Here is a 576,716-nt window from a genome sequence, read left to right as displayed (position 1 = left end):
AGCTGACCAGTGGCAGAGCCAGGAGTCAAATCAAGGTCTGGTTTGAGAGCCTGCACTCTCCTCACTGCCCCACACAGCCCTTCCCGAGCCAGGGGACTGCACGGACGCCCCAGGGGGCATGGATGCCAAAGGCTGTACAGACCCAAACTCAAGTTTGCAGACTCTAGTGCTGGCCAGGTTGCTTGGGGATCTTGTTAAAATGCGGATTCTGTCTTGGCAGAGCTCTAGACATTGCTGACCATTCCCAGTGAGGCCGCTGCCACCATTTGGGGACCACACCTGGAGTAGTGGGGGAATCAGCCGTCCAGAGGATGGGAGCTGTTCAGGACTGAGTTTCCGAGTTATTCAACCAGAAGAACAGGAAACTGTGAAAGGACCCCTGAGAGAGATCCTGGGGAGCAGGGAGGGGGAGACAGTGAGGAGGAAGAGGGTCCTGGGGTCAGAGGTATTAGCACCTGTCCCACGGGGAGCCCAAGACAGGAGCAAAGAGAAAGAAGTTGCAGTCATGCCCATGGATGGGCACTTGCCCGCAGCAAAGCTACACTGGGAAAACACACACTGTTTGGGTGCAGACACATCTTGTCTGGGATCCTGGTGACCCTCGGGCGCTGAGTGACCCTGGAAAAAGCACTACACCTTTCTGACCCTCAGCCTTCTCATCTGGGTAATGGGGAGTAATACACCCTCCTCAGAGCATTTCATGTGGGACTAAAACAAAGTCTGTATTCACTTCCTAAGGATGACTTAGCAAAGTACCACAGACTGGAGGTTTTAAAGAACAGAAACCTTGTCTCTCACAGTTTTGGAGGCCAGAGTTCAAGATCGAGGTGTCGGCAGGGCCGTGCTCCCTCTGAAGGCTCCAGGGGAGAAGCTGTTCCAGGCCTCTTTCAGCCTCTGGTGGTTGCTAGCAAGCGGCGTTCCTTGTCTTGTGGCTGCATCATCCCCATCTCTGCCTCCGTCGTCCCTGGGCCTTCTCCCAGGGTCTCTGGCCCACAGTAGGAACTGTCAGCCCTTCCCCCCCTCTCTCCCAAGTGTCCAGTGTCAGTTACCTGCACAGCTCTACATCCCAGCCCTCCTTACAGGCAGGAAGTGTGCTACCCATCTCTCTCTAAGAGAAGTGGCCAGACACAGCCTGGATGCAGGGGAGCACAGATGACCCGCTGCATTGCTTCTCACGCAGCGTTCTGCCCTCTCTTCCCGAGGCTTCCTCAGGGTCTGCTTTGAACCCAGGCCTGTTTCCTTCTCTGGTTGCATCTTCCAGCCTCCCCTCAGGTGGGGCCTGCCCCAGGGGCTGTTTCCTTCCTTGAGGCTCACAGATGCCTTGGGAAGGGAGGGCGTTCTACAGATCTGTCGGATCTGTCAGCATTTGCTGCTACAGACCCCAGATCACACACTTGTTTTCTGGCCAGCGTCTTCCTGTCAGAACAGTACCCAGTTTCATCTCAGCATGCAGGAAGGGACGAGGAGTCCCCACTGCCTCTCTATGCCAATGCCTTCCCTTGCAGTATCCCAGGTATTGCCTCAGCAGTACTCTCCTGTGCATCAGAGTCCCCTGGAGGGCTTGCCGGACCCTATCTCAGACTTTCTGATTCAGCAGCAGGTCGAGGGTTGGGTCTGAGCATCTGCCTTTCTCACAAGTTCCCAGGCGATATTGATGCTGCTGGTCCAGGTGAGAACACTGTACTAAGGTGGGTGTTATTATCACCATAGTATAAATGAGAAACGACAGGTTCAGAGAGGTAAAGTGATTTGCCCAAAGCCGCACAGCTCACCGGGGTTATAAGCTCACCTGGATCATGACACCGGTCCCCACCTGATCTTCCTTGTTGGCCCACGACCCCCAACACGTTAGCTGCCCCACCTCAGTGCCCGCCCTTCTTCCCCTACTCCCCGCGGTCAAGCCCACTCCCACAGAGCCTCTGCCCTTCAGAGATGGAGGCATCTCTGGTGCCGGGTGGGAAGGGTACACTCCCGTGAACAGAAGGACCAGCCAGGAGCTCTGGAAATCCATTCGAAAGGAGAATCAAGGCAGGCCTCATGGAAGAAGGGCATCTGAGCTGAGTCCTGGAGATGGCTAAGCTCCCAAGCTGGATCCGGCTTAAGCATTGTTATGGATCCTCCACTTTCTCGGTAAAGCCCCCCTCCCTTCCTATCAGCCACCTCCCTCAACTACCCCAAGGACAGAAAGGAGAGGGAAGGGAAGAGAGGAGTGAAAGGAGGAGGGGGGAGCTGGAGCTGGAGGGAGGAGAGAAGAAGGGGAGGAGGAAGGCGGGGTCTCAGCACAGGGCCGCTGCTGGGGTCACATCCAGAGCTCTGAGGCACAGTGACTTTGCAGACAGCCCAGGAGCCAGTGCGGGTCTGCATGATGGGTGGAGGTTAAACGCAGCCAAGAGGCTCAAGTTGGGAAGCCATTCTTCAATTTCCAATAAAAACCCTGAAGTAGGGATGACACACGATAAATCAACCTTCCACGAGTCCCATCCTGGGATAATCTTTTCAATTATCTGCTTGCTCAGTGCTGTCTCCTAAGAGGATCAAAAATGTGCAGGGTGGATGCCCACCCTGGCCAGGAGGCGAGGAGGCCTGAGAGCAGCGTTCGTTTGGCTGATGGGCCCCGAGTACCTGAAAGGCCAGTCTGTCCAGAGTCAGAAGGCAGCTGATTAGGGAGGCTTCCAGGGAGAAAAGCACTTCAAAGAGTGGGCAGGAGGTCAGGGACCAGGGAACCATCTCCTGGCCCAGGACTGGTACAGTCACGGCATCTCAGGAAAGATATCTCTGAGCCCCAGCTATGCTCCAGGGGCTGGCGACAGAGCAGGGAGCGAGGCAAGGTCCCTGCCCTCGTGGAGCTGGCCTTCCAGTGGGGGAGAGAGACATCAGACACAGAAAGGACATGGCGTGAAGGAAATAGGCACAGTGTGACATGCAGAAGTGGTCCCGGAAGGCCTCTCTGAGGAGCTGAGACTTGAGCCTCTCAAATCGGCTCTACCACTCACTAAGCTGAGTGACTTGGGGGAAGTTACTTAATCTCTCTGAACCTGTGTGAAGGCTCCGCAAAGGGGAGGAGATATCAGCACGTGGTAGGGGCTGTGGAAGGGTGTGTTGCTTCCCAGTTGCCCCTTCGCTCACCTCTCCTGCCCAAATTCCCCTCCCCCAAGAACCCCCCCCCTTCTGCTCTTACTCCTCCCAGGAGCCTTCCCTGATTTCCATTTATAGCATCACTTCTCCATCTACTGTGGGCCTCCAGTACCTGGCCTTCCCCTCTTTGAAATACCCTCCCTTTCTCCCATGCATAAGGGGTATTTCCATTCATGTTTTCTCAGCCCTGCAAGACTTAGAACTCCTTAGGGCCAGGGTCCTCATCTGACTTGACCCTGTGGGCCCCGCAGACCTAGCATAAGACACGGCTCAGAGGTAGATCCTTGGATGTCTGCTGCCCTGATGGGTGGATGGGTGGGTGGTGAATGGGTGAAAGGGTGGATGACTGGTGGAGGGATGGATGGATAGATAAACAGATGACAGGATGGAGGGAGGGAGGGATGGATAGATAAATAGATGACAGGATGGAGGGAGGGGTGGATGGATGATGGAGGGATGGATGGATGGCTGGATGATGGAAGGATGGATGTGTGGGTGGATAATAGAAGGATGGATGGATAGATACATGGGTGACAGGATGGGTGGATGGATGAATGGATGATGGAGGGATGGATGGATGACTTGCTGAATACCTGGGTGGGTAGATGAGTGAGTAGATGAATGAAAGTCAGGATCTAGGGAAATAAGAGATTAGAATTAAGGACACTGGGGATGGTACCTTTGCAGAGGAGGAGGAATATTTCTTCCTCAAAGACAGGAAAAATTTTTTCCGAGGAATAAAAAGGAAGTTGAGAAAACACCTTCTTTATTCCCTTCATTTATTCAAACATTTTTCTGGCACTATGCTGTGCTCTAGGGATCTAAATAAACGGGGTTCATGGCCAAATAGTGAAAGCAACAAGCGAACAGGCAGTGAACGCACGCTGTGGTCAGCATTATTTGAGCAGAACGTTTAGGAGGCTGCGGGGAAGAACCGTTCCCCTCCTGCTGGTTGGCACAAAGGGGGCCGCTAACAGGGCTCCCCGTCACCAGGTGACGGTGCTGTCTAAGCAGCCTCAGCTCTTGGCAGCGAGGTGGTTTGGCACTATTTCTTTGCCACCTCTGGCAAGCCTGCCCACGCCTGAGCCCCGACTCTGGAGCTGATGCCTGGGTTCCCTGGGGACCGCTGTTTGGCAGATGCTTGCAGAGGCCAGGGGATTTTTTTCGGCTGTTCCATTTAATCTACAAAGGAATGGACTTATTCTCCCCCATCTTGTGTATGAGGAGGCAGAAGTTCAGGAAGGTGTGGTGTTTTACTCAAGGTCACCCAGCTGCAGAGCTGAGGGGCTGGAATTCGCACCCAGGACAGCATGACCCCAAGCCTCATGCCCTTCCTACCAGGCTGTGCCACTCCTCTGCATGGATGTCCTGTCTCTGTTGCTAGGGTAACCTCCCTCCGGGCCTAGCAGTCACCCCTCCTGGAGCGTGATTCTTGCACCTGACATCATAATCCTCTGTGACATCTTAATCAGCTCCCAGGCAACTGACGGTGCCCACAGGGGGCAGAGTAGTGGTATTAAGGCCCAGCAACTCAGCAGGGCCTGGACTGGGCCCACCTGCCCCGCCTTAGTCTTAACCCTTGCCTGCCCACCCCACTCCCTGGGGACAGTGGTTAGTTCTAGAGTCACACAGATACTATTTCTGAATCTTTGTAAGCTTCAGTTTCCTCATCTGCGAAATGGGTATAAGGATGCCCATCATGTAATGCACAAAATTGTGCAAGGGCTTTGAAAAAGCACATGAAGGTACTGTGTCCTTTCAAGGAGCTGTGGGACCCAGGAGTCGCTATGGTTGTCATTCTGCTCTGAGTTTACTGCTTTTAGAGCCTGGGTGTCCAGCAGCACCACAGAGCTCCCGGGCAAAGAGGAGGACACACATACATCCTGTCGTGGGTTGCATTCTGTCCCCGCAAAAGACATGTTGAAGTCCTAACCGCACATACCTGTGAATGGGACCTTATTTGAAAATAGCATCTTTGCAGAAGTGATCAAGATGAGGTCCCACAGGAGGACTGTGGTACCTTAATCCAATATGACTGCTGTCCTTTTAAGAAGAGAGAAATTTGGACACACACACAGACGGAAGACCATGCGAAGACACATGGAGGAGACAAAGCAGAGATTGGGCTGATGCAGCTGTAAGCCACAGAATGCCGAGGATGGCTGGCAACCACAAAGCCAGGAAGAGGCAAGGAAGAATTCTACCTAGAGTCTCGGGGACAGTGTAGCCCTGCTGACACCTTGATCACCGGCTTCTAGTCTCTAGAACTGTGAGAAAACAAATTTCTAGTCTCTAGAACTGTGAGAAGACAAATTGTGTTCTGGGTACTTCACAGGAAACGAATACTAGGAAACGAATACACTCCCTAATAGGACAACTTCAAACCAAAGTCTGGTGTACAGTGGGGATACCACTTTGCTGAGTGACCTTCAGCAAGTCACTCAACCCATTCTCCCAGAAATATGGGACTATGAGGCCACCTCTCAAGTCGGACATGAAGAATATGTGGCATCCAGTCTGTGACGTGTCAGCACAGCTGATGGGATTACTGAAGCCATGGCATGATTCCGTAGCATTGAGTTTTATTTTTTTTAAGTTCTCATTGGGAAGCCCTGCGTCTCCACTCAGGAGGGCCCTGGCACCCAGGAGAAGGAGGCAGAGCTCCTCAAAGTTTCCTCTTTGAAGACCCCCATCCCGCCCTGGGGGTTTACACATGCACAGCACACCCAAGCAGAGCAAGTGGGAGGAGCCACTTTTTTTTTTTTTTTTTGCGGTATGCGGGCCTCTCCCGTTGCGGAGCACAGGCTCCGGATGCGCAGGCTCAGCGGCCATGGCTCACGGGCCCAGCCGCTCCGCGGCATGTGGGATCGTCCCGGACCGCGGCACGAACCCGTGTCCCCTGCATCGGCAGGTGGACCCTCAACCACTGCGCCAGCAGGGAAGCCTGGGAGGAGCCACTTTGATGGACCCTCATCTCCTCCTCTTCCTGCCCCTCTTCCTCCCTCTCCCTTTTCTCTGGGCTCCCGCCCTTGCTGAGACCCAGCCGCTGGCTTGGGATTGTTCTGCCCCAGATGCACCAGCTGAGCAGAGGGACCTGCTGCTCCCACCTTTGATGTCAGAGCACGTGTGGGGAGGGAGAAGGCAAGGGGGACTCTTCCTGTGAGGGGTGGAGGTAGGGAGGGCATGCAAAACATTGGTTTTCTTTCCTTTGGCTTTCACAAGCCTCTGCAGTCTTCCCCCCAAAGCGACAACTGCCACTTTTTGCAAGGTTCAAGTCCTTGCTCACCCTCCAGTAGCTGAGTGACCTTGGGCAAGTTACCCCATCACATCATCCTCATCGCTTTGGCCATCTGTCAAATGGAGACCACAGCACGGACCCCATGTGGCCAGGAGGATTAAATGAGGTAACGTGCCTGCACATCGTGGGTGTTTGGCAAGTTTCATGGTGGTGATTACTCCATCATTAATATTCTCCACGTGCCTGAGGTCAGAAGCAAACACTAAGCCCCTCACCTCAGACCACAGCTGCTTGGTGCCTCTGTTTTCCCATCTATTAAATGGGTTAATGGTGCCTGGGTTTAAGGCTGTTGGGTGCATAAGATAATTAAAGCACTTAACACAGAGCCAATATCACTTACTTCTCTGCCTTCCCTTCTCATTACCCTTCTTTGCATTATGAGGGTAAAATCTCAACATTAGTCCAAAAAATTCCTCCAAATTTGCCTTCCAAGTTGGAAAGTCTACAACACACCCTCACAGGCAACCCAGCCTCAGGAGAATCTCAGGGAAGGTTTTTCCTCTTTGCACTCAGAAAAGAGAACTAACACGCCTGCCTGTGATCTGGGGAGAGGCATGCTGGGCTGGCTTTTGTTTTTCTAGAAGGGTTGTAAACATAGGATAATGAGGGCTTGAGAAGACAGCTTTAATGACTGTTATTGCTGGGAAAACAAGAGTCCATGGAAGCCCCAAACTGGCCCATGCCCTCCCTGACCAAAAGCCCAGAGTGTCTGGGAATGCTGGAGGGCAGGCAGGGTTGCCACGGAGCCTTGGGGTCTCACCTCTCTGACCTTCAAACGCTACACAACCTGCCCCTTTCCCCCTCCTGCCTCTGCTCTTCTTCCCACCTGGACCGGCGTATTCTCCTCCACTCAGCATGTCCAAACTCTGTCTGTTTTCCCACACCCACACTCTGGCACAGGCTGCCCTGTACCCCAGTGTCCTCTGGCACCAGCTCCTGTGAAGAAAACACCCTGTTTGAACCTACACCACCATCCTCCCAAACATAGCACCTGGATCAAGTCCAAGAATGTCAGTTAATGAGCTGCCAGCTTCTGGCTGGGGACTTAGGGCAGGGACAAAGGAGTTCTCTTGGGAATGTGAAAGGCTCCTGAGCTGTGTGACAATGGGGCAATGTCTTGATCTCTCTGGGCCTTGATCTTGCACCTGCAAAAAGCTCCAATATCTCCTGGTCAGGTCAGACAGTCATCGCAAGGCTCAGATGAAATAGCAGATGGGAAGTGGTTTTATCTTCTGGGGTGAGTTATCAAAACCTGGCACCAAGGCTGGTCCTTTTGCATCACTCTATTTGCTGACAAGAATCTTCTGGAAAGCCCACTGACCTCTTTTGGTCAGAAAAAAGCTTTCAATGCAGTCTTCCTCAGTGCCAGCCACTGCACCAAATACCGCACATGCTTTGTCTTATTTCTCACAGCAGAAAGTGGGTAGACTTATTAGGCCCATTTTTCAGATGAGAAAGTAGAGATATGCAGAGGTCAGTAACTTTCCTAAAATCATGGCAACTATGCAGGAGATTTATTCAGTCATTCACAAGTATTTATTGAGCAATTGCTATATGCTGGGCCCCGTGCTAGGTGACGGAGAGATGGTCGAGAGCAAAATAAAGCATTTGCCCGTAGGGGGCTGAATTTGAAGGGGGATAGACAGATAACAGAGATAATAATAAAATGTTGGATGGCGATGCGTGCTACGGAAAAAAATAAAGCAGGCTGGAGGGAGTGAATGAGTGGGAGAAGGTGTTCAGGGGAGCCTTCTCTGAAAAGGTGACACATGAATGGAGACCGGGAGGGAAGTGAGCAATGGAGCTATGGGGACATCCGAGAGAGAACATTTCAGGTGTCCTGGGGCAGGAGTGTTTGGGCACCAGCAAGGGGCTCAGGGTGGCTGCTCATGGAGCAGATTTGGAGGCGAAGGGAGAGGGGGCTAGATAACGTTGGGAGATGTGGGGAGGAGAGAGCAGAGCAGGCAGAGCCCCATGGGCCCAAGTGAGGCAATCGCTGACTGTGTCACTGCTCTCTGCCCCTCCCCACACCCCACAGGTGCAGGACCCTGACCCTGACCCTGACCCTGAGCTAGGAACTGTCCTCAGGGCACCATGGGGCAGAAAGAACACGGGCTTTGGGGCCTTAGGGCTGGGATGCTGTCTCCAGATGTTGGCCCATCTAAGTCACTGTAGCTCTCAGGACCCTTCCTCACCTATTAAGTGGGCACAACAGTGCCCACCTCCCAGGTTTGGAGGACCCGCCTCCCAGATCACTAAATCCCTCCGAGCACTTAGGGAGGTATTCCTCTTCATTTAAGCTTCTCCGAGAATGAGAGAGGGAGACAGGAGAGGGTCAGGGACTCCTCCAAGGGCACAAAGTTGGAAGGGATGGAGCCAGGATTTGAACCCAAGGAGCAAACTACCAGAAGGAGGCTGTTCCAGGTGCCGAAGGTGGCTTCCGCCTGGGCTCCCTCACTCGCCTTTCCCCCACTCACCATCTGAGCTGGCCTCCCCTTACCTGGCAATCAGGCTCTGGGCTGGCTCCAGTTACTGGAGGCCCTGAGGGGTCTGTTTAAACAAGTGTGTCTGAGCAGGAAAATCAAACAGACAGGGACCCTCCAGGGCCGCTGAGGGACCACCGCTGGGACCACGCCTGAACCTGATAAGGCCGGATCTATTTTCACTTAATTGGGCTGCGTCCCAGGACCCACGATTTGATCAGATAGGAGGTCTCCGCAGGGATGGAAAGGGTCCGTTTCAGTTGGGGTTGCCCTGTATCCCTGGCTGGGAAGCCCAAGAGCATTGGGGGTGCCCCTGGCTGGAGAGGGCCCCCGTGAGAGTTTGCTCATTCCTGCAGGAAAGGTTGGGGAAAAGGCTATCCGGAGCATAATTCTCCCCCACCAGGAAGGCCCAGGGAGGGAAATTCGGCCTTCCCGGAAGGGTGGGGCCTCCGGCTGAAAGTCACATTGCCACATCCTCCCAGCATCCAGCAGTCACCACAGTCAGTGTCTGACACACAGGGAGAAACACGCAGCCAGGGAAGGTCCTGTCGGGTGGAGGCAGCCAGCTGGCCAGGGGCATGACGCTGGACTTGGAGTCTATGCCGCTGGACTTGGAGTCCATGCAGGCCTCTCTGAGTGACACCAAGCACATGTTGTTTGATCTCTCTGGGCCTCAACTCCCTGTCTTGAGAGGAAGAGGCAGCTAGAACTCAACTTCATGTTTAAAGGAGGTTTAAACTCAGCAGAGCCAGCAACTGAGTGTTCTTTTTAAAACGTCATTCAAGAACTATTTGATCAGCACTAAAATGGACTGTTTTTACCCTTGACCCCAAGGCTCAGGTCTCTGGCCCTAATGTGTCTGACCTGATGGGGATGCTCTGGGTTAGGGGTCTGTCTTGTGCTGAAGGTTTGACACTGCCTGCTCGTCATCCATTCACCTCTCCTCTGAAGTGTCCCCTCTTTATACCAGGCCCTGTCCTAGTGCCAGGGGGCCCACACAAGCTTGCTCTGGAGAGCCACCCCAGAGGGTACGCCCAGGGACCAGAGCTGGGGCAACTGGAAGCACCAGGCCCTGGGGGTGGGCCAGGCTTTGCAGCCTGCTTGCCCTTTCCCCATCAGGGAGTCCAGAGCAGGAGGCTCCAAAGTGATGCACATCCACGCAGTGGGGCACCCTGAGAATCCTCTGGGTGCCATGAGAAATCTTATTTTTTATGTTGGTTTTTGCTCATAAACGATTTAACTCCAGCTTTCCCATATGTAAACCAAGGATAAAAATAGAGTTGTTGTCAAGATTAAATGAATTAAGACACATTAAGAGCTCAGAACAGTGCTTTGCAATAGTAATTGTCAATAGGTATTAACTATTATAAGTGGGACTTAGGATTCCTCATCCTGGCATTCAGCTCCTCAGTTCTCCAGTTTCCTTGGACTCAGATCCTCCTCATACAACCTCAGGGAGGACGGCAAAGTGGGGCTTGGCACGTCCATTACACGGACGCAGCAACTGAGGTCCAGGCGGGGGTTGTCATTCACTCTGTTACACACCTCCTCTGAGGTCATGGGCAGGGCCAAGACTCCCCGGATTCCAGAGGGGCGTGGCATGGCGAGGGGCGTGGCCCTATTGGGAGTAGTGGCCCTGCCCCTTCCAAGCGCACTTAGCACTTGCGGGTGTGAAGAAGTCTAGTCCGGATCCAGCCCAGACTCGCTGGCAGTGGGGGAAAAACAGAACTGAATCAAAACCGCAGGCATTTACAACACCCACGGCCCATCTACGCCATGCAGAGGCTGAGAGTGGGACAACAAAAACTCCCCCTCTTCTCTACATGCGTGGCGCAGTGGAAATGAGCAGTGACGCCGTTTCCAGTCCAGTGTCCCCGATGCCCAGCTGTGCGGCCTGGAATGTGCTCGGTTTTCTCATCTGGAAAGTGGGATGGCCATCTCGGGAGCTTTTGTGAGCATTAACTGTGGTGATGCATTGAAAGCACCTAGCACATAGTAGGTATTTAGTCAAAGCGGGTTCACTCCAGCCCGCCCTGGCTCCAAGAACCAAACCCTGTCCCAGGGCTCCGCGAGCCCATGCCCCAGGCCTCGCTGGAGAGAGGGGACAGACGCTCCCTGAACCTACCAGGGTCAGAGTGCACCAGGATGCACCACGCTTTACAGTCTTTTGCATCTGAGTCCTCGAAAATGGACAGGGTCCTCTGTGAGGTCGCAGAGGTGCAAGCCACTGGTCACAGTTGGAACATCCGGGTTTCCTGACCTTCCTGGGGGCTGGGAAGGACGAGCACTAGGTAAGGCATTGGGCAACCTACATTTAGTGCCAGTTCTGTCCGTTTCTGGCTCAGAGACTGTAGGAAAATGACTCCTTTTTGGGTCTCAGTTTCCCTATCTATGGAACATGTGTTCCATAATGCGCTGATTGAGTGCCTACTGCACGCTGGAGGCTTTCCAGCCACTGTCTCCCCTAGCCCTCCGCTCTACCCAGGAGGGTGGCACCCAGCTCATTTCAACTGATGAGCATCCCTCGTTCATGCTCATGGGCAAGGAAAGAGAGGTCCAAGGATTGCGAAGGCAGGAAGGGAACAGTATAGGGTAGAGGCGAGGCACCGCCTTTTCCGAACAGCTGAGGGTAGTAAGAGTACAGAGACCTGGGGCGGCCTGGCTCGTGCCCCTGCAAGCCCTTAGGAGTAGTCTTGAGTAGCCAGGAGGGAACTGGCTGGGGTCGGGTCTAAGTGCCCTGCGCTGGGTCGAGGGCAGGGGCAGGGCCAACTGCTTCTCCCTACAGACCTGCTGCCTGCTGTTTTCCACTGTCCCCCGTGGGTTCCCCGGCCACTCCTGCCCTCTCCTCAGCGTGCCCTGCATTTGCACACCGTTTCCTCCCTCAGATTCTGGAACGGTGGGAGTGAAGGACTCTTAGCTGGCATCTTGAGGTCTGCCGAGCCTGCTGGGTGCCCGCAGAGCCCCATTCAGACTCTGTCACCCTCCTTTTCCATCCTCCTGACAACCCTAGAGGGAAGCTATATTGTGCGGCTCACGATCCAGATGGGGAAACTGAGGCTCAGAAGAGAAATTACTAGCTCCGGGCCATGGGCAGTAGAGGCAGGAGCCCGGTGGGTAGGGAGGAGCACTTCCTGCAACTCCAAAGATGCCAACTGCTGCTCCAGAAATGGGAAACTATCTGCAGAAAGAACTCGCTGGAGTCGCATTAGCTTCTGAGTGACTTGAGGGCAGTGATTCCTACTGAATCATGGGTCAGGGGGAGGCGAGAGGCTGCAAAAAAGACAGAAAAAGGGAAAGAGGAGGGAAGGGGTGGGAAGAAACATGGTAATAGAGACGGAACGACACAGACAGCAGAGAGGTGAAGAGGTGGAGGCTGCCGGATCCACCGGAACAGACCAAGAGAGACACACTTGAGACCAAGACCCACCCCAGAGACAGATGAGAGAGACTGAGGGAAAGAGGATGCAGAGGAGGAATGTCAAAAGCCAGGGACCCGAGGGAGAGAGACCACGGAGAGAAAGAGGTGTGGAGGTGGGAATCGCCATGAGAGGGGGCCCGGGGGCCTCCCAGACCACCTAGTCCCACCCGCAGCCCCACCCCCGTTCCTCTCCAGATTGTAGGGACCCCTCCTGGTCGCGGAAGGGCCGGATCCCTTGCCCGAGAACTCGGCACAGTCCCGTCAGCTGCCCAGCCACGGCGGGGTGCGGGCCACACTTAGGAGGACACTCCTGAGCTCCCCTCGACTGCTCTCTTTTCCCGTCTCAGCTCTGGCCTTCCTAGGCATCCTAAACTCGCCGTCCATCCCACTCAATACCTAGGTCTTTCAAAAGTCCCAGGATCGTAGAGGATCTTCGGCTCTCGGCATCGCTGTATCCATCTCTGTATCCTCCGCCATCTCCGAGGCTGTGTGTCTTTTTGCCTGTGTCTGTTGATCACTGTTCCTGCCCATCTCCGCCCAGTCTGGTCTTGCGCTCAGCCTCTTTCCCAGGGTTGTCGAGCTGGGGGTGAAATACGAGGTTTCCCACCTGCACAGGCACCTTAGAGGAGGAATTCGCAAGTCGAGAGGAAGGCCCCAGAACCCCCTGGATGCCTCAGAGCACCTCCAAGTGCTCACAGCGCTGGGAACCTGCCACAGCGCGAAGTCCGGCGGTATGGCCAACAGCGGGAGGGCCAAGCTCAGCGTCTCTGAGCTGGGGAACAGAGTTCCCATTTTAAAGCCGGCAAACCGAGCCTCGGAAAAAAATGGCCTTCAGCTGGTGAAGCAGCTCGCAGCCCGGATCTGTTTTCTTCTCCGAGACACCTGAGATCCTCCACATTTGATAAATTCATGGGAAATCTGGACAGTTTTTAAGACTCGAGAATGTGGTGGGCAGGGGGAGGGGAGGAGCAGGAGAGAAGAGTAGTAAGTGATGGACCCAAAACCCATTTTCTGGATTGGGGGCGGGACTGGGAGGCGGTGCCACCAAATCCTGACAGCACCCTCTGTATTTTAATGCATTTCATCTTTTGACAGCTCAGTGAGAGAAGACCGCTACAGCGAGTGAAAAGAGTGGTTTGGGGATTCAGACCACCTGTGTCCAGATCCTGGCGCCACCAACAACTAGCTGTGTGACCCTGGGCAAGACACTTAACCTCTCTGATTCTATTCTCTCATCTGGAAGGGGGAAAAAAGCCTATAGTAATACCTATCTCCCAGAGTAGAGAGGATTAAATCGGGGAAAGTTTGTGAAACCTCTGACAAGAGCCCTGACACCCAACTCAAAAAAAGTCAATTCTCTTCCTCCCATTCCTTCCAACCCTTGCACGTCCAGGCCCCTGCCGGAACTGAGATGGGGGCCTCGGTGGGCTGGGCAGAGCCTGGGGGGAGAAGGGCGAGCCTTCCTCAGCCCAGGGTGGGCAGAGCAGGGATGGAAGATGTTTGGTCGGCCCCTGGAGCCTCGGGGTCTGCCTGACATCTCCAGGCTTAAATAACCGTGCGCCTTTGTTATTCGTCGGCAGCAAAGTGGTTCGTTACGCCTGATTGGTCTAATTGCTTTGAAATGGGATATATTATCTATAATTATAGAGCTCTAGGAGGAGCCGGCCGGCCTCCGCTTTCATCTTCCTCAAGTGCACCCTCATGTCGCGATCACATTAATTTGGGCCATTTGAAAGGGGGAGCCCTCTCTCCCCCGCGGATCTAGACGCCCTCACCCCCTTCCGAATTTAAAGACACAAGGAAGCCCCGGCCGGCTCCGGAGGAAAGAACTAAGGGGGGGAGGGGTGGAAGGGCAGGGCGGGAAGGGGGGAGAAACAGGGAGTCGGGCTTGTCGATTTCTCCCAGTGAAATCCTCCACTCTTGGGCAGTTCCACCCACAAGTTGGGCCCACTTAAGCGGAGGAACGAGCAAGAGGGAGAAAATGTTTTTTACTAGTAGCCCCCCCAACTTCGCATTGAAAAGAGCACCACAACTCTTAAAAGGTATAAGTTCTGCCCAGGTCCTGGGAAAGCAGAAAGCTTTTTGCTCCGAATTTGTGCCGAGGATATTCAGGCAATAGCTGGAGACTCCCTGGAGTTCTTAGCTCTCCGGAGTCTTTCTCTGGAAAGCTGTGAAATCTTTCCGAAGGATACCATCAGTGACTCCCGGACAGTTTCCCAAACCTCTGACTCCTAGCCGTTCACTTCTAGGCGACGGAGACCAAAAGACTGGAGAACTCCGGTCGGGAGGCCCCCTCCGCAAGTTGGGGGATCCCGGGGTGGTGCTTTCTGTCTACCCGTCAACCCCCCTTACCTCCAGGACAAAATACCTCCCCTCTCTCCCCCTCCGTCGCCCTCCTGGAGATTGGTGAATTCCCACCAAAATAAATCGTTCCGGGTAATCGGTTTTCATAGCACATTCATTCTATTAAAGAGGACTGTTTGGGGCTCGCTAATTGCCGGGGGATCCCACTGAGCTGCACATTTTAAAAATGCACGCGGGATTCCTGGGTCGAGGCCACAAAATGCATTGGGAAAGGTGGGGAGGGGACGTAAACAAAAACCCGACGGAGGTGACAACGAATGCCGAAGTGAGGGACCAGCCTGCAGGCTCTTCGAATCCGTGCGCAATACCCAGACAGAGACGGCGGTCTTTACAATGGGGTCCCTCTCAAAACAAATCTCTGCCCACGAGGGGGGAGTCTTAAAACACCACCCTTTCTCTGCAGCCACGCAGTCCCGTAAAACAGGCGTTTTGCGGGAAAAAAAAAAAAAAAGAACACCACCACCAGTTGCCCAGAGAGTGGCTGCAGGACACACCCTCTTTAGAAACCGAAATGCTGAGGTGATCTGTTCGGGGCATGGAGAGTGCTTTAAGATGCCCCGGAATGAGGGAAGTAGGAGCCAGGCAGGAGAGGTGGGGAGGGGAGCGGAGTGCGCGGGGACGGAAGTCTAGCGCCAGTCCCGGAGCTTTATCTGCTGCGGGCCAGCCCTGCCCTTGCCAGGCATGAATTACAGCCCGGCTTTCTTGGCTGCAGCGGCCACGCGGAGAAATGCCGGGAGTAGAAGCGCCTGGGGGTTAGTGCTGGCGGCGAGATAACAGGCGCAGCCCCCGGCCCTGTCAGCTCTCGGAACCCGCCAACCGGGAAATCCGAAAAGGCCCAGACGAAAATAAACGCAGAGAAGGCTCCCTCTCACTGCCCCAAACTTGTGCCTTTCCTCCCGGGGGAACAACGCGCCCCGGGAGACAGATGGATATTTTGTTTTTTTTCTCTAAGTCCCTTCTCTGAGACCGTGGGTATCATTTTCCCGCAGCCCAGTGGCGGATCGGTGGAAGAACCCCGAGCAATTCTGAGCACGGACTCCACGTGGAATCCACTCTGAACCCCTTTCCCTCTGCAGACACTCTTCTCGCCATGCACGGGTGCTGCGGTCAACCCGCCGCGCCGAGCCAGAACAGACACTAACCCAGACCGAACCTAAAAAGATGCCGTGGGGTTCGGGACGGGTTCGCGAAGCAGAGGGGCGGGCGGCAGGGCCGGGGGCTGCGGGCGCAGGCGGTTTGCTCCCAGGAGGCGGGGGCGCGACTTCAAGGGCCCCTGCGCCGGCTGCTGCCTTTGATCGGGCCGCCGCTGGCGCCTAAAAACAACATCCTCGTCTGCCTATTAGGCGCGCTGAGGGATCGTGACAGATTGTTTATCCCCGCAATTAGCGATGCGGCCCTTCTCCCGCCGCCCGGCCGCCCGGCCGCCCGGTCCCCGGCCCGCGGCCTGGCCTTGCTGCGCCCGCCGGACACAGCCCTGAGCCCCCTCTGCGCCGCGTGCCTGCACTCTCGGGGTTCGAGCCCCAGCTCCGCCCTAAAGCAGGGGTTCTTATCTGGCGGACTCCAAGTGGGTACAGAGTCTTTGAAGTTGCTTTTGCTGATGCGCATTTTCTAGTTAGAAAGTCCTTAGTTATATTAGATTTTCAAAGTGATCTGGGAGCCAAACATTTTGCTATGCGGGACGAGGGCGGAACACAGCAAGTCCCAACCGAAAGTCACACTGCTCGCTTTTAAAATGTTGACCCATACAGCCTAGGGGCCTCGGTTTCCTCTCCCTCTTTCAACCGAGTGCAGAGTGAGATTCCGGCTCGCCCGTTCCAGGGAGAGTTTAATTGGAAAGGCGGGCAATAGAAGTCGGCCATCCGGTCTGGGTTGCTAGCAAGGTGCTCGGCCTACAGCCTTGCTGAGTGTCAGGTCGCTCAGCTCTGGCCTTCTATCCTTTGCACCCTCAGGCAAACCTCCAGGGCCTAGGTTTCCCTGCCTGGAGGAAGGGCTCTCTATTCTCCGTGCCCCCCAGAGGTACGGTGCCTTTAGAGAGGCCGCGTCCGTGCGCCGCTCCTCCAGCTGGGCCGGACGCGAGCTGGAGGCCCCAGACCCTGCCCAATGCTTCTGTTGCAGTTTCGGGAGCGCAAGAAGTCTGGAGAGGCTGCGTAAATTTCACAGACGAGAGTATTCCCGAACCCGCCCAAGGCTCCGTCGTGGAGCCTGCGGACAGATGGGAGGCTGCCAATGGCCCCGGCGTCCGCAGCCCGACCCCTCCTGCCAGACCCCGGACGCCGTCCGGGTAATAAAGTTCCCTCTCTAGTAATTCATTTTCCTTAATCTGGATGCCCCTAATCTACAGCTTTTATTGCGCCCAGTTAAAAGGCGAGGGAATTCGCTGTCCCTCCGCGCTCGGATAATTACCCCTAAATGGCCACGGCAACCCCTTGTGTTTCCTGGAGATTAGAACCCCGCAGCCATCAATGGCCGGTCCCGGTGAGCCGCCAATCACTGCCGCCAGCTCCCCGGGAGCCGCCGGCCTGGGCCCCGGGATAAGAAGCCATAAAGAAGAGGTTCAGAAAACCGCCGAGCCCCGACCCGAGTTTGTGTAGATCCTCCGTCTCCCCACACCCCCAACTCATTTTCCTCTATTTTTTAACAGCAAAAATAAAATCACGTTTCCTCCGAAATTGGCAAAATAAAAATTCTCAAGCCCAGCACCAAGGATCCGTCCCAGGATCAGTCCTCTTTTCTTGGCCGTCTCTCCCAAATGCGCCTCCCCCTACCCCCAACACACACACACACACACACACACACACACACACACACACACAAGATCAGCGATCCAGAGATAGGGACTGTTATTGTTTTTGCGGACACGCTGGTCGAAGTTACGTTAAGGCCAGATCAGTGTTTTGTTGACGTTTCTGTTGGTTTTATATTCAATAAGTTCTATATCAAAAGGATTGGCTTCGTCCCCGAGCCGGTCGTTGGTATAGGTGCTGTAATCCTCCTGAAAGTTTACAGCTGGAAAGTACACATCGGGTATGAAACTCGATTATCCATTCCAGATAACATAATGTATTCTTATTGTTAACATCCATAGCACCACGGGAGCGTGGCTTCTTGGGCAAACTTCAGTCCAGCGCTTAGGAGACAAAGGCCCACTTTTACGCAGAGGTAAAGTTTTGAAGATTGGAACAGAAGAAAATGAATGCTTAAAGAAGAAATTAATGTTATGTATTTCTACTATAATAAATAACCCTGCAGATTTTTTAAACTATAAAAAGAATATACAAGAAATGGCTTCAACACAAATTATCGTGGTAGAGAAGGGGGGGGGGCAGATATTCGAGGAGGACTATCCTCCACTATCCACTGGGTAGAAACAGACACAGCAACTGACTGAACAGAAAGGTAAGGGGAGAGGTAGGAGAGAGAAACAGGAAAGGAGTAGAGAAAAAAGGGAGGGATTGGGAAAGAGGGGCGATAAAGGAAGGGGAGGAGAGGGAAGAGCAGAAGAGAAGGACTGAGAACAAGGGTAAGTCCCCCAGGAACACAGTAAAATAGAGACCCAGGAGGAACCACACAGGGACAGGCGGGCTTTAGCGCAGAGGAACGTTTCTCGAGCGCCCCCTCCCCTCCTCTGCCCTCCCGGGGCCGGACCCAGCCCTGCGCGCCTCCGAGCGAGTCCACCGGAGCGGAGCCCAATGGATCGCGCCGGGACCGCCCCCTCGCTCTCTGATTGGCCGCCGCCGCACTGGCCTCGCCTTATTAACAAGTTCTCTGGGGAGCTGCGGCCCGACCCGGAGCCGGCTGGTGCGCCCGGGAACTCGGCCTGCGCGGCGGCGCCAGCGGATAAGCAGGCCCGGAGCGCCGGAGCTGGTCTTCTGGGGAGGGGCGAAAGGCGCGCGCGGGAGGGCCTGCCCGGCCAGGGCCCCGGGCAATCCCAGAGGCCGGCCGCGCTCCCAGCCCGCCCGAAGCTCATGCCCGGCGGCTGGCCGGAGCTGAGGCTGGAGGGGGGGCCCGGCTCTGCATGGCCCCGGATGCTGACATGACTTCTTTGCCACTCGGTGTCAAAGTGGAGGACTCCGCCTTCGGCAAGCCGGCGGGGGGCGGCGGGGGCCAGACCCCCAGCACCACCGCGGCCACGGCGGCCGCCATGGGCGCAGACGAGGAGGGGGCCAAGCCCAAAGTGTCCCCTTCGCTTCTGCCCTTCAGCGTGGAGGCGCTCATGGCCGATCACAGGAAGCCCGGGGCCAAGGACAGCGTCCTGGCGGCCTCCGAGGGCGCACAGGCGGCGGGCGGCTCCGCGCAGCCTCTGGGCTCCCGGCCCGGGTCGTTGGGCGCCCCGGATGCGCCGTCCTCGCCGCGGCCGCTCGGCCATTTCTCGGTGGGAGGACTCCTCAAGCTGCCAGAAGATGCGCTCGTCAAAGCCGAGAGCCCCGAGAAGCCCGAGAGGACCCCGTGGTTGCAGAACCCCCGCTTCTCCCCGCCCCCGGCCAGTGAGTAGCCAGAACCCAGGCGGCGGGGGAGGGGGCCGGCGGGGGTGCGGGACCCGAGGGCGCCAGGCCGGGCGCCGGCGCCTGCTTGTCTCGGACGTCTGCGTACCTGCAGCCGGGTACCCGGAGCCCGTGCTGCAGATGGGTTGGCGGGGAGGCCAGCGGTTGATGCCTCACCCCACTCCCACCCAGGAAGAGGGTTGAGGCCTGGCTGAGGCCCAGCACTCGGTCCACTTTCGCGGGCTCCTCGCCTTGTCTAGGCGACGCTGCGGATAGGAGTTCACTTGTAGGACACGGGTGTCTGGGCACCCTCTCCTCCTGCCCCTCCTACCCCCCAAACGACCCCAGGAGTCCCGCCTGGCTCCTCTTTCAGACCCTAAGCCCTGTTACTTCGCCGTTCCCGCAACGGGTGGGTTCTAGGGGTGCGGACACCTTTCCAGTGCGCAGAGTTTCACTTTCTCATACTAGAAGCCTGGTGCGCCCCCTCCCCTTCTCCAACCCCTCCCCCAAAGTATTTCTTTGCCCAAAGTATTTCCGAATCTCTTGCAAAATCCTCCCCCCCACCTTCGTGTTTCAGGTAGACACTTGGTGCTCTGGGTGGATGGATCATTTAGGGGGAGGGGGCGGGGCACCAAGTCAGTTAGTGGGAGGCGCCCCCTGCAACACGGTAGGGAGCTCCTAAATGTCTCGGACTGGGTCATGGAAGCTGACTCCAGCCGCCAAAGACGCCTCCGGGGTCGTTCCAAGGCCTCCCGGCCCCCTGGCTTCTCTGCGCAGCGAACACACTCGGAGATATTTCAGGAGCACGGGAAATTCCCAAGTTTTCCTCGTTTCCTCTGATTATTTTGCGCGGCATAATAGCAACCCGAATTCAATGGCGTGATGCTGAGGAATGATTTTTATCTGGGGATTAAACGTCTTTGAAAGGCCAGCCCCTCCCTGGGCCTAACGGCCGGAGAAGGTGGCCCAGCGCTGGGCTGTTGCTACCGAAGGGAGTGACGTTTCCCTCGGCGCCCGCCCCTCGGGTGGCCCGGCGGAAAGGGAGTCAGGGGCCAACTGCTTCCCGGACTCTCAATGGTCTCGACCAGGGAAGAAGCGGGGATGTTAACACGAGATTTCGTTTGACTCACATCCTGGTGGCCTGAGAGCCCAAAGGATCTTTTTTTTTTTTTTAAGCGTGCAAAAAACATTGCATAATTAGGCAAAACCCGCCTGGTGAAACATTCTCGATTTGAATTAATTGCTCCCCCGAGAGCAGCTGCTGCATAGGCAAAGCGTCCTTTCCAGGACTTGAGGATTCTTTTAGGGCCTGGGTCCCGACCCAAAGTCGACGGGATCTCTGTTGTCCTGGGAATAATTTTGGTCCCTGTTTTAACTGGCCGCAGCTGCTGGGTGTGGCAGGGGTTGACTGGCCCAGCAGACCCTGTCCCAGGAAAAGACACCTCGGCACCAGCAGTGTTGATCTCTGCGGACTGAGGCACCCCCCCCACACACACACACACATTTGAAAGTGACCAGAGGCCAAGGCACTGGTGGTGGGAGAGGCGCAGGAGACAATCAGAAGCAGCCCCGTTAAGATGAAGTGCCTCCTCAAACCATGGCACTTTTTATATTTGAGACTTGGCCGTGGTGCGACATTCGTGACATCCGGGGTCGCTCCACCTCCAGTCAGCAGGGACCGAGCTTAAAACCCTGTAGGAACGCATTGTTCCAAGGGAAAGAGTGGAAATCAGAGATCTGGATTCCAGGCCACAGAACGGCCTAGCCCAGCGCTGACCACTTAGTGGGCACAGATAAATGTTCGGCCAACGCCTAAAACTAAACGTGATCCCGGGCTGGGTGCAGGGCCTGTTTCCACGCGTTTCACCATTTTAACATCCACTGTCCCAATGTGCGTGGCGTGGAGGTGGAGAAGGCCCCACTGGGAAAGGCCTTCTTAAGCGGCCATCTAGCTTTAAGGGCTGTCCCGCCTCTTCCCAGTTATTTCGGGCCTTGAACATGGGTACGTGTCACCTGGAATCTTAGTTTCCTCATTTGCAAAAGGTAGACAAGAACGTCTACCCTGAGGGGCTGCGGTGGGAATTGGAGAAATATTTTCCAAGCGCTTCTCATGGTGCCTGGCGCTGAGGTGCTCCACACAAATGAAGAGCGGGTGTTGTAATTTAATATTATTCCCATTTATGGGCCGATGACTCTCCCGCGCGGGTGTCTTAACCTCCTGCGTTTCTCTCTCTCGGCCCCCTAGGGCGGCTGAGCCCCCCGGCCTGCACCCTGCGCAAGCACAAGACCAACCGCAAGCCGCGGACGCCCTTCACCACAGCCCAGCTGCTGGCGCTGGAGCGCAAGTTCCGCCAGAAGCAGTACCTGTCCATCGCCGAGCGCGCCGAGTTCTCCAGCTCGCTCAGCCTCACGGAGACGCAGGTGAAGATCTGGTTTCAGAACCGCCGCGCCAAGGCCAAGAGACTGCAGGAGGCAGAGCTGGAGAAGCTGAAGATGGCCGCCAAACCCATGCTGCCCCCCGCAGCCTTCGGTCTGTCCTTCCCCCTCGGCGGCCCCGCGGCCGTAGCGGCCGCCGCGGGCGCCTCGCTCTACGGTGCCTCCAGCCCCTTCCAGCGCGCCGCGCTGCCCGTGGCGCCCGTGGGACTCTACACAGCCCACGTAGGCTACAGCATGTACCACCTGACATAGAGGGCCCAGGGTCGCCTACCTGTGGTGCCAGCCGATCTCTCCAGCAAGCAGCAGGAGCCTTCCCCCAAGAAGCTCCCCTGCTCGGCCCCGCCTGGCTCCTTCCCTTTAACCCCTACACTGCTCTGGTTTCTCCTCTCGGTTGACCCCTGAGTTCACTCTCTGAAGTCTGATCCCCTCCCCCAAAGCGGCTAGAAGGGTCCCATAACGCTCTTCTAGAAGCTAGATCTACCCCCTCGAGTTATAGATGGGGGAACCGAGGCCAGAGAGGCTGAGAATTGTATCCACAGTCCCCAGCAGAGTTAGTGGTTGCACCAGAATTAGAGGCTGTGCCTCCTGCACCAGGCAGGAAAAAGCACAGAGAAATTCATGTCTGAAGATGTCGGAAATGAGAACAGTGGGAGAGAAAGAGAACTTTCCAGGGGAGACGGATCCCAGGTCCTTCCACTGGAAAACTTAAGAGAACTTCAACAGCAAAACATTTGCTTTTGGGGGGAGGGATACACAGATGCGTGACAAAGGTAGGTTGAAAGGACCTCTCTCTTACCAGTACCAGAAAGAAATTGTAAAATAAAAATTAAAAATTCTGTTTCTATTTAACAGTACATTTGGGTGGCTCTCAAGATTCCCTTTGGAAGGGATTGTTGTAATATACTGTATATTTGAAATTTTATTATCATTTATATTATAGCTATATTTGTTAAATAAATTAATTTTAAGCTACAAGAAATTATCTCCTTATTGATTTAGTCTTTTAATTTTACTTCTTGCCATCTCTTCACATGTACAGTTGCTTTCAGTTTGATGGTAGTTTGATGCCAGCAACTTTTCAAAGGTGACAACGGGATATGCAGGGACAGAGGGGGGTGTCTTTTTGAACACACAGGACAGATCCGCGTTAGCAAAGTCAAGTGGAGAATTGAAGCAATTACCTAGGATAATTAGGCTCAATTTTCCAATTCACTTTAAGCTGAAATCGACACTTGCTCAGGCGACCCATAACCGACTCTTTCTTTTTTCTCCCCTTTTAACCTGTCTATGAAAACAAAGCGAATCACCCAAATGGTTTGATGACTGCAGACAGCTAATCCAGACAATTCCCACCCCCGCAAACCTGTTTTTCCCACAGGAGGCCAAGTGGGGGATGGAGAGGCATTGCTTTGCTTCTCTAAATCGCCGCGCCGGTGTAGACGCGGTTTTCGGAACTAATTTTTGAGCTCCCAGAATGTGAGCGCCTTCACACTTCCTATTACAACCCTTAAAAAAAAAAAAAAACTACTGAAAACCCAGGGCGACCATACACTTCCCGCCTTGGTGTGTCCTTTGCATGAGCCCTGCCTACAAACTTGGTTTTTCTTTTATATAGTAGGTTATATTCAGGCTACCAGGAGAATATATTTGAACAAGCGCCAAGTTTAGCCTTCTGGGGGCAATACTGTGAGGATGTTGAAGGCAGAAAATGACCTCCAGCAAATAAAGCTTACTATGTTCCAGGCCCCGCTCTGTTCTCTTTCGAGTTGGGGGCCCTGGCTTAATTCTCACCAGATCTGCGCCCCTCCCCCCTCCACCTCTGTCCGGCAGTGACGGTGACTCCAAACTCCACGCTGGGCAGCCCCCCGGCAGCCTTTGCTGGAGCCTTTGCAATGGGAAGCCAGCAAACCAAGGGTTGTCAGAACCCGAAGTACCTGGCTTTGGACTCGGGGAGGGTGGACGTCTCCATGGATAGAGACCGTCTCACGATGTGGAAACCGAGTCTGTGGTGCACTGCGCGGCTTCTAGCCCTAGGGGAGGTCAGCCTCGAATTCCAAGAGAGCGCAGGGTTGCATGCACGCACCCCAGGTGGGCTCTCGGCTAGTGCCGGGCAAGTTCCGGGGTACCCTGGGTCTCGGATCCTGCAGTTTAGGTAGCTCTGGCAAAGGCTCTGTCCCCGCGGCTGGCGCTGCAGCCTGAACTTGTTACAACTCACCTCCCTAAGAAAAGAGAGCAAGCTTGCTGTGGAGTGCAGTTCCGATGACCAGGCAGTCCCCGGCCTCTGGGCTGGCACAAGCAAGGCCATAACCCGAGTTGGGCCTCTTCATCCCCAAGAGAGGGGAGTTACATTTTAAAATGTCTTGTACTCCGTATGCCCACGCGGCCCCTTAAAGGGGCTTAGGTACATCACTATTTCTTGCAGACACTGAAAGGATATTTCCCCCCTCTATAAACACAGCATCCTGAGTGACCGCGTGCAGGACACCCTGGCTTCCACAAATCTTCCGGGTTCCTTTCTGGAACACCCCTGGCGACTCTCCTGTCTTGGGGGTTGTACTGAACTTGAAGTCAGAGAAGCCCATGTGGTTGATCCCAGCCTGCCACTTCCTGGCTGCCTGACTTTTTGGGTAGGGAAGATCACTCTGTCTCTCCATTCCTCAGTTTTCTCATCTGCGAAATGGTCCTGGGAATCCTTCCCCCGCCCCCAGGATTTTGGGGAAGCGTCAAGGAGCCCTTGCGCGGGAGTGCGCCTGGGTTATACGGGGCGGTCTGAATTTTCTCAGCTCACGGTGCGTCGGCAAACTGGAATCTTTTCCACCCGTGCGGGATAGGTGAATGGCGGGGCAGGATCGGGTATCTCCTTCGGCCCGGGCTCCCGGGCCTCCTGGCTCCTCGAAACTTGGCAATTTAGGGTCCAGGCAACCTTAGAGCAACATAATTGCAGTAATGAGCAACTGTTCGCGCTCAGCAGACGCACCGAGGCTCCAGCTTGGCGGTAGCTGCAGGCGAAGTGGGCGCGCCCCCTTCCCCCACCCAGCGCCTCAGCCAGTATGGAACCGGCCACCGCCCTGGGACCCCCGCCCGAGCCCGCTTCCGCGCGCACCCCAGCCCTTCTGCAAGCCTTGGGTCCGGGTCTCCTTCCACTCCTATGTCCCCTGGTTTCCCCATTTTTGTTTCTTTTCGTTCAGCCTTTTCTTTGCCTCCCTGCTTTTGTTTCTGAATTCCCTCCCTCGATAGGGCTTGTACACATAAGGTGCTCAATAAATGTTTGCTGGATCAGGGCGGCGCGCTGCTGTGGGGTGAGGACCCTGAGCCAGATTCAGCCGGGTCCGGCGGGAATTCGAGGCGGGGCTGGGGCACTGCTTCTTGTCCAGCCCAGTCCTTGGAACGCAGTTGCTTGTTTATCAAGCGAGGGCGGAGTGGGCAGGGGTTCCCGGGTCTGGTCCTTTAAGGATCGATTTCCTTGCCTGGCTGGAAACATCGGGTCAATCACGACGGAGTCGCCACCTACCTCGCTTGTACTTTGTGATGGAGGAGGAGCCAGCACTTAACGCAGCCTACTGTGCACTGGAGTTCAGGCGCACGCCACCTCCCCCGCGCCTCCCAACAACAACCCTAGGAGATTTTTTACAAGGGAGAGCACTGCGGTTCAGAGAGGTTACGCGGTTTTCCCAAGGTCACACAGCCAATAAGGGGGAGAGCAAGGATTCCGAACACAGATTCCACTCGGGGATCCACGCTTTCCCGGTACTGCCCAGCTCCCTCTCGTTGAGGGTCACAGAGTCCGGGCCAACAATTTGGGGCTGGGAAAACCGGCCGCTCAGAACTCAGGCCCTAACTCTACGAATTTAACTCCTTCCAGCCCTGACCACAAGTAAGCGCTGTCCCTTGGGGAACAAGAGGGGCATCTCACCTGCCCTGCACGCTGTCTGTGAATGCGTTTTCGTTTTGTTGGGGAGGAGAGGGACATCTCAATCTGCAAAACTCAGCTTCTGACCACTCTGGCGAGACCAAAGCCCATGGCGTGGAAGCTCGCGGAGAACCGAGATTACCGGGCGGCGGGGGACCTGGGGCGCTCCTAGCTCTGGGTGCAGGTCGGCGGGTCCCGGGCGGCCAGGGACTTGCGAGGCTGGGGTGGGGCTGGAGAGCTCGCGCTAAGAGGGCCTAGTTCTAGGGTTCCTTTCTCTGCTCGATGACCCGAGGCTGAAGGCCTCGCTCTCTTAGGAGACCCAGTGAAGACAGTTACGAGGCACGAGGCGGGAGCCCTGAGTGCGAATCCTACCGCTGTGAGGCTGGCCCCGGGCCACGCGCCGACCGATGCCCCCTAGTGACCCACGGCGCGGAGGTGAGGCCGGCCCGGCCTCGGCCTGCGCCCAGCCTGGAGCCCTCGGGGGCGCAACGGGAAGCAGCGAGGAGAGGCCGCGGCCGCCTTTCAACTAGGTGGCTGGCGCCGGCCTGGCCTGGCCCCCGGGGCCGTGCAGCCTCCCCGGCTCTGTCCCCGCCCGCTCAGCAGCTCACACCGCGGCCGGGCCAGGACACTCCCCCAGCCCCGCCGCCCGCCGCCCGCCGCCGGGGCAAACACCTTAACCTACCCCCGCCCGGTGTCCATTCTCCAGAGCACCCCAGCAGCCCGCCCGCCCCAGACTCTTGGATTTCCTTCCGCTCCACTCAGCTCCCACTGCCGCCGTGCACAGCACCCCCGCTCCACGCCTTCGGCGACCCTCTCATCACACTGGCCTGCCTCCTCCACAGCGCCCTCCCGCGGCCCCGCAGGGCCACAGCCCCTGCTTTCGCCAGCCCCTGTCCCTTGCTGCGCTGGAGCCTGACGCTGGACTAGGCTCCCTCGGCGACAGAGAGCGCTTGCGCTTGCGCGCGCAAGCACACACGCACACACACACACGAACATATATCATCAACGCATATACGACACACCAACACACAGCACAACAAACATACATCTAACACACACACAGAACTGACACATGCAAAACATGTTACAACCAACGCAGATACCCAACACACATCCAATCAACACTCATCACACACACAAACAGAACCAGCACACATCACCAACCATACACACCCAGCACACAGACCCACACAGTCAACAAATACACATACACCCAAACGGCACTTCCCAAACACATGCAATTCGACACACACAACACATACACAACCAAGCCACACAGACACCCAACCACACAAAACCAACATATGCTGCACACTGTGTACACATAAAACCAACACATATACCCAACCAAACACACACAGCATACACCCAACGCCCACAATCAACATACACGCATTCCAGTGACCACAGCTCCAGTTCATAGAGGCACATCAAGGCTACACTCCAACGTCCTACGGGAGTTCTGTCACTTAGGACCGGGTGACACTGATATTTACACATAATCTTGCAGGTGGGGGAGACCCACTGATAGACATTGATTGGGGGGAGATAAACTCTGAGAAATGATGTACTGAGAGACTTCCAGCCCGCAGAAAGAGACTTCAGGCAGAGGCCGAGAGAAGCCACTCAGAGACTGGGCCACAGGGCTCCACAGAGGAGCAAGCTGTATAGCCTAGAGCACAGCGGATGCGGCTGGGGAGAGATCTGCTGCGTGGAGGACACCGTGAGGGAACGTGACCAGCGCGTGTGCGTGGGATCAATCCCAGGATGTAAAAGCTTTTACTGGGAGGCATCAAGAATTGCCCACAGGAATGCTAGGCACTCCCGAGAACCCCGGGGTGACTTCAGCTCTTCTTTCTCATCCTGGGGGTCCTCCTTGGAAACCCCCTCCCCCCAACCCTCCGTCTCACACACCCGCCTTGCGCCTCCGCAGAGTCTCCAACGCCTTCCCAGGAATCAGATCCGACATCCGGCACGTGCTCCGCTGAACCCAGGCCCAAGATCTGGGATAGCCATTCAGACACCCCCATCCTGCCCCCAACTGAGAAGGCGGTGCTTCTAGAGGCAGCCAGTTTACCGCTGGAATCAGACCATCTGGTCTTAGGAATCCTGGTTTTGGTACTTATTAGCTGTGTGAACTTGGGCAAGTTACTTAACCTCTCTGAGCCTTTCCCCGTAGAGAAAGTGTGGAATGTGGCAACAATCCCTTTGAATTATTAAGAGTATAAAATGAAATAAAGTGCTTGTGAGATGCCTCACACTGCCAGCAATTACCCTTGATTACGAGTACTTAAAAGAGGTGTGTGCGTGTGTACTTTTCTAGAGAATCTGAGAGTCGGGGCTGACGACTCAGACATGGGGACTGGAATCCAGGTTTATGCCTTTCTGGATGGTGAATTCTAGCAAGTTGATGCTCCTCTCGGAACCTATGGAATCTTCCCCTGAAGCCTGGCTCGCAGGGCCTAGAGCATCGTGGCGGGGTGCAATAAAGACCTGTGTTTGTGGGTAGTAAAAGCGAATTCAACGGCCGGACTGGGAGCAGAGAGAATGATCGGCCCCGACCGGAGGCTGAGTGGGTCCGGGCAGCAGCCCCGCCGCGGCTCCCTTTGCTGCCCATATTTTAGGCCAGGAAACTATGGCTCCAGGCGGGCACCGAGCGAGCTGTGGATAGACCCCAACTCGCTGCTGTGGGACCGAAGGGGCTGCCTCCTTCCCCACCCATGGGAAGCGGGTTTTGCAGACGCACGGGGCTGCGGTCTGGGTGAGGTTTTCCGTGCTCAGCGCTGCGAGTCTGTGTGTGCGTGCACGCGGGGCGCCGCAGGCTGTCTTTGCCCTGTTTACCAGGAGCTGGGTGGGGTAGGTTTGGGTAGATGGGGGCGTGACCTCAAAGCCTCCTCTGCGCAGGGCCACTTCCCTGCCTCCCCAGCCAGGCACCTTCAGGGCTCCTCGGCCCCTGTCACTTTGTCGACACGCAGGTGAGCTATCCCGAGGGAAGGCTGAACTCTGCGTTTGGGGATGCTACTTAAAAAAAGATACCCCATTTTCTCTCTGATGACCGGTTCCCTGCTTCTGTCCTCCAGTGGCAGTTGGGGTTCTTCTACCAAAGAAGTGGCCAATGTCAGGGCCACACCTACTGGAAGTAAATATTTGGGGCAAGCTGAGTGACACCCCCCCCATTCTCTGAGACTCAGGTTCCATGTCTGCTAAGTGGGCACAACAATGACTCCTGGGAGGGTTGGAGAGAGCTAAAGGGAAAGAGCTCTCCCCAGGTCTGTTGGTCTATCACCTGCGTTCCCAAGCTGGGGCTGGGAAATAACGATGGCCCTATCCTTCCTGATGTGACTGCGGTAATGTGTGTAGAGCCCTTGCTTGTACAAGAACCATTCCAGGTGCTCCACGTGGATTATGTCAATGAATCCTCACTACCAGGAGGGCACGCACCATTGGAATCCCCATTTCACAGACGAGGAAACTGCGGCATAGATCGAGTGACTCAGGAAAAAGCACACAGCTAATGAGAGCCGGAGCAGAGCTTCTGAACGAGGCAGCCTTTGCTGGGCGCCGTCACCTAGCCTCTGACTTCTCGGAGCCTCAGTTTTCTGGTCCCGGGAATGGAGTCACATCCAGGCTAATGCGGAGGAAGCTGGGGTGACTCGACCTGGAACGTGCCTGGGGAGCAGGAGAGCATGCAGCACAATGGAGGGATGGCCATGATCACGCTCTGCGCTGGTCGTGCTGGTACCCTCTGTGGCTGCTATGGCTGGCCAATTGGAAGTCGGGATGCCTGGATCCCCCAAGGGCATGGGCGGGTGGTCCTAAGGGTGGGGGATGAGCGGGTGAGAAGTGGCAGGGGTGTCCTTGTCCTCGGATGGTGATGGGAAGGATGGAAGATTCTGTACCACTGTAAACCCAGAATTAATCCTTTAATCCTCTCCCTAAGACTCAGACACACTATTAACCCATATTACAGGTGAGGAGACCAAGTCACAGGGTGGGAAGTGACTTGCCAAGGGTCACACAAGTGCTTAAGACCGGATCAGTGTTTTCCACCAACCACTGCTGATACTGCCAGCATGAGTGCAGAAACTCATCCGAATGGCAACAAAGCCACCAGGAAGCACCGGCACCTGGGCCAGAGCACTTGGCAGAGTCCCCCTCAGACCACAGTCAGAACTGACCAGGTTGCCTTGCTCTAGGTGCTCGGTGCCTCCCTAAACCCATGTCAGATTTGGAGAAACCATTCTGGACATTGCCTTGGCGATGTGCTGTTGTCGCCAATGGGATCAATGTTCTCATGTACAGATGAGAAAACTGAGGCTTGAAGGGGTCGTGCTATTTGGCCAAGGTCACAGACTGAAAGTCTGTGTCCAGTGTACTTTCATTAATTCATTCAATGGTTGAACAAGACAAACACACTAACAAATACGAACTTCAGGTAGAGATGAATGCTTTGAAGGGAGAAGATAACAGGATAGCGACAGGAAGCACAGTGGGAGCGGTCAAGGTGGACCTCTCTACGGAGGCGACCTGTGAGCTAAGACCCAAAGGGCGAAGAGGAGCCAAGAGAAGGATCTCCCATGGATAGGGCCAGCAAGTGCAAAGGCCCTGAGGCGGGAAGAGCCTAGCCAAGGCTGGAACTGGCCTCTGTCGAATTAAGAGCAGGAGGCCTACAGGGTCCGCTTTGCAGTTTCTGAAGCTCTGGGACATGTTCGCGAGGAGAACGGTGGGGGGCGGAATAGGAGGGACCGCGGGCCCCAGTTAGAGGGAAAGTGATGGCGACTTGGACCAGGGTGCCCGCTGAAGAGATGCTTTTTTCTTGATAACCCTCCTTCTCTTCTGCACCTCTCCTCTCTCCAACACCTTCGGAGAGAGTTTCTGGAGAAGCTTGGCAACCCGGCGGGGTGAGGCAAACCCTAGGCCCCACTGTAGTTTCTCTTCCCTTCGGAGCTCATTCAGATTCGAGACCCCGCCCCCCGGCGCCCAGCTCCCGCCCTGGAGTCCCTGGAACCCGGCCGCGCCAGCCCTAGAGCCAGCTGGGCCTCAGCTGTGGGGCGGAGTCTGCCGCGGACACCCCCCGCGGCGACCGCAGCTCACAACTACGCTCCCCCGCCCCTCCCTCTGACACCCGGCCTGGCTCCCGTGGCCCAGCTGTGCGCCAGCTGTGCGGTCCCGCCCCGGAGTGCGCTCCCGGAGCTCAGCCGTCCTCCAGAGCCTGCCCTGGATCCATCTCGCAGTTTAGGAAACTGAGGCCTGGACGCCAGCGAAGGAAGAGGATTGCCTGCTATTGGGCAGGGGCGGGTTCATGACTCTGCGCCCAACGCCTGCCTTCCACAGTCCCATTTAATCCTCACGAGCCGACGACAGGATTCTTATCGTTACCGCTTTGCACACAGCAGCACACTGCTGCCCAGCGAAGTGAAGGTACTTGCCCTGGGCCACGTGGCTAGACAAGATTCTAACCCACACCCAGGAAGTCAAGCCAGGTGCCCAGGGCACAAAAGTTGGGGAAGCACTCACTCTCGGGGTTGTGTAAGTGCAGGGTGGGCACATGGAGGGAAGGGACTACATGTCCAGAGAGTGAAGATACACCCCCTCAATTATCTGAATAATATCTGCTCCTTTGGTGTTATTAACAAAGGTGCAGCCTGAGCTCCCTGCCCTGACCCCCACTTTATTCATGCTTCAAGTCTTGCACCAAGTACATCTGTCAACATTGTTTCCTCCTGTGAGCTGAGGGCAGGCTGTGGTTTGATAGATTTTTTTATGCCAGCGCCCAGTACAGCCCCGGGTTGGGGAGCAAGTGCCGCATCCCCTAAATGAGCACTTACTCTGAGCCAGACGCTGTGCCAGGCACATAACACGCGCAATTTCATTTAATTCACCCTATGACCTTCAAAGAAAAGATCGTCTTTACCCCCTTTCTTAGACATGTCAGCTGTGCTCCACACATGTCAAGTGACCCATCCAAGGTCACTAAGCAGCTTCCGGGTGAACCCTCAGGAACCTGGACTCTTGACCGGGATACCCAGTTTTCCTCCACGCTGGGGCCGGGCAGGGTGGGGGGCGGGAGGTGAGGCCTGAGCTGGAAACTTCAATGCGCATTGATTTGGGCGGGGGACGCAAGGAGGCACCCTGCGAATATTTCTGCTCTCTTAAAACGCCTGTCGGCTGATATCTGAGGCTCTTCCAGGTCAAATCGAACTGCTCAGGGTCCGGGGATGGGGCGGCGGATCCGAGAGGACCGGTCAGTGGACCCCCTGGCCCAGTAAACGCTACCGGGGTCGTGGATGAGAGCTTGGGGCAGGTGCACCGCCTGTGTCCTGGCCTCGATTTCTAGAAGGGGAGCCCTCAGTCTGACTCCATAGGTCCCCTGAGAGCCAGGTTGGAGGAGGCAGGGAAGGGTGGTGAGGACCCTGAAAGGATGCTCTTCTTACCCTTCCTTCACCCCGCCCCAATTCTTTTCCCTTTCTCACCTTTTATTTTCAATGTGATTACGATAATTTCTTATGTTAAAAGGTGTGAAGTGACCACTAGAGACCCTGGGCCACCCACTCATTTGATGAGTGTTCATTGTGCCAGGCAAGCTGGGAGAGGTGTTGGGGACAATGCTGTGACAAGACAAGGTGCTGGTCCCTGAGCAGCTCGGGATGAGAGTGGAGGCTGCTGGCACTAACGATGACATGAAAACAGATGTTGTCAAGCCAGGTGGTATGATGAGGGTGTGACTGGGAGCATGGGATCCCTGATGGGGGATGTAGGGAACATTTTAATAGAATAAAGGACCTCCAGGCTAAGGGACCAGGAAATGCAAAGGTCCCCCATCACTGATGTGGGTAGAATTTTGCGGCTTCAGCATCCTTTAGCAGTGGAAAGGCACTAGCACGATTTGCCTGGAAAACGGACATCTCTACTTTTAAACCAAATTCACAAATCTGGTCTCCTTTGATTTTCATCATCTAGCATGCAGTAGGGACAGGTTCTCACTGTGCCCATTTTACAGATGAGGGAACTGAGGCCCAGTGCCCTGCCATGGCCCCTCAGTGCATGAGAGGGTAAATCTGAGGTGAGAAGGCAAACCCGAGTCATTCCATGACACCCCAGCTGACTCCAGATGGACTGGTTTCAGGTGATTGCTTAGATCTACGTCTGCCTCCCACCAGCACATCCATTTAAGGAAGGACGAGGCATGCAGTTTGGATGGGCCACAAGCAACGTTCCTGAGTTGGCTGAAGGTATCAGAGCATGGAGGAGAGAGAGAGAGAGAGAGAGAGAGAGAGAGAGAGAGAGAGAGAGAGAGAGCGCACTGTCTTGCTGAGTGGCTTCTGGAGAGGCTCAGGAAGTCTTGGTGCCTGAAGATCTACAGTTTTACAGATGTTCGTTGATCTTGGGGGTCTTCATTTCCTTGAGTCAAATCTGCTCCTCCTGGGTGGAATTCTAAGTTGCCAGGGGAGTCCTTATTTCCACCTGGGGGGGTGTGCCTACCACTGGTCTCCATCTGCAGCTGGGTGGGTCCAGCACTGCACTCAGGCCCGCCTCACCAGGATTGAATGGGAGCTCTGAAATTCTCTGATGGAATGAAGCCCACCCCCTACCCCTGCCTGCAGGGGCCATTCTGATTTTGTTCTCATGCTGAGCTGGCTTCATGGGCCTGTGACCAGTGTGGTCACACTGGGACCCACTCTCAGAAGGGTCCCAGGCTGGGGGTTTAATGCTTCAGTCACCAAAGTCTGTAGTAATTTGAACGTTGAGTTTACATTTTGTAAGTGATGTCTTATGTGCTGGGGGCTTGGACCTGCCTCCAGCTGCCTCCCCAGGACAGTTTTGGGCTGTCTGCTCCCCTCCTTCCTGGTAACTCAGGACCCACCCAGCCTCCTTCTCTGCTCCCTCCCAGTGACTGCTGCTGCTTCTCTCCATCTGGCAGAGGCCAGTGTGCCAGGGTGTGCAGACACGCCAGGGCATCTGGAGGTGGGGTATGGTGGGCGAACGTGTTCCATGGGCAACTTGGGAGGGGTGAGCCTCTTGTCCACCCTGATCCGGGAGCCCAGCACATCCCAGCATAGAGATTGCAACACCCCTGGGGATCACCCGTTTGCCAAGGGTCGGGGCAGGGGGTCCGAGGGAAGAGGAGGTACCCGACCGATTCGACTTCCCCATCGCTGGTTAGGTCTGGTGGCAGGCAGGATGGGGGAGCCAGGCAGCTGGTGCAGTGGGCACTTGCAACCAGGTCACACGTGGGGCCCCCCAGACACCTGCCAGTGTCCCTGTGAACGCAAGGGGGCGACACCACATAGGAAACCCCTCTACAGGGCAAGAGTGAGGCCACAGGGAGAGGCAAACACTTTCTACGTGAGCCCCTTTAGCACACTTTCCCCCCTGCTTTTTGAAAAAGGGGCTGTGCATTTTCGCTTTGACCTGGACCCCACAAACTATGCAGCCAGTCTTGCCCCCGTGTGCCAGGTGGCTCGTGGGTTTTTCTTGCTAGAGGCTCATGATCGCTGACCCGACCCGCAGAGCTGCTCCTCCAGGGATCCGGGCAGAGGTAAGAGCAGCCTCTCAGCTAATAATCAAGTCTTCGTAAAATGGGATGTCCGGCTCCCACACGAACCCCAGCTTTACAAGGAGGTGTTCTTGGCAGCACACCAGCAGGAACGGCTGCCTCGGTTCAGGGGTGACGTGTCTGCCATGTTCTGGGAGTTCCAGGCTCAGAATCAGAGAGCTAGCTGGACACGGAGACAGCCAGTCATGGGCGCAGGTCCTGATGGGCCATAGGAGGAAACTGAGGCCCAGAGAGAGTTGGTGACAGTCTGGGGGTCTCACTGGGAGAAGGAGCAGAGTGAAGTCAGGCACTCAGGTCAGCTGGTCCAACTTAAGTCCAAAGCAAACATCCCTGCTGTTCCCCTGCCTTCAGAGAGCTTTGATATAATGGTTTCTAAGACGCTTCAGCTTGCTGCTTGGTCCATCCTGTCCAGTTCTCCATAGCAGCTGCAGGAGGGGTCTTTAAAAAATTGAAATCTGATCGTTTCACTCCCCAGCTCTAAACGCCTCAATGGCTTCCCATCTCCTTCACAGTGAAGTGCAGAGTCCTTACCCTACAAGGCCCTACGTGATCTGCACCACTGCCCCCTATGACTTTCCCAATTACTCTTGCGATGGTAACTCCTCTGGCCTTCTGGATGTCTCGCAAGTGCAGCACACATACCCCTGCCCCAGGGCCTTTGCACTTACTGTTGCCTTTGCCTGCAGTGCTTTTCTGTGGGTATTTGTATGCCTGCATGCTCTTTCTCTCTCTCAGGTTTCTGCTCCAGTGTCTCAGAGAAGCCTTCCCTACTCCGCCTGTCTAAAATTGCATTGTTTTCACTGCATGATCATGATTAAGCTTGCTTTGTTTTTCTGCATATAAATCACTACCTGAGAGCAGAGTGTATGTTTACATGTTTATGTATTTCCTGTCTCTTCCAAACTTGACTCTCAGCACCATGAGGCAGTGACTGTGCCCCAGCACCTGGGACAGGGCTCAGTGCATAGTAAGGCTTCAGTATTTATTAATTAAATGAAGACTTCTCGTCTCATACACAGGAGGAGCCCTGAGAGGTTCTGTGGGCAGTTCTAGGCCCTGCAGGTCTGGGGGAGCAGCTGGCTGGCAAACTGGGCCCCTGAACAATGAGCCCAGTTTTTGGTCTCTGTCCACACTGCTGCCCATTTCTCAGAGGAGGCCCTGGGAAACCTGGATACCCAGGAGGCAGGAAGATGGGTGCTGAGAAGTCAGCAGCTTCCCATGTGACAGCCCCGGGAACACAGATTTAGGGGAAAATGGTAAAGGAGGAAAAGGCCATCATTTCCATGCAGGCCTGGCAGCTCTCACATCGTGCTTCGTCCCTGTCCAGAGTGAAGGCAGGACACCTTGAGATTCAAAGGAGGGACGGGCTTGGCGTGCACATGGAGGTGATGTTGATGGAGCTGAGTGCAAAGGAGGGACGGGCTTGGCGTGCACATGGAGGTGATGTTGATGGAGCTGAGTGCAAAGGAGGGACGGGCTTGGCGTGCACATGGAGGTGATGTTGATGGAGCTGAGTGCCAAGGAGGGACGGGCTTGGCGTGCACATGGAGGTGATGTTGATGGAGCTGAGTGCAAAGGAGGGACGGGCTTGGCGTGCACATGGAGGTGATGTTGATGGAGCTGAGTGCCAAGGAGGGACGGGCTTGGCGTGCACATGGAGGTGATGTTGATGGAGCTGAGTGCAAAGGAGGGACGGGCTTGGCGTGCACATGGAGGTGATGTTGATGGAGCTGAGTGCCAAGGAGGGACGGGCTTGGCGTGCACACGGAGGTGATGTTGATGGAGCTGAGTGCAAAGGAGGGACGGGCTTGGCGTGCACACGGAGGTGATGTTGATGGAGCTGAGTGCAAAGGAGGGACGGGCTTGGCGTGCACATGGAGGTGATGTTGATGGAGCTGAGTGCAAAGGAGGGACGGGCTTGGCGTGCACATGGAGGTGATGTTGATGGAGCTGAGTGCCATTCTTGGAGCCAGGAAGCTTGGGTTCAAGTGCTGGTTGCTCACTAACTGGCCACGTGAACTTGGGCATGTTTGTTTGCTTCTCTAGTTAACAGTTTTTTCATCTGTGTAATGGGTTTCGTAATTCCTGCCTCATGGGACCAGTATGGGGATTAAATGAGTCAATGCATGTGACATATTTGGAATAGTGACAGGGACTTAGTAAGGTCTCAAAATTCACCACTACTATCAGGTTCCTGGACTCAGAGCCAGAAAGCCTGAGGCTTGGTTCCCGCTCTCCTGCCCACCCCTGCTGCAACATCAGCCAGTGTGGGAGAGAAAAGAGAAGAGGAGAAATACCAGGGGAAAAGACGCACAGATATGTCCCCCAGCTGCACTCTCCTCTTGTAGACTCTCACCCCAAATCAGCGAGGCTTACAAAGCAGGAGTTATAACTCCCTTTTGCCAAACGAGGAGACCAAGGGCCAGAAAGTTTGGGGTATTTGCCTGAGGTTGCCCAGGGAGGAATGGACTAGAATTAGCCCGGATGTTTGGATTCCTGGACCCGTGCTCTGTTCCCATCACATTTTCACACTGGACTGCTTTTCCTAGCATCTGCCTTCTGCATTACAGCTGGCTGCCTTTTTTATTTTTTAGTTTTTTCAGGACTTGGATGAGCTGGAGCCTGAAGACATAATAGCAAGTTGGACCCTGTTTTACCACTGATCCCAGGCCAGGGCATGGCCACTGAAGCTTTTGCCCTCAGTCTGGGATGTCTATGAGATCACTCTTGACAAGGATTTCCCAGAAGTTCTTAAAGTACAGGTGAATGTAGGAAATTCTGCTAGGATGAAATTAAGATAAGGATCATTTAAGTCCCTAGCATTTGGGTACTTTTCTGTATGTCGTTAGGGTAAAGAAAGAATGATTTTTGTTTGCTGAGTCCCTACTTGGTTCCTTACTCCTGTTCTTTAATATAATGTACACATCAATATGTGACATGGCATCCTGTCCCAGTTGTTCAGGGAATACTGGAGCCAAGAGTGGGTAAGTCAGTTGCTCAAGATCATGCAGTTAATGAGCCTGTATCTGGAATTCAAATTAAGCTCTGTGTGACTGGAATGCCCATGTCCATTCAATCCAGCCACGCTTGCTTTAAGTGCCTTTAAACACATTAGTAAGCTCTGAAAGCGCTGGATATGGTTTCAAAATACAAATCAAGTAAAACACTTATAAGAAGAAGAAAGAATGTTGGGGAAAAAAGCAAACTACAAACAAACAAACCCCAAACTCTCTCCTGGTGTTGATGGTTTTCACTGGAGATGATACAGAACCAGAACTCTTAAAATCAGTCTTTGGACTTGTTAGTAACAGCCTGGTAAGGTAATGCTAATGAAATGTTATTAGGTTTTTTTTTGTTAAAACCGCATTTCAAATAATTCGGTTCGTCATCCACTTTTTACGAGGAACAAAAACAAATGTTTTCCAAAGCTTCAAACCAAAACCTCTGTGTGGGTTTCTTGTTTTGAGCCAAATATTTTGTGTCTTTTCCCAGCTGGGAATTCCACCCCCCCACTCCCCCCCCCGCACCGCCCCCCGGCCGTCTCTCTGTTGTTCCAAGTCCTATGTGTCTTGCTGGTCCAACTTTCCCCTCCCCCATCTTAGAGGCTAGCCTTGCTCCCCACAGAGAGTCAGAGTCCTGGGTTCAAATCCCAGATCCTTTTTTGTTGCCCACTAAACAATTAGTTTTTGTTTTAATATAAGCCGTACTTGAAAGACATTCCCACTGAAAAATAAACAAGAGTACTCAGAGTATAGAGCATATTTCCACTCTTCTCCCCAGAGATGATAGGTCTTTAAAACGTTTTAGAATTAATTTTGACTTTTTATTAAAGAAGTAAGTTTGTATAGTTTTTACAGCCAAATTGTTTAAAAGGCTTACAATGACAAAGAGCAGCCTCCATCCTGCCCACCTCAATTCTTCTGCCCAGATGCAACCATTTTCAACTTTTAGTTGTTCCTTTTGGCATTTTCTTCCCTCTTTCTAAGTAATATCTCTACACTAATAATTCTTGATTTTTTCTGTATCAAACATTATCAATGGACTTTCTGTTACCAAGATGAAATTTGCTCTTACACTAGTTCCCTCAATTAGCCTCCCACCAGTCTAATTTCATTTTTTGTTAAATCAATATTCAGCGTTTATTATTATGACCATGTAAATTGTGTTCACAATCATACCACATAGTATGCTAACTTTAATTACATTTCCTGTCTTGTATAGCTTTTTCTTTTTTCTGGGGTTGATAATTGCCTTTACATTTTATTTAATTTCCTATGTGTCTATAGTTAATTCATCTTCTCACTTTTTCAGAAATGGAAACTCTTCTGGGCAAATTCACACATACCAGGTAATCTCTCAGATCCGTTTTCTCCCCCTTGCAGTCATTTCTCCTGGAGAGAATTACTCTCTTACCACTGGTTGCCATCTAGGCTACTACACAGCTGTCAGCCTTGGATGTCTCTTTCCCATCACCCAGGAAGTTCCCTTTGCCCCTCTCCTGGGTTGGATCCCTGATTTCCTGAGTTCCATGCCTTTTTTTTTTTTTTTTTTGCTTGGTTTATTTCCTGTGTTGGTGTAGATCCCTTTCAGTAACTTTCTGAGGCAGGGTGCATGGAAGATAAATTTTTCAAAATTTTGCATGACTGAGATTGTCTTCATTTCACTCTCACATTCCAAAGATAGTTTGTTTGCATGTACATTTGCTCCAGCAACCTTGGAACCATTTCTCTGTGGTCTTCTCACTTCCAGCTACTGATGGTCTGATGTCGTTCTGATTCCTATTTTATCTCTCTGTAGGCATTTGGGATCCTTCCCTTATTCCTGTTGCTTGGGAATTTCATCATCATGTACTTTGGTGTGGTTCTTTTCTATTCTTTGTGTTGGGCCCCAGGTGAGTCATTTCAATCTGGAAACCCATGGCCTTCAGTTGTAAGAAAGCACCTGAATTGATAATCTGATCATTTCTCTTTCAGACTTCCTATTATGTCCTATCATTTGGTTGTTAGGCTGCTTAGACTGATACTTTACCTTTTTTTTTTTTAAACAACAGAAATTTATTCTCTCGTAGTTCTGGAGGCTAGAAGTCTGAAGTCAAGATGTTGGCAGGGCCACACTCCCTCTGAAGGTTCGAGGGAAAAATCCTCCCTTGCCTCTTCCAGCTTCCACGGTTGCCAGCAATCCCTGACATCCTTCGACTTGTAGCTGCATCACTGCAATCTCTGTTTCTCATGGTCTCCTAACCTGCATTCCTTTCTTTCTTTCTTTTTTTTAAAACATCTTTATTGGAGTATAATTGCTTTAAAATGGTGTGTTAGTTTCTGCTTTATAACAAAGTGAATCAGCTATACGTATACATATATCCCCATATCTCCTCCCTCTTGCATCTCCCTCCCACCCTCCCTATCCCACCCCTCTAGGTGGTCACAGAGCACCGAGCTGGTCTCCCTGTGCTATGCGGCTGCTCCCCACTAGCTATCTATTTTACATTTGGTAGTGTATATATGTCCATGCCACTCTCTGACTTTGTCCCAGCTTACCCTCCCCCTTCCTGTGTCCTCAACTCCATTCTCTACATCTGCATCTTTATTCCTGTCCTGCCCCTAGGTTCATCAGAACCTCTTTTTTTTTTTTTTTTTTTTAGATTCCATATATATGTGTTAGCATACGGTATTTGTTTTTTTCTTTCTGACTTACTTCACTCTGTATGACAAACTCTAGGTCCATCCACCTCACTACAAATAACTCAGTTTTGTTTCTTTTTATGGCTGAGTAATATTCCATTGTATCTATGTGCCACATCTTCTTTATCCATGCATCTGTCAATGGACACTTAGGTTGATTCCATGTCCTGGCTATTGTAAATAAAGCGGCAATGAACACTGTGGTACATGACTCTTTTTGAAGTATGGTTTTCTCAGGGTATATGCCCAGTAGTGGGACTGCTGGGTCATACGGTAGTTCTATTTTTAGGTTTTATAAGGAACCTCCATACTGTTCTCCAGAGTGGCTGTATCAATTTACATTCCCACCAAGAGTGCAAGAGGGTTCCCTCCCTTTTCTCCACCCCCTCTCCAGCATTTACTGTTGTAGATTTTTTGATGATGGCCATTCTAACTGGTGTGAGGTGATACCTCACTGCAGTTTTGATTTGCATTTCTCTAATGATTAGTGATGTTGAGCATCCTTTCATGTGTTTGTTGGCAATCTGTATATCTTCTTTGGAGAAATGTCTATTTAGGTCTTCTGCCCATTTTTGGATTGGGTTGTTTGTTTTTTTGATATTGAGCTGCATGAGCTGCTTGTAGATTTTGGAGATTAATCCTTTGTCAGTTGCTTCATTTGCAAATATTTTCTCCCATTCTGAGAGTTGTCTTTTCATCTTATTTATGGTTTCCTTCGCTGTGCAAAAGCTTTTAAGTTTCATTAGGTCCCATTTGTTTATTTTTATTTTTATTTCCATTTCTCTAGGAGGTGGGTCAAAAAGGATCTTGTTGTGATTTATGTCATGGAGTGTTCTGCCTATGTTTTCCTCTAAAAGAGTTTTATATTGTCTGGCCTTACATTTAGGTCTTTAATCCATTTTGAGTTTATTTTTGTGTACGGTGTTAGGGAGTGTTCTAATTTCATTCTTTTACATGTACCCGACCAGTTTTCCCAGCACCGCTTATTGAAGAGGCTTTCTTTTCTCCACTGTATATTCTTGCCTCCTTTGTGAAAGATAAGGTGACCATACGTGCCTGGGTTTATCTCTGCACTTTCTATCCTGTTCCACTGATCTATATTTCTGTTTTTGTGTCAGTACCATACTGTCTTGATTGCTGTAGTGATACTTTAACATTTTAAAAATCATTTTTTAATCTTTCCTCACCTATGTTCTACAGTGCTTTTCTAGGAGATTTCTTCTATTTTATCTTTCATTCTTTTCGTTGATGTTTTCATTCCTGCTGTTATGTGTGTAATATTTAAGAGCGCTTCTGTTTTCTGTGAATGTCCCCTTTTTATAGCATCTTACTATGTTCTTATTTCACAGATGCAGTATTTTCTCTCTTTGAGGCTTTGAATTATATTTTAAAAGTTTTCTTCTGCTTGCTGCATTGTCTCTCTTTTTCTCCAAGTTCTTCTTTCCCATTAAGAAGTGTTTCCCAAAGGGATGGTCATCTTTGCACAAAAAAGTTGACCACAGGCTCTGTGGGCATGGGTGTGTCTTGTGGACAGGTGGGCTACCTGGGTGGGCAGTAAGGCAGTGTTCCAGCCCAAATGACAGTTTCTGTGGATCTTTCCCCTTAAACTGGTGGGTTTCCCCAGAGAGAATCCTTTCAGTTTCTTCCCTGGGAAGGGCCTCGAGGGTAGAGCCTGGACAATAGGTTTCTGACAGCTGAGTAGGGAAAGGCACCAAGTGGTCTTATCATTGTAAGTGCAGAATTTCTCCTCATGCTGTTTTCAGGCAGGTGTCAGCCTGCCTCCTTTAGATGTATCTGGTATCTTGGAATCCAGAGCTGGTTTGGGTCCATTTCTCTAGAGAAGAGAGCTCTAGTTGTTCACTAGAATGGGAGATGAGTGTACATCTTGATGCACGTGAGGGAGGACTTTCTACCAGTCCTCCTCTGCTTCCACCCGTCTCTCACCCAATCTCTAGAGGCACGTGGGCCTCTAATTCTGAGCTCTTATCCTCTGGTTCTGGGTATGACCAGCTCATGTGTAGACTTTCTCCTCTAAGACTTGGCATTCACTTGAGCCGGCTCTGCTAGGTCGCGTATCACTTGCCCATTCATTCACCGTCTTCCCAAACCTTATGGGACATCTCTTGATTCCTGCACCCTTTGTTCTCATAGATGAATGCTTTTAAAAATTCCTTTATTGTTATTGTAGTGGACTGTTGGAGGAAGTGGAAATAAGTGTGTTTCATCTGCAGTGTTTATATGGAGATAGAAACCTTTCTTGAGACATTTACATAATAATAAATCCATTGATGATAACGAAGATAATAATAACTACTGTCCATCACTCAAATTGTTCAAGTGCTTTGTAGGCACTGTCTCATAATGACACAGGAGCTAAGCACTATTTTTGTCCCCATACTACAGATGAGGAAAGGGAAGCTCTGCTAGGCAGGTAATTTGCCCAGAACCAGTGTTGATGAGTAGAGAGGAGGAGTTCAGGACCAGGTCTGTCTCTGGAGCCTGGTCCCTAACCTCCCCCTGTGCAGATCCTCCCGGGACTGTGTGCACAAGAACACACAGGAATGGGTGGAATGTCATACAATCGGGCTGTGAGCATTACTCTGTAGCTTCCTTTTCTAATCCAACCATCAGTCATGGATATCTGTTTTTACCAGCCCATTAGAGCAACCTCATTCTTTTTTTTTTTTTTTTTTTGCGGTACACGGGCCTCTCACTGTTGTAGCCTCTCCCATTGTGGAGCACAGGCTCCGGACGTGCAGGCTCAGTGGCCATGGCTCACAAGCCTAGCCGCTCCGTGGCATGTGGGATCTTCCCGGACCGGGGCACGAACCCATGTCCCCAGCATCAGCAGGCGGGCTCTCAACCACTGCACCACCAGGGAAGCCCTTCATTCTTTTTAACAGGAGCATAATATTCCACAACAAAACCTCCCAAAATGTATTTAACCACTCCCTATGGAGGGACATGTATGTCAGCTTTAATCTCCACAACTTTTAGCCATGTGACTTGGGGTATATCAAGTCTCCTCTTGAGCCTCAGTTTCCCTATCTTAAAAATGGAGGCATCACAGAGGGTCCACTCCAGTACAATTCCATTATATAAAGTATAAAAGCCGTTGAAAACTCAAATATGCCACATACAGCATTGAATGGAAGCCCTCCAAAAGATACGTCCATGTCCTAATCCCTGTAACCTGTGAATGGGGTGTTATTTGGAAAAATATTCTTTGCAGATATGATCAAGTTAAGGATCTCGAGATGAGGAGATCATTCTGGATGACTCATGTGGACCCTAAATCCAATGACAAGTGTCCTCGTAAGAGGCACACAGAGGAAGCAATGTAATCATGGGGGCAGAGATTAGAGTGATGTGGCCATACTCCCAGGAATGCCCACAGCCACCAGGAGCTGGAATACACAAGAAGCATCCTTTCTTAGGATCTCTGGAAGGAGCTTAGCCATACTGACACGTTCTTTTTATTTTTATTTTTTTTTAATTGAAGTATAGTCAATTTACAATGTTGTGTTAATTTCTGCTATACAGCAAAATGACTCAGTTATACACATATATACATTCTTTTTTATTCTCTTTCCCATTATGGTTTATCCCAGGATATTGGATATAGTTCCCTGTGCTATACAGTAGGACCTTGTTGTTTATTCATTCTAAGTGTAATAGTTTGCATCTGCTAACCCCAAACTCTCAGTCCATCTCTTTCCCCCTCCCCCTTGGTAATCACAGGTGTGTTCTCTATGTCTGTTGAGTCTGCTTCTGTTTCATAGATAGGTTCATTTGTGCCATATTTTAGATTCCACATATAAGTGATATCACATGGTATTTGTCTTTCTCTTTCTGACTTACTTCACTTAGTATGATAATCCCTAGTTGCATCCATGTTGCTGCCAATGGCATTATTTCATTCTTTTTCATGGCTGAGTAATATTCCACTATATATATATACCACATCTTTATCCATTCATCTGTCAGTGGACATTTAGGTGGTTTCCATGTCTTGGCTATTGTGAATAGTGCTGCTATGAACATAGGGGTGCATGTATCTTTTTGAATTATAGTGTTGTTCAGATATATGCCCAGGAGTGGGATTGCTGGACCATATGGTAATTCTATTTTAGTCTTCTGAGGAACTGCCATACTGTTCTCCATAATGGCTGCACCAATTTACATTCCTACCAACAGTGTAGGAGGGTTCCCTTTATTCCACACCCTCTCCAGCATTTGTTATTTGAGCCCTACTAACACTTTGATTTCAGACTTCTGGCCTCCAGAATCATGAGTGAACAAATTTCTGTTATTTAAAGTCACCAAGTTTGTGGGTAATTTGTTATGGTAGCCACAGGAAACTAATATATGCCGTTGGAAAAAATTTTTTTAAAGTGAAAGTATCGCTTAGAACATCTCAGAATTCTCCCATGTATAAAGAAGTGGATATCTCGTGAAGCAGGGCATGGTTTCCGGAGACTCGCACGCCAGTCTCGGGTTGACATTTCTTTGCACTGCAGGCTTGGCTCATTTCTTGCAGGTTCCGTAGTTTTCACTGTAGGTAGTCACCTGGTCTCCTTCCCAGAGCTACCTCTCTTGACATGGGGCTCAAGCATGAGCATTTTAAACAAGGTTCTATGCAAGACTCAGGTAACACAGTCCCTGAAGAATCACAGCTCTGAAATCAGAATTGACACCCCAGTGTCCAGGAGAGATGCAGTAGGGCCCAGAGGAAGTCTTGGTCTGTTCTTGACCTCAGAGCAGGTCAGGGTTGGAAGGGTCCTTAGAGACCCAACTCTGTTACTGAGACGCTGAACCCAGAAAAGACAGAGACTTGCTCAAATCTTGGGGCCAGCAGAAGCCTGAGTAAGGGGGTGCCAGGTAGGCAGCCTCCCCACACAGTGGAGTCGGCCAGCCCCAGCTGTGGCAGGCCTGTACCTCCACCTGGATATGCCTGGAAGCAGAGGCCCCCCAGCCCTGCTCCGAGGGAGAGCATCTCAGACCTGAGGAAGGCCCATCTGCCTTCTGGGCTGCCCTGTGTGACCCCCAGCCAACTCCTTAACTTCTCTGAGTCTGTTTCTTCATTGCCAACATGGAAAACCTGCTGATTATAACAGTCATCCCTACCTCGCAAGGTTGTTTAAAAGACTGAAAATGACCCTGGGTGAACATGCATCATAAAAACATCAAGGCCAAATAAACAGCAGCTTTCCCGGTCCCACGCGCTCACAGAGCTCTAGCAACACCCCTTAGCTCTATTACTGTTAGTTTTAATGCTTATCTCTACCCTCGGGATAAAAACTCCCTGCCAGCAGTGGCCGGCTGTGGCTGTTCTTTTCACTGCTGAATCCTCCATTTCTACACGATTCCTGACACATAGGTGCTTAATAAATAAATGAATATACTAACACTATTGTTAATATGAGATGGCATGATGTAGGATTCAAAAAAAATCTTTTGTCTTACAGATAGAGCCTTACGTACTAGATTTTGTCTTTATGTGCTAGGATATTTTGCCTATCAATCTCTCTCATTCTTTCCCACCCTCTCTGAATCTCTACCTTTGTCCATCCTTCCGTCTCCAAGTCTGACCTCTCCGGCAGGCCCAGAGCCACTGGCATTTTCTTGGTCTGATCATCTCCAAGGTTGCCCATAACCTCTCCTGGCCAGTTTTGATGGGAGCAAGCAGGGACCCTCCTCCTTGGTCCTCCAGGCAGCCTCCATTCCTCCCCAGGGGCATTTCCAAGCCCAGGCCTGGGGACGTTGGGAGCCTGAAATCCAGGTTCTAATGTGACCCAGTGCTGGTCTTAGTGACAGACTGAGGCTGGGTGCAAACCTCCTGATGGACATAAAAAAAATGTCAGGAATCTGAAAAAGCAATGTTTTGGCTGGAGCCCCACCTTAATCCCTCATGAGCTGTCTTAGTTGAAAGGCTTTTTTTTTTTTTTTCTTGCGTGCAGATTATCTGAGAACTGCTTGGCACTTGGGAATTTTCCATTGGCGCAAGTCAAGCTTACTGGTGCCAAGAAAGGAGAGAAGAAATATCAGACAAAATGGGCCCTGCTCCCCTGCCAGTCTCAATTTGGGAGACTTTTTCCATCCCTGGGGCCATTTGTGAGAAATCAAGCTCCGAGGCCTTCTAGGGAAAATCTTTTGACTTTTTATTCTACAGCGTGGAAATTCTCCACATTTGAATATTAAGTGGTGACATGAGAAGGGTGTGGGGAAGCCAGGCCAAGAAAAGTTGTATGCGCTTATTTTTTTTTTTTTTTTTTCTTTTCTGATAGGGAGGCAGTGAGGTTTCTGCAGTCTGAAAACATTATTCAAATTGTGACTCTGTTACTGGTTGCAGCATGGATTGGGCAAATCACATCATCTCCTGGTCCTCACTTTCTTCTTTCTGGTGTGTGTGTGTGTGTGAGAGAGAGAGAGTGTGGTGTGAGCTGGGTCCTCAGCTGGGAAGCTGGACTTTGGAGGGTGAGCCTTGGGAAGATGGGGGAAGAGACTGCCCGTATCTCTTCAGATCATCATTCAGGAAGGGCAGGTGTAGATGGCAGGGTGGTCTTCCAGGCAGTGGGTACCAAGATGGAAGCAGGTCAGAAGCCAGGATGATGTAGCCTGCTGTGAAAATATACTTTTATGTTACTCCCTATATTTATTCCCATTTTGAAATCCTTCAGTCTCTAGGGAAAAAAATCTGGATAGAAATCGGCTACTGGATATTCAAGGGAAGAACTTCTGTGAAGAGGGTGACAATGTGTGGGACCCCTGAGCAGGCTAACAATTTTCCTTTTGAACTGATGTTCTCTAAGTATTTACTTTGTAAATATTTACGGGGAGGGGGTGGCAGGCGTGGAGAAGGAGGCCCTTAGTGGCTGTCTTTACATCGCCTCTGCTGTCAGAACAATTCTGCTCTGGCCCAAACTTGCAGGCTTCACGGAGTAAAACAAAACTTCTTCAGATAACTGGGCCCTACTTAGATTAGAGTTCAGCAACCACCTGTCGGTCCTCAGGCCTACCTTTGGTGGGGGGTCTTATTCCTCAGCCCATGTGGGGATTCTTTCCAGACACTCCTCCCTTGAGGGATGTTCTGTAAACACAATTACCTCCATCTTACTGTCCCAGGGATGATTGGCCCCTCTTGTGGGTGGGCATCAGGAAAGTACTCAGCTGTTGGCCCTCAGTCTGGCTCTGTGAGTGTGTCTAAGGGGGGACACTGCCCACCCAACCTCTGCCAGACCAGAGAGGTGGACCGGGGTAAGAGCAGCCAGCAGCACAAGGTCTGTGAAGAAAGGAGCACTGGGACTGTGATGGTCCCACCCCATCCCACAATGGAGATTCTCTCCCCATCGTTGCAATCTTGAGAGTTCAGGGTTTCTTTATATCAACACATATACAGCACAGTGCCTGACACACACTGGGCATTTACTGTGAGGCAATGCAGTGCAATGGCCAAGAGAACGGGCTTTGAATCCAAACTTTCTACTTTCAAATACTACCCCTGCCAACTGTGAGACTTTGGGGAAATTGCTTAAACCCTCCCTGCCCCCGTTTCTCATCTGTAAAATAGGAATTATAATAGTACTTACTTTACTTGGTTGTTCTGAGGACGAAATGAGATGATATTTTGAAATGCTAGCACCGGGTGTATCATATTGTTGTAAGTAGAATCATGGCACCCAGAGATGTCCACGTTCTAATCCCCAGAATCTGTGACTATGTCAGGTTTCATGGCATTAAGATGAGGAGTTCAGATGGCAGATAGTATTAAGGTCCTTAGTGTCCTGGAGATGAGGAGATGATCCTGGATGATCTGGGTGGTCCAGTATGATCATAAGGGTCTTTATAGTGGAAGAGGGAAGCAGAAAAGAGAGAAACAGCATAAAATGGCAGCATGAGACAGTTCTGGTCAAAGCTGATGGTCTTGAAGATATAGGGAGGGTCATGAGCCAAGGAACATGGCAGCCTCTAGAAGCTGGAAAAGACAAGGAAACAGATTCTCCCTTAGAGCCTGCAGAAGGAACCAGTGAGACGGATTTTGTCCTTCTGACCTCCAAAACTGTAAGAGAATAACTTCGTGTTGTTTCCAGCCAGGAACTTTGTTATGCATTAATGGAAAAGTAATATAGCTGGGAGCAGGGGAAGGACTTCCTTTCCTGCAGGCTGAGCTTAACATCTGAAAGGTGGTGTATTTGCCCATTTTCAGAGGGGGAACTAAGACAGCATGAGTTATGTATAACTGTGTAACAGTATTACCAACTCATTTAAACTGGCAGCTTAAACTAACTCACATTTATTATCTCATAGCTCCTGTGGGTCAGGAGTCCGGCATGGCTTGGCTGGGTCCTTTGCTCCAGATCTCTCAATCCAGGTGTTGGCTGGGGATGTTTCATCTGAGGCTTGACTGGGGAGGGCATCTGCTCCCAAGGTCCTGTGGCTGTTGGTAGTTCCTTGCAGACTGCTGGACTGAAGGCCTGTTCTCTTTTTGGCTGGAGGCTGGAGGCTGCCCTCAGTTCATGGCCACGTGGCCCTCTCCATGGGGCAGCTTACAACATGCAGCTTGCTTCTTCACACCCAGCAAGACAGATGTCACAGTCTTATGTAATGTAATCACATGGGCCTAACCACACATATCCATCACCTTTTCCACAGTCTTTATGTCTGGAAACGCATCACAGGTCCTGCCCACACTCGAGGAGAGGGGCTCCCACATCAGCAGAGGGTGCTGATGCTCATGGGGCACCCTAGAGTTTGTTCTCCACAAAGAACAAACAAGAGATGATATGAGATGACTCCAAGGAGGCAGTGTGATGTGAGAATCAAAAGCATTGGCTCTGGAAACTTTGCTTTGGGTTAGATTCCAACTATGGCACTTCCTGGTCCTGGAAAGCTGCTTAGCACTCTAAGCTTATTTATCTCGCCCATAAAATGGGGATGATGGAGCCCTAGCCTCATAGAACTATTATGAGGTTTCTAGTTGATCCAGAACTTGAAAGACATAGCCGTAACATTGATTTAGCCAAGGAGAACCTAAATCAATGTCACTTGTGTTCATTGGGTCCCCTTTAAATGTTGGTTGGTTTTGTGTGGTAGAGGGTCTATAGTAGTCTATTCCAGAGAGCAGTTTTATCTGTGGCAGAGGACACCTTGTCTCGCAGCATCCATCCTCCCTGACTCCCTTTGCTGATGGAGTCTCCCAGTATCGGCTGGTGTCTTAGGCAGTTTGTTCTGCTCTAACAAATTACCAGAGAATGGGGAGCTTCCCAGTTCTGGAGCCTGGGAAGTCCCAGATCAACATGCTGGCTGATTCAGTTCCTGGTGAGGGCTTTTTCCTGGTTTGCAGACAACTGCCTTCTTGCTGTGTCCTCATGTGGTGGAGAGATAGCCCTGGTCCCTTCCTCTCCTTTCAAGGACACTGTAAGGGCATCCTGGATACCCCACCCTCATGACCTCATCTTAACCTAATTATCTCCTAAAGGCTCCATCTCTGAATACTATCCCATTGGGGGTTAGGGCTTTAACATATGAATTGGTGGGGGGGGACCACATTCAGTCCATAGCAGTTGAGGACCTAACGGCCAAGCTAAAACCACTTTTTTTTTCTTTTCTTTTTTGCGGTACGCGGGCCTCTCACTGTTGTGGCCTCTCCCACCGCGGAGCACAGGCTCCAGATGCACAGGCTCAGCAGCCATGGCTCACGGGCCCAGCTACCCCACGGCATGTGGGATCTTCCCGGACCGGGGCACAAACCCATGTCCCCTGCATCAGCAGGCGGACTCTCAACCACTGTGCCACCAGGGAAGCCCTAAAACCACTTTTTAAAATTGTCCCTTGTAGCAAGAATGACCATGTGACCAAATCTGGTCGAGCGGATGTGACCAGAAGTGACGGGTTGCATGCCCTCATAGAGAGCAGGCGTACCTCCTGTCCCTCTTCCCTCTTCCTGTCTGCAGGAAGGTGATGGGAGCAAGTTTGACCACAGGTTGTTGCGATGGCAGAGAACAGGACAGAAGGGTCGTAGCTCCTGACACCCACCAGCCCTGGACTTTCTACCCAGATGCTTACGAGAGCAAAAATTAAACTTTTTCTTCTTGAAGTCACTGTACTTGAAGTTTGCTTGTTAAAATGGCTTCATCAGCATTTTATTTAATACTTGGCTATTTACTGGCTTTCGCTGTGAAGAACACTTGCATATGGAGATGAGTTAAATGCAGTCTGTGTTTACAACTATGCATGAGTCCTGCCTTTGCCTGGATTCCCAGAAAACAGTACCTGAGACAAAAGTCTTCTGTGTGACAACTTTGCCGGGGAGCGTGATCCCAGGCGGCAGGGAGTGAAGCTGGGCAGAAGGATGCGCTGACCACACTAAGGGTGACTGGTGACCCGACCTCCTCCAACTATTTTGTGAGAATCATCTGAGAAGTATCTCCCAGGGGAGAGGGAGCCTTGGCCAAAGGTTAACCCATGCGGTGTTAATTCCTCACATTGCTGGGTAGTGCATGTGTGGGCACAGGGGGTGCTCCCGTGGCATCAGGAGCTCAGCATCAATAGAGAACCCCTGGAGTCAGAGGCGGTCAGGTCTCTGCATCCTGAGGCTGGGCGGAGCCCATGCAGCCATGGCTGGGATCAGTGGCAGGGGAGTCACGAGCATCTCAAGTGCATGGGAGGGGCTCTGAACATCAGTAGGGGAGATGAGTCAACACAGCAAAGTCCATCCTCCCTCCATCGTCGCCCTCCCGTTTGCTAACCATGATGTCTGGTAGCTGTTCGCACAGCTTTAACCAGACTCCCTGGGTGGGGTGGGGGAAAACGGACAGAGGACACCAGTTGGGTCCTGTCCTCAGCTGCTTAACGTCCTTCCCTGTTTTTTTGCATAATGCCCACTGTGTTAGTTTCCTGGGGCTGCTGTAACAAGATACCACCACTGGGGGACTTAGAACAACAGAAGTTTCTTCTTTCACAGTTATGGAGGCCAGAAATCCAAAATTAAGGTGTCAGCGGGACCGTGCTCCCTCTGAAGTCTCCAAGGGATCATACTTCCCTGCCACATCTAGCTTCTGGTGGTTCCAGGTAGTCCTTGGCTTGTGGCTGCCTCACTCCTCTGACTTCACATGGCCTTCCCCACTGTGTTTCTCTCTATGTATCATCTTGTCATTGGATTAAGTGTCCACCCTAATCCAGGATCATCTTATCCCAAGATCCCTATCTTAATTATACCTGCAAAGACGCTTACCCCCAATAAGGTCACATTCTGACATTCTGGGCTGCCATGTCTTTTATGGGCCAGAATTCAACCCACTACTCTTTCATTTAAAAAATTTCTCTGGACATTTTCTGTTTTAGGGGTCTGAAGCCCAACACCAACTCACATAGGAAAGGAGTTGAATGTAAAATAATCAACAAGGAGCTGATTAATGTAAAATAATCAACAAGAGAACTCTACTTAACACTCTGTAATAACCTATATGGGAAAAGAATCTGAAAAAGAATAAATATATGAATATGTATTCTAAATCACTTTGCTGTGCACCTGAAACTAACGCAACATTTTTTTTAATCATTGTTATTGGAGTATAATTGCTTTACAATGGTGTGTTAGTTTCTGCTTTATAACAAAGCGAATCAGCTATACATATACATATATCCCCATATCTCCTCCCTCTTGCATCTCCCTCCCACCCTCCCTATCCCACCCCTCTAGGTGGTTACAAAGCACCAAGCTGATCTCCCTGTGCTGTGTGGCTGCTTCCCACTAGCTATCTATTTTACATTTGGTAGTGTATATATGTCCATGTCACTCTTTCACTTCGTCCCAGCTTACCCTTCCCCCTCCCTGTGTCCTCAAGTCCATTCTCTACATCTGCATCTTTATTCCTGTCCTGCCCCTAGTTCTTCATAACTATTTTTTTTCTTTTAGATTCCATATATATGTGTTAGCATACGGTATTTGTTTTTCTCTTTCTGACTTACTTCACTCTGTATGACAAACTCTAGGTCCATCCACCTCACTACAAATAACTCAATTTTGTTTCTTTTTATGGCTGAGTAATATTCCATTATATCTATGTGCCACATCTTCTTTATCCATTCCTCTGTCTATGGACACTTAGGTTGCTTCCATGTCCTGGCTATTGTAAATAGAGCTGCAATGAACATTGTGGTACATGACTCTTTTTGAATTATAACACAACATTGTGAATCAGCTATACTGCAATATAAAATTAAAAATTAAAAAAAAATTCTCCCCCAAAATCATCGGGGTGTTCTGGTTTTTGAACAGAAGCCACTTATTCTCCTTGCTTGGCCCTGCCATAAGCTTTTCTCTGCTGAAAAAAAAAAAAAAAAAGAGTTGACATAAGACTGGGAAGGCCAGGAGCAGAGCAGACCTCAGACATAGTGGGGCAACACCCTTCTCTCTCTTTCTCTCCTTTGCCTTTCTCTGTGTCTTGGCCCCTTCCTATGCTTCCTCTAAGTAGGAGGGAAAAAGCAGAGTCACAGGCCACTCCAACTCCAGCCTTGTCAGATATAAGGGAGAGAGATTTTCTCTGGCAAGCTAGATGAGGTCTTAGGCAAGGATTCTATTGGCCCAACTTGAATCAAGTGTCTATCCCTGGGCCCACCCCTTAGCCAGGGGTGTGGGATACCAGGATTCAAACTCCACGAGGACCCCATGGAGCAGGGGAAGGACAGTCTGCAAGGGAAGAGAGTCTGCTGTTCCTGGAAGGAGGGCTGGGTGGGGTGCTGGAGGGCTGCAGATGACAGGACGCCATCACTCACCTGCTGTCTGTCCTACTGCACTCCCCACCACCACACCAATGTGTCCTTCCCCAAAGCCTCCATGCTGTCACATGCTCTTCCCTCTGCCTCCACAGCCTTCTTTGGAAGCCATTCTGCTCGTCCCCACCTAGCCCTCCCTGCCTGTAGCCCCCAGCCCTGGCCAAGCTGGCTGCCTTCCATGCTCCCACGACCTACTCCACTGCCATAAATCAAGCCTTACCCCTTTGTGTCATGAGGGTCTGAACATCTCCTTCACTGGACTGGAAGCTCACTGAGCTGAGGGACTGGATCTATCCATCCATCTGTATATTCCCAGGCCTAATACAGAGCAGGAGTTTAGGGAGTCTGTGCTCGCTGAATGAATGAGTGAATGAAAATAATCTCGGATAAGGTTGGACAAGTCATGGCAGGAGGTATGAGTGGACGAGGAGGGGCAGCTCCTCCCCAGCCGCTCAGTCATGGTGGTGGCTATGGCGGATGGCTAGTCCCATCACATGCCCTTGGCCTCCTGATTTTGTCCACAGCCCCTAGTTCTCTGCAAGCTCAGATTCACCTCGCTCTGAGGCATCCCTGCTCCGGTCAGCTCTGGGAATCTTTCTGCATCCATCCAGGGCCTTCTCCAGTGTCCTGGCACCTCCTTTGGCTCTGTTGCCAGTGCAAACCAGAGGTGCAGGAAAGTTATCAGCCCCAGTCACCCAGGGAGAGTGGGGACTTCTGCAGAGATGCCCTGTCTCCTGTCCCCAGGGGTGGGCAGTTCTGGGAGACTATTTTAGTGTCCTGTGGCTGCTATAAAAAATTACCACAAACTGGGTGACTTAAAACAACAGAAATTTGTTGTCTCACAGTCCAGAGGCCAGAGTTGGGGATCAAGGTTTTGGTGTGGTTGATTCCTCCTGGAGACTCTGAGGTAGAAGCCATCCCCAGCCTCTCTCCTGACTCCTGGTGGCTCCTGGCAATCCTTGGTGTTTCTTGGCTTCCAGACACATCACTCTAATCTCTGCCTCTGTCATCACATGCCTTCTGCTCTCTGGGTGCTTTCACATGGCCTCTTATGAGGACACCAGTCACTGGATTTAGGGTTTATCTTAATCCAGTATGACCTCATCTTAAGTAATTACATCTCAAAGACTCTAGTTCCAAGTAAGGTCATATTGAGGTTCCAGGTGGCATGAATTTTGGGGACACCCTTCAGTCCAGCCTCTGTACCCTTCTAGGAGGTCCCAGAGGAATAGAATTCCTGCTGCTTGCAGCAGCCACGTTGGTTATGCTCATAACAGCTTCCCCATCTCCCCTGCCGCACTGTCTCCCTCCTCCCCCTGTGTCCTGGGGTCACCCCCAGTGAACTACCCTTCTCGGGTTATGCTCTCAGGCGACCCCAAAACCAAGACAGACCTCTTTTTAGTGCTAGCTATGAGCTACCTTCTTCCCCAACCCCAGCTGTCTCCCTGAGTCACCGCCAGAGACCAGAGTCCTCATAAACTACCCTTAATGGTGACCAAGGAGTCACTGTGTGTCATGAACTGTTCTAAGTAGTTTACAGGCCTTAACTTGTGAGTTCTCATATCAGCAGGCTAGCTCTTAGCATTGTTCTCACTTTATAGGCAAGGAAAATATGGTCCAGATACGTTGTATAACTGGCCCAAGGTCACACAAGCTAAGGAGCCACAGAGCCAGGTTTGAATCCAAGTGGCTCCCCTCTGGAGCCCCTGCCCCCAAACAATGTCTTTGAGGCCCCTGGTGATCACTTGACTGGCTGTGTCCTTGGGCCCCACAAGTGCCATGTAACCCCTGGCCCTCCTGCAGGCCCCTGTGCAGCGCTGATTGGCAGGAGTTTCCACAGTGGTGTCCTCGGGGCCCTCTGGAGGGAGTCTGGGTACTGTGGCTGCTCACTTGGTCTCACGTGAATGTCTTACATGGTCAACTTCCTGCTCCATCCATCTTAGGCGACAACCATGAATAAGAAGTGTGGGCTGAGCATGTCGTGGGGGTCTGTGCCACCTCTTTGTTCAGTGTACTTGTACCCTCTGGATGTGTTTAAGCCCAGTCTCAGCTGTGCCATGTCCATCTCATGAAGTGTTGCTTGTGAAGGCCAGCTGGGCACACCTGACAATATGGCTTGGCGAGTCTGAGGGCACGCAGCATGCAATGGGCACTTCTGCTGGGTGGTCACTTGATATTCTAAAGTCAGACACTCTCTACCAGGGCCCAACAGCCTGGTAGGATCTACTTTCCAAATGGTCCCACGTGTTCTTCTGCAGATGGCATTGAAGTAGGAGATAGATAGGCCCCAGGCTGAACAGCTGCAACCAGTCTCCTGCTGACACTTCAAGATGATTGGCCAGAGACCACCTTGAAAACCATCTGCATATAAGCAACCTAAGCCACGCCTGTTGTGCACAACTCACTCTGAGTTCGCCTGTGTGCTCTTCCACACGTACTTTGCTTCTAATAAACGCTGTCTTTATTTCACAATCTTGGTCTCTTCATTGAATTCTTTCTTCAGAGAAGACAAGGACCGGGGTCCTTCTTCCAACTGTTCCATCACTGGCATTGACATAGCCTTGCTCCAGAACCCTGGGGGTCTGCACTGTGACTCTATGACTGGAGTTTGTCAGAGCCCTCCCGTGTCTTTTCCCGCTATTGTATCCCTAGATCCACAGGTCCCTGGCCCAAATGGCTGCTTGTACCACAGTCTGAACCTGCTGCTGAGCTTCCTTTGCTCTGGGTTCCCCTCAAAATTAGCCCCCTCAAAACTTTGCTCCACCTGAGAAGTCAGTGAAGCAGTATTGCCAAGTGTGGAATATGCTGACCTCAAAACCCAAAGTGGTCTGCCAGTAACTGTGCTTCTTTCTTACTGGTTGAAGTTGCAAAGTGCAATGGCTTGCCATTTTCTTGAGGGGCTGTCCCAGCATGCCCTAGACCACTGGACCCCTGAAAACTTCATCCATAGGCTGCCCCCACCCTTGGGAGCTCATGTATATATATGTATATACATATATATATGTATATATATACACACACATATATACATATATATGTATATATACACATATATATACATATATATATATTTTTGGCTGTGTTGGGTCTTCGTTGCTGCACGTGGGCTTTCTCTAGTTGTGGTGAGTGGGGGCTTCTCTTGTTGCGGAGCACAGGCTCTAGGCACGTGGGCTTCAGTAGCTGTGGTGCATGGGTTTAGTTGCTCCGCAGTGTGTAGGATCTTCCCAGACCAGGGCTCAAATCCGTGTCCCCTGCATTGGCAGGTGGATTCTTAACCACTGCGCCACAAGGGAAGCCCGGGAGCTCATTTATCTTAACAAGGTTTTAGGTCCAAAGAACATGGTGCCATTGGTATGGGGGATCAGTATGGTAATCTGAGGTATATCAGATAGTCTAGGTTCCTTCAACCTATATTGTGACAGAAAGTGGGAAATTTATCTTGATATGGGGAAAAGTTGTGAATGTATATACTGTTGTCCATCCCATTCCTGATCCCCTTTTTTTTTTTTTTTATATGGCCTTTATTATGTTGAGGAAAGTTCCCTCTATGCCTACTTTCTGCAGGGTTTTTATCATAAATGGGTGTTGAATTTTGTCGAAAGCTTTCTCTGCATCTATTGAGATGATCATATGGTTTTTCTCCTTCAACTTGTTAATATGGTGTATCACATTGATTAACTTGCGTATATTGAAGAATCCTTGCATTCCTGGAATAAACCCCACTTGATCATGGTGTATGATCCTTTTAATGTGCTGTTGGATTCTGTTTGCTAGTATTTTGTTGAGGATTTTTGCATCTATGTTCATCAGTGATATTGGCCTGTAGTTTTCTTTCTTTGTGACATCCTTGCCTGGTTTTGGTATCAAGGTGATGGTGGCCTCGTAGAATGAGTTTGGGAGTGTTCCTTCCTCTGATATTGTTTGGAAGAGTTTGAGAAGGATGGGTGTTAGCTCTTCTCTAAATGTTTGATAGAATTCGCCTGTGAAGCCATCTGGTCCTGGGTTTTTGTTTGATGGAAGATTTTTAATCACAGTTTCAATTTCAGTGCTTGTGATTGGTCTATTCATATTTTCTATTTCTTCCTGAGTCAGTCTTGGCAGGTTGTGCATTTCTAAGAATTTGTCCATCTCTTCCAGGTTGTCCATTTTATGGGCATAGAGTTGCTTATAGTAATCTCTCATGATCTTTTGTATTTCTGCAGTGTCAGTTGTTACTTCTCCTTTTTCATTTCTAATTCTATTGATTTGAGTCTTCTCCCTTCTTTTCTTGATGAGTCTGGCTAATGGTTTATCAATTTTGTTTATCTTCTCAAAGAACCAGCTTTTAGCTTTATTGATCTTTGCTATCGTTTCCTTCATTTCTTTTTCATTTTTTTCTGATCTGATTTTTATGATTTCTTTCCTTCTGCTAACTTTGGGATGTTTTTGTTCTTCTTTCTCTAATTGCTTTTTAGGTGCAAGGTTAGGTTGTTTATTCGAGATGTTTCCTGTTTCTTAAGGTGGGATTGTATTGCTATAAACTTCCCTCTTGGGCTTCCCTGGTGGCGCAGTGGTTGAGAGTCCGCCTGCCGATGCAGGGGACACGGGTTCGTGCCCCGATCCCGGAAGATCCCACATGCCGCGGAGCGGCTGGGCCCGCGAGCCATGGCCGCGGAGCCTGTGTGTCCGGAGCCTGTGCTCCGCAACGGGAGAGGCCACAGCAGTGAGAGGCCCGCGTACAGAAAAAAATAAAAAATAAAATAAAATAAAATAAAATAAACTTCCCTCTTAGAACTGCTTTTGCTGCATCCCATAGGTTTTGGGTCGTCGTGTCTCCATTGTCATTTGTTTCTAGGTATTTTTTAATTTCCTCTTTGATTTCTTCAGTGATCACTTCGTTATTAAGTAGTGTATTGTTTAGCCTCCATGTGTTTGTATTTTTTACAGCTCTTTTCCTGTAATTGATATCTAGTCTCATAGCATTGTGGTCAGAAAAGATACTTAATACAATTTCAATTTTCTTAAATTTACCAAGGCTTGATTTGTGACCCAAGATGTGATCTATCCTGGAGAATGTTCCATGAGCACTTGAGAAAAATGTGTATTCTGTTGTTTTTGGATGGAATGTCCTATAAATATCAATTAAGTCCATCTTGTTTAATGTATCATTTAAAGCTTGTGTTTCCTTATTTATTTTCATTTTGGAAGATCTGTCCATTGGTGAAAGTGGGGTGTTAAAGTCCCCTACTATGATTGTGTTACTGTCGATTTCTCCTTTTATGGCTGTTAGTATTTGCCTTATGTATTGAGGTGCTCCTATGTTGGGTGCATAAATATTTACAATTGTTATATCTTCTTCTTGGATCGATCCCTTGATCATTATGTAGTGTCCTTCTTTGTCTCTTCTAGTAGTCTTTATTTTAAAGTCTATTTTGTCTGATATGAGAATTGCTACTCCAGCTTTCTTTTGGTTTCCATTTGCATGGAATATCTTTTTCCATCCCCTTACTTTCAGTCTGTATGTGTCTCTAGCTCTGAAGTGGGTCTCTTGTAGACAGCATATATATGGGTCTTGTTTTTGTATCCATTCAGCCAATCTGTGTCTTTTGGTGGGAGCATTTAGTCCATTTACATTTAAGGTAATTATCGATATGTATGTTCCTATTCCCATTTTCTTAATTGTTTTGGGTTCGTTATTGTAGGTCTTTTCCTTCTGTTGTGTTTCTTGCCTAGAGAAGTTCCTTTAGCATTTGTTGTAAAGCTGGTTTGGTGGTGCTGAACTCTCTCAGCTTTTGCTTGTCTGTAAACGTTTTAATTTCTCCATCAAATCTGAATGAGATCCTTGCTGGGTAGAGTAATCTTGGTTGCAGGTTTTTCTCTTTCATCACTTTAATTATGTCCTGCCACTCCCTTCTGGCTTGTAGAGTTTCTGCTGAGAGATCAGCTGTTATCCTGATGGGGATTCCCTTGTGTGTTATTTGTTGTTTTTCCCTTGCTGCTTTTAATATGATCTCTTTGTGTTTAATTTTTGACAGTTTGATTAATATGTGTCTTGGCGTATTTCTCCTTGGATTTATTCTGTATGGGACTCTCTGTGCCTCCTGGACTTGATTAACTATTTCCTTTCCCATATTAGGGAAGTTTTCAACTATAGTCTCTTCAAATATTTTCTCAGTCCCTTTCTTTTTCTCTTCTTCTTCTGGAACCCCTATAATTCAAATGTTGGTGCGTTTAATGTTGTCCCAGAGGTCTCTGAGACTGTCCTCTGTTCTTTTCATTCTTTTTTCTTTATTTTGCTCTGCAGCAGTTATTTCCACTATTTTATCTTCCACCTCACTTATCCGTTCTTCTGCCTCAGTTATTCTGCTATTGATCCCATCTAGAGTATTTTTCATTTCATTTATTGTGTTTTTAATCGATGCTTGATTCATCTTTAGTTCTTCTAGGTCCTTGTTAACTGTTTCCTGCATTTTGTCTATTCTATTTCCAAGATTTTGGATCTGGGAAATAGAATCTTGGATCATCTTTACCATCATTATTCTGAATTCTTTTTCAGGTAGACTGCCTATTATCTCTTCATTTGTTAGGTCTGGTGGGTTTTTATCTTGCTCCTTCTCCTGCTGTGTGTTTTTCTGTCTTCTCATTTTGCTTATCTTACTGTGTTTGGGGTCTCCTTTTTGCAGGCTGCAGATTCGTAGTTCCCGTTGTTTTTGGTGTCTGTCCCCAGTGGCTAAGGTTGGTTTAGTGGGTTGTGTAGGCTTCCTGGTGGAGGGTACTAGTGCCTGTGTTCTGGTGGATGAGGCTGGATCTTGTCTTTCTGGTGGGCAGGTCCACGTCTGGTGGTGTGTTTTGGGGTGTCTGCGGACTTTTTATAATTTTAGGCCACCTCTCTGCTAATGGGTGGCGTTGTGTTCCTGTCTTGCTAGTTGTTTGGCATAGGGTGTCCAGCACTGTAGCTTGCTGGTCGTTGAGTGAAGCTGGGTGCTGGTGTTGAGATGGAGATCTCTGGAAGATTTTCGCCGTTTGATATTATGTGGAGCTGGGAGGTCTCTTGTGGACCAGTGTCCTGAAGTTGGCTCTCCCACCTCAGAGGCACAGCACTGACTCCTGGCTCCTCAATTTGGGATGATTTGTTGTCTATTCATGTATTCCACAGATGCAGGGTACATCAAGTTGATTGTGGAGCTTTAATCCGCTGCTTCTGAGGCTGCTGGGAGAGGTTTCTCTTTCTCTTCCCTGATCCCCTTTTTTAACAGGTATCACAAACAATGCATTCTGCACATCAACAGCCACATTCTACACATCAGAAGCTGGATTACATCTGCTCCAGTAAAGACACAATGTCTGGAGCAATAGCTACAGAGCAATGAATTGGGTAAATTTGTAGTAATCCATGGTCCTCTGCCATGATTCATCTGGTTTTCCCAGAGGCCAGGCCTGACTTTCACATCTTCTACCCTCATGGGATTGCCATAATGGCACTTTGGCGCTTTTCATTGTCAACTTGAACTGTGTATCCAACAATACTCAAAACCTAGGGGTATTTCTTTCCCCTAGTATATGATTAGCCACACAAATGGTCACAGGTTCTTTTTGAGAAGATCTCAGGAAATCTTTCCTGTATAACCTTGCTATTGCAAGGTCCTTCCTCCTAGGGACTCAAGCTTTCTTCAATCAATGGATTCTTGAAAACCCATTCTTAAAAATCAGCAAAGGATTATGACTTTTTGTGAGTCTTTTTTTTTTTTTTTTTTTTTTTGCAGTACGCGGGCCTCTCACTGTTGTGGCCTCTCCCATTGCGGAGCACAGGCTCCGGACGCGCAGGCTCAGCGGCCATGTCTCACGGGTCCAGCCACCCCGCGGCATGTGGGATCTTCCCGGACCGGGGCACGAACCCGTGTCCCCTGCATCGGCAGGCGGACTCTCAACCACTGCGCCACCAGGGAAGCCCGATTATGACTTTTTATAAGTCATAATGGCTGACATGAGCTTTCTACTCATCTTTCTGCTTAATCTCTTTTGATTATATATTAATTTAATAATTGATGCCTTTTTGGGGGGCTTCCTAGCCTTCTTGTTTTAGGAATACCATGTTCTATTAGGTATATTTATAGATATTTGTGGGTTAGGGGTCCTTGATTGCCTATTTAGGGTAACTATTCCCACCTTCTTTTTGACAGGAAAATGCTGCCGCCACTCCTCTACTATTTGGGAATCCCATCATCCCCCTTGCTACTTTATAACAGCATCTCCTACCATCAGTCCCAGATTACAGAGGATGACCACTAAGGAGCTTCTCATTGATGCTTCTGTCCCTCTTCCAGGGCGTTTCGTATGGACTTGGTAGATGCAGGGTCCTTCAAGCCTTTCTGAAGAACATAGTCAGCCAATTGATCTTCTGGTCTGTTATATCAATCCATTATAACATGTCCTCTTCTCTCAGGTTTTTGCTCCCTTCTTCTAGAAACTTCCATCACAGTCTGACATCTCTACTTCATATAATGCGGCCCATCAGTTTTTTCAGAGCTTCTAAGAACAGCATGTTAGAACCGTTTCCTGGGTCCCTTGTCAAGATATTAAAGCCTGATAAGAACCTGCAGTATAAACAAACAAACAAGCAAACAAAAACAACTAAACTTTCTTTGGGTTATTTGTATGGAAATATGTTAATATAAATGTTTCAGACATTACATGAAATTTCTAAAAATCGTATGTTCTGGTATGTTATAAGTCATAATTCTAGTTATTACTTTAAAATGTATATCTCAGAAATAACTAAATTTCCTTGTCAATTGCATTATTATGAACTTTCATCAAATCTTTAACCCTGGTCATTTTTAAGTCTTTTGTCATTTACAGACAGTTCTGGGTATACTCTGATGCTTTTGCAAAAATGTTCCTATAAAAGGGTTTCATCTTCAAGGAATTCATGGAAAAGACTCTGACAAGTACAGGTTTCTGGTAACTGACTATACTGCTGAACTGAATGAATAAGCATTTTCAGAACTCTAATGGAAAACTGATGAATTCATAAAAGTGCTAACAAAAGATCAAGATAAAAACAAAATTAATTACATGGGACTGAGTGAACTGATGAGGACGATTATAATTTTTGTGACTTTCTGTTTGAATAAAAAAAAATCCCACAAGGACTCAGAGGCAAAAAATATACAAATCAATTTTCACTGCAAAGTAAAGGAGCTGTTACAGTGGAGGATTCCTGGACTGAATGTCAGTATTATGACATAGTATGAGTGTGTTTCATGTTTGGTAATTGCAATCATTGTTGCTTTTGTTGTGGTCATCCATTTACAATGCTTGGTGTCAGTTTATTTATCTCTTGTAAAAATAAAATACAGTGTGTATGTGTGTGAAAAAAAGATTGTGTGAGAATGTACAGATTAAAGACATGTAAGAGACATACAATAAACTGTAAATAAATAAATAAATAAATAAATAAAAGATTAAAAAAGATATTAAAGCCTGTATATGAGGAGCTTGCTCCCCCCGCCCCCCCCCATGTCAACAAAATCCCCCTCGCTCAGCTTTATATTCCATTTCCTTGACCCAGTACCTTCAGGTCCACTGCAGAGGAGACTGTCAGCTTCCTGCTAGAGCACATTAGCCAGTCCTGAAACTCTTTTTGGACTTTTTAGCCTTCTCCTCCCTTAGAACACTTAGCACTTCCCCAGTTGAGGGTCATGCTGAGAATGACCCTAACTATTGCTCTGATGGCTAGAACCCCTTCTTGGGGAAGATTCTGAGGTGAGGGAATTTTGTCTTATAAGGCATCCCTTTCTTGAGGCTTCTAGCAGGAGATCACCATGACCTTTTAATGAGGGGGATGGGCCCCTCTCCAGGTTCAGGAGGTTCAAGGGAATTTCTAAGTTCTCAGCTGTACTTACAGAGGTGTCTCCAATCCAAGTCTCAAGAGTCTCGGACTTTCCTTATTGTTGTCCTGACACTGGCAGAGGAGACTCGCCCAGCTGAGAATTCCACCTTCCCTGCAGTTCTGCTACCTGACAATTAAGCTTTGTCTTGGTCTTCAACTCAGTGTGCCCTCCAGCTACAGAGAAAAGTCTCTGAAACATGGCCATGGGGATCCTCTGACTCCCACATTTGACTTTTAATTGGTGATTAATCAATCTGAGCCTATCACTTTTCTCCCTTTAATTCATTACTGGTGTTTAGCAACAGTCACTCGACTGCACAGATCTTACAGTTACTGTTTCTCCGCTACCTCCCAAACTTCAGTGACCACACACAGGCTAATGCATCTCCCTATTGCTTGTACAGTATCATAATTAACACGGGTGAAATTCTCAGCAACTGTGCCGCTACAGCATGCCGGGGACTCCCCCCTAACTACCAGTGATGGGGTCTTCATCACCATCTGGATAGGGAGAGACCCAAATCTAGGTTCTGTCCTAAGAATCTGTTTCTTAGAAACTGGTACCAAATGTGTCTGGTTGGGTTCCCCAGGATCAGAGCCTGTGATAGGGACTCTTGTGCAACTGATATGTTGAGAGAATACTTTCAGATGACGTCTATGAGAGGGACAGAGCCAGGGACAGAACTTGGCAAAGATGTAGGTTCAGCTAAATTCTAGCCACGGCTTGATCTCATGGGGAGCTCTTGAGTGTCTCATGTTGACACAAGGTAGATGAGACTTTGTATATACATATTAGTCAGAAATTGGCTGCATACGGACCCTGGCCAGGAAGGGGACAGGGTGTAACTCCTCAAATATATTCCAAAAAGCAAAGAGCAGTGCTCCAGGGAACGGGCAACTCAGAGTCACCAGAGGTCATCATCACAGCAGCAAGAGGGGTGGGTGCCCACCCAGTGAATGGGGTCTGGCTGACCACTAGCAGCATCTACTCCAGTTTACCTTTGAGTAAGTATTATTTAGTTCTCTTGCTTTTTAAAGTCAGCATCTTCACCAGCATTTTTGATTTTCATCCCAGAACTACTAAAATGAGTTCAAACCAATCAAAGGATGACCAGGAAAATAGGACAGAAGCTACAAGAAGAGGGATTGAGCTGGGCCAACGAAAATGTTTTGAATCAGAAGTTGAGTCCAGCTGTTAACTAAAAATTGATTTTATTCCTTGGCACTTTACAGTTTACAAAGCACTCTCAAAGCTTTTTGACTCAAATGATCCACACAGCAAGTATTGAGTGGGAGAGCCTCCTTGTCATCAGAGGAGTGAAGTGATTATTCTAAGGCCTCGAAGTTGGTAAGTGGTAGAGCCAGAGAGAGAAACCAGCTTCTGGCACCTTCCATCAGAGTTACCTGACCCTGTCAACTTCTATATGTTCATTTGGGGCCATCACTGGATCTTAAGCACACACTTTTTCTTTAACTCAGAGGAAAATACAAGCCAGCATGCAGTATGATTTCCTTGAACTGTGATGGAATGTTTCAGAGTTACAGATGTGAATATACGCAAGTTTTAAAGGTAACCACAGAAGTTTATTTCTCTACTTGTATACAGACGATGGCCAGGTAATCAAATAGTCTGCTTCTCTGGCCTCCTATCTGTCCATCCCTTTCTGGGTCGAAATCAAGATCTGCTTTTCCCTCCACTGGGGAAGAGAGTTGGTGTTTTAACTCGTGGAAACATATGGTTCCGTTACCAGCTGACAGACATTTGGCAGAGCCAGGGCAGGTGATGGGCAGCGTGCACAGTAGACAGGTTTCTCAAAGAACTCGGTCTGGAGGCAGGCAGGATGGTGCGTCCAGGGAGCTGTCTCATGGCTGCTGCGTTGTGTGCAGCTGCAAATCACTACAGTATCTCCCTGACATGTTCCACCCTTCAAACTGGGCCAGTAACTCTTTTCCCCCTCTCCAGATGATAGACAACTGTAGACTTTCACTTCCTAGCCAATGGTCCTTCCTCCCACCCTGGCCGTGTAATTCCTCGACTCCAGTGACCTCTGTTTCACAATCTGGACCACATCTTGAAGCTCCTCTCCAGTCATCCTTCTGGAACGGCCTCCTCTCTGCTGGCAACTCTGACATTTGATCATCCTCCCAGTCACTATCTCAACAACCCATTTTAATTCTCTGTCTTGCCCTCATAACCATCATTTTCTAGGTTCTATATTGATTTGTCTGCTTCCTCTTCCCTCCCCGCCCTCCCTTAGAGTGTAAGCTCCGTGAGGGCAGGACCTGGACCTGCCTCGTTCACTGCTGATCCCCTAGTGCCCTGGCACATAGTAGTGTTCAATAACTATCTACTGAAGAACATCTCTTATATCCATGATCCTTCTAAGCTACCCAGCCCCTCCCCACAGGGAGGTAGGCAGTGTGACAGAAGAGGGGACAGACTGAGGGGGTGGGGTTAGAAGGTTCTCCCCAGGCTGCACAGCTGACTCCTCACACCCTCCCCACAAAGCCACAGAGGTGGGGTTTCCCAACCCCCCGTCAGGCCTGGCCTCAGCTGCCTACAACCCCTCCTCTTCCCCCCGGGTGGCCCCCTCGCCACTGCTCTGTGCAGAGAGTAAAATCAGACACGGAGTAGATGGTCAGCCATGTGGAGCTTCGTGATGGACAAAATGTCACCTAAGAGAAGTGAGGCACAGAGGGGACAGTGTCCGAGCTACCATGATGTCCAGGTGACACCAGGTGAAAGCAGGGAACCCCAGGTCGATGGCCATGAGCAGGACATGCCTACAGGCATGCCAGATCCTTGCTCTGTGGAAGGAAAGCCAGCTCTGGCCCTCCTCTACCCGTATCAGTGTGGCTTACATCACGAAGGAGAAGGAGACAGGGAGCAATGTTTGCTGAGCACATGAGGTACCACCCACTGTGTGGCATGTGCCATTTTGAGTCCTCTATCTCCCTGTCTAGTTAGCATCTAATAATCCATCTCCAACTTTCCCTCAGAAGATCTAGAGTGGCTTACAAATACTCAAAATCCGACTTGGTTAAAAAGAAAACACATATCAGGTCAAAGAGGAAACGAAGGCAGGAAAAATCCAAGGCAGGCGAGGTGAAATTGGTCCACAGCTTGGACAGTGAGGTTCAGGAGAGTTGGCAGAGGTGGGTCACAGGTTTGGGTCTGACCTCATGTGCCGAGGGACACGTGACCAGGCGCATGATGTTGGGTGTCCACAAGGCGAAACGAAACTGGTTGCTGAGAAGCTGGTACTAGACAGAGGGTAACACAACTATTTTTGGTCCTGAAGTGGACAGAAACATCTCCCTCTGGGCTTCAGAAGGATGACTCACTGGGGAGCAGGGAGCCCTGTCTTCAAGGGAAATGCAGTGGCCGTTCCTTACAGCATCCCTGAATGCAGGCGTGTGGCATCACACCAGAGTGAAAATGCAGTAACACCTTTGTGCGGTGGGGATTAAGTGGGATACAATTTAGAGTATTAAGGAGAATGGATAGATGCTAAATCTCCAGGAACTCTTCCACCCACGCTTTGTTTTTCTCTCAACAGGGCTTCTGATACTATTGTGTGGTGGCCCTAGAGTTCTAGTATATGGTGCTAACGATGTACGGGCAACCTGTCCATTTGTACAGCCATCCAAGTTGATCTTTGTTAATCCTCCCACCAACTCTGTGAGACAAGTATTACTGTCTCCGTTTCCAGTGGGAGCCAAGAAGACTAGGTAATTGCCCAAATTACCCAACTAGTAGGTAACAAACTAATAGGGTTCCAAACCCAGGGCTGTCTGATCCCAAAGCTCTGGTCTTTCCCCTGCACCATCCCGCTCAGATTCTGCTCCTCTGGGTGAGCAGGCCTAGTTTTACAAAATGGCGGCCATGTGACTTCCATCGGCTGTCAGGCCCTACTTTCTCTCTCCTACATGGTTCCCGGGAACCCAGGGAACAGCCTGTTCTTTTGGCTGGAAAGAAACCAGGATGAATTTCAACATTTTCTAACCAGGCCTCGCCCTTCTCACTCTTGCCTTTGTTTGCAGATCTCCAGTTTTCCAAACCCAAACCCCCTGATTGACGGTAAGCGACTGCCAAACACATCTGGCGCAAAGGAAGTCCAGAATCACAATCATCCAGGTGTTGGGGAGGCCCAGCCAATGGGTCATCTGCGGTCAGCCAGGCAGCCTCCTGGTTGGTCGAGGTCTGGCCCTCCCCCCTTATCTTTGGGGCCTTCCTCCTGAGGACAGGCAGTCAGGGGGAGGTGCAGGCAAGGGGACTGGGCCAAACATTTGGAAACGCTTCCCTTGCAAAGACTCAGCCAAGAAAGGAGATTTAAGCATTTCTTCTGCCCACACGATTCAAGAAAGCTTAGCTTGGAATTCCTAATTTTTATGCTTAATTATGTCACGGTGTCTTCGAGGGTGTGTGGAAGAACTTTCACTGGGCTTGTAGAGGTAGGAATCACCATAGACCCCTGACGGGGGGAAGCTGGTAGAAACCACAGAAGCTCAAGGACAAACCCTCTTATGTAAATGTGGAAACAGGCCAGAGACAGAAAGGGACTTGCCCTTGATCCTACAGAGAGCGGGCGGCCAAGCTGGCATCTGACCTTTGGCCTCAGGAAAACCAGTCCTTTTCTCCCCACCTCTCAAGCCTGCCCATCAAGTGGGAGGGATGGCTTAGGGTGGAAGGGTGGGAGGTGCCGGTGAGCTGGAGGGGGACACAGAGTGCCAAGGAGACTTGCTCAGAAATGACAGTCACTGTCTGCAGATTACTGGCCATTCACTTCCAGAAATCGGCATCACCGTGCAGATACTACCTTGTTTAAATTCAGGCTCAGAGCAAGCGTCATTGCCCAGCTACCTTGGCTGGAGGCTTTTGACAGTACCATGAGTCATCATTGGTCCGTTAGCCCTCTGAGGTGACAAATGAGGCAACTGAGGCATGGAAAGATTATGTGACAAGCAGTTAGGGAAGAGCGTGGATTTGCATCCAGCTTTTTTCCTCCTTCCTCTGGGAACCTGCAAGATGTTTTAGTAAATGAATATAACGTTATGTATAGCCAGGGTTCTGCAGGAAGCAGAATTCCACTGAGAAAAGCCCATTCAGTTGTTTTAATGAAGGGCCATGTACAGAGCTGTGGGCAGGGTTAAGGACACTGGCAGCCATATACAGGCTCCTGGCAATCGTAATTCAGGCAATCATTGTCTCCTTCTGGTCTGAAGAGACAAGGGGAGGACGCAGGAACATTGGAGCCTGGCAAAAGCTGTAGCCATGGACCAGGGGCCGCCCTGGCGTCAGTCACTGCTGGAACTTGCCCAGTCCCTGGAGCTGTTTGAATTGTAACCTGGTCATCGGAAAACAACTTCCCTCTCCCTTTCTTCCTCCCCCCACCAACCGCTGCCAGAGCCCCGCACTGGCTTACACTACCCAGAAGCTGGGATGCACAGACCCTTGAATGATGCAGGCTATGGGTCAACTCCCAAAGATATGTCTAGTTTGGACCAAATGGTGTTTTCTACAAACAAACAAAAAAACCTGACTTAGTTGCCAATACTTAAAATTTGGAGCCATCACATAAAAATCTGAATTTCAGGCTTCTTTTGAAAAAGCATTGGTACCATTGGTCCTATGGTACTTCTGCTTGGCTGGGAGAGGCTGGACCAGAGCTAGCTACTCCTTTACATAAGGGTGATATGCTTACCAGCCCTACTCCCTCGTCTTATACCCCAGGCCCCCTTTGTCCTTGATGTTCCTGTTTGGGCCTTGGAGTCTGTCATGTGGCCACAGGAAAGATGGGGGAACCAGAGCCAGCAAGGAGAAGTGACTTCTCCAAAGTCACCAGAGCCGGGGCCACTATGCAGGTCCTGCCTCAGTTGGACGTTCTTTCAAGGCACACACTGCTGTCTCGACTGGGTCTGGGTCTCTGTGGGCCATGACCCTTGTAGGACCCACCCTTCTCTGAGTCCACACCAAGGAATCACGTTTCACGTCAGGTCAGCATTTCCCAGGCATCCAGCTGGAGGAGAAGCCAGCCCCCCAAGTCTCCAGAGAGATCTTCAGGAATCTGGGCTCTGTTTCCGTGTGTTTAACAATGAAGATCCCTCCCTTCACTTCCAGTGTCCCTCAGCCAGTGCCCCCTGTGAGCTCCAGGACAGCCCTGCCAAGGCCGTCATGATCACCCTGTTTCTATAAGAAAAGAGGGTCTCAGAAATGATTTGCCAACAGATGTGCAGTGGGGACTGAGGCTGCGCTGGGATTGAGCCCCACTTGTCTTATTGGGGTTTTACTGCCAGTGTCTCCCCAGTGACGGGGTCCACTGGGTGTGGGGAAAGGTTGCCAATTTCAGGTTTCTGGTTTCCCCAAGTTGGCAGCATGTCTGCCCCATGTCCGTTCACTGAGTGACACGGGCCACAGGGAGCTGCCCCCAGACCCACAGAGAAGCTAGGACAACACTTCTGTGTTCTCGGATGCCGCCACCCTCACCTGTCCCTGCGGTGTGAGGCTGTGCACTGCCCATCCACGCCAGGCATTCTCAACCCAGGCATCCAGAGGCTTCCATCAATGATCTCAGCTCCAGTCTGGAATCTGCTGCCGGCTGAGATAGGGTCAGTGCTGCCCTTTTAGCCACCCCATTCCAAGACCTCCTTGACCTCTTGGACAGCTCTTGTCCTGCCTTGTCCAAGAGTGAGATACCCTTACCCAGCTCCAGAAACTTGTCTCTTCCCCATTTCCAGTTCAAGGTGGAACAGTAGCTAGCACCTTCTGTGCATGCTCACTGGGGCAGGGCAGAGGAAAGGTGTGCTTTTGCCCATCACACGTTCTGAGTCCCTGGAGAGCCAGGGCTCCAGCCAGTTCTGATGTATGATTCGCGCTTGATGCGTCACCGTCAGCAGGGGGATGAGGGCAGTGTTGAGCTGGATGCTGCCTGATAGAGCGGGGGCTCCCTCTGCTCCTGCATGGTGGGACCCCATCAGGCTCCTGGTGATTGGTCAGCAGGGGGACTGGAGTGCCCCTCGGCACCTGCTTACCCACAGATCTGCCACCTCTCCCGTCTCTGTGAGCCTGGACCCCTGACCTGCATCTGTAAAGACCTGAGATTTGCATTTTGAAGTGAGGTGAGCTTGGGTTTGAATCCTGCATCCGTCTACGCAAGCTGTAGAACCCTGGGCTCTTCTCAGAACTACCTGGTCATCAGCTCCTTCATCTGTCCCGTGGGGACAGGACGTCCTACCTGGCAAGGTTGGGGTAAGGCTGGAGGCATACCTCCCTTCTCTCTTCAGTCATATCTTTGCTCAGAGGTCCACCCTGATCGCCCCCCCACCCCATCTAAAACCCACCTCCTTCACAGCTTTATCTTCAAAACCCTTGTCACCATTAGCCATAGGATAGGTTTATTTGCTTATTTTTTCATTGTTTGCCCCCTCGTCATAAGGTAAACTTTATGAGGGCAGGATGGCACCTGTCACTCAACACTGTATCGTCCATGCCCACAACAGTCCCTGCATATAGTAGGCCCTCAAAAGTATTTGTTAAATAAATGAATAGATGGGTATTTGCCCTTCCTCAGTGTCCTGCCCTCACCTGTCCCCACAGGTCCTGCTCCGTGCTGTCAGTCCTGTCCTACCCTCTGGCCTTACATCTACTCAGAACTGAACCAGATGCTGCCAGCCCCCTGATTTTGGTCATTGCCACCTTCTGGAATCCCTGAAGCCATGTTCCCTACTGGGTTGGGCAACATGGGCCACCCAGATTAATTAAAAAATGCAACAAAACATTCCCCCTCCAAAGGGTTGGGCTCTGCCCTCTAAGCTTACCATCTTGGGTTTGCGGGGTGGGGCAGAGAAAGACCAGCAGGTAGGCGGACTACCATGTATGAGGTCCCTGCTGGGCTGGGGTTCAGTCCCAGTCCTGAAGGTGCCTCGGGAGAGACCAAGAAGGTCACATCGTTTCAGGAACTGGACCCTGGCTGGTCGTTGTGTGTGAGACTGTGTTTTGGTTGCAGGTGCCAGAAACCAAACCCAACCAGTTTAATTAAGTCCAAGAGGAACATTGTTGCCTCAAGGCATCAGTTACAAGAAGAGCAGATAGGGACTGGGGAAGGGATAGCCACAATCAGAAACCCCAGGTCCCTCTTTCTTATCTATTTCTCTCGGGGGTCTATTTCCGGGTCTCTCGTATGTCTATTTTCTTCCACTGCGGTCATTGGGGGAGACACGGCCCTGGGACCCTGAGATCTGAGAGAAAAAATAATCTGTTCTCTCACTCCCACCTGAGAAATCCTAGGGAAGGACTGTGGTCGGCTCAGCTGGGTTGAGAGCTCTGCCTTGGACGTGTCACTTCGGTCCAGAAGGTCAGGCACTAGACAGGACATCCCACGCCCCTCCCGTGACCTGGGCTGTGACCAGAGAGGGAAGAAGCAGGGCTGGGCCAACATGAAGGGGTCTCTCCGGTGGCTACCATGGATCTGGGTCTGCAACTACATCATGCCTCTGGCCCTGTCCTGGAGTCTAGATGCCCTCTGCTCCCACTTCTGCCACAGAAGCTTCCTGCATCCTGCTTCCTGCTTCCTGCTTCTGGCTCCTCCTGCCGCAGCTCCACCTGCTTCCCGGCATGCCCTTCCCTGGGCCCCCTTCCCCAGGGAGCAAACTGCTAAGAGTTAGTTTCTCCATTCTCAGGTGTTCTGGGCTGTGGCTGCCCCTGTCCCCATGTGCTTCCCTGGGCCTCTGAGCTGGGGCCCCCCTGAGGGACTGAGGCAGGACCACGTGATATCCGTGCTCTGGAGCACGTCTGCTCCCTATGCTTAGGGGAACCCAGGTAAACGATGTGCAAACCTCATGGGGCTAGAAAACTAGTGGAGCTGAAGGGAAGGATCTGGGTGAGGGCTCAGATGTACTCCCTTCATCTGATTACCTCAGAGGCTCTGGGGAGCCCCTCTTGCTAAAGAGGTTCTCCAGGCCCTGGTGTCCCAGAGTTCCTGGGAGGTGGACGTCCTTGAGAATCCAACTCCTTGAGCAGCTGCGCCTGTATTTACCTCATTCAAAGGAACGTAGAGTTCTTGCACCAAGTCTTGCCTGCCAATTGCCGCTCTGAACTGTCCAGAGGGGACCCAAGGTGAACAGCCAGGATGGGAAGCTCTCAGAGGGCAGAAAGAACCAGTGCTGAAAGCGAGGCGGGGGGTGGGGGCTGTGGATGGTGAGTGCCTTTTATATGGCTCTGAGAGCATGGCAGAAATGGCAGCCACCCAGCCTGTTTGGGCACCCACTGTGGGCCAGGCGTCCAGAAAGCTCCCTCCTTGTCTACAGGGAGCTCACGGTCAGATGGGCTGCTTGGGTACTGAGGCCCTGACTCACTCGCCCCTGTCCAGCCCATCTGAATCATGGCGCCTCTGGTTGCCCAGGCCAGGTCCCTGGCCAAGCCCTCTGCACAGCTGAGTAACATTAAGAACTTGGCATCCCTCACAGCATGCATCAGATCCTCTGGGCCTTTTTCTTATTGTTGTCAGAGGCTGATGGGAGTTTGGGAAGCAAGTGAGGAATGTGTTCATTTAGGGCCAGGTTAAAACTGGGCTGCAGGGCGGGGTCAGTCTGAGGGGAGAGCCTGCAGGGCATCAGGTCCATCTCCAGGTGGTGGGCTCTGGGTGGCCAGCTCCAAGCTCTGGGTGCATGGATAGACTTGTTCCTCTAAGCCCCATCTCCCCATCTACAAAAGAGGGGATAACAGCAGAACCCACCTCCCAGGCCCGTGGGAAGATTGAGTGAGAGCAGGCAGGGACAGTGCCTAGAACAGCACAGAGGGGTTGCCCTGTAACATAACACTGGTGCTCCATGGTGCCTCAGTCTCTCCATCCATGCCATCCAACTGCTTTCCTCCTCTGTCACCCCATTCCCACTGGCCACAGTGTGAGGACATCTAAGTTCCTCAAAAGACCCCACCTGGTCCTTAGCACCCTCTCCAGCCCCTCTCTCACCATACTTTCCCCAACATTCTAGGCCCTAGAACTCTAGAACATTCCAGGCCCTAGAACATTCTAGGCTCTAGAACTCTAAGAACATTCCAAGCCCTGGAATTCTAGAACATTCTAGGCTCTGGAATAGACATGGCACTTCCTATCAAGCACACCTTTGTGTTTTTGTTGACCTTGTTCCCTTCAAATGTGTCCCCATGTTCTTCAGCTGGCTAACTCCTCATCTTCCTCTTGTGGCAGGAGGTGACAGGATGAGATTTTGGCCTCCCATCAACCCAGGCAAGTGACACTCCTCAGCTCAAATCACCTCCTCTGAGAAGCCTTCCATGACCTCACCTACCCCCAGATGTTCTTAGCTGAGCCTCCTCTATGCCCCAGTGAGATGAGGACATATATCCCCCACCAGGGCCCCCATGCCCTTGCTCTGTGCCCACCTCTGGTTTTCTCTCTGGCTGTGAGCCCCAGCACCACAGAGAATTCCTGCATCACTGGGGTGGACCTGTAGGGGGTGTCCTCTGACACATTTTGAGAGACTAGATGAAGGACTCGTGGAGATGGGGCAACAATGGCCTCCCAGTTAAGAGAACAGAGCTGCTACCCTCAATCTTTTGCCCAGACCCTATCAGGCCTCACTTACCAACCAAGGACCCCTGGCTCTGAGAAGACCCAAATCTAGCCCTGCTCAGCCACCAGCTGAAAACCTTGGACCATCAAAGAACATTGAACATGGCTTCCTGCTACAATTTGTTATGCAGATTGTCATGGTGAGAGAGAAGAGAGAGGTGTAATTGGAAAGAGTCCTGAGAAAGTCACTGTGATATTTCAGCTGATGAAATCTTTTGCCAGCTTTTCTCTTTGAGTCCTTGTGTGTGTGCATTTGTAGGGAGGCGTGAGAGTGAGGTCGGCAGGGGATATGGGAGCAGGTGGTGGGACTTGCTGACGAACATCTAAGATTCTTCAGGGTTAATTTTTTTAAGTTACTCAAAGATACACCAAAGGTTAGAGTTCTGGAAATGGGAGCCACATTGGTTCCCTGGAAACTGAAAACTAAAGTGTCTGATTTGTCCAAGTCAGACTCTTCTCCCTAAAAGATTGTCAGGCTCTTAGGACCCTGTGAGTTAGACATCTGGGACCCCCAGCCCCGGTCAGCATAGATTAGGGACCAATGCCTGATCAGTCTCCACTTCTTTCTCTTCTTTGTCTGCCCACCATCCCAGGATTCTTCGCTGCCATGAGGGTCCTAATGGTCCTTGGGTGATCTCTGCAGTGACTCTGGACTTCAGTTTCCCCTCTTAGGAAATAGAGAGATAGTCTCTTCTCTGCCATCCTCATAGGGATGCGGTGAAGACTAAATAGCTCAAGCATGAGAAATAACTATTTTCCTCTTAAATGAGAAATGAGTAGTAGAGAAGAGGCAGCGGGCTAGGAGCCAGGACGTGTGAATCTGAGCCCTGGCTTTCTCTGATCCATGGAGAGATGGGCCCTTGGGTTACTCACCCTCTCTGGGCCCCCATTTTCCTTATCTATGAATAAGAGTCTTGCCCCTTGGCCTTGGCTGATTTCAAGGGCCCTGCCAGCTCCAACCTTCCAGAAGCCTGCACATCCCATTTCTTCTTGACTAAACTGTACTTTTTTTGTGGGGACGGGGTGGGGCATGGTCCCATTAGATTTGGTGCAAAGTTCTTCCCAAAGGATGCAGCCATGGAATGCTAGCTCAGGACCCACCATGAGGCTGAGACTCCCTCCATATCACTGGTCATGCCAGCTGAGACTGTGGCCTTCCAATTTTCCGAGCATGTTATGGAATCTGACCTGGCCTGGCTTCCCTGGCAGCTGGGCTGCTCCTTCTGACTTGGCTGGTTGAAGGAGGCTGCCTTCCCTGAAACTGACTCAAGGTTTTGAAAGTCATTCATCACTGTTGAGTCTTCATGGGTGGGGTTCTCTATTCCTGCTAGAATTTCCTCCGGGTTTGGTCTCTCATTGTGATGGGCTCTCATGCCAGTGCCACTTAGAGGGCCCATCATGATGAAGATGGGGACTTGCGTTCCAGTCCCAGCTCTGCCACCTCCTAGCTGTGTAGCCTTAGAGAAGTCACTTGACATCCCAAGGTCTCTATGTCCCCAGGGACAGGACAATAGGAAAGAAATACCCCTGCCCATCTCATAGGGTGGTGTGAGGCCCAAAGGAGATGATGGGTGGGCAGGGGCTTCCTGGTCTGTGAGAGACTGTGGACTCGTGCAGGGGATGCTATCTCTCTGCCGTGGTTACTTAGCAATGGCAGCACTAAGCTATGACAAGTCCCCGAGTCAATTCATGGTGCTGGAAAGGGGAGTGGTTAAGGTGGGCAAACATTCCCAGTGTGACGCAGTGGAGAGAGCATAGGAATGAAACACCACCATACTTGTCACCTCTGCAATCGAGATGGATCCCCAAATCTGGTGGCCCCCAAACATAAAATAGGGGCAGTAGTGAATTTGCCCAGTAATTGCGTTGGGATCCCCCAAAGCAGACCCTCAACACCTAGATTCAAGTAATTTGGTGATAACCCAGGAAGGATGGGGAAGGGGGTAAAGGAGGGGGGATCCCCCAGAACCTCTGAGAGAGGGTGCAGAACACACCCAGAGTCACCTCACAAGGGGGCCAGGAACCTAGCTGGTGTTTGTCTACCAGCTGTGAGTTGCTCTCAGGGTGTTAATGCCCCAGAACTTCCTGCCTGTCTATGTGTGGGCCACCTATGCCCTACGTGACCAGAGAACACACTTAGGCAGAGATTCAGGAAGCCAGGGAACTCCAGGGCCAGCTGAAGGGATGCAGGCCAGATAGTGACAGTGACTGCTATGCCACCTCATAGGCTGTGTGAGGGTGACAGGAGGTAATGGAGGAAAAAACCATGCCTGGCCTTGGCGAGCATCAGAGAGCTGTTTGCTGTCATTGCTATCTACCCACCAACTTCCTCTGTCCCCAGCAGAACCTTCTCCTGCCATCATGGGCTTCAAGGGAGGCTGCCGCCAGCCCAGCCTCAGGGCTGGGGTCTTGGTTGATCTAAATCAATCATGGTGCCCCAGGCCCCTTGCCTGTGATTGGTTTAGGCATGGACCTGGGATGACTTTCTGGTCCATGAGACACAAGGAAGAGGAGGCTGGCTCCTGGGAGGGGCTCAGGAAGATGGTCTCCTGAAAGCCTCTGCATGTTCTGTGTCTATAATCACTCCTGGGGCAGGGGCTGACACCTTGTCATGGTTCAGGTGGCCCCAGGTGGCTGGGGCACCTTCCAGTAACTTCTAGAAAGAAGATGGCTTGAGTCTGATAGCTCCGTATCTAAAACTTCCTTCAGCAGGGGAAGCAGAGCACAGGTTTAGCTCCCAGATAAGCTTCCCACAGAATCAATATGCATGTATTTCCTTCTTTACGAAGGAAAAAAAGAATGCTCTGGCATTTTTCCTTTAGAGCCACCCTCTACGTCTCCACAAACTGATCTAATTTGCAATCAACATTGCATATTTCCCATTCTAAAGGTCTGGGGAGCTGGGCCTGGAAAGCAGAAAGGTAGTCATTTGTGATGGAACTGAGAAGGCTGGAGAAGCTTCCACATTCCTGCATATTCGCACCTCTCTGGGACAGGACTTGGGCACTGCAGTCAGCCGTGTCCTAACGACTTCCAGCTCCTTCTGGGAGCCTGGGAGACCAGATGAAATCATTGGGTTGTGAAGCAATTTTACTTGGAATGAATGGTGAATTTTGTTTTCTTTTGATAAAGAAACACCAGCCTGTATCTGGCCTTCTTTTTTTTTTTTTGGTAGTTAATTTTAGGAAGGACTTTTGAACGCAGTTAAGATGAGGTTGGACAAGGTCACACTTGGGGTTGTCTTGGAGCTGCAGAGCCCATCAATGGCTGTAACAATGGCCAGAGGGAAGGTTTATAACTGACCTGAGGCCTCAGCCCTGCCAGAGGGACAGGAGGGCTCAGGTCTAGGATTTGGGGGACCCCAGGGGCTGCAAGCCTTCCCTGACCCCTCCCTGGAGAAACAATGCATCAGGGAGAAAGCCCTTCACTTTGGCTGCTTTAAAATGCTGGTGGGACTTCCCTGGTGGCACAGTTGTTGCGAGTCCGCCTGCCGATGCAGGGGACACGGGTTCGTGTCCCGGTCCTGGAAGATCCCACATGCCGCGGAGCGGCTGAGCCGGTGAGCCATGGCCACTGAGCCTGCACGTCCGGAGCCTGTGCTCCACAACAGGAGAAAATAAAATGGGCTGGCAGAGCTGTGTGAACCCTCCTGGTAAACTTAGGGCCTTGGTCATGATAAAATAGGAGCCCATGAGGGGAGAAATGAATGCTCTTTTTTTTTCCCCAAGGGCAGATATGTTTATTTACAAAACACACATACCCTCCCTCCCAGAGTGCAATGCCTGTGGGAGAGGGGGAGGTCGGGGCCTCACACACCTGAGACCCCAAGAGTACCAGGAGGGGCGGGGCCTAGGCAGGGCCAGAAGGACACACTGGCGCTGCCTCAACACCGAATTCAGTAGTGGGTAGGGTTGGAGTAGTGAATACTCTTAATAGTAATGATGATGGTTACTTTGCCCAAGGCACCCTTTCTGTTCTCTCCAGCTCCCCTGTAAGGCAGACACCATCATTCCCATTTTTATACGCAAGGAAATTGAGGCTCAGAGGGGTTGTGTCCCTTACCCAGGGTCACCTGTCTGGTAGGAAGGTGACCAACTCTCCCGATTGGCCTGGGATGGTCCTGGTTTTAGCACAAAGATTTCCACATCCCTGGAAACCTTCAATTCTGGGCAAACCAGGACAGTTGGTCACCCCAGAGGAGTCAGAGCCAAGATTAAAGCCGAGTCCAACTGGTCCCCAAGCCCGTTGCTCTCACATCTACACCATGCCAGCTGCTAGCTTCCAGCCCTCATGAGATCTTCACACTCAGGGTGAAGCCCATAAGCAAGGCCATGCTGTGGGAAGATGGGGAGGAAGAACTTGAACCCAAGACTGTCTTTCCCCAGAGTCTCTTTTTCTTATAAGATCACAGTGGTGGAAGGTTCCAGAATGCCTTTTGCCCTGTGGCGTTGCTGTGAATGGGTACGTAGTCCTAGTGGTTATACCCCTCCGGGGGCTGTGCACACATCTTGAGGGAGAAAGCTGAGTCTTTGCAACAGCTGCCTCCTTGCCTGGCCTGGAGCCCTGCCTGGCAGAGAGCGGGACCCACGAAGGTTTCACAGCGTGAGTGAGAGGCGAGATCACACATGGGTTTGCTTTCATTTAAGCAGCAACACAAACGTTCAACGACTCAATAATTGGCAGACATAAATACAGACATAAAATAAGGACCAGTTTTAAAAGAACTCCAAACAAGTACAATGTGGTAACTTTTCTCATTAGCATCAACTGTTGTCCTTCATTATGTGACATAATCTAACTCTGGTGTTCTTCCAGGCCTGGGCTAAGCTGCTCGCTCTCTCGCTAGCTCTCTGTCTCTCTGTCTCTCTGTCTCTCTCTCTGCATGCGTGTGTGTGTGTGTGTGTGTGTGTGTGTGTGTGTGTACAAATCTTCTGTGAATATACTTATATTCACAGAAGTTTTTCAAGCTGTTTCTCCTTCATGGAAGCTGTTTTGAATTTATGAGCAACTGCAGTGGAAAACTTGCTCTTTCATTGTGGCTGGCATGAAACATCACATTTAGCTGCTTGTCCTAATTAGCCTAAGACTTGTTTCTGTGTTTTGCTACTCCCCAGCATCTCTGTCTTCCCAGCCACCCTGGTTCCAAGGCCCCTGTATCCTCATTCTTTGTAGCTAGAACACAGCCCAAGCGGAAGGATGTGCCAGATGTCTATTTTGAGTGGCTTCTGAGTCTTGGCTCTTGGCAAACCACTGGTGTATTCCAATATCCATTCTCCTCTCTTTCTATGGTAAGAGGAGCCTGACGTTTTGGCTGAGCCATGGCCACCCTCAAAGTGAAGACTACATTTCTCAGATTTGCTGCTAGCTGTGGCTATTTGGCTAAGTTTTTTTGCTCAAAAGGTATGAGTGTGATTTGTACAAGCTCTGAGTTGTGCCCTTCAGGGGAGGGCTGTACCCTCTTCAGCATCCTTTCTTCCCTTCCCACTGATTCAAATGTAAGCGTGGTGCTGGTGGACTCAGCAGAAACATTTGTTCATTCATTTAATTAACATAACCAGTCAAGACTCCACAAGGGATAACCCACAGAGATAAAAGACAATAGAAATAGACCTACAAATTTGTCAGATGTTGGAAAGATCGGAGGCAGATGATAAAGCAACATCATAGAGATGATCCAACAACAAGCTAGGAGAAGCTTGGGTTCCTTCAGCCTGGTGGCTGCCTGGCTAGCCTGCATATGTGAGAGAGAAAGAAATGCTTATCCTGAGCCTCTGCTCAAGTAACTGAGCAGTAACTAACCCCATATCTGATAATATATGGTCTTTCTGTAGCAGCTGGTTTTGTTCACATGCAAACAATTTTGGTTTAATCATGAACAACAATAAAGTAGTTCACACCCTCCTTTTATGTTCTTCATCATCTACCCATGCTCCTATTATTTATTTATTTCTTAAATTTTTTATTGGGGTATAGTTAATTTACAATGTTGTGTTAGTTTCAGGTGTACAGCAAAATGATTCAGTTATACATATACATATACATATATCCACTCTTTTTTAGATTCTTTTCCCATATAGGTCATTACAGAGTATTGAGTAGAGTTCCCTGTGTGTAGCAGCTATTTTTACTCATGAGTCATTGTCTTCTAATATGGGTATATAATATCATACTTACTAGCATGAACATTGTAATGGAATAGCTTAAGCTGACACCAAACAAAATCCTCGCTTTTAGGGTTTTTTTTTGTCAGAATCATTATCAGAATCCAGCCACTCCTGTCTTTTTTTTTTTGAATTTTATTGTATTTATTTTTTTATACAGCAGATTCTTATTAGTTATCCATTTTATACATATTAGTGTATATATGTCAATCCCAATCTCCCAATTCATCACACCACCACCACCACCTGCCGCGGCTTTCCCCCCTTGGTGTCCATAAGTTTGTTCTCTACATCTGTGTCTCTATTTCTGCCCTGCAAGCCGGTTCATCTGTACCATTTTTCTAGGTTCCACATATATGCGTTAATATACGATATTTGTTTTTCTCTTTCTGACTTACTTCACTCTGTATGACAGTCTCTAGATTCATCCATGTCTCTACAAATGACCCAATTTTGTTCCTTTTTATGGCTGAGTAATATTCCATTGTATATATATGTACCACATATTCTTTATCCATTCGTCTGTTGATGGGCATTTAGGTGGCTTCCATGACCTCAGCCACTCCTTTCTTTCTTCTTTTTTTTTTGTGGTATGCGGGCCTCTCACTGTTGTGGCCTCTTCCGTTGTGGAGCACAGGCTCCGGACACGCAGGCTCAGCAACCATGGCTCACAGGCCCAGCCGCTCCGTGGCATGTGGGATCCTTCCAGACCTGGGCACGAACCTGCGTCCCCTGCATCGGCAGGCGGACTCTCAACCACTGCGCCACCGGGGAAGCCCCACTCCTTTCTTAAATGGAGGCAGTTAGGGGGAAATTGCAAGAGGCTACTGACAGGCTTTAGAATTGGTTGGATGCAGTCGAAAAGGAGAGGGAGAAAATGATGGTGGAGAGGAAGAAGAGGAGGAATAGGAGGAGGTAGCGTGGTGGCACCTAAACTTTATTGAGCACCATATGTATACTTGGAACATACTTACGCTAAACACTATCTGTTGTTTATGTGAAATTCAAATTTAACTGGTTGTTCTGTATTTTATCTGGCAGCCCGATTTCCATCTCAACCTCCTACTTCACCTGGGTATTTCCTACTTATCCTAAGAGACTCAGCTCGTGTGCAGATTCCTTAGGGAAAGCATTCCTGACTCCTAGCCCAGACTGGACCCTTGTTACAGCTTTTTCCAGGACTGTGCTTCTGCCCCCAGAACACTTATCTCTGTTTGAATATTTGATTAGCCTCTTTCTCAAAGTAGACTGTGAGTATCTGATGGCAGGTCCACCCCTGCTTTTGCTCATCCCTGTTTCTTCTCCTACCCCTGTAGTGTATCCGGCACCTAGTAGGTATACAATAGATAGATGTACAATGAAATAAAGGCTGACTGAGGAATTTGTCCAAGACCAGCCACTTAACAGGCAGGAGAATTAGGATTCTAATCTAAGGAACAAAGGCAAGAGCTGTTTTAAAGGAAAACTGACTCAATAACGTGGCCTCTAGTGTCCCCTGGCTGCTTCTGCAGCCTCCTCTGTGGAAGGCAGCTCAGTGGGTCAGGCAGGGCTTTGCCTGAGACTGAATCCAGGCTCAATGACTGATTATCTGGGTGGCCATGGGCTAGCCACCTAACTTCTCTGGACCTCAGCTTCTCTATCTGAAAATGATGATAAAAAATAATAATAGCTCTCTCATGGAATTGTTGTGAGGATTAAATGAGTCGGTATATCTGGAACCCTTAGAAGAGTGCTAAGTACTCAGTAAATGTGAGCTCCTGTTATGCCATCTCTGCCTTGCTTGCTATAGTCCATCCACACCCACGGAACTTGTTCCTAACTGAGGGCCTTTGCATGTGCTGTTTCCTCTGCCATGGAAGCCCTTCTCATGCTCTTTTGCCTGGCCAGATCCTTCTGATTCTATAATTAAATCTCGATTCCTTTCTCAGGAGGGCTTTCTCTCCTTCCACCTGTTGATGTTCTGTACTCACCCCCTTCTCCATCTTGTCTCCTCGGGACGCTGACCACGATATGTAGTGAAATGTGTATTTGGTATGTGTTTGTTTAGGGTCTGTCTTCTTCCACCAGACTGTAAGAGGGCAGGGACCTCTTTCTTGTTCTCCAAAGACCTACAGTGGCCAGCACAGTGCCAGGCATACAGTAGGTGCTCAGTCAGTGTTTGGTGAATGAATACATGAAAACAAAACCACCAGGACATGGTAGCTGAAGGCACAGAGTGGGGCAATGGGAGGGCAGTGAAGGGGCCTGGGAAGTGGGGAGCAACATTGCTTTTAATGGAAACAGGGAGTAGGGGGAGACCCGGACTCCATTAAGTTCAGTGAATGCTTGTCCAGCGTTCTGTCCTTTGTTGTACTTCTCTCCTGTCAGTCACTCACACTAGTCTATGAAAACATCTCAGGGGCCAAGTAGCACAGATGAAAGCTCTTATGACCTTGAAAGCTATTTCCTCCCATTGTGGCTGCCTTAAGATTTCTGTGCGCATCTAGGGGATGGATGAAAATAAGGATAACCATCACGGCCAGGAACTGCCAATTTAAAAATATACATTATATGAAATACTTCTTTAGAATCCCACAAGGTATCTTCTCCCAATTTTACAGATGTGCTGAAGAGTCTTAGAAGAAATAAGTGATTTGCCCAGAGTCACAGAAAGGAGAGGACTGCTGGGATTGGAACCCAATCTGACTGCCTCTGAAGCTCTTGCCTGTCCACCCAACAGCCTGTGAAAAGCTAGAGTTTGACATGATTGGTCCGGCTACCCATCCTAGATCAGCATGAGGCAACAAGGGCCCAGAGGGTCTCAGGGTCCATGCTTCAATACCAGCAAATTGCATGCCCACCAGGCCCTGCTACAGGGGGAGCAAACTCTACCTTGGTAGTAGCTTGAGTTACTCCAGCTTGATACCCTTTCCTTGATTCTTTCATCCTTTGATTCATTGATCAACCTATTCATTCATTCAATAAAATGAATTGTACAAGGCAGACACATACACAGGAAATTGTAGGGAAATATGACTTCCCTGGAGTCACAGGCTTTGGGGAGTGTTGATCTTTGTGTTGCCAAGGTCCTGGGATTCAGCAACCAGATGAGCCCTTGAATCTCTAGGGCGGAGTCCAAGAATGGAGACCCACAGAAGACATCGGCTCCTGTGAGACCACTGGGAGTCCTAGGCACATCTCACCTCTGGTTAATCTTTGTGTCCTCACAGCCTTAACAAAAAGCAATTGCTTTTGCTTTGTGTGTGTGTGTGTGTGTGCGCGCGCGCACACATGCACTGTAAAAAGAGTGGCCAAGGGGGATTTAATTCAAAACAAGCATCACTAAAAATATGCATCTCCATTGGGTGAGGGTCCATTATTGATGGGGACAAAGAAGATACAATGTCAACGGTCATCTGTTTATTCAAGAGACATTCACTGAGGAATCCTGGGTGCCAGGGCCTGGGTCTCATGGGCCCCACAGTTTAGAGGATGGAAGGACAATAAACAATGACCTTGAAGTGACCCATGGGCTGGGAAGGGGGTGGATGTGGAGCTGTGAGCCCCAGGTCTGTGTTGTCACGTCTGTCTCACATCTGTCCTCTCTCTGGGTCCTCAACCCCCCGAGGGCAGGAGATGCCTCCTGGTCTTGTCTGTCTCCCTGGGCAGGGCCAGTTGGATGCAAAACACAAATGAGAGGCCCCTTGTTCAAAAAAAGGAAAAAATGCCATTAAAGTTACAAAAATATAGAGTTTCTCTTCTTTTATGGCCTCTCTTAAATTCTCATGGAGTTTTAAAATATTTACTATTTAATAGCCATCTAAGTAAATAAAAATAAAAATTATTAACATGACTTTCATCATTTATCTTTAAATTGTGTGATGCCAGTTTTCAATACAAATCTAAGAGCATTTAACTCTTATGCAGAATCTCAGGAATTCCATGCTCATAGCTCGTATGTGAACATGTGGTTCATTCTTACCAGAGCAGGGGAACCTGCCCAAAAGTAACTCATCTGTTCTCATTTTGTTTCTTGATGTGCACACTTTGCTCTCAGCCTTCAGCTCACTGATGAGTGAGGAAGGATGGAAAGGTAAAGGAATTGTGGGTCAGTCAGTCCTTCCTTCCCTTGCATGTCATCATTCTCAGCGTGAGGTTGGCTAATTCAGGGAAGTGACAAGAGATGGAAGGGATGTAATAGGATTTCTTGGTCATTAGTGTTTCTTAGAATATCATTGCCTTCTTTCTGCATTCGACATAAGTTCCAGTTGAAAAAAGAAGGTGGAGGCTTTCAGAGCCCCTTGCTACTCAGTCACAGATGTAACATGCTTACCTTGAACTTGCATTGAGTCTCACTGAACTCCCACTCAGTCACAGATGTAACATGCTTACCTTGAACTTGCATTGAGTCTCACTGAACTCCCGCATAGTGGGTCCACAGGAATTCTGTGCTCACAGGGCTTCATGAATGCTGGATGTGGATGGCCTGGCAAGGAATGGCAGGCATACATGCTATGTGTACGTTCTCTGCTCTATGGCCCCACTGGACTTCACTTATGAAACACAAGTTGAAAGACAAAATTATTAAGAATTTCAAGATGGTGATAGCAGAGCATTCAACCAAGCATGGGGTCCTTCCAGGTGTGAGGGTCTGAGAAACTGCCCAGCTTCCATGTCCATGAAGCTGGCCCTGTCCCCAGGGCCTTGGCCAATTTTGCTGATGAGTGAAAATCTTCCCCAAGGTGATCATATTTGATTTAGGATTGATTGGCTAAATGGAAGTCTCCCAGGCAGAGAAAGGGAGACCTAACAGAGGCAGGAGAAGTCATTGCAGGATGGGGTTTGTGGTCAAGTTGGCATGGCTCAAGTGTCTTGTGCCAAGGAGGGAGGGGCAACAATGAGGCTGAATAGGAGAGCTGGAGCCAGGTTGGAAATGTCTTTGTATTCTAAACTAAGGAACTTGGACCTCTACCATTGGCAATGGGAAACCACTGAAGATGCCATTAGATCTTGGGCTCAGAAAGAGGGATCTGTTGTAGAGCAGGCAGGATGGTAGGGGAGTGGCAAAGAGGCTGGTGCAGAGAGTCAAGGCCAGAGACAATGGGGTCTGGAAGTGGGTGAGGCTGCAGGGAAGGGAGGGGGGGCTCACTTGAGGGAGAATACCCAGGTACAACCCATAGGGCAGGGTGAGCTTCCCGACGGAGGCGGGGCAGAGTGAGGCCCAGAGTGGAGGCCCAGAGTGAGCCTTGGGTTTCTCACTGGGGCAGCTGAGTTTTCTAACTTCTAAATCCAGAGGGTTTAGACATATCACAGGGTCTAGAGACCTCTGATCCATGGCCTGAAAATTCTTCCATTTACTGTTCTCTCCTGTTGAGGACGAGAGCATTAAAACACAGAAAGGAAAACACAGCAGAGGGCATGTTATTTTTAAGAAAACCTGTGGCACAAATAAAAACACAATATTTTAAGTCTTCGTTTATTTGCAGGGGAGAGACCATGTCAGCCTGAAGGTTCTGGACAGTGAGCCAACCCCTGCCAGCCTCTGTAAACACTCCCAGATGATAAATAATAGTAGCACCAGTGTTAAAGCCCCTCATTAGGGTCTTGGCATGAGCATGCCTTGATTTCAGAGCCCCCCCGCCCCCCGAGTTGTGTGTGCTTCTCTTGAATTCCAAGAGATGAATCTTACTTTTTATAGTTCCCAAGCAGAGCAATGGCTAGAGGAAGGTGGAAAGACTTGTTTGTGCCAACTGAAGCTTGTTGTTGTTGTTATTGTTATTTATTTATTAGGCCTTAAGAAGCACCCATACCTTACCCTCGCAACAGAAAGTCCCTTATGCTATTTGACTTTCCTCACACTCCTGTACGGGAGCCTAGGCCCATTTAATAAATGAGAAAAAAGAGGCTCCTGGAGGCTAGTGCCTTGCCTAATGCCATATGCTGGAAAACACTGGAACTTTCTCCCCATGCTTCTTGGTCCAATGTCCAAGCATTAGATCAGTGCTTCATTTTCTCACGAAAGTACTCCTATCAGAGAGAGGTTGTCTTGGGGGTTCTAGAAGGAAGTTTTCAGTGGTCCCCTCAAATAAGGAAACTGTCATTTAAGTCTAATGTCTTATCTTAATTCATACAAACATTGCATCTTGTGGTATATTATAACCAAATATGTTTTTAAAACATAGATATAATGCATTGAATGTCGTATCCAGTAAGATAGATGCTCTAAGAAGACCTGCTGTATTTATCCTGTGTCTTAGCCACTGGGTAGGTCCTTGGTGTACTTAACCGTACATTGAAGGGAACTGCATCACACTATAGCTGCCACTGTGATCTAAAAACAGGATGAGATGATGTACAAGCTACCCACAATAATGCTGGGTAACAAGCAAGCCCAGGATTTCAGTTGCATACAACAGGAAGCATTTATTTAGCTCAAGGAGGTGGTTGGCTCATATTGGCTGGGCTTGGTCACGTGTCTGCTGGCCCGTTGGTCTCAGCAAGAGTCGGCTGGGCAGCTAGGCTCTGCTCCACATGCCTCTCATCCTCCTCCAGGGTCCAGTGCACCAACCCAGGCCTGCTCTCCTCATGGCCATGGCACAGGGGTGCTATCATGCCATTGCTCATGTCACACCTGTTAACTTTCCATTGACCAAAGCAAGTCACGTGGCTGAACCCAAAGTCAAAGGGTAGAAAGTATTCTTTCTCTGGGAGGAAAGAATTGAGAAATCACTCAATGAAGGGTGTGGATACAGGGAGGGGTAAGGAATGGGTGCTGTTAATGAAAACTCCCACAGTGATGGGAGTACTCATCTAATTATTTTGTGTCACTCTTATTAACTTGCATCAGGGAACCTGGATCCTTTTCTTTTTTAAATTGAGGTATAGTTGATTTACAATATTACATAAATTTCAGGTATACAAAATAGTGATCCACAATTTTTAAAGGGTAGACTCCATTTATATTTATTATAAAATATTGGCTATATTTCAGGGAATCTGGATTTTAATGGTAGCTCAGCCATGTGGCCTCAGATAAGACCTGTGTTCTTTCTGAGCCTCACTTTTCTCATCTGTATAATAGGAACAATCATTCCTTTTTCCCAGGGGTGTTACTAGGATAAAATATGTGATTCTATGGAACAGCACTTTATGAGAAAGCAGGATGAAGATATTCTTACTATTACTCCATCTAATGTTTCCTGAGTGGCTATACTTAGCTCCAAATAATTTTTGACCTTCAAAACAGTCAAACCAGGCTACTGAATGCTTTGGAACAGGGATCATTATAAAAAGAATGAAAACAACCACCACCACAGCAACTATGATAAAACCACAACAGGAACACTTTGATATTCACAATTGCCTTTCCTAGTATCTCCAACGCTGAGACATAGCGCTTACTCCAACGAGGCTTTGCTGAATGAATAATCAAATCACTAATAGTGATCATGTATTTTAAAAACGTCTCTCTGGTTCTAAAATTAGTTTCCAAAGAGGAACTCTCAAAAAATCTTTGTGTGAGGGATCCCCGTGGAAGTCAAGCTTCACCTGCTTTGAAGAGTAGCTACTCATCTCCCCAGATACATCATGGAAGTTTTCTTCCACCATCCCCAGCACACACAGAGAGCCACTCTGAGTGTTTGTCTTTGCAGCCAAGTTGAACCATTCTGTGAGCCCAAATCCTTATCTTTATTCTCCATGGCATAGTCAAGCCCTAAATCTTGATTATCTTAGGAAAGAGAAATCTGCATTGTATTGAGGACCATCGTTGTGTCAGGCAATTCCACGTGTCAATTTCTCCAGTTCTCTCTGCCTCTGAGGGAGGCATTAGTATTCACCCACGATTTACAGCTGGGACTCTGAGCTCAGAGAGGTTGTGGGATCTGAACTTGAAGGCGAGCTTAGGCTGGCTCTGACTTTTTCCCCGGCCTGTACTGGCATTAAATACTTGTTACTTGATTGCTCTATCAATGAACAGGTTGGAAAAAGCTACTATTAAGGTAACAGTCATTTGGCCGGAGGCAAAATGTGGAACAAGTAGATATAATACCTGTCCACACTCCTGCCCTCAGGACAATATCCTGTCCTCAGTAAGGCTCAGGGACGGCTTATGGTGATGCTCACTCTCTCTGGAAGAGAATTCTGGAACGGAAATCTTTTTATTGAGCTCAGGATTTTAAATTAGGCCAAGCACATCCAGAAATTTCTAAGATTCCTCTGGGTTTGAAAACACTGGATGTAGTCTAAACCCCTCATTTTCCAGATAAGAAAACTGAGTTCCAAAAATGTGAGTGACTTTTAGAGTCACCCAGCTAGTTATTGGCAGAGCTTGAGTTTTGCTGGAAAGTTCTCTCTGTCTTTCTCTATGTTTCTCTGTCTCTGTCTCTCACACACACATGCTCAGCCAAGCCGGGGCAGGGGTGGGTGCTGGGCAGCTTCTTCTAACGAGTAAGAATGCCCATAATCACCCTCTGCCTTTCTGAGTGATACTGAGAAGTTGAAGGCTGAAGGTCTCAGCGCCCTGGAGCCCCAGGGAGTCTGTGAACACTTAGCACATTTAAACGTCAGCCCTTCAAACCATCCATCTGTGGAGCTTTCCGTGGGATCGATTCCCCCATACCGCCAACGGGATCCTGATTAGAAGCACAGGAGAGCTCCAGAAGCAGCAAGGCTAGCAGGAGAGGGACTCACTTCAGAGCCATGACACAGTGGACAGCTGAGCTGTCAAAACAGGAAACAGATTCGCAGTGCTTGATTCAGGCTGGTTGACTGCGTGTGTGAGGGAATCAGCCCGTGTGCGACAGGCTGTTTTGGCAGGCTCTGGGCTGCTGGGGCGGGATTGCACTCTGTCACACATGCTTTGGGCCTGCAAATGGTCCAGACAGCTGCCCCCTTTTGCATCCTGGAGTGAACAGCTAGGTTGAGCTGCTTCTGCCTAAGGACCAGTTCTGCTCCCTAAGAGAGAGGGCCCTGGGCCAGAGCCCCGTGGTGTGCACCCAACTTCCCCACTCACTGCTGTGGGATCTTGGGCAAGTCACTTAGCCTCTCTGAGCCTCCGCTTCCTCCTCTTGAAAATGGGGACAATACTAGAGACCATATTTAACTCATGGGTAAACAACTCATCTCTGTATCTTAGTGGACCTTAAGACACAGTATTTAATTCACAGTTAAATAACTCATCCACTCACATTAGTGGAGGTTGAATTATGAAGTTTAGAATTTGGAGCGTTGCAAGCGGAAGGCACTCAGCAGATGTTGGTTGATGTTCTCACCAACATCTGACCCTGTACCTTCTGCCCTTAAGACCAATAGAAGGGAGCTCCAGCTGCTTCAGCTTTGTCCAGGGACATCAACCCCGAGTTTTCGAACCTGAGCCTCCTTACTTTCTGCCTAAAATTAACATCTGTCACTAATTGGACACCTGCCGTATGCCCGGCATTGTGGTGGGCACTTGCTCACAGTACCTCATTTTATTGCAAAAACAAATCTATAAAGTAATGACATCAAAATTAAAAATAGCCAATGAGTGTTATTTAAACATTCAAGGTGCACTGTGAACACTTAATATGTATTAACTTTGTTAATTAAGTTTTAGGTCTTATTTCCCTCATTTTGCAGATGGAGAAACCTGACGCTCAGAGAAGTGAGCTGCGCAGACCAAGCTTCAGAATCCCAGACACTGAAGATCTTGGAAAGGCCCAATTTACTCTGGACAGAAGCAATCTCTCTCTCTCTCTCTCTCACACACACACACATACACTCTCACCTGTGTGCAACTGTGCACCGAAACTCCATCACCAGTGGTAGGGAAGGGGTTCCATGGGCTTATGACAGCGATCCTCACATATCTGGAAGCCTTGGTCTGTGTCTCACTTTCCTGGAGCCCAGCAGGGGCTATGGAGGTGAACAAAAGGTGCCAAGGGCAGCAGAGACCAGGGCGGGGTGACCACAGGGTGAAGTAGGGGCTGGAAGTACAGTTTTAAAAGCTGAACAGTGGGCTGGGTGCACCGTGTCAGTGGTCCTGCATCACAACGATCCAGAGGCAGCATCCTGGTTCTCTGGAGGACCCACCGGGCTCCTCTCCATTTACTTCACTTGCTGGGCTCCCCCTACTCAGAACACCCCCATTGCCCTCCCCCCCAGCCCATCTTTCCCTAGGGAACAACTAGTCATTATTCCAGATCCAGTTAGGGGGTACTCCTCTGGGAAGCTCTTTTCCCTCCAAACAGTGGTTCCCCTGATTCCCATCAGGTCCAGAACTTTCTATCACTGGAGCATCTGCTTGTAGTCTGAGTTCCCCTCTTGCCTGAAGGAGCCCTCTAGGGCATTTCATTTCTGCCCAGCCTAGCACAGGGCCCGGGACAGAGTAGGAGATGAATAAAAGTTGGTCGACTGATGAAAAAGATGAAGTCTGGGGAGGATCCAAAGGGAGTTTTCAACCAAACAAATGGAAGGAGGAATTCATATAACAATCTCATTGGACAGATCAAGAGGCTGGGGCTTGGGAAGTGCTATGGGCTGAATTGTGTCCCCTCAAATTCCTAGGTTGAAGTCCTAACCCCTGATACCTCAGGATGTGACATTATTTGGAGCTAGGGTCTTTACAGAGGTAATCAAGTTAAGATGAGGTTATCAGGGTAGCCCCTAATCCAATATGACTGGTGTCCTTATAGAAAAGGAGACGTTTGGACACAGATTTGTACAGAGGGGGTGAAGGAACATGGGGAGGGGACAGGCAAGGGGGGAGGCCTGGAACAGAGTGCCCCTCACAGCCCCCGGCAGGAACTAGCCTTGCCGACACCTTGATCTCTGACTTCTGGCCTCCAGAACCCATTCTGAGATACTTTGTCACCGTGGCCTTAGATAGCTAGTACAGCACAATGAAGTAACTTGCTTATTGTCACAGGCCCGTCGGTGGCAGAGCCAGGATTTGAACCTGGATCAGCTAACTCCAAGATCCATTTTGGGTGAAGACTTGCTGATTTCCCCACTCTGTACACCTGTCTTACCAGTTCTCCCGTTTTCCGTTTAGAATAAGAGTTTTTCTTCTGTCTACTAAATTTCTATCTACTGCTTCTCTATGCAGGGTCAATTAGATCTGGGGAGAAGGCTGAACCTGAAGAAGGTGGTGACCGGAGGCATTAAATCAAATGAAAATCACATCCGCTGATCATTTTATGTTGATTAAACTTTCTATTGTAGAAACCATAAACCTGCACTGACACTTTTTGTCGGTAATGAAACTTATCTCTGTAATGAAAGCTTGACTGCTGCATTGGACACATGAGGGAGTAAATCAGCATTACCTCCAGGCCTGAAGTCCAGGACCCAAACCGTGATGGTTCAGGATGCAGATGACAGAAACAGACTGCCTGGGCTCAAATTCCACCTTCACTGGTGTACACTCAGGCAAGGTGTTTCATCTCTCTATGCCTTAATCTCTCATCTTAAACATAGGGTCAAAAATATTATCTATTTCTTATATTTTCTTTGTTTTCCCCGTGTGGATTAAGGGAGGTGGGTAGTACATGCACTATGCTTAGAAGAGTGTCTGGCATACACTAAGCGCTCCATCAGTGGGGGTTATTGATAGAATATTAATAACATTATGGTAGGAATTATATTAATATTATGTATAATCATATATTATAATGCTAATTATAATGATATTGTAATATTAGTAATGCAATTGTTAATTATAATATTAATAATTAAAATAATATATTAAAATATAATATTAATAATACTATTTTTTGTGTGTGTGGTACACGGGCCTCTCACTGTTGTGGCCTCTCCCGTTGCGGAGCACAGGCTCCGGACGTGCAGGCTCAGCGGCCATGGCTCACGGACCCAGCCACTCCGCGGCATGTGGGATCTTCCCAGACCGGGGCACGAACCCGTGTCCCCTGCATCGGCAGGCAGACTCTCAACCACTGCGCCACCAGGGAAACCCATTAATAATACTATTGATATAACGGTAAAATTGTTGCTCCTACTATTACTGGTAAGCCCTCCATCGATGTGGGTTACTGTTTGTTGTTCTTATTATTGGTATTATCAGAAGTTCCTGAAGGTCTCAACAGGTCAAAAGGGGCTACAAGGAATATTAAAATAATTTAAAAATCACTTCTTAACTGTTTATTCCATCAAACAGCCACACTTCAAATATTTGACTTTGTATTTTGCTTCCAATCATTGTTTATATGGGAATGCAGACATTTCCATGGTTATACCACTCTCCCTATGATCACAAGCTGTGGACCATTTTTGAACCGCCTGTGTGCCTGGAGTTTTACTTGGTACCTCTTTTTTTTTTTAAAGAAGATGTTGGGGGTAGGGGTTGATTAATTAATTAATTAACTTTTTCTGTGTTGTGTCTTTGTTTCTGTGTGAGGACTTTCTCTAGTTGTGGCAAGCAGGGGCCACTCTTCATTGCGGTGCGCAGGCCTCTCACTATGGCGGCCTCTCTCGTTGCGGAGCACAGGCTCCAGACGCGCAGGCTCAGTAGTTGTGGCTCACGGGCCTAGCCACTCCGCGGCATGTGGGATCTTCCCGGACCGGGGCTCGAACCCGTGTCCCCTGCATTAGCAGGCAGATTCTCAACCACTGTGTCCCCAGGGAAGCCCACTTGGTACCTCTTGTGTGTGATAACTTCCTTCTCAACTTCACAATGGTTCTGTAAGTCAGACAGTCCCGAGGTCCATGTCACAGTGCAGGAAAAGGCTCCGAGACTTGCCTAATGTCCAGCCTTGCTGTGAGGCAGAGCCCAGGGTATGACTCAGCTCTCACTGGCTCCAAAGCCCTTCTTAGGGATTATCACTGTAGGACCGGTTCCAGGAGTAGACAACTTCTCATCCTCACCTTCCAACCTCTGTGGCTCCTCTTGGTGCACTGAGGACATAGTAATTCCTCCAAAACCCAACGTCTGGAATGAATTAATGAGCAAAACAAAGCAACGGGGCCCACTGTGGCTTGGAATGTTGAAAGTTTGTCATCTTCATGCTTTTAATCACTTAAACCAAGTGAAGTTGCGGTAGGGTCCACGTTCAGCTTGAACAAGCTGATTCTGCATCTCTGGCTGCAGGTGGGTGCCCTGGGTGGACCCCACTGTGGAAAGCTGGGCCAGGGATTCTGTTGGGGGAAAGAGTCACTGTTTTGCCTCCGTCAAGCCCTCGTGTGAAGGAGAACAAGGTGCCTACCTGTTTCTGTTTCCCCAAGAGATGTTCTGTCTGTGATTGTCGTTTGTTCCTGGGACTAATTGCTCTGTTTTCCCAGGGACAGCTTGGAGATCTGACCACCTCCAGAAGCTGGGAGGACAGAGATACCTTGGATCCCTCAAGGGCAGCTGCAAGGGAGTTGGGAGAAGAGAGATATTTTCCATCAGTTCCCCAGAGAAACCAGGAACTGAAATGTGTGTCTCAGGGAAACAATGTGAGGATCTAAATAAGTATGGCTGTAAAGCCATCCCGACAACCATGAAGTGCTTATAGATAATGAGAATTGCTAGTAATAGGAAATGATGGTATGGGCTAAGAGATATAGAGGAAGATATAATGAGTAAATTTAAGGAGTTTAATGATAATGGTAAAAATAACGACAACTAGGGAGATCAGCTTGGCCTGGGTTTCCTGGAACTGCCCTGGTTTTAAAACTGAAAGGTCAGAGTCCCAGGAAGCCCCTCCGTGTTGGTCACCCCAGTAATGAGCATCTCAGACAACATGAATTCATTCAAAGAAATTAAAAAGGATCCATTTGCAACACTTTTTGAACAATGGCTAGAACATGCATTCTGAGTCGTTTTGGGGAGGGACTCTTTGCTGTCCTTGGTTGGTGGCACCGCTGTGACATCTGGGAAACCTCAGTTGCTTTCAGGCTTGGCAATACATCAGAGCCAGACTCCTCAGGGACCCATCCCCTGAGATCTCAGGACTCACCAGAAACCCTGGCATTCCCATCACAGCCCCTTGCAATCTGCAAAGTGATTTCACCTATTATTTCATTTCAGTTTTCCAGCAGCCCAGGGGAGTGGAAATAGTAGGCATAATTAATCTCATTTTTTCAGATTAGCAAACAGATTCAGAGAGGTTAAGCCACTCTCCCCAGGCCACACAGCTGATGGGTGATCCAGTCAAGGGCCAGGTCTGTCTGACTCTAAAGCCCGTGATTTTTTACAAATACTGTATGATATCACTTATAGGTGGAATCTAAAAAATACAACAAACTAGTGAATATAACAAAAAAGAAGTAAACTCACAAATATGAGAACAAACTAGTGATTACCGGTTAGGGGAGGGGGGCAATTTGCGGGTGGAGGAGTGGGAGGTACAGACTATCGAGTGTAAGATCGGCTCAAGGATGCATTGTACAACACGGGGAATAGAGTCAATAATTTACAATAACTGCAAATGGAAAGTAACCTTTTAAAATTGTATAAAATTTTTAAAAATTAAAAATAAAAAACTACATTCCATTAAAAAAATAAAGTCTGTGGTCTTTTCCCTGTAATATCTACCACTTCTGAGTTATTCCCTCACATGAAAAACCAAGATCTCAGCATCAAATAAGCCAATGCCAAGACTCCACTCCAGAGGGCCCCAAAGCATGTGGCTGAGCTGAACCCCACACACTGGTGCCAAGCCAGGGGGACAATGGCATGGCTTCCAGAACCTCAGTCCTCCTGGTCTGTCACATATGCTTCATGACAGTGGCAGTGAGCAAGGGTGTAGGGTTGGGTACTAAAGAGGGAGAGTGGCTTTCGGAGTGAGATAGGGAAACATTTAAGAGAACGAATGTAAAGCAAGATGACTGTAGTTAATAATACCATCTCCAATGTGAGAAATTTACTAAGAGAGTAGATTTCAGGGGCTCCCATCACACACACAAAAAGGAGAAGATAAGTTAATGAGCTTAATCAACTTAATATATTAAGTAGCCGGACTGTGGTAATCACTTCACTATGTATACGGCTGGCAAATCATCATTTTGCACACCTTTAACGATTTTTATTAAAAATTAAAAATAAACCCGCCTCCATCTCTTACTACGAGCCTTGATTTCCTCACCTGTAAAATGGAATTATGGGCACCTTGCAAGGTGATGGTGAGCGTGAAAAGTAATAAAGTGTTTGTACAACATGGTACAGCCAGGGGACTGAGAGCTACCGTTCATTGAGCCAGACGTGGTTTTAAGCACTTTGATGGATGAAATAATTTAATCTCGAGCATCTCTGTGAGGGAAGGGTAGGCTAGTCCATGGGTCAGATGCAGGTCAGCACACAGGGGGCTGGGGTCAGGGCGGGCACGAGCAGGGGCTGAGCAGCTTTGTCAGATCAGATTTTCTAGTCTGAGTGTGTCCCATGCAATACTTGGGACATACTTAGGCTATGTAATTATTTGTTGTTTATCTGAAGTTCAAATCTAACTGGTCATCTCGTATTTTTATTTGCTAGATCTGGTACCCATAGGTCTGAGCCACTGCCTCCAATAAAACCAGTGTTCATGGCTCACGTGGAACATTTCTCAGGCACTGGGGGATGGGGTGTGGGTTGGAAGCTTACATGTACACAGAGTCTGGACAGCCCTGTAACGGGAGGTGTGCATCCCCTGGGCTTCAGAGTCATCTTTGGGTCTCCTGTGAGGTTGGTTCCTTTGCATCTAACTCAAAGGGATCACCAGCAAAAGAGACAGGGATTCAGATGATGTAATTACTCTTTCTTTTGCTTTTTGATGCCCATCAAATGATTTGTCTAGCCCCTTCATTTTTTCTGCTAGTCTTTGCCTATATCCCACAATTATTTTGAGTGTGAATAAAGGAAGGAAATGTTCTCTTTCATTATCTTATAAGAAATGTTTTAGGGTAGTGGTTCTCAAATTGTAGTCCTAGGACCACCAACATCAGCATCATCAATGAACTTGTTAGAAATGCAAATGAATCAGAAACTCTGGGGTAGGACCCCAAACTCGGTTTCCATAAGGCTCTAGGGCATGTTGATGCCTACTCAAGTTTGAGAACCTCTGGTTCAAGCCATCCTCTTTGAATTAAGAAGCAGGAGAGCTTAAAGCCCAGCTCCATGCCTCCCTGGCTGGGTGACCTTATGCAAATCACTTATTCTCTTAGACTGTTTCCTTCTGCTGAGGGCAATGGGGGAACCAAAGCCTCCAGAGCCCCATCCAGCTGTGTGTCATGTTTCCTCCCAGTCCGTCGATAAAGGCAGCCTGCTGGGGGGTCCCTGGGCACCGTGCCACAGGAGTGGGAGCAGTCTGCTAGGTCCCTGCTCCCTGCCACCCAGCCTGTGAGTCCCCAGCCAAGAACAAAACGACATGTGCTGCCACTTGGCCTGGCAAGGGAGGTGGCCCAGCGCCAGCCCCTGCTAATTGCTGATTTGCACTGAAACAGCAAACAAAGCTCCTCATGTGAATGCCCTGGTTATTTGGCCGGTTCTCCCCCAGCCTCCTTTAGTCACCACCCAGGGGGCCGGCCCCGTACTCTGGAGCTATTCACCCCAGGATTCCAGGAGGCCACATGGCCAGGGGCACTCACGCAGCCCCCAGAGAAGCCAGCCTCTCTCTCAGCAGCTAATTGGAAGGAGGAGGGTTTGCTGTTGCCCTGTTCTTTTTCTCTCCCATGTTTATGCTTCACCATGAAGAAAAGAATACAATGATTTCTCTCTCAGGGGCACAGAGCTTTCGAGAGAAAACAGGAGAGGGGAGAAAAGAGCAAGAGCCCCAACTTGCAACCTTGAGACCCTGCCAAGACTTTCAGTCCTGCTGGGACTCACTTCCAGGCCTGTAACTCAGGGAGCCCTTGGTGCCTCCCCAGCACTTGAGACCCAAGTAGGATTGCCTTGAACCTTCATTCCACTGCCCGAGGGCACCCCAAGTCTCCCCAGGGAGTCTGTTAAGCCCTGGTTTTACATTCTCAGGGCCCAGCTCCTGCATCTTCATCCTTTCTCATTCTCCCACGACACCCCGATACCCACAGCTCAGCTCCATCACCAAGTACCATAAGCAAAGAGATAACCACAGGTCCAAATGTTCTACCATTTTGTGGCCTTGACAGAGACTTGGCGGAGGGTGGAGAGGGTTATGGGGTGAAGTTAAGTGGCATATCCCACCCTCTGGCTACCCAACACCTGCCCCCACCTCATCACATGCAGCTTCCCTAGATCTCAGAAGCCCTGGTGCCAGCTCTCACCTGGGCTTCACAGAACCTCCTTCACCCCGAGCAGACCCATCATGCCAGTCTCCCAGCAAGGAACTCAGTTCCAAGAGAAGGAACTTTCCCTCATCTTGTTACAAGTCATTGGTGAAAATGAACTAAGTCTCTGACCTCTGGGAGCTCACATTTCAGTGGGAGGAAAAGGGGAAAAGCGCACACACAAATAATCATAGAATGGGTCAGGTGGTGATGAGTCACTATATTTGGATTTGGAGTGATTCCCTCAATTTGCACTTTCTTTCCGCCCACAGGTGAAGCTCCCTGAGACAAGATTTTTTGTAAACAGCTTTATGAAGTATAATTTACACACTATAAACTGCACATAAAGTGTACAATTTGGGAAATTTTGACAGATGTACACACTCGCGAAACCACCACCACGAACCAGATAGTGATCCATCTCCCCCGAATGTCCTTGTGCCCCTTTGCAACTCCTCCGCTCCTTCTATTTGCCCCATCCCCACTGATGGTTGGCAACCACTGATCTCCTCTCTGTTACTACAGATTACTTTGCTTTTTTTTTTTTTTTTTTTTTTTGCAGTACGCGGGCCTCTCACTGCTGTGGTCTCTCCTGTTGCAGAGCACAGGCTCTGGGTGCGCAGGCTCAGTGGCCATGGCTCATGGGCCCAGCCCCTCCACGGCATGTGGGATCTTCCTGGACCGGGGCACGAACCCGTGTCCCCTGCATCAGCAGGCGGACTCTCAACCACTGTGCCACCAGGGAAGCCCCTGTTCCAATTTTTTGACTATTAAAAATAAAGCTGCTTTAAACATTTATATCTAAGTCTTCACGCAGATGCATATTTTCATTGATGCTGGGTAAATATCTAAGAGTGGAATGACTGGATCATATGGCAGATTTATGTTTAACTTTTTTGAAAAACTGCTAAACTGATTTCCAAAGTAATTGCACCATTTTGCTTTCTCACTAGTAGTGTACAAATGTTCTAGTTCCTACCCAAAAGTTGCTATTACCAACCTTTAAAATTTTAGACACTGTGATAGGTATGTCTTGGTATTGTTACTGAAAGTGAGGTCCAGCTGCTTCCCGCTCTAAAGCCAATACTACAGAGGCAATGTTGGTGGAAAAGAAAGTTTGCTTTATTGCAGAGGCCAGCATCTGGGGGAGGGCAGACTTGTGTCCAAAGGCCAACTCCCCCACTGACAACCAGTGGGCAAGAGCTTTTAAAGGGGAATGTCAGGGGTGTATAGGCGGAGGGAGGGGGCTACATGCAGAAGCAGCACAGTCAGCTCTGACAGTCATCTTGAAATTGATCACATTGTGGTCTGATCAGCGTCATGTTGATTGTTTTGAGTACAGTTAGTCTTCAGTTCCAGGGTCGGTTTGTTCCCATTTCCTTGAGGCCAGCTCTCGGAATTGTGGCAGCTTATGTCATGGCTACAGTCTGGTCATCTTGTAGTTAACATCTTCCACCTGGTAGGGGTTTCAGTGTCTACAGAACAGCTCACAGGATATGGCTCAGAATATTACCCATAGCCCCTGAAGAGGACCTGAAGGTCCTTGACTTTGTTTAGTGACTAGACTATTACGATTTGGTCTTGTTTGACTGTTTTCTTTTGCTTCTGCATTTTCTCACTTCTCTGATTAAACTTATTCTTTGACTAAAGCTTTTCTACAGACAAAAAGCAGGTGGAGGACATGGAGGGGCAAAGGACTATAGGATCCTGCTTCATTTCAATATCTCATTGTGGTTTAATTTGCAGTTCATAATGACTATGAGAGTGTTGAGCATCTTTTCATGTGTTTATTTGCCATCCAGGTATCTTCCTGAGTGAAGTGTATGTTCAACATTTGACCATTTAAAAAATTGGGTTGTTTGTTTTCTCATCATTGAGTCTTTAGAGTTCTTTATATGTCCCGGATGAAAGTCCTTTATTAGAGACATACTTGCTAAGATATTTTTTCCTGTCTGTGGTTCGTCTTTTTATTCTCAACAGTGTTATTTGAAGAGCCTAAGTTTTAAATTTTAATGAAGTCCAGTGTATCATTTATTTTCTCTTATGGATTGTGCTTTAGGTGTCACATCTAAAACATGGCCTTACCCATGGTCACAAAAATTTTCTTAAGTGTTTTTCTTTTAGATGATTTATGACTTTAGGTATTAAACTCAGGTCTATGATTTATTTTGGTTAACTATTGTATGTGGTACAAGGTAGAGATCAAAGTTGATTTTGTTGCATAAAGGTATCCAATTGTTCCAGCACTCATTGTTGAAAAGACTATCTTTGTTTCACTTAAATGGCTTTGTACCTTTGTTGAAAATCAACTGACCATTATACGAATGTCTCTGTATATGGACTCTCTATTCTGTTCCATTGGTTTATTTCCCTATCTTTATACCAGTAATGAATATCATGATTAGTGTAGATTTATAATGTTTTGTGGTCAAGTAGTGTTAAGTCCTCCAACTTTACTCTTTCAAATTTATTTTGGCTATTTTAGGTCTTTTGTACATGAATTTTAGAATTGGTTGTTCAGTTTCTACAGAAGAACCCACTGGGAATAAATTTGGAAAGGGTTGAATCTACAGATCAATTTGAGGAGAACTGACATCTAATGATATAGAGTTTTCCGATCCATGAACAGTCTATTGATCAATGAACACAGTTCATCTATTTATTTAGATTTTGTTTAATTTCTCTCAGCAATGTTTGTAGTTTTCAATATATATAGTCTTGAACACTTTTGACAATCCATTCTGCATTATTATTTATTTATTTATTTATTTATTTATTTATTTTTTGCGGTACACGGGCCCCTCACTGTTGTGGCCTTTCCCACTGCGGAGCACAGGCTCCAGACATGCAGGATCCGGACACGCAGGGTCAGCAGCCATGGCTCACGGGCCCAGCCGCTCCGTGGCATGTGGGATCTTCCCGGACCGGAGCACGAACCCACATCCCCTGCATCGGCAGGTGGACTCTCAACCACTGTGCCACCAGGGAAGCCCCTATTTTCTCAAATTATTTTTCTTCCCATTCTTCTCTCTCTTGTCTTCTCATGACTCCAATTACACATCATAAGTCTGCTTATTTTTCCAGTCTTTTAAAAATCTCTTTGTGTTACTTTGAATAGTTTTTGTTATGTCATAAATTTTACTAATATTTTTTCTGCAATATTAAATCTGCCATCAATCATATCCAGTGTACTGTTCATCTCAGTCATTGTGATTTTTATCTCTAGAAGTTCAATTTGGGATTTTTAGAATACCTTTTATGTTGCTTCTTAACATGATCAATCTTTTATCTAGACTTTTGAAAATATGGAATATAGTGATAATAATAGTCTTGATGTACTAATTTTGATGTCATTTATGGGGCTGTTTCTATAGATTGATTTTTCTCCTCATTATGTGTTATATTTTCCTGCTTCTTTGCATGCCTGGTAGTGTTTTATTTTATGGCAGACATTGTGAATTTTACCTTGTTGAGTGCTGGATATCTTTATATTCCAATAAATATTTTTGAGATTTTTTTGGAATACAGGTAAGTTACAAAATTCAGTTATGTCAGGTATAGATTTTAAGCTTCATTAGGTAGGGCCAGAGCATCATTTAATCTAAAGCAAATTTCTACCCACTACTGAAGCAAATGTCTTCTGAATACTCCACCTGATTTTCTGTGAATTATAAGGTTTCCCATTCTGGCTGGTGAGATGAGGAACTCTTCCTGGACATGTGTGAGGCCCAGGGATTTTTTTTCTCTAATCCTTTCTGGTGATTCTTTCCCTAGCTTTAGATAGCTTTCTTACATGCAGGTACAGATCAATGTTTAAATAAAGATTATAGATCCCCAGGTTTCTCTCTTTGTGTAGCTCCCTTCTCTTTGGTCTTCTTCTCTATGAATTCTGTGTGCTTTAGCCTCCCTGGACTCCATCTGGGTTATCCTTTACTGTGCCACTTCATGGAAATTCTCTCCAGGCTAGATTGAATAATGGCCGTCTAAAGATTTTCATGTCCTAAGTGCAAGAACCTGTGAATATGTTATGTTACATGGCAAAGGGGAATTAAAGTTGCAGATGGAAGTAAGGTTGTGAATCAGCTGACCTAAAAATTGGAGATTACCTTGGATTATCTGGGTGGGTTCAATGTAATCACAAGGATTCTTAAAAGTGGAAAGGGGAGACAGATGTAGTAGAATCAGAGAGATGGCAGCTTGAGAAAGACAACACCCAATGTTACTGACTTTGAAGATGGAAGAATGGGGCCCTGAGACAAGAAATGTGGGCAGTCTCTAGAAGATGGAAAAGGCAAGGCAAGGATTTTCTCCTAGAACCTCCAGAAGGGAATGCACTCCAGACAACATCTTGATTTTAGCCCAGTGAGTTCCATTTTGAACTTCTGACCTCCAGAACTGTAAGATAATAGATTTGTGTAGTTTAAGTCACTAAGAATGTATTTGGTTACAGTAGCAATAGGCTATTAATACAGATTTGGTACCACAAGTGGTGTGCTGCTGTAACAAATACTTTGAAATGTGGAAGTGGCTTTGAAATTAAACAATGGGCAGAGTTTAGAAGATTCTGAGGAGTATCATAGAAAATGTCTAACTTGCCTTGAACATATTTTTAGTAGAAATGGCTGTTAATGACTTAGCTGGTGAAGGCTCAAAAAGAAGTGAGGAGCACGGCAGAGAACAACCTATATTGTCTTAGAGAATATCTAAATCTTCATAAATAGGCTGGTAGTGGAAATATGGATGTCAAAGGTCCTGTTAGTGAAGGCTCAGAAGGAAATGAGGAACATGTTACTGGAAACTGGAATAAAGGGATCCTTGTAGTGGCAGAAGACACAGTGGATTTGGGACCTACAGTTATGTGGAAAAGCAGAACTTGTGAACTATGAAATTGGACATACAGCTGAGGAGATTTCTAATCAAAGAGCTAATGCTCTGACCCAGTTTCTTCTTGTGACTTAGAGTAAAATGTGAGAGGAAAGATAAATTAAGGGAAAAATGTTAGACTAAAGGGAAACAGGACTTTATAACTCAGAAAATTCTCAGCCTATCCAGATTGTAGAAGACACTATAATTAAGATATTCACTGTCAGGAAAGTATGCTTTAACAACCTTTTGCTAATACCTCAGAAAGATGAAAAGGTCAGAATATTCAGTTACACAAAAGGCTCTTTGAAGAGATTCAAGGTGTGACTATTAGATTCCCTCAGCCATTTCAAAAAAGCCAAAAATAGATATGAGATTATCTAGGATGAATCTGTGGAGAATCTTCTTGTCTAATGGAGTGAATCCCTAAGACATACATGGGAAACCTACAAGGTTTTTTTTAGAATTTTACAGCAGTAGAAATGCTGCCAGCATTTCCAGCTTTAGCTATTATGAATAAAGCTGCTATAAACATTCATGAATGTATGTTTTTATTTTTATTATTTTATGTTAAATGTATGGCATTAATTGGGGAAAAGTGGGGCCTCAAGCATTGGATTATGGACATATAGGCAGATTCCAATGACAACCTTGAACTCCTAAACTTTGCCATGCCTCTTTTGACAGTAGTAGAAGCAGCCTTTCCTTCCCTATCTGAGGAGATTAGCATCCTATTGCCTGAAACTCCAGTGAGATTTCCTGTGGAAAATTTCCTAGCTGCCAATCCAGGACTGCTGATCCTTCTCAAGACCTCCTCCAACTGCCCCTTGTTGTTTCTAAGTCAATAACCACACTCAAATCCTGGCATTATCCAGTGGGCTAGGTGCAAAGTGTTCCCAGGAAAGAGTACCATACATAACAAACAAATTACAGGATTCTGTCAATTTATTAAAAATAGTCAAAACCTGGGCTTCCCTGGTGGCGCAGTGGTTGAGAGTCCGCCTGCCGATGCAGGGGACACGGGCTCGTGCCCCGGTCCGGGAAGATCCCACATGCCGCGGAGTGGCTGGGCCCGTGAGCCATGGCTGCTGAGCCTGCACGTCCAGAGCCTGTGCTCCGCAATGGGAGAGGCCACAACAGTGAGAGGCCCGCGTACCGCAAAAAAAAAAAAAAAAAAAAATTAAAACCCATCAAAAATTTTTTCATATTAAAGGAGTCTATGTAAATTTGGTATTAAGAGAATTTAGTGTTTTAGAGGGATAGTCTTTTAGCTCCACTGAACTGTGCAGTATATGACTTACGCTTGTGATTTTAAATGGAAATCTTATAAGGTGTGTGTGTGTGTATGTATATAAAATTATTAAACCACTGTTTTTATAAGTTTATTTGATTTATAAGAATTATTTCAGTATTGGGAGAGTTTGCCAGACCACTGAAATACTTAAAAGTAAATCAGGTATAAGCAGTTTACAAAGGTAATTCAAATTTTTGAAGAAGTTTAATTATTTAATGTGGTTAATAGGACCAAGTATTATTTTTGGATCTCTTGTGAGTGATTGTTTGCTGGTCATAAAAAGGCCTTGTAAACTCTGGTAGAAAGTTCTGGTGGCTTAACAAAATCTGCTTCTCTTCTTCCTTGGTGGATGTTACTTTTTCCCAGTCCTTTACAGTTAGTTGTGGTCAAATGACTGAGTTCTAGCCAAATGGAATCGAGCAGAAGTGATGTGGGCCATTTCCAGTCTTGGCCCATGAAAACCTCTCATGAGCCTTCATTTCTTCCCATCTTTATCCATGGCTGGAATGGAGATGACCAAGGCAAATTTGCAAGCCACTGGTTGGAAAGTCAAAGCCTTGGTCAGCCTGGGTCCCTGCATGACCTCATGGACTATGGGGCATTCCTCACTTGTGCTGTCCCAGCACTGCCATGGCATGTTACATAGGCAAAAAATACACTTCTTTTGTGTTGGGCTGCTCCATATTGGGACTAATTATTACCTAGCCTTCTTTAACTAATACGGTTTACAGAATATTAAAGAACAGATTAGGTGTTAGGATATTTAACTTTAATAAGTTGAAAATAAACTTTGTAAAAAGCAAAACAAACTTCTGAATAGACTTTGCTTGGCCCAGGAATCTTTCTTTGCAAACCTTCACAGTGGTAACAATTTTCAGTTGAGGGTTTATAGGTAACAGATCTGTTGAAGAATGTCAAATTTTTCCTTCTTTTCCATTCTCTGCTCTCCATTTCCTCCCTATGATGGATCTAAACCCTGCTACAAGGGAGTCCTTGGAAAATCAATAATGTTGAGTAAAAATTTAAAATAAACCTTGTTTTTTTTCATTCTTAAAAGTAATATACACTCAAAAATTTTGGAAAATATAGAAAAGTGAGAAAATGTCCCAGAAGAACAATCACTGCTAATATTCCAGTACTTGTTTTTTCAAGCTTATGTTTAATTTTACATAGTTGATATCATATTATATACATATGTATTTAATAGATATTAAATATATATATAATAGGGGCTTCCCTGGTGGTGCAGTGGTTGAGAATCTGCCAGCCAATGCAGGGGACACAGGTTCGAGCCCTGGTCTGGGAGGATCCCACATGCCGTGGAGCAACTAGGCCCATGAGCCACAGCTACTGAGCCTGCGTGTCTGGAGCCTGTGCTCTGCAACGAGAGGCCGCGACAGTGAGAGGCCCGCACACCGCCATGAATAGTGGCCCCAGCTCACCGCAACTAGGGAAAGCCCTCACACAGAAACGAAGACCCAACCCAGCCAAAAATTAAAAAAAAAAAATATATATATATATATATAATATACCATAGTGTATATATATATACTTTTCTTTTTTAAAAAACATCTTTATCAGAGTATAATTGCTTTACAATGGTGTGTTAGTTTCTGCTTTATAACAAAGTGAATCAGCTATACATATACCTATATCCCCATATCTCCTCCCTCTTGCGTCTCCTTCCCACCCTCCCTATCCCACCCCTCTAGGTGGTCACAAAGCACCGAGCTGATCTCCCTGTGCTATGCGGCTGCTTCCCACTAGCTATCTATTTTACATTTGGTACTGTATATATGTCCATGCCACTCTCTCACTTCGTCCCAGCTTACCCTTCCCCCTCCCCGTGTCCTCAAGTCCATTCTCTACATCTGCGTCTTTATTCCTATCCTGCCCCTAAGTTCTTCATATATACAATGGAATATTACTCAGCCATAAAAAGAAACAAAATTGAGTTATTTGTAGTGAGGTGGATGGACCTAGAGTCTGTCATACAGAGTGAAGTAAGTCAGAAAGAGAAAAACAAATACCGTATGCTAACAGATATATATGGAATCTAAAAAAAAAAAAAGGTTATGAAGAACCATAGTATATTCTTATGTTAGGACTAAAGGAACTTATGTTTAGAAACTTAAGTTTGAAAATAGACTCAGAAGTCAGACAGATCTTGTTTCATTGTTGATGGGAGAATTCAGCTTGACTCCACTGCCATAACCAGGTTTGCTGCAGCCTGCAGGAGATTTCACCTGCAGCTTGGACACTCACCTGTACCCCTTTGAGTCTTCAGAAGTGAGTGAGAGAAGGAAGCTACAGGAATAGTAGCTTTTAATATGTTGATACACCTGTTTGAGGAAAGTGGATAAATGTAGGTCAGATTCTCCCTGTAATAAGGAAGGAAGTGGATTACCTTTTTTGATATTTGACTGCTGACAGCTTTAAAGCCTCACGCCTCTCTCTTCTTATCTGGGCAAGCTGATAAGAACATCTGGGAGCTCTCTGCTTTGGCACTGGCGGGAGATTCAAACCAGGCAAGTCCCTGCCCATGGTGTATGGGGATCCTCACGCCAGCCCTACCCCCACTTCCTACCCACAGTACAACCCAGAGCCCGGCTCCTCTCCCTGTTCTATCAAGCCATTTTGGACCCGTTTGAAAGGCTCCCCTGCTCTCCCTAGAGACATCAATTATGTACGTAATACATCTTTTTACACTCCTTTAACGTGTGTGTGATGTCATCAGTCTCGACATTTGAACATTTTGGGTGGGATCCAACTGCCTCTGCAGGTGGTCATAATACACCACCTCACCAATCAGAGAAAACATTTCTATGCCAGTATGTTATGTGTATGCACCCATGTTACATATGTGTGTTTATGTATATATGTATGTTACACAAGTTCGTGTGTGTATACACATTTACATGTGTGTGTTGTTTGTATTATATGTGGTTGCATGGCATATATGTACCTTATATATGTGTATATTATTCCTCTGTGTATACATGCTATGCATGCATAAGCATGTTGTGTGTGTATCTGTGCTTACACGTATGTATGTTATGTATGTGTATATATTATTTCTCTGTGTATGCATGTTATGTATGTGTGTTCACTATGTGTCCATACAACTTTTTAAGTGTTGTGTGCATGTGTATGTGTATTATGCATGTGCACATGCATGTGTATGTGTATGTATATGTGTGTACTTATTTTGCTAACTGACACTGCTGTCAACAACACAGCACATAAAGACTTCCCAGGACTGGCCACATTCCCTTAGAATGATTTGTTGGAAGGGGAGTTTCTGGGGGAAAGGGCAAAATCATTTAAAGACTCCTGATACACATTGTTGGATAGCTTTTCAAAATGTTGAGCCAGGGGCTTCCCTGGTGGCGCAGTGGTTGAGAGTCTGCCTGCCGATGCAGGGCACACGGGTTCATATCCCGGTCCGGGAGGATCCGACATGCCGCGGAGCGGCTGGGCCCGTGAGCCATGGCCGCTGAGCCTGTGCGTCCGGAGCCTGTGCTCCTCAACGGGAGAGGCCACAGCAGTGAGAGGCCCGCGTACTGCAAAAAAAAAAAAAAAAAAAAAATGTTGAGCCAATTTGCTGCAGGGTTCTCAGACAGTATGGAGATCATGAGGCGGTGCCTTGAAGACCTCCAGCTGCAGGGAGCTTAATAGCCCGAGATCCTCAGCCATGTGCTCGCTCTGAAGTTCATCACCATATCTGGGGGTAGCTGAACTTTTCTGACAGCTGACTGTGGCTTGAAGGTCCCCAGTGGCCTCGTGGAACCTTCTTGACACTGCACAGCCTACCTGCTTAGGATGCTTCCACTCACCTTCCTTCACTCTCCTTCACTGAGTCAGACTGCATCATGTTCAGGAGGCTGTCCCAGCCTCCCCGGCACCTCTCACAGGTGGTTCCCCTAAAATATCTTTGCACATTTGATTCTGTCTTGGTGTCTGCTTATTGGGGCATCTAGGCCAACATAGAGAGAAGAGTGGATAGAGCAGCAGCTCTGGGATCTGAGATACCGAGTCCCAGTCCCAGCTCTGCCCCTCACTTGCTGTGTGGTGTGAGCAGGTGACCTTCCATCTCTGAAGCTCAGTTTCTGCATCTGAAGAATGGGGATTTATGACATGCCCCTTGCAATGCTACCGTGAAAACGAAGTGAAACCCTATTATATGTGAAATGCACAGACGACCATCTTTCCCTCTTTTCCAGCTAACAGAAAGTTTAGCCTATTTAAACACATGCAAAATTATACACGATGACACAGAAGCACCTGGGAGCCCAGGACCCAGTTGTAACCTGAGCTGTCCCTTGAGGGTACTCCTGATGGGAAACGTTGGAACGTTGCCCTCCAGACATCCACCCTGGGCCAAGCTTAATGATTCACAGGAGCTCGAGCCAGACTCTGCCCAGGAAGCCTCTTCTGCATGCGAGTCAGGTTACATAACCTCTGCTTGTGGTCTTTGTCTCTGAGCTCATCACCTGACCTGGGGTGGGGTTTCTAGGAGAGCTTGTTTGGAAGAAAAATCTGCACAGCTATAAAATTCAGCAAGTTCCTGAAACCTGAACAAGCAAACCAGGGTTAACAGAATCTGTACAGAGGTAGGGCAGAGAACGGTCTGGAAGACTGATTCCAACTCCTCTCAGTTGTGTGCTGTGTGACATTTAGCAAGTCATTCTCTGAGTCTCATTGACTAAATCTGTGTCATGACAAGTACTAGTCACTGCTTATTCTCTGTTGGTCATCTTCTTGTTTTTAAGAAGTCCTGGAGTTTTACCTCAAATTTGAGAGAGAAGTCATGGACAAAGAAAGCATTTACTGTGCTTGATTTTCCTCTTCATAGCTGGTAAATGTCTGGGGTAAGAGTATTATGCTAATGACCAGAAGGCACCAACGTTGACCGAGAGATCGCAATGTGCCGGAAGCTGCAGAGCTCAGCCCATTTAATCTTCACTACAGTCCCGTGAGGCAGATGCTCATATTGTCCACATAGTATGGATGAGGAAACTGAGGCTTAGAGAGGGAAAGTAAACAGGCTTGCTATAGATTGAATATTTGTGACCACCCCCCGAAATTCACATGTTGAAGCTCCAGCCCCCAGTGTGATCGTATTAGGAGTTGGGAGCCTTTGGGAGATGTGAGGGTGGGGTCCCATGATGGGATCAGTGCCTTTATAAGAAGAGACATGAGAGAATTTGCTTCTCTCTCCCACGTTTGAGGATTCATTGAGAAGATGGCTGTCTATTAACCAGGAAGAGAGCCTTCACCAAAACCTGATTATGCCAGCACTCTGATCTTGGACTTCCAGTCTTCCAAACTCTGAGAAATAAAGTCTGTTGTTCAAGTCCCCCAGTCTATGGTATTCTGTTATAGCAGCCTGAGCTGACTAAGACAAGTACCAAGTTCATGGCACTTCTTGGTTTTCTTTAGCGGGGCTCAGGCTTCATGTGGGGTCTGAGAGGGGCTGCAACCAAGCCATTAGAGGGCTCTGTGGACATTGCTACAGAGTTCTTTATATATTTTCAATACTAATCCTTTGTCAGTTATGTGTATTAGAACTATCTTCTCTAAGCTGTGTGCATTTTCAATTTTACTAAATATTGCTAAATTGTTCTTGAGTGAATGCATCAGCTTTCTCTTCTGGTGTTGTGTGGAATTTGCCACCTGCCCACATCCCATCAATGTTGGTATTATCAGACTTTAATATTGTTTGCCTGCCCAGAAACAGCAATATGACATAATTATTATTTGTGCACTTTTATGATTCCTAGTGAGAATGAGCAACTCCTTAGTGCTTATAGACCATTTGGATTTTCTGTTCTGTAATGCTTTCCCATATATTTTGTCCATTTATTTCCTGTTACAATGTTTGTTTGTTTTTTCTTACAACCATTGGAAAAATGTCTATTCAAGTCCTTTGCACATTTTAAAAATTGGGCTGCTTGTTGTTGAGTTGTAGGATTTCTTTATATATCTGGATAGCAATCCTTTGTAAGATATATGATTTGCAAATATTTTCTCCCATTCCATGGGTTTCCTGTTCATTCTGTTGATGGGGTCCTTTGCTGCACAAAAGTTTTTAATTTTGATGAAGTTCTTCTTATTTATTTTTTCTCTTGTAGCTTGTGCTTCTGGGGTCTTAGCCAAGAAATTATTGCCAAATCTAACCATGAAGGTTTTCTACTGTTTTGTGTGTGTGTGTGTTTTAAGATATCCTTACCTGAACTAAACTTATGATATTTTATCGTAGTCTTTTGTCCAGAAAGCATATATTTTTATGAATGGAATGAGAGAAAGATCTAATTTTATTTTGTTTTTCATTGTTACAAAGACATTTTTTACAAAAAAATGTAAAAAACCATTTCATGGTTACAAAACAATTTATTGAACCATACTCTCTTTCTCCAATGATTTGTAATGCTAGCTTTGTACCAATATATAAGGGTGGTATCTACTTCGGCATTTTATCTGTTGTCTCCATTAATGTATTTCTTATCTCTAGGTCAGCACTACATTGTTTTCATTAATATAGTGTTATAATAAGTTTTATGTCTGGCAGAGTCGGTTTCCCTTTGTACGGAAAAGAGTTAACACAGCAGGCCTGAGACCGATATTATAGAAAGGCCTGCTTGCAAGGTTGGCCCTGGGTTGGCATCTGGGAACTTGGATTTCAGGAGAGTTCCACCATTCTCGTAAGTGATAGGAGTGTCTCACTGCATGGGAACAATTTGTACAAACAATATAGTTCACATTGACCACCTGCTTTTCTTCTGGAAATCTGGAGTCTTGGTATGTGACAGGCAGAGAATGCCTAGGTGACCAGCCCCCAGTAAAAACCTTGTGTGCTGAGTCTCAAATGGTCTTTCCAGGTGGACAACACTTCATATGTGTTGTCACAACTTGCTGCTGGAGAAATCAAGTGCTCCTCATGACTCCACTGAAAGAGGGCTCTGGAAGTTTGCTCCCAGTTTCCTCTGGACTCTGCCCATGCACCTTTTCCCTTTGCTGATTTTGCTTTGGATCCTTTCACTGTAATAAATCATAGCTGTGAGGATGACCATATGCTGAGTCCTGTGATCTTCCTAGTGAATCCTTGAGCCTGGGGGTGGTCATGGGAACCTCAACACACCCTTCCTCCTCCCCCTACTCCTCTCCCTCCTTCTTTTTCTTCAACATTGTCTTGGTTATCCTTGGATCTTTATTCATCTTTATGAATCTTATAATTCTTGAGGAGTTAATTGGCATTAATTGCATTCACAGTTAAATCTGGGGGCAGGGATTGACATCTAGGACTGTGCCAAATATTGTGTGTTAATTCCCAGTACCAGCCTGACCATCCCAGGCTCTTCCTTATACTCAGGATCATGAAGGCTGCAAACTACATTTCCTAGACTCCCTTGCCCTTGGGTCCAGTTAGAGTCCACCTGTGAGTGGCACCACCATGAAGCTGGGAGGAAGGAAGTGCAGGAGTGTTTATTCTCTAGAGGCTTTGCTGGTGTTACAGAGCACAGAGACAGGGTTTCTTCGTTTTTTTTTTGTTTTGTTTTGTTTTTTGGTTTTTTTTTGCGGTACACGGGCCTCTCACTGCTGTGGCCTCTCCCGTTGTGGAGCACAGGCTCCAGACGCGCAGGCTCAGCGGCCATGGCTCACGGGCCCAGCCGCTCCATGGCATGTGGGATCTTCCTGGACCGGGGCATGAACCCGTGTCCCCTGCATCTGCAGGTGGACTCTAAACCACTGCGCCACCAGGGAAGCCCAGAGACAGGGTTTTGACTGCAGCTTTGCGCATCTTCCTGAACGTCACTCACATCAAAGCCACAAGTATTTTCCTCGTGATCTCTGAACCCACAGAATTCTCGAAAGTGCCCTTCCTGAGCTTTGCTCCCTCAGCTTTTCCGAGACAATGGAAATCTCCAATTCCTGTATCACACCTCTGCTCTTAAAGTATCCAGAGTGGTTTCTGTTGTCCTAATCAATTTGTACCTGATTATAAGACAACACTGAGTTTTTCCAGAAGTTTACATGCTATTGATCTACATTTATTTAGCCCTTTTTAATATCCTTTAACAAAGTTTTATAATATTCTCCACAAGTCCACTGGCAGAATTGGGTTTCCATTGGCCACCGTAGTACCCACAGCAGATCCTTGTACTAGTTTTTCTTCCTTTCTTGTCTCACTTTCTTTTTTCTGTCATTCCTGCTTCCTGGGATTATCTTCCAAATAAAGGGCTTCTGTCTGTCTTTGTCTCTGCTTGGGGGAAACCCCAATGAAGATGTGCATTTACTCAGACATCTTAACACCAATAGCTGCCATTTCTTTTTTTTTTTTTTTTACATCTTTATTGGATTATAATTACTTTACAATGGTGTGTCAGCCTCTGCTTTATAACAAAGTGAATCAGCTATACATATACATATGTTCCCATATCTCTTCCCTCTTGCATCTCCCTCCCTCCCACCCTCCCTATCCCACCCCTCTAGGTGGTCACAAAGCACCGAGCTGATCTCCCTGTGCTCTGCGGCTGCTTCCCACTAGCTATCTACCTTACGTTTGGTAGTGTATATATGTCCATGCCTCTCTTTCGCTTTGTCACAGCTTACCCTTCCCCCTCCCCATATGCTCAAGTTAGCTGCCATTTCTTAGGCGCTTACCATCTGCCAGGCATTCAGGTTATAATGAACATACACCCTCTCAGTTAATTCTCCCAGAATTCCCACTATACAGCGCTGCTATCATTTATTTTACAAAAAAGCAAACCAAAGCATAGAGTTGAAACAACTTGCTTGAAGTCAGAAAATAAGGAATTGTTTGAACCCAGAGCTCTCTGACTCCAAATCCTTGAGCCAGTCTCCTCCACCATGATGCCAAAGGCCAGGTCTTTCCATTAACTTGTTGTATGACCTTGACTGAGGCACTGAAAACCTCTGAAATTACCAGATTGAAGTAGATGATCTCAAAACCTCTTTCCAGCTTTGCAGGCTACAGCCCAGTGACCCCGGGGTGCAAACACCCTCCCAAGCATCCCTTCCACCGTGGGCTTGCTTGGAGCCTAGGAGATGGTTCCGCTTATGCTTCCACAGCCCTTGCAGACCACCTTCACCTTGGCTGCCTGCCCCACAAAGGCTGGAGCCTGAGCCTGGAAATCCACAATCCAAGCAGAGAGATGGAACGAGCTTGGGAAGAGGGCATGAGCTCCCTTAGTGGGGCCCAGTGGCACCAGGAGCCTGTTAACGTTCCAGCTCCCACTCAGGATGGCTTTTAGGATTTTTGCAGAGGGGCGGGTGCACAACATGCACACATTCAGCACAGTTCAGTATTTACTGCCATGCCAAGGCTTGGGGGTGCTGTTTTATATGTCTGTGTTTGCACGGCTCTAGCATCATATAGGCTAAAATTAATTCCACGAGATGGGCTGCTCACAGGCAGAACCAAGAATTTCCTAGGAAGGGTTTCCATCTGACTTTGGCAGCTGCTCTGTGCAGTGATAAAGCCCTTTCAGACCATCTCACGCGGCCACGGGCATCCAAGGGTATTGTATTCTTTGGCCCCCGAAGGCTATTTCTGCCTTTTCCAGAAAACGGAGTGTGGAGTGTGGGCTTGGAGTCAAGGCTGATCACAGTTGGGAAACGAACCCTGGCATCTTCCCTCGTCCCACTGGATGATTTGATTGATGAAGTTAGTGGGGTCCAAACGGGTCAGCTAGCACCCCTGCCCCGGGGCACTGGAGCCCATGGACCTGACCCCTTGTCCTGTTCCCCTAGCCAGACAGCAGACTACTTACTGCTCATGAGCTGGGTTTGGTTGGTCCTTTGATTTGTGAAGAACTTCCTTAGGCATCATCTTACCCAGTCCTCCTCAGAGCCCTGGGAGGTAGGCTCCATGATACTATCACACCTCCTCTTCAACACAATCATAGTGGTGATGACAGAACTACTGAGCATTGACTCTGTAGCAGTTCCTGTTGGAAGTACTTGACGCCCATGAACCATGGCTTTGCAGATAAGTCCGGAGAGAATGAGATGACTTAAGGTAGAGACATTCCCTGATCATCTAGTTCACCCCAGCCATCATCCTCCCTGGAAATTTCACAATCCGGCAATATTGCGAAGGATGCTCCTTGCCAAACACATTGTGTTCGTCTCCATGGCTTTCTGCAGCCTCTTCAATTTTTCTAGTGCTCCCTGGAAAATGCCTATTCATCCCTCAAAACCCAGCTCAGGAGAAGCTTCTTCCATTGCAATCCCTCAGACCTCATCAGACTGATTGCATTGACCCAGTCACTGCCCATGAGCTCAGTTTAGTGGCCACTGAGTATGGTCCACTTCTCCCACAGAGCTGCACGGCTCCCTGCTCTGGGGCCAGGAGGCTGATTGTGTCAACTGGCCCCCTTGCCCTCTGCCCTCCTGCTGGGTTTTGTCAGTGGGCAACATCAGCAGGTGATGCCAGGGCAGGAGGAGAGTGAGGGGTGGGCATCCATCCCCCTGGCTCCTTCTCTGTGCTGTGCATTAACCATGTCTTTTATTTCTCTACTCTGATGCTTTGCTCACCCTGGAGGACTGGGCTAGCCAGTTCCTAGAGATAATAATCAGTTCGCTCACAAGTGCACTTCCCAATGCAAACCAAGCAACCCAGAGCTCACACCCTCCAACCACCTCTTTTATGGGGTTCACACACTCCGGACCACTATCCACCTGTCCTAATCCTCAGGTACCAGACAACTGGGGATAGCCACTCTGCCAGAGCCTGATGTAATCATTCAAAGCAGCCCAAGTCATCTTGCCCTGCCTTACCTGTTCCTTCCATTGGAAACCACAAGAAAGGCTGCTTCCCAGTTTCCCCACTCCCTCTACCTCCTGAGCAGCCCTGGTGCTTCCCCGTGTGGTCCGCCATGCTGTGGCATGTCCCCTTGTTTTGGAATCTCTGAGTATAGCAAAAATCTTTCTCTCTTGATCTGTTGGCTTTACTGTACCTACATAATAATAAAATGTAAATTAAAACATAGCTGCAGGGCTTCCCTGGTGGTACAGTGGTTAAGAATCCTCCTGCCAATGCAGGGGACACAGGTTCAATCCCTGGTCCAGGGAGATTCCACATGTGGCAGAGCAGCTAAGCCCGTGCGCCACAACTACTGAACCTGCACTCTAGAGCCCGTGAGACACAACTACTGAAGCCCACGCGCCTAGAGCCCGTGCTCCGCAACAGGAGAAGCCACTACAATGAGAAACCCGCGCACTGCAATGAAGAGTAGCCCCTGCTTGCCACAACTAGAGAAAGCCCACGCATAGCAATGAAGTCCCAACACAGCCAAAAATAAAATAAATTATAAACAAAACAAAATGAAACAAAACACAGCTCCTGTGGGCTAGCTGCTTCCCTCTGCTGGATCACTGCCCCCCACGCCCCCACCCCAGCCCATGCTTCTGCCTCAAGTCCAGTCCAGTGTTCACACCTCCCCGGCACTTCAGGGCAAGGAGCAGTAGCAGCTCCCCCTGCTACTAGCCCCCAGGTTCTGCATTGTCCACACCTTTATGAGTAGTGTTTGTATGAACATCTTCTCGGTTACACAGTTTGAGAGTGTCTGTTTCCTGCCAGGACCCTGTCTGGTACCTGGGGGTCAAACCTGGGAGCAGACAAGGTGAATGCTGTCCCCTTGGCCCATCCAACCATCTTGAGAAGCATCTTAGGGTCCTTCCTGGCGCACGGTGCCTGGCCTCACCTGCCTCCACCTGAGATCCCTGGGCCTGGCCTCTGCTCCCCGCATCTCGGCACCCCCACCTGCATAGCAGGCACCATCCTGCGGGAAGCCGGGACAAGAACACCAAGGACAGATTCCAGGACACTTGTGGCTGGTTGAAGGAGAAGTCACAGATGACACCCAGGTTTCTAATGTCCCCAATGGTGTTGCCAGGCAGAGCAGTGGGCTTGGGCGAGGGCGAGGTTATTACTGGGAGTATATTGAGTTGGAGGGGCCTATGGTGTCCCATGGCCAGTGGATCAGGGAACAGTGAAGCTATGGTGTGGAGAGACCCTTCAGGGACTGTGCGGAGAGAGACCAAAGCGGGCCCAGGGAAGTCGGGCTACATTTGGAAGCAGGGGTGGGAGGCCATCGCTGGGGGGCATGGGAGGAGGGCTGGGAGGAGAGCACAAAGGTGCAGAGCCAGAGGGGTGAGCTCCAAAGGGGACGTGGCGGGGACGTGGGCCGAGAGGCGCCTTTGGATTTGCCAGCTGCAGTGTCCCCTTGGGCTGAGGCTTTGTGGTGAGGCGGCAGAGGGGAGTCTGCAGGGGTTCGGATGGCGGGGGTTGGTGGTGAGCCCAACCTCACTGCGCTCAGAGGACAGGAGGGTGTGAGGGAGACATTCTGGGAGGGGTGAGGCCCCCCACCCCGCCCAAGATGGGGTCAGGCAAGGATGGGACGCAGGAGCAGAGAGCTGAACGGTGAGGCCAAGAGGAGGGGCTGAAGGGGTGGGAACAGCATTCCAGGCAGAGGGAACAGCATGGCCAGAGCAGGACGTGGAGGACATGTGGCTCCTTTATGTGGCTGAAGAAGGCAGTTTAGAGTCAGATGTGCTTTATGTATGAGAGTGTGAGTGTGTGTGTGTGTGTGTGTGTGTGTGTGTGTAGGTGGGTGTGAGTATGTGAGTGTTTAGAGTTCTTTTTCTTTCTTGTTGGCCCTCAGGTGCAGATGTCGAGGTGGTCAGGTCCTCAATACCTGACACTTCACTTCATCTGGCTGGGAAAGTCTTTGCATTAGTTTTTTCCCTTTTAGCCTCATACCCCACTTCCAACTCCTTCTGTATGTACATGTGTGCATGTGTGTATGTAGTCTTATTTGGACGTTCTTATAAAACATGTGTTGTAATTTGCATGGATATAGTTTTAATTTTTTGTAAGACGTACTGGGTCATGGGTCACAATTTCTTCCTCCTTCCTTTCTTTTTCTTTCTCCCTCCCCTCTCTCTTTCTCCCTCCCCTCTCTTGCTCTCTCTCCTTCACAGCGCTGGATTTTACTGCGTAGTCAGTACACAGTAGTGGGTTCATCCCTTCTGGCTGCTACATTATGCTCCAGGGGTGCCCACCTTGCATTTCCCCCTCTCTTCCCCCAGGGGTGGACCCCCAGGGTGACTTCATTTCCCTGTCCTGGGAGCTGATTTGTAAAGAGCCTGATGAAGAAGGGAGGGAGACGGGAGGCCAGGAGCCCAGGGGCCACAGAATGGGAGAAGAAGGAGGTACAGAGGTTCTATGTCTGCTGACTCTCTTGGGGGAGAGCATGAGGGGGCGTTGGAAATGGTCAGGCCCCAAGGGGTGATCAGGAAGGAGCAGGTGCCAGAGTCTCAGAGTCTTTTTTTTTTTTTTTTTTTTTTTTTTTTGCGGTACGCAGGCCTCTCACTGCTGTGGCCTCCTCCGTTGCGGAGCACAGGCTCCGGACGCGCAGGCTCAGTGGCCATGGCTCATGGGCCCAGCCGCTCCGCGGCATGTGGGATCTTCCCGGACCGGGGCACGAACCCGTGTCCCCTGCATCGGCAGGCAGACTCTCAACCACTGCGCCACCAGGGAAGCTCCATCAGACTCTTGCAGACACCTTTCCATTACCCTTCAAAGAGCCTGTGAGCAGGAGGGGTTAAGCTGAGCCTGGCCTGCTGAACGGGCATTTGCTGGATGCTTATTTGGTGGGGGGGAGGAGAGAAACATTTTCTATTAATAAAAATTGCATGCCTCTCTCTGTTCAAAATAAGAGATTTATTATGTGCCTTTATTATAGGTGATTTTCTGAACCAGACGGCATCTTGGGAGGCATATTAAAAAGTTTAAAATGTAGATAATAAAAGAAAGCCCTCGTTTGGGGTAAGTAGTGCTACATAATACCTCATTCTGTTTCTGGATCTCAGTTGGCTGGGATTTGCAACCTCACAGTCCCTCCCGTTGGCCGGAGCCTGGTGCAGAAATACTCAGCAGGGGTTGGTCATCCACCGGCAGAGACATGGGTTTCTTTCCACTCCAGGCAGCATCCAATTTAGCAGCGCCAGGACTTAAGTTCCCATTCTGCCACCTCTGTGTGGACTCCTGCGCAGAGACTTTCGCTAACTGGCACTGGTTTCTGATTTATGAGAGTGATGTTTTCATGCCCTTATTGGTCAGTGCCCGAGGCAGATGCCCAGCTGGTCCCACTTAATATGCCACTAGAGGCAGCTACTGCAATCCTCATTGTACAGCCAAGGGATGCTAAGTAACTGGCTAAAAGTCATATAACTAGTAAGAGATGGGGCTGGGGCTTAAACTCGGCTGATTCCAGATCTCTTTTTTGCCTTGGGCCTCAGGGTGTGTTAACCATATCTTCTATTTTCTGTATTCTGATGCGTTCACCTCTGGGGTCTTGCTGACCCGGAGGGACTGTCCCTCCCAGGACTAGCCAATCACTATAGATAATAAACAATCCACTCACAAGTGCACTTTCTAAATTCAAATCCACAAACACAGAGCTCACACGCACCCCCCCCCCCCATCTGTTTCTCACATTCAGGGCCATTATCCCTCACTGTCTTCCTCATCACCCCAGGCCAGGTACCAGACAGCTGGGGACAGCCCTGCCCCCGAGCCTGCTGAAATGATTCAGACCAGCCACTCCCAAGCCTGCTCACCCCGCCTCCCTGTTCCTTCTCAGTAAAGGCTCTTGGCTCCCCCATTCTCCCTGCCTCCTGACCCACGCTGGCACTCCTTCAAGTGGCCCTGCAAGGCATGATGTGTCTCACGTCTCCAGAATAAAAACTTCTTCCTTCAGGGGAGCTATTTCTGCATCTGCATGTCTCACCACACCCATTAAAACAAATACTGGTGCCCTTAAAACACACGGATTTCCTAACAATCAACAGCCAGGAGCTCATATTTTGGCTTTCACTTTACCTTTTCTTTTTTATGTATAAATACATTCAGTAAAAAGCCACACATGTGTTATCCCCATCCGTTCCTGCCACTTCTTCATCCTGCCCATCTTACCCACGAGGGGATTGGATAGCAGAGAGAGGTTAGAGAGAGGACAAGAATAAATCAGCAGCTGAGGAGGGAACTGAGTCCACATCTGGTCAATCCCCCAAATTTTGATGACCAGATGGGGCAACAACCCCCCCACTGCATAGTCTTGCATCTGACTGGTGCTTCTGAGAGAAGTCTCTTAAGTTCTACCTGAAACACTCATTCATTCATTGATTCTGGCCTCTGACTTTGAGCCAGGCGGGGCCCTGGGACTCGGGCGATAGAGAAATGACTTGAATGTGGTCCTCATCCTCCAGACCCTCCAGGCCAGTTGGGTGGGGCAGGCAGAGGCTGCTGAGTCTGAGTGGGATGCAGCTAGAAACAAGGGAGCACAGACACTGGGGGCTCCCCAACTCCGGAGATGGAGGGATGTGAAGCCGACAAGCCTCTAGCTGGGTTCCCCCTGTGCCTTTGTGCTTAAAGCTTCCATATACTCTCTTGTTCTAACATGCAGGGCATTCCAGCACGTCCTATGACCTGGAGGCAAAACCCCAGCCCCTCTGCCTCCCACTGCTTCCCTCTCGCCCACGTACCCTTTGGTCTTTCCTGTCTCGTCCTGAATCTCATTTGGTATTGTCCTCTGCCCTCTGTCTCTCTGCCTTGAGGTCTGCTGGTTGGTTACATTTTCTCAGGGAGATCTGGAAAGAGATCCCAAGGTGTGCCTGTACTGAGTTTAGTCCTCACTCAGCCAGGGGAAGGGGGTCTTATTAACAATTTCACTTAACCGGCAAGGAAACCCAGACTTAACCTTGACCACATACAGTGGGTGGCTGAGAGGGGTTCATGGCCACAGCATCCTGGCTTTGCTCCACACGGGAGGTGGCGATGGGTTCTGATTTCTTGGAAGTTGAGGCCCATCTGGGCTCCCTGCCATTCTGCCTGCAGTTAAAGGGCTCTTGCAAACAAGGACACGCTCCTTAGTTACAAGGCTGTCCAACTCTGCGTTGTAAACCATTGCAAAACTTTAAAAACAACCTAAGTGTCCAACTGAAAGGGAGTGGTTAGAAAATGTCTTGCTGTAGCCATACAACGCAGCATCCTACTGCCATTAGATATGCTGCCCAGAATATTAACTTGTGGGGAGTTGTCCATCGTAGTTATCGACCAAAAAAAAAAACTTACAAAGAATAATATACATGATGATCCATTTGATATAAATATCTAGAAACATATGCAACTATATCTTTGGGTTAGGATTCAGATGATTTTAATTTTCCTTGAGTTCATCTGTGGTATTCTCTACTTCTATAAGAAGAGGTGTTACCTAAAATAATACTTTTATTTGAAACAGTCTCTTTAATATCTATGGAGTCTGTCTTCTCTGGCACAGAGATGGGCCTGGAAGAAGAGACGTCCTAGGAATAAATGGAACTTTCCCAGGACCTGGGGATCTGATTGTCCACCCTGTTCCCTAGGCTGGGCTAGGAGCCCTGACACGGCCTCCTCCGGGGTGTGGGAGATGCCCACACACAGCCTCTGCAGTAGAGGTTTATCTCTAAAATAGACACCATAGTCTCCACTGTCCTGTTGTGAGAACTGAACGGCTATGAAAGTGTGAAGCACCCAGCCTGGCGCAGAGTAAGGACCAGGTCTTGTTTACTCTAACTGGGCTTCTTCTCCAGATTGACCTGTGCCTCTCCGCTTGTCTTTCTCATTTTCCATCACCCTGCTTCTTCTCACCACTCCTGTCTCCTCCTTCCTACCATAACCCCTTCTCCATTTCGCTCTCGGGCAGGAAGGGACCCCGTCTGTCTGGGCTTCAGCCCAGCCATCTTCTCAGAGCTGCTCTTCACCAGCGTATGCTCACTGAAGCCTCAGAACCTCCCAGGGAAACAGAGTTATCATGCCTGGGTTTTTTTTTGTTGTTGTTTTTTTTGCGGTACGCAGGCCTCTCACTGTTGTGGCCTCTCCCGTTGCGGAGCACAGGCTCCGGACGCGCAGGCTCAGCGGCCATGGCTCACGGGCCCAGCCGCTCCGCGGCATGTGGGATCCTCCCGGACCAGGGCACGAACCCGTGTCCCCTGCATCGGCAGGCGGACTCTCAACCACTGCGCCACAAGGGAGGCCCCCATGCCTGTTTTACAGAATGATGCTGGGGCGCAAGGTAATGAGCTGGACCAGGGAGGATCAGTGCAACGACGGTGGGAAAGAGTGTTGCCCCAGTGTAGACAGGGTGGTCGGACCTCAGAACCAGCGACTAGGTTCAGATGGGGCTCCCCACCTCCAAGCCAGCTTTTCCCCTCTGTAAACTGGGGATAACAATAGTTCCATGCCCCATGGGCTGTTGTGATGATTAATGAGAAAACCCACAAAAGGGGTTTCACGGGGTAGTCTGCCCGGCAGGAGGGGGCTCCGGACTTGGAGGCAGGGGCCCGGGGCGGGGCTCTGGGTTGGGCAGCACGAGGACTGGGTGGGCGCCTCACCTGGGGCAGTGACCCTCCGCCCAGCCTTTCCAGCCTTACGTTCTAGGGGAGAGAAATGCGTGGGGTTGAGGGCTTCGCAGCAAGTTCATTTCCAGTCCGTCTCTCAGACCATCCGCTGACCCCTTTCTCACCAGGACCCATGAAAATCCAGCCACATTTTTTCTTTGCTCCCGATGAACCAATAACCTTGAAAATTTGAAAATAAAATGTCTACGACCGCACAGCCGACTAAGGTTGTGTGGCTTTGCAGACATTATAAAACATCAAATTAGATGGAAAATTGCCCAGGGTCCCTATAAATGAAAATTTCTCTTTTTATAGGGGGAAAATGACCCTTATAATAGCAACAAACAATTTTGGGCTCTTCCTTTTATTAGCTGGCTCACAGGGAGAACAGGCTTTGTTCATTCCACTGCCCTGGTCCCGGTCAACACTTTTACACAGTTTTTACAACACTTTGCTTTGCACATTTTCACAGCATTATAACAGGAAAATGAGGTTCTGCCTGTGTTGGGATAGAACTTTTTGCCCCCCCTCCCCAAAGGTTATGCCTCCTGACTGGTGCTGGCTGGATCCAGGCTTGGTGTGGGGCAGTGGAAAGAGTCCTGGGTGGGGAATGAGACAAGGAATTCCGCTGTGTGACTTCAGGCTGGTTGCTTACCCTCTCTGGGCCACATTTCCTTCCTCCATGAAAGGAAAGGGTTGGACTGGATCAGGGACACTCAATGCCTCTAGGAGCTGGCACAGTGATGGCCTTGTGTGATGGCCAGGGGGGGAAGTGCTACCCCAGAGTCACGCCAGGGCCTGTGTCACCCATTAATGTGCATGTTCTAACATTAAACTTAACAATATGTCTTTTTCCTGCTCCAGGACCTCACAAGAATATTTTGGGAGCAAGGCAAAAAGGGAAGATGCCACTGGTCCTAGCTTAGCGGTTCTCAACCGGAGGGTGATCTTTGCCTCCACCATAAGACATGCGAGAGTGTCTGAGATGTTTTTGATTATCATGAGTGGGTGATCATCTGATGATACTCCTGGCATTAGTGGGTGGAGGCCAGGGATGCTACCAAACATCCTAGAATGCACAGGAGGCTCACCCATGACAAAGGATTAACCAGCTCCAGGTGTCCACGTGCCCAGGCCAAGGCAGGCACCCTGCACAGAGTATTTGAATGAAGAGTTGAGACTGGCTGGTCACAAATTGGTCCCCACCACTGGCCTTACTCCCCACGATGCAAAGCAGTGCTTGTGGGACCCTGCAGTGCTGGCTGTCAACCCCGGGGTCACCACGCCCTACTACATGCCTGTGGCCTGACCTTTGTCAGGGGCGAGAGAGCTGCCGTCTGTCGCCAAGCCAGAAGCAAGGCCTGGAGAACTGGGTGGGGGGGTCAGTGTTGAAGGTCCAGGGACGAAGCCCCAGAGGTGAAGGTGGCACCTGGAGGCCGCAAGCTGATTTTGATGAGTTCTAGCTCTCTCTCCTCCCAGATTCTCATATGGGGAGAAAAAACCTCAGTGGAAACAACCACCCCCATTCACCCTGTCACACTAGTTTCCTTCTTGCAGGTAAGAGGAAATACACTGACCTTTTAAAACCTCAAAAGCGGAGCCTAAGGAGACCGAGTGAGCAGGGCCCTGGGCGTCAGGGACCTTGGGCCTGAGCTCACGTGGACGTGTCTGTGGACGTCCACCATGCTCTCTGACCCACTGTTTTCCAGTCTGTAAAGTGGGCAAGTGGACATAGGCTCCTTGAGTCCTGTAAATCGAAGGGTTTAGACGTTTCCTGATGCAGAGTGGGAATCCAGGCTGGGGCCTGGCATACTTGGTGTTTCCCAGGTATCACTCTGGTCTGCCTACCTTGGGTCATCTGAGTCATGAATTATGGATCTGCAATTTGGCCAGTAAGGATTGCCTTGTCCTACAACAAGGCTCTACTGTACAGCAGAGGGAACTATATTCAATATCTTGTAATAACCTATAATGGAAAAGAACCTGAAAAAGAATGTATGTATATATATATATATATATATATATATATATATATATATATATATATAACTGAATCACTGCTGTACACTTGAAACTAACACAATATTGTAAGTTAACTACACTTCAATTAAAAAAAAAAAAGGACATGCAGATGATGACATGCTGAACGAGGAAGCACAAACCACCTACACAGGGTCCACAGGGAGTTCCCCCTGCATACAATCTCCCACTCTCGGGAAGTGAAAACCCTGGGTTGTTTCGATCAAAGGCAGAGTTTCAATACATCCACACAAAGGAAGTCAAGACACAAGATTTATTATTTATACATCCCAGAAACGGGGGTGGGGAGCACAGTGAGCTGGGGGAAGGGCCGTCCTCCATCCCAGGTCATGGGCAGGCAGAACATGGATAGAGAACAGAGTGGCAAGCACCCCTTACAACATGTTTGGGGTGGAGGTCACCAACTTCTCAGGCGCAACTCTAAGTGGTTCTTTTAATTTTAAAAATGTATTGTTTATTTTTAATTGAGGTAACATTAATTTACAACCTTGTATGTTTTATGTATACAGCACTGAATTCCCTCTCCTGCGTGCCCTACAACATGCTCACCACCAAAAACTTAGTGTTCATCCGTGACCATAGAGTTGACCCCCTTTACCCATTTAACCCTCTCCCCCAGCGCCCTCCCTCCTGGTAACCACTATTCTGTTCTCTGTATCTACCTGTTTGTTTTTGTTTAGTTTGGTTTGTTCACTTATTTTGGTTTTGTTCATTTCTTTGTTTTGTTTATCAGTTTTTTATATTCCGCCTACTGTGTTTGTATTTCTCCATCTGGCTTATTTCACTTAACATAATGCCCTCAAGGTACATCCATGTTGTCACAAATATCACGATTTCATCTTTTTTTGTGGTTGAGTAGTATTTCAGTGTGTGTGTGTGTGTGTGTAGTAGCTTCTTTAGCCATTCATCTGTTGATGGACACCTAGGTTACCTCCATATCTTGGTTATTGTAAATAATGTCATGATGAACATGGGAGTGCAGGTATCTTTTTGGATTAGTGTTTTCACATTCTTTGGATAAATACCCAGAGTGGGATAGCTGGAGCATATGGGTTCTGTTCTTTGTTTATTGTTGAATAGCCATACTGTTTTCCACAGTGGCTGCACTGATTTACATTCCCCCCAACAGTGCACAAGGGTTTCCTTTTCTCCAAATCCTCAACAACACTTATTTCTTGCCTTTTTGATGTTAGCCATTCTGACAGGTGTGAAGTGATATCTCATTGTGGTTTTGATTTGAATGTCCCTAATAATTAGTGATGTTGAACATCTTTTCATGTGCTTTTTGGTAATCTGCATGTCTTTGGAAAAGTGTCTTTTCAGCTCCACTGACCATTTTATAATCTGTTCTTTTTTGTTTTTGAGTTGTATGAGTTCTTTATGTAATTTGGGTATTAACTCCTTATCTGATATATCACTTGCAAATATCTTCTCCCATTTGGTAGGTTGCCTTTTTGTTTTACGGATGGTTTCCTTTGCTGTGCAGATGTTTTTAGTTTGACGTAATCCCATTTGTTTACTTTTGCTTTTGTTTCCCTTGTCTGAGGAGACATATCGAGAAAGATATTGTAAAGGCTGATGTCAAAGAATGTACTGCCCATGTTTTCTTCTAGGAGTTTTATGATTTCAGGTCTTATGTTCAAGTCTTTAATCCATTTCAACTTACGTTTGTGTATGGTGTGAGACAGCAGTCTAGTTTCATTTTTAAGACCTGAAAATTATAAGATATGGTTGATGGCAATTGAAGAAGACACAAGTAATTGGAAAGATATTCTGTACTCATGGACTGGATGAATGAACATTGTCAAAATGTCCTTATTACTTAAAGAAATCTAGAGATTCAATGCAATCCCTACCAAAATCCCAAGGACATTTTTCAAAGAAATAGAACAAAAAATTATACAGAACCATGAAAAACTCTGAATAGCCAATGCAATCCTGAGAAAAAAGAACAAAGCTAGGGGTATCATACTCCCTGATTTCGAACTATACTACAAAGCCACAGTAATCAAAACTGCATGGTACTGGCCCCCAAACAGATACACATATGGAACAGAACTGAGAGCCCAGAAATAAAGCCACACATATATGAACAATTGATTTACAACAAAGGAGCAAAGAACATACAATGGGGAAAGGATAGTCTCTTCAATAAATGGTGTTGGGGAAACTGGAAAGCCACATGCAAAAATAGAAAAAGAAAACTAAGTGGTTACTTTAAAAAGTGTCCCAGGAAAAGCAAAGTGGGAGTTTGTGGCAGGAGTCCTAAGCTCAGGTCCTTATTTAAATATCCAGGCTCTGGGTGTGAGCTGGTGTTATACTGTAAAATGCCCAACTCATTCTCAGGGAGAAATGCTGGTGGCTTGGTCCCATGTGAGAGCTGTGGGTATGGCGAGAAGGGGCTGAATTGGGGACATAGGTAGGTAGTTATGATGGCTAGCTGCAGCTAGGAAGACATTTGATTTTTAGCCTAATTTTCATGATGAAATGGAGACCAAAAAAAGGTTAAGAAATGTGCCCAAGCTCACAGAGCTAAAGGCTATGTATGAATCCATAGAGTCCACGAATCTGTGCCCTTGAGGCATGAATTTTCTGGAGTGGGGCATGTCTGACCCATCACTGAGTCCTGGTACACAGCAGAGACTCAGTGCCATCAAATGTGAATTTCGCTGCATCCTGCAGGGAGCCCTCTGGGCGCAACCATAGTTCATTCTGGCCAGTGGCCACTAGAGGGCAGCAGTGCTTTTTCCTGCGCGCAAAGTTTCAGGACACCAGCTTCAGCTGAGTCAACCCCATCTGGTCCCAGGTCACCTGGGACTGAGAAATTTGGGGACGGAAGGGCCCCACTGATGACCATCCCTCCACCATCCGCAGCCTCCTACCCAAGCCAGAGGAAAAGAACATGCTTGAGGACGCTGGCGGGAGACTGGACAGGACCATCAAGACCTGTGTCACTACCCCTCTCCCTGGCCCCCACCTCACATCTGAGAAAGGGAGACCAAGAAGGGGAAGGGACTTGCCCAGGTCACACGGAGACTTGGTGCCATGTGATCACCCTGTTCTCTGAGACCCGCTCCAGCCCTTCTCTCGTGTGACCCCAGGGTCTTCCGTCAGTCCAGCTGACACTGGGAGGCCGTTGGGGGTGGTGGTGGTGTGCGTGTGCAAAAGATCAGATTAGTGTCCCAAGGAGGGAGCAAGGGCTGGAGGGCCAGTCAGGGAGGAGAACTGCTCCAGCAGACTGCTGACCCCTTCCTGGTCTATATTTTCAGTCCACAGACCGGAGAGCAGTAATTGTGAGAGGCAAATGATGCTAAGTTTCTCAGCCTCAGGTATCCTGGCATCAGCCGAGTGTGGATTGATTATTATTATTTTTTTGCGGTACGCGGGCCTCTCACTGTTGTGGCCTCTCCTGTTGCGGAGCACAGGCTCCGGACGCGCAGGCCCAGCGGCCATGGCTCACGGGTGTGGACTGATTTTTAAGCATCTACACACCACTGCAACTTGACCTTTGAGAATCCTCTCTTGCTTCAGACATGCACATAGAAAGGTCACATTGATTGTTTCCCAAATCCCCGCATAAATACTTGCTTGGCTGGCTGAGAACCTCGTTCGCCTGTGTAAATTAATATAATTTATAATTAATTGCATTTATAATTAATTTATAAATTAATTAATTTATAATTAATTGCATTTGGCAGGGCTTCCCGTCCACAGCCCGATGCCAGCTTCGGAGGCTCTGGCTTTTCCAGATGGTCAGCACGTCCAGGCAAAGCTTTTGGGCTTCTCCAAGCAGTGCTCCCTTTCCCTGACTCATGTCCACAGGTGAGGCTTGGGAAGGCCCCGCCCTGCCCTCCAGTCCCATCTCCCTGCTCCCTTGATGTGTCCTAGTCTTGGACGTTGCTCATACATATCGAGCACCATTGATGGCTGACGTAACACTTGCTGTGAGCCAGCCTCTTTCCCAAGTGTTTTCCATACCATCACTCATCCACAAAACTCTTGGCAGAGCCCTATTCAGTAGTTGTTATTATTAACCCCATTTTACAGATGTAAAGACTGAGGCCAAGAGATGCTTGTAAGGGACAGAAATAAGATTGGAACCAGGCATCTGGCTGGAGAGTGTATCTCCTTTACCTGTACGTGGTACGCTGTTGGGCACTGAGCCATCTGACAGTGTCCTGGATGCTCTGGGGTGGGTCATGCCACCACACATCTGCTGGAGCAGTTCTCTCCTCCCGACGCCTCCTTGCCCTTCCTCTCTTCATCTGGCAACTCCAATTCCTCTTCCACGTTTCTTCTTAGACTCTCTATTCCAGAAGTCTTCCTAGGATCGGGCCCCTCGCTGGTAACTGTGGGGAATTCTCAGTTTGCACCCAGGGTTCGTCCACCGTTGGAGGAAGATTGCTTCTCATCACTGCTTTTGGCCAAGCATCCGCATCCCTTTGCTTTTGTCCACGGCAGACCTTCCCTGTCTCTTCCCCAGGCCCCACCCCTGCCCTCTGGTTGGCCACCCCAGCTCCCTGCGTGAGACTGGAGCATAGTCCATGGGTTTATCCTGTTTGCTTATGTTAGCAGGAGAGTAATCAGAGGTGGGGTGACTTCATGATCAAAACAAATCCCACTTTGTGAGCAGCCAGGACGTTTGCTCTGGGGCCCTGCCAATTACCTCCACCCCACCTCTGCTCCCACTTCTAGCCTAGGACTGGTAGTATCTGACCATTTCATTCCCCAAACAGGAGCCATGAGAGAACTTTGCCAAATGATATTTTAAAAACATGCAACCACAAGGAAGGAGAATTATTCTACAGCGGAGAGTCCCAGGTGCTGCTGAGAAGCCGGTCACGTGACCCCAGGTGCAGGAGCTGGTCCAAGGCTGTTTCTGCCCGACTACCTGCGTTTTCAGGTAAGTTACCTAATCTTTGAAGACTCCCCTTTGTCATCTTAAAGATGGAAGAATTCATTTTGTTCTGAATACATCTCAGGGTTGTTTTGTATCGTGGATCAGTGTGTCCCCTGGGCTCTGTCAACTGCAGAGCATCACAGAAAATACGGGGGCCGTGAGAATGGGGGTGACCCCAGGTCTGAGGTGGGACGGAGAGAGTTGGACTCCCTCTTCAGATGGATCCTTCGGCTGTGTCCACGCTCTGAAAGGGACACATTCCAGGGCCCAGTATCCTCGGAGGAAGCACAACCTGTGGCCGGAGATAAGCAAGAGCTATAAATCCATTTTACGAGGCCTGGAATCGCTGTCTGCACAGGCGGCATCCTGGCTGCAGCGAGGGAGGCTTATCAGCGATTTCAGAAGGCCTGTGACACCGATAAGACGGAAACCAGGGCTGTGAGCTGCCTCTGACAGCAGCGGGGCCTGCGCTGGGCGCCTGGGAGTCACAGCTCAGCAGTGCCAATGGCAGTCAAGAGCATCCTTTCCCGGGGCCGTGATCCTCCGCCGGGATGCCCCTCGGAACTGGGTTTTCAGTTTGTCAGTGTGGTACTGTGGTTCCACATACATTTTCCAGCATTGAAACCTGTGCATCCGAATTTATTATTATTTTTTTGCTCATATGTGTCATAACCATGGGCCTTCCAGAAAACGAGCAGGATCTAATTTTACAGTAATGATTCCTTCATTATCTCTTCACTTTAAATCAAAACCACACCATTCTTCGTCTTATAAATATGTTGCTCCAGGGGATGAACTTGCTGAATCACTCCAGAACTTTCCATTTGAAACTGGAGGGAAGAGGAAGAGGTTTGGGAGGGACGAGGTGTGAGGAGTTGGCAGTTTGGGGAGTCTAAGAGGCAGGAAACCTCGAGGTACACAGTGGGAGACCCAGAGGAGCTGGTCTAGAAATGTGAATTCGGGGATGAGGGCCAGGGCAGGAAGAGGAAGAAGGGATGGAAGCTGATCTGCCTGGTGGGAACTTTCTATTGAGTCCGTGGGCTGGAGCAGAGAATTTTCTGAAGATGCCAACGAGAAAGGAACACAAGGAATAAAGACTATGTGGAACAGAAAACACAAATCACCTGATAGACATTTGAAGGGATGTCAGAACAAGAAAAGATGCCAGGGACATCACTTCTGGGCCTGAGACCCTTCTACCTTTATTTTTTCCTTTTCTCAGAGAGTATATAGGATTTCCAGGTGAGGAGTCGTGAGGATATCAGATAATGTTCTTCCATCAGGTCGCCAGGAGATGGGCATCCCACACGGATGTCTTCTTCTGATACTTGGAATAGATCAGCATACAGTTCCTGCTGGGGTACAGTGGGTAGTGGGGGACCCGGACCTCCTCCAGGCCCTGGCCAGCAGCTGGGGTGTGGGGTGTGGGACTGTGCTGCTGTGGACTAGTCCAGAGCACTCTGCTGGGAGGGGGGAGTGCAGACCAGGGAGGGGAGTATTCAGGCTTTGGAGGTTCTGCAATGAAGCAGTTGTGTGGCCCCAGCCAGTCTCTTTCCCTCTCTGAGCCTTTTGAGCAAATGTCTAAGCTCCCGCCTCGCCCCTTGAGCTCCCACATGCACAATGCAAGCCCTGAAATGTCCTCCAAAGGAGTCTTGTCAGGTAATTCCTCCACCAATGGAAAGAGCAATGGGCTCGGTGTTTGGAACCCTTGGTGTGAGCACCAATCCTGCCACTTCTTGGCTGGGTTACCTTTGGCAAGTTACTAAACCTCTCTGAGTATAGTTTTCTCCCAAAAGTTCTCTCTGGTTCTGCGTCAAACAGCAATGTTCAGCTATACTCTTCACAGGAGGAAATGGTACCTTATGCTAGAAAAGCGGGGGGAAAAGTAATAATTGAATCATTGAATTATTTACTGAAAGGGGATTTCAGTTATTCCAATGAATAGAATGGTTATATTCACATTTTAAATTCTGGAATATTGGAAACATACTGAAAAAAAGACAGAAAATTATAAACAAACAGCACAACTCTGATTCAGTAAATGTTAACCTTTTGTCATGCATGCTTAAGCTTTTTAAAAAATCCAATATTACTGATAAAGTTGAAATTCTGTTTCCCTCCCTATGCTGCTTCCTCTTCCCCATTCCCAGAAACAACTAGTCACATGAATGCGATGTGTTTCCAGTCCATTCTCCTATGCTTCTAAGGAGTTTTTGATAGTCTTAAGTACATACAGTTATTCTGGGGGACATACACTGCTGAAACATTTTTTCTTATTAGACAATAGGTTTTTTTTTTTTTTTTGAGGTATGTGGGCCTCTCACTGTTGTGGCCTCTCCCGTTGCAGGGCACAGGCTCCGGACGTGCAGGCTCAGCGGCCATGGCTCATGGGCCCAGCCGCTCCGCAGCATGTGGGATCTTCCCGGACCAGGGCACGAACCCATGTCCCCTGCATTGGCAGGCAGACTCTCAACCACTGCACCACCAGGGAAGCCCGAGACAATAGGTTTTGAGATCAGGGCTTGTTGAATCATGGGCAGCTGATTCATTCACATTAAATGCTCTGTAATATGTCATGGAATGAATATATCAGAGTTTACTCACTTTTCTGAGGGACTTTTAGGATCTTTCTTTTTCTTTTTTCCATTATAGCCAATAATGAGGTGGTAGTGAACATCCTCGTTTATATCTCCTTGTGAGAGTTTGCCTGAGATATATTCCCAGGAAAGAAATAGCTTGACCAAATATCATGAAATTTCTCTTTAAATAATTTGTATCAATTTACACTTCTGAAAGCAGCCCATGAAAGGTCCTGTTTCTCCTTGTCCACACTAACCATTGGTATTATGAGACTTCATGTTTCTTCCTATTTGATGGGTATAAAACTGTATCACATTGCTGTTTTAATGTGCCTCTCTCTGCTTGCTAGAAAGGTTCAACATTTTTTCATATACTTAAATGGCCATTATGGTTTCCTGTTCCAGATTATTCAGTCCACATCCTGCCCATCTTTCTATATCTTTCTTATTGATTTGTAGTCAATTTGGATAAGATTAGATATTAGTTAACATACTATTTTTCAAATCGACAGGGCTTTCCTTTCGCTTTGTTTATTGTGTCTTTTCAAATCTTATATTTTTTAATGTTTTCTTTATTGAATATATTCTTTGGATCTTGTTTAAGAATTATTTTCTTATCCTAATAACACAAAGATAGTCTGCCATGTGTTGTTCTAAATATTTTAAAATATTGCTTTACTTATTAAGTCTGTCATCCCTCTCAAATTTATTTTTGTGTATAAGAGATAAAATTTCCATTTTTCTAAGTGGATATGTTATTATCCCAGCAGCATTTATTGTATTGCTTATTATTTTTCCACTGATTTGTCATGTATTCTCAGCAATAGACCAAATTTCATTTGTTCTGTTCCACTGGTTATTTTTTTTCCCTGCATCAGTAGGCCAGCATACTATTTTTTACAATATTATTTCAAGTCTTGATACCTGGTAGGGAAATTTCCCTCCTTCCGTTTTTCTTTTTCAAAATTTAGTTAATTTTTTACATTTTTCTATAAATTTTAGGCTCACCATATCAAGATCTGTCCTATTGGGATGTTCATTGAATACACTGAACCTAAGGTGAGATTCATAATCATGGTTTACCTCTTTATCTATATAGGACGTTCTTTTATGTCCTGTAATAAAGTTTAAGAATTTTCTCCATAAAGCCTGTACACATGTTTACTTCTATTTCTTCCCAGGTACCTTATGGTTTTTGCTTCTATTGTAAATGGGATTGGTTTTCTGTTGTTGTTGTTGTTTTTATATATGTCCATGCCTCTCTCTCGCTTTGTCCCAGCTTACCCTTCCCCCTCCCCATATCCTCAAGTCCATTCTCAAGTAGGTCTGTGTCTTTATTCCCGTTTTACCCCTAGGTTCTTCATGACATTTTTTTTTTTAATTCCGTATATATGTGTTAGCATATGGTATTTGTCTTTCTCTTTCTGACTTACTTCACTCTGTATGACAGACTCTAGGTCTATCCACCTCATTACAAATAGCTCAGTTTCATTTCTTTTTATGGCTGAGTAATATTCCATTGTATATATGTGCCACATCTTCTTTATCCATTCATCCGATGATGGACACTTAGGTTGTTTCCATCTCCGGGCTATGGTGAATAGAGCTGCAATGAACATTTTGGTACATGTCTCTTTTTGAATTATGGTTTTCTCAGGGTATATGCCTAGTAGTGGGATTGCTGGGTCATATGCTAGTTCTATTTTTAGTTTTTTAAGGAACCTCCATACTGTTCTCCATAGTGGCTGTACCAATTCACATTCCCACCAGCAGTGCAAGAGTGTTCCCTTTTCTCCACACCCTCTCCAGCATTTATTGTTTCTAGATTTCTTGATGATGGCCATTCTGACTGGTGTGAGATGATATCTCATTGTAGTTTTGATTTGCGTTTCTCTAATGATTAATGATGTTGAGCATTCTTTCATGTGTTTGTTGGCAGTCTGTATATCTTCTTTGGAGAGATGCCTATTTAAGTCTTCTGCCCATTTTTGGATTGGATTGTTTGTTTGCTATTGAGCTGCATGAGCTGCTTATAAATTTTGGAGATTAATCCTTTGTCAGTTGCTTCATTTGCAAATATTTTCTCCCATTCTGAGGGTTGTCTTTTGGTCTTGTTTATGGTTTCCTTTGCTGTGCAAAAGCTTTGAAGTTTCATTAGGTCCCATTTGTTTATCTTTGTTTTTATTTCCATTTCTCTAGGAGGTGGGTCCAAAAGGATCTTGCTGTGATTTATGTCATAGAGTGTTCTGCCTATGTTTTCCTCTAAGAGTTTGATAGTTTCTGGCCTTACATTTAGGTCTTTAATCCATTTTGAGCTTATTTTTGTGTATGGTGTTAGGGAATGATCTAATCTCATCCTTTTACATGTCCCTGTCCAGTTTTCCCAGCACACTTATTGAAGAGGCTGTCCTTTCTCCACTGTAAATTCCTGCCTCCTTTATCAAAGATAAGTTGACCATATGTGCGTGGGTTTATCTCTGGGCTTTCTATCCTGTTCCATTGATCTATCTTTCTGTTTTTGTGCCAGTACCACACTGTCTTGATTACTGTAGCTTTGTAGTATAGTCTGAAGTCAGGGAGCCTGATTCCTCCAGCTCCGTTTTTCGTTCTCAAGATTGCTTTGGCTATTCGGGGTCTTTTGTTTTTCCAAACAAATTTTGAAATTTTTTGTTCTAGTTCTCTGAAAAATGCCAGTGGTAGTTTGATAGGGATTGCATTGAATCTGTAGATTGCTTTGGGTAGTAGAGTCATTTTCACAATATTGATTCTTCCAATCCAGGAGCATGGTATGTCTCTCCATCTATTTGTATCATCTTTAATTTCTTTCATCAGTGTCTTATAATTTTCTGCATACAGGTCTTTTGTCTCCTTAGGTAGGTTTATTCCTAGATATTTTATTCTTTTTGTTGCAGTGGTAAATGGGAGTGTTTTCTTGATTTCACTTTCAGATTTTTCATCATTAGTGTACAGGAACGCTAGAGATTTCTGTGCATTAATTTTGTATCCTGCTACTTTACCAAATTCATTGATTAGCTCTAGTAGTTTTCTGGTAGCATCTTTAGGATTCTCTATGTATAGTATCATGTCATCTGCAAACAGTGACAGCTTTACTTCTTCTTTTCCAATTTGGATTCCTTTTATTTCCTTTTCTTCTCTGATTGCTGTGGCTAAAACTTCCAAAACTAAGTTGAATAAGAGTGGTGAGAGTGGGCAGCCTTGTCGTGTTCCTGATCTTAGTGGAAATGGTTTCAGTTTTTCACCGTTGAGGACGATGTTGGCTGTGGGTTTGTCATATATGGCCTTTATTATGTTGAGGGAAGTTCCCTCTGTGCCTACTTTCTGCAGGGTTTTTATCATAAATGGGTGTTGAATTTTGTCAAAAGCTTTCTCTGCATCTATTGAGATGATCATATGGTTTTTCTTCTTCAATTTGTTAATATGGTGTATCACACTGATTGATTTGCATATATTGAAGAATCCTTGCATTCCTGGAATAAACCCCACTTGATCATGGTGTCTGATCCTTTTAATGTGCTGTGGGATTCTGTTTGCTAGTATTTTGTTGAGGATTTTTGCATCTATGTTCATCAGTGATATTGGCCTGTAGTTTTCTTTCTTTGTGACATCCTTGCCTGGTTTTGGTATCAAGGTGATGGTGGCCTTGTAGAATGAGTTTGGGAGTGCTCCTCCCTCTGCTATATTTTGGAAGAGTTTGAGAAGGATAGGTGTTAGCTCTTCTCTAAATGTTTGATAGAATTCGCCTGTGAAGCCATCTGGTCCTGGGCTTTTGTTTGATGGAAGATTTTTAATCAGAGTTTCAATTTCAGTGCTTGTGATTGGTCTATTCATATTTTCTATTTCTTCCTGATTCAGTCTTGGCAGGTTGTGCATTTCTAAGAATTTGTCCATTTCTTCCAGGTTGCCCATTTTATTGGCATAGAGTTGCTTGTAGTAATCTCTCATGATCTTTTGTATTTCTGCAGTGTCAGTTGTTACTTCTCCTTTTTCATTTCTAATTCTATTGATTTGAGTCTTCTCCCTTTTTTTCTTGATGAGTCTGGCTAATGGTTTGTCTATTTTGTTTATCTTCTCAAAGAACCAGCTTTTAGTTTTATTGATCTTTGCTATTGTTTCCTTCATTTCTTTTTCATTTATTTCTGATCTGATCTTTATGATTTCTTTCCTTCTGCTAACTTTGGGATGTTTTTGTTCTTCTTTCTCTAATTGCTTTAGGTGCAAGGTTAGGTTGTTTATTCGAGATGTTTCCTGTTTCTTAAGGTGGGATTGTATTGCTATAAACTTCCCCCTTAGCACTGCTTTTGCTGCATCCCATAGGTTTTGGGTCGTCGTGTCTCCATTGTCATTTGTTTCTAGGTATTTTTTAATTTCCTCTTTGATTTCTTCAGTGATCACTTCGTTATTGAGTAGTGTATTGTTTAGCCTCCATGTGTTTGTATTTTTTACAGATCTTTTCCTGTAATTGATGTCTAGTCTCATAGCATTGTGGTTGGAAAAGATACTTGATACAATTTCAATTTTCTTAAATTTACCAAGGCTTGATTTGTGACCCAAGATATGATCTATCCTGGAGAATGTTCCATGAGCACTTGAGAAAAATGTGTATTCTGTTGTTTTTGGATGGAATGTCCTATAAATATCAATTAAGTGCATCTTGTTTAATGTATCATTTAAAGCTTGTGTTTCCTTATTGATTTTCATTTTGGATGATCTGTCCATTGGTGAAAGTGGGGTGTTAAAGTCCCCTACTATGAATGTGTTACTGTCGATTTCCCCTTTTATGGCTGTTAGTATTTGCCTTATGTATTGAGGTGCTCCTATGTTGGGTGCATAAATATTTACAATTGTTATATCTTCTTCTTGGATCGATCCCTTGATCATTATGTAGTGTCCTTCTTTGTCTCTTCTAATAGTCTTTATTTTAAAGTCTATTTTGTCTGATATAAGAATTGCTACTCCAGCTTTCTTTTGATTTCCATTTGCATGGAATATCTTTTTCCATCCCCTTACTTTCAGTCTGTATGTGTCTCTAGGTCTGAAGTGGGTCTCTTGTAGACAGCATATATATGGGTCTTGTTTTTGTATCCATTCAGCCACTCTGTGTCTTTTGGTGGGAGCATTTAGTCCATTTACATTTAAGGTAATTATTGATATGTATGTTCCTATTCCCATTTCCTTAATTGTTTTGGGTTCGTTATTGTAGGTATTTTCCTTCTGTTGTGTTTCTTGCCTAGAGAAGTTCCTTTAGCATTTGTTGTAGAGCTGGTTTGGTGGTGCTGAACTCTCTCAGCTTTTGCTTGTCTGTAGAGGTTTTAATTTCTCCATCAAATCTGAATGAGATCCTTGCTGGGTAGAGTAGTCTTGGTTGCAGGTTTTTCTCCTTCATCACTTTAATTATGTCCTGCCACAACCTTCTGGCTTGTAGAGTTTCTGCTGAGAGATCAGCTGTTAACCTGATGGGGATTCCCTTGTGTGTTATTTGTTGTTTTTCCCTTGCTGCTTTTAATATAATCTCTTTGTGTTTAATTTTTGACAGTTTGATTAATATGTGTCTTGGCGTATTTCTCCTTGGATTTATTCTGTATGGGACTCTCTGTGCCTCCTGGACTTGATTAACTATTTCCTTTCCTATATTAGGGAAGTTTTCAACTATAATCTCTTCAAATATTTTCTCAGTCCCTTTCTTTTTCTCTTCTTCTTCTGGAACCCCTATAATTCAAATGTTGGTGCGTTTAATGTTGTCCCAGAGGTCTCTGAGACTGTCCTCTGTTCTTTTCATTCTTTTTTCTTTATTTTGCTCTGCATCAGTTATTTCCACTATTTTATCTTCCACCTCACTTATCCGTTCTTCTGCCTCAGTTATTCTGCTATTGATCCCATCTAGAGTATTTTTCATTTCATTTATTGTGTTTTTAATTGATGCTTGATTCATCTTTAGTTTTTCTAGGTCCTTGTTAACTGTTTCTTGCATTTTGTCTATTCTATTTCCAAGATTTTGGATCTTGGAAATAGAATCTTGGATCATCTTTACTATCATTATTCTGAATTCTTTTTCAGGTAGACTGCCTATTTCCTCTTCATTTGATAGGTCTGGTGGGTTTTTATCTTGCTCCTTCACCTGCTGTGTGTTTTTCTGTCTTCTCATTTTGCTTATCTTACTGTGTTTGGGGTCTCCTTTTTGCAGGCTGCAGGTTCGTAGTTCCCGTTGTTTTTGGTGTCTGTCCCCAGTGGCTAAGGTTGGTTCAGTGGGTTGTGTAGGCTTCCCAGTGGGGGGGACTAGTGTCTGTGTTCTGGTGGATGAGGCTGGATCTTGTCTTTCTGGTGGACAGGTCCACGTCTGGTGGTGTATTTTGGGGTGTCTGTGGATTTTTTATGATTTTATGCAGCCCCTCTGCTAATGGGTGGGGTTGTGTTCCTGTCTTGCTAGTTGTTTGGCATAGGGTGTCCAGCACTGTAGCTTGCTGGTCGTTGAGTGAAGCTGGGTGCTGGTGTTGAGATGGAGATCTCTGGGAGATTTTCGCCACTTGATATTATGTGGAGCTTTGAGGTCTCTTGTGGACCCGTGTCCTGATGTTGGCTCTCCCACCTCAGAGGCACAACACTGACTCCTGGCTCCTCAATTTGGGATGATTCGTTTTCTATTCATGTATTCCACAGACGCAGGGTACATCAAGTTGATTGTAAGCTTTAATCCGCTGCTTCTGAGGCTGCTAGGAGAGATTTCCCTTTTTCTTCTGTGTTCTCACAGCTCCCTGGTCTCAGCTTTGGATTTGGCCCCACCTCTCCGCGTAGGTCGCCGGAGGGCGTCTGTTCTTCACTCAGACAGGACAGGGTTAAAGCGGGATTGGTTTTTAAACTACATTTTCCAATTAGTTTTTGATGTCACTGCTATCCATTTTAATTTATTAAATATTGACTAAGTAATAATATTTTTTCTAAAAAAGGCCTATCTTCTGTCCTGAATTTTATGTTAAGCACTTTCATGAACTAAAAAGCTTTATCCCATATGTTTCTATCCCCCAAAATATATTTTATGTTTTGCCAGCTTTTGTCCATTACATAAACGAACTCATTCTGCATGTCTTCCGCTACTTATGTTTCCTCCTCACTGTAGGTACCTGAGATTCAGCCGTGTTATTATATGCCATTGTAATATATTCTGTATCATTATCATTATCACTATATGACTCTACAACAACTTATTTTTCCATTGATGGACTTTTGGGTTGTTTCCAGATTTGCTATTGTAAACATTCTGTCATAAACTTAGATATATTTGTGGCACACTTGTGCAAGAATTTCTCTAGGGTATATTCTAGGGTTAAAATTGCTGGGTCATAGGGTATACACATCTTCAAATTTACTAGGTAACATCAAGTTGTTTTTCCAAATATCTGTCCCACCAGCAGTATGTCAGTTGCCTCGTGTCCTCACCTACACTTGATATTGTCATATTTAAAATTTTTAGGCATGTTTGTACAACGAGTATTTAATCAAAGACTTGCTTTTAAATCTATAAATGGAGATCACTTGTCCTAATCCACCCATCCTTCAGTGTTGGCATAAGAACTAAAGTTAACAAAGGGGAAAAGAGATTTGAAAATATTTTGTAAATTACAAAGTTTTCCACATACTTAAGAAGTTATCATCATCAGTAAATTGAGAGTATCCTAGAGAATCAATAGACAATGTTACAGCACCACTCCAGACCCTTCCCCTCTCGAGCTAAATGACTTACAAGCTCAGAATGTCTGTAGACCTATAGGCCAGAGGAAGGATGCCCATTGTGGTGACAGTGACAGTGATCTGAGCCTATCTTCTGAATAAGGAACATCTTCCAATTTTATAGCATCTTCAGCTGGGTTGATTCTGGAACCTTGGGATCAAGATGAAGTGAATTAAAAAACAATAACTTGAGCATGTTTTCTGGTTTATGGGTGGCAGCCAGAGAATTCTTGAAATTCTTGAAAAATAAATGGTGCTTGCATTTTAGGAACTTGATTACAAACGTTTTGGAAATGTATATCCAATGCCTAAATAATTCCTGGGATACTTTCACTATGAAGGAATGTAAACCTAAGTTATGACTGCTGACCTGGCCATTTTCTGCACATTGTGCTCTATTTTTCTGTTCTTTCTTCTCCTCCAACACTTAATTGATTTCAAGGGCAGTTCATTACTCTGCCTTGTAAGTTTTTTTTTAATTTATTTTATCCAAGTATAATTGACTCACAATGTTGTGTTAATTTCTGCTGTACAGCAAAGTGATTCAGTGTTATATATATATATACATACACATTCTTTTTCATGTTCTTTTCCATTACGGTTTATTACAGGATATTGAATATAGTTCCCTGTGCTATAGAGTAAGAGATTGTTGTTTATCCATCCTATATATAATAGTAGTTTGCATCTGCTCCCCAAACTCCCACTCCATCCCTTCCCCACCACCGTCCCCCTTGGCAACCACAAGTCTGTTCCCTATGTGAGTCTGTTTTGTAAAGTTCATTTGTGTCACATTTTAGGTTCCACATATAAGTAATATCATATTATCCTGTGAGTTCTTGATCTATGTATAGACCTGAATATCCTGCAAAGGCAGAAGGTGATTTCACATTATTGGCACTTTTGCAAATCAACGAGGCTTAAACTATGAGGAGTTTTGCCTAATAATTCTCAGTTGGTTGACATCGCCAACCAACTGGTGTGAACGTGCAATGCTGATGTCAGCAAATTGCTCCAAGACAGCACTTCCTTGGTGGTCCAGTAGTAAAGAATCTGCCTTCCAATGCAGGGGACATGGGTTCGATCCCTGGTCGGGGAACTAAGATCCCACATGCCGCGGGGCAACTAAGCCCTTGTGCCACAACTAGAGAGAAGCCTGCGTGCGGCAAGGAAAAATCCCACATGCCCCAACGAAGATCCCGTATGCTGTAACTAAGACCCAATGCAGCTGATCAATCAGTCAATCAATCAATCAATCAATAAAGAAATAAGTTGCTCTGAGACAGCTGAGACTGATGACTAAATTTTTTCTTTTAATTTTTATTGGAGTATAATTGATTTACAACGTTGTGTTAGTTTCAGGTACACAGCAAAGTGAATCAGTCATACATAACATATATCCACTCTTTTTTTTTTATGTTCTTTTCCATATAGACCATTAAAAGAAAGATAAGGTTCTGTTCACATCTCTGCTGCTGGCTCCAGTCCAGACAGTCATGTTTTATGGAAGACATTGGTCAGAGCCCTGTGAGAATGAGTGCTAGCAAGAGGTTGGTCTGGGTGTGTGTGTGTGTGTGTGTGTGTGTGACAGAGATAGAGACAGAGACAGAGAGTTACAGAGGTTTTGAAGTTGACCAAACAGTAAGAATCACAAAAACATAGGAACCAAGCCTCCAAGTCTGTGAATATATCAGTGTTGTAAGTAGTATATACTTGATGAAGAAAGAATGGGCATGGACCACTTGGAATTGCCAGATCTTAACTGTTGACTTTTCTTGGTTTTCCCAATAACCAGTATCCAGTCTCCATAAATATCCAAAACATAGTTACTGAGTATCTACTAAGTGTCAGGAATGGTGCTAAGTGTGGGGGATAAAGTGATGAAACAAAATGACATGGTCCCTGCCTTCCTGGAGCTTACAGTCTAGTGGGAAAGACAAATAATATGAAAATCAACAAATGAACATATGATCAAGTACTGTAATGTCATAGGATGCTTTGCAGAGACTGATGGTGATGACGGTCAATAAGGGGTTTGTAGACCAAGGTGAGAACTTCAAATTTCATTCACAGTGGAAAGCTGTAGAAAGTTTTTCAACAAGGGAAGGACATGATCTAATTGATGTTTTAAAGTAGATTATTCTGGCTGCTGAGTGGAAATTGGATGGGAGGGGGCCAGAGTGAAAGCTGGGAGGCAATTGCAGTCCAGGAAAGAGGTCATGATGACCTTGACCAGGATATTGATAACAGGTATGGAGAAAAGAGCACAGGTGCCAGGTATTAATCAGGGTTCTCCAGAACCCTGGATATAGTTATACATTTACAGATATAACATATCATATTTATTCGAAAAAGGATTTGTTATAAGGAATTAGCTGACACAATTATGGAGGCTTAGAAGTGCCATGATGTGTCATTTATAGGCTGGAGACCTGAGAAAGTTGATGGTATGTTTCCAGTCTGAGTCCAGAGGTCTGAGAAATGGAAAGTCAATAGTATAGTTTCTGGTCTGAATCTGAAGGCCTGAGGACTAACAGTGCCGTTGGTGTAAGCTCCTGTCCCAGGGCAGGAGAACACCAATGTCTCAGCTCAGCAGTCAGAACAAATTCTCTCTTACTCAGTCTTTGTTCTATTCAGGCCTCCAGTGGATTGGCTGAGGCACACACCCACATTGGGGAGGGCAATCTCTTTACTCAGTCCATTAACTCAAATGTTAATGTCTTCTGGAAACATCCTCACAGACACAACTAGGATAATGTTTAATCCAGTATTCTGCACACTCTCTGGCCCAGTGAAGTTGACACATAAAATGCTTTGGAGGCAGAAAGTACAGGACTTGCTTCTTAGTTGCAAAGGTGGGAGAAAGGTGAGGAAAAAAAAAATCAGGGGACACAAGCCCACGTTTTTCATGGAAGCAAACTGTGAATGATGGGGCAATTTTACAGAGACAGGAAAGGCCAATGGGCAAGAAAAGCAAGAGCTACCTTTAGAGAAGTCAACTCTGAGGTACTTGTGGGGACTCTAAGAGAAAATGTAATAACAAGGTAGTCAGAAAATTAGCCTAACCCTCCTCGGAAATTCTGAGTAGGAGGTGTGAACTTGGGGGTTGTTTCACTAGGTGGGTTAAGTCAGTTGAAGAAAGAACATGGGCTCTAACAATTAACAAGCACATGAGAAAAAAAAAAAACCTTCTGTTGGGGAAGCCTCAGGGGAAAAGGATCAGTGATTGTCAGAATCTCACTTGGGACAAAAAGAGCTAATGGTGGAAAGATGGCGGAAGAGTAAGACGCGGAGATCACCTTCCTCCCCACAGATACATCAGAAACTCACCTACACGTGGAACAACTCCTACAGAACACCTACTGAACGCTGACAGAAGACCTCAGACCCCCCAAAAGGCAAGAAACTCCCCACATACCTGGGTAGGGCAAAAGAAAAAAGAATAAACGAGACAAAAGGATAGGGACGGGACCTGCACCCGTGGGAGGGAGCTGTGAAGGAGGAAAGGTTTCCACACACTAGAAGCCCCTTTGCGGGCAGAGACTGCGGGTGGCGGAGGGGGAAAGCTTCGGAGTAGCGGAGGAGAGCACAGCAACAGGGGTGCGGAGGGCAAAGCGGAGAGATTCCGGCACACCCTCAGGCACACACCAGCCCGAGAGGCTTGTCTGCTTGGCCGCCGGGGCGGGCGGGGCTGGGAGCTGAGGCTCGGGTATCGGGTTTCAGTCGGAACGCAGGGAGAGGACTGGGGCTGGCGGCAGGAAGAGAGCCTGAAGCGGTTAGTGTACCACCGCTAGCCCGGAGGGAGTCCGGGGGAAAAGTCTGGAGCTGCCGAAGAGGCAAGAGACTTTTTCTTCCCTTTTGTTTCCTGGTGCGCGAGGAGAGGGCATTAAGAGAGCTGCTTAAAGAAGCTCCAGAGACGGGCGCGAGCCGCGGCTAAAGGCGCGGACCCCGGAGACGGGCGTGGGACGCTGGGGCTGCTACTGCTGCCGCCACAAGGCCTGTGTGCGAGCGCAGGTCACTGTCCACCCCCCCTTTCCGGGGAGCCTGTGCAGCCCGCCACTGCCGGGGTCCCGGGACCCAGGGATGGCTTCCCCGGGAAAACGCACGGAGCACCTCGGGCTGGTGCAACGTCACGCCGGCTTCCGCCGCCTCAGGCCCGCCCCGCACTGCGTGCCCCTCCCTCCACTCTGCCTGAGTGAGCCAGAGCCCCCGAATCAGCGGCTCCTTTAAACCCGTCCTGTCTGAGCGAAGAACGGACGCCCTCCGGCGACCTACGCACAGAGGCGGGGCCCGGTCCAAGGCTGAGACCCGGGAGCTGTGAGAGCAGAGAAGAGACAGGGAAATCTCTCTGTGCAGCCTCGGAGGCAGCGGATTAAAGCTCCACGGTCCGCTTGATGTGCCCTGCGTCTGTGGAGTGCATGAATGGACAGCGAATCATCCCAAATTGAGGAGGTGGACTTTGAGGACAAGATTTAAGATTTTTTCCCCTTTTCCTCTTTTTACAACGAATTATCCCAAATTAAGGAGGTGGACTTTGAGAGCAAGATTTCAGACCTTTCCCCCCTTTTCCTCTTTTTACAACGAATTATCCCAAATTGCGGAGGTGGACTTTGAGAGCAAGATTTTCGATTTTTTCCCCCCGTTATCTTTTTGTGAATGTGTATGTGTATTCTTCTGTGTGAGATTATCTCTGTATAGATTTGCTTCCACCATATGTCCCAGGGTTCTATCTGTCCGTTTTTTTTCAATAATTACTTTTTTATTTTAATAATGCTATTATATTTTATACTTTATTCTATTTTACTTTATCTTCTCTCTTTCTTTTTTTCCTACCTTCCCTTCCTCCCTCCCTCCCTCCACCCCTCCTTTCTTTCTTTCTCTCTTTCTTTCCTTCCTCCGTCCCTCCCTCCCTCCTGTCTTTCTGTGCTTCTTCTTTCTTTTTTTCTTTCTTCCTTTCTTTCTTTCCTTCCTCCCTCCCTCCTGTCTTTCTTTCTTTCTTTCCTTCCTTCCTCCCTCCCTCCATCCCTTCTTCCTTTCACTCTTTCTTTTTCTTTCCTTCCTTCCTCCCTCCCTCCTTTCTTTCTTTCTTTCTTTCTTTCTTTCTTTTTTTCTTTCTTTCCGTCCTTCCTCCCTCCCTCCCTCCTTTCTTTCTTTCTTCCTTCCTTCCTTTCTTTCCTTCTTCCTTTCTTTCTCTCTCTCTTTCTTTCTTCTACTAATTCATTCTTTCTACTTTTTCTCTCTTTTATTCTGAGCTGGGTAGATGAAAGGCTCTTGGTGCTGCAGCCAGGAGTCAGTGCTGTGCCTCTGAAGTGGGAGAGCCAACTTCAGGACACGGGTCCACAAGAGACCTCAAAGCTCCACATAATATCAAGTGGCGAAAATCTCCCAGAGATCTCCATCTCAACACCAACACCCAGCTTCACTCAACGATCAGCAAGCTACAGTGCTGGTCACCCTATGCCAAGCAACTAGCAATACAGGAACACAACCCCACCCATTAGCAGAGAGGCTGCCTAAAAACATAATAAGGCCACAGGCACCCCAAAACACACCACCAGATGTGGACCTGTCCACCAGAAAGACAAGATCGAGCCTCATCCACCAGAACACAGACACTAGTCCCCCCCACTGGGAAGCCTACACAACCCACTGAACCAACCTTAGCCACTGGGGACAGACACCAAAAACAACGGGAACTACGAACCTGCAGCCTGCAAAAAGGAGACCCCAAACACAGTAAGATAAGCAAAATGAGAAGACAGAAAAACACACAGCAGGTGAAGGAGCAAGATAAAAACCCACCAGACCTATCAAATGAAGAGGAAATAGGCAGTCTACCTGAAAAAGAATTCAGAATAATGATAGTAAAGATGATCCAAGATTCTATTTCCAAGATCCAAAATCTTGGAAATAGAATAGACAAAATGCAAGAAACAGTTAACAAGGACCTAGAAAAACTAAAGATGAATCAAGCATCGATTAAAAACACAATAAATGAAATGAAAAATACTCTAGATGGGATCAATAGCAGAATAACTGAGGCAGAAGAACGGATAAGTGAGGTGGAAGATAAAATAGTGGAAATAACTGATGCAGAGCAAAATAAAGAAAAAAGAATGAAAAGAACAGAGGACAGTCTCAGAGACCTCTGGGACAACATTAAACGCACCAACATTTGAATTATAGGGGTTCCAGAAGAAGAAGAGAAAAAGAAAGGGACTGAGAAAATATTTGAAGAGATTATAGTTGAAAACTTCCCTAATATAGGAAAGGAAATAGTTAATCAAGTCCAGGAGGCACAGAGAGTCCCATACAGAATAAATCCAAGGAGAAATACGCCAAGACACATATTAATCAAACTGTCAAAAATTAAACACAAAGAGATTATATTAAAAGCAGCAAGGGAAAAACAACAAATAACACACAAGGGAATCCCCATCAGGTTAACAGCTGATCTCTCAGCAGAAACTCTACAAGCCAGAAGGTTGTGGCAGGACATAATTAAAGTGATGAAGGAGAAAAACCTGCAACCAAGACTACTCTACCCAGCAAGGATCTCATTCAGATTTGATGGAGAAATTAAAACCTCTACAGACAAGCAAAAGCTGAGAGAGTTCAGCACCACCAAACCAGCTCTACAACAAATGCTAAAGGAACTTCTCTAGGCAAGAAACACAACAGAAGGAAAATACCTACAATAACGAACCCAAAACAATTAAGGAAATGGGAATAGGAACATACATATCAATAATTACCTTAAATGTAAATGGACTAAATGCTCCCACCAAAAGACACAGAGTGGCTGAATGGATACAAAAACAAGACCCATATATATGCTGTCTACAAGAGACCCACTTCAGACCTAGAGACACATACAGATTGAAAGTAAGGGGATGGAAAAAGATATTCCATGCAAATGGAAATCAAAAGAAAGCTGGAGTAGCAATTCTTATATCAGACAAAATAGACTTTAAAATAAAGACTATTAGAAGAGACAAAGAAGGACACTACATAATGATCAAGGGATCGATCCAAGAAGAAGATATAACAATTGTAAATATTTATGCACCCAACATAGGAGCACCTCAATACATAAGGCAAATACTAACAGCCATAAAAGGGGAAATCGACAGTAACACATTCATAGTAGGGGACTTTAACACCCCACTTTCACCAATGGACAGATCATCCAAAATGAAAATCAATAAGGAAACACAAGCTTTAAATGATACATTAAACAAGATGCACTTAATTGATATTTATAGGACATTCCATCCAAAAACAACAGAATACACATTTTTCTCAAGTGCTCATGGAACATTCTCCAGGATAGATCATATCTTGGGTCACAAATCAAGCCTTGGTAAATTTAAGAAAATTGAAATTGTATCAAGTATCTTTTCCGACCACAGTGCTATGAGACTAGACATCAATTACAGGAAAAGATCTGTAAAAAATACAAACACATGGAGGCTAAACAATACACTACTCAATAACGAAGTGATCACTGAAGAAATCAAAGAGGAAATTAAAAAATACCTAGAAACAAATGACAATGGAGACACGACGACCCAAAACCTATGGGATGCAGCAAAAGCAGTGCTAAGGGGGAAGTTTATAGCAATACAATCCCACCTTAAGAAACAGGAAACATCTCGAATAAACAACCTGACCCTGCACCTAAAGCAATTAGAGAAAGAAGAACAAAAAAACCCCAAAGTTAGCAGAAGGAAAGAAATCATAAAGATCAGATCAGAAATAAATGAAAAAGAAATGAAGGAAACGATAGCAAAGATCAATAAAACTAAAAGCTGGTTCTTTGAGAAGATAAACAAAATTGATAAACCATTAGCCAGACTCATCAAGAAAAAAAGGGAGAAGACTCAAATCAATAGAATTAGAAATGAAAACGGAGAAGTAACAACTGACACTGCAGAAATACAAAAGATCATGAGAGATTACTACAAGCAACTCTATGCCAATAAAATGGGCAACCTGGAAGAAATGGACAAATTCTTAGAAATGCACAACCTGCCAAGACTGAATCAGGAAGAAATAGAAAATATGAATAGACCAATCACAAGCACTGAAATTGAAACTCTGATTAAAAATCTTCCATCAAACAAAAGCCCAGGACCAGATGGCTTCACAGGCGAATTCTATCAAACATTTAGAGAAGAGCTAACACCTATCCTTCTCAAACTCTTCCAAAATATAGCAGAGGGAGGAGCACTCCCAAACTCATTCTACAAGGCCACCATCACCTTGATACCAAAACCAGGCAAGGATGTCACAAAGAAAGAAAACTACAGGCCAATATCACTGATGAACATAGATGCAAAAATCCTCAACAAAATACTAGCAAACAGAATCCCACAGCACATTAAAAGGATCAGACACCATGATCAAGTGGGGTTTATTCCAGGAATGCAAGGATTCTTCAATATATGCAAATCAATCAGTGTGATACACCATATTAACAAATTGAAGAAGAAAAACCATATGATCATCTCAATAGATGCAGAGAAAGCTTTTGACAAAATTCAACACCCATTTATGATAAAAACCCTGCAGAAAGTAGGCACAGAGGGAACTTCCCTCAACATAATAAAGGCCATATATGACAAACCCACAGCCAACATCGTCCTCAACGGTGAAAAACTGAAACCATTTCCACTAAGATCAGGAACACGACAAGGCTGCCCACTCTCACCACTCTTATTCAACTTAGTTTTGGAAGTTTTAGCCACAGCAATCAGAGAAGAAAAGGAAATAAAAGGAATCCAAATTGGAAAAGAAGAAGTAAAGCTGTCACTGTTTGCAGATGACATGATACTATACATAGAGAATCCTAAAGATGCTACCAGAAAACTACTAGAGCTAATCAATGAATTTGGTAAAGTAGCAGGATACAAAATTAATGCACAGAAATCTCTAGCGTTCCTGTACACTAATGATGAAAAATCTGAAAGTGAAATCAAGAAAACACTCCCATTTACCACTGCAACAAAAAGAATAAAATATCTAGGAATAAACCTACCTAAGGAGACAAAAGACCTGTATGCAGAAAATTATAAGACACTGATGAAAGAAATTAAAGATGATACAAATAGATGGAGAGACATACCATGCTCCTGGATTGGAAGAATCAATATTGTGAAAATGACTCTACTACCCAAAGCAATCTACAGATTCAATGCAATCCCTATCAAACTACCACTGGCATTTTTCAGAGAACTAGAACAAAAAATTTCAAAATTTGTTTGGAAAAACAAAAGACCCCGAATAGCCAAAGCAATCTTGAGAACGAAAAACGGAGCTGGAGGAATCAGGCTCCCTGACTTCAGACTATACTACAAAGCTACAGTAATCAAGACAGTGTGGTACTGGCACAAAAACAGAAAGATAGATCAATGGAACAGGATAGAAAGCCCAGAGATAAACCCACGCACATATGGTCAACTTATCTTTGATAAAGGAGGCAGGAATTTACAGCGGAGAAAGGACAGCCTCTTCAATAAGTGTGCTGGGAAAACTGGACAGGGACATGTAAAAGGATGAGATTAGATCATTCCCTAACACCATACACAAAAATAAGCTCAAAATGGATTAAAGACCTAAATGTAAGGCCAGAAACTATCAAACTCTTAGAGGAAAACATAGGCAGAACACTCTATGACATAAATCACAGCAAGATCCTTTTGGACCCACCTCCTAGAGAAATGGAAATAAAAACAAAGATAAACAAATGGGACCTAATGAAACTTCAAAGCTTTTGCACAGCAAAGGAAACCATAAACAAGACCAAAAGACAACCCTCAGAATGGGAGAAAATATTTGCAAATGAAGCAACTGACAAAGGATTAATCTCCAAAATTTATAAGCAGCTCATGCAGCTCAATAGCAAACAAACAAACAATCCAATCCAAAAATGGGCAGAAGACTTAAATAGGCATCTCTCCAAAGAAGATATACAGACTGCCAACAAACACATGAAAGAATGCTCAACATCATTAATTATTAGAGAAATGCAAATCAAAACTACAATGAGATATCATCTCACAGTCAGAATGGCCATCATCAAGAAATCTAGAAACAATAAATGCTGGAGAGGGTGTGGAGAAAAGGGAACACTCTTGCACTGCTGGTGGGAATGTGAATTGGTACAGCCACTATGGAGAACAGTATGGAGGTTCCTTAAAAAACTAAAAATAGAACTAGCATATGACCCAGCAATCCCACTACTAGGCATATACCCTGAGAAAACCATAATTCAAAAAGAGACATGTACCAAAATGTTCATTGCAGCTCTATTCACCATAGCCCGGAGATGGAAACAACCTAAGTGTCCATCATCGGATGAATGGATAAAGAAGATGTGGCACATATATACAATGGAATATTACTCAGCCATGAAAAGAAACGAAACTGAGCTATTTGTAATGAGGTGGATAGACCTAGAGTCTGTCATACAGAGTGAAGTAAGTCAGAAAGAGAAAGACAAATACTGTATGCTAACACATATATATGGAATTTAAGAAAAAAAAATGTCATGAAGAACCTAGGGGTAAAACGGGAATAAAGACACAGACCTACTTGAGAATGGACTTGAGGATATGGGGAGGGGGAAGGGTAAGCTGTGACAAAGCGAAAGAGAGGCATGGACATATATACACTGCCAAACATAAGGTAGATAGATAGTGGGAAGCAGCCGCATAGCACAGGGGGATCAGCTCGGTGCTTTGTGAGCGCCTGGAGGGGTGGGATGGGGAGGGTGGGAGGGAGGGAGACGCAAGAGAGAAGGGATGTGGGAACAGATGTATATGTATGACTGATTCACTTTGTTATAAAGCAGAAACTAATAATTAAATTAAAAAGCTAATGGTGAGTGAGGATAAGGGGACCGAGTTCTCAGCTTGGTCTACAAAACCCTTATTTAGCATCACCAGCATCAGTCTCTGCAAAGCATCTTATTACAGTTCCTCACCATTAGCTCCATCCTCCATCAGAGAAAGGAGTCCTGGGCAAAGGTTGGATGTCATGTTCTGAGAAGGTTCTGAACTAATGTTTAGGTGGTAAAGAGCAAATGGTGAAGTCAGGAGATGCAAAGAAGGTGGGGTTGACCAGTTGGCTATAGAGAAAGAAGGAGAAGGAGCCCAGGCTGGTACCCAGATGTCTGGCTTGGCAATGGGCTGGTTCACAGGGGAGGAGCCATGTCCTCATTTTGTTGTTTTTGAAATCCAAAGCAGAGGGACCCCTTCAGGAATTGACAACTTCCAACCATTGGATCCCAGTCTTTCTGCCTAGAAAAGGAGTCTCCTTTATGTGACCCTGGTTATTACACAACTGGGGTCAGGACAGACACCCTCTGCCTGCGTGTCCCTGCCAGGCCTCACCATGATCCACACCAATTACATTCTTTTTTTTAAAAAATAAATTTATTCGTTTATTTATTTATTTTTGGCTGCGTTGGGTCTTTGTTGCTCTGCGCGGGCTTTCTCTAGTTGCAGCCAGCGGGGACTACTCTTCGTTGCGGCGTGCAGGCTTCTCATTGCAGTGGCTTCTCTTTTTTCAGAGCACGGGCTCTAGGCATGTGGGCTTCAGTAGTTGTGGTTCATAGGCTCAGTAGATGTGGCTCGCAGGCTGTAGAGCACAGGCTCAGTAGTTGTGGCGCACAGGCTTAGTTGCTCCACAACACGTGGGATCTTCCCGGACCAGGGGTTGAACCCATGTCCCCTGCATTGGCAGGCGGATTCTTAACCACTGCGCCACCAGGGAGGTCCCACACTGGTTACATTCTGACCCCACTATATTCTCAGCTCCACTTCCTGACTTCGCAACCATGCACCATTCACCTCCATGAGAGTCTCTGTGCCTTTGGCTCTGCTCTATCTTCTTCCTCCACTCCTTTCCATCTTAACAAGTTCCCAGTCATATACAAGTCAACAGTTTCAACTCAACAAGTCTTGAAAAGACCTTGTTCAAATTCTGAATCCTCTAAGAAAACTTTCTGCCCCATCTCAGGGAGTATTATTTGCTCTTTCCTCTGCCGTCTCCTTGATTTTGCATATGTCTTCTCCGCTAACTTAAGAGGAAGAATTCTGTACTTTGCATCTCAGCATTTGATGAGTTCACAATAAGCACTCAGTCAATGTGGAAGAAATGAACAAACAAAGAAATGCCTGAAATGTATAAATTAGTCCTTGTCGTCACTGGTTTACTTTGCTACCAAGAAATAGCAAAGACTTAGCAGAGCTGTGAAATGGACACTTCTAGTGCTTGCCTGTTTATCTGGAATCCTTTGCCACGATTTATCTGGGGAAATCGCTTAACCTTTGAACCTGAGTGTGTTTCCTGCACTGCAAATCGGGGTTGAGAACACCCACCCAGCAGCAGCATCATTGTGAAGGTTCAGTGGGCTAGTGTGTGCTATGTGCCTGGCATGCATGTTTAGCACCTGGCAGGAAGTGGTAGATGGTGGCGATGGTGGTAACAAGGGGTTAGTTTGTTGCATAATTTTCCTTTGTGATGGGATTATCCCTTGGAAGAATGATTGTTGTGTGCTGAATTTTGTCTCCCAAAAAGATATGTTGAAGTCCTAACCCCTCATATCAATGAATGAGACTTTATTTGAAAATAACATCTTTGCAGATGTTATCAAATTAAGATGAGGTCATGCTTCATCAGGGTGGGCCCTTAACCAATAACCAGTATCCTTATAAGAACAGAAAAATTTTGTTTCTTTTTTTTTTTTTCAGCTTTATTGGGGTATAATTTTCAAATAAAATTGTATATATTTTAAATATACAAGGTGATGATTCGATGTAAGTTATACTTTGTGAAATGACTCCCACAATCCAGTTAATTATTACATCCATCACTTTCCATAGTTACTTCTTGTGCATGTGTGTGGTGAGAATGCTTAAAATTACCAAATCTCTTACCAAATTTCAAGTGCACTACACGGTATTATTAACTACAGTCACCATGCTGTATGTTACACCCTCAGAGCTTATTCATCTTATAACTGAAGGTTTCTACCCTTTGACCACCATCTTCCCATCTTTCCCATGCCCCAGTGCCTGGTAACTACCATTCCACTCTGTTTTTATGAGTTCAACTTTTTTTTTTCAGGCTATACATATAAGTAAGATCCTACTGTACTTGTCTTTGGCTAATTCCACTGAGCATGATGTCCTCTAGTTTCATTCATATTGTTGTAAATGGCAGGATTTCCTTGTTTCTCATGGCTGAATAATATTCCATTTTACATATATCCATATAATTCTTCTTTATTCATTCATCTATGAATGAATGGGGGTCCAGATACCTCTTTGAGATACTGATTTTATTTCTTTCAGATATATACACAGAAGTAGGATTGCTGGATCATATGTAGTTCAATTTTATTTTTATTTTTATTTTTTGGCTGCATTGGGTCTTTGTTGCTGTGCACAGTCTTTCTCTAGTTGTGCCACGTGGGCTTCTCATTGCAGTGGCTTCTCTTTTTGTGGAGCACACATCTAGGTGTGCAGCCTTCAGTAGTTGCTGCGTGTGGGCTCAGTAGTTGTGGCGCACGGGCTTAGCTCCTCCGCGGCATGTGGAATCTTCCCGGACCAGAGATCGAACCCAGTCCCCTGCATTGGCAGGCAGATTCTTAACCACTCTGCCACCAGGGAAGTCCCGGTAGTTCTAGTTTTAATTTTTTGAAGACCCTCATACTGTTTTCCATAATGGCTGTACCAATTTACAATCCCACCAACAGTGTACAAGGATTCCCTTTTCTCCGCATCTTCGCAAAACTTACCTGTTGTCTTTTTTATAAAACCCATCCTAACAGGTATGAGGTGATTTTTCGTGGTGGTTTTGATTTTCATTTCCCTGATGGTTAGTGATATTGAACACATTTTCATGTACCTGTTGTCCATTTGTATGTCTTCTTTGGTAAAACATCTATTCAGATCCTTTGCCTGTTTTAAAATCAGATTTGGGATTTTTTGCTATGAGTTGTAAAAATTTCTTATGTACTTTGGATATTAACCCCTTATCAGATACATGGTGCAAATATTTTCTCGCATTCCGTAAGTTACCTTTTTTTTTTCATGGTTTCCTTTGCTGTGCAGAAGCTTTTAAGTTTGATGTAGTCCCACTTGTTTACTTTTGCTTTTGTTGCCTGTGCTTTAAGTGTCATATCCAAAAAATCATTGCTGGGACTTCCCTGGCAGTCTGGTGGTTAGGACTCTGTGCTTCCACTGCAGGGGCCCAGGTTCCATCCCTGGGGGGAACTAAGATACCACGTGACACATGGCACAGCAAAGAAAATAAAAATAAATAAATTTAACCATTCAAAAAATATTTAAAACAAACAAACAAACAAACAAAATCATTGCTAAGACCAATGTTAGGGAGATTTTCCCCTATGTTTTCTTCTAGTAGCTGTATGATTTCAAGTCTTACATTAAGTCTTTAATCCACTTTTGTGAGTGGTGTAAGACAGAGGTCTAGTTTCTTTTGTGTGTGCATACCAATTTTCCCAGCACCACTGACTGAAGAGACTATCCTTTCCCTATTGTGTGTTCTTGGTGTCCGTGTCAAAGTTATGCACGGATATATATCTGGGTTCTCCTTTTATATCTGGGCTCTCCGTTCTCTTCCACTGTTCTGTGTGTTCTGATCCATGTGCCAGTACCATCTTGTTTTGACTATAGCTTCTAGTATAATATGAAATGATGTGATACTTTGAGCTTTGTTCTTTGTCAAGATTGCTTTGGCTATTTGGGGTCTTTTGTGGTTCCATATGAATTTTAGGATTGCTTTTTTCTGTTTCTGTGAAAAATGCCAGGGGAATTTTGATAGGGATTAAGTTGAATCTGAAGATCACTTTGGGCAGTATGGACAATACTTTTATTTTAATGGTATTAATTCTTCTAATCCATGAAAAGGGGATAGCTTTCCATTTATTTGTGTCTTCCTCATTTTCTTTCATCAATGTCTTATAGTTTTCAGTGTGCAGGTCTTTTACCTCCTTGATTAAATTAATTCCTATGCATTTTATACTTTTTGATACTATTGTAAATGGGATTTTTTCTTAATTTCTCTTTCTGAAAGTTTGTTGTTAGTGTATAGAAATGCCACTGATTTTTGTATATTGATTTTTCTCTCCTGCCACTTTACTTAATTCTAACAGGTTTTCTTTGGTGGAGTGTTTAACATTTTCTATATATAAGATCATGTCATCTGCAAACAGAGATAATTTACTTCAAGAAGAGGGAATTTTGGACACAAGGATACAGATGCCAGGTAAATACCATGTGTTGATGGGGACAGAGATTGAATCGATGTGTCTATAGCCAAGGGATGACAAGGATTACCAGTAACCACCAGAAGCTAGGAAGAGGCAAGGAAGGATCCTCTATCCTAAAGCCTTCAGGGAGAGGATGACCCTGCCAACACTTAGATTTCAGAACTTCTAACCTCTAGAACTATGAGGCAATAAACTTCTCCTCCTTTAAGCCCAGTTTATGGTACCCTGTTATGGCGCCCTAGGAAACCAGTACTGTGATGCTCTGGTCTTGTGCTTCTAAATATAAAATCATAAGCTAGTAAATCATTCTCATAAATCATCTAAGTCAAAGACACCTAAGATCAGGGAGGGAAAGTATGGCCCACGTGTACAGAAGGGAGTAAAGGAAATAAAAAGACCACAGTGTAGCATGTGAACTTTTAAAAAATCAATATTTGAAATCTTTTTCAACAATCCAGTTACTTAACTGAGATGTTACTGTTGTGTTCATGAATTAATTAAACAAGCATGCTTCACCTGCAGAGAACCAGTGTGGGACACAAGGGAGAGTGTGGGCTTTGGAGCTCTTTGAGTTCAATCCAGCCTCCCCACTTAGCAGCTGGTGACCTTGGTCAAGTTACCTAATCTACATGAGCCTCAGCATCCTACGATGCCCGTCTCTGGGTCTGTTATGATGACTCAGTGAACTGATGTTTATGACATGTCAGGTACTACACTGCCATGGGTACGATGCAGGATACAGTCTGTCCCCAAACATAAATTAGAGCATCTTCTGATGCTTTAAAGACAGACATTCACACAGGTGGTTTGAAGCAGACCCAGAAACACCTGTGCTCGATGGAAAGAGGAAGAAAGACATATCTTGCTAAAAGCAGCAACCTGCAGAAAGCTCATGAAATAAACGCCCTGACACCCACCTTGAACAAATACAGCAGGACACATGTTTCTCACTGTAATGATAGTCTTTATTTGATTTTCATCACCTTTCAATGAAAGAATCGTTCCCATCAGCAGTATGTTATTATGAACCTCGCAAATACATCTTATAGATAATGAAATTTCCTTAAAAATGAAAGATAAGTGTCAGGAAAATTTGTAGAGAGAGAAGGTATAAAATAGAAGCTTGGTTAAATGTAAGCAGGTTTTTACCAAGAAAGAAAAATGGTACCACTACTCCGTTAAAGTGGTACTACAAACATACTATTTTGCTTGTTCTCAAGCTAGTTGTTCATAAAAAAGAAGCTGGTTTGCCCTTTTCTTCTTAGTGATCAAATCAACATGCTTGTGTACCTAACCATCCTGGTAAGACAAAACAAAGGGGAAGGAGAAGCAAGGCTTCTAACTATGTTAAAAATCGGTTCTAGGGTAGGAGCACAAGCCTTGCTTTCCAGAAGCTGGAGAGACACATGACAGTTTCAGGGAGACCTGTGGGGGCCATGGCTTTAGCCCATTGTGTCTGGGCAGCTGACATAACTTCAGTCCCCCTGGGGTCTCTCGCTGGTCTGAGCTGCCTTAGCTCTGATGATCTGGCAGGACCGTGGTCACTAGGATTGGGTATTCCAAGGCATTGCAGTCATCCGAAAGGAACACCAAATCCTGGAAAAGATGTGCAATGAGCAGGAATGTCACTGAAGGTGGCCACAGAGCCCATGCACAACTATAGGACTCCTGGTTATCCTCAAAGACTGTTCAGTTGTTCCCTTTTGTGTGAAAATTTCCCAACATTCATTCCCCCAAGGAGAGCTGGTTACATCTTTCTTCACCTTCCTATTGAATCTCATATAGTCTTTTATTATTGAATTCAGTTGTACATTGGTTGACCAGATGGATCAATGGATAGATGGGCAAGGGAGTGAATAAATGAATAAATCTCAATTACTGAGCAACAACTCTGGCCCAGACATCGGGGATACCATGAGTAACAGCACCAGGTCTCACCTTCAAACACCTTAGAGTCAATAGCAGCACTTTTCAGACTGTATTATGTCTTCTTCTTGTCTCCCCTCCACGACCAAGGGGAGAGGGGAATGAGGAGGGAAATGGGTGTGGGACAAAATGCTTGTCTCATCTTTGATGCATAGTAACAAACAAATCTTAATAAAACTTAAAGCTAAAAAACTTAATAGCTAATTATAAGTTTCCTGGGCCAAGCCTGGTGTTCGGTATTCTATGTTTAGTCACCTTGATAGAGATCTTAGCACCGAGGGAGTTACTACAGCGCCCAGCACACACACGGTCAGGGGGTGTAAGTAGTATTATCCTCCCAATGCTCTCCTGACATGGGTATCATTCACGAATGAGGAAACTGTGGCTCAGAGAGCGGAGGGGACACTGGCATTTAGGAAGCAGGGAGGTGAAGACAGGGGCTCAGGTCTGCCTGATGCTGAAGCCTGTGCCTCTAGGACCAAACAACTCTGCTTTCTGCATCTTAACCAGTGCTGATTCTCTGCTTTTCCCATCTCCCTCCCCTCTGCTGCCAGATTCCTCCCAACACAGAGCACACCCGAAGCCCCTCCCCCAGGAAGTCTCCCCTGACCCCAGGGCTCCGGGAATTCTCGGAATTCCAGAGTCCTCTACCCACAATCCCTGCCCCATTTGACACTCAGCCTGTGGTCTTGGGTGTTGGAGATGGAGCTGGAGGACAGGAGGAGCCTTGTTCTGAGTCCTCCAGCACTCAGCAAGAGCTATAGGGTTGAGGAAGGGCTTTGTGACCTGGAAGCACCCCATAAGCTTTTGTCTTCCTCCTCCTCATCCCCTCATCTCCTAACCCTTCTCTTAAGTTCTTGACTGATGACAAGTAGAAAAAGAACGTTCAATGGTGTCGCTTACCCTCCTGCAGAACGAGTTCATGATGGTGTACAGTTTCCGCACTTTGTCCTTCAAGGCATCTACCCGGGCCACCTTCCAACACTGGGGCGATGCCACAAAGTCCCGCAGCTTGGCCAGCACGCAGTAATTCTGTGAGTGGACAACAGGGACGGGTCTCTTGGGGAAGTCAGTAGCCAGAGACGCGGGAGCTGGGGACTCCTGGCCCTTCTGCACAGAGTTTCTCCCCACCCCAACTCCAAGCCCTCCCACAGGCAGGCAGACCCCGCTTACGTGTATATCCAGGTACAACCTGGGCAGGTATCTCACACACGGCTCCTGCAGAAAGGGAAACGGGTTTCTGTGTTGCTCACAGGGACACACCCTCAGCCTGGCCACAGAAGGCTCTCTGCCAGCCTCCCCAAAACCAGAGCAGCCCCAGATCCCTGGGGCCTTCCTTGATACTGCCATGTACAATACTTTCTTGTATCATATGCCACATTCCCCCAAAGTAAACTGCTCTTCTAGAATTCGACTTTTAGAATGCAACCATTTTATCATTGACTATGAGCTAGGGAACAGTTTTATGTATATATATATATACACACACATATGCATACATATATATACAGAGAGAGAGAGACACACACACATATAAATATGTGTCTATATATGTATATATATTAAAACAGTTCTATAACTGTAATCTAGACATAGTAATTATATAGTATATATTTAGTAATATAAAACTGTATATGTATGTACACTTTTTTTTTTTTTTTTTTTTTTGCGGTACACGGGCCTCTCACTGTTGTGGCTTCTCCCACTGCGGAGCACAGGCTCCGCGGCTATGGCTCACGGGCCCAGCCGCTCCGCGGCATGTGGGATCTTCCCGGACCGGGGCACGAACCCGTGCCCCCTGCGTCGGCAGGCGGACTCTCAACCACTGCACCACCAGGGAAGCCCTATGTACACTTTTATATTACTATATTTCACTTTTGCTTCTGTGCTGGCCTGAAGGCCAGAAGACCCAGATTCTGGTCCCTCCCGACCAGTAATTGCCTGTGTGACATGGGGTAGGTCTCCTTCTTCTTTGTGACTCGGTTTCCCAGTTGTGAGATTAGAGAGTTAGAACACATAACCTCCACTTCCTTCCAGCTCTGAGCTTATGCATAATTTTAAGCTTTAAAATCATATATTTTTAAAAGATGATTGCTTTACATATTGGATAGCAAGGAATTTGTGGATGCATTGGGGCGCAACAATACAACCAAATGTTGTTACAAAGAAATATTAATTTATTTGACAGCGTCGCTAAGAAGTAAATTGCAGAACTGCTGTGTTGCTGGATCCAATTTGTCTACACACTTGGCTAACTGTACAGACCCAGAGCTGAAATCCTATCCTCTGAATGTAATGGCAGCAGGTCACCTCTAGGTGGTAGGATTGCAGTAATATTTATTTTCTTCTTTGTCTTTTGTGCCTTTTCCAACCATTTTCAAAGTATATGACTTTCATAAGTTGAAAAAAATACACATCATTTAACTTTCAAAAAGAAAATACGAAGGAGGTGTTAGGGTATCGTAAGCCCCACATCTGAGAACAGTGCATTTTATTTGAAGGATTCACAAGTGGTAAAGGGATACTTTGAAATTTTACCAGAGCTTTGAAGTTTAATTTGTTTTGTTTCTACACTGGACGAGCAGTCAGGAGGCTGGATTCTAGTTCTGGGCGGCCCCTGTGGGACTGTTGGCTCCGAGCCCCTGGGTCTTCCTCTTAACACAGTGTTGAGAACAGTGTAGACATCCTGGGTTGTCCTCTGTGCAGGCTGTGTCTGCATCCAAGTCTTCAACCCTCCAGGTGCCCGAAGCCGGTGAGGGGCTCAGCCATCCCCTCTCACAGCTGAGGGTGCTGAGATTCAGGGCTGAGTAATTTGCTCAGGGTCCTACAGCAGGTTAGGGGTGGGGCTGATTCTGGGAGTTGCCCCCTTAGCTCCTGCTGGCTAGTGGGGAGAATAAATAAGCAGAGCTCTTTGGTCCTCCTTAAGTTGGAGCTCTAAACTCTATGGGAGCTTCTCTTCTCCTGTTCCCTTCTCTTCTCTTCTCTCTCTCTTTTTACATTTTAAAACAGATCCTCTGATATTTGCTAGCTAGTTATAAACAAAAATTGTGATGTCTTTGATTATATTTTCTTTGTATTTAAAAGGAAGTGCAAACCATTGGTATTTAATAGGATGGGAATAAAACACAAATACCCTTGAAATTAACATTGACCAGAAAAGAAAACTAGCGTTTTTTCCCTGGTCCAAAGGCAAATTTTTGAGAACTGGGTCTGCATGGACCTCCCAGTCCTCAGGGGGGCCGAGGGCACTCACCAAAGTCTCCGTGGCCTGCAGGCTCTGGGAGTCAGCGGTGATCTCCCGGCTCAGGGCCAGCATCCTGGAGTAGCAGGTCGGGGGAGCCGGCTGAGCGGCGGGGGGGCCGGCCAGGAGCAGCAGCAGCAGGGGAAGCAGCCGGGGGGTCATGGTGCAAAGGCGGCCTGACTGCAGCCCGAGGCCAGCCGCCCCTTTAAGCAGAGGCTTGGGGGTGGTCCTCCACGCCTCCATTTCCTGTGGTGCCCAGCCAAGGCCAAGAGCACGCCCACCTGGCCTGGGGACACTGGAGCCTTTCAGACCTAAAGGTCCCCCTTGTTGGAAGGAGGTGCTTCCTGTCAGGGGCAGGGAGGGGGAGATGCCAGGCACCTGGAAGGGAACAGGATCTTCCTCTCACACAACTTGCAATAGAACTTTCTCTCTTGGCCGGGGCTCTTCTTGAAGTGGCAGGATTGGCAGATGAGGGGGGCAGAGGACAAGAGGGAGACAGGATGGATGGTGGTTCAGTCAGAGGGGCGGGAGTGGGCAGTCAGCCCCTTCAGTTAGAATGGGGAACGTTTGGTAAAACTGGCTGATCTCTTGGAGCAGAACTGGGGGAGGGAAAGGGACCAGAAGTGATGGATTGAGCACCAGTGATCCGGGGGTTTGTGGTCAGGCAGCCTGGGTATCACCATCCACCCACCACTGACTGGCCAGGGGAACCTTGGGCAGTCCCTTGCCTTCTGAGCAGCTGCGCCTCTGCATCTGGAAGATGGGCTTGTGCTAGGGCCTTTGATGGGGGATGTGGGAGCATTCCCCTAGCTGGTCCACTTCAAGCTCCCAGCACAAGTCCTGGTACAGAGCAGACCCACTGGAAGGGTTGGTTCTCCATATGTGGGTCTCTATTAGCAATGATGCTCTGCAGGCTGCTCTCCTGTAAATACAGGAGCGTGGGTACCAGTTAGAAGAGTAAGCTCTGCCCTTAGATGCTCGGTGCATCGCATGGTCACCCACTTCTGTGATGACCTTGGGCAAGTTTCTTAACTCTTTCTTCCCTCTCCTTATCCGTGAAATGGGGATGATAAGAACATAGTGAGGAAGAGAAGATGCTGAGCTATTATCACAGTCAGAGCTAATGTCACTGTCTCCTATCCTACAAGCATCCCTGTGAGGCAGGTACTGCAGAAAACAGTCCAGTTTTCCATGTGGGAAAATTGAGACTCACAGAGTTCCAGCAGCTTGCACAAGGTCATAAAGCTGGAGGCAAATGGGTCCAGTGGGGCTTTCTGCCTTGTCTTCATTCCGTCCTCCCATTCTGCAGTGTGGAACTGGGGCAGAGCAGGATTCCTGCAGCCAGAGGTGAGTTTGAGCTCTTGGGCTGCCCAAGACCAAGGAACAAGCAACGAGAAGGAGCTGTCAAAAGAGAGGAAGGTTCTTACTTAACACCAAGTATCACATATGCTCCAGCAGTGATGCATGAAGCTCATTTATACAACTACACAGCTGTTGTCACAAATGCCATGAGCCTCACAGAAAGCCAGTGAAGTGAGTGGGGTTATTCCCATTTCCCAGATGAGGAAACTGAGGCTCTTAGGGGCTACAAGGCTTATAAGGGGAGGCAGAGCTGTGCGCCTGGGTCTGCCTGTCTCCAAAGCCTGTCTCACTGCAGGGGAGAGCAGAAGAGCGGCCCGGGCCGGCACACATTCCCAGAACAAAACAACCAAAGTGGAGGACCAGAAGGTTAAGGGAAAGGAGAGTGGTGTCCTGGATATGGGGCAGCATCGAGGATCAACAGCAGGGATGAAAGTTCAGCTCTAGCCTCTCCCTGTCTCTGTTTGCCCACAAAAATCCCTTCCTGACAGGTGCCATTCCCCGTCCGTAAACAGAGCAGCATCACCCCAGGCAGCGGGATGTCTCTTCCCGCCCTGATGTTCTATTTTGCTACTTTTCTGTGTTCAAGCCCTGGGCAGGGATCACAGCCTTGCCTTCCTGTTTTGCAGGTGAGAGCATGTTCTCTAAACACCTTTAGCAAGATGGCCTGGGGACCACCTTTTGGGTGCCCTCTCAGGCAGGGCAGAGCTGTGTGTGCTTGGAGGTGCAAGCAGCAAACACAGATGTGTTTTTCTTCTGGATGAAGGGGTCTCCTCACTTTCTGTGGCAGTGCCTGGGGCGTGGGCCTCCCTGGCAGACAAACCAGCCCCAGTCAGGGACTCCAGACTCCTTCGAAATGCTCCAGTGTTTCTGGATGTGCTCATCGAAGGAGCTTCCAATTCAGGACAGGGAGGAAAAACCAGCCCAAGCAGCAAAACAAGTCCTTGGACCATCCGATCGAGGAGACATTGCTGTGCTGAAAAAGCAGGCTTTTCTGTGCACTTGATGGTGAGATAAATGTGTCGCTGGGAGATCTGGCCTTGTTCCACCCTGGCCACGTGTGTGGTTGTTGATAGGGCTCCTTGGGCAAATCAGAAGCCTCCTCTGCACCCTAAGCCCCAGACATCCCGCTAACCGGATCCCATCTACCTTCCCACCCACCGTGCTTGCCTTCTGCATCTCGGCTTGTCAGCACCCAGCACCCAGCCGGGCAGAGCAGATGCTCAGGAAAGCTTTGCTGAATTAACCTGATGGCTGTTAATCTCGTTACTCAGAGAGAGGCACGAGCCCATTAAGAAACCCACAGAGCACAGCCGAAGTCATGCCAGAGAGACCCTGCCCTCGATGAAGGGGGTCTCAGGGGACCCGCATGTGTATTTGCTCACAAAGTTCTCCTTTGGCCGTCCCCCTGTGCCCCCAATAGCTCCCTTCCCTGGCCCCTTCCCTGGGTCCTTCAGCATCAGGCTACTCAGTATGGAACGTGAATGCTAAAGATCCAGGCTGGAATTTCCGCACAGACTAAAGCCTTTGTCTTCCTCCAAAGGTTTCTCCCAATCCCCTTAGTGCGTGAGAAGAGCAGGGGTCCCATCAAGGCATGGTACCTTATGTCAGGAGAGCTGAACAGCCAGAGCTAATGAGTGAGTGAATGCTTCTCAGCTGGAATGGTATCTACCAGCCATTTTCTTTAAATGGATTCTTCATTCATTCTCCAGACACTTCTTTATTTATTGAGAATCTATTGTGTACAGGCCTGAGATGGACAATAAGGATAAAACAGTGAATGAGAGATGCTGTCCTCTGAGGAGAGTAAAGAGGGAAATTAACTCATCGAACACACAGGGTAAGTGACATGACAGTGGGAGCCCTGGTGCCTCAGGAGCCTCTCCCTGGCGGTGGCTCCATCAGCAAGTTGAGGAACGTTGTGGGGATGTGGGATGGGCATGGGGATGTGGGCGGGGGCAGTGTATGAAGGAGAGAGAGAATTTGGAAGCTGCTATGCTGCCAGCTTTGAATGTGGAGGAAGAGGCCACAAGCCAAGAAATGCAGGAAGCCTCTAGAAGCTGAAAAAGGCCAAAAAAAAAAAAAAAAAAAAGATTCTCCCCTAGAGCCTCCAGAAAGGAACGCAGCCCCGCCAAGACTTTGATTTTAGTCCAGTGAGACTCATGGTGGACTTCTGACCTCTAGAACTGTGAGAGAATAAATGTGTGTTGTTTTAAGCCATTCTGTTGGTGGTTATTTGTTACAGCAGCAACAGGAAACTAATACACCATCTCTCTGGGGTTCAGTAGGATAACAGAGATCATGGTTGTGAGGAACTTGGAAATGATCTGCATCAACTTGCCTGGTGCTTGTGCTTCCCTGTCAAGCATTCATCCAGAGTCTGTTTGCATACCTCCCTAGATGGGGAGCTCATTGCCCTTTAAGACTGCCCTCCAGTCTCTGGGCAGCTGTGAACAATACAAATTCTTCCCAAGGTGAAGGTGAGATGTGCTGACTCCCTGGAGCTACCACCTGTGACCTAAATCTTTGTTACCTTCTTCCACAGAACAGCTCTGGGTGATTCTCAGCCCTCAGCCTGTCTACCATTACTCATCCCTGCCCCCCAGACAGAGTCGGCTCTCTTTCTGAGCAAACACCCCAATTTCTTGAAACTTTTTCCATGGGAAGTGGCTTCAACATCCTTTTCCACAATGGCATTACGATTACCATCTCTCTGCCCAGAGTCCTTTCTCCTCCCAGTAGACATTTCTAAAGCAGAAATCCACGCTTGCCTGTTTCACATTCTTCCCTGGTTCCCTGAGGCCTGCAAGATAGTCTGAGGTCTGTGGTCTGGTCCCAGACTACCTCTCCAGCCATCTCTGCCTGTCCTTTCCTGCACTTTTATCAAGGAATGACAATGATGATGGTGATGATGATGATGATGATGGTGATGATAGCTAACCCTGAAATGTGGCCTTGCTCCAAGCCCTGTACAAGGCTTAATGCATTCATTCTAGTATCATCATCTGAGGGCAATGAGGCGCAGAGAGGTGAAGTGACTTGCTCCAAATCACACAGCATTAGCAATCCCTAGTGTTTGTAGTTATAACACCCAAGTGGTCTTTGGCCTTCATACATGCTGTTCCTGCTTCTTGGAATGTCTTTTCCTCACCTTGTTTGTTCCTGGTTCATTCCTTCTCACCCTTCCAGACTGAGCTGAAATGTCACTTTCTCCAGGAAGCCTGCCTTGCTGGATTGGGTCCCCTCCACCTGCCTGCACAGGCTCGCATGGTCCCTGCACTTTCCTCTGCTTTGATAGAGCATTGTCCACTTTGGCCTTTGTCTGTTTGCTTGTCTGCCCCCTACAGGCAGAGCGAGTGTCCTCTTTGTCTTTGTGTCCACAGCATGGAGGCCAGGTCCAACACAGAGTAGGTGTTCAGTAAACATCTCCCTGCTGAATGGAAGTGACTGCCCCTTTATCCCTGTTGTGTGTCAATGTGTCTCCCACTAGCTGGAACCCAGATTGGAACACAGCCCTCCTTGAGAGGTCTAGTCAGAACTGTTAACCTCCTTGATTTGGGCCCCTGTTGTGTCAGTTAGGACTAAACATTGTGAGTTACAGAAAACATGGTTTGAGATACCCATGCCCAGATTTTCTGGAAAGTTTAACTGGAACATGTAGTGGTAGTGTGGAGTTCCGGAATGGTTTGATCTAGGAGCTCGATGAAGTCACCAAGAAATCATCTTATTCTGTCTCCCTCTTCCATACTCTGATGGTCTTTTGATGTGTCAACTCTGCCAGGCTATAGTCCCTGGTTATTCAATCAAATGCTACTCCAGGTGCTACTGTGAAGGTATTTGTAGATGTGATTAAAGTCCATAACCAGTTGACTCGAAGGACAGGAGATTATTCTAGATATTCTGGGTGGGCCTGATTCAGTCAGTTGAAAAATGTTAAGAGCAGAGCTGATGAAGAAGAAATTCCCTGAGGAAGAAGAAATTCTGCCTGTGGAGTAGCTTCGACCCATCACCCTGAGTTCTAGCTTGCCCTTCCTGACAGCCTGCCTTGCTGTTTTGGACTTTCTTGGCCATGCCGGCCTCCATGACCGTGTCAGCCAATTCCTTACAATAAAATATTCTCTTACTATGTCTCTGCTTCTGGTTCTGCATCTTTGGTTGAACCTGAACTGACACATATGTCACTGACTCCATCCTAAAGCCAGGTCTCCTTGTGGTCACAATGTGGCTGCTGGTAGAGTCCAGCACACATGCTATCCCATCCCTGTCTGGAGAGGACACATGCCATCTCATCCCCTGACCACTGAAGGAAGTCCTGAGCTTTGTGCTGCCAGCAGATCCTGCCATGTCTGTCTCGTGACCTCGTATTTTCATAGTCTGGGACTCCTTTTTAGCATTTTTAGACAAAGATCACTTAACCTTTTCCTTCTGGCTATTCGGACTGGCACAGTCTTGTAAGTGATGCAGGTAACCAGGGAAATACTTTTTTGTTCCCAGCCCTACGGGGTTATGGGAAATTCCTGAGCGGACCATAAGAAATAAGAACTCTTTCATTACCTGGCTCAAACTCAGAATCACACCTTTCCCGAATATTCCCTGTGTTCCTGTCCTGTGCCTGTTTGCAATGGCAGCCAAGGTTGAAAGGGCCATGGCCAATCTCAGATCTCCTCGGTTACCCAAAGTCCAGCCAGTAGATGTTTTCGCCAGAGATCGGAAGAGCCCTGCGGCAGTTTCCATCCTTGGAAAACATCACACTAGACACACAAGGAGTCTGAGATGCTGACATCAGGGGCTGGTGGTAGAGGCCACTTCTCTAGCAAAGAGATTACCTCTGAGTCCCCCCCTCCTGCCTGCATTTGAGGTCAGAATCCAGGGCCAGGGATGCCTGTGCTGTCCTGACTGAGCAGTAACAGCCAGGAGATATTTGAGCAAGGGGTGTAGGTTGAACAACTAGCCAGAATGTTGCCTCCAGGGTGTCCTGTCAACAGCAGTGTTCCTTTGGTTAAAAGCCACACATCTCCCCCTGTTTATGTGATGTGTTTTGAGCTTGTTACTTGCGCTCTTGGCAAACCCAAGTGGAAAGTTGGCCCACATAGTCCAGAGTAAAGGAATGAAGACAAACAACAAGGCCAGGTTTTGCTTTGGGGCAGTGATTCTGAAAATAATCCCACATTTTAGAATAGAGACCCCTCTATAATCCTTGAAACATGGATTCAAATTTTAATAGGAAACAGTGTGCAGGACAAATTCTCCCAAACATTTTCTTTGGGCCTGTTTATGCAGAAAGGACTCAGAAAAAGTTCTTCAGAAGAGTCCCAGCTTGGCTTCTTAGAAAGAACACAGGCTTTGGAGTGATAGAGGCTTCAGTTTAAATCTCACTTCTGTTATGATGTGACTGTGCAAATCTTGTCACCCCTCGTCTTCCTCTGATGTGTGGGATTTATAACGTTTATTGTCCAGAGTTCTTGTGAAGATGAAATAAACATGAAATAGCCAGTGTGACTGTGGTTTTCATTTTCTTCATCTTTTCTTTCTTTTCATTTTTTTTCCTGGTTATGGACCTTGTTCATTCACTCCATCTTAGGCCAGTTCTAACCTTCCCACAATGGTTATGGTGAAGGGCACGTGGCCCAGGATGGACCAATCAGCTTCCTTCCCTGGGCTGAACTGATGAGTACAGGAAGAAAGTTGCTCTCTCATTCCACCAACGTCCCTACATGGTTGCCAACAGTTATGTCTCCTGACCTGGAGTGGGCTTCTCTGCTGGAGGAGCAGGCAAGGCCAGAAGCAGAGCTGGGAGATGGATGGAGCTCCATCCCTAATTCTGTTCCCAGAGGCCCAGTCCTGGAATTCCTCCTTGGACTCTGTAAGCTGTCCTGGGGTCATTTCTAGCTACAGACTTAGTATTTCCTTTTGGCTAGAGCTGGTTTCAGTGAGTAGTCTTTCTATCTCTTAAAAATAAAAGAGCTCTGACCAATACAGGACCCAGCAAGGTGCCCAACACAGAGCTGGTGCTCAAAGCCATTGCCTTCTCTTTGATGATTCACTATTTGTGGCAATCATTGGTGCTGATCATCAAATACGTCCAGTCTCCTCTCTCCTGGTTCCAAGCCAGCACTGAGCTTCCCTGCTTCCTTGAAATTTTGCATGGCCACGTGAGTCATTCTGTGCAATGACACATAAGAGGATATGATGGGTTTTGCTTCTGGGCAGAAGCTTTAAGAGCCCATGCATGCTTTGCCACTTTCCCCTTCTCTCTGCTATGGGACCACTGAGTCAGAGATAGTGGCGGCTCTGCTGGCCTCACCCTGAGGTGGAGACCTAGAGCTATACCCCAGCCCACCTCTGCCTTGTTTGTTATGACAGTAGAGCCTAGCCCAGCCTGACTGTGGTAGGCAGAATTCTACCATGACCTCCAGGTCCCTGTAGAACCCCATCCCCTTGAGTGTGGGTGGAGCCCATGTAGGAGACATCATTACTGTGGTTTAGTTAGTTATATGGCAAAAAGGATCTTGCAGATATTCTGGAGGTTACTAATCATTTGACTTTGAGTTACTCAAAAGGGAGATTACCCAGGGATCTACCAAGTGTGGAAAGGATTTGACCTACACTGCAGGTCTGAAGGTGGAGGGAGCAACACAGGAAGGAATGGGGCAGCCTCTAGGAGCAGAGAGTGGCCCCTCTGGCCTCCAGCACAGAAATGGGAACCTCAGACATACAGCCATGAGGAAATGGGTCGGTCAGTAACCTGAATGAGCTTGGGAGCAGATCCTTCCCCAGAGCCCCCAGATATGAGACATGGCCAGTGAGACACACAGCAGAGAACCCAGGTGGTTTCACCCCGACTGCTCTCCACAGCCAGTAGCTGATAATGGATGTTGTTGTTGTTTGCCTTTAGTGATATTAATTTTATTTATTTTTAAAAATTTATTTTTATTGAAGTAGAGTTGATTTACAATGTTATGTTAATTTCTGCTGTACAGCAAAGTGATTCAGTTATACATATACACATTTTTTCAATTCTTTTCCATCATGGTTATCACAGGATATTGAATGTGGTTCCCTGTGCTATAGAGTAGGACCTTGTTGTTTATCCATGCTATAGACAATAGTTTGTATCTGTTCATCCCAGACTCCCAATCCACCCTCCCCCACTCTTCCTCCCCCTTGGCAACCACAAGTCTGTTCTCCATGTCTGTGAGTCTGTTTCTGTTTCATAAATAAGTTCATTTGTCTCATATTTTAGATTCCACATATAAGTGATATCATATGGTATTTGTCTTTCTCTTTCTGACTTACTTCACTTAGTATGATAATATCTAGTGGCATCCATGTTGCTGCAGATGGCATTATTTCATTCTTTTTTATGGCTGAGTAGTATTCCGTTGTGTGTGTGTGTGTGTGTGTGTACCACATCTTCTTTATCCATTCATCTGCTGATGGACATTTAGGATGGTTCCATGTCTTGGCTATTGTGAATAGTGCTGCTATGAACATAGGGGTGCATGTATCTTTTTGAATTATAGTTTTGTCAGGATATATGTCCAGGAGTGGAATTGCTGGATCATATGGTAGTTCTACTTTTAGTTTTTTCAGGAACCTCTATACTGTTTTCCATAGTGGCTGCACCAATTTACTTTCCCACCAACAGTGTAGGAGGGTTCAAATGGGTGTTGTTTTAAGCCTTCATGTTTGTGGTACAGTAATTTATTACACAACAATAGACAACAAGTAAACCGAACAATACATTATTACTTGAGGTTATTCCTTGAGGATTGTAATTTTTCAATTTAATAACGCATGTGTGACATCCCCCAGGCTGCCTTCCAGTGGTTTGTTTGCCAATGTCTGTATCAGACTCAGGATCTTCTGGTGGAGGAGCTGAGCTGGTCACCTCTGTGTCCCCGGGCTGAGCAAAGGCCCTGGAGAGACACTGTAAGATGAGGTAGAGGTGACAACTGGCAAAATTGTGAAGTTGATGTAATTTTTTGCACCAAATGTCCACATCCCATCATGCCTGGCTTGGGGACCTTGAAACTAATAACAGCTAATGTGGATACAGAGCTGGCTGAGGGTCTGGTGCTTTTCTTAGGGTGTTGTGCGAGTGAACCAGGGCAATCCTCGTAAGAACCCTACTGGGTTGGTGCTGGTACCATCACATCCCCCTTCACAGATGAGGCACTAGTAAGGCAAGGAGTTAAATAACTTGCTCAAGGTCACACAATTCATTAAAGTGAAGCCCAGGTTCAAACCAGACAGGTTGGCTCAAATCTGAGCTCCTAACACCCCAGTACCCTGCCAACTAAGAGAAAGGACTCAATAAAAATTTGTTGAGGGATGGAGAGAAGGCAAGAAGGAAAAAAATAATTTCTTTATACGCTAACAAGCTGTGTGATACTGGGCAGCTCACTACCCTATCTCTGAACTTTAATTTCCTAAGAAGATGAGGGGTGACTCTATTTAAGGTGCTGTTTTGCATTTTTCTCCATTCTAAATGTGGTGGCTTGTTGCTTTTTTTTTTTTTTTTATGGTACGCGGGCCTCTCACTGTTGTGGCCTCTCCCGTTGCGGAGCACAGGCTCCGGATGCGCGGGCTCAGTGGCCATGGCTCACGGGCCCAGCCGCTCTGCGGCATGTGGGATCTTCCTGGACCGGGGCACGAACCCGTGTCCCCTGCATCGGCAGGCGGACTCTCAACCACTGCGCCACCAGGGAAGCCCGCTTGTTGCTTTTAAGAGGTCCATCACGAGCATGGCGAGTCCTCTCTGCCCTGGGCAGGACCAGCCTATCGGCTGCAGCGGCCTGAGTGTGGGCTCACAGGCACATGAGGCTCTGGACTACCATTTTGCAATGTGCTTGATCTCCATGTTCTCAGTGTCCTGAGGTCCCTCATGGGGAGGTGGTCGTGAAGATTGAAGTGGGGTACTTGTTTCAGGCAGAACGGGCGATGCTCACTTATGAGTAATCTCCCTTCCCAGACCCTGTCTCCAGGGAACCTGGAAAATTCCCTGGTTATTAGCAGATAGCATGTTGTATTAGAGATTGTATTCAGAGGCCCAGATTTTTTTCACTTTTGTTGTGTTTGGTTTACAGGATGCTAAATGATTCACTTAACTGATTCTTTTCAATAAATTAACAGAATTGACTTAGCTGAACAAATATGCTTGTTGCTTTGGTGTCATGCATATACAACCAGAATCCTTTTAAATTTAGAACCTCAGACCAGTCGCTGGTTTTGGCTCCTGACCTATGAAAAATCTATACAACCGTTTCCATCTTTAATGATTTCTTTTATAATGAAAGATGATCCATTTCTCCTGCAATGTGATGAGTATTTCTAGAGCTATTCTGTATTTCCCTGAACCTATGAAAAAATTTTATTGTCATAAAATATACACAAGATAATTTTTTGAAACATTTAAACCATTTTTAAATGTCCAGTTCAGTGGCATTAAGTACATTCACGTTGTCGTACAACCATCACCACAATCCATCTCCAGAACCTTTTCATCATCCCCAACTGAAACTCTGGACCCCCTAAACACTACCCTCCACTTCCTCTCCCCCAGCTCCTGGCACCAACCATTCTACTTTCTTTTAGAGGGCCAGCTTGATTTCGAGGTTTCAACTCAAACCACAGATCTAAGCTCTGTCATTTTCTTGCTGTGTGACTTTCTCTACTGCCTTACCTGTAAAATGGAGACAATGGTGGTGATCACCCTTATGCTGGGGGCCAGAGGGGATGAAATGGTTAAGATATGCAAAGCCTTTAGACCACCAGTGCCAGGGGTAGACAGAGCATTGTGGGTTTGGTACTATTATTATTTATGTGATTTCCAGCCCTCAAAATACAGTTCCCACCCCCAACTCCCCAACACATTGGACTATGAGGGGCTCGGGAGCTAGGACACACCATCTCCACCCCCAGGAGCTGGCCCAGGACTTGAGCCTGGCACAAGGACAGAGAACGTGGGTGGAATGAATGAATTAATGATGCTCCAGTCACTTCCTCCCATAGCATGAAGCCCTGGGAAGCCAGCGCCCCAGCACAGCCACCATAAACAAGGGCCCCCTGAAACCCCCATTCATCTTCCCGGTCCCGTGGATTCCAGCTTGTGAGGTGAAGGCTTCCTCCCTCGGGAAGCGCTTTGAGGGTTTTGGCCTCCATCCTTTCAGGAAGCCTCGTAGCCAACACACACCCAGGGCAGGAAGTTGTTGAGAAGGACTTAAACCTTGGGTGGAAAGCATCTCACCCCTTCAGAAACCATTTCAGAAACTGGCTGCACATCCACATTCCTGGCACAGGGAGCCAGGTTAAGTGTGACCTCCTAAGTTTTTTTCTTTTTTCTTTGAATAGTTCCTTTTTTCCTTCATGAAGAGGCCATAGTTTCTGAGTGAAGCTCGCTTATGGCACAGAATCAGGAAGGCAAAGAGGGCAGAAAAAGGTCCTGAGCACTTACGGCTGTAGCTCTCAATACTTTCTGAGCAAACAACCACCCCGAGAGATGGGTATAAATCCTCATTTTACACTTGAAGCTCTTAGGTTCAAAGGGGCCATGTGTCTTGCCAAAAATACGCTGCTGGTACTTGATGGGCTGGTAATAAAACCTAGATGATCTGGGTCCCAGAGCTGATGCTCCGCATGGGGTGGGATGTCTCTAAACCATCTTCATTGGCTGGGGGTATCCAGATACACCAAATACACTCACATGGGCTGTGTTTACTTATCACAGACTTTCAGGGTGTTTTTTAAATTGAGCTGAATTCACTGATGCACAGCAGATGTAGGGCCCTAAACATAGTATAAAATTATATCCTTGAAACATTTCAAAACAAAGGAGAAAAGGCAAAAAAGCAGGTGGAGGAATATCGCATATGTTTCCAGACAGGTCATGTTGATTTCACGCTGTTATGTAGTTCTTCCTAATTCTATTTCAACTATAGGAGCTTTGGATTCTTCTTATTTGCTTATCCATCTGTTCAGCAGAGACTTGAGCAGCAATTGGGCTTCTTACAACTACAGAATTAGTCTTTTGAAAAATGAACCAGAAGATGTATGGAAATTAATCTAGTCTTTCTCAACAAATACACTGTAATAATAACCTCTTATACACGGGCATCACATGTTTATAAAACATGTGCGCCTTACAAATGAACTTATATACTAAATAGAAATAGACCCACAGACGTAGAAAACAAGCTTATAGTTACCAAAGAGGGAAGGAGAGGAGAGGGATAAATTAGGAGTTTGGGATTAACAGATACAAAACTACTATATATAAAATAGATAACCAACAAGGACCTACTGTATAGCACAGGGAACTATACTCAATATTTTGTAATAACATATAAGGGAAAAGAATCTGAAAAAGAACATATACATATGTATGTATGTATAGGGATGTGTGCATATCTATATCTATATCTATCTATCTGTCTATCTATCTATCTGAATCACTTTGCTGTACACCCAAAACCAACACAATATTGTAAATCAACTATACTTCAATTAAAAAAAAATATGCCTCAAATGTGTCATTTTCCCTGTGATGCCTGGGCTTCTGACCACGCTGTTCCCCTGCCTGGAACACTATTCCTTCTCCCAGCCCTACTGCAATCAGGCTCAGACTACTGAGTGTCTGGACTGCCCTTTCCCTGACAAGGCATTTTCTCACCCCAGGCAAGTTGGGCTGCCTGCTCTGTTCTCTCTCCCAGATTCTCATGCTTACCTGTCCAGACGTTAGTCACAGATCATTGCTTGTTTACTGTTCTTCTTTCCTGTCCACCTTCCGTGTTGCTCACAGCTGGACTGTAAGCAACCAGCACAGTGACTGACTCCAGAAATATTCTACATGCTCTCCTCCTCCCCTGTATTTGATGAATGAATGGCAGATTAAGCAAATTTTATCAATAGCTGTTGTAAGTGCCACACTCCTACAGGGCATCCTGTGACAGCTTTCTCATCATCGTTATTCACGTCATCACAGTTTTGCCTGATGTTTTGCAAATTGATCGGCGTGCTTAAAAAACAACTTTATCGGGGCTTCCCTGGTGGCGCGGTGGTTGAGGGTCCGCCTGCCAACGTTGACCGCGGGTTCATGCCCCGGTCCGGGAGGATCCCACATGCCGCGGAGCAGCTGGGCCCGTGGGCCATGGCCGCTGAGCCTGCGCGTCCGGAGCCTGTGCTCCGCAACGGGAGAGGCCACAGCAGGGAGAGGCCTGCGTACCGCAAAAAACAAAAAACAAAAAAACACAACTTTATCTGTTGTGTACGTGTCGGGTGTTTTCCAGAAAAATCTTCCCATTTTCCTGCTTGAACTACGGTTCAAAAATAAGCAAAGTAAAACTATCCTCACATCCTTCCACTCATTCGGCTGATTCTTAAGCTGGTCTCAGCACTTGAGTAAATTTGTCAGGTAGCTTGAGGGGCATCTTGGGTTTTCTCAGGCTCCGTCATCAGACATGGGTTCTAGATGCATTTTCATGGCAGCCTTGCCACACAAGTACTGCAAGAGTCAGTAGCAAGAGTCTTAATGGGGCTTCCCTGGTGGCGCAGTGGTTGAGAGTCCGCCTGCCGATGCAGGGGATACGGGTTCATGCCCCGGTCCGGGAAGATCCCACATGCCGTGGAACGGCTGGGCTCGACAGCCATGGCCGGTGAGCCTGCGCGTCCGGAGCCTGTGCTCCGCAATGGGAGAGGCCACAGCAGTGGGAGGCCCACGTACCACAAAAAAAAAAAAAAAAAAAAAAAGAGTCTTAATGGACTTTTCCATTAATGGCTGATGTCTGCTTTCCCCCCACTGGCCATCAGTGACTTCCTTTGAATGATCATAAAAATGCATTTTCGTGGTTAGATGTAAATTTCATTCCAGAGTTCCACAGATGTCTGGAAAACTCTGCTCCCGTTTGCAGACTCTACTGGGAGTGGGGTGGATTTTAGCGCATGGCCGAACACTTGGAGTTTGCAGCCTGACAGCCTCTGCTGGATGTGCTTGGCTCAATCTCTCACCGGCGATGGCATTTCAGAACCACGCGCCTTCATATTGCCATTAAATTGTATGCACTACACTTCCTTCCTTCTTTATTTTACTTGTAGCACCTAGCAGTGACCATTTCATAGGAGGTCTTGATACATTTTCATCAAAGAAATGAATAGATGAATCTGTCTCTGAGCCTTACTGTTCAGGTATTAAAAATGAAAAAATAATCTTTATAGGAGACTTAATTAAATGAATGTTTGTAACATGCTTATTATACTAATTGGCACATAGTAATTGCTCAATAAATGGGTCCTTGTGGGGACTGAAGGGGTTGGCATATCATGCAGACAAGAAGAGGGGGTTATGTAAAGGGGGACAATTCATCCAACAATGCTTCCTTCCCCAATATTTCAGGCAACACCTTTCCACGTACATAGTGCCTGACCATGGGATGTCCTAAGGGCTGCAGGAAGGTAGAGGAGGAACTCTTCACTTTGTCAGGGTTGAGCAGTAAGCAGGGGGCATTTCCAGATGAGGAGATGCCTCAGCTGGACACTAGAGGCTTGTCAGGGGCCCCCATGTAGGGAGGAAGGGCTGGGCATTCTCAGCAAAAACTTGGACTCATACTCAGAGGGTTAAAAGATCTTTGAGAACATTTACATTCCAAGTTAACAAACTTAGAATTGTCACCTACAAATTGGCACCTGCCATCTACCTCTACAAGGATCAAATCATGAGCTGCTGCAGCTGCTGAGCTTCAACACCCCCTGAGAGGAGTTCAGGGTGGAGATCAGGAATGAGGCCCTCTGTGCTCTGGGAAGAACTGGCAGAACAGGTCTTCAGATAGTTAGATATTTTCAGGAGAAGATTTTATGAGCCCAATTCTTGCATCTCCTTGTATCTAGAAAAGCACTAAAAATGTTCATGGTGACGTCTGCCCCTCGAGACTAGCAGCGACCTTCTGCAAAAAGTATGTGCTTGACTGCACGTACTCCCCCTTCGCCAAAATCACATATATACTGACCTCCCTGCTACCTCTCTGGAGCAGTTCCTCAGAGCTATCTGAAATGCTATCTGCTGGGCTATAGTCCTCATTTTTTTTTTTTTTTTCCCCACAAAGGGCTTCAAATGCTTGGCTTTTTTTTTTTTTTTTTTTTTTAATTTAGTTTTAGCTGTGTTGGGTCTTCGTTTCTGTGCGAGGGCTTTCTCTAGTTGCGGAGAGCGGGGGCCACTCTTCATCGCGGTGCGCGGGCCTCTCACTATTGTGGCCTCTCTTGTTGCAGAGCACAGGCTCCAGACGTGCAGGCTCAGTAGTTGTGGCTCACGGGCCTAGTTGCTCCGTGGCATGTGGGATCTTCCCAGACCAGGGCTCGAACCTGTGTCCCCTGCATTGGCAGGCAGATTCTCAACCACTGCACCACCAGGGAAGCCCTATAGTCCTCATTTTGCCCCAAATAAAATGTAACTCACAACTCTCACGTTGTACATTTTTTTTGGTTGACAGAATGTATTTGCATCAGAAACACAAATTAATTGTAAAAAATTTTTTTTAAGTTATTCTTTGTGCATGTTTTCAAAAACATTTTTCTTCTATCATATTCAAAATTATCTATTAAACTAAAAGAATATAAATTATTGATATAATTAATAATTATACATTATAATAGAAGAAAATTTTAAATAAAAATTCTTTAAACCAATCAAAAATGATTTATTACTTTGAAAATATGATGAAATCTCATTGACTACTTTTATGAAATAAAACGATTTTGATTCCAGTGTTCAACGTCCACCTAGTTGCTAATATAAAGAATCTGTATCATGCTTCAGACAAGTTCTATCTAGACTTACACACATTGAAATAAGCACAGAATGAATATTTAGTAATGCAAAATGTTCCTCAGCTACACCATGCAATTCTTGCCAATACCTGGTGGTTCATGAGTGCCTCTGGATCTACCTACTGGAGCCAAAAGGAAGCTAGAAATGGATACTCAGCCCTGCAGGGAAACGATACTCTGTTATACAGGAATCTGACGGTTCATGCACTCTAGAGCAGGGATGCCACGTGTTAACTCCTTTGTCTTTTCTGGTACCCAAACCCTCTGGCTGCTCAAATCCTCCTTACCCTTGGAAGCAGTGTCTGTCTCTAACATCAGCAGTGAATCAACTTACAAATCTTGGAAGCACTGGCATGCAGTCACATTTTGTTTTTAGGAGATAATGCTGGAGATGCAGAGAAGTGTTCCCGGGTTTCTGACCCATCTTTAGGGTTATGGGACATTCTGTGCCAGCTCCCCTGAAAAGGAAGCCCCAGAAGTTCTAACAAATTGCAGATGTGTTTATGATTTGCCAGACCTTCTAAAAGTGGGGGACCCAGTGCAGGAACCTCTCATGCCTTGATCTAAGAGGGATACACTTGGGCTTCCCTGGTGGCGCAGTGGATAGGAGTCCGCCTGGCAATGCAGGGGACACGGGTTCGATCCCTGGTCCGGGAAGATCTCACATGCTGCGGAGCAGCTAGGCCCGTGCACCACAACTACTGAGCCTGTGCCCTAGAGCCCGAATGCCACAACTACCGAAGCCCGCGTGCTTAATTAAAGCCTGTGCTCTGCAACAGCAGAAGCCCCCACTCCCCGTAACTAGAGAAAGCCTGCGTGTGGCAACGAAGACCCAACACAGCCATAAAAAACAGGGATACACTCTTTTGTATTAGAGTCTGATTGAGGGTAGTTTCTGTATCCTAGATCAGTTTATTTCAGTTTGAGTTTAAGGGCAATTTCAATTCTTTAGAGTACTGATCACTTCCTGAAACATTTTGTTTTAAAAAAAAAAAGCATGCTTTCTTGCCTATTTTCCTTCTTAGAATGTAAACTCTGCAAAGGGAGATTTTTTTCTGTTTTATTCCCTGCCTTGAGCAGCATGTTGTAAGATCTTGAAGAATAAGCAGTGAATGAGTGCAAAACTAAACAAAGATACCTAGATGGCCCACCACATGCCAAGGTGTTGGGGCCACTTAGGAGCCCACACATAGCCTGGCATAGCAGAGGACAGCTGATTCTAAAATAGACTCAGACCTGCTTTGCCTCCCCTTCACTCATTCACTCACAACTCACTCACTCACTGCATTTGTCAGTGTAATATGAAGAGTGGTACACAAAACTGACCCTGAGGGCTTAGTTAGGCTGCTTGGACAAGGAGATAGCAGGGGGTAGGGGGTCCCCTATCCTGGTTGGAGGCTGTACTTTCTCTCCGCTTCCTATGACCAGAGGGACTTTTTTTTTTTTTTTTACTGTGTATTCCATCCTCACAATGTATCTCATATCTCTCTGTAAATTTTTATATTTTTATTGAAGTGTAGTTAGTTTACAATGTTGTGTTAGTTTCTGGTGTACAGCAAAGTGATTCAGTTAAATATATTTATTTATTTATTTATTTATTTATTTATTTATTATTCTTTTTCATACTCTTTTCCATTATAGTTTATTACAGGATATTGAATATAGTTCCTGGTGCTATACAGTAGGACCTTGTTGTTTACCTATTTTATATATAGTAGTTTGTATCTGCTAATCCCAAACTCCTAATCTATCCCTCTCCCACACTTTCACCTTTTGTAACCCTAAGTTTGTTTTCTAAGTCTGTGAGTCTGTTTCTGTTTTGTAAATAAGTTCATTTGTACTATTTTTTAGATTCCACATATAAGTGATATCATATGATATTTGTCCAACTTACTTCAGACTTACTTACCTATTTCTCTGACTAACTTTGCTTATTATGATAATCTTTAGGTCCATCCATGTTGCTGCAAATGGCATTATTTCATTCTTTTTTATGGCTGAGTAATATTCCACTGTATACATGTACCACATCTTCTTTATGCATTCATCTGTTGATGGACATTTAGGTTACTTCCATGTCTTGACTATTGTAAATAGTGCAGCTATGAACATTGGGGTGCACGTATCTTTTTGAATTAGAGTTTTCTCAGGATATATGCCCAGGAGTGGGATTGCTGGATCACATGGCAACTCTATTTTTAGTTTTTTAAGGAACCTCCATACTGTTCTCCATAGTGGCTGCACCAATTTACCTTCCCACCAACAGCATAGGAGGGTTCCCTTTTCTCCACCAGAGGGACTTCTACTTCTAATGGACAACTCCAAGGTGCCCAGATGCCAGGCAGCTGGCTTTCCCAGACAGCTGTAAGAGCTGGCACCAAAATCCAAATTGGTGCCCAAAGGGTCAAATTACTCCTGCATTTGAAAAGTTTCCATTCTGATTGTCCTGCACAAAAGGAAAACAATAGGGGTGGGGTGCCTCTACTGGATGGTAGACCTAGTCTGGATGCCCAGCAGAGTACCCTGGCCCAGCAAACCTCTCCAGGGGCGGGTGGGAGGATGCCACCATGCCAACATTGGCCTTGTAAGATTTGCTTTCTCCAATAAAGCCTATTCCTTCACCTAAATCACACGGTTTTGTAGAGTTTAGATAGAAACCAGGTGCATGGCATTCAAGATCTCCTTGGTATAATACTCTGTCCATCATTAACCCCACTATCTTCTCTACTGTCTTGAGAATTTAAAAAGAAAATGCTGTTCAAGAATTTAGGCTAATGGGGAGGCACTACATAAAGCTACACATTCTAGACAGAATGATAAATTCTATAATATGGGAAAGAACACATCTCGGGGGAAGCACTGAACTTGAGATAAGAATTAACTCTGCCTTGGTCCATCAGAGAAGGTTTCACCAAGGAGGTGGTACTTGAGTGTATCAACCTGGCCACTTCTCTTCCCCAGTTCACTTCCTTATTCCCCTGTGACTGTTTTCTGGGGTCACCTCTCCAATAAGCTGCTGCATTCACATCCTGTTTTGGGGGGTGCTTTTGCAGGACCCAGCCTAAGACTTATGGTTTCTTAAACACCAAATTTATGTCATGACTTACCTATTACCACCCTCCAGAACTGTGCTCCAGGAATTCCAGTTTGGGGAACACTAGGGTGGGTTGATCTCTGAACTCTTCCTGCTCCAACACCCCAGAATAACTCTTCACCGTGCAAGGCAGGTGGGACAAGGCTATGTTAGGGGCATGGGCTTTTAAGTAAAGCAGATATTGTTACTGAGTCCAAGCTTGTACTACTCACCGAATGACAGGCCAATAAATCAAGAGATTGCCTCAACGAATAGAGACTTTATTCAGAAAGCCAGCAGACTGAGATGATGGTGGACTAGGGTCCCAAAGAACCATCTTCCCCAAGTTAGAATTCAGGCTTCTTTTATATGGGGGTAGTGGGGGCAGGGGATGTGTTTGGTTGTTGCAATCCTCTTGGTGTCAGAATCCTTTGTTCTTGCAGTTTCCACTAGGTCAGGTCATGATGTTCCTATAGACCTCCAACAAGACAAATGTTTTTCTCTGTTCTGCAGCTTTTTATCCCTATGTGAATGGAAAAGTGTTGTACCTTTAAAGGTCAGAGCCTTGAGAATGGGCTATCCTGCATATTTCAGGCTGTAGGCAACTTTCTTAACTTGTAGCAAAAGGAATAGAACACAAAGGTTAAAGCAAAAGAAACTGATCCAATATGGAGTCAGATTTGTTCTTCCCTATTACAATATGCATTTAAGTTTAGTCTACCCATCCTACTAGTTAGTGTGACCTTGGACAATCTATTCATTTCCTGTGGTTGCCATAAAAGTATCACAAGCTAGGTGGCTTAAAACAACAGAGTCCTATTTTCTCACAGTTCTGAGGCCAGAAGTAAGTCTAAATCAAGGTGTCAGCAGGATTGGTCCATTTTGGAGGTTTCTGAGGGGGAACCTGTTCCATGCATCCCTCAGCTTCAGGCAGTTCTTGGTAATCCTTGGTGTTCCTGATTTGTAGATGCATCACTCCAATCTCTGCCTCTGTCATCATGTAGCATTCTCCCTGTGTGTCTTTTTCTCTGCACTTCCCTCTATTAAAAGAACAGTCATTGCATTAGGCCCTTTCCAATCCAGTATGGCCTCAGTTTAACTTGATTACAACTGCAAAGACCTTATTTCCAAATAAGGTCACATTTACAGGTTGCAGGTGTTAAGACTTGAACATTACCTTTTTGGAGGACAAAGTTCTACCTATCAAGGTGAGTTGCCTAACCTCTCTGGAAACACTGTCCTGTTTGGTTAAACAGGGATGAAAATAAGGTCAAGAGGATTAAATGCTAAAATATGTGTCAGATGCTTAGCGGAGGCCCTGGCAGGCACACATTATACACTTAGTAAATGGTGGCTGGGATTATTGGTGAGTTGAAGTGATCAGCCAGAGAGGCCAGAGCCCTGGGTCTACAAGATGGCCTCGGATATTTCTAAGGCTTTGCAATAAATGAGCTGTCATTTACAGAGATGGAGGCTCAGGTGTTGTCACATGCACATGGGGCTCAGAGAAATGTCACCAACAACAAAGGAAAAGCTTGAGGTTTCCCCAATTTTAATTGGGAAATGGGGCCCAGAAGGGAAGACCTGGAGCTCATTCCCATGTATTCCCAGAGGAATAACCAAGGTTCTCATGGAGAGAAAAAGGTATGGAATATGGATCAAAGAGCTCAGGGTTTGACTCTCCATCCCCCCATTTACTAGTTACATGCAGTTGGGCTCATAGCACCTCTGAGCCCTGGTTTCTTCCATTCCTAGTCCCTCCCTCCTATATCTGTGATATTCTTGTCACTAATCTCATTATTTATATTCTATTATTACCCAGTATATTGTTACTCTTATTACTTTAAACAAATGGTTCTTTTCCATATCAATTAAGAATAAGAAAAGTAAAAGATTTTATTTATCTTCATTTGTTCCTTCTCTAATCCCCTCCCTTCCCTTATGTAGATCCAAGTTTCTGACCTATAACATTTTCCTTCTCCCTGAAGATTTTCTTTTAACATATATTGTAGAGCAGGGCTGAATTTCCTCAGTTTTTGTTTGAGAAAGTCTTATTTCTCCTTCATTTTTTTTTTTTTTTTTTTTTTTGCGGTATGCGGGCCTCTCACTGTTGTGGCCTCCCCCGTTGCGGAGCACAGGCTCTGGATGCGCAGGCCCAGCGGCCATGGCTCACGGGCCCAGCCGCTCCGCGGCATATGGGATCCTCCCAGACCGGGGCACGAACCCGTATCCCCTGCATCGGCAGGCGGACTCTCAACCACTGCGCCACCAGGGAGGCCCTCTCCTTCATTTTGAAGGATAAGTTCACTAGATATAGAATTCCAGGTTGCTGGGGGTGAGAATGCAGAAAGGCAAAAACACATTGGAGGCCATTACTGCAATAATCTACCTACTTAATCCACTAATGGTCCAGGTCTTGCTCATCATAGGATTTGGGGCTCTGCATTGTGGTTGCCCAGCAATTGGACATATGTCATCGTGGTGTCTGCCCATTATCTTTTTTTTTTTTTTTTTTTTTTTTTTTGCGGTATGCAGGCCTCACACTGTTGTGGCCTCTCCCATTGCGGAGCACAGGCTCCAGACATGCAGGCTCAGTGGCCATGGCTCACGGGCCCAGCCGCTCTGCGGCATGTGGGATCTTCCTGGACGGGGGCATGAACCCGCGTCCTCTGCATCAGCGGGCGGACTCTCAACCACTGTGCCACCAGGGAAGCCCTGCCCATTATCTTTTGAATGGATTTTTTTATTTTAGGGAAGGAAATTTCCACTTTGTGAATCCTGCTTACCTCTACAATGGAGAATCAGAATTCGATTTTCCTAGCTTCCCTTGCAGCTAGGACAAAGGACGTGACCTAGATAGCACCAATCAGAAGCAACTAAAGGAGATTTGGCTCCAGAAGAGAGAAATTGTCCACCTTGTTGCAACTTCTTCTGTCCAGCATCTCCAATGCTAGTGCCTAGAAGCAGTGGGATTATGCCTGCAGCCTGTCCAATGGGGAGTTATGATCTTGGTTACTGGCTGCATCATACCCTGTTCAATTCTCTGGCCATCCCAGGGATTGTGTAAGCTAATGAATATCCTTTAATACTTTCCTTTTATGTGTATATGACCTAGGGCTCATTTTGCTATTTGCAGCTAAGAATCCTAATTACGCACTTGTGTGTAACTTTCTCACCTCTAACAACTACCATTCCTACTTATTTCAAAGATTTGTGTAAATATAATAATATATGCTAAAGCCATCTGAAAGCAGCTAGGTGCAATTAGCATGGGGGCTGCGTTTGTTTTATTTCCCACTGAATGCCCAACACTTAGCAGTTAGTGCCTGGAATGTAGTAGGTCCTCAATGAATATTGGTTGGAAAAATATGCTAAGATCATCACAGTTTACACTGGTAATCACCATCATCAACATCTCACTCCTTCTCTATACAGCAGGCCCCTTATGGTTCTGATTATGAGGATTGCATCCAGGTGTCTCTGAAGTCAGCAAATAGACTCCACAATTGGAGACCAGACTAGAAGATGGCGCTGTTTCCTGATGAGTAATCAAGTGGACCTGAGCAAGTCAGATCAGGTTCTGCCAGCAACAATTCATACATGGATAGAAGGAACTAAAACTTGTGCTGTTGCTATTTTTTTTTTTTTTTTTTTTTTGCGGTACGCAGGCCTCTCACTGTTGTGGCCTCTCCTGTTGCGGAGCACAGGCTCCGGACGCGCAGGCTCAGCGGCCATGGCTCATGGGCCCAGCCGCTCCGCGGCATGTGGGATCTTCCTGGACCAGGGCATGAACCCATGTCCCCTGCGTCGGCAGGCGGACTCTCAACCACTGCGCCACCAGGGAAGCCTGCTGCTGCTATTTTGAGGCAAAGCTTCCAAAATTCCAGTTGACAGTCATAGAAATACTGTTTTATAATTATTTATTAAACACCAAGTCAAGGGTAGCATTTTAAATTGCATACTATAGATCTCTAGCAAGAGTTTGAATGTATCACGTGGAAGTTGGTATTTTGATGGACTAGAGCACAGTCTCCCACCACTGGCACTATTGATGTTTGGGAGGGATATTTCTTTGCTCTTGGGAGCTGTCCTGTGCATTATAGAATGTTTAGCAGCATCCCTGGTTTCTATCCACTAGATGCCAGCAGCACTGCTTTCCCCCAGTGCCAGTCATGACAATCAAAAATGTCTCCAGACATTGCCAAATTTCCCCTGGGTGGTGATCACCCTGATTGAGAACTACTGGGCTAGAGCAATATTTCTCATGCTACCAAATCAGCATCTATTCACATGTATTGAGCCCTTGGTAGGCAGTGGGCACTTTGTTGGGTACTTTGATCTGAAGTTCACAGTAACGCTATAAGATAGGAAAAATTATCTTCATTTTACAAATGAAGAAATTGAAAGGAAACTTGTTTGAGCAGAATGACTGAATAACGAATGAGTAGTCCAACAACCATGTGGGTTCAGATCACAACCAGCTCTTCTCACTCCCAGGCTGGAAGTTTGACCCCTCCAGAACCCCACGTTCATTGTTAATCAATCTCGATTACTCCACAGACAAAGGAAGTGCATGCACCTAGAGTGAGGATGCCTTGAGGATTCTGAGAACTGGCTCTGACAGATGAACTTCCCCAAAGCAAATCGGGAACTCCTGATCGTGTTGAAGCTGGTGGAGATAAAGATAGTTCTTTTCTGGAGACCAGCTCTGGGAGACTCTGAAGACTCAAAGATTAAGATGTCACCATGTTTTGCCTGTTTCAGCTTCCACTGCACTGCTTTTATTTACCATTGCTCCCCTTTCTTCATTGGCTTGTGAGGGTTAGCATGTGTATGTGTTCATTTCTGTACCCACTGGTGCCTGGCATGTAACAAGCACATGTTTGTTGAGTGAATGAGTGAATAACTGAAGGGGGGCAGGAGAGAGGATGAAGGGGGTGTGTGTTACATCTCTTTGATCCCTCTTAGAACCTCATCTTCCCATCCTTTGTTTGGAAGACACTTGGCTAAGACAATACCAGTCACCTTGGTGTTCCCAGGTGACCCTCAGTTCTGAGAAACAGCAGGACAGAATTTTAGTATTGGAAGAATACTTAGACATGATATCATCCATATCCAGTCTGGTTCATCCCTATAATATTCCTGACATGCCCATTAAACCCATTCATTTATTCATTCATTCTTTCACTTCGTTGGCCATCTGTTATGTGTTTATTTGTTCTGGATGTAAGGGAGGATGAAGATCTTGGCATTCATCCAATCTGTAGTAGCTAAATAATAGGCTTAACTGCTGAACCAAAGAAACGATGATAACTATGATCGTTAACTATGATGGTATGTTTTCCTCTCTTAACAGTCCAGAGGTGGGCAGGCAGTCCAAGGCCAGCAGGGCATTCTGCTGTGTGAGGTTATCCAGGGACCTGGGCTCCTTCTATCTGATTTTCCTGTTCCTCCCTAGGGTGTGGTCCTCTCCTGCAGGGTGGAAGCTGGCTCACAATATCATGTCCCTATTACAGCCTACAGAGGAAGGTACAGTCATTATATACATCATTTCTCACATCCTATTGGCTGGAACTTAGTCACATGGGCACTACTCCCTCTAAAGGAAGCTGGGAAATGTAGTCTCTAGCCAGGTAGCCATGTGCTCAGCTAAAACTGGGTGTGTGCATCTTCTGTTTTTAAAAAGAAAGAAGGGACAAATCAATACCAAAGATCAAGTCGTAGTCTGCCATACAGCCCAACTCCTTCATTCTTCTGGTTTACAGATAAGGAAACTAGGCCCAGAGACGGGAAGTAGCTTGTCTGAGGTTGCAAAACAAGGCAGTGACAGTAGAACTTTTAAGACCTGTCTCTCGGCTCCTAGGTCATACACTTTCCATCTCAATACATGGTGCCTTTTAGTAAATTGTTATTATTACTCCTACTCCACTTGGCTTCTGCTTTCTAAGAGAAGGATTTATTCTCTCTGATACAGACTGTGTAGACTGAAAAAAAATGCACAACCTAAAAGTTGAGAGTTATGTTTTATTCGGTGGAAAAAACTGAGCACTTAAGCCTGAGACACAGCATCTCAGATAGCTCTGAAGGACTGCTCCGAAGAGGCAAGGGGGAAGCCAGGATATACAGGGGTTTTTGCAACAAAGACAAGGTAGTCAGAACATCACAAGATGACTGTTCATTAAAGAAAGCCAGACAACTCAAGTTAAGGAATTTAGTGCTTTTCTATGCATTATGGGAAGATGCAAGAGTCTGGGCTCACTGAAATCATGCCTTTGATATGCACCTCAGCTATCTGGGGCCAGTATCCTGTGTTTTCTCATCCTGAGTTTCCTCAGGGTGTACCGTTGGGAGCAGGGGGGTGCAGGGGGGAGTGGGTGGCTGCAATGTGAGGATTCCATGGTGGGTATTATGTTTTCCATCCTGAGCTCCCTCAGGGCTCACCGGCACCATCCAGGGTGGCTGAAGCGGGTGTAGAGGCTGATAGCTGCTACAGCCTTTGTTTACTGATATGGTAGCCAGCATTTTTAGTTCACAAGGGTTCTACAGATCAATGGTTCTTAGTCCCTTTTTTTTTAGGGGAAGAGGTAGACTCATGGAACTTTTCAGGGAACTATGAAAGACTTTCACTCTCCCCCCATAAAAATACTCAAACATGCATGCACGGGCAGGCACACACACACGTAAGTACACACACACAAGTCCAGGTGCAGTCTGGAGTATTCCCTCCCATATGACCCTAAGAATCCCTGTCAACCCAGGTGGGAATACAACATAACACACTCCATGGATGCTGTACTTGGCAGCTACGGAGCCTTCTTCCTGACCCAGTTGGGTTCACGTTACAGCTAGAATTCCCTGCAAACACTTAATTTGAGATCAGCGTGGAGCTACTATGCAAATTGATTTAATATAAGAATGAGGAGCTCAGAATTGCTCGGCTACCAAGTTCCAAACAAGGGAAGTTTTATCAGGCCAGGAAAGGAAGAAAGGCCATAATAGTAGCAACTGATGGATCCTTCTTTTGGGTAAGCATGCACACCCATGCACTTACCCACAAAGACTCAACAATAAAAGGTAACTCTTGAAATTACCATTTTTTAAATCATTAGGGATAATTTGCTATCTGAGTGAGGTGATTTTCAACAATGAACTGGCTCTGCAAACCATTCCTTATCTTGGTGTGTCACAGCACAGCCTTTCTCATTTTTTTCTTTATAATATACAACACTGCCAAACAGAACATATTGAAAGAAAGTGCAAGCAGACAGTATTTACTCTAACTGAACCAGAATCAAGTTTTAAATAAAATAGGCTTAACAGAAACGATAACAAAATCTGATCTAGCAGACTCAAGAAAATGACTTGGCACAGAAGACAGCCTGCCCGGAGAATTACATGAGCCTCTCCTGTACGATTGTGTTACATAAAATTAAAGGTTACAGCTGCTGGAGCTTATAGTTCTAAATGCAAGTCTGGTGAATGCTTAATCGTGTTCTCTGTGATAGGTCCAGCAGCCCCAAGAATCTACTCATGAAAATTGAAGTCAGAAAAAGCATCCCAGTTCTTATTTTCTGTGCCTCTATTTGGGATTTGAGATGTAACACAGAATCGTATACTCAATTTCGTGTCACATTCATAGGAGAAGCCTTAGACGGCAACTCTCATGGTCTTTCCACAGTCAACCTCCTGGGAAAGGCAGATACACTCAGGGCAGAGAAGCAGATGGCTTTTATTTTATTTATTTATTTTGCCGCTAGTCAGAAGACCACACAAAGCCTTATCAGTATGTGAGCCAGGCAAGAGGGCAAGACCTGTAGCTGGCTTCGCCTTGAACACAGCCGATACCAAGTTTAGCCATTCTCATTCAGGGGACTAGGTGACACTCAACATTGTGTAGGAGATAGAGGAGGAAGGTACTTACGTCAAAATAATTCAGCCAGATTGTGTCAGGAGGACGTGACCGATTCCTGCAGCCATGAAGAGTCATGACGAGGGTTTCTGGAGGCTTCCAGTCTCAGCTGTCTGCTAGGGAGAGCAGAGCGGGAGATGGAGGGTACCACCTTGTCATCCATCCCCCCTTTCCATACCTGGAGACCTGCCTGGTTGAAACTGAGTCTTGGTTGGGCGGGGGTTAGATTAAATGCGTGACTCTGTCTCCTTGACAAAAGAAGCCCTCACCCAGACACCAGTAGGAGAATGGAGTTCGTTCTCATCTGTCTTCTTTTGGCAGTGGGCTTCTGACTACAAATGTCCATTGGAGTCTCCTCTGTCTCAGTCTTTCCCAACAGCACCTGAAAAATCTTTTTCTGTAAAGAGTATTTTATGGAGCTGTAAGTAGGAAGAGTTAAGAACTGAGTGCTCTATGAGGAATGAAAACATAAACTTGTACTTAGCTTTTAAGCATATATTCCATGTATTAGACTTAATTATGCATATGGAGTCACTTCCATCTCTCATAAATCTAGAGCTATATGTGTCACATAATCCTCGGAACAAATGATGACTTTATAGATGACGAGCCACAGAGAACAATCATAAAGCCTCTGCTGGGCCCCCAGGATACCTTGGGCAGCATCTTCTCATACAAGGTGGTGGGATGCATTTTTACTTACTGGTCTCCTTAGTGCTCCTACCCCAGCGTCTGACACAAAATACAAGCTCAGGGCATGTTAACTAAAGCACTAAATGATAGTGAGGAAGCCATTTGCCAGAAGCAGTTTGGACATTATTTCTAACCAGATTTTTATCGGGTTCACTTCTTGTGAACCCTTCCCCCACGTAGCTCCCAGAGCACCCCAGACTTCGGGTTTCCTCTTATATGCTGGTTACTGCCTCTACATCTCCCCAGCCTGTTTTTATTAGAGGCCCTGGGGTTTGACATCTGGCATCTCCTTCTTCCTTGGTGTCTCCAAGATGATCTCCTCCAATCTCAGGGCCTGAAATGTCATTTATAAGCTCAGGATTCCCAAATTTACATTTCCAGTCTCACTTTCTCCGCTAATCCCCAGACATACCTGTCTAGAGGCCGGTAAGCAGCCACAGGAAACATGTCCCAAACAGGACTCCAGATCTCCCCACTTGCCCTCCCATCTCCTGCTGCCACTCAGCTCCCTGCCCCACAAAGGCACAGATCCTACCCTGCCCACAGTTTTCCCCAACTTGGTCAATGTCAACTTTTTCCTTCCGATTGTTCAAGCCAAAATCTCCTAGTCATCCTTGTTGTACTGGCTTCCCCCTCTGCCTGTAATGTTTTCACCCCAGGTATCCATGTGGCCAGCTCCCTCCCTGCCTTCTGGATTTTCCTCTGGTATCTGCCCAGTGAGGCTTCCCTGACCATCCCGCTTAAAAGTCCAGTCGCCTGATTGGTGGCGACGGAGTTGGTGTTCCTTTCATGTTTCCCAGCAAAACCTGCATTTCTACACACCTGAAACCATCCTCAGTCATCATTTTGTCAGTGAATATTTGTGAGCATCATTTCTGTATCAGGTACTGAACAAGACCTCGGGGGCACAAAGATCCCTGTATACAGACCTGGCTGCCCTTGAGGCTCACGGATAATAGGAGAGAGGGTAGAATGTGGAAGCAAGGCCATGTGGTGTGGGTCCACGCATGCCTGTAGGGAGACAGCCTTGCTGCTGAGTAACTGTGGTGGTTGCATGGTGGCCCCCGATGAGATACATCCAAGTTCTAGCCTTGCTGCTGAGTAGCTGTGGTGGTTGCACGGTGGCCCCCGATGAGATACACCCAAGTTCTAGCCTTGCTGCTGAGTAGCTGTGGTGGTTGCATGGTGGCCCCCAATGAGATACATCCAAGTTCTAACCCCCGCCGGGAACTGTGAATGTGATCTTATTTGGAAAAAGAGTCTTTGCTGGTGTTTCGGGATCTTGAGATGAAAACATCCTGGATTATCTAGGTGGGTCCTAAATCCAATTTATAAGAGACAGAGGAGGAGGTGACATGGAGACAGAAGGTCATGTGAAGATAGTAGCAGGGATGGGGTTCTGCAGCCCTAAGGCAGGGAATGCCTGGAACCACCAGAAGCTGGAAGAGGCCTGTAACTGACCCTCCCTCAGAGCTTCTAGAGGGAACCCACCCTGCAGACACCTTCATTTTGGACTTCTGCCCTCCAGAACAGTGAGAAAATATATTTCTGATGCTTTAAACCAAGTTTGTGATAACTTGTTACAGAAGCCATAGGAAACTATAATACAGTAACTGTGGCATTAAGGACAAGCCATTTGACCCTCTGAGACTCTTTTTCTCCATCTGCAAAATGGGGATCTTCCTAGCACCCCCTCATGTCACACAGTAACGTAGTGATGAACCATGCCTTACAAAAATCAGGTGTGAGTTAGTGTCCACAGATTTTTTTCAAAATGAAAATATTGCTCATTGTTTTTACTGATTATTAAAATAATACAAAATTTTAAAAAGAAAATAAAAATGATCTGAATTTCACAACTCCAGAAACAGCCACTATTCCCTACTTCGTTTCTTTCAGATCTGGTATATATGTTTAATTTGTGGATCTAAATCTCCACCACTTTGCAACCATTTGGCCTTGGCTTAACCTCTCTGTGCTTTTGTCTCTATTAGTACAGGGATGATAGTCACGTCCACCTGCCAGGTTTGTTGTGAGGACTAAAAGGGGTGATCTATGAAAAGTACTTGAAATAACAGGCCTGACACAATATCTATAAATGGGTAGAGGGTCAGGGAAGGGGTTGCCTGGAGAGCCACACTTCCTGCAAAGTGCTGGCGTGGAGCTGACACGCAGAGAGTGCTCCATACAGCACGCTGCAGCTGCTATCCTGATCACCCCTGCACTCAGTCACTGCACTCCAGCGACCTGGAACAGCCGAGGCCCTTCTCGCTTGGCCTCCGGACTTTGCCTGGTTGCCCCCTCTTCTCCCACCTGGCTGATTCTTCCTTGCCCTTCTGGTCTCAGCTAATGTGCCATCACCCTCCTGTCAGCTTCTTTGAGTGTGGTTCTGTAATAGGGAAGAACAAATCTGACTCCATATTGGATCTGTTTCTTTTACTTTAACTTTTTAATTCTATTGCTTTTGTAGCCTCTGGCCTGGAATATACAGGATTGCCCATTCTCAAGGCCCTGAATTTTAGAGGTATAACACTTTTCCATTCATATAGAGATAAAAGGTTGCAGAACAGAGAATAACATTTGCCTTGTTGAAGGTTATAGGAACATCGTGACCTGACCTAGTGGACAACTGCAAGAACAACGAATTCTGACATCAAGAAGTTTCCAACAACCAAATACACTCTCTCTCCTTTTAGTATAAAAGAAGCCTGAATTCTAACTTGGGGAAGATGGTTTTTCAGGGCACTAGTCCACCATCATCTCAGTCCTTGCCCAACAGCTGTCTCTCTATTGACCTGTCCTGGGGTGAGTGGTATGAACTTGGACTCGGTAACCATTCAGGGGCCTCCCCTCTGCCTTCACAGCCTGTGCTTATCCCCCTCCCCCTAATCAGAGTATGACCCGCTCTGTGAGTGTTGCCCTTGTCCTTCACCAGCCTTTTAAACTTCAGCTTCATGGAAGCAGACCCTGTCTTACTCATTGCTGGGTCTGCCTCCAGCACCCAGCCCAGGGCCTGGCCCACAGCAAGTGTTCAGAAAATGCTTGTTCAACAAAGGAGGAAGTGAAGGAACAAACACTCGTGACTCCTTTCTGGGGGACCCTGCGCCTGCCCTGACTCTCGGGGCTGGGACAGGTGCCTCCTGTGTTCCTGTAGCCTCCTGGGATCCCTTCCACACAGTACAAATCACAGTTAGAGATTTTGCATGCATGACTATTCATTGAATATATGTATTTGTCAGTTCTTTCTTTTTTTTTTTTTTTTGCGGTACGCAGGCCTCTCACTGTTGTGGCCTCTCCCGTTGTGGAGCACAGGCTGCAGACACGCAGGCTCAGCGGCCATGGCTCACGGGCCCAGCCGCTCCGCGGCACGTGGGATCTTCCCAGACCAGGGCACAAACCTGTATCCCCTGCATCGACAGGCGGACTCTCAACCACTGCGCCACCAGGGAAGCCCTGTCAGTCCTTTCTGTGATAATGCTGTGGAACAACCACCCCCTCAGCAACCCCCCCCACCAACAAATCTCACTGGCTTACAAGAACATATTTTTCTTGCTTGTGAGCTTGTAGTTCTGCTTCAGGATACACGTGGGGTTCAGGTGTACACCTTGGGGCTCTCATTCTGGGAACAGAGGCTACCCAGGGCCAGATCTTCTTGTGGTGGATGGCAAAAGGACAAGAGAGCTGAAACATGCAACATCTTAAGGCTGTCACTCAGAACTGGCACACTGTCACTTCCTCCCATAGACCACTGGCCAAAGTAAGTCCTATGGCACGCTCCACCTCAGTGGTAGGGAAGTAGGAAATGCCCCCTCATTCCAGTGAGCAGTAACAAGGACAGGGAGAGAAGAAAAAATTGTGAGTTAAGAGTACAGTTTACACCATGGCTAATTACTGAGGATAATAACTAACACCTGTGTTGTGCTTATTATGTTCCAGGCATCAACATCAATTCATTTATTCTGCATAACAACCCAAGGAGGGGGGAAAAATACTATTATCATCCCCATTTTGCAGATGAACAAACTGAGGCCAGTAGAGGTTAAGTAATTTACCCAAGTTAGCTTGCTAGAGAGTGGCAAAGTGGAATGAAATCTGGGAAGAACAGGGCCCAACACTCATGCCTGTTACAATCCCTCCTCCTGCCTCTTGGTCTAGGGGCTGCACCTCCTTTATCTTGGTTAAGTACATTGCCTGGTGTAGACTGGCCACTCAGTCAATGCTTGTGGGCAGAATGAAAAGCAAGAAATAGTTATTGATCATTTGTTACATGCCAGGCCCTGTTACCTGCTTTTATAAATATTATCTGATATAATTCTCATAGCAACGCTGGGGAGTTAATATCAACCTCCCCATTTCACAGATGAGAGCTGGAAGGTGGGGGCACATACAGCTTGTAAGTGGTAGAACCAGTTCTGTAAATGATGCTTGTCTGATCCCTGAGGCCTAGCAGTTTAGGCCAATCCTGAAACTTTAGCTGGATGGGGCTGGCTCCGTCTGCTCGACCTCTCCCCGTTGTCTCTCGGAGTTTTCTTGCTGTGTTAGACAGAGAAACACTCCCTCCGTTCCCTCCTCCCCCACAGAAAGAGACAGACAAAGAGACAGAGACAGCTTGGGGGTGGGGGAGACAGGATAGGGAGATAAAAAGAACCACTGCTTTCCACCAAAGCACAGACGGTAACTTAAGGCGCCCAGCAGATGGCAGGATGTGGCCAGAGATTCCTGGCTACCAGGCACCTGGGCGGGCAGGACTGCACCGCGCGGGTAACCTGCGCGTCCCTCAGGGAGCGCCCTCTGAGAGTCCGCGCTCGCCCCACGAGAGCTTTGGGGCACACCCATCGTACCCCTGTCATTAGCATCCCCGTGCCCAGTCTGGGCTCCCCAGCTCCCGCCGCTAGGACCCCACCGTCCCAGATGCGAACCGCCCTTAGTTCAATTTCAGGGGACTCCCGAGGCCCACGCAGAGCCACTCCTAGGGAGAATGATTTGGGGCAAACCACGCCCCTTTGGGGACTCAGTTTCCACTGGAGAATGAAGGGGTTAGACTGAGTCCAAAAGGGTAACTCTACTTTCACTCATTAAACATTTAGAAAAACATTAAGAAGGAAGAGCGTGTGCTGCAGAACTGGCAGACACACCACTGCCCGGGTCTCAGTCCGAGTGGACAAATAAGGCCAATAGGGCGTCCGGGGGCCTCCCTTCGTAGCCAGGACCGACTAACTACTGACCGAAGAGCTCCTTTACCCCTGAACCCTACCTGACTCGAAAATGGGCAACAACGCTTTTTCTAACCGTTGGGTTGTTGAGAGGTGACATGGGATTGTGTTTATAAAGCCCTTGACTGAGGCCCGGCACACAGTAGATGCTCACGACTCGCTTACTGCCTGGAGGGAGCGCCCCGACTCCTCCGGGCCGACGCTGCGCTCAGCTCCGGTGGGTGCAGCGGGGAGGCGGCGGCCCGCGCCCTCTCCTCCAGGCAGCCCCCGGAGCTGCGCTCGCCCGCTCGCCCCCTCTGCGCAGCCCCCGCCCATTCCCTCCTTCCCCTCCTGCTCCTCCTCCTCTTCCCGCGCCGCCTCCGGTCTCCCGCGTGGAGCGCGCCTCGGTGACCCCCGCGCCGCGAGCTCCAGCGTTCCAGGGCGGGCGCGAGCGAGGGGCGCGGCAGAAGAGCTAGCGTGGCCAGGGAGCGGCGGGCGAGGCGGGAGAGCGCCGCCAGGGGGACGCCCGGGAGGAGGGGGCGAGGTTCCCGCCGCAGAGCGGCGCTCAGCCCCCTCCGGCTCGGCGCGCGGCTGCAGCGTGGGCTGGGCGCTCGCAGCACATTCCGCACCCGCACCACGGCGGCCGGGCATGTAGTAGCGGCAGCTGCGGCAGCCGCCGCGGCGGAATATGGGCGGGAACCACTCCCACAAGCCCCCGGTGTTTGACGAGAATGAGGAAGGTAAGAGGGCGAGGGGCGCCTGCCCCGCGCTGCCCCCTCGGGCATCGGCCGGGTATCCCTCCTTCCAGCACCCTTGGCTGAGCGTCGGCTGTGTGCCCGGCCCGTGCCGGGCTAGGGGCTACTACAGAGGCAACAACTCCTCGCGTCGGTGCCCCTTAGGGGCCGGGACGGTGCCGAGCGCGAGCCCGGGCGGGGGATTCCGAGAGGAGAGTGAACCCGAAGGCTTCACTTGGGGGAGCAGGAGGGATGAGTTGACTTCGGAGGCGAGTCTGGATGTTGTTTGGGCTCCGGGGAAGCCGAGGTCTCCTTTAGAGCCCGAGGCTGAAGGAGGCGTTGTGTGTGTTTGTGTGTACTACGCATTTGGTCTTGTGCACGGGCAGGTTCCAGGCTGCCCTCCTCATTCGCCCAGGACAGCTTAGGGAAACTTTTCTTGATTAAACTCTGTCTGGGCGGAAGGCGTCCCGCTGTTGGCAGCCTCCCAGGTGGAGGAGTGGTGTAGGCTGTCCAACCTCATCTAAACTCCAGAACTGGGTTCTTGTGGCTCCGATCGGTAGAGCTTCGTATTTGGAATAGCAGAAACCCTTTTCCAGCGCTGTGTGTCTGTGGGCAACTTCCTTAACCTCTCTGAAACCTTTGTTTCACCTAGGAGAAGAGACTTAGGATAACCGCTTACTACCTTAGGGGGTCATTTGAAGCTTAACCACTGGTAATTCATGTGAGAAGTGCCTTGTAAATATAATAAGTTACAGAGCTCTGCACAGTGTTGTTTATGTGTTAACTTTGCCTCTAAAAGCTCGGTTTCCTATTGTACTGGTTTCTCCAGTCTCCACTGTGCCCCCAAATGAGAGCCAGGTCTACTGAGCATAGTCCACGTGCCAGCCAGTGTTCTAGGGCTTTACATGTGCTCACTCAGGCCTCATGGCAACCGTATGAAGTGGGTACTTTTGTTGTTCCATTTTACAGTTGAAGAAAGAGATGTGTCCTAGTCAGAGCTGGCTTTGAGGCTGGACAGTCTGCCCTGGAGGCAGTGCTTCTTGTGCCCAGGAATAGGCTTGAGGGCATCAGTCATGATCTCTAAACCTACCAAGGCTGTGGGCGGTAGTCAAACGCTCACCCTGGCAGTCCCTCTGAAAAGAATACCTGAATACAGTCAATGTAATTGAGTCAGGCCCATTTGGTCCTTTCTTAAAGGAGTCCCTAGTCTAGTGGCACTGAGTACCATCCATGGTGATAAGGGCAGTGAGTGGGACCAGTGCAGGGGCTTGGAGACCCAAGGAAGGCTAAGCCCTTCCTGGTTGTTTAGTCTGGAGCACAGGTAGATAGGGAGCCAGGAGTGGACAGACAAGAGGTAGCCAGGTGAGTGGGGGAGGCTCTTGTGTATCCCAGGAAGCATTTGGACACCATGTAGCTGAACTCTTCCCCAGTCAAGTTCATAATGACCCTGAATTGCTCTATGAAAGCCAAAGTGATCTTGACACTTAAATCAGTATTTAAATATGTGCTCTGGTAGGGACACATCCTGCTTGGGGGGGATGTGGGCAGGCCTGTCCCTTTGGGAGAACTTCTGTCCTGTGAGGTTACATTCAGGGGTGCTCAGACCCTATGAGAAGATACACTCATTGACAGATGGAGAGGATGACTTGGGCCAAAAACTTTCTGTTCTCAATCAGTCAAAGGTTTCCTGTCTATTTTGGGGAACGGACCTATATTAGTCTGCTCAGGCTGCTATAACAAGATACCCCAGATGTGGAACTCCCTGGTGGTCCAGTGGTTAGGACTCTGCACCCTCACTGCCGAGGGCCTGGGTTCGATCCCTGGTCAGGGAACTAAACTCCCATAAGCTGCGTGACATGGCCACAAAAAAAAAAAAAAAAAAAAAAGAAAGCATTCACAAGATACCCCAGATGCTTAAACAAAAGAATTTGTTGTTGGTGGTGGCTTAAACAACAGAAATTTATTTTCTCACTGTTATGGAGGCTGGAAGTCCAAGATCAAGGGGCCTTCAGGGTTGGTTTCTGGTGAGGGCTCTCTCCCTGGCTTGCAGACAGCCTCCTTCTCCTTGGGTCCTCACATGACCTGTGTGCTCAAGGAGATAGAGAGAGATCTCTGGTGGCTCTTCCTCTTCTTATGAGAACGCCTGTCCCACAGGGTTAGGGCCTCACCCTTATGACCTCACTGAATGCTAATTATCTCCTTAAAAGCCCTCTCTCCAAACATAGTCATGTTGGAGGCTAGAGCTTCAGCATCTGAAGTTTGGAGGGGACACATTTCGGCCCATAACAGGATCCTTTGATGAAAGCCATGGACTCCTTTCCCAGAAGAAAGCACAAACTTATGCATCACTCCCAATTTTAGAGGTTCGTGGTAGTAGCCTGGGTCAAAGGTCACGCTTTAGGTAATTTTTTAGTGTCTTTCTCTTTTATTTGCAGAGTAAATTTGCTTCCCTTATATCGACAACTGTCTCTATCCTTTATCCCAGAAAATATGCTTTAAATATCTATTGGCAAAATAGTTGTATCTGGCGTAGCCAACCTTTTGATTTTCCTGCTGTTGTTCCTCATTCCAAAAGTGGTCGGGCTCAAGGTCAACTGCCTGGTTGAAATACAAGGTTAGGACTCTCCTCATTTTGCTGGCTTCCAGCTCAGTGAAACATTAACTTGTTTGATTTTGCCAGCATATGTCTCAATACCTGTGAAAGTAACACACTGTTATTTGCTGCCAATTGGTTCGCTTATTTCATAGGCATGTACTGGTCATCTTTTCTGCACGCACCCCTGTGCTGGGCAGCAGGAATATGGAGAAGATGAAGGCAACGTTCTAACCCTCAGGGAGCTCACAGAGCAGATAAACAGCCAGGACAATGTAAGAGAGCTCAGGGGACTGTGGTATCCTACAGGAGGTGCCCTAACCCTGGGGCAGAGAGGAGGGGTCAGAGAAGACTTCCTCTTAGACTGAGTCTTGCAGAAATGGTAGAAGTTCCCAGGAAGGAGAGGTTGGTAGATAGGGGAAGGGTGTTTCAGAGGGAGGGAACAGAATGTGCAAAGACAGATGGTAAAGAATAAACATGGCTCTTTGGGGAGATTGTGGGGACTTTAGTACTCCTGCAATGTGGTGTGTGAGGCTGGAAGCTACAGGAGATGAACCCTGAGTGCTGGGCTGGCCTTAAAGGGCCCAGTGGCCATGTATTTGGAATTGACCTTATGGACATATGTAGTCACGGAAGGATTTTAAGCAGGGCAGTGACATGGTCCGGTGACCGAACATGCTCTCCCAAACCAGAGTTGCTGAGTGGTTGAAGATGCAGATACCTACACAACCAGAACGAATCTGATTTGTAAATAATTTAAAGCTAAACTATAGCTGAAAATTTGCCATTGTGTAATTGTACCATAACTGTCTACATTCTGATGGCAAACATTTAACTTGCATCCAGATAATATTAAAAACGGTAACTTAGTGATGCATTGTGTGGACTCCTTTTCATACCTAATTGGGAATCATTATCACAACTCAGCCAGGGAGGTCTCAGAATCTGCATTGTACTAGAGAGTTTACAGAGGACCTCCGGAAAACTGCCCAGGGTCCCATGGCCTGTGTATGGATGAGCTCGGACTCATGAGTTAAACCCCCAGGGCTGTTTAACTCCAGAGTCTGGTACCTAACACTGTTTCCTGTGCCACCCCTGAGGACCTACAGGAAAATTCATCCCTCATAGATATGTAGGACCAGCGCAGAATGAGACTAGCACACAGGATCGGGCTCTGATAGAGGTCTCTTTATGCAAACGTCTATAGGAGGATAGTAACAGTGCATCCTGACGGCACTTGATCATTTACAATAATCAGCTACCATCTTCAAAAAACATTTTGTTGAGCTGTCATATCATAATGCAAATTCTGGGAATGAAAGCAAAATCATCTCCCTTTCCAAATTCGTGTCAAAATTGTTTTTAAGTTTTTTTTCCTTTACTGTCCTAATCTGTGTCTAGACATTTTTACGTAAGGGTACACTTGCCACACAAAATGATTTCTGCTTTTTCTCTTAGCATCATGTTTGAAGTAGTTTATGTTGCTATAATGTCTTCAAAATTAACATTTTAATGGACTGTAATATTCCATCTGATGGAACTATTGTAACTTAAATGTTTCCTTGTTGTTAGACATGCAGGCTGTTTTCAGTGTTTCATCTTTATAAGTAAGTTGCCTGAAAATTTTATACATAAAGCATTTTTCTTCTTTTAAGTGAATTCCTTAAAATGAGGTGCAATGAGTGAGATTATTGGATCGAAAGGATTGAATAACTTCTAGGACTCCAGAAACATGTTCTTAAATTATGTTTCCAAAAGGTTTTTTTTTAAAATATCAATGTTTTATCAATTTATGGCCTGTACCCACATTTGAGGATATCAGTTTCACAACCTTGTAAACAGCTCTGGGTATTCTCATTTTAGATTGTTAGGAGTTAAAGGGACATTTAAAAAGAAATGTAACTTCTGTATTATTGTTGGGCCAGGTAACTTCACATGCAGCATAGAACATGAAAGCATCTTCTTGGTTAACATAAATATACAACAAATACACAACAAAATTGCCTTTGTTATCTGACTAACACAGTCAGGTAACAAAGGCAATTTAAAAAATCACTCCCTGAAGTTGCAATCATGCTTCACTTGGAGACAGTCTTTTGAACCTGGGGTGTCCCTGTCATTGTGATTCACAAAGTGGTTGAAATCTATTAATGGGGCAGGATTCACTTCCAACTTTGTCTCAACTTTTTTAGAACTTGGGGCAAGCTCACTTATGTTATACATTGCCTTTTCATCCTTGTACCAGTTGTGGCTTGTGCAAAAGGTGGAAACCAAACATATTCTGAGAAAGTTTGGAGTTGCTTTGAATGCACTTTATTCTTTATATATAGAGTACGTACAGAAGTAGAGGCTGGAGAGAGGCCATGTAAGGGATGTGGGCTTATGGGCTTGGTGTCCATATGTGTATCAGGCATGTGTGTGTCTAATGCAGGAGTCTAGAATGTAAAGCTTAGATTTTAATATCTACACCTCATTTGAAAGTTCATTTTGATTTGTCTTGTACATGGGGGATGAAGAAAATTACCATAAATCAATCTGAGATGGTTAAGTAGAAATGAATTGTAGGATGCATTTATGCCTTTCAGCCCTCCTAGAAAATAAATATGGACTTCATAAGGATAAACCATGTATTAATCATCTCTATAAAGTCAGACATAAGTATACACACTAATGGATTTCATTGACTATAACGCACATACTTTCCCATGTTTTAACATTTCTGAAATTGGGATGTGCTTTATGATCACTGCTGGTCATGGTGGTACTTGTGATGTAATTTTATTGTTTGTACATGGTCACAGTTGTTCATACTAACATGATATATGAAAGGTCTAAAGGAACTCTTTTAAGGGATGTGAAAGAATCACATCGTAGATTAATTGGCAGCATTTCTTCTTGGTGGCACATAAATTAATAGTGCATTTAATGTGGGTGGCACCTGAAAGTAGATGGAATAGAGCATGCCAACCTCCTTCAGCTGCAAGTGACAGAAAAGCAACATGAGTTCCTTTGAAGGGAATTAATTGGCTCTGGCCACTTCTCATCACTTCCATTCTGGTCCAAGCCAGCATCACCTCTCTTGCTTAGGTTGTTACAATAACTTTCTTAACTGGTCTGCTTACTTTTACCCTTCCCCTCTTCAGTGGCACCTCCATGCAGCAGCCAGAGTGATCCTGTTAACATGGGCATCATTTTTTGTGCATTGGTCTCCTCCTAAGTAGTTACAAGCTCCTTAAAGTAGGGATGTGGTGTGATTGATTCACTGCTGTGTCCCCAAGCCCTAAAACACCTGGAACATAATAGATGCTCAATAAATTTTTGATGGACAAATCAACAAATGAATGAATGGAGGTGTAAGTCTCATCAGCTGTGGCTGGAACCAAGTTCCTGAATACTATCATGAGAAATCTTCCTCCTTGGATTCTGTCTTCTGTGTGTCTCCAAGCAGGCTCTCTCCTCATGAGGCCCTTACCACCCCCAGGCTCACAGCCTCACAACTCCAAGTGTGCAAAAGGGAGTATCTTTTTCACCATCGTTGCAGAGAACATCCCAGGATTAGTTCCGATGGGTTCTCATGAGGTCTTGGGCCATTCCTGCACCAATGTCTGTGACCAGGGAGTCTGAGGCTCTAACTGGCCGGGCTGGATCTCATGCCCACCCTTGGATTCAGGGGGTGGCATTGGTTCCCCTTGAGGCATTGGGACAAAGAAGATATGTGAAGAATATTCTCAAGGAATATTGGAGTATCAACAGAAGAAGAGAAGTGGACCCTGGGTCAGGCAGGTAAAAACAAACAGAAGCATCTACTCCAGTGACTATTATTTTTGTGTTCCTTGAAGCATGGAACATTCCTTGTTTATTTTGTTGCATATCCACTTCTGCACTAGACTGTGACTTCCTGAAGAGCAGCAATTCTTTCCTTTTCATGTTGGTATCTGCAAGGCCTAGAATGGGGCCAGTGAAGGCCTATGGCAGCTCTTTGTTGAATGAGAGACGAAAGTAATAACTTATTGGGGGCCAATTTCTTCTATTCTTCTGAGTTCAGAAGCTGTTGAGAAACAAACGAAGAAATTTCAGGTGTATTATTAATAAAGTTGGTTTGGAGAACTGACTTGGATTTGAGTCCAGAATGGCCTTTCTATTCTTGTCCCTTAATTTCAAGCTTGAGACTTGCTTGGGCAGAGAATTGAGTCTGTAAGGTGGGCTCTGGGACCGTGGTTCCTAGTCACAGAGAAACCCAAGAAATTTCCAAAAAATGGCAACCTGTAATGATCAATGGATATCAGACTCTTGTATGTCATGATCTGGGCTATCACTTCTCTTCCCATGGAGAGAGAAGGCAGATCTTTCCCCTAGTGCTTTCTGGGTAAGACAAAAATCCCTCTTTTATGGGACAGCAAAAGGGTGGAGAGGGGAGATGGCTCTCACGATATGAGCTGGAGTGGATAGGGTGTTAGGATGGCGACAGGATTTATGATGAGTCTTGAGGGAAGGGTTTAAATGCCTTGAGAGAAGAAGGACCGGTATTTTAGAAGGATCAATCAGCATAAGCTAGCACTGAGCTTAGGCATTCTCCTGAGAGAATTGGTAGGAACAAAATATTCTTAGCAATACTCAGTTATCTAAAATCTGGGCTCTGAGCTATTACAGACAGAGATGGAAAAACTGTTCTACAAAGAGCAGTGAGAGTCCTGACATCCTAAACGGATATTCTCCTGCAGACAACAATGGGGACAAACAGTTTAGGATACCAGGGGAGAATTGTGCACCAGAACTACCAAGAAGAGAAAATCAGGCTTATTAGCCAGAGCCAACCAAGGAAAAAGTGAAGACCGATATTGTTACTGATGCTGCAGTCTAACTCCTTTCAGCCCTTGGTTTTTCTGACCTTCTTGGAGTGTCCTTAATCACTGAGGAGTCTGGCCTCTGGTTCCTCTTTCCATCTGTGAAGTCAGTAATACAAATAGGCCCCATTCTCTCAATGTGGGGCTTTACCACTGTTCACCCATATCCCGTCCCTGTTTATTTCCATGCAAAGAATTGCCCTTCCTTGTCCCGTTGCAGTTCTGTGGGAACACGTGACTCGCTTTGGTCAATGTGAGCAGAGGCAATGTGTGTCACATCTTGGAAAAAGTATTTACGAACTAGGTATGTCTCTAGCTCTGGGCAACCACAATGTTCTGGATGGTGGAATTTACTTCAGCCTGGCTCCCAGAGTGAGTGCAACGTGGCACGGAGGCCGCACTGACTACCAGCCCACCTGACCTGGGACATGGCATCAGTGAGACAGACACTTCTGCTTTTTGAAGGCACTGAGATTTGGGGCTGCTTGTTACTGTAGCATAACACAGCCTGTCCTGACTGGCACACTTACCAAAACCAGCTCTCCCTCAGGCAGAGAGCATTCACTATTTTACAGTTAATTATTATGTTAGCTGTATTGTTATTGTAGATACTCTTTATCATGTTATTTTCCTTCTATCCTGATTTGCTGGGAGGTTTTATTATCAGTGAGGGTTGAATTTAAGTAAATGCTTTTTCTCCATCTGCTGAGATAATATGTGGTTTTTCTCCTTTTTCTTTATCTGACTAGGTGAAGAATCAAATTTTTAGAGTATTCTTAAATAATAAATCAACCTTTCATTCTTGGCATAAAACCCACTTTCTCATGATGTGATATATTATTAGATTTGATTTGGTAATATTTTGTTTATAAATTTTTCATAAGAGGATATTATGAACAGTATGCCAATACATTTGAAATTTGGATAAAATAACTACTTTGGAAAATACAACTTAGCAAAAATAATACAAGGAGAATTTAAATATTAGAATAATTCTATATCTATTAAGGAATTGAACCTGTAGTAAAAATTTTCTTGTAAAGGGAAGTCTAGGCCCAGATGTCTTCATAGGTGAATTCTTCCAAATGGTAGAAATAATAATAATGATAATCTTCCACAAACTCTTCCAGAGAAGAGCAAGAAAGAGCACACTTTTAATGTCTTTAAAAAAATTTTTATTGAAGTATAGTTGATTTACAATGTGTTAATTTCTGCTGTATGGCAAAGTGACTCAGTTATATATATTTATTCTTTTTCATATTCTTTTACATTATTGCTTATCACAGGATATTGAATATAGTTCCCTGTGCTCTACAATAGGACCTTGTTGTTTATCCATTCTATATATAATAGTTTGCATCTGCTAATCCCAAACTCCCAGTACTTCCCTCCCCCACCCCCTTAATGTCTTTATTAGTTTTTTAAAAAATAAATTTATTTATTTTATTTATTTTTGGTTGTGTTGTGTCTTTGTTGCTGCACGCAGGCTTTCTCTAGTTGTGGTGAGCAGGGGCTACTTTTTGTTGCGGTGCACGGGCGTCTCATCGTGGTGACTTCTCTTGTTGAGGAGCACGGGCTCTAGGTACGCGGGCTCAGTAGTTGTGGCTCACGGGCTTAGTTGCTCCGCGGCATGTGGGATCTTCCCGGACCAGGACTTGAACCCGTGTCCCATGCATTGGCAGGCGGATTCTTAACCACTGTGCCACCAGGGAAGCCCATCTTTATTAGTTTTTTGTATCAAGGTTATTTTGGCCTCATTAAAAGAATTTGGAAGTATACCTTTTCTTGCAATTCTCTGTAAGAATTTGTTTAGGATTGTTATTATTTCTAAGTTTCACATGTATGGGCCAAATGTTCATAATATCTTCTTAATCTTTTCAGTGTTTGTAGGGTCTGTAATGATATCTTCTTTTTTAATTCTGATTTTGGTAATTTGTGTTTTCTCCCTCCTTAATTTATTTTTTGATTGGTCTTGCTTGGGTTTATCAGTTTTTTAGATTTAAAAATACCCTTGGCTTTCTTAATTATTATTTGTTTGCTATGAGTTACTGGTTTATGTTCTCATTTTAATTTTCTCTTACGTACATTTTGGTTTAACTTACAGTTCTTTTTCTAGGTTTTTGAGATAGAATCTTTGATCCTTGATTATATTTACCCACATATTCTGCTCATTATTTCTTCCTTCACTTGGAAGTTTCCATTGGAATTATCTTCATTTTGCCTGAAATATTTTCTTTAGCATTCCCTTTAGTGTATGACTTCTGGTGACAAATCTCACTTTTTATTTGTCTGAAAATGTCTTCATTTAAACTTTGTTTATGAATTATTATTTTTCTGGATGTCAAATCTGTATCGGCAGCTTTTTCCTTCAGCATTTTGAGATATGATTCTATTGTCTTGTGGTTTTTATTGTTTCTGATTAAAAGACGACTGTCAGTACTAGTTTTTGCTCCTTTTCAGTTGACGTGTTTTGTCTTGCTGCTTTTAAGAATTTTATATTTTGCTATAAAATTTAAATCAGAAATTAAATCAGAAATTTAATTACGGTTTGCATAGGTCTGGCATTCTGGCCATTACCTCCTGTGGCTCTTGCTTCTTGTACCTGTGCTTGAGTGGCATTGTTATTTTTGTGGGATTCTTATTTTGTCTTCTAATATCACTTCTGACATTTTCTTTCTCCTCACATTATCAAACTCAAATTGCACAGATATTAGGCCTTATCACTATGCCTCATATGGCTCTGACAATATTTCTGTATTTTAAAAAACTCTTTTCTTTCTCTTTGTTTTTAGTCCGAACATTTTCTTCTACCCTATTTCTTTTGTAATCACTTCAGGTCTCTCTATCTGCTATGAAGTATAACTTTCAAGTTCTTAATATTCATTGTTGCACTTTTCAGTTCTAGAATCAACATTTGGTTCTCTTTTATGGCTTTCACCTCTGCTGAAATTCTCAAAACTTGCTTTTTAATTATTTAAACCTATCAATCACGTTTACTTAGAAGACATGTTTGATAACTCCATTATTTGGTAACCTTCTTTTTTTTTTTTTTTTGCGGTACTCGGGCCTCTCACTGTTGTGGCCTCTCCCGTTGTGGAGCACAGGCTCCGGATGCGCAGGCTCAGCGGCCATGGCTCACGGGCCCAGCCGCTCCGCGGCACGTGGGATCTTCCCGGACCGGGGCACAAACCTGTGTCCCCTGCATCAGCAGGCGGACTCTCAACCACTGCACCACCAGGGAAGCCCGTAACCTTCTATTTTTTTGACAATTGTTTCCTTTTAGACATCTTTTGTTTTCTCATTTACCTGGTTGTTGTTTTCTTAATGACATGCTGGGCATTATTTAGGAAACATTATTTAGAGAAATAATTTGAAGATTTGGATGATGTTATGTTTCCTTAGAAAAGTTTTCTTTTCGCTTTTTGTAGGCGTCTAAGCTGGAGCGCCAGGAATTGCTTTTGATCTCAATCCTCACAGAGATTGAGATGATGAGACGTCCTGTGAGGACAGTTCTCATCCATTTCATACTCATTGCTGGAACAAAGCCCTTTGGCCTCCTTACGGGAAGTGTAGAGTGTACCAAGCCTCTTCCTTTTTGGTAGACTCTGATTTTTAGTATGTGTCCTGTCCCTAAAGCCTGTGAGGTCTTCCAAACCTGTGTGACTTCTTTGCCTCCTGAAAGCTGTTTTCAGATTTGGCAGACACCTCTTGAGGAAGAGTGATCTCAGTGCTGGACCCATCTCTTTGGGCTTTTCTTTTTCATCGATATTCAACCTGCAGCTCCTTACTCCTTTGATAGCTCTATGAATCCTTCAAATAGATTTTAAAATATATATTTTGTACAGTTATCATAGTTCTTATTAGCAGGAAGGTTGACCAGAAACACTCTAGTCGACCAGAAGCAGAAGTCCTCTCCTCAGTGTTTATCTGTGCATAATGCCTTCTATTTCAATAATAAGCTCTCCCTGGTACCCGTGTCACCTTAGGTCTACCACCCAACACGCCTCACTTTCACAACCATACTTCCCCCCAAAACAGTCTTCTCTTGGTGTCCTCACTTTCTCATGATAACTTGGTCCTTAACTCACTACATTGGCTTCATCATTTCAGTGAAATAGCTCTGAGTAGTCACCATGATCATTTGGTTCTTAAAACTAGCATATGATTGTAAGTCTTTTCTTTCTTGGAAATAAGAAAATGAGCTCATGCATAAACTCATGATCCAAATGAAGAATAGAGCCTGTCTTGTACTTTTGGAGCTCCCTGGGCTTCTCCCTGACTCCATCCCCTTTCCCACACTTTCTCATTCCTAACCATACAGTGTCTAATTGTTATTGCTTTATGAAATTTATAAAAATGGTACCACGTTTTATGTATTCTTCTGTACTTTGCAGTTTTTGTTCAAGATTGGGTTTCTAAGATTCACCCACGCTGTGTATAGCTGTACTCTCTTGATTTTCACCAATGTATAATGTTCCATCATGTGACTGCACCGTGAATTTTATCCTTCCTACTGACAGTGGACATTTGTACTCTTTCTAGTTTTTGGCTATTATGAGCAATGCTGCTATGAACAATTTTGTATATATCTCCTGGTGCACATACGCAAGAGTTTCTCTAGAACATATACAATTAGGAAAATGGCTGAGTCATAGAATAGGTGTATGTTCAACTTTGTTAGATAATGGCAAATTGTTTTACAAAGTAGTTGTACCAATTTACACTCTGATTAGCCATGTATAGACACTTCCATTGCTCTACATCAGTATTGTTGTAAAGAAATATGATGAAGTCACCAAATGCAAGCCACATTTGTAATTTAAAAATTTCTACTAGTGACATTATAAAGGTAAAAAGGATTAGGTGAACTTAATAATATACTTTATTTACCCTAACATAACTAAAATATTTTAATTTCAATGTCAAAATTATTGAGATATTTTACATCCTTTTATTCATACTAAATCTTTGAAATTGGGTATGTATTTTACAGTAACAACGCATCTCAATTTGGACTAGCTACATTTAAAGTGCTCAAAAGCCACATGTGGCTCATGGCTACCCTGTAGGACCACACACCTTTCCTTCCTTGCCAATATTTAGTATTATGGACTTTTTCATATTCGCCGATCGAATGAGCATAAAATGGTATCTTATTGTTGTTTTAAATTGCATTTCCTCACTAACAGGTTGAGGTTTCTTTATATATTTCGTTCCCACTTTTGTGAAGTGCCTGTTCATAGCCTTGTTAATTTTTCTTCTAGAAGTCTGGCTTTTTGGATTGATTTGTTCTTTACATATTCTAGATATCTCTTCTTTGTCAGTTATATGTGTTGCAAATATTGTCTCCTATTTTTTGATTTCCCTTTTTAAGTCCTTTATGCTGTTCATTGGCTGTTCCTTTTCCAACTCCTTTGCAAGTTCAGCCTCCTCCCCCTTGCAGTAAATCTTGGAATTCCTCAATACTGAGCCCTTGTACCTCTTCCTTAGCTCTCTGTACTGTCTCTCCAGGTAAGATTGCCAACCCCTACATGTTCAGTCACTCTGTACCAGTCTGAGTGCAGTCAGGAGACCAAAGCAATGTCAAAAAGGGAAAATGTAGTACAAAGGACTGTCATCTAGTCAAAAGGTTAACTTCGAAAAGGATTCAGGACTCTAGGAGATCCAGAAGTAGCAATTTCAGGAAAACAGCTGCTCCTGCTAGGGCTGAGGGTGAGTTAACAAGGAAAGAACTCAGAAACCTAGAAGAGGGCTTCGCTCTCCATCTAGGCTGTTTCACATCTCCTTGGGAGGGCCTGGTTGTCAGAGGAACAGGCATCCTACTGGGTGGCACAGAAGCTTGCCGGAGGATGCTGGCTGCAGCTTGTGCAGGAGGGCCGCTGAGATAAGGGCTACCAGGTCCCCTGCACCCCAGCCTACTGCAGCACGTGGAAAGCAGCACACTGGAAGAAAAAGGGACGTCCCTTCCTCCCACTCTGGACCGGCAGTGTCTCGGTTGCGCCCTCTATTGGCCATGGCGAACATGAAGCCAACTGGAAATAAACGTCCACAGGGTCCTGTCCAGTGTTACAAAGCAGTGGATTTGGAGCTGAGAGACAGCACATGAATAACTGGTGCCTATTCCTCTAAAACAGTGACTCAGTAATTTATTTCCTTAATTCACATTTCTCCCCTGGGCTCCCAGTCTGTGTGCCTGTGTATATATTTTCACTTGGATGTCTCAGAAGATTTAATACCTCAAATTCAAAATGACCTCAATCAAACTCATGTGTTTTTCAGAGTTTCCAAGCTTAGTGTACACACAGTACTATCATTTACCCAGTTGCAGGAGCCAAAATCTCTGAGGTTTTCCTTGATCCTTCCATCTCCCTCACCCCCGTGAATCCAATTAGGCACCTGGCTGTGTTGATTTTACCTCCCAAGTATCTCCCAAATCTGCCCTTTCTTTCCAGCCACACCACTACCATCTCCATTCAACATCGCCCCTCATGGGACCCCTGTGCTGCCTCCTGACTGGTCTCCGTGCTCCCTCTTGCCCTTTCAGTATCTCCTCCATCCAACCACAAGAATCACAGTTTTAAATCATGAATATGACCAAGCTGGTCCTGCTTAGCGGTCCTTAGTGGCTTCATTGCTCTCAGGACGAAGATTAGGAACGTAATATGGCCTCCAAGGTTGTATGGTCTGGAACCTGCCCAACTCTCCCATCCTGTCTCATCTCGCGTGAGTTCAGTTCACTGCGTGAGTTAAATTGCTCAGTGCAAAGTTGTTAGAGTACCTGGCACAGTGGGCACTGTCCCATCGAGTTAGCTACTCCCCTCATTCTTCCTGTAATCAATGCTGTTATTTATACTCTTCGACCATGCCAGCATTCTTTCAGTTTCATGTAAGTTCCATGCCCACTCCTGCCCCAGGGCCTTATCACTTGTTCTCTCTGCCTGAAATGCTCTCCCACTTGGCTTAGTTATCTCCTACTCATCTTTCTTCAAGGTGCCTTATCTTATTCCCAGACTGCGTCATGACCCCCAGGGAACCCCCCTCAAATTACCATGTGCCCCTTCATTACATTTATCACGTTTGCAGTTCTTTGCTTATTTGTGTGAATCCTTTATTAATGTCTGTCTCCCGCGTGAGACCGAAGTCTCTACGAGGACAGGGCCTGTGACTCTTGTAGTGTCTAGTGTGGGTCCCACTGCTTTTACAAAGTGTCTGTCATTGTAACTGCTCGTCCTTGACCGTCTGCCAGGAAAGACTAAGAAACATCACTGTGTAACCTATGAAAGGTAACAGCTTCCCTCCTTGTATCTGAAGGAGGCAGTCTAGGGAAAGGGAAAACCAAATTATATTTAAGAAACACCTTGTATGGGCCAAACATTGTTCATACATGATTTCATGTGGTCTTTAGAATAACACTTCAGAGTAAGAGTGGTAACTTTTGCTTCATTTTATACCCAAGGATATTGGGGTTTGGAGAAGTTGACTAAGTTGTCTTAGGTGATAAAATTGTGGTGCTTGGTCTCACTTCTTTCTGTATAACTGGAGTGCTCTTTCCTGCATGCCAGTCTTTCCCAAGATTCAGCTGTTTGTACCCCACCTGCAGAATTACTTTTTACCACAGCCGTGTATTACCTGTACTGTTATTTACTTAATACTTTTTTCTATCTTGACTGATTTTACTTTAATAGAGCTTTTTAAAAAGGCACTTAAATGGATTAAGACTTCTATAACTGGGAAGAAAGATAAAGTCAAGATAAAGTAAGGTAGATACAAAACAATGATATTCAGTGTAGCAAGATATTATTAACCTTTTGTACACCCTTCCTTTGTGGCTTGCTCAGTGGATATTTTTGGAGTGGATTTGTAATCACTGAACTCCCAGCAGACCTGGGCGGCAGCTGGGTGGATGCAGGGTTGGGCCCTGGGGGGGTCTGCAGGGTAGGCGTTTGCATGTTAGCTCGAAGGCGGGGATAGGTCCCTGAAGGGAAGTGAGTCCCACACTTTGTTCCCAACATCAGAGCTGTGGCTTGATGCTCTTTCTTTTTTTTTAAATTATTATTATTTTTTTATTAGTTTCTGCTTTATAACAAAGTGAATCAGTCATACATATACATCTGTTCCCACATCCCTTCCCTCTTGCGTCTCCCTCCCTGCCACCCTCCCCATCCCACCCCTCCAGGTGGTCACAAAGCACCGAGCTGATCTCCCTGTGCTCTGTGGCTGCTTCCCACTATCTATCTACCTTACGTTTGGTAGTATATATAAGTCCATGCCTCTCTTTCGCTTTGTCACAGCTTACCCTTCCCCCTCCCCATATCCTCAAGTCCATTCTCAAGTAGGTCTGTGTCTTTATTCCTGTTTTACCCCAAGGTTCTTCATGACATTTTTTTTTTAAATTCCATATATATGTGTTAGAATACGGTATTTGTCTTTCTCTTTCTGACTTACTTCACTCTGTATGACAGACTCTGGGTCCATCCACCTCATTACAAATAGCTCAATTTCATTTCTTTTTATGGCTGAGTAACATTCCATTGTATATATGTGCCACATCTTCTTTATCCATTCATCCGATGATGGACACTTAGGTTGTTTCCATCTCCGGGCTGTTGTGAATAGAGCTGCAATGAACATTTTGGTACATGTCTCTTTTTGAAGTATGGTTTTCTCAGGGTATATGCCTAGCGGTGGGATTGCTGGGTCATATGGTAGTTCTATTTGTAGTTTTTTAAGGAACCTCCATACTGTTCTCCATAGCAGCTGTACCAATTCACATTCCCACCAGCAGTGCAAGAGTGTTCCCTTTTCTCCACACTCTCTCCAGCATTTATTGTTTCTAGATTTGATGATGGCCATTCTGACTGGTGTGAGATGATATCTCATTGTAGTTTTTGATTTGCATTTCTCTAATGATTAATGATGTTGAGCATTCTTTCATGTGTTTGTTGGCAGTCTGTATATCTTCTTTGGAGAAATGCCTATTTAAGTCTTCTGCCCATTTTTGGATTGGTTTGTTTGTTTTTTTTGCTATTGAGCTGCATGAGCTGCTTATAAATTTTGGAGATTAATCCTTTGTCAGTTGCTTCATTTGCAAATATTTTCTCCCATTCTGAGGGTTGTCTTTTGGTCTTGTTTATGGTTTCCTTTGCTGTGCAAAAGCTTTGAAGTTTCATTAGGTCCCATTTGTTTATCTTTGTTTTTATTTCCATTTCTCTAGGAGGTGGGTCCAAAAGGATCTTGCTGTGATTTATGTCATAGAGTGTTCTGCCTATGTTTTCCTCTAAGAGTTTGATAGTTTCTGGCCTTACATTTAGGTCTTTAATCCATTTTGAGCTTATTTTTGTGTATGGTGTTAGGGAATGATCTAATCTCATCCTTTTACATGTCCCTGTCCAGTTTTCCCAGCACCACTTATTGAAGAGGCTGTCCTTTCTCCACTGTACATTCCTGCCTCCTTTATCAAAGATAAGTTGACCATATGTGCGTGGGTTTATCTCTGGGCTTTCTATCCTGTTCCATTGATCTATCTTTCTGTTTTTGTGCCAGTACCACACTGTCTTGATTACTGTAGCTTTGTAGTATAGTCTGAAGTCAGGGAGCCTGATTCCTCCAGCTCCGTTTTTCGTTCTCAAGATTGCTTTGGCTATTCGGGGTCTTTTGTTTTTCCAAACAAATTTTGAAATTTTTTGTTCTAGTTCTCTGAAAAATGCCAGTGGTAGTTTGATAGGGATTGCATTGAATCTGTAGATTGCTTTGGGTAGTAGAGTCATTTTCACAATATTGATTCTTCCAATCCAGGAGCATGGTATATCTCTCCATCTATTTGTTTCATCTTTAATTTCTTTCATCAGTGTCTTATAATTTTCTGCATACAGGTCTTTTGTCTCCTTAGGTAGGTTTATTCCTAGATATTTTATTCTTTTTGTTGCAATGGTAAATGGGAGTGTTTTCTTGATTTCATTTTCAGATTTTTCATCATTAGTGTACAGGAATGCCAGAGATTTCTGAGCATTAATTTTGTATAGTGCTACTTTACCAAATTCATTGATTAGCTCTAGTAGTTTTCTGGTAGCATCTTTAGGATTCTCTATGTATAGTATCATGTCATCTGCAAACAGTGACAGCTTTACTTCTTCTTTTCCAATTTGGATTCCTTTTATTTCCTTTTCTTCTCTGATTGCTGTGGCTAAAACTTCCAAAACTAGGTTGAATAAGAGTGGTGAGAGTGGGCAGCCTCGTCTTGTTCCTGATCTTAGTGGAAATGGTTTTTCACCATTGAGGACAATGTTGGCTGTGGGTTTGTCATATATGACCTTTATTATGTTGAGGAAAGTTCCCTCTATGCCTACTTTCTGCAGGGTTTTTTTTTATCATAAATGGGTGTTGATTTTGTCGAAAGCTTTCTCTGCATCTATTGAGATGATCATATGGTTTTTCTTCTTCAATTTGTTAATATGGTGTATCACATTGATTGATTTGCATATATTGAAGAATCCTTGCATTCCTGGAATAAACCCCACTTGATCATGGTGTATGAACCTTTTAATGTGCAATTGCATTCTGTTTGCCAGTATTTTGTTGAGGATTTTTGCATCTATGTTCATCAGTGATATTGGCCTGTAGTTTTCTTTCTTTGTGACATCCTTGCCTGGTTTTGGTATCAAGGTGATGGTGGCCTCGTAGAATGAGTTTGGGAGTGTTCCTTCCTCTGATATTGTTTGGAAGAGTTTGAGAAGGATGGGTGTTAGCTCTTCTCTAAATGTTTGATAGAATTCGCCTGTGAAGCCATCTGGTCCTGGGCTTTTGTTTGTTGGAAGATTTTTAATCAGAGTTTCAATTTCAGTGCTTGTGATTGGTCTGTTCATATTTTCTATTTCTTCCTGATTCAGTCTTGGCAGGTTGTGCATTTCTAAGAATTTGTCCATTTCTTCCAGGTTGTCCATTTTATTGGCATAGAGTTGCTTGTAGTAATCTCTCGTGATCTTTTGTATTTCTTCAGTGTCAGTTGTTACTTCTCCTTTTTCATTTCTAATTCTATTGATTTGAGTCTTCTCCCTTTTTTTCTTGATGAGTCTGGCTAATGGTTTGTCAATTTTGTTTATCTTCTCAGAGAACCAGTTTTTAGTTTTATTGATCTTTGCTATCGTTTCCTTCATTTCTTTTTCATTTATTTCTGATCTGATCTTTATGATTTCTTTCCTTCTGCTAACTTTGGGGGTTTTTTGTTCTTCTTTCTCTAATTGCTTAAGTGCAGGGTCAGGTTGTTTACTCGAGATGTTTCCTGTTTCTTAAGGTGGGATTGTATTGCTATAAACTTCCCCCTTAGAACTGCTTTTGCTGCATCCCATAGGTTTTGGGTCGTCGTGTCTCCAATGTCATTTGTTTCTAGGTATTTTTTTATTTCCACTTTGATTTCTTCAGTGATCACTTCGTTATTGAGTAGTGTATTGTTTAGCCTCCATGTGTTTGTATTTTTTACAGATCTTTTCCTGTAATTGATATCTAGTCTCATAGCATTGTGGTCGGAAAAGATACTTGATACAATTTCAATTTTCTTAAATTTACCAAGGCTTGATTTGTGACCCAAGATATGATCTATCCTGGAGAATGTTCCATGAGCACTTGAGAAAAATGTGTATTCTGTTGTTTTTGGATGGAATGTCCTATAAATATCAATTAAGTGCATCTTGTTTAATGTATCATTTAAAGCTTGTGTTTCCTTATTGATTTTCATTTTGGATGATCTGTCCATTGGTGAAAGTGGGGTGTTAAAGTCCCCTACTATGAATGTGTTACTGTCGATTTCCCCTTTTATGGCTGTTAGTATTTGCCTTATGTATTGAGGTGCTCCTATGTTGGGTGCATAAATATTTACAATTGTTATATCTTCTTCTTGGATCGATCCCTTGATCATTATGTAGTGTCCTTCTTTGTCTCTTCTACTAGTCTTTATTTTAAAGTCTATTTTGTCTGATATAAGAATTGCTACTCCAGCTTTCTTTTGATTTCCATTTGCATGGAATATCTTTTTCCATCCCCTTACTTTCAATCTGTATGTGTCTCTAGGTCTGAAGTGGGTCTCTTGTAGACAGCATATATATGGGTCTTGTTTTTGTATCCATTCAGCCAATCTGTGTCTTTTGGTGGGAGCATTTAGTCCATTTACATTTAAGGTAATTATTGATATGTATGTTCCTATTCCCATTTCCTTAATTGTTTTGGGTTCGTTATTGTAGGTATTTTCCTTCTGTTGTGTTTCTTGCCTAGAGAAGTTCCTTTAGCATTTGTTGTAAAGCTGGTTTGGTGGTGCTGAACTCTCTCAGCTTTTGCTTGTCTGTAGAGGTTTTAATTTCTCCATCAAATCTGAATGAGATCCTTGCTGGGTAGAGTAATCTTGGTTTCAGGTTTTTCTCCTTCATCACTTTAATTATGTCCTGCCACTCCCTCTGGCTTGTAGAGTTTCTGCTGAGAGATCAGCTGTTATCCTGATGGGGATTCCCTTGTGTGTTATTTGTTGTTTTTCCCTTGCTGCTTTTAATATGATCTCTTTGTGTTTAATTTTTGACAGTTTGATTAATATGTGTCTTGGCGTATTTCTCCTTGGATTTATTCTGTATGGGACTCTCTGTGCCTCCTGGACTTGATTAACTATTTCCTTTCCCATATTAGGGAAGTTTTCAACTATAATCTCTTCAAATATTTTCTCAGTCCCTTTCTTTTTCTCTTCTTCTTCTGGAACCCCTATAATTCGAATGATGGTGTGTTTAATGTTGTCCCAGAGGTCTCTGAGACTGTCCTCTGTTCTTTTCATTCTTTTTTCTTTATTTTGCTCTGCATCAGTTATTTCCACTATTTTATCTTCCACCTCACTTATCCGTTCTTCTGCCTCAGTTATTCTGCTATTGATCCCATCTAGAGTATTTTTCATTTCATTTATTGTGTTTTTAATCGATGCTTGATTCATCTTTAGTTCTTCTAGGTCCTTGTTAACTGTTTCTTGCATTTTGTCTATTCTATTTCCAAGATTTTGGATCTTGGAAATAGAATCTTGGATCATCTTTACTATCATTATTCTGAATTCTTTTTCAGGTAGACTGCCTATTACCTCTTCATTTGTTAGGTCTGGTAGGTTTTTATCTTGCTCCTTCACCTGCTGTGTGTTTTTCTGTCTTCTCATTTTGCTTATCTTACTGTGTTTGGGGTCTCCTTTTTGCAGGCTGCAGATTCGTAGTTCCCATTGTTTTTGGTGTCTGTCCCCAGTGGCTAAGGTTGTTTCAGTAGGTTGTGTATGCTTCCTGGTGGGGGGGGGGGACTAGTGCCTGTGTTCTGGTGGTTCAGGCTCGATCTTGTCTTTCTGGTGGACAGGTCCACGTTTGGTGGTGTGTTTTGGGGTGCCTGTGGCCTTATTATGTTTTTAGGCAGCCTCTCTGCTAATGGGTGGGGTTGTGTTCCTGTCTTGCTAGTTGCTTGGCATAGGGTGACCAGCACTGTAGCTTGCTGATCGTTGAGTGAAGCTGGGTGCTGGTGTTGAGATAGAGATCTCTGGGAGATTTTCGCTGCTTGATATTATGTGGAGCTGGGAGGTCTCTTGTGGACCCGTGTCCTGGAGTTGGCTCTCCCACTTCAGAGGCACAGCACTGACTCCTGGCTGCAGCACCAAGAGCCTTTCATCTACCCGGCTCAGAATAAAAGGGAGAAAAAGCAGAAAGAAAGAATTACTAGAAGAAAGAAAGAGAGAGAGAAAGAAAGGAAGAAGGAAAGAAAGGAAGGAAGGAAGGAAGAAAGAAAGAAAGGAGGGAGGGAGGGAGGAAGGAAAGAAAAAGAAAGAGTGAAAGGAAGAAGGGAGGGAGGGAGGAAGGAAAGAAAGAGAGAAGGAAGGCAAGGAGGGGCTACGGGAGGGAGGGAGGAAGGGAAGGTAGGAAAAAAAGAAAGCAGTTAAAGTAAAATAGAATAAAGTATAAAATATAGTAGCGTTATTAAAATTAAAAAGTAATTATTGAAAAAGAAACGGACAGATAGAACCCTGGGACATATGGTGGAAGCAAAGCTATACAGAGAAAATCTCACACAGAAGCATACACATACACATTCACAAAAAGAGAGCAGGGGGAAAAATCGAAAATCTTGCTCTCAAAGTCCACCTCCTTAATTTGGGATAATTTGTTGTAAAAAGAGGAAAAGGGGTAAAAGTCTTAAATCTTGTCCTCAAAGTCCACCTCCTCAATTTGGGATGATTCGCTGTCTATTCATGCACTCCACAGACGCAGGGCACATCAAGTGGACCGTGGAGCTTTAATCCGCTGCCTCCGAGGCTGCACAGAGAGATTTCCCTGTCTCTTCTCTGCTCTCACAGCTCCCGGGTCTCAGCTTTGGACCTGGCCCCGCCTCTGCGCGTAGGTCGCCGGAGGGTGTCCCTTCTTCGCTCAGACAGGACGGGTTTAAAGGAGCTGCTGATTCGGGGGCTCTCTCTCACTCAGGCAGAGGGGAGGGAGGGGCGCGCAGTGCGGGGCGGGCCTCCGGCGGCAGAGGCCGGCGTGACGTTGCACCAGCCCGAGGCGCTCCGTGCGTTTTCCCGGGGAAACCGTCCATGGGTCCCGGGACCCCGGCAGTGGCGGGCTGCACAGGCTCACCGGAAGGCGGGGTGGACAGTGACCTGCGCTCGCACACAGGTCTTGTGGCGGTGGCAGCAGCAGCAGCCCCAGCGTCCCACGCCCGTCTCCGGGGTCCGCGCCTTTAGCCGCGGCTCGCGCCTGTCTCTGGAGCTTCTTTAAGCAGCTCTCTTAATGCCCTCTCCCCTGCGCACCAGGAAACAAAAGGGAAGAAAAAGTCTCTTGCCTCTTTGGCAGCTCCAGACTTTTTCCCCGGACTCCCTCCGGGCTAGCTGTGGTGCACTAACCCCTTCAGGCTCTCTTCCTGCCGCCAGCCCCAGTCCTCTCCCTGTGCTCCGACTGAAACCCGATACCCGAGCCTCAGCTCCCAGCCCCGCCCGCCCCGGCGGCCGAGCAGACAAGCCTTTCGGGCTGGTGTGTGCCTGAGGGCACCGATCCTCTGTGCCGGAATCTCTCTGCTTTGCCCTCCACACCCCTGTTGCTGTGCTCTCCTCCGCTACTCCGAAGCTTTTCCCCTCCGCCACCTGCAGTCTCCGCCCGCGAAGGGGCTTCTAGTGTGTGGAAACCTTTCCTCCTTCACAGCTTCCTTCCACTGGTGCACGTCCCGTCCCTATCCTTTTGTCTCTGTTTATTCTTTTTTCTTTTGACCTACCCAGGTATGTGGGGAGTTTCTTGCCTTTTGGGGGGTCTGAGGTCTTCTGTGAGCGTTCCGTAGGTGTTCTGTAGGAGTTGTTCCACGTGTAGATGAATTTCTGATGTATCTGTGGGGAGGAAGGTGATCTCCGTGTCTTACTCTTCCGCCATCTTCCTCCACTCCTCTTTGATGCTCTTTCAGTCACACTGCAGCTTCCAGCCCTGCTTAGAGATAGTATATTGGCCTCTGGGCTTATGTGTCTCTGGGACACAGCAGGCGCCCTGCCAGGTACACCCTGGAATCTTCCAGCAGGGAAGCCCCGTCCACAACACAGTGATTAAGAGCACAGACCGTGGAGTCAGACTGCCTGGAGTTCCATGCTGGCTCTGCTACTTACTATCTGAGCAACCTCAAGTAAGTTTCTTCTCCTCCCTGATTCTCAGTTTCCTCATCTGTAAAATGGGGATTCAGTGGTACTTACTTCATAAACTCTTCTGAGGAGTAAATGAGTTACTACATGTAAAATGCTTACTACATAGTCTGGCACATAATATGTGCTATGTAAGATTTATTAAATTAGATTAAGTTTTGTGACTGAAGAAGGTCATGCACAGAGGTTAAAAGGACAGGTCTTGGGGGTTACACAGGTTTAAATCCTGATTTTTCTACATATTGTCTAACTGTGGAGCAGTGCCTTAACCTTCTTAAGCCTCAGTTTCCTCCTCTGGACAATGGGATGCAATCTGATACAGTTGCCATGGGAATGGAGTGAGGTGATACTTCTTACAGTGGACAGCGCTTAGGAGGGCACTTGGCCCAACACCTGGCAGCATGATATATGTACAAAGAGAGAGGTCAGGTGAGGACTGCTGTTCCTTTCAGCCTGAAAAAAGAAGTTGTTATGACTCCCTCCTGCTTTCAACCCCTATCGTCAGGAGGGATTCCTCATTTCCATTCTCCTAGGAAACAGCCTGTTCAGACAAGCTTCCTTGCCCTAGTCCTCATCACATCTGTCAGGAAGGCCAAGGCCTATTTTCAAGAAGCCCGGCTCTGGCAAGTTGTGTGGAACAAGCAATCAGGGATAGCCGTCCTCTTGTTGGTGGTTGATGCCACGGACATGGATCAAGCCGACTTTTGAGTCTTTTTGCTAAATCTCTTGGCGGCCCCTATGAAGGGCTTGGGAGTGGAGTGGGATTTTAGGGAGGATTAGATATCGGTCCCCCATCTTTTAGAAAATGTCCATCATCTTAGGTGCTTGAAGGAAAAAAAGAAAATGACTTCTGGATGCCTGGTATTGTGGATTGAGTTGAGTCCCCCAAAATGAGTATGTTGAACCCTAACCCCCAATACCTCAGGATATGACCTTATTTGGGGACACAGATGTAGTTAAGTTAAAAAGAAGTCATTAGCATGGGCCCGAATCTCATAAAAACAGGAAATTGGAACACAAAGACAGACACACACACAGGGAGAGTGCCATGCACACATGGAGGCACAGGTGGGGTGGGGTAATATGACCACAAGCCGAGGCACACCAAAAACTGGGCAATCTACCAGACGCTGGGAGAGTGGCACGGAACAGATTTTCCCTCACTGCCTCAGAAGAAACCATCCCTGCTGATACCTCAGTCTTGGACTTCCAGCCTCCAGAGCTGTGAGAAACTAAATTTCTATTGTTTTAAGCCACCCAGTTTGTGGTACTTTGTTATGGTGGCCCTAGGACACGATTTCACCTTGTTTTACCATTATGTAGTAACTTCAATGTGACGTTCTAGAGGAAGCCGCAAATCAGGTCTGGGAAGTGTTTCCAGAAAAGGCAATTTCTTTTTCTTTCTTTTTTTTTTTTTTAAGATTTTTATGTAGACCATTTTTTTAAAGGCTTTATTGAATTTGTTACAATATTGCTTCTGTTTTACGTTTTGGTTTTTTGGCCACGAGGCATGTGGGATCTTAGCAGCTCCCAGACCAGGGATCGAACCCACACCCCCTGCATTGGAAGGCAAAGTCTTAACCACTGGACTGCCAGGGAAGTCCCTAGAAAAGGCAATTTCTGAGTCAATCCTGAGGTAGGGACAGGAAGCATTGAGGGGGAGGTAACGTGGGAAGGAAGAAAAGAGCTGAGAAGATGGGGCTGGGGAGGCCCTTTAAGGCTAGGGGAGCAGCATGTGCAGAGGTGAATGGATGGAAGGAACAGGGAGGTGTTCAGAGTTAATGGGGAGTGGATATGGTGGGGGAGCGGGCATGGGGGAGGGAAGCCATAGAGATGGGGCTGGAGACTTAGGCCAGAGCCAGGCATTAAAGGGCCTAGAGTGTCATGCTATGTGTCTTGGTTGGCTTGGGTTGCCACAACAAATACCACAGACTGGGTGGCTTGAACAACAGACATTTATTTCTTACAGTTCTGGACCCTGGGAAGTCCAAGATCAAGGTGCTGATGAGACCTTTCTTCTGGTTTGCAGACAGCTGTCTTCTTTTTGTATCTTCACATGGTGGAGAGGGAGAGAGTGCTAGTCTCTCTCTCTCTAAGGACAGTAATTACTCTCTCTCTAAGGCCACTAATCCCTTCATGGGGCCCCACCCTCATGACCTCATCTAAACTCATTATCTCTCAAAGGCCCCATCTCCAAATACCATCATCTCATTGGGGGTTAGGGTTTCGGCATAACAATTTTGGGGGGACACAAATATGCACATCTCCATATGCTAAGGAATTTGATTTTTATTCTTAGTTGGCAGAACTAACTCTGTTATCTGTGAGACACAGTGCAAAATAAAAAGGTGGGATCCATCATTCCAAAATTGGAAAAATGCTGTTAAAGGTACTAAGATATAAAGCTTTTTCCTTTCTTTCATGGTCTCCCTCTTTCTCTTGGTTTGTCATGGTGTTTTTAATCTGCTATTTAATAGCAATCTCGCTAAATAACATTAAAAATTTTGAATTATCAGCGAGCATTTTACCATTCATCTCTGAATTGTGCAATGCCAGTTTTAAATGCAAATACAAGAGCATTGAACTCTCGTGCAGAATCACAGAAATTACCCAGTTCATACATCAAGGTACATACATGCACATATATTTCGTTCTGACCAGAACAGTGGAAACACTGCAGAAAATTAACTCTTTTTGTTTCCCTCCTTGATACGTGCACTTTCTACAAATGCTGCCTACCTTCATCTGACTGATGAGTGAGGAGAGATGGAAGGGAAGAGGAACTATGGTTGTCTCATATTTTCCTTTCCATCTGTGTCATCACTTTAGCCTCAGTGATTCGCTAACACAGGGAAGTAACACAGGAAGGAAAGGATATGACCAAGGTTCCTTGGTCCTTGCAGTCTCTTAGGACACCTATGCTTCTTTTCGCATTTGGAGTAAGTTAGTTCTAGTTGGACAGAATACTTGGTCTCTGAGAGCTGTCAGCGCCCCTGCTTACTCAGGTATAGACAAAACACACTTACCTGGGTCTTGCTGAACCTCCACACTTCATGGATCCACCAGAATTCTGTGCTCACGGAGCATTACAAATGCCATATGGGAATGAGGAACATACACATTGAGTGTAAAGCCTCTGCTCATGCGCATGCTCCACTGTAATGCCTTACAAAGCTACATTTCCAAGGTGAAAGACAGCAACTCCATAGTGTTCAACAAGTGTAGGGCCCTGAGCTCAGAGCTCTGTATTAGTGCATGCTCACAAAGCTGGCCCTCTTAGTAGAAGATGAGGCGACACTAATAGTTTTAACCTGGGGAGTGATGTGACCAGTTTCCGTTTTAGAATGATCACGATACCTGCAGACTGAAGGATGGGTTGGCAGGGGGAGAAATTGGTGGCTAGGAAGACAGTATAAAAAAATCCATAAGAAAGGGAGGAGGGTTGTAAATCCCCATAATTGGATATGTTGGCATATGTGTAGACAGTTACCTGTAACACTATATATTGATGTACAGGAAAACACAAATACCCCTACAGGTGTTTTTTTACGAATCTAGCCCCTTCACGCTGTGGATAATGCCAGTGAGCTCCCACTTACAGGCAATATAGCTTATCAAATTCAGCAATATCATGGCACAGCAGAATTTTCTGCAGTTCATTTAGGTGGTATAATATGTTTATAAATTCCAATTAAAATATAATTAATTTTAAGCACAGTTTTTAAACAAAATTGAAAAGTCACTGCATGTCATATTTAATAAGTTCCAACATAGTTTCTTAACCCTTGTCTCCAGAGTATAATTACTCCATCAGTCTTCCTGGAGAATCAAAGGGAGCTTAGTAGAACACACCTTTCACTCATTAACCAGAATTGTGCTTGCTTTGGAGTTGCATTTGAAAGTTATTTGCATTGGTATTTTATTTCTTCCAGAACATAACAAATGTTTCTGATCTTCCTGAGGTATCTTGGTCTTAAACTGAGGTTATAAATCATTCAGAGCTTCTGTTTACCAATTCCTTTAATTTCTGTGATGTGACAGGTAGGGAGAGAAACAAAGCTATAATTTATGACTCCTTTTCTTTCTTAGCCAGCAAATAAGACACAAGATCAGGCCCTGGTATGCAGGTTGGCAATTTGGTTTGTGTTTTGGCTTATGCTTCTGAGTTGCCCCTGGGGGAGGTGTACCTACTCCCCATCTTTCTGGAAGTGTTTATCTGTTTGTAAATAATGGGAACACTGTGTTAGATTTTGATATAGATTTCTGGCTGAGGCCTATAGGGCAGAGGGTCTTAAACATGATATTGGTTTGAGATGAAATAGCCGTTTAAAAAACCACTAGTGGGCTTCCCTGGTGGTGCAGTGGTTAAGAATCCGCCTGCCAATGCAGGGGACATAGGTTTGAGCCCTGGTCCGGAAAGATCCCACATGCCGCGGAGCAACTAAGCCCGTGTGCCACAACTACTGAGCCTGCGCTCTAGAGCCTGTGAGCCACAACTACTGAGCCTGCATGCCACAACTACTGAAGCCTGTGCGCCTAGAGCCCGTGCTCCGCAACAAGAGAAGCCACCGCAATGAGAAGCCTGCACACCGCAACAAAAGAGTAGCCCCGGGGCTCCCCTGGTGGCGCAGTGGTTGAGAGTCCGCCTGCCGATGCAGGGGACACGGGTTCGTGTCCTGGTCCGGGAAGATCCCACATGCCACGGAGCGGCTGGGCCCGTGAGCCATGGTCGCTGTGCCTGCACGTCCGGAGCCTGTGCTCCGCAATGGGAGAGGCCACAACAGTGAGAGGCCCGCCTACCACAAAAAAAAAAAAAAAAGAAAAAGAGTAGCCCCTACTCACTGCAACTAGAGAAAGCCCACGCACAGCAACGAAGACCCAATGCAGCCAAAAATAAATAAATAGATAAATAAAGTTATAAAAAACAAACAAACCACTAGTACATTATTTGCTGACAACTTATCATTTGTTTTTGTAGGCACAACTTATGCCCTGCAGGCTTAAATTTTTAGTTGCCAACCCAAAGGTTTTACATGGATATCTGGTAGGAACCTCACTCTTACTGCCCCTCAATTGCACTCTTGCTTCTCTGCCCCATCCCTAAATCTGATCCTTCCCATCTTCCCTATTTTAACAAATAGCAGTTCCATTCTTCCAGTGGTGAAGGCCAAAACTTTGGAGTCATCCTTGACTTTTCATATGGCACCTACCCTCTTTCCTGTAGTCTTCCCATTCCTGTCCTGTACTCCCGCCTTTCACACCCACCATTTCAATACCAAGACACTGAGAAATTTGGAGCAGAAGTTGAAAAAGACTCCTCTCTCTCAATTGTCTCAGACTCCCACTCCCAGTTCTGTTTATTTTCAGTCTTCTGGAGTTTATTGAGACTTATGTCTTGGCATTTGGTCAACTTGCCATAGCCTCTTGGAAAGAATAGGTATCCCATAGTGATTGGTATAGTGTTCTATAAATGTCACTTAGGGATGTTCAAATCTCCTGTATCCTTAATGAGTTTTGCTGCTTTTTTAAAAAATTGGTTACTGAGAGAGGAGTTTCAGCATCTGTATGTATGTTTGTGAATTTTTCTGTTCTTTTTAGTTTTGTCAATGTGTATGTATTTTGAAATATGTTAATAGTTATATGCATATTTAGGATTATTTTGTCTTCTTGATGAATTGACACTTTTATCATTATGAAATCATCTTCTTTATTCTGAAAGTAATGCTGTTTTGAATTCTACATGGCTGCTATTAATATAGTCATGCCAGCTTTTTAATGCTTAGTGTGTGCATGGGAAATCATTTTCCTTTTTTCACTTTCATTTACTATGTCTTTGAATTTAAACATCACTTTAAACAGCATGTAGTTGGATCTTCCTTTTTTTTGTTTTGTCTGAAAACCTCTGCCTTCTAGTTGGAGTAATTAGTTCATTTATGTTTAATATATTTTTGATGTGGTTGGGTTTAATTCTGCCTCTGTCTGACTTTGCTCTGTGTTTATTTGTTCCCTGTGCTCTTTGCTCCTTTTTTATTCCCTTTTTGAATTTTTATAAATCTAGTATGTTTTAATATTCCATTTTATTTTGACTATTGGCTTTTTAGCTAAGTGTCTTTATATTTTTTAAAACTTGCTGTAGGGATTATAATATGTGTTCTTAGTTTATCACAGTCTACCTTGAATTAGTATTATACCACTTCGTGTATAATGGTAGACTCTTATAATACTGTAGTGTAATTTCATTCTCCTATTTTTGCCCTTTTTTGTCAAATATATTTATTTCTATGTAGGATATAAAACCCATGGTACTTCGTTAGTATATTTTCTTTATCAGTTTTCTTTAAGAAAAAAGTTTTATATTTATCTACATGCATACAATTTCCAGTGTGCTTAATTACTTACTGTAGATTCAAAATTTTATCTCATATCATTTCCTTTTTGCATGAAAAATTGCCTTTACCCCTTTGGTAATACAGTTTTGCTGATAACAAATCATTTCAGGTTTTATTTAACTAAATATCTCTGTTTCACCTTCATTTTTGAAATGTGTTTTCATTGGACACAAATTCTAAGTTGATATATTTTTTTTTAGCACTTTCCATTATCTTCTTGACTCTGTTATTTCTGATAAGAAGTCAGCCATCATCCAAATCATTGTCCTCCTGTAAGTAATGTGTCTTTTTATCTCCAGTTGCTTTGAGGATTTTTCTTTATCTTTGACTCTTATAGCTTGCATCTTATGCATCAAGATGTAATTTTCTTTGTATTTATTCTGCTTAGGGTACACAGAGCTTCTTGGATTGTGGATTGATGTTTTAAAAAAATTTGGAAAACTTTGGAGCAATATTTTTTTCTTTTTCCTTCTCTCTGTCTCCCTCTCTCCTTATGGAACTCCAATAACATGTATGTCAGACCACTTGATAGCATTCCATAGAATATTGGAGTGTCTGTTCCATTTTTTTCTATTTGTGTGTTAAATATATTTTCTCACTTTGCTTCAGTTTGAGTATCTTTCTGTTGATCTGTGTCTTCAAGACTCTTTCTTCTGTATTGTTCAGTCTGCTCTTTCTATTAAATGAATTTAAAAATTTAAGACATATTTTTCAGTTCTTCGGTCTTCATTTGCTTTTTCAGATTTTCCATGTCTCCCCTGAAATTCTTCATGTGCTTATTTGTCCAGTATATTCAATTTTTTTCCTATAAATTCTTTAACTGTTCTTCTAATTTCAGCATCTTAATGTGTGTCTCTTTCTGTGGATGTTGTTTTCTAGACCATGGGACACGTTCTCTTGTTGCTTCACGTATCTAGTAATTTTCTTTATATTCTAGACATTGTAGATGGTACAGTGTAGAGGATGGCACTAAACTTATCCTTGGCACAGTAAATATTAGCTAGAATTATCATTTTAGAATGTTTTATGAATACTACACCATTTTATCCAATAAAGTTTTTATTTCAGATATTGTATTTTTCAGTTATAGGTTTTCCACTTGGTTGCTTTCTTCCTCTGAAGAGTGTGAGTTCTGTTTACTAAGAAAATAAATTACTGTCTGTTTACTTTGATCTTTAGAGTCTTGATTTTAGGCTTTGCTTCTGGGAATTGGTACTTAATCTTGCTGGGTTTAACTTGAACTCCAAACTCTGTTGTTGAATACACTGCAAAGTTGCTGAAATTTCTGCCTCTCTTTCAATTTTTCACTTGTTTCACTGGACTCCTTGGAGTCTCACTCAACTCATGCCCATTTCAGGAGTCAACTAAGGACTCCAAGGGGAATTTGTATGCACAGTTTGGGGCATTAAAATCAATTGTGTCCTGCTGAGTTATTTCTTTAGTATAAATTCCAAAGGTGTGATTATTGAAATAAAGGATCTGAATGTCTCTATAACTTGTAAAACACTGCCATTCCAAAACATTTTTCTTAAGTTTTGTTGCCACCAGTACAGCTTAAGTATAACAATTCTTCAAGAACTTCTCTCCAAAAAGTGCTAGCATTGTTAAATCTGTTTTCTTGATTAAATAGGTTTGATATGGAACTTGAGGGTTTTATTAAAGTTCATGATAGCAATTCCTGAGAAGGATGAACCCGTTTTTCAGGTCTTTATTCATTATTATGTGTCCTCTCTGAAAATTGCCTTTTTATATGGTTGCCTATTTTTTTTCTGTTGTGTTTTTGATTAAAAATATATATCTAAATAGGCTCTTAATTCATTTCGGTGATTAACCCTTGTGTCCAATTTTATCTTCTCCTCTTTTTAAGATTATCATTGGATAAATTGAATGATAACCAAATTCAGTTCTAGTGAACTATTTTAATTATATTTTTATAGTTAATAAGGCTCATTTATTACTTAGAAGACCTGGAAATCACATAGCACACGTGGGTCCACACAGCAAAGTCACAGGTAGAGGGACGTTCACCTGGGGTTCTGCTTTTATTGAGGGTGGGGGCCTAGAGATTTGTTGGTTCGCTCTTTATTGGTGAATTTAGAACATAAAAGCAGGAATTTAAAATGTGGGAAGAGAAAAAAATGAAGCATGTGGCCCAAATAGTCAGTTATCAGAATCAACCAAGATTTCTAAAACAAAGCCTCAGTCAAGTGAGGGAGGCTGGCTCTTTTTCTTGCCTTGTGGCTGGCAATGTGTTTGTTGAGATAGCCGTCTTTGAAGTGGATGCCTCTCTGAAATGGATGCCTCAGCAGACAAAGCTTAAGCCAGGCACTTGCATTACAAAAAAAGAAACCCAAAACAACTGTCAGGGTTGACACTACACTGGTAAATACTGCATATTCACAAGGCTGATCTATACTGACATAATCTGCATTTTGTATCTTATCGGCTAATGCTGTGGAAAAATGTGCTAAAAAGATGTTGAATTTTAAGTTGGTGAACTGTGTACATGGTAATTACAGGTTGCAAGATGGTAATGATGATAAACTCTGCATGTGTAAATCTTTACCATGGTTACAGTGGCCACAATTATGGAAAGAGATATTGATATCATAGGGTACTTGGACCTTTTTTATAACTAGGTGTGGGTCAGAAGGGAAATCCTTATTCCTTCATTGTAAAATTTTCCTGGGCAGTGTTTTTTCTTTCTTTGAATTGTTATGGAAGGGCTAGGTCACTGGGGGAAGAAGGGCAAGGAGAAGAGAGAAAGGGGTGCTTCCTTGCTCACATCTCACCATCTGCACTGATGCCCTCAGGATGAGATGCTCTGTCTTGCTGGAGGACTTCTGGGTTTCTGAGCTGCATCCCTGGGCTGTCGACTCCACTTGTGTGGACTTTGTCTGCCATGTTTCTCTCTATACACTCAGCAACTAGAACACGGCATGGCACAATATGCACAAGTCCCCATAGTATATTTGTTGAAAGAGTAAATGAGCCTCCTAGTGTTTGTTACATTGAGTATGCTTTCCCCCATGTCAAGTTACCAACAACATGAATATGTCATGACAATGAGAATGAGCAGAATCTAACAAAAATATTATGTCTCACTACCCCGTCCACCTCCCTGCTGCACACAGTCACATCCTTTTACAGTCTAGACCTCTTGTTAGTCCCTCCTGATCCCCCAGTCTCACCCCAGCCACTAAGATGTCATTGCTATATGCCGGTTTCTCCAGTCAGCTGTGAGGGCAGACACTACTAACTAAATCATGGCACCACACCCACTGAGCTCAGATCAGCTTCAGAATCCCCCCAAGGCACCCCCAGCAGCTTCTCTCCAATGACTAGAGCAGGCATTGGAGGTAAAACCTCTCCCTGGTTGACCCGCCTTCCTCTGGGTGCACCTCCCATCCTTCTTTCCAAGACCTCTTCTCCCTTTCCCCCGAGGTTAAATGATCAAAATACCTCTTGCCTATTGCCAAGCCTAAGACACATCTCGTAGTTTTGTACAACAACCCAAGTTCTGTGTAATCCTTAGCAAAGATGCTGCTAGGAAGGCAGGAACTAGGGTTCCCTAACATCAGGATCCCTGGAGGACCCACACCATTTTAACAGTTTCAAGCCTACACTAAGACAGACTCTGTGTCAGGAGGTTGTGTGGTTAAAGAAAACAATTATTCAATGACACTTGCTAAAGTGTGGGAAGGAAGACTCTATTCAAGGTGGGGGGTGCATCTTGAAAGGTGTAGGGACCACTGCAAAGGAGTCTTGTGGTGAGGGAGAGAGCTTGGACTCAACTCTGATATAGCATGGGCAAGTGGGAATTTATAGCCATGGAGAATGGTGGGGGTCAGGGGATGGAAAATTTCTTGGAGGAACATCAGGATTAAGGGAGGCTTCTGAATAAGCTGAACTAACAGAATTCTTGCTGAAGGCAGGCCAGGGTGATCACACATCACCTGGAGGATGGTGGAGGATGAGGAACCCAATTAGATATTGAGGGTAATCAGATATGGAGAATGGGGGATTTTAGCTAAACTAACTTCCAGGATTCCTGCTAAAATTGGACAATGCAGAGATAAGCAAACATGGAGGCTCAAAAGTCAGGCCTAGTTGAAAAGTTCAAAGGAGGCTGAAGTAGAGTTTGGCTAAGGAGAGGATCTTTTTGAATATCCAGTAGGATGCTTTTGGCTTCAGGTAATGGAAAACTCAACAAATAGTAACTTGAACGTCAAGACATTGCTGTGTAATTAACCAGAAGTACAGAAGGGTGTGGACCAGGAATGGCCAGGGAGCAATGATGGCATTGAAGACCCTGGCTGTTTTTGTTCCGCTGCTCCACCCTTCTCCTCTTACTGGCTTTCCCCCTCAGGCTCATCTCTCAAGGTCTCAGGATGGCTGCCACAGCTTCAACATCTCCCCTCGTGACAATATCTGAAGACGGGGTGTGTGTGGGGGGAGTGAAGGAGGAGAGAGGGCTTTTTCTTCTCTTGCCTCTCTTACAGGGAGGGCAATACAGTTGACCCTTGAACAATGAGGGGTTAGGGGCACTGACCCCTGTGCAGTTAAAAATCCCTGTATAACGTTGCAGTCGGCCCTCCATATCCTTGTTTCTGCATCCTGGATTCAAGCAACGGGGCATTGTGTCGTATTGTAGTATGTATTTATTGAAAACAATCCGTGTATAAGTGGACCCATGCAGTTCAAACCCATGTTGTTCAAGGGTCAACTGTACTTCCTAGAAGTTATTTGCAGAATTCCCTTTGCCACTTATTAGTCATAACTAGGTCACATGTCCTCATCCTCCACCAATCACTGGCCAAAAATAACTGGAATGCCATATTTGTCCTGGATCAACAAGGATTCACTCCCCAGGATTGGCTAAAGAAAACGGGAACTTTCAGCCAGGGAGAAGACAGAATGGCTTTGGGTAGACAAACTGTTGTATCTGCTACAGCCTAAAAAAACAAAAAACAAAACACCCAACAAAATACCTGCCATGGTGTGAAAAGTGGAGGCTAAATTTTTTTTTTTTTTTTTTTTTTTTTTTTTTTTTTCTGTACGCGGGCCTCTCACTGCTGTGGCCTCTCCCGTTGCGGAGCACAGGCTCCGGACACACAGGCTCCGCGGCCATGGCTCGCGGGCCCAGCCGCTCTGCGGCATGTGGGATCTTCCGGGATCGGGGCACGAACCCGTGTCCCCTGCATCGGCAGGCGGACTCTCAACCACTGCGCCACCAGGGAAGCCCGAGGCTAAATTTAAACCATGTAAAATGCAAGACCACATAACAATGAAGTTAATGATATTTGTAGGGCAAGCCATTCCCACTAGCCATCTAGTGGGAAATTCTGGGGATCTGAAATTCTGGAGGTCCTACCCCTAGGTCTGAATATATCCAAGCTCCAGATTCCATTTGGCACCTCCTGGTAGCTTTTGTCCACTCTGGCTTAAATATCATCTGGGAAGCCTCCTGATGTCAGATCCATGGGGACTACTGGGGATTTGGGGAACGATCCTCCATCTCCCATCTTCTCAAGTCAAGGTGGCCAGCATTGTGCTGCCTGGCCTCAGTCCCCTTTAACTATCCCCGCCACCCACTTATCCCAGATGATCCAACTCTCTGCCTTTGAGAGGAGAGGCCAGCACAAGGCAGGGAGCATTATAATGGGCTTGGTGTTAGCACAGGTTTAAGTGTATTTCATTTTATATCACTACCTGTGAGAGTAGAAGAACCATCTCCATTAAAAATAAGATTGTTGGGGCTTCCCCAGTGCAGGGGACACGGGTTCGAGCCCTGGTCCGGGAAGATCCCACATGCCGCGGAGCAACTAAGCCCGTGTGCCACAAGTACTGAGCCTGTGCTCTAGAGCCCATGAGCCACAACTACTGAGCCCACGTGCTACAACTGCTGAAGCCCGTGTACCTAGAGCCCGTGCTCTGCAACAAAAGAAGCCACCACACCACAACCAAGAGTAGCCCCCGCTCACCACAACTAGAGAAAGCCTGCACACAGCAACGGAGACCCAGTGCAGCCAAAATAAATAAATAAATAAATATTTTTTAAAAAGATTGTTTTTCCTTAATATTAAAATTAAAATGTTGAAAAAACTTCAGTTAGAAGAAAAAAATATTCTTAGCATCCAGAGACAACTGTGATGCTTTAATGATTCCTTGCCAGACGTTTTTGTTACTATTCATTTTTTTACACCATATTACACTGTATTACATTTTGTATTGCCATTTCCTTTAGAAGCTATGTTTTAGCAATTCATAAAAAATTTTAATGGCTGCACAATATTCTGTTATGTGGGTGGGTACACAATAGTATTTTAACTGTATCTCTATTGTTGAATGTTGTGCTCTTTCCAATTTTTTATTTTTAGAAATAAGAATGTAACTGCATACATAAATCTTTGTACATTTTTCTATTTTCCTAGAACAGATTACTTGAAGGGAAATTAACAAGGTAAAATTTATGAGCATGGCAAGGAGTCTTGATTTTTATCCCCAAATTATTTCTCAGAAAATGTATGCCAGTGCATCCTAGCCAACAAAGAAAGTTCTAATATTTTACATCTTTGCTAATAAAAAAGCAAATACTTAATCTTATTATTTACATTGGAATTGTTATTGTTTATTGAGGTGGAATATTTTTTACACGTGGTTGTTAGCTATGTGTCTAAAATTGAAATCTTGATTTTCCCCTCTGAACAGCTCCTGGCAGCGACTCATGGATAATCTATTCTTCTAGATGCTCAGGTCAAAACTTTGGTGTCATCCCTGACTTTTCTGTTTTTCTCCCACCTCTTATCCCTCACCCTGTCTGCAGAAAACCCTCCTGCACCACCCCCACTGCTCCTCCCAGGTGTCTTCTCCGAATCACTGCAGCAGCCTCCTGATTGTTTGCCCTACAGCCAGGTCTTAGCACAAAAGCAAGGGTCATCCCGTTAAACGGTAACTCAGCGTTACTCTAGTGCACAGAGCCCTCTGTGGTTCCCTATTGCAGTCAGCGAAAAAGCCAGAAGTTCAAATTCTACAGGGCCGTTCATGATCAGACCTCCTGTTACCTCTCAGACACCATCTTCTTCTGCGTTCCCATCGATCTCCAGTGACACTTGAATATCCCAAGGCCATGCCTACCTCAGCACCATTGCTCTTACTGTCTGCTCCTGCCACAGTTTGCTGTCTTGCTATTCCATGAACACTCCAGCATGGCCTCAGGACCTTTATACTTGCTGTTCCAGCTCTCTGAAATGTTCTTTCCCCAGATACCTGCATGGCCAGCTTCCTTCCTTTAGGTCTTTTCTGAAATATCTTTTGTCAGCGAGGTCTTCTCTGGTCTTTTTAAACCTTCCATCCCTCTCTACATTTCACCTTGCCCTTATGACTATCTAGCTACTATATGGGTTACTATTTAAATCCTTTTTTAAAAAAATTTTTATTGGAATATAATTGCTTTACAATGTTGTGTTAGTTTCTACTGTACAGCAAAGTGAATCAGCTATACATATACATATATCCCCTCTTTTGGGGATTTCCTTCCCATTTAGGTTACCACAGAGCATTGGGTAGAGTTCCCTGGGCTATACAGTAGGCTTTCATTAGTTACCTATTTTATACATAGTATCCATAGTGTATATATGTCAATCCCAATCTCCCAATTCATCCCACTCACCTTTCCCCATTGATATCCATATGTTTGTTCTATACGTCTGTGTCTCTATTTCTACTTTGTAAATAAGATCATCCATACCAGTTTTTTCAGATTCCACATATATGTGTTAACATATGGTATTTGTTTTTCTCTTTCTGACTTACTTCACACTGTATGACAGACTCTAGGTCCATCCACGTCTTTACAAATGACCCAATTTCGTTCCTTTTTATGGCTGAGTAATATTCCATTGTACATATGTGCCACATCTTCTTTATCCATTCATCTGTCGATGGACACTTAGGTTGCTTCCATGTCCTGGCTATTGCAAATAGTGCTGCAGTGAACACTGTGGTACATGTATCTTTTTGAATTATGGTTTTCTCTGGGTATATGCCCAGTAGTGGGATTGCTGGATCACAGTAGTTCTATTTTTAGTTTTTAAAGGAAGCTCCATACTGTTCTCCATAGTGGCTGTATCAATTTACATTCCCACCAACAGTGCAAGAGGGTTTCCCTTACTCCACACCCTCTCCAGCATTTACTGTTTGTAGATTTTATGATGATGGCCATTCTGACCAGTGTGAGGTGATACCTCATTGTAGTTTTGATTTGCATTTCTCTAATAATTAGTGATGTTGAGCATCTCTTCATGTGTTTGTTGGCCATCTGTATGCCTTCTTTGGAGAAATGTCTGTTTAGGTCGTCTGCCCAGTTTTTGATTGGGTTGTTTGTTTTTTTCTTGATATTGAGCTGCATGAGCTGTTTGTATATTTTGGAGATCAGTCCTTTGTCAGTTGCTTCATTAGCAAATATTTTCTCCCATTCTGAGAGTTGTCTTTTCATCTTATCTATGGTTTCCTTTGACGTGCAAAAGCTTTTAAGTTTAATTAGGTCCCATTTGTTTATTTTTGTTTTTATTTCCATTTCTCTAGGAGGTGAGTCAAAAAAAGTCTTGCTGCGATACATGTCAAAGAGTGTTCTGCCTATGTTTTCCTCTAAGAGTCTTATAGTGTCTGGCCTTACATTTAGGTCTTTAATCCATTTTGAGTTTATTTTTGTGTATGGTGTTAGGGAGTGTTCTAATTTCATTCTTTTACATGAAACTGTCAAGTTTTCCCAGCACCACTTATTGAAGAGGCTGTCTTTGCTCCATTGTATATTCTAGCCTCCTTTGTCATAGATTAGGTGACCATAGGTGCATGGGTTTATCTCTGGGCTTTCTATCCTATACCATTGATCAATATTTCTGTTTTTGTGCCAGTACCATATTGCCTTGATTACTGTAGCTTTGTTGTATAGTCTGAAGTCAGAGAACCTGATTCCTCCAGCTCCGTTTTTTTTTTCCCCCCCTCAAGATTGCTTTGGCTATTTGGGGTCTTTTGTGTTTCCATACAAATTTTAAGATTTTTTGTTCTAGTTCTGTGAAAAATGCCATTGGTAATTTGATAGGAATTGCATTGAATATGTAGATTGCTTTGGGTAGTATAGTCATATTCACGATATTGATTCTTCCAATCCAAGAACATGGTATATCTCTCCATCTGTTTGTGTCATCTTTGATTTCTTTCATCAGTATCTTCTAGTTTTCTGCATGTAGGTCTTTTGCCTCCTTAGGTAGGTTTATTCCTAGGTATTTTATTCTTTTTGTTGAAATGGTAAATGGGAGTGTTTCCTTGATTTCTCTTTCTGATTTTTGTTGTTAGTGTATAGGAATGAAAGAGATTTCTGTGCATTAATTTTGTATCTTGCAACTTAACTAAATTCATTGATTGGCTCTAGTAGTTTTCTGGTGGCACCTTTAGAATTTTCTATGTATAGTATCATGTCATCTGCAAACAGTGACAGTTTTACTCCTTTTCCAATTTGGATTCCTTTTATTTCTTTTTCTTCTCAGATTGCTGTGGCTAGGACTTCCAAAACTATGTTGAATAATAGTGGTGAGAATGGGCACCCTTGTCTTTTTCCTGATTTTAGAGGAAATGCTTTCAGTTTTTCACCATTGAGAATAATATTTGTTGTGGGTTTGTCATATATGGCCTTTATTATGTTGAGGTAGGTTTCCTCTATTCCCACTTTCTGGAGAGTTTTTAGTCAATCATAAATCAATGTTGAATTTGGCAAAAGCTTTTTCTGAATCTATTGAGATGATCATATGGATTTTATTTTTCAATTTGTTAATACGGTGTATCACATTGATTGATTTGCATATATTGAAGAATCCTTGCAGCCCTGGGATAAATCCCACTTGATCATGGTGTATGATCCCTTTAATGTGTTGTTGGATTTGGTTTGCTAGTATTTTGTTGAGGATTTTTGCATCCATGTTCATCAGTGATATTGGCCTATAATTTACTTTTTTTAATGATATCTTTGTCTGGTTTTGGTATCAGAGTGATGGTGGCCTCATAGAATGAGTTTGGGAGTGTTCCTCCCTCTGCAGTTTTTTGGAAGACTTCGATAAGGATAGGTGTTATCTCTCCTCTAAATGTTTGATAGAATTTGCCTGTGAAGCCATCTGGTCCTGGACTTTTGTTTGTTGGAAGATTTTTAATCAGAGTTTTAATTTCGTTACTTGTGATTGGTCTGTTCATATTTTCTGTTTCTTCCTGGTTCAGTCTTTGAAGGGTTTTACCTTTCTAAGAATTTGTCCATTTCTTCCAGGTTGTCCATTTTATTGGCATAGAGTTGCTTGTAGTAGTCTCTCATGATCCTTTGTATTTCTGTCATGTCTGTTGTAACTTCTTCTTTTCATTTCTAATTTTATTGATTTGAGTCCTCTCCCTTTTTTTCTTGATGAGTCTGGCTAAAGGTTTATCAATTTTGTTTATCTTCTCAAAGAACCAGCTTTTAATTTTATTGATCTTTGCTATTGTTTTTTTCATTTATTTCTGATCTGATCATTATGATTTCTTTCCTTCTACTAACTTTGGGTTTTGTTTGTTCTTCTTTCTCTAGTTGCTTTAGGTGTAAGGAGAGGTTGTTTATTTAATATTTTTTTTGTTTCTTTAGGTAAGATTGTATCGTTATGAACTTCCCTCTTAGAACTGCTTTTGATGCATCCCATAGGTTTTGGGTCATCTTGTTTTCGTTGTCATTTGTCTCTAGGTATTTTTTGATTTCCCCTTTGATTTCTCCCATGATCTCTTGGTTATTTAGTAGTGTATTGTTTAGCCTCCATGTGTTTGTGGTTTTTACAGTTTTTTTTTCCAGTAATTGATTTCTAATCTCATAGCATTGTGGTCAGAAAATATGATATGATTCAATTTTCATTTTGATATGATTTCAATTTTCTTAAATTTACCAAGGCTTGATTTGTGACCCAAGATGTGATCTATCCTGGATAATGTTCCATGTGCACTTGAAAAGAAAGTGTATTCTGCTGCTTTCAGATGGAATGTCCTATAAATATCAGTTAAGTCAATCTGGTCTAATGTGTCATTTAAGGCTTGTGTTTCCTTATTAATTTTCTGTCTGGATGATCTATCCATTGGTGTAAGTAGAGTGTTAAAGTCCCCCACTAGTATTGTGTTACTGTCGATTTCCCCTTTTATGGCTGTTAGCATTTGCCTTATATATTGAGACATATTTTGTGAGGTGCATAAATATTTACAATTGTTATATCTTCTTCTTGGATTGATCCCTTGATCATTATGTATTGTCCTTCCTTGTCTCTTGTGATGGTCTTTATTTTAAAATCTATTTTTTCTGCTATGAGTATTGCTACTCCAGCTTTCCTTTGATTTCCATTTGCATGGAATATTTTTTTCCATCCCCTCACTTTCAGTCTGTATGTGTCCCTAGGTCTGAAGTAGGTTTCTTCTAGACAACATACATATGGGTCTTGTTTTTGTATCCATTCAACCAGTTTGTGTCTTTTTGTTGGAGCATTTAATCCATTTACATTTAAGGTAGTTATTGATATTTACATTCCAATTACCATTAATTATTTTGGGTTTGTTTTTGTAGGTGTTTTTCTTCTGTTGTGTTTCCTGCCTACAGAAATTCTTTTAGCATTTGTTGCATAGCTGTTCTGGTAGTGCTGAATTCTCTTAGCTTTTGCTTGTCTGAAAGCTTTTGATTTCTCCATCATATCTGAATGAAGCCTTGATAGGTAGAGTAATCCCTTTCATCACTTTAAATATATTCTGCCACTCCCTTTTGACCTGCAGAGTTTGTGCTGAAAGATCAGCTGATAACATTATGGGAATTCCCATGTATGCTATTTGTTACTTTTCCCTTGCTGCTTTTAATATTTTTTTCTTTGTATTTAATTTTTGTTAGTTTGATTAATATGTGTCTCAGTGTGTTTCTCCTTGGATTTATTCTGTATGGGACTCTCTGCTCTTCCTGGACTTGGTGGCTATTTCCTTTCCCATGTTAGGGAAGTTTTTGACTATAATCTCTTCAAATATTTTCTCAGACCCTTTCTCTTTCTCTTCTTCTGGGACCCCTATAATTCGAATGTTGGTGTGTTTAATGTTGTCCCAGAGGTCTCTGAGACTGTCCTCAATTCTTTTCATTCTTTTTTCTTTATTCTGCTCTGTGGCCTAGCCACTCCATGGCATGTGGGATCCTCCCGGACCGGGGCATGAACCCACGTCCCCTGCATCAGCAGGCGGACTCTCAACCACTGCGCCACCAGGGAAGCCCCAAGTGTATTTTTAATTTCAGTTATTGTGTTGTTCATCACTGTTTGTTTGTTCTTTAGTTCTTCTAGGTTCTTATTAAATGTTTCTTATATTTTCTCCATTCTATCTCTGAGATTTTGGATCATCTTTGCTATCATTACTCTGAATTCTTTTTCAAGTAGATTGCCTGTTTCCTCTTCATTTATTGGGTCTTGTGCTTTTTACCTTGCTGCTCCATCTGCAGTGTATTTCTCTGTCTTCTCATTTTGTCTAACTTACTGTGTTTGAGGTCTCTTTTCCACAGGCTGCAGAGTCATAGTTCCTCTTGCTTCTGGTGTCTGCCTCCAGTGGGTGAGGTTGGTCCAGTGCCTTGTGTAGGGTTCCTGGTGGAAGGGACTGGTGCCTGTGTTCTGGTGGGTGGAGCTCCATATTTCCCTTTGATGGGCAGGGCCTCATCAGGTGGTGTGTTTTGGGGTGTCTGTGGGCTTAGTATGACTTTAGGCAGCCTGTCTGCTGGTGGATGGGTTTGCGTTCCTGTCTTGCTTGTTGTTTGGAGTGGAGTGTTCAGCCCTGGAGCTTGCAGGCAGTTGGGTGGAGCCATGTCTTGGAGTTGAGATGGAGACCTCCAGGAGAGCTCTTGCTGATTAATATTCCCTGGGACCGGGAATACTCTGGCGTTCCAGCGTTCTGGACTCAGCACTCCCACCCCAGAGGCTCAGGCCTGACCCCAGGCCTGGGAACTGAGACCCTGCAAGCCACACAACTCCACAAAACAGGGGAAAAAAAGAAAAGAAAATGGGCGGGAAGAAAACAAATGAAAACAAACAGGCAAACAAAACCCAAGATAAATAGTAAAGACAAAAACAAGTAAACAGCAACAGCAATAATTAAAAAGAAACAAACAAACAGACAAACAAAACCCCAGACAAATGGTAAAAGCAAAACGAAACAAACAAAATAGAAACACACACACACACAAAATAAGAAACACAGAGAAGGGCCTCCCTGGTGGCGCAGTGGTTGAGAGTCCGCCTGCCGATGCAGGGGATACGGGTTCGTGCCCCGGTCTGGGAGGATCCCATATGCCGCGGAGCGGCTGGGCCCGTGAGCCATGGCCGATGGGCCTGCGCATCCGGAGACTGTGCTCCGCAACGGGAGAGGCCACAACAGTGAGAGGCCCGCATACCGCAAAAAGAAAAAAAAAAAAAAAAAAAAAAAAGAAACACAGAGAAAACAAAACACAAGAGAACGAGACAAAGAAAAGAATCCCAAACGAAAGGAAACAATTAAAAATAAAACTAACAAAAATAAAAACAAAAAACAAAAGCAGAATGCAAACAGGTTATGTGGGGATCTTTCTTGTCCTTTCCAGTGTCCGAGGTCTTCTGCTAGTGTTCAGCTGGTGTTCTGTGAGAATTGTTCCATCTCTAGATGTATTCTTGATGCATTTGTGGAGAGAGATGAACTCCATGTCTTCCTACTCCTCTGCCATCTTGTTTTTTCCCATCTTACAATCTACTTTTTAAATCTTAATTGTTGTTTGCATCTCCACTAAAATTAAGCTACAGCAAGGCAGGGGTTTCTGTCTTTCTGATTCACCCCTATATTCCCAGCACCAGTGCCTGTTGGGAAGATCATAGCAGCTCTAATATGTGAATGAATGAATACATGTGTATTTTCTGTCCCAATCCTTTGGCATTTATTTGTTTGGGATCCTCACTAATTTTTTTCTATCATAAAACTAATAAAGGATAAAAATTGGGAAGAGTTCAGAAATCACTGCTGTTGTCCTAACTTTGAGCTGAAACCAATGTTAAATTTTGCTTTATTTCCTGGGACAATTTTTTTCCCTCTCTGTTTAAGTACTTTTTAAATGTATTCTTTGTGCCGTGAAATTTTGCATCCAACTTTTGCACTATTCATTATTTGTATTTTTCATGTAATGATAATTTCTACATAAAATTTTTAGTGATTTCAAAATACTACACTAAATGAACTTACTTTATTTTCCTTAGTTTCTATTATTGGCTCTTTGTATTATTTTCATTTTATTTACTATTATAAATAGTGCTGTGATGAACATCCTAGTACATATCACCTTTTCTGCCTTTCAGATCATTTTCTTGGACTAGATTTTCCAAAGTTAAAAAATGTTTATGAATAGTTTTAAGGTGTAACATTTTGTCAACTTAAGACTTCCCTTGGAGAGTCCCAGAGATGGCTAAAATTCAGCTTCAATTAATAATTCCCTTTCAAAATATATTTAGAAATCTGTATTCTGTTGGCTTCAAATGCTTTTTGAGATGTTTTCATTTCTGTTCGTGGAGTTTGTTGAAGAGGGGTCACTTGGTACTGTGGAAGGTAACAGACTCTGGACTGAGATGTGTTTTCAGCTCTGGATCAGTTACTCATTGCTAGAAGACTTGGGACGAGTTACCTAACTTTTGGGCCTCATTTTCTGCTTTAGTCAATTGCATATAATTATACCTGCTTTGTGGTAAGGATTAAATGAAATGGAGTACCTATAGCCCCTTTCACAGATACTGGCATACAGAACATGCTCAGTGAGTGGACGTTGGCACCACTACTATTTCAAATGATTAAGGACTATAATTATCCCCAGTGTCCACTACATACAGAAATAATCATTAGAACAATGTTTATTCATCATGTATTTAAATAGAAGAAGGAAGTGATAGCCTCTGTTTTGGTTCCTTAGCTACAGACTGCTCCTTTTCTGTTACCTGGTTTGTTGAACTTTCCATGTCTGTTCCTCTCTACAAGACCATGCTTTTCAGTAACAGCTGCCCCTCAAACATCTATTTTTAAATCCTTGTGGTTTTATTGGATGTTTCATATTTTAGATATAATTTTCTTTGCTGAATTTGTGGATTCATTTCCACCAGTCTATCCTTATGTCACATTTATCCTCTCTTCACTTCGCTATGGCTGGAGACTGTATCCTGTCAGTTGGCACTGCTGTGTGTGTATTTCACTGTGTACCTTCTGCCTGCACCAACTTCTGTGTAAAAGATGGACACTGGCATTTTGTGATCATCCAGAGCTGTTTATCACAGAATTATTTAAAACAGTGAAAGATGGGTAACAACCTAACAAGTCAATGTGAGTGGAAAGATTCTGTAAATTATGATACTTCCCTGTAATGGAATATTTTGAAGGTATGCAGAAAAAATGATGTTTATGAAGGGTTTTAATAGCATGAAAAAAGAATTCTAGTAATAAAAATTATATGTATGGCAAGATTCCAAGGATGAAAAGAAAACAAGGTCCTTAAAATGCTAGAAAGAGCTATGCTGACAGAAATTACTTCTGAGTGGAAGGAATTAAGTTTTGTATTTTCTGTTCCTTTAAATATTTTTGTTTTCTTTTCAAATTTTCCTGCACTGAGAACAAATTTCCTTCGTCGTTGGAAAAAATAGCTTGTGCAAAATATTGAAGAAAACAAATCTTTAAGGTTGAGCCCGTTCACTTAGTTCTTCTACAACTTCATAAATTAAAATTATATTTGTAAATTCTGCCTCAGGGTAGAATCTTTTGGTTTTGTTTTTGTTAAGATAGCCTTTAATGCCTACCCCCAAGGAGACACTAAAATTCAGAAGCTTCTATGTATGGATAATCTATAGGCAGATGAGCTCCACATTCCATTCTTCAATCAATATTTAATGTTGTAGCAAGTGTCTGTGGCATGATTTATGACAGCAAAAGTGTCGAGAAAAGCACAAATAGCTTTCTGAGTTATGGTGTTTTAGCTCAGCATTTTCCAGAATGTATTCTGAGACACATTAACTCTCCAAGATTCTCTGTGAACAAATGTTTCTGTGGCCAAATTAAGTTAGGGAAATCCTGCAGTATGGTGTATTGACTTAGAGCAAAGGCTGGAAAGTACTTTCATTAAATTCCCAACTCTGGCAATTACTAGTTGGGATAATTTACTTAAACTTTCTATGCCTCAGTTTCCTTGCCTGTGAAATGGGAATAATATTATATAGTGGTATGAATTAAATGAGATAATAAATAGAAGTATCTAGCACCATTTTTTGGCCTGCAAGTTACCTGCTGTTATTTTATTTTATACAGTATATTTCCCTTGAAAGTGTGCAGCATCTTTAGGATAGCACATTATGGATTCTGAGAAATCTATAGTAAGGAAATATGTTTAAATTTAACATGCGGATCCCAAACTTATTTCACCACAGAATATAGTACCAGTTGTTTCCCCATGGAACTAGTATTCTGGGGAACACACATTGGAAACATAGCTCAGGATAATTCTAAGGGAATAAACTGTAAAGTTCAAGTGCACCCTTAGTCATGTTCAAAACAAACATCAAGGGGACATTAGTGAAAGTGGCAGAGCAAGAAACTCTGAAATTCTGAAAAAAAACTGGCAAAAACTGTCAGAATTACCTTCTTGTAGCTCTGGAAATTAACCAAATGTTTATAGAAACCCAAGGAGCACTTATTCAAGAAAAACAGCTGGATCTCGGTAAGAACAGCAAGCTTTGTGGTATTTTAACTCACCCTAGTCCCATTTCCCACTTTGTACCTCAGCAGTAGCCTTGAAAATAATAGCTCATATTCTTAGTACAAGGGGGAACAGTCCAGACCTCATTCACAAAGAATAATCATTACTAGATCTGTCTGTTGGCTCCCTGGAAGAAGACTGGCTGGAAAGGCTTATCTTTATTTCATCTGACTTGGAACTTGCCCACTGCTATCTGGGGGGTGTTGGTAAAAATTATTTACAGGCAGATGTTTTAGTCATTGCTACATGAGACAATGGATAACAGTTGGAGTGAATAATGGACTAATCAAAAATCTTGGGTGGAAAGGCTGGAGAATGAGATGCTTTGGATAATAAGGGCTTTGAATACTTCTAGCATATTCATGGGAATTTAGAAGTCACATGTATTTCCAGGGCTTGAACATGCTCATGAAAGACCTGAGAAGGCCCTAAGATCTCACCTTTGGCTGACCTTGGGGGTCTGTACCAGAAGGAAGTGAAGACTAAGGTGTTGTTGTCAGCTGCATGGCTGAGTGTTGAAGGTGTGCTCCAACATACTCACAGAGCCCCTCTGCAAAGATGGGAGGTTTTTTTCTGCCCAGGAGTGTAAGGAAATCTCTTTTCAATCATTAGCTGACCACTAAGCTAATGGGACCAAGACTTCAGTGGACACACATGACAAAGAATACAGACTTTACAGAATTAGTTCAGAAAAGCCATGAGATGAAAAATCAGCAACTACAACAAACAGCAACAACAGCGAACCCTGAGAAGGGGGAAGAATCTGATTTCCAGAGTTGCCACAATGTTATATTCAGTGTCCAATTTTCAACAAAAAATTGCAAGGATTACAAAGAAGCAAGAATGTATAGTTGCTACACAGGAAAATAAAAAAGCAATCAATACAAACTCTCCCTGAGGAAGCCAAGGGGTTGGACTTTCTAGGTAAAGACTTTCAATCAAGTATTTAAAAGATGTTCAAAGAGCCAAAGAGAACCACACCTAAAGAACTAAAGGAAAGTATGAGAACCATGTCTCACCAAGTAGAATATTGATAAATAGATAAAAGTTATACCAAATATAAATACCAGAGTTGAAAAGTATAAATAACTAAAATGAAAAATTAACTAAAGGGGCTCAACATCAGATTTAACTAGGTAGAACAAAAAAATGAACGTGGAGATAGGTCAATTGAGATTATCTAGTCTGAGGAACAGAAAGAGAAGAGAATGAAGAAAAATGAACAAAGCCTCAGGACCTGTGGGGTGTCATCAGGCATATCAACACACGCATATAATGGGAGCCTCTGAAGGAGAGGAAAGAGGGAAAAGGGCAGAAAGAGTATTTGAAGATATAATGGCCAGAAATGTTCCAAATTTGATAAAAATGTTAATCCATACCTACAAGAAGCTCAACAAACTCCAGATAGGATAAACTCAAAGAGATACACACCTCTTTAGATTAATCAAACTGTCAAAGGTTAAAGATGAAGAGAATCTTGAGAAAAGAAAAGTGACTCATCATATGCAAGTGTTCTTCAATAATATTAACAGTTGATTTCTCCTCAGAAATCATGGATGCCAGAAGGCAGTTACATGACATATTCAAAGTGCTAAAATATATACTGTTGAACAAATACTCTGTATCCAGCAAAACTACCCTTAAAAGATGAAGGAGAAATTAAGACATGCTCAGATAAACAAAAATTGAGAGAGTTTGTTGCTAGCAGACCTACCCTGCAGGAAATGCTAAAGAGAGTCATTCAGGGTGAAGTCAAGGACACTAGATAGTGACTCAAATCCACATGAAGAAATAAAACCAGTAAAGGTAAAGGTACCTATGCAAGTAAATACAGAGGACAGAATAAATGTATTTTTGTTTGTAACTCTTTTTATTCTATCTGTACTAAAAGATGAGCACATAAAGCAATTATAAATCTTTGTTGATAGTCATACAATGTTTAAAAAATAATTTGTGGCAATAACGGCATAAAAGAGGTGAATGGAGATATATGTGAGCAATGTTTTTCTATATTAAATATGTATTAATCTAAACTAGACCATTATAAGTTAAGACATTAATTATAATACCCAGGGCAACCACTAAGAAAATAACTGAAAACTATACAGAGAAAGAAATGATCAGGGAATTAATTAAGGTACACTAGAAAAGCTTCTTTAACAAAAAGAAGACAGTAATGGAGGAATTGAGGAATAAAAAAGATATAAGAAATATAGAAGGGCTTCCCTGGTGGCACAGTGGTTGAGAGTCCACCTGCCGATGCAGGGGACACGGGTTCATGCCCCGGTCCGGGAGGATCCCACATGCCATGGAGCGGCTGGGCCCATGAGCCATGGCCACTGAGCCTGTGCGTCCGGAGCCTGTGCTCCGCAATGGGAGAGGCCACAACAGTGAGAGGCCCGCGTACAGCAAAAAAAAAAAAAAAAGAAAAAAGAAATATAGAAAACAAATATCAAAATGGTAGAAGTTAGTCCTACACTGTCAGTAATTATATTAAATAGAAATAGGTTAAACTCTCCAATTAAAAGACAGATATTGGCAGAGTGGATAAAAAATATGATTCCAACTATCTGCTGCCTACTAGAGGCCTATCAATACTTTAGATTCAGAGACACAAATAGGTTGAAAGTAAAAGGGCCAATCCATCAAGAAGCTATAAAAAACATTCACTAAAAACAGAACCCCAAGATACATGAAGCAAAAACTGGCATAATTGAAGGGAGAAATAGACAATTGAGCAATAATAGTTGGAAACTTCAATACTCCACTTTCAATAATGGGTAGAACAACTGTACAGAAGATCAAAAGTAAGCTGAAGACTTGGACAACACTATAAAGCAACTATACCTAACAGACATATAGAAAACATTTCACCCAACAATAGAAGAACACATATTTTTCTCATGCACTGTGGAACATTTTCCAGGATAGACCATATATTCAGAAACAAAACAAGTCTCAATAAACTTAAAAATATTTGTCATACAAAATGTGTTCTGTGACCACAACAGGATAAAATTAGAAATTAACAACAAAAAAAATTTTGAAAAGTTCACAAATATATGGAAATTAATGACACATCCCTAACTAACCAACATTAGAAAATAGTTTGAGATGAATGAAAATGACAGCACAGCATACCAAAATTTATGGGATGAAGTGAAAACAGTGCTCAGAGGGAAATTTATAGTAAATGTCTACATTAGAAAAAGAAAAATCTTAAATCAATAGCCTCACCTTTCTTTAAAAAAATAGACAAAGAATAGCAAACTGAACACATGCAAACAGAATGGAAATAAATGAAATGGAGAATAGAAAAATAATACAAAAAATCAACAAAACAAAAAATTTGTTCTTTGAAAAGATCAAGAAAGTGGGCAAGACTTTAGCTAGACTGACAACAAGAGAGAGAGAGAGAAGAAAATTACAATACTAAAGTCAGGAATGAAAATGAGGACATTACTACTGACCTTATAGAAATAAAAATGATTACAGAGCAATGCTATGAACAATTGTATGCCAACAAACTAGATAATCTTGATGAAATAGACAAATTCCTAGAAACACACAAACTGCAAAACTGAGCGAAGAACAAACAGAAAATCTAGACAGACTTATACCAAGTAAAGAGCATTTGATAATATTAAAATATCAAAATCTTCCAACAGATAAAAATTTCAGGACCAAATATTTTCACTGGTAAATTCTACCAAGTATTTGAAGAAGAATTTACACCAATCCTTCTCAAACTCTTTGAAAAGTATAAGAGGAGAAAACACTTCCCAACTCATCTTTGGAGAGCCCATATTACTCTGCTATTAAAACCAGACAAAGATGTCACCAGAAAATCAAAATACAGACCAGTACCACTTAGGAACATTGATGCAAAAATCCGCAACACAGCACCAAAAACTGAACCCATTTAGAAAGAATTATATACCACAAACAAGTGGGATTTGCCCAAAGAATGCAATTTTGGTTCAATGTAACAAAATCAATGTAATATACCATGTTAATAGAATAAAGAAAAAAGTCACATAACTGTCTCAATAGACACAGAAAAATCACTTGACAAAATTCAGCCGCTGCTTATGGTAAAAAGCATTCAGCATACAATAGACAAGAACTTTCTCAATCTGTTAAAGGGCATCTGTGAAAAACCCACAGCTAACATTATACTTAATGATGAAATACTGGATGTTTTCTTTTTAAGATCAGGAATGGAAAATGATGTCTGCTCTCACCTTTCCTATTCAGCTTTTTCTGGAGATTCTAGTCAGGGCAGTTAGGCAAGCAACAAATAAATAAATAAATGATTGATTGATAAATAAATGGCATCTAGATTGGAAAGGAAGAAGTAAAATTCTCTCTCTTTGCAGATGATATGATCTCATATCCAGAAACACCCAAAGAATCCACAAAAAGCTCTTAGAGCTAATAAAAAGTTCAGCATAGTTATATGGTATAAGATCCATAAAAACTCAGTACTTATATACACTAGCAATAAACATTCTGAAAATGAAATTAAGAAAACAGTTCCATTAAGAATTGCATCAAAAATATTAAAATACTTAAGAATAAAGTGTAAGACTTTTATACTGAAAACTATACAAAACACTGTTGGAAAATACTAAAAGAAACCTGGGACTTCCCTGGTGGTCCAGTGGTTAAGACTTTGCCTTCCAATGCAGGGGGTGCAGGTTTAATCCCTGATCGGGGAGCTAAGATCCCACATGCCTCGCGGCCAAAAAACCAAAACATAAAACAAACAATATTGTAACACATTCAATAAAATACTTCAAAAATGGTCCACATCAAAAAAAAAAAAAAACTAAACTAAAAGAAACCTAAATAAATAGAAAGACATCCCATATTTATGGATTGGAAGACAATATTGTAAAGATCGCAATAGTTTCCAAATCAATATACAGGTTAAATGCAACCCCTATTGTAAAAAAAAACCCAGCTGCCTCTTAGGCAGAAATTGAGAAACAGATCCTAAAACTTAGTGGAAATGAAAGGGACTTGAAATAGCCAAAATAATCTTGAAAAAGAATAACAAGGTTGGAAGAATCACACTTCATCATTTTAAAACTTAGTACAAAACTACAGTAATCGGGCTTCCCTGGTGGCGCAGTGGTTGAGAGTCTGCCTGCCGATGTAGGGGACGTGGGTTCATGCCCTGGTCCGGGAAGATCCCATATGCTGCAGAGCAGCTGGGCCCGTGAGCCATGGCTGTTGAGCTTGCGCATCTGGAGCCTGTGCTCCGCAACGGGAGAGGCCCGCGTACCATAAAAAAAAAAAAAAAAAAACTACAGTAATCAAGAAAGTTTGGTACTGGCATAAGGATAGACGTGTAGGTCAATATAATAGAACTGAGAGTCCAGAAATAAACATCTATGGTAAATTCATTGTTGAAAAGTGTGCCAATATCATGCAATGGGGAAAGAATAGTTGTCTCAATAAATGGTGCTGGGACCACTGGGTATGCATATGTAAAAGAATGAATTTGGACCCCCCCCATCTCATAGCATATGCAAAAATGACCTCAAAATGAATTAAGGACCTAAATGTAAAAGCTAAAACTTTAAAACTCTTGGAAACATAGGTGTCAATCTTTATAAACTTAATTAGGCAATGGCTTCTTTTAAATGACTGCAAAATACAAGCAACTTAATAAAAAATAAGTTGGACTTCATCAAAATTCAATACTTTTGTGCTTCAAAGGACACTAGCATCAATGTGTAAAGACAACCCAAAGAATGGGAGAAAGTATTTACAAATCATATATTTGATAAGATCTAGTATACAGAATATATAAAGAACTCTTACAATTCAAAATTAAAAAGACAACTCAATTAAAAAATGGGCAAAGGATTTGAATAGACATTGCTCCAAAGAAGATGTTCAAATGGTGAAAAAGCACATGCAAAGATGCTCAAGATCATTAATTATTAGGGAAATGTAAATCAAAACCACAATGAGATAGTATTTCATACCTACTAGGATATGTATAGCAATAATTTTTAAAAAATGGAAAATAATAAATGTTGACAAGAATGTGGAGAATTGGAAACTTCATACATTGCTTGTGGGAGTGTAAAGTGGTGCATGTGCTATCCAGAACAGTTTGGTAGTTCCTCAAAAACTTAAACATAGAGTTAAAATATTACCTAGCAGTTCAACTCCTAGGTTTATAAGAAGAGAATTGAAAACACATGTGCACACAAAAATGTGTACATGAATGTTCATAACAGCATTATTCATAACAGCCAAAAAGTAGAAACAACCCAAATGTTCATCAGCTGATGAATAGATATACAAAATGTGGTCTGTCCATACAATGGAATATTATTTAGGCATAAAAAGAATGGAGCACTGTCATGTGCTAGAACATGGATGACCTTTGAAAACATTATGCTAAATGAAAGAAATCAGTCACAAAAAGCCACATCTTGTATGATTCCATTTATTTGTACTGTCCAGAATAAGCAAATCTATGCAGACAGAAAGCAGATGATTGCTTGCCTAGGGATTGGAAAAGTGGTGGTAGGCAATGGGGGAGGATTGGGAGTGACTGCCAACCAGTACCAGACTCTTTCTGGGGTGATAAAATTTCCTGGATTTAGATAGAGGTATGGTTGCACAGTATTGTGAGTATACTTAAATCCTGAATTATACACCTTAAGATGGGTGAATTTGTTATGTGAACTATATCTCAATAAAAATATTGTAAAAAAATAAAGCAAATATGATAGTTAATTTTGTGTCAACTTGACTGGATCATGGGATGAGCAGATATCTGGGTAAACCATTATTTCTGGGGGTGTCTGTGTCAATGATTCCAGGAGAGATTAGCATTTGAATCAGTAGGCTGAGTAAAGCACCCTGCCCTCCCCAGTGTGGGTGGACATCATCCAATCCATTGAGGGCCTGACTAGAATAAAATGATGGTGGTTAGGAGGATTTCCCTTCTCTCTGCTTGACTACTACAGTGGGACATCAATCTTCTCCTGACCCCAGGGGTTCTAGGTTATCAGACCTTCAGACACGGACTAGAATCTATGCTTACTAGCTCTCTTGCCTTCCAACTATATGGTCTTCCTGGGTCCCCAGCTTACAGATAGCAGATTGTGAGACTTCTTAGTCTCCATAGTTTCATGAACCAGTATCTTATAATAAATTACGTAGTTATAGATACAAATCCTGTAGGTTCTGTTTCTCTGGTGAACCCTAATTAATACAGCCAGAGCAAAGGAAAAAAATCAGCAAAAACCATATACTTATTTTCAGCCCCCAGTTATTTCAGAATCAGTAGTGCAGTCTTAGGTCAAGTCCTGCAAGTAATTCGTTCATCCAGGCTGCATTTACTGCACACCCACTAGCTGCCAGCCCTGAGCTGGGTACCAGGAGCACAGAGAGGAATGAGGCTCAGGCTCCCCCTTGAGGAGGCCACAGTCTGGCAGGTGAGACAGAGGTAAGGTGGGTCTAATGCTACTGAGGACAGGTGCTTGAGCTGTGAGAATGAGGGCTAGGGACATTTTCACTAGGAGGGGACAGTCGGAGGGCATACAAATGGTGTGGTTGGGGTCCAGGCAGAGGTGGCCGAGGGCACTCTGTGAAGAGATCAGGCCGACCTCAGATGCCAGGATGGGGTTTGGACAGTGACTTAATGCTAAGCTTGGATATATGGCTTTAAAAATATTAATAATAGAAATTACATTCTAAAAATATAACAGGGTTCATTCAATAAAACTATATACATTGTTCCAGGCCCTGTACTTGGTTTGGGAGAAATGTTGGTGATTAAAAGAGATAGCGTCACTGCTCATGTGGCCCTTCAATTGTGTGATTAGAAGTCTTCGTGGCAGCATGATTTATAATGGAGAACACCTATAATTTCAGTGTTCAATCTTAACAGAATGGCTAAGTAATTAGAGGACATAATATGATGAAATGTTATTAATCATTCAGAGTAATGTTTGCTGGTAATTTTGATGGTTGATGTTTAAGATTTAAACAAAAAAGCAGGTTGCAAATATGAACTGAAAAAACAACTGCTGGGAATTGTATTTCATTGGGTGGTAAAATTATAAGTGATTCTCATTGTATTCCCTCTACTTTTCTACATTTTCTAAGCAGGGGAATATTTTCTACAATGAGCATGTGCTTTAACAGTAAAAAATTGTTTAATATGCCTTCAGAAAACTCCTAAAAGAGCTAAACATTTGGGTCTACACCAAAATATCTTTTTAGACTTTTCAGACAGCTGGTATGAGGGATAAAGAGAATACTGTCTTAGCACTTTAGAATTTTTGTACTTTCCTATTAAATATAATAATAAAACACCCACTTCTGTCTCAGCATGGTTAGCTGCCTGGGGTGCTGGAGGAGCCAGCAGGCAATCAGCATTTCTGCACACCCACTGCTGGGAGTGACCATGTAATCCAAGAAAATTGATCTCCAGGTGTTTTTCACCCCAGATGGCAGTTTGACAACAAAGATAAAACATTCACACAGTCACAGTGCACATCCAGCTCAATTAGACTCCCTCATCTTACCCTGGATCTGTTGGAGGGGCTTCTTGATTTTTAAATCCTCCCTTTGAACTTGGGGAGTGCTTTTTATCAGGCTGTAAGCCTTAGTGGTGTTTTATTGTCTGGTGGCTTTTAGAAACTTGGGGCCTACGGCAACTGCCGAATCCATCTGGGGACACCCTGTGGTTTACCTGAGATTATGGGAAGGGGGAGGGTAGAGTATGTCAGCCCATGTTTAAAAGCCCAACCCCCCTTTGGAGATGGGCACTTCTGTGTTGCCACATAAGGAGCCTGGATGATTACCAATGGGCAGAAAAATAGGAGCAAATATTAACACTCATAGCAACCAAGATTTACTTTCATGATGTTGGCCATTCGTGAAGAGGGAAAGGACTAACATTTATTGAGCTCCTGCTAAGTGCCAGGCACACTCCATGTGGAAGCTCATTTAACCATCTCAGTGACCCTAGGAGTTAAGTGTTTTTATTCCCATTCTGGAGAAGATGAAATTGAAGCTGAGAAAATAAGGAACTTATTCAGCTTGTAAGTGACAGAGTTGAGATATGCACCTCAGTCGTTCCAGTTCTAAAGACCTTGTTTCTTCTTCTTGTCCTGACTGTGCTTTATGTATATGAAGTCTCATTTAATCAAATTGGCTTTCTTGCCCATGGTACTGTTATTGTGGGCAGGAAAAGGGAACATGAAAACTATTATTATACTAACAAGGGAAGCCTGACTAATTTCTGCAGTAAGTGGATGTGGTCACACTCCACCAGTGTTTGTTGAATGAATGAATGATATGCACGTGCCTTAAAAATGGTATAAATGCTGCTTTTTGTTATACTCCTATGTATGTATGTGTGTATGTATGTATGTATGTACCTATTTAATTTTATTGTTATGAGGACACTTAACATGAGATCTACCTTCTTAACAAATTTTTAAATGTACAATACATTGCTGTTGACTGTAGGTGCAGTGTTGTACAGCAGATCTATAGAGCTTATTGATCTTGCTTAACTAAAATTTTATGCCCGTTGATTACTAACTCCCCATTCTCCCCACCCCCAGCCCTGGTCAACCACCATCCCACTCTTTATTTTATGAATTTGACCATTTTAGATACCTTATAAGTGGAATCATGCAATATTTAACTTTCTGTGACTGGCTTATTTCACTTAACATAATTCCCTCAGGGTTCATCCATGTTGTTGCATAATACAGAATTTCCTTCCTTTTTAAGGCTGAATAGTATTCCACTGTACATAGGTACCACATCTTCTTTATCCATTCATCTGTCCATGGACATTTAGGTTGCTGCCACACCTTGGCTATTGTGAATAATGCTGCAGTGAACACACAAGTGCTAATACCTCTTTGAGCCTGATTTCAATTTTGGGGGTTAAATACCCAGAAGTGAGATTGCTATATCATACGGTAGTTCTCTTTGTAATATTTTGAGGAAGCTCCATATTGTTTTCCATAGCACCTTCATCTTTTTACATTACCGCCAACAGTGTGCAAGGATTCTAACTTCTCTACATCCTTGCCAATACTGGTTGTCCTTTATATATATATATATATATATATATATATATAATAGCCATCCTGACAGTTGTAAGATGATATCTCATTGTGGTTTTGATTTGCTTTTCCCTGATGCTTACTGATATTGAGTATTTTTTTCCTATACCTGTTGGCCATTTGTTATGTCTTCTCTGGAGAAATGTCTATTCAAGTACTTAATCCATTTTAAAATTTGGTTATTAGTTTTTTTTTAAAAACTATTGAGGTGTAGGAGTTCCTTATATACTTTGGAGATTAACCCCTTATCAGATATACGGCTTGCGATATTTTTTCCCATCCTGTAAGTTTTTTTTACTCTACTGGTTGTTTCCTTTTCTGTGTAGAAGCTTTTAATTTTGATGTACTCCCACTTGTTTACTTTTATTTTTGTTACCTATGCTTTTGGTGTCATATCCAAAAAATCATTGCCAAGATCAATGTCATGCAGTTTTCCCCCTATGTTTTATTCTAGGAGTTTTTCAGTTTATGGATTAAGGACATAAACAGCCTTATATTGTGTCTTTAATCCATTTGGGGTTGATTTTTGTGTATGGTGTGAGATTAGGGGCCAATTCCATTCTTTTCCATGTGGGTATCCTGTTTCTCAACACTATTTATTGAAGAAACTCTCTTTTCCCCATTGTGTATTCTTGGCTCTCTAGACAAAAATAAATTGCCCATACATGTGGATTTATTTATAAGTTCTCTATTATGTTGCATTGGTCTATATATCTGTCTGTATGCCAGTAAACTATGTTTCCATTACTATAGCTTTGTAATATATTTTGAAAACAGGAAGTATGATGCCTCCAGCTTTGTTCTTCTTTCTCAAGATTGATTTGGTTGTTCATGGTATTTTGTGGTTTCATTTGAATTTTAGAATTATTTGTTCTATTTATGTAAAAAATGCTATTGGGATTTTGATAGAGATTGCAGTGAATCTGTAGATTGCCTTGGGTAGTACAGACATTTTGATAATATTATCTTCCACCCCATGAAATGGATGCCTCTCCACTTGTTTGTGTTTTGTTTACTTCCTTTCTTTCAGTGTTTTATAGTTTTCAGTATACAAGGCTTTCACCTCCTTAGTTAATTTTATCCCTGCATATTGTATTCTTTTATTCTGCTGTTGTAAATGGGATTGTTTCTCTAATTATTTTTCAGATAGTTCATTATTAGTGTATAGAAACACAACTGATTTTTGTATGTTAATTTTGTATCTTGCAACTTTACTGAATTTCTTTATTAGTTCTAATAGTTATTTTTAACTCTATAACCATAAAAGTATAGTTATATAAAACTTTAAAATATAAATCTTTGGGATTTTCTATATAAGATTGTGTTATCTGCCAACTGGGACAGTTTTACTTCTTCCTTTCAGTTTGCATGCCTTTATTTCTCTTCCTTGCCTAATTGCTTTGGCTAGAATTTCTAGTACTATGTTGAATAGAAGTGGTAAGAGTGAGCCTCTTTGACTTGTTCTTGATCTTGGAGGAAAAACTTTCAGTTTTTACCATTGCATATGATGTTAGCTGTGGGCTTGTCATAAATGGCTTTTATATTTTGAGGTCAAATTTCCTTCTATTCATATTTTATTGAGAGTGTTTATCATGAGATGCTGTTGAATTTTGTCAAACTTTTTTTCTGTGTCTGTTGAAATAATCATGTGATTATTATCTTTTATTTTGTTAATGTGAAATATCATATTAATAGATTTGTTTATGTTAATCCATCCTTATATCCCAGGAAGAAACTACTTGATCATTGTATATGATTCCTTTAATGTGCTACTGGATTTGATTTGCTGGTATTTTGTTGAGGATTTTTTGCATCCATTTTCATCAGGGATATTGGCCAGTATTTGTTTGTTTGTTTGTTTGTTTTTGTTTTTGTCATGGCTTTGTCTGGCTATGGTATCAGGGTAATGCTGGCTTCACAAAATGAGTTTGGAAGTGTTTCTTTTTTTCAATTATTTGGAAGAGTTTGAGAAAGTTTGGTATTAATCATTCTTTAAATGTTTCGTAGAATTGACCAATGAAGTCATCTGGTCCTGGAGTTTTCTTTGTTTGGAGGTTTTCGATTACTGATTCAATCTCTACATTAGTTAAAGCCCTATTTAGACTTTCTGTTATTCATGATTTAGTCTTGGAAGGTTGTATATTTCTAGGAATATATCTGTTTCTTCTAAGTTATCCAGTTTGTCGGTAGTTATATAATTGTTCACAGAAGTCTTTTACGATCTTTTTATTTCTGTAGCATCAGTTGTAATGTGTCTTCTTTTATTTCTGCCTGTTTGAGTCTTTTCTCTTTTATTTCTTAGTCTAGATAAGGGTTTGTCAATTTTGTATGTGTTTTCAAAAACAAACTTTAGTTTCATTGTTTTTTCTGTTGTTTTTCTGTTTTTAAAATTTCATTTATTTCTGCTCTAATATTTATTTCCTTCCTTCTGTAATTTTGGGCTTAGTTTGCTCTTCTTTGCCTAGCTCCTTGAGGTGTAAAGTTAGATTTTTATTTGAGAGCTTTCTTCCTTTTTAATGTAGGTGTTTATCTCTGTGAATTTCACTCTTAGTACTATTTTTGCTGCATCCTATAAGTTTTGGTATGTGTGTTTCCATTTTCCTTTGTCTCAAGGTATTTTTTAAGTTATGCTTTTGTTTTCTTCTTTGATCCAATGACTGTTCAAGAATGTTGTTTAATTTCCTGTATTTGTGAATTTCCAGTTTTCCTTCTGCTATTGATTTCTAGTTTTCCTTAGTTGTCAGAAAAAAAAAACTTAGTTTGCTTTCAGTCTTCTTAAATTTGTTAGGACTTGCTTTGTGATCTAACATGTGATCTATCCTTGAGAAAGACCTGTGTGTGCTTAAGAAGAATGTATATTTTGATACTCTTGGTTGGAATGTTCTATACATGTGTTAGGTTCACATGGTCTGTAGTGTTATTCAAGTCTTCTATTTCCTTATTGATCTTCAGTCTGGATTTTCTGTCCATTAGGGCATTGAAGTCTTCTACAATTAATTGTATTGCTATCAGCTTCTTCCATCAATTCTGTCAATGTTTGCTTTATATGTTTAGGTGCTCTGATGTTGGGTGCATATATACTTAAATTGTTATATCTTCCTGATGGAGTGATCCTTTTATCATTATATAATGTCCTTCTTCATCTCTTGTGACAGTCTTTGACTTAAAGTTTATTTTGTCTGATATAAGTGCAGCCACTTCTGATTTCTTTTGGTTACTGTGAGCATGGAATATATTTTTCTATTCCTTTGCTGTCAGCCGAAGTGTATTCTTAAATCTAAAGTGAATTTCTTGTAGACAGCATATAATTGGTTTTCTTTTTTAATTCATTCAGCCACTCTTTGTCTTTTGATTGGTGAGTTTAACACATGTATAGTTAAAGTAATTGCTGATAGGGAAGGATTTACTATTGACATTTTTTTAGTTTTCTGTCAGTCTTGTAGTTCTTTTGTCTGCCTTTTTCTCTCTTGCTGTCCTTCCTTGTGTTCTATTGATTTTTTGTATTGATATGCTTTTATTCACCTCTTGTTTTCTTTTATGTACTTCTATAGGTATTTTTTTGCATGTGTGGTTACTCTGAGGCCTAAGTAAAATATTTTTATAATTTTAACATAATTTTAAGCTAATAACAACTTAAGTTCAATTGCATACCAAACACTATACTTTAACTTCTTCCTCTCCACTCTTTTTATTATTGTTGTCACAATTCATATCTATTCATACTGCTTATCTTTTAACATTTTTTTGCTGTATTTTTAATGCTTTTGTCTTTTAACTTTTGTACTGGAATTAAAGGTGATTTACCCACTACTATTACAGGAATGCATTATTCTGTATTTGTCTAGGTATTTACCTTTACCATCATGTTTCAGACTTTTTTATGACATGGCATACTCTTGAGTGTCCCTTTGTTTCATCCTGAAGAACTTTTTTAGTATTTCTTGTAAGGCAGTTCTAGTGGTGACAAACCCCTTAAGCTTTTGCTTGTCAGGAAAGTCTTTATCTTTTCTTCATTTTGAAGGATAGTTGTTTTGCCAAGTGTAGTATTCTTGGTTGGCAGTTTTTGGGGGCACTTTGAATATATCATCCCACTCCCTTCTGACCCACAAGCTTTTTGTTGATAAATCTGTTGAAAAATCTGCATTTTTTGTTGAAAAATAAGACTGAGAGTCTTATAGGAGTTTCCTTGTATGTGACAAGTCACTTTTCTTTTGCTTCTTCCAAATTATTTCTTTATCTTTGACTTTTGACAATTTGATTATAATATGTCTCAGTGTGGATTCCTTTGGGCAGTTCTTAAGTGGTGCATTTTGGGCTTCTTGGATCTGGACATTCATTTCTTTCCTCAGATTTTGGGAGTTTTCAGCCATTATTTCTTTGAATAAGTTTTCTGGTCCTTTCTTTCTTTCTCTCTTCCTTCTGGGCTTTCCATCACACGTATATTAATCATTTGGGGGGTATCCCAAAAGTTCCTAAACATTTCTTTGCTCTTTTTCATTCTTTTTTCCTTTTGCTTCTCTGACTGAATTATTTCTAATAACCTGTCTTTGTATTCACATGAAGATCTTTTCTTCTGCTTTATCTAATTACTATTATACCCTTCAATTGAAATTTTCAGTGCAGTTACTATGTTCTTGAGCTCCTTGATTTCTGTTTGGTTCTTAAAATGTATTCTATCTTTGTTACAATTCTCACATTGTTCATGCATTGGTCTCTTGACCTCAGTGAATATCTTTATGACAATTATTTTGAATTCTCTGTCAGGTAAATCATATAGCTCTTCTTCATTATGGTTAGTTTCTGGAGATTTATCTTATTCTTTTGTTTGGAACATCTTTGCTTGATTCTTCATTTTCCTTGATTCTCTTTGTTGGTGTATGCACATTGTACAAAGGAGACACCTCTCCCAGTATTTGCCAACTGGTCTCATACAGGAGAAAACCCCACCAATAAGCTGGGCCAGATAATCTTGAGGCCTCTACCAATTCACCTCGCCAGGAAAAAACATGCAGCTGTGTTCTTGTCTGCTTGCTCTATGCTGAGTCAGTGAGTGGAAAACTATGGTGTCTACCAGTCCAAACCACCATCTCTGTTCTTCCCCTGGAAACTAGACTGTATCATACCTGTCAGGGCTTCAAGACTGGAAAGTCAGATGCCAGTTCTTTGGGGATCACTGGAAAAGTTGGTGTATTGAATACATAATTCAACTGTTTCCCTCCCCAGAAGGAAGCCCCTTCTAACTGAAGCTAATGTGTCCTCTCAAGCAAGGCAGGAGTTGCATGGTATTTTAAAAATTCCACAAACTGGGAGAGTTATGTCAGCAAGATGTTAGAATAGGAAATCCTAGCTCCTAGACCCTGCTGTTTCATTAGGAATGTCTACACATCAACAAAGAAAGAATCCCTGCCTGCTCCTCAACAGAGTGTTAGGGTCTTGCCAAGCATCCCTTTTTCTTGCCAATCCTGTGTGGTCATTGCTGCTCTATCCTCCAGGCACTGAAGTGCAGCCAAGAAGGAAAATCTAAGAACTGGGACTCTTTTCATGATTGTGACTGATCAGAGTCTTTTCAGAGGAATCAGTTTTACAGTTTCAAAAGGACTTAGATTGATACTCAAACAGCACCCTGGTCACTCACTCATTGGTCATCTGCATATGTGATTCACAGGTTTCTACAGTCACTAGCGAGTAACAAAAGAATATGTATCAGTTAGCTATTGCTGCATAACAAATCACCTTAAACTCAGTGCCTTAAAACAATAAGCTTTCATCATTGCTTATGAGTCTACAAGTCAGCTGGGCAGTTCTGCTGATCCGGACTAGGCTCAGCTCATCTTGGGTGGGTTTGCTTAGGTGTCTGCAGTCAGCCTGTGGGTCAGCCAAGCAATGGCTGGTCTAGGATGGTTGTGGCTGGGGTTAGTCATCTCTGTTCCACATGGTCTCTCATCTGCCAACTGGCAGGCCTGGGCTTGTTCATAGTTGGTGGCAGGGTTCCAAGAGAAAGGGTGTAATTGTGCAAAGCCTCTCGAGACCTAGGCTTAGAACTGACACACCATCCCTCCCACCACATTTGTTTGGCTAAATCAAATCTCCAAGCCAGCCCAGATGTGAGGACTGGGGAAATAGACTCCATATCTTGATGGAAGATGCCAGAAAGTTGTAGTGCAAAGGGTGTGATATGAAGATGGGTGGAAAATGGGTGTTAGAGTCAGTGACTTGGAGCAGAGAGAGTTGTTATCTTCATAGTAGAGCAGAGGAGGAAATGGGGTGTCAATATCTATATGTATGGTTTCCTTTGCTGTGCAAAAGCTTTTAAGTTTCATTAGGTCCCATTTGTTAATTTTTGATTTTATCCATTACTCTAGAAGGTGGGTCAAAAAAGATCTTGCTATGATTTATGTCAGAGTGTTCTGCCTATGTTTTCCTGTAAGAGTTTTATAGTGTCTGGCCTTACATTTAGGTCTTTAATCCATTCTGGGTTTATTTTTGTGTATGGTGTTAGGAAGTGTTCTAATTTCATTCTTTTACATGTAGCTGTCCAGTTTTCCCAGCACCACTTATTGAAGAGGCTGTCTTTTCTCCACTGTATATTCTTGCCTTCTTTGTCAAAGATAAGGTGACCATATGTGCGTGGGTTTATCTCTGGGCTTTCTATCCTGTTCCATTGATCTAAATTTGTTTTTGTGCCAGTACCATACTGTCTTGATTAGTGTAGCTTTGTAGTATAGTCTGAAGTCAGGGAACCTGATTCCTCCAGCGCCATTTTTTTTTCCTCAGGATTGCTTTGGCTATTTGGGGCCTTTTGTGTTCACATACAAATTGTAAATTTTTTTTCTAGTTCTTTGAAAAATGCCATTGGTAATTTGATAGGGATTGCAGTGAATCTGTTGATAGCTTTGGGTAGTCCAGTCATTTTCACAGTGTTGATTCTTCCAATCCAAGCACATGGTATATCTTTCCATCTGTTTGTATTGTCTTTGATTTCTTTCCTCAGTGTCTTATAGTTTTGTGCATACAGGTCTTTTGCCTCCTTAGGTAGGTTTATTCCTAGGTATTTTATTCTTTTTATTGCAGTGGTAAATGTGAGTGTTTCCTTGATTTCTCTTTCTGATTTTTTGTTGTTAGCATATAGGAATGCAAGAGATTTCTGTGCATTAATTTTGTGTCCTGCTATTTTAACAAATTCATTGATTAGCTCTAGTAGTTTTCTGTTGGCGTCTTTAGGATTCTCTAATATAGTATCATGTCATCTGCAGTGTCAGTTTTACTTCTTCTTTTCCAATTTGGATTCCTTTTATTTCTTTTTCTTCTCTGATTGCCGTGGCTAAAACTTCCAAAACTATGTTGAATAATAGTGGTGAGAGTGGGTACCCTTGTCTTGTTCCTGATCTTAGAGGAAATGCAAAAAAACAGCCCTCAGAATGGGAGAAAATATTTGCAAATGAAGCAACTGAGAAAGGATTAATCTCCAAAATATACAAGCAGTTCATGCAGCTCAATATCAAAAAAACAAACAACCCAATCCAGTAATGGGCGGAAGACTTAAATACACATTTCTGCAAAGAAGACATACAGATCGCCAACAAACACATGAAAGGATGCTCAACATCACTAATCATTAGAGAAATGCAGATCAAAACCACAATGAGGTGTCACCTCACACTGATCAGAATGGCCATCATCCAAAAATCTACAAACAATAAATGCTGGAGAGGGTGTGGAGAAAAGGGAACCCTCCTGCACTGTTGGTGGGAATGTAAATTGATACAGCCACTATGGAGAACAGTATGGAGGTTCCTTAAAAAATTAAAAATAAAACTACCATATGACCCAGCAATCCTACTACTGGGCAGATACCCTGAAAAAACCATAATTCAAAAAGATACATGTACCACAATGTTCATTGCAGCACTATTTACAATTGTCAGGACATGGAAACAACCTAAATGTCCATCAACAGATGAATGGATAAAGAAGGTGTGGCACATATATACAATGGAATATTACTCAGCCATAAAAAGAAACGAAATTGAGTTATTTGTAATGAGGTGGATGGACCTAGAGTCTGTCATACAGAGTGAAGTAAGTCAGAAAGAGAAAGACAAATACGGTATGCTAACGCACATATATTGAATCTAAAAAAACGGTACTGATGAACTTAGTGGCAGGGCAGGAATAAAGACGCAGACGTAGAGAATAGACTTGAGGACACGGGGCGGAGAGGAGAAGCTGGGATGAAGTGAGAGAGAGTAGCATTGGCATATATACAGTACCAAATGTAAAATGGATGACTAGTGGCAAGTTGCTGCATAGCACAGGGAGATCAGCTCGATACTTTGTGATGACCTAGAGGGGTGGGACAGGGAAGATGGGAGGGAGGCTCAAGAGGGAGGGGATATGGGGATATATGTATACTTATAGCTGATTCACTTTGTTGTACAACAGAAACTAACACAACATTGTAAAGCAATCATACTCCAATAAAGATATAAAAAAAAAGATCTATATGTATTATTCATGTAACAGAAGGACCCAGGGAATAAGTACACCCTTGGGCTTAACACACCACCCCAGTATTTCTTGGCTGAGAACCAGAGCTCTTTCCCAGGTTACAAAACCCAGTGTCAGTAGCAGAGAGTGAGTTGAAGTGACATCCTAGGAGTTTTTAATGAGTATGTGGTGCATATATGTATGTATGTTCTAAACACTTAAAATAAATCTCCTGTGTGTACCAGTTACTTATTACAGTAATTCTGTAAGGAGGTACTGCTTGCCCCATTTTACAGGAGCGGAGACTGAGACTCATCAAAGTGAAATAACTTACGGTTACCATAGCTACTAGGTGGTGGGCCAGGATTCCAGCCTCCATCTTCTGAGGCCAAAGCCCTGCACTCTTCCCATCTTCTGTCTGTTACAAGCTGATTTCTCATTAGCTGTTAATTGTGTATCCTGGTGACTCAGCAGCATGGAATGAGAGACAATGAATTCTTGTCCTTATGTGATTCTGGGATGCAGATAAGGAATATGTGGTCAGATTCAGTATCTACAGGCTTATATTGAGCACCAACTATATGAAAAGATGGTGTATTAGTTTCTTATTTCTGCCTAACAAATTACCATCACCACTGGTTTAAAACAACACATATTCTCTTACAGTTCTAGAGGTCAGAAGTTCGGAATGGGTTTTACTGGGCTAATATCAAGGTGTCAGTGGGGCTGCTTTCTTCTGGAGGCTCTTAGGGGAGAATCTATTCCTTGCCTTTTCTGGCTTCTGTGGGTTGCCTGCATCCTTGGCTCGTAGCATCCTTCTGTTTTCAAAGCCAGCAATGGCCAGTTGAGGCCTTCTCGCATCACTGTGACTCTGACTTTTCTGCTTCCCTCTTCTACATTTAAGGGCCCTTGTGATTATATTGGGCCCACCTGGATAATCCAGGAAACTCTCCCCATCTACAGGTCATCTGATTAGCAACCTCAGTTCCATCTGCTCCCTTAATCCCCTTCTGCCATGTAATGTAACATTTGCAGGCTCCAGGGATTAGAACGTGGACACCTTTGGGGGAGGCATTATTCTGCCCACCATAGAGAGATTCTGCTAAATGGGGCACACAGATGAATTAGGGCCTCTACCCTCAAGAAGTTTACAGTCTGGGGTGTGTGTGTGTGTGTGTGTGTGTGTGTGTGTTTGTTCACAGCTAAGTGGAATAAAAGGCAGGATGTGAAAAGGGACATGGCAGGGTTAAGTCTAGGAGGTAGAGGAAGTGAGGAGGGGTATTACTTCAGATTGGGGAGTTGAGGGGATATAGAAAGGCTTTTTGGAGGAGGTGGTCAGTGAACTTAGCGCTGAATGATGGACAGAATTTCAAAGGGTAAAGTTGGTTGGGAGAACATCCTAAGCAAAGGGAATGGCCCAGAAACACAGGATGAGTGTCCTGCTAGAGGTGCGTTTGTCATGGTCCCCAGCTTAGCTGCCTTCAGGGGCCACCAGTCACAGGGGAGAGAGGAGCCTCCTTCCCCCTTGCTGGCTCCTGGGTTTTCAGGAAGGGTGGGTCCCAGCCAGAGTGGGCAGCCACCACGGAGCTCTAGCCTATTGTTGCCGTGCAGAAACCTGGGATGGGGTGGCCAGATTGTTGCTTTTCTAAAGAAGCCTAAAATCTGGATTTTTATGTGAAATACTTAGGTTTTAAAAGTGAGTGTGTAATTCAGTTCTAAAACCCCACACTGGGGCTTCCCTGGTGGCGAAGTGGTTAAGAATTCCCCTGCCAATGCAGGGGACATGGGTTTGAGCCCTGGTCCGGGAAGATCCCACATGCCGCGGAGCAACTAAGCCCGTGCGCCACAACTACTGAGCCTGCACTCTAGAGCCCGGGAGCCACAACTACTGAAGCATGCGCGCCTAGAGCCTGTGCTCTGCAACAAGAGAAACCACTGCAATAAGCCTGTTCACCACAACGAAGAGTAGACCCCACTCGCTGCAACTAGGGAAAGCCCATGTGCACAGCAACAAAGACCCAATGCAGCCAAAAATAAATAAATTAAATCAATAAAAAATAAAAACAACCCACACTGAATAGGGCAAATGGAAATCAGAGGGCTTCCAGCTGTAACTTCTGATGTGAGGCACAGAGAGATTGAGTTATTTGCCCAAGGCCACACAGCTGTGAAATGACAAAGCCAGCATAGTCAGTGATCCCTGGGTTCTTGATAACATGCTCCAAATTACTCAGCCATTGTGAGTAACCTCTGGAGAGGTGGATAAACAGCTGTCATGGACCACAGGAGGTGTTCAAGTCAGGAGAAGATGGCTACTGATCAGTAAGATGGCCTTGTAAGAGTATTAGTGCAAGAGGACAAGATTTCTTTCAACCCTGAGATGTTGTCATTCCAGGAAGATTTGGGACACGTCATGTGGCTTCCCAGGAGGGTCTGCACTGTCTGCACTGCCTGAGATCTGGAACATTGATTCAGGAATTTATGTCTTGCAGTTGTTTCTCTGAAAGAGAGAGGCGGGGGGTGGGTGGGGAGGGGAAGGAGGGAGGGAGGGAGAGAGAAAAGAAGGAGAAGAAAAAAAAACAGAAGAAAAGAAAAACCAAAATTACCTCTTTTGTTTATGCTGAAAGAAAAGGCATTTGGCTCACAAAAAGGGGATGGATAATTAAGATCATTAATGATATGAAAGTTCATTGGAAACTCCTTTTTTTTCAAGATAGAAATGATTCCTTCATCATCATCTCTGATAGCATGGAAATTTTATCCCATCTTGTACCCCAGTTACAGACTATAATGACTTAGTCTTCAGAAAGAGTTTTTTTTAATACAAAGCATTTCTTTAATTTGCATTTTTAACCTCTGGGTTTGAATAACAGGCTGTGCAATGATAAAACTGCAACTGAAATTCCTATCTGATGGGAATTGCTGTAGGTTTACATTGAGGGGCCTGCTTTTTCAGCAAACGCCCCAGGTAAGTACAATTCAGTTTCGCAAATATGTCTTGCACAGTGTTATGTGGTGATTAAGATCCTGGCCCTCAAGTAGGAAGGGTCTGCATTCATTCATTCAATAGTTATTTGTTAATAAAGTAGCCTTTCCTCCCAGTCTGTCCACGACTGTACTGATTTTCCAGAGTCTCCTCAATTTAGTGTCTCCTTTTCTTCTCAAAATTGTCCTGGTTCTAACACTAAAGTATATGGTCATGCTCATCTTGGCTGTTTACTCTGCACCAGGCACTGCTCTCAGCCCAGAGGGAAGAGGTGCTGAATGGGGCAGACACATCCCTGCCCTTTCCTTATATAACCACCTCATAGCTTTGTGACCCGTGGCAAGTTACTTAACATCTCTGTGCCTCAGTTTCCTCATCTGTAGAGCACACCTGGTTGTATCTACTTAGTGAGGTGGTTGTGAAAAATTAGATGGTCCATTCCATGCAAAATTTGTAGCAGAGTCCCTGGCACAGACAGAGAGCTGGTTACATGCTAGTTATCATTGTTAGTATTTCTCCTGAATGGAGGGACTGTGCCTGGTCCAGTGTGTGTGTAGCAGACGAGAGCACACTAAGATAAGCTGTGGACCAGTGAAGGAGAAAGGAACACACACAAACAATGACAGAGAATCCAACGGCGTTTTTTATTCATTCATTTATTTAACAAGTAATTTACATGTTTCCTGCCTAACCTAGGCTCTGAGCAGGGTTCTGGGGACTCACTGGTAACTGAGGTAAACCCTGGTTAACATGGCCTGAGATCGCTGTGGTGCAGCTGAGGCCCCCGTGCTGTGTGAGTGTAAAGGCGGGTCTCTGGTTTAGTTAGAGGGGTAAAGAGGCCTTTCAGGGTAGGCTGAATTGTGCCCTCTCAAAATTCATATATTGAAGTCCTAACCTCCAAGACCTCAGAGTGTGATCTTATTTCAAGCCAGGGTCTTTACAGAGGTAATCGGGGTCATCAAGATGGGCCCTAATCCAATATGACTGGTGTCCTTATAAAAAGGGGAAATTTGGACACAGACATGCGCACAGGGAGAACACCGTGTGATGATAAAGGCAGAGATTGGGGTGATGCTTCTACAAGCCAAGAAACACCAAGGATGGCCAGCAAGCCACCGGAAGCTGGGAGAGAGGCCGGGAACAGATCCTCCCTCACAGCCTCAGAAGGAACTCATTCCGCTAACACCTTAATATCAGACTTAGGAGAGAATAAATTTCTGTTGCTTAAGCCATGCAGTCTGTGGTACTTTGTTACGGCACTCCCCAGATACCGACAGACCTTCCCAGAGGTCAAGGTGTCCAGGGAGGTGTTGCTGGGTGAGCAGAAGCATTTGCACCGGTGGGACATGTCCCGTCACTTGGCTCAAGTTCCTGGGGGCTGGTACACTCCCTTATCTTAGATATGGACATCCTCGGAGCTCCATTCCAGCCCATTCACTTATCATGACTCCAAATCAGTATGCCAGTGTGACAAAGAGGAGATGAGGCTCCAAAAGCATGTTTTGAGGGAGAAAGATGCAAATCGTTGTTTTCCAGAGGCAAGTGATACCACTGGAACAGCTGCAGGAGGAAAGAAAAAAAAATTGGCTTCAAGTGAACCACAGATTTGGAGTTCTCAGACATACAGCTGCTACCTCGTGTACCTTAACCATTTCAGTCTTCTGTTTTCTGCCATGCTTCCAGTGATTGGCTAGCTACATTGACCAACTCACAGAAGGAGAGATGTTCAAGACTGCCACTGGCTTTTTCTATACTTGTGGGGAAATTTTGACATCTCAGGCATAACCACATGCAACTGACACTTGCCATTTGCAAGAGATATGTCTAGAGTCCTTCATGGATTTGAGGATTCGTGAATAGGATCACTCTTTTGTTAATGATTTTTTTAAAGTGAAATATGTCAAACACAGACAAGTACAGAAATAATATAATGCCCACCAGCATATCCTTCCCCCAGTTTAAGAAATGAAGCATCATACATACAGTTGAAGCCTCTTGTCTAGCACGCTGTAATCGTTTCCCCTCCCCAGAGATTACCACAAACATTTCCATGTTTTTTTTTTCTTTTGCTTAATGTTTTGTAACCCAAAGCAATAGATCCTATTCTTAAACTGTACCAAAATGAAATTAGATCATTCTGCAACTTGCTTTTCTCACTCCCCATTACTTTTCAATGTTTATTCATAGGATGCAATTCATTTATTGTAACTGCTGTACAGTGTTCCCTCGGATTATGCCACAGTTTATTAACTTATTTCCGTATTGATGTAGATGTGAACATTCTTGTTTGGGTTTCCTTGTGCACATTTCTGGGAAGTTCTGTAGGGCACATTTTACAGGATACATATGAAGAAGAGAGTGGTCTTGCTGGGTCATAGGATTTGCCATCTTGGAATTTATAAGATTGTGACAAATTACTCCCCAGAAGAGTACTTTGCATTTCCACCTGCAATTTTGATAGTTCCTACTTGTCCAGGCCTAGCCAACACTTGGTATTATGAAACTTTAAATTTTTGCCAGTATGGTCATGGTGAGTTTTTAAAACTGCATATTCTGATACCAGCGAAGTTCAGCCTCTTTGAAATATTTATTGTTCATTCAGGTTTCCAAAATGGGAAAGGGTATTGCCCATTGTATCCTTTGCCCATTTTTTTCGAACAGGTTGAATTGTTGAATAGCATCAGTAGGAGAGGGCATCATTGTCTTATTCCTGACTTCAATGGAGATGATCCTCAAGTTTTAACATTAAAAATTATGTTTGTTTAAATTTTTTGATTGTTACCTATTACCACATTAAGGAAATTTACTATATTCCCAGTTTTCCTTTAGAGAACTTATGATTTTGCCATTCATACTCAGATCTACAACCTACTTGTAATAAGATTTTTTGTATAAGGTGGAAGAGAGAGGTCTTTAGCAGACTTAATAAAATTAACAGTAGTTATGTAATATCTTTCAGTCCATATTCAAATTCCCTCCAGTGCCTAAAATACGCCTTTTGTAGATTGTTTGTTGAAATTGAGATCCAAACAAGGGTTTTCATTAAACATTACTTTTTCATGCTACTTACTTGTGAAGGAGGTGAGTTGTCCTGAAAGATGTTTTAGGTAATGGGTTTTATTATTGCTTCTTTGTGGTGTCATTTAATTTGTTCCCCTGGCCCTTATGTGTCTTGTAGATCTTCAGTTAGATGTAAAGTGTGGATTAGGTTTAACTTTATTTTTTGGCACGGATTCTTCACTAGTGGGGCTTTACCTCATGTCCAATTTTGGGTTGTCATGTTTAGTGATGCTTAGATTGATAAGTGGGTTAGCTAGTGACAGTTTCATTCCTTCCTTGTAAAATCTCTCATCAACCTTCCACCTAATAATTTTACCATCCATCAATGACCATTGTCTGAATCAGTTATTAACTGAGGAATTGCAATATGGCAAATTTTAATTCTACCATTCCTTCAGTATTTAGTAAGCGAAAGAGCTTTATCCTCTTTGATATTTGATTACTCTGAAGTAACATTCATGTTAGAATGACAGAATAAATGCGTAACTCTTTCCCTTTATTTATCAAATTTCAGAGGAGTTGGTGTCTTTGCAAGACCCAGTGTTATCCATCCAGTGAATTTTGTTTCTCTCTCCTTTTTTATTGAGGCTAATTATTAACTCTGTTTTCCATGTATTCCATGTATTTTAGTAAATTACAGTCTAATTTTTATGAGTATTTTTATTGAAGCATAATATATGTATAGATGATCGTATAAACTGTTAATGTACAGCTTGAGGTGGTTTTCATAAGGTGATACCTATATGACCGCTGCTCATATCAAGAGATACAAAATGAAAAGTATTCCTGTGTTCACAGATTGGAAGACTTAATAATGTTAAAATGTCCACGCTATCCAAAGCAATCTACAATACAGATCCAATGCCATCCCTACCAAGATCCCAAAGACATTTTTTTACAGAAATAGAAAAACAATTTTAAAGTTTATATGGAACCACAAAAGACCACTAATAGCCAAATCAATCTTGAGAAAGAAGAACAAAGCTGAAGGCATCACGCTTCCTGATTTCAAAATATATTACAGAGCTACAGTGATCCATATAGTATTATACGGGCATAAAGACAAATATACAAACCAATGGAAATGAATAGAGAGGCCAGAAATAAATTCAGGCATATAAGGTCAACTGATCTTTGGCAAGAGTGCAAAGGAAACACAAGGGGAAAAGATAGTCTTTTCAACAATGGTATTGGGAAAACTAAATAGCCACTTGTGAAAAATGAAATTGGACCCTTATCTCACACCACACACAAAAATCAACTCAAAATGGATTACAGACTTAAATATGAGACCTGAAACTGTAAAACTCCTAGAAGAAAGCATAGGGGGAAATCTTTATTCTCTTGATCTTGGCAATGATCTCCTGGATATGACAGCAAAAGCACAAGTAACAACAACAACAAAGATACACAAGTGGGACTGTTGCCAAACTAAAAAGCTTCCTCACAGCAAAGGAGACAGTCAACACAGTGAAGAGGCAACCTACAGGATGGGAGAACGTATTGCAAGCCATGTATCAGATACGGGGTCAGACTCCAAAATGTGCAGGAAACTCCTACACCTCAATAGTAAAAACCACCAATCACCCAATTAGGAATGGGCTAAGGACTTAAATAGACATGTCTCCAGAGATGACATAACAAATGGCCAACAGGTAGATACAGGAAAAAAATTGTTCAAAGGCACTAATGTTCTTTTGATTTGCAGGGAAATGCAAGTCACAAACCACAGCGAGATGCCACTCATACCTGTGAGAATGGCCATTTTCAAAAAAACAAAAGACAACAAGAGAAATTGGAGCCCTTGCACACTGTTGGTGGTAATGGAAAACAGTGCAGGTGCTGTGGAAAACAGTATGGAGGTTCCTCAAAAAATTACATATGATCCAGCAATCCCACTTCTGGGTATTTCTCCAAAAGAATTGAAATCCAAATCTCAAAGAGATATTAGCACTCCTGTGTTCATTGTAACTCTATATAGAGTAGCCAAGATGTGGTAACAACCTAAATGTCCACTGATAGATGAACAGAATAAGAAAGGTGCACTACATATATATACACACATATATGTTCACATATATATATATAGACATACATTGGAATTCTATTTTGCCTTAAAAAGGAGGGAAATTCTGAAATATATATAGCTTGGATGTACCTTGAGGACATTATGCTAAGTGAAATAAGCCAGTCACAGAAAGATAAGTATTGCATGATTCCTCTTACATGAGTTATCTAAAATACTCAAATTCATAGAACCAAAGAGTGAAATGGTGGTTGCTGGGGCTGGAGGGAGATGGAAATGGGGAGTTGTTAATCAGTGGGCATAAAGATTCAGTTAAGCAAGATAAATAAGCTCTAGAGATCTGCTGTACAATATTGTACCTATAGTGAATAATATATTGTACACTTAAAATTTTGTTAAGAGTTTAAGAGAATAAATATCATGTTAAGTGTTCTCACCATAAAACAAAATAAAATAAAATAAAGCAAATAAAAATAAATGGAGTATCTTGCAGACAAAAAAAAAGAGCAGTAAGAAGAAGGAAAGAAAGAAATTACTGACCTCAAGAACCGCAGCCCCTCTCTCCTCCACCCCAGGCTCTCTGCCATTCATCTACTCCTAAAGATAACCATTGCCCTGACTTCGTCAACCTCATTTAATTTTTTTCCAGGTTTGGAACTTTAAATAAATGTAGACCTGTGGTGTATCTTCTCTTTTATGAGGCTTTTTCATTCAACATTATGTTTCTGAGGATCACTTGTTTCATGTAGTTGTAGATTGTTTATTCTAGCTTGTGCCTGTATTTCAGTGTTTGATTATATTGCATTCTGTTCTTTTGACTTGATGGAATTTTGGTTGTTTCCATTTGGGGCTGGAACAAATCTTGTATATGTCTTGCACATTTTTTTTTTTTTTTGGTGTACCTGTAATTTTTTGGATGTGTACTTTGGAATGGAATTGCTAGGTCATACGCAAATGCTTAGTTCTGATTGGCACTGTCAAATCGTTTTCCAAAGTGTTTTTACCAATTTACACGTGCACTGTGATATATGAGAATTCTAGTTTTCCCTCATCTTTGCCAACACTCGGTTCTGTCATTCTTTATAATTTTAGAAATTCTGGTGTATGTGCATGACAATCCATTGTGATTTCAGTTTATATCGCCTTGATGCCTGATGAGATTGAGTGCATTTTCATCTGCATATTGATCATTTTATGAAATATCTGTTCAGGTCTTCTACCAATTATTTGTCAAATTGGTTTCTCTCTCTTCTTACTGATTTTTAGGTGTTCTTGATGTGTTTTGAAAAAGAAACATTTGTCAGTTATATACATTGCAAGTGTTTTCTCACACTCTGGCTTCTTCATTATCTTAATGGTATCTTTTAGTAACAGAAATTGTTATGTGAATATACCCAACATAACAAGTTTGTCCTTTGTAATAGTTAAGACATATTTTATTTCCTATTTAAAAAATCTTTGCTACTTAAAAATCCCCAATATTTTTTTCCTGTGTAACCTTTTGAAGGTTTACATTTTTACCTTTCATTAATGATTTTCCATCCATCTGGAGTTGATTTTCTTTATGGGGTGAGGGGAGGAGAGGACAGTATTTATTTCCAGTTTACCCAGTACTGTGAATCGAAAAGGCCCTTGTGAACAGTTTGCTATCACTGTGTAACAAAAACTATCAAAAACAATTTAGTCACTTGAAACAACTACCATTTATTTTGGTCGCAATGCTACATGTCAGCAATTTGGTCTGAGGCTCACTTATACATCTGCAACCCACCTCTGGGTTGACTGGGGCACCTTTCCATATGGTTTGTCACCTTACAGCAAGATAACCTGGCTGGTTCACATAGCGGCTAGGTTCTAAGAGAGAAGAGAATGTCATAATGTGAAAGCACTTTTCAATCTCCGTTTATATCACATTTGCTATCATCCCTTTGGCCAAAGGAAGGCCAATATTCAACCCCAGACTTTGGGAGGGGACTTCCCTATGTCATGGATATAGGGTAGTGTGGTCATATTGGGGTCCATTCTGCAATAATCTGCTCAAACCATGCTGTCCCTGTGGCACTACAATATCACCCTTGTCTCAGAGGAATTGACTGTATGTGTGTCGGTCTGTTTTTGGTTTTGGACTCTTTATTTCATTGTTCTACTTGTCAGTCCGTATGCTAGTAACATATTTCCTTAATTCCCCTAACTTTGTAATTTTAGGTATGGCATTTTAACTTCTCTTACTTTGTTATTCTTCTGTGAGATTGCCTTGGCTACTCTTGGCCCTTTGTATTTCCATATAATAATAGGAACAGGTAGTCAACTTTCTTTAAAAAATGGCTGGAATTTTGTTAACTAAATAGATAAATTGGAGGACCATTAACAACTTCAAAATACTGAGTCTTCTAATCCATGAGCATGGTATATCCCTCTATTTCTATTTTTTTTTTTTTTTTTTTTTTTTTGCAGTACGTGGGCCTCTCACTGTCGTGGCCTCTCCCGTTGTGGAGCACAGGCTCCGGATGCGCAGGCTCAGCGGCCATGGCTCACGGGCCTAGCCGCTGCGCGGCATGTGGGATCTTCCCGGACCGGGGCACAAACCCATGTCCCCTGCATCTGCAGGCGGACTCTCAACCACTGCGCCACCAGGGAAGCCCATATCCCTCTATTTCTAGTCATTCTATTTCTCTCAGTAAAACTTGAGCTCTTGCACATTTTTTAGATATGAAAAAGTCTGCATACAATTAAACATTATAGATGTTTAATTGTATGATGCTATTTGAGTGTTATCTTTAAAATGATACATAGAAATACAATTGCTTTTTTGTATATTGATCTTATATCTGGTGTCCTTTCTAAAATTACTTATTAAGTACATTAGCTTTTCTGTAGATTATCTTTGACTTTCTACATATCTAATTGTGTCTTCTGTGAACAAGGGTGTTTTATATTTTCTTTTCCAAACCTTATACCTTTAATTTCTTTTTGTGCCTGAGAAATTTTCTAGGACCTACTAGAAGTTGAATACAAATAGTGATAATAAGCATTTTGCTTGTTTCCTAATTTCTTTAAATATTTAACCATTAGGGTTTTTTTTTAATTTTTAAAATTTTTTTGGTAAATGCTCTATCAGGTTAAAGAAACTCCATCTACTCCTAAATATACTGTGTTTTATCATGAATTTGTATTGGATTTTATCAAATGCTTTTAATGCATCAATTAAAATTATTTCAAATGCCTTTTTTTTCTCTTTATCTTTTATGTCATCAATCTTGCATTTCTGGGATAAACTGACTCTAGTCATGTTGTAATAACCTTCTTATAGCAGGATTCAGTCTACTAATATTTTATTTAGGATTTTTGCATCCATGTTTAAGAGTCAGATTGACCTGTAATTTTCCTTTCTTATAATGTTTTTCTCATGTTTTGGTATCAAGATGAGGCAGTCTCATAAAACACATTGGGAAATGTTCCCCCTTTTTCTGTTCTCTGGAAGAGTTTACATAATTTTGGTGTTCTTTCCTACTTTAATGGAAGAGGCCATCTGGACCTAAAAACTTATTTGTGACAATATAGTTAATTGTAGATTCTACTTCCTGAGAGATACAGGACTATTCAGATTTTCTATTGAGTTTTTTATTTGTCAACCAGTCAGGCAACTTGCAGAGTGAGAGAATCAAGCTGATGTTCAAGTTCAGGTTCATTTGGCATTACACATTCTTTTTAAGTCAGTGGATTTTATTCACACTTTATCAATCATTCCACTAGTGTCTTTCATAACATAAGGAAAAAATTTTCACAGTTCAGGAGCCAATTCAAGATCACATATTACATTTAGTTGTCATGTGTATTTCTTTAAACATTATTTAAGTTGCTTTTTACTTGATAGTGGCCTTTGATTTTATTTCTTTATTTCCATTTCTTGCTATTGTGAATCAGTGGCTTACAATTTAAAGTATTTCTACTCCTGGGAATTATCACTGTTTCTTAAGTGGTTAGCAGATCTGGTGATGGAAAATACATAAATCCACACGCATCTGGATTCAAAGTCCAAACCTACCAGTTCTAGCTGTGTGATCTGGGGAACAATGCTCCACTTCTTTGAGCTGCAATTTTTTCTTTTTGTAAATAAAACTTTATTATTATTTTTGACATGTACAATATTATACTTCTCCTCCACCACAGTGTGCTTCAGGATCACCTGCAGACCTTAAATCTGCCAATGCTGAGGGTCATTGACTTCAGGAAGTGGGCTCATCTTTCTACCTCCTAGAATCACAAGTAGAAATCAGGAGGAAAAACAGAAGAGTGACTAAAACAGTAATTAGGAGAGAACAGTTATGTTTAAATCTGAAACACTCATTAGTCTTGAAGAATGGAAACCTTAGAAGGCAATTTATATGCAAACACTTCCAATGTTCTTTCTGAGTCAGGCTGCACACCATCATTAGCTTGCCAAAGACCACCTCTAAGGAGGATTTTTTCCCTCTCCCTTTTTCTTCCCTCCTAATTGCCATGCTCTCGCCAGCTTCCTTGTCAAATTAATGCAGACAGAAGCCACATTCTTACCCAGAGCTTTGTCCGGCAACAAAACCATGTGCTTCATTATCCCGCCGGCCACTGATGTCTCAGAATCTCAGGATGTGAAAGCCAGAAGTAGCCTTCCAGGTGCCACGCACAACAGCCTCATTTTCCTAGTGAGGGAGCCGAGGTCTGGGAAGAAGGCACAAGTCCAGGGTTAGATCCTTCCTTCATCCATTTACTCGACAGATGTTTATCAAATATTTATTGAACAACTACTTCACACCTGGCACAATGGAAATAAAGATAGACAAGTGCCCTAGTTACAGACAGACAGTGAGCTAATAAATTAATACATACAAAACGGGAGAATATGATTTATGCCAGGAAGGAAATATACAGGGTCCTATGATAGAAAATGATGTGTGTGGACCTCCTTGATGGGGTTTGTCTTAGTTCAGGTTTCTCTAGAAGTAAACCCTGAGACAAGGTTCTACGTGCAAGCAGTTTGCTTATAAGGTGATCCCAAGAAAGACAGAGGGAGGGCAAGTGAAGCAAGGAAGGGGAGACAGTCAGTAAAGCTTGGGTTATCAAGCAGGTTATCACTGTGGGCACCTGCAGACTTCGGGAAGTGGTGTAGAACATGCCCACCCCTATGTTCAAGGGATGTGGGATGTTGATTCACCCATGCCCACCAGTCACTGGTTGAAGGCTCCCCCAGGGTACTTGCAATTCTGGGCATTTACCAGCTGCCGTGCAGGGCAGAACAGAGTCCCATCACCAGGGAAAGCCCTCCATCAAAGAGATGCAGGTGTTTGCAGTGTGTGCATTGGGGTGGTAAGGACAGAAGATGAGTGGGGTACCAACAATGTCAGCTGCAGGGTAGTATTAGTCAGGGAATCCAGAGAAACAGAAGCAATAGGGACGCTATTGGATGGGTAGATGGATGGATAGATAAAGAGGTTTGTTATAAATAATTGGCTTATGCAACTATGGAGGCTGAGAAGTCCCAAGATCTACTGTCAGAAGGCTGGAGGCCTAGGAGAGCCAACAGTGTAAGTTTCAGTCTGAAAGCTCACGGGCTCGAGATCTAAAAAGAGCCAATGTTTCAGTTCGAGCCCGAAGGCAGAAAGACTGATTTCCCAGCTCTAGGGAGTCAATTGGAGTGTTCTCATACTCCTCAAAAGGGTTAGCTTTTTGTTCTAGTCAGGCCCTCAACTGATTGGATGAGGCCCACCCACATTGGATAGGGCAATCTGCTTTACTCATACTACCAATTTAAATGTTACTTTCATCCAAAACTCCCTTGCAGACACACTCAGAATAATATTGGACCAAATATCTAGGCATTTCACACCCAGTCAAGTTGAAACATAAAGTTGACCATCACAAAGGTAGTCCAAGAAAATTTCTCTGTGGAGCAGAGGTCTAAGATTGGATAAATGAACCATGGGTAGGGTTCACAAAGAGCTGGGGAAGAAGAGTCCTGGAGTAGGGAAGGGAGGAGATTGGCTGGCTCTCGGGGTTAACAGATGACTGTGACTGACCAAAGTGAACAACATTCATTTATTCAATAGATGTGATTCAATGCCTCCTATGTACCAGGCACTCGGGAGAAGGGAGTGAACAAATCAGACAAATATGCTAGTTCTTAAGGAGAGAGATAGACAGCAACCAAAGGAGTAAAATACATAGTAGGTCAGATGGAGCCTCTGTCAGCCCTGGTCCCTGAGTGAGTGCAGTAGATGGAGCCATCGGCTGATCTGCGTGGACAAGTAGTACAAGTGACAAAACAAACATTCATTATTATACCATCAAGATTTTGGGTTTATTTGTTACACAGCATAACCTAGCCCATACTGATTGATGAACCATCTTGCTAAATGGCAAAACAGATCATATCACCCCATCCTTTTAATACACACACACACACACACACACACACACACACACACTCCCCTCTACCACTCAGAACCCTGTATGCTCCCCATTGCCCTCAGGATAAGGAATAACATTTTTATGCAACCTCAAAAGCCCAGCATGTCCTGCTCTTGCCACCTCTTCAGTATCATCTCTCACCTCTACACACACCCCCACCCCATTTCAGCATCTTTGAACTTGCTCTTCCTTCTGCTTGGAATAATCTCTCATACTCTGCCCACTTCCACCCCTCCTGCCCTTCCTCCCAACACTGTCCAGCTCCTGTTCATCTTCTGGTCTCAGTGTCAAGTTTACTCCCTCAAAGGAGCCTTCCCTGCCCCCAGGTGTGTTCCTTCCCATGACATGTCTTCTTGTAGCCTTCAGCACTTCTGCCAATTACAGGTAAAATTCCTGTTGAATGTCAAGTTCCTATTAGACTTTAGGTTCCTGGAAGACAGAGGTGTCTGTCATTTGTTCTGGTGTCTCAGCACACAACACCAACAAAGTCAAAGAATATGCTCCCTGTAAATATGTAACCAATGAATAAATAACAGATCTTTCTGACATCTTTCCACCAGAGTGCTTTTATTAAAAGTCAGATTTTCTTTTAAAAGGACTCCTGCATAGAGACACAGGACTCACTTTTGTGAGTTCCAGTCTTTTCAAAGAACTCCCTCCTGTCTTCCAATAAAAAGAGAGACAGGAGAACCGAGGAAACACATCTCCCCCAGAACACACTTTGCCTCCTGCACGGCGGGCTGCCGGGGAGATGTGATGCTTTAATTGGGAGCAGCAGGGGCTCATTATTCCTTGGATGGAGGCGTGATGCACCTCCCAGGTTGGAGCCCGGTATTTTTCTGGGATTCCTCAGCAGCCCCAGCTCTTCCCAACCCCTGACCCTACATGAATGACCCAAGTTAAGGAGAGGGCAACTGTTCCGACCACTTTGTGAGGTCACGGGCTGCAGGAAACCTACACTGCATGGGAGGGGATAGCTGGAGACCTTCCCTGAAATTCCGTCATCAGTTGTCAAAGATCATAGTGAAATTATGATTTAATTTGGTTAGAAGTACAGGGATTTGGGAGATGCTCAAGGGTGGTTCTCTTGTAAGTGTCATATCTCAGGCTGTCCTGTGTCATTGGTTAGCTTTGCTAAGTTGCTTTATTGTCCAAAAGGGAGACTCCCATCTCTTGGTCCTTGGGATGCTCCTGGTGCCTCCAGGGCCTCACGTGCAGATTTGCATATAACTGGCTGATTGAGCCCAACCCAGTTCCAATCCCTGGGCCACCAGGCTTCCCAAACAGCACCGGCCCTGAAAAGGATCATAGTGAGGGAGACGTGCGTGAGCTTGAAAAATTGCTTTCCTACTGTGTTCCAGGAAAGATTCATTTGTCTAAGCAGGCACTGGACATATAAGAGGGTGACATAAATGAAAATGTGAGTGAAAACAAGGAAGAAAAACAGGGATGGGGCAGAAATGGTGCCAGAGGGAAGCTGGAAATATGTACCTTCAAAGCCCCCATGCAGATCTGAGCTTCCTCGTGGCCAGTTCGAAAAGTGTAATCAAGGCAGTAACCCATTTCACAGGTCTGTACAGAGAAACCAGGCCTGGTGCTGAGGAGCTGCACAAGGACTCCTAGCCCTGAGGGGCGGCCCTGGACAAGCTGTCAGGAGGGTTGGCTCTCTCCTTGGCACTGAGACTCTGCTGGTTGCAGGAACTTGGCCAAGTCACTTGGTTCCCATTAAATCAAGGACAAGCATCTCTGCTCTGTTCCCCTCCCAGGGTGCCGTGAAGGTCAGAAAAGGGTAGAAATGCTTTTTTGAGCCAGAAAGAATGATACAAGCATGAGGCATTATTATCTATAAGAAACTGATGGTGTTAATTAATCTCTCTGAGCTTCAGTTACCTTAACTGTAACATCGGGCATAATAACAACCTCACAGGGTTTTTGTAAGAATGTAGATCGTCTGATTGGTGGCAGGACCTGTCTGATCTTAATCCTCTCCCTCTCTGGCTTTCTCTCATTAAGCAAGAGGGACAGACCCTCAGATTGAAATGGAGTGGATTCAAATCATAATGACATAAATGTTCTGCTCTGAATATTTATCTATTCTTTTAAACACTGTACATACATGGAATGCTCTACATACTCACATGTTACACACACACACACACACACACACACACACACACACACACACACACACACACACACACACACACACACACACACACACACACACACACACACACTGTATTCACCTACATTACCTGCAAGCAAGGCCAGCTCCATGCATGGGACCTGGGCAGTCGCCTAGGGCTGTACCCTGCGAGAGGCCCCACATTTGGTTTGATGCTCTATCACCATCTTGAAATGTTTAATAATATTTGAATAAGGGATCTTGCGTTTTCACTTTACACTGAGCCCTGCAAGTTCGACAGCTGGTCCTGTCCTGTCTGCACACGTGACCGGCCAGCACATTGCAGGAGGAAGAGAAGAGACCTTTAGAGCTGGAAGCTCAACTTCCTCCCAGAGTCTCTTTCTTTTCTCAGTAAAGCAGAGAGGGCTGTCTTACTTACTCTGGTGTCTGCATGTCGCTGCCTGCCCGAGACCCCCAGAGACGGGGGGGCTTCCACCTGCTTCTGGGAGAAGGGGACATGTGATGGGGGTATCCTGGTATGGCCGGTGCTCGCTGCATCTTTGACTTTCATTCTTCCGTCTCTGTGACTCCCATTCTTCCGTCTCTGTGACTCCCACTGGCCTCTGATCTCTTCATCTTCATGCTGCCATGGCCGCCTGCACCAGTGCACATCCTCCTGCACAGTGCTGTGGACCCAGTGGTTTCAGGCTCAGGCTCTAGAGCTGGAATGGCCAGTGTTCAAGTCCTCGGCCTGCCCCTCCGCGCCTCTGACCCAATGGCAAGGTTCCTGGCTTGTCTGGGTCTCAGCTTCCTCATATGGAGAGTGGAGAGAGCGGGTGTGAGCTCCTCACTGTGAAGACTGAGAGCTAGGCCTGGCCCCGAATCGTCTGAAACATCAGGCAATTGATGTGGCTGCAGCAGCCTCTTAACCCACACCCCCTTTCTGAGTTTGCTCCCATCACTTGTGACAGGCAGCAAAAGGGATCATCTGAAAATCTAAGTCAGGGCATATACCGTCCCTGCTTGGGACTCCTCCACAGTACCCCCTGCATTTAAAATCACTCCAAGCTCTGTAAACAGTGGCCTGAGGGGCCCACCTACCTCTCTGACTTCAGCTCACTCCCACCTGCCTTTCCCATCACTCACCACTTCAGACACACGGCCTTTTGTCACGTGCTCAGAAGCCCCAAACTTGTTCCTGCCCCAGGACCTTTGCACGTGCTGTTCCCTGTGCCGAGTACTCATGCACGAATAACTAGGATGACTGTTACAAACACCTGGCCAAATGGCACGTTCCCCATGCTTCGCTGGTCACTGCCGGCCAGAGCTTCTCAACCTCTCTTGCATCATCACCTTCCCACGCCCATCCCAGGAGCCTTTTGAGACATTGTTTTCCTGATCATCTCCCCCACTCCCCACCTGCCATGGGATTTTGATAGCTCAGGTATACTGTATACCTGTGCACACCGTCTCTGTGTGCCTGTGTTTTGCACTTAGAAGAGTAAGATAATCTTGCCCCCAGAACCAGTTTCCCCCTTCTTGCAGGGTTGCGTGCTGTGGGCAGTCCTGATGGTGGCGAGCTTCTGGCCCTCAGGCAGCCTCTGAGTTTGGTGTCATTCCCACAGTTTAGTAAACTCTTTCTGTGCCCTGTCCTGTGTGCGAAGTTCTATCAATGTTAGAAATGAGAAGTTTGATATTCTGTTAGCTGGGAAAGCTCACGGGAGGGGCAGGAGCACGTATAACCACTGGGGCATTAGGAAGATTTCATACCAGGCTGGAACAGTTTCCATTTCTAAATGGACAGAAAAGGAAATGGTTTGGCCTTTTTCTTAGCAAATATCTGACAAGGAGTGCTTTGGAGCTGGGCTGGATAGTTGGAAGCATGAGATTTCCAGAAAGCTTTCATTTCCTTTTCTTTTTCTCTCAAATATTGTCAGTTTTTTCAGACTTCTGTTCTCAAGGTTTTATCTCCTTCCAAGAATCTGACAAAACCCAAGCATATGCTCAGCGACTGAGCAATTTGTGTTATGACTGTATGATTCTGTTACCAAATGTTCCATTTTCAAAATAAATTAGATAAGGACAGTCTCAGTCCTGAAAGAGTGCACTCAGCTTATAAATGTGAGTTCATATATGAACTCACAAATTTCAAATAGCATGTTTGTATATTCTGAGACTAATGTGGTGACTTGAGCTACAGAAGTTGCTTTTGTTTGCATAGACTCTATTATGTCCTTAAAGTTTTAATGATTTCTTTTTCCTCCACGTTTATTTCAATATCCAGTCAGTTTTTAATCCCTACACATAGAGATCCAGGACTCACAAATAGACACTTTTTGAATGAATGATCGTAATGTTTATAGATCATGTGTGAAATCATGAGAATTTTTGAGATCTGTCTGTTAGTGTAAAAACAACTAAATGACTTAGTGACAGTGATCGGTAACCTGCCTGGTGCCGTGCTTTGTTCTGAGCACTTTACAAATATTAAATAATTTGATCCTACAGCAATCCTATTATGTAGCTGTTATTATTACTTTCCTATTACACAGGAGGAAGCAGGTCCCACAGCTTGTAAGGGGAAGAGCCAGCTTCAGGTTCTGTGTATGTAGTGATGTCATTACAATAACAATTAACAATATCAACAGCTGCCAGTGGTAATGGCTTAGATGGCAATAACACTAAGAACAAAGCAGGTCAGATCTATCAGGTAGAATGCTGGATGTTTTCTGTAAATCATCTCTAATTTTCACAGTGACTTTCAAAGGTAGTGAAATTACTGTTCCCATTTTGCAGATATGGAGGCAAAGCCCCAGAAAGGTTAAGACAGCCTCAGGTCACATAGTGCTGGGTGGAGAGGCTGGGTCTGGAGTTGGGCCTACATCCAAGTCTCTGTTGGGTCTTGCTGTGAGAACTGAGAAGACGGCTGTCCCTGATAAGGGGGAGGGACAGACGTCTGTTCAGGAAACTTCTCCTGGCCACCACTTGGCAGCCAGCCACATCGAGAGGCCAGGAAAGCTAGGAAAAACATAGCCCAGTCCTGTCCATGCAGGTCTCCTGGGCCAGTGGAGAAGGGATAAACATCCACAGAATGGGGAAGAGTGGCTGAGTGTTCGCTGTGTCCACCCATTCACTCATTCATTCATTCAGTTGTCCATTTACCAATGCTTTGAGGGCCTACTGTGTGCAGGCTCTGGCTCCACTAGGGATACTGACCACACCCATACCTGTGGCATTTGACCCAGTGGACCCCTCCGTGGACTCTCCTCCTTGGGTTCTCTTATGGACTGAATGTTTATGTCCCCCTGAATTCACACCCCAGGGTGATGGTATCTGGAGGTGGGCCTTTGGGAGATACTTAGGTTTAGATGAGGTCATGAGGGTGGGGCCCCATGATGGGATTAGTGTCCTTGTAAGAAGAAGAAGAGAGAAGAGAGCTCTCCCTCTCCATCATGTGAGGACACAGCAAGAAGGCAGCTGTCTCTGAACCAGGAAGAGGGGCGTTACCAGAACTGAATCTGCTGGCACCTTGTTCTTGGACGTCCAGCCTCCAGACCGTGAAACATAAATGCCTGTTTGTTTAAGCCCCTCAGTCTGTGGTATTGGTTACACCAGCCGGAGCTGAGTGAGACCAGTTTCGTGATATTCTCGGGTTCTCTCCCATCTCCAAGCAGGGTCCCCTCCTGTGTCCCGTGTTGTCTGCCTTTAGCTGCAGGTGTCCCCAGGCTTCTGTCCTCAGCCCCTATTCTTGACCGGCGTGCCCCACCTGAACCAGTTCATCCACCTCTCCCACACCGGCTGCTGAGTCCAGAGCCAGCACCCACTCCTTACAACTCTCTGGGTCCTCCTGCTGTCTCTTTATCACCAGGGGCCCCTCAAGCTCACAGGCCCTGAACCAAACTCTCCATCTTTCCTTACAAATTGTCCTTGTTTCTCCTTTGGTCTTTGCCTCTGCTGGGGCCTTCACCCTCTATATCTAATCGGTCACCTATGCTGGGGATCCAGAATCTTCACTGGGTCCACACCTCCCTTCCTCTGTGGCCACTTGCAGTGTTCTTGCTGATTTGTGTCCTTTTCTCTCCTCCTGTCCTGACTCTGGTTCAGACTCTCTGACCCTCTTGTCTGGATTCTACATGTCTCCTGACCTCTCTTCCCTGGATCCACACTGCGATGGGTGTGGGTGATGATTGAATACAGAGTTTTCCCTCTATAACCCAGGGTCCCTCATGTCCCCTAGTCCTGTGCTTTTCCAATAAAACCAATATCATCATCATTATTGTCTGAGTCTGCTTGGGCCACCATAACAAAGTACCATGGACTGAGGGGCCTAAACAATGGTAATTTATTTCCTCACAGTCCTGGAGGCTAAAAGTCTGAGATCAAGGATTCAGCAGAGTTGGTTCCTTCTGAGGCCTCTCTCGTTGGCTTGTAGACGGCCGCCCTCTCCCTGTGTCCTCACATGGTCATCCTTCTGTGCATGTCTGTGTCCTAATTTCTTCTTCTTATAAGGACACCAGTCATATTGGATTAAGGCCCACTCTAGTGACCTCATTTTACCTTAATCACCTCTTTAAATGCCATTTCTCCAAATAAGCCCCATCTAAGGTTCTGGGGACTTTAGCATGTGAATTCTGGGGGACACAGTTCAGCCCGTAACCATCATCATCAATCATGTCACCATTGTCATCATCCCCATCACTCCTCCCCCGACACACACATTTATTGATCACCTGGTATGTGTTGGGCTCTGGTGTAAACCTTTCCACATGTGATCTCATTTAATTTTCACAGGAATGGGAAGGAGAGAGGTGAGGTAAACCCCCACTTTGCCTCCTCAAGGAAGTGTTCTCTCATGCCCTGCTTCTGCCAAAATGTCATCACCCCTCCAGTTTGCGGGCCAGGGGAGCTGCTACGTAGCCCATCCACTTAGAAATCACACCCTTCTTTGAATTATAGAATCTGGCTCTCTCACAGAGAAAAAGTCTTGAAATCTTTGAGTTCATCAGATGTCTAAGCAGCAAAGGATTTCACTATGATTGTCAAGAGCTATATAATACCAACTCTCCTTAAAAGTGAGCAGCACTTTCTGGGGACTGGAGCCTCCTGAAACTGTCAGAGGGGGTGGCCAGTCACCCCTCTACCTCCACCCAAAGCCTCCGGAGCTTCCTCCATTCTAGCCTTTGTGGGTGCTGCTTACCCTCTTGACGGGCACACCCTGGATGTGGCTGGGACCAAGTTTGGTTTGTTTCTGCCCCAGGGCCTGAAATAGAATCATATTTCCATGAAGGTCAGGAAGGAAATACAAAATAAACAGATCTTCTAACCCCAAAGGGACACCACAGGCCATGGATATAAAGCATTTCAATGAGGCTTCTCATCTTATTATTCTGGTTTGCGTTAGGCTAGTAAGGGAATTACATTGTGCGTGTGTGCCCATGTGCGTGCGTGCCTGTGTGCATGTGCGTGCGTTTTAGGGGCCATCCCTAATCTCTAGCAGTTCATAACAATAAATTCATCATTTATTTGGCCCTGTAGGTGGCAGAATTTTAAGATGGCCCCCATGAGCATCTGGTCCCCAACTCCACTCCTGTGATTATGTCACATTATATTGCAAAAAGGAGATTATCTAGGTGGATCATATCTAATCACAGGAGCCCTCTAAAAGCAGAGAGATTTCTCAGAGTAGTTACAGTAAGGACAGTAGGAGAGAGATTGGAAGCATGAGAAGCATTTACTGTACTATTAGAAGCTTCCAGATGCTTAGAAAACTCCCACTTCATAGCCAGGAAAGAGACAGGCACCACCATCCTACAACCACAAGGAATTGAATCCTGCCAACAACCTCGATAAGTTAGCAAGCTGATTCTTCCCCAGAATTTCCAGTAAGAGCAGCCCGGCCAACACCTTGATTTTGGCTTTGTGAGACCCTAAGCAGAGAACGCACTTGCTTCCACTCAGATTTCTGAACTACAGAGCTGTGGGCTAATCAGTGGTTGTTATTTTAAGCTGCTAAATGTGTGATATTTGTTACACAGCATAGAAAACCAATACAGATCCTTCCTCTGTGTGTAGGACAGGACCTGGGCCAGGAACCAGAGACATGGAGATTCCTGAGACAGACCCCTGCCCCCAGGTGCTCATGGTCAAATGTGAGAATCCAGAGGTCAGGCTGGAGAACCTCAGCTGAAGGCAGATGTCACTGGGGGGCTGCCATAGCAGCACATGATGGTGGGAAAGAGTAGTGGGCAGGCCTGGGGCCAGGGCAGGTATGGGGGGGGGAGGACACCGAGTTGGCCATCCTACCCCCTGACCCAGGGTGGCTTTTCTGAAGCTGTTGGGTCACGTGGGCATGTTTGGGCTGGGGGTCATCCAGGGCACCCATCCCTGGCTTTCTCTCTCACCTTCCCCGAGCCTCTGCTTCCACCCTCCCCATTTGCCTTCATCAAGGAGTCTGATTTCTCTTTCACAGTGCAAATGGCAGCCCCTTACACCAACTTCACGGTGTCTACAGATCTGCCTCCAGGCTGTCCAAGCTCTTCCTCGGACCTCACAGCAGGGCTGTCTCCTGTTCCCAGCAAATTGATCGGTGATCTGACCCTGCCCCCCACCAAAGACTCTGGCCTTGACTTAGGTCAAGGGATGTCCATGGATGTTCAGTTGTTCCAGCACCATTTATTGAAAGGCTGTCCTTCTTCCATTGAATTGTTTTTGTACTTTTGTCAAAAATCAGGAAATTGGTAGCTTGGTTTCCAGGAGAAATGGTCATGCTCTAAGTCACACAGAGCTTCTCTTTCAATCATTGTGTTGAGAGCTGGCCGGGACATCACTTTTTGTCCAAGATTGCACAGCTGGAAATAACAAAAGCCTGCCTCTCCCAGAGCTGGTTCCGCTCTACCAGAATGAGGAACCAAGTGATGCCATTTTGTTTCTAAAGTATCTTTTTGTTTCTACAACTAGACAGCTATAAGTATACACACAGGTGCATACAGCCACGAATGTGGATCATTTGTTTGGTGATTCATGCGTCTACTTGGTCATCCTTTATTCAACCTCTCCTCTGGGCCAGGTGTTGTTCTGGGTGTTCTGGGTTGAATAGTGTCCCCTCAAATTCATGTCCACCTGGAACCTCAGAATGTGACCTTACTTGGAAGGAGGGTCTTTGCAGATGTAATTAGTTAAGATGAGGTCATCCTGGATTAGGGCCCTAATCTAATGACTGGTGTCCTTATTAGAAGAGAAGAGACACAGAGACAGACACAGAGGGGAGATAGCCATGTGATGATAGAGGCAGGGATTGGAGTGATGCAGCCACAGCCAAGGACCAGTAGGGATGTCTAGCAGCCCCAGAAGCTAGAATAGGCAGGGAAAGATCCTTCCCTAGACTGTCTGGAGGGAGCCTGGCCCTGCTGGCACCTTGAGTTCAGACTTCTGGCTTCCAGAACTGTGAGAGAATATATTTCTGTGTTTTTTTTTGAGGTACGCAGGCCTCTCAGTGTTGTGGCCTCTCCCGTTGTGGAGCACAGGCTCCGGACGCGCAGGCTCAGCGGGCATGGCTCACGGGCCCAGCCGCTCCACGGCATGTGGGATCTTCCCGGACCGGGTCATGGACCCGTGTCCCCTTCATCGGCAGGCGGACTCTCAACCACTGCGCCACCAGGGAAGCCCCCATATTTCTGTGGTTTTAAGCCACCCAGTTTGTGGTTCTTGGTTATGGCAGCCCTCGGAAATGAAAATACTGGGCACAGAGGAAACAGATGTATCTGAGAGAGTCTTTGCTTCAATTGTTAGTCTCTCTCTCTCTCTCTCTCTCTCTCTCATGTGTTTGATACTTTCATTATCATAGATTCCACCTGTCAAAGAGCATCCAAATTAGCTTCTGTCCCGGGATTACTGCCTTATAATATTTTCCTATATGAATTGAGCATCTGATTTCCTAAATTCTTATAGAGTCAGTGTTTTTGCTGATAAGAGTATAGAGTGAGAAAGAAAAGGCTTTTGGTCTTTATGAAACACATTTATCAACTAGAAAACAAAACAGTTTTTAATGAGGCTAAAAGAAGCAGCTCAGTTTAGCAAACACTGGTTTTCTACTCTGTACGTAAGAAGTCTAGATGGAATAACTGGTCCAGCTCTGGCCCCGACCAGCCAGAATGGATGCTGGCCAAGGAGCTGGATCAGAGTCTCCAGCTGAATATCAGCCCCAGATGTAACCATGGATGAAATCTACACCTTAGGGCAGAGGAACCGTGGATGAGCGAGGGAGGCTCTGTGCAAAGATGGCTCCCTCCAGAGCCCTGAGTGCTGCTAGCATAGACTTGCAGATGAACTCATAGCCTTCAGCATCGGGAGTGAATATATACACGTGGCTCCCCTGTGCAGCCAGTCTTCCTGGGTGGGAAGGTGTCAGTTCCAGTCCCACGTAGCCTATGAGTCTATGGCCTCTGAGTAAGTAGGCTACCTGGTGAGGGAGGAGGTTACACACCTAGAAGATGGTCATCTCCATCAGTCATGGGGAAGGAAGAGACTGGTATTTATTGAATGCTTCTTAGAAGGCACTGAGCTTTGTGGTTTTGATGTTGTTACATTGAACTCTGATCCACTCAAATTGATTTTGGAGTCTAGTGAACAGAGAGAGGTACTGATTTGATTTGATTTTTGTCCCAAGAACTAACCAGTTTTCCCAGCCCTACTTACCAAATAGCTCTTCTCTTCTCTGCTGGAGTTCAGCCTGAGCTTGTCAACCTGCAAAGCTGTGTTCCTTCCTCTGCTCCATCCTGAATCTCTGGTGGACATTTTTGTAACTCAGTTTCCCAGAAGAATCACACTTCACTCGGGATTATGTCTTTTTTGTTCACCACAGGCACCTTATCACATGCAGTGACCGTTGAATGAGTAAATAAACTATTACTCTTATATCTGGTAGGATAAGACTTTTCTCTTCAAAACTTATTTGGTAGAACATTTTACCCTATTCTCACTTATTCTTAAGAATGATTTTGCCAGTTTTGGGGGAAAACCTCAATTATGATTATATAAATGTGAGCATGAATTTGAGAGGAACTGACAGATGTCTTCTTGTGTCCTGAAACCTTTACTGCCTTATCCCATTCATCATCCTGACAACCCCATGAGGTTGGCATCATTGTGCCCATTTCACAGATGACTAGGGTGATATGCTGAGACATGGAGGGCCCCCTCCTCCTTGAAGCTATCTCTAACCCCAGTCAGAAGTGAGGCTGCCATCTTTAATGTGCTCAGCACTCTCTTGGACTTCTCCCTTTCATGGCCATTCATTCAGTAGGTATTTATTGAGCACTTAGTTTACGCCAGGCACTGTTCTAGGCTCCAGGGATACTGCAGTGAACAAAACAGGCAAACATCCCAGCCTTCAAGGAGTCGGCATTCAATATGGGGGTGGAGACAACGAGCAGGTTGACAAGAGAGCAACAGATATTTTAGTTTGTGAGAATGATTAGGACGGAAATAAGATGGTGATGAGGTAGGGAGGACTGAGGGGGAGGTCACCCAAGCAGGGCGGTCAGGGAAGACCTCTCACTTCTGCAGGGAAGAGAGACCCAAGGATGGGAAGAAGCTGACACAGGGGTAAACCAGAGCCAAGCATTCCAGGCGGAGGAACAGCAGCAGAGTGCCTGGGCAATTGGGCAACAGCTGGGAGGCCTTGGAGGTTGATGGATGCCAAGGGAAAGGAGCATGCATGGGGAGGCTGGGAGGGAGGGGAGGACAGGTCCTTCCACGTCATGGTGAAGAGTGTGATTGTATTACCTGTGCAACTGGACACTACTGACGAATGAATTTGAATAGTACTTGAGTTGTAGGCTCTTGGGATGGTGGGCAAAGGAGGGAAGAGAGGACTGTTCTTCTTGGACCTGAGAATAGACTCAGACCCTGGGGTCAATAGGTGAATTGGTCCCTTTCTAAGAATCACAATGGTCCCATCTGCTGTCCAAGATGACCCCTTACTGAAATCCTGAGTCCCTGCAAGGCTGATTCCCGGGGACTTGGTGGCTTGGTAAATAAGGGGAGAGGATCCTCTTGGGCAGTGCTTTTCCTAAAAAGCTCTTGCAGAGGCTGGACGTGTCCTTGCCCTGAAGAAATGTCTAGTGACCTCTCTGGTGGGTTAACCACCCCCCCAACCCCACCCTACTCACTTCTTTCTGCTCATAACCCTGTCCTGCTGTTCCAGGAACTCATCCTGCTGTTTCATGCCACTGGGTGCTTGTTTTCCTTGTAGCTTTTCTTGGAATCATTACTTCTTCTCCTCCCCCCCGGAGAACTCTTATTATTCCTCAAACCCACACTCAGGGTCTTGTGCTTTCAAAACTTCCCCTGACTGTCCCCAAAGGATGGAGTAGATCCCTCACTGTGACCTTGGTCCTAGTCGCTACGGCATCAGCACCCTGCAGGGCCCAGTGTATCCCCTGCTAGGCTGCCAGCTCTTTGTGAGCAGAGCCCTGTCACTTTCGAAGCCCCCTTCTCTCATCAGGATCAGCACACTGTACACACGGAAGATGTGAGGATGGACCTAAATCTAGTAATGAGCATGTCTTGTCCCTGCTTCCACATAGGGACAGGCTGAACCAAGGCAGCTACATTCTTGCTTTGCTTCTCCCTTTCCTGGGCTCCTGGCTGATCACCACTCCATCTTTTTTTCTTTTTTTAATGACTTTTTTAGAACATTTCAAGGTTCATAGCAAAATTGAGGGGAAGGCACAGGGGCTTCCCATATACTCCGGCCACCACCCATGCACAGCCTCCCCCATTATCACCTCCCCTACCACAGTGGTACCTTTGTTACAATCAGTGAACTGATGAAACTGACACATCATTATCACCCAAAGTCCATAGTCTACATTAGGGTTCACTCTTGGTGTTGTGCATTCTATGGGTTTGGACAAATGTATCATGACATGGACCCGTCATTATGGTATCATGCAGAGTATTTTTACGGCCCTAGAAGTCCTCCATGCCCACTTTATCTTTTCAGATAAATTTATTTAGCAGACTGTAACATCATTGCTGGGATTCCATGTCCTTAATTACCATCATGTGGCAGTTCGGTTTCCCTGAGATTACAGCTAAATTTGCTTATTTCCAAATAGCTTAAACCAACAACACCAAATCACAGTTTTATTTTCCCTAGTCAGGACCCTCTAGTACTTTCCCACCATGTTTAGAAAAATCTCCTAAAGCCCTTACCCCAGCCCTGTACGGCCAGCTCCTGACCACCCTTCTGACCTCATCTCTCCTACTTTCTCACCCTCTTGAGTTGCACTCCAACTATCCTTGCCTGCCTGCTCTTCCTGCAGACCATCATGCATGTTCCTCCCAAGGGCTTTGCACTTGCTGTTCCCTCTGCCTGCCATTACCATCCCCCAGATATTTGCATGGCCTTTTTCAAGGATCTGCTCAATTGTCCTCTCCTTAGAAAGGCCTGCCCTGACCACCCTATTCTACTCCCAACATAGTCGCTGTTTATGCCTGTCCCTGGTGGGGTCGGCAGAATAATGGCCCCCCAGAGATGGCCACATCTCAATCCTAGAACTGCGTATACACTGCATTACATGGCAAAAGGGACTTTGCAGATGTGACTAAAGTTAAGATCTTGAGATGGGGAGGTTATCCTGGATTATCCTGTGGGCACAATGTAATCACAAGGGTCCTTATAAGGGAAAGAGGGAGAAAAGAGGGTCAGAGAAGGAGATGTGACATTGGAAGCAGAGGTTGGAGTGATATGGGGCCATCGGCCAAGCAATGCTGGTGACCTCGAGAACCTGGAAAAGGCCACAAAATGGATTATTCCCTAGAGCCTCCAGGAGGAACTCAGCCTGCTGACACCTTGATTTTAGTCCAGTGAGAACTGTGTCAGACTTCTGACTTCCAGGGCTATAAGATAATATATTTGCATTATTTACGCCCCTGTGTTTGTGCCTGAATTTGCTAGAGCAGCACTAGGAAACTAATACACGTGGATTTATTGTTTTCTTTGTAGAATTTACCACTTCATACCAATGAGTTATACACTGATGGATTATTTGCCTCCTTGCACCAGAAGGTCAGCTCCATGGATGGAGAGTCATTTTGTGTTCTGTTCACTGCTGGGTCCCAGTACCTAGAACAGGCCCTGGCACACAGCACACACTTTTTGTCACTTCAACAAGTATATGTATCCACTCAGTAGACCTTTATTTTTTCAACCAATAAATACTTGTTGAATAAGTGACTAATAGAAGCATTTCATGGTGATGCCTGATGCATCTGGGTCGTCCCTCCTTTCTGTTTGCAGGTCAGTTTTGTCCTATAAAGACACAACTGTCTTTCCCAGTCCCAGTCCCTGGAGAGCCCAGTCCCTGGAGAGCCCCTTCCTGATCTCCTACCTCACTGCACAGCTCATGTATTCATGCCTGTGTTTGGTTATCTCAACTGAGTACTTCCTCTGTGCTACCTGTCACGTATCTGGGAGTCAAGGATGAACAGGGCTCAGTCCCATTCTCAGTGAGTCACCTGGATACGTGCATTATCTCTATGCTAATGAGAGACAAAACCAAAACCAAATAATCACCAGCATTATGTGCTGATTATGGAATAGTCTTATCCCGAGAAAAATTCCACCGGATGAGTGTGACCCCATTTGAGAGATGAGCAAACAGATTGTGAGATGCTAAGTGACCAGGCTGAGGGTCCACAGCTGCAGCAGGGATTTGAGTTGATACTTTTCAGGGTGGCTTCCGTTTGCAGAATCAGCCTTCTGCTCTGTCATTGCCTGTGGCCCTCACCCCGACTTGGGGAGGTAGGCATCACTACTCCTATTTTACTGATGGGAAAATTGAGGCTGGGGAAGTTAATTTATTTCCTCAGGTTCACAAGGACAAAAATGGTGGGGTTAGGTTTAAAGCTAGCTGTGCAGAATACCAAGCTCTCCCTTCCACCTCTGCCCCTTACCACCTCCCCATCTGATAGATCTTTTCCCACTGCAGTCCAATGACCAAAACCTCAAATACTTATGGGATCAGGCAGGAAACAGAGATGCATGAGCTGGGCAGGCATGGATAGTGGTGACTCAGAGAAGACTATTGTCCTGTTGTCAGGGGGCATCATAGGGCCAGTTATGGCAGATCTTCCAATTTTTGAAATGATGGCAAAAATCAGTATTTTGAGGTGAAATTTCCTATACACGCACGACCAGCCCAAGTGCAATGGTACAAGGAATGAACTCCAGGTTTCAGCTTTTTAGGGAAATGGAAAAGGGGACGTTTGTTTGCTGTCTTTGCTTGATGTATTTTTATAGGATATTGATTGGGGGTTATTTTCTATTACAGATTGTTTAAAGAGTAACTAGCCATCTTGAAAATTCACACTTAGCTCTCTGAACAAACTGCTGCCTGAATATTGCATGTTGAAAGAGTGCTATGAAATTCATTAGAAATAATTGGCCTGTTGGAAATGAGAAAAGAGCCCAGTAGCTCACAAGGTAGAACAACCAAATTTACCCAGTGTGATAATTACCATCAGTAGTTAATAGGCACTAATACAGTTCTCACTCACCCAAGCAATGTTTGGTCATAATTTAATCAGATTAGTATTGTGTCATAAAGGTGAAAAGTGGGGAAAAGCTACTCATACAGAATAATAATGATAATCATACCTAATATTGGTAGGCATTACTTCAGACTCAGGATTATTCTAAATACTTTACCTATATTGAATCATTTAATATTCATGACAACCATAGATGGGTATTTTAAGTTTATCCATTTTATAAGTGAAGAGACTGAGGCACAGAGAGGTTAAGTGACTTCCCCAAAGTCACCCAGCTAGTGTGTGGTAGAGCCAGAATTCAAATCCAAGCAGCGTGGCCCCTGTGTTTACACCCCAGACAACGTTGTTCTTCTGCCTTTCAGTAAAATCATGATGAGGCTGGAAATTCAACAATAAAATAGTTAGCATTTACTAAGCTCTTACTATGTGACTGTCTTTGTGTATCAGAGAGGAATGCTTCTGGCTTCTTGTAGTAGCAAATCTGATCCACAGTGACTTGAACAAGTAAGACTGCTTTGTTCTTTTTTCTAATATAATAAGAAGTCCAGAGGTAGATGGTTGCTGGCATAGCTTCAGAGGCTCAACAACAGGTAGTGGCTTCTGTGCCCATAAATCTTGGCCTTTTGCTTGTGTTTTTTTGTTTCATAGTCATAAAATGGCTGCTGCAGCTCCAGACATCACATCCTCATTTATGGCAGGAAGAGGTGGGAGGGTTCAAGAGCCAGTCCAGCTGTAACTGTCCCTTTTCATCAGGAAAATATGCTTTCCCAGAAATACCCCCATTAATCTCCTGCTTAGATCTCATTGACTAGACCTATGTCATGAGGTCACTGCCAGCTGCATGACTGTCTGTGACAGTGGAGAACAGAATTGTCCAGTGGATAATCAGTATCACCTGGAAACTTGCAACCTGGGAAATGCAAGTTCTCTGGCCCCTCCTCAGAAACTCAGGAGGGGACCCACGATCTGTCTTAACAGACTCCAGGAGATCCTGATGAACTCACTGGATTTGATCAATTGTGACTCATTGTCTGGGACCAGCCACACTGCTCCCTAACAGATCTGAGGTTTCCTGATCAAGGATGAAGGGCAAGTTGGGCCTGGCTGGGCAGGCAACCAGTTATTTAATGGCTCGTGTGTCGTTTCATCGTTAATGTGACAGCCCTCCAGGTAGGCGTCACTGTTGTGGAGCCTTTGGGTGAGGTCACTGGCACCCCCTTGGCTTTGCTTCTGGCTGGCAATGTGCTGCCTGTTTCTACTTTAACTGTGTACTTATTACAGTGTCACCCTTGGCAACCCTAGTGTCTGGTGGTCTGAACAAACACTGCTTTTCAAGAATTCAGCTTCCCATCCCCCGGCCAGGTCTGTCAGTGCTTGTGACTTCTTCAGGTGGGACAGCTGATGGTCTAGAAACCTACAGGTGACCAATTGTCCCAGTTTTCCCAGGACTGTGGGGTTCCCAGGGTTGCAGGACCTTTAGTGCTAAGACCAGGAAGGTCCCGGGCAAACCATGACCAGATGGTCACCCTAAGAAACCCACTAATCACCCCTCCTACACCCCCCAGCCAACTCCTCTTGCTCTGGGCCAACAGCCCTAGGTGACAGTGTGATTTCTAGGAGCCGTCTTTGGCCTGGGACTCTCATTAACTGAAGTCATTTCAATCTGCTTATCAATCAAGTGTAAACCCTTCCCTTATTCACAGTGTATTCATGGAGGCACTATTATGTAAGTCTCAGTACACCAGGTCAGGGGGGTGCGAAATAAATGAAAAACCCAGGCCATACACTCAGTCACTTAAATCCAATCTAGTCCAGTAAGCAAATAAACGTTAAATAAGTACCTATTTGCCTCGTACATTATGTTAGACCCCCACCCCCATGAACACACATTTCTGTAGAGGATGTGGATGAGTGAGATTATTTACAATATTATAATGCTAATTATTAAAACAGTAATAGCTTTAGGCATTTGCCAAGTTGCTCATTAATTAAAACCCCTTCCAGTTATGAGACAAGACAAAAGAGGAGGCCAGTGGAGAACCAAGCCTTACCCCTAGAAGGGATCTAGGTGGGGTTGAGGAGTGGGACCCAGGAGGGCAGCAGCAATGGACCCCATGATTCTGAAGCCCAGAATTAGCCAGGCTCACCCACCTGTTCAGCAACGACTCTGGACCCCGTAGACCTCTCCACACAGTGCCTGGCCCCGAAAAGCTTCTGGCAAGAAGGAGCAGAGGAAAAGCTTGCTCCCTGAAGACAGACAGATTCCAGAGAGAGAGCAGGACAAGCAGAAATACACCAGTGCAGTTCCTTTTCCAGCTCACCACTTGGACAACTCACACCGCCTTTGATGGGGCAAGAGGCCACAGATGTTCACTGAAATATCCCTCCTAGAACCCAGAGGAGGAGGAGGATGGCTCCCCAACCCCAACACAAATAGCTAATGCTTTTTGAAAATGTGTTGTGTGCCAGGCAGCATTCTATGCTCTTCTGGAAGGTAGACACCATTGCTCCCATTTTACAGATGGGGTACGTGACACACATAGAGGCTGAGTGACTCATCCAGCGTCACTGTGGCAGAGCTGGGTTATGGACCTAAGCAGTTTGACTCCAGGCTGGGGTCTCCTGATCCCTGGACCGATGTCTGCAGAAGGTCCTGCTATTGCACTAAGGAGAAAGTGATTTGTTGGAAGTGGGGGAAAGCTTCATGAGTGAAAAGAACATGTGAGCCATGTGTCAAAGGGCAGGTAGGAGTTTTCCCTGAAATAAAGGGTGTCGGAGGAATGGCTTTCCAAGCAGGTGAAATAACAGCCCAGGGACATGGCAGCATGAAGCAGCATGGAGCCTTCAGGGAAGTGGGGATGTTTCTTGCTAATCAGTGGGGAGGGCAGGTGTCAAATGCCAACAGTGGTGCCTGCCTCCCGGGACCTTGGGGGCTTGGGATAGGATATGTGCATTTCCTAGCTCACTGCTGGTCACATCACAAGTGCAGTCCCAGCCTATTGCTTTCTCTCTTCCCAGTTTCTTTTCCTGGCAAGTTATGCGCAAAGGAAACCAATGTAGGTCAAGGTTTTGCTAAGTTAACCGTTAACCCTGTCTCTCTATTCTAAGCACGTTAGGTGTTAGATGGCGCACTGGATTCTGACGTTGGTTTGGCAGGGACACAGTTCAACATAATTATCCTCCGTGGTGGTGAGTTGAATGCACAAGGAACTAATTGTATTCATTCACCTCCCCTTATCCTTGCCCCCATAATGTAGTAAACTAATCAGTTCACTTCATCTTTTGTAAATAGCATGTCTTTCCTAGTTAATAGAAACTGGCCGTAATTCAATCTAATTCAGAAATATTTACCGAATACCCATTATGTACCAGGAAGTGTGTCTGGCACCATGAATATGGGGATCTGCTTTCAATCATTCCTTTAGTTGATGAATATTTGTCAAATACGACTGTGTACTAACGCCGTACTAGCTGTAGGGATACAGTAGAAAAACAAACATGGCCTTTGACCTCAGGGAGCTTAGAGTCTAGTGGAGGATCAATGATCTTAATCAAATGCATGTAAAATAACACAGAATAATGTCTTTTGGAGCAAAATCCCGGGGTGCTGTGAGAGTATATAATAGGGGGAGCAGACTTAGGCTGAAGGGTCAGAGCAGCCTTCTCTGCTTGCAGAAGAATGAAGAGGAAGCAGAGTTAACAAGTATAGGGCCAAGAAAAGAGCATTAAAGGTGTGGGGAATGACTGCTCAAAGCACAGAAAGAAAGCTTGCAAGTCTGAAGCTCAGTGGGTGTCTGGAGCGTGGTAGGAGGTGAAACAGGAGAAGTAGCAGGGGCCCAATTGTGTAGCCTCATGACCAGGGAGGAATTTCCTCTTTTCTCTGAAAGCAATGGAAGGGCCTTTGGAGGGGTGTAAGCAGAGGATGAGCAAGAAGACCCCCCCTCCTGAGAGAGGTGGTTGGAAGACCACTGTGGTTGTCCAAGCGAGAGACGACGTGGGTTAGACCAGAGGGTGGCCACAGGGTGGATGGATGGGAGAGACAGTGAAGAGGTGAAATGGACCTAACCTAGTGAAGGATTAGATGTGGGGTTGGGAGAGAGAGGAGTCCACGATGAGTTCCAGGCTTTGAGCTTGTGAGGTCGAATGAATGTTGAACCGCTCATCCTAGGCCGTGTTTCTTTTATTTTTTTTTTAATTGAAGTATGGTTGATCTACAATGTTGTGTTAGTTTCAGGTGTACAGCAAAGTGATTCCTTGTATATTTGGTTTTATATATATATATTCTTTTTCATATTCTTTTCCATTATGGTTTATCACAGGATGTTGAATATAATTCCCTGTGCTATACAGTAGGACCTTGTTGTTTATCCATCCTATATATACTAGTTTGCATCTGCTCATCCCAAACTCCCAAACCGTCCCTCTCCCCCCCGCCTCCCCCTTGGCAACCACCAGCCTATATATATATGTGTGTATATATACCTATGTATGTGTAAATATATATATATGTTCTTTTCCATTATAGGTTATTACAAGATATTGAATATAGTTCCCTGTGCTATACAGTAGGTCCTTGTTGATTATCTATTGTATATACAGTAGTGTGTATCTGTTAATCCCAAACTCCTAATTTATCCTTCCCCCCTTCCCCTTTCCCCTTTGGTAACCATAAGTTTCTTTTTTATGTCTGTGAGTCTGTTTCTGTTTTGTAAATAAGTTCATTTGTATCATTTTGTTAGATTCCACATATAAGTGATATCATGATAGTTGTGTTTCTTTGTCTGACTTACTTCACTTAGTATGATAATCTCTAGGTTTATCCATGTTGCTGCAAATGGCATTATTTCATTCTTTTTTATGGCTGAGTAGTATGCCATTGTATATATGTAACACTTCTCCTTTATCCATTCATCTATTGATGGACATTTAGGTTGCTTCCATGTCTTGGCTATTGTGAATAGTGCTGCTATGAACATTGGGGTGCATGTGTCTTTTTGAATTAGAGTTTTCATGTTTTCTGGGTATATGCCCAGGAGTGGGATTGGTGGATCATATGGTAGTTCTATTTTTAGTCTTTTAGGGAATCTCCATACTGTTCTCCATAGTGGCTGCATCAATTTACATTCCCATCAATGGTGGAGGAGGATTCCCTTTTCTCCACACCCTCTCCTAGGTTCCATTTTGGACCCATTGAGTTCAAGGTGGCTCCAAAGCCTACAGGAGTTTCTGTGTGGTAGGATCGATCGGTACGCACAGCCTGGAAAGTCATTGGCCATTAGGTGGTGACCGAAGCCTTTGGAGCCAGTGAGGAGAGGAAGGTTGTAGGATGGAGTCTTGATGGAGTCCAGTAATTAATGGCCAGGAGGACAAAGATGCGTGTGCAAAAGGGCTGATGCATGAAATGCAAAATTGAGAGGCTGCGCTTCCATTGAAGCCATGCTGGTGTTTTGAGAAAGAGAGAGTGGCCAAGTAGAAGGGGCACAGAAAGTTGTCCATTGGCTCGAGTGGCATAGCCATACGTTGTTGGCCTGTTGTGCTATGGGGATGGGGTATAAGCCATACTGGGACAAGGCAGTAGAGGTAGCAGGAATGGGGAGCCCCATCAAGAAACGTGATGAAAGGGAGGCATGAGACAGGGCAATACCAGGGGGAAGGTGTGGGATCATCATCCTCATCCTCTTGACTCATGATATCAGTGGTTAGACAGACATCCAAGCAGGGAAGGACCATGATGTGGTCATGAAACTTGGGGGTCCAGGGGTTCCATAATGGAGGTGGGATTAACTCCTTGGATACTGAGGCAGGTGAGCTGATGTCTGAGTACGTAAGGTAAGAGTGCTTGATGGACAAGACAGGAACTAGAAGTAGGGAAAGGTCATCCTGGCAAAGGGATTAGCAGGTACAAGAATTTGATAATCCAAGTATCCAAGTTTTTCTCTGTCCTGCCTTCCCTCTGGCCCAAAAGATGTCTGTCCTCCTATATACCATATAGGTGTATATGGTTGTGGGTGTCTAGGTATATGGTGAGGTGTTAACTGCCAAATATATGTGCTGGGAGGGGAAATGGAATATGCTGAGAAGTATCCATTCAGCTGCCATGACAAACATGATGCAGTAAGCCAGGAGCCGTTTGAAATAAATGGGTAGGTGTGCAGGTAAGGACATTTAAGAACCAAAACAAGGTTTGACAAATCTGACTTGTTCCTGTTTTTCTCTTTTTTCTTTTACAGTCAACTTTGACCATTTTCAGATCCTACGGGCCATTGGTAAAGGGAGTTTTGGGAAGGTAAGAATGATGGATTTTAACAAATTTCATCAATAAAATAGGAAAGTTCCGACCACTGGGCTTATGCCTATGTGCATGTTTGTGTGTTTGTTTTTGTGTTGATTGCTGGGCACTGGGAATTTCCTGTTTGACAGAAAGATTTGAATTTGCTAAATTTGAAATGTGAAAGGAAGTCTGAATAGTTTCCTTTGGATATGCTGTAATTCATCCTGAAAATTAAATTACAGCAGTCCTGCTTTAGGTGAATTACTATGGTAATTATTTCAAGATTGCTAATGCTATTTCTTCCTTGAGGATCTAAATAAGGAAAGTGGAAAAAAACACACAAATTTATGTGATGGCCAGCAGTAGCTCTTTCCTGCAATGGAGGCACTTTAAAAAATTATTGTGGAAAGAAGATTTAACATGAGATCTGCTGGCTTAAATTTTTAAGTGTACAATATATGTATTGTTGTTGCCTATACATGGAACACTATATAGCAGATCTCTAGAGCTTACTCATCTTGCTTGGCTGAAGCTTTATGCCCATTAGTTAGTAATTCCCTGTGTCCCCATCCCCTCAAGCCCTGGCAACCAGCTTTCCAGTCTTTGGTTCTATGGATTTGAATATTTTAGATACCTCCTGTACATGGAATCATGCAGTATTTATCTTTCTGTGACTGGCTTATTTCACTTGGCATACTGTCCTCAAGATTTACACATGTTGAACAAAAGTGGTGAGAATGGGCATTCTTGTCGTGTTCCTGAGCTAAAGGGAAAAGCATTCAGCTTTACACTGTTGAGTATGATGCTAGTTGCGGGCTTGTCGTATATGGCCTTTTATTGTGTTGAGGTTTCTTCTATACTCATTTTGTTGAGAGTTTTTATTATAAGTGGATGTTGAATTTTGTCAAAAGCCTTTTCTGCATCTATTGAGATGATCATGTGATTTTTATCCTTCATTTTGTTTATGTGGTATATATCATGTTGATTGATTTGTGGATGTTGAACTGTCCTTGCAGCCATGGAATAAATGTCACTTTGAATAGTGTGGATGATCCTTTTAATGTATTGTTGAATTCAGTTTGCTAATATTTTGTTGAGGATTTTTGCTTCTATGTTCATCAGGTACATTGGCCTGTAATTTCCTTTTTTTGTGGTGTCCTTGTTTGGTTTTGGTATCAGGGTAATGCTCACCTTGTAAGATTAGTTTGGAAGTGTTCCCTCCTCCACAGGAAGAGTTTGAGAAGTATAGGTATTAAACATTTGGGTGTTTGGTAGAATTCACCAGTGAAGCTGTCTGACCCTGGATTTTGTTTGTTGAGAGTTTTTAATCTCCTTACTAGTAATTATGTTTATTCATAATTTTCTCTTTCTTCATTATTCAGTCTTGGAAGATTGCATGTTTCTAGGAATTTACACATTTCTTCTAGGTTGTCCAATTTGTTGGCATATAATGGTTCATAGTAGTGTCTTACAATCCTTTGTATTTCTTTGGTATTGTAATTTTATCGCTTTCATTTCTGATTTTATGTACTTGAGCCCTCTCTCTTTTTTTCATAGTGAGTCTAGCTAAAGACTTGTCAATTTTGTTTATCTTTTCAAAGAACCAGCTCTTAGTTTCATTGATCTTTTCTATTGTCTTTTTAGTCTCTATTTCATTAATTTCTATTCTGACTTTTATTGTTTCCTTCCTTCTGGTAACTTTGGGCTTCATTTATTCTTCTTTTCCTAGTTACTTTAGCTTTATCATTAGGTTGTTTATTTGAGGTTTTTCTTGTTTCTTGAGGTAGGCCTCTATCACTATAAACTTCCCTTTTTGAGCTGCTTTTTCTGCATTCCACAGATTTTGGTATGTTGTATTTCCATTCTCATTTGTCTCAAAGTATTTTTAAAAATTTCTCCTTTGACCCATTGGTTGTTCAATGGCATGTTGTTTGTCTCCACATATTTGTGTTTTTCCAGTTTTCTTCTTGTAAATGATTTCTAGTTTCATACCATTGTAGTCAGAAAAGATACTTGACATGATTTTGATCTTCTTATATTTATTGAGACTACTTTGTAGCCTAACGTATGATCTGTCTTGGATGATGTTACATGTCCACTTGAGAAGAACGTGTATTCTGCTGCTTTTGGATGGAATGTTCAATATGTATGTGTTAAGTCCATCTTGTTTTATGTGTGGTTTAAGGCTGATGTTTCTATGTTGATTTTCTGTCTGGATAATTTTCCATTGTCATAAGTGTTATAAGTCCCCTACCATTATTTTATTGCTGTCACTTTCTCCTTTTAGGTCTGTTAATATTTATTTTATATATTTAGGTGCTCTTATGTTGGATGCATAAATATTTACAAATGTTATATCTTCTTGCTGGAGATGACTTTATCATTATGTAATGCTCATCTTTGCCTTTTATTAGTCTTTGTTTTAAAGTCTATTTTGTCTGATATAAGTATATCTACCCAAGCTCTCTTTTGGTTTCTGTTTGCATGACACATTTTTTCCATCCTTTCACTTTCAGCTTGTGTGTGTCCTTACATCTGAAATGAGTCTGTGGTGGGCAGCATATATATGGGTCTTGATGTTTATCCGTTCAGCCATTCTATGTGTTTTGTTTGGAGAATTCAGTCCATTTACATTTATAGTAAGTATTGATAACTATGTACTTATTGCCATTTTGATAATTGTTTTCTGGCTGTTTTGTATTTCCTCTATGTTTCTTTCTTCTTCTCTTGCATTCTTCCCTTTTGGTTTGATGACATTCTATAGGGTTATGCTTAGATTCCTTTATCACTATCTTTTGTGTATCTACTATAGGCTTTTGCTTTGTGGTTACCATGAGGCTCACATGTAACAGCTTATATATATATACACAGACACATAAATATATATGTATGTGTATATATAAAACCATCTATTTAAAACTGATAGTAAGTTAAGTTTGAATGCATTCTAGAACTCTACATTTTGAACCCCCCTTCACATTTTATGTTTTTGATTTCATATTTTACATTTTTAAAATTTCATGTATCACTTAACTAAATTATTAGTTATTTTTATTACTTTTATTTTTTAAACTTCCTAATAGTTTTGTAAATGATCAATCCACTACCTTTACTATATATTTACCTTTACCAGTGAGATTTTTACTTTCATATGTTTTCTTGTTACTAATTAGTGCCCTTTCTTTTAGCTTAAAGAAGTCCCTTTAACATTTATTGCAGGTCTGGGCTAGTGGTGATGAACTCCTTTAGCTTTTGTTTGTCTGGAAAGCTCTTTATCTCTCCTTCAATTCTAGATAATAACGTTGCTGAGTAGATTATTCTTGGTTGGAAGTTTTTTCCTTTCAGCACTTTGAAAGTGCTGGCCTTCAGAGTTTCTGCCAAAAAAATCTGCTGATAGTATTATGGGGGTTCCCTTGTTTGTAGCAAGTTTTTCTCTTGCTGCCTTTATGATTTAGCTTCAGCTTTTGACATTTTAACTGTAATGTGTCTCGATGTGGGTCTATTTGGGTTCATTTTGTTTGGAACTCTCTGGGCTTCCTGAATCTGGATGTCTGTTTCCTTTTCCAGATTAGGGAAGTTTTCAGCCATTATTCCCTTAAATAAGTTGTCTGCCTATTTCTCTCTCTTCTCCCTCTGGACCCATATAATGCAAATGTCATTCTGCTTGATGTTGTCTCATAGGTCCCTTAAGCTATCTCCACTTTTGGAATTTTTTTTCTTTTTGCTGCTCTATTTGAATGAGTTCCAGTGACCTCTCTTCCAGATCACTGATTCTTTCTCTGCTTCTTGTAGTCTGCTATTGAACCCCTCTAGTGTATTTTTCAGTTCAGTTATTGTATATTTCATCTTTGTGACTTTTATTTAGTACTTACTTATATTTTCTATCTCTGTTTAAGTTCTCTCTGTGTTCATGCAGTCTTCTCCCAAGTTCAGTGAGCATCTTTATGACTAACATTTTGAACTCTGTTTAAGCTAAATTACTTATCTCCATTTTATTTAGGTTTTTTTTTTTAACCTGTGGTTTTATCTTTTCCTTTTGTTTGGAACAAATTCCTTTCTCTCCTCATTTTGCTTGCCTCTCTGTGTGTTTCTATGTATTAGGCAAAACAGCTATCTTTCCCAGTCTTGAAGTAGTGGCCTTGTGAAGGAGATGAACCTTCTTGTTTAACCTTGCCCTAGCTCTTGGTTATATTTTGAACCATTGTGATTGTCATAGCACCCTGATTTATTCTTGGTAATTCCCAGTTGTGGAAGACTTGTGAGTGTTCCAGAGGGTGGGATCTCAGTTAGCCCTTAATTTCAGGCTGATTAGAAACTAGGCAGCAGCTTTTAAGGTATGCAAGTATACACAGTACTGTGAAAATGCAATTGTAAACCTTGCTGGCCTCCACACCAGGTGATCTACAGGTGTCCCATTAGTGAAGTTGCAAAAATCGGGGCTCCAGGTGAGTGTTTGTTTTCATTTCTGGGAGGTACCAGTGAGCTGTAGTGAGGTCAAGGGAGATCACAAAGGTGATATCCCCTAGACCTTCCATAGCCTCTAGACATATGGAAAACTGGAAGCCTGTCCATCAGGCTGAAGCTTCAAGACAGGTAAATAGGGCTTTTTCACAGGAAGACTGGGGGTGCATCACAGTCAGCTGTCTGTGCAGTAACTGGAGTGTGGTAGCCTGCCAAGAATAGTCTCTCTGATTGTTTCAGACCCATGGGTCCCAAAACACAATCCCCCCTGGACACCAGAGCCAGGTGCTCAAGAGGCATACACTGTATGGGCTGCATGTGCCAACTGGCTTTGGCAGGGCTGTAGAAGTGGCATGAGGATGGGGCATGTACAGTGGGACTAATAAGGTGGAGAGAGAGTACAAAAATGGCACCTGCCAGCTTCTGTCTCCAGGAAGAGTCCCAACAGATTCCTGCCCCTCCAGCAGATCCTTTAAGATTAGTAAATAAATCTCCTTCACATATGGTCTAGACCTTTTCATACTGTTGCTTTTGTGCTGGGTCCCAGGGCGAGTGAGTCTGCATGCGAGCCCATTAAGAGTACGTTCCCTGTTCCCTACAGCCCTATGGTTCTTCTGGATGTAAGTCCTGCTGGTTTTCAAAGCCAGGCATTTTGGGAGCTCTTCTTACCAGTGCAGGTCGCAAGGGTTGGGATGCCAGATGAGAGCACAAACCCCTGGCTCCTCAGGGAGAAGTTTTGTATTTGTGAGACCCCTCCCAATTTCAGGTCACAACGCTGGGCGTGGGGTTTTGGGCAAGATCACATCTCTGCTTCTTCCCATCTTGATGTAGCTCTTTTATCCTTTGTTGCGGAGGAGCTGTTCAGCTAGTTTTCAGGTCCTTTTCATAGGGAATTTTTCCATAGGTAGCTGTAAATTTTTTGTGCCCATAGAAGGAGGTGAGTTCAGGATCTTCCTACATTGCCATCTTGAACCACCTCCTTCCTCAATCTCTGTCTTTACTGATTTTAACAATCTAGTTGTTTTATCCATTTCTGAGATGGTTGTATACAATCTCCAGCTCTGATTGTGGAGTTGCTTCTTCTTCCTTTAATTCTGTCAGTTTTTTTTTTTTTTTTTTTTTTTTTTTGCAGTACGCGGGCCTCTCACTGTTGTGGCCTCTCCCATTGTGGAGCACAGGCTCCAGACGTGCAGGCTCAGTGACCATGGCCCACGGGCCCAGCTGCTCCGCGGCATGTGGGATCCTCCTGGACCGGGGCACGAACCCGTGTCCCCTGCATCGGCAGGTGGACTCTCAACCACTGCGCCACCCAGGAAACCCTAATTCTGTCAGTTTTGCTTCTTATTCTTGCAAGCTCTGTTGTTAGGTGCGTACAGTTTTATGGTTGTTATGGCCTCATGATGAATTGACCTTATTATCATTGTGAAATAAACTTTTCTATCTCTGCTAATAATCTTTTTTGAAGCCTATTTTTTCTGAGATTAATATAGTCATTCCAACCTACATGGCATATATTTTTCCATGTCTTTTCTTTCATTCTATCTGTGTTTTTATATCTGACATAAATCTCTTGAGGATAGCATATAGTTAGGTCTTGCTTCTCTTTAAATCCACCTGGCAATCTCTTTTAGTCCTTTATTTGTTCTTGTTCTCTTTCTCTTTTATTCTTCTGTTTCTCTTTTCCTGTTTTGCTTTGGATTAATTGAATATTTAGAATCTCCATTTAATTTATCTACTGACTTTATAGCTATACTTCCTTGTGTTATGTTTTAAAATTGTTGCTCTAGGGATTATAATACACATCGTCAGTTTATTTCACAGTCTGCTTAGAGTTAATATTTTATACTTCACATAAAATATAAAAACCTGGCAACCATATAGGTCTATTTACCACTCCTGTCAACCATTATACTATAGTTGTCATACGTATTACAGCTTCTTAAATCATAAGTCTCCAATACAATATTATAGTTTTTTGCTTTAAATGTATAGAAATATATGAATATATAATATATGTGTAAAATATATATTTATTTTAAAGTATCTGCAGTTTTTTGGCTTTTAAAAAATTAGGAGGAAAGTAGTTCTTGATATTTACCCATACCTTTCATGAAGGTCTGAATTTCCCTCTGGTGTCCTTTCCATTCATCCTGAAGAATTTTCTTTAGTATTTTATGTGGTGCAAGTCTCCCGTCAATGCATTCTCTTAATTTTATTTCATCTGAAATGTATTTATTTCACCTTCTTTCTTAAAGAATATTTTTACTGGATACAGGTTATTGGGTTGACAGTTTTTTCTTCACTGCTTTAAAGATTTTGTACCATTGTCAACTGACCTCCGTACTTTCTGATTAGACATCATTAGACTTGAATCATTATTATCTGATAGTAATGTGTCACTTTCGTCTCTCTCCTTTCAAGATTTTCCTTTAATCTTTGACTTTCAGCAATTTGACTATGTTGTGCCTAGGTGGAAATTCTGGATTAAAAGAAAACATTTTCTCTTTCTTTGCTTAGATTTCCTATATTTTCATTTATTTCTGTCATATTGCCCTTTTTTATCATGCAGCATATTCATAGTCATAAGAGCTGTTTTCATGTCCTTTATGCTAATTCCAACATCTGGGTCATTTTAAGATTCACCTCCATTGAGGATGGGTTACATTTTCCTGGTTCTTTATATGTTGAATAGTTTTGGGTTGCATCCTGGATATTGCCAATACTATGTTGTATAGACTTTGGATTGCATTGTATTTCTTTGAAAATATATTTTTAATGAGCAATTAACTTGGTTGGATTTACACTGCATACTCTGCCTCTTGGGCAGGCACACAAAGCGTAGTCTTTTCTTCTTCACTGTATTGCTTATAGTCTGCCCCTTATAGTCCTTAGGGGTCAGCCAGAGATTTGGGCAGAGTTTATGTGCCACGTTTGAGATAACCCCTTCTCTGGATTTTTCAGAGAGAGGAGTTGTGGCCCAGAGAATTTAGGAAGTTTGCCTCTAGTCTCTATGGATAGCAGCTGAACTTCAACAACAACAAAAGATTTTAAAATTCTGTTAAATCTTTACTTTCTGTTGTCCCTTATGTTGAGGATTTCATGGATGAAGGAAAATGGAAGCAACTTTTTAAATCCACAACACAATTGGCACCACATAGAAGCATATCACTTTTACCCTCATTTCAATGATGATTTTGGTCCTGAGCTCCTTGCACCCCTTCCTGTCATACTACCAAATCTATTAGCATGTGCCCTCATGAATCATTAATTGATTATATCCTGTCACCATCCTTAAAAGTTTTGTTTTCCTTTTCTGCCTACTGTTTGCCTACTGGCTTGGCTCTCAGAACCTGTATTCCAGAGCATAAATGTATTAAAGCTATGGTTATAATGGATGTTCTGAAAAAAATGCAAGCTTTATGGAGGATTTAGTTTTAAGTCCCTCTTTAGGTTGTAGCAATTTCTTGATGACACCCAAATTCATGTAAAATGTACACAAACATCCAGTATTCAGGATGAGCTTAGTTTACTTCAAGGCAATCGAACATAGCTTTGTTGTGGTCAAAATACTAAATAATCGCTGCCTTTCATGGTAAGTGTAGATGAGTCTGTATGACTATTATGAGACTCAAGGTGGAACTGGGCTGGACTAAGATGAAGAAAACCACCCTCCTAATATTGAATGCATATTTTGGCTTTGCTATCTGCCTTTGGCAGGTTTGATATCTGACATTTATTAAGAGTTTTCAAGAAAGACATTTCATTGTTAAAGTATGACAGTAACCTTGGTTATCAGGAAAAAGCACATGTGAATTCACAGAAATCTCATTTTACTTTCATTCTGGAGGAAGTTGTACTTCCCCAGTGTAGCACCAAAGTAAACAGCTGCAGGCAATCCATTGATTTTAGCAAGAATTCACTGAAAATTTTTATAACCCATTTATGACTGAATTTTAGGACAGTTGAGGCACAGCAGATTAATTTCTACATATCTCTGTGGAAACACTTTAGATTTGGGAAGCAGACTGACTCTGATATGTACTAGTTGTGGCTACCTGGGAAAGTGAATTAGCCACCCTGAAGCTTAGTTTACTCATCTGTAAAAAGGAAAGGGAATGGAGAATCATAGTGGACTGGAGTAGCTGTTGTTTTTGACTGTTCAGCATGGTTTTTGGTACCCTTTCTTATCACAGTAATATCTCTTTCCTTTGGAAAACACCTCCCCCCACCCCATGTGGACTGTCAATTATTATGGTCCCTCACTCACCTTCTGAGATGGGCATGTGACCTGGCTGGGCCAACCACTTGGGCCATATTCAGCTAGACTGGTGCTTGGTCCAAGGAGTGGCTGTGTGACCCAAGCCCAGCCATTCATAATCCTTCCACGGAATCAGAGGTGAAAGGCTTGTCTCATCCTCTCATTAATGATGTACTGTAAGAAAACAGGTCTGCATGAGTTGGTGACCATTTTTCTCAGTAACTGGTGAAGGTGAAAGTCTCTCTGCAAAAGGAAAGAATGAGGCCCAAAGTGAAGAAACAAACAGATGTAAGAGGCAGGTGGAGAGATGGACTCCTGTTGAGTAGGGTCAGGACTGGGGCGAGAAAGCAAGGCACCAGGAGTGAAAATTTAAGGAGGCATTGCTCCCAGGGTCCTCCAAATGCAGGTCGACATTGCTTCCTTACATTTTGCCCCCTCACTTGCTGGACCCCAGTCCTGGCCCTGCTGGGCACTGTCTGAGCTTGGGTTCCTCCAGGAGCTGAAACTGAGACATAGAATTGAGTGCAAGCAGTTTTTTGGGTGGAGGTGATCCCAGGAAACACCTGAAAGAGAGGGAGTGGGACCCAGAAAGCAAGGCAGCCAAGGATGGGCATTGGTGAAGCCACTCACCACTGAGGCCCTTGGACTCACCTCCATTCTGGAACTCAATGCCGAGGGTGCCTTGAAGGCAGCTGAAGGTCAGAGAAGCTGATGTTTTTATGCACAGTTCCCTGTTCATCATTGATGGAGGGCTGCTTTAAACAGCATTACCTCTCCTGCACTTTTTGGCTTATCCCATCCAGGGCAGAAGAAGGTGCCCAGCAGAGAGTCACAGGTGTCCACAGTAAGCATCCTGAGGTGTGTGGAGGTGCAGGAGAGGGAACATGGGTAGGTACCATCAGTGCCTCTGCCTTTGTGCTCTTCCAGTCCTGTGAGCCTTATCCAGTATCCTTACCAGCCACAGGAGCTGGCATCCTGTTTTGATTATGCAAGATCATGTTGGGATCCCAGTATTTGCAACTTGGAGTAGAGTCCTGACCAATCAGGAACTCACAGTCATTGTCCTAGGAACTGGACCCCTCTTACCATCCTTGTTGCCCTAAAAGCCCAGTGTGTTGGGCATTATTATCCCCATTTACATATGATGAGTCAGAAGCCTGGAGAGGACCCCACTGTCACACACAGCCTGTTTTGTTTCCGCATGTTCCTCCCAAATACAGAAGTTAGGTTGAAACTAGTTTTAGTCACATGTGTATCAGCAGGAGACCATGGGGGTCAGGGGGATAGTGTCCATCAGTGTCCAGAAACACTGGACATTTGGTTTAAGAAGTAATATAACATAGAGGAAAGAGCATGGGCTTTCTACATGGGGAGGCCTAGGCTCAGATTCTGGTCCTGCTGTTTCTAGCCATGTGAACTTGGACCAGTCATAAAGCTTCTGCAAACCTATGTTTCCTCTTCTGAAAAACAAGAATGCCCATTTCTGTCCTTATTATGTTCACATTTTCCTTAAAATCCTTGAACATACAGAACATATTAATAATAGCTCTCTTAAATTTTGTTTAAAATTGTTTAAGTAATTTGATCACTAATGCTTATTTACTAATTTCATCACTGGTGCCATTTCTGGGTTTGTTTGTCTTTATTAGATTTCCTTCTGCTTATGAGTCATATTTTCCTGCTTTGCATGTCTAGTAAATTTTTTTGGACACTGGACATTGCAATTTTACTTTATTTATTTATATATTTTTATTGATTTACAATGTTAAGTTAGTTTCAGGTGTACAAAATATTGATTTGATATGTTCATAGATTATACTACATTTAAAGTTATTATAAAGTATTGGTTATATTCCCTGTGCCATACATTATATCCTTGTATCTATTTTATACCTAGTAGTTTGTACCTCTTAATTCCCTTCCCCCCACCCATCTTTCCTCTGGTAGCCACTCAAATAGAACCTAGAGAAATGAGATCTACAATATATGAAATGAAGTATTCATTGGATGGGATTAACAGCAGATTAGGCAGTGCAGAAGAAAAGGTTATCAAACTTGAAGATATAGCAATAGAAACTATACATGATGAAGCATAGAGGAAAAAAGATTAACAAAGCCTCAGTGACTTATGGAACAAAATGCAATAGTTTAACATATGTGTAATTGGAGTCCCAGAAGGAGGGATGGGCATATAAAGTATATTTGCAGAAATAGTGGCTGAATTTTTTTTCAATTGATGAAAATGATAAAATCAAATCCAAGAAGTTCAACCGACTCCAAGCAAGAGAAACACAAGGAAAACATCATCAGTGATCATCATAATCAATTAATAAATAGTTTAAAACCATTAAGAGACAAATCTTAAAATCAACCAGAGAACAAAAGGACACATTGTGTTAGGAAATGGACACTATGTAAGCCCAAAGACAATGGAGCAATATCTTTCTAGTGATAAAAGAGAACAAAAATACCTTTGTACAATGAAGGCAAATAAAGACTTATAAACAATGCCCTGAGTGACCTTACTGTGAAAATAAGGGTCAGAGACCATGCAGCCTCCAGCATCAGACCTGACATATGGTTGGCATTTTTAAAATGCCTTCCGTGTCTTCTTGGCCCTGGGTGATGTGGGTTCTGGAAAGTTTTAGGTAACCACCTGAAGGGGTGCGTCAGGGGAAGACCTGGCTCTCTTAGCTTCCTCTTTCCATCTGTCACAGCACATCTTGCCAAGGGATGGTCTTCAGCTTGCTCAGCTGCCTCTGCCATCAGAGTGTGAGATTCCTGAAAGCTTGGGATTGGTCATATTCACCTGCCCAGTCCCATCAGCACCTGGCTTAGTGCTCAGCAGGTGGTAAAGGCTCAATAAATGCTACCTAGAGAATGGATGAGGGGGAGAGAGAAAGAAGAGGGAAAGCCCTGGTCTACATAGCAGCCAGTGATGTGATAAAGCATGGATTGGATCACATGCTTGCTGCTTTCAGAATGAATGCCAACCTCTTCTGCTGGCCCACCAGGCCCAGCAATCTGACTTATGCCTAGTTTGCTGACACCTCTCTCCACGCCCTCCATCTTCCTACTCATTCCACTCAGCCCTTCTTCTCATCTCTCGAACATGCTGAGCTTATTTCTAACTCGGAACCTTTACACTTGCTGTGCCCTCAGCCTTGATCACTTTCCCCCAGAACTCTGCAAGGATCACTCATACCATACAGAATTCTGCTCAAATGTCCCCTCAATGGGGGCCCTCTCTGAATATCCACCCCACTTGACTCCACCCCAAGCATTTCATATCCATGTACCCTTTCTGGTCCCCTTTTCTTCAGTGCACCTGTCATTACCTGTAATTCCATTACATGCTTATTAATTTGTCCTCTTAGTTGTTGGTCTCATGCACCAGAACATAAGCTCTCTCTGAGGGCAGCAATGTTCCCTCACTGTTCACAGTTGTATCTCCAGTACCTACTAAGCAAATATATATGTATAAAGTATAATACATATACACACATATGTATATTTACACATACATATATGCCTAATGCACATACATATACACACTCACTAATCAGCATATAGATATATGTATACACACATTAAGCAGTGTATATATATATATGAGCACACATATGAATATGCATATATACACACCTAGTAAGCTGTATACATAGACACATGCATATATATATAAACATATACACACATATCTATATGCGTGTATATACACATACATATAGTATACATAAACACATGTAAATGTATATGCATATAAGCAGTAAATATACTTATATACACATATATATACACCCACTAAACAGTTTATATATAGGTAGATATACCCACCATATATTATATAGATACATATACACACTCATATATATATACATATATCTGTAAGCCCACAAAGCAGTATATATGTATATCTACACACATATATATATGCATGTATATACATACAAATACATGCATATATACATATCCACTAAGCAGTGTGTATATTTATATTCATATATAATATATACTTACATATACATGTGCATATGATACATCTGACATATATGCTCTATATAATTAACTGAATAAATACATATTATGTAAATGAATGAAAAACTTGACAATTAACCAATCAGCTGCTAAGAGTTAGTTGACTGGTTTATACTGACTGCCTCTGAGTTAGGGTCCTGAGGAGAATTTCTCTATCTCCGCTGCTGCAAACTCTAATTTTTCACAAATGCCCCTTTAATTTCCACCTCTCTCCTGCCTCACTCTCCACCTCCCACAGGTTACTCTTGACCCCTTCATTCGTTGAGCCATTGGACATTTTGCTCCTGCACCAGCAGAGAGAGTCCAGACTGGAGTGTTCTGCTATGAGTCAACTTTGAAGTCAACAGGGCTTAATTATTTTCAAGGGAAGGAGGAAGATACCTTTGGGAGAACTTTCTGAGACGTTTGCTTCAAAAGTGTGTTTCTTGGATTAGCAAATGGGCTCCGTGCTTAGAGAGTCATAGGGTTGAAACAAAATAAACAGAGAGTTAATTAAAATTCATGGAATAGCCAGAGGCAGTCTGCACATAAAACAGCAAAAAGTGGCACAGATTTATATGATAATAGCTCTTTATGTCCCTCAAAGGAGGAGTCTGGATAAAATTGAGCAAGAGTTGCACAGATGATAATTCCAGACTCCACACTCTTATTATGCAATGATGATCATTTCTACACGCAAGCATATTATTAGCTGTCTCATCCACATTCCAGATTTTCACATCTGCATGTGAATTCATAGTGTGAAAAAAATTTTGATTAATAGCAGACTAACCAATTTAGTGCCCAGACTGCAACAAATCCATTTTGGAATTAAGTGGAGATTTGATTTTATATATATGTTTATAAGTTTGAATGTTCAGAAACATTTGACTTAGTGTTTTTTTCCTTTAAAAATGTAGTCTTTGGAAATCTTTTTCATCTTTTAAGATAAGGGTAGCATGGTGGAAAGCATAGCAGGATTTTGAGTAAGACAGTAAATGTTTATGCCAACTGTTACGTCTCAGCATTAGTCTAGGTACTTGTGGTGGTGTGGCAAACAAGATGGATGAGGTCCCTGGTGCCATAGAGCTGACAGTTTAGTAAGGGAGACAAATACACAAACAATACCCAACCACGATTTCAATAATGATAGTTGCTCTGCAGAAAATGCATAGTGCAATGACCTGGGAGGGTAGGCCTGCTTTCCTTGGAGGAGAGGGCAACAGAGAAGGCTTTGCTGAGAAGGAGACATTTAAGCCAAGGCCTAACTGCTAAGAAGGAAACAGACCATGTGGAGATCCAGGGGTAGAGCATCACATACAAAAGGGGCAGCAGATGCAAAGGTCCTGTGGCAGGGACAGACTTAGTAATGGGGCCATGGCAGCAAATGTGTGTAAGATGCCCAGCCAACATTGTGTCTGCCACAAGCAGGGACTTGGAACACATGTTTGCTCTTTTCAGGACAATGCAAGAGTTAATCAGTTTATAGCAAAATGGTTAGAGAGCTTTGCCTCCAAGTCTGACAGAGCTGAGTTGGAATTCTGGTCAACCAGGTGACTCTGGGCAAGTTACCTAACTTCTCTGTGTTTCCAAAGTGAGCTGTTATTCTTATGTAAGAATCGTTTTTAGAATTCTTAAACATGATACTTTTACTAGAAGCTTTTACTGTTCATGCAGACATCTTTTATAAGTGGTGGAATCCATTTCTTTTTAATGAAATATTTATTCCTTTCATATTAATTAGTCCATGTTTGGCTTGAGGCATAGGTTGGAGGAATTTGCTGGCTCCCAGGGATCAGAGCTAAATATTAAGAGGAAATTAAGAGCTATTATTAAGAGCTAAATATTATTAAGAGCTAAATATTTATTATTAAGAGCTAAATATCACAGGAAATGCAAGCTCATTTGCGAATGGCTTTCAAGCATAGGCCAGAGCAAATGATCCATTACTGACCAATTTAACAGACGTCATTGCTCATTTGCATTTCCCATTTTCCAACAGTGACGTCTCATTTTATATTCTGGATGAGCCTTCTCAGGCCTTTGTACATCTATAAAGTGGTCTCAACCTTGCTTCACCCTAAAAGATACATTTCCAGCACTAAGGGTGTCAGAAAGCACCAAGGTTGGGCCTGGACCCTTGCCCCTATGACTACTTTTCGGTGTTTCCTGACAAAGTGATGTCCCTTATGACTCCAGAGGGAAACTGTGTGCGTAAGCAGTGGCATTATTTATAAAACACACGATCACCTCTTGGAATTACCTCCAAACTCTCCTCCACCCTGTTGCCAGAAAGAACTCCCCTCCCCCCCTCAAAACCCACATTTTCCATGTTGTTTGTTTGTATGTTCTTTCCTTTATTCATTCATTTGCAATTGTATACCTAGGATCCACTTTTTAAACCCTTCTGTATCTCCCCAGTGCCCTCAGGACAAAAGCCAACTGTATTGGTCTGCTGGTGCTGATGTGACAAAATCCCACAGGCTGGGGGCCTTAAACCACAGGAGTGATTGTCTCACAGTTCTGGAGGCCAGAGGACACCAACCCAATTGGGTTAGGGCCTGCCCTCATGACCCCATTTTAACTCAATTACCTCTTTAAAAGTCCTATCGCCAAATGCATCACATTCTGAGGTACTGGGGGTCAGGGCTTCAACATACAGATTTGGGGAAACACAATTCAACCTGCAACACTGACCTTTTAAACATGTCATTCAAAGCCATCTGTCACCTGCTCCTCACTCACCTTTGTCACCTCATCTTTTGCCATGATCTCCATGATGTCCGTCATGCACTGTCTCAGGGTGAACACCAGGGAGTATCACCTGATACAGGTCAGAACTCACAGATGAAGTGTCCGCGGGACAGGCGCACTGTTTCTTAGCATCTTAAGGAGAGACTGGCTTGGCTTAGAGCATAGCTGGACACACCATGGGGCTGTGCCCCAATCAAGGCATGTCTCCCCATGCTGCTCTCTCTTTTTATACTGACTGGGGACAAATAGTTTAGAATCAGGTACCAAGCAGTTTGAGCTTCCTGTGCTTCCAAATGCCCAGCACTGGTGGCCTTAGTGACTTCCTGGGTCCATGAGAAGTTGAAATCAGGTGCTGACTTCTGATCCTGGCTAGCTCATTGCCACATGTATTAGTCAATGTTCTCCAGGGAAACAGAACTAAAAAGATGTGTGTAGATATAGATATAGATATAGATAGATTTATTTAAGTAATTGGCTCACATGATGATGGAGGCTGGCAAGTCTAAAAATCTGCAGGATAGGTTGTCAGGCTAGAGACCCAGGAAGTTGCTGATGTTGCTGTAAAAGGCCAAAGGTCATCTGCTGCAGAATTCCCTCTTTCTTGGGGGAGGTCAGTCTTTTGTTCTATTCAGACTTTCAACTGATTGGATGAGGCCCACCCACATGGAGGGCAATCTGCTTACTTAAAGTCCACCTTTTAAAATTCATCACAAATTAATTTTATCTAAAAGCACCTTCACCGAAACATACAGAATCATGTCTGACCACATATCTGGGCACCATAGCCCAGCTAAGCTGACACATAAAATTAACCTTCACACCAAATAATTGTGAAATTGTTCCTGACCTCCTTCTTGGGCCACTTCTGCACATCTCTACAACGTTCTCTGGTCTTACCTTCAGTACATGTATGAATGATGATCATAATCACAATAATAATCAATAATTTAGTAAGTGCTTACCATGTAACCCTCACAACCACCCACTAAGATAAGTACACTGCTACCCCCATTTTACAGATGGGGAAGTTGAGAATGCTACTAACACATGCTAAAATGCACCATGCATGTTCCATCTCTCTGTACTGAGAGAGGGGCTGTGTGCTCTCCTGGTAGTGCACTTCCTTCCCCCTCTTCCTACACCTCCATCCTCATGAAACCAACCCTTGATGACTGAGAAACAGTTCAAATGCAGCCTCTTCCAGAATGTCTTTCCCTAATCCCATATCCTGGTTAGGATCCCTCTTCTCAGGTCCCTTAGTCCCATGTGCTCACCTATCCTATAGCACTGTTCTTTCCTAAGTAGTAATTATCCATTTCTCCAGCCAGCCAGCCACAGATGTCAACTAGATGTTCCAGGCACTGTTCTAGTCACTGAGGAGGGAACAGTGAATAATAGAAAAATCCCTATCATTATGGGGTTTACACCACAGTGGGTGAGACAGACAAAGGGAAAACAAACAAACCAAGAAGCATGTGCTGCTGTTACGGGAGTTGGCCAGGGTGATGGAGGGAACAGGGAGGGAGGATGGGGACTGAGGAGGGATTAGCTCATTCACACACGGAGGTCAGGGATGACTTATAGGATAAGGTGATTCATGGGTAGAGCCTGAAGGAGGTGAGGACCCAAGACTGGACACCTGGGGAAGAGCATGGCAGACACAGGAATGGCACAGGGGCCAGGGTGGGAAGTGAGCAGGGAAGAGAGTAACAGATGGAATTAGAGGGGACTTGGGGCCACGCCATGTAGGGCCCAGTGACCTGAAGTGAGGGACTTTGTCTTTCACTCTTGAGTATTGTTTGTGTATCCCATCGAACCTTGAGTTCCTAGAGCAGTGTCATATCTTCATGGCTAGCATAATGCCAGGACCGTGACAGGCATTTCACACATGTTTATTGAGTGAAATATTCATCCAAATGAGTATTTTTCTTGAAGCTAACTTTTGATCACTCTAGTGAGGCCACCATTGGTCACAGCCCACATGGACTTTCTGTGCCATGAGACATCATCGTATAGTTTGTGTATCAGATGGGGATGTTCTCAGGAGTGAGAAACAGAAAATCTGCCTTATAGTGGCTTAAACAAAGAGGGTTTATTTTCTCACATAAGAAGAAGTCTGAAGGTAGGTGGCGCTATGATAACAGGTTCAGTATCTCTGAGACCTTCGTAGCTTCATGGTCACAAGGGGCTGCTGCAGCTCCAGACATTACATATGTGCTCAAGGTAGAAAGGAGAAGAATAGTGGCCAAGGGGAGAAAAGTGGAACCATATGTAGCTATTCCCTTTTATTCAGAAAGCAAGACTTTTCTTAGAAGCCAATAGCAGACTAATATTTCATTGGCAAGAACTATGGCTACTTCTGGCTGCAAATGAGTGTTTAATGGATCATACTGCCTCCTTGAAGAAAATTGTCCTATTAAAAAGGAAGAAGAGGGAGGATGCATTTGGGTAGTTAACAATCGTCTGCCAAAGACAGTCTTCTTGTCAGATAAGGATTTTGTGTGTGTGTGTGTGTTACACGGGCCTCTCACTGTTGTGGCCTCTCCCGTTGAGGAGCACAGGCTCTGGACACGCAGGCTCAGTGGCCATGGCTCACGGGCCCAGCCGCTCCACGGCATGTGGGATCTTCCCAGACTGGGGCATGAACCCGTGTCCCCTGCATCGGCAGGCGGACTCTCAACCACTGCGCCACCAGGGAAGCCCCAGATAAGGATATTTGAGCAGCAGTACCCAGCATGATCACTCTTTTTTAGTGACCTTATTTAATCTTGATTTTTTTTTTTTTTTTTTTTGCTTTTCCCCAAATTGGTTGTTTCCCAGAATCTTGCTCCTGTAAGCATAACCAGTGTCCATTAATGTCGCACTATACCTGTGCATCAGTCAACAGCATCTGCTAAGTGTACTCAAGCTGGGGGTGGGGTGGGCAGCACAGAGAAGGTCAACTGAGTCAGGTGAGAACAGGCATCCAGGCTGGTCCATGGAAGGGCAGAGCCAGCCTTTGCACCCGCACAGTTCTGGGTTACCAGCACAGCTCTGGCTTCTCTGATTCTGGGGTGACCTGTTCCCCCAGAGCTTGGCTTGCCTGAGCTGAAAAGTGAGGGTTACAGTCCTGACCATCAAGGTCACTGAAGATGCAGCCAGATAAGGACTTTCCTGAAGAATCCAGCAAAGTGATTCTCAACTAGCCTGCTTATCAGACTCCCCCCAGGGAGTTTTTACAAAATACAACATCCCAGGACCCTCGCAGACCTCTGGGGGTGCCACAGAACTGAGGCCATCAGTGCTTTGAAGGTAAGATCCGGCTGAGGACCACCAGATGCTGGCGTGATGGAGGTTCTCAACACGCATCCCTACCCCTTCTCTGCTGAACTGGGGTCAATTCCCAAATTCCTGATGCACGGTGTGCTTGACACATGCCATTCTCACGGCAAATCGCCTGAAATCATGCTCGCTAGCATTTATTTATTTGTCCCAATAAATTGTAATTAATAATGATAACATCAGGTGTCCTAATTGAATTAGACTAATGAGAAGTGTTAACTGGGTGCTTGCCTGTCAGCAGCTTGGGTGGCTTTGGCCAAATGGCTCATCCCTTGCCTCATTAACTGTGATTTCTAGTGGAAAGGGCTATGTGCTGACCTGCTCGGGAGCCCTGGGGCCACTTGGGACCCGCCTCTTCTGTTTTGAAGGTTCCCAGGATATGGGCAGAGCTGCCTGTTGGTGAGGAGGGCTGATGTTCCCTCTAGAACACCTGTCTTGAGCCCAGGAGGCTGAGATGCTGCTTTAGGTTTAGCAGATTCCCTCCATCACGTGGTCGCCTTGGGCTTCAGAGCTGGGAGGACCGGCAGGCCCTCCTGCTGTGAGTCCAGGCATTGAGGACCCCACCTCCCTCGAGTACACAGGGCCTGGTGGACCTTGTCTTAACGGAAATTCCAGCTCTTCTGTGGACTCCCGCTCAGGCATGGAGGTCAGGGTGGCCCTCAGGTCAGGAGATGATGATGCCCGCAAGGGATGAGGCAGGGGACGGCCTGTAGGAAAGGTGTTCTAAGCAGAGGGAACGGAACATGCTCGTGCAGGGAGTCAGGGGCCAAGGTGACAAGTTCACATGTCTGAGCCTCTGGAAGCTCGGAGTTCCATAGGGAAAACCAGGCAGCATGGCTCCTGCCTTCTTGGTGCCTGGGGTCTGCCTGTCAGTCAGTAAACAGGGAAGATCCAGTGTAGGAAGCAGCACAGTAGAAATAGGGGCTATGGGAGCCCACTGGGAAGGCTGTTGATGCAGTCTCCCCGAAATAAAAGGGAGCCTCCTACAGAAAGTAATGAATGAGCAGAGACAGAGCTGGTGGGTGAGCCGGAGGGAGGGGGACGTGGGCCAGGGAGGAAGTGAGAAGGGGAGAAAGCAGTGGTGGTGGAGAAACTCTTTAGAGAAATTCTAAGGGGGGTGAGGTAGCTGGCATGAACGGGATGTGTGCGTGTGTGGTGTGTGTATGTGTGTGTATGTGTGTGGTATGTATGTCTCTGTGTGGTGTGAGCACACACATGCCTGTCAGAGGTGACGGAGGCGCAGAGGACTTTGAAGGACAAGACACAGACCTTGAACACTTCCTGAAGGTGAAAGAAAGCCCTTGCAGGGCTTCAAATCTTTCATTTTGGGGAAGTTCCCACTGGGCAGAAGGACATGTGCAGAGACCAGAGCCGAGGAGACGCTGCTGGTGACGAAGCTATTACAGTGAAATGTTCCCGCTTCTGAAATCTCAAGCACTAACTCTAAGTACCAGAAGTCACTCTGGTCACAGGGACTTAGGGGGAGAGGACACAGGCCAGGGGATCAGGCTGGAATGTGGAGTCCTGGGCACTGATTTGGGAGTTAATGCACTCAGGGCTCGGGGTTGGGTCCCAGGCTCAGCAGTGTGCTCAGCTCCCCACCAGCCCACGTTTCCTGGGCACCTGTGTGGGCGACACGCTCTGCTGGGCTCTATGGACACCTGACTGTAGACCTGCAGGGCTCAGATGAAACCCAGGAAGGATCACAGAGGTGCCTGGCTGGGTTGGTCAGCCAGAAGTCGATGGCCATGATGGACATTTACAGACTGTCTTAGTTTCCTGTGGCTGCTTTAATACACTGGGTGATTTTAAACGGCAGAGGTTTATTCTCCACTGTTCCAGAAGCTCTGGGAAGGGTCTGTCCCAGGCCTGTCTCCTGGCTACTGGGGTTGCGGCTATCCTAGGCCTTCCTTGGCTTAAAGATGCATCATCTCTCCAATCTCTGCCTTCTTTTCTCTTATTATAAAGACACTGGTTGATTTGGGGCCCGCCCTTATCCTAGATGACACATCTTGAGAGCCTTAACTTAATTATATCTGCAAAGACCCTTTAACCAAATCAAATAAAGTCACCGTCACAAGCTGAGGGGGTCAGAACTGTTCCACCAGGACTACAGCCTGCCTGTCCCCTCCTATTTGGTTTTGTGCATTGCATTCCCTGTGCCACAGTCATCCTGCCTGACAGCCTGAGGGCTGGTCCCAAGTGTCCCACCTTCCTTGGGTCTGCAACAAGAAGGGATTGGCTCAAGCCACCCTGGCAAGTCAGTAGGAAATGTCACCCCAAGCTCCAGCCATGGGGCCAGAGATATCTGTGACCCTGTGTCCTGGGAAGCATGCCTCCCTCCCAGCACCCTGCCCTGCCTTCAGATAAGTCCTTAATGATGGTTGTGATGACAGGACCAGTAATCACAATAATAACTGCATTTGCTGAGAGGCCTCTGTCCCGGGAGCATTAAATGTCTATAACCCTTGGGAAGTAAAGAAAACTCACCTCCATTCGGTACCTCCAACATGACAGCACCACACCATGCCCTTCACAGCATCCCCTCCCATGTCCTCACAACAGCCCTTGGAGCAAGAACATACCACCCCCATTTTACTGATGAGTAGACTGAGGCTCAGAGAGGGTGGTTGCACAGCAAAGAACTGGAATAAAAGCCCCACTCAGAGTGACCTGAGAACCCAAACTCTTTCTGTGTCCCTGAGACTTCCCAGCAGACCTTTGTCTCTACTCAGTGCCTTAGACTTGTCTTTGGTCTTTTTTTCATTTTAGCCTCTCTGTCCTCTGGTCAGGTTGAGTCAGCCATTGCTACCTGCCTTGCTTGGCCAGTGAAGAAGCAAGGCCAGAGGAGCCAGGGATACGTGCAAGAGGGCCATGAGCAGAGCCCAGCTCTCCAGACCCCAAGTCCAGCTCTGTGTTCCTGAGAAACATAGAGTGTTTAAGATGCCTTAGAAAATAGATTGAAGCCCTCAGTGTATAGAGGAGGAAGTTAAGGGATCCCAGCCACACCTTTTCTTTTATTTTTTGTTTTTTTACTTTTGTTTGTTTTGTTTTTTAACATCTTTATTGGAGTAAAATTGCTTTAGGTTGTTGTGTTAGTTTCTGCTGTATAACAAAGTGAATCAGCCATATGCACGCATATATCCCTATATCCCCTCCCTCTTGCGTCTCCCTCCCACCCTCCCTACCCCACCCCTCTAGGTGGTCACAAAGCACCGAGCTGATCTCCCTGTGCTATGCGGCTGCTTCCTACTAGCTATCTGTTTTACATGTGGTAGTGTACATATGTCCATGCCACTCTCTCACTTCGTCCCAGCTTACCCTCTCTTCCCCCACCCTGTGTCCTCAAGTGCATTCTCTACGTCTGCATCTTTATTCCTGTCCTGCCCCTAGGGTCATCAGAACCATTTTTTTTAATATTCCATATATATGTGTTAGCATACGGTATTTGTTTTTCTCTTTCTTACTTACTTCAGTCTGTATGACAGACTGTAGGTCCATCCACCTCACCACAAATAGTTCAGTTTCGTTATTTTTTATGGCTGAGTAATATTCCATTGTATATATGTGCCACATCTTCTTTATCCATTCGTCTGTCGATGGACACTTAGGTTGCTTCCGTGTCCTTGCTATTGTAAATAGTCTTGCAGTGAACATTGTGGTACATGTGTCTTTTTGAATTACGGTTTTCTCAGGGTATATGCCCAGTAGTGGGATAGCTGGGTCATATGGTAGTTCTATTTTTAGTTTTTTAAGGAAGCTCCATACTGTTCTCCATAGTGGCTGTATCAATTTACATTCCCACCAACAGTGCGAGAGGGTTCCCTTTTCTCCACACCCTCTCCAGCATTTCTTGTTTGTAGATTTTTTGATGATGGCCATTCTGACCGGTGTGAGGTGATACCTCATTGTGATTTTGATTTGCATTTCTCTAATGATTAATGATGTTGAACATCCTTTAACTCTTAGAGGAAAACATAGGCAAAACACTCTATGACATAAATCACAGCAAGATCCTTTTTGACTCACCTCCTAGAGAAATGGAAATAAAAACAAAAATAAACAAATGGGACCTAATGAAGCTTAAAAGCTTTTGCACAGGAATGGAAACCATAAACGAGGTGAAAAGACAACCCTCAGAATGGGAGAAAATATTTGCAAACAAAGCAACTGATAAAGGATTAATCTCCAAAATATATAAGCAGCTCATGCAGCTCAATATCAAAAAAACAAACAGCCCAATCCAGAAATGGGCAGAAGACCTAAATAGACATTTCTCCAAAGAAGATGTACAGATTGCCAGCCACACCTTTTCATCAGCATGGAGCTGGCCAAGACCCCAGGCCTCAACCTCTTCTTTGACTTGTAAATCCAAGCCTTCAAGCTCCAGGCAACGTCCTATAACAACCTCTCTTCTTTATCTGGTACCCAAAGTCAGACCTCCAAACCCTATTCAAATCCTGAGCTCTGCTTTGAAAGCCAGAATTCTAATCCTGTTTTGAAGAGTCTCTTCTAGTTCCTGAGCTGCCTCCGAGCTGCTACAAGTGTCACCCTCCTCCTTCCCGCCCACCCCCCTCCCCCGCCCCGGGAGGTGAGAGCCATCTCTCAGCACCTTCGTCCATTGTCAGTCATACCAACAAGAGCCGGGACTGGGAGGGGTCTTCCTCTGACGGGGGCATTGCCCAGACTCCGTGGAATCACAGCCTCAGCTTTTCAAGATTATGCAGCCAACTGGATTTCAGGGCTCCCAGCCTTGGCAGAGACCATGTCTACTCCACATCTCTTCTGAGAAGGCAAATGAGGAGTGAGAGAGATGAGAAACCCTAATTAGTGGAATGATCTGCCCTCTGCGTGTCTGCCTGCGGACGTGGGTCTCAGGGCTCTGGAAGTCTCTTCAGATTCCTGCGAACCAGGGCCCCAAGGGGCTTTTGTCCAGCACACCTTGGCCTTCTGTGGTTTTATATGTTCAAGTTCACTGGTAAAGTTCTTGGGCCTTCAACCTCATGCCACTAATCATACTGCCTGGAAAAGCATTCTTATGGAGATTTCATGAAGTGTGCTTCTTAAGACATTGAGATTCGGGTGACATTTATCATCCCCCAGACACAGCCAGGCACTCCCACTTCCTTGGTCTCATTTAGTTTCACCCCAGTGGGGCAGGGTGGGCTTTGATAACTCTGCTCAGACATGCTGAGACAGAAGCTCAGAAAGGCAGCAAGAACCAAAGTGGGAATTGCAATTCAGGCTTTTCCCCACCGTCTTGTATCTGCCTCAGATTCATAGCACGTCAGAGCAAAAGGGGTCCAATTTCCAATAGAAGACCAACTTGGGACGCCCAGAGAAAACCCCGAATTCCCAGGCCCGTAACCATATCCCTCGCTTTCTCTATCACAGACCTGTTCCCAGGGAGGATGCATCATTGGTGTGTCCTGGGAAGGCAGAGAGCCTGGGTTTGAGTCCTGAGGCGTGAGGAAGGTCTAAAATCTTTCTGTGCATCTCTTCCTTTATCTATCAAGTGAGGGTAATAAAACTAGTTACTGTACTGGGTTGAATAGTATCCGCCCCCAAATTCATGTGATGTAGCTGCTAGCAAGGGGCATCAAGGATTGATAACAACCCCCAGAAATTAGAAGAGGCAAAGAAGGATCCTACCCGAGAGCCTGCAGAGGGGACGTGGCCCTGGCAACACCTTAATTTGGAGCTTCTGGCTCCAGAACTGTGAGACAGTAAGTTTCTGTTATTTTGAGCCTCCAGTTTGTGGTACTTTGTTATGGCAGCCCAAGGAAATGAATACAAGTCCCCATCAGGAGGTTGGGAATACAGTACATGTTCACCCTGCTACTTTTTTCCAGCCACACCATACTCCTTGCCGGGTGTCCTAAGGCTCCATGTCCTCCTTTATATCTTTCCTTTCCCCTAAAAGCCTCTTCTTTTGCCTTTGCCATCTTTCCATCCTTTCATGCCCACCCTCTGGCATTAGTGCCTCGAGAGAGCCTTCTCTGACAGCATGTCCGCCCTCCCAGCGCTGCCCCTTGTGAGTAAGGGTGTCACTCAAAAATCAGACTGTCGTGGGTTTCAATCACTGTCCTGACACCGAGGGGCTTGTTGAACTCTGGGCAAGTTAACTAGTGCACACGGGGCTGCAGCTTCCTCGTGCTCAAGGGAAGATGGAGCCTTTATTCGCAAGGTTCTTGTGGGGATTACGTGAGATAATCAAGGAGACAGTTTGCTCAGTCTCCCAAAGTAGAGTGCTCAGTACAGGAGCTGCCACCATTGCTGTCACCACTTCTCCTTTGCTCCCCCAGGGCCCATGCGCCTTAGTTTGGGTCTCTCCAAGGGCCCTGGAGAGCAAGAAGGCACAGGTAGTGAGTTGGGAAGTGAGTCAGGGAAGGAAAGGCAGGAGGCTGCTGGTAAGGGTGTGCCGTCAAGCCAGTTAGCCCTGTGGGCAAACTCTCAAACTCTGGGAGCCGTGGGATGGACAAGGGGTCTGGGGTGTAGATGCCCCAGCTGCCTGCATGGGCCGAGTGTTGCTTCCGTGGACCTTAACTCTTCGGCATCGCCAGTCTGTTACAGCAACGCGGGCTCTGCTGGCAGACAGAATCGTCGGGCAAAGAGAAGCGGGGCTGGCGATGGAGGTGTGAGCGGAAGTGGGGAGGGCGGGGGCCATGGGAGGCACAGATATGTGTATCTCAGCATCGTAGATATTGGTGCATCTGTCTGTTTTCCTCCCAGGCTATGAGCTCCTTGAGTGCAGGGCTGCCTCTTCCCCCTCCTGTTTCTGAAGCTGCTTTTTCAGCACCTACTTAGTGTAAATACCTGATCAACAGGTGAATCTGGTCCAGCTCTTCCATTTTGCAAATATTGGAGAGGTTGTGGAGGAGCCAGCGCTGCTCCACTAGCAAGATTTCAGAACCAAGACTTGAACCCAGGAGTAGGGATGCCGTGAGGGGCTGCCTTTTTGTTCCTTTGAAACGTTGGCCTGAACGTTCTCCCTTTTGGCTGTCACTCAGGTCTGCATCGTGCAGAAGCGAGACACTAAGAAAATGTACGCAATGAAGTACATGAACAAGCAGAAGTGCATCGAGAGGGATGAAGTCCGGAACGTCTTCCGGGAGCTCCAGATCATGCAGGGGCTGGAGCATCCTTTCTTGGTCAATCTGTGGTGAGTCATTCTATCCAGGGCTCCAGTGAAATCCTCATTATGGAGCCAAATGCAAATACGGCTCTGCTAGAAGGAAGCTTCTGTACTGTAGGGAGAAAGAAATGAAATTTTCTGGGTTCAAATATTCTTTTGAATATTTCGTTGGGTACGCTTTCTGATGACTATTGGGTAGAGTACATTTTCTGATGAAATCATTAAGCATATGCTTAATTTTCATTTGGTCCTCTTACCTGGTGAATCAGAATTGAAATCGGTTTAGAAGAGAAGGTTTATGTATGTTTGAGAACACATGTAGAATGTTATGGATGCTAAATAGAGTCTTCTAAGGGGAATTTAACTTTTTAGAAAATTACACCCACAGTGTTCATGGCAAGAAGGACTTGCCGTGAACATCAGGAGCTGATGTTTTACTCCACTTAGGATGGCTGCCCGGTGTGGACATGCTAAATTCCAAGTTTTGAATCTGGCCGACGAGGCCCACTAGGAGCCATGTTCTGGAACTTTCTCTCCCTCCCACCCCTGGCTATCATCTCTGCTTTAATTTGTGTCCTAGATTTGCCCCTTTGCTGGTTGTTTCCCTGCCTCTGTGTCTTTGCATGTGAAGTCTCCTCTTCCTGAAACTTCCACCTTCCTGTCTCCCCAGCTTCCTCTGACCGAATGCTGTGCATTCCTTTGGTTCAGCTTTCGAGGTACTTAGGCGTGGAGCCTTTGCTGCCCCACAGGCTGGGTGAACACTCCTCATGTCTCCACCTTGACCTGTGCTTGACCCAACATAGCGTGCATCACCTTGAACCCAAATTATTGTTTATTTATCTGTCCTTACTAAGAAATCACTTGCTCCTTGAGAAAAAAGGCTGTTTCCTGGTTCTTTGTTTCTGGGAGTCTAATACAGCCTCAGACATGTTGGGGGCACTTAATACATGTTTACTGAGCTGGATTTTGTTGAAGGGGAGAGGACACGCTATTCTAGGAAACAAAATCTGACAGTTTCATTCTGCGTCTCAGTTGACAGATTTTTGATCTTAAGAGCATCATTTCTGATGGGAAAGTCTAGCCTAGCCTGAATCCCTAATAGCACCAATTATTTCTCTTGCCCTTCATATATAGAAGCACTCTGAACATAGGGTGATAGGACAAGGAGGGACATCAGTTGTCCTGTTTGAGAAAATCCAAGTCTGCCTGGCAGATGCCTCAGACTTGGGCATTTCTGTGGGCAAAAGCCATACTGTGTGTCATACACTAGAATCTGGGTAACAAGTGTGCATTTGTCATGTTTCCAGCCACCCAAACACTTCAGTTATCTGGGGGAAATAAACCTCTTCATGTTTTGATTGCCGTACGAGGAAAATTTTTAAATTTATTTTTTATTGCGGTAACATTTGGTTTATAACATTACATAAATTTCATGTGTACAACATTATATTTCTACTTCCGTATACCCTACAGTGTGCTCATCACCAAAAATTAAGCTTCCATTCATCACCATACAGTTGATTCCCTTTACCCATTTCAGTCCCTTTCTCCCAGCCCATCCCTTTCCTTCTGGTAACCACTACTCTATTCTCAGTATGTATGTACGTGTTTGTTTTTGATGGATCTGGTTTGTTCCTTTATTTTTTGTTTGTTTGCTTTTTATATTCCACATATGAGTAAAATCATACAATATTTGTCTTTCTCCATCTGACGTATTTACCTTAGCATAATAACCGTCAAATTCTATCCATGTTGTTTCAAATGGCAAGATTTCATCTATATTTTTATGGCAGAATAGTAATCAGTTGTATATATATACCACATCTTCTTTATCCATTTGTCCGTTGATGGGCACTTAGGTGTTTACCATATCTTCACTATTAACATAGCACTGCAAGGAACATGGGAGTGCAAATATCTTTTCAAATTAATGTTTTTGTATTCTTTGGATAAATACCCAGAATTGGGACACCTGGCTCATATGTTACTTATATTCTTAATTTTTTGAGGAATCTCCGTACTATTTTCCACTGTGGCTGCATCATTTCTAATCAGAAAAGCAACATAGGTTCATTGCAAAATACAGAAAATGACATACATAAGAAGGCAACAATTATCCAGAATCCTACCACCACCAGATTACATTTCGGTGTGTAATTCTTTTTATACTTTTCTCATATCAATATGACTGTAAATGTCATTGATATAAAACCATGCATAACAATGTTGGATTTTGCTTTTTCAAATTAATTGTCTAGTAGGAGCATTATCTCCTTACTACAAACTTTCTGTAAATCACTTCTAATGGCTACATAACCTTCCACTGTGGAGAAGTTCAATAAGACATCTAACCTCTAACCTGTCATATAGGTTATTTAGGGCTGTTTCTAATTATCTTGCCAATGTAAATAATGCTGAGATGAAGATCTCTGAGCTTGAACTGTTTCAGGGGAGACTCCTTAGACCGAGTACGGGCATGGGATGTACATCTGGACTGTGATGTGTGTTGAAGGAGGGAGGATGTGGCGGCATCCTCCCTTTTTAGGACTGTTTTTCGATGCTCTGTTCATGGTCTCCAAGATGCCAGCAGATTAATGACAGACCCCCTTTAATTCCATGTAAGCGCTGGGTCAATGGGAAAACTCCCTGTGCACGTTGGCCTCTTAGGGCATTGGATTCCCATCATAAGCAAGAAAGGATAGAACCTGCTGCTTGATTTTGGAGTCTCCAACTCTTTGGCCTCAATTTTTCACCTGCTAATGGTGAAAATAATACCTTGTTTACTGCTAGCACTGTTTTGAGAGTTAACTGATAGGAAAAGATATGACAGTATATTTTCTGTAAATGAAAATATTGTTTACTGTAAGAGGTTATGTATATATGTGTGTGTGCATGTGTATACCTACATATGATAATAGATGGATGATAGATAGATAGATAGAGAGAGAGAGAGAGAGAGAGAGAGAGAGAGAGAGAATGCTCCTTCCAGCTATAAGTGAAAAGGAGAGGGTCCTTAATTCATTGGGCAGTACTGAGTACTTTACATACAGTGTGGCTCAGGGGGCAGAAACTTAAACTTGCTTCAACACCAAAGGGAATTTCTTGGGTTTTATACCTAAAAAGTCTAGAATTCCAGCTGACTTCGGTCTCTATCTCCTGCTTTCCCCTGTGCTGGCTGTGTTTCAGAGCCACGACTCGTGCTGACTGATGGTTTTCCTACTTCTACTAGCTGAACAGCCACAGCAGAGGCTGAAGGTCACAGGCGTGATTGACCTGGTCATGTGCCCCTTCCTAAAGCAGTGGGGAAGGGGCCAGGAGGTTGGTCCCACCTGAGTCTTAGGAATCTGCAGAAGGAGGTTGGGAGCTGTTTCCAGAAAACAGTAGTGACTGTGCCCACCAGGTGATTGGCACCTGCCACCCAGACATTATATCCTTGTGCTGGAGTCTTCATAACAGCCCTGTGGGACAAGGGGCTTGGGCCCCATTTCTCAAAGAAGTAAAGCAGGGCTCAAAGCAGTTCATGATCTTACCTGAATCAACAGAATTGCGATTCAAACTCAAGACCATCCAGTGTGCCCCGAGGTTTCCAGTTCTTGTAGGGAAATACCACTGACGTTTATTAGGTACTTGAGAAGTGTCTTCTTTAACTGCTATTAATCCTCCTAACGGTCTCTTTAGTTTCCTACTATCATCCTATTATTATTGTCCCCATTTTACAGATGGGGTAACTGAGTCACACCACTAATAAATGGAGGAGATGGGACTTGAACCCAGGCTGTCTGGCATCATGCCCACATTCACAACCCTTCTACCATGACTGTTGTGAGAAGGCCCTGACCCTACCCTGCTTAGCCCACCATACCCCCTTCCTCCCTGCATGGAGCCCCTCCTGCTGGGCTTCTATTTGGCTGCCTCCCTTACCCTGCTAGGAGGGAGCATGGTGTGGAATTGCTTGTCAGGTTCATAAGGACACCACTGCTTTAAATTAATTATACATCAGCTTTTCATCTCATTACACGGAGGGTGAATTATCGCAGCCTTGGAAAGCCTGACTACGCCCCTTGTCATTCTTCTCTTTTGCTGACATGCTCTATAACTGGCAAAGGCAAAGGCAAAGGCCAGGCACTGATGAGTTTTCACGACAGTTTGCCCTCTAGAGAATGAATGATGGGTGCTCCCAAGCCTGTGACGATCCAGGTGGAGTTGTCAAGTGCAATATTTTCACCTGTTCTGAAGCAAAGCTGTTTTGCTCTCTGGGGCTTAAGACAACTGGGGCAAAGGAAAAAGGCAATGAAAATTCACACCCCAGAGAAGAGGGCTGTGAAGTAGCCGGAGCCCTGGAGAGGTGGGGAGTGGGAGAGGAGGGGAGGGGGAGGGGAGAGATGGCGGGGAGAGTTTCAACACTCGGGCTCTGAGGGCCGATCTCCCAGGTTCTAATGACAGCTCTGCCTCTTGTAGGCAAAGCGGCTACTCTGGGATTATGTTGCCTCCCCGCCCCCTCCCCGCCCCACAATATGACTAACCTCCAATATGACTATATCTGGAGACAGGATGTTTAGGTGGCTATACACAGTCATTAGGGTGGAACCCTAATCCGAAAGGATGGTGGCCTTGTAAGAAGATGGAGAGAGAGAGAGCCTCTGCCATGTGAGGACATAGCAAGAAGGTGGCTGTCTGCAAACCAGGAAGAGAACCCTCACTGGAACAGGACCATGCCCAGACCCTGATCTTGGACTTCCAGTCTCCAGAACTGTGTGACAATACACTAGCTTCCGCTACTTCAGCCTCCCAGGCAGTGGTATTTTGTTATGGCAACCTGAGCAGACTAATACAGAGGGCTTGAGAGTGATTTGATTTTCCCCACTGTGTCTCAGTTTCCTTATTTGGAAAATGGGAATGAAAAGATGACCACATCATAGACTTGCTATAAGGACCAAATGGGGTAATATGTAACAAGCATCCACATGGTCCCAGGCATGAGGTGACCGCTGGATCAGGGACCTCCACTGCTGTTGATATGATTAGCACCCGTCTTTCAGGTTAGTCTGGGGCTGGCTGGACCAGTTCTCTCCTTTTCTTCCAGCGGGGAACATGAGGACATGCTGACTGTTGGAAGATGAGTCTTGAGATTTCGGTACTAGATTTTTATCCTGATTATATTGTAATGGGTAGGTAGTTCATTGTGTTTTCAGACTGTATTTTCAACATCCAATTCTGCTTACCAGATTGACTATATTTACTATACTGTTAAAATGTTCTGTTTATAATTAGGCAGCGCCTCCCCTGCCCTGTTTGCTGCTGAATTAACTGTGAGGACGGATACCTGGCAGGATAGGATGAGAACAGATACCTGCAATCAGTTTAAACTGTTCTCATAGCAAGTGTTTCTGGAACCTTCTCTGAGTAGCGAGAGGCTGAGTCAAGACATAGGTCTCTATGAGCCACTCTCAGGCAAGAAAGAATCACTTAAATTAGTGGCTAGTTTTTCTTAAGCTTTGAGACCTTTGATTAGAGTAAAACTGTGTAAGGTGTTTAAAGGTGAAGCTGATCTGTCTGAAGCAAGGGGGCAGGAAAGGAGGTTGGGGGAGGACAGAGACAGAAGGTCCCTCAGGGACCTTTGATGAAGGATAGAAGCCCTTTACAAATGATCACCTGTCACTGAGCAGCTTCATTTCCATAAAACTAATTATCTTTGGCCTTGAATATTGCTACAACCTCCCAACCAGCATTTCACCACTCAGCCATCATCAGTTTTCCCCACACAGGGTGTCTTGGTCAGCTCAGGTCGCTGTAACAGACTACCATAGACTGGGGGGGCCTTAAAAGACATTTATTTCTCACAGTTCTGCAGGCTGAGAAGTCTGAGATCAGGGTGCCAGCATGGTCAAGTTCCGATGAAGACCCTTTTCCTGGTGTAGAGATGGCTGTCTTCCTGCTGTGCTTCACCTGGGGGTGAGAGAGAGAGATTTCTCTCTTGCCTCTTCTTGTAAGGGCACTAATCCCATCATGAGGGCTCCACCCTCATGACCTAATTACCCCCCAAAGCTCTATCTCCATCACATTGGTGACTAGAGTTTCAACATATGAATTGGGGGAGGGGACATAAGCACAGTCTATAGCACAGGGCAAGTCTTACCAAAGTGCAAATCCGAGCCCACTCTCTGATTAGAATTCTACGATGGCTCCCCAAAGCCCACAGAATAAATGTCTCTCCATGCCCTGGCCTCTGACATTATGTCACTCTCTCCTCCTGACACCCACCCCTGCTACCATCTTGGTGCATTTTTGTCCCAGCCATGCTAACTGATTAGTGGCACCTGTAATTCATCTTGCTGTCATCAGCCCTCCGGGCCTTTGCACATGCTGTTCCTTCTGCCTGGAACACCGTCTCCCCTTTGTTCTCTTTGAGAACTTCTGCCTCCACAAATATTCATTCATGAAATGGATATTTATTGGACTCTTACTGGGTACCAGGTACTGTCTTAATTTTTAAGGATCCAGAGAAGAAGAGGATCCTTATGGCTACTGCCTCTTAAAGTCTATAGGCCAGGCACCACTTCCTCTATCGAGCTGCCTCAGGATTGCCACCCAGGCCTCAACTGGCAGTGCTTTCTTCTGCACTCTGTTGCAGTACAAAGCAGCTCAGTCACATTTATTTATCTGTACATCTGTTTCTTCCATTAGCAGTTAGCCACTTGGGGAATGGGACCATGCTTGATTCACCTCTGTATTCCTAGCATCCAATGTTCAATAAATTAATTCATTCAGTGTTTGTTAAGGACCTACAACATGCCAAACCCTGTGTCGGCATTGGTGGTAGAACAATGAGCGAGACAGTCACTCTCCTTCTTTACCGAGCTTACAGATGAGAGAGGACAGACCTTAAACCAACAGTTGACCCTGCTCCCCTGCTCTCTTCCTTCCATCTTAAGTAGTCACTGTCCTTTGGGGTCCTGGGTAACTTAAAAAATATAGAGATTACAAATGTCCACCATGTCCTGGAGGTCATAGATGGGAAATGCTCATGGGTTTTTTCCCAATCCCAATTAGTATCATCTTCTTTAGTCTCCATCACCATGGTAACTCCCTTAATAAAAGGGCACAAGAGGTGATGCTGACTCGTCCAGGGTCCTTTTCTCATCCTTTTCTATTCCAAGATTTGTTAACATCACTGGTAACTTCAGTTTGTGCTTTCAAGATGGCAGATTTCTTAGGTTTGTTATTCTGAAGGGGGTGAGTGTGGATTACAGGATGTCCCAGCTGCATTCTGACCTCCAGGGGGTCAGCACTGAACTGTGGAAAGGGAAGGATGAGGAGCCAGAGGTCATGCTGTGTAACTCCAGGGCTCGAGGAGGGTGGAGTTGGGCCCTGGTGTATCAGACAATTCCTGTGGGTGAAGGGGGTGGATCCAGCAATCCATCAGGAAGGGCATGGAGTTTGCCCAAGGTCAGAGGGAAAGCCAGGACTCACTTGGACCCACCGGTGGTCTTTAGGGCCCTCTGATTCCCCACCTTCTGACCCCACATGGCACCTTCTTGTGCCCATTTCTCTGACTGCTCCTCATGCTTCCCACATGTTTTTCTGTAATTAAGACTCTCCTTGGTCCTTGGGGAATCATTAAAGTCTTCCCACACTTCATCAATGCCTAAAATATTGGTAACACTATCCTTTATGGGTCACCTATGGTACATGGCTCTTTTCCTATTTTATCCTGGTTAATCTTCAGAATCATCTTACAAGATGGATGATCTTATCCCCAGTGTACAGTTGGGGAAGCAGAGGACTGGTGGGTTAAACAACTTGTGTAAGATTACGTAGCTGACGGGAGGCAGCACTGGGATTAGAGGCAACGATGTAACAGGAAATGCTTAACAGCTGTCCAAGAGGACAAAACAAAAAGCAAGTCCTGATTTGTAGAGTCAGCTGATTTCCATGGTGTAAATAGTCCCATCATGGCCTGCTAGAGACTTAATGTATGTGTCTTCCCAAAATTTGTATGTTGAAGCCCTAGCCCCTCAATGGCATGGTATCTGGAGGTGGGGGCCTTTAGGAGATGATTAGGTCATGAGGGCGGAACCTTCATGAATGGGATTACTGCCCCTACAAGAGGCCCCAGAGAGCTCCCACACTCCTTCCCCTTCTGCCATGTGAGGACACAGCAAGAAGACAACCATCTATGAGCCAGAAGGCTGATGCTCACCAGACACCAAATCTGTCCGCACCTTGATCTTGGACTTCCAGCCTCCAGAATTGTGAGAAAGGAATTTCTGTCATTTATAAGCCACCCAGTCTATAGTATTCTATTATAGCAGCACAAACAGACTAAGACATGGTTGATTTCAAACTAACAGCGTGTTGACCAGCTTATAAAATTTCTGAAAATTCAGCAATTCTCATGAGCCAGTATGAGCCAGCTCCAGCACAACCCTGATAGACCCAGATCTAACACCAAAGCTTTTGCTCTTCCTAAACCAACTGCTGGGAGCCAGGCCCGGGGATAAGCCTCATGAACCTAAGGTGAATAAGCAATGAAAGAGATACCTTGAGAGGAATTAAAACGAAGAAATACAGTAGTTGGATACTGGACAAAAAATGGTCCTTCCCCTTCCTAGGATGGTATTCTTGGAAAGCCTCAGTTTCCTCATCTGTAAAATGGGGATAATACCTCCCTCCCTTTCATGCTTTGTGAAGTCCAAATCACATGAGGACCAGTGAATGAAAGCCCTATGGAAATGATAATTTGTTAGCGAGATATACATTAGTATACTTCCTTCTGAGAAAAACTGAAGGATGGGTAACAGCCTGTAAATCCCATGCACAGTTTGTGTGCGTAAAATTGCCAGTGGAAGGCAGTGAATGTGGTTATACGTGTAACGACTGCAGATAAAGATGAGGGATGCTCAGTGAGGAGCAATTTTATGTTAAGTTCATATCCCAAAGCGATACAAAAATTGCATTAGAATGTAATACATTTGGGAAGCATTTACCCGCTGTAGTGAGCTTAATTAAATTGGAGACCGTGGCGCCCTTGTTCCTCAAGTTTTTGAAAGTCACATGGCAGCTCCCCATGTTCTTCCAACAGCTGGGCACCACCCCCATCCCCACTCCCCGCTTCCACCCCTACTCCTGGTCTTTGAACCGGTGTTGCCTCTGCTTGGGACCACTTCCTCTAGACACCTGGAGGGCTCACACCTTCACTTTCTGCAGATCTTTCTCAAATGTTACCTCCTATCTGAGCTCTTTCGCTGACCACCCAATTTAAACTCATAAGCTCCTCCCCACCCTGGCTGGCAGCCCCTAACCCACTAACCCTCTTCCTTGCTTTATATGCTATAGTACTTTTCATCCTATAACACGTGATACATTTTACTTATTCATCTTGTTTATTTTTCTATGTCTCCTACACACACACACACACACACACACACCACACACACACCACACACACACGAAGGAAGGGCTCCAGGAGGGCAGACTCGTCTGCATTTTCACTGCTCCTTCCCAGCACTCAGAAACATGTCTTGGCATCAAAGAGATGCTCAGAAAGTACCTGCTGAATGAAGGATTGAATGAATAAATGTCCTGCCTCCCCAACACGTGATATTCAGAGAGCCATATATGGCAGCCACCTTGGTTCTTCACTCCCACCGACCCACACTGACCTGGAAACCAAAACCAAGATCGAACCCTTTAGTCTTCTAAACCCAATAGAAATGATTTTGCTAAGCTGAACAAATGGTGTTTCCACCCCCTACCTCTGATCCAGAGTAAGTCTGTGAAGCTGAGGAAGGAAAGTGACCTTTTATATTCTGATGGGTAAGGATGGTAGCAGTTCTAATAGCGAACATTTATTAAGCACTTGCTGGGTACCTGGCTTGTGCTGAGGGTCCCACATGAGTCATCCTGTTCATTGTTCCCACGGCCTTGTCAAGAGCCGCTGTGCCTCTCCATTTTGCAGAGAGACAGTTGAGGCTCAGAGGGGTTCGGGGCTGTAAATAAGCAGACCTTGCATTGGACTAGCTCTGCACCAGCGCCCACTGCCTTTGGATTCACGAGCTCATTCATTCAGCGCCTATTTATTAAGCGCCTGTTATGCGTGCTGGGCATGGTCCTAAGTGCTGGTGATGTGCGCAGAGCAAAATAGGCATGGCCTCACCTGCGTGGAGCATCCCCTTTTCCAGTCTGGACAGGAGACAGGCAAAAATCCAATAACTTTATAAAAACATGGACAATTCAAGATTCTGGCAAGTGCTGGGAAGGGAGTGCATGTGCACAGGAAACTGACATTGTAAAGGAAGAGGAAGCTTGGCATCCTTTGTGGCATCGGGGAGACTCCCTGACCCAGTGGCACCTTGGTAATTTCACAGCACCCAATGCTCACAGCAAGTCCTCATGGCAGATGTTCTTACACACGGAGAAACTGAAGCTCAGAGAAGCTGAGTGATTGATTGTATAGGGCCCCACAGTTAACAGGATAGAGCCGGGATTCACCCAGAACTTACACTTTCCAGAATGTGGCACCACCTCCATTTTTCTAGCTGATGCGATAAGAGTTTTTGGAAATTGTGTGGGAATTTCAGAGGGAAAACTGAGACCTGCCATTGGGATCTTATCCACTCACTTGAAATTTGATACCTTCCTTCTCTGGATACAGTTTTCTCCTCCGTGGCCTGAAGGCCTTAGACTCTATCCACTGGTTTCCCTGGAGCCCTGGGGGACCCAGGAAGTTCCTTAGAGGTTACTTGGGGCTGATGGGGCTGAATGTGTAGGGACCAGGCCTCTGTCCTGCCTCATTCTGCGTTCCTGTTTCGTCATGTTCTACATTTGGTTTCATTTAAGGAAGACTTTTTGCTGCTTAACCATTATGACAGCCAGTAGCCTGAATTGTCTCTCCTGCTCTGTGAGTGTGAGATTGGACCACTGCAGCCTGCCCCGTGGGCTGAGAACTGGGCCCAAGCACAGCCAGCTCTGAGAAGCAGAGCAGAATGACCCAGACTGTGTGATCAAATCCAAAGAATTACGGGCTTAATGAAAATACATCTCAACGTGTAAAACTAGAGGCAGCACATTCATGGTTAAAGAAAAGTGTTCTGTTCCACACTCAGGTTAACTGCTGTGCCCAGGCCAGTGACAGATACCACGGGGGACAGGAAAGGATGCCTGAACGTGCTCCCGCAGCCGCATGCGGCTCCCACAGAACCAGGAGCCTCGCAGGGCCTCGGGAGTCAGGAATTATGTCTGGACAGTAGAGACGCACAGAAAATATAATAGAGTTACTGTTGACTCTCAGGAATGCGTGCTTCGTTGATAAATGGCCACTTGTGCTTTTGCCCTGAGAACTGTTTGAGAGGCGATGGTAAATGACAGTGGAAGGCCACATTGCTCATGAAGGGCAGAGTGGAGATTTGCAAGGTCCTCAGTCCATAATGGTGATATTTGCTTAGAAAACCCATCACAAGGGACCTCGAGGGCCATTCTTCCCACTATTGGATCCCCAGGGATACCTGTGCCATGCTCAACTCCCAGGGGACCATCACACCCTCACAGTCTCCTGCAACATGGTAGCCTGGTCCCCAGGGCCTTCCGGGCTGCCCCTGAGAGCTCTGTGGACCATCACTCTCCTCCATGACTCCTACTGCCCTGTCTGAACGTGACCCTGACAATGTGTTGACCCCTCCTCTCTGCTTGTAAGACTTTGCCTCTGCAAGACGAGACTTCATTCACTCCTTTCCGCCTCTCAGCCCCTTCCTCCCAGTAGATCATGAGCCTTCTTCCTGTGCAAGGAGAGAGGAAGGCATTCAGTGAGCATCATTAGCTCGATCTGTAGATGAAAAGACCCAGATCTGGTAAGGTGGAGCGATTTCCCCAGCATCATCGGACCATTAAGCTGGAGAGTCAGTATTTTAACCCGTCTGTCTCACTCCAAAGCTTGAGCATCTCCCACCAATTTCCTGGCCTCGCACGCTCCGTGGAAGCCTCCGCCGCCGTCCAGCTGGTGCAGATGCTCAACGGGAATCATAAGTGTACATGTTGCTTCTCTGTGAGTCCCTCTTCTGGCTGCGTTTCTGTATTCCAAGGGGTCAGTGCCCTCACCTGGGGCCCCTGCCCTGCACAAACCCACCCACGGCTCCCACGGGCGACTTCTTCACAGCTGACACTGGGTTTTTTATTTCCAGCCACATTATCAGTCACGCGTGAAACTGGGAAAAATATCTTGAAAGGTGGTGATGGGAGGAGCAGTGTTCCCGACACACGTGCAAGAAGAGATTTCAGGATGTTTACTGACTTAGAAGCCAAGTGTGTTTGCTGGATTGTTGACACGTTGAACTGGAAACCTACAAAGGCCACCACAGTCAGAAACCCTTATCCTCCAGAGACATCCCTGATCAGCACCTCCGTCCAGAGCAGAAATCCTTGCTCCCTCCTCTGGGTCCCTGCAGCACATGGCTAGTGCTCTCGTGTGGTCCTCATCAGAGTCTGCCCTGTAATTGTTCCATCCGAGAATCTCAGAAGAGGGTCATGGCTCATTCATTCACAAGAGGCCATCCTGGACCATTGGCTTCATCCAGCTCCCGGGCTTTCTCTGTCACGTCACCCTGTTTTATGTAGAAAGCACAGCTCCTTTCTGCTTCTGGTGTTTGCTCATTACTTTACAGACTTTTCCCAGAATAAATATGAGCTCCCTGAGGCCAGGGTCCTGTGTATCTCATTTGCTGTGTTTCCAGTACCTAAAACAGGATCTGGCACAGGTGGGCACTTGATAATCCATTTGTTGGATGTTTGCACCCAATCCATGGCTTGGGACATAGTAGTCTCTCAATGGATGGGAGAGAAAAGGGAGGGATGTTTGGGAAGAAATGGGGAGCTACCTGTTCCCCCAGTGGGTCCCTGAGGGCGGGGACCATGCCTTTTCATGTCTGTACCCCTGGCTTCTAGCACAGGAGAACACGCTTTGCATGGATGATAAATGAGCCCCATAACATGCTGAGTTTCATATGCAAACATATGTGCCCCAGCAACAGAACAATGCACTTAAATGCTTCACGATCTCAAAAATCCTTTTTTTCTTTCATTTTTAATTATGTTCTCCATAATTCATAACAGGAGTGCGTTTTCTTTTTGATTGGCAGGGCACGTACCTTTGATTTGCCAGTGTGTTCTTTACAGTAGGTCTAAGGCTGTTGGCTCACACTGAAGTGGGGGAACGAGGCGTTTGTAAAATATACTTCTGTACGATTCATGTTTACTCCAGCCTTTTTTGCTGCTACCTTCCCTTCCTCCATGCCCTGCTAATGCTAGCAACCTGACATTCCCCAGGCACATTTCAACCAGCAAAAAAAAAAAAAAAAATGTGGAAATGACCTTGAAAAGTGATTATCCACTTTCCAGGTGATAAATTGATTCCGTGACTTCCTGGAGAAGGAGGTTGGAGAGACCCCATAGTGTTCCCTCATGACGATATGTGCATCATCTTCATATCTAAGAACGACCTGCATATTATGGACTTAACATTTTTATATCAGCTCACTTTTTAATTTAGATTAACTTGATCTTCAAAGCTTGGTATTGCCCCATGAGTAAAAAACTGTCCTCTGTTTTCTTAAATAGAAAGCAACACTAAGAATTTATACCATGAAACATATATAGTATCATTAGCTTCTAACTAAATACTGTTGCCTGCTGCGACGGTGAACCTGAGATCAGGTCTTTTCATTGCTTGAAATGGAGATTGACAGGTAGTAGGATAGTGTTGAAGAGAGGCTGGCATCAAACCCAGACTTTCCCCTTGATATAATCAGGATGGAAATGCAATTGGAATTGGAGTGAGTAGCCCTTTGCTCTGCATTTGATGGCATTCAGTGCCACACCAAAGGCACCTGGGATCATCTTACTGGTAGCACTTGTGATACACAGCCCACATCCTCAGTGATACTGGGTGCTGATGACCTGCCGTGAGCCAGGTACCACTCTGTAGGGTTCTCTTACTCTTTTTTTCCCCTCTCTTTTTTTCTTTCTATTCCTTTTCTACCCTATTGTTTTGCTCCAAAATTACTTAAAGCCACTCACACAAATTTTTTAAAATTCAAGATAAGATATTACTAAGCGAGAAAACAAAAGGAAGAGCTAATGTGGGGAATGTAGGCAATGAAAATGTCGTGAGGAATCAGTCCAAGTTCAGATGAGCACATAACTCCACTGCCCTGGATGGGTGATGGTAGACGCCATGGCAGACAGGAATCCCCTTACCCCCACTCAAACCTCTTTAGAAGCAGCAGGGACTCAATCTGCCAGGACCTCAGCTGGCTTCTTTCTATGAGCAGGTGGGCTTGAGAAATGACCCTTACCCTCAGGCCCTTGGGGCCAGGAGCCATGCCAAATTAGGACTCACAGACTCGGTTGCCTGCAGGGGCAGACAGGTAACAAATGAAGAAAAAAGTAAGAATTGTGGCCAGCAGAGATTGTGGCCTTAGCACATCATCAGCCTGTGGGGATGATGCAGGGCGGGGTTTGTGGGCGGAGCTGAGAGGAGGCTCCCAGCTCTGTACGGAGCCCACTGTCTGGGGCTGACCGTCTCTCATCATTTGTCATCCTCTTGGTCTCACTTTGCTATGTGGCAAGGTGGTGGGTGGACCAATGGGTTTCAGGCTGAACTCTGTGCCATCCCTTTAGTTGCTGCAGGCAGTGAGGGACATGTGTGACGGGAAGGTTCTTATGACTGCAGCCCTTCTATCTGTTTGTCAATACTCTGGATCATTTTCCTCAGAAAATATGTCACCATCAGAAATTAAATTAAATTCGTTTAGTGGTTTATTTACTTCCTCCTCCAGAATGAACGCATCATTTCTGGGCCACCAGCACTTGATCACAAAGAATTCACTCCAGAAATATTGGTAAAATGAATGAATACTTGAATGATGAGTCAACATATTCCACTTTTCCAACAGTTCTACCTCTTAACTAGTTCCCTTGTTTGAGTGCATAGATAACCTTATGGATGTTATCCTTTAATTCTTGTTTTCCTAAGAGTTTTTTTGTCTTTGGAGTTGACTTTGAATTTTATCAGATGCCTTTTGAAGAATCATCAAGATGCTTAGGTGTTTGGTTTCTTTGATCTTGAAGTCTGGTTAATTATATTATTAAATTTATCCACAGTGCCTCATGCCACCTGGAGTAAATCTCACTATTATGTTTCATGGTAGAACACGTGTTGTTGTTTTTTCAGCAAATAATAATGACAATAATAGCAATATCTAAAATGCACTGCATTCTTTTTGCATGTCAGTTTCTCTTTAAAATGTGTCATCCCGTGTCATCCTAACCACTTCCTATGATGGAGTATTCCTACTTCACAGAGTGGGAACTTCATAAAATCTATGCAAAATGAGGGCATGGTGCCCAACAATGGTTAAATCTCAAACTCAGCTATTATTATGATTATAAAACTTTATCTGCTTCCCTGATCATTTGCTTAAAATATAAATTGTGGGAGACACAATGGCAATCTTAATTTTCTTTCTTTTTTCTTTTTTTCTTCCTTGGCCGGACTGTGGGGCTTGCGAGATTGAACCCAAGCCCCCAGGAGTGAAAGCGCAGAGTCCTAACCACTGGACCGCCAGGGAATTCCCACAATGGCAGATCTTGGTGTCAGGCTGGTTTAGAATTCCTGCTGTGCACAGCATTTATACGGAGGTGGCTAATCCTGTCTTTCCCTCCGAATTCTGCGCTTTTGTATGAAGTGCAGTGAGAGGGAAAATCAGTCTAAACCACTCTGACAATTTCCATTTTGTTCGCACCCTTGAGATCTGTACTGGGAGTAATGAGATTTCTGATGAACCCTGAGCCATTCACGGGTTTCACGTCTGGATGGTAAACTCAAAGGAGTCTCAGGCCTTATGGAGATCCTTTATGGGATGTTAAAATTCAGATGGGTGGCCTCAGCTGCCCTTCTCAACCACAAGTCCGGGGAACATCTGGTGTGCAGTGAATGTCATTTTAATTAAGGATGCGTGATGGTGATTTGTGCAAAAACAGCTCAAAGTGAGGCAGGCCCACGCATATCAACACGATGTGGGAAGTAGAAAGTCTAATAACGTGTACACAGGAGTGGTACCGTGGGGAGCTATTTTAATGAATGTATTAAGTGTTTGTCATTAGCATACCTTTGTTGCTATGTGACCATGTACTCCTGAATACTTGAAAACCTATTAGTAGCCTATGTGGTTTGGAATTAATGCATCTAATCTTGCTTACATAGTAAATCAGTTCCTCAAATGCTTCGTTTTACCTATCTGAGTTGCTCTATATTCCAAATTAGTGGAGCCCACCTTAATAAGATTTTATTATCCATCTTTAAATTAAATGTTCTCTTCACTTCTCTTTGGTTTTCTAACTTGACTAAACTTGACATTGTGATTAAATTAGTTAACCTCACATTGTGCTCCACAAGTACTGGACTCCTTGGAGCCAAGCATCAACACCAAGTGGTTTCAGACACTTGTCCAGGTCTTTGCATGTGATATTCCATTGTCCTGAATTTTCTCCCAACCCTGTTCACCTGGTGAGCTATTATTTGCACCACAAAACCCTGCCCAGTGCTTATCTGTGAAGCTTTCTCTGATCCCATCTGAGGGATGCCTTTCTTTCTTTCTTTTTTAAAATGTATTTTTTTGAAGTATAGTTGATTTATGGTGTTGTGTTAATTTCTGCTGTACAACAAATTGACTCAGTTTTATATATATATATATATACACACACACACACACACACACACATACCACACACACACACACACATACACTCTTTTTCATATTCTTTTCCATTATGCTTTATCACAGGATACTGAATATAATTCCTTGTGCTGTACAGTAGGACCTTGTTGTTTATTCATTCTTTAATAATAGTTTGCATCTGCTAATGCCAAACTCCCAATCTATACCTCCCCTACCCCCGTCCCCTGTGGCAACCACAAGTCTGTTCTCCATGTCTGTAAGTGTCTTTCTGCTTTGTAGATAAGTTCATTTGTGTCATATTTTAGATTCCACATATAAGTGATATCATATGGGATTTGCCTTTCTCATTCTGACTTACTTCACTTACTAAGATAATCTCTAGGTCCATTCATGTTGTTGCAAATGGCATTATTTCATTCTTTTTTATGGTTGAGTAATATTCCATTATATATATATATATATATATATATATATATATATATATATATATATCACATCTTCTTTATCCATTCATCTGTTGATGGGCATTTAGGTTGTTTCCATGTCTTGGCTGTTGTGAATAGTGCTGCTATGTGAGTGATGCCTTTCTTGAAGTCAGTGCTTGGGAGAAAAGTTTGTTTTCCCTGAGGAACTAGAAAACATCTTCATTCTGATAATGAAAATTGTGTATCTGGCTGTGTTATCCTCTCCCCTGTGATTGAAAGGAAGTTCAGAGCTAAACCACATTAGAGAGGCTACAGGGTGCCTTAAGAAGCGAAAACCCTCAGACAAGCAGTCCTGAATTTGAGTCTCAGGTCACTGGCTGCAGGACTTGGGATGATCGATTGAGACTCAGTTTCATCATCTGTAAAATGGGACTAATGTCTAGTGCTTAAGTATTTTTGTTTTTTTTGTGTGTGTGTGGTAAGCGGGCCTCTCACTTTTGTGGCCTCTCCCATTGCGGAGCACAGGCTCCGGACGCGCAGGCTCAATGGCCATGGCTCACGGGCCCAGCCGCTCTGCGGCATGTGGAATCTTCCCGGACCGGGACATGAACCCATGTCCCCTGCATTGGCAGGCAGACTCAACCACTGCGCCACAAGGGAAGCCCTAGTGCTTAAGTTTTAAATGTATATTATTAAATGTCACAGTGCCTGAGCTCTTCACATGTTGAAGGACGTTCATTCTTCCATGTGCATTTATATGTTCATTTCCTGCCTCATTTTGATCTGCATTTCTCTGCTCTTCCTTTTTAATTGCTTTGTTCTCTACTTGACATTAAAATTCCTTGGTCCCTCTTCTCTTTCTATTTTTATCACCATTTTGTTTTCTATGTTTATGTTGTAAGCCACCTAAAGTCACTGGTGGGACTGGCCAAAACACGCTGAAATAAGCTGTTCTATTTTTAAAGTGGTTGAAACCTTCCCATATAGTGTGTGAGGGAGTCATGGCACCCAGGTCCTCCCACACTGCTTTTCTCCTGTAGGGTTGGGGCAATGGAACAGACCCATGGGGATACAGAGCCAGATGGGTGAGTGCTGCCTTACTAATATATTGGCAAAATCCCCATACCTCATCACACAGTTCTGCAAAAAGCAGGTTTGGAAAGCTCTGCTTGGACTTGAGGTCGAAACAGAAACTTCTTCCTTCAGTTCAAAGCTAGAGGTGGGGCGGACCTTCAAGACAGCAGAGGAGTAAAACGTGGAGATCACCCTCCTCCCCACAGATACATCAGAAATACATCTACATGTCGAACAACTCCTACAGAACACCTACTGAATGCTGGCAGAAGACCTCAGACCTCTCAAAAGGCAAGAAAATCCCCACGTACCTGCGTAGGACAAAAGAAAAAAGAATAAACAGAGACAAAAGAATAGGGATGGGACCTGCACCAGTGGGAGGGAGCTGTGAAGGAGGAAAGGTTTCCACACACTAGGAAGCCCCTTCACTGGTAGAGACAGTGGGTGGCAGGGGGAAGTTTCAGAGCCACGGAGGAGAGCGCAGCAGTAGGGGTGCAGAGGGCAAAGCAGAGAGATTCCCGCACAGAGGATCGGTGCCGACCAGCACTCACCACCCTGAGAGGCTTGTCTGCTCACCCGCCGGGACGGGTTGGGGCTGGAAGCTGAGGCTCGGGCTTTGGAGGTCAGATCCCAGGGAGAGGACTGGGGTTGGCTGCGTGAACACAGCCTGAAGGGGGTGAGTGCGCCAGGAGGGAGTGCAGGAAAAAGTCTGGAACTGCCGAAGAGGCAAGAAACCATTGTTTCGGGATGTGTGAGGAGAGGGGATTCCTTCCCTGTCTGCCCACAGAAGGCAGAACACCCCCTAAACGAGCTTCAGAGATGGGCACGAGCTGCGGCTATCAGCTCGGACACCAGAGACAGGCATGAAACCCTAATGCCACTGCTGCAGCCCCCAAGAATCCTGTGTGCAAACACAGGTCACTTTCCACACCTCCCATCCCGGGAGCCTGTGCAGCCTGCCACTGCCAGGGTCCCGTGATCCAGGGACAACTTCCCCGGGAGAACACACAGCGCGCCTCAGGCTGTTGCAACTCACGCCGGCCTCTGCCACCTCAGGCTCGCCCCGCATTCCAACTATAACTACCATAACCCTCCCTTCCCCTGGCATGAGTGAGCCAGAGCCCCCTAATCAGCCGATGCTTTAACACCATCTTGTCTGGCCTGGAACAGAAGCCTGAAGGCACCCTACACGCAGAGGCAGGACCAAAACCAAAGCAAAACACCAGGAGCTGTGCGAATGAAGAAGAGAAAGGGAAATCTCTCCCACCAGCCTCAGGAGCAGCAGATTAAATCCCCACAATCAACTTGACGTACCCTGCATCTCTGGAACACCTGAATAGAGAGTGAATCAACCCAAAATTGAGCGGTGGACTTTGGCAGCAACTGTACACTTGGGGTTTGCTGTCTGCGACTGACTTGTTTCTGATTTTTAGGTTTATCTTAGTATAGTTTTTAATGTTTGTTGTCATTGGTGCATTTGTTTATTGGTTTTGTTGCTCTCATCTTCCTTGTTTTTAAATTACTTTTCCATTTTATTTATTTTTTCTTTCTTTTTTTTTTTTTCCTTTTCTTCTGAGCCGTGTGGCTGACAGGGTCTTCGTGCTCTGGCCTCATGTTAGGCCTGAGCCCCTGAGGTGGGAGAGCTGAGTTCAGGACATTGGACCACCAGAGACCTCCCGCCCCATGTACTATCATTCGGCGAGAGCTGTCCCAGAGATCTCTGTCTCAGTGCTAAGACCCAGCTCCACCCAATGGCCACCAAGCTCCAGTGCTGGGCACCCCATGCCAAACAACTAGCAAGACAGGAACACAACCCTACCTATTAGCAGAGAGGCTGCCTAAAATTGTACTAAGTTCACAGACACACCAAAACACAGCACCGAACGTGGTCCTACCCACCAGAAAGACAAGATCAAGCCCCACCCACCAGAACACAGTCACCAGTCCCCTCCACCCGGAAGCCTACACAACCCACTGAAACAACCTTACCCACTGGGGGCAGGCACCAAAAACCACAAGAACTACAAACCTGCAGCCTGCGAAAAGGAGACCCCAAACACAGTAAGTTACGCAAAATGAGAAGACAGAGAAATACACAGCACATGAAGGAGCAAGGTAAAAACCCACTGGACCAAACAAATGAAGAGGAAATAGGATGTCTACCTGAAAAAGAATTCAGAGTAATGATAGTAAAGATGATCCAAGATCTTGGAAATAGAATGGAGAAAATGGTTTAACAAGGACATAGAAGATCTAAAGAGCAAACAAACAGTGATGAACAACACAATAAATGAAATTAAAAATTCTCCAGAAGGAATCAGTAGCAGAATAACTGACACAGAAGAACAGATAAGTGACCTGGAAGACAAAATAGTGGAAATAACTACCACAGAGCAGAATAAAGAAAAAAGAATGAAAAGACTTGAGGACAGTCTCAGAGACCTCTGGGACAACATTAAATGCACCAACATACGAATTATAGGGGTCCCAGTAGAAGAAGAGAAAAAGAAAGGGACTGAGAAAATATTTGAAGAGATTATAGTTGAAAACTTCCCTAACATGAGAAAGGAAATAGTCAATCAAATCCAAAAAGCGCAGAGAGTCCCATACAGGATAAATCCAAGGAGAAACATGCCAAGACACATACTAATCAAACTTTCAAAAATTAAATACAAAGAAAAAACATTAAAAGCAACAAGAGAAAAATAACAACATCACTTTAAATAACATACCATAAGGTTAACAGCTGATCTTTCAGCAGAAACTCTGCAAGAGAGAAGGGATGGCAGGACATATTTAAAGTGATGAAAGGGAAAAACCTACAACCAAGATTACTTGACCCAGCAAAGGATCTCATTCAGATTCGACAGAAATTAAAACCTTTACAGGCAAGCAAAAGTTAAGAGAATTCAGCACCACCAAACCAGCTTTACAAAAAATACTAAAGGAACTTCTCTAGGCAGGAAACACAAGAGAAGGAAAAGACCTACAAAAACAAACCCAAAACAATTAACAGTATGGTAATAGGAACATACATATTGATAATTACCTTAAATGTAAATGGATTAAATGCTCCAACCAAAAGACATAGACTAGCTGAATGGATACAAAAATAAGACCTGTATATATGCTGTCTACAAGAGACCCACTTCAGACCTAGGGACACATACAGACTGCAAGTGACGGGATGGAAAAAGATATTCCATGCAAATGGAAATCAAAAGAAAGCTGGGGGCTTCCCTGGTGGCGCACTGGTTGAGAGTCCGCCTGCCGATGCAGGGGACATGGGTTTGTGCCCTGGTCCGGGAAGATCCCACATGCTGCAGAGTGGCTGGGCCTGTGAGCCATGACCACTGAGCCTGTGTGTCCGGAGCCTGTGTTCTGCAATGGAAGAGGCCACAACAGTGAGAGGCCCGCGTTCCGAAAAAAAAAAAAAAAAAAAAAAAAGAAAGAAAGAAAACTGGAGTAGCAATTCTCATATAAGACAAAATAGACTTTAAAATAAAGACTATTATAAGAGACAGAGAAGGACACTACATAATGATGAAGGGATCAATCCAAGAAGAAGATATAACAATTGTAAATATTTATGCACCCAACATAGGAGCACCTCAATACATAAGGCAAATGTTAATAGCCATAAAAGGGGAAATTGACAGTAACACAGTCATAGTAGGGGACTTTAAAACTCCACTTTCACCAATGGACAGATCATCCAAAATGAAAATAAATAAGGAAACACAAGCTTTAAATGATACATTAAACAAGATGGACTTAATTGATATTTATAGGACATTCCATCCAAAAACAACAGAATATACTTTCTTCTCAGGTGCTCATGGAACATTTTCCAGGATAGATCATATCTTGGGTCACAAACCAAACCTTGGTAAATTTAAGAAAATTGAAATCATATCAAGTATCTTTTCTGACTACAACACTATGAGACTAGATATCAGTTACAGGGAAAAAACTGTAAAAAATACAAACACATGTAGGCTAAGCAATATGCTACTAAATAACCAAGAGATCACTGAAGAAAAAAAAAATACCTAGAAACAAATGATAATGAAAACACCATGACCCAAAACTTATGGGATGCAGCAAAAGCAGTTCTAAGAGGGATGTTTATAGCAATACAATCCTACCTCAAGAAACATCTCAAATAAACAACCTAACCTTACACCTAAAGCAATTAGAGAAAGAAGAACAATAAAAACTCAAAGTTAGCAGAAGGAAAGAAATCATAAAGATCAGGTCAGTAATAAATGAAAAAGAAATGAAGGAAATGATAGCAAAGATCAAAGATCTAAAAGCTGGTTCTTTGAGGAGATAAACTAAATTGATAAACCGTTAGCCAGACTCATCAAGAAAGAAAGGGAGAAGACTCAAATCAGTAGAATTAGAAATGAAAAAGGAGAAGTAACAACAGACACAGCAGAAATACAAAGGATCATGAGAGATTACTACAAGAGAGATTACTACAAGCAACTATATGCCAATAAAATGGACAACCTGGAAGAAATGGACAAATTCCTAGAAAAGCACAACCTTCCAATACTGAACCAGGAAGAGATATAAACAGACCACTCACAAGCACTGAAATTGAAACTGTGATTAAAAATATTCCAACAAACAAAAGCCCAGGACCAGATGGCTTCACAGGCAAATTCTATCAAACATTTAGAGAAGGACTAACACCTATCTTTCTCCAACTCTTCCAAAATATAGCAGAGGGAGGAACACTCCCAAACTCCTTCTACGAGGCCACTGTCACCCTGATACCAAAAGCAGATAAAGATGTCACAACAAAAGAAAACTCCAGGCCAATATCACTGATGAACATAGCAAAAATCCTCAGCAAAATACTAGCAAACAGAATCCAACAGCACATTAAAAGGATCATACACCATGATCAAGTGGGGTTTATCCCAGGAATGCCAGGATTCTTCAATATACACAAATCAATCAATGTGATACACCATATTAACAAACTGAAGGAGGAAAACCACATGATCATCTCAATAGATGCAGAAAAAGCTTTTGACAGAATTCAACACACAGATACAATAAAAACTCTCCAGAAAGTAGGCATAGACGGAACCTACCTCAACATAATAAAGACCATATATGACAAACCCACAGCCAACATCATTCTCAATGGTGCATAACTGAAACCATTTCCACTAAGATCAGGAACAAGACAAGGCTGCCCACTCTCACCACTGTTACTCAACATAGTTTTGGAAGTTTTAGCCACAGCAATCTGAGAGGAACAAGAAATAAAAGGAATCCAAATTGGAAAAGAAGAAGTAAAATGGTCACTGTTTGCAGATGACATGCTACTATACACAGAGAATCCTAAAGATGCTACCAGAAACCTACTAGATCTAATCAATAAATTTGGTAAAGTAGCAGGATACAAAATTAATGCACAGAAATCTCTTACATTCCTATACACTAACAGCGAAAGATCAGAAAGAGAAATTGAGGAAACAATCCCATTCACCATTGCAGCAAAAAGAATAAGTTACCGAGGAATAAACCCACCTAAGGATGTAAAAGACCTGTACTCAGAAAACTATAAGACATTGATGAAAGAAATTAAAGATGATACAGATGGAGAGATATCCCGTGTTCTTGGATTGGAAGATCAACATTGTGAAAATGACTATACTACCCAAAGCAATCTACAGATTCAGTTCAATCCCTATCAAACTACCAATGGCATTTTTCACAGAACTAGAACAAAAAATTTAACAATGTGTATGGAAACACAAGAGGCCCCGATTAGCCAAAGCAATCTTGAGAAAGAAAAATGGAGCTGGAAGAATCAGGCTCCCTGACTTCAGGCTATACTACAAAGCTACAGTAATCAAGGCAATATGGTACTGGCACAAAAACAGGAATATAGATCAATGGAACAGGATAGAAAGGCCAGAGATAAACTCACACATATATGGTCACCTTATCTTTGATAAAAGAGGCAGGAATGTACAGTGGAGAAAAGACAGCCTCTTCAATAAGTGGTGCTAGGAAGACTGGACAGCTACATGTAAAAGAATGAAATTAGAACACTCCCTAACACCATATACAGAAATAAACTCAAAATGGATTAAAGACCTAAATGTAAGGCCGGACACTATAAAACTCTTAGAGGAAAACATAGGCAGAACACTCTGACATAAATCACAGCAAGATCCCTTTTTTACCCACCTCCTAGAAAAATGGAAATAAAAACAAAAATAAACAAACGGGACCTAATGAAACTTAAAAGCTTTTGCACAGCAAAAAAAAACCATAAACAAGATGAAAAGACAACCCTCAGAATGGGAGAAAGTATTTGTAAATGAAGCAACTGACAAAGGATTAATCTCCAAAATACACAAGCAGCTCATGCAGCTCAATATCAAAAAAATAAACAACCCAATCCAAAAATGGGCAGTTGACCTACATAGTAGACATTTCTCCAAAGAAGATATACAAATTGCCAACAAACACATGAAAGGATGCTCAACATCACTAATCATTAGAGAAATGCAAATCAAAACCACAGTGAGGTATCTCCTCACACCAGTCAGAATGGCCATCATCAAAAAATCTACAAACAAGGGCTTCCCTGGTGGCGCAGTGGTTGAGAGTCTGCCTGCCGATGCAGGGGACACGGGTTTGTGCCCAAGTCCGGGAAGATCCCACGTGCCATGGAGTGGCTGGGCCCGTGAGCCATGGCCGCTGAGCCTGCGCGTCTGGAGCCTGTGCTCCGCAATGGGAGAGGCCACAACAGTGAGAGGCCTGCGTACCGCAAAAAAAAAAAAAAAAAAAAAAAAAAAATCTACAAACAAGAAATGCCCGAGAGGGTGTGGAGAAAAGGGAACCCTCTCGCACTGTTGGTGGGAATGTGAATTGATACAGCCACTGTAGAGAACAGTATAGAGGTTCCTTAAAAAACAAAAAATAGAACTACCATATGACCCTGCAATCCCACTACTGGGCATATACCCTGAGAAAACCATAATTCAAAAAGAGTCATGTACCGCAATGTTCATTGCAGCTCTGTTTACAATAGCCAGGACATGGAAACAACCTAAGTGTCCATTGACTGATGAATTGATAAAGAAGATGTGGCACATATATACGATGAAATATTACTCACCCATAAAAAATAATGAAATTGAACTATTTGTAGTAAGGTGGATGGACCTAGAGTCTGTCATACAGAGTGAAGTAAGTCAGAAAGAGAAAAACAAATACCGTATGCTAACACATATATATGGAATCTTAAAAAAATGTTTTTGAAGAACCTAGGGGCAGAACAGGAAGCAAGATGCAGACATAGAGAATGGACTTGAGGACACGGGGAGGGGGATGGGCAAGCTGGGATGAAGTGAGAGAGTGGCATGGACATATATACACTACCAATGCAAAATAGATAGCTAGTGAGAAGCAGCTGCATAGCACAGGGATATTAGCTCAGTGCTTTGCGACCACCCAGAGGGGTGGGATAAGGAGGGTGGGAGGGAGATGCAAGAGGGAGGGTATGTGGGGATATATCTATACATATACCTGATTCACTTTGTTATACAGCAGAAACTAAAACAACATTGTAAAGCAATTATACTCCAATAAAGATGTTAAAAAGGAAAAAGAAAAAAAAGCTAGAGGTGGGGATCCACAAACCCAGATGTGTCTGCAGAACTAAGAAAAGTTGTGACCAGCAGACCCTGAATGTAGTTAACCAAGTAGCCTCTTGGTGGTTCAGCCTTTACTGAGCATCTGGTCAGTGGGGTGACTTTGCCAATGATGGGTGCTGGGACCCCACTCAGTGGGGTGTGACTGAGCTGAGACCAAGGCCCAGGCATCAGTGGTTTGAAAGCTTCTCAGCTGAGTCTAAGGTGCAGCTAGTGTTGAAACTACTGAGCTGCTGAATGCCTCAGCCCTAGGAGGTGTGAATTAAAGGGGTGCAGGAAGCAGAGGCCAGACCCTTCCTGGGACTCTGTGGGTGGAGGAATAGCTGGCAGGGAAATATGCACAGGCTTGCTTTTTGAGGCTCAGCAAATGAATATCAGGGTCTGATCAAGTGGGTGAACCTCTCCTCCTGTATTAGGGAGATGTGAGTCAATGGGGAAGTGAGAGACCAACAGTGTTCTCAGAAACATTCTGGAGTGGGAGGGGCAGCAACTCCCTCCTGTCCTAAAAGGCGACATTGCTCATGGGAGATCCCTGCGCTCCTGTCCCTGCACCTGAGTCTGAGGATGCAGTGAGCATTCCTGCACCCCACCTAGCCTTGGAAGACCCCCAGCTCTGTGGGTTTCCACTGAGGAAGCTGTCAGCCAGGTGTTTCGTTTTAGGAAAAGTTGTTTGATATTCACACACTGCTCAGTGATTGAGGTGCCAATTGTATTCCCCAAAGTCAGTTGTACCCCAGTCTTAAAGTATGGGGAGGGGAGGAAAGAAAGCAGAGTTGTCCAATGCAGGGCAGCTTTGGGGAAAAGCTAGTGTGGCTGCTCATATTCTTGCATTGCTTAAGCTAATCAGGAAGAAACACAGAGCTGTCCCTGGATGTGGGGCTTGCACCCTGGAACGGAGTGACCTGCAAGGCATAGTACCTGCACTTCAGCCCTAGCTCTTGACTGTTCCATCTACTCCCAATGGAGCAGTAATTTCAGGAGTGTCCTCTGGGTACTTTAGTTAAGATTCACCTATTAAGGTTTACCTTGGGAAAGGACAACTGAGCTTGGTGCCAAATTAACTTGGCTGGTGTTGACTCGCATTTCCAGCTCTGTGGCTCTTCACAGAACTGGTTTATTTTTTCTTCTGAAGCAAACACATGGAACATTCTCCAGGAAAATCATATGTTAGGTCACAAAACAAGTCTTAAGAAATTTAAGATTAAAATCAAATCAAGTATCTTTATCATCCACAATGGTGTGAAATTAGGAATCAAAAACAAGAGGAAAGTTAGAAAATTTGCAAATATGTAAAAATTGAACAGCATACTTCTGAACAACTAATAGGTCAAAGAAGAATTTTAAAAAGGAAATCAAAAACTGTCTTGAGACAAATGAAAATGGAAACACAATATACCAAAAGTTATGTGACGTGGCAAAAGCAGTTTTAAGAAGTATGTTTATACTGATAAATGTCTACATTAAGAAAAAGAAAGATCTCAAATAAACAACCTAATTTTATGTCTCAAAGGACTAGGAAAAAGAAACAAACTAAACACAAAGTTAGTAGAAGGAAGGAACTAATAAAGATTATAGCAGAAGTATTTAAACAGAGATTAGAGAAACTGTAGAAAAGATCCAAGAAACTGAGTTGATTTTTTACAAGTTAAGTAAAATTGAAAGTCTTTTAGCTAGACTAAGAAAAAACTCAAATAAATACATTATAGATGAAAGAAGAGATATTACAACTGATAAGACAGAGATACGAAGGATAACACAGAAACACAAAGGATTACAAAAGCTGAAAAACCTTCAGGTAGACTAAGAAAAAACTCAAATAAATAAAATCATAGATGAAAGAGGAGATATTAAACTGATAACACAGAGACTACTATGAACTATTATGTCCCAACAGATAATCTAGAAGAAATGAATAAAGTACTTGAAACATACAACCCTCCAAAACTGAATCATGAAGATAAACATCTGAAGAGGTCAGTAATGAGCAAGGAGATTGAATTAGTAATCAAAAACCTCCCAAAAGGGCTTCCTTGGTGGCACAGTGGTTAAGAATCTGCCTGCCAATGCAGGGGACACGCGTTCAAGCCCTGGTCTGGGAAGATCCCACGTGCTGCGGAGCAACTAAGCCCGTGCGCCACAACTACTGAGCCTGCGCTCTAGAGCCCACGAGCCACAACTACTGAGCCCAGTTGCCACACCTACTGAAGCCCACCCGGCTAGAGCCCATGCTCCGCAACAAGAGAAGCCACCGCAATGAGAAGCCGAAGCACTGCAACAAAGAGTAACCCCCACTCACCGCAACTAAAGAAAGCCCACGCGCAGCAATGCAGACCCAAGACAGCCAAAAACAAATAAATAAAAAATATATTTAAAAAAAAACTCCCAGAAAAGAAAAGTCCAAGACTGATGGCTTCATTGGTGAATTATACCGAAAATTTAAAAATTATGCCAAACCTACTCAGACTCTTCCAAAAAAATTGAAGAGGAGGGACTACTTCCAAACTCATTTCACAAGGCCAGCATTACTATGATTCCAAACCCAGATAAGGACCCAGATAAGAGAAGAAAATTACAGGCCAGTATCCATAATGAATATAATAGATGCAAATATTCTCAACAACATATCAGCAAATGGAATTCAACAGCACATTAAAAGGACCATACACTATGATCAAGTGATATTTATCCCTGGGATGCAAGGATGGTTCAACATACATGAATCAGTAAATGTGATATACCACATTAACATAATGAAAGGTAGAAGTCATATGATCATCTCAATAGATGCAGAAAAAGCATTTGACAAAATTTAATATCTTTCATGATAAGGACTCTCAACAAATTTGGTATAGAAGGAATGCACTTCAAAATAATAAAGGCCATATATGACAAGCCCACAGCTAAATTTATCCTCAAAGGTGAAAAACTGAAAGCTTTTCCTCTAAGTTTAGGAACAAGACAAGGATGTCCATTCTCACCACTGCTATTCAACATTCTACTGGAAACCCTAAACTGGGCAATTAGGCAGGAAAGACAAATAAAAGGCATCCAAATTAGAATGGAAAAAGTAAAAGTGTCTCTGTTTGCAGAAGACTTGATCCTATATATAGAAAATCCTAAAGACTCACCAAAAAACTGTTAGAACTAATAAATGAATTCAGCAGAGTCACAGGATACAAAATCAACATAGAAAAATTAGATGTGTTTCTATACAATAACAACAAACTATCTGAAAAACAAATTAAGAAAACAAAATTATTTACAATGGCAACTTGCTGCAGAGCCAGAATTGCCTGCCTGGGAGTCTGCACTCCTTCCAGGTGACCCTGTAGCCATTGAATGATGGTCCCAAGACTGTGAGAGGCCAACTCTCTTGTACTGAGGTATGTGCGCTCCAGAGCTCCCTGCAGGATCAGGCTGAGGCTGTATTTGCCTCATGTCACACCCTTGCTTCCTACCCTGCTGGTCACCCAGGGAGCACTCCTTAATGAATCACTTGCTGATAAATCCTCACCCCAGGGTCTGCATCCAGAAAAACCCAACTAAGAAAGGTGCATATCTGAAATGGTAGAATTATAGAACTCGGAAACAGACAGTTTGGGGAATGGAATGAACATGGTCTCTGGAACTTCTGGTTCTGATATCTGAACCTGTGATCATAGAAAAATGGTGATAACTGAATTGTAGAACTTTAGAGCTGGACAGAGTCCCAGAGGTTAACAAGTGAGACTCCCATAGTTCATTTCAGTGGGCATTTTATTGAATATGTGCTCGGTGGTGAGACTATGATGGGCTTCAGATGGGAAAACTGAGGCCTAGAGAGTGGACGTGGGCCACAGAGCACATGAGTGGTACTGACAGGACAAGAACCCAAGTCTTTTGGTTCTTGTGCAAAATATAGTCCTTGACCCTATTTCTTTCTCCTCCTTGGTGGACCTCTGGTGGCTGTAAGTGGGGCTGGGGCTCTTGAGGCTCCTGCTTCTTTACCTCCTCTCCCTCACTCTCTCCAAAGACAAGGCAGGGTCCAGGGCACATGGAGACATGGAGAAAGGGGTATTGCCCATGAGCCTAACTGGACTGGACTAGACTATGTCATTGGTGGCTGGAGCCCTGAGGGCCTCTCTGGATGGCTACTCTGTACCTCTGAGGGCTCTGCTGATGGCAGGGGCAGTTTTTCATCTTAGCTGAGGTGTCATTTCAGAGGTTTGGGCTTGGAGGGAAAAGTGACATTGGGGGGTGATGGTGGACTGTGTGTGTCTGGGCAGCTCAAACTGGGAAAGCCTAGGATTGTGTAGAGCCCTTATCCTTTACTCTGGGCCTTGGGGAGGATCCATCCTGCCTTAGAGGAATTCTTTCCTGCTTAGTCTCACCTCCCTTCCTCTCTCCATCAGAAGATATTGGGACACAAGTTTAGGATGGGGCCTTGGGGCAAAGGAATGGAAAAGGCAACTGGAGCTGGCTTTAATTCAGGCCACCTGGGTTGTCTCTACTTCGGTCAGAAGGAATATTCTTAGCACCAGGGCACCCAGCCAGTCCAGTCCAAGAGGGGCCAAGACTTCCCAACTCGGGGTTTGATTGAAAAGCTTTATAGTGTTCAACCAACTGCTTTAGTCTAGAGTGTCACCTTTGCTATTGCCTTCTCAAGTCTGTGACAAGGATAGAGGCTATCCTCTATCCTTAGTTATAAGTTCTGGTCAAATACCTTCCCAGGTCATAACGCCTAGCAGAAAAACAAAACATCCAACAAACCAACCCCCTTATATTCCAATAAAAGCTATGACTTTCTTCTCTTGTGGTAATTCATCAGAACTTCCTTCTGACGCCTAACTTTCCTTCAACCGGGGATGGCTCTAGCAGTAGGGCAGGGAATGGCTTCCATGTAAGTGGATTTGCAGCAATATCCTATTATATAGTCACTTTCAGTATCCCCTGCTTCTGGCTGCTCCTCCACAGAGCTGCCATACTTCTTGGAAACAGTAATGTGGTCAATAGTTGATGGTGGTTATTGCTTGGAGAGATCATTACAGTTCTCTAGTCCTGAGCTAACAACAGCGTCATCACTTCTCAGGAGTGGTGGCTGGTGTCCTCAGGAGGGAGAGCCCTGGCAGAGGGAGGGGCTCGCAAATGGAGGCCTCAGTAATTGAAGTGACTGCGGGTGAGTCATGCACACTCGAGCAGAGTGGGAACAGCTGTGGAGGGGGAGGTGGAAGTCCCGTCTGTGGAGCCTTTCCATAAACCTAGATCTGTTTCTGCGGAAACAAGACAGCATCCGCCAGAACCACTCTGCACCCATGAAGACAGAGACACATACAAGGAGGAGCCTGAGCCAGGGGACGGGGAGAGGAGGATGTTAGGGTTTGGGCCTGGGGTGCCTTCATCTTTGAGTTTTCATTGGCTGTCTTCTCTCCCTTCTCTTCTGCTTCCACAAATTCTTCCATTCTTTTCTCCTTAAGTCCCTTTATATCGTTATTTCCACCCTGGCCAGCTACTACAAAGTGCCATTGCAGACTCAACCCATTCTTGACCCACTTGATTCTAAACTGCTTTAGATGGTTCTGGTTTTCAGTCTCAGTGGGTTGGCAAACTATGCCTCATGGACCAAATTTGGTGTGCCTACTGTTTTTGTAAATAAAGTTTTATTGGAACACAGCCATGCTCATTTCTTTAAGTAGCGTGTATGGCTGCTATCACATGACCAAAGCAGAGCCGAGTAGCTGTATGTCCCACAGAGCCGAAAACATTGACCCTACAGCACCTATCCTGACCCCTGTCATCCTGCACTCTGTCTCCATCTTCTCCAACTTCCTGGAGAACTAAAGCCTTTTCAATTTTTCCCAGGCTGATCCTACCACTTATCCCACAGCCCAGGCTAGAGAGAGCAGACCCAGGAGGGGAAAAGATCTTTTATTTTTCTAGCCATGTGACCAAAAGGGAGCCATGTGGCATTTGTCATACATTTGTTGTCCCTCATCTAGATACTTTCTTTCATTCCTTTCCTTTTTCTCCCCTCGCCCCTCACTTTTTAATCCTCAATTCCTTTTATGTACATTTATTCAAAAAGAAAACATTATCTGAGTTGCTATGATGTTACAGGCACTGCTGTGTTGGTCAAGATGGGCCAAGCTATGCTGCAGTAAAAAACAGCCCTCAGTTCTCAAGAGCTTAAAGCAGCAAAGGTCTATTTGTTGTTCATGCTACAGTACGTGCAGTCTCTCCTGACAGAGGGCCCCGTATTTCACAGGGATCCAGGCCTATAAGTTGATGATACATCTTGAGCACCGTCCATGCCAGGCCAGAGGGAAAGGGAGCTCAGCCCCAAAATGACAGATACCCATTTCTGCTCACAACTCAGAATTAGTTACAGGGCTCTGTCTACCTCAAAGGGGTCAGGAAATGTATGTCTACCATGTGCCTAGAAAGTAAGGAGAACCAGGTATTGTGAGTGGAATGAATGATAATCAAACACTGGTGATGTAGAGATAGATAAGAACAAACCACAGTCTGTGCTCTGGAGGAGAACCAAGTCTCATATGTGATTTATTGAGTTCTTACTGTATACACAACGTTTTGTAGGTGTTATGACATTTGATCTTCACATGAGTCATGAGAAATTTCCCCACTTACAGGTGAGAAAACTGAGTCCCAGCAAGACTACATGACTTGATTAAAGTCACTCAGCTGGTGGGACTTGTGGGTATAATTCTCGCTTCAAAGACAGAGCTGTCTGCGATGCTACAAGTGCCCCCACTTTCCCTGCTCAAACTCTGGCTTTGGATTCCCATCTGTGACTTCAGCCACTGGTCGTTGAAGTGGGGCAGGAGGGAAGATCCATTTAAGAACTCGTCGATTACCCCATGGTGGGTAGGAAAGAGATGAGAGAGCCTAATCTTGGCTTGAGTTGTCCAAATCAATCCCATCTGGTAAATATGATCATTTTGTCCAAAGTCTGACAAATTATTGTAATGCCTCATAAGCAATCTTCATTAAATTCCATTTTCAGCGACTTCCCTGGTGGCACAGTGGTTAAGAATCTGCTTGCCAATGCAGGGAACACGGGTTTGATCCCTAGTCCGGGAAGACCCCACATGCTGCAGAACAACTAAGCCCGTGCACCACAACTACTGAGCCTGCACTCTAGAGCCCGCGAACCACAACTACCGAGCCCACGTGGCACAACTACTGAAGCCCCATGCCACAACTACTGAAGCCCATACTCCTAGAGCCCATGCTGCACAATAAGAGAAGCCACTGCAATGAGAAGCCCGCGCACCACCACGAAGAGTAGCCCCCGCTCGCCGCAACTAGAGAAAGCCCGTGCGCAGCAACGAAGACCCAACGCAGCCAAAAATAAAAATAAATTTAAAAATTCCATTTTCAGAAACCACTTCCTCCCCTCTGTGAGATTGTTCATAACCTCCCCCCCTGCCCCCCACCCCCTGCCCTGCCGCCCATTGCCTTCAGGAGAAAGCCCAAATGTCTTTGACTGATTTCCAAAGTCCTGCCCAGTGACCCCTCCTCCTTATTCAATGTTCTCTGTCTTTCTCCCAGCTTCCACCCCTCAGTGCTTCTGTAGATGGAGAGGTTCAGGGCAGACAAGATGAATGTCTGGACTAAGACACTGACAGTAGGATGGATGGAGGGAGAGAGAGATTGGGAGACTAAGTATGAGAAATTCAGGTTTACATTTCTTGACTGAGGCAACCAACAGTCAAAATTCTGAAGACAGTGAGGGGAATAACAGTGGGCAAGAGAATAAGCTCATGAACTTGCTTTCTCCCCACTCATTCCTATGTTCCAAGGAGGCAAGGACCAACCTTTACTTCCCCTTATCTCTTGTCTATTTGACTTTTTGGAGAACTGACTGCATGACACATAGTTCACCATGTCACTCAGTAAATAGTTGTTGAACGGAACTGGATGGGTAATGATGATATGGTAATCACAGTAGCCATAGTTTACATTGAACACCTACCATGTGCTGGTCTCCATGCTAGATCCCTCATCTACATTATCTTACCTAATTATCATAAACCTCTAGGAAGCATTTATAATATCCTCATTCTACATAGGAGAAAATTATTCGGAAACTTTAAAGAGCCGTCCAGAGTTGCAAGGCTGAAAAGAAACAGAATCAGGATGTGCACCGCCCCCAACTGTCTACTTCCAAAACCCAGACCATTTCATCTATGCTGTTACTTCTCCAAGGACAATTGTTTCATGTTGCCGACACAAGGAATTTTGGTCAAATATGTGAATTTTTAGAGGCTGACTGCCTGGTTTGGATGTAACAGCACAATTCCTAGAAGACTTAAATTATGCATCATTGAAGCACTTCCATTGGAAAGTTAAAATGTCAAACACACGCCCATAGCTCAGCACATACGTAATCTAGCAGCCATTTCCTTGAAAATAGCATCTTGTTACAAAGGCATAATGTCGCAGACTGAATCTCCAGCCTACGTATGCAAATGTGGTTTCTCTAAGTGCATTTGAGGAGAGGAATGAAGAGTCTGGTCGAGGCCAATGGCTTGAGGGCTGAGACATCCCCCCTTCCATAGCTCCAGGCATGTGGCATCGATGAAAGGGATCTGATTCAGCACTGCAGCTCAGTAAAGATGAATATGGGGGTGCCCCCTGGATCTCTCTGCAATAAGCCGTTTCCTTCTTTTCAGGATGGTGAGTGCCTCTGATCTATTCAAGTCATCTCACCATCCTGGACCTCAGTGTCCTCATCTATTAAATGGATATAGTAATTGTACCTATGTCATTGTGTTGTTGCAGAGGTTAGATAAATTATACATGTAAAGTGCCCAGGGTAGTGAGCCAGCCCTCAGTGAATATTAATTATATATTAATCATCATCATCATTCCAATGCAGCAAATTCACTAAGGGGTGATCATTGATTTTGGTGTCTGGCAGCCTGCAGATCAAATGCCCGCCCTATCACTTATTAGCTGTGTGGCCTCAGGCAAGTCCTTTATGCTCCCTGAACCTCTGTTTCTTCAATCAATATGTTTTGTTTGTTTGTTTGTTTGTTTTTTTGCAGTATGCGGGCCTCTCACTGTTGTGGCCTCTCCCTTTACGGAGCACAGGCTCCGGACGCGCAGGCTCAGCGGCCATGGCTCACGGGCCCAGCCACTCCACGGCATGTGGGATCTTCCCGGACCAGGGCACGAACCCATGTCCCCTGCATCGGCAGGCAGACTCTCAACCACTGCGCCACCAGGGAAGCCCCAATCAATGTGTTTTTATCTAGTACTTTCTAAATATTAGGTGGGCTGCTCAGCACTTTTCATATATTATCTGTCAGGCCCCAACAATCCTGGGAGCTAGATTACAGAGCCTGCCTTTACAGATAAGGAGACTGAAGTTCAGAGAAGTTAAGCAAATTGCCCAGTGCCACACAGCCAGTAGGTGGTGGAGCCAGGCTTAGCCTAGGTCTTTCTGCTCCCAAAGCCCGTGCTCTTAACCACCTCAGTAAGCCATAACGGTTGGATTCCCTACCTCAGAGGGTTCTTGGGAGGTCTAAACAATATCTGAAATGTCAAACACCAGTTACGGGGCAAGAATGAAGTGGGTGTTCAAACATGGTAGTGAAAGTATTGATACTTTATCATTATGATTATGGACAACAACCAAACAGCTGCTTCTCTCCTCTTCCTCCTCCTCCCCTTCCTCCTCCTCCCCCACATCATTCCCATCATCATCATCATCAAGGCTTTCCCCAGGATGCCCTGACCCATTGTGCATATCTTGCTTTCCATCTCGCCCCTCCTCACACCTGCATGATAGCCTGGGCCTGTGTACTCCAGCCTTCTTGCCCTGGTCCCTGCTGTTCTTTCTGCTCTACCCATCTCTGCACATTCAAACCTTAGCCAGTCTTTCATCAAAATCACAAATCCTTCCTCTTCCATGGAGACTTTTTCTTGCCCTCTCCTCAAACTTAACCTGTTGTGCTTCTGCATCGTTAGTCGTGTGTATTATGAACTCGACTTGAGGGTTTATTGACTTCTCGGTCATTCCCTGGTTAGACTTCAAACTCCATGACGGCAGAGATGGAGTGTGGAGTTCACTGTCATGTGCCCAGCCCTGCGGTAGCCACTGGCGGGCATTCAGCGGCAGATAAATGGGCACTTAATACAATCTTAAATCTGTTCCTTGGAACACGGTTACACATACCACAGTGTGCGAGACTGTACTGTGGTTAAGTCAGCTTTAGAAATTCTTCTTATATCCTCACTCCTGAAGAGTCATATGAATAGTGGTGTGCAAAGGCTCTGAGAAACCCATTTTCATTTTATAACCCAGTAAACTTATTTGCCCATTGGACCCCCCCTCCCTTCCACAAATACCCATTACTCCTCACACCTCTTCCATGCCTATGTTGTAAGAAATTAAGAAGAGAAAGCTTTTCTGGTCCAATGCTAATGGAAACTATTTGTAACTCTGGTAGAGAGAAACAGAGCTTCTTCTCCCGCAGACTCCAACTTCCTGGATGTAGAGCTGCCATGTGGGGAGCAAGGTTAGCATCAACAGCCACCAGAAGTGGCCTCACCAGCAGTGGGATGACCAGAAGGACTACCTCCCCTCCCGTGACAGAGCTCAAACCAGGCCATGTGTCCACTGGCTTATGGGATTCAGGTAGAAGAGGGAGGGAGATGGAGATGGAGATGGATGGCTCTGATTCCTTGCTGGATATGTTGTTCATAACAACTAATGAATGTTATTTGTTCGTTTCTTCGGGGAAGGGAATACTCCATCCAGCAACTCCTACAGGCCAGGCTTCCCTTGTGTTAATTCACTCACTCTGCATAATGACCCTGTGAGGTAGGCATCATTCCCTCCCAGAGAGAAATAAACAAACGAAACCAAACAATCTTGTTTCACAGTTTAAAATGCAGTCTGTTCATTTGAAAAATAAACAAACTTGCATTTTAAACTGTGAATCAAAACAAGCAAGTGGCAAGTCTTCCTGATTTTTAAAAAAAAATTTAATTTTTATTCTTGATGTATAGTTGATTTACAATGCTGTGTTAGTTTCTGGTATACAGCAAAGTGATTCAGTTATACACACACACACACACACACACACACACACTCACACACACAAATATTCTTTTCCATTATGGTTTATTACAAGATATTGAATATAGTTCCCTGTGCTATACAGTAGGACCCTGTTGTTTATCTATTTTATGTATAATAGTTTGTATCTGCCAATCTCAAACTCCTAATTTATTACTCCCTCACCCCCTTTCCCCTTTGGTAAACATAAGTTTGTTTGGTAAATATAAGTTTGTTTTCTGTGTCTATGAGTCTGTTTCTGTTTTGTAAATAAGTTCATTTGTATCATATTTTAGATTCCACATATAAGTGATACCATATGGTATTTTTCTTTGTCTTTCTGATTTTCTTCACTTAGTATGATAATCTCTAGGTCCATCCATGTTGCTGCAAATGACATTATTTCATTCTTTTTTATGGTTAATATTCCATTGTGTGTATACATATGTATATAAATATGTGTGTGTATATATACACATATTTATATACATATATACGAGACATTCCGAGACATTCCTTGTCTTGGCTATTGTAAACAGTGCTGCTGTGAACACTGGGGGTGCATGTATCTTTTCAAATTAGGGTTTTCTTTGGATATATATCCGGGAGTGGGATTGCTGGATCACATGGCAACTCTATTTTTAGTTTTTTAAGGAACCTCCATACTGTTTTCATAGTGGCTGTACCAATTATCATTCCCACCAAGAGTGTAGGAGGGTACTCTTTTCTCCACACCCTCTCTAGCATTTGTTATTTGTAGACATTTTAATGATGGCCATTCTGACCAGTGTGAGGTGATATCTCATTGTAGTTTTGATTTGCATTTCTGTGATAATTAGCAACGCTGAGCATCTTTTCATGTGCCATCTGTATGTCTTCTTTGGAGAAATGTCTATTTAGGTCTTCTGCCCATTTTTTGGTTGTGTTGTTTGTTTTTTTGTTATTGAGTTGTATGAGCTGTTTGTATGTTTTGGAAATTAAGCCCTAGTTGGTCACTTCATTTGTGAATATTTTCTCCCATTCCGTAGATTGTATTTTCTTTTGGTCCCTGATGAACCACCATTTATTTGATATCTGCCATGTTATTTCATTTTTGTGACAACCTTGGGAGTTGATTTTACTGTCCCCTTTTACCAATGAGGAGACTGAAGATGCGAGAGTGATGATAATTCATTCAACATCCTTGCAACAAATGGTTATTTGGCCCCTATCATGTGCCGTGTACAGTAATAGAGTATGTTGCAGGTGGTCCTATTTAAAAATAATATTACCTGCTAGTCTTTGTTGAACATCCATTGTGCATTAGGCACTCTTCTAGTGTGCTGTACACTGAATGTTTGTGACCCCCAAAATTCACATGTTGAAACCTAACCCCTAATATGCTGGTATTTGGAGGTGGAGCCTTTAAGAGGTGATTAGGTTGTGAGGACCCCAGAGAGCTCCCTTGCCCTTTCCACTATGTGAGGACACAGCAAGAAGACAGTCTATGAACCAGCCACCAAATCTGTTGGCAGCCTGAGCTTAGACTTCCAGTCTCCATAAGAGAGAGAAATAAAGGTTTGTTGTTTTTGTTGTTTAAGCCCTCTGGTCTGCGATGTTTTGTTATAGCATCCCCAGCTGACCAAGACATAGCATTTTATACAGGTCATCCTTTTTTAATTCTCACGATGAGTAGGGAAGCAGATGGGATTAGTGTTCACATTTAACAGATGGAGAAACTGAAGCACAAGATTCAAAACAACTTGTCCAAAGTGGTGCAGCTGCCTGTGGCTGACCAGGATCCGGCCTCCGGTGGTCAGGGTTATTTGCCCAAGTAACGCTTGGATGTGACACCTCATGAAACAACTGTCCCTTCCCTATAGCCTGTGGCCTTGCTATCAGCCTAATAAAGAGCTCTCGGGACATAATTCATGATTTTCTGCTTTACAGGGACTGTGTGGACCGTGAAAGGTACAAAAGATGTGGGTGAAGCCCCAGCCCCCCATGGTCCCTCTGAGGAAGCACCCAGTGGTTGCTTAATCAAAGTCAGCTGGCAGCCCTGAAGTCAGAATGCCCTCAACACGCTGTGATTTAATCTAAACATTCCAATTTTGTTACCTTAACAAAGGCCACTAGGCCATCTCTCCTGCACTTGTCATCATCTCTTAAAACATGATATAATTGGAAGTTGCTCTGCTGGGCTGAGGGTAGGATGACATTTTATGCACATTCAATTTGGACATAAATGTCATATTTGCACTAGGTTGAGGCCGCTGGCTGTAAGGATGAAATGTTTGTGAGGGATGAGCGGCTTACTGGAGATCTTGGTGAGTGAGAAGAAAGCAGCTTCTGATGACCCAGGCAAAGGGAAATTAATTACTGCAGGAAGAAGGTTGGCATTGTTCTCTTAAAAGCAAGTGTCTGCCCTCTGCATTTTCTTACTGCCTCACTACAAAATAGATTCTCTCCATCCTCCTGCTCTAAACGTCAGATAAAACCTGATCAGCATTCATTCATTAAAAATGCATATATATGTATATATATGAATATCCCCTTTATATATTAGTACAATATATAATAATATATAATAAATATTATATTTATTTGAAGAGCCATTGTGAATTAGCACCTCTATCTTCAAGACACGTCATATCCACTATTCTTTACATCTGATTTAATTCTAGGGCTTATCCTTGGTCCCGTCTCTCCCCTCCCTCGCCTCTCCCATTCAATACAATACACACCCCGTTGGCTCTGACGGCTTATTATCCCTCCATTCCTGTCACCAAGCCACCCTCATGCCTGCCCTGGGTTTGGTGAGAGTGGACTAATGATCTTTTAGCTTTCATCTCTGCCCTTGAGTCTATTCTCCATAGAGCTGCCAGGATAAACTTCAAAAAAACTGAAGTCATGTCATGTCATACTTGTTCAAAACCATCCAGAATAAGATTCAAGTTCTTTCCTGTTGGTATTTGAGTCTGATAAATAATACCTTTCCCTCTCTTTTACCCACCCGGCTTAGAACCAGTTGAGAAATGAACCCAGAAGTGAGGCCGATAAAGATGCAAATATCATGTTTATTACTGATACAGAGGTTGTCCAAGAACAGAGCTTGGGTCTGCCTAATGAGTGGACTTCAATACTCCCCTTAATTGAACTTTCTCCTGCCTTATAGAAGCCTGCCTCATTAAAATCACAAATGTTGCCTTCTCGGGGAAGCCTTCTCTGTCCCCTGTTTCAGACAGTCCCTCTCCCATCTATAGTCATGCCATTTGCTCATTTTTAACAAGATTGTCTTTTTCCTTGTTGATTTATGGGAGGATTTATATATGTTGGATATCTTCTTGCCATTTGTATCTTGTATTCACATGTTATAGTGACTTTTGATAAAAATGGTCTCAGTTTTAATGGACTTAAGTTACCAATCTTTTCTTTTTAAAGTTAGTATATTTTATGTCTGCTTTGAAAAAGCTTTCTCAATCTCCAGGTCACAGTGAGATTTCCCTATATTTTCTTCTAACAGTTTGAAGTTTGGCTTTTCACATTTGATTCTTAAATCCAAAAGTTTTCTGTGTATGGTGTGAGATGTTGATTTTTGTCTGTGGTGCTCTTTAGGTGCAGTTTTATTTTGTTCCTTTAGAAAACCCACTATTTCAGCACCACTCATTATAGTCCCTCGTGGATGCAATGTCCCCCCTTTCTCCAGTGACCTGCAGTGTTGTCTATCACTTGATGATGCCTGTGGGTTTGTCTCTGAGTTGTCTCTCTGTTCCTATGCTCTACTTGTCCAACCCACACTACTGTCACACTGTATGAATTGTTATAACCTGAGAATAATAAGAGAAAATCGAGAAGAGATTTTAAATCTCTCATGATCCCATCAGCTAAAGGCTGTCTCTGTCGGGGCTTCCCTGGTGGTGCAGTGGTTAAAAATCTGCCTGCCAATGCAGGAGACATGGGTTCGAGCCCTGATCCGGGAAGATCCCACATGCTGCGGAGCAACGAAGCCCGTGCACCACAACTACTGAGCCTGCACTCTAGAGCCCGCGAGCCACAACTACTGCGCCCACATGCCACAACTACTGAAGCCCACGTGCCTAGAGCCTGTGCTCCACAGCAAGAGAAGCCACCACAATGAGAAGCCTGTGCACCACAACGAAGAGTAGCACCCGCTTGCCACAACCAGAGAAAAGCCCGCGTGCAGCAACAAAGACCCAACGCAGCCAGAAATAAAATAAAATAAATTTACAAAAAAAAAAAAAGACTCTCTGTCTCAGTTTCTTTGGCATTTCCTTTTACTCTTTTGCTTATGCCTATTTTTGTACATCCAGGAGAGACTGTATATACAGATATGAATTTTCACTTTTCCGTAACATAATTTTAATTTTTCCTTAACATCTGTAATTCCTACAGATTTGAATTTTCATTTTTTTCCTTATAAGGAAGAAATTTTCATTTTTTCCTATATTTAGGTGCATACTGGCAAATGCTTCAAATTTGTGTTTTTATTATGAGAAAGATATGAACAAAAACGTTAAAGTTTTAAGAGGAAGCAAGAAAGCATTTCATCTTGGGAGAAATCAAGAAAGATATTGTGGCTCTAAACTACTTACTTAACATAGTTCTTTTCTTGTTGATAAATGAATGGTAACAACATATGGAAAGGGCTGGATCATCCATTCAAACTGTGACACAAAGACATCTGGGAATGATGGATGTATTAAAATAACCATCATTTTTGAAGGTCTTTAGATGGAAGCAAGGTATTTGTTATATGGGATCATCACTGAACTATTTATTTCAGGAACAAACAGTGACACAAAAATATGTGGAATCCTTTCCCTTCAGCAGTGTCAATCGTGACCTCTTCAGAGTCAAGAGAACAGAATCTGGAGAACAAAGAGTGTTAACTAAGTTTTAAGTCAAAAGAGAACCATCCTGCAATTTGTATGGCAATTGTGTGAACTGCAATTTTAAATAGGGAATTGAAGTGTTGATTGTTGTTGGGAGGCGTTTAAAGATCTTAGTCACTTCAATCAGTTTTTACATCTTTCTCTAATTTGACTGCAGGACTTTCGACATCATTTCCTCTCCAAATGATTATCTATTCCGTCAGCTCCAATTAGTAGACAGTGTGTAAACGCAGAGCACCTTTCACAGGGAACACACTCCGTTTGATTTCTGATACTGGCAGCTTCTCCTGTTCAGGTTTCCTGAAGTTGGACCTTCTTTGATCTGTCAAACAGCTTCCCACTTAGATTTAATTTTTTTTTAATTTAGAGCCATTTATAAAATCTTTATTACTTATTTTCTCCTGGAGTCAGGTAGAGGATAGTTCATGGCTTCTGCTATGTTTATTCAACATTAGAGGTTGTTTTACCTAAGCCACTCTAAGCTTCATTACGCTCCTTTAAATCTTCAGAGTAGGCACAATTGTGGTGTCTCCAGCAGTCTGCGAGATGAATGGGAACATAGCAGCTGGTCTTACCTAACTCAGGAATCTCTTCTCCACCGTTCAAGTCATTATTGAGTGGTAACTCTAAGCCAGAAAATGTACCTGCACAGCTAGGTGCCTGGTATGCCCTGCTCACTTTCTCAAGTGCATTCTGTTATGGAACTTTCCTCATTGTGAGAAAATGCCTCCTATCCCTTATCCAAAATCAGCCTGCAAAGAACATCCACCCATTGGTTCTAGTCTTGCCTTTTGTGGTTGAGCAGTGTTAAGTCTTGCCTGTTACAGTGTGAGTGCCTTAGTGTTAAAGATCAGTGGTTCTTGGTGCTGTCTAGAGGTAAATAGATAACTAACAAAGACCTACTGTATAGCACAGGGAACTACACTCAATATTTTGTAATAACCTATAAGAGAAAAGAATCTGAAAAAGAATATATATATATATAAATATATATAACTGAATCATTGTGCTGTACACCTGAAACTAACATGGTATTGTAAATCAACTATACTTTAATTAGTTAATTAATTTTTAAAAAGACCAATGGTTCTCAAACTTTAGTGCGCATCAGAATCACTTGGAGAGCTTGCTAAAGCATGATCTTCTGGCCCTACCTTAGAGTTTCTGATTCTGTAAGTCTGGAATGGGACCAGAGAATTTGCATCTCTAAGTCTCCAGGGGATCTCATGCTGCTGGTCTGGGGACCACACTTTGAGAACTTCTGCTAAAGACAAATAACATCCATTTATCTAGGTGCTAGGCATTTGTTGTCTGCCAAGGATACAGCAATGGACAAAATGGGCACAGCGTTTATCCTCATGGAACTTATGGTCCAAGGGAACTTACTGGAGATACAAACAGCAAAGTAAGGTGTTTGTCATGACAGGGAAATGTTGAGAAACTCTGAGAGTATACAGTAGGGGACCTCATCTGGTCAGTGGGTCAGAGTCAGGGAGGCCTTCTTGCAGAAGTGATTTTTGAGCTGTGACCTGAAATATAGATTGGGGTTTGTCAGACTGAAGAAGGAGGATGGAGCAGTGAGAAAGACAATTTCTATGCTTGGGCACAGGCTAGACGAAGGTGGATGGCACATAAATACAAGATGCATAGATACAGCCAATGTAATGGACATGCAGAAAGTAAGGGGAAGGCTGGAGGAGGTGGAGGTGCTTTCTGAACTAGCTTAAGATGTCTAGTTTTTATCCCAAGGTAAATGGGGAGCACTTAAAATCCTATGGGGTTTTAAACCAGGTGAAGTGGGTGTACCTCGTTATCAACCTTTCAGGGCTCTATAAACAGCTTAAATCTATACTGCTGTTATTCAAGACCCAGCCCTAGGAGTTGCACAGAGACACTTCTGCTGCACTGCTAGTTAATACAAGCCACGGGCCAGCCCAGACTCAAAGGGAGTGTAAGTAAATTATACCTTTTGATGGGAGCAGTGGCAAAGAATTTGGTGTCCACTTTTAATCCACCACGCTGATTTGTATGTTTAAAATCTCATTCTGAGGGTTTCCCTGGTGGCGCAGTGGTTGAGAGTCTGGCTGCCGATGCAGGGGACACGGGTTCGTGCCCCAGTCTGGGAGGATCCCACATGCTGTGGAGCGGCTAGGCCCATGAGCCATGGCCGCTGAGCCTGCGTGTCCGGAGCCTGTGCTCCGCAACGGGAGAGGCCACAACAGTGAGAGGCCCGTGTACTGCAAAAAAAAAAAAAAAAAAAAAAAAAAAAAAAAAAAAGCTCACTCCGATTTCTGTGGGGAAGATAGATTGGGGTGCAAAAGCAAAACAGCCTATTTAGGGGGCTTTTGTGGTGGCCCAGGAAAAAGATAATAGTGTCTTGAATTAGCCTTGTAAATGGAAAGTAGATGAATTTGAGATACATTTTAAATGTAGAGCCAGATAAAGGATTGGGCCTCATGGGTAAGAACTACAAAGGCCAGCCTACAATATGTGAAGAATTCTTAACAAAGAGTCCCAAAGAGAAGATGGGATTAACCCAGACCCTCACTCATTATGGCTTCAGGAACCATCAGAGCAAAAGAGCTCCTGGGGAACTGTCCAGGGTCCTGAAGCATTTCTCAGCTGTTCATCCAGCCAAGGGCCTCTGGCTTTGTGCCAGGCACTGTGATAAGGTTTGGGAGTGTTAAGACCAACAGGACAGGGTTCCAGCTCTCACAAATGAGCACACAGTCCTTTTGTAAGGATTAGCAAGTATGTAAGAAATCCCAGATACAGGGTGATGAGAGTTGAGTATAGGTCAGCCTGCTGAGGTCAGATAAGGCTTTCTGGTGAAGATGATCTCTGAGCTCAATACTGAATAGTGAGTGAGAGGTTGCAGGTTAGTGTGAGGCAGAGAGAAGGCATTTCATGTATAAGCAGGTTAGGGTAACATAAAATACAGAAACATAAAATGCAAAACGTCCAACAACTAGAACTGAGGCTGGAAAGGCAGAGAGCAGATCACCAAGAACCTCATATGCTAGGCTTAGAAATTTAGATTTCATCTGGAGACAGTGGGGGGGCACAGAGGGTTTTAAGTAGGAAGTGAGGTCATGAAACGATTTATACCTTGGCTGCCTCTCCATGGGAGCGTGGCACTGACTGGAGGCAGAAAGAACAGAGGCGGGAGCTGAGTGAGGTCCCTGTTGCAGTAATCAACTAACAGAGTGGCAGTGAGAACCATCTCTGCTCTCTCCTCTTTATCAAGTTGACACCCCAAATAGGAATTTCTACTAAAACATCCGATCCATCTTCTAAGAAAATTATTGGAGAATAAGCTGCTGTCATTTCTTTGTGCTTCTCATAACTTATTGGATTTCTGAGTAATTGGATATATAACATCACTTAAACCTCCTTTCTCTATTGAAAATGATTGGCATGTTGAAGGTGAGTGTCCCTCTGAGGGTGCCTGGCCCTCTCTGTTCCCTAGAGATGGCCTGCCTGGAAACAGTTCACATCCTTCTCTTTGTTACTGCCCTGCCCACCAGGATGGTGGGTTAAGGATCTACTGTATAGATCCAACTCTTGGAATGTTGAAGTTCCAGCGTCTGCTGTTGGAAGGAAGTAATCAGTGGTATCTCTACCTCCACCAGTAGAATAAGCAGTATTCTTCACCCAACTTTACAGCAATAAAATGCATCCAGTATTTCTAACGGGCATGCATTCCTGAGATGTTAAGGAAGTAACATTGGCAGGGATTGGTGACCTGATTCCTATAGGAGATGGGAGATAAGGGAAGAGGAGGAATCTTAGTGATACCTGCGATTCAGGCTTGGAAGGATGGTATTGTTTACTGAGATGGATAATACAGACGAAGGAAGACATATTTGGGTGGGAGGCAAAATAACTTACCTCACCTGTGAAATGGGCATGTAGCAGATGCTGTCGGTGCTCTGGCCATGCCCTTGCCTGCTTGGATCACTTTACCACTTGTTGGATCCCAGCGTGCTTCCCTCCAGCTTGCCAGCACCTACATGTCTTTGTTGTTGGGCTGCTCTCAGCCTTCCAGAGCCTTCTCTGCCTGATGCATGTATTTCTGGAACTGCCCAGGAATTTATATCCTCCTGGAGATACCTGGGTGCAGATGTGTAAATCCTCCATCTCCCTTGAACTGCAATCATGGACATCTCAGGAGTGGTTCTCGTTGTCTCCAGAGCTCCCCCTTAGAACCCTCCTGGGTATAGATGTCACATTTTTCCTCAGCCTCTTTTCATGCTGGGTCCCACTTCTCTACTCCCTGACTGGTTTTCCTAGAAACCCTTACTAGTAAACTGCTTTCAGACAAATCCTCATCTCAGGACCTGTTATTGGAGAACCAAAACAAAGACTGGGAGCAGTAATTAATAATACCTGTATCATAGAGCTGTGAGGATTAAATTACGCTTATAAGGACTTTACTACGATGATTGGCTCATAGTCAACGTTCAAGAACTGTTAGCTAATTTTTTTAAGCTGTTATTTTTAGAAATGTTTATTTCAGGTGTCCATGGTCATCTAAGTGGACATCAAATAGACAATTTAGATCAGTGGTTTTCAAAATGTTTTGTCTCAGGTGCCCTTTTACACTCTTGAAAATTACTGAGGACCTCAAAGAGATTTTGTTTATATGGGTTGTATCTATTAATATTTACAATTTTAAGAATAAAAACTAAGGAATTAAAAATGATTCATTTATAAATTTATTTTAAGTGACAATAATAAATCCCCTACATGTTAACATAAATAAAATTTTTATTAAAATTCCTATTTTTCCAAACAAAAATATAGTGAGAAAATGCCATTGTTTTACATTTTCTCAAATCTCTTTAATATCTGGTTTTATTGAAAGCAGTATCCTTGTATCTGCTTCCACATTCAGTCTGTTGCAATGTGATGCTTTCATTGAAGTATATAAAGAAAGCATCACACACATATATTGTTGGTGGAGGGTGGAGTATTAAATATACAATACAGTATTTAAATATACAATACAGTATTGACTCGGCAGTAGTTCATAAAACATTTAGACACTAGGCTGTACATGACATCCCCAAGACTTATTTCATAACTGGAAGTTTGTACCTTTTGACCACCTTCCAAAGGTGAAGATTCAAGGGGAAGTTCTAATTCTCAAAAAGGTCACCTTTACAACTCAGTTGTAGTGTCTCCTGGTCATTCCCCTCCTGTTTCAGGTTCAGTCTTCTGAACTTCACACCTGCTTCTACCTGGCACTCTCTCAGATACATAAAGATCTACAGTTGTGCCTCCTACCCAAGTCTTCTCTTCTCCTAGATGAATAGCCTTTGTTCTTTCTTTAAAATCGTTTAGCTTTAAGAAAAATTCAACACATACAGAAAAGCACACATGTAATAAGTGGTACAGCTCAAAGAATTTTCCAAAACTGAACTCACCCAGCATCCAGAACAAGAATCAGAACATAGGCACCCCAAGATCCCCTTCAATCTCTATCCCCCAAAAGTAGCCACTATCCTGACTTGGAACAGTATAGATTGGTTTTGCCTGTGTTTGTATTTTATATAAATGTCATCAGACAGTAGTTAGGAGACGTAGATAAAGTGCACACAGCATGGGACCAGAGCCTCTTTGTCTGGATTACTGTGTTCAACGTTGTGATCTGAGGTTCATCCATGCCTTCCTAGGCAATTGTAGATCACTTGTTCTCATTGCTGTGTAGTATTTCATTGTGTGAATATACCACAATTTATTTATCCGTTCTACTGTTGATGGGCTTTTGAGTTATTTCTACTTTGGGATTCTAACAAATAGTGTTGCTGTGAACATTCTACTACAAGGCTTTTAGTGCAAGCATGCACATTTCTGCTGGTTATATAACTTGATGTGGAATGACTGGGTCACAGCACATAGGTGGAATGTTTTCATATCCAGTTTGAACAGGTAGAGTCAAACAGTTTGCGAAAGCAGCTATACCAACACCGTCTCTTCTTACACCATGTGTTACTGATTGCACTGCATAGGAAACTCTCTGATGAACTTAGTTTGTAGAAGTGGAATACATAACTAAGAAGAAGAAAAAGTATTGTCCAGAACCTCCAGGAATCATCAGCCTAAATTAAGGTTAAATTCTGCAAACACCCCCCCTCCCCCCGCCAAAAGGTGTTCTGGTCTGGCTTGGTCACGTGCCTGAGCCACTCCCTGTGACCAGGGCAATGGGACCATCTGATTGGCCAGCCTGGCTGTCACTCAGGCTCCCTAGTGCTCTGCCAGGGGTGGGACACTGTGATTGACAGCTCCTCTGCATGGGCAGCTAGCCAAAGGCGAATAGGCGACTATACCCTGACAGGTGGACTGTTCCTGTCACAGCCACTGGGGCATCTGAGAGCCAGGGTGCTCCTGCATTTCACCACCTGCTTCACACTATCTGGAGGGACCGCTGGGAGCATCACACAAAGAACTGGATGTGAAAATGCTGTGCGAACATCTACAGATGTTAGTTATTAATGTCCTGAATCCATTTCATCCTTTATTGTGAAGAGTTTTCCCACTCGGCAGATTAATAAGAAAGAACCCAGCTTCTGTCAATGAGGTCTGTAAGCCCAGCTGGATTTAATTGTTGGTGAGTGAAGAACTTGCAGATGTTTTCTCTGAGGCCTTACCAGAAAGACTGAGACAATGAATCTAATAGGATGAGGGAAAGGAATTATTAAAAAGAGAAAGGAAAATGTGAGCTAGAAACAAATGTGAGCCTTAATGAGAGTGGATCATGGGAAGGGTGGTGTGTGACCAAGGAGAGGAGCAGCAGCACGTTATCACCGAGGATATGTGATGCCAATGTCGCCCTTTTCCCCAGAGAGGAGTATGTCAAGGTGAAGTCTGCACTGGATGTCTCTACTGCCATGTAATGTGTTTGATGATGTTGGAGAGTTAAAGTGAGCTTTCTGGTAAAGGACCACTGGACTCTTTCCTTTGTCCTCTCTCACTAATATTTTTTAACATTTAATTGGATGGTAAGATGGAAAGAGAATCGAATACATGGTCCAAATCAGAGGTCGAGGCCTTTTTTCCCCCAACGAATTCCTTTTTCTAGGTCTTAGTTTTCTTATTTTAAAAAAAGGGAGCTTAGGGCTTCCCTGGTGGCGCAGTGGTTGGGAGTCCGCCTGCCGATGCAGGGGACATGGGTTCGTGCCCCGGTCCGGGAAGATCCCACATGCTGCAGAGCGGCTGGGCCCGTGAGCCATGGCCGCTGAGCCTGGTGTCCGGAGCCTGTGCTCCGCAACGGGAGAGGCCACGGCAGTGAGAGGCCCGCGTACAGCAAAAAAAAAAAAAAAAAAAAAAAAGGGAGCTTAAAAATATACAAGGTTGTTTTAAGCTCACAGTCTATGGTTGTGTGATTCTTCGATGAAAATATAGAAGGAGACGTCAAAAGTTGGATTTGTTTCCTATGGCTACCACGACAAAGTACCCGAAACCGGATATCTTAAAACAACAGAAATGTATTCACTCACAGTTCTGGATGCCAGAAGTCCCAAATCAAGGTGTCCGAAGGGCCATGCTCCCTCTGAAGGCTCTAGAAGGAGAATCCTCCCTTGCCTCTTCCATCTTCTGGTGGCTCCAACCGTTCCTGGGCTTGTGGCTGCATCACTCCAGTCTCTGCCTCCGTCTTCACGTGGCCCTCTCTCTGTTTCTTTTTTCTTTTTCTGTCTTTTGTGAGGATACTTCATTGGATTTTAAGCCCACCCTAATTCCGGATGATCTCACCTTGAGATCCTTAACTTAATTACATCTGTAGAGACTCTTCTTTACAAATAAGTTCACACTCAGAGATTCTTGGTGGGCAAGTCTTTTGGGGAGCCATAATTCAGCCCCTTATAGCAGTTTTAAGTGGCATCCTTTTTGAAGGGATTTTTCAAACTGTGGATGGCAAAAAAAATCTAGATTAACTTGTGCATGTTTTGGCTTACATCCTGGGTTCAAACCTGGCAATTTGAAATTTAATTCTGATAAATATAAAGTTTAGCATTTAGAATCAAACAATTAATTACCCAGAAAATGGTGAAAAGACTTGACTTGGCAGTAGTTCATAAAACATTTAATTTGACCAAAAAATTGGCATATACCATCATTGTGAGTAGGTGCTCATCCACTTAGTCATTGAGTAAATGTGTTCTGGTATCTGCTTGTGTCAAAGAAGAGGGAATTACATGTGGTTCTTGCCTGCCATTGTAGGGGGAAGCATTCAACAAGGTTTGTTAACTGAATATTGAATTAAGGAGCCTAGTCTAGTAGTGGATACAGACAAGTCAGCCTACATTTGCAGTTGATGTTTGGAGGAGGCTTTGTAAGCGTTCACATCTGTGCACAGAGGAGGCAGGCATCCATCCTCCTGGGGAAGAGGAGGGGGAGTGGTGAACAGATTGCAGTCAGTGACTACCCTACAGGGTTCTGCTCTGTACAGACCATCGTGGTGGTGGGGTCAACTCCAGGGAGCCTCATGTCAGCACATTGCAATAAGAGGAGACTAAAAGGTGATGAGGGGTACAAATTATATCTAAGAAATTTAAACCTCTCTTTCAATAAGACAAGACCAAGGTGAGTCAAGATAGGGTCATAATGGGATGGAGATGACCAGACCACCTGATGTGTGGGAATGGGAACCTCTTAGATCAGTGCGAGGGGAAGAAGGCAGGCCTGGGTGAATGGACCCATGTTTGGCATTGGTCCTGGTGGTGCCCAATGAGTGTCCACTGGATGCCACAGATTCAAGCATGATTTAGGCAAGTGGAGAAGGTAGTATGTAGAAGGTGGGCCATGATCAATTATTAATTCATTCATCCACTCAGTAATTGCGTGCTCAGCATCAAACGTATGCCAAGGACTGTGCCGGCATCATGGGACGCAGATAAGCACATTCCAACAACCCTGATCTCAAGGAGTTCAAAGCCTGGTGGGGAATATGGATGAGTAGATAATTACAAGGCAATAAATTCAGTGCTGTAACAGAGAATGAGCAAGATACTATGGAAATTAGAGCAGGAAGTGCTTAATGCTTTTGAAGAGATTTTGATGGTGTCTAGAAGGGATGATGTTTATCCTAAATCTTGAAGATGAAAGATGGGATTAATCAAAGGAAGCATTTTTGGGGTGGGGGAGGTTTCCAAGCTGCAAGAGCAGCATGTGGAAGACCCAGCGTGAGAGCCCAGTGAAGCCCTGATGTTACTGGAGCCAAGCACGGAAGGCATGAAGACAGAGGCGGAGATGGGAGAGGTGAGCAGGGCTGGTGTCTGCATGTTATTCCAGGAAGTCGGTGAGGTGTTTTAACTAGCAAAGAGATCATATTTTCTTTTAAAAAGATTTCTCTAGCTGCTGGGTGAACAATGAATTGGAGTGGGTTGGGGTTAAGGAGTGAGGTTGCTGGGGGACAGATGTCAAGTGACCAGCTGAACTGGAGGCAGGAAGGCAGGATCACATCTTTCTAGATGATGTGTCCTATACAGGCAGAACTGGGCTTGTGGCCTGGGGTTGAGGGGGATGATTCGGGTAACAGGACTCAGCCCCTGTGGGGAGGGGTGGCCAGAGTGAAGGATCAGGCTGTGAGTCCCGCTGAGCATGCCAGAGATGCGAGGTCTGAAGAGTGAAACGGATCCTAGTGCTCTCCAGATGGAGGTGCTGCGCACGCGCATGGAAGTGCTGCGCGTGGACGGGGACTTCCTGCCCGCTCAGGTGCCAGACAGAGCTGAGCCTGCAGGTGGCGCACATTCTTAGGAAGTCCAGAGGGTTGAGGCAGGTGCTTAAAAGACTCAAAGGCAAGATAAAAAGATGAGTGTTGACTATCAGCTGTAATTATTATTATGGCTATATTAAATAAAATGAAGCTTTTTCTTTTATCTGAATGATGTTGAAGGTTAGACTCTGGTCTCTTTTTGCCTCCAACTTCATTCCCCAACAGCACGTCTGTTCCCAGCAATATGAACAACATGATTTGCTACAAATGAATCATTCTCTTTCATACCCCCATACCTTTTTCTTGGCTGTTGCCTGTGCCTGGACACCCCGTCTTCTTCCAGGTTGACTCCTACCCATTCTTGCTTCCTCCTGGAAGCTTGCTTTCCCTGACACCCCAGGCTGCCCTAGACATTTGAGTTGTGCTCCCATCTTGATCTGTGCTTCTCTCCATCTCAGCACTTAGCAGATGAAATTGATGTCATCTACTTCTCTGTAACCCCCTAGACTAGAAGTTGGCTGGAGACTGGGGCCGTGACTTACTTACTTTTGTGACTGAAGCAGTGATTCAAACCTAAGCTCTCAGTAAATGTTTTTGAATATGTGGGTGAATGAGGGAGTGAGCAAGTAAGGATATAATTGAATAAATAAAACTAAAAACAATAATGGCATTCTGATATCAGGAGGCATCTTTGGTCTCAGATTAAGAAAGAACTTTCTTACAGGTGCCTCCACTTAGGGAAAGGATAGGCTGCTTGGCGGGGGAGTGGGTGCTCTTATCTGGAGAATGTAACTCTGGGCTGGACGACCCTCACTCAGACAGTGAATTTATGCCTTGAGTGGGAGGCTGGTTAGTAAGACTGCCAACTTCCATTTTAACTGTAAATTCTCTATGCTATTCAGAAATGAGTCAAGCCTGAAATTGGGTTATAATTTGTGGGGATGACACTTTATTGAGGTTTACAAATAATGAGATCAAGAAAAGTGAATTTGTAACTATATCCATCAAGAAACATAGAAAAATGAAGTGGAGAAATTTTGCCTAGCTATTAAACATCTCCTGGACCAAATAATCAGATTAATTCCTACCTTGTGGTTTTATCTCTCTTAAGTAAGCAATCCATCTTTTTAATATTTATCATAGATTTTAACATATTAACCTTATTAAAAGATGGATTGCAGAAACGTTTATCCTGAAAGTCTGAATTTTTAGTTGTTTCTAAGAACTCAATTACTAAATCAACAAATATTTATTGACTTCTTATGTGTGCCGTGTGCTTTTTCATATAATCTCTCAGTTAAACTTAAAAACAAATACTGCAAGAAATGTATCCTTATTCCAATTCAGACTTACAAAAAAAAAAATACACCAGTGTACCCATCACCTTTCTTAAGAAACCATTGAGGAGTGAAAGTACAGTAAAACACGACCACAGACACTACCCAGTGGTAAAGTTTACATTACTTTTCTCCATATGGATGTATCAATAAGCAACATGTGATATCGTTTGCATGTTTCTAAATGTTATCATGTTATAAATGATACCATGTATGAAAGTTATCCAACTTGCTTAGTTGTTGTTTTGTGTTTGGAAGTTCATTCATTTTTACTGCTATAAAGATTTTGTCATAGGAAACTATCACAACATATTTATCCATTCTTCTGCTGGAGAATATTTGTGTTTCCAGTTTTCTATTATTACAAATAATGCCATTACGTGCCTTCTTATACATGCTGTTTGTTTGTCCGTGTTTATGTTAGTGTTTCTCCATGTTTATGACGGGAAGTAAGATTGCTGGGTCACATGGTACAGCAACCAGATAAAGTCAGTTGTCCCCCAAAGTGGTTTTATCAGTTTGTATCACTTCTAAAATGCTGATAGTTCCTGTTGCTCCACATTCTTGCCAACACATGATATTGTCAAATTTTAAAGTTTTGGCTCTCTGATAATGCGAAACTTTGTTGTTTTACTTAGCATTCTATCATGACTTGTGAAGTTGTCTTTAGCTTTTGTTGATTTGTAGGAGTCCTTTGTATGTTGATGGAATGGGGTGGAAGAAGCACGTGCCATTGTCATGACTGAAATCTCCCTCAGCCTCATTACCAAATTTCAAAGGACGAATCTGAAATAATACTGAGTTTCTGTTCATGGTCAGGAATAAAGTCACTCATCTTATGTGCACTGTCCTTTGGCTCCCAGCACTGTCCTACTCTGATTCCTTGTCCTAATCCCAGCTGATAGAAGGAAGCGCTTTGCCTTCTTAGCTAACATGAGTCACTGAAGACTCTCATGTTAAAATGTGTGGTGCCTTCACAACATGCCAAATATTCTGAGCTTGGCCTCACTCACTGGAGGGTCAGTCACCATGCAGGGAAAGCCCTCCTGCCCTAAGTGCCATTAAGAGGGAAAGGGTCTCTGTTTTCTCCCACGATTGGGGAGGCTGTGGGCTGAGATGGGGCAGTCTAGGCTTTGGAGCCAGGATGCATCACTTCCTCACCATGAAACCTCAGCAAGTCACTAAAGCCATGAGCCTGTGTCTTCATCTGCAAAGTGAGCTCAGTAGAGCACATGCACAGTGCTGTTGGAGATTGGTCCCTGGTGTCTGGATTGTTTAAGCAGGTTAAGTGACTTGCCCAAAGTTCCCAGTGGTGAGAGATGGGATCCAGACTCAGGCGTTCTGATTCTAGAGCCCAAGCTGTCTCTCCACTTTCCATCTTCTTCCCTCCCTCCATTCTTTCCTCCCTCCATTTCTCCACCTTTCCTTCCTTCCTTCCTCCCTCCCTCCCTCCCTTCCTTCCTTCCTCCCTCCCTTTGTCTCCCCTCCCTCCCCCGCTTTCCTTTCTCCAAAACTATTCATTGGCTACTGTGTGCCAGACACTATGTTGAGCATCAGGGACACAGTGGTATCCAATTAAATGTGATTCTTGCTCTTAAGGAGTTTACAGCGTAGTGGGGGGAAAGGAATAAAAAATTAAATTATAGAATTGTGAGGAGCTAAGACAACAATGGATCTACTGAAGTAAGGGGCAGTATATTTATCTATATGTATCTTCAAGGGCTAGCAAAGTCCCAAAGCACATAAAATTCATAATAAAACATAGGTTTAATGTTTATTAAAACAATTTTCTCCCCAATGGTTTCCCTCTTCCTTGATCTAGATATCAAGCATAGAGGTAGGTTCAAAGCCTTTTTTCCCAAGGTGTGAATGCCAAAGTTCTCAGGCTGGCTCTTCCCCTAACTCGTTTTGTGACATTTGATAAGATGTCAGATGCTGTGTGGGCACCAGTTTCCTTATCTGAGATATAAGACTGATAATGCTACCCTCGCTGCTTCTCAGTGAGCTATGTAGAAATTGGATGATGTTTATGAAAGCTCCCTGAGAAGGTACAAGTTATAAATGGATATGTGTAAGGCTTACATTATGAAGTTCATATTCTTTGAACTTCTCTAACCCAGAGATCTCCAATCAGTCTATGGCAAAACCCAGCCAGGGGACTTAATTGAGGCACTTCCAGGAAAAGAGTGGGAAAGGAGGAGTTTCTGTGATGAGATACCTTTTCTATACTCAAAGCCACTTCTTTCTATCTCCACCCCATCGCATAAATTCCTGTCGGACATTTACTACGATTGACCATAAGAGAACCATTTCGTGAGTATCTGCCAGTGCCAGGACCTGTGCTGCATGCACTGGATAAAGAATCTCAAATTCTTACAAGAATACTATGACATCAGTTTCAGTATCCCCATTTTATAGGAAATGAAACTGAAGCTCATAGGCACTGGAAGAAACTGAATCATCTTCCGTATCCATGATAACGACCACCTGTGCTACAGTACCTCATCTCAGAGAGTGATGCTGGGTAGGTAGATGATGAACGGCCCCATCTGTACATCTTCTTCAGCCCTGTGTTCTCCTTTGTCCCTTGCCCTTTAGCTATCCTAACCACTCTATTACACTTACCTATTCCCTCTACTTTAGGCTGTCATTGTCACTCATTTTTAGGAGAGAAAAGAGTGAGGAGAAAGAACCTGGGCTGGAGTCACACCTGGATATAAATCCCAGCAGTACCACTTCTAACCTGTATGATCTGAGGCAGACTATTTAGCCCATACCTTGGTTTCCCCATCTTCAAAACAGCAGTAAAATCATCAAATCAGTGTCAGAGCTACATGCAATGACTTATAAAGTGCCTGGTGCATTGCTTGGCATTCAGTAGGAGCTGAGTAAATGCGAACTTCTTCCTCTCTCATCAGGATTGGTCGTAACCTGTAACTGATCACCATTTCTCTACTCTCTCTAATTATTTGTCCCTTTTAATCCTTCTACCGCCACTGCCACATTTGGCTTCCCAAGGACGTATCCTTCTTCTTCTCATTGGCTTCTGAACACCTACCAGAACAACTCTTCTCTCTGACTTTTCAGGATGATAATTTGGCCTTATCATCCCTTTCCAAAGCTGCTTCCTGGAAAGCCCCTGGGGGTTACAGCACTCCATCCAGTAGCACAGGGTTCATCCACTTGCCCTGTTGTTTCTTGGTTAGTTATGTTGTTCTCTCTGCCTAGAGGGAGCTCCCCTCCACCTCTGCCTAAAGAAAGCCTATATAAAACCAAGCTTGGTCCTCCAACTAGACATATTTTTGAGACTGAGTGTTTCTCTGGGGCAAGGGTGATGGCTTATTCATCTGGAATCCCCAGAACCTGGCAAATGTTTATAATTTATTTCATAGATACAGGACCACTCAAATTTTCTGTTTCTTCATGTGCTAGTTTTAGTAAGCTATGTCTTTCTAGAGATTTTCATTTCATCTAAATTTTCAAATTTATAGTCATAAATTAATTTACCATACCTCTAATGTTTTTATTGTCTCTAGGATCCAGAATGATGCCTCGTTCTTCACGCCTGATGTTGTTTGTGTCTTTTCCTTATTTTCTTCATCCATGTTACCAGGGGTTTATTAATTTTATTAGTGGGTTCCAAGAAGTAACTTTGGTCTTATTGGTCTTCTAATTGTACATTTGTTTCTATTTCATTGATTATGCACTTTTAAAAAATTATATCCTAGCTTGCAACTTTTAAATTTTTTCTAATTTCTTTAGATATATACATGCATCATTAATTTTCAGCATTATTTTTTCTAACAATGCACTTAATTAAGGCTGTAATTTTCTTCAAAGCATTGCTGTATCTGAATCACATGAGTTTAGTATATCATATTTTCATTATCATTCATTTTGAATTGTTTTCTAATTTCAATGGTAATTTTTGCTTTGACTCATTAGTTTTTGAGAAGTGTATTTTAAAATTTCCAAACATCTGGAGATTTTCTAATTAACATTTTGTTATTAAGATCTAGCTTAATTGAACTGTAACCAGAATGTAATCTTCTGTCAGGTTTTGCCTTCTGACCTCACATGTGCTATGTTCTTAGATGCAGTTCTTCAAATTTTGCCCATAGTTTTTTTTTAAAGATTACCAAAAATAAAGGTAAAGGAAACAATTCATGAGATGAAGTGGATGTTATGATCTTGGGTTTTCTTTTGAATTATCCTCAAGCCTCAATAAACATTCCATACATAAAACTCTTAGTTTATTACTAGCAGCCATCATTCACTAAAAATATATTTATTGCGAACCTTTTTCACACTAAGCATTTAGCTAAATGTTGGAGATTCCACAGCGAGAAAAATCAGACAACGTCCCAGATTTCACAGCCCAATGGGGCAGACTGACATTAATCAAATAATCAGTGTAATAATGTGTTATTTTAAACTGAGATAAGTGTTCTGAGGAAAATGAACACGTTCTCTGAGACCATATACTTAAGGAATCTTGCCTGTTCAGGGTTGGAGAAGGGCAGGTCTATTATTCACACACCAAGTTGTAGAAAAACTAATAGGGTTTGGTGCCTAACATTGCAACATTCTTGTATTATTTTGAGGGCATCACAGCCATCTGACTTTCCCCTTTTGTTAATTAATACTCAGCCATCTGACTTTCTCCTTCTGTTAATTAATACTTACCTCATAGGATTTTTTCTTTTTTTTTGGCCATACCACGCAGCTTGCAGGATCTTAGTTCCCCTACCAGGGATCAAACCCATGCCTTCGGCAGTGATAGCGCAGAGACCTAACCACTGGACCACCAGGGAATTCCCAGAATTTTTTAAATTTATTTTTTAAATGAGGTATAACACACATATACAAAGTGCATTAATCTTAGCTATACAGTTAAACAAATTTTTACATATGTATGTACCTTAGTTGACAATGATCTGAATCAAGATGTGGAACTTTGTCAGCATCCTGGAAGATTCCCTCATGTTCCTCCTTGGTCAATACCCCTACTAAGAGGTTAGTGCCCTTCCAGTCTCTATCTCTAGAGGATTATGTGGTCTCTTTCTACCTTATATGAGTGGAATAATGAAATAAATACTCTTTCACATTTGGCTTCTCTCACTGAACAATGTCTTTGAGATTCATCTGTTGTATCTGGAAGTTCTTTTTCACTGCTGTATACTATTCTGTGATATGAATTTACTATAGTTTAATCATTTTCCTACTGATGGACAATTGGGTTACTTATAATTTGAGGCTGTTATTAATAAGGCTGCTGTGAATTTTCTTGTCCATGGTGAACATATGTACTAATGTCTCTTGGGCAATTTACACCTCATGGAGTATTGTTGAAGGAAGTATAATATGCAAAGTATATAGTATGTGCAAGGATATTGCAAGTCCCAGTGCCATACTGCACGTAAGTGGTTGCTTTGGTTATTTATTACTCTGAATTTAGAAGAAGGAAATTGTGGACTTTGTGCTCTAGAGTTGATGTTTGATCTCATCAGTTCTTCCCGTCTGTTATAGATGCAGACACTGAACCCAAAGGGAGGATGTGACATTCCTGGGACCACACCTGGAATTTACAGATGGTTCATCTCACAAATTTAATGTCTTTTAAGCCAGAGACTGTCTTTCATAAACATGTCTGAAATTCAGTTGACAGAACATTCTGTCATAGACAGAGTGTAGGCATACTGACAGGGTGTCCAAGCCTGGAATCTCAGGAGGAGGACCTGAGGTTTTCTAAGGGACAGGAGCACAGAGCGGGGTGGAGTTTGGTATACATAAAAGAGCAGACCCAAGGTGAGCATCCATCAAAGGCCCTCCCTCCCCAGCCCTAGCCCTCCCAGCCCTTTCCCACTTCCCCGTGGAGTAACCCAGCTGTATCCTTTGGTACAGACTTAGAGCACCTCTGTTCTCTCAATGCTCAGCCAAGCTTATGCTTCAGCTTTTCTCTCTGTAGTGTCTGAGCACCCTTTAACTACTTTTCTACCTTTAAGGCCCAGGTCAGACATCCTGTGCCCGGAGAGACTGACTCTCTTGTTGGGTTCCTGCAGCCTTGTATGAGCTAAACTCGGCCTCGGCTCACAATGGATCGGCTCCTCTGAGATAAGCCCTACATGCCCCGTGGAGCCCTGACCTTCTAGAATGCCTTGTGCAGTCATGTGCTTCCTGTCTCCTTTCCTGGTGAGGTTCTGAGCTCTGTGAGGGTGGAGATTGTGTCTGCCTCGAGCCCACTATCCTTGGCACCTCACACAGGGCCTCACACAGGGGAGGATGGAGCTATGAAAAGTGCAAAGCAGGCACCCCAGGAATAAGTAAATGAATGAATGCGTGAATGAATGAATGGGCGAATGAATGCAGACTTCTGTTCAGAACATGGCAGCTCCTCTTCACTTCACCATAACCCTTCTCTGACCACCGGGGTCTCAACCCTTAGTGGTCTCTTCCTCCCATCCTTGGGCCCCTGCAGTCTCTTCACAACACAACAGTCAGGGGGACGCTTTGACCTCTTATCATGTCACTCTGCTCAGAATCCTTCAGTGACTCTCAGCTCATTTAAACACTACAGTGGGGAGGAGTGTGGGCCATGGGGTCAGACTTCTTTTTTTTTTTTTTTTGCAGTACGTGGGCCTCTCACTGCTGTGGCCTCTCCCATTGCAGAGCACAGGCTCCGGACACGCAGGCTCAGCAGCCATGGCTCACGGGCCCAGCCGCTCCGCAGCATGTGGGATCTTCCCGGACCGGGGCACGAACCCGTGTCCCCTGCATCAGCAGGCGGACTCTCAACCACTGCGCCACCAGGGAAGCCCTAGGGTCAGACTTCTTGAGTCCAAATCCTGGCTCCTCGGTATTGGCTTTGTGACTGTTCCGTTGCTTCACCCCTCTGTGCCTACTGATGGGTTTGTGAAGAATACTGAGTGAGTCAGTTCATGAGAAGCACTAAGGACGGTGCCGGAGCACAGTCAGAACTGAATAAGATCCTATAGTGTTGTGAGCATCAAGTCAGAGAATAGAAACAAAAATGGTGATGGTATTGTAAAGTGACACAGCACTGGGGATAAAAGTGCAGGCCGCATACAATGCTGGGCTCAAGTCCTGGTCTGCCACTTATGAGCTGTGCGACCTTGGGCAGGTTATAGAACCTTTTTAAGTCTCAGCTTCCCCGTAGTGCATTGGGAGAATCTTAGTTCGCACCTTGTAGGTTTTGAGCAGCCCGTACTTTACAGAGAAAATCAGGCCTCTCAGGGCCCAGAGGACCCACACCTGAATTCTGCCTGGACAATCAGGAGAGGCTTCCTGGAGGAGATGCCATTCAATCTGCACCTGCTGGAGGAGAAGGGGCTCTCTAGGCTGCTAAGTTTGAAAGGTCCTTCTAGAAAGAGAGAGGAGCATGGGTAACAGTAGGAAACTGGGACAGTGAGTGGCCTGTGGGAAGGAAAGACAGCTGGCACATGTCACACATGTGACCCACGTGAGAGGTGGGTCACCCATCTAGAGAGGTTGCCTGGGTTGCAAGTTGGTTTCCTGGGCAGCAGATTCTGAAGTGGAAATGAGCAAGCAGGGGATTGGTAGGGAGCGTCTAATTAGGGAGTGCCCTGGGTATCAGCATCTGGGGAAGGAAGAGAAAGGGGGAGACAGGGTCGAGCAGGGGAGCGGTTGGTCCTGGTGGGGTTTCAGTGAAGCCTCGGATGACCCCATGGGGCATTCTGAAACTGGCTAGCTCTTCCGAGTTATCCTGAGTCAGAGTGACAGGGCCAGGCTTTTTCTACCCCCAGGGTGGCCAGGCGGTGGCTGTGGGCTGCCCCAGGAAGGCGCGAGTGACCTTGGCTAAGGCAGCTCTCTTAAGCTGAGGCAGTTCTAAAGCAGCTGATGTCTGAGGGCTGTCTACCCTCAGCTCTCCCAGCAGCTGGGTGACGAGCCTTCCGTCTTATTAAGGGTCTAGGGGGTGGCTCGCAGCCTCCATCACGGCAGCCTGACCCTCTACATGAAGATTTGTGTGTCTCTTCTTGAGGCTTGGAACTTGTCCTGCAGGCTGCAAAGAGTCATCAACAGTCTCTGCACAAGGAGAAGATGTGCATTCAGATGTGTATGTATGTGCAGCACTGGAGGAGACGGGAGGGAGGGAGAGGGACCCGTGGGGGAAGTTATTGCTTCAGTCCAGGAGAGTGGTGATGAGGCCCTTAGCAAAGATAGTGGCAGTGGGGCTGTGGAAGATTTCTGGGTAAATGGGAGTAATGACAGTCATCATTTATTAAGCCCCTGCCCCACAGCGGGCCCTTTAACCTAATGTTACCAACCTTCACAACAGTTATGCAAAGTATGCGTTTTTACACAGAATAAAGTTGAGGATCAGAGAAGTTAAATAACTTGCCTAAAATCACACAGTGGTAAAGAACAGAGCCAGGAATGAAACCCAATTTTATCAAACTTAAAATTCTGCACTTAGGACAGCTTCTGAACCACAAGGGGTGCTCAGAACACCAGTTGCCATTAGTATTACTTATCACGCCTATTGCCATCATTATCTGGATAAAATGCAGGCCCGGGTAGCAGATCTGCATTTTATTAGCAGAAAAAGCACTGAGGATTGCTGACAGCTATGATGATCTTGACAGTATTAGGGGCATACATATTCAAATGCAATTAAAAACAGCAAATATAATAATCAAATGTAAATGAGCCAGAGCCAACAATTCCTGGTGCATATACAGTTAGCACACATGGTAATTTAGTGGGAGGCATAACTTGCTCCATTTCATTGCCTCTAACAAATTGCTGATGCCTCGCCTTTCCCCTCCCGCCTTTCCCTTCTCTTTGCTGCTAACAATTTCCTCTCCATGTTTGTCCACGCTCTCTGTTGGCAGACAAGAGTCTAATTAGCTGGACCCTCTCGGAGCCAGGTTGCATCTAGTTGTGGCTCAGAGAAGGAGCTAGCTTCACAGGCTGCCCGGCGCCAGTGGGCAGGAGCAATCAGAGAACTTTTTGTCCTCTCTCTTTTGCTGACAAATGATGCTGCCAATGGAAAATGTTAATCATCTTCTCCAGCAAACACTTACTAAGCAGCCACTGTGTGCCAGGCCCTGTGCCAGGCACCAGGAGGACAGAGGTGCATTGGTTCACACCTTCATTTATTTATGTGCCAATCATTTGCTGACCACCTGCTCCGTGTCAGCATCTGGGCCAGGCAGTTAGGATGTGGAGAGGAATAAAACAAGGCTGATGTCCTCTGGGAACTCACAATCTTTTGGAGAAAAACAGAGAAGCAAATAGGTAATTTCCACACAGCATGCTGTGTGTGCAGTAGAGGTTAGGGTTCAGTCCAGGGCTATCTGTGCAGTGCACCTGCCAAGGGTTTGGGCTGCCTGCAATTACATCCTCGATCCTCCTCTTACAAGCTGGGTGACAGTGGCCACGTCACTTGACCGCTCTGTGCATTTTTACAGTGATAATATTAACACAGACTCACAAAGGTGGTTGTGAAGACGAGTCGGCTCTCGCAAAGCACTTAGCCCAGTGCCCAGCACACACGGCAGATGCTTGGGGAATGTGAGCTGTGGTCACACCCTTATCTCTGCTCTTGGAACTCAGAGGAGGGACAGGCTGCACTTCTGCCCTGGGAGTTACCGAGTTCAGGAAGAGCAAAAGAAAGTCTGGGGGAAGGTGTTAAATTGAGCTTGTATTGTGGAAGGAACACACTCAGCCTCTTGACGATGCCATCACCTCTTTGAGCCTCAGTTCTTGCATCTAGAAAGTGTAGATAAGAATATAGTCAATCCTCATTATTTGTGGATCCCATATTTGCAAATTTGCCTACTCACTAAAATTTATTTGAAACCCCAAAATCAACACTTGTGGCACTTTCATGGTCATTTGTGGACATGCACAGAGCAGCAAAAAGAAATTGAGTCACCAGATGTGCATGTTGCCAGCTGAGGTTGGACAAGTCTGCCTTGTTTCAGCTCTCATATTGTGACACGTGTCCTATTTGCATTTTTATGCTTTTTGTTGTTGCTGTTGGTGTTTTAAGTGGTCCCCAAGCCTAGTGCTGAAGTGCTGTCTGGTGTTCCTGATCTCAAGGCTGTGATGCACCTTATGGAGAAAATACGTGTACTGAGGTAAGTTTCATTCAGGCATGAGTTATAGGGCTGTTGGCTCTGAGTTCACTGTTAACTAATCAGTAATATACATCAAATAAGCTGTCTTTAAACAGAAACACACACAAAGCAAGGCTGTATATTGATTGGTTGGTAAAACGTTGGGACCAGAGGTTCTTGGGAGCCTAGCCCTGTAGGAGCACTGGTTTGCTATTCACTACTCCAGTGTTCATAGCAACTTCATCCAACAAAGCTACCATGAACAGTGAGAATCAACTGTATCTTTGTTGCAAGGATGCTATGAGGACTAGCACTGTGCATAAAGCACCCAGAACAGTGCTTGGCACAGAGCAGGCTCTCAGTAAGTCTGCCTAAATCCACAACAATTTTACACATGGAGAAGCTGAGGCCTAAAGAGCTGAATGGAGTTCATAATTGCTCCCAAGTGGCTGATAACTAAATTGTCATTGGAATCACAGCCTGAAAAAGATTAAAATAAAAATAAAACAAGCCTCAACAAATATTAAAGAGTTACAGTCATTCAGAGTATAATCTGACTGTAATGGAATCAAAACCAGAAATCAATATCAGAAAGATGCTCAAACACTTGGAACTGAAACAACAAACTCCTATATAATACGGGATCAATTGAGAGGTGTCAAAAAAATTTAAGATACATTTAACTGAATGGAAGTGAAAATACAATACATCAAAATATGTGGGAAACAAAACAGTGTTGAGAGGTAAATTTATAGTACTAAATGTTTACATTAGAAACAAGAAAAAACTCAAATTAATAATCTAAGTACCTACTTCAAGAAACTAGAAAAAGAAAAGCAAATTAAACCCAAAACAAACAGAGGAAGGAAATAATAGAGATAAGAATAGAAATCAACAGTATTGAAAATAAGAAAACAGTAGAGGGAGTTCCCTGGTGGTCTAGTGGTTAGGATTCAGTGCTTTCACTTCCATGGCTCAGGTTCAATTCCTAGTCTGGAAACTAAGGTCCAGCAAGCCGAATGGCACAGCCGGAGGGGGGAAAAAAGAAAACAGTAGAAAAAAAATTTTAAGCTGATTTTTTGACGTGATCCATAAAATGGAAAAACCTCCAGAAAGACTGACAAAGATAAAAAGAAAGAAGATACAAACCATGAATGTCAGGAATAAAACAGAGGCTGTTAGCACAGATCTTGCAGCATTAAGAGGTTAATAAGGGAATACTTCAGTCAAGTTTACAGTCAAAATAAATTCAATATCTTAGAAGATATGGAACAATTCCTTGAAGACCACAAACCATCAAAACTTAACTAATATGATATAGATTATCTGAACATTCCTACAACCATTAAAGAAATGGAATTTGTAATTTAAATGCTCTTGAAAAAGAAATTTTCATGCCCAGAGAGTTTTATTGGAGAATTCTACCAAAAATTAAAGAAGAATTAACACCAACTTTATATAATCTCTTCCAGAAAACAGAAGAGGGTAGAACATTCCCAACTCATCTTATAAAGCCATTATATTACCTGATACCCAAACCAGACAAAGATAGTACCAACCTGCACCCAAAAAACTATAGACAAATATCTTTCATGAACGTACACTTGAAAATCCACAACAAAATATTAGCAAATTGAATCCAACAAGGTATAGAAAGAGTCATACACCATGAGCAAGTAGGATTCATCCCAGCTATGCCAAGTTCAGCCTTCAGCATTGTTAGTCAATGTAATCTACCATATCCACAATCTAGAGAAAAAAAATCATATGATCATATCTATTGATACAAAAAAGAGCATCTGATAAAATCCCATACTCATTCATAATAAAAACTGTCAACAAGTTAGGAATAAAGGGAAACCACTCAACTTGATAAGAACATTTACAGAAACCAACAGCTAAGATCATACTTATGATGAAAGACTGAACTTTTTTCCCCTAAGATTGGGAACAAAGCAAGAATATTCACTTTCACCATTTTTATTCAACATAGTACTAGAAGTTCTAGTCAATGTAATAAGTCAAGTAAAGAAAATAAAAATGTATGTGTAGTGGGAAGAGAAATGAAACTATTCTATTTGCAGATATCACGTTTGTCTATATAAAAAACCTAAAAGAATTTACCAGAAAAAATCCTGTAACTAATAAATGAGTTCAGCAAGGTTGCAGAATACAAAACCATCACACCCTATATTCTAACAGTGAACATGCAGAAACCAAAATTAAAAACACAGTATCATTTATAATCACTGTAAAGATAATGAAATACGTAAGTATACACATAACAAAACATTTACAGGCTCTGTGTCCTGAAAATTGCTAGTGCTGATGAAGAATATCAAGAAAGACCTAAATATATGGAGCAGCATACCCTCTTCATGGACTGGTAAACTCAACATAGCAAATATGTCAATTCTTGCCAATTGACCTACAGGTTTAAAACAATCCCTAACATAATCCCAGCAAGGAGTTTTGTTGACCTGGACAAGACTATTCTAAAATTTATATGGAAGCCACAGGCCTTAAATTAGCTAAAATAATCCTGAAAAAGAAAAAATAAGTTCTTCTTATTCTACCTGATAAAGCTTATTCTTCAGTTATGCTTATCAAGACCACACAGTATTGGCAGAAGGGTAGAACTGTAAATCAATGAAACAGAATGAAACCCCCAGAAATAGAACCACAAACGTGTGTGCTCACTGATTTTTGACAAAGATCAAAAAGCATTTCAATGGAGCAAAGATAGACTTTTCAACAAATAGTGCGGAGCAATTGGACATTCATAGGCAAAAGAAAAAAAAAAACCTAAACCTTACACCTTATAGGAAAACTAACTGAAAATGGATCATGGATTTAAATGTAAAACTATAAAATTTATAGGAAAAAATATGTAGGAGAAAATCTTGGGGATCAAGGGCTTAGTGAGAATTCCTAGACTTGATATCAAAAGCATGAACAAAACATTTGGTAAAATAGACTTCACTGAGATTTGAAATGTTTGTTATGCAAAAACTCCTATGAAAATACAGGCTACAGAGTAGGAGAAAGTATTTGCAACTCACACATTTGACAAAGAACAAGTATCTAGAATAGATAACGAACAGTGAAAAAAAGCCAGTTAAAAAATGAGCAAGAGACAAGAGTAGTCATTTCACTGAAGAGGATACACAGATGGCAAATAAGCACATGAAAAGTTGTTCAACACTGTTAACCATGAGGGAAATGCAAACTAAAACTGCAATGACAAATCACTCTACATCTATCAGAATGGCTAAAATTTTAAAAACTGTGACAACACCAAATGCTGGTGAGAATGTGGAGAAATTGGATCATTCATTCTTTGCTGGTGGGAGTGTGAAATGATACAGCTGCTCTGTAAAACTTTTGCAGTGTTATAGTTTCTGATAAAACTAAACATTGAACTACCATATGACCCAGCAATTGCACTCTCTGGAATGTATCCCAGAGAAATGAAAACTTAATGTTCACACAAAACCTAATCATAACAACTTAATTGGTAATAGCCAGATGCTAAAAAACAACCCGGGTATCCTTCAATGGGTGAATGGTTAAATAAACTGTTGTACAGGCATACCATAGAATATTACTCAGCAATCAAAAGGAACTATTGATGTATACAACTTGGATAAATCTCTGGAGAATTATGGGGAATGGGGAAAGCCAATCCCAAAAGTTTGCATTATGATTCCATTTATATAACTTTTTTGAAATAACAAATTTTTAGAAGTGGGGAGCAGATTAGTGAACGACAGAGGTTAGTCGGGGGTACTGCATAGTGTTGGAGCAAAGGAAGATGGAGGTGAGTGTGGTCTTTAAAGGACAATGCCAGGTCTCCTAGCAGTGATGGAACTGATCAGTATCTTGACCATGGTGGTGGTTGCAGGAACCCACCCGTGCGATAAAATTGTGCAGAACTAAATGCACACACCTTTGAGTAAAAGTAAAGCTGGGGAAATATGAATAAGATGGGTGGCTTGCAACAGTGTCAATACCAGGTTGTAATATTGTACTATAGTTTTGCAAAATATTACTATTTGGGGGAAACTTGGTTAAGGGTACATGGGATCTCTCTGAATTATTCCTTAGCACTTCATGTAAGTCAAATTATTTCAATAAAACTTTCAATTAAAAATGGCAGAAGTCAACTAATGATAGAAATGGAATTCTCTGGAGAAGACTCCTTCTGGGTTTGTATTGTATTGAGGAAGAGCTATATGAATTCAGAAGATTTGGAGGTTGGGACATCAAGGACTGAGCTTTGCTTAAGAAGGTCTGATTATATCTTAGATCCTTCTTAATCTTAATGAAATTATGGTGAAATTAGCACTTTTTTTTCCATACCTATTTAATACAAGTGCCCTGTGTCATACCCATGACACCAAATGTCCTCTCTTCTTTCTTTCATGAGCTATACATGCATCACTTTGTTCATTATGTTTGGTCAGTGTATGTGTTCACTTGGCCTTGGCACAATCTGATGGCACTGATCACTGCTGAGATTATCTTCTATGTTTATTTATTTGTGGTCTCCTCCTCCTGAATGAAGGCTCCGGAAGACAGGGCTTTGTCCATTTTCCTCAATGATATATTCCCATCATCCAGAACTGTGACCAGCACATAGTTTGGACTATTTCATTATTTTTCAATTTTCCTGGTTTTTTTTTGGTTGTTGTTCTCAAGTTCTTCTTATTTTTGACTTATGGCTTCTATTCCTTATTTTTTCTTTAAATAATTTGAAAATACTTATCTGCAGCTCCCTTTCAGATTGTTCCTTTAAGTCCGTTTATTTATTTATTTATTATTTATTTTTTTTTGCGGTATGTGGGCCTCTCACTGTTGTGGCCTCTCCCATTGCGGAGCACAGGCTCCGGACGCGCAGGCTCAGTGGCCATGGCTCACGGGCCCAGCCACTCCGCAGCATGTGGGATCTTCCCAGACCGGGGCACGAACCGGTGTCCCCTGCATTGGCAGGCGGACTCTCAACCACTGCGCCACCAGGGAAGCCCTAAGTCCGTTTATTGAGAGGTTAATTCTTTTTAAAAAATCTGATGTGTGGTTAAAATTTTTGTCAGAGAATTCATCTTCAGCCACTTTTCTGTGTTGCATTGGTTGCAGAAGTATTTCACATTTTCTTCTGCTGGGGTCTCAGTTTCCACTAGTTCAAGGCCAGTTTTTATGTTAAATGCCTACCAGATGGGTGGTATGAATTTCACCTTCCAACCACATTTGATGCAGACTTGCAATTTTTATTTCTTGCAGGTGATTTTTCCCACCATTTCCCAGAGTGGATGGCAAGGTTTTCTTGTATTTCCCTGGTTGCGCAGGAGGTGTTTTAAGTGTATTTTCCACTGATCATGTAGCCCTTCAATGCTCCCTGCTTCTTTGAGCCCTCAATTCCCTTTTCTCCCAATTATCTTGGGCCCAACCCCCATCTCCTTTCCCCACATGGGCTGACTCTTCCCCACCTTTAAGGCCTGTTTCTGACTTTCTGAGTGTTTGACTCCATCTCAGCTCTCTGGCTTAGAGATACCACCTGGTCTCTGCATCTGTCTTCTTTAACTTTCTCACTCTTGACCTTGAACAGATTATTTAGATCTTTTGGTTATCTTTTATTCAGAATGTCCATACCCTTGGAGTGGGAGAGCGTTCACCCCACTTCACCTCTGTGTCCCGACTCTCTTCCTATTGATATACTTCTTACTGGAGCCTCTTGTCCCCTAAACTAGAGAGTGTCAGCCAAAACCACATATGTCCAAACCTGCAATGTGTCCCTAAGTCAGGTAATCCATCCAGAAGCCAAGTGCTCAGACCTGAGAGAAGAATTAGCCTGAGCCAAACCTCAAAGGATAGCTATTCAAGGCCAAAGTATCCACAGGGATAAAAACTCAATGAAAGGATTTATTGGCTGCCTCTGGCTTATATTCAGTCCCTATGGTCTAGAGGGGTGGGGGGGTTATTTCCTGAACTGATTAGAATAGATACCCAAGATTGTAATGCATAAGGCAACAAAGTACTCAGGAAGAGAAGAGTGGCCTTTCAAAAACACACATCTGCTGGTGTCACTCTGTTGATTCAGACTTTTGATTTGCTCCCCCAGACTTTTGGATTCAGGTGCAAATCCTTAGACTGGCCATTAAGACCCTTTCTGTTTGACCATATTCCCCTCTCCCATCTTGGCTCCACACACAGCCTGTGCCCCAGCCTCGCAGAATGGCTTGCATTCTCCAAATTCTCGATGCCCCTTTCCGTGGATTTGGGTTCATGTCTGCAGTCATCTCTTTCTTTTCCCCTCCCACATCTTCATGGAAGCTCCTCCCTTTCTAAGACCTAGTTAAACACTTGTAACAATTGTAAACAACTGAAAAACATTGTGGATGATCCAGAGAAGGTTGGTTAAATGCAGGGCACAGCTTGTGGGGTAGAATTCTACACAGCCATTAAAAATGGCTATGTGGACTCATACAGGCATGAAGAGCTAGCAACAATATATGGTGAAGTATTAAAGAAAACAGCCTATAAAACAACATGTATAATAAGATCCCATCTTCATGTTAAAGAAATAAAGAGCACTTAGCGTGGGAAGGTCTCGCAGGAAAGAAACAGTCATAATACTTACAGAGCTTATCTCTGAATGATAGGATGTAGACTGAGGTTCACTTAACACTCAGTACTTCTCTAATTTCTTTTCACAACGAACCTCTATTACTTTAATAATCAGAGTAAAGCCATTGAGTTACTCCCTTGTGAAGACTTAGCACAAATATCAGCTCTACTTTGAAACCTTCCCTGACCACTCACTCCCCACCTGCCCCAAAGAGTTGACAATCTCCTACCCACCCCTCCATTTTAGCACTTTATTTTATTAAATTGGTTTGTGGAGCTCTTTCTACTAGACTGTGAGCTCCTGAAGGGTAGTGTCAGCACCATTAGGGGCTCAGAAAATGTTGGCTGGTGTGAATTGGTGTTCACTAAGGTGGTGAAGAAAGAGGGATGTCTCACTGGGGGACTGTCCATTTGGATCAATACAGGCTCATATATTTTGTATATATCATCAGGGAGTATCTCAGACTTGGTTTTGGCTCTCACCAGACACAGAGCTCTCATCAAGACACAGAGCATGGCTATCACCCCCAAATTTCTTGTATGCACCTTCCTTGTCAATCTCCATCACTGCATTCCAGGAAGTCACTGTTCTTATCTCCTTCACCATAGTTTCATTTTGCCTATTAGAATTTCATATGAATGGAAAGTTTGTGCCTGGTTTCTTTCAAGCAACATGTTTTTGAGATTCAGTCATATCATTCATTGTGTGTATGTAGTTCATTCCTTTTTCTTATTGTATAGTGTTCTACTGTATGAAAAATACCCCACTTGATTATCTGTTCTCCTGTTGATAGACATTTGCTGTTTCCAGTTTGGGACTGTTATGAGTAGGCTAGTGTGAATATTCTTGTATAGGTCTTTTTGTGAACATATGCTTTTGTTTCTATTGCGTAAACATTTAGGAAAGAGTTGAATTGTTCAATTTTATAAGAAACTGCCAAAGAATTTTCCAAAGTTATCATAAAATTTGATGCTCACTTATGGCAATTTATGAGAATTCTGCTTGCTCCATGTTTTCAACATTCGGAGCCATCAGACTTGTTACTTATAGCCATTCTAGTCAGTGTGTACAGGCATTCTTCTGTGGTTTTAATTTCCTTTTCTCTGATAACTAATGATGTTAGGAACTTTTCATCTACTTATTAGCATTTATATATCTTTTTTGTGAAGTGCCTGCCCAAGTCTTTTGTATTTTTACAATTAGTTTTTTTTTTAAAAAAGTATTGAACTATAAATGTCCTTTATAAATTCTGGATGAGAGTTCTTGGTCAATTATACACTGGATATTTTATCACAGTCCATGAATTGCTTTTCATTTTCTTTGTGATATCGTTGATGAGTAAGATTTTAGTTTGGATGAACTGCAATTGATCAATCTTCTTATTATATGTATGGCTTCATTTTTTTCTTGTGGTGGTTTTACTTTTTTTTCTTTTGGCCACACCGTGCAGCATGCAGGATACTTGTTCCCTAACCAGGGATCAAAACCACACCCCTTGCATTGGAAGTGCTGAGTCTTAAACACTGGACTGCCAGGGTAGTTGATCAATCTTCTTTATGTTCATTGCTTTTTATCCCCTAAGAATTCTTACTTACCCCAGAACACAAAGAGAGTTTTCTGTGTTTCTTCTAGAAAATATATTCAACTTGTAGATCTGCTATCTGTCTCAAGTTATATTTTGTGTATGGTGTGAGGTAGTGATTGCTATTTCTTTTATCCCATATGGATGACCAATTTTTCTAGTCCTAAATGTTAGAAAAACTTTCCTTTCTCCAGTGACTCTTTGGTCCTTTGTTAGAATCTGCAAAATGGTGCAAAACAGCCATCTCAGAATTAAACCACCTGAAAAGTGAGAATGTTGGATGTTTGTTTGACTCCTAAGAATAGTTGAAGGCTCCCTCTAAGAAAGCGTTAATTCTTTGGATCTTCTAATCTGTTGTATACATAGCCTCCCGCAGGTCCAGATAAGCGTCCTTGGGTATAGAAATACAGATACTGGCAGTTAGGAGTACTTCATGGCTAATTGAAATGGTAGGGTCCAAGGTTTATGGGCGAGCTTTGACACATTTGCTGTAGAGAACTATAGTGCAAACATCCTGAATCGCACCATGATCATTGAGATGTTTCTAAGATATTTTGAGTGAGGTCAGTCTAACTTTTATTTGTTGCATACATATTAACTTAAAAATAAACATGCAAATAAAACTTTCCACAATCTTGTCACTCCAAATTAACGTTCTTAATTTTCACTCCTGGTCATTTCAGTGTTTGCCCATACAGACTTACTTCTATATAAAGTAATTATAGATTTTGCATATTTGTCTTCTTTATTTTCCACTTGATGTTATATCCCAAGTGCCTTCCCTGTAATTACATAGTGTTGATTTTAGTAACAGTGTAATATCCCATAATATGGTACCAAAATGTACTTACCCATTCTTTTATTGTTAGATAATAAGGTCAACTCCAATGTTTGGTAATATATGAAATGATGAGCATCTTTATACATAAACATTTTTTTCTTATATTAATTTAGTTCTTTAAGGCAACTTCCTAAGTCTTGGATTCATGCATGAAAGGGATAAATGGATGGGCATTTCTAATCTGCTGATATACCTGTAGTCCCCTGATAACACGTATGCATTCAGCAGGTTTGGGATTTAAACCAAAGATGCTATGGTGAATTTTATCAATTTGTTTATAATTACCTAACATTAATAATAACAAAAGCATCAACAACATTTGGAAGCAGTGTATTGTGTATGGATTTTGACAAAACATATTCAGAGCTGGCTCACAATCTGTCCCTGGAGAAATTAACTTTTTGAGATAGTACAGTTATAAAACTCTCTTTGCAAACTGAGCATATAATGTGAGGTTAAAATAAATAGTTATCTTCAGAGCCAAATGAAAGTCTCCAGGGAGTGTCTGAGGGTAAAAGGGTTAGGTCTGGTTTCAAAGAAAATTTTAATTAATGATCTGAAAGACCAGGACAGCAGCTGGTTAATTAAATTCACAGAGGGACTCAGTTGGGAGATGGCGTGAACTCTGGGAAAAGGTGAAGAAATTAGATAAAGAACTCTGTTACAATCGCCAAGGAACACAGAGTGAAAGTGAAAATTTGCAGTAGTCTGAATCAAAATTATTTGGTCTCATATTAATAGTGTTTTACCCCAGTCATAGCTCTCTTCTAGCATGACTTAGATGCTCCTCAGGAGCATTGAGTTTGGAAAGGCAATTTGGGTGTGAGTTCCTTTCCTCCATCTTTGTGATCTTCACCAATTCCCCTTGATCTCTCTGGGATTCAGGTTTCTGTCTATACATGGGGGATAATAGTTATGCTGACTTTGCAAACTTTTGTTTTTGTTTTTACTTTGTTTTGCAAAGTAAAATAACAGGAAGAAGGTGAAACTGCTTGGTCAACTCTAAAGTTACTTTACTTGTAATTCCTTTTCAACCCCCGGAATCTTTTGCATGGACTTTGATTTTATACTTTTAAATATATTTTGCCCACAGCAGAGAAAATTAAATATAGGCCAAGCAAAGGGCTCCCCATCTCAAACACCCAAACTCTTTGGGGTCCATAGGACCAAGATGGGACCCAGGAGATAGGTTCTGAACCATGAAACCAAGATGACGTAGAATGCTTGGATGGAGGACTTTACACGGAAAATTTGTTTTGTTTGCAAAGAGCAAACCACATTTTCAATCACCTTGTTGAAACTTTGAGTGAAGAAGATCTGAAAGATTCCCAGCGAGCAATGAGTGGTAAATAGGTATTCATTATGGCTGAGTCAATGGGTGCAATGCCATTGACATGCTCTTAAATTCAGTTCAGTCTTTAATTTTTAAAATTGAATAAAAGTATTTATTACAGACTGTGATCTTGATTCTTTCCCTCTCCCCATTTCCCCTAGGTTTCTCAGCTTAACGCCAAATTCTCTTCTTACTTGGGGGATTGTGTGTGGCTAAGCCTCATGTCTGGGTAGGGAAGGACTCCTGTATCATTAATATGGTTAATAGCAGCTCCCCTGGGAGAGGATGGGAAGATAAGAGCATCCTCATATCTCAAGGAAACAAAATCTCAGGGAGATTAAATGACTTGCCCAAGGTCACACAGTGAGTAAGTCACACAGCTGGGACATAAATCAAGTTTATTCAGATATTCTGGTTATGCATTTCTCAAAGCCAAACATGGAGAGAACAAATTATACCAGAATGTGGGGGAAGGAATCTGAAAAATGGTTCCGCTTATTATTGTAAATGGCAACCCACTCTAAAGAGATACTGTTTGTACCACTTTTTCTCATGCAAAGAGAACACTTGAATACTTCATCCATTTCTATGCTCTATCATCTCTGGAAGGAAATGTGGCAGCTGCCAAACAACTTGCAGCTCTTGTTGTTTCCTTTTTGGGGCCAGAGAGTGAGGAGGATGGCTATGGGCTCCATGGGAATTGTTTGCCAGAATGCTTAGGGTGGTGCTGTGGGAGGATGCCTTGGATGAGGTGCAGGACAGCAGTAGGTTTAGGAACCATTACATCCGGATTGCCAGCAGCCTGTGGGCTGAACACACTCTGCAGATACAAGGAAAAGTGAGCCAATTTCTCTGATGCTTGTTGTTCATCCTTCTAGAGGGAGGGATATAAAGAAAGTTTCACTTTAATATTTCTTTGTGGGTTTGAGTGCAGTTTTCCCACCCTGCTCCACACCTTGCCCCTGATGTGTAAGACTATCAGATGTGGTCCCTGTCTTCCGCTTCTCTCTCCCACTACATGACAGCCACTCTAGCCCTCATTCTGCACTGCAGTGTGCTGAGCTCACTTCCCACTCATGACTTTTGTACCTGTGGATCTCTCTACCTGCAGTACCCTTCCCCATGACTACTACATGGTCACCTCCTCCTCAGAGATGCATTCCTGACCAATGTCTATAAGGTTGTTTTCCCACTGTCTTCCAGTCCCTAGTGATCACTCTCATTTGCCTAACGCTATCTAAAATTGTCTCGTTTATATATTTATTTTTTGCATTATGTTAGTTGACTGTCACCTCCACTAAACTGTAAGTTCATGAGCGCAGAGGTCTTTTTGTCCTGTTCACTGTGCATTCCTGGCATCTAGAACATTCCATAGTCATTAATTCCATCAACATTTCTTTTGGAAAATCTACTCTGTAACAGAATGTAGGCTTAGGGCTTCCACTTCTGACCAAGATGGAGTAAGGGAGACCAGATTTATTCTCCCTCCTGAAACAACCAAAGAAGGGAAAAATTGTGTGAAACATACAGGACATTAAAAGTTATTATAACTGTATTCCATAAGTTAAGTAGAAACATGGAAGATATAAAAAAGACCTAAATCGAAATTCTAGAGTTGAAAACTAAATGTTTGTGTTGAAGATATACTGAATAGGATCAATAGCAGGTTAAACATTGCAGGAGAAATGGTTAGTGAACTTGAAGACATACCAATAGAGGGAATACTCCCTAGTTTATTCTTTGAGTCCAACATTATCCTGTTATGAAAACCAGACAAAGGCATTACAGGAAAAGAAGCCTGCAGACTAATAACCCTCAGGAACATTGATGCAAAAATTATTCACAAAATTTTAGAAAATCGAATCTAATAATATATAAAAAGGATAATACATCATTTCCAAGTGAAATTTATTCCAGGAATTCAAAATTGGTTTAACACTTGAAAAGCAATCAATGTAATTCACCATATAAACATGCTAAAAAAGAAGAAACATATGATCATTTCCATCAGTGCAAAAACATCATTTGACAAAATCCAACATCCATTCCTGGTAAAAACTTTTAACAAACTTGGAGTAGAAAGGAACTTCCTCGACCCAATAAAGGACATCTACAGAAAACCTGTAGATATCATTATATTTAATGGAGAATAATTGAAAGCTTTCCACCTAAAATCTGGAACAAGACAAGAATATCCACTCTCACTACTTCCATTAAACATTACAGTGGAGGTTTTAGACAGTGCAATAAGGCAATGAAAGAAAAAAAAAAGCATTCAGATTGGAAAGGATGGATACAACCCTCTTTATTTGCAAATGATATTATGATGTTGTTTATATAGAAAATCTGATAGAATCTACATAAAAAATATTAGAATAAGCAAACTTAGTAGGGTTCCAGACAAGGTCAATATATTAAAAAAATTATGTATTTCTGTGTATTAGCAATAAACATTAGGAAATTGAATTTTTTAAAAATACAATTTATAGTAACATAAAAATATGAAATACTTAGAGACAAATCTGAATAAACATGTATAAGACCTTTACATGGAATACTACAAGACATTGCTGAGAGAAGACGTGAATAAATGGTGAGATATCCTTTGCTCATGGGTCTTAAAATTCAATATTGCTATGATGTCAATTCTCCCCAAATTGATGCACAGATTCAAGACAATCTCAGTCAAAATCCCAGCAAGCTCTTATGTAGAAATTGACAAACTGGTTCTAAAATATATGTGGAAATGGAAAGCACCTAGAATAGCCAAAACAACTTTAAAAATTAAGAATGTAGTTACAAAACTAATTTCAAGACTTATAAATATACAGCAATCAAGACAGTGTTGTATTGGTATCAACACAGACAGATCAATGGAACAGAATAGAGAGTCCAAGGATAGATCCACAAATATATGGTCAATTGACTTTTGACAAGGCCTCTGTCCTCTAAGGACAGTCCCCTTCTAATGGGGGGGCACAGGCTATATTCAGATAAAACAAGTAAACCAATTATATAATATTAAGCAGTGATGTAGTTTCAACTTAGTCACTGCCTATCTAGCCTTCATGTTCTTTCATTATCACCATGAGAGTGAGTTGATTCTGTTCCAATTTGTCATCATATTTTATAGTAAACAATTATTTTTCAGTCATGATTCCAAGAGTCTGTTGTTTCTGTTTTATTTAAAACTGCCACAATTCAATTTCAATGCCAACATCTTATTGTGGTTCATGTCTGGTTGCTCTCTCACCCAGTTTGTGAGGGGAATAAGAAGAAGGCTTCTCAGAGGAGGTACACTGTCTTCCAGGGTTGCTTTACCCCTTTGCCATACCTCTGAACCCCCATGAATCCTTTGCTTGCTACCTCATGTCCACCCTTCACATTGTAGCTCTGATGTTGTATCCATGACTGTCACCATTGTATCCCCATCAATTTCTGCAATGGCTGGTGTCCAGTGGGTGCTTTGGAAACATTGGATGAATAGATGGAGGGATGAATGGGGCTTTAGGGCTGAGTTGAGAAGTTCTGGGAGGGTCCCTTGTAGGAAGAAGCACCATTGAGTCATTCACATTGAGTACGGCTGGGGCCCAGGTCACTGGTGGGGTGAGGAGGAAGGTGGGCTCAAAGTAAAGGCAGGGCCCACATTTGAGAAGTCAAGGAGAGCCTCATGAGGAATTTTTAGCATTTTAAACAGAACCAGTTTTTCAGCCATGCGTCAGTCACCCCAACTCTTCCAGGTGCTCCAGCACATCACTTCTATCATCTGTTGTAGAGGCCCCAAAGCACCTCATTTCACCTAAGAACAAAGTGAGAACACAGCCCACATTTTAAAGGAAATTTTATCAACATCTGATGCTTTTAAAAAGTATACAGACTTCTTAGAATGCACATCCTACTTTTGGGAGTTCAGAGGCCCTCTCTTATTATGCCATCCTTGCCATGCAAAGGTTCCATTCCAAGCTCTTCCCCCCAGGCTTCTGAGTGAAGATAGAGAATTTGATGTTTCCAGAGTCTCCGATATCGAATCTTGAAGGAATTCACTGAAAGGGTTGTTGTACATCATGTAGCAACTTCTTGGCTGAGAAGAAAACCAAAGGACTTAAAACACAAGCAGATTCTTTTTCTTTCATTTATTATTTTAATGGAATAGTAATTGTATCTATTTTTCAGACTGCTTCCACATGCATCTTCTCATATGTTTCTCATAACAACCCGTGATTTTATTATTTTTACAGTAATCATATTAGAAAGAAAGGAAATGCAGCTCAATGACTTGAGATACTTTCCCAGAGAGGCACAGCTGGCAAATGGTAATACATGATCTCCACCTCTGTGCTGTCCAAGTGCCCAGCGCTGGTGTTTTTCTGCAGCACCAAATTGCCTCACAGTGAGCACAGGAGCCTGCGGGGTTTTCCAATTTCCTCACTGACTGACTGACTCGTATAGAGGGCACTCTGTAAATACTTGTTTAATTGCCATTCATTTGGACTAGTTCCCACTAAATATGAGTGCCAGACTTTGGAACCAAGATGGATGGCTCCAGATGATCTTTTTTTTTTTTTTTTTGCTTTATAACAAATTTAATCAGTTATACATATACATATGTTTCCATATCCCCTCCCTTTTGCGTCTCCCTCCCACCCTCCCTATCCCACCCCTCCAGGCGGTCACAAAGCACCGAGCTGATCTCCCTGTGCTATGCGGCTGCTTCCCACTAGCTATCTACCTTACGTTTGGTAGTGTATATATGTCCATGCCGCTCTTTCACTTTGTCACAGCTTACCCTTCCCCCTCCCCATATCCTCAAGTCCATTCTCTAGTAGGTCTGTGTCTTTATTCCTGTCTTACCCCTATGTTCTTCATGACATTTTTTCTTAAATTCCATATATATGTGTTAGCATACAGTATTTGTCTTTCTCTTTCTGACTTACTTCACTCTGTATGACAGACTCTAGGTCTATCCACCTCATTACAAATAGCTCAATTTCATTTCTTTTTATGGCTGAGTAATATTCCATTGTATATATGTGCCACATCTTCTTTATCCATTCATCCGATGATGGACACTTAGGTTGTTTCCATCTCCGGGCTATTGTAAATAGGGCTGCTATGAACATTTTGGTACATGTCTCTTTTTGAATTATGGTTTTCTCAGGGTATATGCCTAGTAGTGGGATTGCTGGGTCATATAGTAGTTCTATTTATAGTTTTTTAAGGAACCTCCATACCGTTCTCCATAGCGGCTGTACCAATTCACATTCCCACCAGCAGTGCAAGAGTGTTCCCTTTTCTCCACACCCTCTCCAGCATTTATTGTTTCTAGATTTTTTGATGATGGCCATTCTGACTGGTGTGAGATGATATCTCATTGTAGTTTTGATTTGCATTTCTCTAATGAGTAAAGATGTTGAGCATCCTTTCATGTGTTTGTTGGCAGTCTGTATATCTTCTGTGGAGAAATGTCTATTTAGGTCTTCTGCCCATTTTTGGATTGGGTTGTTTGTTTTTTTGCTATTGAGCTGCATGAGCTGCTTATAAATTTTGGAGATTAATCCTTTGTCAGTTGCTTCATTTGCAAATATTTTCTCCCATTCTGAGGGTTGTCTTTTGGTCTTGTTTATGGTTTCCTTTGCTGTGCAAAAGCTTTGAAGTTTCATTAGGTCCCATGTGTTTATTTTTGTCTTTATTTCCATTTCTCTAGGAGGTGGGTCAAAAAGGATCTTGCTGTGATTTATGTCATAGAGTGTTCTGCCTATGTTTTCCTCTAAGAGTTTGATAGTGTCTGGCCTTACATTTAGGTCTTTAATCCATTTTGAGCTTATTTTTGTGTATGGTGTTAGGGAGTGATCTAATCTCATACTTTTACATGTCCCTATCCAGTTTTCCCAGCACCACTTATTGAAGAGACTGTCCTTTCTCCACTGTACATTCCTGCCTCCTTTATCAAAGATAAGGTGACCATATGTCCGTGGGTTTATCTCTGGGCTTTCTATCCTGTTCCATTGATCTATCTTTCTGTTTTTGTGCCAGTACCATACTGTCTTGATTACTGTAGCTTTGTAGTATAGTCTGAAGTCAGGGAGCCTGATTCCTCCAGCTCCATTTTTCGTTCTCAAGATTGCTTTGGCTATTGGGGGTCTTTTGTGTTTCCATACAAATTGTGAAATTTTTTGTTCTAGTTCTCTGAAAAATGCCAGTGGTAGTTTGATAGGGATTGCATTGAATCTGTAGATTGCTTTGGGTAGTAGAGTCATTTTCACAATGTTGATTCTTCCAATCCAAGAACATGGTACATCTCTCCATCTATTTGTATCATCTTTAATTTCTTTCATCCAGATGATCTTTTATCTCACTGAGTTTGTTCTCTCCAACTCCAAATCCTTGTGATAAACATGGAGCCTTTGAAAGCCAAACAGGTTTGTTTGTTTTTGTTCCTGTTTATTGTGGGGTTTTTTTTAAGATCGAGTATAGCAAGCATGTTCCATTTGGCATTGTAGGATGGTTGTGTTGTAGATGGTAGAGTGCAGAGAGAATCAATGCGCATTCTAGGATTGACTTGAATATGCTTAGTTTGAACCATTATTTGTGAAAGTGTGTATCTCACATTTAATTTTCGGTACAGGGCAATGGAAGAACTATTAGAGAACAGTTCATTTCTGGGACAAGAAAGCTGTCTGGAGTATTATTTTTTTACTCAGCCAATTCATTCCTTTTTAAAATTACCTTAGACACCTTAGAACATTACAATCAGTAGCAATTTTAGTGGGGTGCCTATGGATCAGCTAACACAGAAGTCAAGAAATTGAAGCATGAACCTTTGTTTGCTTATGAGTACACTCTCAGACCCATTTTTTCTCCATTTATAACAAGTGGATAAATCCATTTTCACCTGCCTACCTGGCTGTGATGTGAAAATTAATGGGAGGTGTTTTACTCAAAGAAAAAAAAGATGATATAAGAGCTGCACCTTAAAGTTTATATCTCTGTGGCTCACGCATATATGGTCTTTTTAGTGTTCAGATGGCCAACATTTTCAAGAACCTTTAAATAGTATTTTTCCTTTCATATTTGAAAAGGATACACAGATTATTTTTAATTGTATAAAAATTGTATGTTACTGACAACCTGTAATCTGGATCTTTTAAACGTTTCTTTGGCCATCAATAAAAATATTTCTGGCTATACTAAGCCTTGCCTATCACTCAGCAGGTATTCTTTAATTATTTGTGCAATGAATTAATAAGTGAGTGACCTAGGAACTGTTTCTAATGCTTGATGTGACACTCTACCGCATATCCACCATCTTTAAGATGCCCTAAATGAGAGCGATTGATCAAGAAGCCATACTCTGCTGTGCCCATAGCTGCTGGCCAGCAGTGAGGTGAATGGAGTGATTGATGAAGAGTCCCAGGGGTGGTGAGGGTTGAAAAAAAGAGCTGCCGTTCAAGATTGCATGGCAGTTTCTACTTCTGGCAAAGCAGTGCTCTAGTATAGGTCATGAAAAGCCTCCCAGTAAGAGCACCAAGACACATGGGACAAAACGTATTTTTAAAAATTATTTTAAGTACAGAACTTAGCTTGAAAGAAAGGAAAATCTTCATGTGCCAAAAGTAGGGCAGCCACCAAAAACCAGAGCATGAAGGATGTGAGCTGACACTATAGCTGCCCAGGAACAGGTGAGGGTGCTGATCCCAGTTACACTGGGACTTAGGTTCAGCACCCAAGAGGTAGAAGATTAGACCTTGGGCAAATGTAAGACAGAGAGTATGAGCTGAGACCTCCACATAAACTGGGAACCTTCCGAAGGCTGTGCCTTCATTGAAAAGTCAACCAGGAAAAAAATGTTCATCAGCAAAGGAGATAACCAGGAGGTCTCTAATGGGCTCTGGAAAGTAAAAAAATTATTTCACATGTGAATGTGAGACCCCAAGTGTACACCTCACAAGTACCAGAGCTTGAATATATATTACCTATATTATTACAGAGAAGTACTGCTGTATAATGAATATCATTGTATACATTTTAAATTATGCTAAACCAAGCAACACATTTTAGATACATGTACAACTGTATATCTATAAAATAGTAAGACAAGGATAAATTTTTTAAAAAGATTAAGTAGTTCCATCTGGGAGATAGAAGAAGATGTAATTGAAGAGACGTCTGCAAAGACTTAGGTGCTATCAGTCAGATTCTATTTTTTGTTTTATTTTTTTATTCTGGCAAAATACATATATAAAATTTGCCATTGTAACCATTTTAAGTGTACAGTTCAGTGATATTAAGTACACTCATATTGTTGTGCAGTCATCACCCCCATCCATCTCCAGAACTCTTTTTGTCCTGCAAAACTGAAAATCTATACCGATTAAATAATAACCCCCCATTACCAGCTCCCCCATCCCTGGAACCACCATGCTTCTTTGTCTCTATGATTTTGACTACTCTAAGTATCTCATAAAAGTGGAATCATATAGTATTTGACTTCTGGTGACTGGTTTATTTCACTTATCATGATGTCTTCAAGGTTCATCTATGTTGCAGCATGTCAGAATTTCTTTCCATTTTAAGGCTGACTAACAAGGTGGTACTTCATTCTGTCACTTTGCTATTTGTTTTTTGTATACCTTATAGCTTTTTGCCTCTTGTTTCCTTCATTATTGTCTTCTTTTGTGTTTAGTTATTTTTTTGTAGTAAAATGTTCAAGCTCCTATCTCTTTCCTTTTGTGTATATTCTATATCTATTTTCTTTGTGGTTACCATGGGGGTTAAAATTAACCTCCTAAGATTATAGCATTCTAATTTGGATTTACACTAGTTTAACTTAAATAACATACACAAACTCTGCTCCTGTACACTTCCATCCCCACTCCTTTCAGTGCTTGATGTCCCAAAATTACATCTTTAAACATTGTGCATCTAAAAACATAAACTAATATTTTTTTAAATACATTAGTCTCTTAAATTATGTAGAAAATAAAATATGGAGTTACAAACTAAAGTTATAATAATACTAACTTTTAGACTAATAATTGCTTTTTAAAAAAGTATTAATCTCTTAAATCAGGAGAAGATGAAAAGTGGGGTTACAAGCTGTTGTTACAATAATACTAGCCTTTATACTTGCCCATGTATTTACCTTCATTGAGACCTTTATTTCTTCCTGTGGCTTCAAGTTACTGTCTAGTGTCCTTTTGTTTCAACCTGCAGCACTCCCCTGAGAATTTCTTACAGGGCAGGTCTAGGGGTAATGAACTTCCTCAGCTTTTGCTTATCTGGGGATGTCTTATTTTCTCCCTCACTTTTGAAGGGCTGTTTGCTGGATATAGGATTCTTGGTTGACAGGGTTTTTTTGAGGACTTTGGACATATCAGCCTCCTGACTTCTGGCCTCCAAAGTTTCTGATGAGAAATCTGCAAATAATCTTATTGAGGTTCCCTTGTATGTGGCATGTTGCCTCTCTCTTACTGCTTTCAAGATTTTGTCTTTGGTTTTCCACAGTTTACAATGTGTCTCAGTGTGGGTCTTTTTGAGTCGATCCTATTGGTGTTCGTTGAGCTTCTTAGATGTTTATATTACTGTGTTTTCTCAAATTTGGGACGTTTTCAGCCATTATATCTTCAAATATTTTCTCTGCCTCTTTCCCACTTTTCCTCTTAGGACTCCTATGATGTGTATGTTGGTCCACTTGATGGTGTCTCACAGGACCCTTATGCACTGTTTGCTTTTCTTCAATCTCTTTTCTTCTGTTCCTCAGCCTCAATAATTTCCATTGTCCTATCTTCAAGTTTGTTGATTCTTTCTTCTGCTCATTGAAATCTGCCTTTGAATCCCTCTAGTGATTTTTCATTTTAGCTACTATACCTTTCATCTCCAGAATTTCGTTTTGGTTTCTTTTAAGTTTTCTATCTCTTTTTTGATATTTCCATGCTATTTGTGTATCATTTTCTTGACTGTCTCCACAGCTTCCTTTACTTCTTTGAGCATCTTTAGAACCATTATTTCAATGTCTTTGTCTAGTAAATCTGTCATCAGATCTTGTTACAGGGACAGTTTCTGTTGGTTTATTTTTTCCTTCAAATGGGCCATACTGTCCTATTTCTTTTTATGTCTTGTGGCTTTTTTGTTGAAAACTGGGCATTTGAATCTAATAATTTGGTACTCAAGAATCAGATTCTTTCCCTTCCTCAGGATTTTTTTGTTTTTGCTTTTGTTTTTTTGTGTTTTTTTTTTTTTTTTTTTTTTTTCTTTTTGCGGTATGCGGGCCTCTCACTGTTGTGGCTTCTCCCGTTGCGGAGCACAGGCTCCGGATGCGCAGGCCCAGCGGCCATGGCTCACGGGCCCAGCCGCTCCGCGGCATATGGGATCCTCCCAGACCGGGGCACGAACCCGTATCCCCTGCATCGGCAGGCGGACTCTCAACCAGTGCGCCACCAGGGAGGCCCTTTGCTTTTGTTTTTGATTGTTGTATATTGTGTCTGTGCCAAGGATCAGTCTGAGGTGTAAACTTTAGATCTTCTCATTTTTTTTCTGAACCTGTGCTTTTCCTTGTGCATGCATGGTGAATTTCTAATTTTTCCCATATATGTGGTTTTAAAGGTACTAGTCATTAACATCTGGTTCCCAAAAGAGGAAAAAAGAAAAACGAAAGTGGAGTGGAAAGGGCACAAGCCCTTTAAGTCTCCTGAAAGTCACTTCAGCCAGTGGGGGCAGGGTTCACAACAATGGGGGGAGGTGCAACAACAATGGTCACCCACCTCTTTGTCTGCACTTCTGTGATCAGAAGCAACAATTAGCAGTCGGACCACAGGTCTCCAATATTTGAAGAACAGGGTCCTCTTCACCCACCCAGGCTTCTGCAAGCTGTGTGCAAGCTGATCCTGGAATACATGCACAGCTGCCTTCTCTGGGGCTTGGGGGAGAGGGATGGGTAGCTACTACCCTACTAAGAGCTGAAATTGACCATGATTAACTTCAATCCAAGCCTTTCCCTGAAAGTTGCAAACCTTCATCAAACTCCAGAGTTCCAAAATAATTACATCACACAGATTCTACCGGTGCCATTGTTGTCAAGGTGGGAATAGAGATTCCTGGTGCTTCCTTCTCCACCGTCTTCCCAGAATCAGGTCTGTTTGTTAAGCTATAGAGTTTATTTAATTCTTATTTACAAACCACAGGTACACGTGTTTTATACATATATATAAATATACATATATATATTCTTTGTCTGAAATACCTTTAAGTGACAAAAAATAGAACGAGGTTAAGATAAATAAAATTTAATTCTAAAAACTAGGTTTAAAAAAGACTAGGTAACAATAACATAACAGATATGGAAGAAGAGGTGATCATAGTAAAACATATTACTTGTATTTTTTTAAAAAAGAAAGTAGAAATATTGTTTAATTCAATACCATGTTAAGTAAGGTACAGACGTTAAAATGTAAATGTAAGCACTAAAAGTTTAGAAATAGGGTACATAGCCAAGAGGGGAACTAAAGAAACTCAATCAATGAACTTGAAGGCAGATATGAAGGGGAAAAAAGTGAGAAAAAAGTATGGTAGACAGAAAGCACTAAACACAAAGATAACTGTAATTCAAAAAGTCAGTCACTATAATAAATATAAACATACTGAACTCACTAAACAATACTCAAACTCTCAATTCGGATATTTTAAAAATCTATGCATGGCCTATTTACGAGAGTCACAGCAAAAAACATGAAGGTAGTGAAAAACTGTACATAATGAGATGGAAAAAGATAGACCAGGAAAAGAATATAGGTCAAAATTGATGTCACAGCAAAAAATCTTTTTTTTTCAGGATAATGAGGATAAACTACAAAATGATATGAAGGAAAATTCACATCTCTTAACTTGTATGCTGATATAAAACTGAAAAATATGTGAAGCAAAAATTGCTAGAATTGTAAGGAAAAATAAGAAGTCAAATATTTGGTGAGAGACTTTTAACTCACCTGTCTCATGGGGAGATAGATCAAAGGAACAGTTAGTAAGACACAATTAATAAGTTTAAGCTAATGCACAGAAATAGCAGGAAACAAAGTGAACAGTCAGAGCACTGGCTGAGAGAAGGTATTGTCAGCCTAGACACATGTCAAAAGGTTAGTCTCCAATATGTAAACAGTGTCTACAAATAACTAATGAAAGATCAAACAGCCATATAGATAAATGGACAATGAACAACAACAGGCAGTGCACAGAGGAGAAGGCCCAAGTGGCAAATGAATCTGTGGTTAAATATCAGACTCATTGTTTTGGGATGAATTGTGTCCAATCAAAATTAATATGTTGAAGCTCCCAGAGCCTCAGCATGTGACTGTATTTGAAGATAGGGTCTTTGAAGAAGTAATTCAAGTTAAATTAGGTCATCAATGTGGACCCTAATCCATCTGACTGATGTCTTTATAAGAAGAAGAAATTTGGACACAGACACACACAGAGGGACAATCATGTGAGGACACATGGAGAAGACAGCCATCTTCAAGCCCAAGAGAAAGGGGCCTTAGGTTGACACTTTGATCTCAGACTTCCAACCCTGCTGAATTGTCAGAGAGTAAATTTGTTATGGTATCCCTGCAAACTAACACACTCAATCAAATACTGTTGGTAGGAACATTTTGGTGCATGTATTTTGGTGTATATAGGTGAACATTTTTGCTGGGTATATACAGAGGAAAGAAATTGCTGGATTATGTACAGCCTGTGTAGATACTACCAAATAGTTTTCCAAAGTGTTTGGCAAGTTTACACTCCCGTCAGTAGTGTATGACAGTCAGGGCTGATACACAGCCAGCAACTCATGGTATTGTCTGTAGTTCTTATTTTAGCCATTTTGTTGAGTGTGATGAGAAACCACATTTTCACTTTGATTTGCACTTCTCTAATGAGGCTGAACTCTTTATATATTTTGTATATATACCAGTTGTATATCCCCCCTTTTGTTGAAGCACCTCTTCAAATCTCTTGCACATTTTTCTTTCACTTTAAATGGATGAACTTAATCTAATGTATCCGCTTTTGAATAGGTATATTCATATGGTTCATAATATAAAAGGGTATATAGTGAAAATTCCCTCTTCTAGTTCTGAAACCAGGCCATCTAGTGATCCTGCCCAGATCACAGTTGTCAGTCTTATAAATATAATTCCAGAGATCTTTTAAGTATGTATAAATAACACATATTTTATGAAAATATATGTTATTTATAAAATGTTCTTCCACTTTTTACACAAATGGTTTAGTACACTAAACATGGTTGTGTATATTGCTATTTTGGTAACAGTTTCATTGAGATATAAATTCACATGCTATAAAAGTCACCCTTTTTAAATGCATAATTAAGTAGTTTTTAATTCATTCACAGAGTTGTATGACCATCACCACCATCTAATTTTAGGGCATTTCCATCACCCCTCAAAGAAACCTTATACACATTAGCAGTCAGTCTTTATTTCCTATACCCCCCAGTCCCTAGAAACTACTAATCTACTTTTTGTCTCTATGGACTTGCCTATTCTGTAAAAATGGAATCCATGCAATATATGGCCTTTGTGACTAATTTCTTTCATTTAGCATAATACGTCAAGTTTCACCCATATTGTAACATGTATCAGTACTTCATTCCTTTTTATGGCTGATTAATCTTCTGTTGTGTAGATTTACTACATTTAGTTTATCCATTCATCTGCTGATGAATGTTTTGGTTGTTTCAATTTTTGCCTATCATAAATAATGCTACTATGAACATTCGCGCACAAGTTTCTGTGTGGATGGACGTATGTTTTCAGTTCTCTTGGGTATATATCTAGGAGTGGAAGTGCTGGGTTATATGGTTATTCTTTATTTAACATTTTGAAGAACTGCCAGACTGTTATTCCCAGTGGATATACCATTTTGCATTCCCAGCAGCAACTTATGAAGGTTCTCCTTATCCTTGTCAATACGTGCTATTGTCCATCTTTTTTTGAGCCACTCTAAAGAGCGTGAAATTGTATCTTGTTGTGATTTTGATTTAAATGCCCCAATAACTAATGATGTTGAATGTCATTTCATCTACTTATTGGCCATTTGTATATCTTCTTATAGGAGATACGTCTATTCAAATATTTTGCCCAGTTTTAAATTGGATTGTCTTTTCATTGTTGAGTTGAAAGAGTTCTTTATTCTAAATAAATGTTCTTTATAACATACATGATTTGCAAATAATTTCTATTCTGTGGGCTGTCTTTTCACTTTCTTGATAGTGTGCTTCCGATGACATCCAATGTATCTAGTTTGTTGTTGTTCTTGTGACTTGTGCTTTTGGTGTAGTATCTAAGAAATCTTTGCCTAATTCAATAATCAAGCTATGGAGCTCTGCACCTATGTTTTTTTTATTAGTTTTAAAATTTTAGCTTTACATTTAGGTCTGTGATCTATTTTGAGTTAATTTTTGTGTATGGTGGCAGGTGAGGGTTCAGCCTCATTCTTTTGCATGCGGGATATTCAGTTGTTCCAGCACCATTTGCTGAAAAGACTTCTTTCCCCTATTGAATTATCTTAGCATTCTTATCACAATCAATTGATCATAAAAGTAAAGATTTATTTCTGGACTCTCAGTTCTGTTACATTGATCTATATGTCTCTCCTTATGCCAGTACTGTACTGTCTCAGTTACTGTAGCTTTATAATAAGTTTGAAAATGTTAGAGTAAATCCCCTCACTTTGTTCTTTTTAAAGATTGTTTTGGTTATTATGTGTTTTTTGTTTCCATGTGAATTTTAGTGTCAGCTTGCAATTTCTGCAAAAGCTGCAGTTGGAATATTGATAGGGATTGTGTTGAATTTGTAGATGAACTTGGGGAATATTGCTATTTAGTTTTTTGATCCATGAACATTTTCACTTCTTTATGTCTTGTTTAATTTCTTTCACTGATGTTTTGTAGTATTCTATGTAAAAGTCTTGTACTTATTTTGTTAAGTTTTTCCCTAAATGTTTTAATAATTTTTATTTTAAATGGAATTGTATTCTTAACTTCATTTTCAGGTTGTTTATTGCTAGTATATACAGAAATACATTTGATTTTTTTTTTTGGTCTATTGATTCTCCTTCCTGTGACCTTACTGAATGTACTTATTAGTTCTAAAAAGTTTTTTATAATAGATTTCTTAAAATTTTCTATATACAATTATCAGGTAATTTTTGAATGGAGATAGTTTTACTTCCTTTCTAATCTAGTTACCTTTTATTTCTTTTTCTTTTCTAATTGTCCTGACTAGAGCTTCCAGGACAACATTCAGTTTCAGTGGTGAGAGCTGATCCTTGTCATATTCCTGATCTTAAGGGGAAAGCGTTCAGTCTTTCCCTATTAAGCCTGATTTGACTGTGTTTTTTTCATAAATGACCCTAATCAGGTTGAGGAATTTCCCTTCTCTTCCTAGTTTGTTGACTGTTTTTATCATGAAAGGGCACTGAATTTTGTCAAATTCTTCTTCTGCAGCTATTGACCTGATCATGTAGGTTTTGTCTTTTACTCCATTCATATGGTATTAACATTGATTTTTGTATATTAAGCCAACATTACAATTCTACCATAATTGTTATATGTATAAAAACTTGTTATGTGTGTATATATATGTATATACCTATATATACATATATAACAAGATATATTATAATTTATAATGTTATATATATAATGATATATATGTAACAAGATATGTGTGTGTGTGTGTGTATATCTATCTATCTACATCTATCTATCTATCTATCTATCTATATATATCTGCCTGAATGACTGACTCTTTATCATTTTAAAATATATTTCTTGGGGCTTCCCTGGTGGTGCAGTGGTTGAGAGTCCGCCTGCCGATGCAGGGGACACGGGTTCACGCCCCAGTCTGGGAAGATCCCACATGCCGTGGAGCGGCTGGGCCCATGAGCCATGGCCACTGAGCCTGTGCGTCCGGAGCCTGTGCTCCGCAACGGGAGAGGCCACAGCAGTGAGAGGCACGCGTACCGCAAAAAAAAAAAAAAAAAAAAATATATATATATATATATATATATATATTTCTTTGTCTCTAGAAACAGTTTTTATCTTAAAGTTTATTTTGTCTGATATGGTATAGTCACTACAGCTATCTTTTGATTACTGTTTGTATGTTTATTTTACTTTAAGCCTAATTATTTCTTTGAATCTAAAATGTGTCTCTTGTAAATAGCATATAATTGGATCATTTTTTAAAACAATACATTCTGCCAATCTCTGTAATTTAGTTGTATTGTTTAGAGTGTTTACGTTAATGTAATTTTCGATAAGGTGGTATTTACATGTACCACTTTCCTATTTTTTTCTATATGTCTTATGTTTTTTTCCCTTCTATTCCTCCACTACTGCTGTCCTTTGTGTAAAACAAATATTTTCTGGCATACTCTTTTAATTTCCTTGTTTCTTTTAACATATCTTTGAGTTGTTTTCTTATTTGTTGCCCTGCGGATAACAGTTAATATTTTAAGTTAAAACAATCTCATTTGGATGTGGGTGTGTGTGTGTGCGTTGGCAAGTTTTATTTTGATATAATTTCAAAATTACAAAAATTGCAAAAATATTACCAAGATACTTATATGCTTTAAACATATCCCCAGTTGTTAACATTATGCCCCATTTTTATTCCATGTGTTTTTTGAGAACTGAAGTTCTTGATTTTAACAAATCCAATTTATCAATGCATTCTTGTTTAGAAGAATATCTTGCATATCCTGTTTAGAAGCCTCTGTCTATCCTAAAGTCATGAAGATCTTCTCCCATGTTTTTTTCTAGAAGTTTCAGTTTACATTACACATTGAGATCTACAATCCATCTTAAATTGATAGATGTGTATGATATGTGGTCTTTGTCAGAATTCATTTTTCTCCACATAGATATACAACTGATGCAGAAACATTTACTGAAAAACTTTCCATTTGCCACTGGTTAAAATGTCCCTCTTCCTTTTAAAAAATAAATCAAGTGTATGATGTTAAGTAAGCTACCTCTCAAGGTGCCTGTTTGGACCTTAGTAAAATAGGTATAATTGTGTATTCCTTTGTAGTTACTGTAAGGACTATAAGAGTAAGGATGTGATACACCTGTATCACTCAGTATGTTTAACATCAGGATGTTAACTTTATTCATTTAGCCACTCATTCTTATAACCAGCTCCCCCTAAGGCCTCGTATGTGCTACCCACTGTGCTAGTTGCTTAGTTCACTTTACGTAATCCCACATAGAGAGGGACATAATTTCTGTTGTTTACTTATGTATCCAAAGCACCTAGACCAGTGTCCAGCATATGGTTGGTGCTCAATACATGCCTGTTTAATAAATTATCTTGTGCATGTGAGCACAAGAAGAAATATGTAAATAGCCTCATTGCAGCATCACTTGTAACAAGGGAAAAGTAAAAACAATTGTGCTGAAATTTATCTCTCAGTAGGAAATAGATAAATAAACTTTATAAATATAAAATATATACATGGTAATATGATATAGGATACTATATTAAAATGATTCAAATAATGTGTTATAAATGGGTCAATCATCATAGTTTCCAAATACATGAAACAAAATTTGGTAGTGCTGAAAGGAGACATAAAAAAACCCACAGCTATAGTTGGGGACTTCTTAGCAATTGATGGAACTTCTAGACAGAAAGTCAGCAAAGATATAAAAGAATGAACACCACCAAAACCAAGAGTACCTAACTGACATTTACAGAACATTTCACCAAATAACAGCAGAAAGTACTTTTTTTTTTTTTTTTTCAAGTTTCCATGGAACAGTCACAAAGATTTACCTGGCTCCTGGTTCATAAAACAAACCTCAACAAATTTTTAAAAATGAAATCATGACAGAGTATATGCTATGACCATAATGGAACCAAACTAGACCTCAATAACAGAAGGACAACAGGAAAACCTCCAGATACTTGTAAATTAAACACAAATTTCTAATAATCCTTGGATTAAAAAAGAAGCCTCAAAAGAAATAAAAATACATACAAGTAAATGAAAATGAAAACACAGCATATCAAAATTTGTAGGATTCAGCTAAAGCTGTGATGAGAGGGAAATTTATAGCTCTCAATGCTTACCTTAGAAAAGGGGAAAGGTCTCAAATTAATCTATTCTTGATCTCAAAAAACTAAAAAACAAAGAGAAAAATAAACCTGAAGCAAGCAAAAAGAAGGAAACAATAGAGTAGAATCAATGAAATTGAAAAGAGGAAAGCAATAGAAAAAAAATCAATTGGAACAACAAGCTGGTTCTTCAAAAAAAATTGATAAAACTCTAGCAAGACTGAAAACTATAAACTGAGAGAACATACAAATTAAGAAAATCAGGAATGAAACAGAAGCTATCACTACAGTCTCTGCAGCCATTAAAAGGATAATAAAGGAATACTGTGAACAACTTTATACTCATAAATTTGACAACTTAGAAGAAATGGAACAATTCCTCAAAATCCACAAGCTACCAAAACTTAACCAAGAAAAAATTAACTTAATTCTATCTTTTTTATATAAATTGAATTTATAATTTAAAAGCTCCTGAAAAAATGGAGTTCCATGTCCAGATAGTTTCACAGGAGACTTATAACAAATATTTAAAGAATTAAATTTAAATAATTTTATACAGTCTCTTCCAGGAAGCAGAAGAGAAGTGAACACTTCCCAATTCAATTTGTGAACTTGTATTACCCTGATACCAAAGGCAGATGAAGACAGTGCATTGTCTCTTCGTTTTGTTTGTGGTTTCCTTTGCTGTGCAAAAGCTTTTGAGTTTAATTAGGTCCCATTTGTTTATTTTTGTTTTTATTTCCATTACTCTGGGAGACAGATCAAAAATGATATTGCTGTGATTTATGTCAAAGAGTGTTCTGGCTTATGTTTTCCTTTAAGAGTTTTATCGTATCCAGTCTTATATTTAGGTCTTTAATCCATTTTAAGTTTATTTTTGTGTATGGTGTTAACAAATGTCCTAGTTTCATTTTTTTTACATGCAGCTGTCCAGATTTCCCAGAAGCATTTATTGAACAGACTGTTTTCTCCATTGTATAGTCTTGCCTCCTGTGTCGTAGATTAATTGACCATAGGTGCATGGGTTTATTTCTTTCTGGGCTTTCTATCATGTTCCACTGATCTATATTTCTGTTTTTTTGTGCCAGTACCATACTGTTTTTTTTTTAATGGCATGATAGTTTATATGAAAAGTCACTCATAATCTACAAAATGACAACTAGAACAAATGAATTTAACAAAGTTACAGTTTCCAAGTTTTTTTTAATTAATTAATTTATTTTATTTTATTTTTAACATCTTTATTGGAGTATAATTGCTTTACAATGGTGTGTCAGCCTCTGCTTTATAACAAAGTGAATCAGTTATACATATACATATGTTACCATATCTCTTCCCTCTTGCATCTCCCTCCCTCCCACCCTCCCTATCCCACCCCTCTAGGTGGTCACAAAGCACCGAGCTGATCTCCCTGTGCTGTGTGGCTGCTTCCCACTAGCTATCTATTTTACGTTTGGTAGTGTATATATGTCCATACCACCCTCTCACTTTGTCCCAGCTTACCCTTCCCCCTCCCCATATCCTCAAGTCCATTCTCTAGTAGGTTTGTGTTTTTATTCTTGTCTTAACCCTAGGTTCTTCATGACATTTTTTTTCTTAGATTCCATATATATGGTTAGCATACGGTATTTGTCTTTCTCTTTCTGACTTACTTCACTCTGTATGATGGACTCTAGGTCCATCCACCTCACGACAAATAACTCAGTTTCGTTTCTTTTTATGCTGAGTAATATTCCATTGTATATATGTGCCACATCTTCTTCTTTTTTTTTTTTTGATTTTTGATTTTTGATTTTTTTATTTTTTTAAACTTTTTGCTTTATAACAAATTTAATCAGTTATACATATACATGTTTCCATATCCCCTCCCTTTTGCGTCTCCCTCCCACCCTCCCTATCCAACCCCTCCAGGCAGTCACAAAGCACCGAGCTGATCTCCCTGTGCCATGCGGCTGCTTCCCACTAGCTATCTACCTTACGTTTGGTAGTGTATATATGTCCATGCCGCTCTTTCACTTTGTCACAGCTTACCCTTCCCCCTCCCCATATCCTCAAGTCCATTCTCTAGTAGGTCTGTGTCTTTATTCCTGTCTTACCCCTATGTTTTTCATGACATTTTTTTTCTTAAATTCCATATATATGTGTTAGCATACAGTATTTGTCTTTCTCTTTCTGACTTACTTCACTCTGTATGACAGACTCTAGGTCTATCCACCTCATTACAAATAGCTCAATTTCATTTCTTTTTATGGCTGAGTAATATTCCATTGTATATATGTGCCACATCTTCTTTACCCATTCATCCGATGATGGACACTTAGGTTGTTTCCATCTCCGGCCACATCTTCTTTATCCATTCATCTGATGATGGACACTTAGGTTGCTTCCATCTCCTGGCTATTGTAAATAGAGCTGCAATGAACATTTTGGTACATGACTCTTTTTGAATTATGGTTTTCTCAGGGTATATGCCCAGTAGTGGGATTGCTGGGTCATATGGTAATTCTATTTGTAGTTTTTTAAGAAACCTCCATACTGTTCTCCATAGTGGCTGTACCAATTCACATTCCCACCAGCAGTGCAATAGTGTTCCCTTTTCTACACACCCTCTCCAGCATTTGTTGTTTCTAGATTTTTCGATGATGGCCATTCTGACTGGTGTTAGATGATATCTCATTGTAGTTTTGATTTGCATTTCTCTAATGATTAATGATGTTGAGCATTCTTTCATGTGTCTGTTGGCAATCTGTGTATCTTCTTTGGAGAAATGTCTATTTAGGTCTTCTGCCCATTTTTGGATTGGGTTGTTTGTTTTTTTGTTATTGAGCTGCATTAGCTGCTTGTAAATTTTTGAGGTTAAGCCTTTGTCAGTTGCTTCATTTGCAAATATTTTCACCCATTCTGAGGGTTGTCTTTTGGTCTTATTTATGGTTTCTTTTGCTATGCAAAAGCTTTGAAGTTTCATTAGGTCCCATTTGTTTATTTTTGTTTTTATTTCTGTTTCTCTAGGAGGTGGGTCAAAAAGGATCTTAGAGGAAAACATAGACAGAACACTCTATGACATAAATCACAGCAAGATCCTTTTTGACCCACCTCCATACTGTTTTGATTAGTGTAGCTTTGTAGTATAGTCTGAAGTCAAGGAGCCTGATTCCTCCAGCTCCATTTTGCTTTCTCAAGATTGCTTTGTGGGACTTCCCTGGTGGTTCAGTGGTTAAGAATCCACCTGCCAATGCAGGGGACACGGTTTCGAGCCCTAGTCCAGGAAGATCCCACCTGCCATGGAATAGCTAAACCCATGTCCACAACTACTGAGCCTACACTCTATAGAGCCTGTGAGCTACAACAACTGAGCTCATGTGCCACAACTACTCAAGCCCACGCACCTAGAGCCCATGATCCGCAACAAGAGAAGCCACCACAATGAGAAGCCCGTGCACTGCAACAACGAGTAGCCCCTGCTCGCCGCAACTAGAGAAACCCCTCATGCAGTGATGAAGACCCAACGCAGCCAAAAATAAATAAATAAATGTATTTTTTTTAAAAAAAAGATTGCTTTGGCTATTCGAGGTCTTTTGTGTCTCCATACAAATTTTAAGATTTTTTGATCTAGTTCTATGAGAAATGCCATTGGTAATTTGATAGGGATTGTACTGTATCTGTAGATTACCTTGGGTAGAATAGTCATTTTAACAATATTGATTCTTCCAATCCAAAAACATGGTATATCTTTCCAACTGTTTGTGTTGTCTTCGATTTCTTTCATCAGCGTCTTATAGTTTTTGGAGTACAGGTCTTTTGTCTCCTTAGTTAAACTTATTCCTAGTTATTTTGTTCTTCTTGATGCGATGGTAAATGGGATTGTTTCTTCAATTTCTCTTTCTGATCTTTCTTTGTTAGTGTATAGAAATACAACAGATTTCTGTGTATTAATTTTGTATCCTGCAACTTTACCAAATTCATTGATGAGCTCCAGTAGTTTTCTGGTAGCATCTTTAGGATTCTCTATGTATAATATCATGTCATCTGCAGACAGTGACAGTTTTACTTACTCTTTTCAAATTCGTATTCCTTTTATTTCTTTTTTTCTCTGATTACTGTGGCTAGGACTTCCAAAACTATGTTGAATAAAAATGACAAAAGTGGAAATCCTTGTCTTGTTCTTGATCTTAGAGGAAATCCTTTCAGCTTTTCGCCATTGAGTATGATGTTAGCTGTAGGTTTTTCATATATCTTTATTATGTTGAGATATGTTCCCTCTATGCCCACTGTCTGGAGAGTTTCTATCATAAATGGGTATTGAATTTTGTCAAAAGGTTTTTCTGCCTCTATTGAGATCAACACATGGTTTTTATTCTTCAATATGTTGATGTGATGTATCACACTGATTAGTTTACGGACAACCCACAGAATGGGAGAAAATATTTGCAAACAATGTGACCAACAAGGGATTAGTCTCCAAAATTTACAACCAGCTCATGTGGCTCAGTATCCAAAAACCAAGCAACCCAATCCAAAAATTGGCAGAAAACCTAAATAGACATTTCTCCAAAGAAGATATACAGATTGTCAAGGGGCACATGAAAAGATGCTCAACATCACTAATTATTAGAGAAATGCAAATCAAAACTACAATGAGATATCACCTCATACCAGTCAGAATGGCCATCATTAAAAAGTCTACAAAAAATAAATGCTGAAGAGGGTGTGGAGAAAAGGGAACCCTCCTACACTGTTGATGAGAATGTAAACTGGTACAGCCACTATGGAGAATAATATGGAGGTTCCTCAAAAACTAAAAATTATTATATGATCCAGCAATCCCACTCCTGAGCATATATGTAGAGAAAAACGTGGTTCAAAAGGATACATGCGCTTCAGTATTCATTGCAGCACTGTTTACAGTAGCCAAGACATGGAAGCAACCTAAATGTTCACCAAGATGTGGTACATATATACAGTGGAATATTACCCAGCCATTAAAAAGAATGAAATAATGCCATTTTCAGCAACATGGATGGACCTGGAGATTATCATACTAAGTGAAGTAAGTCAGACAAAGGCAAATATCATATGATGTCACTTATATGAGGAATCTAAAAAAAATATGATGATACAAGTGACCTTATTTCCAAAAGAAAAACAGACTCACAGACTTAGAGATTGAATTTATGGTTACTGGGGGGAAGGGTGGAAGGGAGGGATAGATTGGCAGTTTGGGATTGACATGTACACACTGCTATATTTAAAACAGATAACCAACAAAAACCTACTGTATAAATAAGTAAATAAATAATTTTTTAAAAGACAGTGCAGTGAAAGAAAACTATAGACCAATATCTCTCATGAATATTGGACTGTGCATAGGAAACACTCCACAAGTGTGAATTACCATTATTTGCTTCCTATTTCTTACTCCATGCCTCCTCTTTTTAAAGAATGCAAATTATACATTTCTTTTGGAATTCAGCCCAAGGGGAGATGTTTGGCTCCATCTCATTCAATCAGACAGTGAGAGTGGGTTGTGTGTTCTGCATTGCCTTTGTTGCTCTGTCCTGTGAAGGAGGTTGAACCATGCTCACAATCAGTTTGTCCATGTGAACAAAACATTCACCTCTCCCTTGTTCCACATCTTTCCTCTCCATCACATCCATCAGTCTTACTTTGTTAGGCAAAAGTTTTAGAAGTAAGCAGAAGCGAGCACAGATTTAATCTATAAATTAAACTATTAAGCAACAAAAACAGTGTCCTGCACTGACACAGAGAGATGACACTTTAGGGTCTGCAAATCCCACCATGTAGCTGGCAGGTGGGGAGGGCCGTGGACTTGCATCTTGCCTTTGCATCATCCCACAATTTCTTCTGCCCTAAACTACCTTGGCCCAGGGAGCTGGATGGCATTTGAGAGTCTCCCCTTGATGGTACTTGGCTTACAGGTGGCAGATGGAAACTCACCAGTAATCTCCTGGGACAGAGACACGGCCAGAATCAGCCTAGTGTGAGAACAGTGAGGACTAGCGTGTTCGAATGGCTTGATGACTTTTGTGGCTGAAGTCAAATTAAAAAATTTAAAAACAGCTTATTACTGTGAATGTTATTAAAGGCATATGTATCAAGCACAGTTCAGGTTTGATAAGCTCCTTTTTATTTGTCTGATATGAGCTAACGGAAGGCCCAGCCTCCCATTATTGGATTTCTTAGTCTAGAGGGTATTTCTAGCTCCTCTCTTGCTGGATATTAAGTCTCTGAGAATCACTGGAAGTAAGCATGGTGGGTGAGCCCCCCTCTCTATCTGCTCCCCCTCGAAGATCAAACTGGACAGAAAATGGTCTTAGGAGACGCTCGGCTCCTCGTCCTTGCGGGTGGACAGGTTAAGGACAGAGGAGATGAATGTTGGAGACACGTGGCTTGTCCTGCTGCCAGGGCTTCCAGAATGACCATCCCACGGAGTCATCTCTGGGCAGTTGACTCCTTTTGCCTCAGGAAAGGTAGAGAAAGGCATTTGTTTCCAGTGGTCAAGTGGCATTGTGCTGCTGGAAGACTAAGAAGGTTTAGGATTTCCTGCAGAAGGTCCCTTTCCTTTCCATGCCTCCCCAGCCATTAATAACACACCGTTGGTTGAAGAGACCAGGTACTGGGCAAGGTGAGATGAAGTGAGAGGGAGCGCTGGAGATGCTCTAACTGGACATTTGAGGCAGATCATTCTTTGTCATGGGGCCATCCTGTTCATTGTAGGATGTTTAGCAGCATCCTTGGCCTCTAATCACTAGATGCCAGTAGCATCCCTTCCAGTGTGACAACCAAAAATGTCTCTGGATGTCATCAGATGTCCCCACTGGAACACTGGTTGGAAACCACTGCTCTAAACTGGGAAGGGGATGATGGATAAGAGTAGAGAGTTGGGATTAGGGAGCGTTGTGAGGGAGCAGGTAGGGGTGAGAGAGTGACAACAATGAGTGTCTTTGGGACTGTTAAGTCCATGGCCAAGGGCAAAAGATGGAAAAGCAGCAATGGATCATCAGGGGGCACTTGTCCTGGCACAGGACATCAAACTCCAGACCCCTTATGATTATCCCAAACTCAGGTGACCAACTGGGGCAACTTCTCCTGCTGAATCCCAGCTTCTGGCACAGGGCTGGCTGCGTAGTAGAAGCCTACTGAGTGTTTGTTGGTGTGTGCATTAGCTCATATTTGTGAAGTAGTCCCTGAGGCCATTCACCAGCATTTCTTTTATTAAGAAAGCTCATCTGTGAGCATGACGCCCAGACCACTTTGCTGTTGCCCCATGTAGCATTGCTTTTACGGAATTGGACTTTGATGCATTCAGTCTATCTTGAGGAACATCACACAAAAATCCCGTTAAACTTGCAACTCTGTTCAGAGCTATTTTATATAGCTCATTGATCACCACGCTATGGAATGCCATCTTTTTTTTTTTTTTTTTTTTTTTTTTTTGCGGTACACGGGCCTCTCACTGTTGTGGCCTCTCCCTCCGCGGAGCACAGGCTCCGGACGTGCAGGCCCAGCGGCCATGGCCCACGGGCCCAGCCGCTCCATGGCACGTGGGATCCTCCCAGACCGGGGCACAAACCCGCGTCCCCTGCACCGGCCGGCGAACTCTCAACCACCGCCCCACCAGGGAAGCCCTGGAATGCCATCTTGATAAGAATCCAGTGGGAGAAAGTTCCCTCTGGCTTCTGCACCAGCAATAAACATATGAAACATAAAAATAAACAATTGATTTGTTTTTTCACTTTGACCCTTGATTCATGAAGCTGGTCATGATTCTCACTTTGCTGTGGTTGCTGGGAAGGTTAGAAATGCATTGATGGCCTACTTCAGGCAAGTTCTTCGGGCATGGATTGGGGTATTTTTGCCTGCATCCATTTTCTTGTATTCCTTTATTATTCTTTGATTTGGTCTGTGGCTTACTTATTTTTAATTGTATTATGTTATATGTATTTTGCAAGTCACTTTTAATCCGTCTTGGAATAGGTAGGAAATTAATACATTTTTTTAAAAACCCAAAGGATGTTGGATTCTTCATGTTGGCCTATGTCAATGTCCAGGTCAGGACTGATGCCATCCCAGCTCCTGACCTTCTTTGATCTTGCATATTGAGCCTAATTATCCACATTTCTCCATGGGCAGCATTACTGCAGTCAAGTGCATGTTTTTCATTTGTGATCTCCATCATTTCCATGACAATATACAACAGCATCATGAGAACATAATTATAATTCCAGTCCAATAAGAAGCAAAAGAGGCAATGGCACTGAGCTGTGGAACAGCACAAAACTACAGAGAGATCAATGCAAGGTCATTCTCTGTTCTCCGATAATAACATTGAGTCTCCTGGAGAATGTAGGGTCCATGGCCCAGGGTGACGATGCATCTGCAGCGAGGAAAAGCCATAATCTGAGTTATTGCCTAAATTATTGCTATCTTTGCATTTTGGATTTTCTCTTTAGAATTCATTCTGGTCTGCAAGTTTCTCCCCTGAAAATTCATGTTGCTCCTCCAAAAAGTTCTGATGGAATACTGAATGAGATGCCCTTTGACAGTTTAGCTGTGAATTGAGGTTGCAAGAACTCACTGGTCATTAACATAGCGTTTCAATAGTCCATCAACTATTAGAATACAAATTGAGCATCTGTAGGAGTATATTACAGCTGATTCCTGTCATTTCTTTCTGAGCATCTAAACCCTTATCTCCAGTAGCAAATACGTGGAAAGATGCATCAGATGACTCTTTCAATTCCAAGTGACAGAAACACAGTGTTAAGTAGCTTAAATCAAAAAGTACAGTCATTGCCCATGTAAATAGGAAGTTCAGGGACAGACCACTCTTCCGCCCAGGCTGGAGCCCTCACCTCCAGCAGGGCTCCTCTCTGCTTTCAGCCCTTCAGCCCTGCTTGACTCTCTGCAGCTTCACTCTACAGATGGGTCTTATCTTCATTTTGGGCCACAGGACCTAGACAGCCTCAGTTGCAACTTCTAGTCGAGCACACCTAGAGCAAGGTCCTCATCCACACACTGACCCCAGGAGCACTCTGAGGGGGCCTGAAGAAACAACACCAGTGGCCAGAAGATGCGCGTAAACTTTCTAGTCATATTGTCATCCTTTGTTGAGAGGGAGAAGCAGGAATCATCAGACGGCTCCAGCACGTGTGCCTTAAGTGAGGGGGGAGAGTCCCAGGTGAATCGTAAGTGGGGGAATGGAGGGCGTTTAGATACCAGACTTGCTACAAGCAAATGATGTCTCTTGTACACTTCTTTTTTTTTTTAAAAGAAGATTTTGGGGGTAGGAGTTTATTAATTAATTTATTTATTTTTGCTATGTTGGGTCTTCATTTCTGTGCGAGGGCTTTCTCTAGTTGTGGCGAGTGGGGGCCACTCTTCATTGCGGTGTGCAGGCCTCTCACTATCGCAGCCTCTCTTGTTGCGGAGCACAGGCTCCAGACCCGCGGGCTCAGTAATTGTGGCTCACGGGGGGACCAGTTGCTCCGCGGCATATGGGATCCTCCCAGACCAGTGCTCGAACCAGTGTCCCCTGCATTGGCAGGCAGATTCTCAACCACTGCGCCACCAGGGAAGCCCCACTCTTCTTGAACATAGACAAAACAAAGTCACTTCATCATACAAAGCCAGTATTACCATGATACCAAAACAGGGTCAGGACAAAGGTAGGAAAATATAAGCCAGTGTCACTTGGAACGTCTGATGCAAAAATCCTAAATGAATAAACCTGAACCCAGTTAAAAAAAAAAAATATATATATATATATATATATATATATACACATATATATATAGTATGTGTTATATATAATATACTTATATATATTTATTGTACATTATTATATTATATATATTATATAAGTTATAAATTTAAAATATATATTATAAATATATACTTATATATTTATTTATTATTATATATGTTATATATAATACACAGATACACATATATATGTGTATATATATATATATATACATAGATATACATATATATATGTGTGTTTATCAAGTAAGGTTTAGTCTAGAAATGCAAAGACAGTTTAATGTTAAAAAAAATAAAACCTTTGAACCCATCCGATAAAAATTCTTAGCAGTCTAGAAAGCAACTTTCTTAACTGGGTAAGTGATATCCATCAAATATCTACAGCAAACAATTTACTTAATGGAGAAACATTTTACTAAATTTCAGAACAAGATAAAAATGCCCAGCATCACCTCTTATAATCAATGTTTTACTGGAGGTCCTGGGTAGTAAAATAAAACAAGAAAAAGTAAACAGCATAAGGATTGCAAGAGTATAAACATGGCAGTTTTTTGTAGAATACATAATCATCTTCATATAAGTGGAAAAAATATAAGAAAGGTATTAGAACTAATAACTAAGAGGTCAGCCAAGCTGCTAGATTTAAGATAAACATAAGCAATTCTGGAGTGTACTTTCCCCTAGCAATGACCATTTAGTACACCTTACTTTAAAAGATTATCTTCACAATAGCAATAAAATTTATTTTAAAATATCAGAATACTCTGCTCAATGTTATGTGGCAGGCTGGATGGGAAGGGAGTCTGGGGGAGAATGGATACATGTATGTGTATGGCTGAGTCGCTTCTCTGTGCACCTGAAACTATCACAATGTTGTTAATCAGCTATACTCCAATATAAAATAAAAAGTTAAAGTAGTCATAAAAAAATGCATACATGCCAGGCCCTTAAGTAGAAAATTATAAAACTTTATTGACAAACATAAAAAGAAGACCAGAATAAATAGATATTTCATGTTCATGGAAAGGTTGGAAAGTTCCAGCATCATAAAAGTGCTAATTCTCTTTAACTTGTAAATTAAACATAGTTCCAACAAAAGTCAGAGTTTTTCAAGAAACCAGATACATTTGTTCTAAAATCCCCATGAAAGAGAAAAGGTTAACACAGATGGCTATGACCATGTTGAAAGACAGATTGAAGCGTGGCTTTTACAGTGTTCGCTAAGGAGGCCCTTGGTTACCTGCTCCATGCTCCAGTGTATCAAGAGCATCTTTTTTTGATTCTCTCCATCCTCGCATGGGCCCAGATAGTCCACCCAGAGAAAATAGGGTCTGGAAAAGGCCAGTGCCTCCAGGCTGGGAGCCTACCTTGGGCAAGGCTCCTGGGCAAGCTTTATTTTTTAACCTCTGCACGAGCATCCAACTTCTGCAATGCATCAATTGGAGCAGTGGTCACACACCAGACAGCTTATACTTGTCCTGAAGCAAATATAAAGTCCAGCTGGTGCCCTCCAGGTGGCCCTGGACAGCCCCACAAGCCCCTGGACTACCTCTTTCCTGCCTGGTCAGGCAGCCACTGCTCCAGCCCTGAAGTGATCCTGAAAGAGAATGGAAGAAGCTGGTCTGCATCATCACCCTTGGATTGTCAGTGGCTAAGATGCTGAAACTGGGGGGATGGGAGGTGCTGTCCCCAAGACCCTACTGAGTCCTGGACTCCCAGCACCAGAAGGTTCATGCTGTTCTGTCTGGGTCACAGTCCCTGTGTGTACCAGACCCAGGGTACCCTTCATCTACAAAGACCTCTCCACCCACCTCAGTTGCTGGAGAGATGACTTCCTCCCTCCACATGCCCACTGCACCCCGGAGAGATTTCTAGAGCCCCTGTACCCCTGCATGACCACTGACTTGACTTAGCCCTTCTCTCCTAGGGGACTGTGTGCCCCTTCAGAGTGAGGACAATTGCTTTGTCCCAGTGTCCCCAGTACACCACCCAACGCCTGTCACAGGACAGGTACTCTGTAAACATCTGGTAAATTAACAGTTTGGGGTCACAATATATCACCCTCCTTCTCCTTGCTTTGATTCTGATCCATATAAACAGCAGGTGAGATATACAAGGAGAACTGTGACTCTTGGGCAGCCATTTCTTCTCTCTCTGGATCCCAATCTCTGTAATACAGGGCTGGTGGGACTAGGTGGCATTTAAGGTTCCTTCCACCCCTGGAATCCGTCATCCCATAAGCACATGGTCTGTCACCTCTCCTGTGGCCGAATCAGTCTCCCTCCTCAGGGCCGCATGCCCGGGTCAGGGAAACACAGCAAGTACGTGTTACAGCAGCATCTCCGCAGTGTGTGGTTGTAAGAGCTCGAAGAGAGTGGGGGGTCTGAGTCTTGTTTTCACCCTGACAGTGGCTCACGGAGGCCCTTCTTCCCTCTTCTGTCGAACGAGGGGAATGGCCTGGCTGGCCCTGGTCTAATAGTCAAGGATCTGAGACACAGATCTAAGCATCCAGGACAACATCCTGTCATTCTGTGATGCCCTTATTACAGTTCATGGTTCTGTATGGAATGTGACGACATTTTATGACGTGATTCTAGTTTACAATTGTTTGACGCCATTCTCAGGGTCTTTATGTTGGTGCTTCAGCCCTTAAAAGTGCAACTTCTGTTGCTTTGGGGGGAAAATACACTCAAAACCTTAGTGGCTCAAAATACAACCATTTCATTATCTCATGTTCTGTAAGTTGACTGGGCTCATCGGGGCGGCTCTGCTGCTCCATGTGATGTCAGCTGGGACTGCAGCAGAATATCCAGATTCCCAGGGTGGCTCACTCTCACGGCTACTGGTTGGCGCTGGCTGTCACTGAGTGCTCAGCTGGGGCTCTTGAACAGAGCGCCTTGGTTTTCCTTCTCGTGGCCTCTCCATAGGGCTTGGGCTCTGGCCGGGTTCTGAGAAGCAACGTGAGTAGAAACTGCCAGTTCCCTTAAAGCCTGGATGTGTCTTACCAGAGCATCACTGCCTCCAAGGGCTGCAGAAACAAGATCCTTGTGGGGAGCGGCATGTGTGGGGAGGACAGGGGAATGAGTGGCGAAGGGGCTGCAGCTTTGGAGACCAGCTACTTAAGTCCTGACAACATCTAATTAAAACATATACTAAAAACAAAGTAACTGTTGGAGTCCAGTATTGGTTCAAGTGCCATTTGTCAGCCAGAGGACTGGTGCTCTGTCATAGAACACTGTAACTTGGGCAGCATCAGTGCCTCTCTGAGCCTCAGTTTGCTCTTCTGTAAAATGGGGGCATCGGTCTTGAGGGCATCGGAGTCATCTCCATCCCTAACTTTCTCTGTCCCTCGGTGCTCCTAGGTACTCCTTCCAGGACGAGGAGGACATGTTCATGGTGGTGGACCTACTGCTGGGAGGGGACCTACGTTATCACCTGCAACAGAATGTACATTTCACAGAGGGGGCCGTGAAGCTCTACATCTGCGAGCTGGCCCTGGCCCTGGAGTATCTGCAGAGGTATCACATCATCCACAGGTAACCAGGCTGCTGGAGGGATGCTGGGGGGTAGGGTGTGATGGGAGGAGTCTGCAGCCATTGAGAGTATTTTCTCACTGACATTCTTTAGAAGTGGCAGTACATGGAGATCATAAAAAGCAGGACAGCTTTATTGCTTTTACCTTCTCTACCTACTCCCTTGTCACATGCATCGAGGTGGAACACTCCCACTGCCTGTGTAACCTCCTCTCTTGGTACCCCACTGCTTAGAGACGTGGCTGGTGGTTGGCCTTTGCTTCTCCATTCTGATGTGTCTTTGGGAGGCTGGAATGTTCTGTCCCTCTAGCATCAGGTTAGAAAAGTCACAGTGGCCTGAGATGGGAATGCAAGGGATTCTCCTCTATTCCTTTCCTTACTTTGAAATCAGTGCTGTGTATCATGGAGGATTTCTTCCTCTTGGGAAGCTTCAGTGCTGGCTCTGGGCTTTGGATATAAGCTCTGAGTTTCTGCTGCTTCCTCAGGGCCTTTGCTTCTCCCCGCCTGTGCACAGCACCACCACATCCAACCTGGTGAGCAAGGCAAGTTTGACTGCAGGGGCAGGAGACCAGCAAGAGGCTTCAGAAAGCAATGGTTTCATTAATAAAGTCTTCTCGGGCTTCCCTGGTGGCACAGTGGTTGAGAGTCCGCCTGCCGATGCAGGGGACACGGGTTCGTGCCCCAGTCCGGGAGGATCCCACATGTCGCGGAGCGGCTGGGCCCGTGAGCCATGGCCGCTGGGCCTACGTGTCCAGAGCCTGTGCTCCGCAACCGGAGAGGCCACAACAGTGAGAGGCCCGCATACCGCAAAAAAAAATAATAATAAAGTCTTCTCTCTGACCGCAGAGGAGGGGGCCAGCGTGAGTAGCTCCAAATCTGTTCACCCATTGTCTTGCACTGTGCCTAGTGGATCTTCTTCTAACTTATACAGTTTTGGAGGACTTGGGAAAGACAAGAACTTGAGCTTCAGGGTAAAGACAGTAGATGAAGCACACACACGTGCACACACACACTTACAGTTTCTCCTTTCTAAAATCTCCATATATTGACAGTAAGGAGGGTTTGAAAAATGGTAAATTCACAAGGATGGGGAAAACTAAAGAGGAGACTATAGCAAAACATTGTGGGGAGGGGGATTAGAAAGAAGATGTAGAGTAGAAATGACTTAGGACGCCAGAAACTGAATTTTGAGTTGTCCCTGGGAAGAACCATGAATTGATAGGCACTAAAGAATCCGCCTGCAAGGCTCAGGAATGGGGAGTCATCAGTATCGATGGAAGGAGGAAGAGGGGGTAAAAGAGAGGCTAAAATGAGGTTCATTGTTTGAAAGCCTTTTAAGATGTATTGAGAACCCCCAGTCTGCTTACCCATCCTGAATAACTGGATGGCTGTCCCTTCCTCGTACAAGCAGAAGACTGAAGGTTTGTTCCCTCAGGTGAGTAAAATAGAGAGTGTCTGGACTGAAAGACATCAAGCCTCTTGAGTTGGGATATGGTACTGAAAATAGCACGACTAAGTAGATGCATCCATACCAGATGCTCAGATAACACATCCTCCCCACTTCCAGCTGGGCTCAGGCCTTCCTCCTCCTGAATGGACGCCTGAATGATTTCAGTGGGGGTTTGGCTGAGCCAAGAGGAAAGAGATTTAGACATCAGAAGTTCCCTGAGACCCTTGGAGTGTAGTTCAGGGTCAGCAAGCCCTGCTCATTTGTTATAAGCTCCCAACTAAGTTAGTGACAACTAAAGATTATCAGACATCCAGAGAAATCTTCTCACATGAATAGTGAGAGCCACGCAGTCAAATGGAAAAAGAAACAAAAGCTTGGAATAAACAGAGACTCTGCCAGGAGAAGACACTATCTAAAGAGCTATGATCAGTATTTTCAGCGGGATGAAAAGATTTTTGCAATTGTAAAATAAGAAGTACTATGTGTATTTAAAATTCAAAGGACAAACATCAGATCAGAGCTCTTATAAATTAAAAATATGAATGTAGAAATGAAAAATTCAAAAGATAAATGTGTTGGAAGATAAAACTTGAAGATATCCTATGCACAGTAGAATAAAAAGACAAAAAGAAAATATAAGAAAATTAGAGGACCAGTACAGTAAGTTCAATATCAGAGAGAGAGAGAAGGAAGGAAGAGGGAGAGAGAGAGAGAAAGGAAGGAAGGAAGGGAGGGAGGGAAGAAGGAAGGAAGGAAGGGAGGGAGGGAGGAAGGAAGGAAGGAAGGAAGGGAGGGAGGGAGGGAGGAAGGGAGGGAGGGAGGAAGGAAGGAAGGAGGGAGGGAGGGAGGAAGGAAGGAAGGGAGGAAGGGAGGGAGGGAGGGAGGGAAGAAAGAAAAGTGAGAAAACATAAACATAGGGGAAGAAATCATCAATGAAATAAAGAAAATCTCCTGGACCTGAAATATATGAATTTCCAGACTGAAGGGTCCACCAAGGATACAGTGACTAGAAACAGACATACATCAAAACAAATTTTGGATCCAATAAGCTTGCACTGTAGAACAATAGTTTGGGATTATCAAACACCAGAAGGTAGTGGAAACATGCTTATCAATCAAATGTGAGATGTACGTTTTCACAAGTTCAAGGTCTCAAAAAATACACTTCTCATATACCTTTTCTCAAGTAGCTGTTAGAAAATGACATGGACTCCACTAAAATGAAGGACTAAATCAAGGAGGAAGAAATGGAATACGGAAAGCTGGAGCTCCAGCAAAGAAGAGAGAGGCAAAGGAAATCTTCTGGATGATGGGTGGGTCAAGGATGTCAGCTGTGCCTGCGGTGTAGACCATGACCAGTTCTGATTGGAGTCAGATCAGAAGTCCCTGGGAGAGACTTCTTCAGGAAGAGCAAGCTGCTAGAATTCCTAAGACATCTGGCTGCCTTGAGATGTTTATTTATTTGGCAAAGAATCTGAAGTTGAATAAGTGAGAAGTTCAGGGAAAAAACTCAGCAATAAATAGAAGATATTTTTTAACTCCAGGGAATGAAAGTGTTGGACAGGACACTTCATATCATACAATTTACTACATGAATCATCTCTGCGTAGCATGCTTAATCATAATCACCTAACCCCTAAAAATTGACCTAACCAAAAATACAATAATACCCCGTTAGGGGAAGTGAGGAAATGGGAAGATGAGAGTGTCTTGTGGAGACACACGAAGAAAAGACTGCTACATACTCATCTTCCATAGCGGGAAGCCAGCAGATAGAGCCGGAAATTGAAAAGTCAAGGAGTCCTGTACATCAGTCATTTCAAGATAAGGAGCTAAATACCAAAATTATAGCCTGGGAGAGATAAATGGATGGAGAGGGAGAAATCAGGGAGAAAGTGATAGGGATTGTTGCTATATTGTAACAAAACTTTCAGCACAATTTGATTCTTGGAACTGTTCCCCTGTATAATTTTGACACAAATAGTAACAAACATAACAAAATGCAAATGAAGACGAGGAAGGAGGGAGAGGAGAGGTAGAAAGAGGACGAATGGGGGAGGAGGAGGAAGTGTAGTAGTTCCAGTCGTAGCAGCAGCAACCCTGGTTGAATAGGAGTAAAGGGACTGTTCAGTGTAATGCAGAGTATTTACTGAGCTCCATTGTTCATTCACACAGTCATTGACTAGCTTTTGCCCGCAGGCATTCCGGCTGTGGAATCGGGGTTTATAAGCACTGTGCTATATTTGTTAAGGAAGGTCACCCTATACCAGAGTAGCCTCTGTGGGCTGGCTGGGCTTCTTTGAAGGCAATGAAAGGAGCGAGTTCTTTACCAACCTATTGTACAAGTGTCATTCACCCATTATCACAGTCCTTCCTCCGCTAGTGTATAATAGATGATCTATTTGCCTACATCCCCCCAGACACTGAGTCATGTGGACCTTGGTGAGACACATGCCAACATCCCAGAGCAGAGCTGACAATAGACCAGGTGGAAAATGGAACTGTCACATAAGAGCATGGTGGTTTGGAACCATTTCATTGTATTTCAACAAATGTTTTTATGTTGCTCTATGTGGGGTCATCTGCCCTCAGATTCCAGATCTACCTGAGAGAAAAGGAGCTATCCAACAATGTAAGGAAATTTTTAACAATCCACTAAAAGTAAATGAAATTACCTTATCATTTCTAAACTTACAGACTTGGCAGAAATTTGAGTCAGGGTTTTTTTCCCCCTCCCATATGGTTCAATAAACCTCTTTTTCATTGTGTATGTATGTACAGACTTGAAATTATGTGTGTCTGTACACATTGTGCATAGGGATATAAGATAATGTTGTGCAATGTTTTGTATTCATTCAACAGCTGAATATGTAAGTCCCCTACTGCATATGTACAAGACACTGTCAGTGCCATATTTTATACAGACTGATGAATGTTGCTTCTTTCCAAGTAGCCACGCTTGCAAGTGGTAGAATCATTCCACAAATGCAAGCCTGAGTTGAATTGCCAAGAATTTCTGTCTTCCATCTTGGTGGACTTGGACATGTGACTTAGCTTTTTGGACTTCCATTTCCTAATCTGTAAAATGGGCCTGATGACACCTGCTTCACAAATTCCATGAGATGCAAATTCCATGAGAAAAAGTTCATAAAGGATTTAACTGTGCCTGGGGCCTTTTAGGAGCCTCATTCCTCTTTCTTTCATCTGAGGGAATTGATTTTGAAACCACGTGTTCATTTATACTTAGTGGTGACAAATCTCCATCCTTTGAGGATGATGTAGATCTGTAGAAAATAAAAGGTATTTCAGAGTATAACCCAGTGAGCTTGAAAGTGCATAAGCAGGAAAACACCATTGTGGGTTCAAAATATATCATTGTCTTAAAACAATTAGAAGTTTTACTTTTTAGAGCACTTGAGTTGGCCCTTCGTTCTTTCAAAACGTTCTGGGCCAAGAAGTGTGCCAGCCCCGGGAAGAAAATGATGGATGGGACACTTTGCCTGCACCTGAGCAGATTCCCTGGGTGGAAGAGACAACCACTCTAGGGGCCAAATTACTGCAGTCCAAGGGGGAGAGGGGACCCAGGACAGGACACCACACAGTGGCAGGCGGAACCTCTGAGGAGGGCACCCAGCCCAGACTGAGGTGGGGGGCAGAGCAGGGGACACAGAGGAGGCTGACAAGGCTTCCTCTGGGACACGCAAATGTGATTTGTGGGACAAGTAGACATTAGCCCAGAGAAGAGGAACGCTGGAGACACTGGGCAGACAGGCTCCTACTGAGAGGCCTGGGTGGGCAGAGCCTGAGCTGGTCAGCTCGGCAGGGAGCACTTCCTGAGGCTCCGGCTGGTGTCAGTCATTGATGGGTTGAAGCTTGGGAGTGATGTGGTCCAACTGGTAATCGAGAATGATGTTCACCAAAGGCACCTCCCCGGGGTGCTCTTCAGCCAGAGCTGGTTACTGGACTAGGTACCCAGAAGGGCCAGGTCATACAGAAGCAGATGACTAACAACAGTGACAGTGGATCAAGTTTGTAAAGCTCTTGTGTGTCAGCACTACTTTAAACTATATATATATATATATATATATATATATATATATATATACACACACACATACACGCATGTGTTTGTGTGTGTTTACATATGTGTGTGCATATATATGCATATGTGTATATATTCATATACATACAAATATCATCTCATTTAATTCTCACATCAATCAAATGGGCTAGGTACTAGGATTATCCTAATTTTTCAGAGCAATTGGGTGATTTGCACTCTGGCACACAGCTGGCAGGTCATGGAACCAGGTTTCAAACCAGGACACTCTGACCCCAGATCCCATGCTGATGAGCACATGCTATCCTGGCTTTCTGCATTGAACTGTCTATAAAACAATTATATGAGTGAGGGTGCCTGCACATCTGAACATAAAAATATGCATGGATGGATCTCATCGACTCCTCACAAGCGCCCCTGAGGAAGGCTCTTCCAGCAGTGCCCATGAAGCAAGGAAGGCTTCTGGTGGTGACACCCCTAGCCTGAGGTCACCCCTGACTCACTGCCCGGCACAGAGGGAGTGCTCCATAACTACATATTGAATCAATGAAGAAATACTAAAGAAAGAAAGGAAAGACACGCCTTACTTGAAATTACTTGAAAATACAAGTTCAAATTCAATAAGTCACTACCCAAATCTTACACTGCTTCCTGTAACGTTTCTGCCCAAATATCCCTTGATATCTGAGGAGTCAGCCTTTTGAAAATTTCTGGTGGGGCCCAAAGTAGCCAGGCACAAGCATGAAATTCCTTTGAAATCTCATGTTTGATGTTAAAAATTTCTCCAAGTTCCACTGCAATATGTAATCATAATTCTTTTGATACATAAAGTAGTGCTTTGAAGAACTACCTTTCATCAGAAAAATAAAGGAAATGAACAATAAAGGCTTCTTGGAGTCTCCTTGGTCAGTGACAGGTGCTGTTGCATTATCTATCAATTTGGGGGAAATGAGCAGATTTGAAGAGAGCTCATGGTTCAGGTGAGGTTCACGGCACGAGTAATTCTCTCCCTTGTCTTTTATTTTTAGATCCAATCCAATCACGTAAATATGAGCCTGTAAACAGCAAGCTTGTTCACTATTTTGAACAGAGTGCAGTGATCTAAATGCTAATCGAAGTGGGTTTGGGGCAACTTTTTCAAACTTCTTTTGAAGAAAAATTTTCACCAGTGAGGCTATTTCTACCAAACTGTGTTCTAAAAATCCCTGAAAGTCCTAGGGCAGTGTCCTTTACTCCCTTGGGAAAATCTCTCGATGAAGTCTGATTATTTATATAGTGCATTTTATTTTGCTTCCAGCCCTGAACCTGCATCACATGCAAATTAACTCACAGTCTCAAAGGTTTGTCATCCCAGTGGTCCATCACTTCATCAGACTCACAGGCTTCCTTTCCAGGGCAGAAATCTCATCAGCTATATGAGAAGCATCTTCAGCTTTGCCTTGGAGTTGTTTATTGAAAGTATTCAGCCTTGAGAAAATATCTGCTTAATGAGTCAAATATTTGTGAAGCCCTCTCTATCATTAAAGCTAATTATAAATTTTATTGAGGGCTTCTTTATGGGCTTTGTCAGAAATCTTTTTCTTTTCCTTTTTATCTTTAGGAAAAATAATAGTTCAGTCCTGGAACACTAGCAAGCACCTTTCTTTAAACTAGCATTATCTTTCAGATGAGCAAGCTTTTCAAAGCCACTTCTCATTTCTACAAATTGTCTAGAAAATAAGTATACAAATGCTAAGTTATATAAAGTTTATCATTTTGTTACCAAGTTCAAGTGCATACTGCTCACCACACAGGAGGCCAATAAATCAAGAGATGAGTTGTGGAGGCAAGGAAGAGTGACTTTATTAGGAAAACCAGCAGACCAAGAAGATGGTGGACTTGTGTCCCAAAGAACCATCTTGCCTGAGTTAGAATTCAGGCTTCTTTTATACTAAAAGGGGAGGGAATAAAGCCAAACATTTCCTGGTTCCGGTCAGCCTCTGGAGGGGATGTGTTCATTTTCTCCTTGCTGCTGTCATTCATAGGTGGGCCTGGTCAGGATGTTTCCTGTGAGCTAAACAAAGGTATTTTAGCTTAATGCCTGTTACCTGGGAGGCAGAGTTCCCAGAGATGGACGATTATGCATACTTTAACATCCCTTTAGTGAGTAACCTGTAGTAGAATACAAAGTTCTTCCCTATTACAATTTTTTGTCACTTTATTGAATAAACTGAGAAAATAAAGAAGTAAAAATATTTTTTTGCTATGGGTTTTGTTAGCGTTAAGTCCAGGCCTTATTTTTTAATAGAGGGTATGTGTACGTGTTATAAAGTTCAAAAGATTAAAAAGCGTGCAAGTGAAAAATAATTCTCCCATTATTTTGAGGATTTTCACTAATTTACAGCATATGCTTCAAACTTCCACTTTGAATTCACCATTCATATTCCCTGTGGACAACTTAATTTAAAAATATTAACAGGTAAAAAGTAAATGAAGCATGTGCATACACATGCACACACACAAGATTTTTGGCATTGTGTGTCTTTGGGTGGGAATAGTATGAGAAGGAGATTACTCACTAGGGCAGGGCTTGGAACTGAGCTTTGTTCATATTTATGTACAGTAAGAATTTAAATGCAGTGGATTATCCCCATATTTGAAACCTGTGATTGGTAGGTAACAAAATAGAAATCATTGTTTGTAAGATGCTACACCCATGATGGAGATAAAAATTTTTCTGAGCACTTTGCTTGTGCCAGGCTCTGTTTTAAATACTTTGCAGGTATGATCTCACCTAATCCCAACACCAGCCAACAGAGGTGGGGCCCATTATCAGCCCCATTTTACAGGTGGGAACACTGAGTCTCATGGGGAATAAATAACTTGCCTGGGAGCAAACACTATGTGGACGCCTCAAGTCACCAAGCTCTTACTGTCTCTATACTGATAATAATTGACAGTCAAGTTCTCTAATCATATGTACACATAGAATCTTTCTATTACCCAGGCTTTTGTGAAGGAAAAATCATGTGACTGACTCTCAGGAAAAGGTGATACCTTTTGCTGTTGTGTTCACATGCAAATATAACTCTATTTTTTGTGGCAATATTCAACCTCCTCCGTCCCTGAAGCCCTTGGCATTGCCAGATGAGTTGCTCATTATCTTGTGGGGCAGCATCAGTTTTCAGCTTGGGTTGCACGAACTGATGGGGCTAGCATTCCTGTCCTTACTTTGGAATGCTTGTGTGTTTATGATTTTTTTTTTTTTTTTTTGGTAAATAGACTCACTCCCTTATGCTTGTACCTCCTGAACTCTGGAAAGAGAAACTGTCTTAATTCCTGATAATTTGGCAACATGGCCTACATGCATTTCCCAGGGAACTGTGTGCAGAGTGAGGTGGGGTGTTGGTTTTCAGTGGCCGAAATCAGTTTATTGGAAAATCAAATGCCTCTAAGCTGTAGGGACAGGGATTGTGCCAAGGGGTGAAATATGACTGGGCTGCTAATCCCATGTTATCTTTGGCAAAGGCTTGTCCCTCATGCAATGGCAGTGGAAGTGAACAATCTCCTAACCCGTGGCTTCAGTGGCTTTGGCTGAGTCTTCGCAGTAGCCTGCTGTCTCTGGCTCCCAGTTTGGGTCCCATTTGATGACCAGTGGAATTTTTAAACAAACCATCCCAACCTCTGACCAAAGTGGTGGGACACAGGGAATGAGATTGTGAAGAGGAGAAACCAGACTTCGTACGTGACAGTAGGGGAGGGGTCAAGGGCATCTCCTGCATGTAGGCAGGGTCCTGGCCCACCACTCCTGTTGTAAGGAGTAATGCCGAGAGTTCTCACATTGTGGTCCAGACGCAGGAGACCTTAGTAAGTCCATTACATCTCTGACTTGAGTCTGCTTCTCTGTTAACAAGAGGAGTGATTGCCAACAGAATGACGTGATGCAGGTGGAGTGTCAGACACACATGAAGTATTCAGCAAGTGTAGCTCCTTGTTTTCGGGAGCAAAGAGCAGGAAAGCACAGTGGTGAAAAACCTGGATTCCGCTAAGATAGAGGAGGCTTCCATGCACAGCATCTAATTGCTCTGAAGCTCTGGTTTATCACCTATAGACAAAAATGGTGGTGGACAGAAAAATGTCCTCCCCACAAGATGTCCACATCCTAATTACTGAACCCTGTGAACATGTTATGTTCCATGGCAAAGGGAAATTAAGGGTGCCAGTGGATGAAGGTTGCTCATCTGCTGTCCTTGAGATGGGGAGATTGCCCTGGATTATCCAGGTGGCCCAATGGAATCACAAGCCTCTTTAAAAGTGGAAGAGCAGGCACAGGAGGTCAGAGGGATGTAGTGTGAGAAGGACTCAACCCTCAATACATTCTTTTCTGGCCTTGATGATGGGGAAAGGGGCCATGAGCGAGGAAAGGCAGGCAGCCTCTAGAAGCTGGGAAAAGGAAGGAGACGTTCTCCCCAGGAGCCTCCAGAAGGAAAGCAGCCCTGCTGAAACCTTGACTTTCCATTGGACCTCTGACCGGCATACAAAATATAAGGTAATAAATTTTGTCATTTTAAGTCACTAAGTTTGTGGTCATTTGTTACAGCAGCTGCAGGAAACTAATACTCTACTACACTGGGGTGTTGAAAGAACAAACTGAAATAATGTGTGTTGCATGTTTAAACTTAGTACCTAGTAAGTGTTCAATAAATGTGATCTTCTGTGACAAAGGTTACTGATGATGGTGATGATGATGATGGTGGTGATGATATTGATGATGATGATGGTGATGATGATGGTGTGATGATGAAGGTCATGATGAAGATGAAGAAGATGATGATGATATTTGAGGGCCTTACTCTTGCCCATCTCTCCAGCCTCATCTCTTGCATCCCCCTCCTCTGGTTCCGCCCATAGACCTTTGCAGTCCACTTGTCCCAGACTCTGCTTTTCTCCCAAGTTCATGCTGTCTTCCACCTCTGTTTTTCCTTTGCGTGATGATCTCTCTTTAAGAAATGCTTTTACTTACCCTATCCACCTGTTTAGCTTATTCCCATCTGTTAGAACTCACAATAGAATTCTGAAGGCCACAGGGCAGGGTTTCTCCATATCAACACTGTTGATATTTTGGTCCAGATAATTCTTTGTGGTGGGAACTGTCCTGTGTACTGGAGGATATTTAGCTGCATCCCTGTCTTCTACCTGCTAAATGCCTAGAGCCCTACCTCTTCTTCCCCGCCAAGTTATGACAATCAAAAATGTCCCAGACATTGTCAAATGTGCCTTGGAAGGCAACATCATCCCTGGATGAGAATTACTGCATTAGGGGATATCATCCTTGAGCCCTGCCCCAAACCAACAGCTTTGCAAACACGCGGCTTCCCTGAGGAATGCAACCCCATGGAAAACCTGAATATCACTTTATTTATAGCTGGGCTTGGGCCCCAAACCTCAAAATAAGGCATTTCTAGGAGCAGAGCTGGACGCTATGGAGCATCATCCCACTGAGCTAATTAGGACTCAGCACCATCAAACCAGAGGCCAGGTGGCTGCACCTCCCTAGTGCCCAGGAGGATGCCTCAGAGATAGGCAGGCAATAGGGATGGTTGGATCTGTGGCAAGTGCTGAGCAGACTCACACCCCACATGGGCCTGGACCGGCCTCACCCCTGGACGGGAAGAGGTGGTCATTCAGCAAAGAGGTCGTCTGTAGGGCTTCATCTCTGACCACAAGGAAGGGAGAAACAGGAGGGAGTGAGCCCCACCCCTGCCCTCACCTTTCAGCACACGGTGGCCCAGCACCTAAGAAAAGAGGCCCTAACCCATACCTGGAATCCAACCTCTCAGAATAATGGTCTGAGGAGAAGTGAGGAAAAGAGGGATATAAGGAGTTGGTGTTGAGCATCTTCTACATCATCACATTAGTTTCCTGTGGCTGCTGCAACAAAGTACAAAAAGCTTGGAGGCCTAAAGCAACAGAAATTTATTCTCTCCCGGTTCTGGAGGCTAGAAGTCCACAATCAAGGTGTCAGCAGGGTCAGGTTCTCTCTGAAGTCTCTAGGGGAGGATTGTTCCTTATCTGCTGATAGTTTCTTCTGATGGCTCCTGGCGTTCCTTGGCTTGTAGCAGCATCACTCCAATCTCCGCCTCCATCTTCATGTGACCTTTTCGTCCCTGCCTCTCCATGTCTCAAATCCCCCTCTCCTTTCCCTTTAAAGGACACCAGTACTAGGATTTAGGGCCCACCTTAAACAAGGATGAGCTCACCTCTAGACACTTAATTTCATTATATCTTCAAAGACCCTATTCCCAAATAAGGTCACATTTACAGACATGGAGGGTTAGGATTTAGACATATGTTTTGGAGGACACAGTGTAACTCACTACAATCATGTTGTAGCTCCAAGGTCACTCCTATGTGAAGACTCCCGACTGCTCCAAGGAACTGGGTGGTTCCTCCTTTGGGCATCCTCTTCACACTTCAAGGAGGACTTCCCTCTACTTGTTTATTGTGTTCAGGAAACCTCCAAAACTATGCACTCCTCCAGAGGATGCTTTCATAATTATCTATCTCCTGGTTACCTATTTTAGGTCCTGGCACATAGTAAGTGTTTAATAAATGTTTATGCCTTACCAGCACTTTTTCCAATAGCCAAGACATGGACACCACCTACATGTCCATCGACAGATGAATGGATAAAGTAGATGTAGCACATATATACAATGTAATATTACTCAGCCATAAAATAGAATGAAGTAATGCTATTTGCAGCAACATGGATGGACCTAGAGATTATCATACTAAGGGAAGTAAGCCAGACAGAGAAAGACAAATATATGATGTCACTTATATGTGGAATCTAAAATATGCCACAAATGAAATTATCTACAAAACAGAAACAGACTCACAGACCTAGAGAACAGACTTGTGGTTGCCAAGGGGAAGTGGGGGGCAGGGGAGGGTTGGATTGGGAGTTTGGGACTAGCAGATGCAAATTATTATATATAGAATGGATAAACAACAAGGTCGTACTGTATAGCACAGGGAACTATATTCAATATCCTATGGTAAACCGTAATGGAAAAGAATTTTTAAGAAGGAAAAAAAGTAAATGTTTATGCCTTAAATGAATGATTGAGGCCTAAGAAATAGAAAGGATTTGTCCAGGTAGTGAGATATTTCTGCCCTGGCAGGTTGTGAAGTAAAACAAATCTCAGGATCACATTCATTCAGTTAGTAAGTGTTTAACTGGCACTTACTGTGTGCCAGACAGCACAGCAGAAACCCGGATACATAAATACTTGGTCCCTTTCTTCAAAACCCAAAATCTTCTTAAGTATGCATTGAGCACCTACTGTGTGCCTACCACTGGGCTCACAGTTGGCCTAGGGAGACAGACATGTAATGGCCATCTCAGCTGGGGTGGGAAGTGCTTGGTTCAAGCACATTCAAAGTGCTACAGAACACAGAGGAGCCAGGATAAAATTTGGCTTCAAGGATCATTCAGGCTGTGGGGAGATGATGGCATCTAGGTTGGATTTTACTTTCGGGGGAGAAGGGAGTGCTTCCTAAGACAAAGCATTCTAGAAAAATAATTTCTGGGCAGTCTGAATATGTATTTGCTGGTGGCAATAGAAATTGTTACAACCCTTTTGAAAAGATATTTGGCAATAAGAATCAAGTACTTTAAAAATATTTATACACGGGCTTCCCTGGTGGCGCAGTGGTTGAGAGTCCACCTGCCGATGCAGAGGACACGAGTTTGTGCCCCAGTCTGGGAAGATCCCACATGCCGCAGAGCGGCTGGGCCCGTGAGCCATGGCCACTGAGCCTGTGTGTCCGGAGCCTGTGCTCCGCAATGGGAGAGGCCACAACAGTGAGAGGCCCACATATGGCAAAAAAAAAAAAAATATATATATATATATATATATATATATATATACATATATATATACACTTTGACCCACTGATTTCACTTCTTGGAATATATTATAAGGCTCCAGTCTGGCCTGCCTAAAAAGTTCTAAGTGTGAGGATCTTTATTACAGCATTGCTTATGTTAACCAATAGTTTTGAAATAACCCAAGGGAAAGAAATCAGCTTAGTAAACTGTATACCTACTGTTGAGAGACTTGAGACTATGATACACCCACATATATAGGGCTTACTATGAAAATCCTGCAGTATTAAAAGGGGTTATTTTTATGATCTTGAAAGAAAATTATAGCTTATAAAATTATATAGACTATGTAAAATTTTTTATATAGTCTTTACATGACTATGTAAAGAAATGTCTGCTTATTAAACAAACAAACAAAAAATCCCTCAGCTTTCCAATGCACTAGGTTGAAGGGAGATTTTCCTTTCCTTCTTTTTCTTATTTTGAAATTTTCTTTAATAAGCATGTCATCCTTTTAATGAAGAAAATCAAAGCATAGCTTTCTCTCTAAAAGGAAGGTGTTTATCAAACGTGAACTTTGTTTTTTGTTAATTTTTATTTTTTATAATAGCAATGTTTTATTTATGGCTGCATCAGTAATCATATGTATATTCAGATACACAGTTTAGTATTTTTCTACAGAAATTAGCATATTTTAGTACCAATTAAATTATCTTATGTTTCCCTTATATATTTTTTCTAGATCCTTACTGAAAACTACACAATTGGGGTGGGGAGGTAAGTACCTTAGAAAAGCAAATACATTTGATAAAAATTCAGAGCTGTTGAAATCACTTTAACATCATCCTAAATTTTGGTGCTTTACACTTAGACTTACAATTAGTCTATCAAACATGAGCTTGAGGTTGGAATACCTGGATTGGAATCCTAACACCACCTCTTAAGCCAAATGTGAGAGCTCAGAAAAGTTCATCTCATCATTCCTCAGTTTTGTCATCCTTAAAATGGGCTCATGTGAGAATGGGACGAAATTATCCATGAATTCTCATAGCATAATGCCTGCTTCACACATACTAAGCCTTCAGTGAGATCCATAGTAAAATAATAATAATTAATAAACACAGAATAAAACTGATATGACCTATTTTTGTATACTAAATATCCTCCCCACCCCCTCTGGCAACACTGTGCCAAAAATAAACTGCCAATTCTCATCAGATTAAAGAAGAAACACTTCATCAATTCATCTTCACTATCCTGTGGGACCAGGGTCAGAGCAACAAGAAAGAAGTTTTGAGATGGGGAAAAAAATTGAAGACTTGCAGAAGTGTCATTTAGGATGGAAATTCCAATTCAATTTCAGGAGTAACTTTGTTATTTCTAAGCACAAAGCTTGGTTTCCCTTCTGTTATAGACCAGCATTTTGAGAATTTATGACTTTGTGATGATTAAAAAAAAAAGAGAAAAAAGAATCCAATTTATTCCTTAAAGAGATTGCTCCATCTCTGGGGTATAAATTGCTCCTGCAATTAGGTGGCAGGCATTTATGTTAGATAATAAATTTTAGAAATAAGGACCTGGGTCTCAATTTAATGTCAAAGAAACTGGAATGAAATCTGGGAGCAGAATTTGAAAGCAGAGAATAAACCTCTGAAAGAATCCAATAAATTAGAGGCTGTTTTACAGAAGATGTTCAAAAGCAAGACAATGAATGCAGTGTCAGGAAATCAGGTCAGCATTTTTGGAAGTGTCAGCATGCAGTGAGAACACAAAGATTTCTGAACTTTGTGCCCATGCTGTTCCCTATGGCTCTGAATCCCTTTCCCAAGTAGAAGCCTTCATTCATTTATGCAGTCACTCAATAAACAATAATGGACAAGTTTCAAAGCTTGGGCATTAAGGAGAGATGCATTAAGAAAACTGAACTACCCTCAGGAAGCCCCAATCCTTGTGGGAGGAGTACATTGGTTATTAATAATATTAGCTACCATATATGGTGTTCTATATAACCATATACATATACACACACAGTTACAGATATATACTTTATTACAATATATATATCTTATACATATCTTATTATACATATCATATATATATTATTATGATTCATTGTAGCCTCCCCACCCCCTTTTAGCAAGTGAAGAAGATACAGGGCTAGAAAGGATATGAATCATGAGAGGGGTTAGGTGAAGACAAAATATTCTGACAGTTCCAAGAAGTGAGAGATCACATACATTTTATACCTTGTCTGGGCTTCTGGAGGAGCTGTACTTTGAAGTCTGAATAGCATTTTAACAGGCACAGATGGTGGAGAACATTTTTTCAGGAGGAGGAATTGACACAAGAAAGGGGTTGGCTTACTTTAGGTCTTGTGCAGGACCTTGAGTACAAGGTTATTAAATATGGGCTTTATCTTGTGACAATTGCCATAAGGATTGTTGAAATAATCCTTCAAGTCAGATGAAGATTGAGATAAAGAAAGAAGAGAGGACTCCCCAGTGGCCAATGATTTAATCAACCATGCCTACATAATGAAGCCTCCATAAAAATCCCTGAAGTACAGAGTTCGGAGAGCATCTGGTTGGTGAACATGTGGAGGTTCTGGAAAGAAAAGAGAATACATGAACAAAAAATAGAACAATTGGAAGTCAACAGGCTTTTTAAAAAAATTAAAAGTCACAATGTATTTATATTGCACTGCTTTTCAAACAGAAGAGATTGTTCCTGAGGAGCACAGAGCTTGGAAGATGAGAAAATGACCTGCAAAAAATGATCTTTCACTTAAATGAGTAGATTGCTGATTGGCACCCAGTGGACTAGCACCAACACCATGTAGGGAAGGCCACTAGTGCACTAATGTGAAGACTAGCTCATAAAAAAGAGTCAGAGAAGGTGCCTTCAAGATGGCAGAGGAGTAAGACATGGAGATCACCTTCCTCCCCACAAATACCTCAAAACTACATCTACATGTGGAACAACTCCTACAGAACACATACTGAATGCTGCCAGAAGACCTCAGACTTCCCAAAAGATGCCCTCAAGAGACCTACACACAGAGGTGGGGTCAAATCCAAAGCTGAACCCCAGGAGCTGTGCGAACAAAGAAGGGAAATTTCTCCCAGCAGCCCCAGGAGCAGCAGATTAAATCTCCACAAACAACTTGAAGTACTCTGCATCTCTGGAATATCTGAATAGACGATGAATCATCCCAAAATTGAGGCGGTGGACTTTGGGAGCAACTGTAGTCTGCATCTAATTTGTTTCTGGTTTTATGTTTATCATAGTTTAGTATTTAGACCTTATTATCATTGGTAGATTTCTTTATTGATTTGGGTGCTCTCTTCCTTGTTTATATATATATATATATATATATATATATATATATATATATATATATATATATATATATATATTCTTTTTTCTCTTTTTCTGAGCGTGTGTGTGTATGCTTCTTTGTATGATTTTGTCTGTATAGCTTTGCTTTTGCCATTTGTCCTAGGGTTCTCTCTGTCCTTTTTTGTTTTGTTTTGCTTTGTTTTTTAGTATAGTTTTTAGTGCTTGTTATCATTGGTGAATTTGTTTTTTGGTTTGGTTGCTCTCTTCCTTTCTTTTTTTCTTTTGATTACTTTTAAATTTTCTTATTTTTAATAATTTTTTATTTTAATAACTATTTTATTATTTTTCTTTCTTTCTTTTTCTCCCTCTTCTTCTGAGCCATGTGGCTGACAGGGTCTTGGTGCTCTGGCCAGGTGTCATGCCTGAGCCTCTGAGGTGGGAGAGCCCAGTTCAGGACATTAGTCCTGAACTCCCAGCCCCACATAATATCAGAGACCTCCCAGCCCCACATAATATCAAATAGTGAAAGCTCTCCCACAGTTCTCCATCTCAACACTAAGACCACCTCCACTCAACGACCAGCAATCTACAGTGCTGGACACCCTATGTCAAATAACTAGCAAGACAGGAACACAATCCCACCAATTAGCAGAGAGGCAGCCTAAAATCATAATAAGTTCACAGACACCCCAAAACACACCACTGGACATGGTTCTGCCCACCGGAAAGACAAGATCCAGCCTCATCCACAAGAACACAGGCACCATTCCCCTCCACCAAGAAGGCTACCCAACCCACTGAACCAAGCTTACCCACTGGGAGAAGACACCAAAAACAATGGGAACTATGAACCTGCAGCCTGCAAAAAGGAGACCCCAAACACAGTAAGTTAAGCAAAATGAGAAGACAGAGAAATACACAGCAGATGAAGGAGGAAGGTAAAAACCCACTGGACCAAACAAATGAAGAGGAAATAGGCAGTCTACCTGAAAAAGAATTCAGAGTAATGATAGTAAGGATGATAGAAAAATCTTGGAAATTGAATGGAGAAAATACAAGAAACGTTTAACAAGGACCTAGAAGAACAAAAGAGCAAACAAACAATTATTAAAAACACAATAAATGAAGTTTAAAATTCTCTAGAAGGAATCAAGAGCAGAATAACTGAGGCAGAAGAACGGACAAGTGACCTGGAAGATGAAATAATGGAAATAACTACTGCAGAGCAGAATAAAGAAAGAAGAATGAAAAGAATTGAGGACAGTCTCAGAGACCTCTGGGACAACATTAAATGCACCAACATTCGAATTATAGGGGTCCCAGAAGAAGAAAAGACCAAAAAAAGGGGCTGAGAAAATATTTGAATATTATAGTTGAAGACTTACCTAATGTGGGAAAGGAAATAGTCAATCAAGTCCAGGGAGCATAGAGAGTCCCATACAGGATAAATCCAAGGAGAAACATGCCAAGACACATATTAATCAAACTATAAAAAACAAAATACAAGAAAAAATATAAAAAGCAGCAAGGGAAAAGCAGCAAATAACATATAAGGGAATCCCCATAAGGTTAAGAGCTGATCTTTCAGCAGAAACTCTGCAAGCCAGAAGGGAGTGGCAGGACATAGTTAAAATGATGAAAGGGGAAAACCTACAACCAAGATTACTCTACCCAGCAGGGATCTCATTCAGATTCAACGGAGAAATTAAAACCTTTACAGACAAGCAAAAGTTAAGAGAATTCAGCACCACCAAACCAGCTTTACAACAAATGCTAAAGGAATTTTTCTAGGCAGGAAACATAGGAGAAGGAAAAGATCTATAATAACAAACCCAGAACGATTAAGAAAATGGTAATAGGAACATACATATTGATAACTACCTTAAATATAAATGGATAAAATTCTCCAGCCAAAAGACATAGACTAGCTGAATGGATACAAAAACAAGACCCATATATATGCTGTCTACAAGAGACCCACTTCAGACCTAGGGACACATACAGACTGAAAGTGAGGGGATGGAAAAAGATATTCCATGCAAATGGAAATCAAAAGAAAGCTGGAGTAGAAATTCTCATATCAGACAAAATAGACTTTAAAATAAAGACTATTACAAGAGACAAAGAAGGACACTACATAATGATCAAGGGATCGATCCAAGAAGAAGATATAACAATTGTAAATATTTCTGCACCCAACATAGGAGCACCTCAATACATAAGGTAAATGCTAACAGCCGTAAAAGGGGAAATCAACAGTAACACAATCATAGTAGGGGACTTTAACACCCCACTTTCACCAATGGACAAATCATCCAAAATGAAAATCAGTAAGGAAACACAAGCTTTAAATGACACATTAAAAAAGATGGACTTGGGCTTCCCTGGTGGCGCAGTGGTTGAGAGTCCGCCTGCCGATGCAGGGGACGCGGGTTCGTGCCCCGGTGCGGGAAGATCCCACATGCCGTGGAGCGGCTGGTCCTGTGAACCATGGCCGCTGAGCCTGCACGTCCGGAGCCTGTGCTCTGCAACTGGAGAGGGCACAGCAGTGAGAGGCCCGCATACCGCAAAAAAAAAAAAAAAAAAAAAAAAAAAAGATGGACTTAACTGATATTTATAGGACATTCCATCCAAAAACAACAGAATGCACTTTCTTCTCAAGTGCTCATGGAACATTCTCTAGGATAGATCATACCATGGATCACAAATCAACCCTTAGTAAATTTAAGAAAATTGAAATCGTATCAAGCATCTTTTCTGACCACGATGCTATGAGACTAGATATCAATTACAGAAAAAGAATCTGTAAAAAATACAAACACATGGAGGCTAAACAATACACTACTATATAACCAAGAGATCACTGAAGAAATCAAACAGGAAATCAAAAAATACCCAGAAACAAATGACAATGAAAACAGGATGACCCAAACCTATGGGATGCAGCAAGAGCAGTTCTAAGAGGGAAGTTTATAGCTATGCAATCCTACCTCAAGAAACAAGAAGCATCTCAAATAAACAACCTAACCTTACACCTAAAGCAATTAGAGAAAGAAGAAGAAGAACAACAACAACAAAAAACCCCAAAGTTAGCAGAAGGAAAGAAATCATAAAGATCAGATCAGGAATAAATGAAAAAGAAATGAAGGAAACAATAGCAAAGATCAATAAAACTAAAAGCTGGTTCTTTGAGAAGATAAACAAAATTGATAAACCATTAGCCAGATTCAATAAGAAAAAAAGGGAGAAGACTCAAATCAACAAAATTAGAAATGAAAAAGGAGAAGTAACAACACACTGCAGAAATACAAAGGATCATGAGAGATTACTACAAGCAACTCTATGCCAATAAAATGGGCCACGTGGAAGAAATGGACAAATTCTTAGAAAAGCACAACCTTCCAATACTGAACCAGGAAGAAATAGAGAACATAAACAGACCAATCACAAGCACTGAAATTGATACTGTTATTAAAAATATTCCAACAAACAAAAATCCAGGACCAGATGGCCTCACAGGAGGATTCTATCAAACATTTAGAGAAGAGCTAACACCTATCCTTCTCCAACTCTTCCAAAATATAGCACAGGGAGGACCACTCCCAAACTCATTCTATGAGGCCACCATCACCCTGATACCAAAACAAGACAAAGCTGTCACAAAGAAAGAATACTACAGGCCAATATCACTGATGAACATATATGCAAAAATCCTCAACAAAATACTAGCAAACAGAATCCAACAGCACATTAAAAGGATCATACACCATGATCAAGTGGGGTTTATCCCAGGAATGCCAGGATTCTTCAATATACGCAAATCAATCCATGTGATATACCATATTAAGAAATTGAAGGAGAAAACCCTTATGATCATCTCAATAGATGCAGAAAAAGCTTTTGACAAAATTCAACACACATTTATGATTAAAACCCTCAAGAAAGTAGGCACAGAAGGAACCTACCTCAACATAATATAGGCCATATATGACAAACCCACAGCCAACATCATTCTCAATGGTGAATAACTGAAACCATTTCCACTAAGATCAGGAACAAGACAAGGTCGCCCACTCACCACTCTTATTCAACATAGTTTTGGAAGTTTTAGACACAGCAATCAGAGAAGTAAAAGAAATAAAAGGAATCCAAATTGGAAAAGAAGAAGTAAAACTGTCACTCTTTGCAGATGACATGATACTATACATAGAGAATCCTAAAGATGCTACCAGAAAACTACTAGAGCTAATCAATGAATCTGGTAAAGTAGCAGGATACAAAATTAATGCACAGAAATCTCTGGCATTCCCATACACTAATGATGAAAAATCTGAAAGAGAAATTAAGGAAACACTCCCATTTACCATTGCAACAAAAAGAATAAAATATCTAGGAATAAACCTACCTAAGGAGACAAAAGACCTGTATGCAGAAAACTGTGACACTGGTGAAAGAAATTAAATATGATACAAACAGATGGAGAGATATACCATGTTCTTAGATTGGAAGAATCAACACTGTGAAAATGACTGTACTACCCAAAGCAATCTACAGATTCAATGCAATCCCTATCAAACTACCACTGGCATTTTTCACAGAACGAGAACAAAAAATTTCACAATTTGTATGGAAACACAAACTGCCCCAAATAGCCAAAACAATGAAAAAAAAAAAAAAAAAAGGAGCTGGAGGAATCAGGCTCCCTAACTTCAGACTATACTCCAAAGCTACAATATTCAAGACAGTATGGTCCTGCCACAAAAACAGAAATATAGATCAATGGAACAGGATAGAAAGCCCAGAGATAAACTCACGCACATATGGTCCCCTTATCTTTGACAAAGGAGGCCAGAATATACAATGGAGAAAAGACAGCCTCCTCAATATGTGGTGCTGGGAAAATTGGACAGCTACATGTAAAAGAATGAAATTAGAACACTTCCTAACACCATAAACAAAAATAAACTCAAAATGGACTAAAGACCTAAATGTAAAGCCAGACACTCTAAAACTCTTAGAGGAAAACATAGGCAGAACACTCTATGACATAAATCACAGCAAGATCCTTTTTGACCCACCTCCTAGAGAAATGGAAATAAAAACAAAAATAAACAAATGGGACCTAATGAAACTTAAAGCTTTTGCACAGAAAAGGAAACCATAAACAAGACCGAAAGACAGCCCTCAGAATGGGAAAAAATATTTGCAAATGAAGCAACTGACAAAGGATTAATCTCAAAAGTTAACAAGCAGCTCATGCAGCTCACTAACAAAAAAACAAACAACCCAATCCAAAAATGGGCAGAAGACCTAAATAGACATTTCTCCAAAGAAGATATACAGTTTGCCAACAAACACATGAAAGGATGCTTAACATCACTAATCATTAGAGAAATGCAAATCAAAACTACAATGAGATATCATCTCACACTGGTCAGAATGGTCATCATCCAAAAATCTAGAAACAATGAATGCTAGAGAGGGTATGGAGAAAAGGGAACACTCTTGCACTGCTGGTGGGAATGTGAATTGGTACAGCCACTATGGAGAACAGTATGGAGGTTCCTTAAAAAAACTACAAATAGAATTACCATATGACCCAGCAATCCCACTACTGGGCATATACCCTGAGAAAACCATAATTCAAAAAGAGTCATGTACCACAATGTTCATTGCAGAACTATTTACAATAGCCAGGACATGGAAACAACCTAAGTGTCTATCGACACATGAATGGATAAAGAAGATGTGGCACCTATATACAATGGAATATTACTCAGCCATAAAAAGAAACGAAATTGAGTTATTTGTAGTGAGGTGGATGGACCTAGAGACTGTCATACAGAGTGAAGTATGTCAGAAAGAGAAAAACAAATACCGTATGCTAACACATATATATGGAATCAAAAAAAAATAGTTCTGAAGAACCTAGGGGCAGGACAAGAATAAAGACACCGATGTAGAGAATGGAATTGAGGATACAGGAAGGGGGAAGGGTAACCTGGGAAGAAGTGTGAGCGTGGCATGGACATATATACACTACCAAATGTAAAATAGCTAGCTAGTGGGAAGCAGCCGCATAGCACAGGGAGATCAGCTCAGTGCTTTGTGTCCACCTAGAGCGGGGGATAGGGAGGGTGGGAGGGCGATGTAAGAGGGAGGAGATATGGGGATATAGATATATGTATAGCTGATTCACTTTGTTATAAAGCAGAAAATAACACACCATTGTAAAGCAATTATATTCCAATAAAGATGTTCAAAAAAAAATAAAATATTAATTTAAAAAAAAGAGAGGAAAATGGTGTAGATTTTCCATATTTACAGGTTGGTGATACCTACTGTGCCAGTCTGCATTATCTCCCTTGGGCTGGACCCAACAACTTGTGCAGTCTTCACAGGTACTCATTCATTGATTGATTCATTCATTCATTTGTTCATTCAGTTATTTGTCCATTCATCCATCCAATCATGCATACATCCATCCATGTATCCATCCATGCATCCATCCACTAAACAGTGACTTACCAGGTGCCCACATCATGTCAGGGTAAGGCTGCAGCAGTGAACAGCTGATCAAATTTCTGCCTGTTTGGTGCCTATGTTCTTGTGGAGGGAGGCAGACAACAAACAAATGTGTATGTAATATGTCAGGAGATGATAAGTGCTGGTAAATTCTATGGCAACATAGGGAGGACCACAAGCAGGAGTCTGGCTTGCTGATGCTTTATGGAGGAGAGTGGTCAGAAAAAGACCTCATACAGGGCCATGTGAGCATGAGCTGGAGGATGTGAGGGCTGGGATTGTGGCAATCTTGGGGTAACCTTTCCAGGTGCGGGTGTAGAGGTGCCAAGATGGGAGTGTGATTGGCATGTGTCAGGAACAGCGAGCAGAGCAGTGTGGCTGGAGCATCAGGGAGAGTGGTGGAGGTGAGGCCAGGGGAGAGGTGAGATAGAGGGGAATAGTCATCAGCTTGGGCTTCTACCCTAACAGAGTGGAAAGCTAGCACCCCATTTTCAGCAGAGGAGTGACATGATTTGATCTATGGCTTCAGTAGAAGTGCATGCTGGCTGCTTCTCACAGGGTCATTCTGGCTGCTGTGTGGAAGATGGACTGTAGTCAGGAGGAGGGGGAAACAGCCTCCCCTCCCTACAGATGAAGAGAAGGCATGGCTTTTGCTGGAGAGCAGAGAAACATTTCGATAGACGGTCAGATAACCTGCCCTAATACCTCATTTGGCCAAACCAACCCCAGTTCAGTTACCAGGAAAGAGAGACTCAAAAACCATTTATTGTTCACTTGACAAATTCTGCTGTGAGGTGCCAGATCCAACACTACATTCTGGGGTGACAGAATTGGGCTGGAACCATGCCAATCTTCAGAGCACTCCATGCCCAGTGGGGGAAAGATCAAAGATGCTCACAAACTACAATAAAACAGGTCAGAGAGCCCCACATTCTTGGAGAGAAAAAGCCCTAAGTCAGGGGCAATGTCATTGTAAGCCCGCCCAGGGAAGGGGGTGCCAGGTGAGATTAGGTGACCCTTTGTTGCTTTAGGAGGGGCGTGTGCTCTGCTGTGAGGGGCTGGCCATTTTCTGATTGTTGGAGCTATTGTGTGGGAGGGCATAACTGATTCAGGGCATGGCGTGATCATATGTGCAGGAGGCTCAGGTGTGTGAGATGGGCATTACCTAGATAGCCTTGCAGCTGGCAGAGAGGATGAAGCTGGAAAGCTGAGCTAGGGTTGTTTATTTTTTATTGTGGTGAAATACACGTAACATAAAATTTACCATCTTAACTATTTTTAAGTGTACAATTCAGTAATGTTAAGTACATTCACATTGTCGTACAGCCAGTGTCCAGAACTCTCCCATCTTCCCAACCTGAAGCTCAGAATAAACCCATTAAACAGCAATGCCCCATCCCCCCTCCCTCTGGCCCTTGGCATCCACTGTTGTACTTTCTGTCTCTGAACTTAACTCTAGGGACTTCATATCAGTGGACTTCTACAGTGTTTGTCTTGTTGTGACTGGCTTTTTTCACTTAGCATCATGCCCAAGGTTCATCCGTTTGTAGCATGTGTCAGAATTTCCTTCATTTTTAAAGTTGAATAATATTCCATTGTATGTATATACTACTTTATGTTTATCCATTCATCTGTTTATAGACATTTGGTTTGCTTCCACCTTTTGGAAATTGTGATTAGTGCTGTTGTAAACAATTCTTTGAGGCATATACTTAGAAGTGGAATTGCTGGATCACATGGGAATTCTATTTTTAATTTTTTGAGAAGCTGCCTGTGCTAGAGTTTTATATTGAAGAACTTCAACTGCTGGACTAAAGAATTCAGACTTTGTTCTGTAGACCATGGGGAGATGAACAGTGTACTCTAGTCTTCCTGGCAACCACACAGAGCAGGCATTCTAAGAGAGAGGTTTAGGTCAAGGCAGCCAATTAGGAGATGGCTACAAATGTTAATGTCATGGGATACTAATGTAAAAGGAAAGATTGAAATCAGTATTTCAGTTCTGAGGATATTAGAATTAACTTAGACATTAGAATTAACTTCTAGTACTCACAGTAATTGAGATTGCTTCCTTTCCACCATCATGGGAGGCATTTGCAAATTCTGAATGTTTTGGTGCAGAAACCAGATTTCTCTCTGCAAAAGTAAACAAGCCTTCTTTAATATGAGAGAGTTCATCTCCATCAAGACATACAGAGCACTGTTATTTATTTGTTTGAAAAGGCAATAAAAATTACATATTGCGGGAGGAGCTCTCCTTAGTGCTGAAAGTAGAAATTTTACATCTGTTCCTTGACTTCAGCTTGGAATTGCAGATATGAAGACACAAACAAATCATAGACAGTCAGCTAAACCCCAGGAATGGAAGGAATAAATTTAAGCCCTTATGCACTCCTGATCTATTTGAAAATTGGCAGGTCCTGTCATCTCAGGAACCATCCCTCAGCTCTCCTCTCTCTTATTCCCACGTGCACAGAAGTTCAAAATCCTCCTGGTTCACCTCTCTGCCTCCATCCATCATCATCTCTCTCGGACTAATTCATTGGCCTTTGTATATAGGTCAGGATGCTGGCAGAATATAGAAATCATCCTTAGTATTTCAAACAGAGGGAACTTAGTACAAGGAATTGGTGACATTGATGTATGTCTTCTGTATTGAGGAACAAACAGGCGTTGATGAGGCCACAAAGAGATTAGCCAGAGTAGGCAGCTGCTGCATACCCTGGAGGGACACAGGGGACAGGGGATGGGGAGGGTGGTGTCCTGGACCCCTGGAGCCAGGTTTATGCAGTGGAGCTAGACCCTCAGAAGATCTGGTCCATGAGAGCTGGAGCTGAGAAGTACCACAGAGGCAGGGACTGTGTGATACAAGCTGGAACAACAACATGGAGAAGGTGCAGCCCTGCCAGCAGTGCTGCCCAAAGAAACACCCTAGCTTCTCCCCAACTCCCACTCTTCAATCTTCCACCATAGGGCAAAACCAATTGGAAACCGGAAGACAAGTATGCCCAGGAAATGTGGTCCCTGTGATATAGAAAAGAACAGGAAAAGGATCAAACCATGTGCTGGCCTATGACCAGCACAACCTCCTGGTCTAGCTGGCTATACTTTGGCTTTCCATCAATCCAGCCTCCATACTTCCTGGGTGATTTCCCTAGAACCTTGTTGGTGTGATGTCACTACCAACTCCAGTATTGTCCCCTCCATGATGGCTACCATGACTTCAGAGGGAAACACATTGCAGTTCCATGCTTCCCTACTACCAAAGTACCTCATACAGACCCCCACTATCATAATGACCATCCCTGTGGTCTTAGTCTATTTCTCCCGTTTGGTTTCAGTCCCTACAAGCTTGGAACCATATTCTCACCATCAGTACAGACCCAATGCCTAACAGAGTACCTATCAAGACTGTTTGATGGATGACCATGGAATGCCTGTAAACAAGATTATATACCTTTTATATAAATACATCTTTCACATAAATATTTTGAAATTCAAACAGTTTAGCTTTAGAGAGTCTTGTATTATTTCAGATAATTCACACAACAATTCTTTAGCTTGGGCTATATCTTATGATTTCACTTATTTTATAGATGGAGAAAATGGAGGTTCAGAGAGAGGCTATGACTTGTCAGGGCTGCAGCGTTAGTCAGGGCTGGAAGCAGGTCCTGCTGCTGATGTTCTGCATCAGAGTCCAAGGCCTGGGTGATGTGTCACCTGTGGGTTCTGGGCAACCTTTGCACATTAAAGGCAGACTCCAGCCTTGATGCTAGCTCTGTGGCCTTTGCTCAGTTACTATGCCTGGCATTGCTTCTTTTAGATATTATAAGGATTGTCAAAAGTTGAAGCTTTTGGACCAAAACAGAATGACTTCTAGTTCGGGGTTATGAAAAAGATATTATCCAGAGCAGAGCTGCTCTAACCAAAGAATTAGATGTGGAGAAATGTGTTTGGCCAGCCTCCCTATTGTGACTGTTCCTTTGTTTCCTTTATTAATTGATGTGTTTGCTAATTGTGACACATGTCCTGTTACCTATGGGGCTTTGGCTGTGTGAGAGATGTTCCTGTGAAGTGTTTACTCCATTACTGAACATAGAAAAATTCAATATTCATTGCTAATTGAATAATCTTAGTTACTAAAAGAGAAAACTGCCTCCTGGCATATTCAGATGAAATTATCAGTTTCAAAATATGCATCCTTCTCTCTCCACCCTCACTGAGTAAGTGGAAACTCTCACAATATTTGCATGAACCAGTGAATGAAAGATCTCCTGACTCATTCCCCTGCTGGAGACATCTTTCTAAAACAAAACTGAGCCACGTTACTTTGCTTCTTAAAAATGCTCACTGACTCCCCATTGCCCACAGAATAAAGTCTGAGTGTCTTAGCCCTGTTGTTCATAATCGGACCCTTAATTCTCATTTTGCCCACTCTTCCCTTTATGCTACTAGGGTACAGCAACTTGTCATAGTTGTTTTAGCAAATTAAGAGTGATAGATGCTCAAACCAGTTTAAGAAAAAAGGAAATTTTATTTTTAAAATTTGGAAGTTAGCATATCTGATATTGTTGAACCCCAATCTCGGGTGGGGTGTGTGAGCGGGGGTCGGGGGGGCGGGGAGAGAGAGAGAGATCTTGCTTTGTAGCTGTCTGCTAACTTCATTTGGCAAATAAGCTCTCCAGTGGGCCAGCATCGCAACCCCACTGCTGCCATGTCCCCAGCTGGACCATCACAGAGGAAGCTGGTCTTCTCTTTCACCAGAGAAGCCTGATTGATTCTTCTGAGTCACATGACTATCCCAGAAAAACCTCTGATTGGTTCTACTTGAGCCACGTGACTATCCCTGACTGAATCCCTGTAGGCAGAACGGTGGAATATTATAATTTAGATACTTGAACCATGTACCACCCCCTCCAAGCCCCATGGACAGACCCTCTGGGACCACCATGAGGGGAGAGGGGTTACCAAAAGGAACCAGAAGAAGAGGCAGGAAACTATGTTAAGCCAAAAAAAAAACTTGCTACTCCAATCCACACCCGCAATATCCTTTTAGGTCTCCATGTGTTCACAGGCTGAATGCCCCTCTTCTATCAAGTCTTCCTGGAAAAAAAAAATACGTCCTCCTTTGAGAAGGCTTCCGAAATTCTTCTAAAATATGTAGCTATCCCCCCTCCTTGAATCTTTTTATGCATCTTGCTCCCTTTGGGGTTTAATAGTGCCTAGCACATAGTAGGTTCTAAATATATCTAGAAGCAGTGAATAAGGTGATCAATAAGAAACCTCTCAGTTTTCTCTATATTAAACCTAAATATACCATTTTATTCCCATTTTAAAGTTCCTTACATGTTTTTACCATTCATCTTGTTTATCTGCATACTTCAAAAGCTGCATATCAAGTCACATTTGGTTTTATAGCAGTGAAATTAGATTCTGGGCTGGAGAAGAGACTTTCACGTTTGAAAACCTTCAATCTCCCCTGTTGCATGAAAATGCAGAGAATTTCTATTGAGTTTGGCAGCAGGCGATATTCCTGATGTTGCAACACACATTTTCCTGTGGAATGTTGAAAAGTTAACTTGGGAGCTTGCCTTCAATGTTGATATTACTCATTTTTCAAAAGAGACTGATTAGTGAGTCACTGGGAAGAGGATGTTATCAAGAGTTGAGTGAGTGAGTGTGTGTGTGTGTGTGTGTGTGTGTGTGTGTGTATCCTGCAAAGGTGTGCTGCCAAGAATCAGACTGCTGAGGGCTTGTGATTTTAAAGGGCAGTGTTCCAGGACCTGATTTAGAGCTTGGGACTCCACACTGCTGTGCTCATCCATGTTTACAGATGTGCATGAAAAATGTATGGAAAACTCACAGTTGTGCAGGTGCTGGAGAGATCCTCCCCGCTAGTATTTATTTCTGTAAGAGGTGTGCATACCCCGAACCTACTTCCAAAAGAACCCGGGGTGACATAAATGGAAGGAGAGCATGAAAGGCAACAAGCAGAGATTCCAGGTTCCGAGGCCGAATCCCTAGCTGTGCTCTCTGTGGAAAGTTGCTTCAGTCCCCTGAGCCTTGATCCACTTCTCATCTTCTGGAATGGGGATGGTGATGATAGCCACAGGGATTCTGTGAGGATTAAAGAGATAATGTGCCAGAGTGCCAAGCCCTGGATGTGTCTTGTCACAGTCACTTGCTCAACTTGTCACATCTCCCCATCTCTTACCTTCCCAAAGGGTTTGACAAGGAAGGTGCATTAAAACAGAGTGAAATATTTATTTACAAAAACTGAGTTTGGAGCCTGCCACTTGCTCTCTGAGTCCCAGGAACAAGCTGATCAATCTCTTTGATTCCTCATTTCCTTCATCTTTAAAATGAGGTGAGTGTACATGTCACTCATAAAAAGATGCTCAGTGCCAGGGAGGTACCAAAGCATGTGTGAGAAAAGGAAACATGCACATCAGTCCTACTGAGCAGGGCAAGAGGCGTGAATGGCCCAGTCACCTGTCCCAGGTGATGACTCAAGTGGCATCAGATGTACCTGGATTCTTGGTGGCCTCTTTGTAATGTTTTGCATTGAGCAGAAACACCAGACATTTCACATAGAAAGACTTGGGTCCAAATCCTGACCTTGTCTTGGTTGAAGTTGGTGTCAAATTCCTAGACTGCTAAGTATAGAAGGCAAATTGGAGTGAATAATATCAATGGTGGCCCTGAGGATCGCTGCTATTTACTGCATGCCTAATGCGTTATAGGGTTCCATTAGGCGCACTACATGCACTATCTCATTTAATCCTCACAACCATCATGTCTGTTGGACATTATGAACCACCCGTCTCCCATTTAGCGGCCATGAACATTGAGGCCCAGAAAGGTTAAATAGCATGTGGAACATTATGAGGACAGGAATTGGTGGAAGGCATTTAAACCCGCAACTGCAGATCTCAGTGTCCCTGCCCTTTTCCTCCAGTCTACGTTTAGCTTTTAACTTCAGAAGAAAAAAAACACCCTTATCACATGGAAAGAACTCACATTTCTCCCTAGAACTAAGCTAAAAGAGAAATATGACACATGGGTTTTTTTTTTTTTATAAGACATTGATGATTCCTTTGTCAATGCCCAGTGAAAGGCCATTCACCCCACCATGATCCAGAAATGCTCTGGGGCAGCTCTGGGGTAGCTCTTTATGCCTTTTGATTTGTCAAATGGAAGAGGAAAGATGCTTAAGTTGTGTGGCCCCAGAGGGCAGAATTGGCGCAAAGGGGCAGATGTGATGGGGAGGCTGGTTGGATTCTCCATCACATAAAGGATTTGGAGCTGTCCAGCCTGTGGCCAACAGCCTCACCAGGCAGTGAGTAGTTGCCTTTCCCTGAGCGCATTTCAGTGGAGGCTGGAGGACCACTGAACAGGATGCTGGAGAGAGGACGCATTACAGAGACAGAGCACCAGGCCAGGGGGCTAGCAGCTCCCCTGCACCAACACTGAAGCTTCCTCGGGCTTGTCTATAGCAACACCCTTGAACTACCCATGGGGCTGTTGCGCGTGGGCAAGTACAAGTCAACTTGTAGGAAGGAAATGTGAACATAACCAGTTTATTATGTTATTTCTGCTTGTTGGGCTATTTAAATCAAATCGTCTTTATTTTTCTCTAATTCTGATTCAGCTTTACAGTGGTAAATGTTCTTTCTCTGTTGGATAGCAGATCCCATTTTGGGTAGATTCCATCACATCCCAGGAAACTTTGGTTTGGTCATCAAAAGTCCAATCTAGTCCACTTGAAAACTCTAATCTCATATAAGATCCAGAGCTTTCCCCTCCCCAGTCACTGTCCAGGTGTGGCTACGGACGCTGAGGTGAGGAGGTGCTTATCTGCCTTCTCCTTTCTTTTCCGTTTCTCCCCTTGGCATGTGAGTGTGGAGATACCCACCCCCAAGTCCCCCCTCTTCTGGGTCTCTCACTTCTCTGGTGTGTCAGGTCAAAGAAGAAGAAGATTAAAAAGGGATTTGAATAACCAGCCATGTTAGTCCTTTTGCTGTTGGCTGACCAGCCATGGACGCTCTCTACATGGAGCTGTCTGAATAAAACCACAGCAAACTTACCACTTGCTGGGTCTGGTTCTAAGGGGTTTGCATTCAATAACTCACTTAATGCTCACAACAATGTCCTGAATTAGGTCTATTATTATTCCCAATTTATAAATGAGGAAACAGGCAGAGAGGCACAGCGACCTGCCCAAGGTCAAATAGGAGGTGAACCCAGGCGGTCCTGGTGGCACATGGCCTCGTCTCTCATGGGCGTGAGTGCATTCTTAAGTGGGCCTGGCAGGGACCCCCTGACATGGGAGTTTCAGAGCAGACCTTCCTTTTTCCATCCCCCTTCAATTCCTATCCTCTGAAGGACACCCCCAAAGGGCACGCTACTGGTGTCCCCTTGCCTGGGGACTCTGCACAGGCGACTCACACCTCCTTGCTGTGTCAGATGCTGGGAGGGAGAGGGCTGCCCTCCTGCTATTCTCTTCCTCTTTCCTGCTGTGGCAAAATGGTAAATTGTCCCCCAGTAGGTGTTCTTCCCATAGTATTAAATTCTGGCCCATAGTATTAAATTGTATCTGGGCATGCTGTCCAGAATAGACACCATGTTGCCTGCCTCCCTTGCATTAGCTGTGATTGTGGGACTGGGTGCTAGCCTATGAGATGTGAGCAGAAATACCAAAGGCAATTTCCAGAAACCTTCTGATGAGCAGGTTGATACTTATTCTTTGCCTCTTCCTCCACCCTTTTTCCACCTGGCTGTTTGGATGGAGACATGGTGCCTGGAGCTCCATCCTAGGGGATGAGAATCCACACCCCAGTGATGTTAGAGTTGGGAGCTGGAAACAACCTGGTTCCCCAAAGACTTGGTGGTACCCAGCTGCTGTGCCAGCTCTCAGGTGCCTACCTCTAGATTTCCACGTGGGGGAGAAATAAACTTCTTTCTTTTGTCAAGCCACAGTTATCTAGGGGCCAAACCTAAATCCAGCTAACCAGTCTATAGTTCTCACTCTCATTCTTTCTTCCACTGTTCAGGTCAGCACAAGGGCAAGCAGCAGGCTCACTGCCTGAGCAGACAGTGGATAAAATGCCGTTCATCAGGTCTTGCAGGCAGCTCTGATCACTGCTGTGGGTCTCTTACCCCCTCTCTTGGGTGGGTGCACCTCTTCCATGTTCATGCGCTTCCTTCTCCAAGCTGGCAAGTCATGCCCAATGATTCTCACTCTCCACCCTCACCAGTCATCTTATATGAGGGTCTGGGGTGCAGTGGCAGCTGAAGGATGGACCAACTGTGTCAACTCTTTGCATCCACTTCTTGGACCTGGTGGCCAGTTCTCAGGCAACATGAAGATCTCAATCGTGATCCTGTTAGGTTCATTTCCCAGATGTGGGCCAAGATGATCTATGAAGCTATGAGCAAGTACGTTGAACAGAGTTGATTTAAGCAGTTCACCAGTGGTAAGGCTCTTGTGGGTGTCTTCGTGTTCGCTGTGGGATTCTCACTGGCTGACTCAGTGCCTGCCATGTTGCAGGAGCGCCATGTTTTTGAATGAATAAACCAGGGAATGAATGAACTCTTTGACAGCCCTTTTGAGAGAGTTTAATCCTGAAGAGTGACTAATGGCATCCGTGGGTAAAGATGGTGATCAAGACTATGAATCAGAGGTTTGTTTATACTTCTGGGGCGAGAAATGTTTTATTCAAGCAAAAGGGTCCCCAAACTCCAATCCAGAGTTCAGCGTGTGCAAGCAGCATCTGAGCTTGGATGCCTAGCTGGAGAGGCAGGTGCCACAGAACAAAGTTGCTGGACTGGCTGCCACAGAGCCTGGATTGGAGCCCTGGTGCCATCACTGACTGACCATGGCACTTCAGGCGAGATATTCACCTCTGTTAAAGAAAAGATTATCCTGACACTCACTAAAATGGTAAGGAAGACTTCATTCAGGACTGTTGCAAAGGGGTTGAGACCGTTGCCATAGAGAAGAGAGATCAGGCTCAGGTCCAAATACAGCAAAGACAAGTGGGGATTTCTAGCCAAGGAGCAGAATGGAGGATCAGCAGATGAAAACTTACTAGAAGGAGACATCAAGAGTAGGGGAATTCTCACTAAACTGATGTAGCAGCAGTGTTCTTCCTAAAACCAAACTTGGCAGGCCAAAGACAAGACCCCAAGATGAGGTCTGATCAGAAAGGGGGCTCAGAGGAACCTGTCTGGGGTTTAGCCAAGATTTTGTCATTCTAGAGCCTGTCTCTTGTCTTAAGTCCCTTGCAAGGTTATTATGAAGACAACACAAGGTGGGGCAGCAGAAGAGAGAGGGGAGCTGGAATCCAGCCCTGGCTGTGCTCAGCTCACTGTGCATATGTTTTACCTATAGGGCCAGAGAGTGAATATTTTACGCTTGTGGGTCATAAGGTCTTTGTCTCATTGCTCAGCTCAGCCATCACAGTGTGAAAGCAATAATAGACAATGCACCAATGAATGGGGGTGACTGCATTCCAATAAAACTTTATTTACCAAAACAAGATTTGTGCCTGAGACATAGGTTGACCTCTGTCTAGAGGGGGGCATCTTTTTCCAATTCATACAAGAGTACTGTATAGACCAATGGTGCAGTTTTCATAGGGCTTGAATTCTGTTTCCCTCACATTATCAGTTATTATTTATTTCATAACCCAGTGGTAATGTATGTGTTGTGTAAGCCACTTTATAAACCTTTTTGGAATAAAGTGGATATAAATATTTTAAAATATATTCTCTTGTGTGACTGTCCAAGATTCCAGCCTATGGAACTTGGGGCAGGGAGACCAGGGAGGGGCAGTGTCGCAGGAGGTGGCACGGTGGGAATGAGAGCCCCCCACCCAGTGCAGGACACACCCAAATGGTCACAGAGATGTCCTGCTGGAGGCACAAGCCACTTCTCTCCACCCCTGGCAACAGGCCAGGATGTGGGCTGCACTTGAGTTGACCCTACTCATCCCTGCAGACAGGCAAATAATACAGATAAAGCAGATGGTCCAGAATGAGAGCACAAGAAAATTAGCCAATAGTTGACTAACCCCATGACAGAGAGATGAGCACCAGTAGTTAGAAGGGCTTACATTTGAGGAAATACAGACAAAGGATTGGGGACCAGGGTAACCAGCAAGAGAACAGAAAATGTGGAAGCAAAGGGTGCCACAGCCCTGGTACTCCCTGGTTCCTGCCTCCTCTGTCTAGCCGGGTTGTGCATGGACTTGTTAATTTACTGAAAACACCATGATGACATCCATTCTTTCTGCTGGAGCCTTGAAGCTTCTGTTGGGCCAGGACTCATGGTATCCAGCACCCCTTAGCTCTCGTTCTGCATTCTAGACATCGTCATTGCTATTCTGTATTGGCATCCTACCAAGACAGTTGTCCTATAGTTGACCAAAAAATCCAGAGTGTTTAAAAATGAGAAGATGACAGCTTTCATCTTCTTCTGGGTCAGTGGACTATTTAAGATTTCAGATTAATCCCTATCATTACAATAATAACTGCATCTACATACTTTGAGCTCAAGGCCTCAGCAGGAGAAAGGGGATTCTACTAAACTAATATTCCCAGCTCTTCCTCTCCAACACACATCTGTACTTTTTTCCTGAATTCAGATTGATTTTTGCAAGGCATTTCATGCTACAGAGCATGGAAGCTGAGTCTTCTGCCATAAGCCCAATAAAGTTTAAGATTGGGTTCAGCACGGTGGAGCCGCTTCAAGACACAAGACCCATGGACCTAGTGGTGAATCCTCATTTTGCTTGCTTGAGGTCGACAAGGATGAACTGGATGCTGTCTAGGAGTCAAGCATTTTGTTCACACCAATTAAAAGATGTGATTGCAGCAGCAGCGGGGTCAGCCTGTGGAGCCAGGAAGAGCTTTCTAGAGGGAGACAACTTTGCAGCTGTGACTTAAAGCATGAGTAGGAGTCACTCAGAAAACAGAAACAAGATGAGTCCTCATGGATATAGCTTGCCCATCCATATTTGTTAGGGTTCTCCAGAGAAATAAACCAATAGGATAGATATACATATTTCCCTCGACTTACAGTGGGGTTACTTCCTGATAAACCCATTGTAAGTTAAAAATATTGTAAGTCAAAAATGCATTTAGGGCTTCCCTGGTGGCTCAGTGGTTGAGAGTCCGCCTGCCGATGCAGGGGACATGGGTTCGTGCCCCGGTCCGGGAGGATCCCACATGCTGCGGAACGGCTGGGCCCATGAGCCATGGTTGCTGAGCCTGCGCATCCGGAGCCTGCGCTCCACAACGGGAGAAGCCACAACAGTGAGAGGCCCGCGTATCGCCAAAAAAAAAAAAAAAAATGCAATTAATATGCCTAACCTACCAAACATTATAGCTTAGCCTAGCCTGCCTTAAACATGCTCAGAACACTTACATTAACCTGCCATTGGACAAAATCATCCAACACAAAGCTTACTTTATAGTTAAGTGTTGACTATCTCAAGTAATTTATTGAGTACTGTACTGAAGTGAAAAACAGAATGGTTGTCTGGGTACGGAATGGTTGTAAGTATATCAGTTGTTCACCCTTGTGATCATGTGACTGACGGACCTGCAGCCACTGCTGCTGCCCAGCATCATGACACTGCATATTATGGGGCTGGGAAAAGATGAAAATTCAAAATTCGAAGTATGGTTTCTACTGAATGCAAATTGCTTTTGCACTGTTGTAAAGTCGAAAAATCATTAAGTTGAACCATCGTAAGCAAGGGACCATCTGCCTATGGAACTGGCTCACTTCATTACAGAGGTGAACAAGTGCCAAGATCCACAGGTGAGTCCTCAAGGTGGAGACCCGGGAGAGCCGATGGTAGTTCCAGTCCAAGGGCCAGGTGGTTCGAGACCCAGGAGGAGCTGATATTTCACTTCAAGGTCAAAGGCAAGCAGGAAACAATTCTCTCCTCCAAGGGGAAGGGCCAGACTTTTTGTTCTACTCAGGCCTTCAACTGATGGATGAGGCCCACCCAAATTGGGGAGGGCAGTCTGCTTTACTCAGTCTACTGATTCAAATGTTAATCGCATCCAAAAAATCCTCACAGATACACCCAGAATAACGTTTGACCAAACATCTGGGCACCCTGTGGCTCAGTCAAATTGATGCAGTAGAATTACCATCACACCATCCATTCACAATTCCCACTAGGGTGGCTGGCCTATGGATTGATCTGGAATTTTAACCAGTGACAGCTGAGATTGTTGGAGACAGCAGCTGTGCAGGCAGGGACAACCATGTCAGTCTGCACAGGTGACTGGCATCAGAGGCATTGGTGGACATGGTCCTTCCTCACTCCTGATGTTCTGCCTCTGAAGGGCACTCATTGTAACTCTTGGCCTCTCTGAGCCCCTCAGTGCTAATGTAGAGTGACTCATCTGATTAGTAACTTGGAAAGACTGGCCGTGGCCTGCTCAGCTCTGCCCACAGAGCACGTGTTCTGTTCTCTGTGCTACACATTTAACTGAGCAGATTTTCTCCATGTGGAGGGACCTTCCTTGGTTGAGTTACCCAAGACTGAGTGGGCAAATATTCTGATTCCCAGGCCCTTTGGGCCCTCCTGCTAAGCCTCATCCTCCAACTTAACCTCTACCAGTAATAAAGATAGCATGTTGGTCTCTAGCTTTACTCGTATTTTATTCCTCAAAGTTCTCACACTCCAGGTATGAAGGATATGTGCTATTTAGCAAACGTCTACTCAGAGATGCAATACATTAATTTAATGATGTAATAAGTTAATAAGAGTTAAACTTTGGAAGTTAAAAGTTCAAGACCATAAGAGAAAAGAAGATTCATGGAATGGTAGAGAAAACGTTTAAAAAGAAAGTCAGAGGGCTTCCCTGCTGGTGCAGTGGTTGAGAGTCCGCCTGCTGATGCAGGGGACATGGGTTCGTGCCCCGGTCCAGGAGGATCCCACATGCCGCGGAGCGGCTGGGCCCGTGAGCCATGGCCACTGAGCCTGCGCGTCCGGAGCCTGTGCTCTGCAATGGGAGAGGCCACAATGGTGAGAGGCCCGTGTACCGCAAAAAAAAAAAAAGAACCTCAGAAGGCCAGGGCAAGACTTTACCCAAATTTCTACACTTTGAGAGCAGCAGGAAGAGAAGCGGCAAAGGAATGAGAAGAACAGAGGCGAGAGAACTCAGCCAGCACACACCAACACTCATGGGAAGGAGCTTCAAGAACGTGGTGGACAGTGGCAAGTGCTCAAGCCAGATATCCAAGAGTTTTCCAATTCACCAACATCCCAAACCCCCAAAGTTGAAAGAACATCCCAGATCTATCCATTTCCTCCACTATAAGGCCTCTTCAGAGAAACAGAATCAGTAAGATATATCTACACATCTATATCTACATCTCTATATACCCTTCCCCCCCTTCTCTGTCTCTCTCTCTAAGACAGAGAGCTTTATTTTAAGGAATTGGCTCATGCAATTATGGAGGTTGGCAAGTGCAAAATTTGCTGGGTGTGCTGTCAGGCTGGAGACCCAGGGAAGAGCTGACCTTGCAATCCAAGTCTGAAGATCATCTTGCTGGCAGAATTCCCCCTTGCTTAGGGGAGGTTACTCTTTGTCCTAGTCAGGCCTTCGACTGATTAGATCAGGCTCACCCACTCTGCAGAGGGCAATCTGCTTTACTCAGTCCACCAATTTAAATGTTATTCTCGACTTCCTTGGTGATCCAGTGGTTAAGATTTTGTGCTTCCACTGCAGGGGGCACAGGTTCGATCCATCAGCAGGAGGGAAGTTCTGCATGCCATGTGGTGCAGCCAAAAAAACACAAAAACTGAAGAAAAAAAACCAATAAATGTTACTCTCATCCAGAAACACCCTCGCAGAAACACTTAGAAATAATGTTTAACCAAATATCTGGTGGGCACCTCATGGCTCAGTCAAGTTAACACATAAAATTAACCATTAAATTCCCTAAATCCAAAGACTGTGTCCTACAACACAGAAAAGGACACACAGGGGCTTCCCTGGTGGCACAGTGGTTGAGAGTCTGCCTGCCGATGCAGGGGACACGGGTTTGTGCCCCAGTCCAGGAGGATCCCACATGCCGTGGAGTGGCTGGGCCCGTGAGCCATGGCCACTGAGCCTGTGTGTCTGGAGCCTGTGCTCCGCAACGGGAGAGGCCACAACAGTGAGAGGCCCGTGTATCGCAAAAAAAAAAAAAAGAAAAAAAGAAAGAAAGAAAAGGACACACAGAGACACAGAGGAGAGAAAGCCATGAAGACAGAGGCAGGAACTGGAGTGATGCACAAATCAGGAAACACTGGAGCCACTAGAAACTAGAAGAGACAAGAAAGGACCCTCCCTAGAGCTTCAAGAGGGTGTTTGGCCCTGCTGACACCTTGATATTGGACTTCTGGCTTCCAGGACTGTGAGAGAATAAATTTCTGTTGTTTTAAATCATTCAGTTTGTGATGATTTGTTACAGCAGCCCTAGGAAACTCATACTCTACCTTTATGATTTTTGCCATATCTGCATACTACCTATACTATTGTTTAAATAGCATTCAAACTCAACTGCTTTTGCTAAGATAAATTTGTTTCAGAAAGACACTTTACGTTAGTCCTTGAAAGAGGAAATGGTGCTGTTTGTTGTAAATATAAGGTGACCATGAAAACAAACATAGTGAAATCAAAATGATGTTATTAAGGGATAGCTAGATCCCATTGTCAAAGGTGCTCATCCTGCCATCTGCTCTCTCTTTGTTAAAAGGGATATTAGCAAGTGTCTGATGTTAAAGAGATAAAAGTATCAAACCAAGACACCTCTTTGACCTAATTAGAAGGACTGAATGAGAATTTCTCATTCTGTGCTCCAGTGCAACAGAATGAGGCTGCGTGTGTACTAAAACCACCGCCCACCCACTATGGTCCTCGCAACAACACTTCCTGAAGCTCCAGGCTCCCCCCCACCCTGCCCCCGCCCCAGCCTGCTTTTCATACCCTGCCGCTTCCTCCACCTGCTGGCCCAGCTTCATTGCCCTCACTCCTTCCGCTCACATTGGACCTTCCTGTTCTCCTAAATTATTTGGACGTTGGACTTGCTAGAATGATCCCCTGTGTTTTAATTTTTTTTCTTATTCTCCATCTGTGAGACTTTTCATTATAGCTTCTGAGAAATTTCCCTGACTTCCTCCTCCAAACCTGTCTATTGATTCTTTTTGTTGTTGTTGTCAGATATTCGATTTCCCAGAGCTCTTTCTCCTCCTCTGACGGTTCCTTTTTCATTGTGCCCTGTTGTGTTTTATGGGTACAGTATCTCCTCCTACCTCTCTGAGGATATTAATAATAGTTATTTTGAAGTTTCCTCTTCCCTGAATTTATTTCTGTTTCCTCTGAGGTCCTTTGATATTTTTATTTTATCTCTGCTTTTCATTTTGAAGATTTTCCTCAAATGGCCACTGGTCATGGATAACTGTTCACTGATATTGAAGAAGGAGGCAGTTAAAAGCTGGTCGGTGGGTCTTGGGCACGGAAGGCCCCACAGTGGAGCTTCATACAGCGAGAGCTGGTGGAGAGCTTCCTCCATGGGATGCCCAGGCAGTAGCTCTGGGGCCCCCTCAGTCTCCTGAATGGTGTTGACCCTGGCCTGGCTGCTGAGGTTGTGGCTGCAGGACAGGACACCATTTATGAATCAGACTTTTGTCTATTACCCTCCCCGTTTCAGCCCTGTGCTCACGTCCACCCTTCCCTGTGAGTGACCCAGCATCATGGGGCTGGGAGTGGATTTGTGCGTTCAACATCCTAGGGGCAGAGTGTCAGCTATCCAGCCCCCAGCACAGCCCATCTTCAGTGGCTCCTGGTCCTTCTACGGCTGGAGATTCTCCAAGGTTCTGTGAGTGACCGGCTTGCTGGGCTCCCCTATGGGAGCCCTGGCATCAGAGAGTCCTCCAGCCCATTCAATCGGCTCCTCCATCTGCTTTGCTTTTTAAACATGTGATGACAGCTTATCCTTTGGCATAAATTGTCCTGATCTCTGTCCCAGTGGGTTCATCCTGGTTTTATTCCTTGTCTTGCTGGGGGACTCATTCAGTCACTGAATAAATACTTGCTGATCCCTTACCCTGTGCCAGGCACTCTTCCAAAGTAATGAGCAGAAACACAGCCGTCCTTGTCCACCTGGAGCTTGCGTTCTAGTGATCCAAATGCATCTTGTCAATTCCCCGTGTTTACTGGAAAATGTCAAACCATCTTCTACAAACGTAAATCAGACCATGTCACTTCCCCAGTGGAAACCCCTGTAACCAAGTCCAAGCTCATACTGCTCACTGCAGGACAGGCCAATAAATCAAGAGATGAGTTGTTGGGGAAAAGAATAGTGACTTTATTCAGAAAGCCAGCAGACCAAGAAGATGGTGGACTAGCGTTCCCCAAGTTAGAATTCAGGCTTCTTTTATACTAAAAGGGGAGGGCGTATGGCTGTTTGTTGCAACTTCTTGGTGCTGGAATCCTTTGTTCTTGCAGCTGTCCACATAAGTCAGGTCACAAGGTTCCTCTAAACCTGCAAGACAAATGTTATTCTCTGTTCTGCAACTTTTTATCTCTATATGAATGGGAAAGTGTTAAACCTTTAAAGGTCAGAGCTTTGACGATGGGCTATCGTGTATATTTCAGGCTATAGGCAACATTCTTTTATAAAGGGGCAGAGCCAGAATGACTAAGCACAGGCAACAGAGCACAGGGGTTAGAGCTAAAGGAATAGATCCAACATGGAGTCAGGTTTGTCCTCTGTTACACCCCTGCAGGATCCTCACACTGCAGTTAGACTAGATCGAAGGCCCTCAGCTTGGCTGGAGTGTGTCCTGACACCCCCCAACCAAGTCTCCCCAAGACCCTTCACCCTCACTCCTCTCAGCCTCGATGCTTCCTTTGTCTTCCTGCAGCACTGGGTGTCCTGTTTTCATTTGTTATCACATTAGGCTTCATAGCGCTCCCTGGAGGCAAGAATTGTTGCCTCCACTTTGTAAATGAGGAAAGTGAGGTGTAGAGAGGTCAAACGACTGAGTTAGGTCAGGTCACAAAGTAAGCAAGTAAAGCCAGCTGGGTTCAAGGAGGGACGTCTGACATCTCAGCTCCCCTTGGCCACCAAACCGCCTCCCTCCCTTCTCTCAAGATCGGTGCACAAAGCCATGTTCTCTCTCTCTCTCTCCCTCTCCCTCTCATTGGTTCCCCTCCTGCCATCTGTCCGAGAGCAGAGGGGCCCCAAGCACAGCACTGGCAAGACCCAGGAGCCAGCGACCCTACCTGTCTTAGAAAGGCCGGCCCAGAGATGTACTTCTTTTTCTCCTCCACAAGCGTGCACAGATCCCAGGGAACTGTCACAAATGCGGCCATTTGTGAGCTTCAGGTTGACGAAAATGAGGCTGGAAGAAGCAGAGTCTCCCACAGCATGTTTAGTCCCTTTTAAAGTTATTGGTCAGAATCTGCAGCCACCCCTCCCCCTCCCCCTCCCTTGCCAACCCTGCACCCTCCACCCTCTCCTCTCCCCCTTCCAACTCCCCTCCCCTCCCCCTCCCCTTCCCCTCTACCTCGTCCCCTCTCTGCGTCTGTCCCTTCCTCTCCATGCCCACTCACTTCTCTCCCAGCTTACTGACAACGCTCCTGGTGGTCTCAAGGCCTTGCCTTCTTTCTCTGCCTCTTTATCCTCCTGGCTGTCTCACAGGGTCTTTTTCAGATGCTAAGTAAGGAAGTTGCCACTGTGTTAGAAATTCTCCTGCTGCGGCTTCTCCTCCGGTCTCCTCAAAAAGCCCAGATTCGGTGGCCCTGTTCCTCATAACAAGCTGCTGCCGCTCCCAACTTGGCTTGTGTTGCCACCCACCTCGTCCTGCCCTGTGCTGTGTACTCTCCTCCCCCTCCCCCGCCTGCGCTGGCTCTCCTGGGTGTGTCCAGTCTGCCAAGCTCTATGTAGAGAGGTAAAGCCTCTGGGCAGCTCTGAGCCATGCAGGTAGTGAGCACTCAGAGAGCTATCAGGGGTCAACACTGAGGTTAGGGACAAGGGAACACGGGTGGGGGGAAACCTCAGGATTCAGCCCTGAACTAGACCCCCTCCTCCCCACCTTTGCTGGTCAGTGATAACGGTGAGGTTGAGAGTAACCGGTTAGCTGAGACTCTGTAAATGGATATCCCTCTATTCCTTGTGAGATTGTTGGCACAGCTGGATTCAAACCCAGGTCTCCAAGACCTGTGGCACTAGCCTCTCTGCTCCCCCTGGGTGCTCCCCACCACATTCCCTTTCTTCTCAGACCTTCCTCCAGGGTCCCCTTGGCTCCATCACTTGGTCCTCACTCTCTACAACATCCTTTAACCCCATTGCTAGGTCCACTCTCGGACTTCTCATCCTTAATGCTGACTGCAGACACCCTTTCTGACCTCAGGGAGCCTGGTTCTTCCTAGACCTCTATTCCCCCATAATCATCTCCAGAGGAGGCAGATCATCCCCCCTTCCACTCAGAGGTCAAGAGGCTTCTCTCCTTTTCACATAATCCCATAAGAGGGTGTTATGAGCTGAATTGTGTCCCCAAAAATTCATATGTTGAAACCCTAAGCCCTAGTACCTCAGAATGTGGCCGTACTAGGAGACAGGGTCTTTATAGAGATGACTAAGATTGATCATATGGGTGGGCCCTAATCGAATATGATTGGTGTTCTTATAAGAGGGGGAGGATTAGGACCTAGACATGAACAGAGAGGCAGCCGTGTGAGTTCACAGCAAGAAGACGGCCATCTATAAGACGAGGAGAAAGGCCTCAGAGGACATCACCCCTGCCCACACCTTGATCTTGGACTTTTAGCCCCCAGGAATATGAGAAAATAAATTTCTGATTTTTAAGCCCTCCATCCTCCCTGCCCCATCTGTGGTATGTTGTTATGGCAGCCCAAGCAGACTATACTGAGGGCTAATGGTCCCTCTGGTGCATCCTTGGGGCCTCAAGCAAGTACAGATCCCAGCCCCGCCTAAAGCCAGCTACCTGAGGTCATTTCCTCCAAGGAGGCAGGGTACAGGTCTTCTCCTTGTGCACGTGATGAATTAGGATCTTTGTGGAGGTGACCCCGTTACTAAGAACAGTGAAGGTCATGGCCCAGGGGCTGCTGGCATCAGTATCGCCAGGATTACAGCTGGAGCCACCATTGTCTGAGACAGGACGTGATGAAAGCGTGCACACATGAGGCTGCCGGAACCTCAGGGCCACATCCAGTGCACAGGGCATCTGCCAAGCCCACTGCTTCTTTCCTGGGGACAATTTAATATGTTTATTATTCTGGTGAAGCTGCCCCTAACCAGACCTATCCTGCAGCTGGCTGAGAGCTATTTCATTATCTCTTCACTCAACAGATAAAAAAGAAAATGGAACACAGTGGGCTGCATCAGGGCAACCCCTTATTTTTAATCCAGGGTCCTCGCTTCCCTCCCAGCCCCACTCCCAAACTTCTCCAATGCTACCCAGAGAAACACAAAAGGCCAAACTTCTGTGCTGAAATTACGCTATGAAATAGAAGGGTGTGGCTTGGGAGACATACAGGAACTGTACTAATGCTCTGTGTAATTTTGTGAATAGATGTTATATAGAGAAAAGCCTCATGTTTAAGGTGAGGATGACTTTACAGGAATCCTGTCCCAGCCCCTCTCCCTCTCTCTGTGTATATACAAGGACTTAAACTCTCTGTTTTAGCTTCCTCATCCATCAAATGGGAATAATTGTCCTTCCAGAGGGGTAGTTGGAAAGATTAATTAAGATAAAGGATGTAAAGTAACAGCAGTTTCTGGCAATGGAAACTTGGGAAATCATCAGTTCCTTCCACAGTGTATTCGGAGCTTACTATGTGCCAGGCACTGCTCTCTCCTTGAAACAGAGTGGACAAAACTCAGGCAGGTTCTTACTCTCTTGGAGATTACACTCCAATAGGGAGAGACAAGTAGTGAAAAGAAAACAGGTGACACATGTAGTCATTCACATTGTGTTATTGTTGTGCAGATGTATCCTGGGTGACCGGACAGAGAGCTGGGGGGCAGGGTAGGCTAGTGGGGATGATGATGGTGATGATGATGGTGATGGTGACAACAGTGGTGATGACAATGGTGCTGGTGACGATGATGACAATGGTGATGATGATGGTGATGATGATGACACAACGACCTTTGCACCGTGAGCAGGCTGCTTGACTTCTCTGAGTCTGCAGAATAAGCTAAGAATTACATGATTCGACGTAAAAGCAGGACTAGCTACATAATTAGAGGGGTCCAGTACAAGATGGACGTGCAGGCCCCCTGCTCAGATCTTATTAAGCTTCCCTCTCAGCTGTGTCTTCCTTTCCCTCGGGTGGAAGGAACAGAGGGAGATGTGACAGAGGGCGCTTCAGTCCCTCTCCGTGGTCTTCTTCCTCAGGCTGCCCCAAGATGTTAATTCTCAACAACTTGCAGCAAAAAGACCCCAGCTTTCCATCCTGGTCTCAGTTCTGCTGTTTTCCTGGCATTTCCCTTCTCCAAACCAAGATTTATTTATAATTAAGCAATTAAAATTTTTTGACGTATTAACTGAGACTTCACAGCAAGCCTAGGCTAATTCTTTTGTATACATCATTGCATTGAATCCTCAGAACAACCCTTGGAGGTGGACGTGATGATTATCCCACTTTACAGATAAGGAAACTGAGTCTCAGCAAGGTTACAAGACCCAGGGCTAGTTTGTTTCAGATACACTTAAGGTCCCAGGCTGGGACTCGGTGACTCTTACACATTTTGGCAGCGTGCTCCCTTGGATGAAATATCAGAGAGATTGGGCCCTAAAAATAACAACTCTTAAAATATTAATTCACTGTAATGCTTCACATAGACTCTACTTTCTAACCAGGCCTCCCTCATTCCTAGTAAAATCAGAGAAGGGAAATCCCTCCTTCTGTGGTTCTAATCTGGGCCTTGCCATCAGCCTTGGGTGGGTGGGTGGGTGTCAGGGGCTGTTTTCTTCTTTCCTTTGCCAGCTGATCAGTACCTGCCATGTCTGGTTGCTTTAGAACCCACTAAAATAGACCGGGCTCTACTCACTTCTGCACACAGATCCACACTGTGAGTCAAAAGGTGATTCTCCCCTCTCTCCATCCCCCCACAACGCCAATCAAACTGAGCGGGCCTGCCCCTAAGGGGGCCCACGGGACTCAACAACTATAACACAATCCTCCTAACGTATTCCCAAAAGAATCAGAGCCCGTTACCGGGGTCCCATGTTTTAGTGAAAGACGCCTACATGCCAGGGATTGGAGACTAAGAATTCTGGGCAATTCCTCTCCTGAATTCAGCCTCCCATGGTGAACCAACTCAGATATCTGCCTTGCCCCTTAAGCAGAGCAGGGCTCTCAAACCCCAACAGGCATCAAAATCCCACTGGAGCTCGTCAAAATGCAGGTTCCCAGGCCTGGCTCACAGAACCTGAGGCTGTGGCTGGTCTAGGGTGGGGCCTGACTTGCTGTATTACTCAAAGAACCCTAGTTTCTGGAGCTGGAAGACTGTGGACCAACCCTGAGAAACAGATGGAGAGGAATCATGGGGGCAGGCAGTCCTGAATGCTGGGCCTTCACCCACTCAAGTATCCAAACAACTGTTACTGAGTGTGTTCTTTATGGCAGATAGTGTTCTAGGTCCTGGTGGTACAGCAATTGGGGGAATCATCCCTGCTGTCATGGGGTTTATAGCCCAGTCTGGAGAGGGAAACCACGAAAACAAGTCAGTAAGTAAAATGTCAGGTGGTGAGGAAGCCGAGGTGGAGGTAAACAGTGGTCTGGAGGAAGGGGATAGGAGGAAGGTAGTAGAAGCAGGAAAACAAATTCTTGGCGATAGAAGGAGCACTGGCCACGGAGAAAGATCAAGCCAGACCTGAGCACAGCTTTGTAAGGACGTATTTGTAATTTAGAGCAAGTAATTGAACCTCTCTGAGACTCATTTGCCTCGTCTGTAAAAAGGGAGGGAGAAACAAAATTATTTCCTAGCTCCTTTTTAGCTATACAATAGCTTTCTCACTGACTTAGTAAGATACAGGCGGTTAAGAAGGTTACAATAGTCAGGAAAGCAAAATTCAGACCCCAGCCCTGAGGCTAACTTACCGATTGACCCAAGGAAGTGACTCACCTCTCCTGAAGGTCAGTCTGTTGGTCTGGAAAATGACAGGTTATTCCTGAGGGTGGTCAGGTGTCCTCCTGCCCGGTGCTCTTAGATTCCAGTAGGTATCACACGAATAGAATAAGACCTTGACATGGAGTCTCTTTCCAGTGTTTTCCTCAGAAAGTAGGCTTAAGAACATGAAGCCTATGTCTGAGCATCTTAATGGAAAAGCAAAGAATTGGGAGCTGTGGGAGGGACCACGGAGCTCCTGAAGAGTCACAGCACTTCTTAGGCTCCGTCACGTGGAACCCACCACGATTACTGAATCCAAGTGGGAAATGCAGGACCAAATGACTGTGGCAGTTTGCAAGCTGCCAGAATTGAGTGAAATAAAGCGAGAGCTAAGCTGTGGTCTCTGGGGAAGCCGGGAGAGTTGGGGGGATCCCCTGCCTGGACCACCCCCTGCCAGGACCTGACACTAATTGGCCTGGTTCTCCCTCGGGACTTCTGGACTCAGACGTTAGGGTTCTGGCCAACATTTACCCAGTGCCTTGGGACAAGTTTATAGATGTAGAAACTTAGTCAGCAGTTGTCAAAAGCCCAGTCTGTGCTCAGCATCATGCCAGGTTGCTGATCTAGAGGTGGGCCCTGCTTCGATGGAACTCAGAGCCTTTTGGGAAAGAAAAACATCATTCAGATAATCACACACACATACACACTGGCTGTGGTCACAGCCAGTGAAGTTCAGGGAACAAGAAAATGCAGGACAGTGACCGGGACCATCTAGGACTTCAAGGAGGGCTTCTTCTCAGAGGCAGTGGCGGCTGAGCAAGGGCAACCAGATGCAAGGGGCTGGCCAGGAGGCGATTGGAGATCTCCAGGCCAGGGAACAGTGTGCACACGGACACGAGGACTGGGTGTCTGCCCCACCCAGGAAATGGAAAGAGGATTGGGCATCAGGAGAGCTGGGTTCAAATCCCTCTGCTGCCACTTTTAACTCTGACCCTGGGAAGTCACTCACCTCTCTAGGCTTCAGCTTCCTTGTCCATGAAAAGGAGATAATGCTTGTTCCACAGGGCATTCATGTGGGTTAAACGAATTACAGTATGGGAAGGGGTTTTGTGAGCTGTACAACTGTGTACATGTGAAGGATGGTCATAATGTCATAATCATTTTCAGGGTCGGCTCTTCCATCTCCTTTTCTACCCCATACTGTTCCCTCTAAACTTCCTGCTAAGTAGGGGTGGGTCAAAGTGGGGGAAATGGTCACCATTTTTTGAGCACCAACTCTATGCTAGGAACTGAGCTAGGTCCTTTACGTTCATTATTTCATTTCATCCCCATTTTACAGATGAGGAAAACTGAGACCCAGGCAGGTGTACAGTTCATGTGTGAAGGGCTTTAAAGCTTTATCCATCATCACAGGCTGTCCTGCGGTCACTGCAGGGCATGGGCAAGCACCCTATCCTTCTTACACGCTTTTATTGTTTTCCATATGCTGTGCAGTGGCGCTTAACTTGAGGTGTTCACAGACTGACTCATGGACAGACCTTTGTAATTTAGTGTTCCTAGAACAACTAGAAAGAAATAAAACTGGGCTGGGTGGGTCTGCATGGGCTTCACGGACCCTTCCTGACCTGCCTGGGAAGGCGACACCCTCATTGTGTCTAGGGCAGCGTGTTGTTGGCCTCACCCATCCATGAAGGAATTAAGTGAGCCCAGTGCATCCCTGAACCTGTTTGTAAATCCTGAAACTCTTGAATTCTCCATGAGGTATACTTGGCAATTAGCCGAATGCAATTGCCTTAGTAACCAAGTTTACACCCAGGCCCCATGGAGTGGCATAGCCTTTGAATGTAATGAATCAATGTCAACCATGCTGATGCTTGTTCTTTGCAGGATGAAAGAAAAACCAACAAACCCCAAGCATGGCTTGACCAGATGCACTTTCTCTCCCAAAGGATAAAGTGAGAGGAAAATGATTTGAGTTGCAGCAAGAGGTTTTAAGCCAGATGTAAGAAAGAACTGACTCACCAGGCTGTGTGTACATTTTAAAAATTGTTTCCATACCTTTAAATCAAGACCTGGGTCTCTAAGTGGTACATCCAGGCTCTACCATGAACTCTGTGACCTGGAGAAAATGTTTAACTGCTCTCAGCTGCAGTCTTCTTGTCCAGTAAAATAAGGATAATAATGTTACCTACCCATGTTAGTTTGCTTGGGCTGCATACAAAGTACCACAGACTAGGTAGCTTAAACAACAGAAGTTTATTTGCTTATAATTCTGGGGGCAGGAAGTTCAAACTCAGTGTGTCAACAGGGTTTCTTCTGAGGCCTCTCTTCTTGTAGACCACCACCTTCTCCCTGTGTCCTCACATGGTCGTCCCTGTCTGTACGTACAGCAGAAATTAACACAACATTGTAAATCAACTATACTTCAATAAAATAAATTTAAAAAAATAATAAACACTTCTCCAGGAATGGGCCTGAGGCCTGTGACAGCTGTGCCTTGTTCTGAAATTGTGTCCTTATGACTCTTCCGGGCTCCTCTTTCCCTCTTTTTGTACAAGTACAGTGGTAGTGGTGGCTAGTTTTCTTTGATGGCCTCAGTTGATGGTTTTCAAAGTTGACAGCCACATCTCAGCATTCACTTTTTATTTTTAAGATTATGTTAGAATATGGAATCCCAGACACCGGCCACCAGCACTGTGGGTACCAGAGGGCAATTAAGGGAATTTATATAAGAAGGGACAGATATATGTTTTGTAAAGCCATTCGGGTCATATTAAAAGAGAAATACAACCTTGTATGTGGGTGTTGTAATAAAGAAACATATCCTGAAATCCAAGTAACATAACTTTGCTTATCAAATAACATACGTATTATAGGCATGCTCCTGGAATTATGAGATTCATTTTCTTCTTGAGTATTTCCCCCAGGTAGAGAACATTGATCTAGAGGCAAGTTGAGAATGGGCCTTGTCTGCTGACATGTGACCTTTGACCCTCTGTAAATACTTCTTTCTTCATCAATAAAATAGGAGTAGTGAGTGATACTTGCCTCTAGAGTTGTGTCAGAATTGAGCAGGGTGACACAGAAGGTGATGCCACAGCACCTGATCCAGAGAAGCCACACTCCTTGTGAAACCCACGTGACCTGTCCACGTGGTGCCCAATTCACGGTAGGCTCTCCAGGAAGTGCAGCTGTGAGTAGTATCAGGACTTCTGATAATGTGGAGGCATTGTGTTGGGGGCTGGGGGCTGTACATGGTCCCTGCCCTCCACAGGAGGCAGGAGAGAGACAGGAGAAAGAAGTGAAATCTAACGAGTAGCAACAATATGCGGTTTCAGAATCGGTACCCAGTTTCTGGAAGGACAGTCCACACCAATATGGTGAGAGATTCCAAAATGTGAGAACCAAGTTCATCAGGCTCCTGTCCCCCATCGGCTTGCTGCTGGATGGGTGCCAGCTGGCCACAGAGGTCCACAGCCAAGGTGAATCCCACCCATTCAACCCTGGCTCAGTCACTGCATCCAGCCTCCCTCCCCAGTGCCCGTTCTGGTAGCTCATCCCCAAGACTGAAATGTCTTTGCTCCTTCTGCTACTAACAACGGGCGTGCATCCTACAGGCCTGGCCCTTGGCTGGTTGCTCTCATAAAAGCCCACCTACATCAAACGGAATCATCTAGTACCAGCCAGCCTGGAGGAAAATCCCAGGTATTGCCTCCTAAGTCTAACAACCTGAAGTTGGCTCCATAATCAAATAAAGCCCCTCATAAGTGGTCTCAACCCACCTGTCTAAACCCATCTCCCTCTACCCACCAACCTCTAACGCCCCACTCCGGCACGACCAGTCTTCTCCAGCCCCAGAGCTGGCCATCCTTCCTCCTGTCCCCAGTCCTGCCTGTAATGCCTTACATGTAACTCCTTGGACAGCAGTGAGGAACTACAGAAGTTTCTGGATCACACGACTGAAACTATCGAATTTGCATTTCAGAACTCAATAAAGATAAGCTCCTATAATAGTTAGGATGTAGGTTTAGGCGCTTTAACAGTGGGCAAAAAAATGACTAAAACAAACAAATCATCACCGTAAGTACGTGGAGTATTTGTTATTTTCCAGTTTACAGCTGAGGAAACTGAGGCTCGCCGGGGCATTGTGCCAGGACCACGGGGCCAGCAAATTCGGGACTGGAATATGACCTCTGTGTGTCCACCTCCTCCTGCTACTTCTGTGATGTCAACAGCATGTTCTTTCTCTAGGGGTAAAATATCCACAGAATTTCATTTCACAGATGTGACTCTTTTTCCACCAGGTTTTTATTTGTCTTTATTGCTGCATAAGATCATGGACATATAACACTCAGAGACCCCCAGCAAAGGCACACGTGCAGAAATGTCCCCACGGCCCTTTTTTGCAGTCTGGATCAGAGCCATTTCTGTGCTTATTATTATTTTTTTTAAATAGCCCAACTGACATTTTATGCTTTGTTTTATTTGGGGGTTAGGGGATAATTCAAAAGCAGAACCAGGTTTTATAGCCTCGCATGCACACTTTCTATCAAAGTGTCATTTTGCCCAGCTCTGAAATTATGGGCCTGTCCTCAGAAAACGTCACAGACTGGCCCATCCTCACAATGCTTCTAATGCCCTTTCTGAACACACAGGCCCATTTTCAGCAGGATGATGTGCTTGGGCTGAGATATGATCAATGTGAAAAGTGGAACTGGAGGAAATGGTCCTGGAACCCGCTAACCTAGAGGCTCTGATAAGATGCTTTGCCCATAAAATGTTATTCTTATTAAATCCCGAATGAATCAGGCTCCCGTCTCCTACGTGAGGCTTTGCAGGAGTCTGCCTGGTGAGTCTCCTGTGAAAGAGATATAATTCACTTTGCTAAAAGCTCAAGAATCCACCCCTGAGGCCTCCCCATCTCCTTTTAAAGAGCAGAGATAGGACCCTCATCATTACTTATTTCAGCACTTCTTACGCACTGGGAGTCCTGCTAAGCCTTGCGTGATAGCACCTCCGTGTATACGCCCAGCAACTGTCAGATAGGGACCGTCATTCCCATTTCCAGATGAGGAGAGTGAGGCTCAGAGTACGTTGCCCAAGATCATATAGCTATCATAACAGTTTTCTGTCGCTGCGGAACAAATTTCCACTAAACGAGCAGCTTCAAACAAACTCGTATCTATGTATTTCCTCAGAGTTTCCACAGGTCAGGAGTCTGGCCACAGCTTAGCTGGCTCTTCTGCTCAGGGTGTCACAAAGCTTTGACCCCGGTGTCCACTGAGCTGCACTCCTTTCTGGATTTTCCCCAGGCTCTCCTGGTTGTTGGCAGAATTCAGTCCCTTGTGGCTACAGGAATGAAGTCCCCCTATTTCCTTGCTGGCGCTCAGCTCCTAGAGGTGCCCGCAGGTCCCTGCCATGTGGCCACTCCTGCTCCAGCCCACCAGGACTCAGTCTGATAACCTGTAATCATGGGAATGACCCCACCACCTTTGTCCTGTTCCCTAGGCTGGACAGATGTCACAGGTTAAACCATTCACCCTCCCAGCTTTCCGTGGACTCATCTGCAAGATGAGAGCCTGCTCCCAGCTTGCGTCTAACTGTTTCTTGTCATTCACATGTCAAACTAATGTCACGTCTTCTGAAAGTCCTTCCCTGGCCACCTACCAAAAACAGGTCTTTTTTCTAGACTCTGATTTGTTCTCTTCAGAGCACTTGTCTCAACTTCGGGTCGTGTCACTTATTCGCTCCTGTCAGCCTCCTAGAAGCGAGTTCCATTTGCTGGGTCTGCCTTGTTCACTGTTGCAGCCCCACTGACCATGTGGATAAAGAAGATGTAGTAGATACATACAATGGAATATTACTCAGCCATAAAAAAGAATGAAATAATGCCATTTGCAGCAACATGGATGGACCCAGAAATCATCATACTAAGTGAAGTAAGGCAGACAGAGAAAGATAAATATCATGATATTAATTATATGTGGAATCTTAAAAAAAATGATACAAATGAACTTATATACAAAACAGACTTACAGATACGGAAAACAAGCTACGGTTACCAAAGGAGAAAGTTTGTGCGGATGCATGGGGAGATAAATGAGGAGTTTGGTATGAACAGATACAAACTACTATATATAAAATAGGTAAACAACAAGGGCCTACTGTAGAGCACAGGGAACTATATTCAATATCTTGTAACAAACTATAATGGAAAAGAATCTGAAAAAATATAGAGATATATATTACTGAATCACTTTGCTGTACACCAGAAACTAATACAACATTGTAAATTAACTATACTTCAATTAAAAACATTCTTAATGTACTTTTGTACTTCTGTGTTGTCTCTGCATCGACCATGGAAGGGATGCCCCCAAGATGCTTGAGGGCCATTGACTCCCCTCCGTGCTAAGGGCCGACACAGAGGCACGTGTCAGACACTTAGTCCACACCACAAAGGAAGCTGAGGCACAGGGATGTCACCCTGATAGCAGGAGAGGCGCCGAGCAGACAGTCTGCTCCCGAGCAGGATTCGCCTAGGCAGGACACCCTCTTTCCTTGGAGTCATGGGGTCTAGTTTACCAAGCCACTCCTATCTGTGCCCCTGTTTGGTCCTCATGATATGAGAGACCATGAATGGAGGCCTTTCAGAATGCGGGCTCTGATGGATGGTGGGCCTATCCAAGGTCACACCGTGGTCAGTGGGGGAAGCTGGCTGCCACTTGACATGTACCCACCTCCTTCATTAGCTCTCTTTCTGCTCTGCCAGATGTGTAGACTCCTGTGGGCTGCTGCAGCAAATTATCACAGAATTGGTGGCTTAAAAAAAATGCAAATTCGTGACCTCACGGTTCCATCCAGGACTGAAATTAAGGTGCCAGTGGGGTCAGCCTTCTCCAGAGGCTCCAGGGGAGAATCCTTTCCTTCCTCTTCCAGCTCCTGGGGGGTCCTGATTCTCCTTGGCTTGTGGTCTCTGCCCCTGTCTTGACATGGCCTCTTCTCTCCTTTGTGTCTGTGTCCAAACCTCCATCTCTTTTCTAAGACGGCAGGCATTAGGATCCCCCAAACCCAGGGTGATTTCATCTTGAGATCTTTAACTAATTCCTTGAAACTGCAAAGGCCTTGTTTCAAAGTAATATCACTTTCTGAGGTCCTAAATAGACGTGAATTCTGGGGGGAACACTCTTCTCCCTACTACACAAGGTCGCCTCTCCTTAGGTCTGCCACCACTGCCCCATCTTTTCTTGGCTCTGATACCCTGGTCCCCACTGGTCCATGTGATTCCCTGGCTGGCTGTTCCCTCTCCAGCTGCCCCCGTTCCATCTCCCCCAGGCTCCAGAGCAGTCTCCCTGCACCGTGGCTTCTGTGCCACCCCACCTGCATGTCTCCCTCTCCCACTGATTCTGAGCTTCCAGAGGGGAGGGACTGTGTCCCCAGCTCTCTGCCCAGACCTGCCAGGAGGAAGCATTTGAGGACTCTCCCGGGAATGCCCTGGAAGGAAAAGGAAGAAGTCAGAGGAGGGAGTGAGGGATGAAGAAGGAAGAAAAGGAGAGGGGTGGGCAGAAAACGCCGAAACAGGGCAGTTTCAGCATCAGCAGAGGCGGCAGCTCAGGCCAAGGACCTTGCAGGCCTTTTGGGCTCATGTTCTTGGTCCACAGCCAGCACCTCCGAGATCCACACACCCCAAAGAAAGTCATTGTAGTTCTAGTGACACCTTAAAGAAAGGATGCTCTCGGGCTTCCCTGGTGGCGCAGTGGTTGAGAGTCCACCTGCCGATGCAGGGGACACGGGTTCATGCCCCGGTCCGGGAAGATCCCACATGCTGTGGAGCGGCTGGGCCCGTGAGCCGTGGCCACTGGGCCTGCGCGTCCGGAGCCTGTGCTCCGCAACGGGAGAGGCCACAACAGTGAGAGGCTCGCGTACTGCAAAAAAAAAAAAAAAGAAAGAAAGGATGCTCTTGAATACTTGCTGCTGTGTTTTCATTCTTGACAAGTATTTATTTTCCCTTCTCTCACCTTTTCTGGAGAAACCCTCCTGGGAGAGGCCCTAGACAGGGGCCAAGTGTTTGCTGATTTGAACCACAAACACTTGACTCCAGGTCTTCCGTCTTTTGTTTTAATTGTGTGAGCTCTCCAGTTCATCCTCCCCCTGGGGACTCCCCTAACGACCAATCTCTGTTCACCAGGGACATGTGTTTGTGAACTTGGCAGCTGGGGTTCCATTGGCTTAATGCTCATCAGTATTCACAAGTCACAATGAAAATGAAAATTTAAAGCTATGGTTTGAGTGTATCTTTCTTCCCCAAAGCCGTAGGCATTACCTCATATTGTTACAAATAACCATGGTGTGTTTTCAGGTAGAATTGCTATTTGATAAACTCAGGAGCAGTCGCTTTTTATTTTGAAGAAAGCTGTCATTAGTCTCAAAAGATTTGACATTTACTCTAAATGAGTGAGTGGGGCTTGCAATTCTAAAACCTATGGCTTAATACAAAGCTTTGGAAAGTGTATGCATGTTAATGATGGGTAAATCAGAGCTGAAGCTGTCCACTGAGTTTCTCCAAGGCTGTGTTTCTCTCACATTCATTCTTCCGTGTTTCCTGTGTGTTGACAAAGGTTCTTCCCCCCACCCCAAACTCTACTCAGGCTCTTCTGATGAGTTCTTCTGAAACCCGACCTCGTCTTTTGTACTTCTGTCTTGTCTCTGCATCATCCGGTCTTGGCAAGAACCTGCTAAATTGGTTTAGCCAGAATCCCCCATCCTCCCGACCTGATCATCCTCTGATCAGGTTGCTCATCCCCTGGGTGGTTTGATCACCCTGGCCTGCCATCAGCAGGAATCCTGAACCCCCCTCACCTCTGATGTCTCCTCTTAGTAACTTTCCATCCACCGATCCCCACCTGCTCCTCGGCTACAAATCCCCACTTGTCCCCGTTGTGTTCAGAATTGAGCCCAGTTCTATGCTGAGCTGTCTTTTCCCCTTTGGTGATTGCAACTGAATAAAATCTGTCTTTACTGCTTTAACTACTGTCCTGGTTTTTCTTTGACTGTGTCTGCTGGTGACAGACACCATGCTAGGGGTGCAGAAGTGAAGAAAGCAAAACCCCTGCCTTTAAAAAGCACACTTGGAGTTGGGAGCCCTTTGCTATAGTGATGACATAGAGCAGAATTTTCCAGAAACTCCCCAGCCGAGATTTCGCTGCACATGGCCCACTGTGTGCAAAAGGGATCAGCAAACTTCTGAAGGACCAGATAATAAATATTTTAGGCTTTGAGGGTCACATCAGTCTGTGTTGTACATTTCTTTTCATTTTTGCTTTGTGCATGTGTGTGTCTTGTTTCGTTTTTTACAATCTTTTAAAAATGTAAAAGCCCTTCTTAGCTCACAGACTGTACAAAAACCAGCTGATTGCTGGGTGTGGTCTTTTAAGAAACTCAATTGACATCTTCAACCCTGATTTAGTCATCATGAACGTGCATACACTTTCCAAAGCTCCATGTAAAAATCACAGATTTTAGAAATTCAAGCCCCAATCACTTCTTTATAATAAATGTCAAATCTTCTGAGATTGTACAAAAACTGGCCAAGGCTGTGGACAAGGCTGACCAGGACAAGTTACTGAACCTCCCAGAGCCTCAGTTCCCGGGTCTATAGAGCAGAGACCATTACACCTGGGAGGTTTAGTACCTAGCAAGGTGGGAGGGCTAAATTCCATCAGGAAGGATAAGTGTCTGTACCCACCAGTAGAGCCCCTGTGCTCAGTGAGCAGTCATTCCTGGGACTCAAGAGGCCAGAAATCATTAAGAATATTGAGGAGAAAAATATTCACACAATCCACTTGCAGTTCCAGGAAAAGGAAAGGGAAGGAAGCAAGAACACAGGGCTCCACTATCATAACAATCACTCTTCCGCTCCCTGTCTGAGCCCCCATGCTGGGGGAGAGACAAGCACTCTAGGTGTTGTCAGGCATTTATCCCCAGTTGTCATGTTTGTCACGTGCTCCTCGGTAGGCTCCAGAAATCACATTTTCAGCTTCTTTGTCTTCTCTTACAGAGACATCAAGCCAGACAACATACTGCTGGATGAACACGGTAAGCCTGTTATGAACGCTTGCTAGAGACTATTTCAGTGGGAACTTTGAGGCTCTGGGAATTTGGTCCTGGTCCTGGTGAGTTGGAGTTTAGGGTTGACTAGAAAGCCTTCTTTTGTTTCAGTCCTGGTGAATGAACACCTGTGTAAATTTCTGGTATGTGTCCTGCTGCGGTGAGTTAAGTCCAATGTATTTGATGGTTTCATATCTAAAGACATCACCATTCACGTCCTGGTGTGAGGACAACAGGGCAGAAATGGGAACGGGATACAAGGTTGGGAAGCTCTGAGCCTCCCACCCCTGCTCTCCAACCTGTGAACCCGGGGCTTCAGAAATGTCATTCACCTCTCTAAGCCTCAATGTCATCTTCAGTAAAATGGGGAAAATGATACCCATCTTCCAGATTGTCATGGGGATCAAATGTGATAGGGTGTGCTTGGCAAGCTAGAAATCAGTAATCAGTAATCCTCTAAGCCCTCCCTCATCCAGGCTTCTCAAGTTTTTATGTGTGTACGGAGTGTGGGCATCTTCTTAAACTGATTCAGTGGAGTGAGGTGGACCTGAGATTCTGCATTTATAACACCTCCCAGTTGAGGCTGACACTGCTGGTCCATGGAGAAGGCTCCATGTCAGCGGCTCTCCAACTCTGGTCTTATCGGAATCCCCTGGGGGACTTGGTAAGAATCAGAGGTCAGACCCTGTCCTGTTTAGAGAACCTGGGCCTCTGTGTTCTGAGTCAGTCCCAGGGATGTGGTGCCCAGTCAAGTCAGGACCACAAGTCCAGGGCACAGCCCAGCAATGACTGACAGTCCCCTGCAGTCCATGCCAAAGTCAGCTTTGCAGCCAACCATCATGGCAGTCTTGGAGACTAAATTCCCTGATGTTGCTTCAGGAACTCATCTCCCAAGGGCTTTCAGGGCTGTGGGCTGGAGTGAGCAGGTGGGGATTTTTCTGATGTGCTGCTGAATCTTTCAGGGATGAGTCTGCCGCCTCATCTACACGGCTCCTCTGACCTACCTCCCCCACTCCCTCCCGCAGGCTGAGGCTGTGGCTCCAGCCCGAAGCCCCTCTAGGACTTGTGTGTGTCACCAGTGTGTCTCAGGGAATCCTACCTCGTTGTATAAACCCCTTGGTACTGGGAGACAGAGTGGGAGTGGTAGATGGGACCATCTGGGCTCCAGTCTCCTGCCAGAGGCTGAAACCAGACCAAGTGCTTTGGGGCAGAGAGGTGAAATCCCTGTGCTCCCGAATGGAAGGTCAAGGATGACCTTAGGTTGCCAGGGGGAAACTGAGCAGAGCTGAGGCTGCAAATCAAGGTCCCCAGTTTGTATCTAAAAGGCAGGAACCCCAGACCTGGGTCTCAGCTGGTCCCCCAACTAGCTGCGTGTCTTCAGTCAAGTTGCAAAACAAGTAATACCACCTTGCAGGGTGGCAAAGGTCTAAGATAAGATGGTGAGGATCAGCCACTGTCCCAGCACCAGGACATAAAGGTGCTCAGGAGGGCTTGTATTAGCTTATAGTTCTCAGCCTCTCCTGTCCCTTCTCTGCTCAGATCACAGAAGCAGGTGAGGTGGAGGAAGAAGAGGCACAGGCTGGGTGATGCAGGACCCCTCGCAGGGCTGTCCTGGAAACCAGGGGTGTGGAGGGCAGGGTTCTGGCTGGGATCCTCACGGCCCCTGCCTAGAGACTTGAGAGAGACTTTTGGACAAAGACCTTTCAGGCCCTGGGCAGCTTTCCAGAAGCAAAATCAAGGCAGGAACACCAAGCAGTAGGAATAATTCAGCCAGTTCCTCTAGGATGAAATGAGACTCAGCAAGCCTGTGGGGTAACCAGGGCCTGCCCGACGCCATAGTTCCTGCCCGATGCTACAGCCTCGGGTCAGAGCTCACACAGCCTTCTCTGGGTTCCCTCGTTCCTGAGCTCCTGGATCTCCGTCCATCCCTTCCTACCTCCCCTTCTGTGCTCGTCCTCACCTCTCCCCCTCAGCCCTTTCCCACTTTCCTCCCACATCTCCCCACCCTTCACCACCTCCCACATGCCTTACACAGTGTCCTGACCCTGCCCTCTGGCTTTGCAGCATCCCACACGCTCCCCAAGGATTCGAACCCTCCTCTCTTCTCTAAGCTCCTTTTTCATCAAGCTTGCTGTCAAGACAGAGCACTGAACACTATTCCATACTAAGATGTGAATGGCTGAGACCCTCCCCTCCATCCGCTTTAGCATCCATGAGTGCCTTTTTAGGCAGTGCAGAAGGAAAATCAGGAGCAGAGAATTCTCAAAAAGCACAAATCTTCTCCCCTAGGAGAGAAGGACAAGAGAGGAGACTGTGGCTATGTTTTTCCTTTCCCTGATTTATGACAGGAGATAGATGCTCATCAGCTTTTCTTTCATTTTTTCTTACTTAGTCATTATTGCCTTTTTTCCCCCTCCAGCTTTATTGAGGTGTGATTGGCAAATAAAAACTGTATATGTTTAGGTTGTACAATGTGATTTTTTAAAGGTGTACAACATGAGGATTTAATACCCATATACATTGTGACATTAACAACACACGGTAATTAACGTATCCAGCGCCTCTTATAGTTACCTTCTTATTGTGTGAGTGGTGAGAACATTTAAGATCTACCCTCTTAGCAAATTTCAACCACACAGTACAGTATTATTAACTACTGTCAGCATGCTGTACGTTAGATCTCCTTACCCTGTTGTTAAATGCATTAAAAAAACAGCTTACAAAACAGATAACTATGTGTTTCTATTTAAAGAGTTTGCTGATGGATCTCATTAAGTGTTTTCTCAGAGAACAAGTTGGTTGCTGTGTTTACAGTGAGTTATAAGCATAATTAAATAAATGCATTCATATTTTATTTAAAATGTTCAAGATCTGCTGGTTATACAAAATCCAAGGCTCTCACAGAAGTGTCTCTGCTCCCCCGGTGTCTGCTCTGCTTTCTGATCTTTCAGGCTGGTTTTATCGCCTAGAATGGGCGCTAATTGTACTCTGAGATTTGGGGTCTCTTGGCTAACAGCAAAAGCAGAGGGAGACCATACCTGGAGGTAAAATGAAGTTGAAGGAAGATGTAGCATCATAGCACAGTGTGAGAGGAAGAGTTGAGAGTGCTTTAGGGCTGAGGGCAAAGTGCTCTAGGAAATGGGGAATTTAAAACTGTAGAGGGAAGGGGAAGGGATTGCATTCATTTTCTTTTGGTACAATATTGCTGGGTGATGAATAACCACATGACTTTAATGGCATAAACAAGAAGCATCCAGTTAGCTCACAGGCCTGTGGGGTTACGCTCTTGTAGGCGGGGCTTGCTCCTAAGATTGAGGTCCTGCAGGGTCAGCCAGGCAGCTACGGTGACGTTGGCTGTGCTTACTCCCATGTCTGGGGGTCGCCTGGCTACCAGCTGGTACGCTATGACCTTGACTCATTGACTGGGCAACTCGGCCTAGCTCCTCACGGCTCACCTTCTGGCAGGCCAGCCCTGTGTGACCTTGCGTGGCCATAGCAGAAACAGAGGCAGGGAAAGCCCAGTCACTTAAGCCACCACCTGCATCACATTTGCTGCCATCCCAGTGGGCAAAGCAACTCACAAGACCCAACCAGGTCGGGGTTGGGCACTGCCAAATGACATGGCAAAAGGAAGGATACAGAGGAGGAGGAACTGCGGAGATTAATGCGATCATGCAGCAGATGCGCAGGTGGGGGGCTGGTCTTTAACACACGGGAGCTTGACTTCCCCCCAAATGAGCAAAGAGCCGGGAGTCAGAGACAGAAGGGCAGTGCCTGCGTTTTGCCCTGAGTGTCTACTGAGGACCCTTGGTCAAAATGTACTGACCATATACTGTCCGCTTTCTTACCTGGGGTTTCACATTCTCGAATTGAACCAACCTCAGATGGCAAACATTCAGGAAAAGAACTCCGGAAAGTTCCAAAAAGCAAAACTTGAATTTGCTGCTAGCTAGCAACTATTTACATAACATACGCATTGTACTTACAACTATTTACATAGCATTTACATTGTACTAGGTATTTATAAGTAAAAAAAAAAAAAATGTATATGGAAGGGTGTGCCCAGGTTATATGTAAATTCTACACCATTTTATACATGGGACTTGAGCATCCAAAGATTTGGGTATAAGTGGGGGTCCTGGAACCAATCCCCAGCAGATACAGAGGGACAACTGTAGCTCTGTCCTCTTCCGTATGCAAGAAAGTAATTCCTTCACTTTTGCAGACCGGCCATAAGCCAGGTGTTGTGACAGGTGACCCAAGGACACAGACCCCCTGGGGCCGAGGACATCGTGGTCTAGGGTGGCGCTTCTCAGCCACGGCTGCATGTCACCCAGGAACTGTAAAAGGTGCCAATGCCAAGGTCCCACCCGCAGAGGCACTCACTTGACTCATCTCGCAGGAGAAAGTGCTGGGCGCGGTGGTGGGGTGAAGGTGCGGTGAAAGTTACCAGGTGGTTCTAAGGTGTAGCCAGGGCTGAGGGAGGGACAGAAAAGTAAACAGGTGATTCCGACCCAGCAGGGTCAGTGCTGGGACGGGCAGGGGTGAGGCTGTGCCGGAGCAGAAGGGCAGTGAAGCTGGGGGAGGGGGAGGGGGAGGGAGGGCTTTCTGGATCCTCCCTCCAGAGTGTGGGCACCAGAGCATTTGAGAGCAGAGCATTCCAGAGGGCAAGGGAGAAAGCGCCACTGGCCAGAGGACAGCAGGCTGTGAGGCGTAGAACTCATTCTTTTCTCAGGGACCTCGGGATGGGCGCTTGGGGATCAGAAACCTCACCTGGATCTTTAGTAACAGGTGACACAGCAGCCATGCCAGCAGAATGAATTTGTTTTCTCATTGTATTCACCACGTCTTCTATTTCCTGTAATCGGATGCTTGACTTCTGCACACTCCAGGCCACTATCCACTTGCCCTAAACACCCCAGTGCCAGGATCCAGACAGCCAGGGACAGCTCCTGTGCCCCAGAACCCCTGAAATTATTCAGACTAGCCAGTCCTAAGCCTGCTTGCCCTGCCTTGCCTGTTCCTTCCCACAGAAACCGCCAGAAAGGCTCTTGCCCACATTTTCTCCCTTCTCCCTCTGTCTCATGACTAACGCTAGTGCTTCCCTGGGGGGGGCCCACATGGTGTGATGTGACCCCCTCCTCTTAGGAACTGTGAGTAACAAACAACTATCTTTTCAATGGCAATTGTCTCCTAATCTGTTGACTTCACTTCAAATTTTCTATTAACAGGCTCTATTTCAGAGCACTCATTCACTGGACTTATTTCAAAGAATTTCCTCTCCATCTGTTGCTGACATATTTGTCGGCAAGTGTGATAAGTGTTCCCCAAAACGGCAGTGGCCAGCAGCAACACCCCCTTATCACTTGTCAAAACACTGTATGTGCTGTGACATCCCCATCACGAGACCCCAGGAAATTAACAAATCAGGCGTGTGTTGATTCTGAAGCCTCAGATGCAGGGATTGAAGCAGCTGAGATGGAAGTGGGAAAAGCCACCCAGGCAAGTTGGGGGGCAGAGGTGTTTCTGCTAAGTCAGAGGGGCCAACAGTGGGTGTCATTATTCTAGACGAGTTTAAGGATAAGGCTTAGGAATGTGGCTTAAAGCTAGCCTGGAGTCCTTGGGAGGATTGTAATGAGATTCTTTCTGAAGACTGCTGGGAATGGAAGTGTCTAGCCCAGTGTGATGTCTTAAAGTCCTGAAGACCCAGAGCAGGAATCTCTGAGGACCCCCAATAAATAGCCCCCTGTATTAGTTTCCTAGGGGTGCTGGAACAAAGTCCCACAAATTGAGAGGCAATAAACAGCAGAGATGTATTGTCTCACAGCCCTGGAGACTAAGAACCCGAGGTCAATGTGTCCGCAGGGCTGTGCTCCCTCTGAAGGTGACAGGGAAGGGTGTGTCAGTTCTGTTTGCCAGCTTCTGGTTTGGAGACACGCATACTTCCTTGACTTGAGACAGTGTAACTCCAGACTTCAAATGGCATTCTCCTTCTGCTTCCAGACCTTGCCTGAGTGCACTTGAAAGGCAGAACCTAAATCTTGTCCAGAACCCTAGCTGCAAGAGGATCAGGACGTGTGGTTTTTCTCTCTTTCTGGTCCTTATAATACAGGAGGCAGGAAAGAATGGAGTGGAAAAGGATGCTAGGTATCAAAAGATAGTCTCTATCCCCGTGCCTCTCACAGTCATTGCAAAGAGCAAATCATGGCTGAGAAAGTTTATAAAAACCTTTCTGTAAATCTAATTCACTGCGATTAGTATGATTGCATAAAATTATATACAGAGACGTGGAAGGGAAATGATTGATCAGGTAGCCATGGCTATGCTGCAGTAACTAATTAACCCCAAATCTAGTGACTTAACATTAAAAGCCACAGAAGTAGAGAAAAGGGGAAAGAAACTCAGAAAGAAACTCAGAACTGTTGAGCCCTCTCAAAAGCCTTGGGGGAGGTGGTTTCCAAGCAGCATCAAATCAAATAGGGTGTGAAGGCTGGGCAGGTTTTATGAAATCACAGTATATCCCGGGGGAAAGCGTTGAAACTCGTCTTGGGTGGGAGTTCCCCCAAATCTCAGCCTAGGAGCTCAAGAAATCCCACACGTGTTGCATTTCTTGTACCCTGCTATTATTTGTTCACCCCCGCACAGGGGGAGCAGGGAGCACACAGATTTTTTTTGTTTTTTGAAGATTGATTTATTTATTATTTATTTATTTTATTTAGTTTTGGCTGCGTTGGTCTTAGTTGCGGCACGCAGGATCTTCATTGAGGCACGCGGGATCTTTCGTTGCGCTGGCTTCTCTCTGGTTGTGGCATGCAGGTTTTCTCTTCTCTAGTTGTGGTGCACAGGCTCCAGGGTGTGTGGGCTCTGTAGTTGTGGTGCGCGGGGTCCAGAGCACGTGGGCTCTGTGGTTTGCAGCACGCGGGCTCTAGTTGAGGCCCGCGAGTTCAGTAGTTGAGGCGCGCGGGCTTAGTTGCCCTGCGGCATGTAGGATCTTAGTTCCCTGACCAGGGATCGAACCAGCATCCCCTGCATTGGAAGGGGGACACTGGACAACCAGGGGAGTCCCACACAGATTGTTTTGAAAGTCCTTCTTTCCCATCCCATGTCCAAGATGGGGGAGGGGGTCAAATCAAATAGAATAGAAGAAAATCAGAGGGTCATTCATTCTACATCAGGCAAAGGTGTGCCCCAAAACAGAGTCAATCTTTGGTTGAGGTAAAGCCAAATGAAGCCTGGATAAGCTGGTGCCCTGGAATTTGATTTGGTTTCTTTCTTTCTTTCTTTTCTTCTTCCTTCCTTCCTTTTCCCTCTCCTCACCCCCCCTCTCTTTCTGCCACTGTCCTGCAGTACATTCACTGTCATCTCCATGAAGACAAGTGGGAAGAGGGAACAGCACCCAGGATGTGTGATCCTGAGGGAAGTATCACAGCCAGGGTAGCATCACACTGACATCTTGGAAGTACAGATATTATTAGCAGTGAGCATGTGAGCCTGTCATGGGCGGGGCAGTTGGGTCTACAGCAAGGTTCTCATCCTCTTGGGCATCCAGCTGCATCTTTTCAGCAGCACCACTGTGACCTCTGGCTTAGGCATGATGTAGACCCTGTAAACCAGCTAAGGTGGGGATAGATGTTCCCATGAGGCTTTACTCCAAATTCCAGGGAAACAAGGCAGAAAATAATGTGGGAGGAGATCATCTCTTACACCTGGACCCCCTGTCAGCCTAACTCCCAATCTAGTGCCTTCTGGTGGGCACTACCTTAGCACTCACTCCTAGGAATTCACAGCCACAAATCCAATCTTGACTTCCTGAGGACAGATCTAGAGAGAACTCACTCTGCTGTAAACAAAGCCTGCCGTTGTGTTGACTATCCCCTCCCAAGCAGACACCATCTTTTCCTGGACTATGGCCTTGTCGGTCCCAGTGAGAGCACTGCACCGCCCTCACTCATTCAGTAAATACCCACGCGGGTTTGGGGCTATTTCATTACAGGGGCTGAGAGGGGAGAAGGGAAGGGGTGTGGCATGGTGGAGCAGGAATAGACACTTGTGCAATGTAGCTGCAGAAGAAACAAATGAAAAGTCAGCAAAATTCAGGAGGGCTTTGGATGTTTTCTCCTGGAATATATAGGGAAGATGCAGGAATCAGTCTTCGAAGTAGGAGTCCCTGTTGCTGGTAATACTGAGAAGATTCTCTGCATTGCCAATTATACCCCAGTGAGGGGACTGTGGATGGGACTTTAGCCCCGTGTAATCTCCATCATCCCACCCCCCCAGTTCTATGACACAGGTAACTGGCACATCCTTAGTGTCTGCAGTTTCAAGCCCCCTCCACCCATAGGCACAGGTAGGAGGTGCTCATTAAATGATTGCTAAGTGAATGAAGAAATGAGTGAGAATTTTTCCGAGTCACATGGATGTGTACTCGGAAAATAGCCCAAGTTAGAGGTCCTCATGGTGCCAATCCTGACACTGGCTCCAGTGATTACAAAAACCATGGAGAGGGTGGCTGAGTTCCATCAGCTGAGGTCCAGCTGAAAAAGTGACATTGCTACAGTTTTAAAAGTCAAAAATTGAAATGGAGTGTTGTCAACTCCTGTAAATATCATGATAGCCTTAAGAAGTAAAGAAGAAGAAAGGTGATGGGATTGCCTACCATATTTCCTTCATTCAGTCTTTTATTTGGTCAGTTGATCAGCCAGTCAACAAACACTTGATAAGTACCTTTTCTAGGTCAGGCCAGTGCTAAGGTACTGGGGACATAGAAATGAATGAGGGAGGATTCCTGGCCTCAAGGAGATGGACAAAGTGACAGATACAACATGGTGAATGCTAGCATGGGAATGACAATGGAGGGGACTGTGGAGGTACGGGTCGGGGTCCAGAGGAGAAGCCTAAACTAGTCAGTCTGCCATGGACTAAATGTGTCTCCACCAAAATTCATGTTGAAGCCTTAACCCCCAGTGTGATGGTACTTGGAGTTGAGGCCTCTAGGAAGTAATTGGGTTGGGAAGAAGTCATAGGGTTGGAGCCCCCATGATGGGATTCGTGCCCTATAAGGGGATGAAGGGACCAGAGCTCTCTCTCTCTCTCCACCATGTGAGGATACAGCAAGAAAGCTGTCATGTAAACTAGGAAGAAGACCTTCACCAAGAACCCGACCATGCTGGCACCCTGATCTTGGACTTCCAACTTCCAGGACTGTGAAGAATAAATGCTTGATGTTTACACCACTCAGTCTGTGGTAATCTGTTTTAGCAGCCCAAGCCAACTAAGACACACACACCCCTCATGGTAGTGAGTCTCCTGTTAGTGGAAGCAAGCAAGCAAATGTCAGATGTGCATCCAGCAGTAATATAACTCTCCAGCCAGGTTTTGAAGAATGAATGGAAATCTGCCAGGCAGGGGGTAGGAAAAAGCATTCCAAATGGTATCAGAGTCTTGGAGGTGTGATGAATTTCCATGAGTTCAGAGAAAGGAGAGAAGCAGGGCTGGAGTTCAGGATTCATAAACAGGGCTGGAAGGATGATTATTGATTATTGATTCTCTCATTAAAACTTGTACTAACAGATCTCACACAATATCCTGGGCTCCTTCTCTCCCTGAATTTTGAATGTTTTTAATTTACAGAAAACCAATAGCTGAAAAGTCAGTTCATATTTGCACATTTTGTAGTAAATTTCCATTCTCCTTAGAAGGAACTCGGAGACCTCATATGGCACTAATTTTCACTTTCCACATCTTGACTCAACCGTTAAAGAGACACACCGGGAAGTTACAGCTCATCAACTCACGCGGAACAGAAACCAGAATTGGAATTCTGCTGTCTGGCGCTCCTGTTGGACGTGAATTCCCTGTAGACTGGTCGGCTTCAGAGCTGCCCCAGATTCTCCACCCCAGAGGGCCGGAAGGAAGTAAGGGCTGGGCTGTGAGACAGCTCTGAAGGGGGCAGCGTGGGGCGGAGGGAAACACCCGCCCCGGAAGAGGCTGGAGACAAACAGCTTCCCACGTATCAGCTGCTAACCGTGGATGAGTCACTGGTCTCTGGAGCTTCAGGCTACTCTTCTGTGAAAAACAGGGTAGCCATACCCCCCCCCCCCAATAAGAGTACTTAAAGGAGTAAATGCGCTTCAGCACCAATTATGTACCAGTTATGCAACCCTAAACAACAGCAGCTTAAATAGATGGGGGGTACGTTTTTTTTCTCCCTCTTTATCAGTTTCCCTGCTTTGACTGTTGCCCCTACAATCCATACACAAGCCAAAGTGATTCTAAAGTGAGTTGGATTGTATCTCTCTTTCTCAAAACTCTCTTACTTGGAGTAAAAGCCATCTGAGCCCCTTTCCCACTTTCTCTCTCTGGCCCCCTCGCTGGTCCCTTGCAGGGCCTTTGTGCTGCGCATTCCCTCTGCCATCACACTCCTCCCCCAGAAGTCCAATGGCTTACTGCCTCTCTTCTTTGGGTCTTTGCTCAAAGGTCACATTCTCAGTCCCTATCTACCCTGTTTAATGCTTACAACTACCCTACAAGGTACTTATTAATATTAGAAGAGTCAGAGGCTTATAGAGTGAAATAACCTGCCCAAATCTCATGGTAAGTGTCTGCATCAATTAGGACACCAGCAGTGTGTGGCAAAGAACAGGGAGCCCAACTCAAATAGTCCTAAGCAATAAAGGTTTTTTTTTAGCTTGTATAGCTGAAGCCCAGTGGAATGTAGCTTCAGGCAGGGTTCGCTCAGGCTTGGCACCATTTCTCTGCCACCCTTGCAGCTCTGCCTTCTCCAAGGATAGGCTTCATCTTTAGCTTGTCTTTCTTTGTGGAAGCCAATGGCTTCTACTGTTCCTCGGGGGGCAGGGGGGTGGTTATATCCCCACATCACACTGGCCAAAGGCAGAGAATATCACTTTAGGTAGCTCCTGAAAAAAAAGAAAGAAAACTCTTCATTTCCTGAATCCCTAGAAAATCATCTCCCCAGTTTTCATTGGCCCCAATTGGTTCATATGCCCAACCCTGAGCCAACTGTTAGAGCCAAAGGGGGAGGTTAGCCTGGCTGGCTGCAGCTGGAGCCACATGCCCCATTCCACAGCCAGATGTGCAGGGATGAGTAATTGCTGAGATAAGGGGATGTGAGTGGCCACAAACAGCAGATGTCCCACACAGGAGCACAGCTGTTTGTTCTTGAGTAATCTGACTCTAAAGACTGCGTTCTTAACCACTGTGCTCTAAGCCCTTCAACCAGGGAAAGGACACCATCATTGTATGCAGATGATATGCTTCTATGCCTAGAAACACCAAAAGGCTCACTAGAAAAATTATCAAAATTAATAGTGGGTTGTAAAAGTTAAGAGAGACATAATTGCTTTTCAAAGACTCACAAAAATTTTTTTAATGAAACAGAAGTAGTTTTCTCTTTGTAAAGGTCTAATCTCTCCTCCATTGACATTTACTGTGACCCAAGCTGCTTCTACTTTGTTGCTCCTCATCTGTGTGGCCCAAAATATCCCCCCAAGTTCACATAACAGGTGACAGAATGGGGGGGTAGTGGAGGGAAGGAGGGAATTCTCATTCCCTTTAAGGAAATATCCTGAAAGTTGCAAATATCTTTCTGTTCATATCCCATTGGTCAGAACCTTGTCACATGACCACAGCCAGCTGCAAGGGAGTCTGGGAAATATAGTCTTTAAGTGGGTGAGCATGAACTCAGTTAAAAATTCTATTACTATCTGAGAAGGGGAGATGGGATATTGGGAGATAATATCTTGTACTATGGATGATTAATAGAGTAGCCAAATAGGAGATAAATAAGCAAAACTTAAGAGCTTTTTATTGTACTAAAAACAACTAGGAATAAAAAGAAAAGGAAAATATCTTCATTCAAAATAGTGACCAAAACTATATAATATCTAGGAATAAATTTATCCAGGGAGTTACAAGGTCTAAATGAAGAGAACACTAAACATACACTGAAGGAATAAAGCTGAATGAAAGACAGAGCATGACCTTGTGTGGATTACATGTCCACACTTCTCACATGAATGCATAACTTAGTGTAATTCCTCTCAAAATCTTAATGGGAGTATCTCCTAAAACTGGACAGAATTCATCTCCACAAATAAACATTTAAGAATAAATATTCTTTTCTATGTTTCCAAGAAAACATGGAAAAGAAACAGTCATGAGGGTGACCACTCTCATCTAATTTTACAATGGGCTACAAATCTATTGTAATGAAATGAGTATAGTTCTGGTCCAGCAATAAACAATAGGTCAGTACAACAGAAGAGAGAATCCATATGCAAATCCACATATATGTGTGACTTGATGTAAAATGAAGGTCACATTACAAGTTATTGGGAAAGGATGAAATTTTCAATAAATGTTGAAACAAATGGCTATCTATTTGGAAGAAATAAAATCAGAATCTGTATCATACCATATAGAAAAATATAATCCATATGGTTGGGAGATTTAAATATTGATATAAAATATAAATTATATATATATTATAAGAAAATATTGAGGAATATGTAAAATCTTGAGGGTAGAATTGGTTTCTGGAAACTGGGAAGTTATAAGAAAAATAATACTCAGAAACTATAAAAATAATATATTGTTTGAATTCTTTAAACTTTCATATGGAAGAGATACTATAAACAAAGTCAAAAGAAAAGCAATAATCTAGAAGAAGATATTTGCAGTAGATGGACCAGAGAAAAGGGTAAATGTATTGAATAGTCAAGGAGCTCTGACTGAAAATTGACCAATATTCTAGATAGGCAGTTCGCAGGGATACTGGCACATGAAAACTATGCAGCTGCATCATCACTGAAATAACATTTCATCACCATTATTGATAATAGCCAATAAGTAAAATTATTGATAACAGTGCTAGTAAAAGTGCAGAGAAATACACACTCATATTCTGTTTATAGTACCATAAATTGTAAGTTTTGGGAACATAAAATGCATACCCTTTAACTACATACTTCCACTTCTGGGAATTTATCCAGTCAAAATAAAAGTACCAATATGTAAAGCTAAGTTCAAGAATACTACTGCTGCGTATTTTATAAGAACAAGACAAACAATTAAGCAAACAAAACTGGAAACAACCTGAGTGCCATAATAGGAGAATTGTTGAATAAAATATGGTATAACCATATATGGAATACTCTGCAAATACAGGTCCACAATTTCTTATCTGAAACTCTTGGGGCCAGATATGGTTTCATAATTCAGATATTTTCAGACTTAAATATATACTTGTATTAAGTAATATATATCATAATAATATGAAAATAATGTGTCTAACATAACATATAATAATATTTTAAAATAATACATGCTGTATATTATGTAATATGTACTGTATACTATGTAGCAAGGCTTGGAGAGCATCTTGTAATCAAATATATAAATATTTCTGTAGCAAAACATGACTTTTCACCCTAAGTAGAATAAATAAAACTATGAAGGGCTTCCCTGGTGGTGCAGTGGTTAAGAATCTGCCTGCCAATGCAGGGGACACAGGTTCGAGCCCTCGTCCAGGAAGATCCCACATGCCGTGGAGCAACTAAGCCCATGCGCCACAACTACTGAGCCCACACGCTGCAACTACGGAAGCCCATGTGCCTAGAGCCCGTGCTCCACAACAAGAGAAGCCACTGCTCGCCACAATTAGAGAGAGCCCGCGCACAACAATGAAGACCCAACGCAGCAAAAATAAATAAAATAAAATAAATAAATTTATTTTTAAAAATAAATTTAAAAAACTATGAAGAGGACTTCCAGGTCAGATTTTATCACTAAATGAATTACAACAAAACAAAACAATGGATTTCGAATGGAGGTAGGGATTGTGGATCTCATAGGCAGACCTACGTATATTGATTTGGAAATATGTCCACAATACATGGTTAAATGCAAAAGTGACTCTTAGAATGACCCATGGAGTATTGAGCTCTTTATTGTAAGAACAAAACCAAAGTCCTAACATATGTGGATATACGTTTGCATAAGTGAAGGGAGAAATAATGGAGGAGCTGTATGAATCAGGGTGGTTATATGGCAGGGAAAGGAGAGATTCAAACACATGTTTGTATTCTGTGATTTATTATAATGAGCTGGCTTTACTTTCATAATGCAAATGTTAAAAAATTTTAAGAGGAGGAGAAATGAAAGAAAACCAAATAAAATCCATATTTGAAGATTCCAGAATTCCCTCCCAGTCGTGCTGCTGTGCTTGGAACTGTCCAGGTGTGGGGTGCAGAAATGACTCAGATGTCCACCTACCTTCACATACCTCACAGTGGAAAACAGGACTGTGAATTTACTTGTTTGTTAGTATTAAAAATGAGGCAATAGAGGATGCAGGAGTGGACTGGCCCTAGCTGGAGAGGGGATTGGAGCCACGCCTTGGCAGGACAGTACTGCTAAGAGTAAATGCTAATACGAAATTCCCTACTTCATGTGTGTCAGTGTGCTCTAACCATTTCATATGTATTAACTCCCTGACTCCTCCCAACAGCCCTCTGAGATGGATATTTTGTTATCATCATCCCCATTTTACAGATGAGAAAACCAAGGCTCAGGGAGATTATTTGCCCAAGGTCACACAGCTGGTCACAACAAAGCTGAGACCCAGACCAAGGCAGCCTGTCTCAGAGTCTGGACACCCAACTACTGCACTGCACTGCCTCTCTGCAGATAGGACCATGGATGGCTGAATGGGAGGGATGCTCATCCCAGCCCCAGAGGCTGGAGCAGACTGGATATGTTCTAGAGATGCTACCTGGGTGGGGACACTGTGTGTCTGGCCAGAAAGGGTTCCCAACAAAGGCCTGGCTGGGTGACTTAAGCTTCATCCACAAGCAGCTGAAGGGTACTACAGATCATCACTGAGTACCTCCTGCTGCATCTCACCCGGGGGCGCTGGACAGAGCATCTGGCAGAGCAGCTTAGTCACACATGGGTGCTGGCTGTTGAGCCTGAGATTTGGGATTTGCACACGACACCACTGGTGCTTTTTCTGTCCACCACGGCTGATCACATCAGGCACGAGCCTCTCAGCAGGCCTCTGCACCTGCTCTAGTGGGGGTCTGTCCATCTCTTGGAGGTGCCCTCCAGGCTCTCCCAACGTCCCAACTTTGTGTATGCCACCCACCTATGTATTTAAGCCCCACCATCCCAAACACAGCTCTCAGATTTGGTGAAGATCCAACCATTTTTACAAGATGATGTGATGACAAACAGAAAGACAAGTGATTGCATTTATATCAGGTATTCAAGGGTCTCAGAGCTGATTTTATGTTACTTTATGTGTTTTAAAAATTCTGTAGTGCTTTACAGTTTTCAAAAGTTTCACACACATGATTTCCTATAATCCCACAATAACCCTTTTTTTTATCCCCTACCCCTTCCCTCTCCCCTCTGGTGGCCACTAGTTTATTCTATACATCTGTGAGTCTGCTGCTTTTTTGTTTTATTCACTAGCTTGTTGTATTTTTTAGATCCCACGTATTAGTGATATCATAAAGTTTTTGTCTTTCTCTGTCTGACTTATTTCATTTAGCATAATGCCCTTCAAGTCCATCCATGTTGCTGCAAATGGCAAAATGTCATTCTTTTTTATGGCTGAGTACTATCCCATTGTATATCTACACCCATTGTACCTCTTCTCTATCCATTCATCCATTGATGGACAGAGCTGGTTTTATTTTATGTTCCAAATTCCCCAGAGAGCCAGTACTCACTATTTTGGATTTTCCTCCTTCTCACCTCTCACCCTCTTTCTGTCACTTTCTTTCTTTTCCCCTTTATCCCCACATCTCCTTGTCTCCTACCTTTTCTGTCCCTCTTCCTTCCCTCTCAGGGTTCTTCAACACCCACGTCCCATCTGCTGTCGTTACTTTAGGCTGGATGGAAGGTGGTCTCAACCCCCAAGCCCCCTCCCTACTCAATTCATCAGGTACAGTACTAAGGCCCCCGCTGACCAGAGCAGACAGACAGCAGAACAAGGGTGTCTTCAGGGCATGAGAATCCTCTCTCCATGCACCCTCTCCCAACCCACTGCTTTCCTGAGAGAGGGAGTCTGGACTCTCCTGTCTCATTTATTTATCAGGAGCCTTCACTCTCTGGACCTGTGCTGCTAAACTTTAATCCATAAAAATTTCATTATGTCTTCAACATATTTGTTTATTTATAAATAATATGCATGTACCACCAAAATTCACATTATAAAACCTGCGTATAAAATAGATTTTTTTTCACCTCACATATTTATATATGTATATGTATCTATTTTTTGGAGGGTGAGCATATTTGAGTTCTACTATCTTAGCAAATCTTAATTATACAATACAGTGTTATCAACTATAGTCACCATGTTTTGCATTATCCTCAAACCTTATTCATCTTAGAGCTGAAGGTTTTTATCCTTTTACCAGCCTTTCCCTATTTCCCCCTCCCCCAACCCCTAGCAACCACTTTTCTACTCTCTGTTTCTATGAGTTCAACTTTTTTTTTTAGATTCCACATACAAGTGAGACCATGCAGTATTTGTCCTTCTCTCTCTGACTTCTCACTTAACATAATGCCCTCAAGATCCATCCTTGTTGTCCCAAATGGCAGGATGTCCTTCTTTCTCAGGGCTGAATAAATTCCATTGTATACACATACCACACCTTGATCCATTTGACTGTTGATGGACACTTAGGTTGTTTCCATAGCTTGGCTACTGTAAATGATGCTGCCCAAAATAGGCACTTCTAAAGTATCAGTTAAAATACTAATGTAAATAAAAGTTCTAATATTTTCTTCCTGCCCCACCCACCGCTTTGCAGACCACAGCTTTAAATCAGACAAGGAAATAACCCAGCTGCCTGCAGCTCTTGCTAACTGTGGTTTCGGATTCTCTATCTCCAGGACATGTTCACATCACAGACTTCAATATAGCGACGGTTGTGAAAGGCACAGAAAAGGCTTCCTCCATGGCCGGGACCAAGCCCTACATGGGTGAGTATTCCAGATCCCCTCAGGCCTCAGCATTCCTCTCCTGCTTCATCTCACCCCTCCCTCACCCACCTCCCATCCCCTCACCAGACCCCAAACCATGCTCAGTATGTGCCGTGCTCTCTCACACCTTTGGCCCTTACCTAAGCTGTCTCCCCTGCCAGGAAGACCATCTCCTCCTGTGTTTTCTAGAGAACTCCTACTCAGCCAGAAAGGTTGGCTCCAGCTTAGGGAAAAACAAACAAACAAGTAAACAACAAACCCTTCTTCTTTTTCCTTAAAGTCCAGTAGTGTTGCCAGAATACAATTTTGGTGTTGGTCATTTTGGATCTATATTCTTAGGTACACAGTGCTCTTGCAATGTGGTTTCAGGTTGGTTTTTCTTTAGGACTTTTCATGGAAATGTCATTTTTTTTAGTACACATTCTTTACCTTTACTTCTTCTTTGTTAAGGATGCCTATTATCTGAATATTGGGTCTTCTTTGGCAGTCTTCAATATTTGCCATTTTCAAATCTTCCTTATCTCTTTCATCCTATGTTTAAATTTTTTATCATTTTTTTCTTTCTCTTTATTTTAAAGCATTCTCTGTTGCATTTATTTGCTTCGTGTACTTTTTAGTGAAGTATTTATTTCTGAAATAATTTCCCTTTGTTTCTAATTTTTTTCCTGAGTTCTTCTGCCAGATTTCTGAGTATTTAAATTGTAATTTATGGGTTCCTTCATATCTTGCATAATTTTTAAATGTCTATATAGTTATTAATTCTTAATGTCTATATTAGTTGTCAATTGCTATATAACAAACCATGTCAAAACCTAGTGGCTTAGAACAATAACAATTGTATTATCACAATTCTGCCACTTGATTTTTTTTTAACATCTTTATTGGAGTATAATTGCTTTACAATGGTGTGTCAGCCTCTGCTTTACAACAGAGTGAATCAGTCACACATATACATATGTCTCCATATCTCTTCCCTCTTGCATCTCCCTCCCTCCCACCCTCCCTATCCCACCCCTCTACATGGTCACAAAGCACTGAGCTGATCTCCCTGTGCTTTGCGGCTGCCTCTCACTAGCTACCTATTTTACGTTTGGTAGTGTATATATGTCCATGCCACTCTCTCACTTTGTCCCAGATTACCCTTCCCCCTCCCTGTATCCTCAAGTCCATTCTCTAGTAGGTCTGTGTCTTTATTCCCGTCTTACCCCTAGGTTCTTCTGACCATTTTTTTTTCTTTTTTTGTTTTAGATTCCATATATATGTGTTAGCATACGGTATTTGTTCTTCTCTTTCTGACTTACTTCGCTCTGTATGACAGTCTCTAGGTCCATCCACCTCACTACAAATAACTCAGTTTCGTTCCTTTTTATCTGCCACTTGATTGAGTGGTTCTTCTGCTGGTTTTTGTTGTGCTCACTCATTCAGCTGCTGGGTCAGCCAGGACAGCTGAGATAAATGGGCCCCTCTCTTTACGTGGTCTTTCATATCAAGGGGACTAGAGAGAGCTTGCTCACATGGTGGCAGCGGTTTCAGGAAGGAGAACCCAACTTCTATGTGCCTATCAAGGCTCTGCTTGCTTCACATTTCCTGATGTCCAACTGGACAAAGCAAGTCACATGACGAAGACCAGGGACCACATGGGAGGGGACTGTACTGGTCACGGATACCAGACAGCCTGATTCATTGGGGAACCATTTATCAAACAATCCACCACACTGTCTTTTCTGAGGTGCTTTCCTTGTACAGTGTTGTTCTGCTCTTTATTCTCCTTTCTCTCGTAACTTGACATGGAATTTGACTTTGATACTTTTCTGTTGCTCATTTTCACATAATATTAGTTTTCCTGAACCTTTATAAGATGGTGTGGCTTAGGGTAGCTTTTCTAACAGACTTGCCTCTTCTGTTGTTTAAGTGACATGTCACATCCCAAGGCAGCTTGCTACCTGGGATTTCCTTGCCCACTTCCACTTGCCCACTTCTATCCGGACCTCCTCTTTTTTGGTCTGAGGGGCCCCCTTCCTGCTCGGTTTTGATTTCACTCCCAACAGTTTCTCCCTGGGATCTTTCCTAGATGGGAGCTCTGGCTGGATTGATTAAAGCGATTTTGTGTCCCAGACTCTCCAGCTCCTGCAAAACTTAACAAGGGCCCTTTTCACTCACCTGAGATGGGTCTGGACAAGTCCCCTCCCAGTTTCAGCTGCTATTCTCAGACTGGTCAGCTGTGCCTCCCAGTCAATGTCTGCTCACTATTTTGAAGTTCCCTGTCCTCGGGTCCATCATAGGCTGTGTTATTTTTTTCTTTGTTTCCTTCTGTACAGAAATCACTGCCATGGAGGGCTTGTCACTGTTGCTGTTTTGTTCCCACCTGCTTATTATTTGGGGTCTGGGGGGGACAACCTAGCTTTGTAGTAAATATTGCCCATGGTTTTTGGTTTAGCTATTTATCTTCTCTGCCATTGTTTATAGGTGGATTGTGGAGATTCAAAATCTATGTCATCGTCTCCCACAAGGAATGGACTCCTTGTGTCCTTCATCTTTAACTTACTAAATAGATTACATAAATGAAGTTTGGCAATAAATAACGGTAAAACCAATACTTTTTAGTATTTACTATGTATGTGCCAGACATTCCATCCATAACCTTATTTAATCCTCACAAACATGAAGTAGGTGCAATCATTTATTCCCATTTTACAGTTGAGGAAATGGGCTGAGAGAGGTCGGGAGACCTACGCAATTTGACCTTGGTGGTGAGAGCAGACCCAGGTCAGTGTGAACACCAGAGGGTATACAATGAGTGGGTCTGTCCATTTCAGAGAATCCCCTTGGGATACTGAATACAGACCTTAATAAGGCTTTCACTGTTGACCATCTTTCTGAAATCCCATTCCAGAAGGATCCAGAACTGGGGCAGTTCTATCCAAGGAGGTCCCTGCTTTAAGATTCAACAGAGATCAGACATGGAGATGGAGAATGGCAGTGAAGGAGGGGATAAGGCTGCCTCCAGGCCTCTGAATCAAGCAGTAGAGGGGATTACAGTGATGACCACTGTGCAGGGAACACCGCAGGAGGAGCAGGTGTGTGGGATGGTGGGAAGGATGAATTTGAAAGTGAGGTCTGTAGGAACTTCAAGACATTCAGATGTACTCCAAGCAACTGGAGAGTGATGTGGACTCCATCTGTGCATCGGGAGTTACTGGCACGGAGATGCAGCAAAGCCACGGCAGTGACAGGATCCCCCCAGGGAGTACACAGGAAAGAAGAACACCAATTCTAAGCCCAGGAGCATTTTGCCAGAAGGGGCAGGTAGAGGCCGGAGGAGTCATCATCTCCAGAGGGAGGATGGAGGAGAGAGGTGACATAAGAGAAGAATCTCCCAATTGGAGCCACCTCTATAATCCTATAAATTAGTTCCCACTGTCTTGAGGCTATTTCCAAAAAGCAAATTGATCTCTAGGAAAGTAGATTCTGGACCACTGGAGAAATTGAAGACAATGTTCTCCCAACCCTGACCTTTCTGCCCCTACTTTGCCACTGTTCATAGCAGACTTTCCTGGACTACCTCAGCCTCATGCTCTGGTTTCCCACTCATCTCTGACGCAGCTCTGTCCTGGCTCTCAGCCTCTGGGGAAGCAGACCAGGGTTGACCCAGAGGCCCCACTGTCAAAAAGGAGAAGAAAACCAACATGTATTTTGACCCTACCAGATGTCTGTCATTACATTTAATCCCCAGAAGATCCACATGAGGATTCTACATCTCTTTCATTTTATATATGAGTAACCTGAGGCCCATAGAGGTTAGCTAACCTGCCCAGAGTCACACAGCTGGCAAGTGATGGAGCCAGAATTTGAAGCCATGTCTATTTGGGTCCGAAGTCCATGCTTTTTAAAAAAATTTTTATTGAAATAGAGTTGATTTACAGTCATTGGGTTAGTTTCAGGTGTACAGCAAAGTGATTCATTTTATATATATGTGTATGTATATATATGTATAAATATATATATTCTTTTTTTACATTCTCTTCCATTATAGGTTATTACAAGATATTGAGGAGAGTTCACTGTACTATATAATAGGTCCTTGTTGGTTATCTGTTTTATATGTAGTAGTGTGTATATTTTAATCCCAAACTCCTAACTTATCCCTTCCCCCCCCCCCTTTGGTAACCATAGTTTGTTTTCTATGTCTGTGAGTCTACTTCTGTTTTGTGAATAACTTCATTTGTATCATTTTTTTAGATTTCATGTATAAGTGATATCATGTGATATTTGTCTTTCTCTGTCTGGCTTACTTCACTTAGTATGATAATCTCTAGGTCCATCCATGTTGCTGCAAATGGCATTATTTCATTTGTTTTTATGGCTGAATAGTATTCCATCATGTATATGTACTTCATCTTCTTTATCCATTCATCTGTCGATGGGCACTTATGTTGCTTCTGAAGTCCATCCTTTTGCCACTGTACCAAGCTGCCTTTTTGACACTGAGTTCTTGTATCAGAAAGCCACATTTCTCAGACAAGAAAAAACTGTATTGTCCCAGCTGTACCTAGGATTCAGGGCTTCTGGTGTCCTTCTAATTAAAGGAGCTTCAGTCCTGAATTAGTGAACGAATGCACAGGAGAGATTTTTATGGGATTTAGAGAGCACAGCTGATTTACCAAATGGAAATATTTTCAGAGACTGTAGGGGTTGGCAGTGCCAAGCAGTGGGATGTTAGTGGGGAAAATGGGGGTGAGAGGGAAACTCTCTCATTCAGGTCACATCCTGCAGTTCCCAGGGCTATAAATTCCTGCTATCAAGTGGCAGGTTTGTTGATTTCATTCACTTGAGCTGTTCAGTTCAAAGGCCCAATAACAAGTTCCCAGAATGTTCCAAACATGGATTCAGGGAGCGGGCTGATGAGTAAGCTCCCAAAGGTTGCTCACGAAGGATGATCCCAGAAGAAATATTTGTGGGTTTTTTTTTTTTTTTTTTTTTGTGGTACGGTGGCCTCTCACTGTTGTGGCCTCTCCCGTTGCGGAGCACAGGCTCCGGATGCACAGGCCCAGTGGCCATGGCCCACGGGCCCAGCCGCTCCGCGGCATGTGGGATCCTCCCGGACCAGGGCACGAACCCGTGTCCCCTGCATCAGCAGGCGGACTCGCAACCACTGCGCCACCAGGGAAGCCCCCCCAGAAGAAATATTTGCATAGTACTGAATTCTCATTCATTAAAAGAGCAGATGGAATTCACCAACAGAGTAAAAAATACTCTCTGAAACGTGCCAGATTAGAAGTCAGAAATGTTCCAGCAGCCTCCCGGGGCTTCAGAGTTTATTCATCTGAGGTGAAATGAAGAGCTGAGTGTTCTTTCAGCAAATACAGTGTTTCAGAGGTGTGAGGCTCAGAGTTAGGCACTGGGGCACAGGGGTGAGTCATGCTCTCCGGGGCCAAAGGGGCTCAACATCTGTGGGGCAGAGAGCTGTGCAGGCCTGGATTTAAGCAGGTCCCTGTCAAGATGGAGTCCCCAGAATGGGACCATCTGAGGAGTTAAAATCTCAGGGTGTGCTCAGAGCTCACCTGCCAGGCGAGAATAAGGAAAGGTCATTTCAGTCCGTGCAAAGGCGTAGAGGAGAGATGCAGCATGGTGGGCTGGGAGACCCTAGCACTCCCATTTTTTTATAGTTTGTAGAACAAGAGGAGGTGAGAGGGAGAGACGAAACAGGCCAAAGTACCAGGGTCTTGAATGCCATGATAAGGGCCACGGAACCAGTGGCAAGGCCAATGCCGGAGACTCACGGGATTGGCCTCATGGGTGGCCTTGGAGAAGAAAATGGGCAATCGGGCTTGCCAGAAATGGGTCTCGATGAAGTGTGGGCTTCAGCGTGGGGTGATTTGGGTGTCTTCCACTTAGAGGCTGGGTGAACTTAGGCAAATCCCATTAGCCAACATAATACACTTAAACTGCCCAGCATGGTGAAGGTCAAATCACGGGACCCGACAGTGTCCTCATCTGAGAAATGGGATTAATGGTTATGCAATCTGCCTTAGTAGATTGTTTGTGAGGATTTCATGATGTAACTATGGAAAGTACATAACATAAAGTCAAGTGTAGATGCATCAGACTGGTAACTGATATTATATTGTTGCTGTTATCATTATTCAGACTATTTAGTATATGTTAAGCCCTGGGAACCCAGAGCCAAATCTGACATTCCCTTGCCTTATGGAGTTTGCAGTCTAATTGGGGAAAGAGACCCCAACCAAATCCTAATTCATGATAGGAGCTGGGTCAGCTGTGGGGGGGGGGTGACTTGGGAGATCATTGGGCCGGTGCCCTGTCGGTACTCACCATATGTGAGTTCCTTTCCCCAGTGAGCAAACACAGGTGGCTGTGGAGGCACCATGGCCATGCTTGTACTTTCCTTGTAGAAATGATGGAGGCTAAAGGAAGTAAAGTTTGCTACCCCTGTGCCAGAGTAAGTGACAGAGCCAGCATTCAGACCCAGGCCAGTGAGGCTCCAGGGCCCAATATCTTTCCTGAGAACCTGCCAATCCATCCATCCATCCATCCATCCATCCATCCATCCATCCATCCATCTATTCATCCATCCAGCAGAGATTTATTGAGCACCTTCCACCTGCCAGGCAGTTTTCTACGGGCTGAAAACACATCTGTGAACAAATAGGCAATATTCCTGCCCTCATCAGTTTGGCTGTTTGTGAGGGAGACAATCACTTTGCAAATCATTGAACTGATAAATATATAGTTCGAGATGCTTATTTTTGAGGAACAACTTTCATGCAGTAAAATGCACTCTTTTAGTGTAATCGAGTAAATTAATCCACCATAATGAAGACAGGGAAACAGTTCCATCACCTCCAAGATTCCCTCATCCCAGTTCCTGGCAACCAGTGATCAGTTTTCTATCCCTATAGTTTTGACTATTCCAGAAAGTCACAAAAACAGAGTCATATTTCTACAAACTTTTGAATCTGGCTTTTTTACTTAGAATAATGCATTTGAGGTTTTGCCATGTTGTGTGGATCAGTAGCTTTCCTTTTGATTTCTGAGTAGAAATCCTTTGGATGAATATACACGTTTGGTTTATCCATTCACCAGTTGTACGGCATTTGAGTTGTTTCCAGTTTTACAAAATTATAAATAAGCTATTTGCATACAGGTTTGTATATAAACTTAAGTTTCTACTTCCCTAGAATAATTACATAGAAGTGGGATTGTTGGGTCATATGTAAATGTACATTTAACTTTTTAAGAAACTGACAGACTGTTGAATATAGTTTCATTTGCTTATTTGCCATCCACATACCTTCTCTGTGAAGTATCTGTTCAAATCATTGCCCATTAATTTATTGGGTCATCTGTTTTTTATTATTAAGTTCTGATAATTCTTTATATATTCTGGTTATAAGTCTTTTACCAGATATATTTGCAAATATTTTCACCAGTCAGTGGCTTGTCTTTCTGTTACCTTAATAGCATCTTTTTAAAAGCAGATGTTTTAAATTCAAATGAAGTCCAATTTTTTATTTTTCATTTATTGATCATGTACAGGGTGTCATTCTAAACATCTTTTCCTCCCTCACATGAGGTCACAAAGATTTTCTGCTTGTTTTCTGTAGAAGTTTTATACTTTTGGGTTTTACATTTGGAACTATAGTCCATTTTGAGTTCACTTTTGAATATGTTGTGAATTTTCATTGATTTACAAGGGCTGTCCAATTGTTCCATCCAGCATTTGTTGAAAAGACGATTCTTTCTCTATTGCACTGGCTTTGCAACTTCATCAAAACTCAATTGGCCATAAATGTATGGGTCTGTTTCTGGATTCTATTCTGTTCCATTGATCTATTTGTTTATTCTCTGACTAATCTCATACTTTTCCTTTCACTTCATAATAATACTCGGATCAGGTAGTGAGAGTCCTTCAACTTTTTTCTTCTTTTTAAAATTATTTTGGCTTTTCTACCCTTTGCCTTTTCATAGAAGGAAAAGGCTTTGTGCCCAGTCTTTGTCATGAGTACCCAGTGAGGGTATGTAGAGAGGAGTCTGTGAGTAGTGAGTATCTGGACAAACAATAGTTCTATTCTCTCACTTAAGTTCTTATACGACCTTCAGCAATTCAGTTAAATTAAGCATCTTAATTTGTCTCCTTACTCTCTTCTATGGCAGCCCTATTTTCTTCCCATGCTCTTCCCAAGGTAAGCCAGTATTCACAACCCAAAGCTTCTTGAAGGCCCCCGTCTTTTCTTAAATTTCACACTAGTGAGTTCAAGAAAAGTTATGTGGCTTTTTTGTTGTTGTTGTTGTTCTTGTTTTTGCAGTACGCGGGCCTCTCACTGCTGTGGCCTCTCCCGTTGCGGAGCACAGGCTCTGGACGCGCAGACTCAGCGGCCATGGCTCACGGGCCCAGCCGCTCCACAGCATGTGGGATATTCCCGGACCGGGGCACGAACCCGTGTCCCCTGCATCGGCAGGCGGACTCTACCACTGTGCCACCAGGGAAGCCCAAGTTATGGTTTCACAGATGATCTAGCTTTTTCTCACTGTTAGGCTGGGAGTGACACTCTCTCCAACTCCTATATTTTAAACAGAGTAGAATTGTTTGAGGTCTTTATAAGGATTATGGTGGAAAAGGAGAGATGCTGATGGGATAGATGATTAGATTGGAGGGGTCAGGATAACTTTGCTGAGGAAGTGACTTTCCAGCTAGGTTCTAAAGGATGAGTAAGTGTTGTTTAGCACAGCATGTAGAAAAGCACTGCAGGAGATAGCAGCTTTTTGCCTAGACCCTGAGGCAAAAAGGAGCTTGTCACATCGGAAGAACCATAAGGAAGCTAGATTGGGCTGAACAAAGTAGGCAAGGAGAGTGAGCCTGGAGACATGGCGGGGCAAGATCATGTGGTACTTGTGTACCCACCAAAGCTTTTGACAGTGGGAAATTTTAATGAACATTATGGACCTTAGATAAACAGGGATCTTGGAATCCTTTAAGAGAGTAGCACTGGGCTTCCCTGGTGGCATAGTGGTTGAGAGTCCGCCGTGCCGATGCAGGGGACACGGGTTCGTGTCCCAGTCCGGGAAGATCCCACATGCCGCGGAGCAGCTGGGCCCGTGAGCCATGGCCGCTGAGCCTGCGCGTCCGGAGCCTGTGCTCTGCAACGGGAGAAGCCACAGCAGTGGGAGGCCCGCGTACCACAAAAAAAAAAAAAAGAGAGAGAGAGAGAGTAGCACTTATCTAAATGAACTTTTCCATCAGCCTAACATGCTGTTTAGATGTTTATCCCCCATTTCACATATTAACTGTGTAAAATGCACTTGATTCTAACCCTGTGCTTTCAGTTAGCATTTTCCATCATTCTCTCTGAAAACTTTCCAAGGGTCTTTTTTTTTTCTAATTTACTAATTTAATCTGACACATTTAACATGAAGTAGTTTTCTGGTAGTGGTGCATCATTAATTTCTGTACCTCATCAGAGCTCCTCAGCCAGTTAAACTTTCCCTGCTGTTCCTTTTCTCATGCAGACAGGTGAGGTCCTACTGGTCCACACCTGAGCAGCGTCTTACATACCTTAATGAAACCACCCTTCTGTTACTATCAATGCTACTAACATCACCAGATAGAAAGAAGTTATCAGACTGATGCAGCAGATCCATTTCCTCTCAAGTTAATATCTGAGTTCATTTGCCAAGATAAAAAGCCAAAGAAACATGAATTGCCCCCAAGGGATCCAGACAGAGGCCAGGCACCCTGCTCATCTCTGCTTTCTACAGCTTTTCCACACACTCTAATCACAGAATGATGGTGGAGCTCTTGAATCACTTGGGGAACATGTACAACATGTACATTTGTGAGTTGGTCTTTCATTTATGTGTGCATTTCATTTCCCGTTCAATAATGAATTGATTATCATAATAACTAGCTCACATCTATTTGGAACTTGCTCTGTGTCAGTCCTTGTTCTAAATGACTCACATATAGCTTTGTGCTAATCCCTGACATTTGGACCCTGACTTAGTCATACCCCTATTCAGAGAGCTCACAGTCCAGTGAGAATGGTGGACATGTATATCCTTAATTATAGTATGGCATGATCAGTGCTGCAAGGGAGGAACCGACAAGGGTTTGGTGAGAATCCAGAACACTGATGTACTTGGCCAAGAGAGGGGAAAAGAAGGGAACTGAGAAACAGTAAGGGACTTGAAGAACACTCCACAGGAGGTGTAAAATTTGGTCTGGGTTTTGAAATATGAATAGGAGTTCATGAGTATAAAAAATAGGGTAAAGATTACCAGGCAAGTCATAGAAGATTAAACATAAAGTGTGTCCTATTCTTTAAAGTTGGCACAATGGGTATAATAAAGATAGTGGCCAAAATATGAGGAGGTTGGAACCTATTTTTAGGAGTTTTTCATGCTAAGGAGTTTGACCATTATTCTACAGTAAATAGAAAAATTTGGAAAGATTTTACTTAAGTGATTTGAACATGTGAATGATAATACAATGACAACAATGTTAGATCGCATTTATTGAGCACTTACTTTGTGCTCAGTAAATACATAGAGAATTTCATTTTCTCTTCTCAATAACTTGATGTAACAGACACGTTATTCCTTTTTACAGATGAGGAAAACCAAGGTACAAATAAGAGGTTAGGCATTTTGCCTGAGGCCACTGTGGCAGTAAGCCTGGGAGCTGGGGTTCAGGTTCAGGTTGAATAATCACTACACTCACACCTTCCGTCTCTCTGTTCCACTGATTCTACTGACTTAGAAAGGTGTTTGAAGAGTAAGTGTAGTGGGATTAAAGGGCCCCAGGCTGGGGTCTGGAGCTGTCTTGATTCCAAGCAGAAGTGAAAAAGGGCCAGAGAAGAGAGGAAGATTCTGGAAGGGAAAAATGATGAGTCTTGAGAATTAATCACATGATCCAAAACATAGGCTGGAGGAGGGGCAGGGCCCATGAGACTCCCACGTTTCTGACTTGCACAACTGAGCAGCCCATCGACAGAGACTGAGAACCCAGACGAAAGGGCAGTTGGAGAGGGAGAGTTTGGCTTGGACAGATTGAATATGCCATGCCTGTGGGGCTTCTAGGTGGAGGTGTCCAGATCTGGCACATCCTGCCAGCCGGGATGTGTGAGCCACAGAAAGGCTCAGTGGACAGGAGAACTGGGCTCTGGTCCCAGCTGGGCTGGAAGCCATGGAACTCCTCCAATAGGCTTTGGCTTCCTCACCTACAAAATGTAGGGGAGGAAGGAAATTACCTTGAAGGTCCCCTCTAGGCTGAAATGCGGTAATTCTATGTTCCCAGTCCAGAAGGATGCAATTACCTGTAGAAACCGATCCCGGAAGCCAGTCAGCTTGTAAGCTAGACATTGAATAGCATTGTCACACTCCACTGCAGCAATCAAAGCCTTCAGGAATATTCATAGAGCTAAAGCAGCAGACCAATAATTATAACTTGGGTGGCTTCTGTGGTTTTTCTCCATATTTTTAGTCTAATGAGGAAGTAAACTCTGTGTGGTGAGGATAGGGGGCAAAGCCCACCACATGCATATTTACATTGCCTCAGGGGTGATCTCTTTCAGACGACACCCCATGTTCTTGCTTTTCTGGAAGGCCAATTCTCTGATGTCCCTTGGAATCCAGACTCACTTTCCATTTAAAACCTGCCCTGACAGAACTGCTCAGCTACTGGTAGAAAAGGTTAGTGGGAAGTGGGGCTGATCTATCCACACCACTGGGCCATGCTGGGAAAGCAGCTTCCGTGCAGCCCGATTTCCCCCCAGTGTATTCATTCGTGGGCTCACAACTAGCCATGGAGTGTGCAACATGCATGCACACCGTGAAAGATCCTGGGGATGCAGCAGGGAAGGAAACAGGTGTTGCTGGGGAATGTGATTCAACAGCCACTTTTATTAATGTGCATGTTAATGGCGAACCACATTTTTTTTTTCTTTTGGACTATGTTGAAACCTTTTAGAATACCCGGACCTTCGTAAATACTCTTGATTTTCGTTCCAATTGAATTCACAGATTTAATTGACCATGGAGAGATTTTGGCGTATAAAACGTATAAAGTATATATATTGTGTGTATATGTATATCTGTTTTATGATACTTCATTTTCAGCATATACATAATGATGGTGTAATGTCTGGAATTTGAAGGAGACAGGGCAAGGTCTGGTCGTCATTCTGGATGACCCCAGAGAATGGGGGAGGCCTGGGTTCAAAGGAGGCTCAGAGCCACGGTAGCTGTGTGACCTCTCCAAGCCTGGCTTCCTCAGAGGGAGCTCATGATAGTACTCGCCTCTCAAGTTCCTTCTGAGGATAAAGTGAGATAGTGCATGTGAAACAGTAGAAAGTGTTCCATAAATGTTAGCTTTCCTGAGGAGTAAATAATATATGTAAAGAAACTTGAAGAACTTCTAGCACATGGTAGATGCTCAACAAATGGCCACATTAATACTGCAGTTCTTGGGCTTCCCTGGTGGCGCAGTGGTTGAGAGCCCGCCTGCCGATGCAGGGGACACGGGTTCATGCCCCAGTCCGGGAAGATCCCACATGCCGCAGAGTGGCTGGGCCCATGAGCCATGGCCGCTGAGCCTGCGCGTCCAGAGCCTGTGCTCCGCAACAGGAGAGGCCGCGACAGTGAGAGGCCCGCGTACCGCAAAAGAAAATAATAATAATAATGCAGTTCTTGGTGTTGTAAAGAAAACCACTGCTCATGATAATAATGGAACAGCTGTATTGAGCGCCCCTTGAAAGTGGTAAAAGCAGCCTTCCAGTCCACGCTCTTCCACTTGCTGTCTCCACGGCCCTGAACTTGCCCCATTACCTCTCTGTGCGTCTGTTTCTTCATCTGGGGCTTAGGGTGCTTTGAGCATGGGTGGGGGTAATTATGAAGGAATGTTTGTGCCCTAGAAAGCTCTGCATGACTGTTTTGTGCATGATGATGATGGTTACAGTGGGCATTTTCAATGGCTTAAAATAGATTCAGGGTTGGCCCTTACCGCACCAGGGCATTGCAAGAAGTTTTAGTTGTTTTTCTTTCTGGAAGACCTTGGGGAATTTCATGTATCCATCACCCCTGCAGGTGTCCCCAGACCTTGGACCCTGGACATCCTTTCTGGGCGAGACCATAGCCAACTTCAGCTATCTGCTTGGTTTGTCGTTTGCTGTCCTGGGCTCCCCCTTCAGGGTTCCTTCATCACTCACTCTGCTCCAGGGAACCCCCAGTCCTAGCCTTGCCAGCATCAGCCCAGAACATCCTGGTCCTTTCCTCGGTGAGACTCAGCTGCAGCTAGCCAAATTCCACATCATTGTGAGGATTAAATAAGTTAATACCTGCTAAACTCTTAAAACAAAGTTTGGTGCATGACAGATGCTCCAGAAAGATGAGCTTTTTTTTTTTTTTTTTTTTTTTTTTTTTTGCAGTACGCGGGCCTCTCACTGTTGTGGCCTCTCCCATTGCGGAGCACAGGCTCAGCTGCCATGGCTCACGGGCCCAGCCGCTCCGCAGCATGTGGGATCTTCCCGGACCAGGGCACGAGCCCGTGTCCCCTACATCGGCAGGCGGACTCTCAACCACTGTGCCACCAGGGAAGCCCAGATGAGCTATTTTTATTAGCAGTGTGCCAAGAACTTAGAACAGGTCTTGGCACATAGCGAGGGCTGTACTGGTGTTGTTTGCTTTTTTTTCATACGATCATTCATTTATTTAGTCAGTCAACAAACCCTGCCCAGGTGTCTTCTTCATGCCAGGCAAGACTTGGGGAGCCAGAACATGACCGTCCCTGCCTTCAGGGAGCTTAAAGTCTAGCAAGAAGCAGATAAATAAGCAAAAATGCAGCCAGAATGAAAAAATCAAGAGATGCCTAGGGAAGGTGGGGATAAAGAGGAAGCTCTAATCTAGTCTGGAGGGAAGGGAATGATAAGAAAATAATAATAGCAGAGATGTATTTTGAGGAATACATGACAGATGTAAAGAAGCCTGCAGAATGGTACATATTCAGTTCCTAGAAGTGGTAACTCTGAAGCTGCACCCTTTGTGAGAGAACCTGGTGGACTAGGGGAGAGAAAAAGAGACAGATAGACAGACAGGATGTTCTAGGAATGGCAAGCAGCATGTGCAGCTGGAGCCCAAGGTGGCCATGGGCAACCCCTGGGCCATAATACAGCTTAGAAGATCTACAGGTAGGAGCTGAGGGGCTACAGAATTTAAACCACCCTCTAGGCCACATGGGTTTCCAGCCCTAGTGCTTTGTACTGTTCCACTGAAAAATCAAAAAGATTCCAGGATCAAGTCTAATAAATTTCCAAACCATGCTTGCTATTGAGTCATTAAAGGCGCTAAGAAGTCTACAAGAAAGAACGCAATTGAACCTCGTCATTTCCCAGACACGTTTGACCTCAGAATCCTTTCTCCTCCAAAATCTATGAGCCTAACATGGCTGGTGGCATTCCTGTGAATACAGATTGTGAAACAGCCATCGTGATAGGAAGACCTTGAGGCAGGGTACTGCCGTGGTCTGAGTTGCATATCAGAAAGCTAACTCCCGCAGAAGCAAAGAAGGACTGGAGGAGGAGACTCTGGAAGTCAGAGGACGGGTTGAGAAGCTAGTGCAGGAGACCAGGAGGAAGGAATGGGGATCTGAACAAGGGCCATGTGTTGGCGAAGAGGAGGAAGGGGATACAGGAGCTGAGGAGGGAGAGTCATCCGGCATTGGTGGCTGAATTTAACTGTTCCAATAATGGGAACTCCCTGAAACTGGAAGTCAGGACCAGGAGTTCTGACTTGAGCCCTGAGTTGGTGAGTTGTGGCCGAGGCAAACCACTCTCGCCCCTCAAGCCCGGTGGCCAATTCTAACACAGAGGGGACGATGACAAGATGTTTTCCAAGGGACCCTGCACCTCTGCCATGCTGACACTCCTAGGCTGTGAGCTGTCTCTACTTCTGAAGCAGTCAAGCAATGTGCTGGACCAGCTGTATGGCACCAGGGTGAAATTGACATGTGTTGATTAAGTGCCTACCATGTACTTGGCTGAGTGCCAGTCTCTGGGACAGAGGGAAGGAAGGTAGCAGCTTTCATCAGGACCCGTCCTCAGGTAAGTGCATCACCCATGGAAGTCACCTCAGTATAGGAGAAAGGACTTTGGAATCAGATACCGAGAGAGGCTAATCCCAGCTCTGCCATCCCAGCTGGATGACCTGGAGCAAGTTCCCAGCCCCTCTTACTAGTTTCCTAGGGCTGCACAACAAAGTCCCACAATTGTGGTGGCTTGGAGCAACAGAAATTCATTCACTCACAGTTCTGGAAGCCAGTAGTTCAATATCAAGGTGTCTGTAGAGCCGTGCTCCCTCGGAGGTATGGGAGAGGCTCCTTCCTTGCTCTTCCAGCTTCCGGGGGCTCCAGGGCTTCCTTGGCTTGTGGCCGCATCCCTCCAGTCTCTGCCTCCTCCCACGGCTTTTTCTTTCTCTCAAATATACCTCTTCTTTCTCTTAGAAAGGCATCAGCCATTGAATCTAGGAAGGGTCCACCCTGAATCCAGGATGGCTTTATACTGACGTCTGTATTAATTACATCTGCAAAGTCCCTATTTCCAAATACGGCCCCGTTCACAGGTACTTGGACATATCTTTTGGGGACACTGTTCACCCAACTACACCCCTTCATGTCTCTGCCTCCTCATCTGGAACATGGAGATCATTGTAGGCTTGTTTTATTGGGCAGTTGGGAGGATGAAGAGAAGTAGTACGTGTAAAATCCTTAACAAAATACCTGGCAAACTGTAGTTTCCATACTCATTCATTCATACCTGAAATGATGGTGACAGGTATGTGTCTTGTACCTGTCCTTCAAGCTCTAATCCTATATGATGCCCTCGCCTCTAAGCACTGATCCAGGCCACTAAAGCGGCCGTTTTGGTGGCATATGGATTGTGACATAAAGGTTGTTTATGTTCTATCAGCCCCAACTGTGCAAGGGAGGAGAGACTGTCACCTTCTCTGGGAGTGGGGTCACAGGCTGCAGATGTTTGTCACTTGGTTGGTCACAACAGCCAGGACAGAATTGGTCAGCTGCTGCTTCTACCCTGAATTCCAGATGGGCATGGGGCTGCCAGGCACCACAAGGATTTATGGGGACACCTGGGCACGCAGCCTCGCCTGCACTCCTGGGTGTGTCCCTGCCTCCCTCACTGTCTGAGCACATGGGCTGGGCCAGCAGCTGTCAAGGCCCTGGTTCTGTAGAATTACATCTACACGTGCACAGACCAGCACGATGTGGCTCCTTCTCTCCTGGAACCCTCAGCATGGAGGGAAGAAGGATACGTACACAGATTGGGGTGCAGGGAAGGAAGCCCCTCTGGGTTGGAGCTCAGCCTCAGGTTCCCAGTGGGATGCAGAATAGCACAGCTCAGTGCCTGGAGCTGCTAGGAAATCAAATATTTTCTCACTAGATGTTTAATGAACAGGTATGATTGCCACCTTTGCATTCAGGTTGATCTAGGATCGATAGGAAGGGGCGGACAGAAAGATGCTGGAAATGCCAAACTGAGCGGGTCTGTAGACTGATAGGTCATGAGGTTCAGGAGGATGAAGTTTAACACGCTTCCCAGGCTGACTGGACCGTGGCGAGGCTGAGCATGATCGGAAGAGGAGGTCTGAATGACAATTCTAGTAATAAAAACCATGCCCAAGATTCCCAGAACACTCACAATAGACCAGCCAGACATCAGGCTTAGCTCTCAGCCTGCGTTGTTCCTTAATCCTCATAAGAACCCTATGAATACACTGTTTATTCTTGTTCATGTTTTACAAAACTGAGGCAAATCGAACTTGTTAATTCAGCTCCAGCCCCACTGACCTTCTTCCTGTTTCCCATCACACCATGTTGCTTCCTTTGGGAAGCTCAAATTACCCAAAGGGACATTTCCTCAAACTCCCAATCACATCTTCCCCAACGTAGACTATGTTTCTGTACTCAAATGTTGATATGAACCTTATTTCAAACTGGGGCTCGACCTGTGTATAAGGCGCACCTCAGCTCTGAACTTCCCTGCTGTGTAACTTCCTGTGCACCGCTGTCCCTCTCTGAACCTCTTCGGTAAAATGTGTCAGATGATAACATGGCCCTGAGGGTTGTTGTGAAGAGGAAAGTAGAGCCCTCGGGTGAAAGTGCTATAAAATACAAAGTAAATGGAGAGGGTCTCTAGAGGGCAGCTGGGATCTGGCTGCCGGTCAGGTTCAATGGTCCAGCTGCCAATCCAGAGCCCAGATTCGAGCATCCATGTCTGCCCTCATCTGCCTCATCTGGCCCTCCCCCATCCCACGCCGTCTGAATGACAGTCTGAAAATTGAGTCGAGATGTCTTTAAACACAGCATGTCCTGGTTCCCTGCGAGAGAGTTTGGCTGCTCTGACGCCTGTAAAATGGAATTACATCTACAAATTAATTTGCTAGAAATGATCCACATTTCCCAAGACGTTCCTGGAAGCCAATATGAGCGATTAGAGCTGGAGATGCACTCCTGGCCTGATGAGTTGGGGGTCGCATCCATCACGGGCCTCCACCCTCCACTTGTCTATTTATTGAGGTGAAATTCACATAACGTAAAATGAACTGTTTTCAAACAGAGTGACATTTAGTACATTCACAATGTTGTGTAACCACCACCTCTGTCTAGTTCCAGAACATTCATCACCGCAGAGGAAACCCAGTGGGCAGTTGCTCCCCATCCTCCCTCCCGGCCCCTGGCAACACACGATCTGCCTTCTGTCCCTGTGCATTTACTTATCCTGGATATTTCATATTCGATCCCACCTATGCTAAAATAAAACTGTACCTGAGACAGGCACCAGGCACAAAGGGCTCTAAGCATCCTAGTTGTTGGGACACCTGACCTGGTGTTGGTGCCAGAACAGAATGACATTTAGCAAGGTTCTTAGCCCCTTGGGGGTGCAGTTTCTTCTTCTTAACTCAGACTTTAATCCCCGGGCTGTGACTGTGATTCATGCTCCAACAAACTCTCCTCCTCCCCAGACTTTCCCTGACCCTCCCCGACAGAACGCCCTCCACAGCACACTTGGGTTGCCCCATTTGTATTCTGTCCCAGGTGTCACACTGGTGTTTCCTGTGATGCCTGCACCTTGTTCTCTAGCCATCTCGTGACTTACAGAGGGCAGAAACCACGTGGCATAGCAGATGGAGTACTGGCTTTGCCATCCAAAAAGCTGGGTTCCTGGCCCCGTGTCCTCTCTGTAAGAGGCAATGAGTGTAAAGTGAGATGCGCAGTAATGTTCTTTTGTCCTGTCTTTGGCAGCCCCGGAAGTGTTCCAGGTGTATGTGGACGGAGGCCCTGGGTACTCCTACCCCGTTGACTGGTGGTCCCTGGGTGTCACGGCCTATGAGCTGCTGCGGGGCTGGGTAAGATGTGCACCTGTGTGGTGAACGTGAAGGCTGTGGAAGTGGGGGGCTCGGCTTCTACCAGGCTTGGGTGGGGTGGAATGGCCCTGCCGCTGGACGTGCACCATGTCGGCAAGCAGCCCTGGGTGTCAGCCCTGATTGCCTGTGTGCCAACTCCAAGGTCCTGAGCATTAGAAAGATCTTAACAAGCTTCTGGTCCAGCCCCTCATTCTACTCACGGGGACAGGGATGTCCAGAGTGGGGAGGGTCTTGTGTGGAGCTCAGCACCTGATCCGTGGCAGCTCAAACACCCAAAGCATCTTGGTGTCATCATTTCAAATGCTGTCCTCTTTCAACCCACAACATGATGCACCCGTGCCCAACTTTCCAGCTTGGTTTTTTGTTGTTGTTATTTTAGTTCCAACCTTCCCCGAATACTTAGCTCAGCGTCCTATAAAAATGGGGCATTCAGTATGTATTTTTGTTTTATTTCTTTTAAATTTAAAAGCTGAAGATGACTAATGGACCTATTTGGCAACTAATAACTCAGTTTTATTTTAGCAGAAAGAATTATGACAAATGAATTTCGAGGCTTTTTTTTTTTTTACACAAGTATCATTTGAAAATGACGCCATTTAACCTCTCAGGACCATTCCCTTTCATGCAATGGGGATAGTAACATCCTTTCAGTCTATTCTGTGGTGCTGAAGTTATCCTGGGATCGATGCACCCCTAGACTGGGACACTCAGTTTGCATATTACCCACCTTATAGCTCCAGCACCCAGCGCACATCGTAGAGAGTCAGTTCCTCCCACTGGATGCTGCTTTAACATTGTCTCACGGTCATCTGCATATATGCATATTAAGGCGGGTAGACGGTGCCCCTCGAGGGCAGGAGCCCCCAGTGCACAGTAATAACTGGTGGGAATGAATGAAGGAATGAATGATAGCAGCTGTGTGAAAACCATCCAAGCTATGTGAGTGTTATTAGTTATCCCGCTGTGGTTCAAGCACCTGGGGTCTCTCTTGATCTCAGTGATTTCCCCTGAATTCCTCAAAAACATACTACAGTACATGATGTTGTTAGAATGCAAAAAATATGTATATGAACTTGTGAGTTTTCTTGGGCACTGAATGAAAACAATTCATCTCTCCCCATCTCCCTGGTTGGTTCCTTTGTCGTGTACTGGTTCTTTAAGATACGTGCTCCAAGAGGGGACATGAGGGTCCCCATGATATTTGTATGAACCAGAGAGCACAGACATCACCAGATGATGTTTATCACGGAATCAATCCTACAAATGACCTTGGCAAGCAGTCGACCTAAGCATCCTTGGTCATTTGCCAGCAGAAAGTATATTCTCTGCCAGAATACAAGTCAGAACAGTCAGAGATGATGACTTGGCAAAAAGTCCCAAGGGCTTCAAAATAAAACGTTTCATTTTCAGTGTATCTGGGTTTTCTGCTTAGGGATCCAAATGCCACTTTTAATAGAAGAGGGAGGGTCACATGGTGGGATCGGGCCTTTAGCGTGGGGACAGAGTGAACAAGAATGCCTGCTATGGGTTAGTGTGACTCTCTCTCCCAGATATCTTGGTCTGTTCATCTTTGACTTGAAACACAATGGGTTTATGCAAATCGTTTATTCTGTTTTTTTAATCCTGGAAACGATCACATTTAGTCCAAAAGCCATACTGAAAAACACTCATATTTTTCCATGGACTATGTGAATTTAGAAGTTATCCTTCCTCATTGAAATTCCTCCATCATGTCAGTGACAGCATCCCTGATAGGTGATCACCCCCCTGTTCCTTGATTCCCTCAGGATCCAGGGGGCTCCTTACCTCCAAAAGATGAAAGTCATTACGGGAATTTTCTAACACATATTCTAAGATCATAGAGTTGGAAAGCGTTAGAAATGAAAGGTGGGAGATTGAAGGTATTAATATGTTACGTTAGCCAGGGACCCAGGCATGCTCCAGTCTTAGAGCAGGAAGAGGCATCTCTCCCAAAATGCTCCATCATGAGAGCAGAGGAGAGGATTGTCATCAGTGGGCTTGAAATTTCAATGCAGAGAATTCTGTGAGCCTGCTTGGATCATGTAGCCCAGACGAGGGGAGTACCTTGTACCCAACTTTCCTATGAGCCCAAACAAGAATCTCAGTTCTCACCCTGAGACCTGCTAAGTAAAAAAAAAAAAAAAAAAAAGACTCAAGAAAGCACCACCTGGAGAGTTCCCTTTTGAGCACAGTTGTCTCAGGGACTGTGACCACACCCCCTGAAGAGAACCCCATGGGGACAGAGAGGAGAGGGAGGTTTCTCATCCACTGACCCAGAGAAGGGACTTAAAGGTCTTAGCCCAGCCCCTGTTTCCCCACCTACCAGGCTCCTTGATGGTTTCCCTGGCAGTGTCACCCACCTGTCCACTGGTTTTCCTCCGCATGCACAGGGGTCTTATATCCAGAAAGAACGTTTCATTTTTTTAAAGCCCTCCTCGTAACACAGAAAGAGGATCTTAGAAGAATTCACAGGTTCAAACCCTAGCTCTACCAGGCACCTTGTCTGTGATCTTAACCAAGGCTAGACAGACCAAATGCTCAGTTATTATTAATAACTGTGATAGGTGATCACCCCCCTGTTCCTTGATTCCCTCAGGATCCACAGGGGGTGTGGTCACAGTCCCTGAGACAACTGTGCTCAACACCTACCCAACAGGGTGGCTGGGAATATTAAGTGATTCTGACGATGCAAATTACCCAGCTCTGTGACTGATAAAGGGTCAATACTCGGTCAATGTCAGCTCCCCTCCCCTGGTCTCTCTGATTCCCATGCGGGGGGCCTGCTGGCAGGTCTGCATCCTTTCCAACTTAGCACCTCTCAAGGTGGAGACAGGCCCTGGGAGAGGAGCTGAGTCACATGTGGCTGCTGACTGTTAGTGGGGAGGTCCCGGGCCCGGTGGGCAGAGGTCCGGGCTCCCATCCACACCCCGTGTGCCTTGATGCTGTGATTCCACCTTAGTCACTTAACTCATCTGAGCCCTGGCATCCTCCTTCATGAAATGGGGATGATGAGGCTGGCCTGCGAGGTCACCGTGGGGATTCCAGGAGAAAATGTAGGTGGAGCACACGCAGTGTCCAGCACACAGGAGGGATGCTGACTGCTACATAAATGTGCACGTGGTGATGATTCTGAGACAGGTAGCTGCAGAGACAGTGCTGATGACTTCTTCTTAGAGGAGCAGGGAAGAATTTCTGAGGGAGGAAGTGCTAAGGGGGATCATATATGAGTTGGTTGGGAAACCGTGTGAGCAGAGACCGGGAAGCACAGCTGAGGCTGACACAGCAAACATCTTAGACTGACCAGCAGTCAGAAGGACAGTCTGGGGGCTGTCTAGAAAGGAACCTGAGGTCAGCTGGAGGCACCGGCTTCACTCTGTAGGCAGTGTGGTGCTGTCCATGGAAGCGACAGCATGGTGGTCAAGCGAGAGTCTGGGCTTTGGAATCACATGTTTTGGGGATCAAATCCCAGCTTTGTTGAACAGTTTCTGAATGTCTGGGGATGAGCCTCTTTCTTGTCTATCAGATGGGGTGAACAGTGGCTGCAAAGCACAGGGTTCCTCAGCCTCAGCTCTACGTTTGCTTGGGACTGGGTACTGCTTTGTGATGGGGGCTGCCCAGGGCACTGTAGGATGTTTAGCTGCATCCCCGGCCTCTACCCACTAGATGCCAACAGAACTTTGCCCCCACCCAGGAAGGACAACGAAAATGTCCCCAAACATTGCCATATGTCCCCTGGAGGGACAGATTAGCCCCGGTTGAGAACCACTGCCATAGAGTAATCAAGGGGACTAAAGGAGATTCTGGTAACCAAACATCTTCTACATCTGTGACTCTATTTCAGTTTTGTAGATAAGTTCATCTGTACCCTTTTTTTAGATTCCACATCTAAGTGATATCATATGATATTTGTCTTTCTCTGTCTGAATTACTGAGGGATAAATTGGAAGATTGTGATTGACATATACACACTACTATATAAAATAGATAACTAATAAGGACTTACTGCATAGCACAGGGAACTCTACTCAATACTCTGTAATGACCTATACAGGGAAAGAATCTTAAAAAAGAGTGGATATATGTATATGTATAACTGATTCACTTTGCTGTACACCTGAAACTAACACAACGTTGTAAATCAATTATACTCTAATAAAATTTTTAAAAATAAAGTTGCAACTCCCTTCCTCTCCCCACCCACAAACACCTCAGGCCCTCCTTTTTCTCTAAGACACGTAACACCATGTAATATCTATTTTACGTATTTGGATCGTCTATTTCCCCAAACTAGAATGTAAACTCCATGAGGTGGGGATTTTTCTGTTGTTTATTTACTAATGTATTCCCCAGCCCCTAGAGCAGAGGTTGGTATACCTTGGGGACACAATATTTGCTGACTAAATAACAGATGGATGGGCTTCCCTGGTGGCACAGTGGTTGAGAGTCCGCCTGCCAATGCAGGGGACACGGGTTCATGCCCTGGTCCGGGAATAACCCACATGCCATGGAGCGGCTGGGCCCATGAGCCATGGCCGCTTAGCCTGCACGTCCGGAGCCTGTGCTCTGCAACGGGAGAGGCCACAACAGTGAGAGGCCTGCATACCAAAAAAAAAAAAAAGTTAGGGGGATAACAACGACAAATGAACCTGTAGAAAGTAGAGGGATGAAAACTACAGGCCAATATCACTGATGAACATAGATGCACAGATCCTCAACAAAATACTAGCAAACAGAATCCAACAGCACATTAAATGGATCATACACCATGATCAAGTGGGGTTTATTCCAGGAACGCAAGGATTCTTCAATATATGCAAATCAATCAACGTGATACACCATATTAACAAATTGAAGGAGAAAAACCATATGATCATCTCAATAGATGCAGAGAAAGCTTTCGACAACATTCAACACCCATTTATGATAAAAACCCTGCAGAAAGTAGGCATAGAGGGAACTTTCCTCAACATAATAAAGGCCATATATGACAAACCCACAGCCAACATCGTCCTCAATGGTGAAAAACTGAAACCATTTCCACTAAGATCAGGAACAAGACAAGGTTGCCCACTCTCACCACTCTTATTCAACATAGTTTTGGAAGTTTTAGCCACAGCAATCAGAGAAGAAAAGGAAATAAAAGGAATCCAAATGGGAAAAGAAGAAGTAAAGCTGTCACTGTTTGCAGATTACATGATACTGTACATAGAGAATCCTAAAGATGCTACCAGAAAACTACTAGAGCTAATCAATGAATTTGGTAAAGTAGCAGGATACAAAATTAATGCATAGAAATCTCTAGCATTTCTGTACACTAATCATGAAAAATCTGAAAGTGAAATCAAGAAAACACTCCCATTTACCATTGCAACAAAAAGAATAAAATATCTAGGAATAAACCTACCTAAGGAGACAAAAGACCTGTGTGCAGAAAATTATAAGACACTGATGAAAGAAATTAAAGATGATACAAATAGATGGAGAGATATACCATGCTCCTGGATTGGAAGAATCAATATTGTGAAAATGACTCTACTACCCAAAGCAATCTACAGATTCAATGCAATCCCTATCAAACTACCACTGGCATTTTTCAGAGAACTAGAACAAAAAATTTCACAATTTGTATGGAAAGACAAAAGACCCCGAAGAGCCAAAGCAATCTTGAGAACGAAAAATGGAGCTGGAGGAATCAGGCTCCCTGACTTCAGACTATACTACAAAGCTACAGTAATCAAGGCAATATGGTACTGGCAGAAAAACAGAAATATAGATCAATGGAACAGGATAGAAAGCCCAGAGATAAACCCACGCACATATGGTCACCTTATCTTTGATAAAGGAGGCAGGAATGTACAGTGGAGAAAGGACAGCCTCTTCAATAAGTGGTGCTGGGAAAACTGGACAGGTACATGTAAAAGTATGAGATTAGAACACTCCCTAAAACCATACACAAAAATAAGTTCAAAATGGATTAAAGACCTAAATGTAAGGCCAGAAACTATCAAACTCTTAGAGGAAAACATAGGCAGAACACTCTATGACATAAATCACAGCAAGATCCTTTTTGACCCACCTCCTAGAGAAATGGAAATAAAAACAAAAGTAAACAAATGGGACCTAATGAAACTTGAAAGCTTTTGCACAGCAAAGGAAACCATAACCAAGACCAAAAGACAACCCTCAGAATGGGAGAAAATATTTGCAAATGAAGCAACCGACAAAGGATTAATCTCCAAAATTTACAAGCAGCTCATGCAGCTCAATAACAAAAAACAAACAACCCAATCCAAAAATGGACAGAAGACCTAAATAGACATTTCTCCAAAGAAGATATACAGATTGCCAACAAACACATGAAAGAATGCTCAACATCATTAATCATTAGAGAAATGCAAATCAAAACTACAATGAGATATCATCTCACACCGGTCAGAATGACCATCATCAAAATATCTAGAAACAATAATGCTGGAGAGGGTGTGTAGAAAAGGGAACACTCTTGCACTGCTGGTGGGAATGTGAACTGGTACAGCCACTATGGAGAACAGTACGGAGGTTCCTTAAAAAACTACAAATAGAACTACCCTATGACCCAGCAATCACACTACTGGGCATACACCCTGAGAAAACCATAATTCAAAAAGAGACATGTACCAAAGTGTTCATTGCAGCTCTATTTACAATAGCCAGGAGATGGAAACAACCTAAGTGTCCATCATCGGATGAATGGATAAAGAAGATGTGGCACATATATACAATGGAATATTAGCCATAAAAAGAAACGAAATTGAGTTATTTGTAGTGTGGTGGATGGACCTAGAGTCTGTCATACAGAGTGAAGTAAGTCAGAAAGAGAAAGACAAATACCGTATGCTAACAGATATATATATGGAATCCAAGAAAAAAAATGTCATGAAGAACCTAGGGGTAAGACGGGAATAAAGACACAGACCTACTAGAGAATGGACTTGAGGATATGGGGAGGGGGAAGGGTAAGCTGTGACAAAGTGAGAGAGTGACATGGACATATATACACTACCAAACATAAAATAGATAGCTAGTGGGAAGCAGCCGCACAGCATAGGCAGACCAGCTCTGTGCTTTGTGACCACCTAGAGGGGTGGGATGCAGAGGGTGGGAGGGAGGGATATGCAAGAGGGAGGAGATATGGGAACATATGTATATGTATAACTGATTCACTTTGTTATAAAGCAGAAACTAACACACCATTGTAAAGCAATTATACTCCAATAAAGACGTAAAAAAAATAAAAAATAAAATAACAGGTCTACTGCAGTTCTTTTCCTGTTTCTTCCATTTTTCGGTAAACTGGCAATTTTTGTAAACTGAGTTTCCTGGAATAGAGATGCACCTGCACTCTATAATGAGTATATCCAGTGCCCTGCTGCCAAAATCACTTTCACCAGCAGAACATGTAATTATTTTACCTTATAAAGACCACTTGGTTTTCTGAGTCAAGACATCCTAAGGCCAATGAGTGAGAACCGAGCATCAGTAGAACTCTTTACCTGACGCAGATGGAATATAGATCTTTATATGTGCCAGTATTCTTGTCAAAGGACCTGAGTTTCTCCACAACCACGCAAACAGATTAAGGCTGAGCCTGGAGCTTAAAGGCGCAGAGCTGATTTGATTTTATTATTTTTAAAAAATTTTTATTGGAGTATAATTGCGTTACAATGTTGTGCTAGTTTCTACTGTACAGCAAAGTGAATCAGCTATACATACATATATATCCCCTCTTTTTTGGATTTCCTTCCCATTTAGGTCACCACAGAGCACTGAGTAGAGTTCCCTGTGCTATACAGTAGGTTCTCATTAGTTATCCGTTTAATACATGGTATCAATAGTGTATATATGTCAATCCCAATCTCCTAATGCATCCCAACCCCCCAAACTCCCACTCCATCCCTCCCCCTCCCCCTCCCTCTTGGCAACCACAAGTCTGTTCTCTATGTCTGTTTTAACCACGTGGGGTCTCTCTCTCTGATGCCGCCTGTTGTCCTTTGGTTGCAGAGGCCATATGAAATCCACTCGGCCACTCCCATCGATGAGATCCTCAACATGTTCAAGGTGGAGCGTGTCCACTACTCCTCCACGTGGTGCAAGGGCATGGTCGCCCTGCTGAAGAAGGTAAGGGGGCAGCTGCCAGCCCACCTGGCCAGGGAGCTGGGCACTCAGTGCAGTAACAGACAGACCAGCAGATTAAGGAATGAGAAAACGAATGGCGGGACAGTGGTGGAAATAATAAAGTCAGCGGTGCTCTAACCCCTCATCGTAAGCACTCTCACCATCCCGCATCGAGATCACAAAGCCGCTGGACAGGGTGGCTTGTAGTCACGTCTGTGACAACAAAGCCCACAGACTCTTTTCACTCCACAACAAGCTTCTAATAATTAGAAATATTTAATGCATATAGCTCTTTAAACATTTTACAAATCGTCTTTTAACTCACTGACCTTTAAGCCATTGGGTGTCTCCTGACTTTTCCTGGGAACTGTTGCTAGTGGAATAAAGCAGTGGTTCTCCAAGGTGGTTCCTGGACCAGCATCCCCTGGTAGCTTGTTAGAAATACGGATTCTCAGGCTCCACCCCCAGACCTGCTGACTCAGAAATGGTGGGGCGGGCCGTGTTGTTTCTGTTCTGATAAGCTCGAGTTCAGCATGGGCAGTGGGTCGTGGCGCCCTCCTTCTGAGGCTGGCATTCAGCGACACTCACTCGGAATCCTCCAAGACACAGAGTCGAGCCTTGCATGTGGTCAGCACCAGTCACCTTTAATGAAGGAATTATGATGACGGCAGCCAGCACTGGTTGGGGGAATGTTATATGGGGGCTCTGCTCATTTAGTCCTTACATGCCCTGTGAGAGGAGTAGTGTTGGTGCCCCCATAGTAGAGATGGGAAAACTGAGGCTTGGGAAAGCAGATCATTCACTCACTGCCACAGGGCTGTTCGAGGCAGAGGAGGATTTAAATCCAAGCTCTCTGAACTCCAGATATCAGCTCTTACTCCCTCCAAACTCTGTAGATGATTTAGGGAATTACTCATTAGTTAAATTGCTTTAGGGGAGATTCACCCCCTGGGTTTTAGACGTCAGTGGTCCTTAACCAACTGCTGATTGGAATCACCTGGAAGCTCCACCCACCTGCCAACACCTCCACTTCCCACCCACCCACGGAGTCAGAGAACTAACTGCTGCCCTAAACGGTGGCCACCCCCCTCCACCGCCGCCCTGCCCTGGGCATTGAAGCAGCATCTCTGTTTAAATCTGTACCCGTCATTTTGGGGACAGTTCCTAGAGAGAGGCCACCGTGATCAGCAGGTGGGACCCTGCCAGGTGCCCCTCCCATGGTGTGACTGTAGCCCACTTGTTGCAGCGGCAGGTGGGAGCCGACGGGCGGGGGGGTCCTGATTCCAGCTCCCACCTGCCAGCAGCTGGGTGTGGCATCCTGCCTTGGTGTGTCCCAGTTCCTCATCCATCCCCTTTGGGTCTCATCTGAATCATGAGCCAGAAGTGGAAGAGTTACCATTATCCTTCCTGCTTCCGGAGGAGGAAACACGCACAGTACAGTCAGCAGCTCAGCCGGGGCCACACTGCTACCGAGTGGCCCTCCCAGGGCTGGGCCCCGTCTTTCAGTTTTAGCCTCAGTGTTCTTGCACCAGATAAGCTACTGTTTTGAAAGTTGAAAACCCCTCTGGATGCAAGGTAATGTTGTACGGCTATTTTTTTTTCTTTTACTGCATCACCCCTTATTAGCAGAAACTCCATTTGAAGGGAAGCTAAAACTTGACCCCTTGGCTACAAATGAGGTCATTCCATCAGACTGCAGAGGTCACCTCATAGCTGTCCAGGGAGAAATTTTATTATGCTTTTGTGCATCCCATTACCAAGCTGAAAGTCCTAAATCAAGGTGGCTAATTCTTTTTATTTTTAATTGGAAGCCTCTGCAGACCTCATTGAGAGGTGGCATGTCACACGGTGTGAGTTCCCAAGGGGAGCACGGCGGGCGAAAATCTAGTCCCTGTCCAAAGAGCCCATTGCTGGATGACCTTCCAGCAGCCTGACCCCTCAGTTCCTCCCTGGCTATAAGGAGATGAGTGTAGGTGATGCTTCCAACACAGCAGCCCAAACAGGGCAGGACATTCATGGAACGCAGAAAGCAGGGTCACCTTCATTTTCCCAAGACTCCGCCTTCGGATTCCCCCAAAAACCTCGGTGGGGTGCACTGCCCAAGCGAGCACATTTGCCCTTTGCCTGCAGCTCCTGACCAAGGACCCCAAGAGCCGCCTGTCCAGCCTCGGTGACGTCCAGAGCGCACCCTACTTGGCCGACATGAACTGGGACGCGGTGTGGGAGAAGGCCCTGATGCCCGGCTTCGTACCCAATGTGAGTGAGGTCCTGTTCGACAGCATCCCACCCTGTGCAGAGTCCCCAACCTGGGCGGGCAGGAAGACGCCAGAAGCTGTTCAGTGGGGGCCCTGCTGGCCATGGTCACCTGAGCACCAGAGGAATCATGTTTCACTGAGATTCAGGGTGGATTTGTACCTGATTTCCGAGGTCCACACACAGATGCCTGCAGTTGTCCCCTCTGGCCACACTGTTTCTTAGCTCCATACCTGTGAACACACTGCTTCCTCTTCCAGGAATGCCTTTCTTGTCCACTTGGAAATCTACCCCTCCTTCCAGACTCAGCGTAAAACGCAGCAAGTGGTCCACTGGAGGGTCTTGGTAACTGCCTTCTGGATAAGGAGCAAACGCAGTCATTGCCTCCTCTGGGACGTTTTCCCAGCCAGCCTCTCCATCCCCTTACCTGGAGTGGATCTCACCCTCCCTGGTTCCCCACTGGACAGGTGCCTAGGTCTGCATTAGCGGTCAATAACGTTCTGTTGCGTGCATCCGCCATCCCCCGAGAGCTTCAGAGGGTGGGTTGGCTGACCTTCGCCTGAGAGAGATCCCAGAGCAATGGGTGACCCTAGAAGCTGCTAGAAGACCTCGATATGTGCTTGTCACATGAGTATGGATCAGTTAACGATAACAGCCAATAGGGTTAAGCGTGTTCTAAAGCTTCACGTACATTATGTCATATAAGCTTCACAATAGGGAAGGGGGCCCTGTTAGTAGTCTCAGCTTAAGTGAATAGTCTCAGGTTAAGCAAACTGCCCACAATTACTCAGTGAGAAATTGGCAAAGCCAGGGCTTGACCTCAGGCAGTCTGGATCCAGAGCCTCCACTGAAGGAAGGAAGGAAGGAAGGAAGGAAGGGAGGGAGGGAGGGAGGGAGGGAGGGAGGAAAGAAAGATAAATCAGGCCAGGAAAGACTTGGTCCTGGAATCTGACCTGCTCACTGGGAGAGGTAGAGTGGTGGCGGGCAGATGTGCCACCAAGGGAAAGGGGACTATTAGTGGAGCCATAGAAGTTGGCGGTGTGAGGATCCCGGCAGGGGCAGGTGGGGGAGAGCTGTCAGTACAGACAATCCCAGTGGGGACTGTTCTGCTGGGACCTCTCTCCAGGATCGAGACGGGAAAGGGAAAAGAATGTAGTACTTACTGCTCCCCATCAGACCACCAACAAAACAATAATAATAATAACTGTGATTAGCATTTGTTGGTACCCACCCTGTGGCAGGGACTGGGCTAAGAGCTTTCCCTGCATTGTGTCAACCCAACCCCACAAGCTCAGAGCACTTACCCTCATTTTACAGTTATGGAAACTGAGGGCCAGAGAGGTTGAGGGACTTGCTAGTGAGTGGAAAAGCCAGGCCTTGCCCCAGTTCTGTCTGCAAAGCCCTGGTTCCTCCTCCTGCCTGGCCATGGCAGGGCACTGGCTGACATCGAGGGGTGAGGCAGCCTGGCCAAGGCAAGTTTGATGGCAGGTAGCAAGACCCTCGCTTATAAGTTGGGGTTTAAGGCCGGGGCTCCCATGGGAGGTGGCTGGGACTGCAGGGCAGCAGGGGGAGTGGTCAGTCATTACAGGCCTGCCATGGATCAGGAAGGACCCATTCTAGAAGATTTGCAAACACTATCTCAGTTAATCCTCATCAACCCACTGAGCCTGCTGCATTTTATACAGATGAGGAAACTGAGGCAGAGACAGGTTATATGTCTCCCTCAAAGACACGCAGGTGAAAGATGAGGCTGTAGGACTCAGTGGCAAGGCTGGCAGCCCGCCTCCGGGGTTGTGCCTGGTCCCTCTCCTCCCTGGCCCCCATCCAATCAGGAACAGGGACACCTACTCAAGGACTCACTTCTCACTTGGCCCTACATGAAGAACTTTATTAACTTATTTAATCTTGCATGAGGGAGGAATGCTTATCCAGACTTTACAGATAATGAACTGAGTCCCAAAGAAGTTAAAAACTTGTTCAAGGTCAGAAAGCAGCAGAACTGGGTTGTTGTTTTTTCTGAGCACCTTCAGAGCCATTGATGTTATAACCACCAGACTGTGCTGCCTGAGAGGGCCAGCATACTGGGCTGGGTCTCAGGATGGAAAAGAGCCACCTGGGATAAGTCAGGGAGACCGATATTACTCCTGACCAAAGTGGCAGGAGCCCAGCCTACGGCAGGGCCAGGCCTGAGGGTCAGCTGGCTCTAGCTGCAGGAGACCAGGGAGCTAGGATGGGGAACTGGGTAGATTCTGGCCAGAAATGGTATTTTTAAATGGAATGGTTCAAAATGATATTTATAGAAAAGGTAGTAATGACATGAGAAGGAGAGTATGAGAAAATAAGTGAAAAGAACAGTTTGGAAAGCTGAACTCAATCTCACGAAATGAACATACGTAAGGAGATCAAGGGAACCTGTGGATGTTAATAAGTGGGGTGTGCGAGGTGGGCGGGATTATGGGGATAAATGAATGACGTGTGCAGCGAGGATGTGTCACTGTTCACTATCAGGAATAAAGTGTAGCTGATGTATCCCACAGGAGTAGTTCATTGTTACTTGTTGAATGAATGAATGATTGATTGAATGAATGAATGAAAATACAATTCAATGGCACGGAACAAAGACAAACTGTGTTTTCTTTTCCATTTCCTTTCAGAAAGGGAGGCTGAACTGTGATCCCACATTTGAACTTGAAGAAATGATTCTTGAATCCAAACCACTTCACAAAAAGAAGAAGAGGTTGGCAAAGAACAGGTCCAAAGATGGCACGAAGGAGAGCTGTCCTCTGGTGAGTGCTGTCTCAGGAGCAGACCCCAGGCAGAGAGGAATCCTATACTCCAGTGAATACGATTGAGCTGCTTCTTAGCCAGATGGGGGCCTTGTCACTTTGCCCCACCAAATACGTTCATTTGCAGTCAATAAAATGCCTCCATCGAACACGTGGTCTTGCATAGCAGGACCCTGTGAAAGCATCACTGGAGATGGACATATCCGTGCTCTCATCATTCACATTAGCACTGTTCCTAGTGCAGGAACCTCTGTATCTGTGAGCAAGAGCAGAAGAAATGATGCTGAGCGACACCAGCGCTGTTCTGAGTAGCCCCCGACACCCTCTGCAAAGGTTTTATACTGTGGAGGCACCCAGGGCCACACTCTGTGGGCCACTGCATTAATTTTCTAGGCTGCCATCACAAAGTATCACACACTTGGTGTCTTAAAACAACTGAAACGTGTTCGCACAATTCTAGAGGCCAGAAGTTCAAAATCAGGTATCGACAGAGCTTTGCTCTCTCCAAAGGCTATAGGGAGGGTCCCTCCTCGCCTCTTGCAGCTTCTGGCGGTGGCCAGCAGCCCTTGACATCCCTTGGCTTGCAGCTGCATCACTCCCATCTCTCCCTCCGTCTTCACGTGGCGTTTTCCTCTCTGTGTCTTCACACGGCCCTCTTTTAGGGACACCCGTCGTTATATGTAGAGCCCACCCTGCTCCAGGATGACTTCAGCTTAACTAGTTCCATCTACAAAGACCCTGTTTCCAAATAAGCTCACATTCACCAGTCCAGGGGGTTAGGACTTCAACATATCTTTTTAAATTTTTTTTTATTTTTTATTGAAGTATGGTTGATTTACAATGTTGTGTTAATTTCTGCTGTACAGCAAAGTGATTCAGTTATACACATATATACATTCTTTTTCATATTCTTTTCCATTATGGTTTATCACAGGGTATTCAATATAGTTCCCTGTGCTATACAATAGGACCTTGTTGCTTATCCATTCTATATATACTAGTTTGCATCTGCTCATCCCAAACTCCCACTCCTTCCCTCCCCCGCCCTCTCCTCCCCCTTGGCAACCACAGGTCTGTTCTCTATGTCTGTGAGTCTATTTCAGCTTTGTAGATAGGTTCATTTGTGTCATCTTTTAGATTCCACATGTAAATGATAACATACAGTATTTGTCTTTCTCTTTCTGACTTACTTCACTTAGTATGATAATCTCCAGGTCCATCCATGTTGCTGCAAATGGCATTATTTCATTCTTTCTTCATGGCTGAGTAGTATTTCATTGTATATATACAAACCTTCTTTATCCATTCCACAACGTATCATTTTGGAGGACACAATTCAACCCACAACTGCCCCTTCCTCCATCAAAATATATTAAAAATTGTAATGCATGATTACATTGGTAGGAAGATGAATATAACTTTCAAATTTAAAAATTCATTTTTTTTCAGCTTATTTGAAAAGAAATTAAAACACCTTTGTAGCCCCTAAAAGTATCGTGAAGCCTAAGCCAGTGCCTGCACAGCCTAATGCAGAAGTTGGCCTGGGAAGGGCTGGGTGTATGTACGTGAGGGCACACAAGGGTGTGGGGTTCCTGCACAGGCATGCAGTGTGCATTCGGCATCCAGACAGCCTCTGAGACATGTATTACAGACCATCCGTGGGATGGATGGTCCTTGGCACCTGTTCCTGAAGAGAATGAGCACCTTTGCACAATGGCCTTAAATTTCTCCCTCTCCGCACCATGCTTCTTAATTAGGACTAACGAACATTCAAGTGATCAGGAAACCAAGGTCATGATTTTCAATTCCTATTCCGTTTTAACATGGCTTTTAAATTTGGATTTAATGGCTTAAAATGGAGAAAAGCATCTCTGTCTGCCAGCCCCCCTCCCCACCCCCGGTGGCACAGCCGCCACTACAATCAGGGCTGCTCCAGCTGCTTTGATTGTCCCCAGCCCCAAGCATCCGTGGTCCCATTTAGATCAGTCTCTGCTTGTCCTCACTCCCTGGATGATGCTTCATCACTTACAGTCCCCTCTCTGTACTCTTTGACAGAATGGACACCTCCAGCAATGCCTAGAGACAGTGCGGAAAGAATTCATCATATTCAACAGAGAGAAGTAAGTCCACCACCAGCATCTGCTGGGCAGAGCCCTTCCAAGGGCAGAAAGTATCCCTTGGGGAATCGGGGTCCCTGGCCCCCCATGAAGCTAGCCACGATGCTGGAAGGGAAGCAGCAGGTGGACCCCGTTGTTCTAATCCTGCCTCTGCCATGTGGCCCGAGCAAGACACTAACTTCACCTCTCTGGGCCTCAGGGTGTTTATGTGAAGTGGGGTGGCCACAGGAGGACCAACCTGGCACACAGGATGCTGGTGCAGAGGGGCAGGCCTACAGGTGGTTACGTGCCCGAGCTCTGGAGCAAAATTGCCCGGGATCAAGTCCTGGCTCTTCTGCTGCCAGAGTGACCTAAGGCAAGTCACTTGACGTCACTGAGCCTCATTTTCAGCAATGACAAAGAGGAAATGACTCCCTTGCAGTGTGTTTGTGGTAAGGTTAAATGAGGCTGTTGATACAATACCTGGCATGGTAGGAGTACTCATGAAAAGGATTACTATTATTGTTATTGTTCTTGTTATTATTTGATGGGGTGAGGTGGTGTGGACTGTGCTAGGACCCCAGCGTCATGGGCTGGCAGGAGATAGGATGATGCTGAGTTGGGAGGGGCAAAGCTGGGGTCTGGCCGCATGACCGCCCTTACAGCAGCCAAGGAAGCAGAGGCTCAGGCTTGGTCCCAGCTGACATTACTATCTGGGGGTTCATCCGCCTGTGCCTGATGAGTCAGAGCAGCGGCTTGGGCAGCCATGGGCTCATGCAGCAGGAGCTGAAACCCTGTAGACAGGACTGACAGCACATCAGCCCCATTTGGCCAACACTCAACTAGGCCTTGAGCTTGCGGAGATGATGGGATACGCTTCCCTACCTCCAGGAGGGCCAGATGGACACATGCCAGCTTGGCCCTTAGGCGTTCACCAGTGTTCCACCATTTTCAGCTTATAGCAGGTGACAGCAACAGTGGGGATGCATGATATGGAAAACGGCAGCCCAGGCGTGGCTCCGACAGCAGGTGCCAGCCTCAGCCTGGGTGTCAGGGAAGCTTCTGGAGGCACCATGCCCGGCTGAGTCCTGACGGGCGAGGAGGGCAAGGCGCGGAGTTCCAGGAGTGAGGACAAGGCACAGAGAACGAGACAGCATGGCAGACACAGGGACCACTGGCTGTTGAAGAAGTTTGTATTCCCTAAGCGTGCACGGAGGGTGGAGCAGCACGAGGTGAGGGCCCCGGGGCAGAGTTGTTTGGGTCGGTGGGTAGGGCAGGGCCCCATTCCCAGTGGGCACTGGGGGAGGTGAAGGAGACTGCAGCCTGTCATTTATCCTGGTCAGCTAAAGCTCTAGGGCTGGTGGATGCCCAGGTTAGCCCAGACACACACACCAAGCTGGGCAGCAAGCCTCACCCACTGCGGGACTACGTCCTTGCTCCCAGCAGAACGGGAAGTGCCTCTGCAACACAGCACGTCAGACTTGGGACAGGCGGGGGCTGACCTGGTGAGCGGTTTCAGAGCTCATCACAGTTTCCCTGTGGTCCTGTCTGCTCTGAGGCTCATGGTCCCCTCCCAGTGGTAGACACCCAGTCCTGGGAACTTCCGCTCAAACCAGCTTGGGCACTTTGGATCAAAGTGATGGTGGCCTCCAGGCAACCTTGCCTCGGGTCCTTTATCAGTTCAGGCATGTCTGAAGGGTCCTCAGAGAGTGCCTGGATGGCAAATGTGAGCCTGTGAAAAGGCAGAGGGGTGACGGACCCGAGCGGAGAGCAATCACATTGCATATGGTGCTGCGTGCCAGAAGATGCTTCAATCTAGAATCCGAAGAATCCAAGTTGTTTCCCATTAAAAGAAAATGAACATGGGATATCCCTCCTTGTGTTGTTTAGGGGTTGCATCTGGCTGCTTTTAGCAGAAATCTAACTATTTAGTGGCTTCGACCAATTAGGTGTTCTTTCTCACATGGACAAGTGAATGGATAGAGAAATGTAGTAGGATCGCCCAGCCGTGCTGAGAACCCCTTTGAGAGTTGTGGTCACGGATTTGAAGTGAGGCTGGCACTGTTAACAGAGAGAGGGTGGAAGTCATTTTCCAGATGGAGGCTGTGGGGTCAAGGACCAGCATACGCAAAAGCAGGAGGCAGGAAAGAAGATGGCCCGTAAGGGGAGACGTGCATGGGTTTCACCGAGGTTCCTGCTCTTTCATCCCTGCCTCTCTGTTCACCTCAGGTGCTCCCCCGTGGCTCTGAGGCTATAGGCTACCTATCAGAGCAGGTGTGCTGGGAGCAGTGCCTTTCCCCCAGCCCCTCCCCGCCCACCCTATAAAACTATCCAGGTGGACGGCTTGGTGTCTGGATGCTGTCTGAGCATCACGTCGACCCCTCCATGTCAAACCCCATCCCTGCTCCACAGTGTACATGGGAAGGGAGCCACATTGCATCTACCCATAACCCTCTCTGCTGCAGTTTCTCATCTACAAAAGTGCCTGTGAGAAGTCAATTCATGAGGCATGATCTGCCCCAAAGTGAGAGATTTCCTTTTAAACCAAGAAAAAAAAGTCGGCGCTATTCATCCTGCACTTCTTTCTGCAATCCTGTTTTTGAAGCACCTGCTGTGTTGGCATTTGAGTAGCTGGAAAATTAAGTACCTTCTTTCCGACCTCAGACATGTGGCCAGTGGGGTGACAGTAGGGGACGCCAAGACGCCGAGCCAGGCTTCCCTTCATGCTCCGCTGGGACCATGCTGCCCCTTGCTGCCTCCCTTCAGCAGTTCTGTTTCCTTTCATTCTCTGCACACCCGGCCGTCAAAGTGCAACAGACTGGTCCTGCTCCATGTACGGTTGTTACAGGCCTTGTCTCTGCAGAAGGCTCTGTAAAGAAGAACCAGAAGGAAGTGCCATAGTCACAGGGGTTCATGTCGGAATCTCCCGGGGGGTTGTTAGCATTTAGAATTGCTGCATCTGTTACAGGTTGAACTGTGTCCCCCCCCAAAAAAGATATGCTGAAGTTCTAGCCACTAGGACCTTAGAATGCGACCTTATTTGGAAATAGGGTTGTTGCAGATATAATTAGTTGAGATGTGGTCACACTGGAGCAGGGGACCCTTAATCCAATATGACTGGTGTCCTAATAAGAAAAGAGACACAGACACAGGGAGAAGACTGTGTGAAAATGGCATCAGGGATTGGAGTGATCCATGTGCAAACCTAGGAAAGCCAAGGATGGCCCACAGCCAACAGAAGCCAGGAGAGGGGCCTGGAACAGATTCTCCCTCAAAGCCCCCAGAAGGAACAAACCCTGCCAACACCTTAATTTCAGACTTCTGGCCTCCAGACTGTGAGATAGTACATTTCTGTTACTATAAGCCACCCAGCTGGAGGTACCGTGTTACAGCTCCCCAGCCCCGCACCCAGGAAACCAATACGGCATACTTCTGAATCAGAAGCTGAGAGAATGGGCCTGGGGATCTGCACTGTAATATGTTATTCCAGTTGTTCTGATGAGAATTTCTGCAGGAGACCAGTGTGCCCAAACCGTGCATCCTCCAGTTGGTTCTGGACTGAGTCATGAGAATTCCCCATCTAAAACTGTCTCCGAGGACAGAGGAAATGAAAAGTGCCCAACGAACTGAGAAGGTATCTTGAGACCAAACAACGAGGCAGGCAGCTCCATAAAGTACAGTTGTGAAGTTTATTGTGGGTTACTTACATGTGGATTGGATGGGGCATGTGGCAATCTGGAGGCATTGGCAGCTGCACTCCACACCTCCGAGGGACCATCACAATTTTGTAGTTAACCTAGGGTATGGGGGTAAGTGCTTGGAGACGGGGATTGCATTCCTAAGTCAAGGCCTTATCTGATTTATGATGGGTGGGTGCCAGGAATATGTCAGCGAAGGTCTTTATCATTATTTGGAGACTAACAGAGCATAGAGGCTACCTGGGCCTCATGATCATTAAACAGTATCTATTAATTACAAATCCATTGACGACAGAGAAGAGATTTACTACACAGTACAGTCCTAGGTAGGGTCAGTGGAAGGACAGGAGGAAACGAACAGGCCCGAGATGGCGTCAGTTATGCTAACAGCCATACACACTGCAAACCTTCCAGCCCTCTTTCTCCTTTGCCCTGGATCATTCACCTGCAACTTCGAGCCCTCGTGGGTGGAAGAATACTGCTGAAGCCTCTAACCGCCCCAGCATAGCTACTACCTCTTGCATGGGCCAAGTGCGCTTCCTCAACTAGAAAAAACTCTTGGACAGAGAAAAGGTTCCCCTCCCTCCGTGGGATGAGGAAGCTGTCATAGGCATGAAGTGCCAAGGGGACACGGGCTGGGCATCTACTGTGGCAGCTCCCATAGGAGGTTCTCATTCAGCCCTTTGAAAGATATATTAATTCTGACCTGAGACTTGGGGTCATGGAAGTGGATCTAGCAGGACCATGTCCTCAGGATGCTTGAAGCCTGCAGGGGAGATGATGGGATGCAAACATTCTTAGGCCACTGTGCAAACGTGGAGGAGATGCCCTAGGTCTGACCTCTCTGGACTTCAGTTTCTAAACAGAGAACAAGATTAAAATTAGCACTGCCTAATTTTCTGGAAATGCAGCTATTATTGGTTAATGGTCTCAGCTGGCAAAAGGCCACCGAGCCAGGTGGAGCATCTGCTTCCAGGGACTGGTCGGGGCTTCCAGGGCCTGGACAGCTGAGCTTCCATTAGTTTGAGAAGTGCACTGTGGGGCTTGTCCTCCTATTTTGGCCAAAGATCCGAGCAGGGGTGATTTTTCCAAAAGGTCTTTTCAATAGCATTTGACAAAGTTTTTCAGGATAAGAAGCCCCTGGTGCGAAAGGAGTTTGAGGAACTGAATTTTCTATCTGCTTCCTCTCTTAAAGAAATAAAAACATTTAAAAGCACATTTAAGCTACCTTTGGAGCCCTTGAAAACATTACATTTTAAAAATCAAACACTGCATATGTTATGTTTAATAATATTATTAACAGTAACTGTACATGATTTTATGGTTTTAGATCCTGTTCCTTTAATCCAGGGCTTCTCAACCTCAGCTCTGTTGACACTTGATGACTACTGACATCAATTCTTTGATGTGGGGACCGTCCTGTGCATTATAGTATGTTTAGCAGAATCTGTGACCTTTATTCATTAGATATCAGTAGCACCTCCATAGCTGTGACGCCAAAAATGACCCCGGGCATTGCCACATGTTCCCTGGCAAGCAGATCACCCCCAGTGGAGAACCATTGCTCTAATCCTTACTCATCACATTTTCCTGAGGTACTTTTATTATTATTATTATTATTATTATTATTATTATTATTATTCCCAAGCTCTTGCAGCTCTTAATTGAAAGATGAAGGACTTGAACTCTCATCTTCCATCCACTGGATTCTGGGCTCTTTTGAAAACTCAAGTTTCATGAAAACTTGAAATCAAGAAATCACACAGGGGCCTCCCTGGTGGCGCAGTGGTTGAGAGTCCGCCTGCCGATGCAGGGGATACGGGTTCGTGCCCCGGTCTGGGAGGATCCCATATGCCGCGGAGCGGCTGGGCCCGTGAGCCATGGCCGCTGGGCCTGCGCATCCGGAGCCTGTGCCCTGCAACGGGAGAGGCCACAACAGTGAGAGGCCCGCATACTGCAAAAAAAAAAAAAAAAAAAAAAAAAAAGAAATCACACAGGAATCAGGGCCCTCTGTCCACTTCACGTGGTTCTCCATCAAAGGAAATTTCAGCCAGGTGAAAAAGGGTGACTGATCATGACATATCAATCTCAGCCAATAAAAGATAGGAGCCTTGGTTTTCAGTCAGCCAAGGGAGCCCCGCAGACCCTGACAGATCGCCCCGAGTGTATACAACCCCGTTGCCCCGAGCAGTAAAGCACATGCTCTTACTGGTCTGCTCAGACTTAACTCATTTAAAGACCCATCTTTACTTTCCCTTCAATCGGTTTTCTCTAGTAAAAAAGAGGTACCCTAATTTTTTATGTGAATATTTATAGGCCTTATGTGAAATGAGGCTATGTGTAAATTTGAAAATTATAAATAGGACCTAATGTTCTGTTTTAGACTAAATGATGACGGTGGTGGTGGTGACATTCCCACCAACAGTGCAAGAGGGCTCCCTTTTCTCCACACCCTCTCCAGCATTTGTTGTTTGTAGATTTTTTGATGATGTCCATTCTGACTGGTGTGAGGTGATACCTCATTGTAGTTTTGATTTGCCTTTCTCTAATGATTAATGATGTTGAGCTCTGAGCACTTTTAAGGTAGGAAATCTAAGCTATGATGTTTGGTAGGTTAGGTATGTTAAATACATTTTTGACTTTTAGGATATTTTCGACTTACAAGGGGTTTATTGGGATGTGTATATATATGTGTGTGTTTGTGTATGTATATATATATGTATGTGTATATATGTTTATATGTGTGTATATATATACATATATATATATATATATATATATATATAACACATACCTAAGTCCCATGGCTTAACCTACACAAGTCGTGGCTCTAGGAGTCTAGAGAGGCAGATACCAGCACAAATGGTGAATGCTCTGAGACTACCATGGCTACAAGGGATGAAAACAAAAAGAAAACAGCTTCAGTGAAATGGAAACTTACTGCAGGACTCATTTAGCCACAGGAAGTTCTGTAATGCAATGTGATCCCAAAGTAACTGGGACGGGGGCCAGGAACCTTGCCTGAACTCACTCCTTCCTTCTTCCGGTGATTTGTTTTTCTCTGCACATCAAAGTCATTTTCTTTTACTGTAAACCAGTTCTTTCTACACACTGAGCTCCAGAGTCTCCCAGCTCTGCCACCAAACTCAAGAAAGTAGATAAAACAAGGAGTTGAGGAAAGACAAGAAGGAGAATGCTTTCCTGATCTCAAATTCGAGTACCCCAGGGAATGACTTTGATTGGTCAGGTGCTAGTCCCTGGACCAATCAAATCTGGCCATTGGAGAACTCTGACTGGTGCTGATTGGCTCATGTGTCTGCCCTTAGGCCAATCAATAGCTGTGAGAGGGAGGTAAGATTTATAAAATCACTAGAAAGGCAAAATGATGGTGGTCCACTCCACTTGGAAAGTAAGGACGATAGTGTAGGGTAAATAGAGCCCAGGAGAGGAAAGAATAGGGAGTGACACTACTGGTGGGAATGTGAATTGGTACAGCCACTATGGAGAATAGTATGGAAGCTCCTTAAAAAACTACAAATAGAACTACCATATGACCCAGCAATCCCACTACTGGGCATATACCCTGAGAAAACTATAATTCAAAAATAGTCATGTACCAAAATGTTCATTGCAGCTCTATTTACAATAGCCAGGAGATGGAAACAACCTAAGTGTCCATCATCGGATGAATAGATAAAGAAGATGTGGCACAGGGCTTCCCTGGTGGTGCAATGGTTGAGAGTCCGCCTGCCGATGCAGGGGACACGGGTTTGTGCCCCGGTCCGGGAAGATCCCACATGCCGCGGAGCGGCTAGGCCCGTGAGCCATGGCCGCTGAGCCTGCGCGTCCGGAGCCTGTGCTCCTCAACGGGAGAGGCCACAATGGTGAGAGGCACATATACCGCAAAAAAAAAAAAAAAAAAAAGGAAGATGTGACACATATATACAATGGAATATTACTCAGCCATAAAAAGAAACGAAACTGAGCTATTTGTAATGAGGTGGATGGACCCAGAGTCTGTCATACAGAGTGAAGTAAGTCAGAAAGAGAAAGACAAATACCGTATGCTAACAAATATATATGGAATTTAAGAAAAAAAAAGTCATGAAGAACCTAGGGGTAAGACAGGAATAAAGACACAGACCTACTAGAGAATGGGCTTGAGGATATGGGGAGGGGGAAGGGTAAGCTGTGACAAAGTGAGAGGGTGGCATGGACATATATACACTACCAAACATAAAATAGATAGCTAGTGGGAAGCAGCCGCATAGCACAGGGAGATCAGCTCGGTGGTTTGTGACCATCTAGAGGGGTGCGATAGGGAGGGTGGGAGGGAGGGAGATGCAAGAGGGAAGAGATATGGGAACATATGCATATGTATAACTGATTCACTTTGTTATAAAGCAGAAACTAACACACCATTGTAAAGCAATTATACTCCAATAAAGATGTTAAAAAAAAAAAAGAATAGGGAGTGACAGATGTTGAGGTCTGGGGAAGGTTAATAAAGAAATGGCAGGTGGTCCCTCTTGGCTTTCTGTCTGACCTCCTCCCTTCCTCTGGGCAGGTAGAATGTGGTAACTGTACATGGATGGGGCAGGTGAATAGGGGACAGAGAGTGCCGGCTGCCCAGGCATGGAAGTACCGGCCCCAAAGTGGACACCAATTCAGGTCCCTTGGCCGTCAAAGAGTTCATTTCAATCTGCAGCCCCAGGGTTTTCCCATGGTTACCCTCTGGCCCAGAATTGGACTGAGGCCATTATTCACCAAAGGACCAGTGTCTGAATCTCCAGAACCCCTCTCTGAACCTAAGGAGGCACAAACTCCCAATCTTGGCGGCATACAACAGCAAAGGTCTGTTTCCTGTTCATGGCAGGTTAGCTGGGGGGTGCTGCTACCATGTCACCATCCCCATCATTCCAGGATGAAGACTGAAGGAGCATCTCTGGAACATGGCCGTGAAAGTGACAGAGGGAAAGAGACTTCGGGAGGGTCTTGCGTCGGCAATGCTCCAGCCTGATGGTAGCATTTCTACTCACGGGCCAGAACTGGTCACGTGGCCGCACCCAGCTCCAGAGGAGCCAGGAGGTGCACTCTTGCTGCGTGCCTAGAGAGGGGCAAATCAGAATGTTTGGTGAACACCATTAGTGGCTACCTGTCCATCAGGCCCCCAACCCACAGAAGTGAGGACCCAGCAAGTCTCATCCTTAAGCCAGCTCAGACGTAAAAGGTCAGCCCCACCTCTAAATCTAGAGAGAAATCTACTAGTGCCAGTGTATAGGGAGGAGCACTTAGCTGGGAAGATGGGAAGAGCCAGGTCCTCCATGTGAGCCGGGGCTCCCCTCTGAAAAGCTGTGTGACCTACCACCAGTTCCTCATCCCCTCTCACCCATTCCTCACCCTCAGAATGGGTGCTGTTAATTCTTATCTGGAAGGGTGGGTGTAGGTATTAAATGAGGAGGTGCCGAGTGAAGATGAACTCATCAAATCTCAACCCCTATCACTCAGAAACCAGGGCTGCCATCCCTTCAGTTTTCCCAGAGCTCATCTATTAGCAAAGGTGTATATAGAGAGGACGCTCAGTAAGATAATCCCCTACAGTTTGCTATATCACACCCATGCCATAGCTGACGCCATCCTAAGACTCCCTCAAATAGGTTTTGCTTCAGGCAAAGCCGATAAAATAGACAGAATTGTAATGCTTCTGGCCAAAGGCTGTTACTGAATTTGTGAGATAAGTATTGCAACCAAGGTGGTCTTCCCAATAAGTGATGAGGTTTGAAAGTGGAACAGCCAGTTATACTGAGTTTTTACTTAAGGAAGAGACACCTCATGGGAGAGCAGAAGCATGTTGTATCAGTCAGAGTTGCAGGGGAAACACTCCAAGGATAATTTATTTTCAAAGGACACTTTACAAAGGTGTGGCTGTAAGGGCGTCACAGAAGCTTGTGCAGTGAACTGGGGCTTCGGAGAAGTCAAGGTGTTCCCACCCGGTGGGTGACAGAGATGAGGAGAGGGAGGTCATCCAGGGAAAAGGCTACCTTGATTGGAGCAGCGACCTTCCAATGTTCCCAGCAGCCCCAGGTGACCGTGCAGGAAAGGGGCTGGGGACCTGATGCCCAAACTTGACTGCCCTTGCTCCTTCTGATTTCTGCCAGGGCTCCCCACGGGCCAAGCCCAGCTGGAAGCCCAAAGAGCTTGGGAGCTTTTGATACAATTCCTACAAGTCGGACTCCCAAGCTGGCGAGCAGGCGGAGAGTGGGGCAGGGTGGACCTGGGGGATGATGGAAGATGGATGATGGAGGTCCAGGGGGCTTCTAAGAATTGAAGGAGTATCCCATGAGAGAGAAATTAGAATCAGCTGAATAATTCCGGGAAGCACAATAAAGGCCAACCGAAAGGAGCTCTCAGGCAGCAGATTTCTCAGTTGAAATTCTACATGAAGGAAAAGTTTCTAAGGATTTAAGCAGTTCCCACATGAAATGGGCTATCCTGGGAGGTGGGCAGTGGGGTTTGGGTTAAGACTGGCTGGCTCTCTGCTAGGGATGCTAGAGGCGGGATTCTTGCAGTGTACAAACAATTAGACCAGGTGACTGTTTGCTTTCTTCTCTTCAGTATCCACCCCCTGTCCCCAAACAGACAACCATTCTTCAGTTTGGAGTGTTCCCTTTCAGAACGTTCTGGTAACTTCGACTCTGGTTTTTATTAACCATAGAGAAGCAGTATACATAACAGCTAAAAGCACAGCCTCTGGAATCAGACTGCCTGGTTTTGAATCCTGATCCATGCTAGCTTTGTGACCTTGGGCCTCACACTACTGCCTCAGTTTCCTCATCTGTAAAATGGGGTATTAAAACCTACTCCATATGAAGGATTGTTGTAAAGATCAGTGAGTTAACAGATGTTAAGCACTTAACAGCCCCCCTACACAATCAGTCAGCACTGCCCAAGTGTTTGCTAGTAATATTAATTATGCACAAAGTTATCAGACCAATACAGTACTGTATCAATTAAGTGCCATGTCAAACATCATTTTGCCTTAATTTTTTAATGAACTCTTATGCATACACACAAAATAACAACCTATCTCAACTCCCTTGGCCACAAGAGAAAAAGCTCCATGCATGTTGACTCATGCAAATTGTTGTCCACGAGGGCTGTGAGCTCGCCAGTTCTAATGGTCATCCAATTTTTGTTCAGCTAAGACATCCCTTTACTCCATTTAATTGGGACTGGCATCCTTTCCCCCTGGGTGTGTTGAGACAGAGCCTGCCAACCTGTGCAAACAGGCTGCTGATGAGTGGTGGAAACCTGGCTGAGCATTTATCCCTGCATTCACCCGCCCAGCCTTCCAACACACATTGACTGTGCACCCGCCCCGGGCTGGTCGCTGTGCCGGCGGCTGTGCAGTCACAGATGGCATTCGGTGTCCCTTGCCCAGAGGAGGGGAGACCAGTAACCAGGCTGAAGACCCAGTTCCAGTTGCCATATCCATGCCCAGCCTTCCCTGGTTTATAGACCCCTCTGGACCCCACCATGACTTGTGGGGCTGGATTCCCTCCCCATGAGCCTATTGTCTTGTTTCACCCATTTCTGGGTCCTGACTCTCAGCCACTCTGTGTGTAACCCCTTCCAGTACCCTCCTCTTCTCCAGGTCTTCAGCCTTGATCCCCCAGAACGAGGCCTGCAGAACCATCTGTGGGGGCCTCCTTGATGGGAGACATTCATCAGAACTGTGGCAGGAAGTTAAGCTTTACTTACTGATCCTCAGTTTCTCCATCTGTGAAATGGGGGTATCCCCACACTGCAATCATCATCATAAAAATCACTGCCCTTTATAAATTGCCTGTTACAGGGCAGATGGATACTATGCATTAGTTCATCTTCTCTTTTAAAGAGGTGGTGCTGTGGCCATGTTACAGGTAAGGAAAGAGGGGCTTCAGGAAGCTGGGCAAGTTCCCCCAGGCCCCTCAGCCAGTCATGGCAAAGGTGGGATCCTGATCGAATTCTGTATGGCTCCAAATCCTGCATTCTCCCAGCATGCCACACTGCCACTCCATGATTCCAAACAGTTCAGGAGACATATAACCAGTGAAATGACATGAATAGGTGTGACAGCACTTGAAATGTTTCCCATTTTTAAAGCACACAGCACAAAGGAAAGCTGGACATCACCCTGGAACAGGAGGCCAGGCCGCACCTAGGGTTTGATGTTGCAGATCAATGTTGGTATGAAACTGATTCCATCCTCGGGGTGTGAAATAGCTTGATTTGCAATTAGTTTGATTGCTAACCATTTTATTTTAGTCCTATGTAGTGCTTTGCCTTTGAAAAATGCCTCCAGCCCAAGTTACTGCAAATTTTAATGTGTTCTGTTCTTGTTAATCAAGGGTCTCCATCACAGAGCACTTCCTTGTGGAATCTAATGCTTGAGTTTGGGACGTTGAGAGCATTCACATCCATCACTCAGAATTCTGGTCACAAAGCTGACAATTAATTTGATAAAGTGTCTGAGAAAATTAAATGTTCCTGCCATCGTGGAGATAACTAGCCAATTTGCATCGGTAGACTTGGGCTGTGTCTAGTAAGATATGTAAAATCCTTTTTCGTTTCCTCTTGAATTATAGATAACTAGGCTCTGAGCTAGTCATGGAAGTGAGCTCTCGGGGCCAACCATATGGTTTCATATCATTGTCTTGGTTCGTGGGTTCCTATCTGAGCAAACTGAGACTTTCTAATTCCTTCAGAGTGTGGAAAAATCATTCCATGCTACCTTCCTTCCAGATCCAGATTGAAAGGCATAAGAGTCAGTGGAAAGGGCAGGGGTCTTGGAGACAGACAGCCCTGGGTTTGAATCTAGCCTCCCAAAGTTACATGGCTAGTAAGTGGCAGACCCAGGGATAAAACCAGACAGCCTGGCTCCAAACCCAGGCCTTGAATGCCAAGCCATACTGCTTCCTTCCAGCAAAGACTTCATCACAGTGAATGTTCACTGTTTGCTCTCTGTCCTGCTCCCCAGCCCCTTCATCTGTGAGCCTGGAACATAGAACCTGGCACACAGATAGTGCTGGTAAAAAGGATGAGTGGAAGGATAGGGGAGTAAATGGGTGGGTGGGCATTGAGCAGATGGGAGGGTGGCAGTGATGAATGGAAATATGGGAGTAGATGGATGATTGGATGGGCAGAAGGGTGGTGGATGGATGGATAGACAGGTGGATGGATACTAGATGAATAGGTGATGTGAGGTAGCTGTGTGGGTGGATGGGTAAATAGGGGATCTATGGGGGGAATCAATGGATGGGTGGATAGTGAATAGATGAAATGGATGGTAAGTGGATACTTAGATGGATGATGAGTAGAAGGGTAGATGGAGGGATGTATTGATGGATGGATGGATAATGAATGGTTAAGGTAAATAGATAGGTGTCTGTATAGAGGTACATGGGTGGGTAGGTGAATAAGTAAGTGAGTAAGGGTAGGTCAGTTAGGTGAGTAGGGGTGGACAGGTGGGGGTGGGGTGGGACAGATGGACATATGAGTGGATGATGGTTGGATGGATGGGGTAGATGAATAGGCAGATGGGTAAGCAAATGAATGAATATATGGATAGGTGGATAGAAAGTGAATGGGTGGGTGGATGGTGGCTGGATGCTAAATGGTTGGTAGTAGGTGGGAATGCAGATGTAGTGGGAAGAATGCAGGCTTTGGAGCCTCCCAAAACTAGATTCGAATCCAGTTGTGTAAGCCCGTGGATGGATGGGTGGATGTCTAGAGAGGGGTCCATCCTTGTGGATTCTGCCTTCTCATCTCACACTGCACCTGGTGGTAAGTTGCAAGGGGCATGACTCACACCTCATTTAGACACCACTTTAGGCCTCCAGTACCCATGGTCATAGTATTCTTATGAATACTTATGACCCTCCATAGAGGAGGGGAGACTTGAAACAGCTGGTTCTACTCTTTTTTTTTTTAATATTTTATTTATTTATTTATTTTGGCCGTGTTGGTTCTTCGTTGCTGTGCGCAGGCTTTCTCTAGTTGCACTGAGCGGGAGCAACTCTTCATTGCGGTGCGCGGGCTTCTCACTGTGGTGGCTTCTCTTGTTGCAGAGCATGGGCTCTAGGCGCACAGGCTTCAGTAGTTGTGGCGCATGGGCTTAGTTGCTCCACGGCATGTGGGATCTTCCCGGACTAGAGTTTGAACCCATGTCCCCTGAATTGGCAGGTGGAGTCTTAGCGCTGTGCCACCAGGGAAGCCCCTGGTTCTACTCTTTAAAGTAGCTCTGGCCAGAAAGAGGAGCTGAAGTGGCTGAACCTATCCAGCTCCAGAAAGGACTCTGGTCCACCATGCAGTATTGTTTTTACTTTCCGTGACTTACCTCACTGGTGTCCCTTCATTTCAAATCTCCTCCCTCCCTCCCTCCAGCTTCACACATTCCAGACCAATCCTTAAAGCCCAGCTCAAAGGCTGCCTCCTGCAGGAAGCCTTCCCTGATCTACACAAGATTTCAGAATCCATCTCTCCCTCATCGGGGCTCTCTCATCCCTATGCTCCACTCTTTATTATGCAGTCTTTGAAGATTTATTTTGCGTTATAATCAGGGAAGTTCAGAAATCTAGAGATAGTAATGCTGTCTATGCTATGTTGAGGCATTTGAAAGAAAATCTTAATGGCATTCATCTTTATCTTGCAATATACCCAGAGAATTGTGGGGCTTCACAGATTGTGAACCAAACAGCAATGTCCTACTTTGGAAGTAAAAGCATTTCCCTTTCACTGTCATAGATCTCTTAGTCATTTGAGTTTTCCCTAGTTCCGATCTGATTTTCTCTCCAGAGGTGCCTGAGAGAGTCTCTGAATGTAGGAGAGGGAATAAAGGGCCAGGGGAGCAAGATTCCCAGGCAATCCCAACCTTGCTGAGGAAGTCTGACCACCTCCCTTCCTCATCCTAGGCTCTCCCCTCCCTGCTCACTTTGGCCACTAGATCCAGGGCCTCTGGGCCTCTGGGCCCTGAGCCCTCCTCCACTAGGATGACGTATTTTATCCTGACTACCTTTCCCAGTTGTCCTACCTGGAGGGCTGCAAGCCTCAGAGGCAGAGGCACTGGGCACCTGGTCCTAGTCCCTGCAAGTAGACAAAGGACAGGAGGTTGGGCTTCCCTGGTGGCGCAGTGGTTGAGAGTCCGCCTGCTGCTGCAGGGGACACGGGTTCGTGCCCCGGTCAGGGAAGATCCCACATGCCGCAGAGTGGCTGGGCCCGTGAGCCATGGCCACTGAGCCTGCACATCCGGAGCCTGTGCTCTGCAACAGGAGAGGCCACAACAGTGAGAGGCCTGTGTATCGCAAAAGAAACCCTAATTAATTAATTAATTAATTAATTAAAAAATATGATACAAATTAACTAATTTACAAAACAGAGACAGACCCACAGACATAGAAGACAAATTTATGGTTACCGAAGGGTGAAGGGAGGGAGGAGGAATAAACTAGGAGTTTGGGATTAGCAGTTGTAAACTATAAATAAAATAAACAACAAGGTCCTACTGTATAGCACAGGGAACTATATTCCATATCCTGTAATAAACCATAATGGGAAAGAATATGTAAAGAGTAGATAGGTAGATAGTTAGATAGAGATATATATAGATATATAGCTGAGTCACTGATGTACACCTGAAACTAACACAACATTGTAAGTCAACTATACTTCAAGAAAAAATTTAAAAAAAAATTGTGCTCCCTTAACACAGTTTGTCATGGGGTAGTTTGTAAGTCTGGGTGCTCATCTGTTCAGATATTTCCTTGTGGGACAATCTGATCAGTGTCCATCTTCCCCATCAGGTGATAAGCTCTCTGAGGACAGAGAACCTGACTGCTTTGCTCGCCAGGGTTTCCTCTGCTCTCTGGCATGGTGACTGGTCCGTTAGTGGGCATTCACTACACATACATGCGCGAATAACGTGTGGGACACACCCCTTTACCTACTGTGTGAACTTAGGCAAATTATATACATGATCTCTTGTGGACTTCACAAGGAGCCATGATGTAGGTATTACTATCTCCATTTTACGGATAGAGAAACCGAGGTTCTGGGTGTTGAGTAACTCATCAGATCCACACCCGAGCTGGGTGTGGATCCCAGCCTGCCAGGATCCAGACACAGCATTCTGGTCCCCTCAGGGGTTGTGCTTCCCCAGGCCAGCATGACATGAAGGCTCCTCGGTCGCCCTGCTTCCCCAGCCGTGTCCCTGGACATCCCCCGCTCCACATCGCTAACTTGGGTCTCTGCTGTGCTTGTGTGCAGGCTGAGGAAGCAGCAAGGGCAGAGCGGCCAACTCTTGGACACAGAAGGCCGAGCCGGGAGCCAGGCCCAGGGCAAGCTCCAGGACGGGTGTAACAACAACATCCTGGCCCATGCCTGCTCCCGTGGCTGCAGCAGCTAAGCCACCACCTGTGGCTTCCAGCGGGACTGCACACACCTCTGCCCTGCCCACCAAAAGCCCCTCTTTGTGCCACGATGGTCCCTGTCTCACCTCTAATAACATCAGATGCAGAGAAGGAACCCTGGGCTCGGAGCTGAGGAGCCTGGGTTCTGGTCCCAGCTGCCTGGCTGATACTTGCTTGACTGTGGACAAGCCTTGCCCTTTCTGTGCCTCAGTTTTCCACATCTGCCAAAGGGGTTAAATAGCTCTCTGCCCCACCTCTAATTACAAGGTTATTCAAAGAATCCAACTGGGTAGCGGACATGCAAAACCTTTATAAAGTTGTTTACACGGGCAAAATAAAACCTTAATATTTGAAGTGCACTCCCCTCCCCCAAAGCAATTAAACCAACACAACTCTGCAGTTCGGTCCGTCCTGGCTCTTAAGACAGTACTTTCGAAAATGAAGCCCTCAAACATCTGATGTGTTAGCCCAGCCTATGGAAACACCATTCCCCAATCCTGGAGCTAAGCCGGAAGTGTCTTCTTTTGCCTTCTCTGTCAGGCCAGTCTTTCTGACCTTCTAAGATGGCTCTCCACCATCTCCACCTTTAATTTCAGTAGGTCTCCACTCCCACCCCACCCCTGGTGCTGGGATGGCCCGTAGATGCCCATTCAGAAGGTCAAGTCACTGACCATCAGTCTCTCCTATAGAGTGTCAGCAGAGTTCCTCCCAAAACCCAGTCCCACAGCAGAACTCTGAGTCTCCTTCCCCGTCCAAGTTTTCTTTCCTGAAAAGGGGTTATGTCATCTCATCGGCATTGTCTTAAAGAGGGTCTCCAACTGCCATCAAAGAGGCTGCTCCACATGATAAATTAGGAAGCACAGGTGGTTAGAAAGTTTAGGAGGACAGTGGGCTAACACAAAGAGCAAACTACTTTATGATCTGTTCAGGGAGCACTTTGTCTTTGAAGTGGGAGATGCTGTAGCGTAGGGGATAAAGCTTGGACTTGGAATCAGGACTGTGTCCAGAATCCAGCCCTGCTGTTTACTAACCAGAAGACCTCAGGCAAATCGCGTAATCCCTTGAGTGTCAGTTTCCTCGATTTAAAATGAGGATAATAAAACTAACCCTCGGGGGTTGTTGTAGGGTTAAAAAAAGATCCTGTGTGTGATATACCCAGCACATATTACTCTGTGAATGGTACCAGTTTTTGGTCTGCATCAGCATCAGCATCATTTGAAGAAACTTTCCTGTTTCATTCATTTGGCAGTCAGTTTTCTGTAGAAACAAGCCTGGTGTTTAAGATTCTTTGAACTTTTCATCCTGGAGTCTCTGATATCTGTACATTCCTCTGAAAGTTCAATTGTGTTTTTATTTTTCATCCAACTTTCACTTTTTACATCATAAATCAATCCTTGGGACTGTCAGTGCCATCTCTTAGATTTCTTAAGAGACATTTTAATGTATTATGTGGTTTTATATTTTTATTTGAAAAAAGGAAAGAAATGATTATTGTTTTCCTCCTTCAAACCCAGGCTATTTCTAGATAGTGTTGCCCACGTGTCCACTTGTCTTGCACACTTTTCATTCGTTGATTCCCGTTGGCACCATCCTGTCCCCTCCAGGAAATAACGGGGCTGCTTCTCTCTTCACTGTGACCCTGGCAGCACTTAGGGCCCCTCACTGGGTTGAGTTCATGAATTAGGAGCAGGAGCTGGAAGTAGCCCAAGATGCCGGATTTCCTGGCTCTGTTCAAGTTAGCCTTGTTCCTTGTTCAGAATAAACTATTTCTTGGCCATTCCTTCTTACAACTTTGTTCTTATTCAGGGTTGGGTTGGATGGGCAATGTCCCCTCAAAGACAAGTTTAATGAGGAACATAGAGACTGGGGGCGGGGAGGTGGGGAGGATTTCAAGCCAGTGATGTGTTTACTTTGCCCACAGAATAAAACCAAACTTGGCAATTCAAGGCTCAATCAACTTGATCACAATTCATGTTATCATCATCACCATCATCAGCATCACCATCATCACCATCATCATCACCATCATCAGCATCATTATTGTCGTCCTTATCATTATTTTAAAAAATACAGAAGATTCTCCACCTAAAGAAAAACACTCTTAAAATCTCCTCAAATTACTGCTCAAACCTTTATATAGCACACACATGGGTGCAAATGAACAGTAACTGCTCTATTGTACAGATTCCTTAACTTGCTGCCTCCCTGCTTTTGCCCACCCTGACTTCCCTACCCAGGATGCCTTTCAACTCCCATCTCTACGTGTTAAAATATGTGCCTCTCATGGGCCAATTCCACCTTTCCCATGATGCCTTCTGGGTCTCATGGCAACCCTAACCCAAGCCAGGTGTAATCTCCTCCACACACCCTCTCACGCATTTTCTGTGACTTTCTCACAGCTCTGATTGCTGCCAACTGCACAACAGGGTTACTTTCGCCCATGGCTCATCCTCCTTACCCTCAAGCTCCTGTGAGAGGTCTGATTCTCGTGCCTATCTCCTCTCACCCTCCATCTTCTGGTCCTAACAGCTCCTGTTTCACAGGAGGTAATCAATAATTTGGAATGAATGAGATAAATGCAAGCCCAACACAAACTCTCCAAGTGGGTGAAGCTTGCTTTTGGCAGCCTCCTGTCTGGTCCCACTTCCACCTCCCCTGCTTTTTTTTTCTCTCTTGGTCCCAGTGGTTTCCCAGAGGCTGCCTCCCCCTGAACCACCAGTGAGGTACCCAGTCCCCACCCCCAATCCCCTTAAGAGCATATCTCCTCAGTCTCAAGTTCCAAATGAGTTTTCCCTTCTCCCTCATCCAAACCCCCATTCCCAGAGTACAGAGCCCCAGGCCAGTTGTTGGGAAAGCAGTCCGATCTGAGAAACATGTATCCAAGCAAGAATTTGCATTAGGAATCACCTTATGATTTGGGATTTAGGCACAGAGGGACAAGCTGTAAATTGGTAACATTGACAGGGCTTTCCCACCTCCACTGAAATATAACTTGGGCTTCTCGTGCCAGTAAGTAAACATAGGTCACGTTTATAGTAATAGTAAACCCCAAGCTGCATGCTCTGAGTCCCTTCCCACTTACTGGCAGAAAATACAGTATATTGTCCAAAATCCTCCCCAAATTTGCCTGAGTGACCACAGCATAGTTTCCTATTAGCCAGAAGGGCCCCTTCCCCACCACTGGGGAGAAGGGGATCCCCTATGAATCCTCAGTGCCTACAGCTGTTGTCATTCTGCTGTGTTGACCATCCTGGTTCCTGGCCACCATGAGCCGTGACCCTCACCTACAGGCTTGTGCCAGAACATCAGCCTGCACCCCTTTTCTTTCTCTCCAGCCTCTAGAGACACAGCTTGGACTTCTTAAAATAAGCTCTTCTAATGGTGGTTCCAACGCAAAGCTCTTGAGCTGTAGGCAACTCAGTTCTTGCCTTTATGCCTCCTCCCTCACCTTCTCAAAATACACAATGTGGCTGGCCCTGGGACAGTCCTGTGCAGGGACACACCGACCCTGGGGTCCCTGCCTCCTGGTGCTCCCTGACCCCCTTGCCAGAGCTTATCTCTCAGCTTTCTTCAGGGACCCCTGTCCATCAGACTCACCTCCACTCCCATCATGGGTTGGTCCGCTTCCCTTTCCGGGGTCCTCGGCCCACACAGAAATCAGCTCTTGAGGCAGGCAGCAGCTTCCATGTGCTGAAGTCTCCAGCCATGGCTGGGAGGCTGCTCCCCCCTGGACACACTGGTCCTCTCTGGGGTGGGCATGAGCCCACCCAGTCTGATACTGGCCCAGCGAGAGCTGGCTCTGCAGTGGGAGATTTGGCTTCAAATCATGGCTCCACCATTCCCTGTGTGGCCCCACTGGGAGGCTCTCAGCAAGCGCCTACATCTCTTAGTGTCAGTTCCTGCACCCATGAGCAGGGCCTGGTAATTCCTGCTCTGCCTTCTTCATACAGCAGTTATGAAGGTCAACTTCAGGGCTCTAAGGGGGTGCACGTGTTAACTCATGGAGTGCCGTGTAAAGCTGAAGTCCTCACCAAGCAGGACATCGCTTCCCACTTCATGAAGCTCTTCCCACACATTGTCCAAGTTGATCTCTGCAGACAGCGGTCTCCACCACCCACACCCTTCGTAAGCCCTCCATCTCTGTCCCTTCCCATGCAGCCTACTTCAGGCTTCGGGTCAAATAGCTACCAGTGACCTTCCCAGAAGCCACTACAAAGACGAGGCATGACGGGATCCCAGCAGGCAGTGCCCCAGCCTGCTCCTCCCCCAGGAGTCCCAAGAGAGGCCAGAGCTTAGAAGGATCAAGAGGTGGAAATACACCCTTATTCCATGCCCATTCTCTGCCAGGAACTTCACATGATTTTAATTCTATGGAGTATGTGCATTTTAGAGATGAACAAAACAAACTCTTCAGAGGACCTATAATTTGTCTGAGGCCACCCAGCTACTTGGTAGTAAAGTCAAGATTTGGACTGTCTGCCAGGATCCAAACTTCATGAACTTTCTATTACATAGTGGAGACCCCACAGGGTTGGCTTGGGGGTGCCCTTCCCAATCTATCTTAGTATCACAAAACCACACCATAAAGGTGCTCTTTAGCTAAGCACAAGGTGCATGCTAAACAAAAGCAGCTCTAAGGCAAATCCTCCCCCATCCCTCCAGAATGGTGTCCTGAGTCCCTGCTCTATAGAGATCCTGGAGCCACCCTGCCACTTGTTACTACAAGGAGTCTCTGTCCTCTACCAGGAAACGCATTTGGAAGAGAACCTTCTCTGGGGGACAGCAGCCAGCTTCCAGCTCTGATGTGATGCTCCTTACCATTTCCACGCTGCTGTGAACCAGGTTTAAAACACTTCCCACTACATGGGTTGTTTGTGGCCCCTTGCTCTAGAAGAGAGAAAGAGGGTGGCCAGGGGATGGAATCTCTGAATCAGGACCCAGCCCTAGAACTTCTGACCTCGAGCATCCTACAGAAGATTCCCAGGGACCAGCCAAGGATGGAGTCCAAGGAAAGGTAAATGCTACCCCTTCTTCCTTTCTTGTGGAATTAAAAGCACAAGGAGTTGCTGGGAGAAGTTGCCTGGAACCCTTTACCTTGACAAGTTCCTTGACTTTGACCCATCCAGGAAACTTCCTTCTCTTCAGGGAAGGGAGCTGTGTTGAGAAACTCCTAAGTCATCAGAGGGCGTTATCACTAAGAACAACAGCAGTATCATAGCATCAGCAAGTTCTTGTGCTGCCTGTTGTGCCCCATTTCCCTCAGGATGCTGTGGAGTAGGCCAGCAGACATGCACATGCAGTGGGACGCATTATGCAAAAGGCACCCTGAGCTCAGGGAACCTGGACGTTTTATAACAGGCAGTGAGCACACTAGCCCTTTGCTCCCAAGGGAGACACAGTCTCCATCAGCCAGGTTTGTCTGCTGCACAAACATCCTTGAGAAGACCTTCTAGAGCAGAAAGGCCATCAGTCTCACTTATAAGACATACACTGACACAAGATACCCATGGAGAGTTGTCTCCCAGCATTGTCAAGCTGTGAACAGTTAGGATTCTCACACCACCCATCCTGCTGGGTATATGAATCATCTCCATTTTACAGGTGACAAAATTGCAAGCACTATATAGTAGTGACATATGTGGAGGTCTCAGGAACAATCCTTGTGAGCAGCAGATTCTAATTCAGTGGGCCTCAAGTGGGGCCTGAGATTCTGTATTTCTAACAATCTTCCAGAGCATGCTGATAATAGTGGATCAGGGACCACACTTGGAGTAACAAGGATCTAGTCCCTTCTGTCTTCAGGCCAACCTGGCCACACCCATTTGCTTCCATGTGTCTACAGCTGCATTCAAACTACAACTGCAGAATTGATTATTTACAACAGGGATCAGATGGCCTGCAACACTGAAAATATTTATCATCTGGCCCTTTAGGGAAAAAGTTTGTTGACCTCTGATCCAGGAGACACATCTGGGACATTAGATGGGCAGATTGAGAATGCACCTTTGTCTTGCTCACTGACAATTCAGCCCCACAAGTTCCCCATGGCGAAGAATTTGCAGAGAAATCCACAGTCCATTTTGTCTTCATGGGTTGACTGTTGGGCCTTTTCCCAACTGTGGACACTTGTCAGTGACACCCTTCCCAGTTGAGTATTGAAAGTCACTCTCTTTCTCTCTTCTTCCTCCCCGTGCCAGCAAGTCCTCCCAGCAGCTCTCTGTGTAGCGTCTCTGCTTTTGCAGTTTAATTTTTTTTTTTTTTTTTTTTTGCAGTACGCGGGCCTCTCACTGCCGTGGCCTCTCCCGCCGCAGAGCACAGGCCCCAGACGCACAGGCTCAGAGGCCACAGCCCACGGGCCCAGCCGCTCCTCAGCATGTGGGATCCTCCCGGACCGGGGCACGAACCCGTGCCCCCCACATCGGCAGGCGGACTCCCAACCACTACGTCACCAGGGAAACCCTGCAGTTTAATTTTGGCAGCAATTACCACACTGGACCAATTGAAAGTAGCTCTTTTGCCCCTTTCCTGTTTACCCATTTCTGTCCCCCTCTAACCTTAAAACCAAATTAAAGGAATGAGATCACTAAGCAATTGAAACTAACTCCTGAATTATGCTTTCCTGAATGCACACCATGCCTTGTCTAACCTGTCGATCCTTTTCCTAGATAAAAAGAAGAATGAAGAATCCAGTAGTTAAGGAATGATTAGCTCTTTACGCCCCAACAACCCCCTAAGGAATCCTGCAGGCAGATCACGCGGGCAAGGTAACATCCGAAGAGAGAGAGTCAGCCAGTCTGCATGCAATGAAGAATGATGCAGAACCCAACCTCCTGCCTCAATGATTCACTGAGATTCTTCCCCTTAAAAAACTGTCATGGCTGAACAGAATCTTCAGAGTTTGTCTCTGGACATGAGTCCACCTTCTCCCCCGATTGCCAGCTTTTCTGATTAAAGCACCTTTCCTTTCTACTGGCACTTGCCTCTCGAATTATTGGCTTTTGAGCAGTGAGCAGCTGAACCTGAGTTTGGTATAACACAATGATGGTTATGTGTCCCACACACCCCACTCCAGGCTGTGAACTCCATCAGAGTTCACAGGCTGTGTATAGTTGGCCCCCCAGCACAGAGCTGCCTTAAAGCCATCTCTCAATGAACATGAAAGAAGTGCAGACACTCCCACCTTGGCACCGAGCTTGGGCCACATTTAGCAAATGCCTATCACTTTGAGGATTCAGCCCACACACTGTGCCTCTGTGTCTGTCCCATTTCCTCTTCTGCCCTCAAACATGAAATCATGGCTAGGCCTCTCTCATGTTTAATTACTAACTGTCACAAGGAACAAGCAGGTGCTTCTTCCTGGGTAATCACAGACAAACATGATTAATGTATTTCCCTCTCAGTGTCTCTGCACTTCATGTTTATTCTCCATCCCTCCAAACACACACTTGCTAATTATTTCCTCTCTGCAGGGTGGATGGCAAGTTACACTGAGACCCTTTGCAAGTGTAGAGCCTGCATCCTGGCATTGTCTTCATTCTAAGAATCTATTTGTACAACCACCTTCTGTACTCAATTCAATGGCATTTTATAAATAGGAATTCATTTCACATGTCATGTTTAGTCAACTTAACAATTAAGGGCGAGAATGGGGGCATCCTGGATGGTGTTCTGGCCAGGATGAGAAAAACCTGAATCCTGTTTTGCTGATCAGCCCTTCCCCAGCTCCCCGGCTCCCCTCACAACAGGTTCTCAAGGGAGCTCAGCATACAAGAACAGAATAGGAATCAGTGAACAACTGACCTTCTCAATGTTGAAACCCCAATGCCAAGCCAGCCCTGTGGGAGGTTCAAGTTGAAGTAAGAAGCCCAGGATCAAAGCTTTAACAAGGCCCCCTACTCTTCTCAAAATCTGACCTAGGATCCAGCAACTTCAAGGGTGCCAAGCATGGCAGTTCCACCCATTAGTAATAGTGGCCCCATCAATGGCTACTATCAGTTAGGCTCTGATTAATGAGATCAAATTCCTCTTTTATTTTGAGAGAAATGGGAATGGATTGATCACAGACATGCCTGGCAAAGCCAAATGTGTGAAAATCCCCCTTTTCTCTTAACTATGAAGCCGTAGGAGAGTCCTTCTCTATCAGAGAAACCAAAATCGAAGAAGTCCAGGATTTATTCACTTGCCTCCTCTACATCTCCTTCCATAGAGTTTCTCCACCCTCACCTATCTACCACTCTTTGAAGTCACAGCCAGGATGTACTGATAGACATGCTCTTTTGTATTACATTTCACATCTATGCCTCTGAAAGAATTAGTTCCATATCTTGTAAGGCTCTGGGTATTGCTAAGATTTTTACACTGTCAGGCTACCCACCTGACAATTTGAACTGTAAACATCTATCATTCAGGTAGACGACATTGCACAGGGGGAGGGGGAGTTATAGGAACACAGAGCAGGGATCCTAGCCCAGCTTTAGAGGATCAGAGTAGACTTCCTGGAAAAGGTGACAGTCCCTAAGTCCAGAAGGAAAAGTAAAAGAAAGAAGGAGTTAATTAGGGGGTGAAAATTAGGACGAGGGGAAGACCATTATTTTGCAAAGTCCCAAAGATAAAAAAGAAATCTGGGCATCTTCCAGGAATAGCAAATATTCAGTATGGTTTAAGCAGGGAGTGGATCGAAGGTTGGAAGAAAGTGATATTGTGGATACTGGACTTTCAGACTCTAGAATCCTGTGGTCATTAATGCCCTGTGCCCTCTCATGGCCAGTCTGGGTTTTGGCAAGTGTCAGCTGCCCATCCATAATTTGGATAGTTAGGAAATTTCATTGCTATGGTAGGTGAAATCCTCCTTCCAACCACTCATAACCCACTGGGTGGCTCTCTGCCCCCTGCAGCTCACAGAATTCTTGGTCTTCCCTGCCGCGATGCGATGCCCGAGCGCTGCCCCGTTTCCCGGCCCCTCTTTCAGTCTCCAGCTCCTCCACGCTCCCCGCCCCCAGGCTGTGACGTGCTGCTCCACAGCTCCAACTGTGCTTGCGATGGCTCCCAGCTGCTTCACTGTGACACTTCATCATCTTCTTTATTTGAACTCATTCTCTTATTCTCTAACACATCTCCCTTTCTTTTCTCTTTGCTCTTTTCCCCAACCTCTAAATGTTGACGTTCCTAAGGGTTTGGTCCTGGGCCACTGGAAGCCACGAAGGAGCCCTGCTCAGTTGTCTCAAAGGCCATACTCTTTCCTGGGTGTGACTAGGCACAGTGGGGATACTGGATCTGTGTCATTTCTGCCCAACACAGACCCCTCTAATGGGCAGTCCCTGCTCTGGAGCTCTTCAGCCTGGCCGAGGCTTTTTCTCTGAACTCTGCTGCTGTCTAAGCCTCTTCCCCAAATCTTCCTTGGCTCTCTATACAGGTGTCAACTCTCCATCAAAATCTGAAGGCCCTTCCTGCCTCCTGCTGCTTCTCCTTTATTCAACACAGGTGTTTCCCCTGAGAAGGGCGGAAACCTGCCCCTGACATGGGACGCCGACCCAGCACTGCTTGGCCATGTTATTCTCCTACGGGACAGAAGCACTCTCAGGATACCAGCCTCCTAGATAAAGCTGCTCTGAGACCATGATAAAGCAAGACAAACCGAAACCACTTCACAACTTTGTCTAAGCACAGGAAAAAAAACCAAGGTGACTGTGCCACCCCCCAAATACCAAACATTCTCCTGGCTAAAAAGTGAGTGACTGCTTTTTCTTTTCTTTTCTTTTCTTTTTTTTTTTTTTTAACCATTTACAGCTTTATCTCTGGTCTGCCCTTCCTATAGATAAGATTTATTAAGACGCCCAGTCATAGAGTTGCCCCTGCTTTCTGACAGCATCCAATCTAGAATGAATCCCTGCTTCTTTAGACCCTCCTGGTAATCACCCAACCAATGCCAAAATCTTAGAGTAGGTTCTTTCTAACACCCTCTTTTCTGAGGCCCCACCATTCTTGATGGACATTCTCCCTGTGTCCAACAAGTAGTAAAGCCAACTCATCCAACTACAGGTGGGTTTCTGGTGTTCTGTTCCTCCAGCTGTGCCGGGGTATGCGTCCTGGAGGGCCCAACTGACACACTGCCACGCACGTGGCCTGAGAGAGCAGGCAAGAGGGTGGGGTTGGGGACTGGCTTGCTTACTGTCCAACTGGCAAGGAAGACCCGTCCTGAGGGTATGTGAGGTACAGTCACTGGCTCAAGAGGGTGGCCCAGTTATTGAAGATCGCACCAGTGGTGCCCTGGGCAAGTGTCCCAGTGGAAGGGAACTTAGTCAGTGCACGGATTCGAACATTTGGAAGCTAAGGGGGAATACTGCATATAAGAACGGTGGAGTTGGCAGGTTAGCAGTACACTGTCTCGACTCTCAGCAAAGGGACAATGACAAAATAACTGTTTAATGCTCAGAGGCCACTGTGAGTGCCCAGGGCATGTTTGGTTATCTCCCGCAGGGGGAGAACAGACAGATGAGGAGCTAGTAGGAGGTAGCAGATCAAAACCAGTATTGCATCTCGGGGGTAATGGTGGAGATTAGTGCTATCCTGAGAAATCTAAAGGATGCTAGGAAGCCGGTCCCTATCATAACTCCATTTACGTCCCCAGCCTTGCCCTTGCAGAATCCAGAGAGAGGCTGGAGAATGAGTATATACCAAGTAGCCTCAGTTGCAACTGCTGTGTTGGATGTTGCACTGATGCAGAGCAGGAGTAAGGACTCAGGTATGTGGTGTGCAGCCGCTGATAGGGTGAATTCATTCTTTTCTCCCCCAATTAAGAAACAGTTCGCCACAATGTTCCTTTCCAGTTTTGCTCCAGGAATATGTTAATTCCTCTTCTCTGTCATAATATATATGCCTAAAGAGATTTATCGTCAAATCCTGTCGTTTCTCCCTCCTAAATCAATTCTGAATCGGTTCATTTCTCTTCATGTCTGCTGTTACCTCCAAGCCATCCCCATTCATCTCTAGACCACTCTGCTCTTGAGAGATGGATGGAACCAGATTATGCAAGAGAAAACAATAATGTTTTATCGCTCAAATTTCCTTGTCAATATTATCTAGGGTACAGAGAGGTAGAATTTCATTCACTGCTGGTGAAGGTGTAAATTGCTAGAAACTTTCTGGTAATTTGGTAGTATCACACAAAAAGCCTAGGCATATCCTTTGATGCTTTACTTCAATACTCAAGGAATATGTCCTAAAGGAAAAAAATGATAGAAGCATGCCAAGCTTTACTTAACAGACACAATTGTTTGTATGTAACCTAGAAATTTAACATGATCTTTCACTTGCCTGCAACAAGAAAGGAGTCAAGACAGATGTGGGGTCTCAGTCAAATTCTATCCCTGTAGCGTGTGTTATGCTGAGTTAAAGGACAGTAGTATAAAGTGCAGTCTCCTTTGTTAGTCATCAGGAGTTGCACAGTAGTGGGAAAATATTTCAACAAACAAAAGTAGAACTACCTATATGTAGTCTGTAAAACACAAACATTATCCTACAATGCTCACCCTAAGCAGGTAACAAAACTAAAAAATACTTGATACTGAAAAATAATATGGCATGTTACACGGATAGTGACAAATATTTGCATTTAAAAATGTATGTTATTGGGCCATGTGTTTTGATTAGGTAGTAAATTTACTTTTAAATTGTGAGTCTGAGTTGTAATTACATTTCTCTCAATATGACATAAGTGCGTGAGCAGCTACATTTTATTTATTTTATTTTAATTAATTTATTTTTAACATCTGTATTGGAGTATAATTGCTTTACAGTGGTGTGTGAGTTTCTGCTTTATAACAAAGTGAATCAGATTTACATATACATATATCCCCATATCCCCTCCCTCTTGTATCTCCCTCCCTCCCACCCTCCCTATCCCACTCCTCGAGGTGGTCACAGAGCACCGCAGCTACGTTTTATTGAAGATGATCTGACTGAGGTTAATGTGAGCTTCCTATTTCCAAGTTCAGCCTTCATCTAATTTCACCTTTTTTTGGAAAATCAATACAAATCACAACCCTTTTTATTGCCCAGTTGTTTATAAAGTTTTATTCAAAGAGCAAAGGTTTGATGGTGCATAGAATAGACAACTGTTTATGGGCCACTTGCTGGGCCAGCACCAAAGGATTGAGAACATATTTTGACCACTAAAAGTTGTACTGACTCTTGTCAAATTGCACCGCTCCATCAGAGGGTCAGACAGCTCAGCGTCGGCTGACAGCGAGGTCAGCATTGTGGATGGCCATTCCCAGTTCCCTTTAATCTGCTGAGCATCCATGCAGTGGGGAAGCAATGCACCATGAGGCAGGACTAGAGGTTCAGTAGATCTTTCAGTTCAAAGAATAATCTAGAAACCAGCATAAATGACCGAGTTGATGCTACAGTCACTGAAGTTGAGTTGTATGACAGGGTGAGGCTCAGTTATTCACAGAAAAATCCTGGCAAGGCTTAATTCCAATTCATGATTAGTATCATTACCCATATTTTGCTTAAACTTCAAAAAGCCCCTTTCAGGTAGGTGTTATGCCCTCTATAATCTTCTTCATGTCCTGGACCTAGGAGGTCAAAATATTTGATCCAAGTATGCCAAGGTCTGCTATAGTCCATTCCTAGTAGTTTTGTTTTCTTTGGTTTTTTAAAATTGGCTTTCCTGGTTATTTTGAGCTTTGTTTTATTCCTCTACCTATTGAGGTTACGTGTGTATTTTGGAATTATATCATTTACATAGAAACACTTCTCAAGTGAAGATGACAAGCATCCTAGGAAAATGAAACCACTTTAAAAGTAGACCATGGAAATCACAAAGTCTGATATTCCACAATGCAATCTTATGGACACTAGAAATCAGTAACGTTAATAATATTTCCCTATGGTCACTTTCTGATAACACTGGTTTGTTTTATCTTAATGTCACAATGAAACAGTTTGAAATGTTAATGCAAGAATTTGTTTTAGCTATGTATGTAAATCATATTACAAGCAAGTTATTTGGTTGGTTGGCTTTTTCGTTCATTCCTTCAATCAGATGCTTCAAAAGAATTGTGTTTCAAATATCCACTTTATGATCAGTTTCAGGATCAGTTTAGAAAGAAAAATATTTGGTAAACCATTCCTGGTGGGCTGAGCCCTGCTTCTGCTGGACTTCTTTGGGTTGGGCTGTTTCATCATCTTGTGTCCTAAAAACAAACAAAACGTTTTCTTAGATGGTTTTGAAAATTATTCAATAAACAACTTAATACTCTACCATCTTTTCAGGGAAAGATAACTGCTTCTTTACTCTTAAAAAGATACTAGAACGTGATGGGCCAATATTAGGGAGCTAGAAACAAGTTGTGAAGGATGGGGATGGAGAGGGAGCCTCTAATTCCAGTTTTGAAAACAGAAGTTTCCCCATTGTTTCACTTAACACTAACGAGGCATATTTTGCAACATATACTATTTATTTCAGGCACAAATTAAACAATAAACCCCCTCCAAAAACAGGTAAAAGAAGAAATGGTTAATCCATACAGTATTACACTTTATGGCTTCTTCAAAAGTTATCTGATGTGTTCTGGCATTTTAATGAGGTTGTAAAATTAGCCTAATAAATTGAAAAGGGGAGATGGTAGGTAAGAAAGTACAGTGTATACCTGTCTGAACGGTCTCTAACTGCATTTGTGAAGCTTCTTATAAAACAGTGGGGGGACTTCCCCTGTGGTCCAGTGATAAAGAACCTGCCTTACAATGCAGGGGACACGGGTTTGATCCCTGGTCAGGGAACTAAGATCCCACATGCTGCGGGGCAACTAATCCTGCGCGCCACAGCTGCTGAGCTCGGTGCCTCAACAAGAGCCCACATGCCGCAAACTACAGAGCCCACGCGCCCTGGAGCCTGCGCACCAAAACTAGAGAGAGAAAACCTGCATGCCACAACTAGAGAGAAGCCTGCGTGCTGCAACAAAAGATCCCGCACGCCTCAACAAGGGTCCCGCGTGCCGCAACTAAGACCTGGCGCAGCCAAAAATAAATAAAATAAATCTTTAAAACAAACAAACAGTGGGAACACAGCTTTAAACAGGTGTGTGATAATGAGATGAACTGTGGCCAATCAGGCTGGCTCTGGCAGTTAATAGACTGTGTGCTTGGGGCTCCAGGCCTCAGTGTCCTCAGTTGTGACACAAAGGGCTGGACTCGTTCAGTGACTGACAGGAAGTCCTTCCAGCTCCACACTCATATTTGTCCAAATAGCCTTGGGCAGGCAGGCCTTTAGAAAAGGAACATTTCAGAAGGGCCCCTTTCAGAAATGCAAACTTCAAAGCCCAGAATTAAAGGGAAGGGAAGGCTGGACAGGAAGGAATCAATAAACAAAGGGGAAATCACACATTTCTGGAAGAGAAGCATGCTGCAAGGGCTCCTGGAAACATAAGGCAGTATCAGAGATCATCATGCGTGATCAACCAAACCCACAGATTAAGAGGCCTTAAAATTACAAGATTATACAATGAATCTTGAGAAATAACCTTAATAATAATAGTGGAAAATTACTGAATGCTTTTGTGCGAGGTCTTGTGATAAGCATGTCCTATGGATTAATTCCTTCAGTCTCACATGAGTCTAATGAGGTAGGTGCTGTATTATCTTCATTTTAGAGGTGAGGAAACAAACTCAGAGAAGTCAAGTGAGCTGCCCAAAGTCAAGCAAGCTAAGAACAAGGAGGACCAGAATTTGAATCCAGACTCAAGGCCAGATGATGAGTCCATCTTCTGTGTGACCCACTCTGAAGTAGTCAGCTAAGTGATTCAATGTCCCCTGTCTAATCATCCATGGGACAAAAAAAAAAAAAAAAAAAAAGGTTTTCTGAAATTTGGTATCAGGAATAGTGCCTCTTCTAAAGAATGACCTATTTCCCTTCTCTTACATATCTTCCTTTTTGGCTGGGTTGTAATTTGTCCAAGGCAGGGCTTGTTTCGTTACCCTTTGTATTGGCCGAAATGCTGGGTATTTAACAGGTACCAGAAAGGAATACTAATTTCCCTCCTGACTATGGGAAAATGGAATGATAGCTTTGGCCCCCTACCTTGTGGCAGCTTTTACATCTAGAGGTGGGGTGGGTTTGTAAGGCTGGCCACAGCTGGGGCCTGGGTCCAAGCTGGGTGACTTAGTTATCGGAGGAGTGTTGATCCTGGAGCTCAGGTCGCCACTCAGAAAGTTCTTAGCATAGGAAGCGAGGTTTGGCACACTGACCACTCGGCTGGGCACTTCCTCCATCTTCTTTTTCTGTTGGTATTAAAGGAAAGGCCTGTCAGTACCACCCAAAGAGGCATCGTTGTAAAAGTAGATAAGGCCTGCCCAACCGAAATTATTTGAGCAAGGAGGCAATAACTTACATGTTGTTTTTTAAAGCATTTTATCTTCCAATCCACTTTGTGCTTTAAAAAAACACAGGCTCACAATCTCTTATCCAAAACGTCTGGTGACAAATTAGTTTTTTAATTTAAAATCTTGTTTTAGATTTTAAAAGGCTATATAACATCCCCAGCAGAAGCTGGGCCCACCTTGTCCTCAAACACATTAATATTTCTGGAGTGAAACTTACATTTTGTCACACCAAGAGCGATATATAAAAGTTATAAATGAGCTTACATGAATTCAGCTTGGGTTAGGTTTACTGTCCTATGAGTTACCAAAAAAATACAAATTTTTAAGCACTTTAGGATTTTGTGATAGCAGATGAGAGATTTGGATGTGAATATTCTCACTGTAATAAATTCCAAAAGTTTTATAAAAGGAAAAAAAATTACAGTGAAGGATTCCTGCTCTTCTCTCTCTCCTTCCTATCACCCAGATACAGCCATTATTAAGAGTGACACATTTATATACAAAAAGTTTGGAAAATTCAAAAAACTCATAAAAATAAAAAACACATAATCTGCCTAGCCAGATATAAATACTGTTTATTAATAATTTGGACTATTTCCTGGGGGTCTTATTTTCAATGAATATTCCTCTAAATGAATGCCGGACAGTTGATAAATAAGCTGCCATTACCTTTGGGAAAAACAAAGCCAGCAGAATTATGTAATGCATTGAAACCAGTAGGACCAATTTACCTTCATGGAAGGGGTCAAATACCCTGGGCGAGGACTGAAAGAGAAGGACCGATTCCGATGGGACACTGCGCTGGGGAATGCTGCGTAGTGAAATCTTCTCTCCTCCTGGAAAAACAATACAACGGAGTCTAAATGAGCCTAACTACCCAGCACACGGAGTTTAATTTGAAGGAAGATGGCTGTGTGAGAGCAGACTACAGAGAGGAGGAAAGACCAGGGAAGGGAGGGGAAGTCAGTGGGAATCAAGCTGCCACCCACTGAAGCTTTGAGGAAGCACCTTTATTTCTGGGGCCTTTGTGTCCCTAGCACCCCTTGTGAAGGAAAGGGAGAGCCTTTTTGGAATGCCTTAGGGAAGTCAGAGATCCAGGTACTCTTAGGATCTGAGCAGAATCTACTGCAGAAAGGTATTAGTTAAGACAAAGAAAAAAAAACACCCAGGTACAATCACTATATGGCCAATCTTCTTTACCTGTGTCATTCTCCACTTTTTTCTTTCCTGCTGTATTGTTTCTAAAGCAAGTTCCAGTTGTTGCATAATTTCATCTGTAAAAACATTGAGGGCTTCCCTGGTGGCGCAGTGGTTAAGAATCCGCCTGCCAATGCAGGGGACACGGGTGCGAGCCCTCGTCCGGGAAGATCCCACATGCCGCGGAGCAACTAAGCCCGTGCACCACAACTACTGAACCTGCGTTCTAGAGCCCGCGAGCCACAACTACTGAGCCCACGTGTGACAACTGCTGAAGCCCGCGGGCCTAGAGCCCGTGCTCCGCAACAAGAGAAGCCACCGCAGTGAGAAGCCCACGCACCGCAACGAAGAGTAGCCCCCGCTCGCCACAACTAGAGAAAGCCCGCGCGCAGCAATGAAGACCCAACGCAGCCAAAAATCCCCCCCAAAAAAACATTGATAAGTGTTTCTAAGAGATAAGGACTCTTTTCTAAAAAAAAAACATAACCACAGTACCTTTGTCACACTTGGCAAACAAGCAATTCCTTATTAGTATCATCTAATTTTCAGTTGGTGGTTAAGTTTTTCTCTTCATCTCGACATGAAGCAATGTGACTGGGGAGCAGGAGGGTGCAAGGATGGGTGTGAGATACAAGTGTGCGTGTGTACTGTGGGAGGATGTGTCGCTGTGTAAGCTACCATAAGACCATGGATTTTACTCTGAGAAGGACAGGGAGCCACAGGAGGTCCTGAACAGAGCCGTGTTGTGGTCCGAATTACATTTTTATAAGAGTACTCTGGTCGCTGTGAGGTCAACAGAGTGGGGTGAGGCTGGAGTGAGTGGGGAGACCAGTGGACTCTCCATCATGCATGAGAGGCAGCAAGGCCCGGACCTGGTGAAGGTGGTGAAGGTGGTGAAGACAGAGATGGTGGGAAGAGGCTGGACTTCTGATGTGGCTAATTAGCTGACCCACGTGGGCAATGCTGACAGGAGCGAGTGTATCATCCAAAGTCCCCAGAGCTGAATGTAAGCCACTGGGAGTTGGCTTACAGAGAACTTTCAACCAAAGCTTGGAGCACAGGAAGGCTGGGCAAAAGCCTAAAGCAAGGGTTAAAGTGTGAGGAAACATGAGTGTGAGGTGCAAACCATTCTAGATTTCCCCAAATGCTGTAGGTTAAAAAAACCAAACCAATACCAACATCAGGCAGATGGTGTGGGACTTGAGAGTGATTTTTTTTTTTTTGCCTTCTACTTTCCTGTGTTAATTTTTTTTTTAGTGAGCGTGTATTTTTTTATATGATAGGAGAAAAATAACCAAGGACCTTTTGTAAGGTGGTTTTCGGGTTAGCAGGATTACAGTTTTAGGCACCCATGGAAGTGCTAGGCTAAAGCGAATACCCCGGACAGCCTCACCGTGAGCTGCTTGATGATCTCCTCCCTCTCCTTCAAGCGGGTCTGCAGACGGCCTATGAGCTGAACGTCCTCCAGCCTCAACTCCCCCTTTCCTGGCTTCTCTCCGGAATCTTTCAGTCTGTTTGGAGCAGGCATGCAGTTAGCCACCATGCTGCAATGACCCAACCACAAGGAGGGAGAAGAGGTGGACGTGATGGGGATGCTGCTATGTTGCTTGGCCTGGCTGGCCACTCTCTGTTCACCAAAGGGGAAACTGAGGCCCAGAGAGCCTGCCCAGGGCCACCCAGTGAGTTGGCTGCAGAGCTCCAGGTGGAGCCCAGGACCGCAACTCCCAGTCTGACACTTGTCAGTTCCCCCAGGTTCTGTAGGGCCCAGAAACCAAAGGCCTGTGTGTGCACACTGATGCCACACGCAGTGGGGCTTCAAGAACCAGTGAAGTTTGAGAGAAGAGGCCTCAGCCGGAAAACGTCCCCACCCACGCCAAGGCCAGCAGGTTATGCCAATACAGATGTGGCTCCCGCCCCACCTGCAGGCAGCCAGAGAGTATGGCATTAGCTAGTTCTGCAAAGCAGCGGGGCAGCTGCTTTGGAAATAACCTCCGGTTGGTGGGGGAGAGAGGGTGAGGGCTGCCGGTGATTTACTGACTGTAGTTGATAAGAGGCCAGGGCTTTGGGGTGAGATGACTTGGGCTCTTATCCCAGCTCTGCTTTTTTCTAGCTATGTAATCTTGGGCATTTTGCCCATGAGACTCAGTTCCTTCTTTAATATGGGCGTGAAACTGGGTGGTTGTGAGGATTCAGTGAGATAATGCATGCCCAGCACGTGCTAAGAAGCCATTAGATGGTAGCTGGTAAAAGCTTCCACTCCAGATTTTGGATGATTTGCCTTGTATTGGAGCCAGTGGAGGACAGTTTTTAAGAGCACAAGTTAAGGGTCAGACAGGTGACGTTTAAATTTACTTAGTGCTGCTTGACCTGATCTCCCTGCCACTAACCCCGATCTCCCAGTCTCTTCTCCTCTCAGCAGTCAGAAGTGACCCTGTTAAAAGGTATCTCAGGCCATGTCAGTCATGCTCAAAGCCTTACAAGGGCTTCCCAGTGCACTCCATCTGAATACACCCAAACCCCTTCCTGCTCAGTGCAGCATCTCCTCCACCCCTCCCAGCTACCTTGCCAACCTCAGTTCCTATCATCACTCTCTCACTCATTCCACTTAAGCCTTCTGGCTGTTTGGTCTTGGGAGGCGGGCCCCAGGGCCCTTGCACTTGCTGTTCTGGCTGCTTGGAATGCTATTCGTCCAGATGGTTCTCTCATTTCCTCTCCTCTTTATGCTTAAATGTCACCTCCTTGCCCACCCTTGGCACTCTAGACACTGATCCTGTTTTCCTTCTAGTACCTTCAGGTACTTTCATTACCTGATATGAAGTTAAATATTTATTTGCTTATTTCTTTGTCAGAATCCCCATCTAGAACTTGTGAGTGCTATGAGAGCACAGTCTTTGTTTTATTCCCACTGTAACTCCAGAGCCTAAAACAGTGCAAGGCACACAGTAGGCCCTTAACAAATATTTGCTGAATGAATAAATGAATGCTTTCATGAGGGGCCCTTGCTTTCTTAATCAATCCATGGGAACAACGGTTTCCACCCTGAAGAACTGCTGTGAAGATTAAATGAGATGATGCACATGAGAAGGCAGAAATGCTCATAAAAAAGTAGCCCTGATCTTCTTCTGTGTGTGAGGGTCAAACCATGCTCATTCCTCACAGATTCCCAGTACCCGGCACAAGACGGGAATGCAGTCTCATAAAAAGATGGGTGGCCAACCATCCCAGTTTGCCTGGAACTGAGGCGCTTCTGGAACTCGGGACTTCTAGTTTTAAAACTAGGAGAGGGGGCTTCCCTGGTGGCGCAGTGGTTGAGAGTCCGCCTGCTGATGCAGGGGACACGGGTTCGTGCCCCGGTCCGGGAAGATCCCACATGCCGCGGAGCGGCTGGGCACGTGAGCCATGGCTGCTGAGCCTGCGCGCCCGGAGCCTGTGCTCCACAACGGGAGAGGCCACAACACTGAGACGCCCGCGTACCGCCAAAAAAAAAAAAAAAAAAAAACTAGGAGAGTCCTGGGGACACTAGGATGAGGTCCCCCTAATAAAATGGTACATCTACTAGTCCCTCCCAACCTGGGGCCAAGTCCTCACTTACTCAGTTTCCAGGGCAGCCAGCCGGGTGTGGAGCTGCGCTTGAGCGCTGCTGAAATCGGCCACCATGGCCTGCATCTCCTGCCGGTGTTCCTGGCGTAGCATCTCCATCTCCCGGGCCCACTGGGCTTGCTGATCCTCCTCCAGCAGCCTGTGGGGCGGGGTGGAATCACAGCTGGGCTTGTCCAGGCTCTAGGGACTGAACCTCTAGGGCACTGGAGTTTCTCCCCACTCTGCTGGGTGGCCTGCAGAATCTAAGGTCAGGACACAGTGGGAAGGAGATCCGGGGTCTCTGAGTTGTGGGGTCCAGCTTGTGGAACCTCTTCTCAGTACCTTGCACCCCCAGCATTCCATGAAGGAGAAACCTGAGCACAAAGGGCAGCCTTCTGGGACAAGGGGTGGAGGACAGCTCAGGAGAGGAGTCCCAGAAAACACTCCTTTCACTTGGGGGAGGTGGTTAGGCCTGGAGGCTGAGATTCTGTATCAGAATTACCAAACGCTGTGGACTCTGAGAGTTGGGAGACCAGCGGTCCAGGGTGAGAAGGCAGGATGGGAGAGGGATTAGGAGAACACTGGTTAGAGCCAGGCTGCCTGAGTCCCTCCGCGGCCTCCTCCATCACTTCCTAGCTGCATGGCTTTGGGCGAGCTGCGCTCTGCTCAGTTTCTCCATCTGACAACAGTGGCTACCATATAGGGTTATTGAAAGGATGAACCATGTTAATCCATGTCCAGAAGAGCCCGTGGCACAAGGCGTATGTTTGACCATCAGCTATCACTTTTCCTAACCCTGAGATGGGGCACTAAGGGATCCTCAGACCAGCCTCAGGGGGCCTGACACCTTCTGAAAGTACATGCATATTTTTGTGTGATGATATCCTTCTCCAGGAGAGGGACATCGTTTTCCTCACCAGGAGGGGGCTGTAATCAGAAATGGTCAGGAGCCCCTACTCTGGTCCAGTCTCCGTATTCCAGTGTCACATGGTGAGTCTCTAACTGAATTTAAGGTGCTCCACCTTGGCCAGGATTCATGGCTGTTTCTCAGATGAGCCTCAGGCCTACTTTCACTGGAACTTTATGCCGGGGACTGGAACATTCAAACTCTGGGATGAAATGGACAAATGCCTTCCAAGATACAAACTACCAAAGCTCACTCAGGAAGAAACAGATAACTTGAAAAGTCCTATGTCAATTAATAAAATTAAAGTTGTAGTTATAAACTTTCCAGCCAGGGAAAAAGAAGGCCATGAATTCAGGACTTGATAAAGGGCTATCCAGCGTGGACAAGGCAATCAGAGTTGCCACCACAATTTACCGAGTGCCAGGGTCAGTGCTAAGTATCTTCCTATACATTTCACTGCATTCTACAACAGCCCTGAGAGGGGGTGGTGTTTTCTACCTTTTACAGGTAAGGGCAGGGTCTTGGAGAGATTAGCAGACTCGCCCAACTTCACACAGCTAATTATGAGCACACAGAGGCGGCTCCCGGCATTCCCGTGGGCGGTGCTCCCCTTTGACCGCTCGCTCGCGTTTTGCTACTAGTGAGAGGAAGATGGCGGACGCAGCTGTCGTGGATCTCATAGAGTGGATAAAGAACTGGGAGAAATCAGGGAGAGGTGAATTTTTGCATTTATGCCGGATCCTCAGTGAAAATAAAAGCCATGATAGTTCAACTTATAGAGATTTCCAGCAAGCTCTTTATGAGTTATCATACCATGTCATTAAAGGAAATCTAAAGCATGAACAGGCATCTAATGTTCTTAATGACATTAGTGAATTTTGTGAGGATATGCCCTCCATTCTTGCTGACATATTCTGCATATTAGATACTGAGACAAATTGTCTAGAAGAAAAAAGCAAGAGAGACTGTTTTACTCAATTGGTATTAGCATGTTTGTATTTCGTTTCAGACACACCTCTAAAGGAACGCTTGGATCCAGAAACATTGGAATCATTGGGGCTTATCAAACAATCACAGCAATTCAATCAAAAGTCAGTTAAGATCAAGACAAAACTCTTTTATAAGCAGCAAAAATTTAATTTGTTAAGAGAAGAAAATGTAGGTTATGCCAGGCTGATTGCTGAATTGGGGCAAGATTTATCTGGAAATATTACTAGTGATTTGATCTTAGAAAACATCAAATCTTTAATAGGATGCTTTAATCTGGATCCCAATAGAGTTCTGGATGTCATTTTAGAAGTGTTTGAATGCAGGCCAGAACACGATGACTTCTTTATATCTTTATTAGAATCTTACATGAGTATGTGTGAACCGCAAACACTGTGTCATATTCTTGGGTTCAAATTCAAGTTTTACCAGGAACCAAATGGAGAGACTCCTTCATCTTTGTACAGAGTTGCAGCAGTACTTCTACAATTTAATCTTATGGATTTAGATGATCTTTACATACATCTTCTTCCAGCTGATAATTGCATTATGGATGAACACAAACGAGAAATTGTAGAAGCTAAGCAGATTGTTAGAAAACTTACAATGGTTGTACTGTCTCCTGATAAAATTGACAAACGAGAGAAAGAAAAGGAGAAAGAAGAGGAGAAAGTGGAGAAGCCACCTGACAACCAAAAACTTGGTTTGTTGGAAGCCTTGTTAAAGATTGGTGATTGGCAGCATGCACAGAACATTATGGATCAGATGCCTCCATACTACGCAGCTTCACATAAACTAATAGCCCTTGCTATTTGCAAGCTTATTCATATAACTATTGAGCCTCTCTACCGAAGAGTTGGCGTTCCTAAAGGTGCTAAAGGCTCACCTGTTAATGCTTTGCAAAATAAGAGAGCACCAAAACAAGCAGAGAGCTTTGAAGATTTGAGGAGAGACGTCTTCAATATGTTCTGTTACCTTGGTCCCCACCTTTCTCACGATCCCATTTTATTCGCAAAAGTGGTGCGGATAGGCAAGTCATTTATGAAGGCGTTTCAGTCTGACGGAAGCAAACAAGAAGATAAAGAGAAGACGGACGTTATCCTTAGCTGCTTGCTTAGCATTACTGGCCAGGTATTACTTCCATCTCTTTCTTTGATGGACTGCAATGCTTGTATGTCTGAGGAACTGTGGGGAATGTTTAAAACATTTCCATACCAGCATAGATATCGTCTGTATGGCCAGTGGAAGAATGAAACTTACAACAGTCATCCACTTTTAGTAAAAGTTAAAGCTCAAACAATAGACAGAGCCAAATATATCATGAAGCGTCTAACCAAGGAAAATGTGAAGCCCTCTGGAAGACAAATTGGGAAGTTGAGCCACAGCAATCCAACCATTTTGTTTGATGATATCTTGTCACAAATACAGAAGTATGATAACCTAATAACGCCTGTAGTGGATTCATTGAAATACCTCACGTCACTGAATTATGACGTCTTGGCCTATTGTATCATTGAAGCTTTAGCTAATCCAGAAAAGGAGAGAATGAAACATGACGACACAACCATCTCAAGCTGGCTTCAGAGTCTGGCTAGTTTCTGTGGTGCAGTTTTTCGTAAATATCCAATTGATCTTGCTGGTCTTCTTCAATATGTGGCTAATCAGCTAAAGGCAGGCAAAAGTTGTGACCTGCTTATATTGAAAGAAGTGGTAGAAAAAATGGCAGGCATAGAAATTACAGAAGAAATGACAATGGAGCAACTAGAGGCCATGACTGGTGGAGAGCAACTAAAAGCTGAGGGTGGTTACTTTGGCCAGATAAGAAACACTAAAAAAATCCTCCCGGAGATTAAAGGATGCACTATTAGACGATGGTCTTGCTCTTCCTCTCTGTTTGCTTGTGGCTCAGCAGAGGATTGGGGTAATCTTTCAGGAAGGTGGAGAGAAACATTTGAAACTTGTGGGAAAGCTCTATGATCAGTGTCATGATACCCTGGTACAGTTTGGTGGGTTTTTAGCATCTAATCTAAGCACAGAGGATTATATAAAGTGAGTGCCTTCAATGGATGTGCTCTGTAATGAATTTCACACACCCCATGATGCAGCATTTTTCTTGTCTAGGCCAATGTATGCACACCATATTTCGTCAAAGTATGATGAACTTCAAAAATCAGAGAAGGGAAATAAACAGCAACATAAAGTTCACAAGTACATTACATCATGTGAAATGGTGATGGCTCCTGTCCATGAAGCAGTGGTTTCCTTACATGTTTCCAAAGTCTGGGATGACATCAGCCCTCAATTCTATGCCACATTCTGGTCATTGACAATGTATGACCTTGCAGTTCCACGTACCAGCTATGAACGGGAAGTCAATAAACTTAAAGTCTAGATGAAAGCAATTGATGACCAGGAAATGCCTCCAAATCAAAAGAAAAAAGAGAAGGAGCGATGTACTGCCCTTCAGGACAAGCTTCTTGAAGAAGAAAAGAAGCAGGTGGAACACGTACAGTGAGTGCTACAGAGACTGAAACTGGAAAAGGACAACTGGCTTTTAGCAAACTCTACCAAAAATGAGACCATCACAAAATTTCTACAGCTGTGTATATTTCCTCGATGTATTTTTTCAGCAATTGATGCTGTTTACTGTGCTCATTTTGTTGAATTGGTACATCAACAGAAAACTCCAAAGTTTTCCACACTTCTTTGCTATGATCGAGTTTTCTCTGATATAACTTACATAGTCGCAAGCTGTACTGAAAATGAAGCTAGTCGATATGGAAGATTCCTTTGCTGCATTTTAGAGACTGTGACCAGGTGGCACAGAGGTAGAGCCACATATGAAAAGGAATGTGGAAATTATCCAGGATTTCTTATTATATTACGGGCAATTGGTTTTGATGGTGGAAATACAGCTGATCAATTAGACTATGAAAAATTTCGACACGTTGTACATAAATGGCATTACAAACTAACCAAGGCATCGGCACATTGCCTTGAAACAGGTGAATATACTCACATCAGGAATATCTTGATTGTGCTAACAAAAATACTTCCTCGGTACCCAAAAGTTTTGAATCTGGGTCAGGCTTTGGAAAGAAGAGTGCATAAAATCTGCCAAGAGGAGAAAGAGAAGAGGCCAGATCTATATGCATTGGCTATGGGCTACTCTGGGCAGTTGAAAAGTAGAAAGTCATACATGATACCTGAAAATAAGTTTCATCACAAAGACCCCCCTCCGAGGAATGCAATTGCCAGTATACAAAATGGCACTGGATTATCTTGTATTCCTGTAAGTGGCTTTGGACTTTATTCTGGCATGCTGTTAAGTCACTTGAGATCAGTTTAAATGGTTTGAGGCTTGTTTTCCTCTTCTTCTTGTTTTTTAATGGTTTTATCAAGATAGAATTTACATACCATAAAGTTCACCCACTTAAAGTGTACAGTTCCCTGTGTTTTTCGTATATTTACAGAGTTGTGCAATCATAGCTATAATCTAATTTTATAAAATGTGCATTACCTCAAAATGTATCCATCAGCCATCACTCTCCACAATCCCCATGCTCCTGCCCACCCCCCATGATTCCAGGCAACTACTAATCTACTTTCTGTCTCTATAGATTTGTTGAGACTTGCTTTTAAGCTTTCTTATGGTGAATCCAGAACAGTTAATTTATTCTCATTACCAAGGCAAGATCCATCAGAAGACCAGCTGATGCATCATACTCTGGCTGGTGGGAATGGGAAATATTCCCAGTCCTTGGTGAGCTTTGGGAATTGTTCGGAAACTTCTTTCTGGTGGTTCTTTCTCCCCGCTGACAGTTTACCCTCATGTGCACATGGCTCAGTATTCAGACAAAGACTCAAGGGGGCCCTTTTATTGATACTAACGTGCCCTCCCTCTTTCTCTTTCTCTCTCCCTCTCCCTCTCTGTGTCTCTCCTCTATATTCTACCTCGTAAATCTCAGTTGCCTCAGCCTCCCTGTATTCCGCTCTCTGTCTCCTCAGCTCAGAGAGACTGCTGGGCTCTGTTTGGGTTTTCCCTACCTGATCTGCAGCCTTAAAACTGCCTCCGGGCACTAAGCTAGGGCAGTTATAGGGCTCCCTTCATTTATTTCCCTTTTTTTAGATATCACAGTCCCATGCTGCCTATTGCTCGATGTCTGAAAATAGTTCTTTCCTGTATTTTGGCTAGTTCTCTAGTTGTTTAAGTTGGAATTTTAAATTCAGTCTGTTACTCTATCATGGCCAGATGCCCTTTCATATTATCTTGAAGCAAATCTCTAACAACATATAATTTCATCCATAAATATTTCAGTATGCTTCTCCAAAAGATAAGTCTTTTTTTTTTTACCATAGCTATCAATTATTCCTAGCCAATTGTTAACTCTAGGGAAAATGAAAAGTTACACAAAAAAGGAAATGTAATTAAAATGCACTGCATGGGGCTTCCCTGGTGGCGCAGTGGTTGAGAGTCCGCCTGCCGATGCAGGGGACACGGGTTCGTGTCCCAGTCCGGGAGGATCCCACATGCTGCGGAGCACCTGGGCCCGTGAGCCATGGCCGCTGAGCCTGCGCGTCCGGAGTCTGTGCTCCACAACGGGAGAGGCCACAACAGTGAGAGGCCCGCGTACCGCAAAAAAAACCAAAAAAACAAAAAAACCCAAACCACTACGTGGGCTTCCCTGGTGGCGCAGTGGTTGGGAGTCTGCCTGCCGATGCAGGGGACACGGGTTCGTGCCCTGGTCTGGGGGGATCCCGCATGCCGCGGAGCGGCTGGGCCCGTGGGCCATGGCCGCTGGGCCTGCGCGTCCGGAGACTGTGCTCTGCAACGGGAGGGGCCGCAGCAGTGAGAGGCCCACGTACCGCAAAAACAAACAAACAAACAAACAAAAACACTACATGGATCAGCTTCAAATAAAGTTTTATTAGTTATAATAACATAAATGCTGAATATTTAGTGAAAATTGAACTTTAACTGCATTAGATAACTGGAGAGGAAGGGTGTGTGTGTGTTTACATGTGTATAAGAAAGCTAAATTCTTATCTGCTATAATAGAAGGTCAATATATGTTATGAATGATACAGCACTGAGAAGTTGCACTATGTTCCTAAGAGTATAAATCTTGATGCCACAAGAAACAGCTAAACAGTTGAAATTAGTTGCTCCTGGAAAAGAAGAAATTAAAGGTAAGGTGTAGTGGTGAGGGGACTACAGGGGGCTGTAAGAGACTGTACTTTAATCTTAAATAGAAAAAAAGAAATACTAAAATTTGTTGTATCAGAAGTCAAAGAAACTGAAAATAGGACAACAGAAACAAATCAAGAAAACATAAAACCAGTTCTTGGAAAAGATCAATAAATCAATATATGTGTAGCCATGTTAATCAAGGGAGAGAAAAAGAGAATAAGCTCATTACATATTGGAAATGAAAGAGTGGTCATCACAACTATTCTCTTGGACATTAAAAGGAAAATGAAGGAATATTTTCCAAAACTTTATGCTTGCACATTTGATAACTTATATGAAATGGACCAATTTCTCAAGAGACACACTCTACCAAAACTCACACAAGAAATAACAATGTAAATAAGCGTATGTCTATTAAGGTAACTGAATCAATAATTAATACCCTTCCAAAACAGAAAGCACTAGGCCCAGATGGATTCACTGGTGAAACTATTCCATATGATAATTATTATTATTCAAGGAAGAAGTGATACCAATTCTCTACAATCTCTCCCAGATAGTAGAAGCAGAGGAAACACTTTGTATATCATTCTATGGGACCAGCATTACCTTAATATCAGATAAAGATATTATAAGAAATGAAAACAACAAACCAATATCTTTCATAAATGCAGATGCAAAAATCCTCAACAAAACATTAGCAAATCGAATCCAATAAGAGTGACATCTTTAAAGTAGTGAAAGAAAAAAATTTAAACACTAGAAACCTAGAACTCTATAGTCAGTAAAAATAGCTTTTGAAAATGAAGGCAATAAAGAGACTTTTAACACAAAGTGTGAGAAAACTCATCACCAGAAAACTTGCACTAGAAGAAATATTATGGGACATTTCTTAGGAAGAAGGAAAGTGATACAAGATGGAAATATGGATCTACATAAAAGAAAAATGAGCACCAGAAGTTGCAAATATTTGTAAAAACATATTTTCTAATTTTAAGTCTTTAAAAGATAACTACATATAAAAAGTAAAATATCATCAACGTACGTGGGAGTTTAACACAAATAGAAGCAAAAATGTGGTTAACAATAGCAGAAAGGATAGAGAAGGGAAATGGAAGTATAGTGCTGCAAGATTCTTACACTATATGTGAAGGTACATAATACTATTTGAAGATGGAATATAAGTAAAAAATGTAAATTGTAAAACCTAGGACAGCCTCTAAAAAAAAGATATGATAGGATTTCCCTGGTGGTGCAGTGGTTAAGAATCTGCCTGCTAATGCAGGGGACATGGGTTCAAGCCCTGGTCTGGGAAGATTCCACATGCCACAGAGCAACTAAGCCCATGCACCACAACTACTGAAGCCCGTGTGCCTAGAGCCCCCGCTCTGCAACAACAGAAGCCACTGCAATGAGAAGCCCACGCACCGCAACGAAGAGTAGCCCCCACTCACAGCAACTAGAGAAAGCGCACGTGCAGCAGTGAAGACCCAACCAGCCAAAAATAAATAAATAAAGTTAAAAAAAGAAGTATGATAATAATCCAACAGAGAAAATAAAACTGAATCATAAAAGATACTCAATACCAAAAAGGCAGGAATGGAGGAAAAAGAGAACAAATAACATATCAAAGGATGGAAAACGAAATAGCAATTTGGTAGATTAAAAGGCAAACACAACAAATATCAACAAATACATTAAATATAATGGTCTAAACACCCCCGTTAAATAAAAGGCAGAGATCTTTAGCATCACCCCCACAGCCTGTAAGGAAACTCTGGGAGTCAGTGATGGTTCATCTCCTGGGGCTGGAGGAGGAATCCCCTTCCCCTGAACATGTTACCACACAAATGAAGTAGGGGTGCAGTAAAATTAGGGAGGAAGTACTCTCAGGTGGGTGAGAAATGGTGGTTCCCATATACATTAATGATGAGTAAGGTCATTTCATAGCAGGTTATCTGTCAAATAAGCATAATAAGATCTCCTCTACCTGGTCTTCTTGAGGATTAGGGAAAACTTAGATGAATATTCAAGTGATGTGCCTGATCCAGAGAAGGCAAACTCGAGAGTAATGGTGTCAGTGGTGGTGGTGGTGGTGGAGTGGTTGCTGGTAATTTTGGCAAACAAAGGCCAGACAAGCAAGGATGCACACAAAGCAGGAATAGAATGATCTCCTCACTCCCTACCTGTAGCTGTGTATTGGAAGACAGAAGCCAATAAAAAGCTCAAGTAACTGCTTCTACTCCTGGCCCATCCTCCGTAAGACCTTTAGAGTCCCTTTCTAAAACAAATCATATAATGTCACTCCTCTCTTTACAAACTTTCTAAGACAACAATAGCTAGCATTTATTGTGTGTTCCCTGTAGCAG

At 44.4% G+C, this 576,716-nt stretch overlaps 4 protein-coding genes across 5 annotated transcripts; 3 read left to right on the top strand and 1 right to left on the bottom strand.

Moving 5' to 3' along the window:
- The first annotated feature begins 18,490 nt into the window (after positions 1-18,490).
- On the top strand, positions 18,491-22,582 carry MSX1 (msh homeobox 1). Its single transcript, XM_082644701.1, has 2 exons — positions 18,491-19,182; positions 21,425-22,582. The coding sequence occupies exons 1-2, from the start codon at positions 18,714-18,716 to the stop codon at positions 21,865-21,867; spliced, it is 912 nt and encodes a 303-aa protein (XP_082500827.1). The 5' UTR covers positions 18,491-18,713; the 3' UTR covers positions 21,868-22,582.
- Positions 22,583-153,535: 130,953 nt separating this feature from the next.
- Positions 153,536-157,860, bottom strand: CYTL1 (cytokine like 1; the record flags this gene model as incomplete). Its single annotated transcript, XM_082636449.1, has 4 exons — positions 153,536-154,127; positions 155,361-155,489; positions 155,631-155,675; positions 157,711-157,860. The coding sequence occupies 4 exons, from the start codon at positions 157,858-157,860 to the stop codon at positions 154,044-154,046; spliced, it is 408 nt and encodes a 135-aa protein (XP_082492575.1). The 3' UTR covers positions 153,536-154,043.
- Positions 157,861-191,364: 33,504 nt separating this feature from the next.
- Positions 191,365-547,098, top strand: STK32B (serine/threonine kinase 32B; the record flags this gene model as incomplete). Of its 2 annotated transcripts, XM_082629842.1 has the most annotated exons (12): positions 191,365-191,481; positions 292,836-292,891; positions 318,698-318,849; positions 423,503-423,676; positions 480,136-480,173; positions 497,109-497,198; positions 515,527-515,630; positions 523,710-523,826; positions 525,954-526,079; positions 528,731-528,862; positions 530,918-530,982; positions 546,960-547,098. In XM_082629842.1, exons 1-12 carry the CDS (start codon positions 191,430-191,432, stop codon positions 547,096-547,098), a joined length of 1,245 nt encoding a protein of 414 aa, XP_082485968.1. In that variant the 5' UTR covers positions 191,365-191,429. The 2 variants fall into 2 exon arrangements, with proteins under 2 accessions (XP_082485968.1, XP_082485969.1); XM_082629843.1 differs by lacking the exon at positions 497,109-497,198.
- Positions 547,099-568,817: 21,719 nt separating this feature from the next.
- Positions 568,818-573,239, top strand: LOC309816167 (THO complex subunit 2-like; the record flags this gene model as incomplete). The annotated part of the gene is given in 6 exon segments (XM_082643363.1): positions 568,818-570,986; positions 570,988-571,206; positions 571,210-571,545; positions 571,549-571,668; positions 571,672-572,448; positions 573,165-573,239. Coding segments are annotated over 6 exon segments (3,693 nt in total). The 5' UTR covers positions 568,818-568,820.
- Between the last annotated feature and the right edge of the window lie 3,477 nt (positions 573,240-576,716).

Source organism: Mesoplodon mirus, assembly GCF_964341445.2.
Source record: "Mesoplodon mirus genome assembly, chromosome: 2".
Lineage (NCBI taxonomy): Eukaryota > Metazoa > Chordata > Mammalia > Artiodactyla > Ziphiidae > Mesoplodon > Mesoplodon mirus.
The sequence above is the reverse complement of the archived record's forward strand: the minus strand, read 5'-3'. Positions and strand labels throughout refer to the sequence as shown.

Coding starts and splice junctions, on each gene's coding strand:
- MSX1 (XM_082644701.1), top strand. CDS start 18,714: ATGGCCCCGGATGCTGACATGACTTCTTTGCCACTCGGTGTCAAAGTG. Junction 19,183..21,424: donor CTTCTCCCCGCCCCCGGCCA/GTGAGTAGCCAG, acceptor TCGGCCCCCTAG/GGCGGCTGAGCCCCCCGGCC.